The sequence below is a fragment of the Homo sapiens genome, chromosome 19 (genome assembly GCF_000001405.40).
Source record: "Homo sapiens chromosome 19, GRCh38.p14 Primary Assembly".
Lineage (NCBI taxonomy): Eukaryota > Metazoa > Chordata > Mammalia > Primates > Hominidae > Homo > Homo sapiens.
Window position 1 is genome coordinate 52,251,850 of NC_000019.10, and position 511,080 is coordinate 52,762,929.

Sequence of the window (511,080 nt, forward strand, 5' to 3'; positions counted from 1 at the left end):
ATATGATCATTGGCTGTATGTATGTCTGCTTTTACATGTATGTCATCTTTTACAGCTAATTAATGAGTGCAGGAATGTTGCAAGGTGCAAAGTCAACATAAAAATTAGTTGCATTTGTACATACTAACAATACACTGTCTGCAAAGGAAATAAACAATCTCATTACAGTAGCACCAAAAATACTTGAAAATGAATTTAAACACGTGGGTGAAATATCTGCACCCTTAAAACTATAAGACATTGATGGAAGAAATTGGAGAAGACATAAGTAAATGAAAATACATCCCATGTTAATGGATTTGCAGATTCAGTATTTCTAAAAGGTCTATAGTATAATGAGTGATCTACAGATTCAGTTCAATTCCTATAAAAATATCGATCGTATTTATCACACTAATGAATAACCAATCCTAAGATTCATATGGCAACAGAAAAAGAACTTTCTACTGAGAAATCACAAGACCTACAAATTCAGATGGGAGAAATCATTTCTTATAAAGGGTTACAGGCTACAAGGTGGCCATTCTGACAGACTGGGAAGTGTAAATTCCAGTAGAGCTCCCAGTGGAAAAGAAATTTATGCTGAACGAGTTGGCCAAGTATACATATTCAACAGGTAACAGGATGAGCTATGACTATTCATGCACGGGGCCCCAACGCATGCATTTTGAACAAACATGCATGCTACCTGTGTCTCATGCTAACCTTGAGATGGAGGTTGAACATTTAAATGTATTGCAATTAGGCCCTACAAGTCAAAAGGTGAAGGTGCTCTGTGTGCAGCCTCTGTAAAACCCACCAGAAGCAGTCCATGGTTGGTGGTCTCTTATCAGGAGAATGTTACCAAAATCAGTCTCTTGTCCAATCAAAGCTATAGTTATGGCTTGTGGAACACGGGGCTCTGGGTCAGTATCTGGTGATGGATATACTGCAATTGTTTTAATATTGCTTGTTTTGAGGCCAATGCACTTTATTTTTGCTGCTAGAGAAAAAGAACAACCGTATGGCAGTTAGAACATAGTTTATTCTTTAAGTGTAGGGGTGTGTGACTTAACCCTTGCCTGGTGTGGCTTTAGGTCTTGTTCATAATTTGGTATCTCATTGCCCCAAAGAATCCATTCTGTTGGTCTTGTGATCTCGATTTATTTATTTATTTATTTATTTATTTTTGAGATGGAGTCTTGCTCTGTTGCCCAGGCTGGAGTGTAGTGGCTTGATCTCGGCTCACTGCAACCTCTGCCTCCCGGGTTCAAGCGATTCTCCTACTTCAGCCTCCTAAGTAGCTGGGACTACAGGCGTGCGCCACCACACCTAATTTTTGTATTTTTAGTAGAGATGGGGGTTTCACTATGTTGCCCAGGCTGGTCTCAAATTCCTGACCTTGTGATCCACCCGCCTCGGCCTCCCCAAGTGCTGGGATTACAGGTGTGAGCCACTGGGCCTAGCCATGATTTCTATTTTAACATTAATGTTGGTCAGTTGTTGTGTTTACGCCACAAAAGGAGGGTATAACGAAATATCTAACCTCCCATCCTGTCTTGGCCTGAACTCAGTTTTTGTTGTTGTTGTTGTTGTTTTCTGTTTTTCTTGAGACGGAGTCTCACTCTGTCGCCCAGGCTGGAATGTAGGGGTGCGATCTCGGCTCACTGCAACCTCTGCCTCCCGGGTTCAAGTGATTCTCCTACTTCAGCCTCCTGAGTTAGCTGGGATTACAGGCGTGCACCACCACGCCTGGCTAATTTTTTGTATTTTTAGTAGAGATAGGGTTTCACCGTGTTGGTCAGGCTGGTCTCGAACTCCTGACCTCGTGATCCAACCTCCCAAAGTGCTGGGATTACAGGCGTGAGCCACTGTGCCCAGCCTAGAACTCAGTTTTTAAGGTTCCTCTGGGGTCCCCTTGGCCACAGGTGGTTGGAGCGCTTAGGATTTTATTTTTAGCTCTCAGAACCCAAATAGCCAAAGCAATCTTGATCAAGAAGAACAAGGCTGGACAACAATCCCACCACGGCTCAGGAAAGCAGCCAGGGCAGATGGACTCTAAGTGAGTTTCACTTGCACTGAAGGCTTAAGGAAGGACCTAGAGAGCAAGCTACCCTGGGTTTCATACCCTGGGGTCACATGAACAATGGGCTAAAGCATTGAAGGATATCCAGTGTCTAGCAAAGACTGAAACAGAACCCAGGCTGTTCCAGCCAGCCCCTCCCTATCTCAGGAAGCTCCATTTCCAGAACACTCTACAGTTATTCTTGAGAACTATAGCAAGAAAGGGAGGAGAACTGGGTCAGTCCATGATCACTTGAAGAACTATCCATTGGTTACTTCTGTGATTATGTTATGTTACATGGTAAAAGGGATTTTGCGATTGTAATGAAGGTTACTGCCCAGCTATTTATTTATTTATTTATTTATTTATAGAGACGGAGTCTTGCTCTGTTGCCAGGCTGGAGTGTTATGGCGCCATCTTGGCTCACTGCAACCTCTGACTCCCTGGTTCAAGCAATTCTCCTGCCTCAGCCTCCTGAGTAGCTGGGATTACAGGCACATCCCACTACGCCTGGCTAATTTTTGTATTTTTAGTAGATCTGGAGTTTCACCATGTTGGCCAGGATGGTCTCAATCTCCTGACCTCAAGATCTGCCCGCCTCGGCCTCCCAAAGTGCTGGGATTACAGGCGTGAGCCACCATGCCCGGCCTGCCCAGCTGTTTTTAAGACAGGAAGATAGCCCTGGATTATCTGGTAGACCCAGTGTCAGTCCCAATTACATGAGCCCTTAAAGAGGGAGAATAAGACAGAGAGATGCAGCAGAAGAGGAAGTCAGAGATAAGCAACATCAGAGGGGTGGTATACATTATTGCTGGTATTGAATATGGTATGGATATACCTGCACAAAGAAACTCTCAGAAGTAAATAAATTTTTGCCAACAATCTAAAAGATCTTGAAAGTGGATTGTTTGTCTCCCAGTGTCTCGAGATGAGAGCCCAGGCTGGCTGATCCTTGATCCAGCCTTTTTACACCCTGATCAGTGTATCCGGCCAGGCCTTGAGATTTCTGATCCAAAAACAGCAAAACAATAAATGGGTGTCATATTAAGTTGCTATGTTTGTGGTAAGTTACATTCTTCCTATAAAACAAATTTAATGCTAAAATATTTAAATAATAAAAATAAAGATACATTGTTCATTAATACCATGACTGATACTGTTTGGATCTCCAAAAATAGCTATTTTCTTTTCCTTTGAGACAGAGTCTGCCTCTGTCACCCAGGCTGGAATGCAGTGGCACCATCTCGGCTCACTGCAACCTCCGCCTCCCAGGTTCAAGCGATTCTCATGCCTCAGCCTCTTGAAGTTTCTCACTGTCTACACACACACACACACACACACACACACACACACCCATAACATAATCTGTTCTAGGCTCAGTATCTCAAAAACAGAAAGGTAAATATCTTCAAATTATAAAGACATATCATTTCGTGAGGAAGAGAGGACACAGCATCTCCCCTGGGACTCCACATTGGCCTGAGAAAGAAGGATTTTCTTCTCTTTCCTTCTAAGCCTCTTTCTCAGTATCTTGAAAAATCACAGTTGCATTTTGAGAACAAGCCTTTTTAAAAAAATGTTATCAACCTGCATCTTCTGCTGTGGGTTGAATTGTGTCTCCCCAAAATTCGTATATTGAAATCTTAGGACAGGCATGGTGGCTCATGCCTGTAATCCCAGCACTTTGGGAGGCCGAGGTGGGTGGATCACCTGAGGTCAGGAGTTCTAGACTAGCCTGGCCAACATGGTAAAACCCCGTCTCTACTAAAAATACAAAAATTAGCTGGGCATAGTGGTGTGCGCCTGTAATCCCAGCTACTAGGGAGGCTGAGGCAGGAGAATCACTTGAACCCAGGAGGCGGAGGTGGCAGTGAGCCGAGATTGTGCCACTGCAATGCAACCTGGGTGACAGAGCAAGGGAAAGAAGAAAGAGAGAGAGGGAGAAGGAAGGAAGGGAGGGAGGGAGGGAGGGAAAGAAGGAAGGAAGGAAAGAGAAAGAAAGAAGGAAAGAAAGAAAGGAAGAAAGAACGAAAGAAAGAAAGAAAAGAAAGAAAGAAAAGAGAAGGAAAGAAATCTTAACCCCCAGTACCTCAGCATGTGGCCTTATTTGGAAATAGGGTCTTTGCAGATGTATCTCCATCCCCCAATCTCCATAATGCTTCTTTGTCCACCTGAATAACCCCCCCTTGATGTCCACCCCACTGCCTTTTAGGTCTTTATTCGTCCCCTAGTCCTCTCCTTGTCCCATCACTCTCCAACCCATTTGTCTATATCTGTTCCCCTGCCCCCTCATCCATCCAAACCTTCTAGATATTCTTACCCCACCTAAATTCAACACCAATTTGGATTCCTTCCTCTGTCAACTTTATGCCCTGCACAATTACGGGGATCTCAGCCCAACAGTCCCCCACCCTTTTAGGACCGTCACACCCTTCCTCTTGACTTCTAGTTTCTCCCATTCTTGTGCCCATGGCTCAATTTCCACATTCTCCATGTCTTCTCCCTTGAAATCCCAGATCTCAATCATAGGTTGCCATCAGCTCCCTCTGTCCCTCACCCTTCAGCATCCTCAAGTCCACCATCCTCACCACCTTATTAATCACCAGAAATCATTTCGTCTCCCCGTGTCCATTATCTCTCCTGCAAGGCTTGAGCTCCCCCTCCTGGCCTCTGTCTCTCTCTTGGAATATTAACAACCCCCAGGACATCTGCACTCCACCGTAAGACCTTTTTTTTTTTTTTTTTTTTTTTTTTTTGAGACAGAGTCTCGCTCTATTGCCAGGCTGGAGTGCAGTGGTGCAATTTTGGCTCACCACAATCTCCGCCTCCCGGGTTCAAGCCATTCTCATGCCTCAGCCTCCCGAGTAGCTAGGATTGCAGGCATGTGCCACCATGCCCATCTAATTTTTATATTTTTCACAGTGATGGGGTTTTGTGATGCTGCCCAGGCTGGTCTCAAACTCCTGACTTCAGGTGATCTGCCTGCCTCAGCCTCCCAAAGTGCTGGGATTACAGGTGTGAGCCACCGTGCCCGACCAGATTTTACAGTATCCTTTTTGGTTAATGCTGCCTTGACTCAGATTTGAGATACTGGCTAGAGTTGGCCAGTTCCCCTAATTGAGTAGCTGTTTAAGTCTACACCCCCAGGCCACTATGTACCCATTTTAATCCTCTCAGGGCTATGTACCATGTAACCTGCCACGATCCCTGGTGGACTGAACAAAAGGGGCAAACGCAGGAATAAAAGACAAAGAGAGTATATTTGGAAAAGGGGGAAACTTGCCTCTAGTGGAAAAGGCTCTGAGCTTTTTCAGCCCTCCAAATTTATTAGGTAAAAGAGATAACGAGAAAGAGAGGATGATTATTGGGTAATTGTCAGTCGGCAATTTTGGTTCACAGCAGGCTTGAGAGACTGCATCCTTCAAACCATAGGTGCTAGATTTCCCAGTAGATAACTTCAAGGAGCCCGGCACCAGGGAGTGATGGCCCTCAGCAAACCTCCTGGTGGCAGGTGCAGTCATGAGTTTTCTCACGTCCTGTAATCATGATAAACACTTTGCTGTTTGATCATATAGCCTCCAGTGGAATGCTGAGTTGGTCACAATCCCTTTGGCCTTTTCGGCTCCCAAACAGTACCAGATTACTAGGTACAGCCACTTTGCCTTGAAGCCCTTGAAATGGTTCAACTTAGCCAACTCACAGGGTGTCCTGCAACACTAGCTCAGCCTCTCGCTCTGCTTGCCCTCATAAGCCCCGGTACTGCTCCAGCTTGCTGTTACCTGACCCTTGCTGCAATGCCCTCCATGGCTCTTCTGACATTTTTCTGTCCTTTGGAGCTGTAGGTAGCAGAATACTGCCTTTCCTCTTTCCAAATGTCACTGTCTTGTGTCTTTTCATGAAAAGAATCTTTAAATCTTATTCAACATATACACATCTCCATCCTCCATGTTCTTTAAGCATCTGTGGACTTTATCTCTCCTGGGTGTTTTACCCACTCCGCTCCATCACTTACTTCTGCCTATGGTCCCCTCTCCATTATTCCTTTATTCCCATGCCCACTGCATCCCTCAGTTCCTCAGAGTTCACTGTGTGTTATTCCCTAACTTCCTTGCACACTTTGTCCCATAGTGTCCTGAAAACCCGCAGTGCCCTTTAAACACATTGCATCCTTTAGCCGCAAGTGCATAGGGAGCGGATCTCCGTGCCCTTAAAAAGCCGTGCCTGATACGAGTGCCTCTGTTTGCTTGCAGGCTTACCTACTGAACACTAACACTGTGATTTTTGATTAGCGATTTGGATAAACCATATGAATTCCAAATTCTGGAGGAACTGTGCAAGGCTGGACAGTGAGGAGGGGCTGGAGATGAAAGGTCAACCATGCAAAGTATTTGACCACATTCCACTATAACTCTGGGCACCAAGGCTTGAATGAGCTTCCCTGGTTGGTAATATTCCATAAGTACCATCATTTATTGATGCTGGGAAAGTAATGCTTCCATGACTGCAGGGAGAGGACAACAGGAAACTCCAGATATGGTGCTTTTCCTAAATTCTGCCCCATCTGCTTCTTCCCTTGTGGATGTTAACCTGTATTTTTCCCTGTAATATACTGTAACCATGAGCGTAACAGCTTTCAGGGAGTTCCGTGAGTTCTTCCAGTGAATCATCCAACTATAGAGTGACTTGGGGAAATTCTGAACTTCCAGTTGGTGTCTGAAGTGAGTGTGGTCTTGTGTGGACTGTGTTTCCTGTAACTTCTCAGTTGGCCTCAAATATTTCCTAGAAGAATGGAGAGTGCACCTAGGTCAAATTGTGGATTTGTGTGTTGAGAAATCAAAGTTTCACTTTGGACTCTTATATTTTATTTATTTTCTTTGTTTTTTCTGAGACGGAGTCTTACTCCATCGCCCAGGCTGGAGTGCAGTGGCGGATCTGGGCTCACTGCAACCTCCGCCTCCTGGGTTTAAGCGATTCTCCTGCCTCAGCTTCCCGAGTAGCTGGGACTTGACAGGCGCCCGCCACCATGCCTGGCTAATTTTTGTATTTTTAGTAGGGATGGGGTTTCACCATGTTGGCTAGGCTGGTCTTGAACTCCTGACCTCGTGATCCACCCACCTCAGCCTCCCAAAGTGCTGGGATGACAAGCATGAGCCACTGTGCCTGGCCCTATTTTCTTTTTTTCTTAAGACTAATCAAGTGCAGTAGTGACAAGGGGGAAAGAGTAGAATAAGGAGTTCCATCTGTAACTGACTGTGAACAATCCATTGAGATAACTGACTATCTTCGGACCTGGCTCTTACATTTTCACTTCCCAATTGATTACATAACGGATGAGTGCTTCTTTCTAGAAATTGAGGAACAGTGTATATAGAGAGTTCTGGTAACTATCTACTGCTGTTCTACCTATTAAATAATGCAGTAAGCAGCAGATGGTTACCTATTATCTAATTTTACCTATTATAAATATCTAATAGGTAAAAGAATGGCAGAATTTGCCTGTCAAATCATGTGAATTGGTACTTTATTTTTGATGGGCATTTTATTCAGCATCTTTCTTTTTAAAATATTTTCTTAATTTTTAAATTTGTTATATATAAATTATATAATATATAACATAAATTTTATACACACACACACACATACACACACACACACACATATATATATATATATATATATAATTTTCTTTTTAAAGACAGAGTCTCACTCTGTCACCCAGACTGGAGTGCAGTGGCACAATCTCAGCTCACTGCAACTTTCGCCTCCCTGGTCCAAGCAATTCTCATGCCTCAGCCTCCCAAGTAGCTGAGATTACAGGTGTGAACCACCATACCTGGCTAATTTTTGTATTTTTAGGAGTGACGGGTTTCACCATGTTGGCCAGGCTGGTCTCGAACTCCTGACCTCAAGTGATCCACCTACCTCCACCTCTCAAAGTGCTGAAATTACAGGTGTGAGCCACCACACCCAGCCTTATTTTTTATTTGTATTATTATTTTTGAGATGGGCTCCGGCTCTGTCACCCAGGCTAGAGTGCAGTAGCACAATCTCAGCTCACTGCAACCTCTGCCCCCCAGGCTCAAGCGATTCTCATGTCTCAGCCTCCTGACCTCCTGAGCTGGGACTACAGACACATGCCACCATGCCCAGCTAATTTTTTTGTATTTTTGGTAGAGATGGGGTTTTGCAATGTTGCCCAGGCTGGTCTCAAATTCCTGAGCTCAAGCGATCAGCACGCCTTCCAGAGTGCTGGGGATTACAGGCATGAGCCACTGCCTCCGGCCAAGAATATTTTCATGTTTAGACTTTTTCTATCACTGTTGGGGTCAAAACAGGAAAGTATATTTTCCTACAAAACGTCCATATCATCATTTCTAAATTAATTTCTGTTTATACAAATAAGTCCAATGATTTCTAATGCAAATTATTGACATCATGTTTTTCTTTTGCACTTATTTCATTTCTTATTATTAATCCATTTTAGATTCTTTCTCTGATTCCATTTACTTGCTGAATACTTAAATAATGGAGCAGCTTAGGATTCTGGAAATTAACAGTGAACTTGATTTTAGGAAAAATATCTCAGAGAAGTAGGGAATCCAGTGAGATAAAGGTGCTTCTCTGCCAATTCCTCAGGCATCAGACCTCAATATTTTCTGCTGCTTAAAGCCTTCAGGAATCTTGAAAAGTAAAAGCCCCTTTTGTATACTTTAATGATCTCTTTGAAGACAGGAGAAAGTTGTAATTGCCTTTGGTAATTGCAACTGGAAAAAAAAGTTTTTCAAAAATGTTACTGTCTCCCAAAGTCTGCACTGTTATTGCTGCACCAGGTGAAATGATAATTGCAGTTCTAAGGTGAGGTGAGGTCACAGGATCACAAAACTTTATGTCAGGGTCTGGTGGCCTCCCTCCCATATTTGCACAAGTTGTTGTAATCTTCACACTGAACCAACCACTCTGGCAGTGGGAAGAAGTTAGGTGAGTATATTTGTTTTTCAGCCAGAGAGGTAGAATCTGCAAGAAAAGAAGTCTTAGGGCCAGGCATGGTGGCTCACACCTGTCATCCCAGCACTTTGTGAGGCCAAGGCGGGGGGTCACCTAAGGTAAAGAGTTCGAGACCAGCCTGGCCAACATGGTGAAAACCCGTCTCTACTAAAAATACAAAAAATTAGCCAGGCGTGGTGGTGGGCACCTGTAATCCCAGCTACTTGGGAGACTGAGGCAGGAGAATCGCTTGAATCCAGGAGGTGGAGGTTGCAGTGAGCCGAGATTGTGCCATTGCACTCCAGCCTGGGTGACACTAGCAAGACTCTCTCAAAAAAAGAAGAAAAAAAGAAGTCTTAGTAATTGATTATGTCCAGAAAAGGGGTTCCTCTGAGGTAGAAACAGAACCAGTGCTAAAGACAGACAAAGAGGAGGAATAATTCCTTATGTATAAGCTGAGCCAGTGAAGAAAGATGACAGTCCTAAACCCTACACCAATCCCTGATGGATACAAAGGTATCTTAACAAAATCCTCACTTGGGATGATGGTTGGTGAATAATTCCAGTGATAATTAAATAAGATTTATGGTGCTCAAGGATTGTAGTAAATAAATATATGTGTTGTTCATATACCTCCCAGGAATCATACAGTAAATTCATAATATTTTTAATAATATGCTTGTACTGCCTCCATGATTATAATGAAGAGTAGGATGGATCTAGAAAAATTACCTTATCCTGTGCAGAAACCATACATCTGAAATCATTTCTGGAATAAAATAATTTGTTTTTTTAAGAAACCTTGCTCTGTATAAATGATGCGCTTAATGGAGACAGTGATTGTCCTCCACAGAAAACCTCTGTGCTCTTAGGATTATGGTGAGGCTGCTTTCCCTCTTGAAGTTAGGGAAGTAGCATTTAAGGGAAACGTAGCTTTACTATTAAGAATTTCAAACAGCACTTGTCAGGGTCAACGGTATCTTGTGTTATTTTTCTCTGGTCAAAAACGCTCTCTATAACTTTAAAATTTTTTGATTTTATTGTAGTGAGATTACTTACAATGAGAACTATCCTCTTAACAAATATCTTAGTGTACATTATAGCACTGTTACCTATAGGTCCAATGCTGTGCAGGGGATCTCTGGAAGTTATTCATCTTGTTTTCCTGAGACTTCTTGCCTCTGAATTAGCAACTCTTCATTAACCCCTCCCCGCACTCCCTGGCAGCCTCCGTCCTACTCTCTCGTTCTATGAGGCTATTTCAGATTACACATACAAGTGAGATAATGCAGTATTTGTCCTTCACTGACTGCCTTACTTACCTAGCACAGTATCCCTACGGTTCATCTATGTTGTCATCTCCTGCAGAATTTCCTTCTTCCTAAAGGTTGAATAATATTCCATTGTGTATTTATACACCAAGTTTTCCTCACCCATTCATCATTCCACGGACAGTTCGGTGGGGGCTATTGTGAGCAGTGCTGCAATGAGCATGGAAGTTCTAATATCTCTTGGAGGTCCTGACTTCAATTCTTTTGCTAAATACTCAGAAGTGGGAAAGCTGGATCATATGGTAGTTCTTATTTTATTTTGTTGTTTTTTTTTTTAGAGATGGAGTCTTGGTATGTTTCCCAGGCTGGCCTCAAACTCCTAGGCTCAAGCTATCCTCTTGCCTCCGTCCCCTGCATAATTGGGTCTGCAAGCATGCACCACCTCATGTGGCCTCATTTTAATTTTTTGATTAATGTCTATATTGTTTTCCCTACAGGCAGCACCATCTTACATTTCCAGCCACAGTATCCAAGGGTTCCAATTTCTCTGCATCTTTGCCATACCGGCTGTTTTTGCTAATAGTGATTGTAACAGGTGGGAAGTCATACCTCATTGTGGTTTTTACTTGTGTTTTCTACATAATCAGTGACATTGAGCATGTTTTTATATAACTGTTGGGCATTTGAATGTCTCCTTTATAATAATGTCTATTCAGATCTTTAGCCCATTTTTAAATTAGGTCTATTTTTGTTTTGTTTTGTTTTAGGAGTTATTTTTTGCTATTGAGTTGTAGAAGTTCATTTCCCTATGATTTCAACATCAATAATGCTCAAGATTTTATGGTCTCTGGATTCCGTTTTTACATATTTCTTCTATTTTATTGTATTTTACAAATTATATTTCCCTGCTAATAGCTTCGCATGACTTGTACATTAATATATTGATGAGTAAATGATCAAAAATTAGTAATAATTGAGTTTCTATACCGTTTTAATACATGTTAGTATTTCATGTATAAAAGTTTAGAAACAGAGTAATATTGTTCAATGATTCATTTGATAGATACCATTGTACGTTTTCTCCTGTTGGGTGAGTAAATGAGTCTTTCTGCTACCAAACTAATATTGAGCCATTCTTGCATTCAGTAAATCCAACTTGCATGTGAGGAAGTTTCCTTTAGGATTTTAATCAGTGCACCGACAGTTCATTAGTATATCAAAAGTTATTGACATTGGATATTGACCTATACAGTAAATCTTTACACAGAAACAAAAACTTGCTTTGATCAAAATTATAAAAGAAAATACCAGTGATGAGAAATCAGTGGCATGGTAAACAGACAAAACTAACTAGGCCTAGATTTTTTAAAAACACAGCTGCCTGATTTGTTAGCGTAGCAAGTCCTTAGGTTGTTGTCTTTGCAACCACCCTAGTCAAATTCGAGTCTCTTTTCAACCCTGAAGATGCCTGTGAATTTTGACAAATCATTGAACCTCTCTGTATCTAAGTTCTTCTTGTCTCTACAAGGAAAATTATGCCAGTGAATCCATCATACAGTTACAAAAATCAAAGAAGGTACCATACATACCACATGATAGGCACGATTCCTATATTGTAAGTGCTATTTAAATGTTATACATTCAACCCTAGAAAGTCTCTCAGCAAAACAAAACTTTCAACATTTTTCGGTAGAATACTGTTTTTCAGTTATGTCATTAATGCAATCTACACCTCGTGTTTTCTGCAGGATCTTCTGGCTCTCAAGACGAATGTCAATCACTAGGAACTGGCAGAGTGGCCTCCAGGGATAGGAGGAATGGTCTATTTATCACAGAATATTGTTGGAATCCTGAAAAATTTCTGTCTTCCTTACCATTGTGCCTTCTTTTATTTAGCAGGGTGCAGATTGAGGTCCACAGATTTGAATCAGAAACACCTGATTATAGCCACTTCTTGCTCATTCTGTTTAAAGGTGTCCCCAAGACACACCTCTGTATGCAGCACCAAGTCAATGGCAGATTTTAGGTGATATAACTTCCTAAATGATTTCAGATTCCAATTTGTTTCTGTCCTCACAGAGTTGGTAGGGTATGACCGTTGGCACCACCTGTGTCTGCAGTGTTTCAAGCCATCATGATAAGCCCCAGGAACTACAGGTGTGTAGAATTTAAAATGAATTATCCAATGTATATTGGGCTTTCCATTTTTCTCTGCTGGACCCTGATACATTGATAAATACGATTTTTTCCAGCCGGGTGCAGTGTCTCACACCTGTAACCCCAGCACTTTGGGAGGCCGAGGTAGGCAGATCACTTGAGGCCAGGAGCTGGAGACCAGCCTGGCCCACATGGCGAAACCCCATCTCTACTAAAAATATGAAAATTAACCAGGCGTGGTGGTGCAGGCCTGTAATCCCAACTACCTGGGAGGCTGAGACACAGGAATTACTTGAACCCGGGAGGTGTAGGTTGTAGTGCGCCGAGATCGTGGCACTGCACTCCAGCCTGGGTGACAGAGTGAGACTATCTCAAAATAAAAAAAAAAAAAAGGATTTTTCCCATGTTTATAATTGCCAGATATAGCAGCAAAAACATCACAAAGAAAACAAGATAGGATACTTTTCTGCTGTATTCATGACAAAATCAAATCAGAGGGTCAATATCTACAACATTGTTATTATTCCCTAATATTTCCTGTGTTTCTTAATCTGTGCCTGTGGCTCTATAAGTTTTCTCCTGTACAGACACAAGTGGAAGCTCATTCATGACCTTAGCACCAATATTCCCTACCCCCACCAAAATTATTTTAACTCCTTTTGGTCTTATGTATTTTTATCAAATTAAAGAGCCATCACAGGTTATAAATCACAGCTCATTGGAATTTTGCAAACAAACATAGCTCTTTATGTAATACATAGATACAAAAACAGAACACTGTTCTGTTCACAAGAGTTCACAAGAAGCTCCTTCTTTGCACTCTAAGTCACTACCTACAACAGTATAATTCTGTTGTTTCTATTTGCAGGAGTGTAACTCTTGAGATTTTGGTTTACATCTCTTCCAGTATTTAAAGGATTAAATTATTTTGGCCTGTTTGCTACTTTATATAAATGGAATCAACATGAATTCTTTTATATTTAGCTTTTATATCTATTCCATTAGAATTTTTGTGTGTGACCATACCTTAATTATTGCATTCTATTAATGGTACTCATTAGCATTGCTTCCTATGATTCCATTGTATGAATAATCAGATGATCGAGTCATACTATTTTTTTGTTTGTTTTTTACTTTTGTTTGTTTGTTTTTGAGATAGAGTCTTGCTCTTGTCACCCATGCTGAAGGGCAATGGCGTGATCTCGGCTCACTGCAACCTCCGCCTCCCGGGTTCAAGTGATTCTCCTGCCTCAGCCTCCTGAGTAGCTGGGATTACAGGCACCCGCCACAACACCCAGCTAATTTTTTTGTGTGTTTTTGGTAGAGATGGGTTTTCACCATGTTGGCCAGGCTGGTGTCGAACTCCTGACCTCAAGTGATCCGCCCACCTTGGCCTCCCAAAGTGCTGAGATTACAGGCATGAGCCACCGCGCCCGGTTGAGTCATACTATTGTTAAAGGCCATGTGGTAATTTTGAGTTTGTGGCTTTTATGAGCAATGAATAGTCCTACCTATATAAACTATGTAACTTATCTTTTGTTGATATATATATGAATTTGTGATGGATAAATTCATAGAAGTGAAATTATTGAAGCATAAATTGACATCTGGTAGGCTTATGTAGCTGCTACCAAACAGTTTTCCAAAATGTTTGTATCCATTTCAGCACCCACCAGCAGCGCATGAGTTCTTGGTTTATTCACAACCTTGCCACACTTAATATTTCCTGTCATTTTCTTTTTTCTTTTTTCTTTTTTTTTTTGAGACAGAATCCCATTCTGTCGCCCAGGCTGGGGTGCAATGGTATGTTCTCAGCTCACTGCAACCTCTGCCTCCTGGGTTCAAGGGATTCTCCTGCCTCAGCCTCCCTAGTAGCTGGGATTACAGGCGCACGCCACCACGCCTGGCTAATTTTTGTATTTTTTGTAGAGATGGGGTTTCACCATGGTGGTCTTGAACTCCTGACCTCAGGTGATCCACCTGCCTTGGCCTCCCAAAGTATGGGATTACAGGCGTGAGCCACAGTGCCCTGCCTAATTTTTTGAATTAGCTGAAATTTTCTTTTGGCCAATATTAAGGTCACTGGTGAATATTCTATGCATGCCTTATAGGGATAAATACGAAATAAAAATGAGAGCCTGCATTCCTCCTTTGAAAATATGGCAAGGCATTTCTCTTCCTCCTCTTTTTGTCAGAATATTTACCTTAGAAAACTTGTGAGTACTTTCTCCCGAAATGTTTATTTTTAGAAACTAAATAAACCTTTTGTCAGCATAATGACCTAGGGATATCTTTCTCAAGGACTTGGGAGACATCTCTTTCAAATGTCAACATCACTAGAGATAGCACCTGTATCTCTCTGTTTCTGTGGGTTGGTAGGAGCCTATCTACAGTGGGTACCTGGCTCCATTTTGTAAAACTACCACCTGTTGTAAACATATAAGTTAGGGTTTTCCCCCCTGCTTCTGAATAAAGCTAATTGGCTAACATAGATGGTCTCCCCAATTACCATGTAAGGTCAGGATGAACAATGTATAAGCAATAGCGCAATCAAGTTTTTGAGGCTAATCAGTGCTTATCTCAAAAACCAGTCTATAATGGGTTGTATAGAAATTATTCTTTTTCCTATCTCCTAACGGATTGCCTCTATTGCGTATGATATTCCTGTTAAATGTTTATTCATCAATAAAATTGTTGGCCAGGTGCAGTGGCTCACACCTGTAATCCCACTTTGGGAGGCCGAGGTAGGAGGATCACTTGAGGTCAGGAGTTTGGGACCAGCCTGGTCAACATGGTGAAACCCTATCTCTGCTAAAAATACAAAAACTTAGCTGAGTGTGGTGGCACGCGCCTGTAATCCCAGCTACTCAGAAGGCTGAGGCAGGAGAATCACTTGAACCTGGGAGGCGGAGGTTGCAGTGAGCCGAGATTGTGCCACTGCACTCCAGCCTGGGTGACAGAGCGAGATCCTGTCAAAAAAAAACAAAAACCAAAAATGTCCATGCTGATCCCTTGAAAATTTTAGAAGCAACAAACTCCCCATATACATAATGGGTTTATAACTTTAAGCTATAATCAGCTTATCCTCTACTTTTTAGTTTCATGAAAAGCTCTGCAATCAACTCATTTCTTTGCTTCAGATCATAAAAGTCAATGCTAAAAGTTGTTTCGTGGCAACATAGCTATTTAGCAATATTGTGTAATATAGACATCTATCTTGTACAGATCCCAAAATCTATCCCAGATACTGCATCTTCAAAAAATAATGCTGACCTAGGCCACCATGGAGTGTGCCTGGAGTCCTAGCTACTTAAGTGGCTGAGGCAAGAGGATGTCTTGAGCCCAGGAGTACATATGCAGCCTGGAAAACACAGTTAGACCCTGTCTCTAAAAAATAATAATAATAATCGAAGTAAAATATGCTGATATGGGCCGGGTGCGGTGGCTCGCGCCTGTAATCCCAGTGCTTTGGGAGGCCAAGGTGGGCGGATCACGAAGTCGGGAGTTCGAGACCAGCCTGGCCAACATGGTGAAACCCCGTCTCTACTAAAAATACAAAAAATTAGCTGGGCATGGTGGCAGGCGCCTGTAATCTCAGCTACTCGGGAGGCTGAGGCAGGAGAATTGCTTGAACCCGGGAGGCAGAGGTTGCAGTGAGTGGAGGCCATGCCACAGCACACCAGCCTGGGCAACAGAGCGAGACTCCAACTGAAAAAAATAAAAATAAAAAATGCTGATATGTCATCTCGTATCCATCTTTGTGACATATCACTATATCCTCATTTTAACCTGCTAATATTTTAAATATGTTCATTTTCATATCTAAACATGATCATACTTCAAGATGGATGAAGGGATCCAAAAATAGGGATATAAGGCCGGGTGCGGTGGCTCACGCCTGTAATCCCAGCACTCTGCAGGCCAAGGTGGGCAGATGATCACCTGAGGTCAGGAGTTTGAGACCACCCTGGCCAACATGGCAAAACCCCATCTCTACTAAAAATCCAAAAATTAGCCAGGCGTGGTGGCACGCGCCTGTAATCCCAGCTACTCGAGAGCCTGAGGCAGGAGAATTGCTTGAACCCAGGAGGTGGAGGTTGCAGTGAGCTGAGATCGTGCCATTGCACTCCAGCTTGGATGACAGAGTTAGACTCTGTCTTAAGAAAAAAAAAGTTGGGGGGGTGAGATATCAGAGAAAAGCATACTTATTAGTACCTGTTAATTCAAAAATATTGCCATAAAATTATTGCCGGCAGACGTAAGGCTATTTAAAATTTGATAATCTAGTTTTACTTCTATCAGGGTTCTATAAAAGAATAATCGGCCTACCAAATACACTTAGAATTACTGCAGAGTTATTCTTTAGATCAATAAATACAATTGTCTTCTGAAGACTATTTTAAGGGCTTTGTTATCTACAGGGGCCAGTACATTGAAGAAGAGAAAACAAACAAGATTTAAGAGATTATAATTTTTAAAATAAAAAGTATGTTTACTTATTACTTTCAGAATGCACCTAAAGTGAATCTGAAATTACAGTATTTTTAGAAAATATTGACCTAAGCCTCAGCCTCCCAAGTAGCTGGGATTATAGGCGTGTGCCATCACGCCCGGCTAATTTTTGTATTTTTAGTAGAGACGGGGTTTCTCCATTTTGGTCAGGCTGGTGTCGAACTCCTGACCTCCAGTGATACGACCGCCTCGGCCTCCCAAAGTGCTGGGATTACAGGCGTGAGCAACCGTGCCCGGCCTCTATTGCTTTTTTAAAAGCAATAGCTGGTGACCTGACTTCTCACCGGCCTTAGCACTCCACGCCCCAGATGTGGCCCAGGAAACTCTTTGGAACTCTCTACTCCAGAGTGAATGGGGAATAGAAATGGAGAGGATTTCTATGCTATTCTGTGGGGCGTCAGCGTGAAATTACACATTCTGCACAGGTTGAGTTTGCATATTGTATTTTAGTTTGCATTCCTTTCACAGACAATTTAAGGGATTTTCAATTAAATTTCTAAATTTTAATTGAATTCCTTAATTTTAATTGTGGGAACTTTCCTGGATCCAAACAACAGACGTTGACCCTCCTAGTGAGATCCCAGGTCACAAACCGTGGAGCGGCTCCAGCCTGACTGGCAAGTGTGGCTTGCAAAACGCGGAAAACCGAGACACGCCCAGAGATAGGAGGAGGGAAGTGCAGGCCCCGTCCAATAAGTATTCAGGCCCCGCCCGCCACGTCGCTGGCCACGCCCCGGCCCGGCCTCTCCGTTCGCGCGCAGCCGCCTGCAGACCCGGAAGTGGATGGCGTGGAGATATGGCGCAACTGCGGCGCGTGAGTTTTCCTTTGTTTAGATTAAGTGTTCGCTTAGCGGTGCCCTCACGCTTCTGTACCCGGGATGTGGGGGGCGGTACAGACCTTGAAATCCCCGCACCGCTCTCTCCACCCCGAGTAAATTCATGCGTCCCGTCAGAGTGTTAAAATCGCCCTAGGGCTGGTTCTGTCTCCGGTCGTTCTGCCGTAGGGCTGCGTAGGCAGCTGCTTTCGCGCCGTTTTCCTGCTTAAAACCCTTCAGTGACCCCTCCGCCAGCCCCGCGCCACGTAAAGTCCCCGCCTGCGAGGCGGATCCACGCCCTCCGGGTCCCAAGCCTCGTCCTTGTCGGCCCCTGGGGCGCAGCGCCGCAGCCGCCATTCGGGAGGGGCCGCGTCCTCTGCCTGGTCTGGGGATTCTGCAGACCCCACCCCTGATCTGCCTGCCGCCGTAGTCCTCCTTGGGCCGTTCCCTTCTGTCCCCAGGCCTTTTCGCAGTCACGGCTTCTCCGGATCCTGTGTTGGGGGAGGTGGCCGGGACCTATCTCAGGGCACCCAGTGTTCTTCCGTCCCAAATTCCTCCCATTGGAAACTGTGCTCTTGAGGAGGTGGGTATTTTATTCCAGTCCCCTCCCTGTGAATGTGAAGTGAAAGAGAGATGGAGAGCGAGGTAGAGGAAACAGAAAAATTTAGAGAGAAAATAATGAGGAAGATCCATAACAAGACGGCAACGCAGAGGGAGGGTGAGAGATTTGCAAAGTGAAAGAAGCACCCCAGGAAGTAGCAGGGAGAGAAAAGCAACTCGAGAAATGTAGAGAAAAGTTCTATTTCTAGACAGATGAAGGACAGCAAGGTAGGGAGAGGGGCAGCAAAGCGGGAGGCTCCTCAGACAAAGTTGGGGAGAGGAGGAGGGATTTGGAGCCAGGGCAGACCGAGCAGCGTGGTGCTGGCACAGCAAGAGGGGGCAGCCGGTGACAAGGAGGGCAAAGGGAGAACCACCCCAGAGATCTGGGGTTGCCAGACAGTAGGGACAAGGGGGCGTGACAGAGAAGAGGGAATTTAACAGGAGGAGCACAGATGGGAGAAGAAAGAGGCAGAAATATATGGAGATTGGAGACAATCAAAAGATTGGAGAGAAAGAGCAACAAGAGGAAAAAAATTGCAAGATGGAGCAGATGAAGTGGAAAAGAAGGAATAGAGGGAAGAAGGGGAGAAACTGCGGGAGAGGAGAGGGGCTCAAAATCTCGGCTCACTGCAACCTTAGCCTCCTGAGTTCAAGCGATTCTCCTGCCTCAGCCACCCGAGTAGCTGGGACTACAGGCGCCCGCCAGCTCGCCTGGCCAATTTTGTATTTTTAGTAGAGACAGGGTTTCACCGTGTTGGCCTGACGGGTCGTGAACTCCTGAGACCTCAGGTGATCTGCCCACCTCGGCCTCCCATAGTGCTGGGATAACAGGCTTGAGCCACCTTGCCCGGCCTCCTCACATTTTATTAATTTGCTGGAATGGTTCCCAGAACTCAGAGAAAATTTTACTTAGGTTTACTATCAGTTATAAAGGTTATTACAAAGGATACAGGTGGAAGAGCCATCCTAGCAAATCAAAATAGAGGAGTGTGTTTTGGAAACCGTTAATTTTATCCATATCTGAGGTGAGGGGCAGTCTTGTGGGACTGAGTCCTTAACTGGGATCTGATTCTATCTCCAGGTAGATACTATCAAAATTGAGTTAAATTGTGGGTCATCCAGCTGGGAGTGTGCCAGAGAACTGGTCAGTATGCGGAAAAACACGTGCACATTTCCATCTCAACCAGTAAAGGGAAGAGATCTCCAACCGGCCCACCCACCTGTCTCAGGGCCTGTGATCTCTACTCAGTAGTAACTGGGAATGGTCTGTCCCTCCCCCTGGCTGTTGCTGACCCTGCGATTGTGCACCAGGTGCCAGCCCTACTCACAGTCTCAGGACAGTGTGACATCCTTCCTCTGGCATCACCAATATTTACTTCAAGGGATTACTTTGGTTAGTGCACCCACATGGAGGTATTGTCCATGAAAACACACACAGACACACTGGCTGGGTGCGATGGCTCACGCCTGTAATCCCAGCACTTTGGGAGGCCAAGGCGGGTGGATCACTTATGGCCAGGAGTTCCAGACCAGCCTGGCCAGCACGGTGAAACCCCATGTCTACTAAAAATACAAAAATTAGCTGGGTGTGGTGACACGTACCTGTATTCCCAGTTACTCCGGAGGCTGAGGCAGGAGAGTCACTTGAACCCAGGAGGTGGAGGTTGCAGTGAGCCGAGATGGAGGTTGTAGTGAGCTGAGATCATGCCACCGCACTCCAGCCTGGGTGACAAGAGTGAGACTGTCTCAAAAAAAAAAAAAAAAAAAAAGCACAGATGAAGCCTTCATTTTCTTGCCACTCCTCCATGATTAAAATAAAAAATATTCTATTAATTACATCTCTCCCTGTAGTGAGTACCCCTCTTCAACGCTCCATTTGAGAACACAGTACACTAAAATCTTGTTTATATTTCTGTCTTCAGTCTTGCCTCCAGTTCTTGATTTACCCCCTTCCAATTAAGCTTTCACCTCCACCATTCCTTTGATCCTTTTTTCCCAGAGGTACCAGTGATCTCTGTGTTTCGAAGTCCAATTTTGAATTTCCTATCCTCATCTTTTCGTCTTAGCAACATGTTGCACAGCTGATCATTCCCTGTTCTTTTTTCTTAGCTTTGAAGACATCTCTAAGTTTAATTACTTTGTTTCAGATTTTTGTGTTACCAGTTTCCTCTGCTGGTGTCTCCTGAAGCTGTCTTCTCTGAATGTGGGAGTGTCCCATGATTTAGGTCTTTTTCATTTTTGTTTTTGTTTTTAAGACACGGTCTCAGTCTGTCACCCAGACTGGAGTGCAGTGGTGCAATCATAGCTCCCTGCAGCCTTGAACTCCCGGGCTCAGGAGGTCCTCCTGCCTCAGCCTCCCAAGTAGCTGGGACTCTAGGTGCATACCACCACACCTGAGTAATTTTTTTATTTTTTAGTACAGACTGGGTTTCCCTATGTTGAATAGGCTTGGATCTCAAAACTCTTCTCATCTCTTTTCACACACACTACCCTTCCTTATCATCTCATCTCATGGCTTTGAACCCCATCTACCTGTCTCCATGTGCCCTGCAGACCTCTGCCCTGAGGTCTAGAAACCTGTGTTCAGTTGTCCCCTCACTTCTCTGCTGGGACATCTAACAGGCATCTCCACCTTCGTATGTGCCACTTTCTGAACTCCCCCAAATGCATTCCCCTGCAGTCCTGCACATCTCAGATGAGGGTGACCCTGTACTTCCTGGGGCTTAGCTGAACTTGTCATATGTTCAAAATATGTAAGATGTTACATTGTAAATACATTAATATATTTTTTTTTCGAGACGGAGTCTTGCTGTGTCACCAGGCTGGAGTGCAGTGGTGTGATCTTGGCTCACCATAACCTCTGCCTCCCGGGTTCAAGCAATTCTCCTGTCTCAGCCTCCCAAGTAGCTGGGACTACAGGCGTGCACCATCACGCCCAACTAATTGTTTGCATTTTTAGTAGAGATGGGGTTTCATCATGCTGGCCAGGATGGTCTCGATCTCTTGACCTTGTGATCTGCCCGCCTTGGCCTCCCAAAGTGCTGGGATTACAGGCATGAGCCACCATGCCCAGCCTATAAGTACATTAATTTATAACATAAATAATTACATAGTTACTAAAACAGATGAGGAAATTTGTTGTTTCTGAAATTCTTTGGAGGTATGGGAGAGAAATGTTGGTGGCCTCATCCCTGTGTGATCTGCATCCCAGGACCTCTCTGAGCTCATCTCCTCCCTGTGTCCCCCTCGTTCCCTCTGCCGCAGCCACACAGACCTCTTTCCTGGGGCCAGGGTTGCTCCTGCCTCAGGGCTTCCACCTGGGCTGTCCCTCTGCCTGGACATCTCTAGCCTGTCAGCTGCAGGTGCAAACACCTTTTCTTCCCCAGGTCTTTGTTCTGATATTACCTTCTTCATGGAGGGTTCTGTGTTCCTCTCCACCCTACATTTAACACTCCAGCTACACCCTTACCCCTACTGTGGTCCACATTGCCTGCTCTGGATGTTTCTTTCTGCTCTTTTGCTGTCCACTACGTAAATCCTGGTAACAAGACCCAAGGGTAGAGCAGAGCCAGAAGGTGGGGGTGTGCTGGGCTTGCCCCGTCTGAGTGGAGCTCACCCCTGTTTTCACATTGGAGTGCAGATACACATCTTGTGCCCCCAGCCTCTTACCTGAGATTCCCATTCACATACTCAGGTTGGGCCCAGCCTTAATATTTGAAGTTGATTCTACAGTAGTTTCTCCTTATCTGCCAGTGTACTTTTTGAGGTTCCAGTTACTCATGGTCAACCACAGTCCAAGGTATTACGTGGAAAGTTCCAGAAATGAAGAATTCACAAGTTTTCAATTTCTCATCCTTCTGAGCAGGATGATACAATCTCTCACTGTCCCACTCTGTTTTGTCCAGGACTTGAATCATCTCTTTGTCCTGTATGTCCCCCTGTATAGTCATCCCTCGGTATCACGTAGGATTTGCTTCCAAGATCCCCCCAAGACTACCCAAATCAGATGATCTTCAAGACCCTTATATAAAATTGCATAATACAGTCACATGCCACATAAGGACATTTCGGTCAACAGCAGCCCACACCTGTGATGGTGGTTCCATAAGATTACACTGGAGCTGAAAAATTCCCGTTGCCTAGCTACCTCAGAGCAGTCATGACATCATAGTGCAGTGCATTCCTTGTATTTGTGGTGATGCTGGCGGAAACAAACCTAGTGCGTTACCAAACAGCTTTAACCTGGATGTGGAGGAGGATGACATTGAGAATCTCTTAGAGGTGGTTCATGAGGAATGGGTTAATGAGGAGTCATTGGAACTGATACAGGAACATGTAGCTGAAGAAGAGGCAAGAGAATAGGGAACTGGCTGGGCACGGTGGCTCACATCTATAATCCCTGCACTTTGGGAGGCCGAGGCAGGTGGATCACTTGAGGTCAGTAGTGTCAGGAGTGGTGGCACATGCCTGTGGTCCCAGCTACTTGGGAAGCTAAGGTAGGAGAATCACTTGAACCCAGGAGGTGGAGGTTGCAGTGAGCCAAGATCACGCCACTGCACTCCAGCCTGAGCGACAGAGTGAGACTCCATCTCAAAAAAAAAGAATGAGCCAATAGGAAACTGAAGGAGAAAAAGAAAGTACTCTCAAGGCAATTCACAGTTAAAGATATAGCAGAAGCTTTTGCAGACCTTGACAAGCTCCTTAAAAGGTTTGAAAACATAGGCACCAACACCTAAAGATTTTCATTAATAGAAAGGAGCGTCCATGATGCATTATCCGCTCATAAGAACATTTAGGAAGACAAAAGAAACAAAGCAAGCAAACCACCATGGACGTATTTCTGAAAGGAGTGACGCCTCTAGAAGAGGCTCAGGCAGGTCCTTCAGGAGGCGTCTGGGAGAAACCATTGTTACCATAGGAGGACTTTCTGGTGGGAGAAGATGTGGCACTGGAAGACAGTGACACTGATGGTCCTGACCCTGTGCAGGCCTAGGCTGATGTGTGTGTTTGTGTCTTAGTTGTTGACAAAAATGTTTAAAAAGGTTAAAAAAAAATTAAAAACAAGAAAAAGTTTAGAGAATTAAGGTACAAAGATAAAATATTTTTGTATAGCTGTACAACATGTTTGTGTTTTAAGCTGTTATTGCAAAAGAATCAAAAAGTTAAATTTAAAAGTTTATACAGTAAAACAGTTGGAATAAGTAAGCTTAGTTTATTACGGAAGAAAAAAGTATTTTTTGTGAAGTTAGTGCAGCCTAAATGTGCAGTGTTTATAAAGCCTGTAGTAGTGTACAGTCATGTCCTAGACCTTCACATTCATTCATCACTCACTCACTCACCCACAGCAATTTCCAGTCCTCCAAGCTCCATTCATGGTAAGTGCCCTAGACAAGTGTACCATTTTTTAAACTCTTATACCATATGACTACTATATTTTTTCTTTCTTTTTTTTTTTTTTTTTGAGACAGAATCTCACTCTGTCACCCAGGCCGGAGTGCAGTGCAGTGGTGTAATCCTGGCTCACTGCAACCTCCGCCTCCTGGGTTCAAGTGATTCTCCTGCCTCAGCCTCCCGAGTAGCTGGGATTACAGGCACCCACTTTCATGCCTAGCTAATTTTTGTGTTTTTAGTAGAGACGGGGTTTCCCCATGTTAGCCAGGCTGGTCTCGAACTCCTGACCTCAGATGATCCACCTGCCTTGGTCTCCCAAAGTGTTGGGATTAGAGGCATGAGCCGCCGTGCCTGGCCTTACTGTACCTTTTCTATATTTAGATATGTTTTGACTTACGAGTACTTACCGTTGTTACAGTTGACTATAGTATTCAGGACATAGCATGCCCTACAGGTTTTTAGCAGTAGGCTGTATTATATATACCAGATGTGTAGTAGGCTATGCTATCTTGGTTTGTGTAAGTTCCCTCTGTAATGAAATGGTCTGAAAATGCGTTTCTCAGAACATGTCCCTGTTATTAAGCGATGCGTGACTGCATTTGCATGTAACCTATGCACATCCTCTGCACCCTCCCATATACTGTAAACATCTGATTACTGGTAATACCTAATTAAATATAAATGCTATGTAAATGCTTGTTATACTGGGTTGTTTTCTTGTATTATTTTTATTGTATTGCTATTTTATATTGGTATATTGCTTCCTTTTGTCTTTTTTAAATTATTTAAGTCTGTAATTGGTTGAATCCATGGATACAGACCCCATGCACTGTATACTCTGTCTGCCCATCAATCTGTTAATAGTCTTCTTTTTTGTTTTGTTTTGTTTTGTTTTTAATAGTAGTCTTTTTGATCAGATCCAATTTTGTGGTACCTCATTGGTTTTGTTTAAGTGATCCTTATTTTACTTAACATGCCCCCCAAGCACATGAGCATTGATGTTGGCAATTTGGATATGTCAGTGAGAATCTGTCACAGGCATCCTTTAAGTGGAGTAAATAGGGTTCAGTACTGTTCCAAGTTTCATTCACTCAGGGTTTTGCAACGTATCCCCTTGGATAAAGGGATTTTACTGTATTCTGTATCCAGCATTGAGCACCGAAGCCGTGTTCTCATTTCTGAAGGCTGAGTTCAGCCTCTGATTCACAAAGAGGTGAGGGGGTGCTGTGCTCTGCATGGGGTTTGGTCAGAGCCAGGTCTGTGCCCTGAAGGGGAGCTTAGTCCAGCCCAGCTCCCCACTGCTGCAGTGTGTGTGTGGGCTTCTCCAGGAGGGGAGCGGGTTCTGAAGAAAGGGGCCAAAAGCTCACTTGTTCTTCCTGTAGGAGTTTATTGTCCCGGCATCAACTCTGATGCAGTGGGCAGCAGAGGACCGTATTTCCACAGGGTGAGGTCTTCCCTGCGTGTGTGGTTGTGGCACAGGAAGAAAGTATGTTGATTCTAAACCCTAAACAGCATATTTTTGACATTCAGGATTGACTTCTAAAGAGTCATGTTGGCCGGGCGCGGGGGCTCATACCTGTAATCCCGGCACTTTGGGAGGCCGAGACGGGCAGATCACGAGGTCAGGAGATCAAGACCATCCTGGCTAACACGGTGAAACCCCGTCTCTACTACGAATACAAAAAATTACCTGGGCGTGTTGGCGGGCACCTGTAGTCCCAGCTACTCAGGAGGCTGAGGCAGGAGAATGGTGTGAACCCGGGAGGCGGAGCTTGCAGTGAGCTGAGATCGGGCCACGGCACTCCAGCCTGGGTGACAGAGTGAGACTCCGTCTCAAAAAAAAACAAAAAAAGTCATGTTATGTGAAGGAGAAGCCCAGAAGAGGAAAGCAGAGGAGTCAGGCATGCCACTTACTCAGGTAAAGTGATATTCTCAGTAGATTGTTCTGTTTCTTATTTCTTCCTGAAATGCCGGGTGCTGGAGTTGAGAATCTTCTCTGAGTCTGAAGCATCCTGCCTGACAGGTTTGCTCACACTCACCCATGCCTTCCTTCAGTCCCTCTCATCTCGCTTAGATTCCATCTCTTGTGACCCAGTGACATGAACTTGGGAAGAGGCTGCACTGGGCGTGATCCTGGGAAGGGCTCACACCCAGACGTGGGTGGAGACGGGGTGAGGGCCCCGTGGTGTCAGTGCTGTTGGGCAGCAGGGATTGTTCAGGGGCCACATCTGGATGCTCTGTCAGCTCTCTGTGGACCAGGATTAGAGAAGCTGCCCACAGAAATCACCTATTAATGTGCACAAGTACCTGGTAAATTCTGCAATAAAAATTCAGGAAATCTTTTCTGCCTTTTTTTTTTTTTTTTGGAGACAAGAGTCTTGCTCTGTCGTCCAGGCTGGCATACAGTGGTGCAATCTTGGCTCACTGCAACCTCTACCTCCCAGGCTCAAGCAGTCCTCCCACCTCAGCCTCTTGAGTAGCTGGGACCACAAATGTGTACCACCACGCCCGGCAATTTTTTGAATTTTTGGTAGAGATGGGGTTTCACCATCTCCACCCACCTCAGCCTCCCAAAGTGTTGGGATTACAGGCGTGAGCCATCACGCCAGGCCTTTTCTGACTTTTAGTAATAGCCATTCTGACTAATGAGATGGTATCTCATTGTGGTTTTGATTTGCATTTCTCTAATGATCAGTGATACTGAGCTTTTTTTCCATATGCTTGTTGGCTACATGTATGTCTACTTTTGAGAGGTGTCTGTTCATGTCCCTTGCCCACTTTTTTCGTTTGTTTGTTTGAGATGGAATTTCGCTGTTGTCGCCCAGGCTGGAGTGCAATGGTGTGATCTCAGTTCACTGCAACCTCTGCCTCCCGGGTTCAAGCAATTCTCCTGCCTCAGCCTCCCGAGTAGCTGGGACTACAGGCCCCTGCCAGCACACTCAGCTAATTGTTGTATTTTCAGTAGAGACGGAGCTTCACCATGGTGGCCAGGCTGGTCTCGGAACTTCTGATGTCAGGTGATCCAACTGCCTCAGCCTCCCAAAGTGCTGGGATTATAGGCATGAGCCACCGCACCTGGCCCTTTGCCCACTTTTTAATGGGGTTTTCTCTTGTAAATTTGCTTAAGTTCCTTGTAGATGCTGGATATTAGACCTTTGTTAGATGCATAGTTCGCAAAAATTTTCTCCCATTCTGTAGGTTGTCTGCTCACTCCGTTGATAGTTTCTTTTGCTGTGCAGAAGCTCTTAAAGTTAATTGGATATCACTTGTCAATTGTTGTTTTTGTTATGATTGCTTTTGGTGTCTTTGTCATGAAATCTTTGCCCATTCCTGTGTCCAGGATGGTATTGCCTAAGTTGTCTTCCAAGGTTTTTATAGTTTGGGGTTTTACACTGAAGTCTTTAATCCATCTTGAGTTGATTTTTGTATATGGTATAAGGAAGGGGTCCAGCTTCAATCTTCTGCATGTGGCTAGCTGGTTATCCAGCACCGTTTATGAAATAGGGAGTCTTTTCCCCATTGCTTGTTTTTGTCAGCTTTGTCAAAGATCAGTTGGTTGTAGATGCACGGCCTTATTTCTGGGCTGACTATTCTGTTCCATTGGTCTTTGTGCCTGTTTTTGTACCAGTACCATGTTGTTTTGGTTACTGTAGCCTTGTGGTATAGTTTGAAGTTGGATAACTTGATGCCTCCAGCTTTGTTCTTTTTGCTCAGGATTGCCTTGGCTATTTAGGCTCTTTTTTGATTGCATATGAATTTTAAAATAGTTTTTTCTAGTTCTGCAAAGAACGTCATTAGGATTAGCTTTCAATCTGTAAATTCTTTGGGCAGTATGGTCATTTTAATTATATCGATTCTTCTTATCCGTGAGCATGGGATGTTTTTCTGTTTGTGTCTTCTCTGATTTCTTTGAGCAGTGGTTTGTAATTCTCACTAGAGAATAAATTTTAATGGACAAAGCAATGGGTTAGTGCAGTAGTATAAGCCTATAATTTGAGCTTCTTGGGAGGCTGAGATGGTAGGATCTCTTGAGTTTGAGACCACCCTGGGCAACATAGTAAGACCTCACATAAATTTTAAAACATATTATATTTATATATTTGAAAATAGGTATTTGTGACTGGAGTTCAAGTTTCTATGTTTTTTTTTTCATGATTTACCTTTTCTTTTTTTTTTTTTTTTTTTTTTTTGAGACGGAGTCTCACTCTTTTGCCTAGGCTGGAGTGCAGTGGTGTGATCTCGGCTCAGTGCAACCTGCATCTCCTGGGTTCAAACAGTTCTCCTACCTCAGCCTCCCGAGTAGCTTGGATTACAGGTGCCCGCCACCACGCCTAGCTAATTTTTGCATTTTTAGCAGAGACGGGGTTTCACCATGTTGGCCAGGCTGGTCTCGAACTCCTCACCTCAGGTGATCCGCCCGCCTCAGCCTCCCAAAGTGTTGGGATTACAGGCGTGAGCCACCGCTCCCAGCTGGTCTACTTTTTTTAAATAGCTTAATATACAATAATGTTTATAAACTAAACTGAGTACTATTTATACATTTTTATTGTTGCAAAGATGCTGAAATACACATTAGCAAAAATAATAATGACTGCCAGGCAGTATGTGCACCGTTAGCCCCAGTTTCTTGGGAGGCTGAGGAGGGAGGATCATTTGAGATCAGGAGTTCAAGGCTGTACTGTGCTATGATTACTCACTGTACCCCAACCTGGACAACATAGCAAGACCCAGTCTCTAAGAATTTTTTTTAAAAAAGATGACAAATATCATCTAAAAAATAGGTCATTGAGAGACAACTCCTTATTTCATCTGATGTGTAAATTGTATATGTGTATTACTTTATAAACTAAGTGTGTGTAAGTGTATACATGTGATGTGTTTGCATGAGTGCATGGATAAGCAAGCCTATAGTTAAGCTACAACATCATTTTATAAGAATTTTTTAATTTTAATTTTAATTTTATTTTTCATTTTTTTGAAACTGAGTCTTGCTCTGTCGCCCAGGCTGGAGTGCAGTGGCGTGATCTCAGCTCACTGCAGCCTCCGCCTCCTGGGTTCAAGCGGTTCTTCTGCCTCAGCCTCCCGAGTAGCTGGGACTACAGGCATGCACCGCCACACCCAGCTAATTATTATATTTTTAGTAGAGACAGGTTTCACCATGTTGGCCAGGATGGTCTTGGTCTCCTGACCCCATGATCCACCTGCCTCGGCCTCCCAAAGTGCTGGGATTACAGGTGTGAGCCAACACTTTTGGCCGTGCGTGATGGCTCACGCCTGTAATCCCAACACTTTGGGAGGCCTAGGCGGGTGGATCACCTGAGGTCAGGAGTTCGAGACCAGCCTGACCAATGGAGAAAGGCCATTTGTACTAAAAATACAAAATTAGCTGGGTGTGGTGGCACATACCTGTAATCTCAGCTACTCGGGAGGCTGAGGCAGGAGAATCCCTTGAACCTGGGAGGCAGAGGTTGTGGTGAACCGAGATCGCACCATTGCACTTGAGCCTGGGCAACAAGAGCAAAACTCCATCTAAAAAAAAAAAAATTATATTTTGAACAGTTGAAATTACATCTGAAATACTTGCCATGACCTTATAAGTGTTCTACACTATTGGGCCGGGTGCGGTGGCTCATGCCTGTAATCCCAGCATTTTGGGAGGCCGAGGTAGGTGGCTCGCATGAGGTCAGGAGTTCAAGACCAGCCTGAGCAACATGGTGAAACCTTGTCTCTACTGAAAATACAAAAATTAGCCAGGTATGGTGGTGCGTGCCTGTAATGCTAGCTGCTCGGGAGGCTGAGGCAGGAGAATTACTTGAACCTAGGAGGCGGAGGTTGCAGTGAGCCGAGATTGCGCCACTGCACTCCAGCCTGGGTGACAGACTGAGACTCTGTCAATAAAAAAAAATGTGTTCTACACTATCACGTTAATGAGTTAATGGCAGTAAGAATAGTAATGTATTATGAGGAGGATACATGTGTATGCATATAGAATGACCTTTTACGCAGATTCAGATTTTTGTCCATGAACTTAACTTTACTCAGTTAGGTAATTGTCAGTTTACTTTTAATGCTGATCTGTTACTTAACTGCTTGATTCTTTAGGTTTGATTCTAATGCCCAGACACAAAATTAACCCACAATTCTATAGAAGTGTTAGGTATTATGTTCGACACACCAAGTGATATTCATTGTCTACCTGAGCTAGAATACAAGTAGTTGGCGTCTTCAGAGACACTTGTATGCTAGCTCAGGTAGATATTGAATGAAAAATCTACACTAGTTTAAAGAATATCATAACTTTTTATGGAAAAGTATAATAAAACTCAATCACAGACACATAACTAGCTCAAAAATACCTTAATGTGGATATGTCAGAATGTTCACGTCAGCACTTCAGTTGAGTCAGTCCTTACAACCCTCTTCTCATTTCGTGTGAACATAATTACTCTCTCCTTACCCTGTTGGTCAAATACATCTTTTATTTTAGGGACACTTGACATTCAGGGACGTGGCCATAGAATTCTCTCAGGAGGAGTGGAAATGCCTGGACCCTGTGCAGAAGGCTTTATACAGGGATGTGATGTTGGAGAACTACAGGAACCTGGTCTCCCTGGGTAAGGATAATGCCCCTCCAGAAGTTGGGGTCTGCCCTTAGTATCTCTGCATTTTCCCTTGTGTGCCTCTTGGGAGCCCCTGCATTGCTTGACTGAGATTGAAACCCTGTTGACTTGGCTGGGCACGGTGGCTCATGCCTGTAATCCCAGCACTTTGGGAGGCTGAGGTGGGTGGATTGCTTGAGGTCAGGAGTTCGAGACCAACCTGACCAAAATGATAAAACCCCATCTGTACTAAAAATACAAAAATTAGCCAGGTGTCACGGTGCATGCCTGTAATCTCAGCTACACGGGAGGCTGAGGCAAGAAGAATTGCTTGCACCCAGGAGGCAGAGGTTGCAGTGAGCTGAGATCATGCCACTGCACTCCAACCTGGGTAACAGAGCAAGACTCTGTTTCAAAAAAAAAGAAACCCTGTTGACTCAGAAATGAAAAGCTCCCGTATGCTTTCTGGTCTTGAAATTCCCCCTTTCTTCAGACATTCTGTATCCTTCATGATACACCTTTGGGTGGTACCTGGGCTTAAGTGTGCATAAAACCTTATGACAAACTTTTAAAATATCCAGTTCCCTGTTTTCTACCCCTGTGCTTTTGATTCTATAGTTCTTGGAAGAGAGTTCGATGTCCAATTATTACACAGTTCCCTACGCATTCAGAAGCAGACAGTCTGTGGGTGAATTTGTGAAATGTTTTTCTTGAATTCTTGATTAGTTTTTTTATTTATTTATAGTAGAATGACTTATAATCCTTTGAGTATATACCCAGTAATGCGATTGCTGGGTCAAATGGTATTTCTGGTTCTAGATCCTTGAGGAATCGCCGCACTGTCTTCCACATGGTTGAACTAATTTACACTCCCACCAACAGTGTAAAAGTGTTCCTGTTTCTCCACAGTGTCTCCAGCATCTGTTGCTTGCTGACTTTTTCATGATCGCCATTCTAACTGGCTTTAAAGGATTAATTTTTAATATCATCTCTGCTGCCTAAACAGAGGGCTTGGATTTTGGAGACATCACAGCACATCTTGATTCTTTCTTTTATAAACAGGAATCTGTCTTCCTGACCTGAGTATTATCTCCATGATGAAGCAAAGGACAGAGCCCTGGACTGTGGAGAATGAAATGAAAGTAGCAAAAAATCCAGATAGGTGGGAAGGTATCAAAGATATCAACACAGGTAAGAGCTCAGATGGACAGAGTGAAAGCCACACTTTTTTTTTTTTTTTTGAGACAGTCTCTGTTCCCCACACTGGAGTGCATTGGCCATCATAGCTCACTGCAGCTTTGAACTCCTGGGCTTCAACAGTCCTCCTGCTTTGGCCTCCCAAAGTGATGTGATTATAGGCATGTGCCCCTTGCCTACCAGAGCCACACTATTAAATCGTGTTTATAAGTGGGAGAATTGTGTGGAGAAATAAGAGTTTAAAACCTGTGAGTTCTTAAGAGAAATCTTTCTTTACCCCCACCTGTCACCATGTCCTTTATGTATGTATGTATGTATTTATTCATTTATTTATTTTGAGATGGAGTCTTGCTCTGTCTCCAGGCTGGAGTGCAATGGCGTGATCTCAGCTCACTGCAACCTCCGCCTCCCGGGTACAAGTGAGTCCCCTGCCTCAACCTCCCAAGTAGCTGGGATTACAGGCGTGCGCCACCACGCCCAGCTAATTTTTGTATTTTTAGTACAGACGAGGTTTCACCTTGTTAGCCAGGATGGTCTCAATCTCTTGACCTCGTGATCCGCCCGCCTTGGCCTCCGAAAGTGCTGGGATTATGGTGTCAGCCACCGCGCCCAGCCCACGCTGTCGTTTAGATGTGTAATAGTTTTATGTTTTTGCCCTGCAGTGTTACTGCAGCCCAAACAGAGGCAAAAGCAAAGGCTTTTATCATGATGGACAATACCCTGTCATGTGGCTTCTGTCAACTCTTTAGTCCTTGATTCTGAGGGTCACAGAGAGCGCTGCTTCAAAGGAGTCCCTTTTCCCTGTGGTCTCTTCCTGTATGGGATTTTATCTGATGCTCAGTTCTCTGTCCTTATACATCAGAGCTGAGGTCTGCATAGACCTGCCTCCTTGACCTATTCATGATCTGCCCATTTCCTGTACTGGGAAGACCTGATGGGGAGATGGGAAAACACAGGCTGCTGTCTTTTGCATCTGGGTCCTGGAAACTGCATGGAGCTGTTTCAAGCCCTCTTTGCCTGTTCAGTTCTGTTTGAGGTGGGAAAAAGTCAGTGATTTTCCTACTCTCACATGCTACTTGGCACAGAATGCTTCATTTCTGGTCACCAAAATGTGTGGAGATTTCTCCCCACCAGCAACCAGTTTTGGGGTTTCCTGCAATTCATTGGTGACACTATCTACCTGAGTTAGAGTCGCGTCCCACAGGCTAAGGGTTGAGTTCCCAAGCCTGTCCGCCACCAATTGCCAGTAGCGGGTTGTCACCTTTCCATCTGACCAACCAGCCACAAGTCAGGGTTCCCTCGACCCCCTTCTTCTGTTTGGTTACTTTGCTAGGGTGGCTTACAGAACTCAGTGAAACACTTCGTTATGTTTATTGGTTCATGAGGAAGGATGTTTCCAAGGATACAGATGGACAGCCAGATGAGGAGATTCACAAGGCGAGGCACATGGGAAGATTCACTGGGTGTGCCGCCCTTGAGGCCCACCGCACGTGTTCAGCATGTGGAAGCTCTCAGGAACTTTTATGGAGGCTTCATTACTTAGGCATGATTGGTATTAACTCAGTCTCCAGCCCCTGTACCCTTCCTGGAGGATGGTGGTTGGTGCTGACAATTCTGTGCTTCTAACCATGGCCTGGTCTTTCTGGGCTTTCTATACCTGCAGATATAGAAACCATGGATATGAAGGCCAATAGTAAGGGACTTGAGCATCACACATTTTGGTATCTCAGGGTTTTTTAGCACAAAACTCGCAAACCATGTTTTTCCTCTGCTCTCACACCACCACGACAATTATCAACACAGAAGAAGACTTCTCTGACCAAAGGTGTGGGGGGTTTTCCCCATACACCAAGCAGCAGACAGCAGCTGGGTGTCCTCCAACTCACTTCCAACACTGTATCTGGAGATAGGGCCAGGTCCCACAGGTTTAGGGCTCAGTCTCCAAGACTTGCCCCCCTTCCCACCAGTTGCAAGTCTGGGTCTCCAAACTTCTGACCAACTGGCTTCCAGTTGAGGTTTCCACAATCCCATCTTTGGGCCCAATTAGTTTGCTAGAGCAGCTCACAGAAGTCACAGAAACACTCAGGTTTACCGGTTTATTATGAAGGATATTGCAAGGGTACAGATGAAGAGACATGTGGGACAGGTATGGGGGAAGGACTGTGGAGCTTCCAAGCCCTCCCTGGGCGTGCCACTCTCCAGGAAGCCGCCATGTGTTCAGACATCCTGAAGCTCTTGGAACCCAGTCCTCTTGGGTTTTCATGGAAGCTTTGTGACATCAGCATTCCTTCCCCCAGGGTATACAGCAGGAACCTCTCTGGGGAGGTCTTAAGACCCGCAATCAGAAAGGTAGGGGGAAAGTTAGAGTCCTGCCTTAGGGCAGGTGAAAGAAGAGGAGGAGAAGGTTGGAGAGGTTATTTTTCTTAAGGTCTGCAGAGAAGGTCTAACCCAACATTATACCCAAAGACTGTAGCAAGGGCTATGGGAGTTATGAGCCAGGAACTGTGGACAAAAACCAAGGTATATGTGTATCATAACACCACACAGAGGAGCCTGGAACGTGTCCTCCCTGGATACCAAGGGAGGGATTCTGAATCGAAATAATGGATGTGCACCCAGTCAGTAATCAATGAAAGAGAGTTAATAAGCACAAGTGGGTACCACTGCATTTAAATGATATAAGACCAGAGAGTCAAGAAAGACCTGGATCCCGGAAGAGCTCAATTAAAAAAAAAAAAAGAAAGAAAGAAAGAATCCAAGTGGGCTTTTCCCCCCTAATTATAAAGGAAAAGCCTTCATTCTTTCAATATTGAGTATGATGTTACCTTTCGGCTTTTTATATATGGACTCTATTATGTTAAGTAAGTTCCTCGTATTCCTAGTGTGTTGAGTGTTTTTCTTTCTTTTTTTTTTTTTTCTTTTGGGGGAGTGTCTCATGCTGTCCTGATCTTGACCTTGGCTCACTGCAGCCTCCACCTCCCAGGCTCAAACAATCCTCTCACCTCAACCACATGCCTGGCTGATTTTTGTATTTTTTGTAGAGGTGGAGTTTCGCTGTGTTAGCCAGGCTGGTCTGGAATTCCTGAGCTCAAGCGATCCTCCCGCCTTGGCCTTCCAAAGTGCTAGGATTACAGGCATGAGCCACCGTGCCTGGCGAGTGTTTTTATCATAATTGCTAAGGTTTTTCAAATGTTTTTCTGCATCAGCTGAGATTATTGCATGGATTTCTTTTTCTTTATTCTGTTATTGTGGGATATTACATAGACTAATGTTCCAAAGTTGCATCCTTCTTGCATTCCTGAAATAAATCTTACTTGGTCATGAGGTGTGATCCATTTTAATATGCTGCTGAATTTATTTAGCTACCATTTTGTTGAGGATTTTTGCATTAGATTAATCAGGAATATTGCTCTGCAGTTTTGTTTTGTTTTGTTTTAAGATGGAGTCTCACTGTGGCCCAAGGTGGAGTGCAGTGGCTTGATCTCGGCCCACTGCAGCCTCTGCCTACTGGGCTCAAGTGCTTCTCCTCCCTCAGCCTCCCAAGTAGCTGAGACTACAGGCACCTGCCACCATGCCCGGATAACTTTTATATTTTAATAGAGACAGTGTTTCACTATGTTGGCCAAGCTGGTCTCGAACTCCTGACCTCAGGTGATCTGCCTGCCTCAGCCTCCCAAAGTGCTGGGATTACAGGTGTGAGCCACCGTGCCCGACCTGCTCTGCAGTTTTCTTTTTTTTTTTGAGACGGAGTCTCGCCCGGTCGCCCAGGCTGGAATGCAGTGGTGTGACCTCGGCTCACTGCAACCTCCGCCTCCCGGGTTCAAGCGGTTCTCCTGCCCCAGCCTCCCAAGTAGCTGAGATTACAGGCGCGTGCCACTACGCCTAGCTAATTTTTGTATTTTTAGTAGAGACGGGGTTTCACTGTGTTGGTCAGGCTGGTCTTGAACTCTTGACCTCGTGATCTGCCCGCCTTGGCCTCCCAAAGTGCTGGGATTACAGGCGTGAGCCACTACGCCCAGCCTGCTCTGCTGTTTTCTTTAGGGCCTTTGCCTCTGCTTTCAAGGTAACACTGGCCTCATTGAATGTGTGTAGAAGTGGTTCACCTCCTCAACCTTACGGCAGATTTTGAGGATTGGTGTTAAATCTTTTTTCAATATTTGATAGAATTTTACACTGAGGTCATCTGGTCCATTGCTGTTTTAGTTGGTAGGTATTTAATAACTGATTCAGTCTTCTTATTTGTTACTGGTGTGTTTAGATTTTCTACTTCATTGTTAAGTCTTGGTAAGTGGTGTCTATCTACAAATTTATCCATTTTTTTCTTGGTTAACATATTTTTTGTTATATAATTGTTGAGTCTCATTTAATTTCCATTTTTATTTGTGTAGACTTGTTTGTAATGTCCTCTTTTACCTTTCTAATTGTAGTTATTTCGGTCGTATGCTTCATGTTTCTTTTTTCTAGTTTAGGTAAGGCTTTGTCAAAAGTCTTACCCAAAGAGTGAACTCTTACTTTCCTGACTTTCTCTAGTGCTTCTCTGCTGTTTTCTTTGTTTTCTAACCTTTATTTTTTCTTTCTGCTATCTTAGTGTTCATTTTTTTCTTTTTCTTTTTTTTTTTGAGATGGAGTCCTGTTCTGTCGCCCAGGCTGGAGTACAGTGGTGTGATCTCGGCTCACTGCAACTTCCGCCTCCCAGGTTCAAGCAATTCTCCTGCCTCAGCCTCCCAAGTAGCTGGGACTGTGAGCACATGCCACCATGTCCAGCTAATTTTTTGAATTTTAGTAGAGACGGGGCTTCACCTTGTTGCCCAGGCTGGTCGCGAACTCCTGAGCTCAGGCAATCCACCCGCCTTGGCCTCCCAAAGTGCTGGGATTACAGGTGTAAGCCACCGTGCCTGGTCGTGTTCATTTTTTTCTTTATTGAGATATAAAGTTAGGTTGTTTATACGTTATTTCATTGTAGTTTAGTTATTTAGTTTTTAAGAGATAGGGTCTCACTGTGTCACTTAGGCTGGAGTGCAGCAGCATGATCATAGATCCTGGAATCCAGTGATGATCTCACTTTAGCCTCCTGCGTAGTTGGGACTACAAGCACACGACACTGTGCCTCACTAATTAAAACTAATTTATTTTATTTTATTTATTTATTTTGTTTAGAGATAAGGGGTCTCACTTTGTTGCCTAGGCTGGTCTGCAACTCCTGGCTTCAAGAGATCCTCCCACCTCAGCCTCCCAAAGTGCTGCGATTATAGGTGTGAGCCACCACACCCAGCCGTTTTTTTTTTTTCATGTATGCATACATCATTACAATATCCCTTCCAGCACTATTTTTATTGCATTTCATGAGTTTTGCTGTGTTATATTTACATTTTCCTTTATATCAAGATATTTCCTAATTTTCCTTTTATTTTATTTTTATTTATTTACTTTTATTTATTTATTTTGAGATAGAGCCTTGCTCTGTCACCCAGGCTGGAGTGCAGTGGCACGATCTCGGCTCACTGCAACCTCTGCCTCCCGGGTTCAAGTGATTCTTCTTCTGCCTCAGCCTCCTGAGTAGCTGGGATTACAGGCGCACGCCACCACACCTGGCTAATTTTTTTTATTTTTTTATTTTTAGTAGAGATAGGGTTTCACCATGTTGATCAGGCTGGTCTTGAGCTCCTCACCTCATGATCCACCCACCTTGACCTCCCAAAGTGCTGGGATTACAGGCGTGAGCCACCGCATGTGGTTTTTTTTTTTTTTTGAAACGGATTCTCATTCTGTCACTCAGGCTAGAGTTTAATGGCACAGTCTCAGCTCACTGCAACCTCTGCCTGCCGGGTTCAAGCAGTTCTCCGGCCTCAGCCTCCTGAGTAGCTGGGATTACAGGCACACACCACCATACCCGGCTAATTTTTGTATTTTTGGGTGGAGACGGGGTTTCACCATTTTGGCCAGGCTGGTCTCGAACTCCTGACCTCAAGTGATCCGCCCACCTCGCCCTCCCAAAGTGCTGGGATTACAGCCACCACACCTGGCCTATGCAGCTGCTCATAAGTGTCTTATTTTCCCTAAGAGACTCATCCTGCTTTTTCTTAGAAGCTTTCAATTTCTGTTGTATTTCTCTACTCATAATCCCTCTCAAACTCACCTGTAATCCTCCTGAGTCCTGTAGATTCCCCATTGCTCCATTGCATCACCCTACCTTTTGGGTTTTCTCCACTGCCAGTGTGATACTATGCTGATATTTCTTCCAGTGTCTGAATCAGATGAGGCAGATTCCAGTTCCTCCATCAGGGTCTATACATGCCAGAGTCCGGGCGCGGTGGCTCACACCTATAATCCCAGCACTTTGGGAGGCCACGGCGGGCGGATCACGAGGTCAGGAGATCGAGACCATCCTGGCTAACACAGTGAAACCCCGTCTCTACTAAAAATACAAAAAAATTAGCTGGGCGTGGTGGCGGACGCCTGTAGTCCCAGCTACTTGGGAGGCTGAGGCAGGAGAATGGCGGGAACCTGGGAGGCGGAGCTTGCAGTGATCCGAGATCGTGCCACTGCACTCCAGCCTGGGTGGCAAAGCCAGACTCCAACTCAAAAAAAGTGCAAAAAACATGCCAGAACCATGGGTTCAAATTATACTCTTTACTTGCTTTCCTAGGGAGGAGCTGTGCAGTGAGAAGCAAAGCAGGAAACAAGCCTATTACAAATCAACTTGGATTAACCTTTCAGTTACCTCTGCCAGAACTGGAGATATTTCAAGGTGAAGGGAAGATTTATGAATGTAATCAAGTTCAAAAGTTCATCAGCCACAGTTCTTCAGTTTCGCCACTTCAAAGAATTTACTCTGGGGTCAAAACCCACATATTTAATAAACATAGGAATGATTTTGTTGATTTTCCATTGCTGTCACAAGAACAGAAAGCACACATTAGGAGAAAACCTTACGAATGTAATGAGCAGGGCAAAGTCTTCAGAGTGTCTTCAAGCCTTCCTAATCATCAAGTAATCCACACTGCAGATAAACCTAACAGATGTCATGAATGTGGTAAAACCGTCAGGGACAAGTCAGGCCTCGCAGAACATTGGAGAATTCGTACAGGAGAGAAACCTTACAAATGTAAAGAGTGTGGCAAGCTCTTCAATCGAATTGCATACCTTGCACGACACGAGAAAGTGCATACTGGAGAGAGTCCTTACAAATGTAATGAGTGTGGCAAGGTCTTCAGTCGAATTACATACCTTGTACGACATCAGAAAATTCATACTAGAGAGAAACCTCATAAATGTAACAAATGTGGCAAGGTTTATAGTAGCAGTTCATACCTAGCACAACATTGGAGAATTCATACAGGAGAGAAACTTTACAAATGTAATAAATGTGGCAAAGAATTTAGTGGGCATTCAAGCCTCACCACCCATCTGTTAATCCACACTGGAGAGAAACCTTACAAATGTAAAGAATGTGACAAAGCTTTTAGGCACAAGTTCTCCCTGACAGTTCATCAGAGAAATCATAATGGAGAGAAACCTTATAAATGTCATGAATGTGGCAAAGTCTTCACTCAAGTTTCACATCTTGCACGACATCAGAAAATTCACACTGGAGAGAAACCTTACAAATGTAATGAGTGTGGCAAAGTCTTCACTCAGAATTCACACCTTGCAAATCATCAGAGAATCCACACTGGAGAGAAACCTTACAAATGCCATGTGTGTGGTAAGGTCTTTAGGCACAGTTCATGGTTTGTACAGCATCAGAGAAGTGTTCATGAGAGAGTCCTTACAAACTGAGTTTGGCAAACTCTATCATAAGTTCTAGCAGTAATCAACATCCGAGAGTCTATACTAGAAAGAAATCATTTAAATGTACTATATGTGGCACAGGCTGTATCGAGACCTACCAAATCACTAGACATCGAAACATTCATCTTTGGTGAAACCACACAAATGGATTGTGTGTGCCAAGGCCAACAAGTCAAAATATGTTGAACCTAATGATATGATGTGTATAAAGGGTGCAAGGACACGTGGAAATGATCTGTAATATTCGGGTTATTAAAAATGTAATTGGCTGGGCGCAGTGGCTCACACCTGTAATCCTAGCACTTTGGGAGGTTGAGGCAGGTGGATCACAAGGTCAGGAGTTTGAGACCAGCCTGGCCAATATGGTGAAACACCATATCTACTATAAATACAAAAAAATTAGCCAGGCGTGGTGGCACATGCCTGCAATCCCAGCTACTCGGGAGGCTGAGGCAGGAGAATTGCTTGAATCCAGGAGGCAGAGGTTGTTGCAGTGAGCTGAGATCGCGCCACTGCACTCCAACCTGGGTGACAGAGCGAGACTCCGTCTCAAAAAAAAAAAAAAATTATTTGGGTTTGAAAGGCCAGGGGCAGTGGTTCATGCCTATAATCTCAGCACAATAGAAAGCCAAGACAGGAGGGTCACTTGATGCCTGGAGATCAAGATAAGTATGGGCAACGTAGCAAGGCCCATCCCTACAAAATAAAAAAAATAAGCCAGGCCCTTGGCATGTGTCTGTAGTTCCAGCTACTCAAGAGGCCGAGGCAAGAGGATTGCTCAAGCCCAGGAGTTTGAGAGTTTGAGCAGTGAGCTCTGATCTTGCCATTTGTACTCCAGCTTGGGTGACAGAGCGAGACCCTGTCTCAAAAGAAAAAAAAGGCTAGTTTTTATGACTTCAACCTGAACTTTGAAATTTCTTCATGTGCCTTCCCTACAGGCCTTTCACTGTGGTCTGGGAAAGAATCAGTAAGATGACAGGGCTGACTTCATTAGATGAGGAGCGTTTCTATCCAGTTTCCTGGAGGAATAAGGACACTGCCTTTTCAGATTAAAGATTGTCTGATTTAGAGACCATGGAGGTGGACAGAGAATAACAAAACCGTGATGGCAGTCATCATGCTTATTGCAGTTAGCACACACTTTTCCTGACAGGCACAGTGCTGCTGTGCTCTACAAATGACCATGAAATAGAGCACGCCATGACTTTAGGACACAGGGATTTTTATGGGAAGAGAGTTCATCAGGGACTGATTACGTAGGAGAGACGATGCAGGGGAAATGGTGGCCACCGTCTCCATTGAATAGCAATAGCTGCTGTTTAGCAAAGACTGATTAAAAAGTACTCTGATTTTTCAAATGGAAGAGAGAACAGTTAAATCAGAGTAGAGAGTTTAATCAAAACTACCAGTGGAACATGTTCTTGAGTAGGATTCACATTTAACTGCTGGCATAATTTGCAACTGTTGGATTTTCTCATGTTTGGAACAATAAAGTTGAAATTTTCCAAAGTGTGAATGATTTACCTTCTTTCTACCAATATTGTTTTATCTCGTCTCAGGAGGATACTTTATAGCAGACAATAATAAGGCACCATTAGGATTTTTAAATTAATTTATTTTTAAAATTAAAGTTCTAGTGTACATGTCCACAACATGCAGGTTTGTTACATAGGTATACATGTGCCATATTCGTTTGCTGCACCCATCAACTTGTCATTTACGTTAGATATTTCTCCTAATGTTATCCCTCTGCCAGCCCCCCACCCCCCGACAGGCCCCGGTGTGTGATGTTACCCGCCTTGTGTCCAGGTGTTCTCATTGATCAATTCCCACCTATGAGTGAGAACATGGGGTGTTTGGTCTTCTGTCACTGTGATAGTTTGCTGAGAATGATGGTTTCCAGCTTCATCAATGTCCCTGCAAAGGACATGAACTCATCCTTTTTATGGCTGCATAGTATTCCTTTTTTTTTTTTTTTTTTGAGATGAAGTTTTGCTCTGTCACTCAGGCTGAAGTGCAATGGCACGATCTTGGCTCACTGCATCCTCTGCCTCCCGGGTTCAAGTGATTCTCCTGTCTACACCTCCCAAGTAGCTGGATTACAGGCATGCACCACCATACCCGGCTAATTTTTTTGTATTTTTAGTAGAGATGGGGTTTCACCATGTTGGCCAGGCCGGTCTCGAAGTCCTGACCTCGGGTGATCCAGCCACCTCGGGTTCCCGAAGTGCTAAGATTACAGGCATGAGCCACGGCGCCTGGCCAGGATTTTTAAGGTTGAAGCATCCACAACAATTTTGTGTGTGAAATGAAATGACATGCACTTTTGGGTATATACACTTGGGTAAGTATGATTTTGGGTAATAATACTTAGTACTTAAGTTATTCTCTCTACTCTTTGTTTTTGTTTTTTGTTTGTTTTGTTTTGTTTTGAGATGGAGTTTCGCTCTTGTTTCCCAGGCTGGAGTGCAATGGTGTGATCTCGGCTCACCGCAACCTCCGCCTTCCAGGTTCAAGTGATTCTCCTGCCTCAGCCTCCCGAGTAGCTGGGATTACATGCATGTGCCACCATGCCCAGCTAATTTTGTTTTTTTAGTAGAGACAGGGTTTCTCCATATTGGTGAGGCTGGTCTCGAACTCCTGACCTCAGGTGATCTGCCCACCTCGGCCTCCCAAAGTGCTGGGATTATAGGCATGAGCCACCACACTTGGCCTACCTCTCTACTCTGCCCTAAGATGCTTTTGTGGGTAAAGTGAAAATCACATAACAGTGCAGCTTCATCATCATATGCCCTCAATGTTCATCACTGTTGATAAACATGCACTGTATTATGTTTCTGTGTGCCTTTTTCTTGTGTGCCAAGTAAGACCCATGGCAGGCACCTTCATTTTCAGGAAGCGAAAATACAGATACAGTAATATGGAAAATAGGACAAAGTGTGGACTTCAGGATGAAAATATTGTAACAATCTTGCTGTTGACCTCGTAGCGCTCAGTGACATAATTTGAAAAAATATTAATGTTCAGAAATGTTCTCTTGAGGATGAACACACAGATTGGGAATTTCGTTTTGCTTTGGTAGATTAACTAGAAACTTCACATTTTCACCCTTATAACCTTTTTGGTAATTTGAACTTTTGATCATTCTTCTGGAACTGCTTTGACATCCACCTGAAGTTTGGTTTGGGTATTGAGAATGATGATGCCATTCACTAATGTGATCTCAAAATGTTTACTCCATAATGAGGCTTTCTGGGGAGAGCAGGGTAGACTTCCCCGGTTGGTCCAAATATGACTAGGGAATCGGCATAGGTGACTGGCTTGGGGTATGATGATTGTTAAGGGATAGGGCTTGGGCAGGGGTGCCCACTTGTGGTTTGAACTTTCAGCTGGTGCCAAAGGAGTGGGCACTGAGGATTTTTCAGTTGACCAGATGGGCAGAATAGGAAGAGGGAGTGCAGAGGTGTAAAAGGCGTTGGTGTTCAGACATCACAAAATGCAGTCAACTCTAGGACAACTCTAGCTTCCTCTGGAAGCTCCTGCCATCTTGGTTAGGAAAGACTCTGATTTTCTTCATGATAATATCTTACGTTCCTTTTATAGTTACAGATACAGGTCTCATTGCACAATATGATTGTTGAAAACACTTGTGAAATTTTTTTAGTAAAATTGCCTAAGATACTTTTTATAGTAGACAATGAAAATTAGTGTGTGGGTTTATAATAAATATAATGTATTATATAATATGATTAAAATATATTTGTTATAAATATGATATTACTAGAAGAGCATTTTTCCAAAAGCTATGGAAATGTCATTTTCCCGTTACAGCATCAAGCAATATATTCCATGGTTCATTTTCAACTCTAATAAAATTATATTTTGTGTTTATATATGCACGTATAGACACATATATAATATTTTTTTTTTACTTTTTTCTTTTTCTGTACATTGCATCCAGATGCTATGCTTGTTTGTTTTTTTTTTTGAGACAGAGTCTTGCTCTGTCACCCAGGCTGGAGTGCAGCGGTGTGATCTTGGCTCATTGCAGCCTCCGCCTCCCAGGCTCAAGTGATTCTCCTGCCTCGGCCTCCCGAATAGCTGGGATTACAGACATGCACCATCACCACACCTGGCTAATTTTTGTATTTGTAATAGAGATGGGGTTTCACCATGTTGGCCAGGCATGGTCTTGAACTCCTGACTTCAGGTGATCCACCCGCTTCGGCCTCCCAAAGTGTTGGGATTACAGGCATGAGCCACCATGCCCGGCCAGATGCTATGCTTAATACATTTTTTCCGAATGTCACTCTAGTGAAAATTTTAGGGGACACAAAAATGAGACTGTTGTTTGGAGACAATATTTTTTGACAAGAGTATGCACAAGACAATGGCAGGTATAAACGTTTTATTGTAAATATGAAAAAGGAAAAAATGCTTTCACTATATTAGAGGACTTGAAGTAACGTGAAGTGATTCCAACCCTTTATCTTTATTTTATTTATTTATTTTATTATTTATTTTTTTGAGATGGAGTTTCACTCTTGTTGCCTAAGCTGGAGTGCAATGGAGTGATCTCAGCTCACTGCAACCTTCACCTCCCGGGAGCATGCTGCTCTATCTTTTTTTTCAGATGTTTGAGCTATTCCAGGTTTTTTGGGATTTCTGTTGGTTTGTTTTGTTTTTTGCTTTTCTACATAATTGTTTGGATAATCTTGTCAGTATCTACGAAGTGCCTTGATAGTAAATATATTAACCCTGTGTATCAATTTGGGGTAATTTCACATTTTTTTCTATGTTGAGTTTATCAATAAATTGATATTGTATATGTCTCTATCTGGGTGTCTTTGATTTCTTTCATCAGCATTTTGTAGTTTTAAAATCCTGAGAATGTTAAATTAACATATTTTTTGACTTTTTTTTTTTTTTTTTGAGACAGAGTCTTGTTCTGTTGCCTGGTCTGGAGTGCAGTGGCACAATCTCAGCTCACTGCAACCTCCGCCTCCCAGGTTCAAGCGATTCTCCTGCCTCAGCTTCCTGAGTAGCTGGGATTACACGCGTATGCCACCATGCCCAGCTAATTTTTGTATTTTTAGTAGAGATGGGGTTTTACCGTGTTGGCCAGGCTGGTCTCGAACTCCTGACCTCAAATGATCCACCTGCCTTGACCTCCCAAAGTGCTGGGATTACAGGTGTGAGCCACCTCGCCCGGTTAATGCTTTTTTAAAACCAACAATTGGTGACCTAAATTCTCACTGGCCTTAGCCCTCCATGCCCCTGGTGCTGTCACTAGAAAACTCTCTGGAGCTGAGCACAGGGTTACCTCTGTCCCTCCCGAAAGAACAGGGAATAGAAAAGGAGAGGATTTCTATTCTGCTTTGTGGGCCGTCAGCATGAAATTGCACATTCTGCCCAGGCAGGGCTTTGCAGTTCATGTATTAACTTGCGTCGCTTTCACAGACAATCCCAGGGCTTAATTAAATTGCTAAATTTAGTTTTTTATGTATTTATTTGAGAGACTGAGTCTCTGTCGCCCAAGCTGGAGTGCAGTGGCCGTCATAACTCAGTGTAAACTCGAACTCCTGGGCTCAAGCGATCCTCCCGCCTCAGTCTTCGGGGTAGCCGGGACTACAGGTGCCCGACCGCACGGTCGGCTTAAGATTAACTTTAATAGCAGGAATTTTCCTGGATCTAATCATTAGCCGACTTTGCTCAGTCCCGGCAAGAGTACAGTTCCGAGACAGCTGAGTTGCTCCAGTCTCCTTGACAGGTCTCCCCGGCAAAACCCGGAAAACAGAGGCACTGGAAGCGAGGCGGAGGGAAGCGCAAGCCCCACTCCGCCCCGCCCCCGCCCCCGCCCCCGCCCCCGCCCCCGCCCCCGCCCCCGCCCCCGCCCCCGCCCCCGCCCCCGCCCCCGCCCCCGCCCCCGCCCCGCTCGGACCCCTCCGCTGCGCGCGCAGTTTCCCACAAACCCGGAAGCGGATCGCGTGGAGTGAAGGTCACGCCGCGGCGCGTGAGTTTCCCTTTGTGTAAATTAATCTGCGCTTCCCAACTCCCCCGCGCTTCTGTACCCGGGATCTGAGGGGCCACACAGACCTTGAAATCCTCGCACCGCTCCCTCTACCCCGACCAAATTCAGGCGTCTCCGTGAGAGTCAGGCGGTCGCTTCCCTGTGTGTTTAAATCGCTCGGCGGCGGGTCCTGTCCCCCGTCCTTCTGCCACAGGGCCATGTAGTCACCTCCTGTCGCGGAGTTTTCCTGTTTCAAGTCCTTCAGTGATGCTTACATCCGCCCCGCACAGCGTAAAGTCCTCCCCCGCTAGGCGGATTCCGGTCTATGCGGTCCCCCAAGCCTCGCCTTTGTTGGCCCTGGAGCACAGCGCTCCAATCTCAATCCAGGAGAAGCCGCGTCTTCTGCCCAGTGCTGGGATTCTGCAGACGCCACCCATCTCTTGATCCAGACCCTACCTTTACCCTCCTTGATACGGGGCCCCGCTACTCCCCAGGCCTCCTCTTCCCAGACACCGCTTCTCCTAACCCTGCGTGTGGGGAGGTGACTTACTCTGTCTCTTGACATCCAGTGTTCTTGCGGGCCAAATAACACCCCACTGAAAAGGTGTTCTGCTTGTGGACATCGGATCCCAATTCCTTCCATGTGAATGTGTGCAGAAAGAGAGACGGAGAGCGAGGGAGAAGAAAGAGAAAAATTTTGAAGGAGAAAAGAAGATTGAGGGAGAGCCGTAAGCAGATGGCAAAGTAGAGAGTGGATGGAGGATTTGCAGAGACAGCGAATGAAGCCGAGAAAGTAGCAGGGGGAAAAAAGCAACTGGAGAAATGCAGAGAAAAGTTCCATCTCCGGAGAGATGAAGGACAGCAAGATAGTGAGAGGGGCAGCAAAGTGGGAAGTTCCTCAGTTTGAGAGTGGGGGAGAGGGGGAGGGATTTGGAGCCAGGGCAGACAGAGCAGCGTGGTGCTGGGACAGCAAGAGGAGTCAGCTGGTGACAACGAGAGCAGAGGGAGAACCACAGCAGGTGGAGGCCTGGGATCTCAGGGTGCCAGAGAGTGGGGACAAGGGGGTGTAACAGAAAAGAAGGGATTTAACAGAGAGAGCAGAGGGGGAGTAGAGTCAGGGGAAGAGGCAAGACCGGGCACAGTGGCTCACGCCTGTAATCCCAGCACTTTGGGAGGCCAAGGTGGGTGGATCACGTGAGGTCAGGAGTTTGAGACCAGCGTGGGCAACATGGTGAAACCCCATCTCTACTAAAAATGCAAAAATTAGCCGGGCGTCAGCGCGCGCGTGTAATCCCAGCTACTCAGGAGGCTGAGGCAGGAGAATTGCTTGAACCCGGGAGGCGGAGGTTGCAGTGAGCTGAGATTGCGCCATTGCACTCCAGGCTGGGCGACAAGAGCAAAACTCCGTCTCAGGGAAAAAAAAAAAAAAGAGACAAATAGGTGGAGAATGGGATGATCAAAGATTGAGCAGAAAGTTTGGAAGAGGGGTGAAACAAGTTGCCAGAATGGAGCAGAACAGGTGGAAGAGAAGGAATAGAAGGAAGAAGGGGAGAAACATCAGGAGAAGAGAGGGGCTCAAAATGAGCAGAATCTTAGGGGAAAAATAAAGGGGGAAAAAAGCTAGAGAAAGAAGGTGAGAATGAGAGATACGTACAGAATGAGGGAGGGAAACACAGTACCCAGAAAAGAGGGAACCCTGGGTGCAGATGAACGGTGAGTTGATTGGATATTATGATTAAGTTGTGACATTGATTTATCTATTTATAATTTGATAATATGAAATATACTTTAAAAATACAGATGAAAATGGATATGCAAAACTCCTGTCTGTAAGGCTGGTGCATTTTATAATTCTTGGCATCAGACTTTAGCTTCCACTCACATTCCCTATTCAGGCACAGGTCAGTGACTTGAGTCATTCAGGTGTGGGTCACCCACTTTCCTTTTCCTGGGATGGGGTAGGGTGTGGGCGAGTGTAAAAGATAGCAGGAAAACCAAAGTGTTTTTCCTACTCTTGCAGTCAACACAATAGTGAACACTCAACACAGAATGCTTCATATCTGATGAACAAAATGTGTGGGGATTTCTTCCCACCAACAAGCAATTCGTCAGACACCGCCTGGGTGATCCGTAATTTCAGTCAAGTTGACACTGTCTACTTGAAGTTAGCATCAGATCCCACAGGTTGGGGGCTCAGTTCCACAAGGCTGCCGCTACTTCACGTGCTGGTTGTAAGTTCCTGGTTGGGACCTGAACTTCAACCAAACATCTAAAAATTGAAGATTCCCTTGACCCTTTGCTCAGATTTTATTAATTTGTTAGCCTCATTCACAGAACTCAAGGAAGCATTTTGCTTAGTTTTACCCATTTGCTATGAAGAATATTGCAAAAGATACAGATGACTAGCCCGATGGAAGAACCCTCCTAGCAAATTAATCAAAAGAAGGGGCTTTGGGATACCCTGATTTTTTTTTTCTTTTGTTTTGTTTTGAGACAGAGTTTCACTCTTGTTGCCCAGGCTGGAGTGCAATGGCATGATCTCAGCTCACTGCAACATCCATCTCCCAGTTTCAAGCATTTCTCCTGCCTCAGCCTCCCAAGTAGCTGGGATTATAGGTGTGTGCCACCACGCCCAGCTAATTTTTGTATTTTTAGTAGAGACGAGGTTTCACAATGTTGGCCAGGGTGGAATAAATGGAGTTCAGTACTGTTTGAAGTTCCAGGCATCCAATGGGGGTCTTGGGACATCTTCCCCATGGATACGGGGATTCCAGTGTGTTCTGTCTCTGGTGCTGAGCACCAAGGCTCTGTGTCCTCCATTTCTGAGGGATTACATGAGCCTGGGATCCATAGAGAGGAGAGGAGGGGCTGTGCTCTGCATGGGGTTTGGTCAGGGCTGGGTCTGGCCCTGAAGGGGAGCTTAGACCAGGCCAGCTCCCCACTGCTGCAGCGTGCGTGTGGGCATCTCTAGGAGGGGAGCAGGTTCTGAAGACGAGTAAAAAACTCACTTGTTGTTCTTCCTGTAGGAGTTTCTTGTCTCTGCATCAACTCTGGTGCAGTGGGCAGCAGAGGACATCTTTCCGCAGGGTGAGGTCTAACCTGTGTGTGTGATTGTGGCACAGGAAAAGGGTGTGTTGATTCTAAGCCCTAAACAGCATATTTTTGACATTTAGGATTGACTTCTAAAGAGTCATGCTGTGTGATGAAAAAGCCCAGAAGAGAAGGAAGAGGAAAGCAAAGGAGTCAGGGATGGCTCTTCCTCAGGTGAGATGATATTCTCGGTGGATTGTTCTGTCTCCTTTCTTTCAGAAACGCTGGGCCTTCGAGTTGGGAGTCTTCTCTGAGTCTGAAGTGTCCTGCCTGACAGGTTTGCTCACGCTTACCTATGCCTTCCCTCAGTGCCGAGACCAGCTTGGTCGTGGGGACCCTAACCTAGTGGCACTAGAGGAATTAAAGACACAGACACAAGAATAGAGTGTAAAGTGGGATCAGGGGCCAACAGCCTTCAGAGCTGAGAGCTGCGAACAGGGTTTGACCCACATATTTATTGACAGCAAGCCATTGATAAGCATTGTTTCTATAGATTATAGATTAACTAAAAGCATTCCTTATGGGAAACAAAACATTCTTAGCAAGGAGTAGAGAAACAGTCTTTGGCTAATTATCTGCAGCAAAAACGTGTTAAGGCACAGGCCACTCATGCTATTGTTTGTGGTTTGAGCAGTTTTCCACTCCGGGCAGGCCAGGTGTTCCTTGTCCTGCTCCAGTAAGCCAACAGCTTCTAGCAGTGTGTGTCATAGCCATCACAAGCACGTTTCATTGCTGCAAAAATCCTGCTTATGGCCAATTTCTTTAAAGCCTGTTGCCAGCATGTTCCCCTTTCTGTTTTTGCAAAGTGACAAAGGCAAAGGCTGCTTTGTCACGGTGGGCTACTTCTCACAGGATTCGGGATTCGGGATTTGGATCTGCATGCTACACAAAGACAAACAACACAGATTAAAAGCACAATCATCATTGAAATCAGGGAGCCTCCAATTGTCTTGATCCATTTTAACGGGTTAATAGCTGCTAATCTGTCTGCAGCTCCTTCAAGCTCTTTAGTTCCTGGCATTAGCATCAGATGTGCCTGAGAGGCTTGGAATACTTGTTCCTTCAGTTTTGTAATATCTAAAGATAAATTTCCAGTATGACCCTTTAAATGTCTCTTAACTCTTTCCTACTCATGCTCTGTTTCATTATACAGATGAGGAGTAATGCAAAAATCAGAAGTATTCCAATCACATTGTATCTGCATTCTATATTCTAGACTAACTACTTGATCTCCTAGCCGCATTACAGTTTATCGGAGATCATTGATTTGATTAGCTAGTTTTCAGTCTGTGTTAGTTTGGGAATTCCACTGCAAAGTAGAATTTTTCTGCCAATTATTTACGTAGTCTGCTCTTTGTACTGTGGAATGCAAAGTAACTCCAGCTACCGTGGCAGTAGCTGTGACAGCAATCAATCCCATAATGATTAAAATTAAAGTGGCAATGAAACACCGAGAGTACCTCAAACTCTTTTGAAGAATTTCAGTAATGTATGCACAGAAGGAGAGGCTTCCCAAGGACAGGAAAGCTTTACAGGTATCCATACTCCTTCTCAGGCTCTTACCACTAAAATAGAATGATGAGTATTATACAGGGAAGAATTCAAGAAAACAATGTACATTCTTGACAAGTCACATGATGATTAGGGAGATCAAGTTTTAAATCACTTACTCCAAACAGAAAAGGAGGCCTTATTGTCAGTCTCGACATGGCTGCAACTGGGGGGTCCTCGGGTTCCTCCCAAAATCTCTTCCTCAGCATCTGGCTCATGATAAGGTTTCAGGTGTCTTAATGGTATCCAAATCGGCTGCTGGTTTTGGCCTGGAGATACACAAGCATAACTTCTACCCCAAGTTATTATTTTACCTATTTCCCAACTTTTTGTTATGGGATCTCTCCACCAAACCAGTTCTGCTTCTGTCTTTGCCGCTGATTTCTGTAAATGCTGTTCAGCTGCTGATAGCATTTGGCCTTTAGGCAGGCTCAAAAAATTTAAAGTCAATAATGCTAGATTCAGTTGCATAATTGCAGTTCCATAATCACTGTTCCCCCCTTTGTGTTTTTGTAATTGCTGTTTTAGGGAGAGATTCATTCTTTCCACAATGGCTTGTCCTTGTGAATTATATGGGATGCCAGTAATGTGTTTAATACTCTATATAGAGAAAAATGTAGCTAGAGCTTGGCTAGTACGGCCTTGGGTGTTATCTGTTTTAATAAAAGCTGGAATGCCCATCACTGCGAAGCATTGCAGAAAATGCCATTTAACACAGGCAGAAGAGTCCCTCGTTTGACAGGTAGCCTAAACAAAGTGAGAAAAGGTATCTACACATACATGCACATAAGCCAGTTTACCAAAAGAAGGAACATAAATGACATCCATTTGCCAAACAGAATTAGGTTCCAATCCTCGAGGATTAACTCCTCCTGTAAAAGATGAGGAATGCACCAATTGGCAAGTTGCGCATTGCTGGATAATAGATTTAGCTTCTTTCCAGGTAATGCTGTATCTATGTTTTAGACCAGAGGCATTAACATGGGTTAAATTGTGAAAGTGTCTGGCATTAGATATTGCAGTAGCAACTAGGCGATCAGCCATTTGATTCCCTGCAGTTAAAGGTCCTGGAAAGGGTGTATGAGCTCTAATATGAGTAATGAAAAAGGGTGCATTCTATTCCTAACTGTGGTTTGTAACTGGGTAAATAAAGTCATTAGCTGTTCATCTGTTGAAATCATAACTGAGCATTTTTAATTGTGTGGAATGGACTACATATGAAGAATTAGAAATTACATTGACAGGCATCTTAAAAGCAGTCAGTACCTTAATTACAGCTACAAGCTCCGATTTTTGAGCTGAAGTATAGGGCGTGTGGAAGACTTTAGTTTTTGATCCAGAGTAAGAAGCTTTACTGTTACTAGACCCATCTGTAAAAACATTTTCAGCACTTTTAATTGGTTTAAATTTAGTCATTCTAGGGAGCATCTAGTTAGTTTTAAAAATTGAAATAATTTTGTTTTTGGAAAGTGATTATTAAGCACTCCCACGAAATCAGCTAAGTGGTTTTGCTAAGTAAGATGATTTATAAAGGATTGTTGTATTTGTGCCTTTGTAAGAGGGACAATAATTTTTTCAGGGTCATATCCATGCAGTTTAACAATTCAAATTCTCCCATTCCCTATCAGAGTAGCAATTTGATCCAAATAATGAATTAGAATCCATGAATTCATATGTGGAAGAAAAAGCCATTCTACCAAGTCTGCTTTTGGACAGTAACACCAGTAGGTGAATGCTAAGTTGGAAAAATCAATAAATCTAAAGCCTTTTCTGGATCTATTCTATTTATTTGAGGTTTTATGTACTTGTTTTTCAATGAGTTGTAACTCTGCCTCAGCCTCCTTTGTTAATTGCTGAGGGCTAGTGAGACTAGGATCTCCTTTAAGGATAGAAAATAGATTACTCATGTCATAGGTAGGAATGCCTAGAGCAGGTTGTATCCAATTAATGTCCCTTAGTAATTTTTGAAAGTCATTCAGTGTTTTCAATTGATCCTTATGGTTACTTTCTGTGGCACTACTGTAGTGTCATTTACTAAGGTCCCTAAGTAGGAGTAAGGAGTAGTGGTCTGAATTTTTGTCAGGAGCTATAATTAAACTGGCATGAGAAATCGAATTTTTTAAGTGATCATAATATTGGAGTAATATTTCCTGAGTGGGGGCAGCACAAAGAATATCGTCCATATAATGAATAATATAACACTGAAAATTTTTTATGAGTAGGTTCAATTGCTTGTTCTACATAAGTCTGACAAATTGTTGGACAGTTTAACATGCCTTGTGGCAACACTTTCCAATGAAAACGCTTAGCAGGCTGCAGGTTGTTTACCGCAGGAATTATAAATGCAAACCGTTCACAGCCTTGCTCAGCTAAGGGGATAGTAAAGAAACAGTCTTTTAAATCTATGACTATTAAAGGCCAATTTTTTAGAATCAGCAGGAAAAGGCAGTCCTGGCTGCAATGTCCCCATAGGTTGTATAACTGAATTAATGGCTCTAAGATCTGTCAACATGCTCCATTTATGTGATTTTTTTCTTAATAACAAAGACTGGAGAATTCCAGGGGGAAAATGTTGGAGCTGTGTGTCCTTTTTCTAATTGTTCAGTAACTAAGTCCTCTAAAGCCTCCAGTTTCTCTTTACTTAGCGGCCATTGTTTTATCCAAGTTGGTTTATTTGTTAACCATTTTAAAGGTATAGGTTCTGGAGGCTTAACAATGGCTGCCATGAAAAATTATATCCTAAACCCTGGTGGGAATTTTGTCCTTCTGCTTGAAGTGGTTTCTTTAACCCTTTTAAATTTTTTTCTAATCCCATGCCAGGCACATACCCCATCTCTTGCATCGTATGCTGACTTTGAGGGCTATATAATTGTTCTGGAATGAACGCTTGTGCTCCCCATTGCTGTAATAAATCTCTTCCCCATAAATTTATAGGTACAGCAGTTACAATTGGTTGGCTGGGTGTGGTGGCTCAAGCCTGTAATCCCAGCACTTTGGGAGGCCAAGGTGGGTTGATCACGAGGTCAGGAGTTTGAGACCATCCTGGCCAACATGGTGAAACCCCGTCTCTACTAAAAATACAAAAAAATTAGCCGGGCATGGTGGTGGGCACCTGTGGTCCCAGCTACTTGGGAGGCTGAGGCAGGAGAATGGCGTGAACCTGGGAGGCAGAGCTTGCAGTGAGCTGAGATCACGCCACTGCACTCCAGCCTAGGGGATGGAGCCAGACTCTGTCTCAAAAAAACAAAAAACAAAAAACAGAAGTTACAATTGGTTGAATAGTCCCAGATTGTTCATTGGGTCCTTCACAATGCAATATATAACTGCTTTGATATACTTTAGGGGCTATGCCAACTCCAACTGTGTTAAATCGAGTGGGTTGAATTGGCCACACGGACAGCCAGTGCTGTAGAGAAATGATTGAAATGTCCTCTCCTGTATCTACCAATCCTTTAAATTTTTTTCCTTAATAGTTATTTCACAGGTAGGATGTTTATTAGTAATTTGATTCACCCAGTAAGCTGCTTTGCCTTGTTTATTCGAGCTTCCAAATCCTCCTGTTCATTTAGTTCATAGCACAGGAGCTTCCAAATCCTCTTGTTCGTAGCACAGGAGCTGTGCTATGGGCTCTCCTGGCTCTGCTTTCCAGGGAACAGAAGTAGATATAACAATTTAAATTTCCCCATTGTAATCTGAATCAATGACTCCTGCATGTACTTGCACTCCTTTTAAATTTAAACTAGACCTACCTAGAAGTAATCCTACTGTCCCCACTGGCAAGGGGTGCCACAGACTCCTGTTGGCACTTTTTGCGGGGGTTCCTCAGGCAGAAAGCTCACAGGTTTTGTGCAGCATAAATCTACTACCAGCTATGGCAGGGGACAGGTATTGTATGGGGGTGAGGGAGTGGCCTGAGCTGGAAATGCCCCGGTTTGGAATGAGGCCTGGGACGGGCCCCTCATGGCGTTTCCTGAAATCGGGTTCCCATCTTCATCAAACTTAGAGTGACACTGATTAGCCCAGTGTTTTCGTTTTTTACATTTTGGACATATTTCAGGGTCAGCAGATTTCTTTTTTCCCCCAACTGGCAGCCTGACTTGCTGGTTTTTTCTACATTCTTTTTCAATATGATCATGCTTCCCCCAGTTAAAACAAGCTCCAGGAAGTGGAGTATTTCCTTTACCCACTTTCAGTCCTGCCATTGCCTGGGCTAGCAGAGTAGTCTTATGCAGATTACCTCCAATACCATCACAAGCTTTAATATAGTCAACCAAATGTGCTTTTCCCCTAATAGGTCACAGAGTGGCTTGGCACTCAGGATTGGCATTGTCAAAAACTAATAACCACAACACTACGTCCTGAGCAGCTGAATCTGCAATCACCTTTTTAAGAGACTCCTGTAATCTAGCTATAAAATCTGCATACAGTTCTTTCAGTCCCTGCTTGACAGCACTTGAAGGGTATTGTTCCCTGCCTGAAGTGATTTTTTTCCCAAGCTCTAATGCACACTCCTCTAAGCTGCTCTATGGCATCATCCCACATAACCACTTGTGCATCTAAACCACCCCAGCCACCGACTCCCAAAAGTTGGTCTGCAGTTATATTAATTTGAGGTTGGGCCTGGGCGTTGTGAGCAGCCTGGATGGAAGCTTCATCTGCCCACCAAGTTTTAAATTGTAAGAACTGAGCAGGAGTTAGACAAGCTCAAGTAAGTGCATTGTAGTCAGTAGGAATCATTTGACTGGAGACAGCAACATTCTTTAACAGTCCCATTACAAAAGGAGAACCTGGTCCATATTGATTAATAGCTTGTTTAAATTCTTTAAGTATTTTAAAAGGAAAAGGCTCAAATGTAGCCATCATATTCCCCTGTTGATCAGGTGGGTGTATTCTAACAGGGAACTGCCAAGCATCCATATCACACTCTCATCTAGCTTGCTGGATTCCTGCCTGAATAGAACCGAGAGCAGTTGCTTGAGGCGCTGCTCGAACAGTCACTAGGGCAACTACTTTTTGTCCAGTGTCCTCTGGAAAAGAAAGACCTGGAGGGTGAGGCCACTCTTTTTCTTCAAAATGATGAGGGGGTGTAGACGGGTAGGGACAAACCTCTCCCTCCTTTGCTGCTTTAGCTGGCAAGGAAACCTTCTCTGTCACTTCTTCTGTACTTCATTACACTCCCCTTCTTCCTCTGATTCCTCTTCCTTATCATCTGTGTGGAAAGGCTCCAAGGTGGAATGAACCAGAGCCCACACTGACCAGACAGTTATAGGAATATCCTCAGCGCCATCCTTATATGACTTCTTCAGTGTGCTGCCTACCTTTTCCCAGACCTCTACATTCATAGTTTCTCAGTCCGGATACCAGGGGCAATATTTCTCTACCACACTAAAAACCTGCATGAGTCAGCTAGTGCTAACCTTTACTTTTCCTTTTCTGAGGAGCTGCTGAAGGAGACTCAAATAAGCCTCGTGTCTGCTCGACCCTTGTCCCATTGTTACCCTGATGCTTCTGAGCTCCCCTTCTTACTCACCGCAGGGATTGCTTAAGAGTACTTGGGTGTTCTCCAGTGTAGTTCCACGTTCTCCAGCCGTCACTCTGGTGACCCTTCGACAAGGGTTTGAGCCCCATGTTAGGCGCCACTTGCTCAGACCAGCTCGGTCGTGGGGACCCTAACCTAGTGGCGCTAGAGGAATTAAATACACAGACACAAGAATAGACTGTAAAGTGTGATCAGGGGGCCAACAGCCTTCAGAGCTGAGAGCTGTGAACAGAGTTTGACCCACATTTTATTGACAGCAAGCCAGTGATAAGCATTGTTTCTATAGATTATAGATTAACTAAAAGCATTCCTTACAGGAAACAAAACATTCTTAGCAAGGATTAGAGAAACAGGCTCTGGCTGATTATCTGCAGCAAAAACGTGTTGTTAAGGCACAGGCTACTCATCCTATTGTTTGTGGTTTGAGCAGTTTTCTACTTTGGGCAGGCCAGGTGTTCCTTGCCCTTCTCCAGTAAACCAACAACTTTTAGCAGTGTGCGTCATAGCCATCATGAGCACATTTCATTGCTGCAGAAATCCTATTTATGGCCAGCTTCTTTAAAGCCTGTTTATGACAGGCTTAGGGCCTGTTGCCAGCACCGCAGTCCTTCTAACCTCACTTAGATTCCATCTCCCGTTACCCAGTGACATGAACTGGGGATGAGGCTTCACTGGGCATGGTTCTGGGAAGGGCTCACTCCCTAGCATGGATGGAGATGGGGTGCGGGCCCCATGGTGTTAGAGCTGTTGGGCAGTAGGGATTGTTCAGGGGCCACATCTGACTTCACCGTCACCTCTCTGTAGACCAGAAGCTGCACGTGGAAGTCATGTATTATGCACAAGCACCTAGTAAATTCTAGGAAAGGAGTGAAGGAAGGAAAACGTTTTCTGCTTGATTTTTTTCTTCTTTTTTTTTTTTTTTTTGAGACCGAGTCTTGCTCTGTCATCCAGGCCAGAGTACAGTAGCGCAATCTCGGCTCACTACAACTTCTGTCTCCCTGGTTCAAGCAATTCTTGTGCCTCAGTGTCCCGAGTAGCTGGGATGTCAGGTGCCCACCACCACGCCCAGCTAATTTTTGTATTTTTATTAGAGATGGGGTTTCAACATGTTGTCTAGGCTGGTCCTGAACTCCTGAGCTCAGGTGATCCACCCACCTCAGCTTCCCAAAGTGCTGGGATTATAGGCGTGAGCCACTGTGCCCAGCCTTCCTGCCTGATTTTTACTACAGTTGAAGCTAAACGCCTTTCCCAGTTTTTTATGTCTACCTTGGTTCAGGGAGGACGTTCTCTCATCATTCTCAGCATGTGCCTCTCACAGAGACCGATTTTCCTTTGGGGAGTCTCCTGCACCAGCTGTGTTAAGCAAAAAATGTGATAATTTTGCTCAGAGATTGGAGCAGATTTTTTTTTTTGTCAGAGAGGAGGAAATCATATTCTTGTCCACGAATTATTATTATCATTTTTTCAACATCAAATTATGTATAAATTTGTCTTATAGGAAAACTCCAAATGTACAGGTTAGGCCATCAAATACAAAACATTCCCTGTCCTAAATGTCTATGTGACATGTAAATAATTGTTATGGGAGGGAGCCTTCCACCCTCTCTCAGTCTCACTGGGACCCACTCCTGTCACCTCTGTCAGGAGTGAGAGCAAGTCCTGTAGAATTATATGTATACAGCATTGTGGTGTTTTAAGTAAAATTCTCAGTGATTGTTTTATGATACTTTATTCTGTAAGTTGTGAAAATTTACTCCTTTACAACTTCATGTGAACGTTCTCTGAATTAACAATCAGTCACCTCTCTGTTTTTAGTGTCTGGCTTGGTTCAGGGAAGATGCGCTCTGGTCAGCCCAGCTGGAGACTCTGGAGGTCCCTCGCCTTGTCTGGGATGTGTCCTCTCTGGGCTTTGCTTGTTACCTCCTCACTGAAGGGGGTGACCAGGTTCTGCTGAGGAGTGTCCCTTTCTGCACCTGCTCTTCAGCCTGTGTGGGGCAATAGGAAGCTGGGGTCTGCACTGTCACCTGGTGTCTGCCTGCATTACTGCTGGCTCTGGTTTATACTGGTGCCTTTGTTCTCAGTGGCTTCCTGACCTGGGGCCCTGTTACTTCAATGCTTATGTTCAGACAAGACAGAAACTTGTCCCTTAGGCAGTTCCCTGAAAAGTCAGAAGGTTGGATAGACATTCCCATTGTTTTCCTCTCTCAGGAGATATCTGGAGTTTGTGGTATCCTCTGGATGATGGCATGTCATGCCTGGGCAGGGGTTCTGGTGGGCGTGTGTCACATTTTCACACTCAGCTCCCAGTAGGTTGACTTGGTACTGGTGCATCTCTGGGTGCAGCCTCCTGAGTGGCTTCTGGATTTCTCACAAAAGTCAGTTGGCCCACGTATTCTTGTTTAATTTGTGTCCACATGGATTCAAAATGGTCCGGGGCTTCCTATTCCTCTGTCTTGCTGACATTACTCTTTTAGTAGAGTTGCAGATTTCTAACACAGGTCTGGAATGTCTTCTAGTTAGGGGCCATTTCCTAAGGGAGATGTCAGATGTTTCTTTCCTGTATGTGTCATTTTATAAATAATGCTGCTAAAGAAGGAAATTTTTTTCAATATATTTTTTTCTTTTTTTTAAATTTATTTTCTTCTTTTAATTCATTTTTCTTTCTTTCTTTTTGAGACAGAGTCTTGCTCTGTCACCCAGGCTGGGGTGCCGTGGCAGGATCTCAGCTCACTGCAACTTCTGTCTTCTGGGTTCAAGCAATTCTCATGCCTCAGCCTCACAAGTAGCTGAGATTACAGGCACCCACCACCATGCCCAGCTAATTTTTTGTATTTTTAGTAGAGATGGGGTTTCACCATGTTGGCCAGGCTGGTCTCGAACTCCTGACCTCAAGTGATCCGCCTGCGTTGGCCTCCCAAAATGCTGGGATTACAGGCATGATCCCAGCACTGCACCAGGCTAATATATTCTTATTAGTTAATATGTTAAAATGACATTCTTTGTCTTGGTTAAAATAATTTTGTTAATTATATACATTTTTAAATCCAGCTTTTTCCTGCCTCCAACCCCAACTAATTTTTTTTTTTTTAACCTCTCTTTCTGGCCCCTGCCCAGGCATCCTGTGCAGTGGTGATTGGCTGCAGCACAGACCAGCCCCCTTTTCCCTGCCTTAAAGTCAAGGAAATGTCTGCCATGTTTACTGCTGATTATCATGTTTCATGAGACGTTCTTGCTTAATGATATGGTTGTTTTTGTTTTCAAATTTTATTTTTGTCCTTGTTTTTAATTATCTAGTAATTTCTTAAGATGTATACTGCTAGCCGGTCATGGTGGCTCATGCCTGTAATCCCAGCACTTTGGGAGGCCGAGGCGGGTGGATCACGAGGTCAGGAGATCGAGACCATCCTGGCTAACACAGTGAAACCCTGTCTCTACTAAAAATACAAAAAAAAAAATTAGCCGGGCATGGTGGCGGGCACCTGTAGTCCCAGCTACTTGGGAGGCTGAGGCAGGAGAATGGCGTGAACCCGGGAGGCAGAGCTTACAGTGAGCCAAGATCACGCCACTGGACTCCAGCCTGGGTGACAGAGCGAGATTCCGCCTCAAAAAAAAAAAAAAAAAAAAAAGATGTATACTGCTGAGATATTTTCTGTGACTTATTTTGTTGAATTATTATATCATATTAATAAATTTTCTGTCATGTATTAATGTTTTATTAATGGAATATATTGATAAACCCCATTGGGCTTTTGTAAATACCAAATAGATAAATTTTATGGACATAATTATTATATTTATGTAAGTCAGGGTTGATCACATGTGTGTAGAATCCCAGCTTCTTGGGAAGCTGAGGCAGGAGCATCCCTTGAATGCAGGAGTTTGAGACCACCCTAGGCAACATACTGAAACCCCATCTCAATTTTTTAAAATATTATATATAATCATATTTTTTATATCAATAAAGATGGGATCTTTCTATGTTGCCCAGGCTGTTCTCAAACCCCTGTCCTCAAGCAGACCTCCCACCTTGGCCTCCCAAAGTGCTGGGATTACAGGTGGAGCCACCATGCCCAGCCTACATTTATATTTTTGAATCTGGGTATTTAATAGAGATTGGAGTTCAACTTTCTGTGTTTTTTCATGGTCTATCATTTTTTAATGGCTTAATATACAGCAATGTTTATAAACTCAATTGAGTACAATTTATACATTTTTGTTGTAAACATGCTGAAATGTACATAGCAAAAATAACAATGACAGGTGGGTGCAGTGGTACAAACCTTTAGTTCCAGATACTTGGGAGGCTGAGGAGGGAGAAACATTTGAGCCCCAGGAGTTCAAGGCCATAGTACACTGTGAATAAGCCACCTCCATGCAACCTGGACAACATAGTGAGACCCTGTCTCTAAAAATTAAAAAAAAAAGTGATGACAAATGTCATCTAAAAAATAGGTTATTGACAGACAACTCCTATTTCAGTTGATGTGTATAAGTGTATATGTGTGCTAGTGTATATGGGTCTAAGTGTACATATATATAAGTGTGGACCGTGATGCGTGTTCATGACTGCACAGATGAGCAAGCCTATGGTTTTATTAAAGACATGTCATCATTTTTATGTATTTTTTTAACAGTTGAAATTACATCTGAAATATTTTCCATGACCTCGGAAATTGTCGTACACCATCATGTTAATGAGTTGATGGCTGTGAATAGTAACATGGGATACATGTGTGTACTCATATATAATTTTTTTTTTTTTTTTGACAGAGTCTCTGTTTGTCACCAGGCTGGAGTGCAGTGGCGCGATATTGGCTCACTGCAATCTCGGCTCACTGCAATCTCTGCCTCCCAGGTTCAAGTGATTCTCCTGCCTCAGCCTCCTGAGTAGCTGGGATTAAAGGCACGTGCCACCATGCCCAGCTACTTTTTGTATTTTTTAGTAGAGACTGGGCTTCACCACGTTGGTCAGGCTGGTCTTGATCCCCTGACCTTGTGATCCACCCGCCTTGACCTCCCAAAGTGCTGGGATTACAGGCATGAGCCACCATGCCCAGCCATAATGACCTTTTATGAAGGTCCATGATTTTATCCCTAAACTTGTTTTAACTTTTTTCTTAGGTAATTGTCAATTTACTTTTGATGCTGATCTGTTCATTGTTTGATTCTTTTGGTTTGGTTCTAATGCCCGGACGCCTGGGATCTGGTGCTTACTTTGCTGTTTTTAGTCCTTACACCTGGGGCGAGTTTCTTAGGGTATCTGTGACACAGTTGTCTTCTCAGTAAGACAGGGACAGGTCTTTCTTTCATGGGCTTTTGTTGTTATAGGAGTTAGTACATGTAAAGCATTTAGAATAGTGCCTGTCACATGGAAAGTGTTCAAAAGCTTCAGTCATTGCTATTGTTATCATCCCAGTTTTATAATTCTTTTTTTTTTTGAGACAGAGTCTCACTCTGTAGCCCAGGCTGTAGTGCAGTGGTGTGATGTTGGCTCATCGCAGCTTCTGCCTCCTGGGTTTAAGCAATTCTCTTGCCTCAGCCTCCTGAGTAACTGGGATTACAGGCACCCACCAGTACCCCCAGCTGATTTTTGTATTTTTAGTAGAGGTGGGGTTTCACCATGTTGGCCAGGATGGTCTTGAACTCCTGACCTCAAGTGATCTGCCCTCCTCGGCCTCCCAAAATGGTGGGATTACAGGCGTGAGCCACCGCGCCCAGCCTATAATTCTTTCTCTTTTTTTTTTTTTTTTTGTGAGATGAAGTCTCACTCTTTTCCCCCAGGATGGACTACAGTGGTGCAATCTCAGCTCACTGCAACCTCTGCCTTCCTGGTTCAAGTGATTCTTCTGCCTCAGCCTCCTGAGTAGCTGGGATTAACAGGTGCATACCACCACGCCCAGCTAATTTTTGTATTTTAATTAGAGACGGGGTTTCACCATGTTGGCCAGACTGGTCTCTAACTCCTGACCTCAGGTCATCTGCCCACCTCAGCCTCCCAAAGTCCTGGGATTACAGGCGTGAGCCACCATGCCTGGCCTATAATTCTTTTTTTTTTTTGAAGCCACTGTGGACATTGTCATCTCCAAAGACACCACTTGTCTTGTAGTGGTGGTGATATTGGTAGGTATTCAGATCAGGTAGATACTGAATATGACTTGGAGTGTCAAAAATAATAGCTAATGCTTCTATAGAGATAACCATGGGTTAATTTTTTATTTGCATTTCTTATATGTCCACAAAATGAGAAATCTATTTTGATTTTTAAAATATAACTTCTTTTGGAAAAGTATAATAAAACACAATTCACAGGCCAGGGTGGTGGCTCACACCTGTAATCCCAGCACTTAGGGAGGCTGAGATGTGTGGACAAGAGTTCAAGACCAGCCTGGCCAACGTGGTGAAATTCCATCTCTACTGAAAATACAAAAATTAGCCAGGTGTGATGGTGTGCACCTGTAGTCCCAGCTACTTGGGAGGCTGAGGCACAAGAATTGATTGAACCCAGGAGGCGGAGGTTGCAGTGAGCCGAGATTGCACCACTGCACTCCAGCCTGGGCAACAGAGTAAGACTCTGTCTCAAAAAAAAGAAAAAAAACACATTTACAGACACATAACTACATCACAGATACCTTAATGGGGATTCGTCAGAACATTCTCTTCAATCCAGTTAATCTTTACAACTCCCTTCTCATTTTGAGTGAAGATTAATACCCTTTACATATCCTGTTGGTGAAATGTGGTTTTCATTTTAGGGACACTTAACATTCAGGGACGTGGCCATAGAATTCTCTCAGGCGGAGTGGAAATGCCTGGACCCTGCACAGAGGGCTTTATACAAGGATGTGATGTTGGAGAACTACAGGAACCTGGTCTCCCTGGGTGAGGATCATGCCCCTGCAGAAGCCGGGATCTGCCCTTGGTTATTTCAGCATTTTCCCTTGTGTGCCTCCTGGGAGCCCCTGCATTGTTTGACTGACATTAAGCAGGAGAATCACTTGAACCTGGGAGGCAGAGGTTTTGGTGAGCCGAGATCACGTCATTGCCAGCCTGCCAACAGAGTGAAACTCCGTCCCAAAAAAAAAAAAAAAAAAAAAAAAACCAAAAAAACCCTTATTGACTCAGGCTGGGATCCGTGGCTCACACCTGTAATCCCAGCACTTTGGGAGGCCAAGGCAGGAGGATCACTTGAGGTCAGGAGTTTGAGACCAGCCTGGCCAACATGGTGAAACCCCATCTCTACTAAAAATACAAAAATTAGCCGGGCATGGTGGTGGGAGCCTGTAATCCCAGCTACTTGGAAGGCTGAGTCAGGAGAATCTCTTGAACCCGGGAGGTGAAGGTTGCAGTGAGCCGAGAATGCACCATTGCACTCCAGCCTGGGTAACAAGAGTGAAACTCCGTCTCATTAAAAAAACAAACAAACAAACAAAAAACTAAAAACCTTGTTGACTCAGAAATGAAAAGCTCCATAGTGTTTTCTGGAGTTGAAATGTCCTTTTTCTTCAGATGTTCTGTCCCCTTCATTATACATCATTGGGTGGTACCAGGGCGGAAGTATGCATAAAACCTTTTTTGTTTGTTTTTGAGATTGAGTCTTGCTCTGTTGCCCTGGCTGGAGGGCACGTGATCTTGGCTTACTGCAGCCTCTGCCTCCCAGGCTTAAGCAATTCGCCTTAGCCTCCCTAGTAACTGGGATTACAGGCACGTGCCACCACACCTGGCTAATTTTTCTATATTTCATTTTTACAATGTTGGCCAGGCTGGTCTCAAAGTCCTGGGCTCAAGCAATCCACTTGCCTCAGCCTCCCGAAGTGCTGGGATTACAGGCATGAGCCCCCGCACCCAGCTGCATAAAACCTTATGGCAAACTTTTCAGATACCCACTTCCCTGTTTTCTACTCCTGTGCTTTGTTTTATGTTTTGTTTTTTTTTTTTGAGACAGAGTGTTTCACTCTTGGAGGCTGGAGTGCAATGGCGCGATCTTGGCTCACTGCAACCTCCGCCTCCTGGGGTCAAATGATTCTCCTGCCTTAACTGCTCGAGTAGCTGGGATTAGAGGCATGTGCCACCATGCTTGGCTAATTTTTTTTTTGTATTTTTAGTAGAGACCGAGTTTCTCTGTGTTGGTCAGGCTGATCTCGAACTCCCGACCTCAGGTGATCCACCCGTCTCGGCCTCCCAAAGTGCTGGGATTACAGGTGTGAGCCACCACGCCCAGCCTCTACTCCTGTGCTTTATACTCAGTAGTTCTTGGAAAGGGGCTTGATGTCTGCATGTTATAATATTCCCTAAGCATTCAGAAGGAGGCAGTCTATGGATGAATTTGTGAAATATTATTCTTGATTCATTTGTGATATCCTGTCTCCTTCCTACACATAGGGCTTGGATTTTGGAGATGCTACAGCACATTTTGATTTTTTTTTTTACAAACAGGAATCTCTCTTCCTGACCTGAATATTAACTCCATGTTGGAGCAAAGGAGGGAGCCCTGGTCTGGTGAGAGTGAAGTGAAAATAGCAAAAAATTCAGATGGGAGGGAGTGCATCAAAGGTGTGAACACAGGTAAGAGCTCAGATGGGCATGGTGGAAGCCATGCTGTTGTTTGGGCTTTTTTTTTGTTTTGTTTTGTCTAGTTTTGGTTTTTTATGTTTGTATTTTTGTTTGTTTTGTTTTTGAGATGGAGTTTCACTGTCATGAAACAGAGCCTGAGAGACAGAGCGAGACTCAGTTTCAAATAAATAAATAATTTTTTTGTTTATTTGACTGGAGATCTTTCTTTCTCTCTCTCTCTTTCTCTTTCTTTCTTTCTTTCTTTCTTTCTTCCTTTCTTCCTTTCCTTTATTTGAGATGGAATTTTGCTCTATTGCCCGGGCTGAAGTGCAGTGGCGCTATCTCAGTTCATTGCAACCTCTGCCTCCCGGGTTCAAGGGATTCTGCTACCTCAGCCTTCCAGGTATCTATGATTATGGTCACCTGCACCATGCCTGGCTAATTTTTGTTTGTATTTTCAGTTAAGACAGGGTTTCACTATGTTGGCCAGGCTGGTCTCGAACTCCTGACCTTAAGTGATCTATCTGCCTCTGCCTCCCAAAGTGCTAGAATTACAGGCATGAGCTACCGCGCCCAGCTTCTTTTTGTTTTTCAGATACAGGGGTCTTGCTATGTTGATTTTGAACCCCTAGGCTTAAGCAATCCTCCTGCCTCAGCCTCCATAAGTACTCTGATTACCGGCATGAGCCATGATGCCTAGTCTTATTTTTTTATTTCGAATTTAGATTTAATTGATTTACCAGGAATATTTAACTAATTCCCCCGACAATTTCACTGTCTCCCCTCCCGCTTTCTTGTCTGTTTGTGTGAATTTCAGTATTTTGGATACTCAAATGGAATCACACAGTATTTGTCTTTTTATGACTGGCTTATCTCACTTAGCGTAGTGTCTTTCAGGTTCATCTATTTTGTAGCACATCAAGAAATTTGTATATTCTTTTAGGACTGAATAATATTCTTCTATTTGTCTGTACCACAGTTTGTTTAACTATTCATCCATTGGTGGACACCTGCATTGCGCCCACCTTTTTATTATTTTTGAATAATGCTGCTATGAACATGGGTTTTTGTTGTTGTTGTTTTTTGAGACAGTGTCTCACTGTCTCGCCCAGGCTGAAGTGCAGTGGCGTGATCTTGGCTCACTGCAACCTCCACCCTCTGGGTTCAAGCGATTCTCCTGCCTCAGCCTCCCAAACAGCTAGGACTACAGGTGCACACCACCATACCCAGCTAGTTTTTGTATTTTTAGTAGAGACAGGGTTTCACCATATTGGCCAGGCTCGTCTTGAACTCCTGACCTCATGATCTACCTGCCTCAGCCTCCCAAAGTGCTGGGATTATAGGCGTGAGCTATCGTGCCTGGCCTTGACCATGGGTTTTTAAGTATCTCTTCAAGATGCTGTGTTTACTTTCATTTTATTTTTCATTTGTTTGTTTGAGATGGAGTTTCGCTTTTGTTGCCCAGGCTGGAGTGCAATGGTGCAATCTCGGCTAACTGCAACCTCCACCTCCTGGGTTCAAGCAGTTCTCCTGCCTCAGCCTCCTGAGCAGCTGGGATTACAGGTGTGTGCCACCACGCCCAGCTAATTTTTGTATTATTAGTAGAGACAGGGTTTCACCATGTTGACTAGGCTGGTCTCGAACTCCTCACCTCAGGTGATCTGCCTGCCTAGGCCTCCCAAAGTAGTAACATTAAGGGTGTGAGCCAGTGCGCCTGGCCTTTTTCTTTTTTATCTTTATACCCAGATGTGGAATTGTTGCCTATACTGATCATTTGATTTTGGATTCTTTGAGAAAATGTCATACTTGTTTCCATAGTGACTGCACCATTTCAATTTTCCACCAACAGTGGCACAAAATTCTCCTATTTCTCCATATTTTCGACAACACTTGTGATTTTCTGGTGTTTCATTTTTTTCCCTTTTCTTGACAAAACGTATTCTATATGGGTGTGAGGTGATATTCTTTATTGGTGTGAGGAAAAATATTCAGTTTTCTATTTGCATTTCTCTCTAATGATTTGTGATATTTTGCATTTTCTTATATGGTCGTATATCACCTTTGGAAAAATGTGTATTTCTTTCCACATTTCTTAATTCGTTATTTGTTTTGCTTTGTAGGACTTATTTATATATTTTTATTTTATTATTTTAAATAATTATTTATTTATTTTTTGAGACGGAGTCTTGCTCTGTCACCCAGGCTGGATGCAGTGGCGTGATCTCGGCTCACTGGTACCTGCGCCTCCCAGGTTCAAGCAATTCTCCCACCTCAGCCTCCCAAGTAGTTGGGATTACAGGTGCACACCACCATGCCTGGCTAAATTTTTGTATCTTTAATAGAGATGGGGTTTCACTATGTTGGCCAGGCTGGTCTTGAACTCCTGACCTCAGGTGATCTACCTGCTGCAGCCTCTCAAAGTGCTGGGATTACAGGCATGAGCCACCACATCCGGCCTATATATATTTTAGATATTAAGTTTTTATCACAGATATGATATGCAAATATTTTCTCACATATGGTAGGTTTTCTTTACATTGTGGTAATTGTTTTCTTCTATCCACAATAGTTCTCAATTTTGTCATAGTGCATCGTGTGTATATTTACCTTCTTTCCTGTACTATCAATTTTATATCTGGGGAAATGTTGAATCCAATCTCATGAAGCTTTTTACCTATGGTTTTTTCTAGGAGTTTTATCGTTTTAGGTCATGAATAGACTTTAAGTTAATTTTTGCATGGGGTGTAAAGTAAGGGTTCAGCCTCATTCCTTTGCTTGTGGGCATCCTTTTTCTTCAGCACTATTTGATGAAGTGACTGTCCTTTCCTTGTTACATGGTCTTGACATTTTGATTGAACATTATTCTACCAAGTATTTGAGGGTTTGTTTCTGGCTTCTCTATTCTTGCTTTTTTTTTCATTTTTGCATGGGGGGATGGATTCTCGCTCTGTCATCCAAGCTGGAGTGCAGCAGTGAGATCTTGGCTCACTGCAACCTCTGCCTCCTGGGTTCAAGTGATTCTCCTGCCTCAGCCTCCCGAGTAGCTGGGATTACAGGCATGTGCCACCATGCCTGGCTAATTTTTGTATTTTTAGTAGAGATGGGGTTTCACCACGTTAGTCAGTCTGGTCTCAAACTCCTGACCTCAAGCAATCTGCCCGCCTCGGCCTCCCAGAACCCTGAGATTACAGGTGTGAGCCACCACACCTGGGTCATTTTTTACTTTAATGGAGAATTTTATCCTCTCATTTGGGTTACCAGTACTGTCTGGAATCCTTTTATTTCATTTTGAAGGGCTCCCTGTAGCATTTCTTGTTGGACAGGTCTAGAGTAGTAATGAACTTTCTTAGCTCTTCTTTATCGAGGAAAATCTAAATTTCTCCTTTATTTTTGCAGGTGACTTTTGCTAAATATAGTATTCTTGGTTGATTTTAAGCACTTTCAATATGTCATCTCACTGCCTTCTGGCAGGCAAAGTTTCCGCTGGAGAAAGTACATAGTCTTATACCTTTTCCTCTAAATGGCAAATATCTTTTTTGTTGCTCCTGTCAAAATTCTTCCTCTGTCTTTGATGTTTGATAATTTGCTTATAATGTATCTCTGTGTGAATGTCCTTGGGTTCATTTTAATTTGAATGGTCAAGCTTCTTGAATTGTATATTCAGGTCTTTCTTCAGAATTGGGATTTGGACAATTATTTGGACATTATTTCTTCAGTTGCAATTTCTGATCCTCTGTCTTCTCCTTGTGAACCTCTAATAATTTGTATGTTGTTGTGCTTGAGAGCATCCGAAAAATGTATTAGCGTTTATTTGCTTTTCTTCTCTGTTTTTTGTTTTTGGTCTTTGTAGCTGATACTGTGTTTTTTTTTTTTTTTTTTTTTTTTAAATTAGAGTCTTGCTCTGTAGCCCAGGCTGGAGTGTAATGGCTCCATCTTGGCTCACTGCAATCTCTGCCTCCCAGGTTCAAGCGATTCTCCTGCCACAGCCTCCTGAGTAGCTGGGATTACAGGTGCATGCCCCCATGTCCATCTAATTTTTGTATTTTTAGTAGAGACAGGCTTTCACCATGTTGGTCAGGCTGGTCTCAAACTCCTGACCTAGTGATCCTCCTGCCTTGGCCTCCCAAAGTGCTGGGATTACAAGCGTGAGCCACTGTGCCTGGTGGAGCTGATACTTTTGAATAACTGACCTTTAAGTTTGCTCATTCTTTTTGGTGCTCTATCCATCTGCTGTTGAGCACCTAATGAATTTTTACTTTATTTATTGTGTTTCAGCTCCAGAATGTTTTTTGTTTCCTCCTTTGTTTAATATCCTCCTTCTCATGTATTGTTTTTCTGATTTCATTTAGTTGTCTATCTCTCCTTGATATCTTTTAGCTCATTAAGAATCTTAAGGCAGTTGCTTTAAATATTTGTCAAGGGCCAGGTGCAGTGCCTCATGCCTGTAATCCCAACACTTTGGGAGGCCAAGGCAGGAGGATCACTTGAGCCAAGGAGTTCGAGACCAGTCTAGGCAATATCACGAGCCCTTGTCTCTAAAAGAACACAGAAAAAACTTGCTGAGGCTGGATGTGGTGGCTCACGCCTGTAATCCCAGCACTTTCGGAGGCTGAGGTGGCCGGATCATGGTCAGGAGTTCCAGACCAGCCTGGCCAACATGGTAAAACCCCATCTCCACTAAAAATACAAAAATTAGCTGAGCATGTTGGCCGGCACCTGTAGTCCCAGTTACTCGGGAGGCTGAGGCAGGATAATTGCTTGAACCTGGAGGTGGAGGTTGCAGTGAGCTGAGATTGCATCATTGTACTCCAGCCTGGGCAACAAGAGCAAAACTCCATCTTAAAAACAAACAAAAGAAATAACAAAAAACCCCAAAACTTGCTGAATGTGGTGGTGCATGCCTGTAGACCCAGCTACTCAGGAGGCTGAAGCAGGAGAGATCGCTTGAGCTGGGGAAGTAGATGCTGCAGTGAGCTACACTATACCACTGCACTCCAGCCTGGACGATAGAGTGAGACCCTGTCTTAAATAAATAAATAAATAAATATTTGTCTAGTAATTTAGAGAGCTGCCTGTCTTTTTCTAGGTTTGGCTTTATTTATTTTTTAGCCATATTTCTCTTTCCTTTCATAGGCCTTGTAATTTTTGGATTAGGTTTGGTAAAATAACTGCTTCTCTCAGTTGTTTTGTATAAGACTTGGTCAGAGGGAGATCTTTTCTAATTAGCCTGTTGTAAAGGGTGTGGGAACACTCACTCCTTTTCTGGGGATGTGCCTTTCCTAGCTTTGTGCATGTACTGTTATTATGTATACTGCTTCTCTTGAGTGTCTTATTTTCCCTAGAGACTTGTCCCTTCTTTTTCTCAGAAGGTTTCAATTCCTGTTCTATCTCTCTACTCATAATCCCTCTCAAACTCACCTGTAATCCTCCTGACTCCTACAGATTTCCCAGAACTCCAGTGCATCACCTTACCCTTTTCTATTTTCAGCACAACCAGCGTGATGTACAAAGTGTGCTGATATTTCTTCCAATGTCTGAGTCAGATGAGGCAGATTCTAGTATTTTCATCAGACTCTAAACATGCCAGAATTATGGGGTCTGAATTTTACTTTTTTCTTGCTTTCCTAGGGAGCAGCTATGCATTGGGAAGCAATGCAGAAGACAAACCAATTAAAAAACAACTTGGAGTATCCTTTCACTTACATCTGTCTGAACTGGAGCTATTTCCAGATGAAAGGGTAATAAATGGATGTAATCAAGTTGAAAACTTTATCAACCACAGTTCCTCTGTTTCCTGTCTTCAAGAAATGTCTTCCAGTGTCAAAACCCCCATTTTTAATAGGAATGATTTTGATGATTCTTCATTTCTCCCACAAGAACAGAAAGTACACCTTAGAGAAAAACCTTATGAATGTAATGAGCATAGCAAAGTCTTTAGAGTATCTTCCAGCCTTACTAAACATCAAGTAATCCATACTGTAGAGAAACCTTACAAATGTAATTCATGCGGCAAGGTCTTTAGTCGCAATTCACACCTTGCAGAACATTGTAGAATTCATACTGGAGAGAAACCTTACAAATGTAATGTCTGTGGCAAGGTTTTTAGTTACAATTCAAACTTTGCACGACATCAAAGAATTCATACCAGAGAGAAGCCGTATGAATGTAATGAATGTGGTAAAGTCTTCAGTAATAATTCTTACCTTGCACGACATCAAAGAATTCATGCTGAAGAGAAACCTTACAAATGTAATGAATGTGGTAAAGGCTTCAGTCATAAGTCATCTCTAGCAAATCATTGGAGAATTTATACTGGAGAGAAGCCTTACAAATGTGATGAATGTGGCAAGGCCTTCTATAGGATTGCGCTCCTTGTACGACATCAGAAAATTCATACTGGAGAGAAACCTTACAAATGTAATGAATGTGGAAAGGTCTTTATTCAAAATTCGCACCTAGCACAACATTGGAGAATTCATACAGGAGAGAAACCTTACAAATGTAATGAATGTGGAAAAGTATTTAATCAACTTTCAAATCTTGCACGACATCGAAGAATTCATACTGGAGAGAAGCCTTACAAATGTAATGAATGTGGTAAAGCATTTAGTGAGTATTCAGGCCTTTCAGCCCATCTTGTAATCCACACTGGAGAGAAGCCTTACAAATGTAGTGAATGTGGCAAGGCATTCAGACACAAGTTATCACTAACCAATCATCAGAGAATCCATACTGGAGAAAGACCTTACAAATGTAATGAATGTGGCAAGGTCTTCAATCGAATTGCACACCTTGCACGACATCGGAAAATTCATACTGGAGAGAAACCTTACAAATGTAATGAGTGTGGCAAGGCCTTTAGTCGCATTTCATACCTAGCACAACATTGGACAATTCATATGGGATAGAAACTACAAATGCAACAAATGCGTCAAAGAATTTAGTGTGCACTCAAGCCTTACTACCCATCTTTTATTCCATACTGCAAAGAAATTTTGCAAATGTAAAGAATATGACAAGGTCTTCAAACACAAGTTTTTCTAATAACTCATTAGAGAATTTATACTGGAGAGACTTCACAATTATAATAAATGTGTGGAAAAGTCTTCAAAAAAATTTCACACCTTGCAAAAGGAGATCTAAAAAACACAATCAGAAATGACAAAGGGGACATTACCACCAACCCCACAGAAATACGAAAAACCCTCAAAGATTACTATAAACACCTGTATGCACACAAACTAGAAAACCTAGAAAAAATTAATAAATTCCTTGAAAGATATAACCCCCCAAGATTGAACCAAGAAGAAATTGCATCCCTGAACAGACCAATAATGAGTTCCAAAATTTAATCACTAATTAAAAATCTATCAAACAAAACTCTGGACCAGACAGATTTATAGTTGAAGCCTACGAGATGTATAAAGAAAAGCTGTTACCAATCTTACTGAAACTGTTCAAAAACATGGATGCAGAGGGACTCCTCCCTATCTGATTCTATGAGGCCAGCATCATTCTAATACCAAAACCTGACAGGCACAATGAAAAAAGAAAACTTCAGGCTGGTACTCCTGACGAATATAGGTGCCAAAATCCTCAGCAAAATACTAGTAAACCAAATCCATCTGCACATCAAAAAGCTAATCCAACATTATCAAGCAGGCTTTAGTGTTGGGCTGCAAGGTTGGTTCAGTATACACAAATCAATAAATGTGATTTATCACATACACAGAACTAAAAACAAAAACCACATGACCATGATCATCTCTTTAGATGCAGAAAGGTTTTTAATAAAATTCAACATCCCTTCATTTTAAAAACCCTCAACAAATTACACATTGAGGGAACATACTTCAATAAGAACCATCTATGCTGGACTCACAGCCAAATTAATACTGAACAAGCAAAAGCTGGAAGCATTCCCCTTGAGAACTGGAAAATGACAGGGATGACCACTCTCACCACTCCGATTCAACATAGTACTGGAAGTCCTAAGCTTAGTGATCAGGCAAGATAAAGATATGAAAGGCATATATAAATAGGAAGAGGGGAAGTCAGTTTCTCTTGCAGAAGATATAATTCTGTATTTAGAAAACCTGTTGTCTCTGCCCAAAGGCTCCTAGATCTGATAAACAACTTCAAAAAAGTTTCAGGATACAAAATCTGTGTACAAAAATTAGTTGCATTTCTATACACCAGTAATGTCCAAGCTATGAACCAAATCAAGAATGGAATCCCATTCACAGTAGCCACAAAAAGTATAAAATACCTAGGAATACAGCCAACCAGGTAAGTGAAAGATTTCTACAATGAGAATTACAAAGCAGTGCACAAAGAAATCAGAAACAATAAAAATTGAAAAATATCTCATGCTCATGGATAGGAAGAATCAGTATTGTTAAAATACTGCCCAAAGCAATTTACAGAGCCAATGCTATTTCTATCAAACTACCAATGGCATTTTTCACAGAATCAGAAGAAAACATTCTGAAATTTATTTGGAACCAGAAAAGCCCAACCTAAATAGCAAAAGCAATCCTAAGCAAAAAGAGCAATGTTTGAGGTATCACACTACCCAACTTTAAACCATACTACAAGGCTACAGCAACTAAAACAGCATGGTACTGGTATAAAAAAAGACACATAGATCAATGGAATAGGTAAGAGAACCCAGAAATAAAGGCATATACCTACAACCATGTGATCCTCAACAAAACTGACAAGCAATGAAGTAAGAACTTCATTCAATAAGTGGTGCTGGCATAACTGGCTAGCCATATGCAGGATATTGAAACTGGACCCCTATCCTTCACGATATACAAAAATCAACTCAAGATGGATTAAAGACTTAAATATAAAACCTAAAAGTATTAAATTCCTAGAAGAAAACCCAGGAAATGCCATTCTGGACATAAGTGCTGGAAAAGACTTAATGATGAACACCCCAAAGCAATTGCAACAAAAACAAAAATTGACAAGTGGGACCTAATTAAACTAAATAACTTCTGCACAGCAAAAGAAGCTATTTGCAGACTACAGAATGGGAGAAAATGTTTACAAACTGCATCTGACAAAGATCTAATCCAGAATCTATAAAGAACTCAAACAAATCAACAATGAGAAAAACAACCCCATTAAAAACTGGGCAAAGGCCATGAATAGACCTTTCTCAAAAGAATACATACATGTGGCAATAAGCATATGAAAAAAATGGTTAATATCGCTAATCATTAAGGAAATGCAATCAAAGCCACAATGAGATACCATCTCAGACCTGTCTGAATGGGTATTATCAGAATGGGTATTATTAAAAAATCAAAACATAGATGCTAGTGAGGCTGCAGAGAAAAGCAAATACTTATACACTGCTGGTGGGAATGTAAATTAATTCAGCCATTGTGGAAAGCACTGCAGCGATTTCTCAAAGACATAAAAGAACATAGCATTCAACCCAGCATCCCATTACTGGGTGTATACCTAAAGGAATATAATCATTCCACCATAAAGACAAACACTTGTATGTTCATTGCAGCACTATTCTCAATAGCAAAGATGTGGAATCAACGTAAATGCCCATCAGCAGTAGACCAGATAAAGAAAATTTGGTACATATACACCATGGAATACTATGCAGCCATAAAAAAGAACAAGACTGTGTCCTTTACAGCAACATAGATGGAGCTGAGGCTCTTATCCTAAGTGAATTAATGCAGGAACAGAAAATGAAATATCCCATGTTCTCACTTATAAGTGGGAGCTAAACATTGATTACACATGGACTCAAAGAAGGGAACAGTAGACACGGGCTTATGGGTGGAGGTTGGGAAGAGGATGAAGATTGAATAACTGCCTGTTGGGTACTATGCTGATTACCTGGGGACAAAATTAACTGTACACCAAACTCCTGCAACATGCAGTTGACCCATGTACACATACTCCTTGAACCTAAAATAAAACATGAAAAAAAGCAAATTTCACACCTTGTAAAACATCAAGGAATTTATATTGCAAAGAAACCTTACAAATGTATGTAGCAAAGCATTTAGTGTGCCTTCAAGTCTTAATATTCATCAGGTAATCTGTAATGCAGAGAAACCTTACAGTTGTAATGGATATGGGGCTGGGCATAGTGGCTCACTCCTGTAATCCCAGCACATTGGGAGACCAAGGTAGGTGGATCACCTGAGGTCAGGAGCTCAAGACCAGCCTGGCCACCATGGTGAAAACCTGTCTCTACTAAAAATACAAAAATCAGTTGGGCATGGTGGCATGCACCTGTAATCCCAGCTACTCAGGAGGCTGAGGCAGGAGAATCACTTGAACCTGGGAGGCAGAGGCTGCAGTGAGTAGAGATGAAGCCACTGCACTCCAATCTGGGCGACAGAGTGAGACTCTGTCTCAAAAAACAAACAAAAAAGATGTGGCAAGGTCTTTACTCAGAATTCAAACCTTGCAAATCATCACAGAATCCATGCTGGAGAGCAACCTTACAAATGCAACATGCGTGGTAAGGTCTTTAATCAGAATTCACACCTTCCACAGCATCAGATAATTCATTCACGAGAGTCCTTATAGAGTATGGAAAACTCTTCATTATGAGTTCTTATATTAATCAGCGCCAGAGTGTCGTACTAGAGAGAAATCATATAAATGTATGTGACACAGGCTTTATCCAGCCCCACCAAGTCACTGGACGTCAACACATACATCTTTGAGGAAACCATAGGCTGGGCGCAGTGGCTCACACTTGTAATCCCAGCACTTTGGGAGGCCAAGGTGGGCGGATCACTTGAGGTCAGGAGTTCAAGACCAACCTGGCCAACATGGTGAAACCCCATCTCTACTAAAAACACAAAAATTAGCTGGGCATGGTGGAATGCACCTGCAATCCTAGCTACTGGGGAGGCTGAGGCAGGATAATCACTTGAACCCAGGAGGTGGAAGTTGCAGTGAGCTGAGATTGGGCCATTGCACTCCAGCCTGGGAAACAGAGTGGGACTCTGTCTCGGGAAAAAACAAAACAAAACCATAAAGATGGATTGTGGATTGTGGATGCAAAGGGTATTAATCAAGGACCATAACTATTGAACATGAGAGCACTGAGCATTTACAGAAGAAATAACTCAGTCTCTAGTACTTCCGTATTAATATATGACATAGCATGTTGCAGAAAAATTACAAGCCAAAAGATACCAAGCCTCATGATGCAAGGGTATGTGGAAATTGCGATTTTTATTCAGGTTATTAAAATATTTAATTCCTTGGGAGTTTTGGAAAGGCTACTTTACTCTTTATGACTTTCAGCCTAAACTTAAAACTCTCATTATGTGCTTTTCCTACAGGCCTTTCACTGTGGTCTCTGGGAAAGAATCAACAGCATGACAGGGCTGATTTTATTAGCTGGGGAGCATTTCTATCCAGTTTCCTGGAAGAAGGACATTGCCTTTTCAGGTTAAATATTGTTTGATTTAGACAGCATGGAGGTGAGCAGAGAATAACAAAACTATGTATCAGTCATCCTACTTACTGTGTTCAGCAAACCTTTTTCCTGACAGGCACAGTGCTATAAACCTGTACAGCAGGTTACACTACTGAATACTGTAGGCAATTGTAGTAAAATGGAAAGTATTTCTGTGTCTAAACATAGAAAAGTTACCATAAGAATACCATATGAGGCCGAGCGTGGTGGCTAATGCCTATAATCCCAGCACTTTTGGAGGCTGAGGTGGGCAGATCACCTGAGGTTGGGAGTTCAAGACCAGCCTGACCAACGTGGAGAAACCCTGTCTCTGCTAAAAGTACAAAATTAGCCAGGCATGGTGGTGCCTGCCTGTAATCCCAGCTACTCGGGAGGCTGAGGCAGGAGAATTGCTTGAACCTGGGAGGTGGAGGCTGTGGTGAGCCAAGATCACCCCACATTAAATACCATATAAAAGAAACAAAGTGCACCTATATAGGGCACTTACCATGAGTGGAGCTTCCAGAACTGGAAGTTACTCTGGGTGAGACAGTGAGGAGTAGTGAGTGAATGTAGAGGCCTAGGACACACTCCACACTACTGTAGGCTTTAGAAACACTGTACACAGCTGGGCACGGTGGCTCACGCCTGTAATCCCAACTCTTTGGGAGGCCGAGATGGCTGGATCACAAGGTCAGGAGTTTGAGACCAGCCTGACCAACATGGTGAAACCTTGTGAACACTAAGATTACAAAAAAATTAGCCGGGTGTGGCGGCGCATGCCTGTTATCTCAGATATTCAGGAGGCTGAGGTGAGAGAATCACTTGAATCCAGAAGGCGGAGGTTGCAGTGAGCCAAGATCATGACATTGCACTCCAGCCTGGGTGACCGAGCAAGACTCCATCTCAAAAAAAAGAAAAGAAAAAAAAAAACAAAACACTGTACACTTAGGCTATACTAAATTTATTTTTTAAAAATAAAGTAATTGTGCTGTGATGTTACCATGGCTGCAGTGTCACTAGGCATTAGGGATTTTTCAGCTCCATTGTAATCTTATGGTACCACCATTGTATATGTGGTCAGTAGTTGACCAAAACATCATTATGTGATGCATGACTACTTATTTTCACTGATGTCCTTTGCCATTTTAAAGTGATGGAGGTCTTTGTACCATAATATGTTAGGCTAAGTAATGGGTTTCTGAAACATGTTAAGAGACAAAATACTGTAAGACTGAAGTTAAATTATTACTGATTACATATCATATAATGGATTAATAATGAAGGAATATTTAATTTAGGAATAATGTAATTATTGAAATTGACTGGGCTGGGGGCAGTGGCTCACACCTGTAATCCCAGTACTTTGGGAGGCCGAGGCAGGCAGATTATGAGGTCAGGAGTTCAAGACCAGCCTGACCAACATGGTGAAACCCCATCTCTACTAAAAATACAAAAAAATTAGCTAGGTGTGTTGGTGGGTGCCTGTAATCCCAGCTACTCAGGAGGCTGAGGCAAGAGAATCACTTGAACCCAGGAGACAGAGGTTGCAGTGAGTCAAGATCACGCCACTGCACTCCAGCCTCAGTGACAGAGTGAGACTCCATCTCAAAAAAAAAAAAAAAAATGAGGAAAAGACAAACACTAAAAGTGGCATCTAGATTTTTTTTTTTAAGATGGGGTCTTTCTCTGTGGTCCAGGCTGGAGTACAGTGGCGTGAACACAATCCATTGTTGCTTCAGCCTCCCAGACTCCCAAGTAGCAGGGACCACAGCCGTGCACCACCATACCTGGCTAATATTTATTTATTTAGTAGAGACAGAGTGTTGCTATGTTGCCAGGCTGGTTTAGAACTCCTGGGCTCAAGGGAGCCTCCGACCTTGGTCTCCCAAAATGCTGGGATTGCAGGCATGAGCCACCATCCACCAGATTTTTTTTTTCTTTTCTTTTTAACAGAGAACTATCACAAGATACATCTGAACCTGCAAACTGCCAATTCCCAGATTTTTTTCATCTGAAACTCATCATAATGCTAACTTTTCTACAAACAGATATTGCCTAAGGCCAAGAGGGATAATAGTTTCACTATAATCAGCAGACCTCAGATATTTTCTGTGGATAGTACTGTATCCATGAAGCATATGATATGCCCACCTTTCAGAAAAAAAATAAGTTATTTATATTGCAGCCATTGCCTCTCAGACATTCAGTTTTTTGATATAATTGTCACATAGTTATATTTATTCATCATGACATGAAAAGAGGCTCTATACTGACACCTCTATTATCCTGAAAATCATGTTTGTAATTTTTGTAGGCTGGATAAACTTCACAACTACAATTGCAGTGTGATTTAAATATCAGATAATAGTATAGAATAAAACATCAACCATCACCACAAGTGTGGATTACATTAAATTACTGTCAGAGGTATTAGGGATTTGTATAGACGGGAGGACCAAGTGCTCCAGATTATTTCAGCAACTCATTGGGATGTAGCTCTGGACTAGTTTAAAATTTTTTTTTTTTTTTTTTTGAGATGGAGTCTCACTCTGTCACCCAGGCTGGAGTGCAGTGGCGTGATCTCAACTCACTGCAACCTCCACCTCCTGGGTTCAAGTGATTCTCCTGCCTCAGCCTCCCAAGTAGCTGGGACTACAGGCACACGCCACCACACCCAGCTAATTTTTGTATTTTTAATAGAGATGGGGTTTCACAATGTTTGCCAGGATGGTCTCGATCTTGACCTTGTGATCCACCTGCCTCGGCCTCCCAAAGTGCTAGGATTACAGGTGTGAGCCGTCACACCCAGCTGGACCCGTTTTTATGAAGAATTTTCTGACATAAGCACTTCTCCAGATTCCTGAAGGCCTCCTTACCTTCACAGATGCGCCTCTCAGAACAAAATAGAAAATACTCACCAGACTCTTTTCTGCTCCCAGGATGGTGGGCTCAGTGTGAAGGTTATAACAGCCAGTATATCTGTGAGAGGGAGACAGCCAGGCCCTGAGATAAAGGTTTGTGATTCTGCGACCTCACCTCCCCGAAGAACCACAGTTATTAGTTTACCTTTAGCAAAATTGCAGTGCATGCTAGGAAAGTCAAAAATATTTTTTCTAATAATTTGTTTCCATTCTCAATTACCAGAAACAATTACAGTGTCTAGTGAGCATCTCCAAAGAGACTAATGCAGTATTTAGAAGAGGCTTTTTTATTTCCATGGACCCTGGAAGCAGACAGGGGCTCAGGTGGAGAGTGCAGGACACGCTGAGGTCTGAGCCATGAGGGACTCTCAGCAAATTGTACACCTCACGCGACCTTCTGCTTCCTTGAGTTCTGCTCAAAATCTAACTTTTTCCTGACTCTGAGAACCATATGCTTCCAGACCCCTTCTAGATTATGGGAAGGCAAATGGGATACCATGAAGAGACCAAGAAGGATCTATTAATGCACTAAGAGTGAAATGAAGAATGTGATGTCAATAATTGATAGTCTGAAACATTAAATGGCACTTTCTGATATACATGAATGATTAAATAAATAATTGGGAGATAAGAGACCCAACTCCTATGCAGAAAAATTCCAAATAACTCTTGTAGACACTCCACCTCCAAGGAGGTGGAATACACATAACTCCCAACTCCACAAATGCAGGCTGCACAGTGCTGCTTCCTTTTAAACAATACAATATGGCAGGGAGAGAATGTGAGGATTTTTATAGCTGAGAAACCTGACAGACACAGCCTCAGACAGGTGATCAAGGTTGACATCCAAAGGGGATTAAGTAATGTTAATAGTATACACCTTTGATAGGATGTGATAAAAATGGCACTTCTCATTGGTTTTTCTCCCCAGTATACTTAACCTTTGTCTAATCATGGAAAACATCAGACAAATCCCAATAGAGTGGCAGTCCCCAATAACACATTGACAGCCCTGCTACCTAACCAGTACTCCTCAAAGCTGACCAGGTTATAAAAAACAAGAGTCTGAGAATCTGTTAGAGCCAAGGGGAGCCTAAAGACACATAATGGTTAAATCTAATGTGGTGGCCTGGACAGGATCCTGGCAGAGAAAAGGTCAGGGAGCCGAAGGCCTGTGGGACGTGACCAACTCAGCATTCCTCTGGAGGCTATATGATCAAACAGCAAACTGTTTATCAAGAATGCAGGATATGGGCAAACTCACACTTCCCTGCCACCAAAAGGTTTGCTGAGGGACATGTCTCCCTTGCACCGGGCTCCTTGAAGTTATCTAATGAGAAATCTAGCACCTATTATTCAAAGGATGCAGTCTTGCAAGCCTGCTGTGAACCAAACGGCTGACTGACAATTACCTGACAATCACCCTGCCTTTCTCGCTCTCTCTTTTGCCTAATAAATATGGAGGGCTGTGTAAAGCTCAGAGCCCTTGTCCACTAGAGGCAAATATACTCTCTTGTCTTTTATTTCCACATTTGCCCCCTTTGTTCAATCCCCCTAGGTCCATGTGGGTTACAAGTGGCGCCTGAACAGGGACAGAATTGGGTGCTTTATAAGTGGCATCACGAAGTGGCACCCTGAACAGCGACAGTGGCATCCAAACTCGGGACTATGAGGACATAAACGAAGAAGGTCTGCTGGAGCAGAGGAACTGAAATTGACAAGGTGAACAAGGACCCCGGGACGAGTCTGCCGGCAGCGGATATAAGGTCAGTGCCCTAAAGAGGTACTGGGAGCAGTGCTTTAAAGAAGTACTGGGAATGGGAAGTTTTCTGAATCAGGGTAACAAGGGGAATAATTTGTCTATTGAAGAAACATTATTTGCAGTTGTAAAGTTCTGTTGAGACAGTCTGGAGCTCAGGTTAATTTGCAGACACTAACTAACCTCCTGCAGAAGCCCCAAAAAGCTATTATGCGTAACCCATGGTTTCCATAGGCAAGCACTCTTGATGTGGAAAACTGGGATAGAGCAGGAGATGGATTGAAACAGGCTCATCAAAAAGGTTTTAAAGTTGATTCTTCAGTTTTTTCCACTTGGAGTTCAGTTTGTACTGTATTTCTGCCATTATCATCTTCTTATTCTGTGGGACAGCAAGCTGAATCTAAAAATCTGAAAGAATATGTTGCTCTACCCACAGCTCCAACTGAAAATAAAAAACAGGAGAAGGAGGATAAAAATTGGGCTATACAGCCTCCTCCAATTGCAGAAACATTTGTACCACCACCTTCGGTGGCAGAAATAAGAGACCCTAATACAAAGAATTTTATGCTCTGCTGTCATAGCTGGAGAGCCCTTAGGACCTTGCACTTTTCCTATTTCCGTAAGACCTGATCCATATAATCCACAGCAGTTTATTCATGAACACACCCCACTAGAATTTAAGTTGTTGAAGGAATTAAAAACTAGTGTGGTCAATAACGGAGTACAAAGCCCATGGTTCCTGGAGGAAGGAATGCTAGACGTAGAACTCTGAGAACAAGTGAGGAGAAATCTTAACATCAGGCGCAAAGGCATCAGGTCCAATAAAATCTTTAATGTTACGGGCTTTAATTAGATCAGCCTTTGCTCAGTTACACACAGAAGAGCCTAAAAAGAGGAAGGAGGAGAAAACATCACTTGCCTTATCACCTCCTCTTCCCTCAGCCCCAGTATCATCAGGCCAAAATAACAAAGAGGAAATGGAAGTCTTACCTAAGCCTCCTCTTCCAATAGATAGGACAAAGGACAGAGGATACACTACAGCTATCAGTCCCTGTGTTAAGCAGGCAACATTAGAAGGAGAGCTCTTAACCTGCTCAGTAATGCAAAATCGGCAAGGCAATCAGGTGTATGTTTATAAAAAGATAAGAAAAAACGCATTAGAAGCCGAAACTGCGCAGCCAAGCAGGCAGTAGGTGGAAGAAAAGGCTCAGCAGCAGAAAAGCTCCCGGTAACCAAGCCGACAAGGCCTGCCCAGGCTGGCAACATCCCCCTGGCAAAGGAGGGAGGGACCGGCGCAGACACAGGCAAAGCCTAAGAAAGTACAACATGGCTGCCTCCCAGGACCTGCACCGCTGCCCTCTGGCTCTGTGGGCAGCCCGTAGCAAAATTTCATGTGTTACGTCCCAGGCTATGATTCTCTGCTAAGATTTAAGTAAAATGTAAGAATTTGAAAAACCTGCTTTCTAATAATGGTCACTGTTGTTACCTCTCTTCTATCCCTGACGTAGCTTTCCAAATTCAATTTAAGTAAAATAGTAACCTCTGAAGGGAGAGAGATTACAGAGGGCCCATGAATTAGTTAAAGAGTAATTAAAAGCTAGGCATGTAAAACCACACATTACTCTTTAAAGGAGAACTTTAAACCTAATTAAATGGTATTTGTTAAATTAAAAGGTAAAAATGCTGTGCCCTTCTCAGAAAGTGAAGAAAAGTTGTATGTAAGTGTAGTGAAAAACTTATGCATGAATGACTGTCTTAACCTACTGATTACAGATAGTCTTTGATTTGTGCTTGCTAAAAGAGTCCTAAATTGAGTTCTCCAGCTATGGAGTCACTGTTTTCAAGACTGTTTGCCAGATTAAACTCCATAAACTTGGTCACATCCCACAGGCCTTCAGCTCCCTGCAGAAAAGAACATGAGTTAAAACCAAAGAAATCAGAATAAATTATGAATAAGTTGATGGTAGTATATCAACAATGGTTTATAAACTGTAAAACCCATACAAAACTAGTATAAGATGTTAATAATAGGGAAAACGGGTCAGGGTATATGGAACTTGTCTACCTTTTTTGAATTTTTTAAATATAAATCTATAAATCTTCTAAAATAAAGTGTATTAGTTTTTTAAATAACTAATTTAGGCCGGGCTTGGTGGCTCACGCCTGTAATCCCAGCACTTTGGGAGGCCAAGGCAGGTGGATCACGAGGTCAGAAGTTCAAGACCAGCCTGACCAACTTAGTGAAATCCCGTCTCTACTAAAAATACAAAACTTAGCCAGGCATGGTGGCACGTGCCTGTAGTCCCAGCTACTCGGGAGGCTGAGGCAGGAGAATTGGTTGAACCCGGGAGTTGGAGGTTGCAGTGAGCTGAGATTGCGCCACTGCACTCCAGCATGGGTATTGGAGTGAGACTTTGTCTCAAAAATAAAATAAAATAAAGTAATTTATAAAATTAAATGAATATTGACTGGAAACACAGATGAAACAAATTTTCTAGGAAAATGTACTCTACCAATTTTGACAGTAGTAGAGACAGAAAATCTAAACAGAATGTAAGATGAAACATATAAGATGATTTAACAGAGAAATTGCACCAATCTTTCAGGCAGGAGAATCACCTGAGGTCAGGAGTTTGAGACCAGCCTGTCCAACATGGTGAAACCGTGTCTGTACTAAAAATACAAAAATTAGCCAAGCACTGTGGTGCAAGCCTGTAGCCCCAGCTACTTGGGAGGCTGAGGCTGGAGAGTCGCTTGAACCGGGGAGGCAGAGGCTACAGTGAGCTGAAACCGTGTCACTGCACTCCAGCCTGGGTGACAGAGCAAGACTCTGTCTCAAAAACAAACACACACACACACACACACACAATGTAATTTACATCTATTTTTTAAAGTTATTGGTTTTTTTAAAAGCAACAGTTGGGCCGGGTGCAGTGGCTCACCCCTGTAATCCCAGCACTTTGGGGGCCGGGGCGTGGGGGGGGGGTGTGGATCACGAGGTCAGGAGATCGAGACCATCCTGGCTAACACGGTGAAACCCCATCTCTACTAAAAATACAAAAAATTAGGCGGGCGTGGTGGTGGGTGCCTGTGGTCCCAGCTACTCAGGAGGCTGAGGCAGGAGAATGGCGTGAACCCAGGAGGCGGAGCTTGCAGTGAGCCTGGGTGACAGAGCGAGACTCCGTCTCAAGAAAAAAAAGCAGTTGGTGGTGGCCTAACATCCCTCCGGGGACAGGACCCATCGCCGAACGATGGGTATGGTGGCATGTGCCTGTAGCGTTTTTAACACACAGGGAAGCGACCGCCAGACTCTCACGGAGATGCCCCGTTCGTTCTGCCTTGGGCCAGGTAAATACGGATTCCCAGGTTGGCCTTAACCCTCCAACGCGCTTGGCGTTGTCCCTCGGAAACTCTCTAGAGATGAGCACTCTAGAGATGACTCAGTGGACTGGGAAAGGCAGACCCACCTCAATTTGGGTGGGCACAATCTAATCAGCTGCCAGCACAGTCAGAATAAAAGCAGGCAGAAGAACGTGAAAACACTAGACGGGCTTAACCTCCCAGCCTACATCTTTCTCCCGTGCTGGAGATCAGAGATGATGATGGAAAGGGAGAAGATTTCTATTATGTTCTGTGGGCCGTCAGCATGAAATTGCACATGCTACCCAGGCAGGGCTTTGCATTTCACATTTTAACTTGCATCGCCTTCACACAGAATTCCAGGCCTTTTAAATTAAATTGTTAAAATTAGTTTTTATTTACTTATTTATTTTAGGACAGAGTCTACACTGAGTATAGCACTGGGTCTACACTACGCCCAGGCTGGAGTGCAGTGGCCATGATAGCTCAGTGTAGACTCGAACTCCTGGGCTGAAGCGATCCTCCAGCCTCAGCCTCTCTAGTCGCTGGGACTACAGGTGCCTGCCACCACGGCCGGCTTAAAATTGATTTTAATAGCAGGAAATTTCCTGGATCTAATCCTCAACTGACGTTGCTTTGCTCCGGCAGGATCCCAGTTTGCAGAGGGCTGAGCTGCTCCAGCCTCACTGCCAGCAAAACCCGGAAAACAGAGGCACTGGAGGCGTGGCCTAGGGAAGCCCCGCCCCGTCCCGTCCCGGTCCGCTCTCTATGCTGCGCGCGCGCAGTTTTTTGCAGACCCGGAAGCGGATCGCGTGGGTAGAAGGTCACACCGCAGCGCGTCAGTTTCCCTTTGTTTAGATTCAATCTGGGCTTCCCAGCTCCCCCGCGCTTCTGTACCCGGGATCTGAGAGTCAACACAGACCTTGAAATCCCCGCACCGCTCCCTCCACCCCGTGTAAATTCAGGCGTCTCCGTGAGAGTCCGGCGCTCGCTTCCCTGTGTGTTAAAATCGCTCGGCGACGGGTCCTGTCCCCGCTCGTTCTGCCTTGGGCCAGGTAAACACGGATTTTCGAGACTCCTTTCCGCTTAAAACTCTTTACTGACCCAACGTCCTGCCCCGCGCTTTTAAAAGTCCTTACCGCAAGGTGGATTCCCGCCCGGGGAGCCTCCCAACCTCGCCCCCGGCCCCTGAAGCGCAGCGCCGCAGCCCCAGTCCCGGCGGGGGAGGCCGCGTCCTGTACTGGGTCCTGGGACCCTTGAGACCCCACACTTCTAATAATTCAGCCCCACCCTTTTCCTCCTTGATCCGGGCCTTCCTACTCCCCAGGCCTCCCCTTCGCAGCCATCGCTACTCCCGACCCCCGGGTGTGGGGACGTGACTTCTTCTGTCTTAGGACATTCAGGATTCTTCGTCCCAAATTCCATCCCACTAAAAATGTGCTCTTGGCGGAGGTGGGCACCTTATTGTACTCCCCTGCCTATGGATGTGTGGGGAAAGATGGTGAAAGAGTGGCAGGAAATAGAAAAATTTTGAAAAAGAAGCATGAGGGAGATCCATAAGCAGACGGCAGAGAGTAGCTGAGAGATTTACAGAGACAGTGAATGAAGCCGAGAATGTAGCAGGGGGAGAAAAGTAACTGGAGAAATGTAGAGAAAAGCTGGGTCTCCAGAGAGATGAAGATGAAGCAAGATTGGGAGAGGGGCAGAAAGGGGGAGGCTCCTCAGACAGAGTAGGGGAGAGGAGGAGGGATTTGGAGCCAGGGCAGACAGAGCAGCATGGTGCTGGGACAGCAAGAGGGGGCAGCTGATGACAAGGAGAGCAGAGGGAGAACCACAGCATGGGGAGGCCTGGGATCCGGGGGGGCCAGAGAGTGGGGACAAGAGAGTGTAGCAGGGAAGAGGAAATTTAACAGGGAGAACAGAGAGGAAGCAGAGATAGGGAGGGCAAGAAACAGGCAGAATGGAAATTGGGGACAATCAAAAATTGGACACAAAGAGGAACAAGGGGTAAAACAAATTGCCAGAATGGAGCAGAACAAATGGAAGAGAAGGAATAGAGGGAAGAGGGGGAGAAACAGCAGGAGAGGAGAGGGGCAGAAAAATAAGCCAATTCTTATGGGAAAAATGAAGTGAAAAAAAGCAGGAGAAAGAAGGTAAGAATGAGAGAGCTGTACAGAATGAGGGAGGGAAACATACTAATGACAAAAGAGGGGGAACCTGAGTGCAGATGAGCGATGAGTTGATGGACTATTATGATCAAATTGTGATATACTGATTTCTCTAATTGTAATCTAATAAGCACAAAATTTATTTCAAAAGTACAGATGAAGATGAGACTTGCAAAGTTCCTGCCTATAAGGGAAGTGCATTTTATAATTCTTGACATCACAAGTTAGCTTCCATTCACAATCCCTGTTCAGCCAGAGGGCAGTGACTTGCCTCATTCGGGTGTGGGTGAGTGGGTAAGACAGGAGGAAAAACCAAAGCGTTTTTCCTACGCTTACAATCAACACAATAGTGAACACCCAACACAGAATGCCACATCTCTGGTCACCAAAATGTGTTGGGGATTACTTCCCACCCACAAGCAGTTCATCAGACACCACCTGGGTGTTGTGTAATTTAACTCAATTTCACACTAACACTATCTATGTGGAGTTAGCCTCAGATTCTACAGGTTGAGAGCTCAGTTCCACAGGCATGCTCCCACTTCAGGTGCCACTTGCAAGTCCTGGGTTGGGACTTGAACCTTGTGACCAACCAACTATGAACCGGGGGTTCCCATGACCCTTTCCTCACATTTTGTGAATTTGCTAGAGTGGTTCACAGAACTCAGGGAAACTTTTTGCTTAGTTTCACCCATTTGTTACAAACCATATTACAAAGGATACAGATGAACAGCCAGATGGAAGAGCCTTCCTAGCAAACTAATCAAAATGAGGGGCTTTTGGACCAGGCGCAGTGGCTCTTGCTTCTAATCCCAGCACTTTGGGAAGCCAAGGTGGGCAGATCCACTTAAGGTCAGGAGTTCAAGACCAGCGTGGCCAACAAGGTGAAACCCCATCTCTACTGAAAATACAAAAATTAGCTGCGCATGGTGGCGTGTGCCTGTAATCCCAGCTGCTTGGCTGAGACACAAGAATCTCTTGATCCCAAGAGGTGGAGGTTGCAGTGGGCCAAGATCGCACCACTGCAGCCTGGGCAACAGTGAGACTCTGTCTCAAAAAAAAAGGAGGGGCTCTTAGTAAACATGTTTTTTTTTCTTTGAGACGGAGTTTCGGTCTTGTTGCCCTGGCTGGTGTGCACTGGCGCGATATTGGCTCACCACTGAAGGGGTGGCCTGCCCCTCCACACCTGTGGGTGTTTCTCGTCAGGTGGAATGAAACACTCAGAAAAAGAAAGAGACACAGAGCAAAGTACAGAGAAAGAAAAGTGGGCCCAGGGGACCGGCGCTCAGCATACGGAGGACCCGCGCCGGCCCGGTCTCTGAGTTCCCTCAGTATTTATTGATCACTATCTCTACCATCTCGGAGAGGGGGATGTGGCAGGACAAAGGTAATAGTGGGGAGAGGGTCAGCAGGAAAACATACGAACCAAGATCTCTGTCATAAATAAGGAAACGTGCTGTGCCTTGATGTGCATGTATACAAACATCTTGGTGCAGTAAAGAGCAGTATTGCTGCCAGCATGTCTCACCTCCAGCCCTAAGGCGGTTTTCTCCTATCTCAGTAAATAGAACATACAATCAGGTTTTACACCTAGACATTCTATTGCCCAAGGACAAGCAGGAGACAGATGCCTTCCTCTTATCTTAACTGCAAAGAGGCCTTCCTCTTTCACTAATCCTCAGCACAGACCCTTTATGGGTTCCAGGCTGGGGGATGGTCAGGTCTTTCCCTTCCCATGAGGCCATATCTCAGGCTATCACATGGGGAGAAACCTTGGACAATACCTGGTTTTCCTAGGCAGAGTTCCCTGCGGCCTTCCACAGTGTATTGTGTCCCTGGGTACTCGAGACTGGAGAATGGCGATGACTTTTACCAAGCATACTGCCTGCAAGCGCTTTTTAACAAAGCACATCCTGCACAGCCCTAAATCCATTAAACCTTGAGTCAACACAGCACGTGTTTCTGCGGGCACAGGGTTGGGGCTAGGGTTACAGATTCACAGCATCTCAAGGCAGAAGAATTTCTCTTAGTACAGAACAAAATGGAGTCTCTTATGTCTACTTCTTTCTACATAGACACAGTAACAGTCTGATTTCTCTTTCTTATCCCCACACACCACAACCATTGCCTCCTGGGTTCAAGTGATTCTCTTGCCTCAGCCTCTCCAGTAGCTGGGATTACAGGTGCCCGTCACCATGCCTGGCTACTCTTGTATTTTTAATAGAGATGGGGTTTCTCCATGTTGGTCAGGCTGGTCTTGAACTCCCGACCTCAGGTGATCCACCCGCCTTGGCCTCCCAAAGTGCTGGGATTACAGGCGTGAGCCACCGATCCTGGCTGGAAACCATGCTTTTTATCTGCATCTAAACTGAGGGGCAGCCTTGTGGGACTGCACCTTTAACCCGTGGAATCTGTGCCTATCTCCAAGTAGACAGTAGCAAAGTTGAGTTAACCTGTGGGACACACAGCTGCGAGCGTGCCACAGAACTGGTCAGCACGGGCCAGACGCGTTGGCTTAAGCCTGTAATCCTAACACTTTGGGAGGCTGACTCAGGCAGATCACTTGAGGTCAGGAGTTCGAGACTAGCCTGGCCAACGTGGTGAAAAATAAAAAATTAGCTGGGCGTAGTGGCTTGTGCCTGTAATCCCAGCTACTCAGGAGGCTGAGGCAGGGAATTGCTTGAACCCTGGAGGCAGAGGTTGTGGTGAGCTAAGACCGCGCCACTGCACTCCAGCCTGGGCGACAGTGAAACTCCGTCTCAAACATGGGGGAAAACACACATTTTGGTGATGGGCGGCATAGTATTCTGTGCTGAATTTGAGTGTAGTAAAAACAGTTATCTTTTTTCCTTACCTCAAACAGTAAAGGGAAGAGACTTGGCCCACCAGTCTCAGGGCCTGTGATGTCTACTCAATAGTGATGGAATGATCTGTCCCTGCTCCTGGCTGCTGCTGATCCTGAGACTGTACACCATGTGCCAGCCCCACTTACAGTCTCAGAGTGGAATGACATCCCTCCTCTATGGTGTCGTTAATTTTTTTGTCTAGGAAATTATTATTATTATTATTATTATTATTTGAGACGGAGTCTCACTGTGTCACCCAGGCTGGAATGTAATGGCGCAATCTCCACTCACTACAACCCCTGCCTCCCGGGTTCAAGCGATTCTCCTGCCTCAGCCTCTCAAGTAGCTGGGACTACAGGCACACGCCACCACGCCTGGCTAATTTGTGTATTTTTAGTAGAGACGGGGTTTCACCATGTTGGCCAGGCTGGTCTCGGACTCCTGACCTCAGGTGATCTGCCCGCCTTGGCCTCCCAAAATGCTGGGATTACAGGCGGGAGCCACTGCTCCTGGCCTAGGGAATTATTTTGGTCAGCATACTGAAATGGAGGTGTTGTCCACTGAAACACACACACTCACATACTCACTCACTAAAGCCTTTTCGTTCCATTTTTCAATCTTTAAAACAAAAAATACTGTATTTACTACATTTCTCCCTGCAGTAAGTACCCCTCTTGCATGCTCTATTTAAGATCACAGTACACTAAAATCTTGTTTATATTCTCTCTTCAATTCTTGCCCCTAGTTCTTGGTTGACTCCATCCAATCAAGTTATCGCATCCACCCATTCCATTGCTCCTGCGACCTGTTTCTAAATTTATTTTTATTTTTAAAAAGTTTTATTTTTTATTTTTATTTTTTTTGAGACAGAGTCTCGCTTTGTCATCAGGCTGGAGTGCAGTGGCACGATCTCGGCTCACTGCAACCTCTGCCTCCCGGATTCAAGCGATTCTTCTGCCTCAGCCTCCTGAGTAGCTGGGATTACAAGCACACGCCACCATGCGTGGCTAATTTTTGTATTTTTAGTAGAGACGGGGTTTCACCATGTTGGCCAAGATTGTCTCGATCTCTTGACCTTGTAATCTGCCCGCCTCGGCCTCCCAAAGTGCTGGGTTTATAGGCATGAGCCACCGTGCGTGGCCCCTAAATTTATTTTTAATTAATTATTTATTTTTTTAAGGGACGGGGCCTCACTCTATTGCACAGGCTGGAGTGCAGTGAGGCAATCATAGCTCACTGTAACCTCGAACTCCTAGGCTCAAATGATCCTCCTGCCTCAGTCTCCCAAGTAGGTAGGACTACAGGCATGCACCACTATGCCTGGCTAATATTTTTATTTATTTACTTATTTATTTATTTTTGAGACAGGGTCTTGCTCCCAGTCTCCCAGGCTGGAGTGCAGTGGCATAATCACAGCTCACTGCAACCTCGACGTCCTGGGCTCAAACAATTCTCCCACCTCAGCCTCCTGAATAGCTGGGACTACAGGCCCATGCCAGTATGCCACTAATATTTTGGTTTTTTATAGAGTTGGGGTCTTGCTATGTTGCCTAGGCTGGTCTCAATTTCCTGGCCTCAAGCGATTCTCCCATCTCAGCCACCCGAGTAGCCAGGACTACAGGTTTGTGCCACTGTGCCATGCTAATATTTTGATTTTTGTAGAGTTGGGGTCTTGCTGTGTTGTCCAGACTGGTCTTAAACTCCTGAGCTGAAGTGATTTTCCCACGTCAGCCTCCCAAAATGTATCCAGATGGAGGCATCATTCATTAAAACACATTCCTACATAAAATAAAGGTTTTATTTTCCTTCTACTCTTCTATCTTTAAAACAAAAAATATTATATTAACTACATTTCTTCCTCTAGGAAGTACCCCTCTTCTGTGCTCCCAAATCTCTGGAATTACAAGGATGAGCCCCTGCACCAGGCTTAATAGTTTTTAAATTTTTGTCCTCATCTTTCTTTCCCTGTCAGCAGCAATTTGCACAGCCGATCACTCCCTCTTCTTTTTTCTTGGCTTTGAAGAGATTCTTCATAATTTAAAAAATCTGTTTAACTTTTTTTTTTTTTTTTTGAGACGGAGTCTTACTCTGTCACCCGGGCTGGAGTGTAGTGGCGCAATCTCGGCTCATTGGAACCTCTGCCTCCCGGGTTCAAGTGATTCTCCCACCTCAGCCTCCTGAGTAGTCCCGAGCTGGGACTACAGGTCCGTACCACCACACCTGGCTAATTTTTGTATTTTTAGTAGAGATGGGGTTTCACTGTGTTGGTCAGGCTGGTCTTGAACTCCTGACCTCGTGATCCATCCACCTTGGCCTCCCAAAGTGCTGAGATTACAGGCGTGAGCCACCGCGCCTGGCCCTGTTTAACATTTTTGTCATCACCTTCATGTCTCCTGAACTGTCTTCTGTGAATATGGGAGTGTCCCACAATTTAGTCCTTAAACCTGTTCTCTCTGCCCACACCCTCTACCTTTCCTTATGATCTCGTCTTACAGCTTCAAACACCACCTGCCTGTCTCCATTTTCCCTCTCCACCCACCCCTCTCTCCTGAATTCCAGAATCCTGTGTCCACTCGTGTTCTGGACATCTCTGCTGGGGCATCCACAGGCATCTCCACCTTCATATGTCCAAAAGAGACCCTGAACTCCCCAAACACGTATCCCCAGCAGTCCTGCACATATCAGATGAGGGACACCCTGTACTTTCTGGGAATTAAGTAAACCTGTCAAATGTATTTAAAATGTAGGAGATATTTTCTTATTTGTGTTTTCATTTATAATACAAACAATAAATCACATGTTTACTTACATGCCTGTAATCCCAGCTACTTGGGCTAAGGCAGGAGAATCGCTTGAACCCAGGGGGCAGAGGTTGCAGTTAGCCAAAGATCACGCCCTGCACTCCAGCCTGTGCAACAGAATGAGACCCTGTCTCACAAACCCACACACAAAATTATCCGGCTTTGGTGGCAGGCGCCTGTAATCCCAGCTACTCCAGGAGGCTGAGGCAGGAGAATTGCTTGGACCTGAGGCAGAGGTTGCAGCGAGCCGATATCATGCTATTGCACTTCAGCTTGGGTGACAGAGTGAGACTGTCTCAAAAAAAAAAATGTATTTGCTCAGTTAGGATGGAAATAGGCCTGTATGGAAAGTACAGTTAATGTTTGAGTTGTACCTTGATACAAGCAGTTTCTTGGGAGAAATGGCATCCAGCCCAGTGGAGACCCGCAAGAACAGGTCATGTCCATACATTCCCGCTAGAGGGCAGTGCTGGTGTTGGTCGAGGCTTCGGAGGTCACCTTGAAGGCTAACGGTGTGATCATTGGAGAACAGCTGGCATACAGCCACGTCTCAGTGTAGGCTGCAGGTCTTCAGAGAGGCCCCTGACAGCAGAGTGTGTCGCAGCCTCTGGTCTCACAGTGCCTGTCAACCTCTTGAATTTCTGTGTATTTTGAATTCCAGTAGTCGAGGTCAGAATCTCATATATGGGGTCTGAGAAGGTGCCATATAACATTCTCCAGGGGAGCTGGGAATCCAACCACATTCTCTGGGGTGGGAGGGAAGTTTACTCCATTTCCTATTTATGGGGGCTGCTAAGGGGTGATGCATCACTCGTGAAGGAAGGAGGAACACACTCCAAGTTCTTATCACAGCACACAAGTCATTCATGTAGCAAACTATGTAAGTGGAATCATTTGAAACCTACATAACAGGGGGCCCAGGTTTCTCCTGCCTCAGAGACTTCATCTGGGCTGTTCCTCTGCCTGGAACTCTCTGGCCCCTCAGCTGCAGGTGACAAACACCCTTCCTTCCCCAGGCCTTTGTTCTGGTAGTACCTTCTTAGGATTCTGTGACCCCCCCATAGCCCCCGATTTAACACTCCAGCCTGACCCCACCCCAACTCTCCTCCATTTTGAAGCTGTGTGTGTTTCTTTCTTTCCCTTTTCCTGCCACTGTCTGGATCCTGGTGACAGCAAGGACCCAAGGGGAGAGACGAGCCAGAAGGTGGGGACTGTGCTGGCTCAACCCCTCTGAGTGGAGCTCAGCCCTAGTCTCACATTTGAGAGCTGAGGCATTTTGCAGAAACATCTCTTGTGCCTCCTTACAGAGATTCTGATTTCAATACTCAGGTGGAGGCCAGGCCTAATATTTAAAGCTGATGCTACAGTAGTTGCTCCCTATCTGCTGGTTTGATTTCTGTGGTTCCAGATCCTCGAGTTTAACCGTGGTCTGAAAATATTACACAGAAAGTTCCAAAAATGAAGAATGTACAACTTTTAAATTTCTTGCCATTCCGAGTAGTGTGCTGAAATCTAGCACTGTCCCACTCTCTTTTGTTTTTGAGGAGTCTCCATTGCCCAGGCTGGAACGCAGTGGTGCAATATCGGCTCACTGCAACCTCTGCCTCCCAGGTTCAAGTGATTCTCATGCCTCAGCCTCCCAAGTAGCTGGGATTACAGGCATATACCACCACACCCCACTAATTTTTTGTATTTTTAGTAGAGACAGTTTCACCATGTAGCCCAGGCTGGTCTTGAACTCCTGAGCTCAGGCAATCCACCTACCTTGGCCTCCCAAAGTGCTAGGATTACAGGTGTGAGCCACTGTACCCGGCCAGTCCCATGCTATTTTGCCCAGGACTCGAATCATCTCCTTTTCTGGTATATCTAGGCAGTACAGTCATCCCTCAGTATTGGAGGGATTACTTCCACGACCCCTGAGGATACCAAAATCAGGTGATCTTCAAGTCCCTTATGTAAAGTTGCATAGTACAGCCATACACTGCATAATGACATTTTGGTCAACAATCAGATCTATGATGGTGGTTCCGTAAGATTACACTGTTACACTGGAGATGAGAAGTTCCTGTTGCCTAGCTACATCAGAGTAGTCATGACGTCATAGTGCAGTGCATTCCTTGTGTCTGTGGTGATGCTGGGGGAAACGAACCTAGATCGTTGCCAGGCAGCTTTAACCTGGGTGTGGGTGAGGATGACACTGTGATGCTCCTAGAGGTGGTTCATGAGGAATGGACGAATAAGTGGTTGGAACTGATATGAGAACACATAGCTGAAGAAGAGGTGAGAAGATAGGAAAGTGAAGGAAAAGAAAAAAAAAATCCAGGAACTTTCACAGTGAAGGGTTTAGCAGAAACTTGTACAGACCTCAACAAGCTTCTTAAAAAGTTTGAAAACATGAACTCCAACACCAATAGGTGTTTATTTATTTATTTTATTTTTATTTTTATTTTTTTTTGGAGATGGAGTCTCGCTCTGTCGCCCAGGCTGGAGTGCAGTGGGGTGATCTCGACTCACTGCAAGCTCCGTCTCCCGGGTTCACACCATTCTCCCACCTCAGCCTCCCGAGTAGCTGGGACTACAGGCGCTCACCACCACGCCCAGCTAATTTTTTGTATTTTTAGTAGAGACGGGGTTTCACCATGTTAGCCAGGATGGTCTCGATCTCCTGACCTCGTGATCCACCCGCCTTGACCTCCCAAAGTGCTGGGATTACAGGCGTGAGCCACTGCGGCCAGCTTATTTTATTTTTTGAGACAGAGTCTCACTCTGTCACCCAGGCTGGAATGTAGTAGTGTGATCTTGGCTCACTGCAACCTCCGCTTTCTGGGTTCAAGCGATTCTCCTGCCTCAGCCTCCTGAGTAGCTGGGATTACAGGTGCCTGCCACTACACCCGGCTAAAGTTTGTATTTTGTTTTTTTTGTTTTTGGTTTTTTTTGAGATAGAGTCTCTCTCTGTTGCCCAGGCTCAGCTCACTGCAACGTCTGCCTTCCGGGTTCCAGCGATTCTCCTGCTTCAGCCTCCTGAGTAGCTGGGATTACAGGCATGCGCCACCATGCCCAGCTAATTTTTGTATTTTTAGTAGAGACGGGGTTTCACCATGTTGGTCAGTCTGGTGTCGAACTCCTGACCTCGTGATCTGCCCGCCTCGGCCTCCCAATGTGTTAGGATTACAGGCGTGAGCATGGGGCCCAGACTAACGTTTGTATTTTTACTAGAGGCAGGGTTTTACCATTTTGGCCAGGTTAGTCTCGAACTCTTGGCCTGGTGTGATCAGCCTGCCTCAGCCTCCCAAAGTTCTGGGGTTACAGGCGTGAGCCACCACACCCAACCCCAAAAGGTGTTTATTAATAGAAAGGAAAGTTTATGGTGCATTACCTGCTCACAAGAACATTTAGGAAGAAAAAATAAGCAAGTAAACCACCATAGATATTTTTCTTCCTCTCTCGTTTTCCTAATCAGCTGATTTATTTTTTTATTTTTTGAGACCGAGTCTCGCTCTGTCACCAGGCTGGAGTACAGTGGTGCGGTCTCGGCTCACTGGAACCTCCACCTCCAGGGTTCAAGCAATTCTCCTGCCTCGGCCTCCTGAGTAGCTGGGACTACAAGCCTGTGCCACCACTCCGAGCTAATTTTTGTATTTTTAGTGGAGATGGGGTTTCACCATGTTGGCCAGGATGGTCTTGATCTCTTGACCTCAAGATCTGCCTGCCGCGGCCTCCCAAAGTGCTGGGATTACTGGTGTGAGCTACTGCACCAGGCCCTCAGCTAACTTTCAGATTCACACCACAGACATATTTCTGAAAGGAGTGCCTTCTCTCCTAGAAGAGCCTCGGGCAAGTTCTTCAAGAGGTATCCAGAAGAAGTCATTGTTATCCCAGATGACAGCTCCATACATGTTATTGCTCCTGAGGACCTTCCAGTGGGACAAGATGTGGCACTGGAAGACAGTGACATTGATGGTCCCCACCCTGTGTAGGCCTAGGCTAATGTATGTGTTTGTGTCCTGGTTGTTGACAAAAAAGTTTTAATGGGGAAAAAGATTTTAAATGGGAAAAAGCTTATAGAATAAAGACATGAAGACAAAATATTTTTGTACAGCTATATAACGTGTGTTTTAAGCTAAATGTTATTGTAGAAGTCAAAAAGTTTAATTTAGAAGTTTATAAAGTCAAAAAGTTATAGTAAGCTAAGGTTAATTTGTTATTGAGAAAAAAATATTTTTTATGTTAGTGTAGCCTAAATACACAGTAAGTATGTATTTATTTTTGAGACAGCCTCTCACACTGTCGCCCAGGCCGGAATGCAGTGGTGCGATTATGGCTCACTGCAGCCTCAACCTCTTAAGTTCAGGTGATCGTCCCACCACAGCCTCCTGGGTAGCTGGGACTACAGATGTGTTCCACCATGCCTTGACTTATTTCTTGTATTTTTTTTTGTAGACACAGGAGTGTTGCCATGTTGTCCAAACTGGTCTCGAAATTCTGGAGTCAAGCAGTCTGCCTGCCTCGTTCTCCAAACGTGCTGGGATTACAGGCATGAGCCACTACGCCTGGCCAAGTATTCGGTATTTATAAAATCTACAGTAGTACACAGTTATGTCGTAGGCCATCACATTCGGTCACCACACACTCACTGACTCATCCAGAGCAATTTCTAGTCCTGCAAGCGCCATTCATGGTGAGTGCCCTAGACAGCTGTACCATTTTTTAAACATGTATATCATATTATTATTGTACCTTTTCTATGTCGAGACATGTTTTTATTTACAAGTACATACCATTGTGTCACAGTTGCCTGTAGTATTCAGTACATAACATGATGTACAGGTTTTTAGCAATAGGCTATACCATATACCCTAGGTGTGTAGTAGACTATACCATCTTGGTTTATGTAAGTGCAGTCTGTAATGAAATGGTCTGAAAACACATTTCTCAGAACCGGTCCCATTACTAAGCAGTGCATGACTGTATTTGCATATAAATTACACATGTCCTCCCGTAGACTTTAAATCATCTCTTGATTACTTATAATGGATTATTTTTAATGGATTAATGAAATTTATAAATGCTATGTAGTTGTTATACTCTGTTGTTTTCTTGTATTATTTTCATTGTTTGTTACTTTTTGGTTTCTTTCCTTTTTTTTGTAATTATTTCAGTCTGTCGTTGGTTGAATCCCTGGATTTGGATCCTAGAAATACTGAGACTGAGGGCCGAGTGTAGACTCTATCTGCTCATTAGTCAGTGAATAGTCTTCTTTTTGATCTGCTCCACTTTTGGGGTACCTCAGTCCTTTTGTTTAACCCTTATTTTACTTAACAGTATTCCCCAAGCACGTGAATATTGATGCTGGCAATTTGGATGTGCCAGTAAGAAGCTGTCACATGCATAATTTAAGTGGAGTAAATAGAGGTCAGTACTGTTTGAGGTTCCAGGCATCCACTGGGCATCTTGGAACATATCCTCATGGATACGGGGATTCCAGTGTGTTCTGTCTCTGGCGCTGAGCACCAACGCTCTGTGTCCTCCATTTCTGAGGGCTTACATGAGCCTGGGATCCATAGAGAGGGGAGGAGGGGCTGTGCTCTTCATGGAGTTTGGTCACAGCTGTGTCTCTTCCCTGAATGGGGCAGCTCAGTCCAGCCTAGCTCCCTACTGCTGTAGCGTGTGTGCGGGCTTCTCCAGGAGGGGAGCGAGTCCTGAATAAAAGAGTAAAAATTTCACTCATTCTTCCTGTAGGAATTTCTTGTCCCTGCATCAACTCTGGTGCAGTGGGCAACAGAGGACATCTTTCCGCAGGATTAGGTCTAACCTGTGTGTGTGGTTGTGGCATAGGGAGGGGAATGTGTTGATTCCGAGCAGTAATCAGTGTATTTTTGACATTTAGGATTGACTTATAAACAGTCATGCTATGTGATGAAGAAGCCCAGAAGAGGAAAGCAAAGGAGTCAGGGATGGCTCTTCCTCAGGTAAAGTGATATTCTCGGTGGTTGGTTCTCTCTGTTTCTTTCTGAAATGCCTGAAGCATCCTGCCTGACACGTTTGCTCACACTCACCCATGCCTTCCCTCAGTCCCTTTCATCTCGCTTAGATTCTATCTCTCGTGACCCAGTGACATGAATGTGGGAAGAGACTGCACTGGGCGTGGTCCTGGGAAGGGCTCACACCCAGACATGGATGGAGACGGGGTGAGGGTCCCGTGGTGTCAGTGGTGTTGGGCAGCAGGGATTGTTCAGGGGCCACATCTGGATGCACTGTCAGCTCTCTGTGGACCAGGATTAGAGAGGCTGCCAATGGAAGTCACGTATTTTTTTTTTTTTTTTTGAGACAGAGTCTTGCTGTGTCACCCAGGCTGGAGTGCAGTGGCACGATCTCGACTCGCTGCAACCTCCGCCTCCCGGGTTCAAGCAATTCTGCCTCAGCCTCCTGAGTAGCTGAGATTACAGGTGCCTGCCACCACGCCCAGCTAATTTTTTGTATTTTTAGTAGAGACGGGGCTTCACCATGTTGGTCAGGCTGGTCTCGAACCCCTGACCTCGTGATCCACCTGCCTCGGCCTCCCAAAGTGCTGGGATTATAGGCGTGAGCCACCGCGCCTGGCCTGAAGTCACATATTAATGCACACAAGTACCTGGTACATTCTGGAAAAGGAGTTCAGGAAGGAGAAATCTTTTCTGTCTGATTTTTACTACATTTGAAGCTAAACACCTTTCCTACTTTCTAATGTCTGGCTTGGTTCAGAGAGGACATTCTCTCTTCTTTCTCAGCATGCCCCTCCCATGGAGACTGGTGTTCCTGCAGGGAGTCTTGTACAGCATCTGTGTTAGGTGAAAAAAGCTGTAATTTTGCACAGAGATTGGAGCATAAATTTTTTGTCATTAAAGAGGTGGAAATTATATTCATTCTTGTTCCAGCAATTAGTTATTTTTTTATGTTAAACATCAAATTATGTATATATTTGTTTTATAGGAAGACACCACACATGCAGCTTAGGCCATCAAATACGAAGCCTCCCCTGCCCTGCCCTGTGCAGTTTCCCACCCTCCCTGCGTCTCACTGGTGACCCACTGCTGTCAGCTCTGTGTCAAGAGTGAGAGCATGTCCTGTAGAAATATATTTATACAGCATTGGCCGGGCGTGGTGGCTCACGCCTGTAATCCCAGCACTTTGGGAGGCCGAGGCGGACAGATCACCTGAGGTCAGGAGTTTGAGACCATCCTGGCCAACATAGTGAAACCCTGTCTCTACTGAAAATACAAAAATCAGCAAGGCTTGGTGGTGGGCACCTGTAATCCCAGCTACCACAGAGGCTGAGACAGGAGAATTGCTTGAACCTGGGAGGCGGAGGTTGCAGTGAGCCAAGGTCACGCCACTGCACTCCAGCCTGGGCGACAGAGCAAGACTGTGTCTCAAAAACAAAACAAAACAAAAAAAACCTATACAGCATTATAAGGCTGGACGCTGTGGCTCATGCCTGTAATACCAGCGCTTTGGGAGGCCAAGGTGGGTGGATCACCTGAGGTTGGGAGTTTGAGACCAGTCTGACCAACATGGAGAAACTCCATCTCTACTAAAAACAGAAAATGAGTCGGGCATGGTGGCACATGCCTGTAATCCCAGCTCCTTGGGAGACTGAGGCAGGAGAATCGCTTGAACCCGGGAGGTGGAGGCTGCAGTGAGCCAAGATCGCACCATTGCACTTCAGCCTTGGAAACAAGAGCAAAACTCCAAAAGAAATATATTTATACAGCATTATGGTATTTTAAATAAAATCCTCAGTGATTGTTTCGTTGTAATATTTTATACCAAAAGTTGTGAAAATTTGCATGTTTTCATGTTAGGAAGATGGATTCCTTGCTCCTTTACATCCTCATGTGAACGTTCTCTGAATTAGAAATTAGTCACCTTGGCAAGGTGCAGTGGCTCACGCCTGTAATCCCAGCACTTTGGGAGGCTGAGGCAGGCAGATCACCTGGGCTCAGGAGTTCGAGACCAGCCTGACCAACATGGTGAAACTCTGTCTCTACTAAAAATACAAAATTAGCCTGGTGTGGTGGTGCACACCTGTAATCCCAGCTACTTGGGAGGCTTAGGCGGGAGAATCACTTGAACCCGGGAGATGGAGTTTGCAGTGAGCCAAGATTGCGCCATTGCACTCCAGCCTGGGCGACACAGCGAGACTGTCTCAAAGAAAAAAAAAAAAGAAAGAAATCAGTCACCTCTCTTTTTTTTTGTGCCTGGCGTGGTTCAGGGACCATGTGTGCCATTCAGCCCAGGAGGAGTCTCTGGAGGTCCTGAGCTTTGTCTAGGATGCATCCTCTCTGGACTTTGCTTGTCACCTCCTCACTGAAGAGGGTGGCCAGGTTCTGCTCAGGAGCTTCCCTTTCTGCACCTGCTCTGCAGCCTGTGTGAGGCCATAGGAAGCTGGGGTCCGCACCGCCACCTAGTATCTGCCCGTGTAACTGCGGGCTCTGATTTATGCTGATGCCTTTGTTCTCAGTGGCTTCCTGATCTGGGGCCCTGTTACTTCAGTGCTTCTGTTCAACCAAGACAGAACGTTGTCCCTCAGGAGAAATCTGGAGTTTGTGGTTTCCTCTGGATGATGGCGCGTCGTGCCTGAGCAGGGGCTCAGGCTAACGTGTTCATGCATTTTCCCACTGGGCTCCCAGCAGGTTGACTTGGTGCTTCTTTGGGGTGCAGGAACTTGCTAAGGACCTTCTGGATTTCTCACAAAGCCAATTGGTCTGTGTACTGTTTAATTTTTGTCTCCAGGGGGACAGAAAGGTCTGTGGCTTCGCATTCCTGTGTCTTGCTGACATTACTCTTTTAGTAGAGTTGCGAATTTCTTACACAGGTCTGGAGTGTCTTTTAGTTAGGGGCCATGTGTATATTTGCTGAGGGAGAGGTAGGATGTTTCTTGTGTGTGTGTGTCATTTATAATTAGTGCTGCTGAAGAAGGAAACTTGTTTTCTTTTTTTATTTTTTTTGAGATGGAGTGTTTCACTCTTGTTGCCCAGGCTGGAGTGCAATGGCGTGATCTCGGCTCACTGCAACCTCTGTCTCGCAGGTTCAAGCAATTCTGCTGCCTCAGCCTCCTGAGTAGCTGGGATTACAGGCATGTGCCACCACGCCTGGCTAATTTTGTATTTTTAGTAGAGACGGGATTTCTCTGTGTTGATCAGGCTGGTCTCGAACTCCCCACCTCAGGTGATCCGCCCATCTTGGCCTCCCAAAGTGCTGTGATTACATGTGTGAGTCACCGCACCGGGCCAAAACTTGCTTTCAATATATTCGTATTAGTTAATACGCCTAAATGGCATTCTTTGTTATGGTTACAATCCTGTCATTCGTTAGTTCTAACAGATCCTGCTTTTTCCTGCCTCCTACCCCCACTTTTTTTTTCCTGTTTTTTTTCCTCTGCTTCTGGTCCCTGCTCAGGCATCCTGTGCAGTGGTAATTGGCTGCAGCACAGACCAGTGCCCTGTTTCTGGCCTTAAATTAGAGGAAATGCATCCCACGTTTACTGTTGATTATGATGTTTTATGAGATGTTCTTGTTTAATATCATGTTTTTTTTGTTTGTTTGTTTTCCAATTTCATTCTTGGCCTGAGTATTAATTATCTAGTAATTTCTTAAGGTATGTCCTGCTGAGATATTTTCTTTGACCTTTATTTGTTTGTTTATTTTTTGAGACGGAGTCTTGCTCTTGTCGCCCAGGCTGGAGTGCAGTGGTGCGATCTCGGCTCACTGCAACCTCTGCCTCCCAGGTTCAAGCAATTCTCCTGCCTCAGCCTCCCAAGTAGCTGGGATTACAGGCGCCCGCCACCATGCCTGGCTAATTTTTTGTATTTTTAGTAGAGACAGGGTTTCACCATGTTGGCCAGGCTCGTCTCAAACTCCTGACCTCAGGTGATCCATCCACCTCGGCCTCCCGAAGTGCTGGAGTTACAGACGTGAGCCACTGCGCCCAGCCTATTTGTTAAATTAGTGTATAATATTCTTAAATTTTGTATCATGTATCACTGTTTTATTAATGAAATAAATCAATAAACTCCATTGGGCTTTTGCTAATACCTACATATGTAAATTTTAATGGACAAAAGTGTATTTATAGGCCAGGGTTAGTGGTGCATGCCTATAATCCCATCTTCTTGGGAGGCTGGGGCAGGATTAAACTCTTCCCATGAACCCAGGAGTTTGAGATCTTTCTGGGCAACCTAGTAAAACCCCATCTGAATTTTTAAAAATACTACATATTTTTGAATGTGAACATTTACTAGAGATTGGAATTGAAGTTTCTATGTTTTTTAATGATCTGCCATTTTTAATAGCTTAATATTCAAAAATGTTTATCAACTAAATTGAGTACAATTTCTACATTTTTAGTGTTGTAAACAATGTGGTCCTCATTTTAGGGACGCTTGACATTCATGGACGTGGCCATCGAATTCTCTCAGGAGGAGTGGAAATCCCTGGACCCTGGACAGAGGGCTTTATACAGGGACGTGATGTTGGAGAACTACAGGAACCTGGTCTTTCTGGGTGAGGATGACTTCCCTCCAGAAGCCGGGATCTGCTCTAATCTGTCTTTGCATTTTCTCTTGCGTGCCTCTTGGGAGCCCCTAAATTGCTTAACTGAGGTAGAAACCTTGTTGACTCAGAAATGAAAAGCTCTATTATGCTCTCTGGATTTGAAATGCGTCCTTTCTTCAGATGTACCGCCCCCTTCATAATACATCATTGGGTGGCACCGGATAACCAGTTCTCTGTTTTCTCCCCTGTGCTTACAAGTCAGTAGTTCTTGGAAGAGATCTCAGTGTCTACATATTGCATATTCCCTAAGCATTCAGAAGGAGCCAGTCTGTGGGTGAACTTGTGAGATATTATTCTTGATCCATTTGCGATATCCCCTCTCTTACCTAAACACAGGGTTTGGGTTTTGGAAATGCCCCAGCACATCTTGTTTCTTTCTTTTTATTAACAGGAATCTGTCTTCCTGACCTAAGTATTATTTCCATGTTGAAGCAAAGGAGAGAGCCCTTGATTCTGCAAAGTCAAGTTAAAATAGTAAAAAATACAGATGGAAGGGAATGTGTCAGAAGCGTGAACACAGGTAAGAGCTCTGATGGGCAGTGTGGAGGCCATAGTTTTTATTTTTTTATTTTTGAGCCAGGGTGTTCCGCTATCACCCAGGCTGTAGTGCAGTGGCAATCATAGCTCACTGCAGCCTCAAACTCCTGGACTCAAGCAATCCTCCTGCCTTGGCCTCCCAAAGTTGTAGATTATAGCCACTGCACCTTGCAAAGCCATACTATTTTTTTTTTTTTTTTTTTTTTTTGTCTCACTCCGTTGCCCAGGCTGGAGTGCAGTGGTGTGATCTCGGCTCACTGCAACTTCTGCCTCCCAGGTTCAAGTGATTCTCGTGCCTCAGCCTCCCCAGTAGCTGAGATTACAGGCATGTGTCACCACACCCAGCTAATTTTTGTGTTTTTAGTAGAGACGGAATTTCACCATGTTGGACAGGTGGGTCTCAAACTCCTGACCTCAAGTGATCTGCCTGCCTCAGCCTCCCAAAGTCCTGGGATTACAGACGTGAGCCACCACACCCAGCCCATACTAACTATTCAAGAGTGTGTGGGAAACTCTCCAAAGGTGGGAGAGTTCTGTGAGAAAAGAAAAGTTTAAATCCTAGGCATTCTGAATGGAAATATTTCTTTGCTCTCTCTTGTCACTCAGTTCTATAAATGTGTGATAGTTTCATCTTTTCACCCTCGAGTGGTGTTGCCACCCAGAGACAAAAGCAAAGTCTTTATCCTGATGGACAGCACCCTGTCATGTGGCTTCTGTGAACTTTTGTTCCATGATTCTGAAGAACACAGGGAGCATTGTTGCCAGGGGTCTCTTTCCCCTGTGGTCTTTCTTCCTGTACTTGATTCCATCTGATGCTTAGTTTCTGTCCCTGTAGGTCAAAGCTGAGGTCTTCATAGACCTGCCCCCTTGACCTATTCATGGTCCACCCCATTTCCTGTAATGGGAAGATGTAATCAGGAAATGAGAGAACATGAGCTACTCTTTTTTGCATCTGGGCCCTGGAAACTACAGGTGCCTCCAGCCCCCTCTGCCTGTTCAGGTCTATTTGGATGGGAAGAAGCCAGTGATTTTCCTATTCTCACATGCCACTCAGCACAGAGCATTTCACTTCTGGTCACCAAAATGTGTGGGGATTTCTCCCCATCGGCAATTTTTCACTGGATCTTTACTGGGTTTTCTATAATTCATTTCTAACACTGTCTACCTGGAGTTAGAATCAGATCCCACAGGCTAAGGGTTGGGTTCCCAAGCCTGTCGCCCACCTCAGCCACCACTTGTTAGTAGTAGATTGTCACCTTTCTGTCTGACCAACACAGCTGTAAGCTGGGTTCCCTCGACTCCCTTCTTGGGTTGATTACTTTGCTCGGGTGGCTCACAGAACTCAGTGAGACACTTCATTAGGTTCACTGGTTCATGATGCAGGATGTTTCTAAGGATACAGATGGACAGCCAGATGAGGAGATTCACAGGGCGAGGCACGTGGGAAGATTGACTGGGTGTGCCGCCCTCCAGGCGCCTGTGTGTCTTCAGCATTTGGAACCTCTTGTGACCCCATAGTTCACGAGCGGCTTCATCACGTAGGCGTGATTGATATTAACTCAATCTCCAGCCCCTCTCCTAGAAGCTAGTGGGTGGGGCTGACAGTTTCATGCTTCTAAGTATGGCCTGGTCTTTCTGGTAATCAGCCCCATCCAAGGAACCCACAAAGGTTGCCTCATTAGAGCAGATCACACTCGTACCACCCAGGACATCTCAAGGTCTTCAGAGCTCTGTGTCAGGAACCGGGGAAGAGACCAATGTATGTATGTATTCTTATTCCACAAGGCCCCTCAGCCATTCTTCAGTTGTGCTTCATCCACACTTTACTGGTGTGTGTCACAGGGGAGTAGGTGGCTCTTCTGAGATGCTTACTCAGCTGAGTGGGGCAGATAGTCAACAGAAAGACCCTGTATTCGATCCCTAGGTCCCCATGGGGAACATGGCACAAAATAGCAACCAGATGCTTCTGGTTTTAACACTACCATCATTTGTTCAAACCACTGTTACTTTCATCTTGTACCTTTCCATGTATTATAAATTAACTTGGTTTTTGTATATTTAGTCAGCAGTTCCATATTTCATATAATACTCTTTGTGTTTATTATTTTGTATCTGTAGGGCTGTAGTATCAGGGAATGGCCATTGATTTATATATTTTTGAGTGTGGTTTTTTTAAATGCACAGGGTATGCCTCAGCAGGAGAGTCTCTAAAACTGACACTCCAGAAATTTTTGAATAGGAGTTTAAATATTTGTTTTCCTTTGTTGTACGTGACTTAGTAGCTACTATTGAACAACACTTTTGCCAATTAAATGTATTACAGTGTATAATATGGAAATTTTTTATATCTTAAGAATATGCTGTTTTAAAATTGTTGCCATCTTAATCTCAGAAATACCATTACACTGACTTGCCGTAATTTGTTATTTAAGACTGAGGGGCAAAACTCAAACCGTATCTTCCTCTGTCTGGTCTTGCACCACGCAACAATAAACACAGACAACTTATGTCACCAAATGTGAGTTTTACTTCCACCAATAAGCAATCAGTTCTGCAGTGGCTACTTGCTGGGGGCCCTTGAATTCTATTCTGATGCTGTGTACCTGGAGAGCGTGTCACATGCCACAGGTTGAGGGCTCAGTCTCCAATACTGCCCCCTTTCAGACACGGGTCATAAGTCCAGGCCTCTGGAACTTTCGACCAACTGGCTTCAAAAGTTGGGGTTCCCATGGCTCCCTCTTTGGGTTTGATTAATTTGCTAGAGTGGTTCACAGATCTCATGGTAATACATACTTAACATTTACAGGGTTTATTCCACAGCGTATTTTAAAGGCTCCAGGCCCGGCATGGTACCTCATATCTGTAACCCAAGAATTTTTGGAGGCTGAGGTGGGCGCATTACTTGATCCCAGGAGTTTGAGACCAGCAACATAATGAGACGTTATCTCTACAAAAAATTAAAAAATTGGCCGGGCGCAGTGGCTCACGCCTGTAATCCCAGCACTTTGGGAGGCCCAGGCGGGCGGATCACGAGGTCAGGAGATCGAGATCATCCTGGCTAACATGGTGAAACCCCGTCTTTACTAAAAATACAAAAAATTAGCCGGGTGTGGTTGCAGACGCCTGTAGTCCCAGCTACTTGGGAGGCTGAGCCCGGAGAATGGCCTGAACCCGGGAGGCGGAGCTTGCAGTGAGCGGAGATGGTGCCACTGCACTCCAGCCTGGGAGATAGAGCGAGCCTCCATCTCAAAAAAAAAAAAAAAAAAAAAAAAAAATTTAAAAAATTAGCCAGGCATGGTAGTACACACCTTGTAGTCCCAGCTACTCAAGAGGACTGCTCGAGCCCAGGAGTTTAAGGCTGCAGTGAGCTATGATCGCGCCACTGCACTGCAGCCTGGCTGACACAGAGCAAGACCTTATTCCAAATAGATAGAGAAGGATAAATTAACAGATGGAAAGAACATAGGGTCAGGTCTGGAAGGGTCCCCAGCACAGGAGCTTCTGTGTCCTGGAGTTGGCTTGTGCCACCCTCCTGGCATGTGTGTGAGTTCCTGCTCACCTTCCTGTCAGCCTCGGGGTGTTCAGCTGTCCAGAAGCTCTCTGAACCCAGTCCTTTTGGGTTTTTATAGAAGCTTTATTATATAATGAAGTTACATGATATAACTTCATTATTTGTCTTTTTGTCTTTGTATGACTGGCTTATTTCACTTACCAGAGTGTCTTTCAGGTTCATCCATTTTGTAGCATATAAAGAAATTTCCATATTTTTTTAGGAACAAAGAATGCTTCTTTTGCTTTCTTTTTTTGAGACGGAGTCCCACTCTGTCGCCGGGCTGGAGTGCGGTGGCGCGATCTTGGCTCACTGCAACCTCTGCCTCCCGGGTTCAAGCGATTCTCCTGCCTCAGCCTCCTGAGTAGCTACAACTACAGGCATGCGCCACCATGCCCAGCTAATTTTTGTGTTTTTAGTAGAGATGAGGTTTTACCATGTTCACCAGGATGGTCTCGATCTCCTGACCTCGTGATCCACCCACCTCAGCCTCCAAAAGTGCTGGGATTATAGGCGTAAGCCACTGCGCCTGGCCTCCTTTTTCTATTTGTTAATCAGGTTACTGGTTTTCTGATTTGTAGGAGTTTTATGTATTTTAGATATATAAAATCTTATCAGAGGTATGATTTGAAAATATTTTCTCACATATGGTAGGTTTCCTTTTCACTCTGGTAATTGTTTTCTTCCATCCACAGTAGTTGTAGGTCTTGTGGTAGTACATTTTATGTATTTTTACCTTCTTTCTTGTGTTATCAGTGTTCTATCCAGGGAAGCATTATTGAATCCAACGTTATGAAGCTTTCCACCTGATTTTTTCTAGGAGTTTTATGGTTTTAGGTCTTAGTTTTAGGTCATGAATTGGCTTTCAGATAATTTTTGCATACGGTGTAATAAGAGTTCAACTTCATTCCTTTCTTGTGGATATCCAGTTTCCTCAGCACTATTTGATAAAGAGACTGTCCTCTCTCGTTACATGGTCTTGGCAGCCTTATTGAACATCATTTGACCAAATATTTGAGGGTTTGTTTCTGGCCTGTCTGTTCTAGTCCATTGGCTTATATGTCTGCCTTCATGGCAGTACAGTTCTATTTTGATGAAGGTAGCTTAGTAATAAGTTTTGTAATCATGCAGTGTAACACCTCCAGCTTTCTTTCTTTCAAGTTTGTTTTGCTATTGAGGCACATGTGTGATTTCATATTAATTTTAGGATGAGTTTATTTATGAAGAAAACTTCCTTGGGATTTTGCTAAAGAGTTCACTGAATCTGTAGATCTCTTTGGCTATTGACATCTTAACCTTAAGACTTACAATCCATAAACATGGGCTGTTTTTGCATTTGTGTGTGTCTTCTCTACTTTGTTTCAGCAATTTTTTGTAGATTTCTGTGTACAAATTTTTCCCGTCCTTGTTAAGCTTATTCCCTCCATATTTGGAGGTTTTGCATCTACAGATTCCACAAAATTGCAGATCAGAAATCCACAGGTCATTGAATCTGCACATATGGATCCCATGGATACGTAGGGCAGACTGTATTTTCAATCCATGGTTAGTTGAATCTGCAGATATAGAAACCACAGGTATGGAAGGCCTGCAGTAAGGAACTCAGGCATCCACAGATTTTGATATCTGAGAGTGTTTTAAGAAAAACTCTCAAACCATGTTTTTCCTCTGCTCTCACGCCACCACAACAATCTGTCAAGACAGAATAAGACTTCCGTGACCGACGGTATAGGAGTTTTTTCCCACACATCAAGCAACGGACAAGAGCTGGGTTTCCTACAGTTCAGTTCTGACACTATACCTGGAGATAGTGTCAGATCCCACGGGTTGAGGGCTCAGTGTCAAAGGCTTCCCCCATTTCCCACCAGTTACGAGTCTGGGCCTCTAGAACTTCTGACCAACTAGCTTCCATTTGTGGTTTCTGTGGCCCCTCTTTGGGCTCGATAAAGTTTCTGGATTGTCTCACAGAACTCACAGAAACACTTACTTACATTTGCCAGTTTATTATAAAGGCTATTGAAAAGGATACAGATGAAGAGACCTGTAGGGCAAGGTATGGGGGAAGGGGTGTGGAGCTTCTCTGCCCTCCCTGCGACCAGCATCCAGGAAGCTCCATGTGTTCAGCCATCTGGAAGCTCTCTAAATGCAGTCCTCTTAGATTTTTATAGAAACCTTATTATGTCAGCATTCTTTCCCCCAGACATAAAGCAGGACCCTCTCTCGGGAGGTCTTAAGACCTATAATCAGAAAGATGGGAGATTAGAGTTCTGCCTTGAGGCAGGTGAATGGAGGGCAGGAAAAGGTTGGAGAGGTTCTGTTTCCTGAGTTCTGCCCTGGGGCCTACCGTACCCAACACTATAACAGAAGACTGTAGCAAAGGCTATGGGAGTTATGAGCCAGGAACTGCAGATGAAAACAAATATATATGTAATACCATAACACCACACAGGGGTTCCTGGAACCAGTCTTCCCTGGACACCAAGGGACAGCTATATTCTCAATAGAAATAATGCAACATGGGCTTTCTTTTTATTTTTTCCTAATTATGAAGGAAAAGCCTTCATTATTTCAACACTGAGTATGATGTTACCTTTTGGCTTTTTATATAAGGCTTCTGTATGTAAAGTAGATTCCTCGTATTCCTAATGTGTAGAGTGTTTCTATCATCAGTAGTTGTTGATGTTTTTCAAATGTTTTTTCTGCATCTGATGAGCCTATCAAGTGGGTTTTTGTTTTTATTCTGTTTTTGTGGAGTATTGCAGGGATCAATGTTCCTAAGTTGCAACATCGTTGCATTCCAGGAGTGACTTTCACATGATCATAGTGTGTGGTCCATTTTAATATACTGCTGAACTTGCTTGCTAGCATTTTGTTGTGGATATTTGCATTAGATTGATGAGGAATATTGCTCTGTAGTTTTCTTAGAGCCTTTGTGTGCCTTTTCTGTCAAGGTGACACTAGCCTTATTGAATGAGAGAGGGAGTGTTTTGTCCATCACATGGAACATTTTTAAGAGTGTTGGTGTTAAATCCTTTTTCAGTATTTGATAGCGTTTTACAGTGAAGTCATCTGGTTCATTACTTGTTTTTGTTAGTAGTTATTTGATAACTAATTCAATCTCCTTATTTGTTACTCGTCTTAGTGTTTCTACTTCTTCATGAGTAAGTCTTGGTGAGCAGTGTGTATCTAGAAATTCATCCATTGTTGGGACACAGTTGTACAATCTCATTTTCTTTTTTTTTTTTTTCCGAGACAGAGTCTCGCTCTTGTTGCCCAGGCTGGAGTGCACTGGCGCGATCTCGGCTCACTGCAACCTCCGCCTCCCAGGTTCCAGTGATTCTCCTGCCTCAGCCTCCTGAGTAGCTGGGATTACAGGCGTGCACCACCAGGCCTGGCTAATTTTTTGTATTTTTAGTAGAGATGGGGTTTCACCATGGCCAAGCTGGTCTTGAACTCCTGACCTCAGGAGATCCACCCGCCTCGGCCTCCCAAATTGCTGGGATTACAGGCGTGAGCCACTGCGCCCGGCCACAATCTCATTTTCTACAATTCAGTTTTATTTGTAATGTCCTCTATTCCATTTCTAAGTTTACTTATTTGAGGCTTACGCTTCATTTTTGTTTTGTTGTTTATCTAGCTAAGGGTTTGTCAATCTTTTTAAAATTTATTTTAATTTAAAAATTTTTTTTTTCAAAAGAGACAGAGGTCTCATTATGTTGCTCAGGCTGATCTCGAACTCCTGAGCTCAAGTGATCCTCCCGCCTTGCCCTCCCAAAGTGCTAGGATTACAGGCGTGAAACACTATGCCCAACTGTCAATTTTCTTACCATTCGAAGTATGAGCTTGCAGTTTCATGACTTTAGTGCTTCTCTCTTCTGTTTTCTAATCTTAATTTTTTCTTTCTGCTACCTTTCTATTTAGTTTGGTTTTTTTTATACTTCATTGAAGTATAAAGTTAGATTGTTTACATGTAACTTTATTTATTTATTTTAGTGATGAGGTCTCACTCTGTCTCCCACATTGGAGTGCAGTAGTGCAATCATAGCTCAATTCAACCACAAACTCCGAGGCTAAGGTGATTCTCTTATCTCAGCCTCCTGAGTAGCTAGGACTACAGGTGCATGGCACTGTGCCTTGCTAACTAAAAAATAAATAAGCCAGCACTATGGCTCACGCCTGTGGGAATCACACTATGGGATTACGCCTGTAATCCCAGCACTTCGGGAGGCCGAGGCGGGTGGATCACCTGAGGTCAGGAGTTCAAGACCAGTCTGACCAACATGGTAAAACCCCGTCTCTACTAAAAATACGAAAGTTAGCTGGGCATGGTGGCACACGCCTGTAGTCCCAGCCACTGGGGCGGCTGAGGCAGGAGAATCAGTTGAACCTGGGAGGCGGAGGTTGCAGTGAGCCGAGATCGCACCACTGCACTCCAGCCTGGTGACAGAGCGAGACTCCATCTCAAAAATAAATAAATACATAAATTTTGTAGAGATGGTGTCTTGTATTGTTGCCTGTGCTGGTCTGCAACTCCTGGCTTGAAGTACTCCTCATGCCTCAAACTCCCAAGTGCCGGGATTATAGATGTGAGGCATCATGCCTGGCCATTTGTTTATTTTTAATGTAAGCACACATTTTTGTTGCATTTTATAAGTTCTGGTGTGTTCTGTTTTCCTTTCCTTTTCTATCAAGATATTTTAAAAATCAGTTTGTGGTTTCTTTTTTGACCTATTGGTTTTTTAGATGTGTTGTTTCATTTGGACATATCTGTGGGTTTTACATTTCTTTCTGTTAATTTTGTTTTATTACATTATAATGGGAATCAATACTTTGTAGACTTCTAAATGTTTAAAAGATTGTTTTGTGTCATAACATGAAGTCCATCCTGGAAACTGTTCCATGGGCACTTCCGAAAAATTTGTATTCTGCTGTTTTTAGGTGATGTGTTGTGTATACGTCTGTCATATCTAATGAGGCTATAGTGATGTTTGAGTCCTGTTTTCTTCTTCTTCTCTTTGATTTTTATTTATTTATTTTTATTTTTTAGTTTTAAGGAGCAGGGAGTTTAATAGGCAAGAAAGAAGGGGGAAGAAAGAAAGAAGAAGCTCCCCTGTACAGAGACAGAGTGAGGGGGGCTCCAAAGCCGAGAGACAGAACCCCCTTCTCTTTGGTTCTATCCCCTTTTTTTTTTTTTTTTGAGACATAGTCTCACCCTGTTGCCTACCCAGGCTGGAGGGCAATGGTGTGATCTCAGCTCACTGCAACCTCCACCTCCCAGGTTCAAGCGATTCTTATGCCTCAGCCACCTGAGTAGCTAGGATTACTAGAATGCACCACTGCATCCAGCTAATTTTTGTAGTTTTAGTAGAGATGGGGGTTTCGCCATGTTGGCCAGGCTGGTATCAAACTCCTGGCCTCAAGTGATCCTCCTGCCTCAGCCTCCCAAAGTGCTGGGATTACAGGTGTGAGCCACCCTGCCTGGTCACCTTGTTCTATCCATTTTTGAAAATGAAGTATTGAAGTCTACTACTATATCGTGGAGCTATCTGTTTCTCCTTTGAATTTTGTGAATGTTTCCATCCTATACTTAGGGGCTGTGATATTTGGTGCCTATATATTTATAGTTGTTATATCTTCTTGGTGAATTGAACCCTTCATCATTGTATAATAACTTTTCTTTCTTATACTGGTTATTGAGTAAACGTCTGTTCTCTTTGATTTTAATATAGACACCTCTGTGCTCTGCTGGTTACTATTTGCATGGAATATCCTTTTCCATCCTTTCAGTTTCAGCCAATTTATGTCTTTAGAGTTAAAGGGAGTCTGTCGTGGATAGGATTTAGTTGGATCCTGTTTTGTTCTGATTCCAATGGGAAATCATTTGTATTTCACATACTCATAGAGAAGGCCTTAATAGTGCCATCTTGTCACATATTAGCTGTAGATTTTGTAACATCTTGTAGATTTTTTTGTCCTTCATTTTTCCCTTACTGCCTGCTTTTGTATTTTGTTGGTTTTTTAATTGTGACATGCTTTGATCCCCTTCTCATCTCCTCTGGTGTATGTTTGTAGATTTTCCTCTTGTGGTTAAGATTGAAGTTACATAAAACATTGTAACAATAAAACATTATTTTAAAATGTCAACAGCTTAACCTTGATTAGGTACCGAAAGCATTACATTATAGCTGTGCTATTTGTTATTGTGCTAGAAGTTCCTTCTATATATGTAATATTCCCATTAACACATTTTAGTGCTTTTTAAATAATTTTGCCTTTGAAATGCTAGGAAAGAAAAGCCAAATTACAAATGAAAAGTACAATAATGCATGATTTTTTTGTTTTCTTTTTTAATTTTTTTCTCATACAGTGTCACTCTCAGGATACTATGTTTCCATATTTGATCATTTATTGACCTTTAATGGAGAACTTTATATTTTCATTTGGGTTAGAAGTACTGTCTGGGGTCCTTTTATTTCCTTTTGAAGGATTCCCTTTAACATTTCTTGTCAGACAGTTCCAAGGTACTAATTACCTTCCTCAGCTCTTCTTTATTCAGGAACGTGTAAATTTCTCCTTTATTTTTGCAAGCAAGTTTTGCTGAATATAGTATTCTTGGTTTTTTGTTTGTTTGTTTGAGAAGGAGTCTCGCTCTGTCGCCCAGGCTAGAGTGCTGTGGCGCGATCTTGGCTCACTGCAACCTCCATGCCCCGCCTTCCCCCATGTGAGGTTCAAGTGATTCTCCTGCCTCAGCCTTCCAAGTAGCTGGGATTACAGGCATGTGCCAGCACAGCCAGCTAATTTTTGTGTTTTTAGCAGAGATGAGGTTTCACCATGTTGGCCAGGCTGGTCTTGAACTTCTGACCTCAGGTCATCAATCCACCTCAGCCTCCCAAAGTGGTAGGATTACAGGTATGAGCCACTGCACCCAGCCGTATTTTTTTTTCTTTAAGCACTTTCAACATATCATCATCTTACTGCCTTCTAGCCTGCAAGTTTGCTTTAAGATGTTTAATGATAGGCTGGGCACGGTGGCTCACGCCTGTAATCTCAACACTTTGGGAGACCAAGGCAGGCAGATTGCCTGAGGTTGGGAGTTTGAGACCAGTCTGGCCAACGTGGTGAAACCCCGTCTCTACTAAAAATACAAAAAAATTAGACGAACGTGGTGGCGTGCGCCTGTAGTTCCAGCTACTTGGGAGGCTGATGCAGGGGAATTGCTTGCGGAGGTTGCAGTGAGCTGAGGTGGTGCCACTGCACTCCAGCCTGGGGCAACAGAGAGAGACTCCGTCTCAAAAAAAAAAAAAAAAGAATTGTGACAGGTGTGACAGGGAGACCTTTCCCAATTAGCCTGTTGTAAAGGGTGTGGGAACACCTCACTCCTGGGATTGTGTCTCTCCTAGCTTTATGCGTATATTATACTATTACTAATGTCTATACAACTGCTCTTAAATGTCTTATTTTCTCTAAGAGGCTCATCCCTGCTTTTTCTGAGAAGCTTTCAGTTTCTGTTCTATTTTTCTGCCCTTAATCTTTCTCAAAGTCACTCATAATCCTCCCGAGTCCTGCAGATTCCCCACTGCTCCAATGCATCACGTCACCCCCTTGTGTTTTCAGCTCTCACAATGTGACATGCAAAGTATGCCGATACTTCTTCCAGTGTCTGAGTTGGGTGAGGCTGATTCTGGTCCCTCCACCAGACGGTAAACATGCCAGAATCATGGGTTCATGTTCTACTCTTTCTTCTTTTCTAGGGAGGAGCTGTGTATTGGGAAGCAATGCAGAAAACAAGCCTATTAAAAATCAACTTGGATTAACCCTTGAGGCACATCTGTCTGAATTGCAGCTGTTTCAAGCCGGAAGGAAAATTTACAGAAGTAATCAAGTTGAAAAGTTTACAAACCATCGTTCCTCAGTTTCACCACTTCAAAAAATTTCTTCTAGTTTCACAACACACATTTTTAATAAATATAGAAATGATCTTATTGATTTCCCATTACTCCCACAAGAAGAGAAAGCATACATTAGAGGAAAATCTTATGAATATGAATGTAGTGAAGATGGTGAAGTTTTTAGAGTCCGTGCAAGCCTTACTAACCATCAAGTAATCCATACTGCAGAGAAACCTTACAAATGTACTGAATGTGGCAAGGTCTTCAGTCGCAATTCACACCTTGTAGAACATTGGAGAATTCATACTGGACAGAAGCCTTACAAATGTAGTGAATGTGACAAGGTGTTTAATCGCAATTCAAACCTTGCACGACATCAAAGAATTCATACTGGAGAGAAGCCTCACAAATGTAACGAATGTGGCAAAGCTTTTAGAGAGTGTTCGGGACTTACTACCCATCTTGTAATCCATACTGGAGAGAAACCTTACAAATGTAATGAGTGTGGCAAGAACTTCAGGCACAAATTTTCTCTAACCAATCATCAGAGAAGTCACACGGCGGAAAAACCTTACAAATGTAATGAATGTGGCAAGGTCTTTAGTCTGCTTTCATACCTTGCACGGCATCAAATAATTCATAGTACAGAGAAGCCCTACAAATGTAACGAATGTGGAAGAGCATTTCACAAGCGTCCGGGCCTTATGGCCCATCTTCTAATCCATACTGGAGAGAAACCTTACAAATGTAATGAATGTGACAAAGTCTTTGGGCGCAAATTATACCTAACCAACCATCAGAGAATTCATACTGGAGAGAGACCTTACAAGTGTAATGCATGTGGCAAGGTCTTCAATCAAAATCCACACCTTTCACGACATCGGAAAATTCATGCTGGAGAGAATTCACTGCGTACCTTACAGATGGAATGAATGTGGCAAAATCTTTAGTTAGAATTCACACCTAGCACAACATTGGAGGACTCAGGAGAAAAACCTTACAAATATCATAAATGTGGCAAAGAATTTAGTTTGCATTGAAGCCTCATCACTCATCTCTTGATCCACACTGAAAGGAAACCCTACAAATGTAAAGTTAATAACATATATAAATAATCTATAAAGAGAGAACAGTTATATCAGAATAGAGCATTTAATGAAAACTACCAGTATAGCATATTCTTGAGTAGGATTCACATTTAACTGCTGGCACCGTAATTTGTAACTCTTTGATTTAGAATGTACATACTTCTCATGTTTTAAGTAATAAAGTTTAAAGTTTTTTTTTAGTTTTTTCTTTTTTTTTTGAGACGAAGTCTCGCTGTATTACCCAGGCTGGAGTGCAGTGGCATGATCTTGGCTCACTGCAACCTCCGTCTCCCGGATTCAAGCAATTCTCCTGCCTCAGCCTCCTGAGTAGCTGGGATTACAGGCATGTGCCACTACTGCCCGGCTAATTTTTGTATTTTTAGTCGAGACGGGGTTTCCCTCCGTTGGCCAGGCCGGTTTCAAACTCCTGACCTCAAGTGATCCACTGGCCTTGGCCTCCCAAAGTGCTGGGATTATAGGTGTGAGCCACAGCGCCCGGCCTAGTTTAAATTTTTCTTAGTGTGAATGAATTACATCCTTTCTACCAGCGTTGTTTAATCTTACCTCAGGAGGATACTTTATAGTAGAGAATAATAACCCATTATGATTTTAAGGTTGAAGCAGCCAGAAAAGTGTGTGTGTGTGTATGTGTGTGAGACATAAAACAACATACGCTTCTGGGTGCAATATACTTAAGTAAGTATGATGTTGAGTAATTACACTTAGTACTTGAGTTAGTTTCTCTGTACTCTGGTGTAGGATGTTTATGTGGGTAAAGTCAAAATCACTTTAATAGTACAATTTCAGCCTTGTACACCCTCAAATGTGTGTGAGTGTTAAAGAGTATGCCCTGTATTGTGTTTCTACATGCCTCTTTCTTGTGTGCCAAATAAGAACTATGGTGTGCACCTTCATTTTCATGCAGCAAAAATATATAGTAATATGACAAATATTAGGAAATAAAGTATGGGTTGAGGGCAAAAATACTGTAACATGGCCGGGCCTGGTGGCTCACGCCTGTAATCTCAGCACTTTGGGAGGCTGCATTGGGTGGATCACGAGGTCAGGAGATTGAGGCCATCCTGGTCAACATGGTGAAACCTTGTCTCTACTAAAAATACAAAAAAAAAAAATTAGCTGGGCCTGGTGGTGTGCACCTGTAATCCCAGCTACTTGGGAGGCTGAGGCAGGAGAATCGCTTGAACCCAAGAGGCAGAGGTTGCAGTGAGCTGAGATCACCCCACTGCACTCCAGCCTGGTGACAGAGCAAGGCTCCGTCTCAAAAAAAAAAAAATAATAATAATACTGTAACACAATTTCTTTTTGTACTTCTAGTGTTCAGTGACATCATTTGAAAATATTAATGTTCACCCATCTTCTTTTTAAGTCACACACAGAAAGGGAATTTTGTTTTGGTACATTAACTAGAAACTTCATATAGTCACCCTCACAACTCTTTTGGTAATTTGAATTTTTGACCACTCTTCTGGAACTTGTTTGAAGTCCCCCTAAGGTTTGGCTTGGATCTTGAGAATGATGATCCCATACACTGATATGGTTTGAGAGTGTTTATTATATAATGAGGCTCTGTGGGGGAAAGCAGGGTATACTTTTCCAGCTGGTCCAAAAGTGGCTTCAGAGAACTGGGATAGGTGACTGGCTTGGGGTGTCATGATTGCTAAAGGGTAGGGCTGGGGCGGGGATACCCACTACCCATACTGGAAACTTAGTTACAATTCACACCTAGCATGTATATTTTTATATTTTTTGTATGTATATATATTTTTACATTTTTTTCCTACATTGCCTCCAAATTCTATGTTTAATACATTTCTTCCCTGTTTTGCTCTGGTGAAAACTTTAGGGGACAAATAAATGAGTGCTGTTTGGAGACAAAATTTTGTGACATGGGACTGGGCATTGTGGCGTGTGCCTGTAGTCCCAGCTACTTGGGAGGCTGAGATGGGAGGATCACTTGATGCCAGGAGGTCGAGGCTGCAGTCAGTGAGCTGTCTGCACTTCAGCCTGAAAGACAGAGGGAGACCATCTCAAAAAAAAAAAAAAAAAAAAAAAAAAAGTTGTGACCTGAGTATGTCCATAAGACAATGGCAGGTATACACTAGGATTAATATAAATATGAAAAAAAAAAAAAAACTTGGCCGGGTGCGGTGGCTCACGCCTGTAATCCCAACATTTTGGGAGGCCAAGGCAGGCGGATCACGAGGTCAGGAGTTCAAGACCAGCCTGGCCAACATGGAGAAACCCTGTCTCTATTAAAAGTACAAAAAAGTAGCCCGGTGTGGTGGTGGGCGCCTGTAATCCCAGCTACTCGGGAGACTGAGGCAGGAGAATCGCTTGAACCCAGGCGGCGGAGGTTGCAGTGAGCCGAGATCGCGCCACTTCACTCCAGCCTGGGCAAAAGAACGAAACTCTGTCTCCAAAAAAAAAAAAAAAAAAAAAAGGAAATTGCACATTCCGCCCTGGCAGGGTTTTGCATTTCATATTTTAATTTGCATCCCCTTCATAAACAATTCAAGGACTTTAAAATTCCGGAAACTAGTGTTTATTATTCATTTATATTTATTTATTTTAATTATTTATTTCCAATTTGTTATTTATGATTATGTATTTATTAGGCGCAAGGTTTCTCTCTCATGCCCAGGCGGGAGTGCAGCGCACGACCTCGGCTCACTGCAGCCTCCACCTCATGGGCTCAAGCGATCCTCCCACCTCAGCATCCGGGTAGCTAGGACCACATGCGAGCGCCCCTACAGCCGATTTAAAATTAATTTTAATAGCAGGAATTTTCCTGGATCTAATCATCAACAAACTTTCCCTCTGCCGGGACACAATCTATTTCCAGATAGCTGAGTTCTTCCAGTCTCCACGGCAGGTCTAGCCTCCAAAACGAGACGAGCTGGGAGCGAGGCGGAGGGAAGCGCAGGCTCCGCCCAATCCCACCCGGGCCTGGCCTCGCCTCGCCTCTCAGCTGCGCGCGCAGTTTCCTGGAGACCCGGAAGCAGATTACGTGGAGTGACGGTCATGCTGCGGCGTGTGAGTTTCCCTTTGTTTAGATTAAATCTGGGATGCTGAGTCCCCTCGCGCTTCTGTACCCGGCATCTCAGGGGTCACACAGACCTTGAAATCCCCGCATCGCTCCCTCCACCCCGACTAAACTCAGACGTTCTAATGAGAGTCTGGCGGTCGCTTCCCTGAGTGTTAAAATCGCTCGGAGGCTGGTCCTGTCCCCGGTCTTTCACCACAGGGCCATGTAGACAGCTCCTGTCGCGGAGTTTGCCTGCTTCAAATCCTTCAGTGACCCCTAGACACGGCCCGCGCTGCGTAAAGTTCTCACCCGCGAGATGGATCCACGTCTTTCCGGTCCCCCAAGCCTCGCCCTCTTTTCACAGGCCTGCCCCCTTTTCTGTGCCTTAAATGAGAGGAAATCGATCTGATGTTTACTGCTGATTGTGATGTTTCAGCCTCCATTGGGCTTTTGCTAACACCTAAATAAATATTTAGTGGACAAAATTAGGTTAGTGCAAAAGTAATGGCAAACCGCGATCACTTTTGCACCAACCTAATATTTATGGGCCGGGGCTGGAATTCCATCTTCTCCGGAGGCCCAGGCTGGAGAATTCCTTGAGCACAGGAGTTTGAGACCACTCTGGACAACATAGTGAGACCCCCATCTCAATTTTTGAAACATATGTTTCAGTACGGGTATTTAATAGAGATTGGAATTCTCGTTTCTATGTTTTTACATGGTCTGACTTTTTGAAATAGTTTGAAATAATGTTTATAAACTGAATTGAGCACAGTTTATACATTTTTATTGTTGCAAACATGCTGAAATGCACATTTGCAAAAACAACGACAGCCAGGCACAGTGGTGCACGCTTGTCATTCGAGTTACTCGGAGAGGGTGTCATTTGAGGCCAGGAATTCAAGGCTGTAGTGTGCCATGAATAAGCCACTGCACTGCAACCTGGACACATTAAAAAACGAACAAAGACAAATATCTAAAAAAGAGGTTATTGACAGACAACTCTTTCAGTTGTCACATATATGTTTACTAGAGTATATGTGTGTGAATGTATATATGTATATGAATAAGTGTGTACATGTGATGTGTGTGGATGAGTGCACAGATGAGCAAGTCTATTGTTTTTATCAAAGGCGCATCATCAGTTTATATACGTCTTATATCTTTTAACAGTTGAAATTACATCTTATATATTTTCATGACCTTAAAATTGTTCTACACTGTTATGATAGTGAGTCTATGGCTGTAAGGATAGTAACCTGTTATGGGGATACATGTGCGACAGTTTCTTGATTTTAATCCCGGAACTTATTTTAACTATACTCAGTTAGGTCATTGTCTGTCAATTTACTTTTGATGCTGATCTGTTATTGTTTGATGTTTTTTTTTTTCTTTTTCTGAGATGGAGTCTCTCTTTGTCACCCAGGCTGGAGTCTCGCTTTGTCACCCAGGCTGGAGTGCAGTGGCACCATCTCAGGTCACTGCAAACTCTGCCTCCCGGGTTCAAGTGATTGTCCTGCCTCGGCCTCCCAAGTAGCTGGGATTACAGGTGCCCACCAGTACGCCTGGCTAATTTTTTTATTTTCGGTAGAGATGGGGTTTCACCATGTTTGCTAGGCTGGTCTTCAACTCCTGACCTCAAATGATCCACCTGCCTTGGCCTCCCAAAGTGCTGGGATTGCAGGCATGAGCCACCACGCCTGGCCTAATTCTTAAAGTTTGATTCTAATGCCCAGACTCCTGGGATCTGGCGCTTACTCTGCCATTTTTAGCCTTCACACCTGGGGCAAGTTTCTTAGAATGTCTGAGAAAGAGTTGTCTCTTCAATAGGATGGGAACAGATTGTTCTTTTATGGGCTTTTGTTGTTATAGCCGTTAGTACATGTACAACATTTAGAAAGTGCCTGTCACATGGGAGGTGTTCAAAAGCTTCATCCTGGCTGGGTGAGGTAGCTTACGCCTGTAATCCCAGCACTTTGGGAGGCCGAGGCGGGAGGATTGCTGAGGTCAGGAGTTCAAGACCAGCCTGACCAACATAGTGAAAACCTGTCTCTACTAAAAATAGAAAAATTAGCTGGGCACAGTGGTGGGTGCCTGTAGTCCCAGCTACTCGGGAGGCTGAGGCAGAAGAATCACTTGAACCTGGGAGGCGGATGTTGCAGTGAGCCAAGATTGTGCCACTGCACTCCAGCCTGGGCAATAAAGTGAGACTCCATCTAAAAAAAAATTATATATATTGTATCTGACGCTTCTATAGAAATAACTGTGGGTTAATTTTTTGTATTTCTTATGTTGTCCACAAAATTAGAAATCTCTACTAATTTTTTTTTTTTTTGGAGACAGAGTCTCGCTCAGTTGCCCAGGCTGGAGTGCAGTGGCACCATCTCGGCTCACTGCAAGCTCCGCCTCCCAGGTTCACGCCATTCTCCTGCCTCAGCCTCACGAGTAACTGGGACTACAGGCGCCCGCCACTACGCCTGGCTAATTTTTTTGTATTTTTAGTAGAGACAGGGCTTCACCATGTTAGCCAGGATGGTCTCGATCTCGTGACCTCATGATCCACCCGCCTTGGCCTCCCAAAGTGCTGGGATTACAGGTGTGAGCCACCGCGCCCGGCCTAGAAATCTATACTAATTTAAAGAATATCAGGTTGGGCATGCAGTGGCTCATGCCTGTAATCCCAGCACTTTGGGAGGCCGAGGTGGGCGGATCACGAAGTCAGGAGATCGAGACCATCCTGTGTAACATGGTGAAACCGCATCTCTACTAACAATACAAAAAAAAAAAAAAATTAGCTGGGCGTGGTGGCGGGCGCCTGTAGTCCCAGCTACTCGGGAGGCTGAGGCAGGAGAATGGCGTGAACCTGGGAGGCGGAGGTTGCAGTGAGCCAGGATCGCGCCACTGCACTCCAGCTTGGGCGACAGAGCGAGACTCCGTCTCAAAAAAAAAAAAAAAAAAAAAAAAAGAATGTCATAACTTCTAATGGAGAAGTATATTAAAACACAATTAGAAACATATAACTAGCTAAAAAAATACCTTAACGTGGATTTGTCAGAACATCCACTTCAATCAAGTCAGTCCTTACAACTGTCTCCTCATTTTGTGTGATATCCTGTTGGTGAAATGTGTTTTTCATTTTAGGGACACTTGGCATTCAGGGACGTGGCCATAGAATTCCCTCAGGAGGAGTGGAAATGTCTGGACCCTGCTCAGAGGACTTTATACAGGGAAGTGATGGTGGAGAACTACAGGAACCTGGTCTTTCTGGGTGAGGATAATGTCCCTTCAGAAGTCAAGATCTGCCCTGGTGTATTTTTGCATTTTGTCGTGTGCCTCTTAGCATCTTAGGAGTCACTGTATTGCTTGACTGAGATTGAAACCCTGTTGACTCAGAAATGAAAACCTCCATAATGCTTTATAATGCTGTATTTTTCAGAAACAATAAGCTCCATAATACTTTCTGGACTTAAAATAATTGCTTTCTTCAGAATTCTGGCCCCTTTGAGATTCATCATTGAGTGGTACCAGGGCTTAAGTATGCGTCAAACCTTATGACAGACTTAAGATATACAGTTCTGTGTTATCCACCCCTGTGCTTATTATTTATTAGTTCTTGTAAGAGAGCTTGATGTCTGCATGTTACAATGTTCCCTCAGCATTCAGAAGGAGGCAGTGGATGAATTCATGTGAAATACTGTAATTTTTTTTTTTTTTTTTTTTTTTGAGACAGAGTCTCCCTGTGTTGCCAGGCTGGAGTGCAGTGGCAGGATCTCAGCTCAATGCAACCTCCGCCTCCCGTTTTCAAGCAATTCTGCCTCAGCCTCCCGAGTAGCTGGGACTACAGGCACGTGCCACCACGCCTGGCTAATTTTTGTATTTTTAGTGGAGATGGGGTTTCACCATATTGGTCAGGCTAGTCTTGAACTCCTGACCTCGTGATCCGCCCACCTCGGCCTCCCAAAGTGCTGAGATTATAGGCGTGAGCCACCGTGCCTGGCGAAATACTATTCTTGATTCATTTATAATATCCTCTCTCCTACCTAGACATGGGGCTTGCATTTTGGAGATGCCACAGTACACATTTATTCTTTCTTTTTATTATTATTATTTTTTTGAGACAGAGTCTCGCTCTGTCGCCCAGGCTGGAGTGCAGTGGCGCGATCTTGGCTCACTGCAAGCTTCGCCTCCCAGGTTCACGCTGAGTATCTGGGACTACAGGCACCCGCCACCACGCCCCGCTAATTTTTTTTTTTTTTGTATTTTTTAGTAGAGATGGGGTTTCACCGTGTTAGCCAGGATAGTCTTGATATTCTTTCTTTTTTTAAATAGGAATCTGTCTTCCTGACCTGAGTGTTATCTCCATGTTGGAGCAAAGGAGAGATCCCCGGAATCTGCAGAGTGAAGTGAAAATAGCAAACAATCCAGGTGGCAGGGAGTGCATCAAAGGTGTGAACGCAGGTAAGAGCTTGGATGGCCAGAGTGGAGGCCCCATAATTTTTTTTTTTTTTAAACAGGGTCTTGCTCTGTCACCCAGGCTGTCGTAGAGTGGCAATCATCAGTGGCAATCGTGGCTTAACTCATAGCCTCAAACTCCTGGTCTCAAGTGATCCTCCTTCCTCTGCTTCCGAAAGTGGTGGGATTACAAGCATGAGCCACTGTACCCTGCAAAACCACACTTTGAGTTTCTGTTTGGGAGCTCTCTGCAAGTGAGAGAATTCTTTGGGAAAATAAAAGTTTAAATCCTGTGAGTTCTGATTGAAGTTTGTTTTGTCTTGTTTTGTTGAGACAAGTTCTTGCTCTGTTGCCCAGGCTGGAGTGTAGTGGTGGTGTGATCGTAGCCCGTGTACCCTCAGTCTTTGGGCTCATATGATCATCTCACCTCTGCCTGCCAAGTCACTGGGACTGTAGGCATGTGCCATTGCATCTTGCTAATTTTTAAAAAATCTTTTGTGGAGATGAGGTCTCACTAGGTTGCACAGGCTTGTCTTGAACTCCTGGCCTCAACTATTCTTCCCACCTGGCCTGCCAACGTGCTTGGATTGCAGGCATGACCCACCATGCCTGGCCTAGAAGGGAAATTTTTCTTTGCCCCCTCTTACTGCTGCTGTGTTCTTTGTTTTTGGCGTTTTGTTTGTTTGCTTGTTTGTTTTTGAGATGGAGTCTCACTGTGTTACCCAAACTAGTATTGGTTTTTTTTTTTTAATTTTTAATTTATTTTTATTAATTTATTTTTTTGAGACAGAGTCTTGCTCTGTCGCCCAGGCTGGAGGGCAGTGGCACGATCCTGGCTTACTGCAACCTCTGCCTCTCAATTTCAAGCCATTCTCATGCTTCAGGCTCCCAAGTAGCTGGGATTACAGGCGTGCACCACCAAGCCTGGCTAATTTTTTTTTTGTATTTTTAGTGGAAACGGGGTTTCACCATGTTGACCAAGCTGGTCTCGAACTCCTGGCCTCAAGTGATCCACCCACCTTGGCCTCCCAAAGTGCTGGGATTACAAACATGAGCCACTGCTCCCGGGCATAATGTTATTATTATAATTATTTCAATAGGGTTTTGGGGAACAAGTGGCATTTGGTTACGTAGATAAGTTCTTTAGTGGTGGTTTCTGAGATTTTGGTGCACCCATCACCCGAGCATTGTACGCTACATTCAATATATAGTCTTTTATCCCTCACCCCCCTCCCACCTTTTCCCCCAAGACCCCAAAGTCCATTGTATCGCCTTTGCATCCTCCCAGTTTAACTCCCACTTATGAGTGAGAACATACAATGTTTGGTTTTCCCTCAGGCTTTGGGCTCATATGATCATCTTGCTCTGCCTGCCAAGTCACTGGGACTGTAGGCATGTGCCATTGCATCTTGCTAATTTTTAAAAAATGTTCTGTGGAGATGAGGTCTCACTAGGTTGCCCAGGCTTGTCTTGAACTCCTGGCCTCAACTATTCTTCCCACCTGGCCTGCCTAAGTGAGTTAGTTCATTTAGAATAATGGCCTTCAATTCTATCCAGGTTGCTGCAAATGCCATTATTTCGTTCCATTTTATGGCTGAATAGCATTCCATATTAGTATGCCACATTTTCTTTATCCATTTGTTGATTGATGGGCATTTGAGCTGGTTCTCTATTTTTGCATTTGTGAATTGTGCTGCTATAAACGTGTGTGGAAGTGTCTCTTTTGTATAATGACTTCTTTTCCTCTGGGTAGATACCCAGGAGTGGTTTTGCTGGATCAAATGGTAGATCTACTTTTAGTCCTTTAAGGAATCTCCCCGCTGTTCTCCATAGTGGTTGTACTAGTTTCCATTCCCACCAGCAGTGTAAAGTGGTCCCTTTCACCACATCCACACCAACATGTAGTATGTTTTGATTTTTTGATTATGGCCATTCTTGCAGGAGTAAGAGGGTATTATATTATAGTTTTAATTTGCATTTCTCTGATAATTAGTGATGTGGAGTCTTTCTTCATATGTTTGTTGGCCATTTCTGTATTTTCTTTTGACAATTGTCTATTCATGTCCTTAGCACCGCCCCCCCCCCCCCTTTTTTTTTTTTTTTTTTGAGACAGCGTCTTGCTCTGTCGCCCAGGCTGGAGTGCAATGGCATGATCTCGGCCCCCTGCAACCTCCACCTCCCGAGTTCAAGCAATTCTCCTGCCTCAGCCTCCTGAGTAGCTGGGATTACAGGTACCCACTGCCAAGCCCAGCTAATTTTTGTATTTTTAGTAGAGACGGGGTTTCATTATGTTGGCCAGGATGGTCTCAAACTATTCACCTCAGGTGATCCACCCGCCTTGGGCTCCCAAAATGCTGGGATTATAGGGGTGAGAGACTGTGCCCGGCCCTTAGCCCACTTTTTGATAGGATTGTTTGTTTTTTTCTTGCTGATTTGTTTGAGTTCCTTGTAGATTCTGGATATTAGTCCTTTGTCAGATACATAGTTTGCAAAGATTTTCTCCCATGCTGTGGGTTGTCTGTTTACTCTGCCGATTATTTCTTTTGCTGTGTCATAGGCAAAGTCTTTATCATGATGGACAACACCCTGTCATATGGCTTATGAGAATTCTTTGATTCCATCATTCTGAAGGACATAGGGAGGGCTGTGTCAAAGGGGTCTCTTTTTCCCATGGTCTCTGTTTCTGTAGTGATTTTATCTGATGCTAAGTTTATACATCAAACCTGGGGTCTGCATAGACCTGCCTCCTTGACCTGTGTATGGTCCACACAATTTCCTATATGAGGAAGACCTCATCAGAAGATAGGAAAACATTGGCTGCTCTTTTTTTTTTGCATGTGGGGCTCAAAGATTGCATGAAGGCGTCTCAACCCCTCTTTGCCTCTTGAGGTCTTGTGGAGATAGGGAAAATCCAGTGTTTTTTCTACTCTCAAATGCCACTCAGCAGAGAGCGCTTCACTTCTGGTCAACCGAATGGGTGGGGATTTCTACGCACCAACAACCAGTTTTTCAGTGGCCATCTAATAGTTTTCTATGATGCCTTTCTGATATTATGTATCTGGAATTAGAGTCAGATCCCACAGGCAAAGGGCTGAGTTCCCAAACACGTCCCCTACCTCAGCAACCAATCACAAGTAGCAGGTTGTCACCTTTCCTTCTTACCAACCAGCTACAGGTTGGGGTTCCCTCAAGCCCCTTCTTGGGGTTGATTACTTTGCTAGGGTGGCCCACAGAACTCAGTAAAACACTTTCTTAGGTTCACTGCCTCACGCTGAAGGATGTTTTGAAGGATACAGATGAAGAGCCGGATGAGGAGATTCACAGGGGGAGGCACGTGGGAAGATTCACTGGGTGTGCCACCCTCCAGGCACCTGTGTGTCTTCAGCATTTGGAAGATCTCGTGACCCCATAGTTCAGGGATTATTTTTTATTTTTTATTTTTTTTAGACAGAGTCTTGCTCTGTCACAGGCTGTAGTGAAGTGGCACAATCTCAGCTCACTGCAATCTCCGCCTCCTGGTTCAAGTGATTCTTCTAGTTCAGGGATTTTTTATGGAGGCTTCATCACATAGGTGTGATTGATATTATCTCAGTCTCCAGCCCCTCTTCCCTTCCTGGAGGATAGTGGATAGGGCTGACACTTTCATGCTTGTAATCATGGCCTGGTCTTTCTGATGATCAGCCCAGTCCAGGGAACCTACAGAGGTTGCCTCATTAGAACAAATCACATTCCTATCACCCAGAACATTCCAAGGAGTTAGGAGCTCTGTGTCAGGAGCCAACGAAGAGACCAATGTATGCATTTCTTATTTTACAAGGTTCCTCAGCCATTCTTCAGTTGTGCTTTGTCCATACTTTAGTGGTGTGTGTAACGGGAGTAGGTGGCTCTTCTGAGATTTTTACTCAGCAGAATGGGAAAGACAGTTGACAGAAGGATCCTTTAGGCCGGGGCGGTGTCTCACGCCTGTAATCCCAGCACTTTGGGAGGCTAGGGCAGGCGGATCAGAAAGTCAGGGGATCGAAACCATCCTGGCCAACATGGTGAAACCCCGTCTCTACTAAGAATATAAAAAAAAATTAGCTGGGTGTGGTGGTGCATGCCTGTAGTCCCAGCTACTCGGGAGGCTGAGGCAGGAGAATCGCTTCAACCCGGGAGGTGGAGGTTGCAGTGAGCCAAGATCGTGCCACTGCACTCTGGCCTGGTGACAGAGCGGGACTCTGTCTCAAAAAAAAAAAAAAAAAAAAAGAAAGATCCTTTATTGGATGCCCGAGTCCTCGTGACAGAATAGCTCACTAGAATGATACATCTGGTTATAAGACTAAAGCCACTGCTGATTTTATTTTGGGCCTTTCCATGTATTAGAAATGAACTTGGGGCCAGGCACAGTGGCTCACACTTGTAATCCTAGCACTTTGGGAGGCTGAGGTTAGTGGATTGATTGAGCCCAGGAGTTTGAGACCAGCCTGGACAACATGGCAAGAACTTGTCTCTACAAAACATATAAAAATTTGGCTGTGGTGGTGCACACCTGTAGTCCTAGCTACTCAGGAGGCTGAGGTGGGAGAATCACCTGAGCCCAGGAGGTCAAGGCAGCAGCCAGCCATGATGGCGTCACTGAACTCCAGCCTTAGTACAGAGTGATACCCTGTCTCAGAAAAAAAAATAAGAAGAAAATAAAAAATAAATGAACTTATTTGTATTTAGTCAACAGTTCCATATGGTACTCTTTGTCTTCTTTGTTTTATATGTGTGGGGATGTTGTATCAGGGAATGGCCATTGATTTATATATTTTTGAGGACCTTTATTTTATTTTATTTTTTGCCTAGGAGTTTATGTAACACTTATATACACTCCAGGAGTTTTGGAATGGGTAGTATAAATATTTCTTTTCCTTTCCTTTACCTGATTAAGATATTAAATAATATTTTTGTCAGTTACGTTTATTAGAATGTATAAATTGGGAATTTATTTTCATTTTTCTTTTTTTTTTTTTGATAGAGTCTCGCTCTGTCACCCAGGCTGGAGTGCAATGCCGCGATCTCGGCTCACTGCAACCTTCGCTTCCTGGATTCAAGCAATTCTTCTGCATCGGCCTCCCCAAGTGCTAGGATTACAGGCGTGAGCCTCCGCGCCTGGCCTCATTTTTAATTTTTTTAGAGACAGGGTTTCACTCTGCTGCCCAGGCTAGATGGCAGTGGTGCAGTTTTAGGTCGCTGCATCCTTGACTTTGAGGGCAGAACTGCTCTTCCCAGCTCAGGTGATCCACCCGCCTCAGCCTCCCAAAGTTCTGGGATTACAGGCATGAGTCACTGTACCCGGCTCTGATATTTTTAATAATGCTTCAATGAACATGGGTTTCTAAATATCTCTTTAAGCTGCTATCTTAGTTCTTTTGTATATATACCCAGATGAGGAATTGTTGCCTATACTGGTAATTTGATTTTGGATTATTTGAGAAAATGTCATACTTATTTTTTTTTTTATTATTATTTTCGAGACAGGGTTTCACTCTGTCACCCAGGATAGAGTGTGGTATACAATCTCAGTTCACTGCAACCTCCGTCTCCCAGGTTCAAGTGATTCTTGTACCTCAGCCTCCCAAGTAGCTGGGATTACAGGCGTGTGCCTCCATACCCATCTAATTTTTGTACTTCTTTAATAGAGACAGGTTTTTACCATGTTGGCCAGGCTGGTCTCCAACTCCTGGTCTCAGGTGATCTACCCGCTTCAGCCTCCCAAAGTGCTGGGATTACAGGCGTGAGCCACCGTACCTGGCCCATACTTCTTTGCACCATTATACATTTCCAGCAACAGAACATAAGTCTCCCATTTCTGCACATTTTTGCCACTTGTGATGTACTGTTTTTTTTGTCTTTTGGGTTTTTTTTTTAACAATAAATATTCCATATTGGATGTGAGATGATAGCTCATTGTGTTTTTTATTTGCATTTTTCCAATGATTAGTGGTATTTTGCATGTTTAATATGGTTGCTAGTTATTTGTATATCACCTCTGGAAAAATGTGTATTCCATTCTTTTCCTTATTTCTTAATTTTTCATTTACTTTTATTCAATAATAATATTAAATGAAATCTTTTTATTTGTATGAGTTACATATATTTTAGATATTAACATCTTATCGGAGGTTTGATTTGCAAATATTTTGTTACATTAAGTTTCCTTTTGACTCTGGCAATTGTTTTCTTTCATTCACAATCATTGTCTTGTAGTGCGTTTTATGTATTTTTGCCTTCTTTCTTGTTCCGTTGTTTTAGATATATTCTTGCTCTTTTGCCTAGGCTGGAGTGCAGTGGTACAGTTATAGCTCATTGTATCCTGCATCTCCTAGGTTCAAGTGATCCTCCTGCCTCAGCCTCCCAAGTAGCTGGGACTACAGGCATGTACCACCATGCCTGGCTAATTTTTAAAAATTTTTTGTGGAGACAGGGTCTTGCTGTGTTGCCCAGGCTGGACTTGAACCCCTAGGATCAGTGATCTTCCCACCTCAGCCTTGCAAAGTGTTGGAATTACAAGCATGAGCCACTGCTCCCAACCAGAATCGTCTTTTTCTTTATTCTTCTTCTGGTTCTATCCATTTTCAAAACTGGAATATTGAAATCAACTATAATATTGTGGAGCTATTTCTCTTTGGAGTTTTATCAAGTTCCATTCTATACTTAGTTTTTTTAAATTTACTTACTACTTTTAATAGAGATGGGGTCCCAGTGTGTTGCCCAGGCTTATCTCAAACTCTTAGGCTCTAGTAATCCTCCTGCCTCAGCCTCCCAAAGGGCTGTGATTACAGGCATGAGCCACTGCATCCAGCCTCATTCTGTACTTAGGAGCTCTGACACTTGGTGTTTATATATTTATAATTGTTGTATCTTCTTGGTGAATTGAGTCTTTCATCATTTTATAATAATCTTTGTCTCTTATGGTTTTTGAATAAAAGTCTATTCTCTCATATTAACACTGCTACCTGTACTTTCTGCTGGTTCCTGTTTGCATGGAAAATATTTTTCCATCCTTTCCATTTCAGCCTGTGTGTGTCCTTAGAATTAAAGGGAGTTTCTTGCAGATGGGATTTAGTAAATCTTGTTTTCTTCTGATTGCAAAGTTAAATCAGGCCAACATTACATGAAAAGGAGAATATCAAACATAGTAACTATTAAAAACAAAAGAATACATATTAGATTATTATCTGTAGATTTTTTAAATCTTGTAGATTTTTTTCCCCTACATGTCTTTCTTACTGCCTTTTGTAGTATTTTGCTTGTTTCATCATAGTAACATACTTGAATCCCATCTCTTGTGTGTGTCGGATAGATTTTCTCTTTGTGGTTAGCATTGCAGCTACTTCAAATACTGTGAAATTGAAACATTCTATTTTTAAATATTAACAGTGTAACTTTAGGTACAGAAAGGTCTACTTCACAACTCTGCTCTCACTTTCTGCTATTAATGGCAGAAATTATTTTGATATATGTTATGGTCCCATTAACATATATCAAAAAAGCTTCTGAGAAAAAGCAGGGATTCTTAAGGAAAATCTATACATATATAGTGCTTTTTAAATGATTTTGTCTTTTAATTACTAGGAAAGAATTATGGGAGGCTGAGGCAGGTGGATCACCTGAGGTCAGGAGTTTGAGACCAGCCTGGCTGACATGGCGAAACCCCGTCTCTACTAAAAATACAAAAATTAGCCAGGTGGGGTAACGCATGCCTATAATCCCAGCTACTACTTGGGAGGCTGAGGTGGGAGAATTGTTTGAGCTTGGGAGGGGGAGGTTGCAGTGGGCCAAGATCACGCCACTGCACTCTAGCCTGGGTGACAGAGCAAGACTCTGTCTCAAAAAACAAACAAAAACCATTAAAAGTCAAGTTACAAAAGAAAAGAGTAATAATAAATATCTCTATATTTGATTATTTACTGACCTTTAATGGTGAACTTTCTATTTTCATTGAGGTTAAAGATACTATTTAGAGACCTTTTATTTTATATTGAAGGAGTCCCTTTAGCATTTCTTGTTGGGTAAGTCTAGAATACTAATGCACTCCCTCAGCTCTTCATTTTCTAAGAACATCTAAATTTCTTATTTTTGCAGGTGAATGTTACTAAATATAGTATTCTTGGTTGATATTTTTGCTTTTTTTAAAAAAGTATTTTCAACATTTCCTCTCACTGCCTTCTAGCCTGCAAAGTTTCTGTTGAAAAATACACATAATCTTATACAGTTTCCCTTTATGTGACAAGTCTTTTTTGTTGCTGCTATCAAGACTGTTTCTTTGTCTTTGACTTTTGATAATTTCTGTATAGTATGTCTCTGAATGTCCTTGGGTTCGTTTTAGTTAGCATTTTAGTTTAGTTAGTTGACCAAGCTTCTTGAATTTGTATATTTATTTCTTTCCTTAGATTGGGGATGTTTGAACATTATTTCTACAATGGTGATTTCGAATCTTCTGTCTTCCTGTGAATCTCCAATAGTTTGTATATTGTTCCACCTGATAGTATCTCAAAAATGTACTAGGGTTGGTTTTCTTCATCATTTTTTCTTTTTGCTCTTTGGAGCTGATTCTTTTGAATAACATATCTTTCAATTTGCTCATTGTTTTCTGTTCCTTTTGCAGTCTGCTGTTGAATCCCTTAGTGAAATATTACTTCAGTTATCATATTTAAGCTCCAGAATTTCTGTTCTTTTGGTTTTAGTAGTTTCTCCTGTGATTGGTATTCTTTTTCTTTTCATGTAATGTTTGCCTGATTTTATTTAGTTATCTGTCTCTGTTATCTTTTTTAGCTCATTAAGCATCTTAAGGCAGTTGCTTTAAATACCTGTCAAGTAATTCAGAGGGCTGCCTATTTTTAGGCTTGTTTTGTGGAGATTGATTGATTGATCATAATTTTAGCCATATTTCCCTGTCCTTTTGTAGGCCTCGTAATTTTTGGTTTAGGTTTGGTAAAGCAACCACTTCTCCCAGTTATTTTGTGTAAGCGTTGTGCAGGATACCTTTACTAATTAGCCTGCTATAAAGGGTATAGGAACAGCCACTCCTTTTCTGGGGATGTGTTTTTTTCCTGGCGTGTGGAAGTACTATTACTAATGACTATACAGCTGCTCTAAAAGTTCTGATTTTCCTTAAGAGGCTCATCCCTGCTTTTTCTCAAAAGCTTTCAATTTCTGTTGTATTTTTCTGCTCATAATCTCTCTCAAACTCACCCATAATCCACCTGACTCCTGCAGGTTCCCCACTGCTCCAGTGCATCCTTCCGTCCCTTTTGTTTTCTGCACTGCCAGCATGATACACACAGTATGCTGATATTCCTTCCCATGTCTGAGTCAGGTGAGGCAGAATCTAGTCTCTCTGTCAGACACTGAACATGCCATTGTCATGGGTTGAAGTTCCACTTTTTTCTTTCTTTTTTAGAGAGCAGCTCTAAATTGGGAAGCAATGCCGGAAACAAGTCTCTTAAAAATCAACTTGGATTAACCTTTCAGTTACATCTGAGTGAACTGCAGCTATTTCAAGCTGAAAGGAATATTTCTGGATGTAAACATGTCGAAAAACCTATCAACAATTCCTTAGTTTCACCACTTCAAAAAATTTATTCTAGTGTCAAATCCCACATTTTAAATAAATACAGAAATGATTTTGATGATTCTCCATTTCTCCCACAAGAACAAAAAGCACAAATAAGGGAAAAACCGTGTGAATGTAATGAGCATGGCAAAGCCTTTAGAGTGTCTTCAAGACTTGCTAACAATCAAGTAATCCACACTGCAGATAACCCTTACAAATGTAATGAATGTGACAAGGTCTTCAGTAACAGTTCAAACCTTGTACAACATCAAAGAATTCATACTGGAGAGAAGCCTTACAAGTGTCATGAATGTGGCAAGCTCTTCAATCGAATTTCACTCCTTGCACGACATCAGAGAATACATACTGGAGAGAAACCTTACAAATGTCATGAGTGTGGCAAAGTCTTCACTCAAAATTCTCACCTTGCAAATCATCACAGAATCCACACTGGAGAGAAACCTTACAAATGTAATGAGTGTGGCAAGGTCTTCAACAGAAATGCACACCTTGCACGACATCAGAAAATTCATAGTGGAGAGAAACCTTACAAATGTAAGGAATGTGGCAAAGCATTTTCAGGGGGTTCAGGCCTTACTGCTCATCTTGTAATTCACACTGGAGAGAAACTTTACAAATGTAATAAATGTGGCAAGGTCTTCAATCGAAATGCACACCTTACCAGACATCAAAGAATCCATACTGGAGAGAAACCTTATGAATGTAAAGAATGTGGCAAGGTCTTCAGGCACAAGTTTTGTCTAACCAATCATCATAGAATGCACACGGGAGAGCAACCTTACAAATGTAATGAATGTGGCAAAGCATTTAGAGACTGTTCAGGCCTTACTGCCCATCTACTAATTCACACTGGAGAGAAACCTTACAAATGTAAAGAATGTGCCAAGGTCTTCAGGCATAGATTATCCCTAAGCAATCATCAGAGATTTCATACTGGAGAGAAACCTTACAGATGTGATGAATGTGGCAAGGACTTCACTCGAAATTCAAACCTTGCAAATCATCACAGAATCCATACTGGAGAGAAACCTTACAAATGCAGTGAATGTCACAAAGTCTTTAGTCACAATTCACACCTTGCACGACATAGGCAAATTCATACTGGAGAGAAGTCTTACAAATGCAATGAATGTGGCAAGGTCTTCAGCCACAAGTTATACCTAAAAAAACATGAGAGAATTCATACTGGGGAGAAACCGTACAGATGTCATGAATGTGGTAAGGACTTCACTCGAAATTCAAACCTGGCAAATCATCACAGAATCCATACTGGAGAGAAACCGTACAGATGAAATGTGTGTGGTAAGATCTTTAGTAATAATTCACACCTTGCACAGCATGAGATAATTCATTCATGAGAGAGTTCTTACAAACTGAGTATGGCAAACTCTTCATGCTAAGTTCTAGCATTAATCAACATCAGAGATTCCATACTAAAGAGAAATCATAGCAATGTATGTGAATCAGGTCTCTTGAGGCCTGCCAAATGACTAGATATCAAAACATACATCTTGGATGAAACCATACAGATGGATTATGTATGCTGAGGCTATTATTCAAGGACCATTACTATGGAACATGATAAGATTTACACAAGCGATAATTCAGTCTCTAGTTCTCCAATATTTATGATACTGCATGCTGCAGAAAAGTCACAGCTCCAAATACGTTGAATCTCATGACGCGATGCATGTCGAAGGTCCAAGGGCATGTGGAAATGGTCAGTTATATTCAGGCAATTAAAAAACCTAATTATATGGGGTTTTTTGAAAAGGCTACTTTACATTTTATGACTTTCATCCTCAACTCTGAAATCACTTCATGTGACTTCTTTACAGACCTTTCACTGTGGTCTCTTGAATCAGTAGGATGCTGGGCGCGGTGGCTCCCGCCTGTAATCTCAGTACTTTTGGGAGGCTGAGGCGGGCGGATCACGAGGTTAGGAGATCAAGACCATCCTGGCTAACATGGTGAAACCCCATCTCTACTAAAAATACAAAAAATTAGCCAGGCATGGTGGCAGACGCCTGTAGTCCCAGCTACTCGGGAGGCTGAGGCAGGACAATGGTGTGAACCTGGGAGGTGGAGCTTGCAGTGAGCTATCACGCCACTGCACTCCAGCCTGGGGGACAGAGTGAGACTCTGTCTCAAAAAAAAAAAAAAAAAGAAAGAAAAAGAAGCAGTATGATGACAGGGATGACTTCATTAGCTGAGAATCATTTCTATCAGTTTGCCGAGGAAGAAGGACACTGCGTTTTCTTATTATTGTCTGATTTAGAGAGCATGGAGGTGGGGAGGAATCATATAAAATGATGATGGCAGTCATCATACTGTTGCTGAGCACTTTTTTCCTGACAGAATGGCACAGTGCTTCTGTGCTCTACCAACTAGCCATGAAATAGAGCATATCTGTAGAAATCATGCAAGGGAGATGGTGGGCACTAGGACTGCATAGCAATCACTGTTTAGGCAAGAATGATTAAAAAGTAGTCATTTTTGGCTGGGCGCGGTGGCTCACACCTGTAATCCCAGCACTTTGGGAGGCAAGGTGGGTGGATCACTTGAGGTCAGGAGTTTGAGACCAGCCTGGTCAATATCTCCAAACCCCATCTCTACTAAAAATACAAAAATTAGCTGAGCGTGGTGGTAGATGCTTGTAATCCCAGCTACTCGGGAGGCTGAGGCAGGAGAATCGCTTGAACCCGGGAGGCAGAGGTTGCAGTGAGCCAAGATCGCACCATTGCACTCCAGCCTGGGTGACAAGAGCAAAACTCTGTCTCAAAAAAAAAAAAAAAAAAAATAGTGGTCATTTTTGAAATGGAAGAGAGAACAGTTGATTAGAGAATTTAAACTACCAGTATGCCATGTTCTTGAGTAGCATTTACATTTAACTGTTGGCATAATTTCCAACTGTTTGATTTAGAATGTACATAGTTCTCATGTTTTAATTAATAAAATTTTCCTAAGTATGAATGAATCACATCATTTCTACCAATTGTTTTAGTCCCCCTTAGGAGAATATACTGCACAGTAATGCAACATTAATAGTAAATACTCTGCAATTTGGTTTTCTTTGTCTTCACACTGAGTTATGTAGCAGTGATATGTGTCTAATCACTCTAACTTTAGTGTAAAATAGGCATTTTTAAAAAATGCACCATTAAGGTTGACGCATCCAGAACAATTTTGTGTGTGTGAAATCAACATATGCACACACTTGTGGTGCATATCCTTGGGTAAGTATAATTTACACTAATCATACTTAATACTTGAGTTATTCTTTCTGTGCCACTTCAGCCTCCTACACCCTCAAAAGTCCATGAAACATTCACTGTTCATTATATTTCTACGTGCCTATTGTGTGCCAAGGAAGACTCATGGCATGCACCTTAATTTTTATGAAGCAAAAATACAAATATATGACAAATACTTTTTTTTTTTTTTGAGACAGTGTCTTGCTCTGTCACCCAGGCTGGAGTGCAGTGGCACAATCTCGGCTCACTGCAACCTCTGCCTCCCGGGTTCAAGCAATTCTCCTGCTTCAGCTTCCCTAATAGCTGGGACTACAGGCGCACGCTGCCACGCCCAGCTAATTTTTTGTATTTTATTAGAGACGGGGTTTCACCATGTTGCCCAGGCTGTTCTCGAACTCCTGAACTCAGGCAATCTGCCTGCCTCGGCCTCCCAAAGTGCTAGGATTACAGGCGTGAGCCACTGTGCCTGGCGACAAATACTATTAAATGAAAGAAAGTATGTTAATAAGAGTGAAAATACTGTACCACAATGTCTTTTTTTTCCTAGTAGTGCATGTCTTTTTTTTTTTTCCTAGTAGTGCTCAGTGACGTAAGTGGAAAATATTAATGTTCATAAATTTTCTTTTTTTTTTTTTTTTTGAGACAGAGTCTGGAGTGCAGTGGCACGATCTCGGCTCACTGCAACCTCCACCTCCCAGGTTGAAGCAATTCTTCTGCTTCAGCCTCCCAAATAACTGTGACTACAGGCGCGCACCACCACGCCCGGCTAATTTTTGTATTTTTAGTAGAGACAAGGTTTCACCATATTGGCTAGGCTGGTCTCAAACTCCTGACCTTGTGATCCACCCGCCTCGGACTCCCAAAGTGCGGGGATTACAGGTGTGAGCCACTGCGCCTGGCCCATAAATTTTAAGAATGGTCACATAGAATGGGAGTTTTTTTTGCTTTTGTAGATTAACTAGAAACTTCATATACTTCCCCTTACAACATTTTTGGCAATTTGAACTTTTTTTTTTTTTTTTTTTTTTTTAGGCAGAGTCTCTGTCACCAGGCTGGAGTGCAGTGGCGCGATCTTGGCTCATGGCAACCTCTGCCTCCCGGGTTCAAACGGCTGCCTCAGCCTCATGAGTACCTGGGACTACAAGCGTGCACCACCACGCCCAGCTAATTTTTGTATTTTTAATAGAGACAGGGTTTCACCATGTTGGCCGGGATGGTCTTGATCTCTTGACCTCGTGATCCACCCGCCTCAGCCTCCCAAAGTACTGAGATTACAGGTGTGAGCCACCATGCTTGACCGATAATTTGAACTTTTGACTGCTGTACTGGAATTTGTTTGAAGTCCACCTAAAGTTTGTATTATATATTGAGAATGATGATGCCATACACTGATATGGTCTGCAAATGTTTACTACATAAACATTTACATGAGGCTTTCTGGGGAAAGCAGGATGGACTTCCCCAGCTGGTCCAAATTGGAGAACAGGGATAGGTGAGCAGCCTGGGATGTTGTATTAGTCTGTTCTCATGCTGCTAATACAGACATACACAAGACTAGGTAATTTATAAAGAAAAAGAAGTTTAATGGACTCACAGTTTCACACGGCTAGAGAGACCTCACAATCATGGCAGAAGGTGAAGGAGGAGCAAACACATGTCTTACGTGGTGGCGGGCAAGAGAGAGCCCGTGCAGGGAAACTGCCCTTTATAAAACCATAAGATCTCATGAGATTTATTCACTATCATGAGAACAGCATGGGAAAATCCCACCCCCATGATTCAGTTACCTCCCCCCGGGTCCCTCCCACATGTGGGGATCATGGGAGCTGCAATTCAAGATGAGATTTGGTGGGGACACAGCCAAACCATATCATTTTGCCCCTGGTCCCTCCCAAATCTCATGTCCTCACATTTCAAAACCAATCATGCCTCCCCAACAGTCCCCCAAAGTCTTATTTCAGCATTAACTCAAAAGTCCACAGTCCAAAGTTTCATCTGAGACAAGCAAGTCTCTTCTGTTTATGAGCCTGTAAAATAAAAAGCAAGTTAGTTATTTCCTAGGTACAATGGAGGCACAGGTATTGGATAAATAACGCCCGTTGCAAATGGGAGAAATTGGCCAAAACAGGTCACAGGCCCCATGCCAGTCTGAAATCCAGCAGGGCAGTCAAAGCTCCAAAATGATCTCTTTTGACTCCGTGTCTCACATCCAGGTCACACTTATGCAAGAGGTTGGTTCCAGTGGTCTTGCAGGGAACCCATGTCTGCCCCTGTGACTTTGCAGGGTACAGCTCCTCTCCTGGCTGCTTTCACAGGCTGGTGTTGTGTCTGCTACTTTTCCAGGCACATGGTGCAAGCTGTCGGTGAATCTACCATTCTGGGGTCTATAGGAGGGTGGCCCTTTTCTCACGGCTGCACTAGGCGAGTAGTGAGTAGTCTGTGTGGGGGCTCCAACCCCACATTTTACTTCTGCACTGCTCTAGCAGAGGTTCTCCATGAGGGCTCCGCCCCTGCAGCTCACCTCTGCTCCAGTTCCAATAAAGTTCCTCATCTCCATCTGAGACCACCTTCAGCCTGGACTTTTTGGTCAGAACCATTCAACAACCATTTTCTAGGAAGCTCCAAACTTTCCCACGTCTTCCTGTCTTCTTTTGAGCCCTCCAAACTGTTCCAGCCTTTGCCTGTTACCCAGTTCAAAATTTGCTTCCACATTTTGAGGTATCCTTATAGCAGCACCCCACTCTATACCATTACCAATTTACTGTATTAGTCTGTTCTCACGCTGCTAATAAAGAAATACCCGAGACTGGGTAATTTATGAAGACAAAGAGGTTTAATGGACACAGTTCCATGGGGTCGTGTCCCCCGTGCTTCTGCCACAGGGCCATATAGACAGCTCTTATCGCGGAGTTTTCCTGCCTCAAATCCTTCAGTGTCCCCTGCACTGGCCCGCACCTTTTTTAAAGTCCTCACCGCAAGGTTGATTCCCGCCCTGGGAGCTTCCCATCTGCTCCGCTCCCTCGTCAGCTCCTGGAGCGCAGCGACGCAGCCCCAGTCCCAGGGAGGCCGTGAACTCTTCCTGGTCCTGGGATCCTGCAGACCCTGCCCCTCTCCTGACTTTCTCCTGCCTTTTTCCTCCTTGATCGGGGGCCCTTCTGCTCCCCAGGCCTCCCCTTCTCCTGATATCGAGTGTGGGGACGTGACTTCTATCTCAGGACGTTAAGGTTTCTCTTGTCCCAAATTCCATCCCACAGGAAATGGGCTCTTGAGGTGGGGATCTGACTGCAGTCCCCTCCCTATGAATGTGTGGAGGAGAGGAAATAGAAAAATGGTGAAATGGGAAAGAAGAATGAAGGAGACCCATAAACAGACGGCAGCTGGGTGCGATGGCTCACGCCTGTAATTCCAGCACTTTGGGAGGCTGAGGCGGGCAGATCACCTGAGGTCAGGAGTTTTGAGACCAGCCTGACCAACATGGAGAAACCCTGTCTCTAAAAAATACAAAATTAGCCAGGCATGGTGGCGAATGCCTGTAATCCCAGCTACTCTGGAGACTGAGGCAGGAGAATCGCTTTTACCCGGGAGGCGGAGGTTGCGGTGAGCCAAGATCGCACCATTGCACTCCAGCCTGGGCGACGAGCAAAACTCCATCTCAAAAAACAAAAAACAAAACAAAACAGATGGCAAAGTAGATGGTGGATGAGGGATTTGCAGAGACAGTGCATGAAGATGCTGAGAAAGGAGCAGGGGGAGAAAAGCAACTAGAGAAATTTAGAGAAAAACTGGGTTTCTAGAGAGATAAAGTTCAGCAAGATAGGGAGAGGGGCAGAAAAGGGGAGGCTCCTCAGATGGAGAGTTGGGGAGAGAAGGAGGGATTTGGAGCCAGGGCAGACAGAGCAGCATGGTGCTGGGAGAGCAAGAGGGGCAGCCAGTGATAAGGAGAGCACAGGGAGAACCACAGCCTGGGGAGAACTGGGATCTGGGGATGCCAGAGAGGGGACAGGTGGATATAGCAGGGAAGAGGGGATTTAACAGGGGAAGCTAGGGGGCAGCAGAGACGGGGGGAAGAAAGAGGCAGAACTATATGAAAATTGGAGACAAATATTGGGCAGAAAGAAGAATAAGAGGTGAAAGAAGTGAGAAAGGAGCAGAACAAGTGGAAGAGAAGGAATAGAGGGAAGAGCAGGAGAAGGAAGAAGGGCTTGAAATGAGGAGAATCCTAGGGGAAAAATAAAGAGAAAAAAAAAGCTAGGAAAAGAAGGTGAGAATGAGAGGTAGGTAGAGAAACACACAGTAATGAGGAAAGAGGGGGACACTCAATCCAGATGAATGATGAATTGATTGGATATTATGATTAATTTCTCTATAATAAACATCACATTTGTTTAAAATATACAGATGAAGATGAGAATTGGAAAACTGTCTATAAGGCATGTGCATTTCCTAATTCTTGGTATCAGAGGTTAGCTTCCATTTGCTGTCCTTATTCTGCCAGACGGCAGGCAGTGACTTGACTCATTCAGGTATGGGTCACTATCTTCACTTCTGGGATGGGGTAGGGTGTGTGAGTGTATAAGATAGGAGGAAAAACCAAAGTGTTTTTTCTACTCACAATCAACACAATAGTGAATGCTCAACACAGAATGCCTCATCTCCGGTCATCAAAATGTGTGGGGATTACTTCCCACCAACAAGCTATTTTTCATCAGATAAAAACTGGGTGTTCTCTAATTGAACTCAATTTGACACCATTTATAGGGAGTTAGCATTAGATCTCACAGGAGGCTGAGGGCTCAGTTGCACAAAACTGCCCCCAGAATTTGCTATTGCTAGAGTGATTTACACAACTTGGAGAAACAATTTACTGAGGTGTACCATTTGTTATAAAGGATGTTACACAGGACACAGATCAACAGCCAGATGGAAGAGCATTCCTAATAAATTAATGGAAACAGAAGTATGTTTTGGAAACCATGGACTGACTTTCTTTCTCTTTCTCTCTTTCCTTCCTCCCTTTCTCTCTCTCTTTCTTTTCTTTCACTTTGACGGAGCCTCGCTCTGTCACCCAGGCTAGAGTGCAGTGGTGCTATCTCAGCTCATTGCAACCGCCACCTCCCGGGTTCAAGTGATTCTCCTGCCTCAGACTCCCAGGGAGCTGGGATTACAGGCGTCCACCACCAAACCTGGCTAATTTTTATATTTTTAGTAGAGACAGCATATTGCCACGTTGGCCAGGCTGGTCTCGAACTCCTGACCTCAAGTGATCTGCCTGCCTCGGCATCCCAAAGTGCTGGGATTACAGGCCTGGGCCACTGCACCCAGCCCAGGGCTTGAGTTTTAAAGGTGCCACAGTACACCTTGGTTCTCTTTTTTTATAAACAGGAATCTGTCTTCCTGACCTGAGTATTATCTCTATGTGGGAGCAAAGGAGAGAGCCCTGGACTCTGGAGAGTGAAGGGAAAATAGCAAAAAAATCCAGATGGGAGGGAATGGATCAAAGGTGTGAACACAGGTAAGAGCTCAGATGGGCAGAGTGGAAGCTGTATATATATATATATTTTTTGAGAGACAGGGTCTTGCTCTGTTAGCCAGGTTGGAGTGCAGTGGCAATCATAGCTCACTGCAGCCTGGAACTCCTGGGCTCAAGTCATCCTCCTTCCTCTGCCTCCCAAACTGGTGGGATTACAGGTGTGAGCCACTGCACCCTGCAAAGCCACACTAATAAATAGTGTTTGGGAAACTCTGCAACTGGGAGAATTCTGTGGAAAACCAATAGTATAAATCCTGTTAGTTTTTTTTTTTTTTTTCTTTTCTGAGACAGAGTCTCACTCTGTTGCCCAGGCTGGAGTACAGTGGCGCAATCTCGGCTCACTGCAACCTCTGCCTCCCAGGTTTAAGCTAGTCTCCTGCCTCAGCCTCCTGAGTAGCTGGGATTACTGGTGCCTGCCACCATCCTTGGCTAATTTCTGTATTTTTAGTAGAGAGAGGGTTTCACCAAGTTGGCCAGGCTGGTCTCGAACTGCTGTCCTCATTTGATCTGCCCGCCTCAGCCTCCCAAAGGGCTGGGATTACAGGTGTGAGCCACCATGCCTGGCCTAAATCCTGTTAGTTTTGAATGGAAATTTTCTTTCTTTCTTTTTTTTTTTTCTGGGACAGATTCTTGCTTCGAGACAATGACAAATACAAACTAGGTTTACTGTAAATATGAGAAAGGGAAAAAATACTTTTATTGTATTAGAAGACTTGAAATCACATGAAGTGATACCAATCTTTTGTTGTTGTTGGTCAGATGTTTTAGCTATTTTAGGTGTTTGGGTTTTTTGTCTTTCTACATAACTGCTAACCTTGTTAGTATCTGCAGAATGCCTTAATTAGGAAAGGTATTAACCCTATGTGTCAGATTTGTATAATTCATATTGCTTTACATGGAGTCTTCCAATAAATGTATATGGTATATGTCTCTATTTGCTGTCTTTGATTTCTTTTATCAGCATTTGGTAGTTGTAACATAACAGTTCTATGAATGTTTTGTTTCACATGTATTTCTTTGCCCCCCCCCTTTTTTTTTTTTTTTTTTTGAGACGGAGTCTTGCTCTGTCGCCCAGGCTGGAGTGCAGTGGCGCGATCTCAGCTCACTGCAAGCTCCGCCTCCTGAGTTCACGCCATTCTCCTGCCTCGGCCTCCCCAGTAGCTGGGACTACAGGCACCCGCCACCACACCTGGCTAATTTTTTTGTATTTTCTTAGTAGAGATGGGGTTTCACCGTGTTAGCCAGGATAGTCTCGATCTCCTGACCTCGTAGTCCACCTGCCTTGGCCTCCCAAAGTGCTGGGATTACAGGTGTAAGCCACTGCACCCGGCCTCTTTGACCTTTTTCTTAATGGAGCAATCATACATAGTATTTTATTTTTAATATCAGGTTTCATGTGCAAATTGCTAGTGTATAGAAATATACAAGATTATTATTATTATTATTTTGAGACAGGGCCTTACTCTGTCATCCTGGCTGGAGTGCAGTGGAGCAATCTCAGCTACTGCAACCTGTGTCCTGCAGGCTTAAGTCATCCTCCCACCTCAGCTTCCCCAGTAGCTGGCACTGCAGGCATGTGCCACCATGGCCTGTTAAATTTTTGTGTTTTGTAGAGATGGGGTTTCACCATGTTACCCAGCCTGGTCTCAAACTCCTGAGCTTGAGTGATCTGCCTGCCTTGGCCTCCCAAAGTGCTGGGATTACAGGCACGAGCCACCATGCCTGGCTGATGAAATATACGATATTTTTGTAGGTTGACCTTATACTTTGCTACCTTTACATTTTTCTTGTTCTAGAGATTTTTGTAGATTTTTTTGGAATTTTCTACATAAAATCATTTCATCAGTTTCCTATTGCTATACACAGTGATTGGCTTAAAACAAGAAAAATTTATTCTTTTATAATTCTGTAAGTCACATATCTAATATGGGTCCATAGTTCTGTGATTCTTCATTAATCTCCAGGGGAGAATTTGTTTCCTTACCCTTTGTAGGTTCCAGAGGCCACTTACATCCTTTGACTCATGGTCCACTTCCTCCATCTTTAAAGGTGAGAAAAAAAATCTCTTTATCCCTCTATTTTCAACACATCACCACTGTCTCTGTCCCTTCGCATCCACCTGCACCCTTCTGATATTGAACCTTGTGATTCTATCACTTTGACCATATAATTCAGGATGTCTATCTAAAGATCCTTATCTAGACCACATTTGCAAACTCCCTTTTGATATATCCAGTAACACAGGTCATAGGGATGTAGCTACCTTCCTTTGGGAAAGGTATTAGCCTGCACAACCAACATATTTTCTGTTGGTACACTATTTTTTTTGTCCTGTCCTCAGGCCACCCTCCTTCCTCAGCCTCCCAAAGCACTGTGATTACAGGCCTCAGACACCACACCCAGCCTGTCACTTTTATTTCTTTTTCCTTTATTTCACTGGCTGGAACCTTTCATATTGTGTGGAATAGTAGTGATAAGAGGGGACATTCTTGCCCTCATCCCAACCTCTAGGGGAAACTATGCTTTCACCAGTTTGTATGATGATTCTGATTCTGTAAGGATTGGTAGGTGATCTTGAGTTGAGGAAGTTTCCCATGATACTGCTTTCCATACTGACCGCAGTATTTCAGATTCCCACAAAATGTACGAAAATAGTTTCTCCACATCCTTGCTTGTGAAGCAGGTTCACTGCACACTGGTTGCCAATGTGTCTGAGTTGAGTGAGAGATAATCTCACGGACACACAGTAAGTTACATGAAGTGAATTTGTTACATACAGATCGGCAGATACCTGGGATTCATGCATTCTGCTCCCCAAGGCTCAGGAAAACCACCCAGTGCAGATGCAGTCTCTCTGTATGTGTTCAACTTGCATCACAGCTGTGGGAGGCTGGAAGGCGGCCCATCCTGGGTTTCATGCTCCAGGGATGCATGGCACGTTGGCCTAAAGCAACAAAGGGGATCCTGTTCTGGGGATCTGGAACACATCCTGTCCTTTTCTCACCGGTCCCTTCCTCTCAGGATGTTGCTTTTCCAGCACATTCTATATTCATTCTTGGGAACTACAAGTGAGAAGTCAGATGCAACTGGGCCAATTCAACCCCACTTGAATGCTGTCCTGCAGTCTCTCCGCCAATCCAGATATCCCTTTTATTTTTATATTTTTTGAGACGGAGTCTCGCTCTGTCTCCCAGGCTGGAGTGCAGTGGCGCAATCTTGGCTTACTGCACCTCCACCTCCCAGATTCAAGCAATTCTTGTGTCTCAGCCTCTCGAGTAGCTGGGACTACAGGCGTGTGCCACCATGCCTGGCTAATTTTTTTTTTTTTTTTTTTTGTATTTTTAGTAGAGACTTCGTTTCACCATGTTAACCAGGCTGGTCTCTAATTCCCGACCTCAGGTGATCTGCCCTCCTCGGCCTCCCAAAGTATTGGGATTACAGGCGTGAGCCACCACGCCTGGCCCAGATATCCCCTTTAATAAAGCTAGTCCATTTACATGTGCACTGACCTCCCTGGATCTGGAGGTAGAGGCTGGTCTCAGGAGATTGAAGTAATACCTCGACTGGCAGAATCTCAGGGCAACATCATTGAGGTACAGCCAGTTGCATTTCACTAGGCTCAAGAGGATTGCTGCCTCAAGCAGGATAACCAGGCCTGCCTGGAGCAGTGCCGTAGTCCAGGATCCCAGTGACCTAGGTGAGAAGTTGGTACTCAGATCAAAGAAAAGTTCTTCAGGTGACCCCACTGTCTGCAGCCAATGGGCCTGCTTGTGGGCCTTATGTATTTGTGTTTCAAAAATAACCTGAGGGCTTGATGTGGGGGTCCTTATCTCCCATGCAAGGTGATTCATGCCTATAATCCGAGCACTTTGGTAGGAGCAGATGGGAAGACTGCTTGAGGCTAGAAGCTGGAGACCAGCCTGGGCAACAAAACCAGACTACATCTCTATTAAAAACAAAGCAACAAACAGTAGAAAATTAGCACAGTGGAGAGGCACAGGCCTTTACTCACAGCTACTCGGCAGGCTGAGACAGGGGGTCACCTGCCCAGGACCCCAGGAAGTCAAGGTTGCAGTGAGCTATGATTGCGCCACTGCATTTCAGCCTCGGTGGCAGAGACCCTGTCTTAAAATTTTAAAAAGTATTAAAAAACTAAGTTGGACCGGGCGTGGTGGCTACTCTGGAGGCTGGGGCAAGAGAATCACTTGAACCCAGGAGGCGGAGGTTACAGTGAGCTGAGTGCCTGCCACTGTACTCCCGCCTGGGGGACAGAGGGAGACGCTGTCTCAAAACAACAACAACAACAAAAAACTACGTCGTTTATGGCTATTTTTATAAGTTACTGGCTTTTTTTTTTTAAAGAATCGGTGACTTATCTTCACACTGGCCTTAGTCCTCCATGCCCAACACGATGTCCCTAGGAAAGTCTCTGGAATTGAGCACAGGGTTGACCTTCACCGTCTAGAGTGAATGGGGAAGATAAATGAAAAGTATTTATCTTCTATGGGCACTGGCATGAAATAGAACATTCTACCCTGGCAGGGTTTTGCATTTCACATTTTAGCTTGCATCATCCCCTTCACAGACAATTCCAAAGTGTGTTAATTCAATTCCTAAAGCTTCCCTTCCCTTCCTCCCTTCCCTTCCCTCCTTACTTTTCTTTCTTGTCCATTTATTTTCGGTTTTTTTCTCTTTCTTTCTTGGTTTTCTTTCTCTTTTTCAACTTCTCTTTCTTTTCTCTTTCTCTTTACTCTCTCTCTTCTCTCTCTTTCTGCTTCCAGGGTAGGTGGGACTTGAAATTCATTTTAATAGAAGGAATTTTCGTGGATATAATCTACAACCGATTTTGCTCTGCGCAGGTAAGATCCGTTTTCAGACCAAAACCCTGAAAACAAGCGCAGCCAGTCAAGCGAACGGAAGCGCAGGCCCGGCCCAGGCTTTGTCCCGGCCCGCCCTGGTCCCAGCCAGTCCGGCCTCTAGGATGCGCGCGCAATTTCGTGCAAACCCGGAAGCGGACCGCGGGGGGCGAACGCCTAGAGCGCAGTTTCCGGTAGACCCGGAAGCCGATTGCAGGGAGAAACTGTTTTCGCAGCAGTGCGTGAGTTTCCCTTTGTCTATGTTAAGTCTAGGCTAGCCAGTTCTTCTCTGCTTCTATACCCGGGAGCTGAGGGGCATGCAGACCTTGAAATCCCGGCACCGCTCCCTCCACCCCGAGTAAATTCAGACATCCTTTGAGAGTCTGGGAGTCGCTTTCTGCGTGTTAAAATCGCTTGGAGGCTGGTCGTGTGCCCGGTCTTTTTGTCATTTACCCACGTAGACACCTCCTATCGTGGGGTTTACCTGCTTCAAATCCTTTAGTAACCCCTACACACGCCCCGCACCACGTAAAATCCTCACTCTCCGTTCCCCTAGCCTCGCCCTTCTTTGCCCCTAGAGCTCAGCGCCCCAACAGGGCACGAGAGGCCTCGTCCTCTGCCCAGACCTGGTTTCTGCAGACTCCACCCCTCTCCTGACCCACTCCTGCCTTTTTGCTCCTTAATCTGGACCCTCTGTTCCCCAGGCCTCCCTTTTCCAGCCACCGGTTCTCCTGACCCCGAGTGTGGGGGGTGACTTCAGTCTCCTGACATCCAGTGTTCTCTCGAGCCAGTTTCCAGCCCACAGAAAATGAGCTCTTCCGGAAGTGGGCATCTTATTCCAATCCCCTCCCTGTGAATGTGTGGAGAAAAAGAGATGGGAACGAGGCAGAGGAAATAGAGAAATTTTGAAAGAGAAATGAAGAATGAGAGACCCATTAACAGAAGGCAAAGTAGAAGGTGAGTGAGGGGTTTGCAGAGGCACAGTGAAAGAAGGTGCCGAGAAAATAGCAGGGGAGAAAAGTAACTGTAAAAATATAGACAAACCTGGGTCTGTAGAAAGACGAAATTCAACAAGATAGGGAAGGCTTCTCAGACAGAGGGGGGAGAGGAGGAGGGATTTGGAGCCAGGTCAGACAGAGCAGCGTGGTGCTGGGACAGCCAGAGGGGGCAGCTGGTCACAAGGAGAACAGGGAGAACCACAGCAGGGGGAGGCCTGGGATCTAAGGGTGCCAGAGAGTGGGGACAGGGGTGTGTAATATCGAAGATGGAATTTAACAGGGAGACCCCAAGGGGAGCTGAGATGTGGGAGGAAAGAGGCAGAAATATATGGAGATTAGGGACAATGAAAGATTGGGCAGAAAGAGGAATAAGAGGTGAAACAAGTTGTAAAAATGGATCAGAACAGGTGGGAGAGAAGGAATAGAGGGAAGAATGGGACAAAGAGAAGAGGAGGGACTCAAAATGAACAGAATCCTAGGGGAAAATAGAGAAAAAAAGAGCTAGGAAAAAAGATGAGAATGAGAGATATGTACAGAATGAGGCAGGGAAACAGTAGTGAGGAAAGAGGGGGACCCTGGTTACAGATGAGTGGTGAGTTGATTGGAAATTATGATTGAATTGTGACATATTAATTTTTCTATAATATAAAATTTGTTTAGAACACATGAGGCTAGGAGCTGTGGCTCACACGTGTAATCCCAGTACTTTGGGAAGCTGAGGTGAGCGGATCACTTGAGGTCAGGAGTTGAGACCAGCCTGGCCAACATGTGAAACCCATCTCTAGTAAAAATACAAAAATTAGCTGGGCCTGATGGCCTGCGCCTGTAATCCCAGCTACTCTGGAGGCTGAGGCAGGAGAATCGCTTAATCCTGGGAGGCAGAGGTTGCAGTGAGCCGAGATCGTGTCACTGCACTCCAGGTTAGGTGACAGAGCAAGACTCCATCTCAAAAAACAAAAAACAAAAAACCACACATGAAGATGAGAATTGGAACACTATTTATAAGGCACTCTTCTCTTTTCTTGGGATGGACTAGGGTGTGAGTGTATAAGTTAGGAAAAACCAGTGTGTTTTTGTGTTCACAGTGAACACAATAAAGAGCGCTCAACACAGAATGCCTCATCTCTGGTCACCAAAGTAATATGGGAATTACTTGTCACCAACAAGCAGTTCTTCGTCAGACAGCACCTGGGTGTTCTGTAATTTTACTCAGTTTAACTGGTCAGTGTAGGAACAACCACAGACACATTTTGATCACTAAAGGTGAGGGATTCTCCTTTGGGTGTGAGAGTAGTAAAAACAGTGTGGTTTTTTCCTGTCTCAAACAGTAAGGGGAAGAATTTTCCAACAGGCCCACTCACCTGTCTCTAGGACTGTGTTCTTAGTAGTGACTGGGAATTGTCTGTCCCTGCTCCTGGCTGCTGCTGATGCTGAGACTGTGTGCCACAGGCCAGCCCCATTCACTCTCTCCTGATGCCACGGCATCCCTCCTCCACAGTGTCATCAGATTTTACTTCAAGGGAATTATTTTGGTCAGCATACCCAGATGGAGTTGTTGCCCATTAAAACACACACACACACACACACACACACACACACACACACGCCTTTATTTTTTCCACTATTTCATCCTCAGAAGAAAAAACAAAGTATTAGCTACATTTTTACTTGCAATAAGTATGCCTTTTCTGTGCTCCATGTAAGAGCACAATATACCAAAATCTTGTTTAGGCGCTCTCTCACTCTTTCCTCCATTTCTTGCTTGACCCCATCCAATCAGGTTTTGACACCAACCATTCCACTGCTCCTTTTTTTATCTGAGTCACCAGTGACTTCTCTGTTTCTAAATCTAGTTATTTATTTATTCATTTAATTTTTAGAGACAAGGTCTTGCTCTGTCACCCAAGCTGGCATGCAGTGGCACAGTCATAGTTCACCATAACCTCAAACCCCTAGACTCCAGCAATCCTCCCGTCTTAGCCTCCAGAGTAGATAGGACTATGGGCCTGTCCCTCTGCGTGGCTGATTGAAAAAAAAATTTTTTTTTTTGAGACAAAGTCTCACTACATTGCCCAGGCTGGTCTTGAACTCCTGACTTCTAGCCATCCTCCTACAAAGAAGTCCCAGCATGCTGGGATTAGAGGCATGAGCCCTTTACCCTGCTTAAATCTGACTTTGAATTTTCTGTCCTCCTGTCTTTTTCTGTCAGCAGCATGTTTCACAGCTGATCACTCTTTTTTTTCGCAGCTTTGAAGACATTGCTTGTATTTTTAAAAATCTGTTTAAAATTTTTCTCATTACTTTCGTATCTTATCAGTTTCCTCTGCTGCTGTCTCCTGAAGTGTCTTCTCTGAATATGGAAATGTCACCCAATTTAGTCCTTAAACCTGTTCTGTCTGCCCACACCCTCAGCTTTTCCTTTTGATCTCATCTATGGTTTTAAACACCACCAACATGTCTCCATTTTCCCTCTTCACCCACCCCTCTCCCCTGAATTCCAAAATCCTGTGTCCAGTCATGTTCTCGACATCTCTGCTGGGACATCCACAGGCATCTCCACCTCCACGTGTCCAAAATAGGCTTCCTGAACTCCCCCAGACATGTTCTCCCTACAGTCCTGCATAGCTCAGATGACAGACACCTTCTACTTTCTGGGGATTAACTAAACCTGTCAGAATGTGCTTAAAATATATGAGATACTATTTGTGTTTTAATTTCTAAGGTACAGAATAAGTGACATATTTACTTAAAATGAGTGAGGAAATAGATTGTTTCAAAATTTCTTTTGATGTGTAGGAGAAAATATTTGAAGAGCTCAGCCCTGCCTGATCTGCTTCCCCAGGACCTCTCTGACCTCATCTCCTGCCTCTGTTCTTCCCGCTCCCTCTACTGCAACTACACAGCCCCCTTTCCTTTTCTGAGAGCGTTTTGTATTTTTAAAATAAGTGCTTGATCAAAGTATGATTTTAGGAATCACAGTTTATTACCACATGAAGAATTGCTTTTTTTTTTTTTTTTTTTTAGGTTCACAAATTTTAAGAAAGGGAGAATAAAGTGAAAAAAATCTCAGAAGGAATCCACTCAACAGACGAGGTACCTTAACCACATAATGGTTGATTTCCAAAATTATTAACATCTGCTTGCTCAGTTAGGATAAATCAGACCTATGTAGAAAGTCAAAGTTTGAGGATTACCTCAGGGTGAGGTCTTCCCTTTGTGTGTGGCTATGGCACAGGAAGGAGGTATGTTGATTCTAAGCCCTAAGCAGCATATTTTTGACATTCAGGATTCACTTCCAAAGAGACATATTATGCAAGGAAGCAACTTGGAAGAGGAAAGAAAAGAAGTCAGGAATGGCCCTTACTCAGGTAAGGTAATGTTCTCAGTGGATTGTTCTGTCTCTGTTTCTTCCTGAAATGCCAGGCATTGGAGTTGCTAATCTTTGACTCTGAAGCATCCTGCCTGACACGTTTGCTTGCACTTACCCATGGCTTCTTCCAGTCCCTTCATTTCCGCTTGAGATTTCAGTTCACTGTGACCCATTGACATGAACTTGGGAAGAGGCTGCACTGGGCATGGTCCGGGGGAGGGCTCTCAGCAGACATGGATGGAGACGGGGTGTGGGTCCCGTGGTGGCAGTGCTGCTGGGCAGCAGGGATTGTTCAGGGATCACATCTGGATGCACTGTCAGTGTTCTGTGGACTAGAATTAGAGAAGCTGCACGTCAAAGTTCCTTTCTTTCTTCTTTCTTTTTTTTTTTTGAGACAGAGTCTCACACGTTGCCCAGGCTGGAGTGCAGTGGCATGATCCCTGCTCATTGCAACCTCCGCCTCCCTGATTCAAAGGATTTTTCCACCTCAGCTTCTCATGTAGCTGAGATTACAGGTATGCACCACCACTCTAATCTAATTTTTGTGTTTCTAGTAGAGATGGGGTTTCGCCATGTTGGCCAGGTTGATCTTGAATGTCAGCCTCAAGTGATCTGGCCACCTCGGCCTCCCAAAGTGCTGGGATTACAGGCGTGAGCCACCACCCCCAGCCATATCCAATGATTTCTTAAGGTATAGGGTGCTGAGGTATTTTCTTTGCCCTTAATATGTTAAATTAGTACATTAATTTCCTGTAACATATCACCTTTTTATTAATGGAATAAATTAGTAAACTTAATTAAATTTTGTTAATACCTAAATAACAATATTTTAATGGACGAAGCTTCATTTATAGGCCAGAAGCAGTGATGTGTGCCTATAATTCTAGCTTCTTGAGGGGTTGAGGTGGGAGGATCCATTCAGCCCAGGAGTTTGAGACTATCCTGGACACCTAGTGAGATCCTGTCTAAAATTTTAAAAATATTATGTTTTTGAATATGGATATTTAGTAGAGATTGGAGTTCAGGTTTCTGTGGTTTTACATGGTCTCCCATTTTTAAGTACTTACCATATGTTTATAAAATAAGTTGGTACAATTTATACATTTTTATTGTGGCAAATATGCTGAAATACACATTGGGAAAAATAGTACTTACAGGTAGGCACAATGGTGCATGCCTTTAGTTTCCCACTTGGGAGGCTAATGAGGAAGGATCCTTTGATGCCAGGAGTTCAAGGTTATGGTGTGCTGTGAATAGCCACTGCCATCCAGTTTGGACAATGTATTGAGACCCTGTGTCTAAAAATTGCGAACCAAACTAATGATGAAAAATATGTAAAAAATAGGTCACTGGGACAGGGTGCAGTGGCTCACCCCTGTAATCCCAGCACTTTGGGCCAAGGCGGGCAGATGAGAGGGTCAGGAGTTTGAAACCAGCATGACCAACATAGTGAAACCCATCTCTACTAAAAGTAGAAAAATTAGCCAGGCATGGTGGCGCACATCTGTAGACCCAGCTACTTGGGCGGCTGAGGTAGGAGAATCGCTTCAGCCTCAGAGGTGGAGATTGTGGTGAGCCAAGATTGTGCTACTGCACTCCAGCCTGGGCAACAGAGCGAGACTCCATCTCAAAAAAAAAAAAAAAAAAAAAAGTCAGTGAGAGACAACTTCTCTTATTTCAACTGATGTCTATAAGTGTGTATGTGTACTAGTGTATATGAGTGTGTAAGTGTGTACATGTGATGTGTGTGGATGAGTGCACAACAGTGGTTTTTATGAATGGCATGTCATCTATATAAATTTTATGTTTTTTAGTCAGTTGAAATTACATCTTAAATATTTACCAGGTTAAAATTTTTCTATACTATCATGCTAATGAGCTGATAGCTATAAGAATAATAATGTATTATGGGGACATATAATATATTATATATATGCAGATATAATGACCTTTTAGGCAGTTTTGTGTTTTTAATCCTTGAACTTGTTTTAAGTTTACTGAATTAGGTAATTGTCAATTTTCTTTTGATCCTGATCTGTTACTTAACTGTTTGATTCTTTAGGTTTGATTCTAATGTCCAGACACCTGGGATCCCATGCTTACACTGCCATTGTTAGTCCTGACACCTGGGGCGAGTTTCCTAGAATACATGTGAAAGAGTTGTCTCTTCAGTAAGATAGGAACAGATTATTCTTTCTTCTTTTGTTTGTTTTTTTAGGTGAAGTCTCGCTCTCTCACCCATTCTGGAGTGCAGTGGCGAGATCTTGGCTCGCTGCAACCTCCGCCTCCCGGGTTCCTGCGATTCTCCTGCCTCAGCCTCCCAAGTAGCTGGGATTACAAGCGCCTGCCACCACACCCAGCTAATTTCTGTATTTTTACTAGTGATGGGGTTTCACCATGTTGGCCAGGATGCTCTCAGTCTCTTGACCTTGTGATCGCCTGCCTTGTGATCCTCCAGTTAGTTCATGTAAAGCATTTAAAATAGTGCCTATCACATGGGAAGTGTTCCATTCAGCCATTGCTATTGTTATCATCACAGTTTTCAGATTTTGATCATTTTTTATTTTATTTGTTTTTTTGAGTCGGAGTGTCACTCTTGTCTGTTGCCCAGGCTGGAGTGCAGTGGCATGATCTCAGCTCACTGTAGACTCCACCTCCCGGGTTCAAGAGATTCTCCTGTCTCAGCCTTCTTAGTAGCTGGGATTACAGGCACTCACCACCACACCTGGCTAATTTTTTTCTATTTTTAGTAGAGACAGGGTTTTACCATGTTGGCCAGGCTGGTCTCGAACTCCTTACCTCAGGTGATCCACCTGCCTTGGCCTCCCAAATTGCTAGGATTACAAGCATGAGCCACCACACCTGGCCAAGATTTTGACCATTCTTAAAAACTACAATAGGTTGGGGCCGGGCACAGTGGCTTACGCCTGTAATCCCAGCACTTTAGGAGGCCAAGGCAGGTGGATCAGGAGGTCAAGAGATCGAGACCATCCTGGCCAACATGGTGAAACCCCGTCTCTACTAAAAATACAAAAAATTAGCTGGTCGTGGTGGCAGGCACCTGTAATCCCAGCTAGTTGGGAAGCTGAGGCTGGAGAATCACTTGAACCTGGGAGGTGGAGGTTGCAGTGAGCCAATATCACACCATTGCACTCCAGCCTGGGCAAAAAGAGCGAAACACCATCTCAAAAAAAAAAAAAAAACCCAAAACTACAGTAGGTTGGGTGTGGCGGCTCACACCTGTAATCCCAGGACTTTGGGAGGCCAAGGTGGGAGGATAGCTTGAGTTTAGGAGCTCAAGACCAGCCTGAGCAACATGGTGAGACACCATATTTATAAAAAATACAAAAATTAGCCAGGCATGGTGTCATGAGCCTGTAGCCCCAGCTACTCCAGAGGCTGAGGTTGGAGGATGACTTGAGTTTAGGAGGCAGAGGTTGCAGTGAGTCAAGATTGTGGCACTGCACTCCAGTCTGGGTGACAGAGTGATACCCTGTCTCAAAAAAAAGAAAAAAACACTGTAGACATTGTCATCTCTGAAGACACCACTTGAATTGAATCTCAGGTAGATACTGGATATCACTTGGTGTGTAAAAATACCTAACACTTCTATAGAGAGAGATAACCCTGGATTAATTTTTTTTGTATTGTCCAAAAATGAGACATCTACACTGATTTAAGGAATGTCTTAACTTCTTATGGAGAAATATAATAAAACCACAATTACAGACACGTAACTGGCTCAAGAATACCTTAATATGGATTTTTCACAGTGCTCACATAAGTGGAGTCAGTCCTTAACGACTGTCTTCCCATTCTTTGTGACGATGAGTACTGTGTGCATACCTTGTTGCTGAAATGTGGATTTTCTTTCAGGGACCCTTGAAATTCATGGATGTGGCCATAGAGTTCTCTCAGGAAGAGTGGAAATGCCTGGACCCTGCGCAGAGGACTTTATACAGGGACGTGATGTTGGAGAATTATAGGAACCTGGTCTCCCTGGGTGAGGATAATGTCCCCTCAGAAGCCGGGATCTGCCCTGGTGGATCTCTGAATTGTGTCTTATATGCCTCTTGGGAGCTCCTGCATTGCTTGCCTGAGATTGAAACCATGTTGACTCAGAATTGAAAAACTGTATTACACTTTCTGGACTTGAAATGTCCCCTTTCTTCAGTTATTCTCCTCCCTCCACAATTCATGATTGGTGGCACCAGGGCCGAAGTATGCAGGAAACCTTATGACAAACTTTAAAAATATCCAGTTCCCTGTTTTCTACCCCTGTGCTTTTGATTCTATAGTTCTTGGAAGGGGGCTCTATGTCTGCATGTTACAATGTTCCCTAAGCATTCAGAAAGAGGCAGTCAGTAGATGAATTTGTGAAATACTATTTATGATTTAATTATAATATCCTCTCTCCTCCCTAAATACAGGGCTTGGACTTGGGAGATGCCACAGCACACATTTATTCTTTCTTTTATAAATAGGAATCTGTCTTCCTGACCTGAGTGTTACCTCCATGTTAGAGCAAAAGAGAGATCCCTGGACTCTGCAGAGTGAAGAGAAAATAGCAAACGATCCAGACGGCAGGGAGTGCATCAAAGGTGTGAACACAGGTGAGAGCTCGGGTGGGCAGAGTGGAGGCCCCATAATTTTTGTTTTTTGAGACAGGGTCTAACGCTGTCATCCAGGCTAGAGTGCGGTGGCAATCATAGCTCACTGCAGCCTTGAATTCCTGGACTTAAGGGATCTCCCTGGCTCGCTCTTCCAAAGTGTTGGGATTACAGCCATGAGCCACTGTACCCTGCAAAGCCACACTATTACATAGCGTTTGGGAAACTCTCTGCAAATGGGAGAATTCTGTGGGAAAACCAAAGTTGAAATCTTGTGAGTTCTGAACAGACATTTTTCTTTATTTTCCTATTTATTTTTTGGAGATAGGATCTCTCTTGGGTCACCCAGTCCAGAATGCAATGGCATGATTATGGCTTGCTGCATCCTCGACTTCCTGGGCTCAAGTGGTCCTCCCACCTCAGCCTCCTGAATAGCCGGGACTACAGGTGTACGCCACGATGCCTGGCTAATTTTTGGTATTTTATGTGGAGATGGGGTTTCACCATGTTACACAGGCTAGTGTTGAACTCCTGGGCACCCAGTCCAGAATGCAGTGGCATGATTACGGCTTGCTGCATCCTCGACTTCCTGGGCTCAAGTGATTCTCCCACCTCAGCCTCCTGAATAGCTGGGACTGCAGGTGTACGCCACCATGCCTGGCTAATTTTTTGTATTTTTTGTGGAGTTGGGGTTTCACCATGTTATACAGGCTAGTGTTGAACTCCTGGGCTCAAGTAGTCTGCCTGCCTCAGCTTCCCAAAGTGTTGGGATTATAGGCATAAGCCACAGCAACCAGTAAGGTGTGTTGTTTAATTGGCAAATATTTGTGGATCTTTAAGTTTTTATTCTTTTGGCTGGGCACGGTGGCTCATCCCTGTAATCCCAGCACTTTGTGGGGCTGAGGCAGGCAGATCACTTGAGGCCAGGAGTCCGAGACCAGCCTGGCCAACATGGTGAAACCCTGCCTCTACTAAAAATACAAAAATCAACTGGGTGTAGTGGCAGGTGCCTATAATCCCAGCTACTCAGGAGGCTGAGGCAGGAGAATCGCTTGAACCTAGGAGGTGGAGGTTGCAGTGAGCCGAGATTGCACCACTGCGCCCTAGCTTGGGTGACAGAGTGAGACCCTGTCTCAAAAAAAATAAAAATGCATTTTTTTCTTTTGTTAATTTCAACGTTACATGCCTCTGCCTCTGGAGTAGCTGGGATTACAGACATGCACCACCACGCCTGGCTAATTTTTGTATTTTTAGTAGAGATGGGATTTTTCCATGTTGGGCAGGCTGGTCTCGAACTCCTGGCCTCATGTGATTAGCCCTTCCTTAGCCTGCCAAAGTGCTTGGGATTACAGGTGTGAGCCACTTCACCTGGCCCAAAACATTCTATTTTAAATGTTAACAGCTTATCTTTGATTAGGTACACAAAGCTCTGCTTAACAACTCTGCTCTTTCTGTTATTACTGGCAGAAATTAATCCTATATATTTTATGTTCCCATTAACATATGTTTATAATGTTTATAATGCTTTTTAAATGAGAGTGTCTTTTTTTTTTTTTCTGAGATGGAGTCTCCTTCTATCTCCCAGGCTGATCTCGGCTCACTACAGCCTCTGCCTCTCTGGTCCAAGTGATTCTCCTGCCTCAGCCTCCTGAGTAGCTGGGATTACAGGCGCCCATCCCCACCCCTGGCTAATTTTTGTATTTTTAGTAGAAACAGGTTTTTGCCATATTTGCCAGGCTGCTCTCCAACTCCTGACCTCAAGTGATCCACCTGCCTCGGCCTCCCAAAGTGCTGGGATTACAGGTGTGCCACTGTACCTGGCCTGATTGTGTCTTTTAAATTGTAGGAAAGAATTAAAAGTCAAGTTACAAATGAAAAGTGCAATAATACTTGTTTCTGTATTTGATCATTTGTTGACCTTTTATGATGAGCTTTTTATTTTTATTTTTGGGGGATGGAGTTTTGCTCTGTTGCCCAGGCTGGAGTGCAATGGCAGGATCTTGGCTTACTGCAACCTCTGCCTCCTGGGTTCAAGCGATTCTCCTGCCTCAGCCTCCCGAGTAGCTGGGGTTACAGACACCACGCCCAACTAGTTTTTGTATTTTTAGGAGAAACGGGGTTTCACCATGTTGGCTAGGCTGGTCCCGAACTCCTGACCTCAGGTGATCCACCCACCTCAGCCTCCCAAGTTGTTGGGATTACAGGCATGAGCCACTGCGCCCTGCCTATGATGACCTTTATATTTTCATATGGATTAAAGATACCGTCCAGAGTGCTTTCATTTCATCTTGAATGCTCGTTTTAGCATTTCTTCTTGGACAGGTCTAGAATACTAATTAACTTCCTCAGCTCTTCTTTAGGAAAGTCTAAAATTCGCCTTTATTTTTGCAGGTGAGTTTTGCTAAGTGTAGTATTCTTCATTGCTGTTTTGCCTATTTTTCTTTAAGCACTTTCAATATATCACCTCACTGCTTTCTAGCCTGAAGATGTCTGCTGGAAAATATATATAATCTTACAGAGTTTAGTATTGTCTGACAAGTCTCTTTTTTGTTGCTGCTGTCAAGATTTTGTCTTTGTCTTTTTTTGACTCTTGATAATTTCTTTATAGTATGTCTCTGTGTGAATGTATTTGGGTTAATTTTAATTAGAATGATCAAATCTCTTTTTTTTTTTTTTGAGACGGAGTTTCACTCTTGTTGCCCAGGCTGGAGTGCAGTGCCATGCATGATATTGGCTCACTGCAGCCTCCACCTCCCGGGTTTAAGCGATTCTCCTGCATCAGCCTCCCAGGTAGCTGAGATTACAGGCACCCTCCATGATACTCCTTTTCATGCATCATTTTCCTGATTTCATTTAATTGTCTATCTCATTTATGTTTCAGCTGGTTAAGCATCTTAAGACAGTTGCTTTCAAAATTTGTAAAGTAATCAGAGGGCTGCCTTTTTCTAGGTTGGGTTTGTGGAGATTTGGGTTTTTTTGTTTGTTTGTTTATTTCAATGTCCTTATGTAGGCCTTGTAATTTTTATTTTAGGTTTGCTAAAACAACTTCTCCCAGGTTTTTTTGCTTGTTTGTTTTTGTTTTTGTTTTTTTTGAGATGGAGTCTTTCTCTGTTACCCAGGGGCTGGAGTGCAGTGGCATGATCTTGTCTCACTTCAACCTCCACATCCAAGATTCAAGCAATTCTCTTGTCTTAGCCTCCTGAGTAGCTGGGACTAGGCGCACACCATCACGCCTGGCTAATTTTTGTATTTTTAGTAGAGACAGGGTTTCACCATGTTGGTCAGGCTGGTCTCGAACTCCTGACCTCAGGTGATCCGCTCACCTTGGCCTCCCAAAATGCTGGGATTATAGGCATGAGCCACCATGCCCAGCCAGGTCTCTAACTATTGACCTCAAGTTATCCATCCCCCCTTGGTTTCCCAAAGTGCTGGGATTACAGGCATGAGCCACTGCACTGGCTGTTCCAGTTCTTTTACATAAGAACTGTACAAGGTGAGACCTTTACAAATCAACCTGTTGTAAAGGGTGTGGGTGCCACCTGCATGGACCTTGGGGGACTAAACAAAGGGAACAAATGTGGGAATAAAAGACAAAGACAATAGAGTATATTTGGAAGAAAGGGTCAGGGGGCTCCTTGCTTCTAATGGACAAGGGCCCTGAGCTTTAGAGCCCTTCACATTTTATTGGGTAAAAGAGGGAGAAGGGTGGGGGTGATTGTCGGTCAGCGGCTTGATTTACAGCAGGCTTGCAAGACTGCATTCTTTGAACAATAGGCTCTAGATGTCCCAGTAGATAATCTCAGTGAGCACAGTGCCAGGGAATGATTGCCTCCAGCAAACCTTCTGGCGGTAGGCGCAGTCATGAGTTTGCCCACATCCTGCATTCATGATAAACAGTTTGCTGTTTGGTCATATAGCCTCCAGTGGAACGCTGAGTTGGTCATGTCTCTCAGGCCATCGGCTCCCTACATCTCCCCTTTGTGTTTATGTATTACTGTTACAGATTTGTCTAAGCATTGGCCTACCTAAAAGTTCTGTTGGAGATAGGGGGTAGAGAGAATAAACAAAAACAAAGGTTTTTGTGGCTGTAGCCGGGAGGCATGTCTCTGCTGAAGCATTTGCTCTATAAGCTATAATTCCTCTTCAGCCTGTTAAGGGGCACAGGGAATTTAAGGAAGAATCTCCTTGCAGGGTTTGGTAAAGATGTGTAAGTTGATAGGTGGCAATACCTAGCATAGGGCGTAGCCAATTAATATCTCCTAGTATTTGTTGAAAATCATTTAAAGTCTATAATGTGTCTTTACCAAGAACTGCTTTCTATGGCCGTACACTCCTCTCCGTAACAATATTTCCTACGTAATGGTATGGGGAAGTTATTTGCACTTTCTCTGGAGCAATTTTGGGATTCCGTTTAACAAGATCTTGCTTTACATCTCTGAGTAATTGATGTAAATTTGATCTGTAGGAGTGGCCAGAAGAATATCATCCATAAAATGAATGATATACGCAGTGGGAAACATATTTTGAGACTCCTTTAATGCTCTTCCTACAAAATGGTGACATAATGTAGGACTGTTAAGCATGCCTTCAAGTAAAACTTGCCATTGATAGCAAGAAACAGGTTCTCTATGATTAATAGAAGGCATAGAGAAGGCAAATTGAGGCTTATGCTTCTCGTGTAATGGTATAATAAAGAAACAATCCTTAAAATCTATTACTACAAGAGGCCAGTCTCTTGGAATGGCCGCCGGGGAAGGTAAACCTTGCTGTAATGCACCCATTGGTTTAATTTGTGCATTAATAGCTCTCAAATCATGCAGCAGTCACCGTCTTCCAGGCTTTTTTGGAATAACAAATACCAGTGAATTTCAGGGGCTAACTCACTTCTCTATATGTCCTGCATTCAATTGTTCTTTTACCAACAGATGAAGTTGATCTAGCTTCCCCTGTGTTAGGGGCCCACACAAGTTTCTCACTAAGCCATTCTAATGGTAAGGCAGTGGGCAGAGGAGAAATATGAATGACCCCCATCAGAAATCCTGACGTCCTAGCCCTTTTCTGTTTTTCCAGTTACTGAGAACGGGTTAGGGTTTCCTTGTAGGAATTTCCCTAAACCTTTTCTACTTTCATATCCCATGTCCTTCAACATTTCAAATCCTGGGTTACCAAAGTTTTCATTTGTAAGTCTCATATTTCATGCTGTAAGTCTCCACCCCATAAATTGATGGCTGTATTTACAACATAAGACTGGAAAGTACCTGACTGACCATCCAGACCAAGACAAGGTAAAATCTCAGCACTCTGTTGAACACTTTTAGCTGCTCCTACTCCCACTAGGGGTGTGGAGGTTAGTCTGAGAGTCGATGCTGGGGGCCAGTCTTTACTGGATATGACTGACACATCAGCTCCTGTGTCCATTCGCCCATAAAATTTCTTTCCTTTAATTAGTACTACACAGGTAGGTCTATTAGAGGCTATGGATTGGGATAGATAAGTTTCCTATGTAGTTGTGCTCCCAAACCCTTTATTTCCTCATTTCTCCTTTTATGAAGATGGGTGTAATTTGCAGGGAATAAGCAATAGCTAAGCAGTATATTCTCCTGGTTCAAAAACCCAAAGATCTTGTGACATTAAAACTACTTGAATTTCTCCTTCATAATCGGAGTCAGTCACTCCTGGGACTACAGTGATGCCTTGCAAGTTAAGGCGGCCTTTGCCTAAAATTAGTTCCATGTATCCTCTTGGTAAAGGTCCTCAAATGCCAGTGGGAATTTTGATAGGTTTGTCTCCACCAACTACTGTTATTTCTCTTGACTGGGAGATCTAATCCTGCACTTCCTGGTGTTCCTGGGGTGAGGGAATCAATGTTTCTCTTGGGACCCATCCCTGAAATGGGCTTGTGGTCTGGACTGAGAATGCCCTGATTGTTTGAGGGGCCCGGGTCCAGGCCACCTTCTCATTTCCCAGCAGGAGGGGTGCCATTCTGATGAAGTCTTGAGTGGCACTGATGAGCCCAGTGATTTCCTTTGTTACAGCGAGGACAGAGTGCTGGCGTTTTTCTGCTGGGTGTTGGGGGGGGGCACTGCATTGTGAAGTCCTTTCTGTCCTGAGATCTGGTGGCATTCCTTTTTAAAATGTCTGGTTTTACCGCAAGTACAACATTTTCCCAATTTAGCGTTTGACCCTTGGCTCCTTTTAGATTTGTCAACTACTAAATTAGCCATGCTTCAGCTATCATTGAAGAGCAATGAAGCTCAGTTCCTTCATCCTAACAAGCTCTGAGAAAATTTCCCAAGTCTTTTGTACACCTTACAGGTGCCAGTGCACATTTACAATCCACGTTTGCATTCTCAAAAGCTAAAGTTAAGGTTAGCATTTCTGTGGCAGTGGCATGAGGAATCTGACGCTTCACTGCCTCTTGTAATCTCGCAAGAAATTGTGCATAGGGCTCCTACAACCCTTGCATGATATGCAAAAAGGATTGTACTAGGACTCCCTCATCTGGAATTGTGGCCCAGGCGCATTTAGCAGCCTGTGAACGCTGCTGATAAGCAGCAGCTGGGGGTGCCATTTGATGTTCCAGGTCTGAATAAGGGTCATTACTCAATAGCATATCCTCTGTAATGTCTCCTTGACAAGCAGCACGATTCTGTCTAGCCTGGTTTGCACACAGTTCTTGCCAATTTAAATTCCGTGTCAGATACGCAGTAGCAGACAAGTTTGCGCCAAAAGTTTTACATCAAAGAGTAGAAGGCACGTAGCACCGAATACAGATTCTAGCAATCCTAAAGTGAATGGGCTCTGTACTCCATCGTTAACTACACTCGTTTGTAATTCCTTCAACAACTAAACTCTAGGGTATTTTCATGAATAAACTGATGTAGATTGTTTCGATCAGGCCTTATGGAAATAGGAAAAGCACAAGGTCCTAAGGGCTCTCCAGCTATGGCAGCAGAGTGTAACATTCTTTGTACTGGGGTCTCTATTTCTGCTACTGAAGGAGGTGGTACAGATGTTGCTGCAACTGGAGGGGGTGGTAAAAACCAATTTTTATCCTCCCTCTCCTGTTTTTTGTTTTCAATTGGATCTGTGGGTGGGACAACAGATTCTTTCAGATTTTTAGACTCAGCCTGCTGCCCAGCAGAATAATGAGATAATGGCAGAACAGTACGAACCAGACTCCACGTGAAGATAGAAGAATCAACTTTAAGACCTTTTTGATGAGCCTCTTTTAATCCTTTTCCTGCTGTGTCCCAATTTTCCACATCAAGAGTGCCTGCCTGTGGAAACCATGGGCCATGCATCATAATCTCCTGCAGAAGCTTAATGTCTGTGAATTAACCTGAGTTCCAGGCTGTCTCAATAGAACTTGAAACAACTGCACGTAGTGTTTTTTTCAACAGACAAGTTCTGCCCCACGTTACCCTGATTCAGAAAACTTCCCGTTCGCAGTACTTTAGAGCACCGACCTCATATCGCTCCCAGTACCTCTTCAGGGCACTGACCTTATATCCGCTGCCAGCCGACTCATCCAGGTTTCCCCATTCACCTTGTGAATTTCAGTTCCTCTACTCCAGCAGAACCTTCTTTGTTCACGTCCTCAAAGTCCTATGTTCGGAGGCCACTTGTCCGACATCCTCGGAGTCCCTCTTCTGGGTCACCAGTTGCCACCTGCACAGACCTTGGGGGACTGAACGAAGGGGGCGAACATTGGAATAAAAGACAAAGGTGTATATTTGGAAGAAGGGGTCAGGGGGCTCCTTCTAGTGAACAAGGGCCCTGAGCTTTAGAGCCCTTTGTATTTTATTGGGTAAAGGAGATGGTGGCAGGGGGAGGGGGTGGTTATTGGTCAGCGGCTTGATTTACAACAGGTTTGCAAGACTGCATTCTTTGAACAATAGACTGTAGATGTCCCAGTAGATAATTTCAATGAGCATGGCACCAGGGAGTGATTACCTTCAGCAAACCTTCTGGTGTCAGGCGCAGTCGTGAGTTTGCCCACATCCTGCATTCATGATAGTTTGTTGTTTGATCATAAAGCCTCCAGTGGAATGTTGAGCTGGTCACATCTCTTGGGCCTTCAGCTTCCTACATGTGGGAACACTCAGTCCTTTTCTGGGGATGTGTTTCTTCTGGCTTGTGGAAGTACCATTATTAATGTCTATACAGCTCTTCTTGGATTTCTGATTTTCCCTAAGAGGCTCATCCCTGCTTCTTCCCAGAAGTTTTCAGTCTCTGTTGTATTTCTCTGCTCATAGTCTGTTTCAGATTTACCCATAATTCTCTCGACTCCTGCAGATTCCCCACTGCTCCAATGCATCACCTCAGTTCCTTGTGTTTTCTGCACTGCCAGCATGATACACACAATACCCTGATACTCCTACCAATGTCTGAGTCAGGTGAGGCAGAATCTAGACCCTCTGTCAGACACTAAAGATGCCATTATCATGGGTTGAAGTTCCACTTTTTTCTTTCTGTTTTAGAGAGGAGCTCTAAATTGGGAAGTAATGCAGGAAACAAGCCTTGTAAAAATCAACTTGGATTCACTTTTCAGTTACATCTGAGTGATCTACAGCTATTTCAAGCTGAAAGGAAAATTTCTGGGTGTAAGCATTTTGAAAAACCCGTCAGTGACAATTCCTCAGTTTCACCGCTTGAAAAAATTTCTTCCAGTGTCAAATCCCACCTTTTAAATAAATATAGAAATAATTTTGATCATGCTCCATTACTTCCACAAGAACAGAAAGCACACATTAGGGAAAAAGCTTATAAATGTAATGAGCACGGCCAAGTCTTTAGAGCATCTGCAAGCCTTACTAACCAAGTAATCCATAACGCAGATAATCCTTACAAATGCAGTGAATGTGGCAAGGTCTTTAGTTGCAGTTCAAAGCTTGTGATACATCGAAGAATGCATACTGGAGAGAAGCCTTACAAATGTCATGAATGTGGCAAGCTCTTCAGTAGCAATTCAAACCTTTCACAACATCAAAGAATTCATACTGGAGAGAAGCCTTACAAATGTCATGAATGTGACAAGGTCTTTCGAAGCAGTTCAAAGCTTGCACAACATCAAAGAATTCATACTGGAGAGAAGCCTTACAAATGTCATGAATGTGACAAGGTCTTCAATCAAATTGCACACCTTGTACGACATCAAAAAATTCATACTGGAGAGAAACCTTACAGTTGTAATAAATGTGGCAAGGTCTTTAGTCGCCATTCATATCTAGCAGAACATCAAACGGTTCATACTGGTGAGAAACCTTACAAATGTGAAGAATGTGGCAAAGCATTTTCAGTGCGTTCCAGCCTCATAACCCATCAGTTAATTCACACTGGAAGGAAACCTTACAAATGTAAAGAATGTGACAAGGTCTTTGGGCGCAAGTGTTTCCTGACCTCTCATCAGAGAATTCATACTAGAGAGAGACCTTATGGATGCAGTCAGTGTGGCAAGATCTTTAGTCAGAAATCAGACCTTATACGACATCGAAAAACTCATACTGATGAGAAGCCTTACAAATGTAATAAATGTGGCACAGCGTTTAGAGAGTTTTCAGACCTTACTGCCCATTTTCTAATCCATAGTGGAGAGAAACCTTATGAATGTAAAGAATGTGGCAAAGTCTTCAGGTACAAGTCTTCTCTAACCAGTCATCATAGAATTCATACTGGAGAGAAGCCTTACAAATGTAACAGATGTGGCAAGGTCTTCAGTCGCAGTTCAAACCTGGTATGCCATCAGAAAATTCATACAGGAGAAAAGCCTTACAAATGTAATCAATGTGGCAAGGTCTTTAATCAAGCATCATACCTTACAAGACATCAAATAATTCATACTGGAGAGAGGCCTTACAGATGTAGTAAATGTGGCAAAGCATTTCGAGGGTGTTCAGGCCTTACTGCCCATCTTGCAATCCATACTGAAAAGAAATCTCATGAGTGTAAAGAATGTGGCAAGATCTTCACTCAGAAGTCTTCCCTCACCAATCACCATAGAATTCACATTGGAGAGAAACCTTACAAATGCACCCTGTGCAGTAAGGTCTTCAGTCACAATTCTGACCTTGCACAGCATCAGAGAGTTCATTCATGAGAGTCCCTACAAACTGTATGGCAAAACCATCATCATGAGTTCTAGCATTAATCAACATCAGTGAGTCCATACTAAGTGGAAATCATATAAATGAAATGTATGTGACACAGGCTTTATCAAGGCCTGCCAAATCACTGGACATCACCACATCACTGTGGAGGATGAAAGCACACAGATGAATTGTGTGTACTTGGGCTATTATTCAAGGACCATTGCTATAGAACACGATAGGATTTACACAAGAAGTAACTCTGTCTCTGGTTCTCTGATACTAATCTATGATATTGCATGATGCAGAATAATGCTAAGTCAAAATATGTTGAATCTCATGACCTGATGTATATCAAAGGTGCAACGGCTTGTAAATGACCAGTTTTATTCAGGCTATAAAGCATTCAATTATTTGGGGCTTATAGAAAAGGCTACTTTACTCTTTGTGACTTCGAAATCTTTTCATGTGCCTTCCATACAGGCCATTCACTGTGGTCCCTGGGAAAGAATCAGTAGGATGACAGGGCTGACTTCATTAGCTGAGGATTATTTCTATCCAATTTCCTGATGAAGGACATTGCCTTTTGAGATTAAATATTGTCTGATTTAGAGAGCATGGAGGTGGGCAGAGTAACATAAAACTGATGACCGTCATCATACTGTTGCAGTTAGCACACTTTCTCCTGACATAAGTGCACAGAGCTTCAGTGTCCACCAACTGACCATGAAATAGAGTATGCTGTAATCTTAAGGCATAGGTTATTAGTGGGAAGAGAGTAATAGGTTGCTAGTGTCTGATTATATGGTAGAAATAATGCAAGGAAAAAGGTAGCCACCTTCTCCATTGAACAGCAGTACCTGCTGTTTAGCAAAGACTGATGAGAAGTAGACTTTTTTTTTTTTGGAGATAGAGTCTCACTCTGTTGCCCAGGCTGGAGTGTAGTGGTGTGTTCTTGGCTCACTGCACCCTCCGCCTCCTGGGCTCAAGCAGTCCTTCTGCCTTAGCCTCCTAAGTAGCTGAGACTACAGACGTGCGCCACCACACCCAGTTCATTTTTGTATTTTTAGTAGAGACAGTGTTTACCATGTTGGCCAGGCAGGTCTCCAACTCCTGACCTCAAGTGATATGTTCACCTCAGCCTCCCAAAGTGCTGGGATTACAGGCATGAACCATGGTGCCCAGCCTCATTTTTGAAATGGAATAGAGAACAGTTATATCACAGTTGAGAGTTTAATCAAAATGACCGGATCAGCATATTCTTTTTTTAGATGAGACAGAGTTTCGCCCTTGTCACCCAGGCTGTAGTGCGGTGGCGCGATCTCGGCTCACTGCAACCTCCGCCTCCCGGGTTCAAGCAATTCTCCTGCCTCAGCCTCCCAAGTAGCTGGGATTACAGGCGTGTACCACCATACCCAGCTAATTTTTGTATTTTTAGTAGAGATGGGGTTTCACCACGTTGGCCACACTGGTCTCAAACTCCTGACCTCAGGCGATCCATCTGCCTCAGCCTGAAAGTGCTAGGATTACAGGCGTGAGCCACCACACCTGGCCAGCTCAGCATATTCTTAAGTAGGATTCACATTTAATTCTTGGTATTATAAGTTGCAACCATTTGATTTAGAATGTATGCAGCTCTCATGTTTGTAGTAATAAAGTTTCATTTTTCCTAAGTATGAATGAATCGTGTTTTCTACCGTCATAATTTCATCCCACCTCAGGAGGATGGATACTCTGTAGCACACAGTAATGCACCATTGGGATTTTAAGATTGGAGCATCCAGAGCAAGTTTTCTGGTTGTGAAATGAAACATGTCCTTTGGTTACATATCCTTAGGTAAGTGTGAATATGAGTAATCATACTTAGTACTTGAATTATTGTATCTGTGCTCTGCCCTAGAATGCTTCTGTGGGTACAGTGAAAGTCCCAAAGCAGTGCAACTCCAGCATCCTATACCCTCAAATGTGTTTATAGCCCTTGGCAAATGTTTAGTGTATCATTATATTTCTATGTGCCTTTTTCTTGTGTGCTAAATTAGACCCATGGCACACATTCTCTCTTTTTTTTTTTTTTTTTTTTTTTTTGAGAGTCTTGCTCTGTCACCCAGGCTGGAGTGCAATGGCGCGATCTTGACTCACTGCAACCTCCACCTCCTGGGTTCGAGCAATTCTTCTGCCTCAGCCTCCCGAGTAGCTGAGATTACAGGCATCTGCCACCAGTCCTGGCTAATTTTTTTGTATTTTTAGTAGAGACAGGGTTTCACCATGTTGGCCAGGCTGGTCTCAAACACCCAACCTCAGGCGATCCACCCACCTTGGCCTCCCAAAGTGCTGGGATTATAGGCTTGAGCCACTGTGCCTGGCCCACACTTTCATTTTTATGAAGCAAAAATACAAATATGACAAATATTATGAGATAAAAGTGTGAGGATAAGGTTAAAAATAGTGTAACACAATCTCTTTTTTTGTCCTTGTGCTCAGTGACATAATTTGAAATTACTAATGTTCATAAATTTCCTCGTAAGGGTGGACACACAGAATGGAATTGTGTTTTGCTTTGGTATTTTAACAAGGAACTTCACATATTTACCCCCACAACCTTTGTGGTAATTTGAACTTTTGCCTACTCCACTAGAACCTTACAAAAAAAGTTTTTTTTTTTTTAAATTTGAGACAGGGTCTTTGTTGCACAGGCTGGAGTGCAGTGGCACAGTTAGGGCTCACTGCAGCCTCAACCTCCCCGGCTCAAGTGATCCTCCCACTTTAGCCTCATGAATAGCTGTGACTACAGGCGCACACCACCACACCCAGCTAATTTTGGGGTGTTTTTTGGTCACAGTGTTGCCCAGCTGGTCTCCAACTCTTGGGCTCAAATGACCCACCCACCTCAGCTTCCCAAAGTGCTAGGATTACAGGCATGAGCCATGTACCTGGCCTCCACTAGAACTTGTTTGACGTCCACCTAAGATTTGGCTTGGGTATTGAGACTGATGATGCTATGTACTGAAGGGGTCTGAGAATGTTTATTACATAATAAGACTTTCTGAGGAAAGCAGGTTAGACTTCCCCAGTTGGTCCAAAAATGTCATGAGAAAACTGGGATAGATGACTACTTTGGGTGTTATGATTGTTGAAGCGTCGGGCTGGGGTGTGGGTACTTACTTGTGGTTTGAACTAATACCTGGTGCCAAATGAGGGAGCACTCAGGCTTTATTATCAGTTGACCAGATGGGCATCATAATGTAGTCTCAGCAATGCACCAAGATGTAACAGTCTCTCATTTGAGATAACACTTTGGGTTCTTTGTCCTACCTCCAAGAAAAGGAGTGTGGACATAAAAGTGAGTTTGGAGCGAAAGTTTAATAAGCAAGAGGAGAAAGCTGTCTGCCAGCAGAGAGGGGCTCCTGAACAGGAGTACTCACTATGAGGTCCGTATTGGGGTTTTTATGGACTGGAAAGGGGAAGGAATGTGCTTAGTCTGCGGGCTGTCTTGGAGAATGCATGCCTCAGCTTGGCCCGGGACCTATTAGAAGCTGAAGTGAAAGCTTGGCCCAGGACCAATTAGGGGCTGAAGTGATGATTCATAGAAGCCAGACTTACAGTCCAATAAAGGAACCTGAACTTATTGGAGCACCTGAACTTATTGGAGCCCACTGTGCCCATGTCCACAAAGGGAGAAGAAACTTTTGCCTGGGAGCCCACTGACTCTACAAAGGCAAAAGGCATTTCTGTGCCAGGCCTGCTCCCTTATCTGAGTGAGATGGAGGTCTGTGCAAGTTTTTATCCAAATGGGCCTTTTCCATCTGTGCAGCCGTAGGCATAACACCTTGTGCTAGTTCCCTTATCGGTCCCTGCACCTTGAATTTTTTCCCAGGCTGCTTTTTCTGTTAGGTGGGGATGAGGCACTGACCCATGGGCCAGGGACTCTCCAGAGACCCTTTTCTTGCTATCTACCTAAGGCAAGTTAACTACCTCCTTTCATAGGAAGAAGGAATGCAGAGGTGTAAAAGCTGTTAGTATTCAGACATCACAAAATGTAGTCTAACTCTTTAGTACAAGACTAAATACTTCTTCTTGAAACTCCTGACTTCTTGGTTAGGAAAAACCCCAGTTTTCTTCATGGTGATAGCTGGTTACATTCCTCTCGGATGGACGTGTAGGTTTCACTGCACCTATGATTGTTGAAAATGCTTGTGAATTACTGTTTAGTAAAGTGTCTAGTAAAGGTGAAGGGGTGGGTTGCCCCTCCACACCTGTGGGTGTTTCTTGTTAGGTGGAACGAGAGACTTGGAAAAGAAAAAGACACAGAGACAAAGTATAGAGAAAGAAATAAGGGGGCCCCAGGGGACCAGTGTTCACCATATGGAGGATCCCGCCAGCCTCTGAGTTCCCTTAGTATTTATTGATCATTTTTGGGTGTTTCTCAGAGAGGGGGATGTGGCAGGGTCATAGGATAATAGTGGAGAGAAGGTCAGCAGGTAAACACGTGAACAAAGGTCTCTGCATCATAGACAAGGTAAAGAATCAAGTGCTGTGCTTTAGATATGCATACACATAAACATCTCAATGCCTTACAGAGCAGTATTGCTGCCCGCATGTGCCACCTCCAGCCCTAAGGCGGTTTTCCCCTATCTCAGTAGATGGAATATACAATCGGGATTTATACCGAGACATTCCATTGCCCAGGGACGGGCGGGAGACAGATGCCTTCCTCTTGTCTCAACTGCAAAGAGGCATTCCTTCCTCTTTTACTAATCCTCCTCAGCACAGACCCTTTACGGGTGTCGGGCTGGGGGACGGTCAGGTCTTTCCCTTCCCACGAGGCCATATTTCAGACTATCACATGGGGAGAAACCTTGGACAATACCTGGCTTTCCTAGGCAGAGGTCCCTGCGGCCTTCCGCAGTGTTTGTGTCCCTGGGTACTTGAGATTAGGGAGTGGTGATGACTCTTAAGGAGCATGCTGCCTTCAAGCATCTGTTTAACAAAGCACATCTTGCACAGCCCTTAATCCATTTAACCCTGAGTGGACACAGCACATGTTTCAGAGAGCACGGGATTGGGGGTAAGGTCATAGATTAACAGCATCTCAAGGCAGAAGAATTTTTCTTAGTACAGAACAAAATGGAGTCTCCTGTGTCTACTTCTTTCTACACAGAAACAATCCGATCTCTCTTTCTTTTCCCCACAAAAGTTGCCTGAGATACGTTTTATCCTAGTTCAATGAAAATTATTGTACAAAAGTGTTTATTATAAAATCAACATGATTTGTTTATTGTTTATTGATTATATAATTATATTTATTATACAATAAATATGATTTTGCTAGAAGAGCATTTTGCCAAAAGTTGTGGAAATGTCATTGTCAGATTATGGTATGAAGCAATTTTTTCAGGCTGAGTGGGGGTGGCTCACCTGTAATCTCAGCACTTCGGGAGGCCAAGGTGGGAGAAATCACTTGAGCCCAGAAGTTCAAGACCAGCCTGGGCAACATAGCAAGAGCTTATGTCTACAAAAAAATTTTAAAAATAGCCGGGTGTGGTCATGTACACTTGTGGTCCCAACTACTTAGGGGCACTGCAGCAGGAGGATCGTTTGATGCCAGAAGGCTGAGGCTGCTGTCGTCCTTGATTGTACCACTGCACTCCGGCCTGGATGACAGAGGGAGACACTGTGTCAAAAAAAATTTACTTTGTGCTTCTTTATATGAGTTACATTAAAAATCTTTTATAAATTGCAGTCCAGGTTCCATGTCTAATACGTTTCTTCCATGTGTTACTTGAGTGAAAATTTACGGGCTACATAAATATGGCTGTTGTTTGGAAAGAAAATGTTGTGACATTAGTATGCGCACAAGACAATGGGAAGTACGAACTAGGATTCCTGTAAATACGAGAAAGGAAAAGAATGCTTTTACTATGTTAGAAGACTTAAAATCACATGAAGTGATTCCAGTCTTTCTGTTGTTATTCCGATGTTTTAGCTATTTTAGATTTTGGGGTTTGGCTTTTTTTTGTTTCATTGCCTTTCTACATAATTGGATAACCTTGTTAGTATCTGCAGAATGCCCTGATTAGGAAATGTGTTAACCCTATGTGTCAATTTGGTATAATTTCATATTGTTTTCATATTGTTTTATGTGGAGTCTTCCAATAAATGTATATTGTATATGTGTCTGTATTTGGTGTCTTTGATTTCTTTCATCAACATTTTGTAGTTTTAACATAATGGTTCTATGAATGTTTTGTTTGGCACGTATTTCTTTGACTTTTTTTTAAGACACAGTCTCACTCTGTTGCCCAGGCTGGAGTACAGTGGTGTGATCTCGGCTCACTGCAACCTCTGTCTCCTGAGTTCAAGCAATTCTCCTCCCTCAGCCTCCCAATTAGCTGGGATTACGGGCACGTGCCATCACTCCAGGCTAATTTTTGTATTTTTAGTAGACATGGGGTTTCACCATGTTGGCCAGGCTGGTCTCGAACTCCTGTCCTCAGGTGACCTGCCCGCCTTGGCCTCCCAAAGTGCTGGGATTACTGGCATGAGCCACCATGCCCAGCTGACCGATATTGTTAATGGAGCAATCATACATGGTATTTTATTTTTAATACCAGCTTTCATGTGTAAAGAAATATGCTAGATTATTATTATTATTATTATTATTTTGAAATAACGTCTTACTCTGTCACCCAGGTATAGTGCAGTGGAGCGATGTCAGCTAAGTGGAACCTCTGTCCTGCAGCTTTAAGTGACCCTCCCACCCCAGCTGCCTGAGTAGCTGAGACTGCAGGTGCGTGCCACCACGGCCAGCTAATTTTCGTGTTTTGTAGAGACAGGGTTTTGCCATGTTACCCATGCTGGTCTCAAACTCCTGAGCTCAAGCAATCCACCTGCCTTGGCCTTTCAAAGTGCTGGGATTACAGGGATGAGCTGCCATGCCTGGCCAGTGAAATATACAAGATTGCTGTATGTTGGCCAGCGCGGCGGCTCATGCCTGTAATCCCAGCACTTTGGGAGGCCAAGGCGGGTGGATCACAAGGCCAGGAGTTCGCGACCATCCTGGCTAACACGGTGAAACCCCGTCTCTACCATAAATACAAAAAGAAATTAGCCGGGCGTGGTGGCGGGCGCCTGTAGTCCCAGCTACTCTGGAGGCTGAGGCAGGAGAATGGCATGAGCCTGAGAGGCAGAGCTTGCAGTGAGCCGAGATCGTGCCACTGCACTCCAGCCTGGGCGACAGAGTGAGACTCCGTCTCAAAAAAAAAAAAAAAAGATTGCTGTATGTTGATCTTATACCTTGCCACCTTTACATTTCCCTTGTTTAGAGATTTTTGTAGATTTTTTGGAATTTTCTACATAAAATTATTTCACCAGATTCTTATTGCTACCACACAGTGATTGGCTTAAAACAAGAAAAATTTATTTTTTTACAATTCTGTAGGTCACATATCTAATATGGGTCCACAGTTCTATGATTCTTCATGAATCTCCAGGCAAGAATTTTTTTTCCTTACCCTTTGTAGGTTCCAGAGGCCACTTACATCCTTTGACTCATGGTCCACTTCCTCCATCTTTTTTCTGAGATGGAGTTTCGCTCTTGTGTCCCTGGATGGAGTGCAGTGGCACGATCTTGGCTCACCGCAACTTCCACCTCCCTGATTCAAGCGATTCTCTTGCCTCAGCCTCACAAGTAGCTGGGACTACAGGCGCGTGCCACCACACCGGGCTAATATTTTTATTATTTTTAGTAGAGACGGGGTTTCACCGTGTTAACCAGGATGGTCTTGATCTCTTGACGTCGTGATCTGCTCGCCTCGGCCTCCCAAAGTACTGGGATTGCAGTCATGAGCCACCACACCCGGCCCACTTCCTCCATCTTTACAGGCGAGATAAAATCTCTTTATCCCTCTATTTTCAACACATCACAACTGTCCGTCCCTCAGGGTCTACCTGCATCCTTCTGATATTGAACCTTGTGATTCTATCACTTTGACCATATAATTCAGGATAATGTCTATCTAAAGATCCTTAACTAGACCACATTTGCAAACTCCTCTTTGCCACAGCCAGTCACACAGGTTACAGGGTTGAGGATATGAGAACATATTCAGTAACACAGGTTACGGGGATGACCTGTGCAACCATCATATTTTCTGAGAGTACACTATTTTTTTTCTCCTGTCCTCAAGCCACTCTCCTTCCTCATTGCTACCACACGGTGATTGGCTTAAAAGAACAAAAATCTATTCTTTTACAATTCTGTAGGTCATGTATCTAATATGGGTCCACAGTTCTGTGATTCTTCATGAATCTCCGAAAGTGCTGCTATTACAGCCCTCAGATACCACATCCAGCCTGTCACTTTTATTTCCTTTTCTTCCTTTATTTCACTGGCTGGAACTTTTCACACTGTGTGGAATAGTAGTGATAAAAGTGGACTTCCTTGCCTCATCCCCTACCCCTGGGGGAATCTTTATGTCTTTCACCAGAATGTATGATGATCCTTTTTAAATTGGTGGGTGATCTTGAGTTGAGGAAGTGTCCAATGACACTGTTTTCCATACCATCTGCAGTCTTGTTTTTCTGAAAAATTACTTTTTTTATTGGCAACTGTCAAAAGAGATATTCTCAAGACTTGGAACAAGGGCAGAAACCCCTAGACAGATGGTTTTTTCTTTTCTTTTCTTTTTTTCTTTTTTGTTTTTTTGAGAGAGAGTCTCGCTCTTGTTGCTCAGGCTGGAGTGCAATGGTGCAGTCTTGGCTCACCGCAACCTCTGCCTCCCCGGTTCAAGCGATTCTCCTGCGTCAGCCTCCCAAGTAGCTGGGATTACAGGCATGTGCCACCACACCCAGCTAATTTTTTATTTTTAGTAGGCGGGGTTTCTCCATGTTGGTCAGGCTGCTCCCAAACTCCTGACCTCAGGTGATCCACCCACCTCAGCCTCCCAAAGTGCTGGATTACAGGCATGAGCCACTGCACCCGGCGTTTTTTTTTTTTTTTTTTTTTTTTGTTGTTGTTGTTTTTAATTCATCAGGCTGGAGCAGTGTTTAAACCAATCTGGAGTTACCATTCCAGCTATGGCCACAACCTGATCTCTACATCTTGGCCTTCTTCACATTGGCTGGAAGCTGGCTCACTTCACCCAAGGGCGTAGTTTGACGGCATTCATGCTTTCCACAAGTTTGAGCATCCCTCGCTCCTGGCACTGGCAGTGCCACTCAGCCATGGACTGGGGCATCCACTTGGTCTGGCACTTGTATAAATAGAAGCCGTAACCGACAACCTCGGTGAGGTCTGAAGACTCCAGAGCCTTCAGCACGAGCATGACCTTGCTCACCTGCTCGATGTAAGGGATTTGAGATCAGTCTGGGCCAAACATGGCTTCCAGCAGCTGCATCTGGACCTGGAGCACCTCTGGATCTTTCAGGAAGTTTCACCCATGGTGGGATATTTCTACATCTGGGATTGTTCCCAACTTGTAACCCTCACAACCAAAACTATGCTCCCGCATGAGCCGGGCCTAAGCGTTCATCAGTATTTTTGATTCCCACCAAATGTATGAAGATTACAATTTCTTCACAGCCTTACTTGTGAAGCAGGTTCACTGCACACTGGTTACCAACGTGTTGGAGTTGAGTGAGAGATAGTCCCATGAACACACAGTAAGTTACATGAAGTGAATTTGTTACAGATTGGCAGCAACGACAGCAGATGCCTGGGGTTCATGCATGCTGTTCCCGAAGGCTCAGGAAAACCACCCAGTTCAGATGCAGTCTGCGTGTGTGTTCCTCCCGCATCACAGCTGAGGGAGCCTGAAAGGCGGCCTGGCCCAGGTTTCATGCTCCAGGGATGCATGGCACGTTGGCCTAAAACAATGAAGGGCATCCTGTTCTGAGGGGACTGGAACAGATCCTGTCCTTCTCTGGTAAGGATGGACAGGATCCTGTCCTTCTCTGGTAAGGATGGACAGGATCCTGTCCTTCATCTCAGTATGTTGCTTTTCTAGCACATTTTATATTCATTCTTGGGAACTACAAGTGAGAAGTCAGACGCAACTGGGCCAGTTCAACCCCACTTGAGTGCTGTCTTGCAGTCTCCCCACCAACCCAGTATCCCCTTTAATAAAGCTAGTCAATTTATGTGTGCACTGACCTTCCTGGATCTGGAGGTAGAGGCTTGTCTCAGGAGATTGAAGTAATATCTTGACTGGCAGAATCTCAGCGCGACATCACTGAGGTACAGCCAGTTGCATTTCACTAGGCTCAAGAGGATTGCTGCCTCAAGCAGGATAACCAGGCCTGCCTGGAACAGTGCCATAGTCCGGGATCCCAGTGACCTGGGTGAGAAGTTGCTATTCAGGTCAAAGAAAATTTCTTCAGGTGACCCCACTGTCTCTAGCCAATAGTCCTGCTTGTGGATCTTACGTATTTGTGTTTCAAAACTACCTGAGGTCCTGATGTGGGGTCCTTACCTCCTGTGCACAGTGACTCATGCCTGTAATTTGAGTACTTTGGGAGTGTAGACAGAAGGAAAACTTGAGGCCAGAACTTGGACACCCGGCTGGGCAACAAAGTGAGACTCCATCTCTACAAAGTAATAATAATATATAAAACTAAAAAATTAGCACAGTCCAATGTCACAGGCCTGTACTTCCAGCTACTCGGGAGACTGAGGTAGGAGGTGCCCATGACCCCAGGAAGTCAAGGTTGTAGTGAGCTATGATTGTGCCACTGCACTCCAGCCTGGATGTCACAGGTTGATTCCCTGTCTTTAAAAAAAAAAAAAAAGTCTTAAACTAAATAATTTATACCTATTTTTAAAGTTATTGGCTTTTTTAAAAAGAGTTGGTGACCTGACTTCACACTGACCTTAGTCCTCTATGCCCAAGGTGGTGTCCCTAGGAAAGTTTCTGGAATTGAGCACAGGGTTGACCTCACCCTCTGGAGTGAATGGGGAATGTAAATGAAAAGTATTTCTAGCCGGGCGCGGTGGCTCACGCCTGTAATCCCAGCACTTAGGGAGGCTGAGGCGGGCGGATCATGAGGTCGGGAGATCGAGACTACGGTGAAACCCAGTCTCTACTAAAAATACAAAAAAAATTAGCCAGGCATGGTGGCGGGTGCCTGTAGTACCAGCTACTCGGGAGGCTGAGGCAGGAGAATGGTGTGAACCCGGGAGGCGAAGCTTGCGGTGAGCCGAGATTGTGCCACTGCACTCCAGCCTGGACGACAGAGCAAGACTCCATCTCAAAAAAAAAAAAAAAAGTATTTCTATTCTATGGGGCATTGGCATGATACTGCGCATTCCACTCTGGCAGGGTTTAGCATTTCACACTTTAGCTTCCATCCCCTTCACAGATAGTTCCAAAGTGTCTTAATTCCTAAAATTTGTCTTTCTGGCTGGGCATAGTGGCTCACGCCTGTAATCCCAACACTCTGGGAGGCCGAGGCGGGCAGATCACCTGAGGTCAGAAGTTCAAGACCAGCCTGGCCATGGTGAAACCCCGTCTCTACTAAAAATACAACAAATTAGTCGGGTGTGGTGGTGCGCACCTGTAATCCCAGCTACTCGGGAGGCTGAGGCAGGAGAATCACTTGAACCTGGGAGGCATAGGTTGCAGTGAGCCGAGATCTCATCATTGAGCTTCAGCCTGGGCAACGAGCGAAACTCTCAAACAAACAAACAAACAAAAAAAATGTCTTTCTTTCGTTCTTTCTTGTCTCTCCCTTTTTCTCACACACAGGCACAGACACCTACATTCTTTTCTTTGTTGCACTATTTCTCTCTAGTCTTATTTTCTTTCTTTCTTTTCTTTTTTTTTTTTTTTTTTGAGACGGAGTCTCACTCCATCGCCAGGCTGGAGTGTAGTGGTACGATTTCGGCTCACTGCAACCCTGCCTCCCGGGTTCAAGTGATTCTCCTGCCTCAGCCTCCCGAGTAGCTGGGACTACAGGCGCCCACCACCACACCCAGCTAATTTTTGTGTTTTTAGTAGAGACGGGGGTTTCATCATGTTGGCCAGGATGGTCTCGATCTCCTGACCTCGTGATCCGCCCGGCTTGGCCTCCCAAAGTGCTGGGATTACAGGAGTGAGCCACCGCACCCGGCCTTGTCTTTCTTTTTGCTTTCTTTTCACGCTCTCTTCTCTCTCTGCTTCCAGAGTAGTTGGGACTTAAAATTTATTGTAATAACAGGAATTCTCGTGGATCTAATCTAATCACCAACCGATTTTGCTCTGCCCCAGCAAGATCTGTTTACAGATCTGTTTACAGAAGTGCTGAGCAGATCTCGCCTCCAAAACCCTAAAACAGGATCGCTGAGTCAGACTGACAGAAGCATAGACCCCGCCTTGAGCCCGCCCTGTCCCGGCCCTGCCCTCGGCCCCGGGCCCGGCCTGTACGATGCGCGCGCAATTTCCTGCAGACCCGGAAGTCGAGATCATGGAGTGAACGTTTCGCGCGCTTTTTCCTGTAGACCCGGCACCCGACTGCGCGGAAAGACTGTCTAAGCCGCCACTCGTGAGTTTGCCTTTGTCTAGATTAAATTTAGGCTGCCCAGTTCCTGTGTGCTTCTACACCCGCGATCTGAGGGCTCATGCAGACCTTGAAGTCCCGGCACCGCTCTATCCACTCCAAGTAAATTCAGACATTCTCTAGAGAGTCTGGAGGTCGCTTACCTGCGTGTTAAAACCGCTTGGAGGCTTCTAGGCCGGGCGCGGTGCCTCACGCCTGTAATCCTGGCACTTTGCTATTTTTTTTTCATTTTTTGTAATTATTCAGTCTAGTTGATTGAATCCATTGATGTGTACCCCAGAGATACCAAGGGCTGACTTTAGACTGTATCTGCTCGTTAGTCACTTAATAGTCTTTTTTTTTTTTTTTTTCCTGAGACTGAGTTTTGCTCTTGTTGCCCAGGCTGGAGTGCAATGGCGTGATCTCGGCTCACTGCAAACTCCGCCTCCCGGATTCAAGCGATTCTCCCGCCTGGGCCTCCCGAGTAGCTGGGATTACAGGCATACGCCACCATGCCTCTCTAATTTTGTATTTTTAGTAGAGATGGGGTTTCACCATGTTGGCCAGGCTGGTCTCGAACTCCTGACCTCAGGTGATCTGCCCGCCTCATCCTTTCAAAGTGCTGGGATTACAGGCATGAGCCACCGTACTTGGCCAATAGTCTTTTGGATGAGATCCACTTTTATGGTATCTCAGTGCTTTTTTTTCATGTAACCCTTTTTTTTTTCCCTTAACAATGCCCTCCAGGCACATGAGTATTGATTGATGCTGACAATTTTTTTTTTGGGTTTTTTTGAGACAGAGTCTCACTCTGACGCCAAGGCTGGAGTGCAGTGGCACTGTGTTGGCTGACTGCAACCTCTGTCTCCTGGGTTCAAGCAATTCTCCTGCCTCAGTCTCCCGAGTAGCTGGGATTACAGGTGTCCACCACCACGGCCGGCTAGTTTTTATATTTTTAGTACAGACAGGGTTTGACCATGTTGGCCAGGCTGGTCTTGAACTCCTGACCTCAGGTGATCCACCTGCCTCGGCCTCCCAAAGTGCTGGGATTACAGGCGTGAGCCACTGCGCCCGGCCTTGATGCTGACAATTTGGATATGCCAGTGAGAAGCTGTAACATGGAGTCTTTAAGGGGAATTAATAGGGTTTAGTACTGATGGAGGTTTCAGGCATCCATTGGGGCTCTTGGAACATAGTGCACATCGATAAAAGGATTCTACTATAGTCTATATCTAGAATTGAGCACTGTGATCCACAGAGGGCTGAGGGGCCTGTGCTCTGCATGAGCTTTGGTCAGGGTGAGGTCTGTGCTTTTTTTTTGTTTTTTTTTGAGATAGAGTCGCACTCTGTCACCCAGGCTGGAGTGCAGTGTTAAAATCTTGGCTCACTGCAACCTCTGTCTCCTGGGTTCAAGCAATTCTCCTGCCTCAGCCTCCTAAGAGCTGGGATTATAGGTGCCTGCCATTACCCAGCTAAATTTTGTATTTTTAGGAGAGACGGGGTTTCACCATCTTGGCCAGGCTGATCTTGAACTCCTGACCTCGTGATCGACCTGCCTTGGCCTCTCAAAGTGCTGGGATTACAGGCGTGAACCACCACACATGGCCTTTTTTTTTTCTTTTTCTTTTTTAAGATGGAGTTTCACCCTGTCACCCAGGCTGGAGTGCAATGGTGCGATCTCGGCTCACTGCAACCTCTGCCTCCCAAGTTCAAGGGATTCTCCTGCCTCAGCTTCCTGAGTAGCTGGGATTACAGGCCCGTGTCACCACGCCCAGCTAATTTTTTGTATCCTTAGTAGAGACGAGGGTTTCATTATGTTGGCCAGGCTGGTCTCAAACTCCTGACCTCATGATCTGCCCACCTCGGCCTCCCAAAGTGCTAGGATTATAGGTGGGAGCCACCGCACCCGGCCAAGTCTGTGCTTTTAAGGGGAGCTTAGTCAAGCCCAGCTCTGCACTGCTGCAGTGTGTGTGTCGCTCACCATGAGACAGGAGAGAGTTTTGAGGAAGGGAGTAAAAAACTCACTTGTTGATTTTCCTGTGGGAGATCAACAGTAGGCAGCAGAGGACCATCCTTCCAGAAGGTGAAGTCTTCCCTTTTTGTGTGGCTGTGGCACAGGAAGTGGGTGTGTTGATTCTAAGCCCTAAACAGCATTATTTTTGATACTAGGATTCACTTTCAAAGAGACATATTATGCAAGGAAGCAACTCGGAAGAGGAAAGAAAGGAAGTCAGGAATGGCCCTTACTCAGGTAAGGTAATGTTCTCAGTGGATTGTTCTGTCTCTGTTTCTTCCTGAAATGCCAGGCATTGGAGTTGCTAATCTCTGACTCTGAAGCATCCTGCCTGACTCATTTCATTGCACTTACCCATGGCTTCTTCCAGTCCCTTTCACTTCCACTTAAGATTCCAGTTCCCTATGACCCAATGACATGAACTTGGGAAGAGGTTCCACTGGGCATGGTCCTGGGAAGTGCTCACACCCAGACACGGATGGAGATGGGGTGTGGGCCTTGTGGTGTCAGTGCTGTTGGGCAGCAGGGATTGTTCAGGGGCCACATCTGGATGCACTGTGAGTGTTCTGTGGACTAAGACTAGAGAAGCTGCATGTGGAATTCCTTTTTTTTTTTTTTTGAGACAGAGTCTCGCACTGTTGCCCAGGCTGGAGTGTGGTTTTGTGATCTCGGCCATATAAATGTATATGTGTACTAGTGTATATGAGTGTTAGTATATATATGTGTAAGTGTGTACATGTGATGTGTTTGCATGAGTGCACAGATGAGCAAACCTATAGTTTTTATAAATAGCATGTCATCATTATATATATATATATTTTTATCAGTTGAAATTACATCTATTTATCAGGATGTTCAAATTTTTCTACATTATCATGTATGATGATATGAGGCATCATACCTGATAGTGGCTATAAGAGGCAATGAGGCAATGGCTATAAGAACATTATAGTAATGTATTATGGGGATATCGATTATATATATGCATATATAATGAACTATTAGGCAATTCCATGTTTTTAATCCTTGAAGTTGTTTTAAATTTACTGAATTAGGTAACTGTCAATTTACTTTTGATGCTGATCTGTTACTTAACTGTCTGATTCTTTAGGTTTGATTCTCATGCTCAGACACCTGTGATCTGCTGCTTACTCTGCTGTTTCAGTTCTCACACCTGGGGCAAGCTAGCGTGTATGTGAAAGAGTTGTCTTTTTAGTAAGATAGGAGCAGATTATTCTTTCATTGGCTTTTGTTGCTGTACCAGTTAGTTCATGTAAATCATTGAGAATAGTGCCTATCACATGGGAAGTGTTCTATTCAGCCATTGCTGTTGTTATCATCGCAGTTTTCAGATTTTCACCATTTTTTATTTATTTTATTTATTTATTTATTTTTTTTGAGACAGGGTCTCGCCCTGTCACCCAGGCTGGAGTGCAATGATGCAATCTCGGCTCACTGCAACCTCTGCCTCCTGGCTTCAAGCCATTCTCCTGCCTCAGCCTCCTGAGTAGCTGGGATTACAGGTGCACACCTCCATGCCCAGCTCATTTTTTGTATTTAGTAGAGATGGGGTTTCACCATGTTAGCCAGTCTGGTCTCGAACTCCTTACCTCATGATCCACCTGCCTCGGCCTCCCAAAGTGCTGGGATTACAGGTGTGAGCCACTGCGCCCGGCCCAGATTTTGACCATTTTTAAAAACCACTATAGGTCGGATGTGGTAGCTCATGCCTGTAATCCCAGCATTTTTGGAGGCTGAGGTGGGAGGATCACTTGAGCTTAGGCCTTTGAGACAAGCTTGGACAATGTGGTGAGACTCTATCTCTACAAAACATACAAAAATTAGCTGGGCATAGTGGTGTGAGCCTGTAGTCCCAGCTACTCGGGAGGCTTAAGAGGATCACTTGAGCCTGGGAGGCAGAGGTTGCAGTGGGTGGATATCACACCCCTGCACTCCAGTCTGGGAAACAGTAAGATCCTATCTCAAAAAAAAAAAAAAAAAAAAAAAAGAAAGAAAGCACTGTAGACATTGTCATCTCTGAAGACACTACTTGTATCTCAGGTAGATACTAAATGTCACTTGATGTGTCAAAAATAAAACCTAACATTTCTTTCTCTTTTTGGGGGGGGGAGGGGACGGAGTCTCACTCTGTCACCCAGGCTGGAGTGCAGTGGCGCAATCTCAGCTCACTGCAATGTCCCACTCCTGGGTTCACACCATTCTCCTGCCTCAGCCTCCTGAGTAGCTGGGACTACAGACCCCCACCACCGCGCCTGGCTAATTTTTTGTATTTTTAGTAGAGATGGGGTTTCACCGTGTTGGCCAAGATGGTCTTGATCTCCTGACCTCGTGATCCGACCGCCTTGGCCTCCCAAAATGCTGGGATTACAGGCATGAGCCGCCGTGCCCGGCAGTAATACCTAACATTTCTATACAGATAACCCTGGTTTAATTTTTTGTTTGTATTGCTTGTATTATCCACAAAATGAGACATCTACTCTGATTTAAAGAATGTCATCACTCCTTATGGAAAAGTATAATAAAACACAATCACAGACACATAACTAGCTCAAGAATCCTTTAATGTGGATTTGGCGCAGTGCTCGCTTCAGTGGAGTGAGTCCTTACAACTGTCTTCTCATTCTGTTTGAAGATAAGTACTCTCTCCATACCCTGTTTTTGAAATGTGGATTTCCTTTTAGGGGCAATTGTCATTCAGCGATGTGGCCATAGAATTCTCTCAGGAGGAGTGGAAATGCCTGGACCCTGGGCAGAAAGCTTTATACAGGGACGTGATGTTAGAGAACTACAGGAACCTGGTCTCCCTAGGTGAGGATAATGTCCGTCCAGAAGCCTGCATCTGCTCTGGTATATCTTTTTGCATTTTCTCTTGTGTGTCTCTCGGGAGCCCCTGCATTGCTTGACTGAGATTGAAACCTGTTGACTAAGAAATGAAAAGCAGGCCAGGCGCAGTGGCTCACGCCTGTAATCCCAGCACTTTGGGAGGCCGAGGCAAATGGTTCACGAGGTCAGGAGATCGAGACCACGGTGAAACCCCATCTCTACTAAAGATACAAAAAAGGGTGCCTGTAGTCCCAGCTACTCGGGAGGCTGAGACAGGAGAATGGCGTGAACCCGGGAGGCGGAGCTTGCAGTGAGCCAAGATCGCACCACTGCACTCCAGCCTGGGTGACAGATCAAGACTCCGTCTCAAAAAAAAAAAAAAAAAAAAAAGAAATGAAAAGCATTATGCTTTCTGAACTTGAAATGTCCCCTTACACCAGCCTGACCAACCTGGTGAAACCCCATCCATACTAAAAATACAAAGATTAGTTAGGCATGGTGGTACATGCCTGTAGTCCCAGCTACTCGGGAGACTGAGGCAGGAGAATCACTTGAACCTGGGAGGCAGGGGCTGCAGTGAGCTGAGATCATGCCACTGCACTCAAGCCTGGGCAACAGAGTGAGACTCTGTCTCAAAAAAAAAAAAAAAGAAAGAAATGTCCCCTTTCTTCAGATATTCTGCTTCCTTCATGATTCATCATTGATGGCACCAGGGCTGAAGTGTGCATGAAACCTTATGACAGACTTAAAAAATATCCAGTTCCCTGTTTTCTACCCATGTGCTTTTGATTCAGTAGTTCTTGAAAGGGGGCTTGACGTCTACATGTTACAATGTTCCCTTAGCATTCAGAAGGATGCAATCAGTGGTTGAATTTGTGAAATATTATTCTTGATTAATTTGTAATATGCTGTCTCCTACCTAAATATAGGGCTTGGACTTTGGAGATGCCACAGCACACATTTATTCTTTCTTTTTGTAAGTAGGAATCTGTCTTCCTGACCTGAGTGTTACCTCCATGTTGGAGCAAAAGAGAGATCCCTGGACTCTGCAGAGTGAAGTGAAAATAATAAACAATCCAGATGGCAGGGAGTGCATCAAAGGTGTGAACACAGGTGAGAGCTCAGGTGGGCAGAGTGGAGGCCCCATAATTTTTGTATTTTGAGAAGGGTCTCACTCTGTCATCCAGGCTGGAGTACAGTGGCAATCATAGCTCACAGCAGCCTTAAACTCCTGGACTTAAGGGATCCTTCTGGCTTGGTCTTCCAAAGTGTTGGGATTACAGGCTTGAGCCACTATACTCTGCAGAGCCACACTATTACATAGTGTTTGGGAAACTCTGCAAGTGGGTGAATTCTGTGGGAAAACCAAAGCTGAAATCCTTTGAGTTGTGAACAGACATTTTTCATTTTCTTTTTTCTGTTTTGAGATAGCGTCTCTCTCCTGTCACCCAGGCTGGAGTGCAGTGGCATGATTATGGCTGGCTGCAGCCTCACCTTCTGGGGCTCACGTGATTCTCCCACCTCAGCCTTCTGAATAGCTGGGACTCTGTGTGTACACCACCATGCCTATCTAGTTTTTTGTATTTTTAGTAGAGATGGAGTATTGCCATATTACCCAGGCTGTACTTGAACTCCTGACCTCAAGTGATCCACCCACCTCAGCCTCCCAAAGTGCTGGGATTACAGGCATGAGCCACTGTGCCCAGCCTCACATAATGATTTTTGAGTTCTAATTAACTTTCTCAGTTCTTCTTTATCTAGGAAAGCCTGAATTATTTTTGTAGATGAGTTTTACTAAATATAGTATTCTTCATTGATGTTTTTCTTATTTTTCTTCTTCTTCTTTTTTTTTTTTTTTTTGAGACCGTCTCACTCTGTCACCCAGGCTGGAGTACAGTGGCATGATCTTGGCTCACTGCAAGCTCTGCCTCCTGGGTTCACGCCATTCTTCTGCTTCAACCTCCCAAGTAGCTGGGACTACAGGCTCCCGCCACCATGCCTGGCTAATTTTTTTTGTATTTTTAGTAGAGACGGGGTTTCACCGTGTTAGCCAGGATGTTCTCAATCTCCTGACCTCATGATCCACACACCTCAGCCTCCCAAAGTTCTGGGATTACAAGCATGAGTCACCGTGCCCGGCCCTTATTTTTCTTTAAGCACTTTCAGTATCACTTCACTGCCTTCTACCCTGAAGATACCTGCTGGAAAAATACACATAGACTTATACAGTTTCCTATTATATGTCAAGTCTCTTTTTTTGTTGATGCTATCAAACTTTGTCTCTGTCTCTCTTTGACTTTTGATAATTTCCTTATATTATGTCCCTGTGTGAATGTCTTTGGGCTAATTTTAGTAATGGTCAAGCTTCTTGAATTTGTATATTCAGTTCTTTCCTCAGATGTGTGATGTTTTAACATTATTTCTTCAGTTGTGGCTTTTCATCCTTTGTCATCTTCATATGAACCTCCAATAGTTTGTATATTGTTCCACCTTATAGTCTCTCAAAAATGTATTAGGGTTTGTAAGGTTTTCTTCATCATGTTTTCTTTGTGGTCTTTGGAACTGATACTTTTGAATAACTTATCTTTCAGTTTGCTCATTGTTTTCCTTTCCTTTTGCTGTCTGCTGTTAAACCCCCTAATGGATTTTTACATCAGTTACTGTATTTCAGCTCCAGAATTTCTGTTCTCTTGTTTTTAATGATTTCCCCTGTGTTTGTTATCCTCATTCTTTTCACATACTGTTTTTCTGATTTTATTTAGTTTTCTATTTCTGTTATCTTTTAGTTTGGTGTCTGGAGTTTTATTTATTTATTTATTTGTTATTCTTCTAGCCATATTTTCTCATCTTTTCATAGGCCTTGTATGGTAGTTTTTGGTTTAGGTTTGGTAAAACAACCACTTTTTTCAGTTATTTTTTATAATGCGCAGTGGGAGACCTTAGTTGCTGTAAGGGTGTGGGAACACTCCATTCTTTTCTGGGATGTATCTTTCCTGACTTTGTGAAAGTACTATTACAAATATCTACATTGCTGCTCTTAAATATCTTATTTTCCTTAAGAGGCTTATCCCTGCTTTTTCACAGAAGCTGTTAGTTACTCTTGTATTTGTCAGCTTATAATCTCTCTCAAGCTTTCCCTTAATTCCCCTGACTCCTGCAGATTCCAGATTCTTCAGTAAATCACCTCACTCCCTTGTGTTTTCTGCATTACCAACATGTTATACAAAGTATGCTGATACTGGCCAGGCACAGTGGCTCATGCCTGTATTCCCAGCGCTTTGGGCGGCTGAGGCAGGTGGATCACAAGGTCAGGAGTTTGAGACCAGCCTGGCCAACATAGTGAAACCCCGTCTCTACTAAAAATAAAAAAAGTTAGCCAGGCATGGTGGCAGGCACCTGTAATCCTAGCTACTTGGGAGGGAGAATTGCTTAAACCCAGGAGGCAGAGGTAGTAGTGAACTGCAATCACACCATTGCACTCCAGCCTGGGTGACAATGTGAGACTCCATCTCAATAAAAACAAAGTATGCTGATAATTTCAATGTCTGAGTGAAGTGATGCAGAATCTTGTTTTCTGTCAGACTTTAAACATGCCAGAATCGGGATTAAGTTCTAAAATTTTCTTGCTTTTCTAGAGAAGAGTTCTAAATTGGGAAGCAGTGCAGGAAACAAGTCACTTAAAAATCAACATGGATTAACTCTTCAGTTACATCTGACTGAATGGCAGCCATTTCAAGCTGTAAGGAATATTTATGGATGTAAGCATGTTGAGAAATCTATCAGTGACAATTCTTCAGTTTCACCAGTTCAAATAAGTTTTTTCAGTGTCAAAACCCATATTTTTAATAACTACAGAAATGATTTTCTTTTTTCTACATTACTCCCACAAGAACAGAAAGTACACATTAGGGAAAAGCCTTATGGATGTAATGAGCATGGGAAAGTCTTCAGAGTGTCTTCAAGCCTTACTAACCGTCAAGTAATCCACATTGCAGATAAAACTTACAAATGTAGTGACTGTGGCGAGATCTTTAGTAGCAATTCAAACTTTGCACAACATCAACGAATCCATACTGGAGAGAAGCCTTACAAATATAATGAATGTGGCAAAGTCTTCAATCAGAATTCACACCTTGCACAACATCAGAAAATTCATACTGGACAGAAACCTTACAATAACAAAGAATGTGGGAAAGTCTTTAGTCACCATGCCTACCTTGCACAGCATAGGAAAATTCATACTGGAGAGAAGCCTTACAAATGTAGTGAATGTGGCAAAGCATTTAGTGTGTGTTCCAGTCTTACTGCTCATCTTGTAATCCATACTGGAGAGAAACCTTATGATTGTAAGGAATGTGGCAAGGTCTTCAGGCATAAGTCTTCCCTAACCACTCATCAGACAGTTCATACTGGAGAGAGACCATACAAATGTAATGAATGTGGCAAGGGGTTTAGTCGAATTGCATTCCTTGCAAGGCATCGGAAAGTTCATACTGGAGAGAAACCTTACAAATGTAATGAGTGTGGCAAGGTCTTTATTGGCAATTCACGCCTTGCACGACATAGGAAAATTCATACTGGGGGGAGGCGTTACAAATGTAATGAATGTGGCAAAGCATTTAGAACGTGTTCAGATCTCACTGCCCATCTTCTAATCCATACTGGAGAGAAACCTTACGAATGTATAGACTGTGGCAAGGTCTTCAGGCACAAGTCTTCCCTAACCTATCACTGTAGAATTCATACTGGAGAGAAGCCTTACAAATGTAACGAATGTGGCAAGGTCTTCAGTCAGAATTCAAACCTTCAACGACATAGGAAAATTCATACTGGAGAGAAGCTTTACAAATGTAATGAATGTGGCAAGGTCTTCCGTCAGAATTCACACCTTGCACAACATAGGGATATTCATACTGGAGAGAAGCCTTACAGTTGTAATGAATGTGGCAAGGTCTTCCGTCGGAATTCACACCTTGTGCGACATAGGAATGTTCATACTGGAGAAAAGCCTTACAGTTGTAATGAATGTGGCAAGGTCTTCAGTCGGAATTCACACCTTGCGCGACATAGGAATATTCATACTGGAGAGAAGCCTCACAGTTGTAATGAATGTGGCAAGGTCTTCAGTCGGAATTCACACCTTGCGCGACATAGGAAAATTCATACTGGAGAGAAGCTTTACAAATGTAATGAATGTAGCAAGGTCTTCAGTCGGAATTCACGCCTTGCACAACATAGGAATATTCATACTGGAGTGAAGCCTTACAGTTGTAATGAATGTGGCAAGGTCTTTAGTAAAAATTCCATCCTAGTACAACATTGCAGTATTCATACCAGAGAGAAGCCTTAAAAATTTAGTGAAGCTGGCAGGGCGCAGTGGCTCACGTCTGTAATCCCAGCACTTTGGGAGTCCGAGGCAGGTGGATCATGAGGTCAGGAGATTGAGACCATCCTGGCTAACACGGTGAAACCCCATCTCTACTAAAAATACAAAAAAAAAAAAAAAAAAAAAATTAGCTGGGTGTGGTGGCAGGCACCTGTAGTCCCAGCTACTCAGGAGGCTGAGGCAGGAGGATGGCATGAACCTGGGAGGCAGAGCCTCCAGTGAGCCGAGTGAGCCACTGCACTCCAGCCTAGGTGACAGAGTGAAACTCCATCTCAAAAAAAGAAAAAAAAAAAATGAGTGAAGCTGCCAAGCATGGTGGCTCACGCCTTTAATCCCAGTACTTTGGGAGGCCAAGGTGGCCAGATCACCTGAGGTTAGAAGTTCGAGACCAGCCTGACCAACATGGAGAAACCCCATCTCTACTAAAAATACAAAATTAGCTGACTGAGGTGGCAGGCACTTGTGATCCCAGCTACTCAGGAGGCTGAGGCAGGAGAATTGCTTGAACCTGGGAGGCAGAGGTTGTGATGAGCCGAGATTGCAACATTGCACTCCAGCTTGGGCAAGAGGAGCAAAACTCTTTCTTTAAAAACAAAACAAAAAAAGTTATGAAGCCTCACAAAAGTAATAAATATGGCAAAGAATTTCATATGAAATCATGCCTCTCTACCCATCTATTAATCCATACTGGAAGGAAACCATAGAAATATAAAGAATACAAGAAGGTCTTCAGGCACATGTTTTCCCTAACCTCTCATCAAGAGAATTCACACTGGTGATTGACTTTAAACATATAACAAGTGTGGCAACGTATTCACTTAAAATACACACCTTGTAAACTATCACAGAATCCATACTGGAGAGAAACCTTACAAATGAATGACAGCATCTTCAAATAAAATGCACATCTGGCACAACATTGGAAAATTCATACTGTAGATACCTTTTAAATGTAGCAAATATGGCAAAGTCAAAGTCACAATTCACATCTTGCACATCAAATAATTCATACTGGAGGCTGGGTGCGGTGGCTCACGCCTGTAATCCCAGCACTTTGGGAGGCTGAGGCAGACGGATCAGTTGAGGTCAGGAGTTTGAGACCAGCCTGACCAATGTGTTGAAACCCCATCACTACTAAAAATAAAAAAAATAGCTGGGTGTGGTGGTGGGTGTCTGTAATCCCAGCTACTCAGGAGGCTGAGGCAGGAGAATCACTTAAACCCAGGAGATGGAGGTTGCAGTGAGCCAAGAATGCGCTACTACACTCCAGCCTGTGTGACAGTGAGATTCTGTCTCAAAAAAAAAAAAAAGAATTCATACTGGAAGGAAGCGTTACAAATGTAATGAATGCGGCAGAGCATTGAGAAGGTGTTCAGGTCTTAACTGTTCATTTTGTAATCCATAGTGGAGATAAGTCTTTTTTTTTTTTTTCCCCCGAAACAAGAGTCTCGCTCTGATGCCCAGGCTGGAGTGCAGTGGTGTAATCTCAGCTCACTGCAACCGCCACCTCCTAGGTTCAAGCAATTCTCCTGCCTCTACCTCCCGAGTAGCTAGGACTACAAGCACATGATGCCATCATGCCTGGCTAATTTTTTGTATTTTTAGTAGAGACGGGGTTTCACCATGTTAGCCAGGCTGGTCTCGATCTCCTGACCTTGTGATCCATCTGCCTTGGCCTCCCAAAGTGCTGGGATTACAGGCATGAGCTGCTGCACCCAGCTTGAGAAATCATATGAATATATGGAATGTACTCCAGGCATGGTGGCTCACACCTATAATCCCAGCCCTTTGGGAGGCCAAGGTGAGAGGATTGCTTGAACCCAGGAGTTTGAGACCAACCTGGGTAACATAAGGACAACTCCATCTCTACAAATAATAAAAAATTAGCCAGGTGTGTTGGTATATGCATGTATTCCCAGCTACTTGGGAGGCTGAGGCAGAAGGATCATTTGAGCCTAGGAGCTTGAGGCTGCAGTGAGTCATGTTTGCAGTACTGCACTCCAGCCTGGGTGACAGAGTGAGACCCTATCTACAAATATAAACAAACAATGTGAAACGTCTTCAGTCACAAGTATTCCCTAACAAATCACTATAGAATTCATACTGCAGAGAAGCCTTACAAATGCAGCGAATGTGACAAAGCATTTAGATAATGTTCAGGCTTTACTGCCCATCTTGTAATCCATACTGCAGACAAACCTTACAACTGTAATGAATGTGGCAAGGTCTCAAATTGAAATTCACATCTTGCGAATCACCACATAGAGAGAAACCTTACAAATACAAATCACCACATAGAGAGAAACCTTACAAATACAAATCACCACATAATGGAGAGAAACCTTACAAATGCAACATATGTGGTAAAATGTTTTAGTCACAATTCACACCTTGGACAGCATCAGATAATTTATTCATGAAAGAGTCCTTACAAGCTGTGTACGGAAAGCTCGTCATGAGTTTTAGCATTAATGAACATCAGAGGTTCCATACTAAGGAGAAATCATATAAATGTAATGTATGTGGCACAGGCTTTCCTGAGGCCTGCCAAATCACTAGAAATCAAAATATACTTTTGGATAAAACGACACAGATGGATTGTATATGCTGAGGATATCCAAGGACCATTACTATAGAACATGAAAAGGATTTAATTATTGTTTTCTTTTTTCCTAAAAGTGTTGGGAACAGGCCACCAAAACTGGCCATAAACAAAATCTCTGTAGGACTGTGACATGTTCTTGATGGGCATGACACCCATGCTGAAGGTCGTTGGTTTACCAGAATGATGGCAAAGAACACCTGGCCCACCCAGGGCAGAAAAACCGCTTAAGGCGTTCCAGAACCACAAATAATAGCATGTGCATTCTGTGCCTTAAGGACATGTTCATGCTGCAGATAACTAACCAGAGCCCATCCCTTTGTTTCCCATAAGGAATGCTTTTATGTAATCTATAATCAATAGAAACAATGCTTATCACTGGCTTGCTCTCAATAAATATGTGGGTCAAACTCTGTTCATGGCTCTCAGCTCTGAAGGCTGTCAGTCCCCTGATTTTCCACTCCACACTATATTTCTGTGTGTGTGTCTTTAATTCCTCTAGCACCGCTGGGTTAGGGTCCCCATGACTGAGCTGGTCTCAGCAGAAAGCTACTTTCCTCTTTATAACTTTCAACCTGAACTTTGAGATCTTGACATATACCTCCTCCTACAGGCCTTTCACTGTGGTCTCTGGGAAAGAATCAAGTGAAAGAATCAATAGGATGACAGGGCTGATTTCATTAGCTGAGGATCACTTCTATTCAGCTTCCTGGAAGAAGAACACTGTCTTTTTATATTAAATATTGTCTGATTTAGACAGCATGGACATGGGTAGAGAATAACATAAAATGATGACTGCTTGAAGCAGTCACGCTTATTCTTTTCTTGAGTACTGCCCACTCTTTTCTTGACAAGGATGCAGTACTTCTGTGCTCTAATAAATAACTGTAAAATAGAGCATGCCATTAAAGGCATGGCATTTTTATGGGAAGAGAATAATTGTTGTTAGGTATTGATTACGTGGTAGCAATCATGGAGGGGAAGGGGTGGTCACCTCCTCAATTGAATAGCAATAGTTCCTGTTTAGCAAAGATGGAAAACAGTAGTCTTATTTTTGAAATGGAAGAGAAAACATGCATTTTCTCTTAAGTCTGAGCACACAGAATGGGAATGTTGTTAATTTTCGATAACCTGATGACAGTGTGCCTAGGTGATTATCTTTTTGCGATGAATTTCTCATGTATTCTTTGAGCTTCTTATGTTTGGATGTCTAGGTCTCTAGCAAGCCTGGGAAAGTTTTCCTCAGTTATTACCCTAAATATGTTTTCTAAACTTTTAGATTTCTCATCTTCCTCAGGAATGCCAATTATTCTTAGGTTTCATCGTTTAACATAATCCGAGACTTCTTGGAGACTTTGTTCATATTTTCTTATTTTTTCTTTGTCTTTGTTGGATTGAGTTAATTCAGAAACCTCATCTTACGTTGGGAGGCTGAGGTGGGCATATCACCAGGTCAGGAGTTCAAGACCAGCCTGGCCAATATGGCGAAACCCCATCTATACTAAAAATACAAAAATTAGTTGGGCATGGTGGTGAGTGCCTATAGCCCCAGCTACTCAGGAGGCTGAGGCAGAAGAATTGCTTGAACCTGGGAGGCAGAGGTTGCAGTGAGCCGAGATTGCGCCATTGCACTCCAGCCTGGGTGATGTAGTGAGACTCCATCTCAAAAACAAACAAAAAAAATCACCTTGTCTTTGAGCTCTGAAATTCTTTCTTCTGCTTGTTTAATTCTATTGCTGAGACTTTCCAGAGCATATTGCATTTCTGTAAGTGCATCCATTGTTTCCTGAGGTTTTTGTTTTTTATTTATGCTATTTATTTAACTGAAATTTCTCCCCTCATTTATTGTATCATTTTATTTCTCTAGTGCCTCCTTGATTAGCTTAATAACTGACCTTCTGAATTATTTTTCAGGTAAATCAGGGATTTCTTCTTGGTTTGTATCCATTGCTAGTGAGCTACTGTGATTTTTTGGGGGATGTTAGAAAACCTTGTTTTGTTATATTACCAGAGTTAGCTTTCTGGTTCCTTCTCATTTGGGTAGGCTGTCAGAGGGCAGGTCTAGGGCTTAAGGATGTTGTTCAGATTCTTGTCCCATGGGGTATTCCCTTGATGTAGTACTCTCCCCCTTTTCCTAGGGATGTGGCTTCCTGAGAGCTGAGCTGTAGTGATTGTTATCTCCCATCTGGATGATCTAGCCACCCAGCAGGTCTGCCAGGCTCCAGGCTGGTACTGGGGGTTGTCTGCACAGAGTCCTGTGATACGAACTGTCTATGAGTCTCTCAGCTGTGGACACCAGGACCTGCTCCAGTGTAGGTGGCAGGGGGACGAAATGGAATCTGTGAGGGTCCTGAGTTTTGGTTGTTTAAAGTACTATTTTTGTGCTGGTTGGCCTCCTGCTAGGAGGTGGTGCTTTCAAGAGAGCATCAGCTGTGGTAGTATGGGGAGGATTAGGTGGGGGCAGGGCACTAGAACTCCCAAGAGTATATGCCCTTTGTCTTCAGTTACCAGGGTGGGTAAGGAAGGACCATCAGTTGGGGGCAGGGCTAGGTGTGTCTGAGCTCAGACTCTCCTTGGCAGGTCTTGGTACTGCTGCTGTGGGGGATGGGGTTGTGGTTCCCAGGTCAATGGAGTTATGTTTCTAAGAGGATTATGGCTGCCTCTGCAGTGTCATGCAGATTGTCAGGGAAGTGAGGGAAAGCCGGTAGTCATAGGCCTCACCCAGCTCCTGTACAACCCAAAAGGCCAGTCTCACTCCCACCGTGCCCCCATGTCCCAACAGCAGGAAGTCTGTTTCCAGGCAGTGGGCAAGCAGGGCTGAGAACTTGCCCCAGGCTACCAGCCTCCCAACTACAAAAGCAAGTAAGGCTTTCGTGCCTCCCAGCCTGTGGAGTCTGCACACTGGATTCACGCTCTTCCATGAGTTTTGGCCAGGAGACTTCTCATTCAGTTGGAATTGTTACAAAGTTCAACTGGAGGTTTCCTTCTCCCTGTGGCCTTTTCCCAGTGCCTCTTGCAGCCTTCCCCCAGGACCCCTGTGAGGCAAGGCAGAAAATGGCTTGCTAGGGGACCCAGAGAGCTTTTCCCGCTACCCTTGTTTTTCACTCAGCTAATTTTTTTTTTTTTTTTTGAGACAGAGTCTTGCTCTGTCACCCAGGCTGGAGTGCAGTGGTGCAGTCTCCGATCACTGCAACCTCCAACTCCAGTGCTCAAGCGATTCTCCTGCCTCATCCTCCTGACTAGCTGGGATTACAAGCACATGCCACCATGCCTGGCTAATTTTTGTATTTTTTGTAGAGACGGGGTTTCACCATGTTGGCCAGGCTGGTCTCGAACTCCTGACCTCAAGTGATCCACCTGCCTCAGCCTCCCAAGATGCTGGGATTATAGGTGTGAGCCATAGCACCCAGCCTCAGTTCTCTAAATTGACTGAGTTCCAGGTAAGGTCAGAATCTTCTCCCATGATCTAGACCTTCAGGTTTGCCAGTGACGGTTTGTGTTCTTGGCAGACAATCTTCCTTTCCCACTTACACAGTTTGGGCACTCACAGTATTTGGGGTGTCTCCTGGGTCCTGCGGGAGCAAGAGCAACCAACTTCCTTCAGAGGTCCTGTGGGTTTTCTTGGCTTCCTAATTTACTCTTGCAGTCATTCTGGAGCAAAAATTCATGATGCAGGACTCCACACACTACTGTCCATCTGAGTGGAAGCTGCAAGTTAGTCCTGCCCTGCCATCTGCCATGATCCTCTGAAAACAAGAATTTTTCTTATATTTTTCCTTCCACACATTGTAATCCTTATTATATGTATAATTTCCATTTCTTACCTGTGTTACTCCTCTGAAAAACACAGGGAATATATAAATGAAAGTTTTCTTTTGAGACAAAATTTTGTGACATGAAAATGCACATAACACAATAACTGATATGAACTAGGTTCTGTATAATTATGAAAAAGAAGTGTTCCTTTAAATCTTTAATTCAATGGAGGTACCAAGTTGATATAAGATGGTCAACTAAAATCTCTTAATGTGGGTGCTTGCTCTCTTCAGGTGCTTGAAATCAAGTGTGTCTCCAGCATTTGTTGAAGTAAATGAAAATATAATGATAAATAACAGAAAAAGTCATCCCCCACCACATGCCAATTACAGTTTGTGACAAGGAGATTATCTCCATGCTCAATCTCAAGGCCATTCTGCCTCTTCTCACTGGATGATATTCCTATTCCCACCAGAGGATATTACAGGGAAACATGACATTAGTGCCACTATTACCATGGAAACTGACACCCAACATTCTCCCTTCAGATTTGTCCCCACCTAAAAAAGAGATTTTTGTATGTCAACGGTGCATCCTGAGACCCTGAAATTTCACTCACTCTAGAGATTTTTTATACTTTTTGGGCTTTTCTACATACATCATTTTATTGGTTCCCTATTGCTGCTATAACAAATTACCATAAAGTGAGTGCTTTAAAAAAAATCCCACAAATTTGGCTGAGTGTGGTGGCTCGTGCCTGTAACCCCAGCACTTTGGGAGGCTGAAGCAGGAGAATCATTTGAGCTCAGGCCTTCAAGACCAGCCTGGGCAACATAGCAAGACCTCATCTCTACTAAAAATTATAAAATTAGCTGACTGTAGTAGTACATGCCTGATGTCTCAGCTATTCAGGTGGCTGAGGTGGGAGGATCGCTTGAGCAAGGGAGATGGAGGCTGCAGTGAGCTATGATTGCACCATTGTACTCCAGACTGGGTGACAGAGCAAGATCCTGTCTCACACACAGACGTACAATTTATTGTCTTATAGTTCTGGATGTCAGAAGCCTAATATAGATCTGCAATGCTGTGATTGTTCTTCAATCTTGAGGAAAGAATTTGTTTTCTAACCCTTCCTTGGTTGCAGAGACTGCATCTCTCCTTGCCACATGGTCCACTTCCTCCACCTTCAATGTCAGTTGCAGATCATCTTATATCTTTATCTCTGTCCTGATGTTTTCACCATATCACCAACTACTAAGTGACTCTAACTCCACCTGCATCTTTCTTATACTGACCCTTGTGATGATATCACCTTTATAAGAAAAACCAGGACAAAATGTCATCTCAAGATCCTTAACTAGATGACATTTGTGAACCCTCTTTTGACACATAAAGTAACCCAGATCATGTTGATCAGGACATGGACATCATTTGGGAGAACATTATTCATCCTATTATAACTAATATATTCTGTTAATGGCTATACTATTTTATCCTCCTTTCTGGTCTCTTACATTTGTTTTTATTTCTTTATTTCACTGGGTACAATTTCTAATGGTATGGCAAAAAGAGTGGACATACTTGTTTCATTCTCAACCTCTGTGTTGAAGCATTCAGTTTTGTTTTTTGTTTTTCTTTTTGTTTTAACACTAACAGTGACATTTTCCCTAAGGTATGTAGGTGTTCTTCAGGAAGATGAAAAAGTTTTGCTCTATTATCAGTTTTGAAAGTCAGACCATAGACAAGTGTTGAATTTTGTTGTGTTTTTTTCTGCCTCTATTGATAGAGTCCTATGATTTTTTAAATCTTTTTATCATGTTAATATCGTGGATTACATTGATCAAATTTTATTTTTTTCTTCTCATAACGCAGTGTAGTAGACAGAACACTGATTGAATTTTAAATGATTAAACAGCCTTCCATCCTCAAATAAACCCCATTAAATCATGGAGTACAAATCTTTTTATATATTGTTGATTTCTATTGCTAATATTTTCTTAAGAATTTTGCGATTTTTTTCATGTGAAATTTAGTTTTTAGACTTTTTTTTTTTTCTAATTCCTTTGCCTAGTTTTGGCAAACCATAATAATGGTTTCATAAATTAAGTTGGGAAGTAGTCCCTCCTCTTCTGCCTTCTGGGACAAATTGTATATAATTGCTGTTAATACTTCTTTACAGGTTTAATAGAATTGTTTAGGGTTAGGCTGAGATGGGAGGATTTCTTAAGGCTAGGAGTTTGAGACTAGTCTGAGCAACATAGCGTGACCTCATCTCTAAAAAGAAAAATTTTTTGGCCAGGCGCAGTGGCTCACACCTGTAATCCCAGCACTTTGGAAGGCCGAGGTGGGCTGATCACTTGAGGTCAGGATTTGAAACCAGCCTGGTCAACATGGTGAAACCCCATCTCTACTAAAAATACAAAACAATTAGCCTGTAATCCCAGCTACTTGGGAGGCTGAGGCAGGAGAAGTGCTTGAACCTAGGAGTTGGAGGTTGCAGTGAGCCAAGATCACACCACTGCACTCCAGCCTGGGCAATAGAGCAAGACTCCGTCTCAAAAAAAAAAAATTATTTTTTAAAATTAGCCCGGCATGGTGTTCCATCTACTTGTGAATGTGAGGCTGAGTTGAGTAGACTTATTAAGCCCAGCAGTTTGAGGATACAGTGAGCTATGATTGTGCCACTGAGCTCCAACCTGGATGACAGAGTGAGACCTCATCTCTACAAAAATAAAAACAATTGTCTAGTGTTACCATCTGTGCCTGAAAATTGCATTATTTGGGCATTATTTGGGAGAATGTTTTATATAATCAGGTAAGAACACAACGTGAGCTCTAGTCTCTTAACTTTTTAAGTGTACAATTCAGTAGTGTTATTCAACCTTAAAATCATTCTTTTAACATTTTCAATGGTATTTATTTATATGGTACATGTGATATTTTGATACACACATAAAATAGATAATGATCAAATCAGGATAATTTAAATATCCATCACCTCAAACATTTATTTCTTTCTCTTGACGACCTTTCAACTCTTCTAGCTACTTTGAAATATACAATAAATTATTGTTCACTATAGTCACCCTACTATGTTACTGGAGATGACAACTTATTCCTTCTGGTTTTTTTTGGTACCCATTAACCTACTTCTTTTCATGCCTGTGCTAACCTCCCCACTCTCTGGTAATGAGCATTCTACTCTCTACCTCCATGAGATTAACTTTTTTAGCTCCCACATACGAGTGAGAGTATGAGATAATTGTCTTTTCTGTACGTGGTTTATTTTATTTAACATAATGACCTCCACTTTGACCCATGTTGCTGCCGCAAATGACAAGATTTTATTCTTTTTAAAGGATGAACAGTATACCATTGTCTATATATACATTTTCTTTATCCATTTGTTCGTGATGAAAATGTAAGTTGATCCCATATCTTGGCTATTGAGAACAGTGCTACAGTAAACATGGGTGTGCAGATATCACTTTGATATCCGGATTTCCATCCTCATTCTCTCTCTCTCTCTCTCTCTCTTTCTCTCTTTCCAACAGTGGAATTGCTGGATCATATGGTAGTTCTGTTTGTAGTTTATTGAAGAACATCCATACTATTTTCCATAATGGCTATACTAATTTGCATTCTCACCAACCAGTGTACTAGCATTTTCTTCCTTTGCATATTCACCAGCATTTGTTATTTTTTTTTGTATTTTTGATGATAGCCATTCTAACTGAGATGACATTATATCTCACTGTGGTTTTGATTTGCATTTACCTGATGATTAGTGATGTTGAGCATTTTTTCATAGGCCTGTTGGTCGTTTGTATGTCTCCTTTTGAGAAATGTCTTTTCAGATAGTTGGTCCATTTTTTAATTGGCTTTAAAAATTTGTTTGTGGCCAGGTGTGGTGGCTCACACCTGTAATCCCAGCACTTTGGGAGGCTGAAGCAGGTGGATCACGAGGTCAGGAGTTGAAGCCTAGCCTGGCCAAGGTGGTGAAACGCTGTCTCTACTAAAAATACAAAAGTTAGCCAGGCGTGGTGGTGTGTGCTTGTAATCCCAGCTACTTGGGAGGCTGAGGCATGAGAATTGCTTGAACCCGGGAAGGCAGACGTTGCAGTGAGCCAAGATCGCACCACTGCACTCCGGCCTGGGCTACAGAGTGAGACTCCGTCTAAAAAAAAAAATTGCTATCGTGATGTTTGAGTTTCTTATATATTCAACTTATTAATTCCTTGTCAAAAGGATAGACTGTAAATATTTTCTCTAATTCTGTCACTTGTCTCTTCACTATGTTGACTGTTTCCTGTGCTGTGCAGAATCTTTTTAGTTTAATATAATCCAATTTGTCTATTTTTGCCCTTGTTGCCTGTGTTTTTGAGGTCTTACCTAAAAAATCTTTGCCCAGATCAATGCCCTGAAGAGTTTTCCTATTGTTTTCTTATAGTTTTATAGTTTCAGATCTTCCATTTATGTCAAACCATTCTGATTTTATTTTTGTGTATGGTGAGAAATAGGGGTCTAGTTTTATTTTTCTGCATATGGGGATCCAGTTTTCCAGCACCATTTATTGAAGACTGTCTTTTTTCCCAATGTATATTCTTTGTCAAAAATCAGCTGGCTGCAAAGATGTGGGTTTCTTTGTTCTCTATTCTGTTCTGTTGCTCTATGTGTCTATTTTTATCCCAGTAGCAAGCTGTTTTGGATACCATTACTTTCTAGTATATTTTGAAGTCAGGTAGTGTAATACCCCTCAGTTTGGTTCTTTTTGCTCAGAATTGCTTTGGCTTTTTTGGATCTTCCGTAGTTCCCTATGAATTTTAGGAGTTTTTTTTTTTTTTGTTTTTGTTTTTGTTTTTTTTTTTTAGACAAGGTCTCTATTGCCCAGGTTGGAGTGCAGTAGTGCGATTTCAGCTCACTGCAACCTCTGCCTCCCAGGCTCAAGCGATTCACCTGCCTCAGTCTCCTGAGTAGCTAGGACCACAGGTGCATGCCACCGCACCTGGCTAATTTTTGTATTTTTTGTAGGGATGGGTTTTGCCATGTTGCCCAGGTTGGTCTCAAATTCCTGAGCTCAGGTGATCCGCCCATCTTGGCCTCCCAAAGTGCTGGAATTACAGGCACAAGCCACCTCACCCAGCCGTAGGATTCATTTTTTTCTATTTCTGTGAATAATGTCTTTTGATATTTTGAAAGAGAATGTGTTGAATATGTACATTGCGTTTGGTAGTATGATCATATACACAATATTAATTTTTTCCCACCCATAAAGATGGGTAGCCTTTACTTTTTTGTGTAACCTTTCCACTTCTTTCATCACTGTTTATAATTTTCTACCCATAGATTTTTCACTTCTGGCCTGGGACGCGCGCGTCTTCAGGGTGGAAGCCTGGCGCGCGTCCGGAGGTGCTGAGGAGCCAACCGGCCCAAACTTTGTGGGAAATGACTCCCCTCTGCCCTCGCCCCTCGCTCTGCTACCATTTCCTTCCGTTTCTGCTTCGCTTGGCGATGCAAAACGCGCGAGGCTCACGGCAGAGGGCCGAGGCCACGGGACTCTCAGGGCCGGGCCCGCCCCTCGGCCGCGCAGTGCGGCGCCGCACGCCCCGGACGCTGTCCAGCGTTGGCCGCCTGAGCAGAGGCTGCCGCGGAGCTAAGACACCCGCCGTTTCACCCAGCCAGCGGGCCCAGCCCGCGGAGGAGGGCGGCATGCAGCTCCGCGTTGCCTGGCTCTCCGGGCACGCGGGCTACGATCTGTACAGTGCCTGTGATTACACACCACCACCTATGGAGAAGGCTCTTGTGAAAACGGACATTCAGACAGCGCTTCCTTCTGGATGTTATGGAGAGTAGCTCCAAGGTCTGGCTTGGCTGCAAAACACTTTGTTGATGTAGGAGCTGGTATCACAGATGAAGATTATAGAGGAAATGTTGGTGTTGTACTCTTTAATTTTTGCAAAGAAAAGTTTGAAGTCAAAAAAAGGTGATCGAATTGCACAGCTCATTTGTGAACGGATTTTTTAATCCAGAAATAGAAGAAGTTCAAGCTTTGGATGACACCAAAAGGGGATCAGGAGGTTTTGGCTCTACCGGAAAGAATTAAAATTTATGCCAAGAACAGAAAACGAGAAGTCATACCTTTTTCTTAAAAACAAAGAGTTTTTGCTTAAAGTGTTTTGGTGTTTTACACTTCTGTAAACTTACTAGCTTTACCTTCTAAAAGTACTGCATTTTTTTTTTATGATCAAAGAAGAGATCATTTAAAAAAAGCATTTCTTTGTGTTTGGATCACAAAGAAACTTTGTTTTTCTGCAGTTGATGGTTATTTGTAAATCTACTTTGTGGTGACCTGATGTAAACAGTGTCTTCTTAAATGTACATCAATTACAGATTAAAAAAAAAATCCTGTATTATTTAACTCAAGAAATGATACCCCTTCAGCAACTTAAAAAAAAAAGTTTGTTTTTGTTTTGTGCGTGTGTGTGTTTTCTTTTTTTTGTTTTGTTTTTTTGGAGACGGAATTTCACTCTTGTTGCCCAGGCTGGATGGCAATGGCCCGATCTCTGCTCACCGCACCTTCCAACTCCTGGGTTCAAGCAATTCTCCTGCCTCAGCCTCCCGAGTAACTGGGATTACAGGCATGCGCCACCACGCCCGGCTAATTTTGTATTTTTAGAAGACACAGGATTTCTCCATGTTGGTCAGGCTGGTCTCCAACTCCCAACCTCAGGTGATCCGCCCGCCTCGGCCTCGCAAAGTGCTGGGATTACAGGCGTGAGCCAACGTGCCTGGCCCTGTGTGTTTTATAAGAGAGACTGGGACTCACTCTGTTGCCCAGGCTAGTCTTGAACATTTAGCCTCAAGTGATCCTCCCATCTCAGCCTCCCAAAGTGCTAGGATTAGAAACATGAGCCAACACACCCAGCCAAAAATCGTCTTTTCTATTTACATTCAGAGTGCGTGTAAATTTGAAATTCACTCTACGTATCGAAATTATTGACATTATGATGTCAATAAAGTTTATCGCAGAGACGTTTGAGGTTAATTCATCTGAAGTTTGGAATAGAGTAACAGGTATAAGGGAGAGCTATTTATATCTATTGTTTAAAAGTTTAAGAGTCATTTATATCTATCATCTAAAAGTTTTAGCTTTCCTTTTTAAAAGCAACATTTGGTGACCTAACTTATCCCTGGCGTTAACCCTCCATGCCCAAGGCGTTGTCCCTGGGAAATTGTCAGGAGCTGAGCACAGGGTTGATCCTCACCCTCCAGAGTGTAGGGGGAATAGAAAAGGAGAGGATTTCTACTCTGTTCTGTGGGACGACAGCATCAAATTGCATGTTCCGCCCAGGCAGGGCTTTGCATTTCATATTCTAGTTCGCTTCCTCTCCCAGACAATTCCAGGGCTTTTAAATTAAAATACTAAAATTAACTTTAATTGCAGGAACTATCTTAGGTCCAATCACTGTCCCCTACTTTGACCCTCTCATAGAGATCCCAGGTCCCAGACTGCTTGGCTGCTGGTCACCGATAGGGTCTTTCCTCAAAAACCTGGAGAACAGACGCGCCCAGAGACAGGCCGAAGGCAGCGCAGACCCCGCCCCTCACCGCCCCACCCTCTCTTCTCTCGGGTCTCGCCCATCCCTGGCCTCAGCTGCGCGCGGTTTCCTGGAAACCCGGAAGTGAATCATGGGGCGTGAACTCGCAAGCGCAGTTTCCTGAAGACCCGGAAGCCGATCGCGTGGGGAGCCGGTCTTGGAGCAGCGGGTGAGTTTCCCTTTGTCTAGATTAGATCCGCTTCCAGCGCTTCTGTACCTGGTGTTGGCGGAGGGGTTCTTACGGATCTTAAAATCCTCCCGCCGTTCCCTCCATCCTAGGTATATTAATACGTCGCCAAGAAATTCGGAGGTTAAAATCGCTTGGAGGCTGCTGGTCCTTTCCCTGAGCTCTCTGCCTTCGGGCCACGTAGACGCTTTTCGTCCCGTTTACCTGCTTAAAACCCTTTACTGACCACTCCTTCGGTCCCGCGTCATGTAAAAGCCCTCACCCATGAGGTGTATTCACGCCCAGTGGGTCCTCCAAGCCTCGCCCTTCTGGCCTCTTGGAGCTCGGTCCCGCAGTCTCGATGCATCAGCGCCGTGTCCTCTGCCCGGCCCTGGGATTTTGGAAACCCCACCCCTCTCCTAATCCACCCCCAACCTTGTCCTCCTTGGGCTGGGCCCTTGTGTTCCCCAGGTTTCCCCTTCACAACCCACATTCCTTACCCCGCATTGAGGGAGGTGACGGGGCCTGGCTTTTGACACTCAGTGTTTTTCCGTTCCAAATTGCACCCGCTGGAAAATGTGCTCTTCCAGAGGAAAAACGATTGATTTATTCTTTCCTCCTCTGAAACTCAACACGGTAGTAAACACTGAACCCAGAATACTTCACTTGTGGTCACCGAATGTGTGGGGATTTCTCCCCACTAACAAGCAGTTCTCTATCAGACATCAACTCGGTGTCCCATAATTTACCTCACTTCTGACAGCTGTACCTGGTGTAAGCATCGGATCCCACAGATTAAAGGCTCAGTCCACAAGACTTCTCCACTTCAGATGTCGGTTACAAGTCCCAGATTGGAACCTGAACTTCTAAGCTACTGGATATAAATTGAGGATTCCCATGACCCAGTCTTCAGTATTTATTAATTTGCCAGAGTAGCTCACAGAACTCAGAAACGTTTTAGTTGGGTTTACTCATTTGTTTTAAAGGATATTACAAAGGTTGCAGATAGACAGATGGAATAGCAGTTCTAGAAAATTAGTTGAATGCAGGAGAGGATTTGGGAACCGTGGTGTTTATCTGGTCAGTCAGAAGTAGAGGTGAAAACTACTACTTGTGTACAGCTTCTAAGGTGAAGGGTAGTCTTGTGGGACTGAGCTTTTCACCCATGGGATCTGACACTATCTCCTTGTAGATAGTGTAAGAATTGAGTTAAATTTTAGGATTCCCAGGTGGAAGTCTGCAAGGAACTGGTCAGTGTAGGGAAACCACACATTTTCTTGACCAGAAGTAAAGTATCCTGTGTTGAGCACGAGAGCAATGAAAACAGTTTGGTTTTTTCCTGTCTCAGTGAAGGGAAGATATTTGTAACAGGCTCACTTACCTGTCTCAAGCCCCGTGCTTTCTACTCAGTATTGACTGGGAAGGATCTGTCCCTGCTCTTTGTTTTAATTTTCTTGATGTCATCTTCATCTCTTACCGTTTTTCTCTGCTGATGTGTCCTGACTCACTGTTTTCTGAATGTGGGAATGACCCACAGCTTAGTCCTCCAACCACTTTTCCTCTCTGTCCACGTCTACTGCCTTTCTATCTTTTTTTTTTTTTTTTTTTTTTTGAGATGGAGTTTTGCTCTTGTTGTCCAGGCTGGATTGCAATGGTGTGATCTTGGCTCACCGCAACCTCTGCCTGCCAGGTTCAAACGATTCTCCTGCCTCAACCTCCCGAGTAGCTGGGATTATAGGCATGTGCTACCACACCCAGCTACTTTTGTGTTTTTAGTAGAGATGGATTCTCCATGTTGGTCAGGCTGGTCTTGAACTCGTGACCTCGTGATCCACCCACCTCGGCCTCCCAAAGTGCTGGGATTACAGGCGTGAGCCACCACGCCCAGCCACTGCCTTTCTTTATCATTTCATCTCATGGTTTTAAACCCTACCTTTATGTCTCCATCCCTCATAGACCTCTCTCCTAATTTCTAGAATTCTGTGTCCAGTTGTCTCCTCAACTTTCTTCTGGGACATCCAACAGGCATCTCCATATTTACGTGTCCACTAGTGACTTCCTGAGTTCTCCGATGTATGCTCCCTTGCAGTCCTACCCATCTCAGATAAGGGTGACCCCATACTTCTGGGAGCTTAGGTGAACATATTGGCATATATTTAAAATCTAGGACATAGTTCCTTGTTTGAAAATGTTTTAGGGAATAATATAAAGAAAAAATTACATGATTGCTTAAAATGGGTGAGGAACTAGCATTTCCAAAATTCTTTTGAGTTGAGGGAGAAAAATGTTTAAAGGCCTCCACCCTATCTGATCTGCACCCCCAGGACCTCTCTGACCTCATCCGCTACCTGTGTCGGCCTTGCTCCCTCTGCTGTAGCTACACAGATCTCATTCCTTTTCCTGGAGCTGAGGTTGCTCCTGTCTCAGGACCTTCACCTGGGCTGTCCCTCTGCCTAGGACTCTTTAGCCCCTCAGTTGCAGGTGACAAACATCCTTCCTTTTCTAGGCCTGGGTTCTGATATCACCTTCTCAGTGAAGGTTTATGTGACCCTTCCCCTGTCACAACCTCACCTGCTCTGGCCCATATTGCCTCCCCTAGATGTTTCTTTCTGCTCTTTTGCTGTCCACTGTCTGGATCCTGGTGACAACAAGGACCCAAGGGGAGACCAGAGCCAGAAGATAGGGGTTGTTCTGGGCTTGCTCCCTCTGAGTTTAGCTCAACCCTGGATTCGCATTAGAATGCTGAGACATTTTGCAAATATATCTCTTGTGCCTCCTTTCCAGAGATTCCCATGCATGTAGGTTCAAGCGCAGTGTCCCACATGATTCTAATCTGTATTCATCATTGAACATCAGGGTGCTGTGTCTTCCATTTCTGAAAGCTGATATCGGCCTGTGATCCACAGAGAGGGGAGAGGCTGTGCTCTGCATGGGGTTTGGTCAGGGCCAGATCTGTGCCCTGAAGGGGAGCTCAGTCCAGCCCAGCACCCCACAGCTGCAGCATGTATGTGGGCTTCTCCAGGTGGGGAGTAAGCTTTGAAGAACTCAAAAACTGACTTGTTCTTCCTGTAGGACTTTCTTGTCTGCATCATCCCTGGTGCTGTGGGCAGCAGAGGGCCATCTTTCCACAGGGCGAGGTCTTTCCTGTGTATGTGGTTGTGGCACAGGGAGGGGGTGTGTTGATTTTGAGCAGTAAACAGCATATTTTGAACACTCAGGATTAACTTGTTTTTTAAAAAGTTTTCTTTTTCTTTTTCTTTCAGGATTAGCTTCTAAAGTCTCTTTCATCTCTCCTAAGGAAGAAGCCTAGAAGAGGAGGAAGAGGAAAGAAAAGGAGTCAGGAATGCCTCTTAGGTACAGTGATATTCTCAGTGGACTGTTGTGTGTCTCCTTCCTTTCTGAAATGCCATGTGTGGTGTTATGATATATATTGGTTTCCATCGACGGTTCCTGGCTTATAACCTCCATAGCCCTTGTTACAATCTTTTGTTGTAATGTTGGATGTGTTAAGCCTCAGGGGTAGGCCTCTGACCTTCTTTTGCCTTCCTTTCACTCTGATGCTCCCCAGCCTTTCTAATTGTGGGTCTTAAGACCCTCCTCCGAGAGCTTCCCACCCTGTACCCTGGGGGGAAGAATGTTGATGTCATGAAACTTCCATAAAAACCCAAAAGGGCAAAGTTCGATGAGCTTCTGGATGGCTGAACACGTGGAGGTTCTTGGAGGTAGTAAGCCCAGGGGCGTCATGGAAGCCCTGCACTCCTTCCTCCATACCTTGCTGTAGGTGCCTCTTCGTCTGTATCCTTTGCAGTATCCTTTATAATAAACTGGTAAAGGTAAGTAAGTGCTTCCCTGAGTTCTGTGAGCCAATCTAGCAAATTAATTGAAGAGGGGGTCGTGTGAACCCCAGTTTGAAGCTGGGTGGTCATAAGTTCTGAAGGCCTGGACTTGCGACTGGTGTGTATGGAGGCAATCTTGGAGACTGAGCCATCAACTCGTGGGATCTGACGTCTCCAGTCTTAATGTACACAGTAGATAGTGTTGGAATTAAACTGGAAGATACCCAGCTAGTGTCTGCTGCTTGGTGTGTGGGGAAAGTACCCACATACATTTAGTCACAGAGGTCTTCTATGTTGATGATTGTTGTGGTGTGAGAGTAGAGGAAAAGCACAATTTGAGGAGAGCTTTTCCCTGTACACATCAGGCATTGGAGATGTCAGTCTTCTCTGAGTCTGAAGCATGCTGCCTGTGATGTTTGCTCACACTCACCCATGTCTTCCCTCAGGCCCTCTGATGTCACTTAAATTCCATCTCACAGTGACTGGTGCTGTGGAATTTGTGAAGAGGCTCCATTGGGAAGGGCTTATACCCAGACATGGATGGAGACGGGGTGTGGGCCCCATGGTGTCACTGCTCTTGGGCAGCAGGAATTGAAGGATTGTTTAAGGGCCAGGTCTGGAGGCACTGCCAGCTCTGTAGACTGGATTATGGAAGCTGCTCGTGGAAGTCTTAATGTGCACAACTGCCTGATAAAATTTGGAAGAAGAGATTAGGAAGAGGAAATCTTTTCTGCCTGATTTTATACTCCATTTGTAGTAAATGTTTAACAGCAAGAGATTCTTTAAACCATTCTAAGTACATCCATCCTATGGAGATTGTGGTATTCCTGCAGAGACTCTTGTGAAACAGATGTTTCAGGTGAAAATGGTAAGACTTGGGTAATACTTCTTCTAGGATGGGGCATTTCCTATTTTCTTAGATCTCTCAAGGTTCCCCTGTTATCCCCAGCTGCAGGGGTACCTCTCCTATCAAGAACATGTGAAATTTTGCCCTCATTAAAAAAAAAACAACAACTTGCTACTATGTTTATATATATATATATTTTGAAAATCTGGGAAAAATGACAACCCTCTGTATTTTCATTTTTCAATTTATTGTCTACATAGGTTTTATTATTTTGGGGACATGTATATACAAAATGAATTTTCATGCTTTGCTCAATTTTCTTTCCATGTATTTTAGTATGTGTTTTAATTTCTGTGGTTTTTATTTCTTTCATATGCCCTGATGTCTTTTATTTCAGGTTATACATTTTTTAATTGTAAGACAAATCTTTCATTTATACCTTCTGATTTTTGTTGTGCCTTTGTTTGTTTCATCTTGATTTGGAAGGCCTTGCATGATTATGAAGTACTAAGTTTCATTTAGGAATAAAGTTTTGTTGTTTAAAATTTTGTTTACATTTGTGTTTAATTTGAATTTTTGCGTATATCATAAGTATTTGATTTGTTGTAAAATTACAGATGTTTGTCATAAGAGGTTCTTACATATTTGGAAAACCCCTCCATTTTGTTTTTCTTTTCAAAATTGTGATGGTTCTCCTTTCACAGGGCACAGTCATTAAAAACTCATATATTTCTTTTGTGTTTGAATGGCTGTGGATTCCTAGTCAGAGAGGTCTTTGTGTCACCACATCTGCTAATAAGAATTGGGTTTTCCGGTCCATGATGCTCTTTGTTATGTCTTTTAGTAAAGTTTATTTGCCTGTTTATAGTTCAGTAATGTTAAGTATGTTCACGTTACTGTGCAACATATCTAGAAGTTTTTCATCTCGCAAAACTGAAACTGTATACCCAGAATACACTATATCCCTTCTGACCTCACTATAGCCTCTGTCAACCCATCTTTCTATGTTGTTTATATGCATTTGACTACTTTAGTATCCCACGTGAGTGGAATCACATAGTATTTGTCCTTTTGTGACTGTCTTATTTTCCCTAGTGTAATGTCCTCAAGGTTCATCCGTGTTGTAGCATATGACAGGATTTTCTCCTTTTATAAAGCTGAATAATATTCCATTGCATGTGTATAACACATTTTCTTTATCCATTCATCTGTAGATAGGCATGTTGGTTTTTCTGTCTTCTTGGCTATTGTATATAATGCTGTGATGAGCAGGGATTTGCAAATATCTCTTTGAGGGCCTGCTTTCAAGTCTTTAATGTGTATGTACACACACACACACACACACACACACACACACACACACATATATATACTACCATATGATCCAGCAGTCTCACTTCTGGGTATGAGTGTGTATATGTAGATATGTGTGTGTGTGTGTGTGTGTGTGTGTGTGTGTGTGTGTATATATATATATATATATTTTTTTTTTTTTTTTTTTTTTTTGAGATGGAGTCTTACTCTGTCACCAGGCTGGAGTGCAGTGGTGCGATCTTGGCTCACTGCAACCTCTGCCTCCTAGGTTCAAGTGATTCTCCTGCCTCAGCCTTCCAAGTACTACAGGTGCGTGCCACCATGCCCAGCTAATTTTGTATTTTTATTAGAGACGGGGTTTCACCATGTTGGCCAGGATGGTCTCAATCTGTTGACCTCGTGATCCACCCACCTCAGCTTCCCAAAGTGCTGGGATTACAGGCATAGCCACCGTGCCTGGCCAGATGTATATTTTCAAATATGTACGTGTGTGTGTATATACACACACAAATATATATACGTGTGTGTATGTATATAGATGTATAAAATATCTACACACACCCATGCCCAGAAGTGGGATTGCTGGATTATATGGTAGTACTGTTTTTAATATTTTGAGGAACCCCCTTACTGACCTCAGTAATGGGTATACCATTTTACATTCTCACCAACTGTCCACAAATGTTCCAGTTTCTCAGCATCCTCTCCAACACTTTTTTTTTTTTTATTGATGATGGCCATCCTAATGGGTGTGAGGTGATACCTCATTGTAATGTTGATTGGCATTTGTGTTATGTTTGGTGGTGATGAGCATCTTATCATGTGCTTGTTGGCCATATTGTCATCTTCTTTAGAATAACATCTGTTCAGTTCCTTTGCCCATTCATTAATTGGGTTATTTATTTTTGGTGTTGAGTTGTAGAAGTTACTTGATAATCTATTAATGCCTATCAGATATGTGATTTGCAACTCTTCTCCCATTCCGTAGGTTTGCCTTTTCCTTCTTTTGATCGATTCCTTTGAAGTGCAAAAACTTTAAGTTGGATGTAGATCCTTTAGTGTTTTGCTTTTCTTGCGTGTGCTTTTGGTATTATATCCAGTAAATCCTTTCCAAAATCAGTGTCGTAAGGTTTTCTTCTATCCTAGTTTGTTACGTGTATTAATCTGGAAATGGTGTTGAATTGTTCCTAATGCTTTTTTTGCATCAATTGAGATGATGGCATTGTTTTTGTTCTGAATTATATTAATAGTAGTGATATAGTTTTTGTTGGGGACCAGCCTCAACACCACCCATTTTTTCTTTTTTAAAACCACCGTTGCTATCATGGCTTGTTCATGGTGTCTGGTCTCTCTCCAGAGGCATCTTCCCCATCTGCAGACTAAAAGCAAACAGCATAAACCGATACACATTAAAGTAAAATTTGCAATAGTTGATCCTCCAACGGTCCATTTAAGAGGATTCACATTTGAAAGTCCATCAGCAGCTCCAGCTAGGATGTCAATTCCAGGCAGGAGAGTGAAATGCGCCTGAGATGCTTCAAAAATGTGTTCCTTTCATTTGGCTATATCCAATGTTAAATTTCCATCCCTTCCTTCCAGATGATGTCTAACTTTTTCCCAATGATGTTCAGTAGCATTATGTGAATGGGGATTTACGCAGAAATCAGAAGTATTTCCAATCACATTACATTTGCAATAGATGCTCTAAGCTCATTATACAATCTCCCATCCATATTAACAGTCTGTCTAAGATCATTGATTTGCCAATTTTCTTTGGTCTGTTTGAGTCTGAGAATTCCACAATTTTGAGGAATTATTTTGCCAATTATTTACATATTCTGCAGTTTGAACAGAGGAATGTAAAGCAATTCCAGCAGCACTCCCCTTAACATTTCTGTGATGATATGAATGTAAGGAGAGGCTTCCCATGGTCTATTGAGGGAAACTGGTATCCAAACTCCTTCTCTGGCCCTTACCAGCAACACAGATGTTTTCACACAAAACGTGGAATCAATACGGGTGAAAAGGCAACAGTTTTGACATTTAATAATTTTAGAATTAGGTCATATATGAATATTTCTGACCATCAACATGAAAGGAGGCTTGACACAACTCTGAATGGATACTGTTCTGTTGGAAGAAAACTGATACACAAATTGAAGTGTCTCACCTTCTCCATCAAGATAGTATTTTCCTTCCAAACTCGAATATGAGATTGGGCCATCATTAACTTCCATAGTTCAGGGTGTTCAGGGCCTATTATTGGATTAATTATTTTTGGATGTGGTCCGGCTGTACCAAAATTGGTCCAAATTATGGGAAAATGAGCACACTTTTCAGTGTAAGTAGTGTCATCTCTTTGATAGTATAGATCCTGTTTTAGTTTTGTCTTTCATCTATCATTCTGATTGGTACAATTAACTGCAAAAGTCCTCTTAGGGGACCAATCAATGATGATTCCATAGGAATTATTTTGCAGTAGCACACCATGATCAGCAATGCAATCTTTCCAAATCAATATTTCTAAATCCTTTGACCATTGTTGAGATTGTTGACACCTCTCTTTTCTGGTCTTAAATTGTTCCAGTTGGACCGAACTCTGTGAATGAGCCAGGCTCCATCCAGAAAGTAAATGATAGGATACTGGTCTTTGATTATGACCTGAAGTCTTAACTAGCCAATGTTGTTGATAGCCTTTTAGGCAACCGATAGCTGGCCCTATGTAAAGAGGGGGGACTGATAACCCATGGACACATTTATTAACATTCCTTCCTCCTCTGGGTGAGAGGGCCCATGAGTATCTGTAGGCTCAGGCATCCAAACACTATTATTAACATAAACCTCAACTGGGGGTTCCAACAAAGTGACAGACCTAATTAAAGGCAGGAATGGGACATATGCCCAATAGGTATAATTTTGGTCTGCTGTAGTCACAGGGAGACTTACCGTCATAGCAATTACCGCAATCATAGCCACGATGAGGTTACTCGAGTTTAGTGGTTTTTGTTGTGCCTTCAGGTTTTCTTCTGCAAGCTGGGTCAGCCTCTTGATGTGTCCCAAGTCAGTGGGCTCACTTGACGGGTTTTGTTTGTCTTCATGTGGTCAGCTGAAATGTTCATTTGAGCCATCAAGGTGTGCTTGGGGGTTGAGATCTTGGTTCCAAAATCCTTTTCTTTGGAATTTTGCTCATGGTAGAGTTTAAGATGTTTTGTAGGTACCCAAACTGGAAGCTGGTTTTCTCCTGGGGAAATACAAGCAAACCCTCTTCCCCATGTTATAACTCTCCCTCTTTCCCAGGTCTTTGTTTTAAAGTCCTTCCACCACACAGGTTTTCCTTCATGAACATTTATCTTCTGTCTTGTTAAATGCTGCTCAGCTGCTGTAGTAACCTGATCCTGGGAGATGTTCAAAAAATTTAAGGTAACAAGAGCCAATTGTAATTGCATATGAGGGGTGGAATATTCCCTATCTCCCCCTATCTCCTGTTTATGTAATTGCATTTTTAAGGTTCGATTGGCTCGCTCAACAATCACTTGCCCTTGAGAATTATAGGGGATACTTGTACTGTGTTTAATGCTCCACTACAGTAGCCTGTCCATTGTCTGTTTTTAATTTTTTTGGAATTCCCATGACAGCAAAACAGGAAACCAAACGTCTTTTTATATGTGCTGCAGTCTCACCAGTTTGGCAAGTAGCCCATATAAAATGAGAATATGTATCTCTGGTTACATGGACATAAGAAAGTTTGCCAAATGTAGGAACGTGGGTGATGTCCATTTGCCAGATCTTGTCAGGTGCCAACCTTTGAGGCTTAACACCAGTTCTTTGATGTGGTAATTGCCTGGCACTGAGGTAAGTCAAAATTTGGGGCATCAGTCAGTGAGGGGGAAACCAACAAGTCAGCTTGCTGATTAGCCTTAGTCAAGGGTCCTGGAAGATTGGTATGTGCTAGGACATGAGTTATATAGAAAAGAAATTCCCAGGCATGCACAACTGCTTGTACAGAGTTGAACAATTGATAAAGCTGTTCATCAATAATATATTTAATTAAGGCAGTTTTAATATGCAGAGTAGCTTACACAACATAAGCTGAATCTGAAACAATATTAACTGGCTGATTAAAATCTTCTAATACTGTAATCACCACCTGTAATTTAGCTGTTTGGGCTGAGGAAAAGTTAGTATGGATAACTTTATCACAAGGTCCCACATATGCCATTTTCCCAGTACTGTAGCCATCAGTAAAAGTAGTCACAGCTTCTTCCAAAGGGGCATCCTGAGTAATTTTTGGAAGAATCCATGTAGTTAATTTTAAGAACTGGAAAGTTTTATTTTTAGGATAATGATTATCAATACATCCAACAAATTCCGCTAAATTAACTTGCCATGTAACTGAGTTAATAAATGCCTGTTTAATTTGATTTTTATTCATTGGAACTATAATTTTATTGGGCTCAGTGCCACAAAGTTTAACAATTCATATACCAGCCTGTCCGGTTAAAATTGCCATCTGATCTAAATATACTGTAAGTGTTTTTATGGTATTATGTGGCAAAAAGGACCATTCAACTAAATCATCATTTTGAATAATAATCACCATTAGGGAGTGCAAAGTAGGGAAGACAATGAATTGTAGAGGCAAGTCTGAGTCAATCCTAATGACTTGGGCTTGCTGAATTTTTTCTTCAATTACTCTTAACTTTTTCATGGCCTCGGGTGTTAGTCCTCTTTTACTGTGTAAGCCGGAATCTCCCCTCAATACTGAGAAGAGATTAGACATAGCATAAGTAGCAATTCCTAAGGTGGGCCAAGTACAATAAATATCTCCTAACAATTTTTGAAAATCATTTCAAAATGATTTTTATTTCAAAAAGGTTTTTAAAGAATTTTTTCTAATTTGAACCTTTTGCGGCTTAATGGCTCTATCCTGTACTTGCATCCCCAAATACTGAAAAGGAGTCATTGTTTGAATTTTGTCAGGTGCTATAAGCAATCCAGCGTTTGTAATTGCCTTTTGTAAAGATGAATAACATTGAATAAGTTGTTCTCTATTTTTTGCTGCACAGAGTATGTCATCCATGTAATGGATGATGTAACAATCTGGAAATTGATCTCTAACAGGCTGGATACCTCTGCCCACAAAAGTTTGACAAACTGTGTGACTGTTTAACATATCCTGGGATAAAACCTTCCAAGGATATCTGGCTGCAGATTCTTTGTTATTAACAGCAAGGATGGTAAAGGAAATTTTTTCAAAATCTGCCTCTGCTAAAGGAATTGTAAAAAAGCAGTCTTTTTAAATCTATAATAACAAGCAGCCCGTCTTTAGGGATCATGGTGGGGGATGGGAGCCCAGGTTGTAAAGCTCTCATCGGTTGAATTACAGCTTTGACCCCTCACAAGTCAGTCAGCATGCGCCATCTGCCGGACTTTGTCTTAATTACAAATATTGGGGAATTCCAAGGAAAGTGGGTGAAACATGGCCTTTTTCTAGTAGTTCTTTAACTATTTCATGAAATTCCCCCAACTGTTCCTTGCAGAGCGGCCACTGTTTGACCCAGACAGTAGTAAACTGCAGGGCGAGCCTGAATTGCCCCCTCCCCATAATGAACTGCGGGGCAGGTAATAATTGGCACGGAGAGCCGAGTCTCGGTGAGCCGAGTATCGGGCTCCCTCCCCCACCACTCACTGGGTTGAGGAGGTGGTGGCCATTCTGGGCATTCCTCTGGAGAAGCCGTGGGCTGAACAACTTTCTGAGTAGGTTTAGGGAAACTGGAGGGGATTGGCATAAATCACCTCTGGACTCTCCTTTTGGCTAGTACTTGGTAGAGGCGGTTCAGAGTTCTGATTATCAAACTCCTCTCTCTCCTCCTCTGACTCAGCCTCATCGTCTGTCTGAAAAGGCTCCAGTGCTGCACGCACCAATGACCAAACTGACCAAACAGGAAAAGGAATTTCCTTTCCTTCTCCCTTTGTTCTTTTAAGGTCCTTTCCAACTCTTTCCCAGTCTTTCAATTCCAAAGTTCCCTCTTTAGGCAACCAAGGACAAAACTGTTCCACAGCATGAAACAAATCCGTAAGATTTTCCTTATCAACTTTTACCCCACTATGCTTCAAGCGTTGCTGTAGCAAGCTCAAATACGTGGCGTACTTATATTCAGTTTGTCCCATTTGTGTCCCTGGCTTTCTCTGAGTGCCTCGCTTACCTGCAGAGCTTAAAAACTTTTTCATCCTCAGGAGTCCTCCATCCGTCGGCCCTCCGTTTCACACGCTTGAGCGTTCCTTTACCAGATTCTCTCGGGCCCCATGGTTGGGTGCCAAGCTGTTGGGGACCAGCCTCAACACCACCCTTAGGGTACTCAAAGTCCAATGGTGACAAAGGAATGAGAAGAGACAAGTTAAGAGTGCATAAAGGTGGGGGCCACGGGGCCAGATTCAAGGTAGGAGCCTGCAAAAGGCCCTGATCTCTGGTCTCCACACTATTGTGTACAATCACTTAGATCTGAGAAGCAGATGTTGAGGGGTGAAACGATGAAAGGGAGGTGATGTGTCATACACCTAATCTATAGCAGTGGCGGTTTAGGTAAATTTTCTTTGTGCTGAAGCAGCATAAACTTTACTACTGATTTATTCTTTAACTTATCAGAGAGCAGCTGTGGGGAGTGGGCTTAACTAGGAGCCAGCAAGTCTGGCCACATTCCATTGCTTCAAAGGAGTGTCTTTCTCCTTGAACACAATGTTTACAGATAAGAGAGCAGGTCTTGCTCAGAGCATGCGAACATTATGGCAATTAGGAGGCTTTCCTCCTCAGAGGCCTCTTGTGGCTTTCTGCAACTTATTGTCCCATATTTTTATGGCCAGTTTATACAGGCACCCCGTAAGCCCTTTCCCCAACAGTTTTCTCTATGTTTTTTAATGTTTATACCATTTTTTACTAGCTTAAAATAGAAAAATGTTGATGAACTAAATGTTGATGAACAGTTGATACATTTCATTGTTCCATACATGCTGAAATGGACACAAACAAAAATGGCGATTTTTAAGAAGTTGTTGAAAAACTCACTTGTGGACAACTGTTATATAAGTTAATTTAATCGTGTGTATATGTATGTCTACATGAGTGCATGGATGAGCAAGCCCATGGCTCTTATGAAACACTCATCATAATTTAATCAATAAGTTTTATATTTAACACTTGAAATTATCTCTACAGTAGTTTCCATGGCCTTAAATTTTTCCTACACTGTCACACTGAGTTAAACAATAGTAAGCATAGTGCTGTAGTATGTGTTTGCATGTGTGTATACATAATGTGTGCATATATAATCAATATATAATACCCTTTCATGAAGTTCCATGTTGTTATCCTTGAACTCATTTCACGTTTTCCCAGGCAACCCTCTCTTGATTAATTTTTTTTTTTTTTTGAGACAGAGTCTCGCTCTGTTGCCCAGGCTGGAGTGCAGTAGAACAGTTTTGGCTCACTGCAACCTCTGCCTCCTGGGTTCAAGTGATTCTTCTGCCTCAGCCTCCCAAATAGCTGGGATTATAGGTGCATGACACCACACCTGGTTAATTTTTGTATTTTTAGTTGAGACGGGGTTTTGCCATGTTGGCCAGGTTGGTCTCGAACTCTTGACCTCAAGTGATCTGCTGGCCTCAGCCTCCCAAAATGCTGACTGTGATTACAGGCATGAACCACCACACCTCAATTTACTTTTGTAGATCATATCTGTTAGTAACTTGTTGAGCCCGGGAGGTGGAGGTTGTGGTGAGCTGAGATCGCACCACTGCACTCCAGCCTGGGCAACAAGAGCAAAGCACTATCTCAAAAAAAATAAAATAAAATAAAATAAATAAAAAATTTAGCTGAGCGTGGTGGCACAAACCTGTAGTCCCACCTGCTTGGGAGGCGGAGGTGGGAAGATCACTTGAGGGCAGTCAGTTGAGATGGCAGTGAGCATGATCAAACCACTGCATTCCAGCCTGTGGGAAACAGAGTGAGACCCCAGCTCTTAAAAAAGAAAAAAAAAGAAAGAAAGAAAACAAACTACAAAATGCTGACGAAAGAAATCAAAGGCACTCAAATGGAGACATATACAATGTCAATTTATTGGAAGACTCAGCATAGAAACAATGTGAAATTAACCAAATTGATATACAACATTAATACATTTCCTATCAAGGTGTTTTGTGGATACTAACAAGATTATCCAAAAAATTATGTAGAAAGGCAAAAAAAGATAGAATGCCTAAAACATCTGGGAAAAAAAATAAAAAGGTTGGAATCATTTCATGTGATTTCAAGTCTTCTAATATAGTATAAGTATTTCCTTCTTTTTTTCATATTTACAATAAACCTAGTTTATACCTGCCGTGATCTTATGTGCATACTCATGCATATTTTTTTTCTCCAAATAACAGCTTCATTTATGTGCCCCCTAAACTTTTCACTATAGTAACAAAGGGAAGAAATGCATGAAACATAGAATGTAGACTGCAACATATGGAAAAGGAAACTTTTTAAAATTGTGTACAAAAACAAAAAATAATTTTATTACAATTAAAGAACCAGAGAACATTTTGCTTAATACCATAATCAAAAATGACATTTCTGTAGCTTTTGGAAAAATGCTCTTCTAGTAGAGTCCTATTTATTATATATAACAATTAGATAATGATAAATTATATTATGTAAATAAACACTTCACAATAATTTTCACTGAACTGATATGAAAAATATCTTAGGCAATTTTACTAAACAGTATTTCACAAGCATTTTCAACAGTCATATTGTGCAATGGGACCTATGTGTCCAGCCACAAGAGGAATGTAATAAGCTATTACCATGAAGAAAATTGAAGTCTCTCCTAACCAAGTCTGGAGTTTCAAGAGTAAACATTCAGTGTTATCCTAAAGAGTTAGACTTCATTTTGTGATGTCTGAGTAATGTGATGGTTAATATTAGGTGTCAACTTGAGTGAGTTGAAGGATATCTAGATGGCTGATAAAGTATTGTTTCTGGGTGTGTCTGTGAGGGTGTTGCCGAGGAGATTGACATTTGAGTCAGTGGACTAGGAGAGGAAGACCCACCCTCAGTGTGAGTGGGCACCATCCGATTGGCTGCCAGTGTGGCTAGAACAAAGCAGGTGGAAGAAGGTGGGATAACCTTGCTTGCTGAGTCTTCTGGTTCTCTTTCTTCTTCCCATGCTGGATGCTTGTTTATGCTTCTCCTGCCCTTGGACATCAGATTATAGGTTCTTCAGCCTTTGGACTCTGGGACTTGAACCAGCAGCTTCCTGGGATATCTCGAGCCTTTGGTCACAGACTGAAGGTTGCATCATTGGCTTCCTTGGTTTTGAGGTTTTCAGACTTGGACTGAGCCACTACCAGCTTCTCTCTTCTCCAGCTTGCATACAGCCTATCATGGGACCTTTGCCTTGTAATTGTGTGAACCAATTCTCCCTAATAAACTCCCTTTTATATATACATGTATCCCATTTGTTCTGTACCTATAGAGAACCCTGACTAATACAGACTTTGGTACCTGGAGTGGTTTTTTTTTGTTTTTTTTTTTTTGACAGGGTCTCACTCTTTTGCCCAGGCTGGAGTGCAGTGGTGCAATCTTGGCTCACTGCAACCTCCACCTCTGAGGTTCAAGCCATCCTCCTGCCTCAGCTCCCCAGGCAGCTGGGACTACAGGTGTGCACCACCATACCTGGCTAATTTTTGCATTTTTTGTATGATGTGGTTTTGCCATGCTTCCCAGGCTGATCTCGAACTCCCGAGCTCAAGTAATCCACCTGCCTTGGCCTCCCAAAGTACTGGGAATACAGGTGTGAGCCACTGTGTCCAGCCTAGAGGAACAAAATTTTAAGGATGAATTTCCTTAGTTGGTTTAGGGGCTTCTGGAGTTGGCTCTCTAATCTTATTACAACTAAAAATGCTAAGGTCTCTACTTCTAATAGTACAGAGAACACTGATAGTCCTTGGTATGCATTGTTCAGAGACTTGTGCAAAATAAATGTATTTGATACTCATGATTCAGTGCTCCTGAGAGGCAAGGAGTTTAGTGACTTTATACATGATACTTTTCAACATTTCTGGAGAACCAAAGAACATAATGAAGTTGCTTTCCTAAGTTCCCTGGTAAAAAATGATGAAAGAAATGGATAAGCTCAGAGATGATACCTCCCAGATCTAGAATATATCATACTTAGCCTCAAAGCTTCTAAGGGTACCCTGGGTGCGACTGTTTTGTAGACAAAAGGCTGAAATTGCCAAAAATCAGACACAAGCTCTTATGTGAGTGGATGACCTACAATAATTGGTGCACACTCAGCCTCACCAGGTATCTATAAAGTAAGGGCATTGATTGGGAAAGATTGGGAGCATGTAACTTGACATGGGGATGTGTGGGAGGATCCTGATGAAGCTGGGAACACTGAGCTCTTAAACCCTGATGAGCCCTTTTTGCGAGAGAAAATGGCCTCCCTACCCCTCATGGTGGCAACATCTTCTTCCCCACCAAGGCTGCTTTCAGCCTTTGTACCTTTTTTCTGAGGACATTCACCATGCATTGCCTGAGGAAACAACAATGGCCTCCTCTGAGGCAGATGCGAGGCAAGGCAATGCTGATTCTTCTCAGGATCCTCCCCCACCACCCTTCTTTGCCTCTAGACCTGTAACTAGACTCAAGTCCCAGTGGCTGCTAGAGGTGATGTGACCCGTGAGGAGGTGCGCTGCACTCCAAAAGAACTGCTGAGGCATAATTATGACATTATTGTCTATATTTGGAGATTATGATTTAAGGAGATGTGTATGGGTGCCAAGTTGATGAGGGGTAGACTTGTGGTTAATCTTGGTTGTCAGTTTGATTGGATTGAGGGATGCCTAGATGGTTCATAAAGTATTGTTTCTGGATATGTCAGTGAGTGTATTGCTAAAGGAGATTGACATTGGAGTCAGTAAACTGGGAGAGGAAGGCCCACCCTCAGTGTGGGTGGGCACCATCCAGTTGACTGCCAGACGGCTAGAACAAAACAGGCAAAAGGTAGAATAAATTGACTTGCTGGGTCTTCTGGCTCTTTCTTCTTTCTATGCTGGACGCTTGCTTACACTCCTCCTGCCCTTGGAAATCAGACTCCAGGTTCTTTGGCCTTCGGACTCTGAGGCTTGCACTAGTGGCTTCCCAAGGGCTTCCAGGCTTTTAGCCATAGACTGAAAGCCTAATATGGATTGGATCTATGTCCCTATCCAAAACTCATGTTGAACTGTAATCCCCAGTGCTGAAAGTGGGGCCTGGTGGGAGGTGATTTGATCATGGAGGGCATTTCATGTGGTTTGACACCATCTTCCTCTTTGTGCTACCATTGCAATAGTGAGTTCTTGTGAGATCTGGTTGTTTAAACATGTGTGGCACCTACCCCCACCCACTTCCTCCTGTTCTGGCCATGTGAAGTGCCTGCTCTTACTTCACCTTCCTTCATGATTTTAAGTTTCCTAAGGCCTCCCTAGAAGTCAGAGAGATGCTGGCATTATGCTTCCGGCACACCCTGCAGAACTGTGAGCCAATTAAACCTCTTTTCTTTATAAATTACCCAGTGTTAGATATTTCTTTATAGCAATGTGAGAATGGACTAATACAAGGCTGTAATACTGTTGGCTTCCCTGGTTCAGAGACTTTTGGATTTTAACTGAGCGACTACCAGCTTTTCTCTTCCCTGGTTTGCAGAGAGCCTATTGTGGAACTTAACTTTACAATTGTATGAGCCGGTTCTCCCTAATAAACTCCCTTTTATATATACACAGATCCTATTAGTTCTGTTTCTCTGTAGAACCCTAATACAATTACTAACACATTTTACACCTCTGCACTCCCTCTTTGTATTCTGCCCATCTTGTCAAGCTGATAATAAAGCCTGAGTGCCCCCTCCTTTTGCACCAGCTGGAAGTTCAAACCACAAGTGGGTACTCCAACCCCAGCCCTATCCTTTAACAATCATGGTACCCCAAGCCAGTCATCTATTCCAGTTCTCTGAAGCTGCATTTGAACCAGCTAGAGAAGTCTACCCTGCTTTCTCCATAAAGCCTCATTATGTAATAAACATTTTCAGGCCATTTGAGTGTATGGCATCATCATTATCAATATCCAAACCAAACCTCAGGTAGACTTTAGACAAGTTCCAGTACAGTGGGCAAAAGTTAAAATTACCAAAAAAAAGGTATGAAGGTGAATATATGAAATTTCTAGTCAGTCTGCCAAAAGAAAACAATACTCATTTTGTGTGTTCATTCTTGAGAAAATGTATGAAGATTAGTATTTTCAGATTAATGTCACTAATACGAAAAAGACATTATTACAGTATTTTTACCCTTAACCTCATACCTTTTTACATCTTATTTTTCATATTACTATATTGGTATACTTCATATAAATGAAAGTGCATGCCATGGGTCTTATTTGGCATACACACAAAAAGGCACATAGAAATATAATAATATGGTGGCCAGGCACAGTGACTCATGCCTGTATTCCCAGCACTTTGGGAGGCTAAGGCGGGTAGATCACCTGAGGCCATGAGTTCGAGACCAGCCTGCCCAACATGGTGAGAACCCTAATGGTGCATTATTATTGTCTGCTATAAAGTATCTTCCTGTGGTGGGATAAAACAGTGTTGGTAGACATAACATGATTCATTCATACTTAAGAAAATTTAAACTTTATTACATAAAACATGAGAACTATGCACATTCTAAATCAAAGTTGCACATTATATTACCAACAGTTAAATGTGAATTCTATTCAAGAACATGCTATATTGGCAGTTTTCATTAAACTCTCTACTCTGATATAACTGTTCTCTCTTCCATTTCAAAAATAAGACTATAGTTCATCAATTTTTGCTAAACAACAGCTATTGCTATTCAGTTGAGGAGGTGGCCATCATTTCCCCTGGATGATTTCTATGGCATAATCAGTCCCTAAGAACCCATTACTCTTTTCCATAAAAATCCTATTTTCCTAAGGCCATGGCATGCTCTATTTTGAGGTTATTTGGTAGAGCATAGAAGCACTAAGCCATTCTGTAAGGAAAAGGATACATTGAACACAATAAGTATAATGACTGGCATCATAGTTTTACATTATTCTCTGCTCACCTCCATGCCATGAAAAGATTTCAAAGTTCAGGCTAAAGTCATAAAGAGTAAAGAAGCCTTTTCAAAAAACCTCCCAAATAATTTTTTAAAAAATTATAAGCTGAATATAACTGATCATTTCCACATGCCGTTGAACCTTTGGTACACATCATGTCATGAGGATAAACATATTTTGTTGTATAATATTTCTTCAGCATGCAATGTCATACATTAATATAAGAGAACCAGAGACTGAGTTATTTCTTGCATAAGTCTTCTGATGTACTCTAGTAATATTCCTTGAGTTATAGCCTCAGCATACAAAATCTATCTGTGAGGTATTTTCAAAGATATATCTTTTGATGTCTAGTGATGTGGCAGGCCTCGACAAAGCCTGTGTCTTGTACACTACATTTACATGGTTTCTCTTTACTATGGACTCTGATGTTGATTAACGCTCATGATGAAAAGTTTGCCATACTCGGTTTGTAATGACTGTCTCATGAATTAATTATCTGATGCGGTGTAAGTTGTGATTTGTGACTAAAGACCTTACCACATACATGGCATTTGTAATGTTTCTCTTCAGTATGGATTCTGTGATGATATGCAAGATGTGAAATCTGAGTGAAGACCTTACCACACTCATTATATTTGTAAGGTTTCTCTCCAGAATGGACTCTGTAATAACTTGTAAGGTGGAACTTTTGTCTAAAAACCTAGTCTCACTCACTACATTTTTAAGGTTTCTGTGCATTATGGATTATTTTATGAAAGGCAAGGCTTGAATGCACACTAAATGCTTAGCTATATTAATTACATTTGTAAGATTTCTCTCCAGTATGAACTATCTGATGTTTTGCAAGGTGTGAAATTTGATTAAAGGCTCTGCCACATTCGTTACATTTATGTCTCTCTCCAGTATGAATTCTCTGATGAATTGTTAAGGAGAACTTGTTCCTGAAGTCCTTATCACATTCCTTACATGTATAAGGTTTCCTTCCAATGTGGATTAACAGATGGGCAGTGAGGCTTGAATGCCCACCAAATTCTTTGGCACATTTATTGCATTTGTAAAGTTTCTCTCCTGTATGAATTCTCCAACATTGTGCTAGGTATGAATAGCTACTATAGACCTTGCCACATTCATTACATCTATAAGGTTTCTCTTCCATATGAATTATCCAGTGTTCTGTAAAGTGTGAATTGTGACTAAAGATCTTACCACATTCATTACTTTTGTAAGGTTTCTCTCCAGTATGAGTTCTCCAATGTCGTGCAAGGTGTGCAATTTGATTGAAGACCTTGCCACATTCATTACATTTGTAAGGCCTCTCTCCAGTATGAATTCTCTGATGATTGCTTAGGGATAAACTATGCCTGAAGACCTTGCCACGTTCATGACATTTGTAAGGTTTCTTTCCACTATGAATTAGAAGATGGGCAATAAGGCCTGAATAGTCACTAAATGCTTTGCCACATTCAATATATTTGTAACACTTCTCTCCAGTATGAATTCTTCGATGTCATACAAGGTATGAAAGTTGACTAAAAACTTTGCCACATTCATTACATTTGTAAGGCTTTTCTCTGGTATGAATTATCCAATGTTCTATAAAGTGTGAACTGTGAGTAAAGACCTTGTAACATTCATTACATTTGTAAGGTTTCTCTCCAGTAAGAAATAACTCAGTCTCGGGCTAAAAACTTTGCCACATTCATTACATTTGTAAGGCTTCTCTCCAGTATGAATTATCCAATGTTCTGCAAGGTGTGAACTCTGAGTAAAGACCTTGTAACATTCATTACATTTGTAAGGTTTCTCTCCAGTATGAATTCTCTGATGTCATGCAAGGTATGAATTATTCCTGAAGACTTTACCACACTCATTACATTTGTAAGGTTTCTCTCCAGTATGAATTCTCTGATGATTGATAAGGGATAACTCATACCTGAAGACTTTGCCAAATTTTTTTACATTTGTAAGGTTCTCTCCAGTATGAATTACAAGATGGGCAGTGAGGTCTAACCACTCGTTAAATATTTTGCCACATTCATTATGTTTCTGAGACTTTCTCCAGTATGAATTCTTCGATGTTGTGCAAGGTTTGAATTGCAACTAAAGAACTTGCCGCATTCATTACATTTGTAAGGTTTCTGTCCTGTATTCACTCACTAATACTCTGTAAGGTGTGAATTGCGACTAAAGACTTTGCCACATTCCATACATTTGTAAGGTTTCTCTCCAGTATGAATTCTCAGATGTTCTGCAAGATGTGAATTGCGATTAAAGACCTTGCACATTCATTACGTTTGTAAGATTTCTCTCCTATATGAATTCTGTGATGTTGTACAATGTATGAATTTTTCCTAAAGACTTTACCACACTCATTACATTTGTAAAGTTTATCTGGATCCAGGATTATGTCATGGTTACCAAGGCTTGAAGACACTCTAAAGACTTTGCCATGCTCATTACATTCATAAGATTTTTCCCTAATGTGTGTTTTCTGTTCTTGTGGGAGCAATGGAGAATCAAAAAAATCACCACTTACATTTATTAACGTGAGTTTTCACACCAGAAGAAATTTTTTCTTTCTTTTCTTTCTTTCTTTTTTTTTTTTTTTTGAGACAGAGTCTTTCTCTGTCGCCCAGGCTGGAGTGCAGTGGAGTGCAGTGATCTCTGCTCACTGCAACCTCCACCTCCTGGGTTCAAGCAGTTCTCCTGCCTCAGCCTCCTGAGTAGCTGAGATTACAGGCGCCAGCCACCACGCCCAGCTAATTTTTTTGTATTTTTAGTAGAGACGGGGTTTCACCATGTTGGTCAGGCTGGTCTCGAACCTCTGATCTCATGATCCACCCGCCTCGGCATCTCAAAGTGCTGGGATTATAGGCGTGAGCCACCGCGCCTGGCTGAGTGCAGCCAATTAATATCCCCTAATAGCTGTTGAAAATAATTTGAAGTCTGTAACCTGTCTTTACAGAGAACTACTTTCTGAGGCTGTACACTTCTTTCAGTAACAATAGTGCCTGCGTAATGGTATGGGGAAATTGTACCTTTTCTGGAGCTATTTTGAGATTCCATTTAGTTAAAGCCTGCTTTGTTCCTCGGAATAACTCATGTGAGATTTGATCTGTAGGAGCGACCAAAAGAATGTCATCCATATAATGAATGATGTAAGCAGTAGGAAACATATTCCAAGGCTCCTTTCATGCCCTTCCTACAAAATGCTGACATAGTGTAGGACTGTTAAGTATGCCTTGAGGTAAAACTTTCCATTGATAGCGAGAAACAGGTTCTCTTTGATTAATAGAAGGCACAGAGAAAGCAAATTGAGGCTTATCCTTCTTATGTAAGGGTATAGTAAAAAAAAAAAACAATCCTTAAGATCTATTACTACAAGAGGCCAGTATCTTGGAATGGCTGCTGGGGCTGGCAGACCTTGCTGTAATGCACCCATTGGTTTAATTTGTGCATTAACAGCTCTCAAATCATGCCACAGTCACCATCTTCCGGGCTTTTTTGAGATAACAAACACTGGTGAATTCCAGCTGACATCACTATATGTCCTGCATCCAATTGCTCTTTTACTAGCTGCTGAAGTTGAGTTTGTTTCTCCTGTGTTAGGGGCCATTGATCGACCCATACAGGTGTTTTGCTGAGCCATTCTAATGGTAAGGCAGTTGGCAGAGGAGAAATATCAATGACCCCCATCAGAAATCCTGATGTCCTAGCCCTTTTCTATCTGTTTTTCCAGTTTCTCATATCGGGTTAGGAGTTCCTTGTAGGAATTTCCCTAAACTTTTCCCACTCTGATATCCCATATTCTTCAACATTTTAAATCCTGGGTTATCAAATTTTCACTTGTAAGTCTGCTATCCCATGCCGTAAGTCTCAGCCCCATAAATTGATAGCTATATTTGCAACATAGAGCTGAAAAGTATATGACTGTCCACCCAGACCAAGACAAAGTAAAATCTCAGCACTCTGTCAAACACTTTGAACTGCTCCTACTCCCACTAGGGATGTGGAGGTTAGTCTGAGAGGCCATGGTAGGGGCCGGTCCTTACTGGTTATTACTGACACATCAGCTCCTGTGTCCATTAGCCCATAAAATTTCTTTTCTTTAATTTGTATTACACAGGTAGGTCTATTAGAGTTTATGGGTTGGGATAGATTTCCCATGTAGTTGTGCTCCCAAACCCTTTGTTCCCTCATTTCTCTTTTCATGGAGAAGGGTGTAATTTGCAGAGAATAAGCAACAATTGAGCAATATATTCTCCTGGTTCAAAAACCTGAAGATCTTGTGACATTAAAACTACTTGAATTTCTCCTTCATAATTGGAGTCAACTACTCCAGGGACTACAGTGATGCCTCACAAGTTAAGATGGCTCTTGCCCAAAATTAGTCCCATGTATCCTGCTGGTAAAGGTCTCTAAATGCCAGGGGGAGCTTTGGTAGGTTTGTCTCCTCCAACTAATATAATTCTTTCTCTGGCAGGGAGATCTTATCCTGGACTTCCTGGTGTTCCTGGGGTGAGGGAATCAATGTTTCTTCTGGGACCCACCCCTGAAGTGTGGTTGTGGTCTGAAATATGAATGCCCTTATTGTTTGAGGGGCCTGGGTCCAGGCCCCCTTCTCATTTCCTGATGGGGGTACGATTCTGATGAAATTTTGAGTGGCACTGATTAGCCCAGTGATTTTCTTTGTTACAGTGAGGACAGAGTCCTGGCATTTTTTCCTGGTAGTAGTGGGGAACCGCATTGTAAGGTCCTTTCTCTCTTGAGATCTCACTGCATTCCTTTTTAAAATGTCCAGTTATTTCCACAGTTATAACATTTTCCCATTTTAGGGTTTTTTTTTTTTTTCCATTTTAGGGTTTGACCATTGGCTCTTTTTAGACTTATCAACTGCCAAATTAGCCATTTCTTGTGCTAACATTGTGGAGCAATGCAGCTCAATTCCCACATCTTGACAAGCTCTGAGAAAATTTCCCAAGTTTTTGTACATTTCACAGGTGCCAGTGCATGTTTACAATCTGCATTTGCATTCTGAAAAGCTAGGGTTAAGGTTAACATTTCTGCAGCAGTGGTGTGAGGAATCTGACACTTGACTGCCTCTTGAGATCCTGCAAGAAATTGTGCATAAGGTTCCTGAGACCCTTGCACAATATTTAAAAAGGATTGTACTGGGACTCCCTCTTCTGTAATTGTGGCCCAGGCATGTTTAGTGGCCAGTGCACACTGCTGATAAGCAGCGTCTGGGAGTGCCATTTGATGTTCCAGGTCTGAATAAGGGCCATGACCTAACAGCATATCCTCTGTAGTGTCTCTGTGTCCAGCAGCACGGTTCTGTCTAGCTTGGTCTGCACACATTTCTTGCCAATTTAAATTCCATGTCAGGTATACACTAGCAGACAAACAAGTGCAAGCCAAATGCTTTACATCAAAGGGTAGAAGGTGCATAGCACCAAATACAGATTCTAGCAATCCTAAAGTGAATGGGCTCTGTATTCCATTATTAAGTACACTAGCTCTTAATTCCTTCAACAACTTAAACTCTAGTGGGGTGTGTTGATGAATAAGCTGCTGTGGGCTATTTGTATCGGGCCTTATGGAGATAGGAAAAGCACAGGGTCCTAAGAGCTCTCCAGCTATGGCAGCAGAGCATAAAATTCTCTCTATTGGGGTTTCTATTTCTGCTACCGAAGGAGGCGGTACAGATGTTTCTGCAATTGGAGGGGGCGGTACAGGCCAATTTTTATACTCCCTCTCCTGTTTTTTATTTTCAACTGGTGCTGTGGGTGGGACAACAGATTCTTTCAGATTTTTAGACTCAGAACATGACTCCTTCTGTCCAGCAGAATAAGAAGGAGATAATGGCAGAAGGACAGTATGAACAAAACTCCAAGTGGAGAAAACAGATGATCAACTTTAAGGCCTGCTTGATGAGCCCATTTTATTTTATTTTATTTTTTATTTATTTTTTGAGACGGAGTCTTGCTCTGTCTCCCAGGCTGGAGTGCAGTGGCATGATCTCAGCTCACTGCAACCTCTGCCTCCCGGGTTCAAGCAATTCTCCTGCTTCAGCCTCCCATGTAGCTGGGACTACAGGTGCCGGCCACCAGTCAAGGCTAATTTTTGTATTTTTAGTAGAGACAGGGCTTCACCATATTTTTCAGGCTGGTCTCGAACTCCCGACCTCAGGTGATCTGCCCGCCTCAGCCTCCCAAAGTGCTGGGATTACAGGCATGAGCCACCGCGCCCGGCTATTGATGAGCCCATTTTAATCCTTCTCCTGCTCTGTCCCAATTTTTCAAATCAAGAGTGCCTGTCTGTGGAAACCATGGGTTATGCATGGTAATCTCATGCAGAAGCTTAGTTAATGTCTGACAACTAACCTGAGCCACAGATTGTTTAAGTAAAACTTCAAGCAACTTCACATAAAGTTTTTCTTCAATAAACAAATTGTGCCCCATGTTAACCTGATTCAGAAATTTCTCTTTCCCAAGGCCGGGCGCAGTGGCTCACGCCTGTAATCCCAGCACTTTGGGAGGCCGAGGCGGGCAGATCATGAGGTCAGGAGATCAAGACCATCCTGGCTAATGCGGTGAAACCCCATCTCTACTAAAAATAGCAAAAATTAGACGGGTGTGGTGGCGGGCGCCCGAAGTCCCACCTACTTGGGAGGCTGAGGCAGGAGAATGGTGAGAACCTGAGAGTCAGAGCTTGCAGTGAGCGGAGATTGTGCCATTGCACTCCAGCCTGGGAGACTGGGAGACAGAGCGAGACTCCATCTCAAAAAAAAAAAAAAAAAAAAGGAAAAAAGAAACTTCTCGTTCCCAGTACTTTTTTGAAGCACTGACCATAGAGATTCCATTATGGTTTTGACATTTTGGGAAACCAGTTTTACCATTGTGTCAGTAAAACAGTAAGATAGTTTGAGAGCATATGATCTAAATAAAGATATTTGAAGGGTTAGTTGGAATTCTAAAAGTAGGTAATGGCCAAATAGCATTCTCATTCCTTACCAGACAAAAACTTCTTTGTCAAAGGAATTAGAAAATGTGAAAATATTTTTTCCAGATAAAGCTCATATGCCACTTCCAATTGACTAATGAAATATAATAGACAGACTGAAAAAGTGGATTATGATTTTTTTATCTGTATTCATTTATTTATTTATTGACGCAGTCTCGCTCTGTCTCCCAGGCTGGATTGCAGTGGCACAATCTTGGCTCACTGCAAGCTCCGCCTCCCGGGTTCATGCCATTCTCCTGCCTCAGCCTCCCGAGTAGCTGGGACTACAGGTGCCTGCCACCATGCCCGGCAAATTTTTTGTATTTTTAGTAGAGACGGGGTTTCACCGTGTTAGCCAGGATGGTCTTGATCTGACCTCGTGATCCACCTGCTTCGGCCTACCAAAGTGCTGGGATTACAGGCGTGAGCCACCGTGCCCAGTCGATTATGAATCTTAAAATGCTTCCTGTAAATATTATGTAGCTAAAGATTGATTTCCAGCATCTGACATAATGGTAGGTTTCTTGTTAACCAGTTTCTCTTCTTTCTGGGTAATTGCAAGTGAATATGTGCACATACTGACCGAAATAAAATCAGGGCCTGAACTTAGTTGTTTACTGAAAATTCCTGGGCAAATAGTCCATAAAAGCTGTTTATCTCTGAATGCACTATGGCTGGTTAAATACAGAGAACATCCTTCTTCCAGCTGTAAAGGATGAAGCATATTAAACATTACCCAGGCAGATGAAGCTAAATAACCATACAGCAGCTCTGTCTGACAATGTTGTGCTGGATATTGCAGTTTACTTTTCAAGGTGCAGATGTAAGGATTTAAAAAAAAAAAAAAATTTTTGGCCGGGCACAGTGGCTCATGCCTATAATCCCAGCACTTTAAGAGGCCGAGGCAGGTGGATCACAAGGTCAGGAGTTCAAGACGAGCGTGGCCAAGATGGTGAAACCCCGTCTCTACCAAAAATAACAAAAATTAGCCGGGCATGGTGGCACTTGCCTATAATCCCAGCTACTCGGGTGGCTGAGGCAGAGAGTTGCTTGAACCTGGGAGGCAGAGGTTGCAATGAGCCGTGATCACGCCACCGCACCCCAGTCTGGGTGACAGAGTGAGACTCCATCTCAAAAGATAATAATAATAATAATAATAATAATAATAATAATAATAATAATAATTTGGCACCAAATAAATATGAGTAGCATCCTTTGGCCTATGAAATAGAGTCAGGATTTGCAGGGAATTGAGTTTGAGAAATGAATGAATAAAGGCACCGTGGTGCCTGACCCCCTCATTCATGTGTGTGACTCTGAGCACTCACAGGCATGTCCAGCAACTCAGCCCAGGGCAGGTGGGTTAGCCTGGGGTTATACCTTGAACCTTATATTACTCTCAGTACCTCTTTAGGGCACTGACCTTATATCGGCTGCGGCAGACTCCTCCTGGTGTCCCCATTCATCTGATCAATTTCACTTCTTCTGCTCCAGCAGACCTTCTTCCTTCATGTCCTCCTATCCCTGTGTATGGGTGCCATGTTGCCGTGGACCCTGTTGGACTGAACAAAGGAGAAGGAACGCGGGAATTAAAGACAAAAGAATATGTTTGGAAGAAGTGGTCAGGGGACTCCTTGCTTCTGGTGAACAAGGGCCCTGAGCATCTAGCACCTTTCACATTGGATAAGATTAGTTGTGACATGTTGACTTCTGTGTATATAATATAATAATTAAAACTTGTTTCAAATTATACATATGAGATTGAGAATTTTAAACTTCCTATTTATAAGACATGTACAATCTATAAATCTTGGCATCAGAGGTTAGCTTCCACTTGTAATCCCTATTCAGCCCAAGGACAGTGACTTATGCAGTTGTGTGTCACTCTCTTCCCTTTTCCCAGAGTCGGGTAGGAAATGGGGAAGTGAAGTGGGAGAAAAAAATCACTTTCTGTTATTACATAATACTTTAAATTAAATTAATTCTTTAAGACAGGCCTGCTCTATCTCCCAGGCTGGAGTGCAGTGGTGTAACTTCCTCTAACTGCAGCCTTGACCTGCTAGGCTCAAGCAATCCTCCTACTTCAGCCTCCCGAGTAGCTGGGACCACAGGTGTGAACCACCAAGACCAGCTAGGTTTTGTATTCTTTTTGTAGAAATGGGGTTTCACTATGTTTCCCAGGCTGGTCTCAAAATCCTGGGCTCAAAGGATCCTCCTGCCTTGGCCTCCAAAATTACTGGTATTACAGGGATGAGCCACCACATCTGGCCTACATAGAACTTTTTTTTGAGAGAGAGTTTTGCTCTTGTTGTCCAGGCTGGAGTGCAATGGTATGATCTCAGCTCGCCACAACCTCTGTTTCCCAGCTTCAAGCAATTCCACTGCCTCAGCCTCCGGAGTAGCTGGGATTACAGGCATGCACCACAACGCCCGGCTAATTTTGTGTCTTTAGTAGAGACGGGGTTTCTTCATGTTGGTCTAGACTGGTCTCTAATTCCCGACCTCAGGTGATCTCCCCACCTGGGCCTCCCAAAGTGCTGGGATTACAGGCGTAAGCCACCACGCCCAGCCCATAGTAGATTTTAAAATGGACATCAGGACGCGGTGGCTCACGCCAGTAATCCTAGCACTTTGGGAGGCCGAGGTACGTGGATCACGAGGTCAGGGGTTCGAGACCAGCGTGGCCAACACAGTGAAACCCCATCTCTACTAAAAAAATACAAAACTTAGCCGGGCGTGGTGGCAGACGCCTGTAATCCCACCTACTCGGGAGGCTGAGGCAGGACAGTTGCTTGAACCTGGGAGGCACAGGTTGCAGTGAGCCAAGGTTGCGCCACTGCACACCAGCCTGGGCAACAGAGCTAGACTGCATTGAAAAAAAAATTTTAAAAAAGGAACATCAAAGCCGGGCGTAGTGGCTCATGCCTGTAATCCCAGCACTTAGGGAGCAAATCACTGAAGGTCAGGAGTTCAAGACCAGCCTGGCCTATATGGTAAAACCCTGTCTCTACCAAAAGTACAAAAATTAGCGGGGTGTGGTGGTACATGCCTCTAATTTCAGCTACTTCGGAGGCTGAGGCAGGAGAATTACTTGGACCTGGCTGGGAGGCAGAGGTTGCAGTGAGCCATGATGGCACTACCACACTGCAGCCTGGGTGACAGAGTGAGACTCTGTCTCCCAAAAAAAAAAAAAAAAAAATAGCCAAGGATGGTGGCATGCATCTGTAGTCCCATCTACTTGGGAGGCTGAGGCAGGAGAATCATGCCACTACATTCCAGCCTGAGTGATAGAGTGTGACTTGGTCTCAAAAAACAGAAAAAGAAATAGCAATCAGCTCTTTAATGTCTCCCTTTATATGAGCAGTAGTCCTGGCCGTGCGCGGTGGCTCACACTTGTAATCCCAGCACTTTGGAAGGCTGATGCAGGCAAATCACCTGAAGTTGGTGGTTCGAGACCAGCCTGACCAACATGGAGAAACCCTGTCTCTACTAAAACTACAAAATTAGCTGGGTGTGGTGGCGCATGCCTGTAATCCCAGCAACTCAGGAGGCTGAGGCAGGAGAATTGCTTGAACCCGGGAAGCAAAGGTTGTGGTGAGCCAAGATCACGCCATTGCACTCCAGCCTCGGCAACAAGAGGGAAACTCCGTCTCAAAAAATACGTAAATAAATAATAAAAATAAAAGCACGAGTCCTATTCACGTGTAGTCAACACGCATGACCAAATTCTCTCACAGGCACCATCTGCAGGAACATCCTATTGGACAATAAGAACTCTGAACATCCCTTTTGGCCAATATAAACATTCAGACCAGGGAGCCTGCATCAGGTTTTTGATGTTTTTATTGTGCAGTTTGTTTTATACAATGTTTTCTGTGATCTCAGTTTATAAATTTTCCCAGTACACATTCTATGTTTTATATTTTACGCACAGTTAACTAGGTAACTAAGGGCAATGCATATATATAAAATTGCTCTATTGCCTGGTGTTATGTAACTGTACTTGTGACATCATAATTGCACCCTCCGACACTGTTAGTCAGTTCTTATTGCTTTTAATGCTGTGTATTCACTTGAACTCATATGAAGGGGGTGGCCTGCCCCTCCACACTTGTGGGCGTTTCTCATCAGGTGGAACGAGAGACTTGAGAAAATAAAGAGACACAGAGACAAAGTATAGAGAAAGAAAAGCGGGCCCAGGGAACCGACGCTCAGCATACGGAGGACCCACGCTGGCTCCAGTCTCTGAGTCCCCTTAGTATTTATTAATCATTATTGGGCGTTTCTCAGAGAGGGGAATGTGGCAGGACAATAGGGTAATAGTAGAGAGGTCAGCAGGAAAACTTGTGAACAAATGTCTCTGCATCATAAACAAGGTAAAGGAAAAAGTGCTGTGCTTTTGATGTGCATATACATAAACACCTCAATGCCTTAAAGAGCAGTATTGCTGCCAGCATGTCTCACCTCCAGCCCTAAGGCGGTTTTCCCCTATCTCAGTAGATGGTATATACAATTGGGCTTTACACCCAGACATTCCTTTGCCAGGGACGAGTGGGAGACAGATGCCTTCCTCTTATCTCAACTGCAAAGAGGCCTTCCTTCCTCTTTCACTAATCCTCCTCAGCACAGACCCTTTACGGGTGTCGGGCTAGGGGATGGTCAGGTCTTTCCCTTCCCACGAGGCCATATTTCAGAATATCACATGGGGGAGAAACTTTGGACAATACCTGGCTTTCCTAGGCAGAGGTCCCTGCAGACTTCCACAGTGTATTGTGTCTCTGGGTGTCAGGCCTCTGAGCCCAAGCTAAGCCATCGTATACCCTGTGACCTGCACATACACATCCAGATGGCCGGTTCCTGCCTTAACTGATGACATTCCACCACAAAAGAAGTGAAAATGGCCTGTTCCTGCCTTAACTGATGACATTGTCTTGTGAAATTCCTTCTCCTGGCTCATCCTGGCTCAAAAGCTCCCCCACTGAGTACCTTGTGACCCCCACTCTGCCCGCCAGAGAACAACCCCCCTTTGACTGTAATTTTCCTTTACCTACCCAAATCCTATAAAACGGCCCCACCCCTATCTCCCTTCACTGACTCTCTTTTTGGACTCAGCCCGCCTGCACCCAGGTGAAATAAACAGCCATGTTGCTCCAACAAAGCCTGTTTGGTGGTCTCTTCACAAAATTTCATGCGCATCCATGTGAAGAGACCACCAAACAGACTTTGTGTGAGCAACATGGCTGTTTATTTCACCTGGGTGCAGGCGGGCTGAGTCCAAAAAGAGAGTCGGACTTTGAATGGAAGGCGAGTCTGGTTTCCTAAGCAGTTCCTAGCTTGACTTTTCCCTTTTGTGTAGTGATCTGGTGGCCCCAAATTTATTTTCCTTTCACACAGCCCAACCCTCACACCACCTCTGGTCTATCTTGCTTGTTCTGTGTGATTACTTTTGTGCTTTTGTCATCCACTCTGGATCCTAGTAAGAACAAGGCCCCAAGGGGAGGGCGGAGCCAGAACGTGGGGCTGTGCTGGGCTCGCCCCCTCTGAGTGGAGCTCAACCCTGGCTTCACATTAGAGTGCAGAGCATTTTGCAAATAGAGCTTTTGTGCCGCTTTAGCAGGGATTCTTATTCTGATGGGATGGAACCCACCCTCAGTAATACCTGCAGTGGCGCAGGTGCTTGTCATCTGTGCGCAGCATTGAGCATCGAAGCTCTGTGTCCTCCATTTCTGAGGGCTGAGCTCAGCCTGTGATCCACAGAGAGTTGAGGGGCTGTCCTGTAGGGAAAGGAAAGAGAGATCAGACTGTTACTGTGTCTACGTAGAAAGAAGTAGACATAAGAGACTTCCTTTTGTTCTGTACTAAGAAAAATTCTTCTGCCTTGAGATGCTGTTAATCTGTAACCATACCCCCAACCCTGTGCTCCCAGAAATGTGCTGTGTTGACTCAAGGTTTAATGGATTTAGGGCTATGCAGGTTGTGCTTTGTTAAGCAAATGCTTGAAGGCAGTATGCTTGTTAAAAGTCATCACCACTCCCTATTCTCAAGTACCCGGGGACACAAAACACTGTGGAAGGCTGCAAGGACCTCTGCCTAGGAAAGCCAGGTATTGTCCAAGGTTTCTCCCCATGTGACAGTCTGAAATATGGCCTCGTGGGAAGGGAAAGACCCGACCATCCCCCAGCCCGACACCCATAAATGGTCTGTGCTGTGGAGGATTAGTGAAAGAGGAAGGCCTCTTTGCAGTTGAGATAAGAGGAAGGCATCTGTCTCCTGCTCATCCCTGGGCAATGGAATGTCTCCATGTAAAACCCGATTGTATGTTCTATTCACTGAGATAGGAGAAAACGGCCTTAGGGCTGGAGGTGAGACATGCGGGCAGCAATACTGCTCTTTAAGGCATTGAGGTGTTTATGTATATGCACATCAAAGGCACAGCACTTTTTTCTTTACCTTGTTTATGATGCAGAGACATTTGTTCACAAGTTTTCCTGCTGACCCTTCCCCACTATTACCCTATTGTTCTGCCACATCCCCCTCTCTGAGATGGTAGAGATAGTGATCAATAAATACTGAGGGAACTCAGAGACCAGTGCCGTCGTGGGTCCTCCGTATGCTGAGCGCCGGTCCCCTGGGCCCACTGTTCTTTCTCTATACTTTGTCTCTTTCTTTTGTCAAGAGATGGCAAAAGTGAAAAACAAAACACAGAAAAAAGTAAGAAAGCAGGAGGACAAAAGGAACTGGAGAAATGTAGAGAAAAGCTAGATATACAGAGACATGAAGGACGGCAAGGTAGGGAGAGTGGCAGCGAAGAGGGAGGCTCATCAGAGTGAGGGAGAGAGGGAAGGATTTGGAGCCAGGGCAGACAGAGCAGAGTGGTGCTTGTGTCAAGGAGAACAGAGGGAGAAACACAGCAGGGAGGACACCTGGGGATCTGGGGTGCCACAGGGTCGGGACACGGGAGTGTATCAGGGAAGAGAGAATTTAACAGGGAGAACAGAGGAGGCACAGAGATGGGAGAAGAGGCAGAAATAGACAGAGATTGAGGATGATTGAAATATTGGGGAGAAGGAGCAATAAGAGGTTAAATAAGTTGTGAGGATGGAGCAGAAGAGGTGGAAGAGAAGGAATAGAGAGGGAAGAAAGGGATAAACGGCAGAAGAGGAGAGGGGCACAAAATGAAGAGCAGAATCCCAGGAAGAAAGAAAAGAAAACAAGAGCTAGAGAGAGAAGGGGAGAATGAGAGAGATATACAGAATTAGGGAGGGAAGTGCAGTAATGAAGACAGAGGGGCTGGGTGCAGTGGCTCAAGTCTGTAATCTCCACACTTCAGGAGAATGAGGCAAGTGGATTGCTTGAGTCCAGGATTTCGAGACCAGCCTGGGCAACATAGTGAGAACACCATCTCTGCCAAAAAAAAAATAATAATAATAAGTAAATAAACCTGTACTCCCAGCTGCTCTGGTGGCCAAGCTGGGAGGATGACTTGAGCCCAGGAGGTCCAGGCTGCACTGAGCTGAGATCATGCCACTATACTGCAGCCTGGTCAACAGGGCGAGAGACTTTGGGTTTAGATGAGTGGGTGAGTTCATTGGATATGATTAGTTGTGACATGTTGACTTCCATGTATATAATCTAATAACTAAAAACTTGTTTATACACATCAGATTGAGAATTTTAAAATTGGTGTCTATAAGACGTACATTCTATAAATCTTGGCATCAGAGGTTATGTTCCACTTGGATTCCCTATTCAGCCAGAGGGAAGTGACTTATTCAGTTGTGAATCACTGTCTTCCCTTTTCCTAGGATGAGGAGGGCAAGGGGTAGTGAAGTGGGAAAAAAGTCACCGTCTGTTATTACATAATACTTTTAATTAAATAATATTTTGAGACAGGGTACGGCTCTATCACCCAGGCTGGAGTGCAGTGCGTGATCTCCTCTAACTGCAGCCTTGACCTCTTGGGCTCAAGCGATCCTCCTACCTCAGCCTTCTGAGTAGCTGGGACCACAGCCATGAGCCACCAAGCCCGGCTAGTTTTCGTATTTTTTTCTTTTTGTAGAAACTTGGTTTCACTATGTTTCCCAGGCTGGTCTCAAAATCCTGGGCTGAAAGGATCCTCCTGCCTTGGCCTCCCAAATTACTGGGATTACAGATTACAGGGATGGCCCGTGGCATCTGGCCTACATAGCCCCCCCCCCTTTTTTTTTTTGAGAGGGAGTTTTACTCTTGTTGCCCAGGCTGGAGTGCGATGGCATGATGTCAGCTCACCACAAACTCCGCTTGTCGGCTTCAAGCAATTCTACTGCCTCAGCCTCAGTAGCTGGGATTACAGGCTTGCACCACCCCACCCAGCTAATTTTGTGTTTTTAGTAGAGACGAGGTTTCATCATGTTGGTCCAGGCTGGTCTCTAACTCCCATCCTCAAGTGATCCGCTGCCTGGGCCTCCCAAAGTGCTGGGATTACAGGCATGAGCCACCATGCCCAGCCCATAGTAGTTTTTAAAAGGGACATTAGGCTGCGGTGGCTCACACCTGTAATCCCAGCACTTTGGGAGACAGAGGTGGGTGGATCACGAGGTCAGGAGTTCGAGACAAGCCTGGCCAACACAGTGAAACTCAATCTCTACTAAAAAAATACCAAAATTTCCATCCTGGCTAACACGGTGAAACCCAGTCTCTACTAAAAAATACAAAAAATTAGCCGGGCGTGGTGGCGGGCTCCTGTAGTCCCAGCTACTCAGGAGGCTGAGGCAGGAGAATGGCGTGAACCCGGTAGGCGGAGCTTGCAGTGAGCCGAGATTGCGCCACTGCACTCCAGCCTGGGCGACAGAGCAAGACTCCATCTCAAAACAAACAAACAAAAATACCAAAATTAGCCAGGCGTGGTGGCAGACTCCTGTAATCCCAGCTACTCGGGAGGCTGAGGCAGGAAAATTGCTTGAACCCAGGAGGCAGAGGTTGCAGTGAGCCGAGATTGCGTCACTGCACACCAGCCTGGGTAACAGATTTAGACGCCGTCTGAAAAAAAAAAAAATGAAGAAAAAGTAAGGAATATCAAAGCTGGGCATGGTGGCTCATGCCTGTAATCCCAGCACTTTGGGAGCAAATCACTGAAGGTCATGAGTTGGAGACTACCTGCCTGGCCTACATGGTGAAACCCCGTCTCTACCAAAAATACAAAAATTAGCTGGCCATGTTTACACACGCCTCTAATTTCAGCTACTCCAGAGGCTGAGGCAGGAGAATTACTTGGACCCGGCTGGAAGGCAGAGGTTGCAGTGAGCCACGATCGCACCACTGCCCTCCAGCCTGGGTGACAGAGTGAGACTCCGTCTGCCCCCCCTAAAAAAAGAAAAAGTAGCCGAGGGTGGTGGCATGCGTCTGTAGTCCCATCTACTCCGGAGGCTGAGGCAGGAGAATCTCTTTAGGCAGGAGAATCATGCCACAATAGTGCAGCCTGAGTGACAGAGCATGACTTGGTCTCAAAAAACAAAAAAAGAAATAGCAATCAACTCTTTGTCTCCCTTTATAAAAGCAGTAGTCCTGGCCATGTGCTGTGGCTCACACTTGTAACGCCAGCACTTTGGAAGGCTGATGCGGGCGAATCACCTGACGTCGGGGGTTGGAGATCAGCCTGACCAATATAGAGAAACCTCGTCTCTATAAAACTACAAAATTAGCTGGGTGTGGTGGCGCATGCCTGTAATCCCAGCTACTCTGGAGGCTGAGGCAGGCTAATTGCTTGAACCTGGGAGGCAAAGGTTGCGGTGAGCCAAGGTCACGCCATTGCACTCCAGCCTGGGCAACAAGAGGGATACTCCGTCTCAAAAATTAAATAAATAAATAAATAATAAAAATAAAAGCACTGCTCCTATTCACGTATAGTCAACACCCATGGAGAAATTCTTCTTTTTTTTTTTTCTCACTGTGTTGCCCAGCCTGAAGTGTAGTGGTGCGATCTTGGCTCACTGCAAGCTCTGCCTCCCGGGTTCACGCCATTCTCCTGCCTCAGCCTCCCGAGTAGCTGGGACTACAGGCGCCCGCCACCAATCCCGGCTAATTTTTTTGTACTTTTAGTAGAGATGGGGTTTCACCTTGGTAGCCAGGATGATCTCTATCTCCTGACCTCGTGATCTGCCCGCCTCGGCCTCCCAAAGTGCTGGGATTACAGGCGTGAGCCACCACGCCCAGCCACCCATGACCAAATTCTCTCACAGACACCATCTGCAGAAACATCCTATTGGACAATAAGAACTCTGAACATCCCTTTTGGCCAATATAAACATTCAGACCAGGGAGCCTGCATCAGGTTTTTGATGTTTTTATTGTGCAATTTGTTTTATACAATGTTTTCTGTGATCTCAGTTTATAAATTTTCCCAGTACACATTCTATGTCTTATATTTTACGCACAGTTCACTAGATAACTAAGGGCAATACATATATATAAAATTGCTCTATTGCCTGGTGTTATGTAACTGTACCTGTGACATCACAATTGCACCCTCTGACACTGTTAGTCAGTTCTTATTCCTTTTAATACTGTGTATTTACTTGAACGCATACATCAGAAGGTACTGATCTTAACATGTATTTCAGTTCTTACAGTGTGTGCTGATTTTAAGTAGAAGTTGTGGCTTTTTTCTTGAGAGAGAATTGTTTAGAATTCTGCAGGCTGTATAAATGTACTTATTTGCTTGCTGGTTTTATCATGGGTTAGAATAGTTTACTGATTAATATTTAAGATTTCACATATGGCTTTTCAGTATATGATATGTAATGGAACTGACACACTGCACTAGTTAAATTCAGTAAGTCCCTGTTCTGCATGGATATAGGTAATTTTAAGACAGGTATTCAGAAAAAAATTGTATTAACATTTTTTTTTTTTTTTGAGACGGAGTCTTGCTCTGTCACCCAGGCTGGAGTGCAGTGGCACAATCTGGGCTCACTGCAATCTCCGCCTCCCAGGTTCAAGGGATTCTTGTGCCTCAGCCTCCCGAGTAGCTGGGACTACAGGTGACCGCCACCACGCCTGGCTGATTTTTGGAATCTTTTCTTATCTTCTCTGTGCTATGATTATTTGACAATACAGAATTTCCATTGATTTTGGTTACTCTTACATAAGCTTCTTGTGGATTATTTACCAATATAGTATATTGTATGGTCTTTTAGCATTTATTTGTATACAGTAGATATTCTGTAACTATGAAGAATATATACTTTTCTTCTCATTGATGTGACAGTGATATGTTTTTTTGCAAACTGATAGAATTTAGGGTCACAGTGGAAAAACACTCCTGACTTTAGGCTTACACATGTTTGTGCCCTGTCAGAGTTTTGTCATGACATTGGATACAGGCTTCCATAGAAATGATTTGAAGGACATGTAATCGCCCTTTATTTATATTAAAGAATCTTACTCCTTTTGTATTCCTAAACTTTGAAGATCATGTTTGGAAAGTTTAAAATAAGTATTTTTTTGTGTGTCATATTTACACATTTCAGTATGATTTACCATCTGGACTTAATTGGAAACGTATTGGTGTTTATATTTTGTAGATATCTCTTCCAAATGCATGATGAAAAAGGTGGGAAGATTACTTGAGCCAGGGAGTTGAAGGCTGCAGTGAGCCCTGTTTTTGCCACCACACTCCAGCTTGGGTGAGTGAGCTACACCCTATCGCAAATAAGTCAATAAATGAGAGGTTTAATTCCTCCTTTGAAAATAAAGAAAGAGATTTTCTTTCCTTTCATCCCTTTTCTTAGGACATTTATTTAGAAAATATGCAAAAATACGAAAGTTAGCTGGGCATGGTCGTGTGCGCTTGTAATACCAGATACTCCAAAGGCTGAGGCAGAAGAATAGCTTCCACCCAGTAGGCAGAGGCTGCAGTGAGCCACGATCTCGCAACTGCACCCCAGCATGGGCCACAGAGAAATACTGTCTTAAAAATAAAATAAAAGAAAAAAGTAAAAAAAGAAAAAGTAATAGATCTCTTTAACAAACGTACTGGGACAACTAACTGGATATCCACATGGAAAAGAATAATGTTGGATCCCTATGTTACACCATGAAAAATTTTATTTAAAAACGGTAAAACAAACAAAAAACAAGGCCGTGTGGGGTGGCTCACATCTGTAAGCCAAGCAGTTTGGGAGGCTGAGGAGGGCGGATCACGAAGTCAGGAGATCGAGACCATCCTGGCTAACACGGTGAAACCCCATCTCTGCTAAAAATACAAAAAATTAGCTGGGCTTCGTGGTGGTCGCCTCAAATCCGTTACTCCAAAGGCTGAGGCAGGAGAATGGCGTGAACCCGGAAGTTGGAGCTTGCAGTTAGCCAAAACCGTGCCACTGCACTCCAGCCTGGGCGACAGAGAGAGATTCTGTCTCAAAAAAAAAAAAAAAAAAAAAAAAAAAAAAAAAGGGAGGGAGAGACGAGGAAGGGAGCCCTGTGAGAGGGGGTGTTACTTTGTCACCAGGCTGGTCTGGACCCCCAGGTTCAGCGATTCTCTGGCCGCTGCTTCCTGAGTAGCTGGGACCTCAGGCTTCCGCCTCGTGCCCGCATCCCTGCTGTGTTTAAGCAGCAGGTGGTGACCTCACTTCTCCCTTTCCTGAGCACTCAGTCCCGCATCCCAGGCGGAGGCCCTAGGGAAGTCTCTGAAGCTGAGCACAGGGTGGACTCTCCCTCCTGAATGAATGGCGAATAGAAAGAGAGAGGATTTCTGTTCTGTTCTGTGGGCCATCAGCATGAAATCATATGTTCCTCCCAGGCAGGGCTTTGCATTTCACATTTTAGTTTGCATGCCCGTTCCAGACAATTCCAGGGTTTTGAATCATGCCTCAACCTTCCTGGCCGCTCTCCCCTCCAAACACCCAAAAAACAGAGGAGCTGCCTGCCAGGCCAAGTGATGCACAGGTCCCGCCCCGGCCCCGCCCTCTGCCGGTTCTAAAGGGCAAGGTCTCTCCGCCTCGCGCTCCGACCCTACCCCGCCCAGGACCCGCCAAACTGTTCGCGGGCCCCGCCCAGGCCTGGCTTCTGTCCTGCGCGCGCAAACCAGGTGGCGTATCGCTTGGAGTGAAGGTCCTACCGCGGCATGTGAGTTTCGCTCTGTGTTGTGTTAAGTCTGCGCTTCCCAGGTCCCCGGCGCTTCTGTCCCTAGGACTTTGGGTCCCCACGGACCTGGAAATTCTCGCTTGTCTTCATTCACATAGAGCAAATTGAGATGTCCCCGTAAGAGTCCGGGAGTTGCTTCCTTTTGGGTTTGAAGTCGTCCGGAGGCTGGTCCAGTCCCTGGTCTTTCTGCTGTAGGGCAGTGTATACACTTCTATAGCGTAATTTTCCTGCTCAAAACCTTTTTCTGACTCTCCCGCCCCGTGCTTCTTAAAGTCCTCACCCGCGAGGTGGATTCCCGCCCTGGGCGCCTCCCAGGCTCGGCCCCTGGAGCACAGCGCCCCGGGCCCAGTCCTGGGGAGGCTGCGTCTTCTGCCTGGTCCTGGAATCCTGCAGGTGTCACCCTTGTCTTAAGGCGCCGTCGCCCCCTACGTCCCTCCTCGTGCCGGGCCCTGCTGCTCCCGTAGTCTTCCCTCTGCAGTCACCGCTTCCCCTGAACCAGCATTGGGCAGGTCCCAGGGGCTTGTCCTTTGACCCGGGATATTCTTGCCTGCCCAGTTCCACCCCCCGGAAAATGCGCTTCTCCGCGATGCAGGAGTCTTACTCCAAACCCGCAGAGTTTTGCTGGTGGCAAGGAGAACCGAGGGAGAAACACAGCAGGGAGGACACCGGGGGATCTGGGGTGCTAGAGAGTGGGGACAGGGGGGTATAACAGGGAAGAGAGAATTTAACAGGGAGAGCAGAGGAGACGCAGAGATAAGAGGCGGTAATATATAGAGATTGAGGACGATCGAAAGATTGGGGGGAAGGGCAACAAGAGGTTAAATAAGGACCGGGCGCGGTGGCTTATGCCTGTAATCCCAGCAGTTTTGGAGGCTGAAGCGGGCAGATCACCTGAGGTCCCGAGTTCGAGACCAGCCTGTCCAACATGGAGAAACCCCGTCCCTACTAAAAATGCAAAATTAGCCGGGCGCGGTTGCACATGCCTGTAACGCCAGCTATTAGGGAGGCTGAAGCTGGAGAATCGCTTGAACCTGGGAGGCGGAGGTTGTGGTGAGCCGAGATCTCACCATTTCACTCCAGCCTGGGCAACAAGAGCAAAACTCCGTCCAAAAAAAAAAAGTGGTTAAATAAGTTGTGAGGATGGAGCAGAAGAGGTGGAAGAGAAGTAATAGAGGGAAGAATGGAATAAATAGCAGGAGAGGAGAGGGGTACAAAATGAGCAGAATCCCAGGGAAAAAGACAAGAAAACAAGAGCTAGAGAGAAGGGGAGAATGAGAGATGTGTAAAGAATTAGGGAGGGAAGCACAGTAATGAAGAAAGAGTGGCTGGGCGCAGTGGCTCAAGCCTGTAATCCCAGCACTTTAGGAGACTGAGGCAGAGGGATTGCTTGAGTCCAGGAGTTCAAGACTAGCCTAGGCAAAATAGTGAGACCCGCCATCGCTGTCAAAAAAAAAAGAAAAAAAAATTTAACGGGGCATGATAGTGTAGACCTGTAATTTCAGCTACTCTGTAGGCAGAGGCTGGAGGATCACTTGAGCCCAGGAGCTCCAGGCTGCTGTGAGCAGAGATCATGCCACTGTACTCCAGCCTGGTCAAAAGAGCAAGACCCTGTCTTAAAAGAAAAAAAGGGTTGGGGACTTTGGATACAGATGAGTGTGTGAGTTCATTGGATATGATTAGTTGTGACATGTTGACTTCTGTCTATATAATCTAATAACTTGTCTAAATTATACAGATGAGTTTGAGAATTTTAAAAGTCCTATCTGTGAGTCATGTACATTCTATAAATCTTGGTATCAGAGGTTAGCTTCCACTTGGAATCCCTATTCAGCCCGCGGGCAGTGACATTCAGTTGTGAGTCACTCTCTTCCCTTTTCCCAGGGTGGGGTAGGAAGTGGGGCAGTGATGTGGAAAAAAAAATCACTTTCTGTTATTATGTAATACTTTTAATTAATTAATTAATATTTTGAGACAGGGTCTGGCCCTATTGCCCAGGCAGGAGTACAATGGTGTTATCTACTCTAACTGAAGCCTCGACCTCCTAGGCTCAAGCAATCCTCCTCCCTCAGTCTCCTGAGTAGCTGAGACCACTGGTGTGAGACACCAAGCCCAGCTAGTTGTTTTTTTTTTCTTTGTTTGTTTTTTTGTAGAAACAGGGTTTCAGTATGTTTCCCGGGGTGGTCTCAAAATCCTGGGCTCAAAGGTTCCTCCTGTCTTGGCCTTGCAAAGTACTGGGATTACAGGGATGAGCCACCGCGCCCAGCCTACATACTAATTATTATTAGTAGTAGTAGTTTTTTGAGGTGGAGTTTCACTCCTGTTGCCCAGGCTGGAGTGCAAGGGCACGATCTTGGCTAATGACTCTCTGTGCCTTTAGAGTTGAAGCGATTCTCCTGCGATACTACCCCCTGAGTAGCTGGGATTACAGGCATGCGCCACCATGCCCCGCTAATTTTGGATTAGGAGGCCGAGGCAGGAGAATCACTTGAACCCAGGAGGCAGAGGTTGTGGTGAGCTGAGATCGCACCATTGTACTTCAGCGTGGGCAATAAGAGCGAATCTCTGTCTCAAAAAAACCAAAAAAGAATGGAGCAAAACAGGAGAGGGGTATAAAATGAGCAGAAGCCCAGGGGGAAATGCAGAAAAGAAACAGATGGAGAGAGAAAGTGAAAAAGGGCTATGTATAAAATGATGGAGGGAAGCAGTAATGAAGATGAAGGGGGACCCTGAGTGCAGATGAGCGGTGAGTTGATTGGATGTGATGATGAAGTGATGACACGTTGTTTTCTCTGTTTATAATGTAACAAATTTAAAATTAGTTTAAATTATACAGATGAGAATGAGAGTTGCCAAACTCCTGTGTCTAAGTGTGGTGCATTTTATAATGATGGCGTCAGAGGCAGCTTCCCTCTGCAACCCCTCTTCAGCCAGAGGACAGTGACTTGACTCATTCGTTGTGGATCACCCTCTTCCCTTTTCATGGCTGGGGTCGGGAGTGGGGGAAGAGAAGTAGGGTAAGAAGTGACTGACTCTGTTACTATATGGAACGTGATGAAAGGAGTATTAAAGTGCTTTTTTTCTCTTTTTGTAATTGGTTTCCTTTTTTCTAGTTCCTCCTCATTTAATTAGTTTAGTTGTCTTTTTGTTTTTCTTTTTGAGATGGAGTCTCTCTCTGTCACGCAGGCTGGAGTGGAGTGGAGCGATCTGGACTCACTGTAACCTCTGCCTCCCGGGTTCAAGGAATTCTCTGCCTCAGCCTCCCGAGCAGCTGGGATTATAGGCGCCCACAACCACACCTGTCTGATTTTTGTATTTTTAGTAGAGACAGGATTCACCATCTTGGCAAGATGGTTCTTGAACTCATGACCTCGTGATCCACCCTCGTCGGCCTCCCAAAGTGCTGCGATTACAGGCATGAGCCACCACGCTCGGCCTCATTTGTTGTTATTTATTTATTTATTTATTTGAGACAGAGTCTCGCTCTGTCACCCAGGCTGGAGTGCAGTGGCGCAATCTCGGCTCACTGCAAGCTCCGCCTCCCGGGTTCACGCCATTCTCCTGCCTCAGCCTCCCGAGTAGCTGGGACTACATGCGCCCGCCACCGCGCCCAGCTAATTTTTTGTATTTTTAGTAGAGACGGGGTGTCACCATGTTAGCCAGGATGGTCTCGATCTCCTGACCTCGTGATCCGCCCGCCTCAGCCTCCCAAAGTGCTGGGATTACAGGCGTGAGCCACCGCGCTCAGCCTCATTAGTTGTTATTTATTTATTTATTTGAGACAGAGTCTCGCTCTGTCACCCAGGCTGGAGTGCAATGGCGCAATCTCGGTCACTGCAACCTTCGCCTCTGGGGTTCATGTGATTCTCCTGCCTCAGCCTCCTAAGTAGTTATGATTACAGGCACGCAGCACCATGGCCGGCTAATTTTGTATTTTCAGTAGAAATGGGGTTTCTCCATCTTGGTCAGGCTGGTCTTGAACACCTGACCTCAGGTGATCCTCCTGCTTCAGCTTCCCAAGGTGCTGGGATTACAGGCATGAGCCGCCGCGCCCAGCCTTTAATTTTTATTTTTTTGAGACACTCTTGCTGTTGTCCAGGCTGGAGTGCAGTGGCAGGATCACATCTCAGTGCCGTAGCAACCTCCTGGGCTCAAGTGATTTTCCCACCTCAGCCTCCGGAGTAGCTGGGGCCACAGGCACGCCCCACGAGGCCTGGCTATTGTTTAGATATATATATTTATTTGTTGAGACTCTCTGTCACCCAGGCTGGAGTGCAGTGGCACGATTTCGTCTCACTGCAACCTCCGCCTCCCAGGGTCAAGCGATTCTCCTGCCTCAGCCTCCTGAGTAGCTGGGATTACAGACGCCCACCACCCTCCCAGCTAATGTTTGTACTTTTAGTAGAGACAGATTTCAGCATGTTGGCCAGGCTGGTCTCAAACTCCTGACTTCATGATCCGCCCACCTTGGCCTCCCAAAGTGCTTGTGCACCACTATGCCCTGCTAATTTTAGTATTTTTGGTAGAGACATAGTTTCTCCATGTTGGCCAGGCAGGTCTCGAACTGCTAACCTTGTGGTGGTCTTCCTGCCCTGGCCTCCCAAAGTGCTGGGATTATAGGTGTGAGTCACCATGCCCGGCCTTATTGTTTTCAAAGTATGATATATTTTCAACTATTTCTCCTTTGAGCCAAGATTTCATTACATCTATATTTTTTGAACATTTTAAAATTGTTTCTCTGTGAAATTGTGTTCAGTTTACATTGAGGTCTGTTTGCTTTCTAGTCTTTATCATATATCGAAAACATTTTCTACTATGTGATATATGATGTTAGGTTGTTTCAGTGTGTACTTGATAATGATATCAAGGACCTTTTTTCTTTATCCTAACATGAAAATTTAGTTAAAGTAGCCTATTCCATTTTCTTTTCTTATGTCATCTGAAAAAATGGTTATCTGTGAGCTTCTAAGTAAGTGTCCCCCTCAAGTCCCTCTGGTCCATAATATTCTCTACAGATGTTGAAGGATGGGCTGGATTGACTTGGAACCTTGGTTTAGCAGAGCCCATGTGTTCATGAGAAAAGCATTTGCTCAGATCTCATTTCTACAGCTGCCTCTTTTTCAGTGTTTTAAACACCTATTGCTGTGTGTGCACATGGTGTGTTTTGCACATTTTTCTGGGAGTGAGTAATGATATGTTTGGGATTGATGCCATCAGAACCTTACAACTCGAAAGAAGTTTCCTTTGCTCAGGTATATAAGATGGTCCTGGAATTTTTGTTTGTTTGTTTTTCTTTGAGATGGAGTCTCGCTCTGTCGCCCAGGCTGGAGTGCAGTGACATGATCTCAGCTCTCTGCAACCTCCACCTCTCGGGTTCAAGCAATTCTTTTGCCTCAGCCTCCCGAGTAGCAGAGACTACAGGTGCCCACCACCACGCCTGGCTAATGTGTGTTTTTTTTTTTTTTTTTTTTGAGATGGAGTCTCACTCTGTCGCCCAGGAGGGAGTGCAGTGGCGCAATCTCCTCTCACTGCAAGCTCTGCCTCCTTGGTTCATGCCATTCTCCTGCCTCAGCCTCCGGAGTAGCTGGGACTACAGGCACCCACCACCACACCCAGAGAATTTTTTGCATTTTTAGTAGAGACGGGCATTCACCGTGTTAGCCAGAATGGTAATTTGTGTATTTTTAGTAGAGACGTGATGTCACCATATTGGCCAGGATGGTCTTGAACTCCTGACCTTGTGATTTGCCCACTTTGGCCTGCCAAAATGATGGGATTACAGGAATGAGCCACCTCGCCTGGCCGCTTTTTTTTTTTTTTTTTGTAAGACAGAGTGTCACCCTATCACCCAGGCTGGAATGCAGTGGAACAATCTTGGATCACTGCAACCTCTGCCTCCCGGGCTCAAGTGATCTTGCGTCAGCCTCCCAAGTAGCTGGAACCACAGATGCACGCCACGATGCCTGGCTAATTTTTTGTATTTTTGTTAGAGATGGGGTTTACTATGTTGCCCGTGTTGGTCTCAGACTTCTTGGCTCAAGTGATTGGCCTGCCTCAACTACCCAAAGTGTTGGGATTTCAAGGGTGGGTCACCATTCCTGGCTGGTCTTGGAATTTTCTAGAGGAGGAAGACCAAGGCAGCCTATTGGCCCTTTCAGGCCATCACATTGGAATCAGCCACACCTCCTTCCTCCTCACCTCAGAGCTTCTCAGGATAACTTGGTGAAATGTCTCCCGCTGTGAGCCTTAGTGAGCCCACCTGTAACATAGAGGTGAGGAATAAGATCAGAAAAGCTCAGTCAGTGACACTGACCCCTGAAACGACTGACAAAATACAGTGTGTGACTTTTCTTCTGGGAGAGGATAATGGTCATTTTTAACTCAAATTTCAAATGAATTCCAGTTCTCCAAGATGAGCAAAAACAGGGGATTAGACTCAAATCACCTTGAAGGTTATCATCTCACAGCTTTCACCCACCTACACGACTCCATGTCCCCTGCAGGCCTCAACCCTGAGCTCTACAATCCTGTGTCCAGTAGTCTCCTCAGCTCTCTCCTGGGACATCAAACAGGCATCCCCACCTTCAGCTGTCCATAAGTGACTTCCTAAATCCCCAAACACATTCCCTTGCAGTCTGCACATCTCAGATGAGAGTGAATGTGTACTTCCGAAAACTTAGCTGAACTTGACAGCACATATTTTAAATATGGGAAATACATTACATTATTTGTAAGTGTTGTAATTTATAATACATAGAGAAACGTACATGTATATGTGAAAAGAGTGAGAAGATACATCACTTCCAAATCGTTTTTTTTTTTTTGAGATGAATTTTCACTCTTATGGCTGAGGCTGGAGTGCAATGCCATGATATCAGCTCACTGCAACCTCTGTCTCCTGGGATCAAGGGATTCTCCTGCCTCAGACTCCCGAGTAGCTGGGATCACAATCGACTTTCAAAATGCTTTTGGGTTGTGGGAGAAAAATGTTTGAAGACCATGTCCCTATGGGTCTGTGCCCCCAGGACCTCTCTGACCTCATCTCCTACCTGTGCCCTCCTCTCTTCCACTGTTCCAGCCCCACGGGCCGCTTTCCTTTTCCTGGGGCTGAGGTTGCTCCTGTCTCAGGGCCTTCACTTGAGCTGTCCCTCTCTCTAGGATGCTCTTCCCCTCAGCTGCAAGTGACAAGCAGCCTTTCTTTCCTAGGTCCTTGTTCTGATATCATCTTCTCCGGGTCTCCTTTGTGATCTCCCACAGCCCTCATTCGACACTGCGGCTGTGAAATCAGAAAATCTTACAGAGATCTCAGTTAATTTAGAAAGTTTATTTTGCCCAAGGTGGTCGGCGCAGAGCTTAATTTTATACATTTTATGGAGACATGAGACATCAATCAATATATGTAAGAAGTACGTTGGTTTGGTCTGGGAAGGTGGGAGAACTTTAAACAAAGGCAGGAAGACTTGAAGCAGGGAAGGGGCTTTTAGGTCACAGAGAACTGAGGCACAAATGGTTGCAATCTTTTGAGTTTCCTTTTTTTTTTTTTTTTGAGATGAAGTCCCATTTTGTCACCCAGGCTGGAGTGCAGTGGCACGATCTTGGCTCACTGCAACCTCTCCCTCCTGGGTTCAAGTGATTCTCCTCCCTCAGCTTCCCAAGTAGATGCCCAGATCATTTTTGTATTTTTAGTAGAGATGTCTTTTCACCATGTTGGCTGGGACGGTGTCGACCTCTTGACCCCAAGTGATCTGCCTTCCTCGGCCTCCCACAGTGCTGGGATTACAGTCCTGAGCCACTATGCTGGGTCTTTCTTTTGAGTTTGATTAGCCTTTCAAAGGAGGTACTCAGATAGGCATGTATGTCAGGGAGCAGAGGGGTGACTTTGAATAGAAGGGGAGTCTGGTTCCCTAAGCAGTTCCCAGCTTGACTTTTCCCTTTTGCTTAGTGATTTTGGGCCCCAAGATTTATTTTCCTCTGGTCCACATTGACTGTTTTGTGTGACTTTTTTTTTTTTTTTTTTTGAGATAGAGTCTTGCTCTGTCACCCAGGCTGGAGTGCAGTGGTGGGATCTCGGCTCACTGCAACCTCTGTCTCCTGGCTTCAAGCAATTCTCCTGCCTCAGCCTCCTGAATAGCTGGGATTATGGGCACCCGCTACCATGCCCAGCTAATTTTTGTACTTTTAGTAGAGAAAGCATTTCGCCATGTTGGCCAGTCTGGTCTTGAAGTCCTGACCCTGTGATCCAGCCGCCTCGGCCTCCCAAAGTGCTGGGATTATAGGCGAGAGCCCCTGCGTCTGGCCTCTTTGTGATTATTTTTGTGCCTTTGTCATCCACTGTCTGGATCCTGGTGAGAACTTGGCCCCAAGCGGAGGGCAGAGCCAGAACGTGGGGCTGTGCTGGGCTCGCCCCCTCTGAGTGGAGCTCAACCCTGGCTTCACATTAGAGTGCGGAGCATTTTGCAAATAGAGCTTTTGTGCCGCTTTAGCAGGGATTCTTATTCTGACGGGATGGAACCCACCCTCAGTAATACCTGCAGTGGCGCAGGTGCTTGTCATCTGTGTGCAGCATTGAGCATGGAAGCTCTGAGTCCTGCATTTCTGAGGGCTGAGCTCAGCCTGTGATCCACAGAGAGGTGAGGGGCTGTCCTCTGGATGCGGTTTGATCAGGGATGGGTCTGTGCCCTGAAGGAGAGATCAGTCCAGCCCAGCTCCCCACTGCTGCCTCGTGTGTGGTGGCTGCTCCAGGAGGGGGGCGAGATCTGAAGACCAGGGTCAAACATACACTTATAGGTCTTCCTGTGGGACTTTCTTATGTCTGCATGATCTCTGGTGCAGTGGGCAGTGGGGGGGGCTTCTTTGTACAGGGTGATGTCTCCCCGTTCCTGTGTTTTTATCACAGGAAGGGAGTGAGTCATATCTAACCTGAAGTCTTATTTTTCTTCCACATACAGGATTGATTTCTAAAGACTCATGTTACATGAGGAAGCAGCTCAGAAGAGGAAAGGAAAGGAGCCAGGCATGGCTCTTCCTCAGGTGAAGTGATATTCCTCTGTGGATTAATCTGTCTCTTTCCTTTCTGAAGTGTAGTAGTATTATATTGTATTGTAGTAATGTATTGTAACAGCCAGTCTTTTCTGAGTCTGAAGCATTTTGCCTGACACGTTTGCTTGCACTCACCCATGCCTGCCCTCAGTTCCTCTCATTTGCTCAAAAGAATTCCATCTCCTGTGACCCAGTGACATGAACTTGGGAAGAGGCTCCACTGGGCATGGTCCTGGGAAGGGCTCACACCCAGACATGGATTAACATGGGGTGTGGGCCCGTTGATGTCATTGCTGCTGGGCAGCCTGGATTGTTCAGGGGCCATATCTGGATGTCAGCTCTTTGTGGACCAGATTAGAGAAACTGCATATGAAATACGTATGTTAATGTGCCCAGGTATGTGGCAAATTCTGGGAAAGGAGACGAATAAGGAGAGGTATTTTGTATCTCATTTGGTAATGCATTTGAAGCCACACTAGTAGATCAAGATGTCTCTGTCTCCAAACTTTTTGTTTTGTTTTAAGAGACAGGATGTTGGTCCAGGTGGGATGGCTCACACTTGTAATCACAGCACTTTGGGAGGCCAAGGCAGGAAGATCACTTGAGGTCAGGAGTTCAAGACCAGCCTGGCCAACATGGTGAAACCCCATCTCTACTAAAAATACAAAAATTAGCTGTGTGTGGCGGTGCATGCCTGTAATCTCAGCTACTTAGGAGACGGAGGCAGGAGAATCGCTTGAGCCCAGGAGGTGGAGGTTACCATACACTGAAATTTTGCCACTGCACTCCAGCCTGGGAAACGGAGCAAGACTCTGTCTCAAAAGAAAAAGAGAGGGAGAGAGAAGGTGTCGCTCTGTGGCTTAGTTCTGGAGTACAATGGCACAATTCAGAGTTTACAGCAGCCTCAAACTCCTGGGCTCAACTAATCCCTCCTTTAGACTCCCAAAGAGCCTGAGTGATAGGCATGGGTCACCATATGTATGTATGTATTTTAAGATGGAGTCTCGCTCAGTCACCAAAGCTGGAGTGCAATGTCAGGATCTCAGCTCACTGCATCCTCTCCCTCTGGGTTTCAAGCAATTCTTCTGCCTCAGCCTCCTGAGTTGCTGGGACTACAGGATGCACCACCACACCCAGCTAGTTTTTGTACTTTTAGTTGGGACAGGGTTTCATTATGTTCTTTAGGCTGGTCTCAAACTCCTGACCTTGTGATCTGCCTGTCTTGGACTCCCCAGGTGCTGGGATTAAAGGTGTGCACCACCATGTCTGGCCTTATTTTTTATATTGTATTTTTATTTTGTTGTCCAGGCTGGAGTGCAGTAATGCAATCATAGCTTGCTACAGCCTTGATATCCTGGCCTCCAGTGATCCTCCCCTCTTGGCCTCCCAAATTGCTGGCATTCCAAATGGGAGACAGCCAGCCCGGCTGGACTCTGCACTTTTTTTGAGATGGAGTCTCTCTCTGTTGCCCAGGTTGTATTGCAGTGGCGGGATCTCAGCTCACTGCAACCTCTGCCTTCCGGCTTCAAGCAATTCTTTTGCCTCAACCTCTGGAGTATCTGGGATTACAGGCATTCGCTGTCACGCCTGGCTAAGTTTTTTGTATTTTTATAGAGATATGGTTTCAGCATGTTCCCAGGCTGGTCTTGAATTCCTGACCTCGTGATCCACTCACCTCGGTCTCCCAAGTGCTGGGATTACAGGCATGAGCCACTGAGACTGACCAATCATGATAGTTTTTAGATTCGGACTTTTCTTTGAAAGCCATTTGACTTTGTCCTCTCTGAAACACCACTTGTATCTTAGCTCATCTAGAGACTAAATATCAGCTCGTATGTTGAACATAATATCTGACATGTCTGTAGAGAAAACCCTGTGTTTGCTTTTTTTTTTTTTTTTGAGATGGAGTCTTGCTCTGTTGCCAGGCTAAAGTGCAGTGGTGCAATCTCAGCTCACTGCAACCTCCGCCTCCCGGATTCAAGCGATCCTCCTGCCTCAGCCTCTTGAGTAGCTGGGAGTACAGGTCCACACCACGACACCCAGCTAATTTTTGTATTTTTATTAGAGACATGGTTTTGCCATGTTGGCCAGGATGGTCTCGATTTCTTGACCACATTATCTGCCCACATTGGTCTCCCAAAATGTTGGGATTACAGGTGAGAGCCACCGCCTGGCATTGCTTTTTTTTTTTAACATGGAGTGTCAGTCTGTTGCCCAGGATGGAGGGCAGTGGTGCGATCTTGGCTCACTGCGGCCTCCATCTCCTGACTTCAAGTGATTCTCCTGCCTCAGCCTCCTGTGTAGCTGGGATTACAGGAGCCTGCCACAATGCCCGTCTAATTTTTATATTTTTAGTGGAGACAGGTTTCCACCACATTGGCCAGGGTGGTCTCGAACTCTTGAACTCAAATAATCTGCCCACCTTGGCCTCCCGAAGCATTGGTATTACAAGCGTGAACCACCATGCCCAGCCCTGTGTTTCCTTTTTATTTATATAGTTTTTATATTGTCCATAAAATCGAGACTTCCATAGCGACTTATGGGATCTTAAAATCTTTCAAGGAAAAGTACAATAAAATGCAACTATTGAGAAAAAAAATTCAAAAATACCTTAACGTGGTTTTGTCACAACACAGTCTTTGATCAAAGAAATACTTATTTTCTCTTTTCTCATTTCCTGTGAAGGTGATAACTCAATCCTCCATAATGTTTTGTTGAAATGTGTGTTTCATTTTAGGGACGCTTGACTTTCAGGGATGTGGCTATAGAATTCTCATTGGCAGAGTGGAAATTCCTGAACCCTGCGCAGAGGGCTTTGTACAGGGAAGTGATGTTGGAGAACTACAGGAACCTGGAGGCTGTGGGTGAGGAAAATGTCCCTGCAGACATGAGGAGTCTGCTCTTGTCTGTCTTGGCTCTTCCTGGTTTTGTATTCTCTTTTGTGATTTTGCCCCATACGTGGTTTTTTTGTTTGATTGTTTGTTTGGTTTGAGATGGATCTTTGCTCTTGTTTCCCAGGCTGGAGAGCAATGGTATATCGGCTCATCATAACCTCCACCTTCCGGGTTCAAGTGATTCTCCTGCCTCAGCCTCCCGAGGGGCTGGGATTATAGGCATGCGCCACCACGCCCAGCTAACTTTGTATTTTTAGTAGAGATGGGGTTTCTCCATGTTGGTCAGGCTCGTCTCTAACTCCCGACCTCAGGTGATCCGCCCACCTTGGCCTCCCAAAGTGCTGGGATTACAGGCGTGAGCCACCATGCCCAGCTCATTCTGGTTTTTGAGGAGCATCACAGAAGCGTCTCTCACTGGCACTGTGACAATGTTCATCCCATAAACTAATGATCATCTTCTCTAAGCAGCAGTCAGTGGTGTTGAAATTTCTCCTAGCGGGGACATCATTTGGGCTCACAGCCTCATATGTATGAGGCTGTTGACTGAACTCTTGTTCATTTCACATTTTTCACACCAATATATGTCATTGTTCATTTTTTGTTTGTTTGTTTGTTTTTTGTTTTTGTTTTTGAGACAGTCTCGCTCTTTCACCCAGGCCGACTGCAGTGGCACGATCTCGGCTCACTGTAAGCTCCGCCTCCCGGGTTCAAGCCATTCTTCTGCCTCAGCCTCCTGAGTAGCTGGGATTACAGGTGCCCGCCACCATGCCCAGCTAGTTTTTTTTTGTATTTTTAGTAGAGACGGGGTTTCACCGTGTTAGCCAAGATGCTCTCGATCTCCTGACCTTGTGATCCACTCTCCTCGACCTCCCAAAGTGCTGGGATTACAGGCGTGAGCCACTGCGCCTGGCCCATTGTTCATTTTTGACAAGAAAACCTATGTTCAGTTTGTTGTAGGGTCAACCCTGTAAGAGATATGGTTTTCATCAATCTTATTTAGGGAGCTTGTGAGGTTGAATGAGGTTTCCATGGTTTAGTTCTACTGTCATTTCCTTCAGACACAGTGGCTTTCAACTTGTTAGTTTCTATGTTGTTTTTTTTTTTGAGTCAGAGTCTCACTCTGTTTCCCTGGCTTGAGTGCAGTGGCTTGATCTTGGCTCACTGCACCCTCCACCTATTGGATTCAAGTGATTCTCCTGCCTCAGCCTCTTGAGTGGCTGGGATTACAGGCATGTGTCACCACAACCTAGTAATTTTTGGTAGTTCTATTACAGATGGCAGTTTCACCATGTTGGCTAGGCTTCTTTTGATAGCCTGGCCTGACGTGATTCACTTGCCTCGGATTCCAAACTGCTGGGATTACAGTCATGAGCCACCACCCCTGGCCCCATCCGAGTTTGTTTTTAAGGCTGAATAATACTCCATTTTATGTGTATACCACATTTTCCTCATGTATTTATCTGTCGATGGATATCTGGGTTGGTTTTTTCTCTTTACTATTATGAACAATACTACCAGGCTGGGTGCGGTGGCCCATGCCTGTAATCCCAGCACTTTGGAAGGCTGAGGTGGGTGAATCACCTGAGGTCAGGAGTTCGAGACCAGCCTGGCCAACATGGTGAAACCACATCTCTATTAAAAGTACAGTTTCTTTTTTTTTTTTTTTTTTTTTTTAAGATGGAGTATTGCTCTGTCACCCAGGCTGGAGTGCAGTGGTGCAATTTCAGCTTAGTGCAACCTCCACCTCCCAGGTCAGGCAATCTCCTACCTCAGCCTTCTGAGTAGCTGAAATTACAGATGTTCACCACCATGCCCGGCTAATACTTGTTTGTATTTTTTTAGTGGAGACAGTGTTTCACCATACTGTCCTGGCTGGTCTTGAACTGCTGATCTCTTGATCCACCTGCCCATTATGCCTGGCGCAAGCCTGGCTAATTTTTGTATTTTTAGTAGAGGTGGAGTTTCTACTTGTGATTCATCCACCTGCTTTTTAAAACAAGTGAATATTATTAGATGGCTTCATATATTATAAGTTTTACAGGACAGACTCTAAACTTCCTTTGTTTAATAAGATTTGTCGGCCTTTGGTGATGTTGATGATGAGATGCCCCTTTTCCTATCTCACTCATTTCATCGTTCTGTTAGAAATAGCTTAGACTGGCCAGCCGCAGTGGCTTATGCCTCTATTTCCAGCACTTTGAAAGGCTGAGGTGGGTAGATGGCTTGAGGTCAGGAGTTTGAGACCAGTCGGGCAAACATAATGAAACCTTGAATCTACTAAATTAAAAAAAACTGGATGGTCGTGATGGCTCACGCCTATAATCCCAATATTTTGGGAGGCCGAGATGGGTGGATCACTTGAGGTCAGAAGTTCGAGACCAGCCTGGCCAACATGGTGAAACCCCATATCTAGTAAAAACACAAAAATTAGCTGGGCATGTTGGTATGCACCTGTAATCCCAGCTTCTTGAGAGGCTGAGATGGGAGAATCACTTGAACCTGGGAGGTGGATGGTGCAGTGAGCCATGATCACGCCACTGCACTCCAGCCTGTATGACAGAGTTAGATTCCGTTTGCCACAAAACAAAACAAAAAAATTAGCCAGGCATGGTGGCATGTGTCTGTAGTCCCAGCTACTCACGAGGCTGAGGCACGAGACTCTCTTTAGGTAGGAGAATCGTGCCACTGCACTCCAGCCTGGGTGATGAAGCATGACTCAGTCTCAAAAACAGACAAAAAAAGAAATAGCTGGAACTGGAAAGCTTAAGACATAGAAATTTATTTCTCATTAATCTGGAAAGTGGGAAATCCAAGAGCAAGATGTCAGCTAGATTGGCTCCTGGTGAGAGCCTTCTTCGTGGTTTAGCCCAGCCGTCTTCCTGCTGTGTCCTGACATGGGGGAAAGAGGAGCAGGCAATGAGCTCTTTACTGTCTCTTTTTATAAATCACTAGTCCTGGCTGGACGAGCTGGCTCATGAGTGTAATCCCAGCACTTTGGGAGGCTGAGACAGCCAAATCACATGAGGTCGGGAGTTTGAGACCAGCCTGACCAACATGGAGAAACCACATCTCTACTAAAACTACAAAATTAGCCGGGAGTGGTGGCACATGCCTGTAATCCCAGCTACTCGGGTGGCTGAGACAGGAGACTCACTTGAATCTGGGAGGCGGAGGTTATGGTGAGCCGAGATCATACCATTGCTCTCCAGCCTGGGCAACAACAGTGAAACTCTGAATCAAAAATAAATAAAGAGGCGGGGCACGGTGGCTCATGCCTGTAATCCCAGCACTTTGGGAGGCCGCGCAGTGCAGATCACGAAGTCAAAAGATCGAGACCATCCTGGCCAACATGGTGAAACCCCATTGCTACTAATAATATAAAAATTTTCTGTGCGTGGTGGTGCATGCCTATAGTCCCAGCTACTTGGGAGGCTGAGGCAGGAGAATCACTTGAACCCGGGAGGCAAAGTTGCAGTGAGCCGAGACTGTACCACTGCACTCCAGCCTGGGTGACAGAGCAAGACTCCATCACAAAAGAAATAGAGAGAGAGAGAAAGAGAAAGTGAAAGAGAGAAAAAGAAAGAAAGATATTAAAAGCCTTAGTCCTATTCACAATTAGTCAACACCCATGACCAAATTCTCTAAAAGGCCCCATCTGCAGGAACATCCTATTGGTCCTATTGGTCCACTATCAGATGATAGTGGACCGAGCGCGGTGGCTCTCGCCTGTAATCCTAGCACTTTGGGAGGCCGAGGTGGGTGGATCACCTGAGGCTAGGAGTTCAAGACCAACTTAACCAACAGGAGAAACCCCATCTCTACTAAAAATACAAAATTATCGAGTGTGGTGGTGAATGCCTGTAATCCCAGCTACTGAGGAGGCTGAGGCAGGAGAATTGCTTCAACCCAGGAGGCATAGGTTGTGGTGAGCTGATATTGCATCATTGCACTGCAGCCTGGGCAACAAGAGTGGAACTCTGTCTCAAAAAAAAAAAAAAAGAAATCTGATAATCGCTTTTAGCCAGTACGAACATAACTGTAGTTGTGACCTCATAATTGCACTTTTCTACACTATTAGTCAATTTTTTTTTTTTTTTTTTTTTTTTTTGAGATGGAGTCCTGCCCTGTCACCCAGGCTGGAGTGCAATGGCACGATCTCGGCTCACTGCAACCTCCGGCTCCTGGGTTCAAAAGATTCTTTTGCCTCAGCCTCCAAAGTAGCTGAGATAACAGGCACCCGCCACCACACCCGGCTGATGTTTTGGTGTTCTTAGTAGAGATGCAGTTTCCCCATGTTGGCCAGCCTGTTCTCGAACTCCTGACCTCGTGCTCCACTTGCCTCAGCCTCCCAAGGTGCTGGGATTACAGGTTGTGAGTCGTCGTGCCCAGCCGTTAGTCAGTTCTTATTCCTTATAATGCTGTGTATTTTCTTGACCTCATACATCAGAAGGTAGTGATCTTAACATGTATTTCAGTTCTTATATTGTGTGCTGGTGGTTAAGTAGATGTTGTGGCTTTTTTCTTAAGAGGGAATTGTTTAGAATTCTGCAGGCTGTATAAATGTACTTATTTGCTTGCTGGTTTTATCATGGGTTACAATATTTTATTAATTAATTTTTATAATTTTGCATATGGCTTTTCAGTATGTGGTATGCAATATAACTGACACACTCCACTCGTTAATGTCAAAAGTGCCACCAGGTGCAGTGGCTCACACCGGCAATCCCAGAAATTTGGGAGGCCAAAGGGGGTGGAGACCAGCCTGGCCAACATGGTGAAACCCGGTCTCTACCAAAAACACACAAACTAGCCAGTCATAGTGGTGTGTGCCTGTAATCCCAGGTACTTAAGAGGCTGAGGCAGGAGAATCACTTCAACCCAGCAGGCAGAGGTTGCAGTGAGCTGAGATGGCACCATGGCACTTCAAGCTGGAATGCAAGACTGTCTCAAAAAAATAAAACTACAAAAAATGGTTTCAAAAGTCACTATGTGCCTGTTCTGTGTGGATATATGTAATTTTATGACATTTATTGAGAAAAGTATTGTATTAACTTTTTTTTTCTTTTTTTTCCTTTTTTTTTTCTGTTTGAGGCATAGTCTCACTTTGTTGCCCAGTGTGGAGTGCAGTGGTGACATCTTGGCTCACTGCAACCTCTGCCTCCCCGGTTCAAGTGATTCTTGTGCCTCAGCCTCCTGAGTAACTGTGACTACAGGCACGGGCCAGCACACCTGGCTAATTTTTGTAATCTTTTCTTATCTTCTCAGTGCTATAATTGTTTGATAATACAGAATTTCCATTGCTTTTGGTTATCCTTACATGAGCTTGTTGTGGATTATTTACCAATATAGTATATTGTGTGGTGTTTTTTTTTTGCATTTATTTGTACACAGTAAATATGGTTTAAATATGAAGAGTATATATTTTTCTCTTCCTTGATGTGACAGTGATATGTTTTTTGCAAACTGTGATACACTGTAGGGTCACAGTGGAAAAATACTCCTTACTTTAGGCTTACACATGTTTGTGCCCTGTCAGTGTTTTGTCATGATATAGGAAATAAGCTTTTATAGACTTGATTTGAAGGACATGTAATTGTCTGTTATTTATTAAAGAATCTTACTACTTTTGTGTTCGTAAACTTTGAAGATCATGTTTGGGAAGTTTAAAATAAGTATTTTTTATTGTGTCATATTTACACACTTCAGTATGATTTACCATCTGCACTTAATTGCAAACGTATTGGTGTTTATATTTTGTAGATATCTCTTCCAAACGCATGATGAAGGAGGTCTTGTCAACAGGGCAAGGCAATACAGAAGTGATCCACACAGGGATGTTGCAAAGACATGAAAGTTATCACACTGGAGATTTTTGCTTCCAGGAAATTGAAAAAGATATTCATGACTTTGAGTTTCAGTCACAAAAAGATGAAAGAAATGGCCATGAAGCATCCATGCCAAAAATCAAAGAGTTGATGGGTAGCACAGACCGACATGATCAAAGGCATGCTGGAAACAAGCCTATTAAAGATCAGCTTGGATTAAGCTTTCATTTGCATCTTCCTGAACTCCACATATTTCAGCCCGAAGAGAAAATTGCTAATCAAGTGGAGAAGTCTGTCAACGATGCTTCCTCAATTTCAACATCCCAAAGAATTTCTTGTAGGCCTGAAACACATACTCCTAATAACTATGGGAATAATTTTTTCCATTCATCATTACTCACACAAAAACAGGAAGTACACATGAGAGAAAAATCTTTCCAATGTAATGAGACTGGCGAAGCCTTTAATTGTAGCTCATTTGTAAGGAAACATCAGATAATCCATTTAGGAGAAAAACAATATAAATTTGATATATGTGGCAAAGTCTTTAATGAGAAGCGATACCTTGCACGCCATCGTAGATGTCACACTAGTGAGAAACCTTACAAGTGTAATGAATGTGGAAAGTCCTTCAGTTACAAGTCATCCCTGACATGCCATCGTAGATGTCACACTGGTGAGAAACCTTACAAGTGTAATGAATGTGGAAAGTCCTTCAGTTACAAGTCATCCCTTACATGCCATCATAGGTGTCACACTGGTGAGAAACCTTACAAGTGTAATGAATGTGGAAAGTCCTTCAGTTACAAGTCATCCCTTAGATGCCATCGTAGACTTCATACTGGAATAAAACCTTACAAGTGTAATGAGTGTGGCAAGATGTTTGGTCAAAATTCAACCCTTGTAATTCATAAGGCAATTCATACTGGAGAGAAACCTTACAAGTGTAATGAATGTGGCAAGGCTTTTAATCAACAATCACACCTTTCACGTCATCATAGACTTCATACTGGAGAGAAACCTTACAAGTGTAATGACTGTGGTAAGGCTTTTATTCATCAGTCAAGCCTTGCACGTCATCATAGACTTCATACTGGAGAGAAATCTTACAAATGTGAAGAATGTGACAGAGTTTTCAGTCAGAAATCAAACCTTGAGAGACACAAGATAATTCATACTGGAGAGAAACCTTACAAGTGTAATGAGTGTCACAAGACCTTCAGTCACAGGTCATCTCTTCCATGCCATCGTAGACTTCATAGTGGTGAGAAACCTTACAAGTGTAATGAATGTGGGAAGACTTTTAATGTACAGTCACACCTTTCACGTCATCATAGACTTCATACTGGAGAGAAACCTTACAAATGTAAGGTTTGTGACAAGGCTTTCATGTGCCATTCTTATCTGGCAAACCATACTAGAATTCATAGCGGAGAGAAACCTTACAAGTGTAATGAGTGTGGTAAGGCTCACAATCACTTGATTGATTCATCAATCAAGCCTTGCATGTCATCATAGACTTCATACTGGAGAGAAACCTTACAAATGTGAAGCATGTGACAAAGTTTTCAGTCACAGATCACGCCTTAAAAGACATAGGAGAATTCATACTGGAGAGAAACCTTACAAGTGTAATGAGTGTGGCAAAGCCTTTAGTGACCAGTCAACACTTACCATCAGGCCATTCATGGTGTAGGGAAACTTGACTAATGTAATGATTGTCACAAAGTCTTCAGTAACGCTACAACGATTGCAAATCATTGGAGAATCCATAATGAAGAGAGATCTTCCGAGTGTAATAAATGTGGCAAATTTTTCAGACATCGTTCATACCTTGCAGTTCATCAGTGAACTCATACTGGAGAGAAACCTTACAAATGTCATGACTGTGGCAAGGTCTTCAGTCAAGCTTCATCCTATGCAAAACATAGGAGAATTCATGCAGGAGAGAAATGTCACAAGTGTGATGAGTGTTGCAAAGCCTTTACTTCATGTTCACACCTCATTAGACATCAGAGAATCCCTACTGGAGAGAAATCTTACAAATGTCATCAGTGTGGCAAGGTCTTCAGTCCGAGGTCACTCCTTGCAGAACATCAGAAAATTCATTTTTGAGATAACTGTTCCCAATGCAGTGAGTATAGCAAACCATCAAGCATTAATTGACATTGGAGTCAATTCAGCATTGACTTGAGTTTGTGTTGACTTAACATTGAGTTCAAGCCTTAATTGACATGCAGGTGTTTATGATAAGAGGATTGGGCCAGGTGCAGTGGATCACGCCTGTAATCCCAGCACATTGGGAGGCCAAGGCACATAGGTCACTTGAGGTCAAGAGTTTGAAACAAGCATGGCCAAGAGATGTGAGCCAGTTTTCCCAGCCTGTTTATTATTATTTTTTGAGATGGAGTGTTGCTCTTGCTGCCCAGGCTAGAGTGCAATGGTGCGATCTTGACTCACAGCAACCTCCGCCTCCTGGGTTCAAGCGATTCCTCTGCCTCAGCCTCCCTAGTTGCTGGGATTACAGGTATATGCCACGACGCCTGGCTAATTTTTTGTATTTTTAGTAGGGAAAGGGTTTCTCCATGTTGGTCAGGCTGGTCTCAAACTCCCGATCTCAGGTGATCCGCCCACCTCAGCCTCCCAAAGTGATGAGATTACAGGCATATGCCACCGCGCCTGGCATTGTTTCTTCTTTTCCTTTTTTTTTTTTTTTTTTTTTTTTGAGATAGTACTTTTTAAAGAGATAGTACTTTTTTGAGATAGTACTTTTTTAAAGGGATATACCATAGTAGTTTTAAAAGGGATATCAGGCTGGGTGTGGCAGCTCACGCCGGTAATCCCAGCACTTTGGGAGGCCAAGGCAGGCAGATAACAAAGTCAGGAGATTGAGACCGTCCTGGCTAACACGGTGAAACCTCGTCTCTACTAAAAATACAAAAACTTAGCCGGGCATGGTGGTGGGCACCTGTAGTCTCAGCTACTCAGGGGGCTGAGGCTGGACAATGGTGTGAACCCAGGAGGCGGTGCTTGCAGGGAGCCGAGATCGTGCCACTGCACTCCAGGCTGGGCGACAGAGTGAGAGTCTGTCTCAAAAAAAAAAAAAAAAAGATATCAAACCCGGGGTGTCTCATCCCACAGCACTTTGGAAGACTGAAGTGAGTGGATCATCTAAGATCAGAGTTCAAGAGCACCCTGGCTAACATGGTGAAACCCCATCTCTACTAAAAATACAAAAGTTAGCCAGGGGTGGGGGTGTGCACCTTTAGTTCCAGCTACTTGGGACACTGAGGCATGAGAATCACTTAAACCTGGGAGGTAGAGGTTACAGCGAATCAAAACCGTGCCACTGTACTGCAGCGAGGTTGGCAGAGTGAGTCTCCATCTCAAACAAACAAATGAAAAAAACAGACATCAAAAATGCTTTTGTTCTCGTTGTGTCATAGACTTCCCTTTTTTTTCCTTCTGGTTCCTCTTCAGTTCTCTATTTATTTTTTCTTTTTTGCAGATTGAGTTTGAGATATATCTTAGTTTTAATAGTTTTATTTCTTAACACATAATGACTTCTGAAAGATGCCTTTGCAGCATCCTGTAATCAGCTCACATCATTCGTTTCTGTACTTGTATATTTTCCAGTTGTTTTCCGGTTGACCCCAAAATTCGTGAGATTTTTTTCCTACAACAATTTCAAAAGAGTTGCTGTTTGAAATTAGTTGCATCCAGTTCAGATCGAGGTCTGCATGCTTTCTAGTCTTTGTTATTTATTGGAAGGCTGTGGTACCTACTACTTAAGTTTGATTGTTGCAGTGTGTACTTGGTAAAGATGTCAGTGACCTTTTAAATAAACATCAAAATGTAGTTTAAGCAGTTAGTCTGTTTTTCAGTTTTCTTTCCTTATGTCATTTTTTAAAATCTTGAGCTGGGAGCTATTTATTGTGTGTTTCCCTCAAGGCCCTGTGGTCCATTCTGGAAAAATGTTGAAACATGGGCTGGAGTGGCATAGAGCGCTGCTCCAAAAGCACCCATGTATTCTTTTCTTTTTTGGAAATGGAGTCTCGCTCTGTCAGCTTGGATGGAGTGCAGTGGTGCGATCTCAGCTCACTGCAACCTCTACCTCCTTGGATCAAGTGATGCTCCTGCCTCAGTCTCCTGAGGAGCTGGAATTACAGGCACCCACCAGCACACCCAGCTAGTTTTTGTATTTTTAGTAGAGACAGGGTTTCACCATGTTTGTCAGGCTGGTCTCAAACTCCTGACCTCGCGATCCACCCGACTCAGCCTCCCACTGTGATGGGATTACAGGCATGAGCTACCACGTCGAGACTCTTTTTTTTTTTTTTTTTTAGATGGAGTTTTGCTTTTGTTGCTGAGGCTGGAGTGCAATGGTGCGATCTGGTGTCACTCCAATGTCTTCCTCCTGGGTTCAAGTGATTTCTCCTGCCTCATCCTACTGAGTAGTTGGGATTACAGGTGCCCTCCACCACTCCCGGCTCATTTTTTGCATTTTTAGTAGAGACAGGGTTTCATCATGTTGGCAGGCTGGTCTTGAACTCCTGACTTCAGGTGATCTGCCCACCTCGACCTCCCAAAATGCTAGGATTACAAGCGTGAGCCATTGTGCCTGACCACTCATGTATTCTTGATTGAAATAATTTGCTTATTTCTTAGTTCTACAGCTGACCCTCTTTCACTGTTTCCAAGGTCAATAGCTGTGTGTTCACACTTCTGCATTTTATAAATGTTCCTGTGAGTTTTTTGTAAGGAAGAATTAACTGTCAGGAATCAATGTCATCAGAACCTTGCAAAAGAAGTTTCTTTAGCCCAGGTTTGTGAAAGAGGTTTCTCTAATTTTCAAGGATGGGGGTGATAAGAGCAACCTTTGCCATTAGCCCTTCCAGGACCCCATGTAAGACTTTAGACACCTTCTCACTCATCTCAGACCTTCTCAGGGTAACTTGGTGAAAATGTCTTCCGATCTGAGCCCCAGTGAGCCTCCCTGCAACTTGGCGACGAGGGGCTTGACCAGAAAAGGTCAACCCGAGTGTCCCTGACCGTTGAAATGATTGGCAAAATGGAGTGCGTGTCTGGGTGTGGCTTTTTTTTTTTTGAGGAGTGCCCAGTTGTGATTAGAATTTTCAATGGGATGCAGTGCCCTAAAAATGAAAAACAAAAGCAGAAGAATGGAAGAAATAGAGGTAGACTCAGACACAGAGACCATCTTCAAGGCCTTTCTCTGTATGAGGACATCACAGCAAAATCTAAAGCAGGTCACGTCAATCCCTGGCAGGGAACCCTCCACCGGCTTCCCGTGTTCCCCAGGACAAAAGCCCAACCCCTCACTGTGGCTCCACAGCCCCGTGTGCAGGGCCCCTGCCAGTGTCCAGCCTCCTCCTGGCAGCTTGCCCTCATCTCATGACTCCCTCTGCCCCAGTCACATTTGCTTTTCTCTTTTCCCAAACATCAAAACCCTTCCTGTCTCAGGTCATTGTCCCTGCTCTTACCCTATGTACCCTGTCCCTTTCTCCTCCTTCAGGTCTAGGCTCAGAGCTCTCTCCCATGCCCTCCCACCCCTGGTCTCAAGCTCCTGAGCTCAAGTGATCTACCCACCTCGGCCTCCTAGAGTGCTGGGATGACAGGCATGAGCCACTGCAACCAGCCTCTGCATGGGGTTTCCTCAACTTTAGGTCTGTGCCCTGAAGGGGAGCTCATTCCAGCCCAGTTCCCAACTGCTGCAGCATGTGTGTGTGGGCTTCTCCAGAAGGGGAGCCAGAGTTTCCCTGTAGGAGTTTATCCTCCATGGTGAGGAGGGCCGCAGGGGGGACTGTATTTGCTCAGGGTGAGGTCTCCTTTGTGTCAGGCCTCTGAGCCCAAGCTAAGCCATCGTATCCCCTGTCACCTGCACGTATACATCCAGATGGCCTGAAGCAACTGAAGATCCACGAAAGAAGTGAAAATACCCTTAAGTGATGACATTCCACCATTGTGATTTATTTCTGCACCATCTTGACTGATCAATGTGCTTTGTAATCTCCCCCACCCTTCAGAAGGCTCTTTGTAATCCTCCCCACCCTTGAGAATGGACTTGGTGAGATCCACCCCCTGCCTGCAAAGCATTGCCCCTAACTCCACCGCCTGTCCCAAAAGCTACAAGAACTAATGATAATCCCACCATACTTTGCTGACTCTCTTTTCACACTCAGCCCGCCTGCACCCAGGTGAAATAAACAGCCTCGTTGCTCACACAAAGCCTGTTTAGTGGTCTCTTCACACGGACGAGTGTGACACTGTATGTGTGGTTGTGTTCCAGGGAGGGGGTGTGTGGATTCTGAGCAATAAACAGCATTTTTAACATTCATGATTGACTTCTAAAGACTGTTGGTACGTGAGGAAGAAACCTGGAAGAGGAAGAGGAAAGCAAAGGAGTCAGGAATGGCTCTTCCTCAGGTGAGATGATATTCTCGGTGGATTGTTCTGTCTCCTTCCTCTCAGAAACCCTGGGCCTTGGAGTTGGGAATCTTCTCTGGGTCTCAAGTGTCCTGCCTGACAGGTTTGCTCACACCCATGTCTTCCTTCAGTCCCTCTCATCTCACTTAGATTCCATCTCTTGTAACCCAGTGACATGAATTTGGGAAGAGGCTGCACTGGGCATGGTCCTGGGAAGGGCTCACACCCAGACATGGATGGAGACAGGGTGAGGGTCCTGTGGTGTCAGTGCTGTTGGGCAGCGGGGATTGTTCAGGGGCCACATCTGGATGCTCTGTCAGCTTTCTGTGGACCAGGATTAGAGCAGCTGCCAATGGGAGTCGCGTATGAATGTGCACAAAGTACGTGTAAATTCTAGAAAACGAAACCAAAAACAGAAAATCTTTTTTCCCCCTGATTTTATACTACATTTTTAGGTAATGGATTGAGTTCGTGTTTCTGACTCCAAAAATCGTACTAATTAGAATGGAAAGTTCATACAGACATGAATGATAGAAGGTGTTTTATTCCATCATTAGTTTAAGAATAGGAAATCAACCTGAATAATAGCAGGAGATTCATTCAACCACTCTTAACACATTAAGTTCATGGAGACTGGGGTTACTGTGGAGAGGCTTGTGAAACAGGTGTTTTTGGTAAAAATGGTTACAATTTATTTTTTGAGATGGAGTCAGCCTCTGCCACCCAAGCTGGAGTGCAGTGACATGATCTCAGTTTACTGCAACCTCCGTCTCCTGGGTTCAAGTGATTCTCCTGCCTCAGCCTCCCAAGTAGCTGGGGTTATAGGCATGTTCCACCACGGCCATCTAATTTTTTGTATTTTTAGTAGAGATGGGGTTTCATCATGTTGGCCAGGGTGGCCTCAAACTCCTCACCTCAGGTTATCCGCCCACCTCAGGCTCCCAGAGTGTTGGGATTACAGACACTAGCCACTGTGCTGGGTCCTTTTGAGTTTCTGATTAGCGTTGCCAAAGGAGGCACTCAGATATGCATGTATGTCAGGGAGCAGAGCGGTGACTTTGAATAGAAGGTGAGTCTGGTTTCCTAAGCAGTTCCTAGCTTGATTTTACCTTTTGCTTAGTGATTTGGGGCTCCATATTCATTTTCCTTTCACACAGCCCAACCCTCACACCACCTGTGGTCTATCTTGCCTGTTCTGTGTGATTACTGTTGTGCCTTTGTCATCCACTGTCTGGATCCTAGTGAGAACAAGGCCCCAAGGGGAGGGCAGAGCCAAAACATGGGGCTGTGCTGGGCTCGCCCCGTCTGAGTGGAGCTCAACCCTGGCTTCACATTAGAGTGCAGAGCATTTTGCAAATAGAGCTTTTGTGCTGCTTTAGCAGGGATTCTTATTCTGACGGGATGGAACCCACCCTCAGTAATACCTGCAGTGGCCCAGGTGCTTGTCATCTGTGTGCAGCATTGAGCATCGAAGCTCTGTATCCTCCATTTCTGAGTGCTGAGCTCAGCCTGTGATCCAGAGAGGTGAGGGGTTGTCCTCTGGATGCGGTTTGATTAGGGATGGGTCTGTGCCCTGAAGGGGAGATCAGTCCAGCCCAGCTCCCCACTGCTGCCTAGTGTGTGGGGGCTTTTCTAGGAGGGGAGTGAGATCTGAAGACCAGGGTCAGATATACACTTGTAGGTCTTCCTGTGGTAGTTTCTTATCTCTGCATGATCTCTGGTGCAGTGGGCAGCAGAGGACCGTCTTTCTACAGGGTGAGGTCTCCCCTGTCTGTTTTTGCCCCAGGAAGGGAGTGAGTCATTTCTAACATGAAAGCTCGTCTTTTTTTTTTTTTTTTTGTGGGGAAAAGAAAGATCAGAATGTTACTGTGTCTTTGTAGAAAAGGGAGACATAAGAAACTCCATTTTGATCTGTTCTAGGAAAAATTCTTCTGCTTTGAGATGCTATTAATCTGTAACTTTAGCCCCAACCCTGTGCTCACAGAAACATGTGCTGTATTGAATCAAGGTTTAATGGATTTAGGGCTGTGCAGGGTGTGCCTTGTTAACAATATGTTTGCAGGCAGTATGCTTGGTAAAAGTCATGCCATTCTCCATTCTCAGTTAACCAGGGACACAATGCACTGCGGAAAGCCGCAGGGACCTCTGCCCTAGAAAGCCTGGGTATTGTCCAAGTTTCCCCCCACTGAGACAGCCTGAGATATGTCCTTGTGGGAATGGAAAGACCTTACATCCCCGCGCCTGACACCTGTAAAGGGCCTGTGCTGAGGAGGAGTAGTGAAAGAGGGAGGCCTCTTTGCAGTTGAGATAAAAGGAAGGCTTCTGTCTCCTGCTCATCCCTGGGAATGGAATGCCTCGGTGTAAAGCCGACCATTGGTTCTATTCTGCGATAGGAGAAACCTGCCCTGTGGCTGGAGGTGAGATATTCTGGCAGCAATACTGCTCTGTGACTCTTTGCTACACTGAAATGTTTGTGTAAAGTGAAACATAAATCTGGCCTACATGCACATCCAGTGAAGGGCGCCAGCCCCTCCACACCTGTGAGTATTTCTCATCAGGTGGGATGAGAGACTGAGAAAAGAAATAAGACACAGAGACAAAGTATAGAGAAAGAACAGTGGGCCCAGGGGACCGGCGCTCAGCATACGGAGGACCCACATCGGCGCCAGCCTCTGAGTTACCTCAGTATTTATTGATCATTATTTTTACTATCTTAGCGAGGGGAGTGTAGCAGGGCAACAGGTAGGGAGAAGGTCAGCAGGGAAACAAGTGAGCAAAAGAATCTGTATCATGAATAAGTTCAAGGAAAGGTACTGTGCCTGGATGTGCACATAGGCTAGATTTACGTTTCTCTTCACCCAAACATCTCAATGTAGCAGAGTAACAGAGCAGTATTGCCTCCAGCATATCTTACCTCCACCTACCGGGTGGTTTTCTCCTGTCTCAGAATGGAACCAATGGGAATGGTCAGCTTTACAGGGAGACATTCCATTCCCAGGGATGAGCAGGAGACAGAAGCCTTCCTCTTATCTCGACTGCAAAGAGGCCTCCCTCTTTTACTACTCCTCCTCAGCACAGACCGTTTACTGGTGTCCGGGTGGGGGATGGTAAGGTCTTTCCTTTCCCATGAGGCCATATCTCAGGTTGTCTCAGTGGGTCCCCCTTGGACACTGTCCAAGGTATTGTCCACCTTGCACAATACCCAGGCTTTCTTGAGCAGAGCTCCCTGCTGCTTTCTGCAGTGCATTGTGTCCCTGGTTAATTGAGATTGGAGAATGGCGATGACTTTTACCAAGCATACTGCCTGCAAACATATGTTAACAAGGCACATCCTGGCCGAGCATGGTGACTCAAACCTGTAATCCCAGCTCTTTGGGAGGCTGAGGCAGGCAGATCACAATGTCAGGAGTTTGAGACCAGTCTGACCAACATGGTGAAACCCCGTTTCTACTAAAATTACAAAAATTAGCTGGGCGTGGTGGCGGGCGCCTGTAATTCCAGCGACTCGTGAGTCTGAGGCAGGAGAATCGCTTGAACCTGGGTGGCAGAGGTTGCAGTGAGCCGAGATCATGCCACTGCACTAAGCCTCCATAACAAAATGATACTCCCCCTCGGAAAAAAAACAAAACAAAAAACAAAACAAGGCACATCCTGCACAGCCCTAAATCCATTAAATGTTGATTCATTACAGCACATGTTTCTGTAGCACAGGGTTGGGGCTATAGTTTACAGGTTAACAGCATCTGAAAGCAGAAACAATTTTCCTTAGTACAGATCAAAATGGAGTTTCTTACGTCTTCCTTTTCTACATAGACACAGTAACAATCTGATCTCTCTTTCTTTTCCCCACAATCCAGGCATGGTACATTTCCTTAAATTTATTAATGATACAGATTCCTTTGCTTATATGTTTCCCTGCTGACATTCTCCTCACCATCACCCTGTTGCCCTGCCGCACTCCCCTTGCGAAAATAGTAAAAACAGTGATCAATAAATACCGAGGGAACTCAGAGATCAGCGCCAGTGCAGGTCCTCGCATGCTAAGTGTGCTGGTCCCCTGGGCCCACTGTTTTTTCTCTATAGTTCGTCTCTCTGTCTTATTTCTTTTCTCAGTCTCTCATCTCCACCTGATGACAAATATCCGCAGGTGTGGAGGGGCAGGCCCCCTTCATTTTTCACATACAGGATTGATTTCTAAAGACTCGTGTTACATGAGGAAGCAGCTCAGAATGTTGTAAGAGAGCGAGTTAGAGAAACACCATACTTAGAGACGAATTCAGGCGTCCTTTTTTAGCTGGTGACCAAGAGATGGCTTCACGCTCAAAATTCTCTCAGCCCTGAAGAAGGGGCTAGATTTTCTTTTATACCTTGGTCTAAGAAGGGGAGGGGATAGCCTAGCCGAAGCAATTTTACAGAAACAGAATAGGCAAAAAGTAAAAAATTAATGGTTACAGAGATAGTTACAGAAAAACAAACAGTTCCAGGCACAGGGGCTTGAACTATCACTAAGAGATAAATGCAGCGGCTTTTAGGTACCTTCCACCGAGCACATTCCCAGGGGCTGCTTGTACAGCCTGCCTGAATATCTTATCAGCAGGTGCATTCCTGGATGTGCTTGGAGTCAGCTTGCACTATTTATTCCCTTAAGGCGGATAAAGGGCACTGCAAGTGAAGAAGCTAAAATGGAGTCTGTCCGGCTCTCTCTCTAGGAGAGTCACTTAGGTTAAAACGAGGTAGGGTAGCCGGGCGCTGTGGCTCATGCCTATAATCCCAGCACTTTGGGAGGCCGAGGCGGGCGGATCACGAGGTCAGGAGATCGAGTCCATCCTGGCTAGCATGGTGAAACCCCGTCTGTACTAAATATATATAAAAAATTAGCTGGGCGTGGTGGTGGGCGCTTGTTGTCCCAGCTACTCGGGAGGCTGAGGCAGGAGAATGGCGTGAACCCAGGAGACGGAGCTTGCAGTGAGCGGAGATCGGGCCACTGCACTCCAGCCTGGGCGACAGAGAGAGACTCCGTCTCAAAAACAAACAAAGAAACAAACAAACAAACAAGGTAGGGTATCACAAGAAGAGGAAAGAAAAGGAGCCAGGGCTGGCTCTTCCTCAGGTGAAGTGATACTTCTCGGTGGATTAATCTGTCTCTTTCCTTTTTGAAATGCCAGGTATTGTAGTAGCCAGTCTTTCCTGAGTCTGAAGCGTCCTGCCTGACAGGCTCACTCGCACTCACCCATGCCTTTTCTCAGTTCCTCTCATCTGCTCTGAGATTCCATCTCCTGTGACCCAGTGACAAGAGCTTCTTAAGAAGCTCCACTGGGCATGGTCCTGGGAGGGGCTCACACCCAGACATGGATGGACACGGGGTGTGGGCCCCTTGGTGTCAGTGCTGCTGGACAGCCTGGATGGTTCAGGGGCCACATCTGGATGTCAGCTCTTTGTGGACCAGATCAGAGAAACAACATATGAAATACATGTTAATGTGCACAGATATCTGGTAAATTCTGAAAAAGGAGACCAATAAAGGGAGATAGTTTGTATCTGACTTGGTAATGCATTTGAAATCACTTTGGGGGCGGGGCCTGGTTAGACGGTGGGGGCCGGGCCTGGGGTGGGGCAAGAGGGAGGAGGCTGCTTGGAGGTCGCTCTGGACAGCGGGACGGGGCGGGGCCAGAGGTTTATCCTCGTTTGGGGGCGGGACCTGAGATGGGGTGTTGTTCTTAAGGGCGGGGCCTGGCTGCGATGGGTCGGGGGCTCTCTCCTCAGCTGGGCCCATGATGTGACCTGCTGTCATCCTCTTGACCTCCAGGACTGGATCCCCGGGGTTCTGATTGGTGGATTGTTTCTGGTGTGCCGTGATATTACCCCTAATATCACAGGGATGCTTCCTGCCCTTTTTAAGTTAGCATTTCAAACAATCGAAGGTAAAACAACATATTGTAGTGGGCCAACTGTACTGAACGCTGAATCGTTTTTTCTCTGAAGTTGAAAACGGTTTTAATGTAAAGCGCCTTTTTTGAGCAGGTAGAGTCGCGCATCCTGCAGGCGGGGCGAGCTCCCCTCAGGCTGGGGCAGGACGGGGGACAGGGGCAGGTACCTCGGTAAAGGGGTGGAGTGGGGCGCTGCTTACAAAGGGGACTGACAATTAGAATGGCTTAGTAAACTAAGCAAGGTCCTGGGTTGTTTGAGTGGATAATGGAAATAGAAAGGTGACATGGAAAACTGCCTATTATACACCTATTATAAAGGTGGAGGAAATTTTCATATTTCATGGAAATAAAGCCAGAACTCGGAGCGGTGGATCACATCTGTCATCCCAGCACTTTCAGAGGCCGAGGTGGGAGGATTGCTTGAACCCAGGAGTGTGTGATCAGCCAGGGCATAATAGTGAGACCTCGTCTCTACTAAAAATAAAAAAAAAATCAGCCAGATGTGGTGGTGCACACCTGTGTTCTCAGCTGCTCGGGGCGCTGAGATGAAAACATCACTTGAGGCCGGGCGCAGTGGCTCACGCCTGTAATCCCAGCACTTTGGGAGGCTGAGACGGGCAGATCACCTGAGGTCGGGAGTTCGAGACCAGCCTTACCAACAAGGAGAAACTCCGTCTCTACTAAAAACACAAAAAAATTAGCTGAGCATGGTGGCCCATGCTTGCAATCCCACCTACTCGGGAGGCTGAGGCAGGAGAATCGCTCGAACCCGGGAGGCGGAGGTTTTGGTGAGCCGAGATCCCGCCACTGCACTCAAGCCTGGGCGACAGAGCGAGACTCCGTCTCAAAAAAAAAAAAAAAAAAAAAAAAAAAAAAAAAAAAAAGAAAACATCACTTGAGCCAGGGAGTTGGACGCTGCACTGAGCCCTGATCTTGCCAGCACACTCCAACTTGGATGACAGAGCTAGACCCCGTCTCAAACAAGCAAGCAAATAAGTGAGAGGCGTAATTCCTCCTTCAAAAATAAAGGAAGAGATTTTCTTTCATGTAGTCTCTTTTCTTAGGATATTTATTTAGAAAATGTGTAAATGAATTTTCTCTGTCTTCTGAAGCGGTATGTTATTTGAGACAGAGTTTCGCGCTTGTAGCCCACGCTGGAGTGGAATGGCGTGATCTCCGTTCACTGCAGCCTCCATCTCCCGGGTTCAAGCCATTCTCCTGCCTCTGCCTCCCGAGTAGCTGGGATTGCACGCATGTGCCGCCACGCCCGGTTAATTTCGTATTTTTAGTAGAGAAGGGTTTTTCCGTGTTGGTCAGACTGGTCTCAAACTCCTGACCTCAGGCGATCCGCCCGCCTCTGCCTCCCAAAGTGCTGGGATTACAGGTGTGAGCCGCTGCACTCGACCAGAAGTGGAATTTTTTTAGAAAAGAACTAAACTGTTTTTTAGCTTAATGACCCAGGGATGTATTTCCGAAGGACTTGGGAGCTCTCTTTGAAAGGCAACCAACAACAGAGATAGCACTTGTGTCTCAGTAGGAAATTAAATTATTCAAACATCAAGTGATTCCAATTTAAAGCAATGGATATTTAAATAATTCTGAGCCTTGAGAGGAATGTGGTCATGCAACCAGAGTCCAGTGGAATGCAGGCGCAACTTCTAAGAGTTTTCCTGTAAATAATTTGGAAAACTGGCCATGCACAGTGGCTCACGCCTGTCATCTCAGCACTTTGGGAGACTGAGGCTGGCAGATCACGAGGTCAGGAGACAGAGATCATACTGGCCAACATGGTGAAACCCCGTCCCTAATAAAAATACAAAAATTAGCTGGGCATGTTGGTGCATGCCTCTAGTACCGTCTATTCTGGAGGCTGAGCCATGAGCATAGGGAGTCGGAGGTTGCAGTGAGCCGAGATTGCGCCACTGTACTCCATCCTGGCGACAGAGCGATTCTCCATCTCAAAATAAATACATAAATAGCAATAAAAATAAAAAAAATAATTAGGAAGACTAAGCAGCCCCAGCGATATGACCTCCTCAGAGCATTGTGCCTTCTTACGCAGTGATAAAGTAACCTTCCTTGAAGTGTATCAATCCATCACCAATCAACTTGCTGCAACCTATGCACTGGTCTTGAATGGAAAACGTGGTGATTCTGCTAAAGCATCTCTGTCTTTCCCTGTGTGTGAAACCTTAACGTCTCTACTTTGGAACGCTGATCCCATTTATTTGGAGTTGATGTTTCCAGGTGGCTTTCTTCAAGCTTTGTGTTCACATTAACTCTGTACTTAATCATATATTTTAAATTTTATTATTTACTGCTGACATCAATTTCTGTCGTATGGTAGGCGCCTGACCAGAGAGGGCACCTGTCGCCATGTTGTAAAACTCAAACTTGCCAAAAAGACATGGGTTAGGGTTTCTTCCCCTCCCTCGGGATGAAGCTAGTTAGCTGACACAGATGGTCACCTCCATTACCAAGTAGAGCCAGGATGAACTATGTGCGACCAAGGGTGTTGTCAAGTCCTCTTCCCTGAGGACTGATTAGTGTTTATCTTGAAAATATGTCCTTAATGGGTTGTATAGAACAGTGAAGTTTCTTTCTCTCTTTTCAACCTCTTAGCTGTTTGCCTCTATTTCCCATCACATTCTGGTCAAGGCTTATTGATTTATTTATTTAGAGACGGAATCTCTTCTGTCGCCCAGGCTAGAGTGCAATGGTGCGATCTCGGCTCATTGCAAGCTCCGCCTTCTGGGTTCACGCCATTCTTCTGCCTCAGCCTCTCCGAGTAGCTGGGACTACAGGCGCTGGGCACCACGCCCGGCTGATTTTTTTTTTTTGTTTTTTTTGAGACCGAGTCTTGCTCTGTCACCCAGGCTGGAGTGCAGTGGTGCTATCTTGGCTCACTGCCAGCTCCGCCTCCTGGGTTCACGCCATTCTCCTGCCTCAGCCTCCCCAGCAGCTGGGACACAGGTGCACGCCACCACACCTGGCTAATTTTTTTGTATTTTTAGTAGAGACGGGGTTTCACCATGTTAGCCAGGATGACCTCGATCTCCTGACCTCGTGATCCGCCTGCTTCAGCCTCCCAAAGTGCTGGGATTACAAGCGTGAGCCCCCATGCCCGGTCCTAAGGTTTATTTATTAACAAAATGGTTTTTATTTCTTTCTCTGTTATCGTCGTGGAGATGATTTCTCATTTGGGATAATATTTTTTAGTTTTCAATTATATTTTGTCAACATTTAAAAAGCAAAGTAAAGAATATTTCTTGGGCCAGGCATGTTGGCTGACGCATGTAATCCCAGCATTTTGGGAGGCTGACACAGGCAAATAACTTAAAGTGAGGAGTTCGATACCGGCCAGGTCACCGTAGTGATACCCCGTCTCTATGAAAAATACAAAAATTAACCGGGCATCGTGGCACGCGCCTGTAATGCCAGCTGCTCCCGAGGCTGAGGCAGGAGAATCGCTTGAACCCAGGAGGCAGAGGCTGCATTGAGTTGAGATCTCGCCACTGCACTCCAGCCTGGGCAACAGAAATACTGTGTCTCAATAATAGTAATAATAATAATAATAATAATAAAGTAATAGATCTCTTCCACAAATGTGCTGGGACAACTAACTGGATATCCACATGGAAAAGAGTAATGTTGGATCCCTATGTCACACCATCAAAAATTTTATTTAAAAAAGTTTTTTTTTTTTTTTTAAAAAGGGAAAAGGCCCGGGCGCGGTGGCTCACGCCTGTAATCCCAGCACTTTGGGAGGCCGACGTGGGCGGATCACCTGAGGTCGGGAGTTCAGCCTGGCTAACATGGTGAAACCCTGTCTCTACTAAATATACAAAATTAACTGGGCATGGTGGCGCATGCCTGTAGTCCCAGCTACTCGGGAGGCTGAGGCCGGAGTATCGCTTGAAACCAGGAGGCGGAAGTTCTAGTGAGCTGGGATCACTCCACGGCACTCCAGCCTGGGCGACGGAGTGAGACTCTGTCTCCAAAAAAAAAAAAAGGGAAAGAGAGAGAGAGAGACTAGGAAGGGAGACCTGCCGCAGTGGGTGTTACTTTGTCGCCCAGGCTGGCTTGGGACCCCAGGCTCAGCAATTCTCTCCGTTGCTTCCTGAGTAGCTGGGACCTGAGGCTCCCGCCCCCGCGCCTCTGCTGTGTTTAAGCAGCAGGTGGTGACCTCACTCCTTCCTGGCCTAAGCACTCCGTCCCGCACCCCTGGCGGTGGCTTTAAGGAAGTCTCTGAAGCTGAGCTCAGGGTGGACTCTCCCTCCCTAGTGAATGGAGATAGAAAGGGAGAGGACATCTATTCTGTTCCGTGGGCCGTCACCATGACATCGTACATGCCGCCCAGGCAGGGCTTTGCATTTCACATTCTAGTTTGCATCCCGGTTCCAGACAATTCCAGGGCTTTGGAATCATGCCTCAGACTTTCTGGCGCTCTCGCCTCCACAACCTAAAAACAGAGACGCTAGGAGAGAGGCTGAAAGACGCGCAAGTCCCGCCCCGGCCCCGCCCCGGCCCCGCCCTCTGCCGGTTCTAAAGGGCAAGGTCTCAGCGCCTCGCGCCCCGCCGCTACCTCGCCCAGGCCCCGCCCACCTCCTCCCACCTCCCGCCCAGGCCTGGCTTCCGTCCTGCGCGCGGAGATTAACGCAAACCCGGAAGCGGATCGGGTGGAGTGAAGGTCACGTCGCCATGGTGAGTTTTGCTCTGTGTTGCATTAAGTCTCCGCTTCCCAGGTCCCCGCCGCTTCTGTCCCTGGGACGTGGGGTCCCCACAGACCTGGAAATTCTCGCCCGTCTTCCTTCGCCCAGAGCAAATTGAGACAGCCCAGTGAGAGGCCGGGTGTCGCTTCCTTTCGGGTTTAAAGTCGTCTGGAGGCTGGTCCCGTCCCGGGTCTGTCTGCTATAGGGCAATGTATACACTTTCTATTGCGTAGTTTTTCTGCTCAAAACCTTCTTCTGACTCTTCCCTCCTCGCGCTATTTAAAGTCTTCACCCACGAGGTGGATTCTTGCCCGGGGCGCACCTCCCAGCCACCCCTCGTCGGCCCCTGGAGCGTCGCGCCGCAGCCCCAGTCCCAGGGAGGCCGCGTCCTCTGCCTGGTCCTGGGATCTTGCAGACCCCATCCTTCTCCCAAGGCGCCGTCCCCCCTCCTCCCACCTCCCTACTCGTGCCAGAGCCTGCGGCTCCCCAGGTCTCTCCTCCGCAGTCACCGCTTCCATTGAACCCACACTGGGAAGGACGCAGGGCCCTGTCCTGTGACATGGGGTCTTCTTGCCTGCCGAGCTCCAGCCCTTGGAAAACGCGCTCCTCCGGGATGCAGGCGTCTTACTCCAAACCCTCCTGCGATTGTGTGGGCCGAAGGGATCAGGAGACAGACAGCAGTAGAAAACCTGAGACAGAGAAAGAATAAGAAAGGCCCATAACAGATGGCAAAATAGAGGATTGGTGAGGGATATGCCAAGATATGGTGAAAGTGGAAAAAGAAAGCAACAAAATACCTAGAAAAGCAGGTGGAGAAAAGCAACTGGAGAAATGTAGAGAAAAGCTAGATGTACACAGAGATGAAGGACGGCAAGGTAGGGAGAGTGGCAGCAAAGAGGGAGGCTCATCAGAGTGAGGGAGAGAGGGAGGGATTTGGAGCCAGGGCAGACAGAGCAGAGTGGTGCTGGTGTCAAGGAGAACCGAGGGAGAAACACAGCAGGGAGGACACCTGGGGATCTGGGGTGACACAGAGTGGGGACAGGGGAGTATATCAGGGAAGAGAGAATTTAACAGGGAGAGCAGAGGAGGCGCAGAGATGGGTGAAGAGGCAGAAATAGATGGAGATTGAGGACGATTGAAAGATTGGGGAGAAGGAGCAATAAGAGGTTAAATAAGTTGCGAGGATGGAGCAGAAGAGATGGAAGAGAAGGAATAGAGGGAAGAAGGGGGATAAACAGCAGAAGAGAAGAGGGGTACAAAATGAAGAGCAGAATCCCAGGGAGAAAGAAAAGAAAACAAGAGCTAGAGAGAGAAGGGGGAGAATGAGAGATATGTACAGAATTAGGGAGGGAAGCGCAGTAATGAAGAAAGGGGGGCTAGGCACAGTGGCTCACGCCTGTAGTCTCCACACTTTAGGAGACTGAAGCAAGAGAATTGCTTGAGTCTAGGAGTTCGAGACCAGCCTGGGCAACATAGTGAGACCCCTATCTCTGCCAAAAAAAAAAAAAAGGAAATAACGGGGCATAATCGTGTGCACCTGTACTCCCAGCTGCTCTGGAGGTGGAGGTAGGAGGATGACTTGAGCTCAGGAGGTCCAGGCTGCAGTGAACTGAGATCATGCCACTACACTGCAGCCTGGTCAACAGAGCGAGATCTTGTCTCAAAAGAAAAAATGGGGCGAGAGACTGGGTTTAGATCAGTGGATGAGTTCATTGGATATGATTAGTTGTGACATGTTGACTTCCCTGTATATAATCTAATAACTAAAAACTTGTTTAAATTATACAGATTGAGAATTTTAAAATTGGTGTCTATAAAACATGTACATTCTATAAATCTTGGCATCAGAGGTTATGTTCCACTTGGAATCCCTATTCAACCAGAGGGAAGTGACTTATTCAGTTGTGAATCACTGTCTTCCCTTTTCCTAGGATTGGGAGGATGTGGGGTAGAGAAGTGGGAAAAAAGTCGCTGTCTGTTATTACATAATACTTTTAATTTAATTAATTAAATGATATTTTGAGTCAGGGTCTGGCTGTATCACACAGGCTGGAGTGCAGTGGCGTGATCCTCTAACTGTAGCCTCTACCTCTTGGACTCAAGTGATCCTCCTACCTCAGCCTTCTGAGTAGCTGGGACCAGAGGCATGAGCCACCAAGCCCAGCTAGTTTACATATATATATATATATATATTTTTTTTTTTTGTAGAAACGTGGTTTCACTATGTTTCCCAGGCTGTTCTCAAAACCCTGGGGTCAAAGGGTCCTCCTGCCTTGGCCTCCCAAATTACTGGGATTACAGGTGGGATTACAGGGATGGCCCACCGCGTCTGGCCTACATAGCCCCCCCCTTTTTTTTGAGAGGGAGTTTTGTTCTTTTTGCCCAGGCTAGCGTGCGATGGCATGATCTCAGCTCACCACAACCTCCGCTCCCTGGCTTCAAACAATTCTACTGCCTCACTCTCCAGAGTAGTTGGGAGTACAGGCATGCACCACCATGCCTGGCTAATTTTGTGTTTTTAGTAGAGACGAGGTTTCTTCATGTTGGTCCAGGCTGGTCTTTAACTCCCTACCTCAAGTGACCCGCTGCCTCGGCCTCCCAAAGTGCTGGGATTCCTGGCGTGAGCCACCACTCTCAACCCATAGTAGTTTTTAAAAGGGACATCAAGGCATGGTGGCTCACGCCTGTAATCCCAGCACGTTGGGAGACAGAGGTGGGTGGATCATGAGGTCAGGAGTTCAAGACCAGCCTGGCTGACACAGTGAAACTCAATCTCTACTAAAAAATACAAAAATTAGCCAGGCATGGTGGCAGATGCCTGTAATCCCAGCTACTCAGGAGGCTGAGGCAGGAGAATTACTTGAACCCGGGAAGCAGAGGTTGCAGTGAGCCGAGATTGCATCACTGCATGCCAGGCTGGGCAACGGAGCTAGACTCCATCTGACAAAAAAAAAGAGAGAAAGAAAAAGTAAGGAACATCAAAGTTGGGCCTGGTGGCTCATTCCTGTAATCCCAGCACTTTGGGAGCAAATCACTGAAGGCCAGGAGCTCGAGACCAACCTGGCCTACATGGTGAAACCCCGTCTCTACCAAAAATACAAAAATTAGCTGGCCATGTAGACATACGCCTCTAATTTCACCTACTCCGGAGGCTGAGGCAGGAGAATTACTTGGACCCGGCTGGGAGGCAGAGGTTGCAGTGAGCCATGATCACACTACTGCACTCCAGCCTGGGTGACAGAGTGAGACTCCGTCTCCCCGCCCCCCAAAAAAAGAAAAATTAGCCAAGGGTGGTGGCATGCGTCTGTAGTCCCATCTACTCAGGAGGCTGAAGCAGGAGAATCTCTTTAGGCAGGAGAATCATGCCACTACACTGCAAGCTGAGTGACAGAGTGTGACTTGGTCTCAAAAAAACAAAAAAAGAAATAGCAATCAGCTCTTTAATGTCTCCCTTTATATAAGCAGTAGTCCTGGCCATGTTCGGTGGCTCACACTTGTAATTCCAGCACTTTGGAAGGCTGATGTGGGCGAATCACCTGAGGTCAGGGGTTCGAGACCAGCCTGACCAATATAGAGAAACCCGGTCTCTATAAAACTACAAAATTAGTGTGTAGGTGTGGTGGCGCGTGGCTGTAATCTCAGCTACTCGGGAGGCTGAGGCAGGAGAATTGCTTGAACCTGGGAGGCAAAGGTTGTGGTGAGCCAAGATCGCGCCATTGCACTCCAGCCTGGGCAGCAAGAGGGAAACTCCATCTCAATAAATAAATAAATTAATTAATTAATTAATAATAAAAATAAAAGCAGACGTATTCACGTGTAGTCAACACGCATGACCAAATTCTCTCACAGGCACCATCTGCAGGAACATCCTATTGGACAATAAGAACTCTGAACATCGCTTTTGGCCAATATAAACATTCAGACCAGGAAGTCTGCATCATATTTTTGATGTTTTTATTGTGCAATTTGTTTTATACAATGTTTTCTGTGATCTCAGTTTATAAATTTTCCCAGTACACATTCTATGTTTTATATTTTACACACAGTAACTAGATAACTAAGGGCAATGAATATATATAAAATTGCTGTATTGCCTGGTGTTATGTAACTGTACTTGTGACATTGTAATTGCACCCTCTGACACTGTTAGTCAGTTCTTATTCCTTTTAATGCTGTGTATTTACTTGAACTCATACATCAGAAGGTAGTGATCTTAACATGTATTTCAGTCTTATAGTGTGTGCTGGTGGTAAGTAGAAGTTGTGGCTTTTTTCTTGAGAGAGAATTGTTTAGAATTCTGCAGGCTGTATAAATGTACTTATTATTTGCTTGCTGGTTTTATCATGGGTTAGAATAGTTTACTGATTAATATTTAAGATTTCACATATGGCTTTTCAGTATATGATATGTAATGGAACTGACACACTGCACTTGTTAATTTCAATAAGTGCCTGTTCTGCGTGGATTTAGGTAATTTTATGACAGGTATTCAGAAAAAGGTTGTATTAACATTTTTTTTTTTTTGAGATGGAATCTCGCTCTGTCACTCAGGCTGGAGTGCAGTGGCACAATCTTGGCTCATTGCAATCTCTGCCTCCCAGGTTCAAGTGATTCTTGTGCCTCTGCCTCCTGAGTAGCTGGGACTACAGGTGACCGCCACCACGCCTGGCTGATTTTTGGAATCTTTTCTTATCTTCTCTGTGCTACGATTATTTGATAATACAGAATTTCAATTGATTTTGGTTACCCTTACATAAGCTTCTGGTGGATTATTTACCAATATAATATATTGTGTGGTCTTTTAGGATTTATTTGTGTACAGTAGATATTGTGTAAATATGAAGGATCTATACTTTTCATTGATGTGACAGTGATATGTTTTTTGCAAACTGTGATACATTTTAGGGTCACAGTGGAAAAATACTCCTTACTTTAGGCTTACACATGTTTGTGCCCTGTCAGCGTTTTGTCATATTGGAAATAGGCTTCCATAGAAATGATTTGAAGTACACGTAAAGTATTTATTAAGTATTTATTAAAGAATCTTACTCCTTTTGTGTTCCTAAACTTTGAAGATCATGTTTGGGAAGTTCAAAATAAGTATTGTTTTTTGTGTCATATTTACACATTTCAGTATGTTTTACCTTCTGGACTTAATTGGAAACGTATTGGTGTTTATATTTTGTAGATATCTCTTCCAAATGCTTGATGAAAAAGGTGGAAGGGTCACTTGACCCAGGGAGTTGAAGGCTGCAGTGAGCCCTGTTTTTGCCACCACACTCCAGCCTGGGTGAGTGAGCTACACCCTATCTCAAACAAACAAGCCAATAAATGAGAGGTATAATTCCTCCTTTGAAATTAAAGAAGGAGATTTTCTTTCCTTTCATCTCTTTTCTTAGGACATTTATTAGAAAATTTGCAAGTGCATTTTCTGTTTTCTGAGGTAGTATGTTTTCTTTCTTTTCTTTTGTTTAATTTTCTTTTATTTCCTTTTCTGTTGTTTTCTTTTCTTTCCTTTCCAACGGAGACACAGTTTCGCTCTTGTTGCCCAGGCTGGAGTTAAATGGTGCGATCTCGGCTCACTGCAATTTCCATCTCCCAGGTACATGAGATTCTACTGCTTCAACTTCCAGAGTAGCTGGGACTACAGGCACCCGCTATAATGCCTGGCTAATTTTTATAGTTTTGTAGAGACGGGGTTTCACCATGTTGGCCAGGCTGGTCTTGAACTTCTGATATCAGATGATTCTCCAGCCTTGGCCTTCCAAAGTACTGGGATTACAGGTGTGAGCCACTGCGCCCGGCCCAGGGATGTATTTCTGAAGAACTTGGGAGCTCCTTGAAAGGCAAACAACAGCCACGCGCAGTGGCTCACGCCTGTAATCCCAGCACTTTGGGAGGCCAAGGCGGGTCAATCCCGAGGTCAGGAGTTCGACACCGCCTGACAAACATGTTGAAACCCTGTCTCTACTAAAAATACGAAGAAATTAGCCGGGCATGGTGGCACATGCCTGTAGTCCCAGCTACTCAGGAAAATTGTTTGAACCTGAGAGGCAGAGGTTGCAGTGAGCCAAGATTGTGCCACTGCACTGTAGCCTGGGTGACAAAGTGAGACTCCGTCTCCAAAAAAAAAAAAAAAAAAAAAAAAGGCAAGCAACAAGATAGATTGTACCTGTGTCTCAGTAGGAAATTAAGTAATTCAAACATCAAATGATTCCAATTTAAAGCTATGGACATTTAAATAATTCTGAGCCTTGAGAGGAATGTGGTCATGCAACCAGAGTCTAGTGGAATGCAGGTGCAACTTCTAGGAGTTTTCCTGGCTGACTGTCATGGCTCAAGCCTGTAATCACAACACTTTGGGAGGCCGAGGCTTCCGGATCACTTGAGGTCAGGATTTCAAAACCAGCTTGGCTAGCGTGGTGAAACCCTGTCTCTACTAAAAATAGAGAGAAATTACAGGCGCCTGCCACCATGCCCAGCTAATTTTTGTATTAGGCTTAGTGTTAGGGTTTCTCCCCCTCCCTCGGGATGAAGCTTGTTAGCTGACAGAGATGGTCACCTCCATTACCAAGTAGAGCCAGGATGAACTATGTGTGACCAAGGGCTTTTCAAGTCCTCTTCCCTGAGGACTGATTACTGTTTATCTTGAAAACATGTCCTTAATGGGTTGTATAGAACACTGAAGTTTCTTTCTCTCTTTTCAACCTCTTAGCTGTTTGCCTCTATTTCCCATCACATTCTGGTCTAAAGCTTATTTATTAATGAAGTAGTTTTTCTTTCTTTCTCTATTATCGTCGTGGAGATGATTTCTCATTTGGGGGAAGACTCTTTGTTTTTCAATTATATTTTCTCACATTTAAAAAGTGAAGTAAAGAATATTTCCTGGGCCAGGCATGGTGACTCACGAGTGTAATCCCAGCACTTTGGGAGGCCGAGGCTGGCGGATCACTTGAAGTCAGGGTTCTAGACCAGCCTGGCCAACATGGTGAAACCCCGTCTCTACCAAAAATATGAAAGTTAGCTGGGCATGGTCGTGTGCGCTTGTAATACCAGCTACTCGAAAGGCTGAGGCAGAAGAATAGCTTCAACCCAGGAGGCAGAGGCTGCAGTGAGCCACGATCTCGCAACTGCACCCCAGCATGGGCCACAGAGAAATACTCTGTCTCAAAAATAAAAGGAAAGAAAAAAGTAAAAAAAGAGAAAGTAATAGATCTCTTTCACAAATGTGCTGGGACAACTAACTGGATATTTACATGGAAAAGAATAATATTGGATCTCTATGTCACACCATGAAAAATTTTATTTAAAAACGGGTTAAAAAAAAAAAGGCTGGGCGGGGTGGATCACATCTGTAATCCTAGCAGTTTGGGAGGCTGAGGTGGGCGGATCACAAGGTCAGGAGATCAAGACCATCCTGGCTAACATGGTGAAACCCCATCTCTACTAAAAATACAAAAAATTAGCCGAGCGTCGTGGTGGGCGCCTGTAGTCCCAGTTACTCCAAAGGCTGAGGCAGGAGAATTGCGTGAACCCGGGAGGCGGAGCTTGCAGTGAGCCAAAATCGTGCCACTGCACTCCAGCCTGGGTGACAGAGCGAGACTCCGTCTCAAAAAAAAAAAAAAAAAAAAAAAAAGAGAGAAAAGGAAAAGAGCGAGGGAGAGACGAGGGAGGGAGCCCTGCGGGAGGGGGTGTTACTTTGTCACCCAGGCTGGCCTGGACCCCCAGGTTCAGCGATTCTCCCGCCGCTGCTTCCTGAGTAGCTGGGACCTCAGGCTTCCGCCCCGTGCCCGCATCCCTGCTGTGTTTAGGCAGCAGGTGGTGACCTCACTCCTCCCTGGCCTGAGCACTCCGTCCCGCATCCCAGGCGGAGGCCCTAGGGAAGTCTCTGAAGCTGAGCACAGGGTGGACCCTCCCTCCTGAATGAATGGAGAATAGAAAGGGGGAGGATTTCTGTTATGTTCTGTGGGCCATCAGCATGAAATCGTATATTCCGCCCCGGCAGGGCTTTGCATTTCACATTTTAGTTTGCATGCCCGTTCCAGACAATTCCAGGGCTTTTGAATCATGCTTCAGCCTTCCTGGCCGCTCTCACCTCCAAACACCGAAAAAAACAGGCGCTGGGTGCGAGGCGGAGGGATGCACAGGTCCCGCCCCGGCCCCGCCCTCTGTCGGTTCTAAAGGGCAAGGTCTCTCTGCCTCGCGCCCCGCCTCTACCCCGCCCAGGCCCCGCCAAACTGTTCGCCGGCCCCGCCCAGGCCTGGCTTCAGTCCTGGGCGCGCAAACCCCGAGGCGGATCGCGTGGAGTGAAGGTCGTACCGCGGCGCGTGAGTTTTGCTCTGCCTTGTATTAAGTTTGCGCTTCCCAGGTCCCTGGCGCGTCTGTCCCTGGAAAGTGGGGTCCCCACGGACCTGGAAATTCTCGCCTGTCTTCCTTCATCCAGAGCAAATTGAGATGTCCCCGTAAGAGTCCGGAAGTTGCTTGCTTTTGGGTTTGAACTCGTCCGGAGGCTGGTCCCAACCCCGGTCTTTCTGCTATAGGGCAGTGTATACACTTCCTGTCGCTTAGTTTTCCTGGTCAAAACCCTGTGCTGACTCCACCCACCCCGTTCTTTTTAAAGTCCCCGACCCGCGAGGTGGATTCCCGCCCTGGGCGCCTCCCAGCCTCTCCGTCTTCGGCCCCTGGAGCGAAGCGCTGTGTCCCCAGTCCTGGGGAGGCTGCGTCTTCTGCCTGGTCCTGGAATTCTGCAGGTGCCACCCTTGTCTTAAGGCGCCGTCGCCCCCTACATCCCCCCTCGTGGTGGGCCCTGCTGCTCCCCAATTCTTCCCTTCGCAGTCACCGCTTCCCCTGAACCAGCGTAGGGCAGGTCCCAGCGGCTTGTCCTATGACACCGGGTATTCTTGCCTGCCCAGCTCCACCCTCCGGAAAATGCGCTTCTCCGCGATGCGGGTGTCTTACCCCAAACCCGCAGAGTGGTGCTGGTGGCAATGAGAACAGAGGGAGAAACACAGCAGGGAGGACACCGGGGGATCTGGGGTGCTAGAGAGTGGGGACAGGGGGGCGTAACAGGGAAGAGAGAATTTAACAGGGAGAGCAGAGGAGACGCAGAGATAAGAGGCGGTAATATGTAGAGATTGAGGACGATCAAAAGATTGGGGAGAAGGAGCAACAAGAGGTTAAATAAGGACCGGGCGCTTTGGCTCATGCCTGTAATCCCAGCAGTTTGGGAAGCTTAGGCGGGCGGATCACCTGAGATCCGGAGTTCGAGACCAGCCTGACCAACATGGAGAAACCCCATCCCTGCTAAAAATACAAAACTAGCTGGGCGCGGTTGCATATGCCTGTAATGTCAGCTATTAGGGAGGCTGAGGCCAGAGAATCGCTTGAACTTGGGAGGCGGAGGTTGCGGTGAGCCGAGATCGCACCATTGCACTCCAGCCTGGGCAACAAGAGTGAAACTCTTTCTCAAAAAAAAAGCGGTTAAATAAGTTGTGAGGATGGAGCAGAAGAGGTGGAAGAGGAGTAATAGAGGGAAGAAGGGGATAAATAGCAGGAGAGTAGAGGGGTACAAAATGAGGAGCACAATCCCAGGGAAAAAGAAAAGAAAACAAGAGCTAGAGAGAGAAGGGGAGAATGAGAGATATGTACAGAATTAGAGAGGGAAGCACAGTAATGAAGAAAGAGGGGCCAGGTGCAGTGGCTCATGCCTGTAATCCCAGCACTTTAGGAGACTGAGGCAGAGGGATTGCTTGAGTCCAGGAGTTCAAGACCAGCCTAGGCAAAATAGACACCCCATCTCTTTCAAAAAGAAAGAAAAAATTAACGGGGCATGATAGTGTGCAGCTGTAATTTCAGCTACTCTGTAGGCGGAGGCTGGAGGATCACTTGAGCCCAGGAGCTCCAGGCTGCTGTGAGCAGAGATCATGCCACTGTACTCCAGCCTGGTCAAAAGAGCAAGACCCTGTCTCAAAAAAAAAAAAAAAAGGGTGGGGGACTTTGGGTACAGATGAGTGTGTGAGTTCATTGGATATGATTAGTTGTGACATGTTGACTTCTGTCTATAAAATCTAATAACTTGTTTAAATTATACAGATGAGTTTGAGAATTTTAAATGTCCTATCTGTGAGCCATGTATGTTCTATAAATATTGGTATCAGAGGTTAGCTTCCACTTGGAATCCCTATTCAGACCGAGGGCAGTGACATTCAATTGTGGGTCACTCTTCCCTTTTCCCATGGTGGGGTAGGAAGTGGTGGGAAAAAAAAATCGCTGTTATTACATAATACTTTTAATTAATTAATTAATATTTTGAGATAGGGTCTGGCTCTGTCGCTCAGCTGGAGTACAATGGCGTTATCTACTCTAACTGCAGCCTCGACCTCTTAGGCTCAAGCGATCCTCCCTCAGTCTCCTGAGTAGCTGAGACCACTGGTGTGAGACACCAAGCCCAGCTAGTAGTTTTTTTTTTCTTTGTTTGTTTTTTTGTAGAAACAGGGTTTCAGTATGTTTCCCGGGGTGGTCTCAAAATCCTGGGCTCAAAGGTTCCCCCGTCTTGGCCTTGCAAAGTACTGGGATTACAGGGATGAGCCACCGCGCCCGGCCTACATACTAATTATTATTATTATTATTATTAGTTTTTTGAGGTGGAGTTTCACTCCTGTTGCCCAGGCTGGAGTGCAATGGCACAATCTTGGCTAATGACTCTCTGTGCCTTTAGAGTTGAAGCGATTCTCCTGCGATACTACCCCCTGAGTATCTGGGATTACAGGCATGCGCCACCATGCCCTGCTAATTTTGGATTAGGAGGCCGAGGCAGGAGAATCACTTGAACCCAGGAGGCAGAGGTTGTGGTGAGCTGAGATCGCACCATTGTACTTCAGCGTGGGCAATAAGAGCGAAACTCTGTCTCAAAAAAACCAAAAAAGAATGGAGCAAAACAGGAGAGGGGCATAAAATGAGCAGAAGCCCAGGGGGAAATGCAGAAAAGAAACAGATGGAGAGAGAAAGTGAGAAAGGGCTATGCATAGAATGATGGAGGGAAGCAGTAATGAAGACGAAGAGGGACCCTGGGTGCAGATGAGTGGTGAGTTGATTGGATGTGATGATGAAGTGATGACATGTTGTTTTCTCTGTTTATAAGGTAACAAATTTAAAATTAGTTTAAATTATACAGATGAGAATGAGAGTTGCCAAACTCCTGTGTCTAAGTGTGGTTCATTTTATAATGATGGCGTCAGAGGCAGCTTCCCTCTGCAACCCCTCTTCAGCCAGAGGACAGTGACTTGACTCATTCGTTGTGGATCACCCTCTTCCCTTTTCATGGCTGGGGTCGGGAGTGGGGGAGAGAAGTAGGGTAAGAAGTGACTGACTCTGTTACTATATGGAACGTGATGAAAGGAGTATTAAAAGTGCTTTTGTTCTCTTTTTGTAATTGGTTTCCTTTTTTCTAGTTCCTCTTCATTTCATTTTTTTTTTTTTTTTTTTTAATTTTTGAGATGGAGTCTCTCTGTGTCACGCAGGCTGGAGTGGAGTGGAGCAGTCTTGACTCACTGCAACCTCTGCCTCCTGGGTTCAAGGAATTCTCTGCCTCAGCCTCCCAAGCAGCTGGGATTATAGGCACCTGCAGCCACACCTGTCTGATTTTTGTATTTTTAGTAGAGACAGTTTTCACCATCTAGGCGGGACTTGTCTTGCACTCATGACCTTGTGATCCACCGCCTTGGCCTCCCAAAGTGCTATGATTACAGGCGTGAGCCACCACACTTGGCCTCAGTAATTGTTTTTTATTTTTTAATTTTAGTTTTAATTTACTTATTTTTGTTGTGGTGGTTTTTTTTTTTTTTTTTTTTTTTTTGACGGAGTTTTGGTCTTGTTGCCCAGGGTGAAGTGCAATGGTGCGATCTTGCTCACTGCAACCTTTGCCTCTGGGGTTCAAGTGATTCTCCTGCCTCAGCCTCCTGAGTAGTTATGATTACAGGCACACACCACCATGGCCGGCTAATTTTGTATTTTCAGTGGAGATGGGGTTTCTCCATCTTGGTCAGGCTGGTCTTGAACTCCTGACCTCAGGTGATCCTCCCACCTCAGCCTCCCAAGGTGCTGGGATTACAGGTATGAGCCGCTGCGCCCGGCCTTTGTTATTGTTTTGAGACACTTTTACTGTTTCCCAGGCTGGAGTGCAGTGGCAGGATCACAGCACTGTGCAGCGGCAACCTCCTGGGCTCAAGTGATTTTCCCACCTCAGCCTCCGGAGTAGCTGGGGCCACAGACACACCCCACCAGGTCCGGCTAATGTTTAGATATATGTATTTATTTATTGAGACTCTCTGTCACCCACTCTGGAGTCTAGTGGCACGACCTCGTCTCACTGCAAACTCCGCCTCCTGGGGTCAAGCGATTTTCCTGCCTCAGCCTCCTGAGTAGCTGGAGTTACAGGTGTGCACCACTATGCCCTGCTAATGTTTGTATTTTTAGTAGAGACATAGTTTCTCCATATTGGCCAGGCTGGTCTCGAACCCCTAACATTGTGGTCTTCCTGCCCCGGCCTCCCAAAGTGCTGGGATTATAGGCGTGAGTCACTATGCCTGTCCTCATTGTTTTCAAAGTATGATATATTTTCAAATATTTCTCCTTTGGCCCAAGATTTCATTAGATCTGTATTTTTTAACCATTTTAAAATTGTTTCTCTATGAAATTTTTTTGAGTTTACATTGAGGTCTGTGTGCTTTCTAGTCTTTATCATATATCGAAAACATTTTCTACTATGTGATATATGTTGTTAGGTTGTTTCAGTGTGTACTTGATAATGATATCAAGGACCTTTTTTCTTTACCCTAACATGAAAATTCAGTTGAAGTAGCCTATTCCATTTTTTTTTCTTATGTCATCTGAAAAAATGGTAATCTGTGAGCTTCTAAGTAAGTGTCCCCTCAATTCCCTCTGGTCCATAATATTCTCTACAGATGTTGAAGGATGGGCTGGATTGACTTGGAACCTTGGTTTAGCAGAGCCCATGTGTTCTTGAGAAAAGCATTTGCTCAGATCTCATTTCTACAGCTGCCTCTTTTTCAGTGTTTTAAACATCTATTGCTATGTGTGCACAGTTGTGTGTATTTTGAACATTTTTCTGGGAGTGAGTAATGATATGTTTGGGATTGATGCCATCAGAACCTTACAACTTGAAAGAAGTTTCGTTTGCTCAGGTATATAAGATGGTCCTGGAATTTTTGTTTGTTTGTTTGTTTTTCTTTGAGATGGAGTCTCGCTCTGTCACCCAGGCTGGAGTGCAGTGGCATGATCTCAGCTCACTGCAACCTCTACCTCCTGGGTTCAAGCAATTCTTTTGCCTCAGCCTCCTGAGTAGCAGGGACTACAGGCCCCCGCCACCACGCCTGGCTAATTTGTGTATTTTTAGTAGAGACGGGATGTCACCATATTGGCCAGGATGATCTTGAACTCCTGACTTTGTGATCTGCCCGCCTCAGCCTCCCAAACTGCTAGGATTACAGATGTGATCCACCCCGCCTGGCCTTTTTTTTTTTTTTAAACCGTTTTTAAATAAAATTTTTCATGGTGTGACATAGAGATCCAATATTATTCTTTTCCATGTAGATATCTAGTTAGGTATTACAAGGGTGAGTCACCGCTCCTGACTGGTCTGGAAATTTTCTAGAGGAGGAAGACCAAGGCAGCCTATTGGCCCTTTCAGGCAATCACATGGGAATCAGCCACATGTCCTTCCTCCTCACCTCAGAGCATCTCAGAATAACTTGGTGAAATGTCTCCCACTGTGAGCCTCAGTGAGCCCACCTGTAACATAGAGGTGAGGAATAAGACCGGAAAAGCTCAGTCAGAGTGACACTGACCCCTGAAATGACTGACAAAATACAGTGTGTGACTTTTCTTCTGGGAGAGGTAGTGCTCAGTTTTAACTCGAATTTTAAAGGGATTCCAGTTCTCCAAATATTAAAAAAAAAAAAGCACAAGATGATTAAAATCAGGGGATTAGACTCAAATCACCTTGAACCTTATCATCTCACAGCTTTAACCCACTTACACGACTCCATGTCCCCTGCAGGCGTCGCCCCTGAGCTCTACAATCCTGTGTCCAGTTGTCTCAGCTGTCTCCTGGGTCATCAAACAGGCATCCCCACCTTCAGGTGTCCACGAGTGGCTTTCTAAACCCCCAAACACATTTCCTTGCAGTCTGCACATCTCAGATGAGAGTGACTGTGTACTTCTGGAAACTTAGCCAAACTTGACAGCATGTATTTTATATTTGTGAAATAAATCACTTTATTTGTAAGTGTTGTAATTTATAATATAAAGAGAAACTTAGATGTATACGTGAAAAGAGTGAGAAGATACATCACTTCCAATTTTTTTTTTTTTGAGACGAATTTTCACTCTTGTGGCCCAGGCTGGAGTGCAATGCCACGATCTCAGTTCACTGCAACTTCTGACTCCTGGGATCAAGGGATTCTCCTGCGTCAGACACCCGAGTAGCTGGGATCACAGTCGACTTTCAAAATGCTTTTGGGTTGTGGGAGAAAAATGTTTGAAAACCATGTCCCTATGGGTCTGTGCCCCCAGGACCTCTCTGACCTCATCTCCTACCTGTGCCCTCCTCTCTTCCACTGCTCCAGCCCCACGGGTCGCTTTCCTTTTCCTGGGGCTGAGGTTGCTCCTGTCTCAGGGCCCTCACTTGAGCTGTCCCTCTCTCTAGGATGCTCTTCCCCTCAGCTGCAAGTGACAAGCAGCCTTTCTTTCCTAGGTCCTTGTTCTGATATCATCTTCTCCGGGTTTCCTTTGTGATCTCCCACAGCCCCCATTTGACACTGCAGCTGTGAAACCAGAAAATCTTACAGAGATCTCAGTTATTTAGAGAGTTTAGTTTGCCCAAGGTGGTCGGGGCAGAGCTTAATTTTATACATTTTATGGAGACATGAGACATCAATCAATATATGTAAGAAGTACATTGGTTTGGTCTGGGAAGGCGGGACAACTTTAAACAAAGGCAGGAAGACTTGAAGCAGGGAGGCGGCTTTTAGGTCACAGAGAAATGAGGCACAAGTAGTTACAATCTTTTGAGTTTCCTTTTTTTTTTTGAGATGAAGTCTCATTTTGTCGCCCAGGCTGGAGTGCAGTGGCACGATCTCGACTCACTGCAACCTCTGCCTCCTGGGTTCAAGTGATTCTCCTGCCTCAGCTTCCCAAGTAGGTGCCCAGATCTTTTTTTTGGGGGGGGGGTGGAGGCTTTGATCAGGGATGAGTCTGTGCCATAAAGGGGGCATCAGTGCAGCCCAGGTCCCCCCTGCTGCCTCGTGTGTGGCGGCTTCTCCATGAAGGGAGTGAGATCTGAAGACCGGGGTCAAACATACACTTGTAGGTCTTCCTGTGGGACTTTCTTACCTCTGCATGATCTCTGGTGCAGTGGGCAGTGGGGGACTTCTTTCTACAGGGTGACATCTCCCGGTTCATGTGGTTTTGTCACAGGAAGGGAGTGAGTCATTTCTAACATGAAGTCTTATTTTTTTTCACATACAGGATTGATTTCTAAAGACTCATGTTACGTGAGGAAGCAGCTCAGAAGAGGAAAGGAAAGGAGTCAGGCATGGCTCTTCCTCAGGTGAAGTGATATTCCTCTGTGGATTAATCTGTCTCTTTCCTTTCTGAAATGTAGTAGTATTATATTGTATTGTAGTAATGTATTGTAGCAGCCAGTCTTTTCTGAGTCTGAAGCATTTTGCCTGACACGTTCACTTGCACTCACCCATGCCTGCCCTCAGTTCCTCTCAGGTGCTCTGAGATTCCATCTCCTGTGACCCAGTGACATGAACTTGGGAAGAGGCTCCACTGGGCATGGTCTTGGGAAGGGCTCACACCCAGACGTGGATAAACATGGGGTGTGGGCCCGTTGATGTCAGAGCTGCTGGGCAGCCTGGATTGTTCAGGGGCCACATCTGGATGTCAGCTCAGAGAAACTACATATGAAATACGTATGTTAATGTGCGCAGATGTGTGGTAAATTCTGGGAAAGGAGACGAATAAGAGGAGATATTTTGTATCTGATTTGGTAATGCATTTGAAGCCACACTAGTAGATCAAGATGTCTCTGTGTCCAAATTTTTTTTTTTTTTTTAAGAGACAAGATGTTGGTCCCAGTGCAGTGGCTTACACCTGTAATCCCAGCATTTTGGGAGGCCAAGGCAGGAAGATCACTTGAGGTCAGGACTTAGAGACCAGCCTGGCTAACATGGTGAAACCCCATCTCTACTAAAAATACAAAAATTAGCTGCATGTGGTGGTGCATGCCTGTAATCTCAGCTACTCAGGAGGCTGAGGTAGGAGAATCACTTGAGTCCAGGAGGTGGAGGTTACTGTATGCCGAAATTGTGCCACTGCACTCCAGCCTGGGAGATGGAGCGAGACTCTGTCTCAAAAGAAAAAAGAGAGAGAGAGAAGGTGTCGCTCTGTGGCTTAGTTCTGGAGTACAATGGCACAATTCAGAGTTTACAGCAGCCTCAAACTCCTGAGCTCAACTAATCGCTACTGTAGCCTCCCAAAGAGCCTGAATGATAGGCATGGGTCACCATATGTATGTGTGTATATTATGTATGTATTTATTTATTTTAAGATGGAGTCTCAGTCAGCAAAGCTGGAGCGCAGTGGTACGATCTCGGCTCTCTGCAACCTCCCCCTCCCAGTTTCAAGCAATTCTTCTGCCTCAGCCTACCAAGTTGCTGGGACTACAGGCATGCACCACCACACCCAGCTAATTTTTGTATTTTTAGTTGAGACGGGGTTTCATCATGTTCGTTATGCTGATCTGGAACTCCTGACCTCATGATCTGCCTATCTCGGACTCCCTAAGTGCTGAGGTTAAAGGTGCACACCACCATGTCAGGCCTTATTTTTTATATTGTATTTTTATTTTGTTGTCTAGGCTGGAGTGCAGTGGTGCAATCAAAGCTTGCTTTAGCCTTGATATCCTGGCCTCAAGTGATCCTCCCCTCTTGGTCTCCCAAATTGCTGGCATTCCAAATGGGAGACAGCCAGCTTGGCTGGACTCTGCACATTTTTGAGATGGAGTGTCGCTCTGTTGCCCATGTTGGATTGTAGTGGCGGCATCTCAGCTCACTACAACCTCTGCCTTCTGGCTTCAAGCAATTCTTTTGCCTCAGCCTCCTGAGTATCTGGGATTACAGGCATTCGCTGTCACGCCTGGCTAATTATTTTGTATTTTTAGTAGAGATGGGGTTTCACCGTATTGGTCAGGCTGGTCGAACTACTGACCTTGTGATTTGTTCACCTCGGCCTCCCAAAGTTCTGGGATTTACAGGCCTGAGCCACTGCACTTGGCTAAAGTCTGCACTTTTAATGACTGTCAATGCAATGGAAAGTGGAGATAGGCATCAGTGGTACAGGATGCTTTATTACATCATTGATTTTATTTTATTTTTAAATTTGTTTTGAGTTGAGTCTCTGTTGTCCAGGCAGGAGTGCAGTGGGGTGATTTTGTTTCACTGTAGCCTCTGACTCCCAGATTACAGTGATTCTGTTGCCTCAGCCTCTCCAGTAGCTTGGATTAGAGGTGGGCCACCACGTGGGTAACGCCATGATGTGATGTGTGTGCATGAATACATGGGTGGATAAGCCCATGGTTTATGTAGAAAACACAACATTTGCAATAAGTTTTATTTTTTATAATAATTGTAATGATTTTAAGTATTTTTCATTGTTGTCAACTATCACAATAATGAGTTAATGGTAAGATGGGGCCGGGCCCGGTTGCTCACACCTGTAATCCCACCACTATGGAAGGCTGAGGTGGGTAGCTCATGACATCAGGAGTTCAAGACCATCCTGGCTAAGATGGTGAAACCCTGTCGCTGCTAAATATACAAAAATTAGATGGATGTGGTGGCAGGTGCCTCAAATCCTAGCTACTGGGGAGGCTGAAGCAAGAGAATTGCTTGAACCTGGGTGGCACAGGTTGCAGTGAGCTGAGAGATTGTGCCACTGTATTCCAGCCTGTGCAATAGAGTGAGACTCCATCTGGAAAAAAAAAAAAATAAGAAGTATTGGGAAGGATTATATGTATGCCTGTGTGTGTCCATTCAGCGACCTTGTAGGATGCTCCGTGTTCTTACCCTGGGACCTTTGTCACATTCTCTGCACTAGATAAACCCGTGTCAGTTTAGTTTAAAGCTGTATCTGTTACTTCAGCGTTTATATTCAAATGTGAATCCCAGACATCTGGATTCAGTGCTTGTGTTGACATTTTTAGCTATTTGATTTGTGGTAATTTTCCTAGTATGTGTGATGCACTTGTGTCCAAGTACAGATCTTTCTTCATGGGACAGTATGTTATTTTATGGCTTAAGACATGGGAAGCACTTAGAACAGTGTATAGCACATGGGAAGCATTCAAAAATGTTAGTCATGGCTATTGCTGTCATCATAACAGTTTTTTTTTTTTTTTTGGAGACAGAGTATTGCTTTGTCACCCAGGCTGAAGTGCAGTGGCATGATATTGGGTCATTGCAACCTCTGCCTCCTGATTTCAAGCAATTCTCCAGCCTCAGCCTCCCAAGTATCAGGGATTACAGGCACCCACCACCACACCCAGCTAATTTTTGTGTTTTTACTAGAGAAGGGGTTTCAGCGTGTTCCCAGGCGGGTCTCAAACTCCTGACCTCATGATCCACCTGCCTTGGCCTCCCAAAGTGCTGGGATTACAGGCATGAGCCACTGTGCCTGACCGATCATGATAGTTTTTAGATTTGGACTTTTCTTTCAAAGCCAATGGACTCTGTCCTCTCTGAAACACCGCTTGTATCTTAGTTCATCTAGAGACTAAATATCGCCTTGTATGTTGAACATAATAGCTGACATGTCTGTAGAGAAAACCCTGTGTTTGCTTTTTTTTTTTTTTTTTTTTGAGATGGAATCTTGCTCTGTTGCCAAGCTAAAGTGAAGTGGTGCGATCTCGGCTCACTGCAACCTCCGCCTCCTGGATTCAAGCAATTCTCCTGCCTCAGCCTCTTGAGTAGCTGGGAGTACAGGCCTGCGCCACAACACCTAGCTAATTTTTGTATTTTCAGTAGAGATGTGGTTTCGCCATGTTGGCCAGGAAGGTCTTGATATCTTGACCACATTGTCTACCTGCCTTGGTCTCCCAAAATGCTAGGATTACAGGCGAGAGCCATTGCCTGGAATTGCTTTTTTTTTTTTTTTTTTTTTTTAGATGGAGTGTCAGTCTGTTGCCCAGGATGGAGGGCAGTGGTGCGATCTTGGCTCACTGCAGCCTCCATCTCCTGGGTTCAAGTGATTCTCCTGCCTCAGCCTCCTGTGTAGCTGGGATTACAGGTGCCTGCCACCATGTCCGTCTAATTTTTATATTTTTAGTAGAGACAGGTTTTCACCACGTTGACCAGGCTGGTCTCAAACTCTTGACCTCAAATAATCTGCCCAACTTGGCCTCCTGAAGTGTTGGGATTACAGGCATGAACCACCTCACCCGGCCCTGTGTTTCCTTTTTATTTATATAGTTTTTATATTGTCCATAAAATCGAGACTTCCATAGTGACTTATGGGATCTTAAAATCTTTCAAGGAAAAGTACAATAAAATGCAACTATACGGAAAAAATAGTCAAAAATACCTTAACATCCTTTTGTCAGAACACAGTCTTTGATCAAATAAATACTTATTTTCCCTTTTCTCATTTCCTGTGAAGGTGATAACTCAATCCTCCATAATGTTTTGTTGAAATGTATGTTTCATTTTAGGGACGCTTGACTTTCAGGGATGTGGCTATAGAATTCTCATTGGCAGAGTGGAAATTCCTGAACCCTGCACAGAGGGCTTTGTACAGGGAAGTGATGTTGGAGAACTACAGGAACCTGGAGGCTGTGGGTGAGGAAAATGTCCCTGCAGACATGAGGAGTCTGCTCCTGTCTATCTTGGCTCTTCCTGGTTTTGTATTCTCTTTTGTGATTTTGCCCCATCCATGCTGGTTTTTTTTTTTTTTTTTTTTGACATGGAGTTTTGCTCTTGTTTCCCAGGCTGGAGAGCAATGGTATATCGGTTCACCATAACCTCCGCCTTCCAGGTTCAAGTGATTCTCCTGCCTGAGCCTCCTGAGTAGCTGGGATTACAGGCATGCGCCACCATGCCCAGCTAATTTTGTATTTTTAGTGGACACAGGGTTTCTCCATGTTGGTCAGGCTCGTCTCTAACTCCAGACCTCAGGTTATCCGCCCACCTCACCCTCCCAAAATGCTGGGATTACAGGCGTGAGCCACCATGCCCAGCTCATTCTGGTTTTTGAGGAGCATCACAGAAGCGTCTCTCACTGGCACTGTGACAACGTTCATCCCATAAACTAATGATCATCTTCTCTAAGCAGCAGTCAGTGGTGTTGCAATTCCTCCCAGCGAGGACATCATTCGGGCTCACAGCCTCATATGTATGAGGCTCTTGACTGAACTCTTGTTCATGTCACATTTTTCACACCAATATGTGTCACTGTTCATTTTTAACAAGAAAACCTATGTTCAGTTTGTTGTAGGATCAACCCTGTAAGAGATATGGTTTTCATCAATCTTATTGAGGGAGCTTGTGAGGTTGAATGAGGTTTCCATAGTTTAGTTCTACTGTCATTTCCTTAAGACACAGTGCCTTTCAACTTGTTCATTTCTATGTTGTTGTTGTTTTTTTCTCATAGTCTTGCTCTGTTGCCCAGGCTTGAGTGCAGTGGCATGATCTTGGCTCACCACAACCTCCACCTTTTGGGTTCAAGTGATTCTCCTGCCTCAGCCTCTTGAGTGGCTGGGATTACAGGCATGTGTCACCACACCCGGGTAATTTTTGGTGGTTCTATTACAGATGGCAGTTTCACCATGTTGGCCAGGCTGGTTTTGATAGCCTGGCCTGATGTGATTCAGCTGCCTTGGATTCCCAAAGTGCTGGGATTACAGGCATGAGCCACAGCCCCTGGCCCATCCGAGTTGTTTTTAAGGCTGAATAATATTCCATTGTATGTGTATACCACATTTTCCTCACATATTTATCTGTCGATGCACATCTTTACTATTATAAATAATACTACCAGGCTGGGTGCGGTGGCTCACGCCTGTAATCCCAGCAATTTGGAAGGCTGAGGTGGGTGAATCACCTGAGGTCAGGAGTTCGAGTCCAGCTTGGCCAACTTGGTGAAACCACATTTCTATTAGAGGTACAGTTTTTTTTTTGTTTCTGTTTTTTTTAAGATGGAATATTGCTCTGTCACCCAGGCTCAAGTGCAGTGCAGTGGTGTAATCTCAGCTCACTGTAACCTCCACATCCCAGGTCAAGCAATCTCATACCTCACGCTTCTGAGCTGTTGGGATTACACACATGCACCACCATGCCCGGCTAATGTTTTGTATTTTTTTTAGTAGAGACAGTGTTTCACCATGCTGGCCTGGCCGGTCTTGAACTCCTGACCTCCTGATGCACCCGCTCATCCTCCCAATGTGCTGGTATTACAGACATGAGCCACTGCACTCAGCCTAGCTCTGTTTTCACAAACACATCTCTACCTACTGTGCCAGGGGATCCTTGTTCACCCCCATGGTCTACTGTACTCTTCATAGAGTTTACTTGTTTGTTTGTGTGTATGCCTTTCTGGTATCTACACAGGGGATATTGTTGAGTATATTCTTGAAACTGGAAATCAGAGTCACTTAATTTAAGGATGTAAAACTGCTTTCACCTCAGGCCACCATACTGCTGCTTTTTTGGATCTCTTTCATTCTTGTCCCTTGCCCATATTGTAATTTGAATATTTAACCTTGGGTCAATATTTTAACATTTGCTCAATTAGTTCCACTTTCGTCCAAGCTCAAGATTTGGTCTATCCTAGTGGAATTATATTCCCACAGAGGTGCATGCACAAAGTTTACTCCTACATGCCCATTACTTCCTGCTCTCCACCCTTGCCCTTCCTTTCCTGGCCTTGACTCACATGATACATTGATCTGGATGCAAATACTGTTTCTTTCCAGCCTATTGATTTTGTAATGCTGAACACCCCAATTTCCCCGTGAGCCCCTCCCCTCCAACACCACTCTCACTGAGTAAGTCAAGACCTTGTTCATCCACTGGACAAAATTATAGGAGGCCGCTTAAATCAGTGTGTGCAGGGCATCATGACTCAGCACATGATCCATGAGGGATGGCTTCAGAACCACTGTCAGCAGCGCAGCTCAGCGCTTGTGTCCCAGCTCAGCCTTTGTATCCCCCTTGATGTACTTCTATCTGTTCTCCTTGTATTTTCTGGTCTGGTCATTTTCTGTACTGCCTGTGCTGACTATTGTGCCTAAGAACATGTCGTGGGATCCTTCATGCCCAGGATTAAGTCTTGTCCCTCACTTACCTTATGTGCAAACTGGGGTCATGTCCATGAACACTGTGGGCCTCCTGTCATTATTTGAGAAATAATGATAATTTGCCTCCAGGGTTGGTTTTTTTTTTTTGTTTTTGAGATGGAGTTTTGCTCCCGTTGCCCAGGCTGAAGTTCAATTGCACAATCTCAGTTCACCACAACCTCCACCTCCTGGATTTAAGCGATTCTCCTTCCTCAGCCTTCTGAGTAGCTGGGATTAGAGGCATGCACCACCACACCTGCCTAATTTTGTATTTTTAGTACAGATGGGGTTTCCCCATGTTGGCTAGGCTGGTCTCAAACTCCTGACCTCAAGTGATCTACCTACCTCAGCCTCCCAAAGTGCTGGGATTACAGGCATGAACCACTGTGTCCGGGCTATTTTTTTTTTTTTAATGGAGTTTCCCTCTTGTTGCCCAGGCTGGAGTGCAATGGTGCAATCTTGGCTCACTGCAACCTCGACTTCCTGGGTTCAAGTGATTGTCCTGCCTCAGGCTCCCAAGTAGCTGGGATTATGCCTGGCACAAGCCTGGCTAATTTTTGTATTTTTAGGAGAGATGGGGTTTCTCCATATTGGTCAGGCTGGTCTTGAACTCCCAACCTCAGGTGATTCATCCACCTGCTTTTTAAAACAAGTGAATACTATTAGATGGCTTCATATAAGTTTTATAGTACATTCTCAACTTCCTTTGTTTAATAAGATTTTTCAGCCTTCAGTGATGTTGATGATGAGATGCCCCTTTTCCTGCCTCACTCATCTCACTGTTCTGTCAGAAATAGCTTAGACTGGCCAGCTTCAGTGGCTTTCACCTCTAATTCTAGCACTTTGAAAGGCTGAGGTGGGTAGATGGCTTGAGGTCAGGAGTTTGAGACCAGTCAGGCAAACATAATGAAACCTTGAATCTACTAAATTAAAAAAAATTGGGCATGATGACTCATGCCTATAATCCCAAACTTTTGGGAGGGCGAGACGGGTGGATCACCTGAGGTCAGAAGTTCAAGACCAGCCTGGCCAACGTGGTGAAACCCCGTCTCTAGTAAAAATACAAAAATTAGCTGGGCGTTTTGGTATGCACCTGTTATCCCAGCTTCTTGTGAGGCTGAGACAGGAGAGTCACTTGAACCTGGGAGGTGGATGGTGCAGTGAACCATGATCATGCCACTGCACTTCAGCCAAGGTGACAGAGTTAGATTCCATTTGCCACCAAAAAAAAAAAAAAAAGTTAGCCAGGCATGGTGGCATGTGTCTGTACTCCCTGCCTAGCTGTTAGTCCATTCTTAGTTCTTAAAATGTTGTATATTTTCTTGACCTCATACATCAGAAGGTAGTGATCTTAACATGTATTTCAGTTCTTATATTGTGTGCTGGTGGTTAAGTAGAAGTTGTGGCTTTTTTCTTCAGAGGAAGTTGTTTAGAATTCTGCGGGCTGTATAAATGTACTTATTTGCTTGCTGGTTTTATCATGGGTTACAATATTTTATTAATTAATTTTATAATTTTACATATGGCTTTTCGGTATGTGGTATGCAATATAACTGACACACTGCACTCGTTAATGTCACAAAGTGCCACCAGGTGCAGTGGCTCACACCTGTGATCCCAGAAATTTGGGAGGTCAAGGGGGGTGGATTACTTAAGGTCAGGAGTTTGAGACCAGCCTGGCCAACATGGTGAAACCACATCTCTACTAAAAACACAAAAATTAGCCAGGTGTAGTGGTGTGTGCCTGTAATCCCAGGTACTCAGGAGGTTGAGGAAGGAGAATCACTTCAACCCAGCAGGCAGAGGTTGCAGTGAGCTGAGATTACACCATGACGCTCCAAGTTGGAGTGCAAGACTCCTTCTCAAAACAATAAAAATGGAAACAAATTTTTTTTTTTTTTTGAGATGGAGTCTCACTCTGTCGCCCAGGCTGGAGTGCAGTGGCATGATCTCAGATCACTGCAAAGTCCACCTCCTGGGTTCATACCATTCTCCTGCCACAGCCTCCCGAGTAGCTGGGACTGCAGGCGCCTGTCACCACGCCTGGCTATTTTTTTGTGTTTTTAGTAGAAACAGAGTTTCACCGTGTTATCCAGGATGGTCTCGATCTCCTGACCTTGTGATCCACCCTTCTCGGCCTCCCAAAGTGCTGGGATTACAGGCATGAGCCACCGCACCCGGCCCAAAAATTTTTTCAAAAGTCACTAAGTGCCTGTTCTGTGTAGATATATATAATTTTATGACATTTATTTAGAAAAATATTGTACTAACTTTTTTCTTTTTTTTTTTTTTCTGTTTGAGGCAGAGTCTACTTTGCCACCCTGGCAGGAGTGCAGTGGTGTGATCTTGGCTCACTGCAACCTCTGCCTCCCGTGTTGAAGTGATTCTTGTGCCTCAGCCTCCTAAGTAGCTGTGACTACAGGCACGGACCATCACACCTGGCTAATTTTTGTAATCTTTTCTTATCTTCTCAGTGCTATAATTGTTTGATAATACAGAATTTCCAGTGCTTTTGGTTATCCTTACATGAGCTTGTTGTGGATTATTTACCAATATAGTATGTTGTGTGGTTTTTTTTTTTTTTTAGCATTTATTTGTACACAGTAAATATGGTTTAAATATGAAGAATATATATTTTTCTCTTCCTTGATGTGACAGTGATATGTTTTTTGCAAATTGTGATGCACTTCAAGGTCACAGTGGAAAAATACTCCTTACTTTAGGCTTATACATATTTGTGCCCTGTCAGTGTTTTGTCATGATATAGGAAATAGACTTTCATAGAATTGATTTGAAGGACATGTAATTGCCCTTTATTTACTAAAGAATCTCACTCTTTTTGTGTTCCTAAACTTTGAATATCATGTTTGGGAATTTCAAAATAAGTATTGTTTTTTGTGTCATATTTACACACTTCAGTATGATTTACCATCTGTACTTAATTGGAAATGTATTGGTGTTTATATTTTGTAGATATCTCTTCCAAACACATGATGAAGGAGGTCTTGTCAACAGGGCAAGGCAATAGAGAAGTGATCCACACAGGGACATTGCAAAGACATCAAAGTTATCACATTGGAGACTTTTGCTTCCAGGAAATTGAGAAAGAAATTCATAACATTGAGTTTCAGTGTCAAGAAGATGAAAGAAATGGCCATGAAGCACCCACGACAAAAATAAAAAAGTTGACTGGTAGCACAGACCAACATGATCACAGGCATGCTGGAAACAAGCCTATTAAAGATCAGCTTGGATCAAGCTTTTATTCACATCTGCCTGAACTCCACATATTTCAGATCAAAGGTGAAATTGCTAATCAACTTGAGAAGTCTACCAGTGATGCTTCCTCAGTTTCAACATCCCAAAGAATTTCCTGTAGGCCCCAAATCCATATTTCTAATAACTATGGGAATAATCCCCTGAATTCTTCATTACTCCCACAAAAACAGGAAGTACACATGAGAGAAAAATCTTTCCCATGTAATGAGAGTGGCAAAGCCTTTAATTGTAGCTCACTCTTAAGGAAACACCAGATACCCCATTTAGGAGACAAACAATATAAATGTGATGTATGTGGCAAGCTCTTTAATCACAAGCAATACCTTGCATGCCATCGTAGATGTCACACTGGAGAGAAACCTTACAAGTGTAAAGAGTGTGGAAAGTCCTTCAGTTACAAGTCATCCCTTACATGCCATCATAGACTTCATACTGGAGTAAAACCTTACAAGTGTAATGAGTGTGGCAAGGTCTTTCGTCAAAATTCAGCCCTTGTAATTCATAAGGCAATTCATACTGGAGAGAAACCTTACAAGTGTAATGAATGTGGCAAGGCTTTTAATCAACAATCACACCTTTCACGCCATCAAAGACTTCATACTGGAGTGAAACCTTACAAATGTAAGATTTGTGAGAAGGCTTTTGCGTGTCATTCCTATCTGGCAAACCATACTAGAATTCATAGTGGAGAGAAAACATACAAGTGTAATGAGTGTGGTAAGGCTTTTAATCATCAATCAAGCCTTGCACGTCATCATATACTTCATACTGGAGAGAAACCTTACAAATGTGAAGAATGTGACAAAGTTTTCAGTCAGAAATCAACCCTTGAGAGACATAAGAGAATTCATACTGGAGAGAAACCATACAAATGTAAGGTTTGTGATACAGCTTTCACGTGTAATTCACAGCTGGCACGACATAGAAGAATTCACACTGGAGAGAAAACTTACAAGTGTAATGAGTGTCGCAAGACCTTCAGCCGCAGGTCATCCCTTCTATGCCATCGTAGACTTCATAGTGGTGAAAAACCTTACAAGTGTAATCAGTGTGGCAATACCTTCCGTCACCGGGCATCCCTTGTATACCATCGTAGACTTCACACTCTAGAGAAATCTTACAAATGTACGGTTTGTAACAAGGTTTTCATGCGTAATTCAGTCCTGGCTGTACATACTAGAATTCACACTGCAAAGAAACCTTACAAGTGTAATGAATGTGGGAAAGCTTTTAATCAACAATCACATCTTTCACGTCATCGTAGACTTCATACTGGAGAGAAACCTTACAAATGTGAAGCATGTGACAAAGTTTTTGGTCAGAAATCAGCTCTTGAGTCACATAAGAGAATTCATACTGGAGAGAAACCATACAGATGTCAGGTTTGTGACACAGCTTTCACGTGGAATTCACAGCTGGCACGACATACAAGAATTCACACTGGAGAAAAAACTTACAAGTGTAATGAGTGTGGGAAGACCTTCAGTTACAAGTCATCACTTGTATGGCATCGTAGACTTCATGGTGGAGAGAAATCTTACAAATGTAAGGTTTGTGACAAGGCTTTCGTGTGTCGTTCCTATGTGGCAAAACATACTAGAATTCACAGTGGAATGAAACCTTACAAGTGTAATGAGTGCAGCAAGACCTTCAGTAACAGGTCATCCCTTGTATGCCATCGTAGAATTCATAGTGGTGAGAAACCTTACAAGTGTAGTGAGTGCAGCAAGACGTTCAGTCAGAAGGCAACCCTTCTATGCCATCGTAGACTTCATAGTGGTGAGAAACCTTACAAGTGTAACGACTGTGGCAATACCTTCCGTCACTGGTCATCCCTTGTATACCATCGTAGACTTCATACTGGAGAGAAATCTTACAAATGTACGGTTTGTGACAAGGCTTTCGTGCGTAATTCATACCTGGCAAGACATATTAGAATTCACACTGCAGAGAAACCTTACAAGTGTAATGAATGTGGAAAGGCTTTTAATGAACAATCACACCTTTCACGTCATCATAGAATTCATACTGGAGAGAAACCTTACAAATGTGAAGCATGTGACAAAGTTTTCAGTCGCAAATCACACCTTAAAAGACATAGGATAATTCATACTGGAGAGAAACCTTACAAGTGTAATGAGTGTGGCAAAGCCTTTAGTGACCGGTCAACACTTATTCACCATCAGGCAATTCATGGTATAGGGAAATTTGATTAATATAATGATTGTCACAAAGTCTTCAGTAACACTACAACAATTGCAAATCATTGGAGAATCCATGATGAAGAGAAATCTTCTGAGTGTAATAAATGTGGCATGTTTTTCAGACATTGTTCATACATTGCAGTTCATTGGCAACCTCATACTGGAGAGAAACCTTACAAATGTCATGATTGAGGCAAGGTCTTCAGTCAAGCTTCATCCTATGCAAAACAGGAGAATTCATACAGGAGAGAAACCTCACAAGTGTGATGATTGTGGCAAAGCCTTTACTTCACATTCACACCTCGTTGGACATCAGAGAATCCATACTGGACAGAAATCTTGCAAATGTCATCAGTGTGGCAAGGTCTTCAGTCCGAGGTCACTCCTTGCAGAACATGAGAAAATTCATTTTTGAGATAACTGTTCCCAATGCAGTGAGTATAGCAAACCATCAAGCATTAATTGACATTGGAGTCAATTCAGCATTGACTTGAGTTTGTGTTGACTTAACATTGAGTTCAAGCCTTAATTGACATTCAAGTGTTTATGTTAAGAGGATGGGGCCAGGTGTGGTGGCTCAGGCCTGTAATCCCAGCACGTTGGAAGACCAAGGCACATAGGTCACTTGAGGTCAGAAGTTTGAAACCACCATGGCCAACAGATGTCGGCCACTTTCGCCATCCTGTTTTTTGTTTCTTATTTTCTTATTTATTTATTTATTTATTTTGAGATGGAGTGTCACTCTTGTTGCCCAGCCTAGAGTGCAATGATGTGATCTCAGCTCACCACAACCTCCGCCTCCCGGGTTCAAGCGATTCCTCTGCCTCAGCCTCCCTAGTTGCTGGGATTACAGGCATGTGCCACCACACCCGGCTAATTTTTTGTATTTGTAGTAGAGACGGGGTTTCTCCATATTAGGCTGGTCTTGAACTCCCAACCTCAGGTGATCTGCCCACCTTGGCATCCCAAAGTCCTGGGATTACAGGCATGAGCCACCGTACCCGGTCTTGTTTCTTATTTTCTATTTTTTATTTTTTTGAGAGGCAGGAGAATGGCGGGTGAACCCAGGAGGTGGAGCTTGCAGTAAGCCCAGATAGCACCATTGCAACTCCAGCCTGGGAGACAGAGTGAGACTCCGTCTATTAAAAAAAAAAATTATAAATAAAAAAATGTATTTTAACCAGTTAGTCTGGTTTTCAGTTTCCTTTCCTTATGTCATTTGTTAAAATCTTCAGCTGGGAGCTATTTATTGCGTGTTTCTCTCAAGGCCCTCTGGACCATTCTGGAAAAATGTTGAAACATGGGCTGGAGTGGCATAGAATGCTCCTCCAAAAGCACCCATGTATTCTTTTGCTTTGTTTGTTTGTTTTTTTTTAAATGGAGTCTCGCTCTGTCGCCTTGGATGGAGTGCAGTGGTGCGATCTCAGCTCTGCAACCTCTGCCTCCCGGCATCAAGTGATTCTCCTGCCTCAGTCTCCTGAGTAGCTGAAATTACAGGCACCTACCAGCACACCTGGCTAATTTTTATATTTTTAGTAGAGACAGGGTTTCACCATGTTTGTCAGGCTGGTCTCAAACTCCTGACCTCGTGATCCGCCAGACCTGGCCTCCCAAGGTGCTGGGATTACAGGCATGAGCCACCGTGCCCCGCCTCTTTTTTTTTTTTTGAGATGGAGTTTTGCTCTTGTTGTTCAGGCTGGAGTGCAATGGTGCGATCTGGTGTCACTGCAACGTCTGCCTCCCGGGTTCAAGGCATTCTCCTGCCTCAGCATACCGAGTAGTTGGGATTACAGGTGCCCTCCACCACTCCCGGCTAATTTTTTGCATTGTTAGTAGAGACAGGGTTTTACCATGTGGGCCAAGCTGGTCTCGAACTCCTGACTTCAGGCGATCTGCCGACCTTGCCCTCCCAAAGTGCTAGGATTACAGGCGTGAGCCATCGTGCCTGAAGACTCATGTATTCTTGATTGAAATAATTTGCTTATGTCTCAGTTCTACAGTTGACCTTCTTTCACTGTTTTCAAGGTCAATAGCTGTGTGTTCACACTTCTGCATTTTATAAATGTTACTGTGATTTTCTTGTAAGGAAGAATTAACTGTCGGGAATCAATGTCATCAGAATCTTGCAAAAGAAGTTTCTTTAGCATAGGTATGCGTAAGATGCTTCTCTGATTTTCAAGGATGTGGGTGATAAGACCAACCCCTCCCATTAGCCCTTCCAGGCCCCCATGTAAGACTTCACACACACCTTCTCACTCATCTCAGACCTTGTCAGTGTAACTTGGTGAAAATGTGAGCCTCCCTGCAACTTGGCGATGAGGGGCTTCACCAGAAAAGCTCAGCCCGAGTGACTCTGACCCCTGAAATGACTGGCAAAATGGAGTGCGCGTCTAGGTGTGGCTTTTTTTTTTTTTTTTTTTTTTTTTTTGAGGGTAGGAGTGCCCAGTTGTAATTAGAATTTTCTTTCTTTCTTTTTTTTTTTTTTTTGAGACAGAGTCTCGCTCTGTTGCCCAGGCTGGAGTGCAGTGGCGCAATCTCGGCTCACTGCAAGCTCCGCCTCCTGGGTTCACGCCATTCTCCTGCCTCAGCCTCCGGAGTAGCTGGGACTACAGGCGCCCGCCACCGCGCCTTGTATTTTTAGTAGAGGCGGGGTTTCACCCTGGTCTCGATCTCCTGACCTCGTGATCCGCCTGCCTCGGCCTCCCAAAGTGCTGGGATTACAGGCGTGAGCCACCGCGCCCGGCATCTGAACTTTGTTTTATTTATTTTTTTTGAGACAGAATCTCACTCTGTCACCCAGGCTGGAGTGCAGTGGTGTGATCTCGGCTCACTGCAACTTCCACCTCCCAGGTTCAAGCGATTCTTGTGCCTCAGCCTCCCGAGTAGCTGGGACTATAGGCGTGTGCCACCACGCCCAGCTAATTTTTATATTTTTAGTAGAGACAGAGTTTCACCATATTGGCCAGGCTGGTCTTGAACTCCTGACCTCGTGATCCGCCCGCCTCGGCCTCCCAAAGTGCTGGGATTACAGGCATGAGCCACCATGCCTGGCAGCATCTGAACTTTTAATGACTTGGAATTGTGGGGAAAAGAGAGAGATCAGACTGTTACTGTGTCTATGTAGAAAGAAGTAGACATAAGAGACTACATTTTGTTCTGTACTAAGAAAAATTCTTCTGCCTTGAGATGCTGTGAATCTGTAACCCTAGCCCCAACCCTGTGCTGGCAGAAACATGTGCTGTGTCAACTCAAGGTTAAATGGATTAAGGGCTGTTCAGGATGTGCTTTGTTAAACAAATGCTAGAAGACAGCGTGCTTGTTAAAAGTCATCACCACTCCTTACTCTCAAGTACCCAGGGACACAGAACACTGCGAAAGGCCGCAGGAACCTCTGCCTAGGAAAGCCAGGTATTGTCCAAAGTTTCTCCCATGTGATAGCCTGAGATATGGCCTCATGGGAAGGGAAAGACCTGACCATCCCCCAGCCCAACACCCGTAAAGGGTCTGTGCTGAGGAGGATTAGTAAAAGAGGAAGGCCTCTTTGCAGTTGAGGTAAGAGGAAGGCATCTGTCTCCTGCTGGTCCCTGGACAATGGAATGTCTCGGTGTAAAGCCCAATTGTATATTCCATCTACTGAGATAGGAGAAAACTGCCTTAGAGCTGGAGGTGAGACATGCTGGAGGCAGTACTGCTCTTTAAGGCATTGAGATGTTTATGTATATGCACATCAAAAGCACAGCACTTTTTCCTTTACCTTGTTTATGACAGAGACATTTGTTCAGGTTTTCCTGCTGACCCTCTCTCCACTATTACCTTATTGTCCTGCCACATCCCCCTCTCCGAGATGGTAGAGATAATGATCAATAAATACTGAGGGAACTCAGAGGCCGGTGCAGGCGCGGGTCCTCTGTATGCTGAGTGCTGGTCCTGTAGGCCTACTTTTCTTTCTCTGTACTTTGTCTCTATGTCTCTTTCTTTTCTCAAATCTCTCCGTTCCACCTGACGAGAAATGCCCACAGGTGTGGAGGGGCAGGCCACCCCTTCAGGAATGGAATGGAAAGTGAAGATACACGTCAGTGGTACAGGGTGCTTTATCACATCATTGATTTTATTATTTTTTTCTTTTTTTGAGTTGAGTCTCCCTCTATCACCCAGGATGGAGTGCAGTGGTGAGATTTTGGCTCACTGTAGCTTCCACCTTCCAGATTACAGTGATTCTGTTGCCTGAGCCTCTCGAGTAGCTGGGATTAGAGATGCACGCCACCACGCTTGTAACGGCATGATGTGATGTGTGTGCATGAATACATGGATGGATAAGCCCATGGTTTATGTAGAAAACACTTGATTTGCAATAAGGTATATTTTTTATAGTTGTTATGATTGTAAGTATTTTTCATTTTTGTTAACTATCACAATGATGAGTTATTAGTAAGGATTGGCCGGGTGAGGTGGCTCACGCCTGTAATCCCAGCACTTTGGGAGGCCCAGGTGGGTGAATCACAAGGTCAGGAGTTTGAGATCAGCCTGGGCAAAATGGTGAAATGCCATCTCAACTAAAAATTAGCCAGGCCTGGTGGCAGGTGACTGTAATGCCAGCTACTCGGGAGGCTGAGGTAAGAGAATTGCTTGAACCTGGGTGGAAGAAGTTGCAGTGAGCCAAGATTGTGCCACTGCACTCCTGCCTGGGTGATAGAGTGACACTCCTTCTCAAAAAAAAAAAAATTAAAAAACGTCATAATTATTAATATTATTATTATTACAGGCATGAGCCACTGTGCTTGGCCTGCCTCTGTTTTCACAGACACATCTCTTCATACTCAGCCAAGGGATCCTTCTTCACATCCATGGTCTCTACATTGCTGTACTCCTCGTAGACTTTACTCATTTTTTTTGTGTGTATGAAATTCTGGAATCTACACAAGGCATATTTTTGAGTATATGCTTGAAACTAGAAATCAGAGGCCATTTTACCTAAGAGATGTAAAACTGCTTTCACCTCAGGCCACCATACTGCTGATTTTTTGGATCTTGTTCATTCTTGTCCCTTGCCCATATTGTAATTTGCATAGTTAACCTTGGGTCAGTATTTTACCATTTGCTAAATTAGTTCCATTTTCCTCCAAGCTCAAAACTTGGTCTATCCCAGTGGAATTATATTCCCACAGATGTGCATGCACAAAGTTCACTCCTACGTGCCCATTCCTGCCCTCCACCCTTGCCCTCCTTTTCCTGGCCTTGCTTCACATGGTACATTGATTTGGATGCAAAATACTGTTGCTTTCCAGCCTATTGATTTTGTAATAGTGAACACCCCAATTTCCCCATGAGCCCCTCCCCTCCAACACTACTCTCACTGAGTAAGTCAAGACCTTATTCATCCACTGGACAAAATTATAGGAGGCCGCTTAAATCAGTGTGTGCAGGGCATCATGACTCAGCACATGATCCATGAGGGATGGCTTCAGAACCACTGTCAGCAGCGCAGCTCAGCGCTTGTGTCCCAGCTCAGCCCTTGTATCCCCCTTGATGTACTTCTATCTGTTCTCTCTCTCTCTCTCTCTCTCTCTCTCTCTCTCTCTCTCTCTCTCTCTCTCTCTATATATATATATATATATATATATATACACTTTTTTTATTATACTTTAAGTTCTAGGGTACATGTGCACAACGTGCAGGTTTGTTACACATGTATACATGTTCCATGTTGGTGTGCTGCACCCATTAATTCATCATACTTCTTTCTGTTCTTGTATTTTCTGTGACTGGTCATTTTCTGTACTTTCTTGGCAGACTACTGTGCTTAAAAACATGGGATCCTTCAGGCCCATGATCAAGTTTGTCCCTCACTTAGCGTATGTGCAAATTGGGGTCATGTACATGAACACACTGGCCTGCTGTACTTATTTGAGAAATAATGTTAATTTGCCTCCAGATTTTTTTTTTTTTTTGAGACGGAGTTTCGTTCTTGTTTCCCAGGCTGGAGTGCAATGGCGCAATCTCGGCTCACCGCAACCTCTGCCTCCCAGGTTCAAGCGATTCTCCTGCCTGAGGCTCCCAAGTAGCTGGGATTACAGGCGTGTACCACCACACCCAGCTAATTTTGTATTTGTATTAGAGATGGTGTTTTTCCATGTTAGTCAGACTGCTCTCAAGCTCCCGACCTCAGGAGATCCACCCGCCTCGGTCTCCCAAAGTGCTGGAATTACAGGCATGAGCCACGGTGCCTGGCTGCCTCCAGGGTTTTAAAACAAATTAATGCTATTAGATGGCTTCACATATTGCAGGTTTTATGCTACAGGCTCTAAACTTCCTTTGTGTAATAAGATATGTCAGCCTTCCCTGATGTTGATGATGGCATGCTCCTTTTCCTGTCTCCCTCATTTCACTGTCCTGTTAGAAATAGCTTAGACTGGCTGGCCACAGTGGCTAACACCTCTAATGCCAGCACTTTGGGAGGCCAAGGTGGGTAGATCACTTGAGGTCCAGAGTTTGAGACCAGTCAGGTAATCTCAGCACTTTGGGAGGCTGAGACTGGTGGATCACCTGAGGTCAGGAGTTTGAGAGCAGCCTGGCCAACATGGTGAAACCCTTTCCCTACTAAAAGTACAAAAATTACCTGGGTGTGGTGTAACATGCCTGAAATCTCAGCTGCATGGGAGGCTGAGGCAGTAGGATCATTTGATCCCTGGAGGTGGAGGTTGCAGTGAGCCAAGATCATGCCATTGCACTCTAGCCTGGGCAACAAGAGAAAAACTCCATCTCAAAAATAAAGAAAGAAAGAAAGAAAAAATATAAATAAAAGCACCAGTCTTATTCATATGTAGTCAACACCCATGACCAAATTCTCTCAAAGGCCCCATCTGCAGGAACATCCAATTGGAGAATAAGAACTCTGAACATGGCTTTTGGCCAATATGAACACTCAGACCAGGGAGCCTGCATCATATTTTTTATGTTTTTATTGTGCAATTTGTTTTATAAAATGTTTTCTCTGATCCCAGTTTATAAATTTTCCCAGTATACAGTCTGTGTTTTATATTTCATGCATAGTGAACTACATAACTAAGGGCAATGCATGTACATAGAATTGCTGTATTGCCTGGCTGTTATATAACTGTAGTTGTGATATCATAATTGAACCCTCTGACACTGTTAGTCAATTCTTTTTTTTTTTGGAGACAGAGTCTTGCCCTGTTACCCAGGCTGGAGTGCAATGGCATGATCTCGGCTCACTGCAACCTACGCCTCCTTGGTTCAAATGATTCTTCTGCCTCACCCTCCAGAGTAGCTGGGATTACAGGTGCCTACCACCGTGCCCAGCTAATTTTTTTGTATTTTTAGTAGAGATGGGGTTTCACCATGTTGGCCAGGCTGGTCTCCAACTCCTGACCCCGTGATCTGCCCTCCTCTGCCCCCCAAAGTGCTGGGATTACAGGCCTGAACCACCGCATCCTGTCGTTAGTCAATTCTTACTCCTTATAATGCTGTGTATTTACTTGAACTCATACATCAGAAGGTAGTGATCTTAAATGTATTTCAGTTCTTATAGTGTGTGCTGGTGGTAAGTAGAAGTTGTGGCTTTTTTCTTAAGAGGGAATTGTTTAGAGGTCTGCTGGCTGTATAAATGTACTTATTATTTCGTTGCTAGTCTTATCATGGGTTACAATATTTTATTAATTAATTTTTATGATTTTACATAAGGCTTTTCAGTAAGTGGTATGCCTGGGAAACATGGTGAGACCCCCGTTTCTGCAAAAAATACAAAAATTAGCTGGGAATGATGGCACATGCCTGCAGTATCAACTACTGTGGAGTCTGCAGTGGGAGGATGGCTTGAGCCTGGGAGGTCAAGACTATAGTGAGCTGTAATCATGCTACTGCACTCCAGCATGGTTGACAGAGCAAGATGCTGTCTAAAAAAGAATACTTATTGTAAAGTTTGGGTACAGGAATAATGAAGTCATTGATAGTTTATGAACAGGCTATGGAGTTGATGCCCAAAAGAAATAAACAGTTTGTAAATGAATAACTTATTTTGAGTTGTGACAAGACAATGTTGAAAGTGATGCATGAAGCGGCAGGCAGACCATCCACATCAGTTTTACAGAAAAAAAGTTAATCTTGTTCGTGCTGCAGTGAAGAGAACAGCAAACAGGAGAAACAATAGTCAGGAATTCAATAATAGCCTGGTTAACATGATGAAACCCCGTCTCTACTAAAAATACAAAGATTAGCTGGGCACAGTGGTGGGCACCTGTAATCCCAGCTACTCAAGAGGCTGAGGCAGAAGAATTGCTTGAACCCGGGAGGCGGAAGTTTCGATGAGCCGGGATCCTGCCGTTGCACTCCAGCCTGGGCAACAAGAGCAAACCTCTGTCTAAAACAAACAAACAAAAAGGTCTAGCCCCCTCTCCTCCTTTGTCTGCCATCATGGTGTGTGCTTGACTCCACTTCTTGTCATGTCTTCTCACAAGACTTTCAGGATTAAGCGGTTTCTGGCCAACAACCAAAAGTAAAATCGTCCGATTTCCCAGTGGATTCGAATGAAAACTGGCAATAAAATCAGGTCCAACTTTAAAAGGAGACATTGGAGAAGAACCAAGCTGGGTCTATAAGGAATTGCACGTGAGATGGCACACATATTTATGCTGTGTGAGCATCATAATCACGTTACTTAAGCTGAAAATGTCACTACCATCTGGAGACTTGGACATGTTTTATTGGGAATATATTTTTTTCTCTCTGAATCTGTTATGAACGCATTGGTTGGGTGGGTTCAGTAATAAACATGTGAGACCTTTCATTTCAAAAAAAAAATTTTAATGACATAATAGATTACCTAAATTTCTGTTTTGCTTTGTTTTGTTTTTTGAGATGGAGACTCCACTCGGTTCAGTGGATCGCACCTGTTGTCCTGGCACTTTGGGAGGCTGAGGTGGGAGGATTGCCTGAGACCAGGAGTTTCCTGGGAATCTTCTCATCTTCCCTAACCCAGTTCATGAAAGACCCTTGGACTTTACTGTTAGGGAAAAAATCTATATAAAACAATATCAGCAGCTGGGAGTGATGGCTCATGCCTGTAATCCCAACACTCTGAGAGGCCAAGGCAGGTGAATCACCTGAGGTTAGGAGTTCAACAACAGCCTGACCAACATGGAGAAACTGTCTGTATTAAAAATACAAAATTAGGCAGGGTGCGATGGCTCACACCTGTAATCCCAGCACTTTGGGAGGCCGAGGCGGGCGGATCACGAGGTCGGGAGATTGAGACCATCCTGGCTAACACGGTGAAACCCCGTCTCTACTAACAATACAAAAAATGAGCCAGGCGCTGTGGCAGGGGCCTATAGTCCCAGCTACTCGGGAGGCTGAGCAGGGAGAATGGCGTGAACCCTGGAGGCAGATCTTGCAGTGAGCCGAGATAGCACCACTGCACTCTGGCCTGGGCGAAAGAGTGAGACTCCGTCTCAAAAAATAAATAAATAAATAAATAAAAATACAAATACAAAATTAGGCGGGCATGGTGGCACATGCCTGTGTAATCCCAGCGACTCAGGAGGCTGAGGCAGGAGAACTGCTTGAACTTGGGAGGCGGAGGTTGCTGTGAGCCAAGATCACGCCAATGCACACCAGCCTGGGCAACAAGAGCAAAACTCCATCTGAAAAAATAAAAAACAATATCAGTGTGTCAAAGCATTATGTCTGTCACAATACTTGTGAAAGGAAAATCAAAATTACTAACCAAAGAGAAAAGTCAAGCTGGGAACTGTGTTAGACAAACCTGCCTCCCATTTTATTCCTAAACAATATAGCTACAAGGACTAAACCAAAAATCTACATACTCCACTCACAAACTGTGGGCCTCAAGATCTCCACCCCAAAATAGTTCTGTTGAATTTCACCCTGGCAATGTAAACTGAGAGCTTATCTTCACAGGTGTAGGAAAGAACCCATCCCTCTGCACACCTGAGTCAAATGTCTGTCTGACTACTTCCCCTGACCTATTTTTTATGTAAAAATTCAGGGTCACTGAGCCAGCCTAAGGCATAAGTGACTATTCCTCCACCCTCTCTCACATATAAATTGTGTATTCAATGAAAGGTTGATCAAAGACTCAAACAATGTGATCATTTGTTATCTCCCTGTGACCTGGAAGCCCGCAATTCCAGTTATTTCACCTTCCCAGATCGAACCAAGGTGTATCTTATATGTATTGATTGATGTCTCATGTCACCCTAAATTTGTAAATTGCAGCCTGAACATCTTGGGCACACGTCATCAGGACCTCCTGAGGCTGTGTCATGGGTGCATTTTAACCTTGGCAAAATAGATTTCTAAATTCATTGAGACCTAGTAGATACTTTTGGATCACAAGCTCATGAACACAGAAAAGATCAAGATAGAATAAGGAAAAAATGAGTATAATGGAAAGCACAAATCAGTTCCAAAATCTCAACTCCTTCATATTTATTCACCATAGGGAAATGCTTTACAACTTTGTGGGATTAGAGTCCATTTGTGAAAGATTTTATATATATATATATAGTTTGTTTTGTTTTGTTTTTTGAGACGGAGTTTCAATCTTGTTGCCCAGGCTGGAGTGCAATGGTGCGATCTCGGATCACTGAAACCTCTGCCTCCCAGGTACTACGGATTCTCCTGTCTCAGCACCCCAAGTAGCTCAGATTACAGGCATGCATCACCATGCCCGGCTAATTCTTTTGTATTTAGTAGAGACTGGGTTTCATTATGTTAGTCAGGCTGGTCTTGAATTCCTGACCTCAGGTGATCCACCTGCCTCAGCCTCCCAAAGTGCTGAGATTACAGGTATGCGCCACTATGCTGGGCCAAAAGATATATTTCTAGTATTAGATTGAAATAAAAACCCATTCTATATAACTTTAGCTAATTTAAAACGCAAATAATAGATAATTACATAGATACACAAAACTTTATAATATTTCACTTAGTATTGCTATTACTATGTTCTTGGGGCAGAAGCTCAGTCTGTCAGATACATTACAAAAGGATGGTGTCTCCATAATTGTGCTTAGGACTCTGGTGCATAAGTGGATAAACTGTTAAACAGGATCCTAGGGGAGCTAGGGTGACAAAGTTCAAGTCCATTAAAACTAGCAACATACATTCCTTACTGCTCACGCATGACTCATGGTCTTAAGATGTTTACAGTTAAGAAAAGCAGCTTAATCATACCTGCAAGGACAAACTCCTACATAAACACAATGTCCAGATGACCCAATATCCCATGACAATGTATGCTTCTAAGCTAATTACAGTCATGCTTTCACGTACTTGCACACTAAAATACCAAGGATAGGTGTTTTTTTTTTTTTGATGGAGCTTCACTTTTGTCATCCAGGCTGGAGTGCAATAGGACAATCTCGGCTCATTGCAACTTCCACCTTCCGGGTTCAAGCGATTCTCCTGCCTCAGCCTCCTGAGTAGCTAGGATTACAGGCATGCACCACCACCCCCGGCTAATCGTTGAATTTTCAGTAGAGACGGGGTTTCATCACGTTCGCAAGGCTGGTCTCGAACCCCTGATCTCAGGTGATGCCCCCACGTCGGCCTTCCAAAGTGCCAGAATTACAGGCGGGAGCCAATGCAACCGGCCAAGGATAGCTTTAAATCAACAAAGTAATAAGTTTTGTTACACTGTCAGCCCACTGGCAGGTAGACATACCTTAGTTTTTACCTAAGCACCTATGTAAGAGAAACTTTAAGAGAAGGCAGTTCCCTTTGTTTTTGAGGTCGCCCTACTGTGTAACTGGTAGTTTTCTTTTTTTTTTCTTTTTTTTTTTAAGACGGAGTCTCGCTCAGGCTTGAGACACCTTGTCCAGCTGTATTTTTTATTATTATTATTATTATTATTATTATTATTATTATTATTATTATTTTGTTTTTGAGACTGAGTTTCACTCTAGTTCCCTGGGCTGGAGTACAATGTCATGATCATGGCTCACCACAGCTTCCATTTTCTGGGCTCAAGCGATTCTCCTGCCTCAGCCTCCGGAGTAGCTGGGACTACAGGCTCATGCCACCACTCCAGGCTAATTTTTATATTTGTAGTAGAGACGGGGTTTCTCTATATTGGTCAGGCTGGTCTCGAACTCCCGACCTCAGGCCATCCGCCGTCCTCAGCCTACCAAAGGGCTGGGATTACAGGCTTGAGCCACCGCGCCCGGCCTGAAGTAGAATATTTTAGAAAGTAATTAAACCTTTTTTCAGCATAATAACCCAGAGATGTACTTCTGAAGGACTTAGAATCTCTTCTTGAAAGGCAAGCAACAAGGGAGATAGTACCTGTAAGTCAGTAGGAAATTAAATATTTCAAACATCAGCTATTTCAAATTTAAAGCTACAGACTTTTAAATAATTCGGAACCTTGAGAGGAACGTGGTCATGCAACCTGAGTCCGGTGGCATGCAGGCGCAACTTCTACAAGTTTTCCTGGCCAGGCATGCAGGCTCAGGCCTGTAATCCCAGCACTCTGGGAGGCTGAGGCGGGCGGATCGCCTGACGTCAGGAATTAGAAACCAGCCTGGCCAACATGGGGAAACCCCGTCTCTACTGAAAATACAAAGCCATTAGCCGGGCATGGTGGCGCACGCCTGTATTTTCAGCTATTTGGGAGGCTGAGGCAGGAGAACTGCTTGAACCCAGGACGTGGAGGTCGTAGTGAGCCGAGATCACATCACTGCATTCCAGCCTGGGCGACAGAGCAGGACGCCTTCCCAAAACAAAACAAAACAAAACAAAATGTGCTATACAATTTAGTTTCCTAATATCAATTTTAAAAAGTTTTCGTGTAAATAATTAGGAAAACTAAGCAGCCCCAGAGATAAGACCTCCTGGCATCATTGTCCCTTCTTATGGAGTGATAATGTAACCTTCCTTGAAGTGTATCACTCCATCACCAGTCAAGCTGCCGCAGCCTATGCACTGGACTTGAATGGAAAATGTGGTGGTTCTGGGAAAGCTTCTCTGTATTTCCTTGTGTGTGTGAAATGTTAATGTCTCTACTTGGGAACGCTGACCCCATTCATTTGGAGTTGAGGTTTCCAGGTGGCTATTCTCATGCTTTGTGTCCAAATAAACTCTATAATTAATAATGTATTCTAAATTTCATTATTTACTGCTGACATCAGTTTCTGTTGGATTGTAGGAGCCTCACCAGAGAGGGCACCTGTCCGCCATGCTGTAAAACTCACACTTGCCAAAAATACATGGGTTAGGGTTTCTCCCCCTCCCTCAGGATGATGCTAGTTAGCTGACACAGATGGTCACCTCCATTACCAAGTAGAGCCAGGATGAATTATGTGTGACCAAGGGTGTTGTCAAGTCCTCTTCCCTGAGGACTGATCAGTGTTTATCTTGAAAACATGTATTTGGGTTGTATAGAACAGTGAAGTTTCTTTCTCTCTTTTCAACCTCTCAACTGTCCTCTATTTCCCATCACATGCTGGTCTAAGGCCTATTTATTAATAAAATAGTTTTTATTTCTTTCTCTGTTATCGTCGTGAAGATGATTTCTCATTTAGGGGAAGATTTTTTTAGTTTTCAATTGTATTTTCTCAACATTTAAGAGCGAAGTGAAGAGTATTTCTTGGGCCAGGCACAGTGGTTCACGCCTGTAATCCCAGCATTTCAGGAGGCCGAGGCAGGCGGATCACTTGAAGTCAGGAGTTCGAGACCAGCCTGGCCAACATGGTGAAACCCCGTCTCTACCCAAAATACAAAAATTAGCCGGGCATGGTGGCCTGTGCCTGTAATGCCAGCTATTCCGGAGGCTGAGGCAGGAGAATCGCTTCAACCCAGGAGGCAGAGGCTGCAGTGAGCCGAGATGTCACCACTGCACTCCAGCCTGAGCGACAGAGAAATACTCCGTCTTAAAAAAAAAAAGAAAAGAAAAAAAAGAAAGTAATAGATCTCTTCCACAAATGTGCTGGGACAATTAACTGGATATCCACATGGAAAAGAATAATGTTGTATCCCTATCTCACACAATCAAAATTTTATTTTAAAAATTAAAAGAGACGATGAGGGGAGCCCTGCGGGAGGGTGTGTTACTTTGTCGCCCAGGCTGGCCTGGACCCCCAGGCTCAGTGATCCTCCCGCCTCTGGCCCTCAGGCTCCCGCCCACCTGGCCGCATTCCTGCTATGTTTAAGCAGTAGGTGGTGACTTCACTCCTCCCTGGCCTGAACACTCCGTCGCGCATCCCAGGCGGAGGCCCTAGGGAAGTCTCTGAAGCTGAGCACAGGGTGGACTCTCCCTCCTGAGTGAATGGAGAATAGAAAGGGAGAGGATTTCTGTTCTGTTCTGTGGGCCGTCAGCATGAAATTGTACGTTCCGCCCAGGCAGGGCTTTGCATTTTACATTCTTGTTTGCATCCCCGTTCCAGACAATTCCAGGGCTTTCGAATCGTGCTTCAGCCTTCCTGACCGCTCTCGCCTCCAAAGCCCGAAAAATAGAGTCGCTGGGAGCGAGGCTGAGAGACGCACAGGTCCCGCCCCGGCCCCGCCCTCTGCCGGTTCTAAAGGGCAAGGTCTCTCCGCCTGGGGCCCCGCCTCTACCTCGATCAGGCCCCGCCCACCTTCTCGTTGGCTCCACCCAGGCCTGGCTTTAGTCCTGTGCGCACACATCCGCGCAGACCAGGAAGCGGATCCCGTGGAGTGAAGGTCGCACCGCGGCGGTGAGTTTTGCTCTGTGTTGTATTAAGTCTGCACTCCCCATATCCCCGGCACTTCCGTACCTGGGACGTGGGGTCACCACAGACCTGTAAATTCTCGCCCATCTTCCTTCAACCAGAGCAAATGCAGACGTTCCCCTGGGAATCCGGAAGTCGCTTCCTTTTGTGTTTAAAGTCGCCCTGAGGCTGTTCCCGTCTCCAGTCTTTCTGCTACAGGGCGCTGTATACACTTCCTATCGCGTAGTTTCTGTGCTCAAAACCGTTTTTTAACTCCTCCCTCCCCGCGCTTTTCAAAGTCCTCACCCGAGATGTGTATTTCCGCCTGGGCGCCTCCCAGTCTCAACCTTTAGGCGCCTGAAGCGCAAACGTCGCGATCCCAGTCTCAGGGAGGCCGAGTTCTCTGCCTGGTGCTGGGATCTTGTGGACCCCACCGAAGGCGTCGTCGCACCCCACCTCCCGCCTCATGCTGGGCCTTGCTGCACCCCAAGTCTCCCCTTAGCAGTCACCACTTTCCTTGAGCCAGCGTTGGGGAGGTGCCAGGGGCCAGTCCTGTGACACGGTGTGTTCTTGCCTGCCTAGCTCCAACCCCTGAAAAATGAGCCTCTCTGGGATGCAGGCGTCTTACTTCAAACCCTCCTGTGATTGTGTGGGCTAAAGAGATCAGGAGACAGAGAGTAGTAGAAAACCTGAGACAGAGAAAAGAAGAATGAGAAAGACCCATAACAGATGGCAAAGTAGAGGATGGGTGAGGGATTTGCCAAGAGACAGCAAAAGTGAAAAAAAAAAGATAAGAAAGCAGGAGGAGAAAAGCAACTGGAGAAATGTAGAGAAAAGCTAGATGTACAGAGAGATGAAGGACAGACAGCAAGGTAGAGAGGGGCAGCAAAGAGGGAGGCTCATCAGAGTGAGAGAGAGAGAGAGAGAGAGGAGGAATTTGGAGCCAGGGCAGACAGAGCAGAGTGGTGCTGGTGGCAAGGAGAACAGAGGGAGAACCACAGCAGGGAGGACGCCTGGGGATCTGGGGTGCTAGAGAGTGGGGACGGGGGGTAAAACAGAGAAGAGAGAATTTAACAGGGAGAGCGGCAGAGATGCAGAGATGGGATAAGAGGCGGAAATATATGGAGATTGAGGACGATCGAAGAATTGGGGAGAAGGAGCAACAAGAGATTAAATAAGACGTGAGGATGGAGCCCAGGTAATTTTTGTATTTTTAGTAGAGACGGGGTTTCACCATGTTGGCCAGGCTGGTCTCGAACTCCTGACCTCAGGTGATCCACCCGCCTCGACCTCCCAAAGTGTTGGAATTACAGGCGTGAGCCACCGCACCTGGCCACCCAAGCATTCTTGATTGAAAAAGTTTGCTTATGTCTTAGTTCTACAGCTGACCCTCTTTCCCTGCTTTTTGTTTGTTTGTTTGCTTGTTTGTTTTGAGATGCACTTTCGCTCTTGTTGCCCAGGCTGGAGTGCAATGGTGTGATCTTGGGTCACCGCAACCCTTTTTGGTTTTTTTTTTGAGACGGAGTTTCGCTCTTGTTGCCCGTGCTGGAGTGCAATGGTGCGATCTCGGCTCACTGCAACCTCCACCTCCCGAGTTCAAGCGAGTCTCCTGCCTCAGCCTCCCTAGTAGCTGGGATTACAGGCATGTGCCACCACACCAGGCTAATTTTGTATTTTTAGTAGAGATGGGGTTTCTCCATATTGGTCAGGTTGGTCTTGAACTCCTGACCTCAGGTGATCTGCCCACCTCGGCTTCCCAAAGTGCTGGGATTATAGGCATGAGCCACCGAGCCCGGCCTACTCACCACCACCTTTACCTCCCGGTTTTAAGCGATTGTCCTGCCTCGGCCTTCCTGAGTAGCTGGAATTACAGGCAAGTGCCACAACATCTAGATAATTTTTGTATTTTTAGTAGAGATGGGGTTTCTCCATGTTGGTCAGGATGGTCTCGAACTCCCGACATCAGGTGATCCGCCTGCCTCGGCCTCCCAAAGTGCTGGGATTACAGGTGTGAGCCACCGCACTCAGCCTCCCTGTTTTGAAGGTAACTAGCTGTGTCTTTGTACATCTGCATTTTATAAATGTTACTGTAATTTTCTTGTGAGGAAGAATTAAATGTTGGGAATCAGTGGCATCAGAACTTGCAAAGGAAGTTTCTTTATCCCAGGTATGTGAAAGAGGCTTCTCTAATTTTCAAGGATAGTTTTGATAAGGCCAACCCTTTCCTTTATCCCTTCCAGGCCACCATGTAAGAATTCCGTTACATCTTTTCACTCATCTCAGACCTTCTCAGCGTGACTCGGTGAAAATGTCCCCGTTCTGAGGATGTCACAGCTAAATCTAAAGCAGATCATGTCAGTCCCTGGCAGGGAACCCTCCATGGGCTTCCTGTGTTCCCCAGGACAAAAGCCCAACTCCTCACTGTCACTCCACAGCCCTGTGTCCAGGGCCCCTGCCACTGTCCAGGCTCCTCCTGGGAACTTGCCCTCATCTCATGACTCCCTCTGCCCCAGTCACATTTGCTTTTCTCTTTTCCCAAACATCAAAACCCTTCCCGTCTCAGGTCATTTTCACTGCTCTTACCCTATTTCTCTAAATGCTCACAGCACTGTCCCTTTCTCCTTCAGGTCCTGGCTCAGAAATGTCTCCCATGCCCTCCCACCCCCAACTGAATTTCCCTCTGCCCATCAGTCTCTATCACATTACTCAGGTTTTATTATCTCTGTGTCAGTCACATCAGAAACACACTTTTTTTCTTTTTCCAAAGAGTCTCGCTCTGTCCTCCAGGCTGTGAGTGCAGTCTTGTGATCTTGGCTCACTGCAACCTTTGTCTCCTGAGTTCAAGCAATTCTTGTGCCTTAGTCTCCCAAGTAGCTGAGATTACAGGTGTGTGCCACCATACTCTGCTAATTTTTGTATTTGTATTTTATTTTATTTTTGAGTCTTACTCTGTTGCCCTGGCTGGAGTCCAGTGGTGCGATCTTGGCTCACTGCAACCTCCACCTTCCAGGTTCAAGCGATCCTCCAACCTCAGCCTCCCGAGTAGCTGGGCTTACCAATGCCCACCAAGCCCAGCTACTTTTTGTATTTTTAGTAGATATGGGGTTTCACCATGTTGGCCAGGCTGCTGTTGAACTCCTGAACTTGAGTAATCCTCCCACCTCAGCCTTCCAGAGTGCTAGTATTACAGGCATGAACCACCGCACCCAGCCCCAATTTTTGTGTTTTTAGTACAGACAGGTTTTCACCATGGTGGCCAGGCTGGTCTCAAACTCCTGAGCTCTACTGATCCTCCCCCTCAGCTTCCTAAGTAGCTGGGACCAGAGACACACAGACGTGCACCACCATACCTGGCTAAGTTTTTGTATTTTTGGTAGAGATGGGGTTTCACCATGTTGCCCAGGCTGGTCTCAAACTCCTGAGCTCAAGCGATGTACCCACCTTGGCTTCCCAGAGCGGTGGGATGACAGGCATGAGCCACCGCACCGAGCCTCTGCATGGGATTTGGTCAGGGCTGGGTCTGTGCCCTGAAAGGGAGCTCATTCCAGCCCAGCTCCCCACTGCTGCAGCGTGTGAGGGCTTCTCCAGGAGGGAAGCGAGAGTTTTCTTATAGAAATTTATTATCCCTGGTGCAGTGGGCAGCAGAGGTGACCATATTTTTTCAGAGTGAGGGCACCTTTGTATGTGTCATTGTGTTACAGGCAGGAGGTGTGTTGATTCTGAGCAGTAAACAACATATTTCTAACATTCAGGATTGACTTCTAAAGACTTGGTACGTGAGGAAAAAACACGGAAGAGGAAGAGGAAAGCAAAGGAGTCAGGGATGGCTCTTCTTCAGGTGAGATGATATTCTCGGGGGATTGTTCTGTCTCCTTCCTTTCAGAAATGCTGATCTTGGAGTTGGGAATCTTCTCTGAGTCTCAAGTGTCCTGCCTGACAGGTTTGCTCACACTCAACTCATGCCTTCCCTCAGTCCCTGTCATCTCACTTAGATTCCATCTCTTGTGACTGAGTGACATGAACTTGGGAAGAGGCTGCACTGGGCATGGTCCTGGGAAGGGCTCACACCCAGACATGTATGGAGATGGGGTGAGGGTCCCGCAGTGTCAGTGCTGTTGGGCAGCAGGGATTGTTCAGGGGCCACATCTGGATGCACTGTCAACTCTCTGTGGACCAGGATTAGAGCAGCTGCCAATGGAAGTGACCTATTAATGTGCACAAAGTACGTGGTAAATTCTAGAAAAGGAGACCAATAAGGGAAAATCTTTTCTCCCTAATTTTATACCACATTTTTAGGTAATTGAGTGAGTTACTGTGTTTCTGACTCAAAAAATTGTACTAATTAGAATGGAAAGTTCATAAACAGACATGAATGATACAGGGGTTTTATTCCATCCTTATTTAAAGAATATGAAATCAACCTAAATAATAGCAGGAGATTTATTAAACCATTCTTAGCAAATTAAGCTGATGGAGACAGTGGTGTTACTGTGGAGAGGCTTTTGAAACAGGTGTTTTTTGTAAAAATGGTTACAATTTTTCTCAAATATGGGAGCAGTACTTGCAGCTGCCAAATTATCCTTTTCCACCAAGATGAGATTCCTCTTCAGTTAAACAAAATTTGCATATATATATATATTTGTGTTTGTTTGTTTGTTTTTTCGAGACGGAGTCTCGCTCTGTTGCCCAGGCTGTAGTGCAGTGGCACGATCTCCGCTCACTGGAAGCTCCGCCTCCCAGGTTTACACCATTCTCCTGCCTCAGCCTCCTGAGTAGCTGGGACTACAGGCACCCCCCACCACGCCCGGATAATTTTTGTATTTTTTAGTAGAGACGGGGTTTCACCGTGTTAGCCAGGATGGTCTCGATCTCCTGACCTTGTGATCCACCCGCCTCAGCCCCCCAAAGTGCTGGGATTACAGGCATGAGCCACTGTGCCTGGCCTACTTTTTGTATTTTTAAAACCTTTATATATATACACACAACCCCATACATATACACACACATATATACATACACATACATATATACACACACACATATGTATATATTTTGAAAATCTGAGACAAATGACAACACTTTGTATTAACGTGGTTTTTTGTGAGTGTGTGTAGGTTTTATTTTTTTTTTAACATATACAAAATAGAATTTTGTACTTCGATTAATTTTATTTTCATGTATTTTATTTTATTTTGAGAGAGAGTCTTGCTTTGTTGCCCAGGCTAGAATGCCTTGGTGCAATCGCAGCTCACTGAAACCTCCACCATCAAGGTCAAGCCGTCCTCCCACCTCAGCCTTCCAAGTAGTTGGGACAACAGATGCCTGCCACCATACCCGGCTAATTATTTATTTCTAACGTAAGCAATTCATACTGAGAGGGTATCCTGAGCTCTTCAGAAAGTATAATCAAACACCACTGGGAAGACATCATGTGGTGAAGAATCCCTTACTTGGATTTGTCGGAACATTCTCTGCAATTAAATCCATGCTTTCCCCTCTCCTCTTCTCATTTTCTGTAAAGATAAGATCTCCTCCCATAACCATTTGCTTAAAATGTGTTTTCCTTTCAGGGTCTACTGACATTCAGGGATGTGGCCATAGAATTCTCTCAGGAGGAGTGGAAATGCCTGGACCCTGCTCAGAGGACTCTATACAGAGACGTGATGCTGGAGAATTATAGGAACCTGGTCTCCCTGGGTGAGGATAACTTCCCTCCAGAAGTGGGGATGTGCCCTTGTGGATCTTTGTATTTTCTCTTGTTGCCTCTTGGGAGCCACATCCTTGCTTGGCTAAAATGGAAGCCGTATTGAGTTAGAAATGAAAAGCTTCATGATGTAGCATCTGGACTTTCACTGTCCCCTTTAGATGTTCTGCATTCTTCATGATAGCTCAGTGGGGGTTCCAGAAGTAAAGTAAGCATAAAAGCTTATGGCAGGCCAGGCGTGGTGGCTCACACCTGTCATCACAGCACTTTGGGAGGCTGAGGCGTGTGGATCACTTCAGGTCAGGAGTTCAAGACCAGCCTGGCCAACATGGAGAAATCCCGTCTCTACTAAAAACACAAAAATTAGCCGGGCGTCGTGGTGCATGCCTGTAATCCCAGCTCCTAGAAAGGCTGATGAAAGAGAATCGCTTGATCCCGGCAGGCCAAGGTTCCAGTGACTGAGAACACACCACTGGACTCCAGCCTGGGCAACAGAGCAAGACTCTCTCTCAAAAAACAAAAAAACAAAACCTTATGGCAGACTTTAATCATATCCAGTTTCCTGTTTGCTTTTCCTGTGCTTTCGATTCAGTAGTTCTTGGAAGAGAGCTTGATGTCCACATATTACATGTTACAGTGCTCTCCAAGCATTCAGAAGGAGGCAGTCAGTGGAGCAATTAGTAAAATATTTTCCTAGATCCACCTGTAATGTCTTCTTTCCTACAGAAATATAGGGCTGGGACTCTACAAAAGCTCCAGCACGTCTTAGTACTTTCTTTTTATAAGCAGGAGTCTCATGCTGATATGTTATCTCCATGTTGGAGCAAGAGAAAGGGCCCTGGACTGTGGAGAGTGAAGTGAAAATATCAAAAAACTCCAGATGGGTGGGAATGTATTATAGGTGTAAATGCAGGTAAGAGCTCAGATGGGCAGAGTGGAAGCTCCACCTTCAAATAGTGTGTGGGGAAACTCTGCAAGTGGGAGAATTCTGTTGGAAAAGGAAAGTTTCAATCCTGAGATCTCTGAAATGACATCTTTCTTTGCCCCCACTTATCCCTCTGCTCTTCCTTTCTTTCTTTTTCTTATTTTATGAAAGAGTCTCACTGTGTTGCCCAGGCTACAGTGCAGTGATACGATCTTGGCTAACAGCAGCCTCCACCTCCCAGGCTCAAAGGATTTTTGTGTCCCAGCTTCCTGAGTAGCTGGGACTGTAGGCGCTCACCACCATGCCCAGCTAATTTTTGTGTTTTTAGTAGAGACAGGGTTTCACCATGTTGGCCAGCCTGGTCTCAAACTCCTGATCTCAAGTGATCCACCTGCCTTGGCTTCCCAAAGTGTGGACCTAAGATTACCTAGGTGCCAAGGCAAGAGACTGAAGGCACAAAGTGTTTCAGTATAATAAAGAAAATAGTTACAATAAGAAGAGTCATAATACAAATTAGATACAGAGATGATCATGGACAATTATCAATCATTAGCTTTTAATATTACTCTTTGTTGCATTATTAATATAACCTAGGAATAACTGGCAGGTATAGGGTGAGGTGCTGAAGGGACATGGTGAGAAGTGACCTAGAAGGCAAGAGGTGAGCCCTCTGTCACACCCGCATAAGGGCCGCTTGAGGGGTCCTTGGTCAAGCGGTAACACCAGTGTCTGGGAAGGCACCCGTTACTTAGCAGACCGCGAAAGGGGGTCTCCTTTCCTTGGAGGAGTCAGGGAACACTCTGCTCCACCAGCTTCTCGTGGAAGGCTGGATAGTATCCAGGCCTGCCCGCAGTCATCCGGAGGCCTAAACCCCTCCCTGTGGTGCTGTGCTTCAATGGTCATGCTCCTTGTCTACTTTCATGCTCCTCCCGTACTCCTGGCTCCTCTTTGAAGTTCATAGTAGATAGCGGTAGAAGGAATAGTGAAAGTCTTTGATCTTTCTTAGAAGTGCATAGAAGAGCCGGGCGCAGTGGCTCTTGCCTGTAATCCCAGCACTTTAGGGGTCCAAGGCGGGCAGATCAAGAGGTCAGGAGATCGAGACCATCCTGGCTAACATGGTGAAACCCCGTCTCTACTAAAAATACAACAAATTAGCTGGGTGTGGTGGCGGGCACTTGTAGTCCCAGCTACTCGGGAGGCTGAGGCAGGAGAATGGCATGAACCCGGGAGGCAGAGCTTGCAGTGAGCCGAGATCGCACCACTGCACTCCAGCCTGGGCGACAGAGTGAGACTCCGTCTCAAAAAAAAAAAAAAAAAAAAAAAAAGAAGTGTATAGAAGAAAACGCTAACGTATGCTGCCTTCTCTCTCTGCTTTGGCTACCTAAAAGGCAAGGGCCCCTTGTCCTATGATCACGTGACTTGCTTCACCTTATCAATCACTTAGAAGATTCACCCTCCTTACCCTGCCCCCTTGTCTTGTATGCAATAAATATCAGCGCACCCAGCTGTTTGGGGCCACTACCTGTCTCCGCGTCTTGATGGTAGTGGTCCCCCAGGCCCAGCTGCTTTCTCTTTATCTCTTTGTCTTATGTCTTTATTTATTACAATCTCTCATCTCCGCATAAGAGAACACCCGCTAAGCCCGCAGGGCTGGACCCTACACCAAAGCGCTGCGATTACAGGCGTGAGCCGCCAAGCTCAACTATTGTTATTATTTTAAACAGTTTTGTCTTTTAGTTCTTTGTAAACATGTAAATGGTTTAAACATGATTCCAGTGTGAATATAACAACTACGTTAGCGTCCATTTCTTTTATTTTTGTTGAAACGGAGTCTTGCTCTGTCGCCCAGGCTGGAGTGCAGTGGTGCGATCTCGGCTCACTGCAAGCTCCACCTCCCGGGTTCACGCCATTCTCCTGCCTCAGCCTCCCGAGTACCTGGGACTACAGGCTCCCGCCACCGCGCCTGGCTAATTTTTTTGTATTTTTATTAGAGACAGGGTTTCACCGTGGTCTCAATCTCCTGACCTCGTGATCCACCCGCCTTAGCCTCCCAATGTGCTGGGATTACAGACGTGAGCCACCGCGCCCCGCCGTGCCCATTTCTTTCAGTAAACAGAAATGAAGTGTGTTGTATAGATAAAATAAAAAGGCATGAAAAAAACACTGTACATATATGTTACCAGAAATGCAACATACACAGAAATAATTCCGACAAAAATAAAAAAAGTTCTAGAGGAGAAGTAGTTTTGGGAAGTGGTTATTGTTGCAGGTATGTTAAAGATCTTAAAGTTGGCCAGGCGCGGTGGCTCACGCCTGTAATCCCAGCACTTTGGGAGGCCAAGGCGGGTGGATCACCTGAGGTCAGGAGTTCAAGACCAGTCTCAACATGGAGAAACCCCGTCTCTACTAAAAATACAAAATTAGCCGGGTGTGGTGGCGGGCACTTGTAATCCCAGCTACTCGCGAGGCTGAGGCAGAATTGCTTGAACCTGGGAGGCGGGGGTTGCAGTGATCCGAGATTGTGCCATTGCACTCCAGCCTGGGCAACGAGAGCGAAACTCTGTCTCAAAAAAAAAAAAAAAAAAAAAAAAATCTTAAAGTTATAGCATAATAATGAAACCTAAAATTTTCATAACCTGGCCAGGTGTAGTGGCTCATGCCTATAATCCCAGTAATTTGGGAGGCTGAGGTGGGCAGATCACCAGAGGTCAGGTATTCAAATCCAGCCTAGTTAACATGGTGAAACTTCGTCTCTAGTAAAATTACAAAAATTATCCAGGCACGGTCGTGGGTGGCAGTAATCCCAGCTACTCAGGAGGCTGAGGCACGAGAGTTGCTTGAACCCGGGAGGTAGAGGTTGCAGTGAGCTGAGATCGCACCGTCGCACTCCAGCATGGGAGACAGAGTGAGACTCCATCTCAAAATAAATAAATAAATAAATAAATAAATAAAGTTTCATAACCTGCAAAAACTACTTCTCCTCTAGAATTATTATTATTATTTTTTTAGATGGAGTCTCGCTCTGTAGCCCAGGCTGGAGTGCAGTGGCACGATCTCAGCTCACTGCAAGCTCCACCTCCCGGGGTCACACCATTCTCCTGCCTCAGCCTCCCGAGCAGCTGGGGCTACAGGCGCCTGCCACCACACCCGGCTATTTTTTATTGTATTTTTAGTAGAGATGGGGTTTCTCTGTATTAGCCAGGATGGTCTCAATCTCCTGACCTTGTGATCCATCCACCTCGGCCTCCCAGAGTGCTGGGATTACAGGCGTGAGCCACCGCGCCCAGCCTTTTTAGAAATTTTTATTTTTGTCAGAATTATTTCTGTGTATGTTGCATTTCTGCTAACGTATATATACAGTGTTTTTTCATGCCTTTTTATTTTAAAAAATTTAGTTCTGAACTGGGATTACAGGTACCCACCACCGTGCCCAGCTAATGTTTTTGTATTTTTAGTAGATATGGGGTTGCACCATGTTGGCCAGGCTGGTGTCGAACTTCTGACCTCATGATTCACCTGCCTCAGACCCCCAAAGTGCTGGGATTACAGGCATGTGCCACCGTGCCCGGACATTAGTCAATTCTTATTCCTTATAGTGCTGTGTATAGTTTTGACCTCATACATCAGAAAGTAGTGACCTTAACATGTATTTCAATTCTTATGTTGTGTACTAGTGGTAAGTACAAGTTGTGGCTTTTTTCTTAATAGGGAATTGTTTACAATTCTGCAGGCTGCATACATGTACTTATTATTTTCTGGCTTGTTTTATCAAGCCAGAAAATATTTATCAATATTTTATTAACTGATTTTTATGACTTTACCTGTGAGTTTTCAGTATGTGATATGCAATATAACTGACACACTCCACTCGTTACTGTCACAAAGTGCTGCTGGGCACAGTGGCTCATGCCTGTAATCCCAGGACTTCGGGAGGCTGAGACATGTGGATCACCTGAGGTCAGGTGTTTGAGACAAACCTGGCCAATATGGTGAAACCCCATCTCTACTAAAAATATAAAAATTAGCCGGGCATGATGGTGCATGCCTGTAATCCCAGCTACTCAGGAGGCTGAGCAAAGAGACTTGCTTGAACCCAGGAGGCAGAGGCTGCAGTGAGCCAAGATCATGCCATTGCACTCTGTCCAGTGACAGAGTGAGACTCCATCTCAAAAAAATAAAAATACAAAATTTTTAAAAAAAAGTCACAAAGTGCCTGTTCCACATGGATATAGATAATTTTGTAACAGTTATTTAGAAAAATACGGTGTTAACATTTTTCTTTTTGAGAGGTAGTCTCACTCTGCCACTCAGGGTGGAGTGCAGTGGCACAATCTCAGCTCACCACAATCTTGGCCTCGCGGGTTCAAGCAATTCTCCTTCCTTAGCCTCCCAAGTAGCTTGGATTACAGGTGCCCACCACCACACCTGGCTACTTTTTGTATGTTTAGTAGAGAAGAGGTTTTGCCATGTTGGCCAGGCTGGTCTCGAACTCCTGACCTCAGGTGATTTGCCTGTCTCGGCCTCCTAAAATACTGGGATTACAGGCGTGAACCACCATGCCCTGCCTTGTTTCTTTAGAGATGGAGTCTCACTTTGTCACCCAGGCTGGAGTGCAGTGGTTCGATGTTGGCGCACTGCAACCTTTGCCTCTTGGCTTAAAGCAATTCTTGTGCATCAGCCGCTTGAGTAGCTGGGACTTTATAAAGGCGTGGGCCACCACACCTGCCTAATTTTTGTAATATTTTCTTATCTTCTCAGTGCTATGATTCTTTGACAATACAGAAATTCCATTGATTTTGATTATCCTTACAGGAGCTTGTTGTGGATTATTTACCAAAATAGTACCTTGTCTGGTTTTTTAGCATTTATTTATTTACACTAAGTACCCTATAAATATGAAGAATATATATTTTTCTCTTCTTTGATGTGACAGTGATACGTCTTTTGCAAAGTGTGATACACTTTAGGGTCACAGTAGAAAAACACTCCTGACTTTAGGCTTACACATGTTTGTGCCCTGTCAGTGTTTCGTCATGATATTGGAAATAGGCTTCCATAAAAATGATTTGAAGCACATGCAATCACCCTTTATTTATTAAAGGATCTTACTCCTTTTGTGTTCCTAAACTTTGAAGATCATGTTTGGGAAGTTTAAAATAAGTATTGTTTTTTATGTAATATTTACACATTTCAGTATTGTATAACTTCCGTACTTAATTTGAAACCTATTTGTGTTTATATTTTGTAGATACCTCTTCCAAATGCATGATGAAGATGTTCTCATCAACAGGACAAGGCAATACAGAAGTGGTCCACACAGGGACATTGCAAATACATGCAAGTCATCACATTGGAGATACTTGCTTCCAGGAAATTGAGAAAGATATTCATGACTTTGTGTTTCAGTGGCAAGAAAATGAAACAAATGGCCATGAAGCACTCATGACAAAAACCAAAAAGTTGATGAGTAGTACAGAGCGACATGATCAAAGGCATGCTGGAAACAAACCTATTAAAAATGAGCTTGGATCAAGCTTTCATTCGCATCTGCCTGAAGTGCACATATTTCACCCCGAAGGGAAAATTGGTAATCAAGTTGAGAAGGCTATCAACGATGCTTTCTCAGTTTCAGCATCCCAACGAATTTCCTGTAGGCCAAAAACTCGTATTTCTAATAAGTATAGGAATAATTTCCTCCAGTCTTCATTACTCACACAAAAACGGGAAGTACACACAAGAGAAAAATCTTTCCAACGTAATGAGAGTGGCAAAGCCTTTAATGGTAGCTCACTCTTAAAAAAACATCAGATAATCCATTTAGGAGACAAACAGTATAAATGTGATGTATGCGGCAAGGACTTTCATCAGAAGCGATACCTTGCATGCCATAGATGTCACACTGGTGAGAATCCTTACACGTGTAATGAGTGTGGCAAGACATTCAGTCACAATTCAGCCCTGTTAGTTCACAAGGCAATTCATACTGGAGAGAAACCTTACAAGTGTAATGAATGTGGCAAGGTTTTTAATCAACAATCAAACCTTGCACGTCATCATAGAGTTCATACTGGAGAGAAACCTTACAAATGTGAAGAATGTGACAAAGTTTTCAGTCGCAAATCACACCTTGAAAGACATAGGAGAATTCACACTGGAGAGAAACCATACAAATGTAAGGTTTGTGACAAGGCTTTCAGACGTGATTCACACCTGGCACAACATACTGTAATTCACACTGGAGAGAAACCTTACAAGTGTAATGAGTGTGGCAAGACCTTTGTTCAAAATTCATCTCTTGTAATGCATAAGGTCATTCATACTGGAGAGAAACGTTACAAGTGTAATGAATGTGGCAAGGTTTTTAATCACAAATCAAACCTTGCATGTCATCGTAGACTTCATACTGGAGAGAAACCTTACAAGTGTAATGAATGTGGCAAGGTTTTTAATCGAAAATCAAACCTTGAACGTCATCATAGACTTCATACTGGAAAGAAATCTTAGAAGTGTAAATTTGCAAGGTTTTTAGGCAACAGTCAAACCTTGCATGTCATCATAGACTTTATACTGGAGAGAAACCTTACAAATGTGAAGAATGTGACAAAAGTTTTCAATTTCAAATCACTCCTTGAAATACATAGGAGAGTTCATACTGGAGAGAAACCATACAAATGTAAGGTTTGTGACAAGGATTTCGGGTGTGATTCACACCTGGCCCAACATACTGGAATTCACACTGGAAAGGAACTGTACAAGTGTAATGAGTGTGGCAGAGCCTTTGGTGGTCAGTCAACACTTACTCACCATCAAGCAATCCATGGTATAGGGAAACTTGACTAATGTAATGATTGTCACAAAGTCTTCAGTAATATTACAGCCATTGCAAAACATTGGAGAATCCATAATGAAGGAGGTCTTACAAGTGTAATAAATGTGGCAAGTTTTTCAGACATCATTCATAACTTGCAGTTCATTGGCGATCTTATACAGGAGAGAAATCTTACAAATGTGATGATTGTGGCAAGGTCTTCAGTCAAGCTTCATCTTTTGCAAAACGGGAGAATTCATACAGGAGAGAAACCTCACAAGTGTGATGATTGTGAGCAAAGCCTTTACTTCACGTTCACACCACATTAGATATCAGAGGATCCATACTGGACAGAAATCTTACAAACGTCCTATGTGTGGCAAGGTCTTCAGTCCGAGGTTACTCCTTGCAGAATATCATAACGTTCATTTTTGAGGTAATAGTTACAAATGCGGTGAGCACAGCAAACCATCAAGGATTGACAGTAGAGTCAATTCAGAATTGACTTGAGTTTGAGTTGACTTAAAACATTCAGTTGAAGCATTAATTGACATTAAAGTGTTTATGTTAAGAGGATTGGGCCAGGCGTGTGGCTCACGCCTGTAAATCCAGCACTTTAGGAGCCCAAGGTGGATAGATCACTTGAGGTCATGAGTTTGAGATCAGCCTGGCCAACAGACGTGAGTCACTTTTCCCAGCCTGCTTTTTGTTTCTTTAACAAAAACCAATAGGGGTTTTTATAGGTATTGTGTTGAATCTGAATCACATTGGCTTATATAATAACAATATTGATTTTTCCAAACCATCAATGTGGGTTGTATATATATGTTTTTAATCATTTTGGTTAATGTTTGTAGATTTCAAGGTGTGAAATTCTCAGTTTTTTTATGTTTATTCCTAAGTATTTCTTACTTTAAGATCTCTAGCAAATGGAAGTGTTTTTTAATTTTCGTTTAAATTTTTTATTGTTTATGGAAATTCAATTAATTTTTGGTGCTGCTATTGCATTGTGCAAATCCACTGAATGTGTTGATTAGTTCCAGTAGTATTTTGGTTGACTCAGGCCCCGCCCACCTCTTCGCCTCCCGTCTGGCCTGACCCAGGCCCCGCCCACCTCCTCGGGGGTCTCCCCGCGGGTCTGGCTTCTGTACTGTGCTGATTGGCACAGACCCGGAAGCTGATGGCATGGACTGAAGGTTGCCCCGTTGAGTTTGCGCTTCCCAGTTCTCTGGTACTGCTATACCGGGGACGTGGGTGTCTCCACAGACCTGGAAATTCCGGCCCCTCTTTCTCAACTCAGAGCAAATTGAGACGTCCGGGTGGGAGTCCGTGAGTCTTTTCCTTTTGAGTTTAAAGTCGCCCTGAGGCTGGTCCCGTCCCGGTCTTTTCTGCAGTAGGGCCGTGCAGACACCTCCTGTAGCGAAACTTTCCTTCTCAAAACCCTTCCCGACCCGTCCTCCCGCCTCGCGCTGTTTCAGGTCCTCACCAGCGAGTTGGACTCTCGCCCTGGGCTCCTCATCGGCGCCTGGAGGGCAGCGCTGCAGCCCCACTCCCGGGAAGGCCGCGTCCTCTGCCTGGTCCTGGGATCCTGCAGACCCCACCCCTGTCCGAAGGCGCCATCGCCCACCACCTCCCTCCTCGTGCCGGCCCTGCTTCTCCCCAGTTCCAACCCCAGGAAAACGTGCTTCTCCTGGAGGCAACCCTCTTTTTCCACCCTCGCCCTGTTGTTCCCGGAAGGCAGGCCTGGAATGTGAAGTTTCCAGGTAGATGGATATTAAACATAGAATTGAAGAAAAAAAAAAAAACCCCACAAAGTAACAAAAGAATGAAGCGGCGAAAGCAGAAATTTACTCAACCAAGAAAGCACCCCACAGGGTGGGGGTGGGCCCAAGCGAGCGTCTCCAGGGCCCCATTTACAAAGTTTTTGGAGGTTATTTTTTTTTGAGGTCCCTATGGGCTACCCCTTATCTGGATGAAGAATTTGGCCCTTGGCCAAGGAAATAACTGAGGTAAATTGGCCTGAGGCCAGAGCAGATGGGTGCCCTATGCAGATGAAGGGGTGGCCGGTGCTTGGCCTTGGCCACTCCTGGGCTCTTTCTCTTTCCACCTGCGACCTGGTGGAAGGGGGAGGGTGTTAGGGAGAGTAGCCTTTGATCCTTTGTTACTTTGGGTGGGAAGATGGGGTTTTTCCTTTTAGTCTAGTTTTGGAAAGTTCGCGTTAATTGGTTTTAGATTCCCTGCCTCCCTAGACCCAGGACCCATGTGGTTTTTTTTGTTTTTGTTTTTGTTTTTTTGATGGAGATGGGGTCTTACTCTGCTGCGCAGGCCGAAGAGCGGTGACCGGATCACAGCTCACTGCAGCTTCAACCTCCTGGGCTCAAGGGATCCTCCCACCTCAGCCTGCAGAGTAGCTGGGACCACAGCCGCGCGCCACCACACCGCGCCAATTTTTGTGTTCTTGGTAGAGACCGGGTTTTGCCTTGTTGTCTAGGTTGGGCTCCAACTGCAGGGCTAAAGCGATCCAAGAGCATCAGCCTCCCAAAGTGCTGGGATTACAGGCTTGAGCCACCATGCCCGCCTTATTTCTTAATTTAAAAAAAAAAATGTATATGTAGACTGAACGCGGTGGCTCATGCCTGTCATCCCAGCACTTTGTGAGGCCGATTCTCCTCTATCCAGGAGACGGGTTTCACCATTTTGCCAGGTTTGTCTCAAACTCCTCGGCTTAACTGATCCGCTTGCTTTGGCCTTCCAAAGTGCTAGGATTACAGGAGTGAGCCACCACACGTAGCCAGTCCTGGCATTTTGTAGAAGGATGGCCAACGCAGCCTGTTGACCCTTCCTGGCCATCACATGAAAATCAGCGACTCTTCCTTCTTACAAAACTCGGAGCTTCTCAGGATAACTTGGTGAAACGTCCCCCGCTGTGAACCTCAGTGAGCCCACCTGTAATATACAGGTGAGGGAGAAGACCAGAAAAGCTCAGTCAGAGTGACACTGACCCCTGAAATGATGGGCACAATGGAGTGTGTGGCTTTTCCTGTAGGACAGGGAGGTATTTAGTTGTAGTTTGAACTTTAAAGGATTCCAGTCCTCCGAAAAACAGGATTAGACTCAAATCACCTTGAACCTTATCATCTCATGGCTTTGACCCACCTACATGGCTCCGTGTCCCCTGCAGGCCTCGCCCCGGAGCTCTACAATCCTGTGTGCAGTTGTCTCCGCAGCTCTCTGCTGGGACATCAAACAGGCATCTCCACCTTCATGTGTCTATAAGTGACTTCCTAAACCCCCAAACACATTCCCTTACAGTCCTACACATCTCAGATGAGGGTGACAGTGTACTTCTGGGTGCTTAGCTGAGGTTGACACCATGTATTTTAAATATGGAAAATAAATTACATTATTTGTAAGTGTTGTAATTTATAATGTAAAGAGAAAATTACATGTATACATGAAAGGAGTGAGAAAGTACATCATTTCCAAATTTATTTTGAGGTGTGGGAGAAAAATGTTTCAAGGCCTCATCCTTAGGGATCTGTGCTCCCGGGACCCCTCTGACTTCATCTCCTGCCTGTGTCCTCCTCACTCCCTCTGCTCCAGCCATACAGGCCTCTTTCCTTTTTCTGGGACTGAGGTTGCTCCTATCTCAGGGACTTCTCCTGGGCTGTCCCTCTGCCTAGGACTCTCTGGCCCCTCAACTGCAAGTGACAAGCAGCCTTTCTTCCCTAAGTCTTTGTTCTGATATTACTTTCTCTATGGAAACCTTTGTGATCTCCCACAGCCCCCCACTTGACATTGCAGCGCCACCTTCACCCCCACCTCTGGTCCATGTTGCCTGTTCTGTGTGATTCTTTTAGCTCCTTCACCGTTCACTGGATCCTGGTGAGAACAAGTCCGTAAGCGGAGAGCAGAATCAGAAGGTGGGGCTGTGCTGGGCTGGCGCCATCTGAGTGGAGCTCAACCCTGACTTCACATTACAGTTTTCAGGCATTTTGCAAATATATCTTTTGTTCTGTTTTATCAAAGATTGCTATTATCATAGGATGGGACACACCCTCAATAATACAATGGCACTGGTGATTCTCATCTGTGTCCAGCATTGAACATCAAGGCAGTTTCCTCCATATTGAGAACTGAGATCAGCCTGTGATCCACAGGGAGGTGAGGGGGCTGTGCTCTGCATGGGGTTTGGTTAGGGCCAGATCTGTGTCCTGAAGATCTGTGTCTTGCTGCATCGTGTGCGTGGACTTTTCCATCAGGGGAGCAAAATCCAAAAACAAGTCAAAATTACCCTTGTAGGTCTTCCTGTGGGATGTCCTTATGTCTGCATAATCTCTGGTGCAGTGGGCAGCAGAGGACCATCTTTGTCCCTGGTGAGGTCTCCCCTGTGTGTGTGTTTTGTCACAGGAAAGGAGGGAGTGATTTCTAAACACTAAATCTCAGCTGGGTGCAGTGGCTCACATCTGGAATCCCAGCTCTTTGGGAGGGTTGGGTGGGCAGATCTCAAGGTCAGGAGATCGAGACCATCCTGGCCAACATGGTAAAACCCCATCTCTAGTAAAAATAGAAAAATTAGCTGGGCCTGGCAGCGCATGCCTGTAATCCCAGCTACTTAAGAGGCTGAGGCAGGAGAATCACTAGAACCAGGGAGGCAGAGGTTGCAGTGAGCTGAGGTCATGCCACTGAACCACATTCTTGTGACAGAGCTAGACACCATCTCAAAAAAAAAAAAAAGAAAAATTAAATCTCATATTTTTTTACACACAGGATTGATTTCCAAAGACTCATGCTATGTAAGGAAGCCACCAAGAAGGGCAAAGAAAAGGAGCCAGGGACGGCTCTTCCTCAGGTAAAGTGATATTCCTCGGTGGATTCTTCTGTCTCCTTGTTTTCTTAAATACCAGGTATTGTGGTAGCCAGTCTTCTGTGATTCTGAAGCGTCCTAACTCACAAGTTTGCTCGCACTCACCCATGCCTTTTCTCAGTCCCTCTCATCTTAAATTCCATCTGCCTCTATTGCCCAGGCTGGAGTTCACTGGAGCAATCTGGGCTCACTGCAACCTCCACCTCCCAGGGTCAAGCGATTCTCATGCCTCAGCCTCTCAAGTATCTGGGATTACAGGTGTCCACCACCAGGCTTGGCTAATTTTGTATTTTTTGTAGAGACAGGTTTTCACCCTGTTGGCCAGGCTGGTCTCAAACCCCTGACTTCATGTAATCTCCTTGACGGTTTTTCACTGTTACCAAGAATAACACACTGGCTGCCTGTGAGCATGGTGACTTCACTGCAGATATCTGGAGAATTCCTGCAAAACTGATTACTTCTTTTTGGATTTGCTATTTCCTCTTTTACATCTGGGAAGATTCCATCCAGACCCCCAGCTGCAGAGGTGCCCTCTCTGACTGAGAACATGAGAAATTTCTCACTCTTTTAAGCAAATCTTACTCCTGTGGTCTTACCACCATGTTCTTTTTTGCATTCGGTGAAAATGAAAGCCCTTTTTATTTATATTTTCTATTCCTTGAGAGTCTGAGTAGATGTCATTAATCATGGACTTGTATATTTAAAATAGATTTTAATACTTTGCTGAGCATACTTTTCATGTGTTTTGAGAGCTATTTTGTATTCTTTAGTTCTTTATTTTTGCCCTGGTGTTTTGTTCACATTATGCATTTTTTTAGGATAAAACAGAAACGTTCTTTCACATGCCTGCTTTTTTTTTTTTTCTTTTAAGACGGAGTTTTGCTCTTGTCACCCAGGCTGGAGTGTAATGGCACGATCTTGGCTGACTGCAGCCTCCACCTCCCGGGTTCAAGCAGTTTTTCTGCCTCAGCCTCCCGAGTAGCTGGGATGACAGGCAGGTGCCACCACTCCCAGCTAAGTTTTGTATTTTTAAGAGAGATGGTGTTTCACCATGATGGCCATAATTTCTTTTGGCTTCTGAAATTAGAAATTTTTGGCCATTAATATCTTCCAACAGGCTTTTCTATTCCTTTCTTCCTCTCACTGTCTTCTGGGACTTCTGGTACTTTAAAAAAATTTTTTTGAGATGAAGTCTTGCTCTGTTGCCAGGCTGGAGTGCAGTGGTGCAAACTCAGCTCACCTCCAGCCTTTGTCACCTGGGTTTAAGTGATTCTCTTACCTCAGCTTCACAAGTAGCTGAGATTACAAGTGCGCACCACTACACCTGCCTAATTGTTATATTTTTCATACAGACAGGGTTTCTCTATGTTGGTCAGGCTGGTCTCGATCTCCCGACCTCAGGTGATCCACCCACCTTGGCCTCCCAAAGTGCAGGGATTTCAGGCATGAGCCACCGTGCCTGGCCTGTTTTTTTTATTGTTTTTTTTTTTTTGAGACAGTCTTGCTCTGTTGCCCAGGCTGGAGTACAGTGGGGCGATCTCAGCTCACTGCAACCTCTGCCTCCCATGCTCAAGTGCTTCTCCTGCCTCAGCCTCTAGAGTAGCTGGGACTACAGGAGCTCACCACCACAACCAGCTAATCTTTGTATTTTCAGTAGAGACAGGGTTTTGCCATAATGACCAGGCTGTTCTGCAAACTCCTGACCTCAGGTGATCCACCCACCTCGGCTTTCAAGTCCTGGTGTGAGCCACCTTGCCAGTCCCCTCTTCACTAATTTTTAATTTACATAATGAATTCTGATTTTGAACCCATGTATTGAGTTTTTCTACTTAGTTACTGTATGTTTAGCCCTAGGGTTTCTGTGTAGTTCTTCATAATTTCCATACGTTGGTTGACCTTCTCATTTTCTTCATGCATTGCTTTTATGATTTCTTGAAGCTGTCTCTTAACTCAATGAGTTTCCAACATTGTTTGGGTTGGAGGTGATGGGGTCTCACTGTGTCCCTCAGGCTGGAGGACAGTGGTACAATCTTGGGTCACTTTATCCTCTGCTCTCCAGGCTCAAGCGATCCTCCCACCTCAGCCTGGCATGTATCTGTGGATGTGTCCTCTCTAGGTTTTTGCTTATAATCTCCTAACTGAAGTTAATTTAAGTGTGTGTGGGTGTGATTTGTAGTGTGTACAGGAGAGCATTAATGGAGAAGCCTATGATTTTTTGTTTGTTTGTTTTTTGAGACAGTCTCATTCTGTCATCAGGCTAAAGTGCAGTGGCGCCATCTAGGCTCACTTCAACCTCCACCTCCTGATTTCAAAAGATTCTCCTGCCTCGCCCTGCTGAGTAGCTGGGACTACAGGCACGCACCACCATGCCCAGCTAATTTTTGTATTTTTAATAGAGACGGGGTTTTACCATGTTGGCCAGGATGCTCTTGATTTCTTGACCTCCTGATCCACCCATCTCGGCCTCCATAAGTGCTGGGATTATAGGTGTGAGCCACCACGCCTGGCCAAGCCCATGTTTTATGTAGAAAATACATTATTTTCAGTATATATATACATATATTTTATTTTGAGAGTCTCACTCTGTTGCCCAGGCTGGAGTGCAGTGGTGCGATCTCGGCTTACAGCAACTTCTGCCTCCAGAGTTCTATCGATTTTTCTGCCTCAGCTTCCCAAATAGCTGGGATTACAGGCGCTTTCCCCCACCGTGCCTAGCAAATTTTTATATTTTTAGTAGATACAGGTTTTCACCATGTTGGCCAGGTTGTTCTTGAACTCCTGACCTTAAGTAATCCACCCACCTTGGTTTCCCAAAGTGATGGGATTACAGGTGTGAGCCCCAATGCCCGGCCATATATATATATAGTTTGTTTGTTTTTTGACAGAGTCTAACTCTGCAGCCCAAGCTGAGTTGCAGTGGCACAATCTCAGCTCACTGCAACCTTCGCCTCTGGGGCTCAAGCAATTCTCCTGCCTCAGCCTCCCAAGTACCTGGGATTAGAGGTGGGCACCACCACACCTGTGTTCAAGCAATTCTCCTGCCTCAGCCTTCAAGTAGCTGGGATTACAGGCAGGTGCCACCACGCCCAGCTAAGTTTTGTACTTTTAGTAGAGATGGGGTTTCACCATGTTACCCTGGATGGTCTCAAACTCCTCAAGTCAGGTGATCCACCTGCCTTGGCCTCCCAAAGTACTGGGATTCCAGGCCTGAGGCACTGCACCTGGCCATATATTTTTTATATTGTCCATAAAACTGAGACTTCCACAGTGACTTAGGGGATTTTAAAATCTATCAAGGAAAAGTGCAATAAAATGCAACTATACAGAAAAAACTGTTCAAAAATACCTTAATGCGGCTTTGTCAGAACACCGTCTTGGATCAAATCGATACTTATTTTCTCTTTTCTCATTTCATGTGAAGGTGATGACTCACTCCTCCCTAATGTTTTGTTGAAATCTGTCTTTCATTTTAGGGACACTAGACTTTCAGGGATGTGGCTATAGATTTCTCTTTGGAGGAGTGGAAATGCCTGAACCCTGCACAGAGGGCTTTATACAGGGAAGTGATGTTGGAGAACTACAGGAACCTGGAGTTTGTGGGTGAGGAAAATATCCCTCCAGACATGAGGAATCTGCCCTTGTCTATCTTGGCTCTTCCTGGTTTTGTATTCTCTTTTGTGATGTTGCCCCATACATGCTTTTCATGTACATGTCATTGTTTTCTACAGTGATGACCCTCATATTTGTCATGGACAGCTTCTTAGAGACTCCCTTATGGAGTGGTTTTACATAAAACCAGAAAATTCATGAAGAACACTTTGACTAATAAGATTGAACATCATCCTGCTCTAGGCAGAGATGCCCCTGGAGGCCCTGAGCGGAATTGTCACCATGGCCCAGGATATGAGATAGAAAGCATCACACTGACTGACAAGTGTTTCCAGCTGCGCTTGTGGTTTTGTGTTTTTTGTTTCATTTTGTTTTTATGAGACAGAGTGTTGAACAGGTTGGAGTGCAGTGTCGTGATCTCAGCTCATTGCAACCTCCACCTTCTGGGCTCAAGCAATTCACATACCTGAGCCTCCCAACCTAACTGAAATTACAGATGCATGTCACCATACCTGGCTAATTTTGTATTTTTTTTATTTTTATTTTATTTTTATTTTTTTTATTGATCATTCTTGGGTGTTTCTCACAGAGGGGGATTTGGCAGGGTCACAGGACAATAGTGGAGGGAAGGTCAGCAGATAAACAAGTGAACAAAGGTCTCTGGTTTTCCTAGGCAGAGGACCCTGCGGCCTTCCGCAGTGTTTGTGTCCCTGGGTACCTGAGATTAGGGAGTGGTGATGACTCTTAAGGAGCATGCTGCCTTCAAGCATCTGTTTAACAAAGCACATCTTGCACCACCCTTAATCCATTCAACCCTGAGTGGATACAGCACATGTTTCAGAGAGCACAGGGTTGGGGGTAAGGTCACCGATAAACAGGATCCCAAGGCAGAAGAATTTTTCTTAGTACAGAACAAAATGAAAAGTCTCCCATGTCTACCTCTTTCTACACAGACACCACAACCATCCGATTTCTCAATCTTTTCCCCACCTTTCCCCCCTTTCTATTCTACAAAACCGCCATTGTCATCATGGCCCGTTCTCAATGAGCTGTTGGGTACACCTCCCAGACAGGGTGGTGGCTGGGCAGAGGGGCTCCTCACTTCCCAGTAGGCGCGGCCGGGCAGAGGCGCCCCTCACCTCCCGGATGGGGCGGCTGGCCTGGCGGGGGGCTGACCCCCCCACCTCCCTCCCGGAGGGAGCGGCTGGCCGGGCAGAGGGGCTCCTCACTTCCCAGTAGGGGCGGCTGGGTAGAGGCGCCCCTCACCTGCCAGATGGGGTGGCTGGCCGGGCGGGGGGCTGACCCCCCCACCTCCCTCCGGGACGAGGTGGCTGCCGGGAGGAGACGCTCCTCACTTCCCAGACGGGGTGGCTGCTGGGCGGAGGGGCTTCTCACTTCTCAGACGGGGCGGCTGCCGGGCGGAGGGGCTTCTCACTTATCAGACGGGGTGGCTGCCAGGCAGAGGGTCTCCTCACTTCTCAGACGGGGCGGCCGGGCAGAGACGCTCCTCACATCCCAGACGGGGTGGCAGGGCAGAGGTGCTCCCCACATCTCAGACGATGGGCGGCCGGGCAGAGACGCTCCTCACTTTCCAGACTGGACAGCCAGGCAGAGGGGCTCCTCACATCCCAGACGATGGGCGGCCAGGCAGAGACGCTCCTCACTTCCCAGATGGGGTGGTGGCCGGGCAGAGGCTGCAATCTCGGCACTTTGGGAGGCCAAGGCAGGCGGCTGGGAGGTGGAGGTTGTAGCGAGCCGAGATCACGCCACTGCACTCCAGCCTGGGCACCATTGAGCACTGAGTGAACGAGACTCCGTCTGCAATCCCGGCACCTTGGGAGGCCGAGGCTGGCGGATCACTCCCGGTTAGGAGCTGGAGACCAGCCCGGCCAACACAGCGAATCCCCGTCTCCACCAAAAAAATACGAAAACCAGTCAGGCGTGGCGGCGCGCGCCTGCAATCACAGGCACTCAGCAGGCTGAGGCAGGAGAATCAGGCAGGGAGGTTGCAGTGAGCCAAGATGGCAGCAGTACCGTCCAGCTTCGGCTCGGCATCAGAGGGAGACCCTGGAAAGAGAGGGAGAGGGAGACCATGGGGAGAGGGAGAGGGAGAGGGGACTAATTTTGTATTTTTATTAGAGATGGGATATGACCATGTTGGCCAGGCTGGTCTTGAACTCCTGGTCTCAAGCAATCCGCCTGCCTCAGCCTCCATCCAGGTGTTGGGATTATAGGCATGAGCCACCGCACCTGGCCTTTTGTTCTGTTTTTTTTGTTTTTTGTTTTTTGTTTTGAGACAGAGTTTCACTCTTGTTGCCCAGGCTGGAGTGCAATGGTGCGATCTCGGCTCACTGCAACCCCCACCTCCCAGGTTCAAGCGATTCTCCTGCTTCAACCTGCCTAGCAGCTGGGATTACAGGCATGTGCCACCAAGCCCGGCTATTTCTGTATTTTTAATAGAGACAGGGTTTCTCCATGTTGGTCAGGCTGGTCTCGAACTCCCGACCTCAGGTGATCTGCCCACCTTGGCCTCCCAAAGTGCTGGGATTACAGGCATGAGCCACCGCACCTGGCCCGTTCTGGTTTTTGAGGAGCATCACAGAAGCATCTTTCACTGGCACTGTGACAGTGTTCATCACATAAACTAATGATCATCTTCTCTAAGCAGCAGTCACTGCTGTAGAAATTCCTCCTACGGAGGACATCATTCAGGCTCACTGCCTCATATATAGGAGGCTCTTGACTGAACTCTTTTTTTCTGGACATGGAATTTTGCTCTTGTTGCCCAGGCTGGAGTGCAATGGCATGATCTCCACTCACTGCAACCTCCGCCTCCTGGGTTCAAGTGATTCTCCTGCCTTGGTTTCCCAAGTAGCTGGAATTACAGCCGCCCACCACCATGCCTGGCAAATTTTTGTATTTTTAGTAGAGATAAGGTGTTCTTAAACTTTGAAGATCACTTTTGGGACGTTTAAAATAACTGTTGCTTTTTGTGTAATATTTACACATTTCAATATTAACTATTATTTACCATCTGTACTTTTTTTTTTGAGATGGATTATTGCTCTGTCACCCAGGCTGGAGTGCAGTGGCATGATCTCGCCTCACTGCAAGCTCTGCCTCCAGGGTTCACGCCATTCTCCTGCCTCAGCCTCCCAAGTAGCTAGGACTATAGGCACCTATCACTACACCTGGCTAATTTTTTTGTATTTTTAGTACAGATAGGGTTTCACCATGTTAGCGAGGATGGTCTCGAGCTCCTGACCTTGTGATCCACCTGCCTCGTCCTCCCAAAGTGCTGGGACTACAGGTGTGAGCCACTGCACCTGGCCTACCATCTGTACTTAATTGGAAACCTATTGGTCTTTATATTTTTTAGATAGCTCTTTAAAATCCATGATGGAGTTCTCATCAACTGGGCACGGTAATACAGGAGAAGTGATTCACACAGGGACGTTGCAAATACATGAAAGTCATCACACTGGAGATTTTTGCTTCCCAGAAATCAAGAAAGATATTCATCACTTTGAGTTTCAGTGGCAAGAAATTTAAAGAAATGGCCATGAAGCACCCATGACAGAAACCAAAGAGTTGACAGGTAGTACAGACTGACGTGATCAAAGACATGCTGGAAACAAGCCTATTAAAGATCAGCTTGGATCAAGCTTTCATTCGCATCTGCCTGAACTCCACATGTTTCAGACCCAAGGGAAAATTGGTAATCAAGTGGAGAAGTCTATCAATGATGCTTCCTCAGCTTCAACATCCCAAATAATTTGTAGGCTCAAAACCCATATTTCTATTAAGTATGGGAAGAATTTCCTCTATTCTTCATTATTCACACAAATACAAGAAGTACACATGAGGGAAAAACCTTTCCAATGTAATGAGTGTGGCAAAGCCTTTAATCATAGCTCATGTTTAAGGAGACATCACGTAACCCATTCAGGAGAGAAACAGTATAAATGTGATGTATGTGGCAAAGTCTTTCATCAGAAGCAATACCTTGCATGGCACCATAGTGTTCATACTGGAGAAAAACCTTACAAGTGTAATGAGTGTTCCAAGACCTTCAATCAGAAGTCATCCCTTCAGTGTCATCATAGACTTCATACTGTACAGAAACATTACAAATGTGAAGAATGCAACAAAGTTTAGAGTTGAGGATCACAACTTGAAACACACAGGAGAATTCATACTGGAGAAAAACCATACAAACGTAAGGTTTGTGACAAGGCTTTCTGGGATAATTCATGCCTTTCATGCCGTAAGAGTTCATACTGGAGAGAAATGTTACACATGTAACGAATGTGGCAAGGCTTTTAGTAGAAAAGCAAACCTTGCACATCATGGACTTCATACTGGAGGGAAATCTTACAAATGTAAGGGTTGTGACAAGGTTTTCCACCATGATTTATGCCTTGCACAACATCAGAGAGTTCATACTGGAGAGAACCTTACACATTTCACGAGTATGGAAAGACCTTTGCTCAAAATTCAGCCCTTGTAATGCATAAGGCAATTCATACTGGAAAGAAACCTTACACATGTAATGAATGTGGCAAGGTTTTTAGTAGAAAAGCACACCTTGCATGTCATCATAGACTTCATACTGTCTAAGGTTTCTAATCAACAATCAAACCTTGCACAACATCAGAGAGTTTATACTGGAGAGAAACCTTACAAGTGTAATGAGTGGGGCAAAGCCTTAAGTGGGAAGTCGTCACTTTTTTATCATCAAGCAATCCATGGTGTAGGGAAACTTTGCAAATGTAATGATTGTCACAAAGTCTTCAGTAATGCTACAACCATTGCAAATCACTGGAGAATCCATAATGAAGACAGATCTTACAAGTGTAATAAATGTGGTAAAATTTTCAGACATCGATCATATCTTGCAGTTTATCAGCGAACTCATACTGGAGAGAAACCTTACAAATATCATGACTGTGGCAAGGTCTTCAGTCAAGCTTCATCCTATGCAAAACATAGGAGAATTCATACAGGAGAGAAACCTCACAAGTGTGATGATTGTGGCAAAGTCTTGACTTCACGTTCACACCTCATTAGACATCAGAGAATCCATACTGGACAGAAATCTTACAAATGTCTTAAGTGTGGCAAGGTCTTCAGTCTGTGGGCACTCCATGCAGAACATCAGAAAATTCATTTTTGAGATAACTGTTCCAAATACAGTGACTATAGAAGATCATAAAGCTTTAATTGACATTAGAGCCAAATAGGCATTGACTTGAGATTGAGTTGACTTAACCTTGAGTTTAAGAATTAATTTACATTAAAGTGTTTATGTTAAGAAGATTGGGCCAGGTGGGGTGGCTCATGCCTGTAATCCCAGCACTTTGGGAGCCCAAGGCTGATAGATCACAGCCACACCTGGCTATGAGAGTGTGTAGGTGGCCGTTGGGGTGGGACCTGATTAGAAGGGGCAGGGCCTTGAACAGAATCTGGGCGGGGCAAGAATGAGGAGGCTGCCTGGAGGCCGGGCCAGAGGGTGATCGTCATCTTGAGGGCAAGGTCTGGAAGTGGTGTTTTGAAGGGCAGGGTCTCGAGGGGGCGGGTCCTGGCTTTCTCCTCAGCTGGACCCCAGGTGTCGTCTGCTGTCATCCTCTTGCCCTGCAGGACTAGATTCTCCGGGTACTAATTGGTGGATAGTTTCTGATGTGCCGTGATATTACCCCTAATATCACAGGGATGCCTCCTGTCCATTTTAGAGACTTGCTCTGTCGCCCAGGCTGGAGGGCAGTGGCGCGATCTCGGCTCATTGCAAGCTCCGCCTCCCGGGTTCATGCCATTCTCCTGCCTCAGCCTCCCGAGTAGCTGGGACTACAGGCGCCCGCCACCATGCCTGGCTAATTTTTTGTATTTTCAGTAGAGACGGGGTTTCACTGTGTTAGCCAGGATGGTCTCGATCTCCTGACCTCGTGATCCGCCCGCCTCGGCCTCCCAAAGTGCTGGGATTACAGGCGCGAGCCACCGCGCCCGGCCCCTAAGTTAATATTTCAAACAATCGAAGGTAAAACAACATATTGTGTTGGGCCACCTGTACTGAACGCTGAATCGTTTTTCCTCTTAAGTTGAAAATGGTTTTAATGCAAAGCGCCTTTTTTGAGCAGGTAGAGTCACGCATCCGGCAGGCGGGGCGAGCTCCCCTCTGTCTGGGGCAGGGTGGGGGAGAGGGGCAGGGACCTCGGTAAAGGGGTGGAGTGGCGCGCTGGTTGCCGCGGGCACTGGCAATTAGAAGGGATTATTAAACTAAGCAAGGTCCTGGGTTGTTTGAGTGGATAATGGAAACTGAAAGGTGACGTGCAAAACTGCCTATTACTCCCAGGAGTGGAGGATAATTTCATATTTCATGGAAATAAACTCAGGGCCCGGAGCGGTGGCTCACACCTGTAATCCCAGCACTTTGAGAGGCCAAGGAGGGAGGATCGCTTAAGCCCAGGAATTCGAAATCAGCCTAGGCAACATAGTAAGACCTCATCTCTACTAAAAATAAAAAAAAACAGCCAGGTGTGTTAGTCCACACCTGTGGTCCCAGCTGCTTGGGGTGCTGAGGTGGGAGGATCACTTGAGCCAGAAAGTTGGAGGCTGCAGTGAGCTCTGATCTTGCCACCACACTCCAGCCTGGGTGAAAAAGCTAGACCCTGTCTCAAACAAGCAAATAAATGAGAGGTATAAGTCCTCCTTTAAAAGTAAAGGAAGAGATTTTTCTTTCCTTTTGTCTCTTAGAACATTCAATTAGAAAATTTGTAAATTCATTTTCTCTGTCTTCTGAGGTTTTTTTTTTTAGACAGAGTTTTTCTCTTGTTACCCAGGCTTGAGTGCAAGCCACGATCTCGCCTCACCACAACCTCCGTCTCCCGAGTTCAAGCGATTCTCCTGCCTCAGCTTCCCGAGTAGCTGGGATTACAGGTATGAACCACTATGCCCGGCTAACTTTGTTTTTTTTTTTTAGAAATTAAACCTTTTTTCAGCTTAATGACCCAGGGGTGTATTTTTGAAGGACTTGGGAGCTCTCTTTGAAAGGCAAACAACAAGGGAAACAGTACCTTTATCTCAGTAGGAAATTAAATAATTCAAACATCAAATAACTTCAATTTAAGGCTATGGACTTTGAGATAATTCTGAGCCTTGAGAGGAATGTGGTCAGGCAACCTGAGTCCAGTGGAATGCAGGTGCAACTTCTAAGAGTTTTCCTGTAAGTAATTAAGAAGACTAAGTAGCCCCAGAGATAAGACCTCCTCGGATCATTGTCCCTTCTTATGTAGTGATAAAGTAACCTTCCTTGAAGTGTATCTATCCGTAATCAATCAAGTTGCTGCAGCCTATGCACTGGCCCAGAATAAAAAACGTGGTGATTCTGCTAAAGCTTCTCTGTCTTTCCCTGTGTGTGAAATCTTAACGTCTCTACTTGGGAACGCTGATCCCATTCATTTAGAGTTGATGTTTCCACGTGGCTATTTCCAAGCTTTGCCTTCAAATAAATTCTGTACTTAATCATATATTCTAAATTTTATTATTTACTGCTGACATCAGTTTCTGTCGGATTGTAGGAGCCTCACCAGAGAGGGCCCCTGTCGCCATGTTGTAAAACTCACACTTGCCAAAAGTTGTGGGTTAGGGTTTCTCCCCCTCCCTCAGGATGACGCTAGTTAGCTGACACAGATGGTCACCTCCATTACCAAGTAGAGTCAGGATGAACTATGTGTGACTGTTCAACTATGTGTCCTCTTCCCTGAGGACTGATTAGTGTTTATCTTGAAAACATGTCCTTAATGGGTTGTATAGAACACTGAAGCATCTGATTTCAAACTCTTAGCTCTTTTCCTCTATTTCCCATCACATTCTGGTCTAAGGCTTATTTATTAATAAAATGATTTTTATTTCTTTATTATCGTGGAGATGATTTTTCATTTGGGGGAAGATCATTTTGTTTTCAAATATATTGTCTCAACATTTAAATAGTGAAGTAAAGAGTATTTCTTGTGCCAGGCATGGTGGCTCACGCCTGTAATCACAGCACTCTGGGAGGCCAAGGCAGGCAGATCACTTCAAGTCAGGAGTTTGAGACCAGCCTGGCCAACATGGTGAAACCCCATCTCTACCAATTATACAAAAATTAGCCGGACATGGTGGCGCGCTTGTAATGCCAGCTATTCCGGAGGGTGAGGCAGGAGAATCACTTCAACACAGGGTGTACAGGCTGCACTGAGCCGAGACCTTGCCACTGCACTCCAGCCTGGACGACAGAGAAATACTCTGTCTTAAAAAAAAAAAAAGGAAATTAAGAAAGTAATAGATCTCCTCCACAAATGTGCTGGGACAACTAACTTGATATTCACATGGAAAAGAATAATGTTGGATCCCTACATCACACAATCAAAATTTTATTTTAAAAAGTTAGAGAACGAGGAAGGGAGCCCTGCGGGAGGGGGTGTTACTTTGTCGCCCAGGCTGGTCTGGAACCCCAGGCTCAGCAACCCTCCCGCTGCTGCTTCCTGAGTAGCTGGGACCTCAGGCTCCCTCCCCAGTGCCCGCATCTCTGCTGTGTTTAAGCAGCAGGTGGTGACTTCGCTCCTCCCTGGCCTGAGCACTCCGTCCCGCATCCCAGGCGGTGGCCCTAGGGAAGTCTCTGAAGCTGAGCACAGGGTGGACTCTGCCCCCACCGCCGACCCGCCCTCCCCGACCCCGAGTGAATGGAGAATAGAAAGGGAGAGGATTTCTGTTCTGTCCTGTGGGCCCTCAGTATGAAATCGTAGTTCTGCCCAGGCAGGACTTTGCATTTCACATTCTAGTTTGCATCCCCGTTCCAGACAATTCCAGGGCTTTTGACTCATGCCTCAGCCTTCCCGGCCAGTCTCCCTTCCAAAACCCGAAAAACGGAGGCGCTGGGCTCAAGACTGACTCTGTCCCGCCCCGGCCCCGCCCTCTGCCGGTTCTAAAGGGCAAAGTCTCTCCGCCTCGCGCCCCGCTTCCGCCTGCCCAGGCCCCGCCCACCTCCTCCTGGACCCCGCCCAGGCCTGGCTTCTGTCCTGCGCGAGCAGATCAGCGCGAACCTGGAAGCGGAGAGCGTGGAGTGAAGGTCCCACGGCAGCGCGTGAGTTTCTCTCTGTTTTATATTAAGTCTGTGCGTCCCAGGTCCCCGGCGCGTCTGTACCTGGGACGTGGGGTCCCCACAGACCTGGAAATTCTCGCCCGTCTTCACCCAGAGCAAATTGAGACTTCCCTTTGAGAGTCCGGGGTTCACTTCCTTTTGGGTTTAAAATCGCCTTGAAGCTGGTGCGGTCTCTGGTCTTGCTGCTATAGGGCAATGTATACACTTTGTATTGGGTAGTTTTCCTGCTCAAAACCTTTTTCTAACTCCTCCCGCCCCGCGCTTTTTAAAGTCCTTACAGGTGAGGTGGATTCCCGCCCTGGGCGCCTCCCACCCTCGCCTTCGACGGCCCCTCGAGTGCAGCGCCGTGCCCCCAGTCCCGCGGAGGCTGCGTCCTCTGCCTGGTCCTGAGATCCTTCAGACCCCACCATTGTCTTAAGGCGCCGTCGTCCCCCACCTCCCTTCTCGTGCCGGGCCCTGCTGCTCCCCAGGTCTCCTCTCCGCCGTCACCGCTTCCCCTGAGCCCGCGTTGGGAAGGTGTCCGGGGCCTGTCCTGTGACACGGGGTGTCCTTGCCTGCCCAGCTCCAGCCCCTGGAAAATGAGCTCCCCCGGGATGCAGACGTCTTACTCCAAACCCTCCTGTAATTGTATGGGCCAAAGGAATCAGGTGAGAGAGAGCAGTAGAAAACCTGAGATAAGAAAAGAGCAGGAGGAGAAAAGCAACTGGAGAAATGTAGAGAAAAGCTAGATGTACAGAGAGATGAAGGACAGCAAGGAAGAGAGGGGGCAGCAAAGAGGAAGGCTCATCAGAGTGAGGGAGAGGAGGAGGGGTTTGGAGCCAGGGCAGACAGAGCAGAGTGGTGCTGGTGGCAAGGACAGAGGGAGAAGCACAGCAGGGAGGACTACTGTGGGTCTAGAGTGCCATAAAGTGTGGACAGGGATGTATAACAGGGAAGAGAGAATGTAACAGGGAGAGCAGAGGAGGCGCAGAGATGGGAGAAGAGGCGGAATCTATGGAGGTTGAGGACAATCCAAAGATTGTGGGAGAAGGAGCAATAAGAGGTTAAATAAGTAGCGAGGATGGAGCAGAAAAGGTGGAAGAGAAGTAATAGAGGGAAGAAGGGGATAAACAGCAGAAGAGGAGAGGGGCAAAAATGAGGCACGGAAGCCCAGGGAAAAAGACAAGAAAACAAGAGCTAGAGAGAGAAGGGGAGAATGAGAGATATGTACAGATTTAGCGAGGGAAGCACAGTAATGAAGACAGAGGGGCTGGGCGCAGTAGCTCACGTCTCTAATCCCAGCACTATAGGAGACTGAGACAAGGGGATTGCTTGAGTACAGGAGTTCGAGCAACATAATGAGACCTCCCCATCTCTGACCAAAAAAAAAAAAAAAAAAAAAAATTAACCGGGCGTGATGGTGCACAGCTGTAATCCTAGCTACTCTGGAGGCTGACGTAGGAGGATAACTTGAGCCCAGGAGGCCCAGGCTGCAGTGAGCCGAGATCATGCCACTGCACTCCAGCCTGGTCAACAGAGTGAGACACTGTCTCAAAAGAAAAAAAGGAGCGGGGGACTTTGGGTAAAGATGAGTAGGTTAGTTCACTGGATATCATTAGTCGTTGACTTCTTTGTATATAATCTGATAACTTAAAACTTGTTTAAATTATACAGATGAGGTTGAGAATTTTTAAACTCCTGTCTATGAGACATGTACCTGTAAATCTTAGCATCAGAGGTTAGCTTCCACCTGAAATCCCTATTCAGCCAAACAGCAGTGACTTATTCAGTTGTGAGTCACTCTCTTGCCTTTTCCCAGAGTTGGGTAGGAAGTGGAGCAGTGAAGTGGGAAAAAAAAAATTGGTGTTATTACATAATACTTTTAATTTAATTAATTAATATTTGGGATGGGCTCTGGCTCTGTAGCCCAGGCTCACGACTGTAATCCCAGCACTTTGGGTGAGGCTAGTGGATCACTTCAGGTCAGGAGTTTGAGACCAGCCTGGCCAACATGATGAAACTCCGTCTCTACTAAAAATACAAAAATTAGCCGAGCATGGTGGTACTCACCTGAAATCCCAGATACTAGAAAGGCTGAGGAAAAAGAATCGCTTGAGCCCAGGAGCAGAAGGTTGCAGTGAGCCAAGAGCCTGCCACTGCACTCCAGCCCAGGTGACAGTGCGAGACTCTGTTTCAAAAAGCAAAACAAAACCATCTGGGTGACTTTAAAGATAATCCAGTTCTGGCCAGGCACGATGGCTCACGCCTGTCATCCCAGCACTTTGGGAGGCTGAGGCAGGCGGATCACCAGAGGTCGGGAGTTCCAGAACAGCCTTACCAACATGGAGAAACCTTGTTTCTACTAAAAACACAAAATTAGCCAGGGGTGGTGGGGCATGACTGTAGTCCCAACTACTCGAGAGGCTGAGGTGAGAGAAGTCACTTGAACCCGGGAGGCGGAGGTTGTGGTGAGTTGAGATCGCGCCATTGCACTCCACCTTGGGCAACAAGAGTGAAATTCCGTCTAAAAAAAACAAAAAGATATCCATTTCCCTGTTTGCTACTCCTGTGTTTTTGATTCAGTAGTTCTTGGACGAGAGCTCGTTGTCCACATATTACATATGACTATTCTCCCTAAGCATTCAGAAGGAGGCAGTCAGTGGAGGAAATTGTGAAATATTTTGCTAGATCCATCTGTAATGTTTTCTTTCTTACTAAAACATAGGGCTGCGGCTCTAGAAAAGCTCCAGCACGTCATCTTCCTTTTTTTTTTTTTTTTTTTTTTTTTTTTTTTTTAATAAGCAGGAGTCTTTCTGACCTGTTATCTCCATGTTGGAGTGAGGGAAGGAGCCCTGGACTGTGGAGAATGAAGTGAAAATAACAAAAAAAATACAGATGGGTAGGAATGTATTATGGGTGTAAACACAAATAGGAGCTCAGATGGGCAGAGTGGAAGCTCCACCCTCAAATCTCTCTGCAAGTGGGAGAATTCGGCGGGAAAAGAAAAGTTTAAATCCTGAGATCTCTGAGTGGACATCTTTCTTTGCCCCCTCTTATGTCTCTGTTATTTATTTTATTTTATTTTATTTATTTATTTATTTATTTTGAGACAGCGTCTCACTCTGTTGCATAGACTGGAGTGCAGTGGCACAATAGCTCACTACGACCTCCACCACCTGGGTTCAAGTGATTCTCCTGCCTCAGCCTCCCAAGTAGCTGGAACTACAGGCATGCATCACCACCATACTAGGCTAATTTCTGCATTTTTGGTAGAGACGGGGTTGTGCCATGTTGGCCAGGCTGGTCTCGAACTCCTGACCTCAGGTGTTTTTCCTGCCTCGGCCTCCCAAAGTGCTGAAATTACAAGTGTGAGTCACCACGCCAGGCCCCTCTGCTCTTTAGATGTGTAGTAGTTTGATTTTTTTGTCCTCTAGTGATGCTGCAGCTCAGAGACAAAGGCAGAATCTTTATCCTGATGGGCAACACCGTGTCATCTGGCTTCTGTGACCTCATTGGTTTCTTGACTCTGGAACAGGGAGGGCTGTGTCAAAGGGGTCTCCTTCCCCTGTGGTCTCTCATTCTGTACTTGACTCCTTCTGACGCTCCATTCTCTGTCCCTATAGATAAGATCTGAGGCCTCCATACACCTACCCCTTGACCTACCAGGTTCCATCCCATTTCCTGTACTTGGAACACCTAATCAAGAGATCGGAAAACCTGGGCTGCTCCTCCTTTGCAACCGGGGCCCGGGATACTGCACAGAGCCCTCTCTGCTTGTTCAAATAGTTGGCTTGCCTATTTGAAGTAGGAAAAAAAGGCCATGCGCGGTGGCTCATGCCTGTAATCCCATCATTTTGAGAGGCTGAGGAGGGCGGATCACTTCAGGTCGGGAGTTTGAGACCAGCCTGGCCAACATGGTGAAACTCCGTCTCTACTAAAAATACCAAAAGTAGCCGGGTGTGGTGGTGGGTGCCTGTAATCCCAGCTACTCGGGAGACTGAGGCAGAAGAATCTCTCGAACCCGGGAGGTGGACTCTGCAGTGAGCTGAGATTCCGACACTGCACTTTAGCCTGGGCAACAAAGAAAGACTCCACCCCCCGCCAAAAAAAAGAAATACAAAAAAAAAAAAAGTGTTTTTCCTACTCTCTCATGCCACTGAGCACAGAATGCCTCAGTTCTGATCACCAAAATTTGTGGATTTCTCCCCAACCACATCTTGGAGTGCAATGGTGTGATCTTGGCTCACCACAAACTCTGTTTCCTGGGTTGAGATGATTCTCCTGCCTCAGCCTCCTGAGTATCTGGCAAAAGAGCAAGACCTCATCTCAAAATAAAATAAAATATGTGAGAACAAAATTACTCAAAGTACAAAAGGCTAATCAGAGACTCAAAGAAAACAACCATTTGTCTCTTATTTACCTATGTCCTGGAATCCACCCCCCACCCCGCTTTGGGTTGTTCCACCTTTCCCGACTTAACCAACGTACATCTGACACTTACTGATACGTCATGACTCCCTAAAATGTAAGCTCTACCTAGACCATATTGGGCACATGACATTAGGACCTCTTGAGCCTGTGTCGTGGGCATGCAGTTAACCTTGGCAAGATAAACTTTCTAAACTGATTGAGATTTGTCTCAGATACTTCGTTCACAAACTATTTTTAAAGTCCCAGGTAATTTATTTTAGCAGCTAAAAGAAAAATCTTGGCTGGCACGTTGGCTCATGCCTGTAATCCCAGCACCTTGGGAGGCCAAGGCGGTTGGATCACAAGGTCAGGAGTTCAAGATCATCCTGGCCAACATGGTGAAACCTTGTCTCTACTACAAATACAAAAATTAGTGGGCATCTTGGCATGTGCCTGTAATCCCCGCTACCTCAGAGGCTGAGGCTGGAGAATCGCTTGATCCAGGGAGTCATGGGTTGCAGTGAGCCGAGATTGTGCCACTTCACTCTAGCCTGGTGACAGAGAAGACTGTCCAAAAAAAAAAAAAAAAAAAAAAAAAAAAAAAAAAAAAGCTGGTTTCAGGGGTTTCTGGTTACAACAGGAAGTTTCAGCAGCCATACTTCAGAGAATCACGTTCTTGAAGCAATGTTTGTATCCTGAGTTCATTTTTCATCTGTCCTCTTGACTTTGGTTTAGTTGTGAGGCAGCCTCATTTTCTGGGGTAATACCTGATGTTCGTTGTCTCATGGCCACGGAAATCGAGGACACGGACACCCAAGAGTGGCGTTAAGAGTGGAAGTTCAATAGGCGAAAGAAAGTCAATAGCTCTCTGCTACAGAGAGAGGTCCTGGAAAAATGGTTTGCAGATTCGTGGCAAAACGTAGGGGTTTTATAGATGAGCTGGTGGGGAGGTAGTGTCTTATCTACATAGGACCAGATGTAACATTTGCATACGGCATGAATTTCTGGCAGCCCCCTCCCCAATCTTTTATTATGCAGGTTCTTTGCCTGAGCTGTGCCATGTTACCCATTTCTTTCTTACTGTACACGTGCTAACAAAAAAGGAAAGACGGAGCTTCCATGGTGGACATGCCTAGCCCCAAGGTAGCCCCTTTTCTATTGGCACAGCTGCTGACTTCCCCCATGCAAGCTTCCAGCTTGCTTACGTATGTTTGCAGATCGATTTTTCGGGCTGCTCTTTGTTAGAACAAAACGATATTTTGGGCAGCTTTTTGTTAGAAGGGAAGCTCTGCAGAGGAGTTTTTGCCCTTACTGTCTGCCTAAATAGTTTATTTTTACCTCCTGTATAAGTTGGATGTGGCAAGAGTGACCCAATTGATAAGATGAACTTTTATCACGGCAGAATTTTAAATTCACTTTACGTGCATTCTGCAAGTAACTAGAAAAGATACTTTTTATTTGCAAATTATAAGGTGTTTTGTTTGTTTGTTTGTTGTTATTTGAGACAATCTCACTGTGTCACCCAGGCTGGAGTGCAGTGGTGCGATCTCGACTCACTGCAACTCCCGCCTCCCAGGTTCAAGCAATTTTCCTGCTTCAACCTCCTGAGTAGCTGGGATTACAGGTGTGGGCCACCATGCCCGGCTAATTTTTGTATTTTTAGTAGAAACGGCATTTCGCTATGTTGGCCAGGCTGGTCTTGAACTCCTGTCCTCAAGTGATCTGCCTGCCTCGGCCTCCCAACGTGCTGGGATTACAGGCATGAGCCACCACACCTGGCCAATTATAAGGTATTTTATTTTTTATTATTTTTATTATTATTTTTTGAGACGGAGTCTCAGTCTGTCACCCAGGCTGCAGTGCAGTAGCACGATCTTGCCTCACTGCATCCTCCTTCTCCTGGGTTCCAGCAATTCTCCTGCCTCTGCCTCCCGAGTAGCTGGGATTACAGCCATAAGCCATTACTCCCAGCTAAGTTTTTTTTGTCTTTTTAGTAGAGATGGGATTTCACCATATTGGCCAGTCTAGTCTTTAACTCCTGACCTGGTGATCTGCGTGCCTTGGCCTCCCAAAATGCTAGGATTATAGGCTTGAGCCACCGCACCCGGCCCTGTAAGTTATTTTATACCTTTTCTTTGTTTTTCTTTCTGTCAGGTGTGGTAAGAAAACCTGTAACATAGATAGCCTTCAGAATATATTTGGATTTACTGTGGAGTCCTAATTAGGGAAAAGGAGTCTGGCTAGTGGGAACAGGGGGAAAGCAAAGAGATAAGGCAAATAAGCTATTTAAAAAACTAAACATTGAGCTACCATATCATCCAGCAAGCCCAGTGCTGGGTATATATACCCAGCACTAGGCTAAATACAAGAAATAAAAGAAATCAGTATATTGTGTGTATACTTATAGACAATGAAGTAATGTTCAGCCGTCAAAAAGTATGGCATCCTGTCATTTCCAACAACATGGATGCAACTGGAGAGAGATATATATATATATAAATATATATAATATATAAAAAATATATAATATATATAAATATATATTATATATAAAAAATATATATAATATATATTATATAAAATATATATGTAATATATATTATATATAAAATATATAATACATAAAATATATATGTAATATATATTATATATAAAATATATAATACATAAAATATATATTATATATGTAATATATATAATCTATATATAATATAGATTATATATATATATTTTTTTTTTGCTGAGACAGATTCTCGCTGTGTCACCCAGGCTAGAGTGCAGCAGTGCGATCTCTGCTCACTGCAACCTCCGCCTCCTGGGTTCAAGCGATTCTCCTGCCTCAGCCTCCCAAGTAGCTGAGACTACAATGGTGCACAACCACGCCCAGCTAAATTTTGTGTTATTTTTATTCGTATTCCCCATATTTACTTTTATTTCACAGTACTTTTTATATCCTTACTCTGTATGTATTTTTGCTCTATGTAAAGTAAAATGCATGCCATGTGTTCATTTGGGGCGTAAGAGAAAGGCATTTAGAAGAATACAAGTCCCACTTATCAATAGGGATGCAGGTTTGTCAGAGTGTGAAACTGCACTGCTATGGGATTTTCATCATGTTCATATAAGTATCCTAAGGCCGACTGCAGAGAGGATAACTGAAGTGGAAGGTGTGATTGTATGTTCTCAAATTGTATGATGTTTAATTCCATCATAAAAAAAATTGTAGGCTGGGCGTGGTGGCTCATGCCTGTAATCCCAGCACTTTGGGAGGCTGAGGCAGGCGGATCACGAGCTCAGGAGATCGAGACCAACCTGGCTAACACAGTGAAACCCCGTCTCTATAAAAATACAAAAAAATTAGCCGGGCATGGTGTGGCGGGCACCTGTAGTCCCAGCTACTTGGGAGGCTGAGGCAGGAGAATGGTGTGAACCCGGGAGGCGGAGCTTGCAGTGAGCCAGAGCTTGCAGTGAGCTGAGATCCTGCCACTGCACTCCAGCCTGGGCAACAAAGCGAGACTCCTTCTAAGAAAAAAAAAAATTGTAGCTCCTTCAGCCTTAGCAACCTGATGGCACATTGTTTGTGTTTAGACATGAAGGATCCTATAGAGGTGAGATAAAGCTATGCAGGTAGATGGAACATAATTAACTCAGTTATAAAAAAATTAAATGTTGTTAACACATGACATCTGTGATACATTCTAAATAAAACAATAGAAACTGTAGCCTAGCCATCACAGTAAAACCCCATCTCTACCAAAAAATACAAAAATTAGCTGGGCATAGTGGTGGTACACCTGTAGTCCCATATACTAGGGAGGCTGAAGCAGGAGAACTGGTTGAACCCAGGAAGCGGAGGTTGCAGTGAGCCATGATCGCTCCATTGCACTCCAGCCTGGGTGACAGAGTGAGACACTGTCTCAAAAAACAAACAATAGAGAATGTAATGCTGACAGTTTAAAAGGATTCCTAATCAAGGACATGCTATTGTGGGTTTTTTTTTTTAAAATAAACTCTCCTTTTTGGACCAGGCACAGTGGCTCACACCTGTAATCCCAGCACTTTTGGGAGGCCAAGCAGAAGGATCACTTGAGCTCAGGAGTTCAAAACCAGCCTGGGACACATAGTGAAACCCCGTCTCTACAAATAGAAAAAAAAAAGCTAAAAATCCCTCTTCTCTGTGGTAACTGCTCTTTTCAAGTTCAAGATTAAGAGAAATTTTTCCTCAATCTTGCTAAATGACAGCTACTGCCATTCAATGGAGATGTGGCTAACATGTCCCCTGCATTACCTCTACTGTATATGTAATCACTTCCTATTAACGTATTAATCTCCTCCAATAAAAACTGCAGCCTCTTAAGGTCTTGGACTGCTCTATTTCATGATTGGTTAGTAGAGCATTTCTTTCCTATAATCCACACTGGCCCTCTCTGTGAAGAATGCCCTGTATGCAATAATCTGACTGATATCACAGCTTTACATTATTCTCAGCCCCCTACAAATCTTAATTCAGCCATTTTTTTTCCTTTTTTTTTTTTTTTGAGACAGAGTCTCACTCTTGTCCAGGCTGGAGTGAAGTGGCACAATCTAGGCTCACTGCAACCTCTGCCTCACGGGTTCAAGTGATTCTCCTGCCTCAGCCTCTCTTGTAGCTGGGATTACAAGCATGCATCACCATGCCCGGCGCATTTTTGTATTGTTATAGTAGAGATGCGGTTTCACTTTGTTGCCCAAGCTGGTCTCGAACTCCTGATCTAAGGTAATATACCTGCCTCAGCCTCCCAAAGTGTTGGAATTACAGGCGTGAGCCACCATGCCTGGCCCATTCTGGTTTTTGAGGAGCATCACAGAAGCACATACATAGGCAACAATCTCCGTCTGGTTCTGTTTCCTTTTCTTTGTGTTTTTCTTTCTTTTTTTTTTTTTTTTTTTGAGATGGAGTCTCGCCTGTCACCCAGGCTGGAGTGCAGTGGCATGATCTCAGCTCACTGCAAGCTCTGCCTCCCAGATTCAAGCAATTCTCCTGCCTCAGTCTCCCGAGTAGCTGGGATTACAGGTGCCAGCCACAATATCTGGCCAATTTTTATATTTTTAGTAAAGATGGGGTTTCACCATGCTGGCCAGGCTGGTCTCGAACTCCTGACCTCAAGTGATCCACCCATCTCCGCCTCCCAAAGTGCTGGGATTAGCCAATATTCAGCCAGTAATTAATTTCAAAAGATAGTGTCCCTGTTTCACAGGAACATGGAGAGAAATGATTTCACCTAATGAAGTAGGCCATTGTTTCCTATTCCTGCCTATAGATCATGAAATGACTAAGAAAGACATCATAAAAACATTTCAAATGTCAGCTTGAAAGTCAACATTGGTAAAGAAGTCTTTCTCCTTCAATAATATAATACATTATTTCATGACCTGAAAGTAACTGGCCATTTCCAAATGTCCTTGAGTCTTTGATATATATGTCATGACTTTTAACATATTTTGAATTGTAATTATTCTGCAGAATGTAATATAAAAGATTTATGGTAGAGAATTAGACTTCCTATTGGCTGGGCACGGTGGCTCACGCCAGTAATCCCAGCACTCTGGGAGGCTGAGGCGGGCGGATCACGAGGTCAGGAGATCAAGACCATCCTGGCTAACACGGTGAAACCCCGTCTCTACTAAAAATACATAAAATTAGCCGGACATGGTGGCGGGCACCTGTAATCGCAGCTACTCGGGAGGCTGAGGCAGGAGAATGGCATGAACCCGGGAGGTAGAGCTTGCAGTGAGCCGAGATCTCGCCACTGCACCCCAGTCTGGGCAACAGAGTGAGACTCCATCTCAAAAACAATAACCAAAAAAAGAGAATTAGACTTCCTGTGAGCTCTCAGATGGATTATAGTTTGTGAATAATTTACCATATCATTACATTTGTAATGGATTGTTCCACTATAATTTTTATTTTTATTTTTTGAGATGGAGTCTCACTCTGTTGCCCAGGCTGAAGTGCAGTGGCAGGACCTTGGCTCACTGCAACCTCCGCCTCCCAGGTTCAAGTGATTCTCCTGCCTCAGCCTCCCAAGTAGCTGGGATTACAGGCACGCACTACCACACCTGGGTAATTTTTGTATTTTTAGTAGAGAGGGGGTTTCATCATGTTGGCCAGGCCAGTCTCAAACTCCTGACCTCATGGTCTGCCTGCCTCAGCCTCCCAATGTGCTGGGATTACAGGCGTGAGCCACCATGCCCGGGCTCCACTATGATTTTTTTTTTTTTTTTTGAGACAGAATCTCGCTCTGTCGACCAGGCTGGAGTGCAGTGGTGTGATCTCGGCTCACTGCAACCTCTGCCTGCCGGGTTCAAGTGACTCTCCTGCCTCGGTCTCCCAAGCAGTGTGGACTACAGGCGTGTGCCACCACCCCCAGCTAATTTTTGAATTTTTAGTAGAGACGGGATTTCACCATGTTGGTTGGCTAGGATGGTCTCAATCTCTTGACTTCATGATCCACCTGCCTCGGTCTCCCAAAGTTCTGGGATTACAGGCATGAGTCACTGGGTCCGGCCCTCCACTATGAATTTTTAATGAACCCTGAGGATGCATCTTAGATTAGTAACCTTTCCAGATTCACTACATTTGCCTGGTTTTTATTGAGTGGATCTCTCACGACAAAATCATGAATATTACACTGAAAGGCTTATTACATTATCTTTGTGTAGTTACTCTCCAGTATAAACCCTGTGATGTTCCGGTTTTGATGCCTGGGTAAAAGCTTAAGCATGCACGTTACATTTGTATGGTTTCATCAAAAAAGTTTTTGATGCCTAGTGAGACTTTGGCCTGCGGAAAATCTCTATCACATATAATTATTATAAATGCTCTTTAGTATGGATTCTCTGATGTTGATGAATGTTTGAAGTCATAATGGTTTCCCACTCTCAGTGTTTTTGTTTCTCTCAAGCATGAATTTTTGCAATATTGTACAATGTGAGAATTGTGCCAGAAGACCTTGCCACATTCATTACATTTGTTAGGTTTCTCACCAGCAAGAATTCTTTGAAGAATCCTGGTCTCAGATTTTACCTTAAGACCTTGCCACATTCAGTACATTAGTAAAGTTTCTGTCCTCTATGGTCTAGCTAACGGTTATTAAGCCTTGAACAAAAACTAAAGGCTCTGCTACATTCATTATACTTGCAAAGTTTTTCTCCAGTATAAATTATTGTATGTCTTACAAGGCTTTAATGCTAACTGAACACTCTGCCACATTAATTACATGTGTTAGATTTCTTTCCGGCATGAAATCTCTGATGACGTACAAGATATGAATTGTCGCGGAAGAGTTTGCCACATTCATTACATTTGAAATGTTTCTCTCCAGTGTGGATCGCATGATGATTAGTGAGGCTTGAACGCATACTAAAAGCTTTGCCACATTCATTACATTTGAAAGGTTTCTCTCCAGTGTGAATTTTCCGATGATGTGCTAGGGATGAGTTTAGACCGAAGACCTTCCCACATTCATTACATTTATAAGCTTTTTCTCCAGTATGAATTCTCCAATGATATGCAAGGTATGAATTTTGACTGAAGACTTTGCCACATTCATCACATTTGTAAGGTTTCTCTCCAGTATGGATTCTGTGATGTTGTACAAGATGTGAATTTTGACTGAATGCTTTGTCACATTCATCACACTTATAAGGTTTCTCACCGGCATGAATTATCAGATGTTGGGCAAGGTATGAATTGCGACTGAAGACCTTGCCACATTCATTACATTTGTAAGGTTTCTCTCCAGTGTGGATTCTCCAGTGATTTACTAGGGATGACTTGTGACTGAAGACCTTGCCACACTCATTACATTTGTAAGGTTTCTCTCCAGTATGAATTCTCCAGTGATTTACTAGGGATGACTTGTGACTGAAGACCTTGCCACACTCATTACATTTGTAAGGTTTCTCTCCAGTGTGGATTCTCTGATGTTGTGCAAGGTGTGAAATATGATGGAAGACCTTTCCACATACATTACATCTGTAAGGTTTCTCTCCAGTATGAATGATCAGATGTTGTACAAGGTAGGAATTGCGACTGAACACCTTGCCACATTTGTTACATTCGTAAGGTTTTTCTCCAGTATGAATTGTCCGATGTTGTGCAAGGTGTGAAATTTGATGGAAGACCTTTCCACATTCATTACATTTATAAGGTTTCTCTCCGGTATGAATTCTTTGATGTTGTGCAAGGTGTGAAATTTGATTAAAGACCTTGCCACATTCATTACATTTATATGGTTTCTCTCCAGTATGAATCCTGCGATGCTGTGCAAGGTGTGACATATTATGGAAGACCTTGCCACATTCATTACATTTATATGGCTTCTCTCCAGTATGAATTCTTTGATGACTTGCAAGGTTTGATTTTTTATTGAAGATCTTGCCACATATATCACATTTAAATTGCGTCTCTTTAGTATGGATTATTTGATGTATAGTAAAATGTAAGCCTTGATGAAAGGCCTTGCCACGCTCACTACATTTGTAGTGTTCTGTCCCAATATTTGCTTTCTCTTTTTGTGTGAATAATGAATCCACAAAATTACATTCATATGTATGAGAAATGTGGGTTTTGACAGTAGAAGAAATACGTTGGGGTGGGGAAACTAAGGAACTACTGTTGACAGATTTTTCCATGTGATCATATTTATATATTTTCCCTTCAGCTTGAAATAGCTGCAGTTCTGGTAGATGTGACTGCGGGTTTAATCCAAGCTGATTTTTAACAGGCTGCTTTTGTGCATCATCCTTTCTCCCATGCATGTCTCTTCTACCAATGAGACTTTCCTTATAGGTCACACGCACTCGCTTATAATGTCTTCAATCATGTTTCCACAGACACTGAGAGTCATGTACATTTTTCTGGGTTTCTCTGAAGCAAAAATCTTGTATGTCGTGGCTTTCATGTCTTTCCAACATTACTGTCTGGAATATTTCTCCTGTATTACTCTCCTTTTTTGGTGGTAATTCCTTGATCTCACATTTAGAAAAAATACCTACAAGATATAAGGATCCCACAGTTTCCAATTAATTACAGATAGTCAATAAATATCTCCTATTGAAATGTGTAATAGTACACTAAGAGTAATACTTATGTTAAAGAAAGTTATAAAACTCCCATTCATGATTTTTAACTTTTTGGAAAACAAAAGGAACAGATATTTTCTAATAGAGAAAGGGTGACTGCACATAATTCAAACTAATTGCAGAAAAGCCTAGTATAAAGAAACCTATGGCCAAACCACTTACATTGCAAAAATTTAGGTTAGCTCCCCAAAATTGAGATTTTTTCCAACATGAAGCCTGAGCATACTGCAATAGAAGGAAAACATATGGCTGTCTAATAGTTGAAAGAATTTTGTACTTAAGAAATTTATTGACTAAGGTCAGAGAAAACATTCTTTGGAGCAAACTGAAAAATAAAAAGGTATACAACACAACGAAGGCACCCATGGCCTAAATGTTTGCACTGACCAAAAGATCCTATTCCCCAATATTATGTTATTGCAAGTGGGGACATTGGGCAACAATTAGGCCATGAGGAGGAAGGGAGGAAGCTCTCATGAACAGGATTAGTGCCTGTATAAGAAAAACCACTAGAGTACTTGCTTCCTCTCACTCTGACATATGATAGACACAGCAAGAAGCAGGTTGGGGCCAGGTGCGGTGGCTCATGCCTTTAATCTCAGCAACTGGGGAGGCCACGGTGAGTGAATCATCTGAGGTCAGGAGTTCCAGACCAGCCTGACCAACATGATTAAACCCTGTCTCTACTAAAAATACAAAAATTAGCAAAACTCCATCTCAAAAAAAAAGCAGACTGGGGTAAAATAGAAAGAAGGCACCACCCAGGAAGTGTTTTTATGCATTTTGATCTTGGACTTCACTGCTTACAGGTTTATGAGAAATTATTTCCTGAAGTTTAGGATGTAAGCATCTCAGTCTACAGTATTTCTTATGGCAGGCTGATGTGGTTAAGACATGAAAAGTTAGATGGATGAAAAGGTCCATCTAATGAACATGACAGAGACTGATAAATCTTTTTTTTCTTTTTGAGACGAAGTCTCACTCTTGTGCCCCAGGCTGGAGTGCAATGGCACGACCTCGGCTCGCTGCAACCTCCGCCACACGAGTTCAAGCGATTCTCCTGCCTCAGCCTCCTGAGTAGCTGGGATTACAGGCGACTGCCACCATGCCCAGCTAACTTTTGTATTTTAATAGAGACGGGGCTTCACCAAGTTGGCCAGGCTGGTCTCGAACTCCTGACCTTAGGTGATCCACCCACCTTGGGCTCCCAAAGTGCTGGGATTTCAGGTGTGAGCCACTGCGCCCAGCCAAATCTTTTCTTAAATAAAGTAACTTTTCCATCTTTACAAAAACTTCAATATTCCTAGCCGTCTACCAACACCAACTTGCCAAAAGAAACTTGGAGTAAATTATTGCTTTTCAAATAGAGTAGGTCCACCAATTTACACTGCAAGTAAGTGAGGTCAATGGGATTTGATCTTGGGCTGCAGATCCAGACATTTCTTAAAAGTGGATGCAGTATTGACCCAGCAATCCCATTACTGGGTATATACCCAAAGGATTATAAATCATTTTACTATAAAGGCACATGCACATGTATGTTTCTTGCAGCAATATTTACAATAGCAAAGACTTAGAACCAACCCAAATGCCCATCAAGGATATACTGGATAAAGAAAATGTGGCACATATACTGCATGGAATACTATGCAGCCATAAAAAAGAACGAGGTTGGCAGGACACAGTGGCTCACACCTGTAATCCCAGCACTTTGGGAGGCTGAGGTGGGCGGATCACCTGAGGTCGGGAGTTGGAGACCAGCCTGATCAACATGGTGAAACCCCGTCTCTACTAAAAATACAAAATTAGCCGGGCATGGTGGCGCATACCTGTAATTCCAGCAACTTCTGAGGCTGAGGCGGGAGAATCGCTTGAACCCGGGAGGCGGAGGTGGTGGTGAGCCGAGATTGTGCCACTGCACTCCAGCCTGGGCAACAAGAGCAAAAACTCCATCTCGGAAAAAGAAAAAAAAGAATGAGATCATGTCCTTTGTAGGGACATGGATGGAGCTGGAAGCCATCGTTCTCAGCAAACTAACACAGGAACAGAAAACCAAACACCGCATGTTCTCACTCATAAGTGGGAGTTGAACGATTAGAACACATGGTCACAGGGAGGGAAGCAACATAGAGCAGGGCCTATCAGGGGGTAGGGGGCAAGGGGAGGGAGAACATTGGGAAAGATACCTAATGCATGCAGGGCTTAAAACCTAGATGATGGGTTGATGGGTGCAGCAAACCACCACGGCACACATATACCCACACGACAAACCTGCACAACACGACACGACATGGCAAATAGATGCATAGAAAGGAATCATTTCAAGGGAGCTACAAGAACGGGGTTGTGTTGCTGACCATGTCACTTGGTAATCCTTCCTAGACAGCGGTATGTCCACCATCGTACAGAGCAGACATCGGTTTAGGCTGTGTTCTGAGAAAGCCGTCCTACAGATAAGCAAGTGTCTTTCCTTACATGGTGAGAGTAGCATGGGGACTGAGTACTGTGGATATTGAGGTGGTCAGAAATACAAAGATTAATATGTTAAGAAGTGACAGTAGGCCGGGAGCAGTGGCTCATGCCTGTAATCCCAACACTTTGGGAGGCCCAGGCAGGTGGATCACCTGAAGTCAGGAGTTCAAACACAGCCTGGCCAACATGGTGAAACCCTGTCTCTACTAAAAATACAAAAATTAGCTGGGCATGGTGGCATGTGACTGCAGTCCCAGCTACTTGGGAGGCTGAGGCAGGAGAATTGCTTGAACCCCAGAGGTGGAGGTTACAGTGAACCGAGATCGTGTCACTGCACTCCAGCCTGGGCAACAGAGTGAGATTGTCTCAAAAAAAAAAAAAAAAAAAAAAAAAAAATTCCCACCCATCTTATTTTCACTTCATGCTACACAGTCCAGGGCTCTTTGCCTTGCTCCAACAGGTTAGAAAGAGACTCCTGCTTATAAAAAGTAGGAAACATGACATGTTGGAAGTTTTCTAGATCCCCAGCCCTATGTTTCTGTAGGAAAGAAGACATTACAGATGGACTTAGGAAAATATCTCACAAATTCCTCCACTGACTGCCTCCTTCTGAATCTTTAAAGAGCACTGTAATATGTGGACACTGAGCTCTCTTCCCAGAACTACTGAATCAAAAGCACAGGAGTAGCAAATAGGGAACTGGATATCTTTAAAGTCTGCCATGAGGTTTTGTTTTGTTTTTGTTTTTTGAGACAGAATCTTGCTCTGTTACCCGGGCTGGAGTGCAGTCATGCATTCTCGGCTCACTGCAACCATTGCCTCCCAGGTTCAGGTGATAATCTTACCTTAGCCTTTCTAGTACCTGGGATTACAGACATGTGCCATCACGCCTGGATAATTTTTGTGTTTTTTTTTTTTTGAGATGGAGCCTGGCTGTCTCCCAGGCTAGAGTGCAGTGGCACGATCTCAGCTCACTGCAAGCTCCGTCCCCTGGGTTCATGCCATTCTCCTGCCTCAGCCTCCCAAGTAGCTGGGACTACAGGTGCCCACCACCACACCCGGCTAATTTTTTTTTGTATTTTTAGTAGAGACAGGGTTTCACTGTGTTCACCAGGATGGTCTCGATCTCCTGACCTTGTGATCCGCCCTCATCAGCCTCCCAGAGTGCTGGGATTACAGGCGTGAGCCACCGCGCCTGGCCAATTTTTGTATTTTTAGTAGAGATGACGTTTCGCCATGTTGGTGAGGCTAGTATCGAACTCCTGACCTGAAGTGATCCACAAGCTTTGGCCTCCCAAAGTGCTGGGATTACAGGCATGAGTCACCACGCCTTGCCAGCCATAAGGTTTTAAGCCTTCTTTACTTCTGGAACCCCCACTGAGCTATCATGAAGAACGCAGAACATCTAAAAAAGGGGACAGTGAAAGTCCAGATGCTACATCATGAAGCTTTTCATTTCAAAATCAATACGGCTTCCATTTTAGTCAAGCAAGGATGCAACTCCCAAGAGAAACAAGAGAAAATGCAAAGATACACAAGGGAACATCCCCACTTCTGGAGGGAAGTTATCCTCACCCAGGGAGACCAGGTTCCTATAATTCTCCAACATCACATCTCTGTATAGAGTCCTCTGAGCAGGGTCCAGGCATTTCCACTCCTCCTGAGAGAATTCTATGGCCACATCCCTGAATGTCAATAGACCCTGAAATGAAAACACATTTTAACCAAATGGTTATGGGAGGAGTTCTTATCTTTACAGAAAATGAGGAGAGCGGTGACAACAAGGATTTAATTGTAGTGAATGTTCTGACAAATCTGAGTAAGGGATTTTTCACCACATGATGTCTTCCCAGTGGTGTTTGATTATACTTTTTGAAGAGGTCATAATACCCTCTTGTTATAAATTTATTATGTTTGTGAAGAATACAAGAAACACTCAAATAAATAGATGCCTGGTTCCCATTATAGAAATGTTAGAAACTTTTGGCCAGGTGCTGTGGCTCACGCCTGTAATCCCAACACTTTGGGAGGCTGAGGCAGGTGGATCACAAGGTCAGGAATTCGAGACTAGCCTGGACAATATGGTGAAACTCTGTCTGTACTAAAAATACAAAAATTAGCTGGATGTGGTGGTAGATGCCTGTAGTCTCAGCTACTCAGGAGGCTGAGGCAGGAGAATTGCTTGAAGCCGGGAGGTAGAGGTTGCAGTGAGCCAAGATCATGCCACTGCACTCCAACCTGGGCAACAGAGTGAGACTCCATCTCCAAAAAAAAAAAAAAATGTTAGAAACTTTTATTGACACACCAAGTGACACTCAGTATCTAGATGAGATAGAGCATGAGTGATGCCTTCAAAGATGACAACGTCCACAGTGAAATAGCCGGGCTCAATGGCACATGCCTGTAATCCCAGCTACATGGGAGGCTGAGGCCGGAGACTTGCTTGATCCTGGGAGGCAGAGGTTGCAGTAATCCAAGATCACACCACTGCACTCCAGCCTGTTCAACAGAAACTCCATCTCAAAGAAAGAAAAAAAAATTTAGCTGGGCATGGTGGCAGGCATCTGTGGTTCCAACTACTTGGGAGGCCGAGGTGGGAGGATGTCTTTACCATGAGGGTACAGGTTGCAGTGAGCTATGATTGCACCACTGAGCTTCAGCCTGGGCAACAAAGCGAGGCCCCATCTCAAAATACAAGAAAACAAAATTACTCAAAGTACAAAAATACATTTTTTATATATATGTCCACAAAATAATAAAATTTACGCAGACTCACAAAAAACTAGAGTTGAATGCAAAGGGTTGTCATTTTCCCCAGATTTTCAAAATACAAAAGATTTTCAAAATATATACGTATGTGTGTATGTGTATATGTATATATGTGTGTGTATATCTGTGTGTGTATATCTCTGTGTGTGTGTGTGTGTGTGTGTATATATAGTTTCCTTTAACTGAAGAGGAATCTCATCTTGGTGGAAAAGGAACTTTGGCAGTTGAGGGCAGGGGAGAATCTGTTCAGTTCTAAGAAAACAGGAGATTACCCATCCTAGAAGCAATCACTCCTTCAACAGCCTTCCCTGGAGGAATCCTCAGATATCTGTAGTAATGCAGGTGAGCACAGAGGCAGTGACTATGGCACTCCTTATACAGAGAAAAGTCACAAAGGACCCATATGTTATTCAGCCAATTTCCAATGCAGGCATCAAAGAGGAAGGTAGCCATATTTACTAATATGAGAACATGTTAATTTTCACAACCAGCAGGATGAAATATCAGAGTAAAATATTTACTAAACACAAAGAAGAAAACAACAGACACTAGGCGTCAGGCCTCTGAGCCCAAGTCTGCACGTATACATCCAGATGGTCTGAGGCAAGCGAAAAGCACAAAAGAAGTGAAACAGCCAGCTTCTGTCTTAACTGATTGACCAACCTTATGACTTTCCATTATGACTTGTTTCTGCCCTGCCCCAACTGACCAATGGATCAACCTCATGACATTCTTCTTCTGGACAATGAGTCCTATGACCTCCCCACCATGCACTTTGTGACCCCCTCCTCTGCTGACAATAGATAACCACCTTTAATTGTAACTTTCCACTGCTTATCCCAGTCCTATAAAACTGCCACTCCCCTATCTCCCTTTGCTGACTCCTTTTTTGGACTCAGCCTGCCTGCACCCAGGTAAAATAAACAGCCTTGTTGCTCACACAAAACCTGTTTGGTGGTCTCTTCACAGGGACATACGTGACATTTGGTGAGATGTGGGACAGGAGGACTCCTTCAGGAGACTGATCCCCTGTCCTGATCTCCATGAGGAGCTCCAGCTACGACCTCAGGTCCTCAGACCAACCAGCCCAAGGAACGTCTCACCAATTTCAAATTGGGTAAGTGGTCTTTTTACTGTCTTCTCCAACTTTGTCACTATCCCTCATCATCTTTCTCCTTTCAATTTCAGCACCACCTTTCAATCTCTCCCTTCCCTTAATTTCAGTTCCTTTCCTTTTCTGGTAGAGACAGAGGAGACATGTTTTATCCATGAACCCAAAACTCCAGCGCTGGTCACGGACTTGGGAAGACAGTCTTCCCTTGGTGTTTAATCACTGCAGGGATGCCTGTCTGATTATTCACCCACATTTCAGACTTGTTCAATCACCACAGGGACACCTGCCTTGATCCTCCACCTTGGTGGCAAGTACCATTTCCTCTTTGTGGCAAGTACCACCCCACTCTCTCTGTGTCTCTACCCCTCTTTTCTCTAAACTTACGTTTTTACTATGGGCAACCATCCACCCTCCATTCCTCCTACTTCCCCCTTAGCCTGTGTTCTTAAAAACTTGAAACCTCTTCAACTCTCACCTGATCTAAAACCTAAGCATCTTATTTTCTCCTGCAACACTGTTTGGCCCCAATACAAACTTGATAATGGCTCTAAATGGCCAGATAATGGCACTTTTGATTTCTCCATCCTACAAGACCTAAATAATTTTTGTCATAAGATGGGTAAATGGTCTGAGGTGCCTTATGTCCAGGCATTTTTTCACTTCACTTCCTCCCTAGCTTCTGGTCCCAATGTGACTAGTCCCAAATGCTTCTTTCCCTCCTGCCTGTCCCTTCAGTCCCAACACCAACTGCTGCTGAGTCTTCTGAATCCTCCTTTTCTGAAGACCCCTCTTACCTCTCTCCCCCTCCCCAGGCCACTCCTCAGAAGGCTGAATCAAGTCCCAATTCTTCCTCAGCCTCCACTCCCCCACCCTGTAACCCTGCTGTCACCTCCCCTCCCCACACCCAGTTCGGCTTACAATTTCGTTCTGCAGCAAATACTCCCCAACCTGCCCAACAATTTCCTCTTTGAGAAGTGCCTGGAGCTGAGGGCATCGGCAGAGTGCATGTACCATTTTCTCTATCAGACCTTTCCCAAATTAATCAACACTTAGGCCCCTTCTCGTGAGACACCACTAAATATATACAGGAATTCCAGTATTTAATCCAATACTACAACTTAACCTGGAGTGACTTAAATGTCATCCTACCTTCTACCCTTTCCCCAGATGAGTGGGATAGAGTTTATACCCTAGCCCAGTCCCACACTGACACCTGCAGGCCTCATGAGCCAAACCTTCAACAAGGCATCTGGGTAGTTCCCCAAGAAGATCCCTAATGGGAATACCAGACAGGCTCCCCAGGTATAGCTAGGCAAGATTATGATTTCCTGCCTAGTTGAAGTGCTTAAAAAGGCAGCTTACAAAGCTGTTAATTATGACAAACTTAAACGACCCAAGGTAAAGATGAAAACCCAGCCCAGTTCATGGTTCATCTGGCAGCAATTCTGAGACACTTTACAGCCCTAGACCCTGAAGGGTCAGAAGGCTGTCTCATTCTCAATATGCATTTTATCAACCAGTCAGCTCCTGACATTAGAAAAAAGCTTCAAAAATTGGAATCCAGTCCTCAAACCCCACAACAGGAATTAATCAACCTCACCTTCAAAGTGTGCAATAATAGAGAGGAGGCAGCCAAATGGCAATGCATTTCTGAGTTACAATTACTTGCCTCTGCTGTGAGACAAAACTCAGCTGCAGCTCCAGCACACAAGAACTTCAAAACGCCTAAGCTGCAGTGGTCAGGCATTCCTACAGGACCTCCTCTCTCAGGATCTTGCTTCAAGTGCCAGAAATCTGGCCACTGGGCCAAGGAATGCCTGCAGCCAGGGATTCCTCCCAAGCCACGTCCCATCTGTGCAGGGACCCATGGAAATCAGACTGTCCAGCTCACCCAGAAGCCACTCCTAGAGCCCCTAAAGCTCTGGCCCATGGCTCTTTGACTCCTTCCCAGATCTGCTCGGCTTAGCAGCTGAAGACTGTCACTGCCCAATTGCCTCGGAAGCCCTCTGGACCATCAGGGATGCTGAGCTTTGGGTAACTCTTACAGTGGGGCGTAAGTCCATCCCCTGTTTAATTGATACAGGGGCTAACCACTCCACATTACCTTCTTTTCAAGGGCCTGTTTCCCTTGCCTCCATAACTGTTGTGGGTATTGATGGCCAGGCTCCTGGACCCCTTAAAACTTCCCAATTTGGTGCCAACTTGAACAATATTCTTTTATGCACTCCTTTTTAGTTATCCCCACCTGCCCAGTTCCCTTATTAGGCTGAGACATTTTAACCAAATTACCTGCTTCCCTGACTATTCCTGGACTACAGCCACATCTCATTGCCGCCCTTCTTCCCAACCCAAAGCCTCCTTCACGTCTTCCTCTTGTATCCCCCCACCTTAACCCACAGGTATGGGACACCTCTGCTCCCTCCCTGGCAACTGATCACACACCCATACCTAATCACCCTTACCCTGCTCAACACCAGTATCCCATCCCACAACAGGCTTTAAGGGGATTAAAGCCTGTTATCACTCGCCTGCTACAGCATGAGCTTCTAAAGTCTAAAAACTCCTTATGATTCCCCCATTTTAAGTGTCCAAAAGCTGGACGAGTCTTACAGGTTGGTTCAGGATCTGTGCCTTTTAAACCAAATTGTTTTGCCTATCCACCCTGTGGTGCCCAACCTGTACACTCTTTTGTTCTCAATACTGCCCTCCACAACTCACTATTCCATTCTTGATCTTAAACATGCTTTTTTCACTATTCCCCTGCACCCCTCATCCCAGCCCCTCTTTGCTTTTACCTGGACTGACACTGACACTCATCAGTCCCAGCAGCTTACCTGGGCTGTACTGCCGCAAGGCTTCCGGGATAGCCCTCATTACTTCAGCCAAGCTCTTTCTCATGATTTACTTTCTTTTCACTCCTCTGCTTCCTACCTTATTCAATACATTGATGACCTTCTACTCTGTAGTCCCTACTTTGAGTCTTTGCAAAAGGATATCCTCCTACTCCTTCAACATTTATTCTCCAAAGGATATCAGGTATCCCCCACCAAAGCTCAAATTTCTTCCCCATCCATTACCTACCTTGGCATAATTCTTCATGAAAACATGCATGCTATCCCTGCCAACTGTGTCCAGCTGATCTCTCAAACCCCAACCCCTTCTATAAAACAACAACTCCTTTCCTTCCTGGGCATGGTTGGATACTTTCACCTTTGGACACCTGGCTTTGCTGTCCTAACAAAACCATTGTATCAACTCACAAAGGGAAACCTAGCTGACCGCACAGATCCTAAATCCTTTCCCCACTCGTCTTTCCGTTCCTTGAAGACAGCTCTGGAGACTGCTCCCACACTAGCTCTCCCTGACTCATCCCAACCCTTTTCACTACACACAGCCGAAGTGCAGGGTTGTGCAGTCGGAATTCTTACACAAGGACCAGGACTGCACCCTGTAGCCTTTTTGTCCAAACAACTTGACCTTCCTATTATACGCTGGCCATGATGTCTCCGTGCAGCTACCACCACCCTAATACTTTTAGAGGCCCTCAAAGTCACAAACTATGCTCAACTCACTCTCCACATTTCTCATAACTTCCCAAATCTATTTTCTTCCTCACACCTGATGCATATACTTTTTGCTCCCTGGCTCCTTCAGCTATACTCACTCTTTGTTGAGTCTCCCACAATTACCATTGTTCCTGGCCCAGACATCAATCCAGCCTGCCACATTATTCCAGATACCACACCTGACCCCCATGACTGTATCTCTCTGATCCCCCTGACATTCACTCCATTTCCCCCTCCTTTCGTGTTCCTCATCCTGATCACATTTGGTTTATTGATGGCAGTTCCACCAGGCCTAATCGCCACTCACCAGCAAAGGCAGGCTATGCTATAGTATCTTCCACATCTATCATTGAGGCTACCACTCTGCCCCACTCCCACAGCCTCTCAGCAAGCAGAACTCATTGCCTAAACTCAGGCCCTCACTCTTGCAAAGGGACTACACATCAATATTTATACTGACTCAAAATATACCTTCCATATCTTGCACCACCATGCTGTTATATGGGCTGAAAGAGGTTTCCCCCCTATGCAAGTGTCCTCCATCATTAATGCCTCCTTAATAAAAACTCTTCTCAAGGCCGCATTCTCCTTATGTCAAGTCTACTCCCCCCATATTTGGACTCCCCACAACACAAGCTACTATTTCTGTGGTCACTCCATTATGTATCTCTCAGCAAAGACCCACTGGAATTCCCCTGGGGAACTTTTCACCTTCTCAATGCTCCTTCACTCTTCATCTCCAAAGCCCAACTACATATATCACAGAAACAATTGGGGCCTTCCAGCTCCGTATTACAGACAAGACATCTATCAATACTGGCAAACTTAAAAACATTATTGCTTAGGAAAACATTTACCCTGTATTTCACTCCATCCTTGGCTACCTTCCCCTTGCTCTTCAGACTCTCCTCCCAGGCCCTCTTCTTATTTACTTATATCCAGCCCCATAAATAACAGTGAAAGTTTGCTTGTAGACACTCAATGCTTTCTCATACACCATGAATATTGAACCTCCCCCTCTACACAGTTACCCCATCAGTCCCCATTACAACCTCTGATGGCTGCCGCCCTAGCTGGATCCCTGAGTCTGGGTAAAAGACACCTCTTTTAGCACTTCTTCTCATCTTTTCACTTTGCATTTCCAATTTTGCCTTGCAAAAGGCCTCTTCTTCTGTGGCTCCTCCGCTTACATGTGTCTGCCTGCTAATCGGACAGGGACATGTACACTCATTTTTCTCATTCCCAAAATTCAATTTGCAAATGGGACTGAACAACTTCCTATCCCACTCATGATACCAAACAGACAAAAAAGAGTTATTCCTCTAATCCCTCTACTTATAGGGTTAGGACTTTCTGCTTCCACTATTGCCCTTGGAGCTGGAATAGCAGGCATTTCAACTTCTGTCACGACCTTCCATAGCCTTTCAAATGACATTTCTACTAGCATTACAGATATATCACAAACTTTATCAGTCCTTCAGGCCAAGTCAACTCTTAGCCCCAGTTGTCCTCCAAAATTGCTGAGGCCTGGACTTACTCACTGCTGAAAAAGGAGGACTCTGTATATTTTTAAATGAAGAGTATTGTTTTTACGTAAATCAGTCTGGCCTGGTATATGACAACATAAACTCAAGGATAGAGCCCAGAAATTTGCCAACCAGGCAAATCATTACACAGGACCCATCTGGACACTTTCTAACTGAGTGTCTTGGCTACTCCCTATTCTTAGTCCCCTGGTACCTGTTTTTCTCCTTCTCTTATTCAGGCCCTGTGTCTTCCATTTAGTTTCTCAATTCATACAAAACCACATTCAGACCATCACCAATCATTCTATATGACAAATGCTACTTTTAACAACCCCACAGTACCATCCCCCGCACCAAGATCTCCCCACAGCCTAAATCCCTATTCCTTGTAACTCATTATAAAATTTTCCTTAAGGTGTCCACGCAGCTCCTAATCTCACTCGAAGCAACCCTGAGAAACATCATCCATTATCTCTCCATACCACCCCCAAAAATTTTTGCCACCCCAACACTTCACTATTTTGTTTTATTTTTCTTATTAATATAAGAAGACAGGAATGTCAGGCCTCTGAGCCCAAGACTGCAGGTATACATCCAGATGGCCTGAGGCAACCGAAAAGTACAAAAGAAGTGAAACAGCCAGCCCCTGTCTTAACTGATTGACCAACCTTATGACTTTCCATTATGACTTGTTCCTGCCCTGCCCCAACTGATCGATCGACCTTGAGAAATTCTTCTGGACAATGAGTCTTATGATCTCCCCACAATGCACCTTGTGACGCTCTCCTCTGCTGACAATAGATAACCACCTTTAACTGTAACTATCCACTGCTTACCCCAGGCCTATAAAACTGCCCCACCCCATCTCCTTTTGCTGACTTCTTTTTCAGACCCAGTCTGCCTGCACCCAGGTGAAATAAACAGCCTTGTTGCTCACACAAAGCCTATTTGGTGGTCTCTTCACACAGACGAGCATGACACTGCAGTCTAGTTGAGGGTGGAGGGTGGGAGGAAGGAGAGGCATAAAAAAGAAAAACTATTGGGGGCCAGGTGTTGTGGTTCATGCCTGTAATTCCAGCACTTTGGGAGGCCGAGGTGGGTGGATCACCTGAGGTCAGGAATTCAAGACCAGCCTGGCCAATGTGGTGAAACCCTCTCTCTACTAAAAATACAAAAATTAGCCAGGCATGATGGCAGGCACCTGTAATCCCAGCTACTGAGGCAGGAGAATCCCTTGAACCTGGGAGGCAGAAATTGCAATGAGCTGAGATCATACCAGTACTCTGGCCTGAGCAAAAGAGCAAAACTCAGTCTCAACTAAATAAATAAATAAATATTGGGTACTGGGCTTAATGTCAAGGTGATGAACTACTCTGTACAACAAACCCCGATGACACGAGTTTACCTGTGTAACAAACCTTCACATGTAGCCCCAAACCTAAAGTAAAAAAATGAATATTGTCAGGCCTCTGAGCCCAAGCTAAGCCATCATATCCCGTGACCTGCACGTACACATCCAGATGGCCAGTTCCTTCCTTAACTGATGACATTCCACCACAAAAGAAGTGAAAATGGCCTGTTCCTGCCTTAACTGATGACACTGTCTTTTGAAATTCCTTCTCCTGGCTCATCCTGGCTCAAAAGCTCCCCCACTGAGTACGTTGTGACACCCACTCCTGCCCACCAGAGAACAACCCCCCTTTTTCCTTTACCTACCCAAATCCTATAAAATGGCCCAACCCCTATCTATCTCCCTTTACTCTCTTTTTGGACTCAGCCCACCTGCACCCAGGTGAAATAAAGTTTTATTGCTCACACAAAGCCTGTTTGGTGGTCTCTTCACACGGACACGCATGAAATTTGGTGCCATGACTCAGATTGGGGGACCTCCCTTGGGAGATCAATCGCTGTCCTCCTGCTCTTTGCTCCATGAGGAAGATCCACCTACGACCTCAGGTCCTCAGACTGACCAGCCCAAGAAACATCTCACCAATTTCAAATCCGGTAAGTGGCCTCTTTTTACTCTCTTCTCCAACCTCCCTCACTATCCCTCAACCTCTGTCTCCTTTCAATCTTGGCACCACACTTCAATCTCTCCTTTCTCTTAATTTCAATTCCTTTCATTTTCTGGTAGAGACAAAGGAGACACGTTTTATCCGTGGACCCAAAACTCGGGCGCCGGTCACGGAGTAGGGAAGGCAGCCTTCCCTTGGTGTTTAATCATTGCAGGGACGCCTCTCTGATTATTCACCCAGGTTTCAGAGGTGTCAGACCACACAGGGACGCCTGCCTTGGTCCTTCACCCTTAGCAGCAAGTTCCGCTTTTCTAGGGAAGGTGTAAGTACCCCAACACCTTCTCTCTGTGTCTCTACCCCTTCTTCGCCTTTCTGGGGGGCAAGAAACCCCAACCCCTTCTCCTTCACCCTTAGCAGCAAGTCCCACTTTTCTAGGGGAGGAGCAAGTACCCCAACCCCTTATATCTCTGCACCCCAATCCCTTATTTCCATGCCCCAACCTCATATATCTCTGTGCCCCAACCTCTTATATCTCTGTGCCCCAATCCCTTATTTCCATGCCCTGACCTCATATCTCTGTGCCCCAACCGCTTTCCCACTTTTCTGGAGGTAAGAACCCCCAAACCCCTTCCCTCCGTGTCTCTACTCTCTTTTCTCTGGGCTTGCCTCCTTCACTATAGGCAATATTCCACCCTCCATTCCTCCTTCTCCCTTTCCTGTGTTCTTAAGAACTTAAAACCTCTTCAACTCTCACCTGACCTAAAATCTAAGCATCTTATTTTCTTCTGCAATGCCGCTGGACCCCAATACAAACTCGACAGTAGTTCCAAATAGCCAGAAAACAGCACTTTCAATTTTTCCACCCTGCAAGATCTAAATAATTCTTGTCATAAAATAAGCAAACGGTCTGAGGTGCCTGACATCCAGGCATTCTTTTACACATCGGTCCCTGTGCCCAGTCTCTGTGCCCAGTGCAACTCATCCCAAATCTTCCTTCTTTCCCTCCTGCCTGTTCCCTCAGTCCCAACCCCAAGCATCGCTGAGTCTTTCTAATCTTCCTTTTCTACAGGCCCATCTGAACTCTTCCCCTCCTCCCCAGGCTGCTCCTTGCCAGGCCGAGCTAGGTCCCAATTCTTCCTCAGCCTCCGCTCCTCCACCCTGTAATCTTTTTATCACCTCACCTGCTCACACCCGGTCCGGCTTACAGTTTTGTTCCGTGACTAGCCCTCCCCCACCTGCCCAGCAATTTACTCTTAAAAAGGTGGCTGGAGCTAAAGGCATAGTCAAGGTTAATGCTCCTTTTTCTTTATTCCAAATCAGATAACGTTTAGGCTCTTTTTCATCAAATATAAAAATCCAGCCCAGTTCATGACTCGTTTGGCAGCAACCCTGAGACACTTTACAGCCCTAGACCCTAAAAGGTCAAAAGGCCGTCTTATTCTCAAAATACATTTTATTACCCAATCTGCTCCCGACATTAAATAAAACTCCAAAAATTAAATTCCGGCCCTCAAACCCCACAACAGGATTTAATTAACCTCACCTTCAAGGTGTACAATAATAGAAAAAAGTTGCAATTCCTTGCCTCCACTGTGAGACAAACCCCAGCCACATCTCCAGCACACAAGAACTTCCAAACGCCTGAACCACAGTGGCCAGGCATTCCTCCAGAACCTCCTCCCCCAGGAGCTTGCTACAAGTGCCAGAAATCTGGCCACTGGGCCAAGGAATGCCCGCAGCCCAGGATTCCTCCTAAGCCGTGTCCCATCTGTGTGGGACCCCACTGAAAATCGGACCGTTCAACTCACTTGGCAACCACTCCCAGAGCCCCTGGAACGCTGGCCCATGGCTCTCTGACTGACTCCTTCCCAGATCTTCTTGGCTTAGTGGCTGAAGACTGACACTGCCCGATCGCCTCGGAAGCCTACAGGACCATCACAGATGCTCTAAGTAACTCTCACAGTGGAAAGTCAGTCTGTCCCCTTCTTAATCAATACGGAGGCTACCCACTCCACATTACCTTCTTTTCAAGGGCCTGTTTCTCTTGCCTCCATAACTGTTGTGGGTATTGACAGCCAGGCTTCTAAGCCTCTTAAAACTCCCCCACTCTGGTGCCAACTTGGACAACACTCTTTTATGCACTCTTTTTTAGTTATCCCCACCTGCCCAGTTCCCTTGTTAGGCTGAGATATTTTAACCAAATTATCTGCTTCCCTGACTATTCCTGGACTACAGCCGCATCTCACTGCTGCCCTTCTCCCCAACCCAAAGCTTCCTTCGCATCCTCCTCTCGTATCCCCCCACCTTAACCCACAAGTATGGGACATCTCCACTCCTTCCCTGGCAACTGCTCACATGCCCGTTACCATCCCATTAAAACCTAATCACCCTTACCCCACTCAACGCCAGTATCCCATCCCACAGCACGCTTTAAAAATATTAAAGCCTGTTATCACTCGCCTGTTACAGCATGGCCTTTTAAAGCCTATAAACTCTCCTTACAACTCCCCCATTTTACCTGTCCTAAAACCAGATAAGACTTAATAGGTTAGTTCAGGATCTGCACCTTATCAACCAAATTGTTTTGCCTATCCACCCCATGGTGCCAAACCCATATACTCTCCTATCCTCAGTACCTGCCTCTACTACCCATTATTCTGTTCTGGATCTCACACATGCTTTCTTTACTATTCCTTTGCACCCTTCATCCCAGCCTCTCTTCGCTTTCACTTGGACTGACCCTGACACCCATTAGGCTCAGCAAATTACCTGGGGCTGTACTGCCGCAAGGCTTCACAGACAGCCCCCATTACTTCAGTCAAGCCCAAATTTCTTCCTCATCTGTTACCTATCTCAGCATAATTCTCATAAAAACACATGTGCTCTCCCTGCTGATCGTGTCCAATTAATCTCCCAAACCTCAATCCCTTACAAAACAACAACTCCTTTCCTTCCTAGGCATAGTTAGTGTGGTCAGAATTCTTACACAAGAGCCAGAACGGCACCCTGTAGCCTTTCTGTCCAAACAACTTGACCTTACTGTTTTAGGCTGGCCATGATGTCTGCGTGCAGCAGCTGCTGCCGCCCTAATACTTTTAGAGGCCCTCAAAATCACAAACTATGCTCAACTTACTCTCTACATTTCTCATAACTTCCAAAATCTATTTTCTTCCTCATACCTGATGCATATACTTTCTGCTCCCTGGCTCCTTCAGCTGCACTCACTCTTTGTTAAGTCCCACAATTACCATTGTTCCTGGCCCGGACTTCAATCCGGCCTCCCACATTATTCTGGATACCACACCTGACCCTCATGACTGTATCTCTCTGATCCATCTGACATTCACACCATTTCCCCATATTTCCTTCTTTCCTGTTCTTCACCTGATCACGCTTGATTTATTGATGGCGGTTCCACCAGGCCTAATCGCCACACACCAGCAAAGGCAGGCTATGCTATAGTACAAGCCACTAGCCCGCCTCTTAGAACCTCTCATTTCCTTTCCATCGTGGAAATCTATCCTCAAGGAAATAACTTCTCAGTGTTCCATCTGCTATTCTACTACTCCTCAGGGATTATTCAGGCCCCCCTCCCTTCCCTACACATCAAGCTCGAGGATTTGCCCCCACCCAGGACTGGCAAATTAGCTTTACTCAACGTGCCCTGAGTCAGGAACTAAAATATCTCTTAGTCTAGGTAGATACTTTCACTGGATAGGTAGAGGCCTTTCCTACAGGGTCTGAGAAGGCCACTGCAGTCATTTCTTCCCTTCTGTCAGACATAATTCCTCAGTTTGGCCTTCCCACCTCTATACAGTCTGACAGCAGACCAGACTTTATTAGTCAAATCAGCCAAGCAGTTTTTCAGGCTTAGTATTCAGTGAACCCTTATGGTCCTCCATCTTCAAGAAAAGTAGAACGGACTAAAAGTCTTTTAAAAACACACCTCACCAAGCTCAGCCACCAACTTAAAAAGGACTGGACAATACTTTTACCACTTTCGCTTCTCAGAATTCAGGCCTGTCCTCAGAATGCTACAAGGTACAGCCCATTTGAGCTCCTTTTTATTAGGCCCCAGTCTCATTCCAGACACCAGACCAACTTGGACTGTGCCCCAAAAAACTTGTCATCCCTACTATCTTCTGTCTAGTCATGCTCCTATTCACCCTTGTCAACTACTCATAAATGCCCTGCTCTTCTTTACACTGCCAGTTTACACTGTTTCTCCAAGCCAGCACAGCTGATATCTCCTAGTGCTGTCCACAAACCGCCACTCTTAACTCTTAAAGTAAATAAATAATCTTTACTGGCAAGGCTATGCTGAACCTCCTTAGGCACTCTCTAGTATTAGATGTCGTAGTTCCTCCCAATTCTTAGTCCTTTAATACCTGTTTTTCTCCTTCTCTTATTCCGTTTAGTTTTTCTATTCATACAAAACTGTATCCAGGCCATCACCAATAATTCTAAATGATAAATGTTTCTTCCAACAGCCCCACAATATCACCCCTTACCACAAAATCTTCCTTCAGCTTAGTCTCTCCCACTCTAGGTTCCCACGCCACCCCTAATCCCGCTCGAAGCAGCCCAGAGAAACATCGTCCATTCTCTCTCCATACCACCCCCAAAAATTTTCACCGTCCCAACACTTTACCACTATTTCGTTTTATTTTTCTTATTAATATAAGAAGACAGGAATATCAGGCCTCTGAGCCCAAGCTAAGCCATCATATCCCCTGTGACCTGCACATACACATCCAGATGGCCTGTTCCTGCCTTAACTGATGACATCGTCTTGTGAAATTCCTTCTCCTGGCTCATCCTGGCTCAAAAGCTCCCCTACTGGGCACCTTGTGGCCCCCACCCCTGCCCACCAGAGAACAACCCCCCTTTTTCCTTTACCTACCCAAATCCTATAAAACGGCCCCACCCCATCTCCCTTCGCTGACTCTCTTTTCAGACTCAGCCCACCTGCACCCAGGTGAAATAAACAGCTTTATTGCTCACACAAAGCCTGTTTGGTAGTCTCTTCACACGGACGTGCATGAAAAATATAATTTCTTTTAATTTACTGCCGTTTTTTCCTAAAGTCTCATAATGATGCAAAAATACACGTGTACGAGACTTGCTCTGATAACCTGGCACAGAACTGACAGTAGCGGCTCCCCAGTGAGGCTGGAAGGAGGGTGGAGGATGTGACAGGGAAAGGAGACGCTTTATGGCCAAGGGCCTAAGATGCAGCTTTGCTTAGAGTTTTACCACAAAACAAATATATTCATTGGTCAGGTGTGGTGGCTCATGCCTGTAATTCCAGCACTTCGGGAGGCCCAAGGCAGGCGGATCACCTGAGGTCGGGAGTTTGAGACCAGCCTGGCCAACATGGAGAAACCTCATTTCTTCTAAAAATACAAAATTAGCCGGGCATGGTGACGCATGCCTGGAGTACCAGCTACTCAGGAGGCTGAGGAAGGCGAATCACTTGAACCCAAAAGGTGGAGGTTGCGGTGAGCAAAGATCACGCCATTGCACTCCAGACTGGGCAACAAGAGTGAAACTCTCTCAAAATAAATAAATAAATAACAAATATATACATCATGTGATGTTCAAATATAAAAATATATATTCATTATTAATTGGTGGGGCTGGGCACCGTGGCTCGCGCCTGTAATCACAGCACTATAGGAGGCTGAGGCAGAAGGATCACCTGAGGTCAGGACTTCGAGACCAGCCTGGCCAACGTGATGAAACCCTGTGTCTACTAAAAATACAAAAAGATTAGCCGGGTGTGGTGGCATGTACCTGTAATCTCAGCTACTCAGGAGGCTGAGGTAGGAGAATCACTTGAACTCAGAAGGCAGAGGTTGCAGTAAGCCAAGATCAGGCCGTTGCACTCCAGCCTGGGTGACAGAGCAAGACTCCATCTCAAAGCAACAACAATAATAATAATAATAATAATAGGTGGAATGAGAATATGGCTCCATCCTCTAGGATACAAAAGTGCTTCTCCCATAGTTGAGAAAAATAGTAACTATTTTTACCAAAAACACCTGTTTCAGAAGCCTCTTAACACCACAATCTCCACGAGCTTAATGTGCTAAGAATGGTTTAAAGAATCTCCTGCTATTATTCAGGTTGATTTCCTATTCTTAAAATAATGATGGAATAAAACACCTTGTATCATGCATGTCTGTGTATGAACTTTCCATTCTAATTAGTAAGATTTTTGGAGTCAGAAACAAAGTAACTCACTAAATTACCTAAAAATATAGTATAAAATCAGGGAGAAAAGATTTCCCCTTATTTGTCTCCTTTTCTAGAATTTACCACATACTTCGTGGACATTAATACGTGACTTCCATTGGCAGCTGCTCTAATCCTGGTCCACAGAGAGTTGACAGAGCATCCAGATGTGGCCCCTGAACAATCCCTGCTGCCCAACAGCACTGACACCACGGGACCCTCACCCCGTCTCCATCCATGTCTGGGTGTGGGCCCTTACCAGGACCATGCCCAGTGCAGCCTCTTCCCAAGTTCATGTGATTGGGTCACAAGAGATGGAATCTAAGTGAGATGAGAGGGACTGAGGGAAGGCATGGGTGAGTGTGAGCAAACCTGTCAGGCAGGACACTTCTTGAGACCCAGAGAAGATTCCCAACTCCAAGGCCCAGGGTTTCTGAAAGGAAAGAGACAGAACAATCCACCGAGAATATCATCTCACCTGAGGAAGAACCATTCCTGACGCCTTTGCTTTCCTCTTCCCCTTCCGGGTTTCTTCCTCATGTACCAAGAGTCCTTAGAAGTCAATCCTGAATGTTAAAAATATGTTGTTTATTGCTCAGAATCAATACACCCCATTCCTGTAACATAACAACACATACAAAGGAGACCTCACCCTGAGGAAATATGGTCCCCTCTGCTGCCCACTGCACCAGAGACGATAAACTCCTACAGGAAAACTCCCGCACCCTTCTGGAGAAGCCCACACCACACCCTTCTGGAGGAGTCCACACACGCTGCAGCAGTGGGGAGCTGGGCTGGAATGAGCTCCTCTTCAGGGCGCAGACCCAGCCCTGACCAAACCCCATGCAGAAACTGGGTGCAGTGGCTCATGCCTGTCATCCCAGCACTCTGGGAGGCTGAGGCAGGTGGATCGCTTAATCTCAGGGGTTTGAGATCAGCCTGGGCAACATGGTGAAACCCCATCTTTGCCAAAAATACAAAAACATAGCCAGGCATGAAGGTACACGTCTGTGTGTCTATGTTCCCAGCTACTTAGGAAGCTGAGGAGACAGAATCGCTTAAGCTCAGGAATTAGAGACCAGCCTGCCAACATGTTGAAACCCTCTACTAGAAATACAAAAATTGGGCTGGCCACAGTGGCTCATGCCTGTAATACTAGCACTCTGAAAGGCCAAGGTGGGCAGATTGTTTGACGTCAGGAGTTCGAGAGTAGCCTGGGCTACATGGTGAAACTCCATCTCTACTAAAAATACAAAAAGTAGCTGGGCTTGGTGGGCGTCTGTAATCCCAGCTAGTTGGGAGGCTGAAGCAAGAGAATCGCATGAATCTGGGAAGCTGAGATTGTGGTGAGCCGAAATCACGCCACTGCACTCCAGCCTGGGAAACAACAGGGAAATTCCAACTCAAAAAAAAAAAAAAACTATGTAGACCACGTGCGGTGGCTCTTTCCTGTAATCTCAGTACTCTGGGCGGCCAAGGCAGGAGGATACTTTGAGCCCAGGATTTTGAGACTAGCCTGGGAAACACAGTGAAACCTCGTTTCTACAAAAAAAAAAAAAAGAAAGAAAAAGAAAACTAGCCGGGCTTCTTGGTGGCTCATCACTGTGGTCCCAGCTACTTAGGAAGCTGACGTAGGAGGATTACTTGAGCCCAGGAGGACCAGGCTGCAGTTAAAGATCATGCCACTGCATTCCAGCCTAGGCAATTGGCCAGACCCTGTCTCTTAATGTTAGTTAATTAATTAAGTTAAAAATTATGTGTTAACAGAAAGGGATTTTTTTCTCACTTCACTGCCCCACTCCCTACCCCACTCTGGGAAAAGGGAACAGAGTGACTCACAAGTGAATAAGTCACTCCACTGTAGCTGAATAGGGATTCCAAGTGGAAGCTAACCTCTGAGGCCAACATTCATAGAATGTACATGTCTTATAGATAGGATTCTTAAAATTCTCAATCTCATCTGTATAATTTAAGCAGTTTTAAGTTACTAGATTATATACAAAGAAGTCAAATGTCACAACTAATCGTATCCAATGAACTCACCCACTCATCTAAACCCAAAGTCCTCCGCCCCTTTTTTTCTTTTGAGACAGGGTCTTGCTCTGTTGACCAGGCTGGAGTGCAGTGACATGATCTCGGCTCACTGCAGCCTGGACCTCCTGGGTTCAAGTGATCCTTCTGCCTCGGCCTTCAGAGTAGCTGGGATTACAGGTGCACACTATCATGCCCGGTTGTTTTTTTTTTTTTTTGGTAGAGATGGGGGTCTCACTATGTTGCCCAAGCTAGACTCGAACTCCTGTACTCAAGCAATCTTCTTGCCTCAGTCTCCTAAAGTGCTGGGATTACAGGCGTAAGCCACTGCGCCCAGCCCATCTTTCTTCATTACTGTGCTTCCCTCCCTAATTGTGTACATATCTCTCATTCTCCCCTTCTCTCTCTAGCTCTTGTTTTCTTTTCTTTTTACCTGGCATTCTGCTCCTCATTTTGTACCCCTCTCCTCTCCTGCTGTTTATCCCCTTCTTCCCTCTATTCCTTCTCTTCCACCTCTTCTGCTCCATCCTCGCAACTTACCTAACTTCTTGCTGTTCCTTCTCCCCAATCGTTCTATCGTCCTCAATCTTGATATATTTCCGCCTCTTCTCCCATCTCTGTGCATCCTCTGCTCTCCCTGTTAAATTCCGTCTTCCCTGTTATACCCCCTGTCCCCAATATGTGGAACCACAGATCCCCAGGTGTCCTCCCTGCTGTGGTTCTCCCTCTGTTCTCCTTGCCACCAGCACCACTCTGCTCTGTCTGCCCTGGCTCCAAATCCCTCCTCCTCTCCCTCACTCTGATGAGATTCCCTCTTTGCTGCCCCTCTCCCTACCTTGCTGTCCTTCATCTCTCTGTACATCTAGGTTTCTCTACGTTTCTCCAGTTACTTTTCTCCTCCTGCTTTCTTTTTTTTTCTTTTCACTTTTGCTGTCTCTTGACAAATCCATCACCCACCCTCTACTTTGCCCTCTGTTATGGGTCTTTCTCATTCTTTTCTCTGTCTCAGCTTTTCTACTGCTCTGTCTCCCAATGCCTTTGGCCGACACAATCACAGGAGGGTTTGGATAAGACGCCTGCATCCCGGAGGAGCTCGTTTTCCGGGGGCTGGAGCTGGGCAGGCAAGAACACCCCGTGTCACAGGACAGGCCCCGGGTACCTCCCCAACGCGGGTTCAGGGGAAGAGGTGACTGTGGAGGAGAGACCTGTGGAGCAGCAGGGCCCGCCACGAGGAGGGAGGTGGGGGGGAGACGGCGCCTTAAGACAAGGTTGGGGTCTGCAGGATTCCAGGACCAGGCAAAGTACGCGGCCTCCCTGGGACTGGGGCCCTGGCGCTGCGCTCCAGTGGCCTACGAAGGCGAGGGTGGGAGGCGCCCAGGGCGGGAATCCAGCTCTCGGGTGAGGACTTTAAAAAGCGAGGGGCGGGAGGAGTCAGAAAACAGTTTTGAGCAGGAAAACTACGCGACAGGAAGTGTATACATCGCCCTACAGCAGAAAGACCGGGGACAGCCCAGCCTCAGGGCGACTTTAAACCCAAAAGGAAGCGATATCCGGACTCTCATGGGGACGTCTCAATTTGTCCTGGGTGAAGGAAGAAGGGAGAGAATTTCCAGGTCTGTGGGGACCCCACGTCTCAGGTACAGCAGCGCCGGGGACCTGGTAAGCGCAGACTTAATAGAAGAGCGAAACTCACCGCCACGGTGTAACTTTCACTCCACATAATCCGCTTCCGGGTTTGCGCGCATGTGCGCGCGCAGTACAGAAGCCAGGTCTGGGCGGGGCCCGCGAGGTGGGCGGGGCCTGGATGAGGTAGGGGCGGGGTGGGAAGCCGAGAGACTTTCCCCTTTAGAACCAGCAGTGGGCGGGGCCAGGGCGGGACCTGTGAGTCTCTCAGCATCGTTCCCAGCGCAGAGGCATTTTTCGGGTTTTGGAGGCGAGACCGGCCAGGAAGGCTGAGGCATGATTCAAAAGCCCTGGAATTATCTGGAACGGGGATGCAAACTAGAATGTGAAATGCAAAGCCCTGCCTGGGCGGAAGGTACAATTTCATGCTGATAGCCCACAGAACCGAATAGAAATCCTCTCCCTTTCTATTCTCCATTCACTTGGGAGAGAGTCCACGCTGTGCTCAGCTTTAGAGACTCAGGCCACTGCCTGAGATGCAGGATGGAGTGCTCAGGCCAAGGATGGGTGAGGTCACCACCTGCGGCTTAAACACAGCTGGGATATGGGCGCGGGAGTGGGAGCCTGAGGTCCCAGCTATTCAGGAAGCAGCGGCGGGAGGATCGCCGAGCCTGGGAGTTCAGGCCAGCCTGGGCGACAAAGTAACACCCCCTCCCGCAGGGCTCCCTTCCTCGTCTCTCTCTCTCTTTTCTTTTTTATAATAAAATTTTTGATGATGTTACATAGGGATCCAACATTATTCTTTTCCACGTGGATATCCAGTTAGTTGTCCCAGCGTATTTGTGTAAGAGATCTATCAGTTTCTTTTTTTGTTTCTTGAGATGGAGTTTTGCTCTAGTTGACCAGGCTGGAGTGCAATGGCGCGATCTCTGTCTCCCAGGTTCAATCGATTCTCATGCCTCTATCTCCCAAGTAGCTGGGATCACAGGGATGTGCCACCATGCCCTGCTAATTTTGTATTTTTAGTAGAGATGGGATTTCTCCATGTTGGTCAGGTTGGTCTCAAATTTCCGACCTCAAGTAATCCGCCCGCCTCGGCCTCCCAAAGTGCTGGGATTACAGGTGTGAGCCACCGCGCCCGGCTTATTTTCTTTTATATATTTAGTTTTTTCTATTTTTTTTTTTTTTTTTTTTTGAGGCAGAGTTTTCTTTTTTGGCCAGGCTGGAATGCGGTGGCGAGATCTGGGCTCACTGCAGCCTCTGCCTCCTGGGTTGAACCGATTTTCCTGTCTCAGCCTCCGGAGTAGTTGACATTACAGACGCGCACAACCATGCCCGGCTAATTTTTGTATTTTCGATACAAACGAGGTTTCACTATATTGGCTAGGCTGGTCTCGAACTTCTGACTTCAAGTGATCTGACTGCCTCAGCCTCTGAAAGTGCTGGGATTATAGTCATAAGCCACACTTCCTGGCCCAAAAAATATTCATTTCTTTACTCTTTAAATTTTGAGAAAATATAATGGAAAACAAAAAAAATCTTCCCCCCAATGAGAAATCATCTTCACGATGATAATAGTGAAAGAAATAAAAACCACATTATTAATAAGTAAGCCTTAAACCAGAATGTGATGGGAAATTGAGGCAAACAGCTAAGAGGTTGAAAAGAGACAAGGAAACTTCACTGTTCTATACAACCCATTGAGTACATGTTTTCAAGATAAACACTAATCAGTCCTCAGGGAAGAGGACTTGACAACACTCTTGGTCACACATAGTTCATCCTGGCTCTATTTGGTAATGGAGGTGACCATCTGTGTCAGCTAATTAGCTTCATCCAGAGGGAGGGGGAAAACCCTAACCCATGTCTTTTTGACGAGTGTGAGTTTTACAACATAGCGACGCGTGCCCTCTCTGGTCAGGCGCCTACAATCCGACAGAAACTGACGTCAGCAGTAAATAATAAAATTTAGAATGTAAGATTAAGTACTGAGTTTATGTGAACACAAAGCTTGAAGAAAGCCACCTGGAAACACCAACTCCAAATAAATGAGATCGGCGTTCCAAAGTAGAGACGTTAAGGTTTCACACACAGGGAAAGACAGAGAATCTTTAGCAGAATCATGACAGCTTTCATTCAAGCCCAGTGCATAGGTTGCAGCAACTTGATTGGTTATGGATTGATACAATTCGAGGAAGGTCACTTTATCACTCCATAAGAAGTAACAATGATCCCATGAGGTCTTATCTCTGGGGCTGCTTAGTCTTCCTAATTATTAACAGGAAAACTCTTTTTTGTTTTTCTTTGAGAGGCAGTATTGCTCTGTCGCCCAGTGGTGCAATCTCAGCTCACTGCAACCTCCACCTCCTGGGTTCAAGCAGTTCTACTGACTCTAATTGTCAGTCCTCTCTGCAACCAGCGCCCCAGTCCACCCCTTTACTGAGGTCCCTGCCCTCCCCACTGCGCTGCCCCAGACTGAGGGGGGAGTTCGCCCCGACTGCAGGACTCTGCCTGCTCAAACAAGGCGCTTTGCATTAAAACCATTTTCAACTTAAGAGGAAAAACGATTCAGTGTTCAGTACAGGTGTCCTACTACAACATGTTGTTTTATCTTCGATTGTCTGAAACACTAACTTGAAATGGGCAGGAAACATCCCTGTGATATTAGGGGTAATATCACGGCACATCAGAACCAATCCACCAATCAGAACTCGGAGGATTTAGTCCAGGCGGGCAAGAGGATGACAGCAGGCGACATCTGGGGCCCAGCTGAGGAGAGAGCCCGAACCCGACCCTTGCCGGCCCCCACCCTTCAGAACAACACCCCCTCCAGACCCCGCCCCCAAGATGACGATAACCCTCTGGTTCTGCCCTTTCCCATTGTATGGCCTGGCCCCCAGGCGGCCTCCTCCCTCTTGCCCCGCCCCAGTCTTGTTCCAGGCACCGCCCCCACGCTCTAGCTCTCCTAGGTTCCTGCTTAAGTTTATACACTCATGGTCCACAGAGTCCTAAGCAGAAATATGGAAGACACCAAGCTCTGGTAATGTATCTATCTGACAGACTGAGCGTCTGCCTCAAGAACATAGCAATAGCAATACTAAGTGAAATATTAGGAAGTTTCACGTATGTATATAATTGATCATTTATTATTTGCAGCTTTAAATTGGCTAAAATTACATAGCATGGGTTTTTATTTTAATCAAATATTAGAAATATATCATTCATAAATGGAATCTAAGCACACAAAGTTGAAGAGCATTTCCCTATGTTGAATAAATATGAAGGAGTTCAGATTTTGGAACTGATTTAGTGCTTTCCATTACACTTAGTTCTTTTCTTTTCTTTTACTGTTTTTTGAGATGGAGTTTCTCTCTTGTTGCCCAGGCTGGAGTGCAATGGCGGCATCTCGATCATTTTGGAACTGATTTTGTGCTAGTTTTTTTCCTATTCTTTTTTTTCTGTGTTCATGAGCTTGTGAACCAAAAGTATCTAACAGGTCTCAATCAATTTAGAAATCTCCTTTGCCAAGGTTAAAAATGCACCTGTGACACAGCCTCAGGCGGTCCCGACCACAGGTGCCCAAGGTTTTCAGGCTGCAGTTTGGTTTTACATATTTTACAGAGACATGAGACATCAATCAATACATATAAGATGTACATTAATTCGGTCTGGAAAGGTGGAAAAACTGGAATTGGGGGGCTTCCGGGTCACAGGTAGATAATAAATTATCACATTCTTTGAGTGACTCATCAGCCTTTCACTGAATACACAATTTATATATGAGAGGGAGTAGAGGAATAGTCACTTATGCCTTAATCTGGCTCATTGACTCTGAATTTTTACATAAATAGGGCAGGGGAAGCAGTCAGATAGGCATTTGACTCAGGTGTACAGAGGGACGGGTTCTGTCCCACACCTGTGCAGATAAGCTATCAGTTTACATTGCCAGGGTAAAATTCAACAGAACTATTTTAGGGTGAAGAGCTTGAGGCTTCCAGTTTGTGAGGGGAGTATTGTAGCTTTTTTTTTTTTTTTTTTTTTTTTTTTTTGAGACAGTTTTGCTCTTGCCCAAGCTGGAGTGCAGTGGCCCAATCTCGGCTCACTGCAACCTTCGCCTCTTGGGTTCAAGCGATTCTCCTGCCTCAGCCTCTTGAGTAGCTGGGATTATAGGCAGGCACCACCACGCCTGGCTAATTTTGTATTTTTAGTAAAGACCGGGTATCTCCATGTCGGTCAGGCTGGTCTCGAACTCCCGACCTCAGGTGATCAACTGCACCCAGCCTCTAACTTTTTAAAAATCCTTGTAGCTATCTTGTTTAGGAATAAAACGGGAGGCAAGTTTGTCTGACACAGTTCCCAGCTTGACTTTTCTCTTTGGCTTAGTAATTTTTATTTTTCTTTCACCAGCTTGTGACAGACATAAGGCTTTGACACACTGATATTTCTTTATATACATTTTCCATAACAGTAAAGTCCAAGGGTCTATCATGAACTGGGTTAGTGGTGCATGTCTGTGTGTCTGTGGTCCCAGCTACTTAGGAAGATGAGGTGGGAGGATTACTTGAGCTCAGGGGTTCAAGACCAACCTGGTCAACATGGTGAAACCCTGTCTCTACTAAAAATACAAAAATTGGGCCGGGCACCATGGCTCATGCCTATAATACTAGCACTCTGGAAGGCTGAGATGGGCAGATTACTTGAGGTCAGGAGTGCAAGACCAGCCTGGCCAACATGGTGAAACCCTGTCTCTACTAAAAATACAAAAAGTAGCCAGGCTTGGTGGGTATCTGTAATCCCAGCTACTGGGGAGACTGAGGTAGGAGAATCGCTTTAACCTAGGAGTGGAGGTTCCAGTGAACTTGGGTGGTGGAGGTTGTAGTGAGCCGAAATCATGCCACTGCACTCCAGCTGGGCGACAGAGTGAGACTCAAAAATACAATAAACTAAAAATAAAAATACAAAAATTAGCCAGCTTTGTAGCACAAACCTGTAATCCTAGCTACTTGGGAGGCTGGGGCACAAAAATCGCTTGAACCCAGGAGACAGAGGTTGCAGTGAGTCAAGAAACAGAGACTGCACTCACAGGCTGGACCACAGAGTCAGACTCTGTCTCAAATAGAAAAAAAAAAAAAAGGCATTAACGATGTGAGTGATGCAGAGATAAAAATCCTGAGCAACTGTCGGGCATGGTGGCTCACTCCTGTAATCCTAGCACGTTGGGAGGCTGAGGTGGGTGGATCAAGAGGTCAGGAGATTGAGGCCATCCTGGTCAACACAGTGAAACCCCATCTTTACTAAAAATACAAAAAATTAGCTGGGTGTTGTGGCATGCACCTGTAGTCCCAGCTACTCGGGAGGCTGAGGCAGGAGAATTGCTTGAACCTGGGAGGTGGAGGTTGTGGTGAACTGAGATTGTGCCATTGCACTCCAGCCTGGGTGACAAGAGCAAAACTCTGTCTTAAAAAAGAAAAAAAAAAAATTCCTGAGTAACGTGAGAGACTGACAGGCAGAGGAATCTTCAGATGGGGGTGGGAGGGCATGGGAGACATCTCTGAGCCTAGACCTGAAGGAGGAGAAAGGGACAGTGCTGTCATCATTTAGGTACATAGTGTAAGAGCAGGGACAATAACCTGAGACAGGAAGGGTTTTGATGTTTGGGAAAAGAGAAAAGCAACTGTGACTGGGGCAGAGGTAGTCATGAGATGAGGGCAAGTTCCCAGGAGGAAGCTGGACACTGGCAGGGGCCCTGGACACAGGGCTGTGGAGCCACAGTGAGGAGTGGGGCTTTTGTCCTGGGGAACACGGGAAGCTGGTGGAGGGTTCCCTGCCAGGGACTGACATGACCTGCTTTAGATTTCGCTGTGATGTCCTCACACAGAGAAAGGCCCCGAAGATGGTCTCTGTGTCTGAGTCTACAACTCTGTTTCTTCCATTCTTCTTTTTTTTTTTTTCATTTTTAGGGTACTGCATCCCATTTAAAATTCTAATTACAACTGGACAGTCCCCTCTCACAGAAAAAAAGCCACATCCAGACACCCACTCTATTTTGCCAATCATTTCAGGGGCCAGGGTCACTCAGGTTGAGCTTTTCCGGTCTAGCCCCTCATCTGCAAGTTGCAGGGAGGCTCACTGAGGCTCAGAGTGAAGACATTTTCACCGAGTTACCCTGAGAAGGTCTGAGATGAGTGAAAAGATGTGTCTGAATTCTTACATGTGGGCCTGGAAGGGCTAATGGGAAGGGTTGGTCTTTATCACACCCATTATTGAAAATTAAAGAAGTGTCTTCCACATACCTGGGCTAAAAAAACCTCTTTTGCAAGGTTCTGATGCCATTGACTCCCAACATTTAATTCTTCATTACAAGAAAATCACAGTAACATTTATAAAATGCAGAAGTGTGAACACACAGTTATTGACCTTGAAAACAGTGAAAGAAGGTCAGCTGTAGAACTAAGACATGAGCAAATGTTTTCAATCAAGAATACATGGGTGGCCGGGTGCGATGGATCATGCCTGATATTGCAGCTTTTTGGGAGGTCGAGGCAGGTGGAGGTCTCAGGAGTTTGAGACCAGCCTGGCCAACATGGTGAAACTCCATTTCTACTAAAAATACAAAAAATTACCTGGGCATGGTGACAGGCACCTGTAGTCCCAGCAACTTGGGAGGCAGAGGCAGGAGAATAGCTTGAACCCGGGAGGAGGAGGTTGTGGTGAGCTGAGATCTCACCATTGCACTCCAGTCTGGGCAACAAGAGCAAAACTCCATCTTAAAAAAAAAAAAAAAAAAAAAGGGGGTGCTTTTGGCACAGCGTTCCGTGCCAATCCAACCCATCTTTCAACATTTGTCCAGAATGGACCAGAGGGCCTGAGGGAAACATGCACTTAATAGCTTACAGCTCAAGATTTTAACAAATGACATAAGGAAAGAAAACTGAAAAATAGACTAACTGGTTAAACTACACTTTGATGTTACGGTAAAAGGTCACTGACATCTTTACCGGGTACACACTGAAACAATCAAACCTCTGCATTAGGTACCAAAGGTTTCCAATAAATAATAAAGACTAGAAAGCATGCACATCTCGATTTGAACCAGACACAAACAGAAACTATTTTGAAATTGTTTTAAAAAATATAACAAATTCTGGGGTCAACAGGAAAATAACTGAAAAACATACATGTACAGAAAAAAATGATGTGAGCTGATTATAGGATGCAACAAAGGCATCTTTCAGAAGTGATTATGTATTAAAAAAGAAATTTTGAAAACTAAGATTTATCTTGGCCAGGCACAGATGCTCACGCCTGTAATCCCAGCACTCTGGGAGGCAAAGATGTGCAGATCACCTGAGGTCAGGAGTTTAAGGTCAGCCTGGCCAACATGGTGAAACTCCATCTCTACTGAAAATACAAAAATTAGCTGGGCGTGCTGACATATACCTGTAGTGCCACCTACTCAGGAGGTTGAGGCAAAAGAATCACTTGAACCCGGGAGACAGAGGTTGCAGTGAGCCAAGATCATGCCACTGCACTCCAGTGTGGGTGACTGAGTGAGATTCTGCCCCCCCCCAAAAAAAGGATAAAGAAAGAAAAATAGAAAAATGAAGAGGAAACAGAAAAAAAAATAAAGTAAATCTATTACACAAGAGAACAAAAGCAGTTTTCATGTTCCTGTTTTTGATTTTGTTTATTTTTTGTTTGTTTGCTTGTTTTTGTGAGATGGAGACTTGCTCTGCCACCCAGGCTGCAGGGCAGTGGCATGATTTCGGCTCACTGCAACCTCTACTTCCCAGGTTCAAGTGATTCTCGTGCCTCAGCATCTTGAGTAGCTGTGACTACAGGTGCATGCCACCACGCCCAGCTAATTTTTGTATTTTTAGTAGAGACCAGGTTGCACCATGTTGGCCAGGCTGGTCTTAAACTCCTGACCTTAGGTGACCTGCTCATCTCAGGTTCCCAAAGTGCTGGGATTACAGGCATGAGCCACCATGGTTTGATATTCCTTTAAAAAATTATATGTAGGCCAGGTGTGATGGCTAATCCCTGTAATGCTGGTACTTTGAGGGTCCAAGGCAGGAAGATCCTTTGCATCAAGGAATTTGAGACCAGCCTGGGAAACAGTGAAATCCCATTTCTCCAAACAACAACAACAACAAAACTAGCTGGGATTGGTGGCTCATGCCTGTGGTCCTAGCTACTCGGGAGGCCAAGGTACGAGGATCACTTGACCCCCGGAGGTCAAGGCTACAGTTAGAGGAGATCACTCCATGGCACTCCATCCTGGGTGATAGAGCCAGATGCTATCTGAAAATATTAATTAATTAGTTAATTAAATTAAAAGTATTATTGAGGCAGAAATTAAAGAAGAAAGCAAATTTTCCTCTGCTGAGCTCACTCACTCCAAGGATAGTAACATGAAAGGCCATAGAAAGGTTTGTGGTGACCCAGTCTAAGAAACTGGATACATCCCCCCCAACTACACATGGTTAAGAAAACAAATTCCTTTACTGTCTCTCCTTTCCCAGAATCATTAATTTTGACTATTTTTGCAAATGTCTGCATGTCTGTATTTAGCAAACTCTGTAAGTTCCTGTTTTTCTTTTGATGCATCTGCAAGGTCACAGCTAAGCAAGGCCACAAGTTATACCAAGGCAGCAGTTATGGTATAGATTACATAACCTGTCACTGTATGATTTACTGTCTTTGTCCTGCTTCTGTAAGCTTGCCTATATAAGCCCAGCTCTGTCTTTGTTCTGGGCTTAGCTTTCTGGATGTGAGTCCACTGAGCTGGTGTGCACCTTAATAAAACTCCTATGTTTCACCCATTGATCTCTCCAGTCCTCTCATTTCCCACATTATGTAATAACAGAAAGTGGTTTTTTTCCCACCTCACCGCCCCACTTCCTACACCACCCTGCAAAAAGGGAAGAGAGTGAGACTCTCAAGTGAATAAATCACTATCCTGTGGCTGAATAGGGATTCCAAGTGAAAACTAACCTCTGATGCCAAGATTTATAGAATGTACATGTCTTATAGATAGGCATTTTAAAATTCTCAGTTTCATCTGTATAATTTAAATAATTTATTTATTATATACACAGAAGTGAAGATGTCACAAGTAATCATATCCAATGAACTCACTCACTCATCTGCCTTGGCCTCTAGAGTAGCTGTGAGTACAGGTGTGCACCATCATGCCCTGTTAATTTTTGTTTTTTGGAAGAGATGGGGGGTCTCACTATGTTACCCACACTGGTCTCAAACTCCTGGACTCAGGCAATCCCCTTGCCTCAGTCTCCTAAAGTGCTGGGATTACAGGCATTAGTCACTGTGCCTGGCCCCTCTGTCTTCATTACTGTGCTTCCCTCCCTAATTCTGTAAATATCTCTCATTCTCCCCTTCTCTCTCTAGCTCTTTTTTTTCTATTTCCCTGGGATTCTGCACCTCATTCTGTACCCCTCTCTTCTGCTGCTGTTTATTCCCTTCTTACCTCTATTCCTTCTCTTCCACCTCTTCTGCTTCATCCTTGGAACTTATATAACCTCTTGTTCCTCCTTCTCCCCAGTCTTTCAATCATCCTCAATCTCCATATATTTCCACCTCTTCTCCCATCTCTGCACCTCCTCTTTTCTCCCTGTTAAATTATCTCTTCCCTGTTATACCCCTCTGTACCCACTCTCTGGCACCCTAGATTCCCAGCTGTGTTCCCTGCTGTTGTTCTTCCTCTGTTCTCCTTGCCACCAGCACCACTCTGCTCTGTCTGTCCTGGCTGCAAATCCCTCCTCCTCTCCCTCACTCTGATGAGCCTCCCTTTTTGCTGCCCCTCTTCCTGCCTTGCTGTTCTTCATCTCTCTGTACATCTAGCTTTTCTCTACATTTCTCCAGTTGCTTTTCTCCTCCTGCTTTCTTATCTTTTTTTTTTTTCACTTTTGTCACCTCTTGGCAAATCCCTCACCCCTCCTCTACTTTACCATCTGTTATGAGTCTCTCTCATTCTTCTTTTCTCTGTCTCAGGTTTTCTACTGCTCTATGTCTGTCTCCTGATCCCTTTGGCCCACAGAATTGTGGTAAAGGTTAAAAAGAAAAAGAAACAAGTTTTCTTCTGCTTAGCAGCTCACTTCAAGGAAAGTTATAAGATAACGCTGTCCAAAAAGCTAAGGCTAAAGTAATGGGCTCTAGACACTTTTTAAATTCCAGAACAAAGTGAAGGAAAAAAAAAAGAGAGAGAGAGAGAAAGACAAATTCTTCTACTGTTACTCATTTCCCTAGTCTCTTAAGCATGACTATGTTTTACAAATGTCTGTATTTAGCCAGTTCTTTTTTTTGACACAGCTACAAGGCCACCAGCTATGTAGAATCCAACTTCTCTAAGACTCATACAATATAAGCCCTATACTGTAATCTTGTTCAGTCCCGCTGCTGTTAAAGTTGCAGGTGTTGTGCCTTAGATCCACCACAGTCAGCTGAAACTGGCAGCTCAAGACAAGTAGACAAGCCAGCAGGACCCAGATCATCCAACTCATCCTGAGATGAGATCAACCTGCTGCTAAAGAAGACTGCCTGCTCTAGTCACTACGGAGTCTGACCAGTCTATGCACAGCTGAAGCTTGAGGGAACAAGCCCTGTTCTAGTCACACACCAGAAGCTGACTAGTCTATGCATGGCTGAAGCTTGAAACTCCAGGCCCTACCTCCACCTCCACCCTCTAACCAGGCCCAGCTTCCAAAGCAGCCTCCACCCTCTTGCCCAGCTCCAGCGACAGTTTTCATGCCCTGCCCCCTCAACGACCTTTCCCTTCTCCCGCCGGGTCCCCACCCACTGTCCAGAACCCACCCAGACAGGGTTGAAGGCCCACACACGGTTGTTCTTCAGCACTCGAGGCTGACACAGGTGAGTGGTTTTTTTGTCTTCCTGCTTCAAACCTGGCTTTCGCAGCACCCCAGCACCAATTCCAGCCACACCAGGAATCTGCATGCTTTGGGATATTGAAATCCCCCACGTGAGTTTGTGCAGTTGTCAGGAAGTCCCAACTTCTCCAAGGGAAGCAGGCAGGCTGGTGGCTTTGCAGCTTTTGTATCGTTTTATAAAATGATACAAAAGATCTTGTATGAGCCGGTATGACACATCTGACAACTTTACAGGTAATATTGGAGTATTATATATAAGGCAGTTGATTTGCAGGACTGCTATGAGAGTTTGGGAACGTAAATACCTATCCAGCCAAAACGTTCCCATTGTAGACCAGAAATTCCCGACCCAAGATCCTCAATGGGATAACGACACAGTCCACTAAAAATTCATGAAAGATATAAGGGAAATGATAATTAAAGGAATTCAGGAGTCAGTGCCCTGTGCTCAGAATCTTCCCCGAGCATTTTAGATAAAACAGAAAAAAGATGAAAGCCCTAAAAACTTTCTAAAAAGACTATGAGAACAAATGAGAAAATATGCACATTTGGATCCAGAAGACCCTAGCAGGCAAGAAATGTTAAAGCTACATTTTGTTACCAATAGCTAGCCATTGGTAGCCATTTAGCAAGCCATTGCAAAAAAAGTTACAGAAACTAGAAAACTGGAAAAAACAGTCTATACGGGAATTCTTAGAATAAGCTCAAAAAGTATATGTAAGGAGGGATGAAGAAAAACCAAAGCAAAAAGAAAAATTTTCTGACAGAATGCACCAGAGGCCAAGCTTAAGCCTCCATTTGCCAGGCCTCACAAAAGATATGAGACAGGGGGGCCACAGAACTCAAAGACAGGTAAAAAGGGAAAGCAAACCCAGTACCCTAAGACTCCAAAAACTGAAAAGGGAGAGGGACAAGACAAATGTTACAAGTGTGGAAAATTAGGTCATTTCAAAAGAGAATGTCCTGAGTGGAGAAAGGAGAAAAAAAAATCCCACTTAAGGAATTTAAAGAATAAGGAAGTCAAGGGCTCTGTCTTTTCTATCTCCAGTCCCACTGAGAGCCCGTGGTAAATTTAAAGGTGGGACCAAAACATGAGCTTGTTACTTTTCTTTCTTTTTTTTTTTTGAGACAGAGTTTTGTTCTTGTTGCCCAGGATGGAGTGCAATGGCGTGATCTTGGCTCACTGCAACCTCTACCTCCCAGGTTCACGTGATTCTCCTGCCTCAGCCTTCCCAAGTAGCTAGTATTATAGGCATGTGCCACAAAGTCTGGCTAATTTTGTATTTTTAGTAAAGATGGGGTTTCTCCATGTGGGTCAGGCTGGTCTCGAACTCTCGACCTCAGGTGATCCGCCCACCTTGGCCTCCCAAAGTGCTGGGACTACAGGTGTGAGCCATGGCACCCAGCCGAACTTATTACTTTTCTAATAGACTCAGGAGCTTCCCACTCCTCTGTTTGTTTTGTGCCCTCTAATATAAATTGTTTATTAGAAGAACTTCAAGTTTTAGGAGTCAAAGGGGAAGGATTTAAAGCCAAAGTCTCAGAAAAAACAGAAGTCAGATTTGAAACCCGATCAACCAATGTTAAATTTTTGCTACTTCCTAAGGCTGGGACAAACTTGTTAGGAAGTGGCCTAATGGCAAAGTTAGGTATAGGCTTGCGTGTAAGCCCAGAAGGATTCTTCACTTCATTAAACCTGTTTACTACAGCAGAAGAAAGCTACATCAATGCTAATGAGTGGTCAAGGGAGGGAAATTGAAGGAAGCTACAAGTTCCTCCAATTCACATAAAGTTAAAAACTCCCAGGGAAACAGTGAAAAGAAACCAATATCCAATTCCCTTAGAAGGTAGATTAGGTTTAAAACCTCTAATTGAGAGCCTTATCTGAGATGGGCTACTTGAACTGTGCATGTCTCCCTATACTACTCCAATATTACTTGTAAAGTAGTCAGATTGGTGATACTGACTTGTAGAAGATCTTCAAGCCATTAATCAAACTGTTCAAACCACTCATCCTGTTGTTCCCAATCCATATACTATTCTCAGCAAAATTCCATATGACCATCAGTGGTTTACAGAAATAGACCTGAAAGATGCCTTCTGGGCATGTCCTTTAGCTGAAGATAGTCAGGATATATTCACTTTTGAATGGGAAGATTCTCACTCTGGGTGAAAACAACAATACTGCTGGACAGTCTTACCCCAAGGATTTACAGATTCTCCTAACTTGTTTGGCCAAATTCTTGAGGAGGTGTTAGAAAAGATGAGCATCCCAAAGTGTATATCTATGCTCCAGTATGTGGATGATATACTAGTGTCAGGGAAAGCTGTAGAACAAGTATCTGGCTTTTCCATCAGCCTTCTCAACCATCTCTGTGGAGAGGGACTATGTGGTGTGGTGGCACACATCTGAAATCCCAGCTACTTGGGAGGCTTAGAAAAGAGAATTGCTTGAATGCAGGAGGTGGAGGTTGCAGTGAACCAAGATTGTGCCATTGCACGCCAGCTTGGGCGACAAGAGAAAGACTCTGTCTCAAAAAAAAAAAAAAAAAAAAGAAAGAAAGAAAAGAAAAGAAAGAAAGAAGGAAAGAAAAAACAGGCTGGGCAAACTGGTTCAGGTCTGTTGGCCCAGCTGGTCTCAAACTGCTGACCTCAAGTGATCTGCCTGCCTTGGCCTCCCAAAGTGCTGGGATTATAGGTGTGAGCAACTGCACCCTGCCCATTCTTCTTGACGTAAACACTTTTTATGTCAATTAATGCTTGAACTCAATGTTAAGTCAACTCAAACTCTAGTCAATGCAGAATTGACTCTAATGTCAATTAAAGTTTGTCATTTTCTATAGTCATTGTATTTGGGACAATTATCTCAAAAATGAATTTTCTACTGTTCTGCAAGGAGTGACCTCAGACTAAAGACATTGCCACACCTATTCCATTTGTAAGATTTCTGTCCAGTATAGATTCCCTGATGTCTAATGCGGTGTGAATGTAAAGTAAAGACATTGCCACACTGGGCGTGGTGGCTCATGCCTGTAATACCAGCACTTTGGGAGGCCGAGGCAGGCGGATCACAAGATCAAGAGTTGAGAGCAACCAGGCCAACATGGTGAAACCCTGTCTCTACTAAAAACATAAAAATTAGCCAGGCTTGGTGGAGCATGCTTGTAGTCCCAGCTACTCAGGAGGCTAGGAAGGAGAATCGTATGAACCTGGGAGGTGGAGGTTGCCGTGAGCCGAGATCACGCCACTGCACCCCAGCCTGGACAAAAGAGTAAGACTTCATCTGAAAAAAGAAAAAAAAATGACTGCCACAATTATCACAGTTGTGAGGTTCTCTCCCATATGAATTCTCCTGTGTTTTGCATAAGATGAAGCTTGACTGAAGACCTTGCTGCAATCATGACATTTGTAACGTTTCTTTCCAGTATGAGTTCACTGATGAACTGCAAGCTATGAACAATGTCTGAAATATCTGCCACATTTACTACACTTGTAAGATCTCTCTTCATTATGGATTCTCTAATGATTTGCAATGCTTGTAGCATTACTGAGGACTTTGTGAGAATCATTACATTTGTAAAGTTTCCCTATACCATGGATTGCTTGATGATGAATAAGTGATGACTGCCCACTAAAGGCTTTGCCACACTCATTGCACTTATAAGGATTTTCTCCAGTATGAAGTCTATGATGGCATACAAAGGATGACATATGACTGAAGGTCTTGCCACACTCATTGCACTTGTAAGGTTTCTCTCCACTATGAAGTCTATAATGGTATACAAAGGATGACATATGACTGAAGGTCTTGCCACACTCATTACACCTGTAAGGTTTCTCTCCAGTATGAACTCTCTGATGTTGTGCAAGGTTTGACTGTTGATTAAAAACCTTGCCACATTCATTACACTTGTAAGGTTTCTCTCCAGTATGAATTGCCTTATGAATTAGAAGGGATGAATTTCGAGCAAAGGTCTTGCCACACTCATGACAGTTGTAAGGTTTTTCTCCGGTATGAAGTCTACGATGGCCCACAAGGGATGACTTCTGACTGAAGGTCTTGCCACACTCATTACACTTGTAAGGTTTCTCTCCAGTATGAAGCCTATAATGACATGCAAGGTGTGCTTTTTGATTAAAAACCTTACCACATTCATTACATGTGTAAGGTTTCTCTCCAGTATGAACTCTCTGATGTTGTGCAAGGTATGAATCACGCTGGAAAACCTTGCCACATTCATTACATGTGTAAGGTTTCTCTTCAGTATGAACTCTGTTATGGCGTGAAAGGCATGAATTATGCCTAAAAGCTTTGTCACAAACCTTACATTTGTATGGTTTCTCTCCAGTATGAATTCGCCTATGTGTTTCAAGTTGTGATCTGCAACTGTAAACTTTGTCACATCCTTCACATTTGTAAGGTTTCTCTCCAGTATGACGTCTACGATGCCCTACAAGGGATGACGTCTGACTGAAGGTCTTACCACACTCATTACACTTGTAAGGTTTTTCTCCAGTATGAAGTCTATGATGGCGTGTAAGAGATGACTTGTGACCGAAGGTCTTGGAACACTCATTACACTTGTAAGGTTTTTCTCCAGTATGAACTCTATGGTGCCATGCAAGGTATTGCTTTTGATGAAACACTTTGCCACATACATCACATTTATATTGTTTCTCTCCTGAATGGGTTACATGATGTCTTCTTAAATGTGAGCTATAATTAAAGGCTTTGCCACACTCATTACATTGGAAAGGTTTTTCTCTCATGTGTTCTTCCTGGATTTGTGTCAATAATGAAGAATGGAGAAAGTTCTTCCCATACCTATTAGAAATATGGGTTTTGAGCCTACAAGAAATTCTTTGGGATGTTGAAACCAAGGAAGCATTGTTGATAGACTTCTCCACTTGATTATCAATTTTCCCTTCAGTCTGAAATTCGTGCAGTTCAGGCAGATGTGAATAAAAGCTTGATCCAAGCTGATCTTTAATAGGCTTGTTTCCAGCATGCCTTTGATCACGTCGGTCTGTACTACCAGTCAACTTTTTGATTTTTGTCATGGGTGCTTCATGGCCATTTCTTTTAATTTCTTGCCACTGAAACTCAAAGTCATGAATATCTTTCTTGATTTCTGGGAAGCAAAAATCTCCAATGTGATGACTTTTATGTCTTTGCAATGTCCCTGTGTGGATCACTTCTCCTGTATTACCGTGCCCTGTTGATGAGAACTCCGTCATGGATTTTAAAGAGCTATCTAAAAAATATAAAGACCAATAGGTTTCCAATTAAGTACAGATGGTAAATAATATTTAATACTGAAATGTGTTAATATTACACAAAAAGCAATACTTATTTTAAAATTCCCAAATATGATCTTCAAAGTTTAAGAACACCCTGTCTCTATTAAAAATACAAAAATTAGCCAGGCATGGTGGTGGATGCCTGTAATCCCAGCTACTCAGGACGCTGAGGCAGGAGAATTTCTTGAACCTAGGAGGCAGAGATTGCAGTGAACAGAGATCACATCATTGCACTCCAGCCTGGGCAACAAGAGCAAAATTCCATGTCAAACAGAGTTCAGTCAAGAGCCTCATATATATGATGCAGTAAGCCTGAATGATGTCCTCCCTAAGAGGAATTTCTACAGCAGTGACTGCTGTTTAGAGAACATGATCATTAGTTTATGTGATGATCACTGTCACAGTACCAGTGAGAGATGCTTCTGTGATGCTCCTTAAAAACCAGAACAAAAGGCCAAGGGTGGTGGCTCAGGTTTGTAATCCCAACACTTGGCTAGAGGCTGAGGTGGGCAGATTGCTTGAGACAAGGAGTTTGAGACCAGCCTGGCCAACATGGTGATTCCCCATCTCTAATAAAAATACAAAAATTAGCAAGGCATGGTGACTTGCATCTGTAATTCCAGTTAGGTTGGGAGGCTGAGGTATGAGAATTGCTTGAATGCAGGAGGCGGAGGTTGCAATGAGCTGAGATCACAACAGTGCACTCCAGCCTGAGCAAGAGAGGGAGACTCTGTCTCAAAAAACAAAACAAAACAAAAGCAGAATCACAGCTGGAAACACTTGTCAGTCACTGTCATGCTTTCTAGCTCATCTCCTGGGCCACCCTGACAATTCTGCTCAGGGCTACCAGGGGCATCTCTGCTTAGAGCAGGATGACGTTCAATTCTATTAGTCAAAGTGTTCATGAATGTTCTGTTTTTATGTAAAACCACTCCATAGGATAGTCTCTAAGAAGCTGTCTATGACAGACAGGAGGATCATCACTGCAGAAAACAATGACATGTACATCAAAAGCATGTATGCGGCAAAATCACAAAAGAGAATACAAAACCAGGAAGAGCCAAGATAGACAAGGGCAGATTCCTCACATCAGGAGGGACATTTTCCTCACCCACAGACTCCAGGTTCCTGTAGTTCTCCAACATCACGGCCCTGTATAAAGCCCTCTGTGCAGGGTTCAGGCATTTCCACTCCTCCAAAGAGAATTCTATAGCCACATCCCTGAAAGTCAAGCATCCCTAAAATTAAACACACATTTCAACAAAACATTAGGGAGGAGTCATTACCTTCACACAAAATGAGAAAAGAGAAAATAAGTATTGATTTGATCCAAGACGGTGTTCTGACAAACCCACATTAAGGTATTTTTGAACATTTCTTTTTGTGCAGTTGCATTTTATTGTACTTTCCCATGATAGATTTTGAAATCTCCTAGTCACTGTGGAAGTCTCAGTTTTATGGAAAATACAAAAAATATATGTCTGGGCACGGTGGCTCACACCTGAAATCCCAGCAGTTTGGGAGGCTGAGGTGGGTGTATCAACTGAGCTCAGGAGTTCGAGACCACCCAGGGCAACATGGTGAAACCAAGTCTCTACTGAAAACACAAAAACATTAACTGGGTGTGGTTGTGCATGCCTCTAGTCCCAGCTATTTGGGAGGCTGAGGTAGGAGTATAGCTTGAGCTCCAGAGGCAAAGGTTGCGGTGAGCTGAGATTGTGCCACTGCAATTCAGCTTGGGCTGCAGAGTGAGACTCCGTCTCTCTCTCTCTCTCTCTATATATATATATAGCCAGGCATGGGGGCTCACACCTATAATCCTGTCACTTTGGGATACCAAGGTAGGTGGATCACTTAAGGTCAGGAGTTTGAGACCAACCTGGGCTACATTGTGAAACCCCATATCTACTAAAAATAGAAAAATTAGCTGGGCATGGTGGGGGAATGTGCCTGTAATCCCAGCTATTTGGGAAGCCGAGGCAGGGGAATTGCTTCAACTCTGGAGGCAGAGGTTGTGGTAAGCTGAGATGACAGCACTGCACTCCAGCCAGGGCAACAGAGCAAGTCTTTCTCAAAATAAAAATATATGTATGTATATATTGCAAATAATGTGTTTTCTACTAAAACCATGGGCTTGGCTTGGCATGGTGGCTCACACCTATAATCCGAACACTTATGGAGGCTGAGGCATGTGGATCACAAAGTCAAGAGATTAAGACAAGCTGGGCCAACATGCTGAAACACTGACACTATTAAAAACACAAAAATTAGCTTGGTATGGTGGTGTGCGCCTGTAGCCCCAGCTACTCAGGAGGCTGAGGCAGAAGAATCACTTGAACTCGGGAGGCTGAGGTTGCAGTGAGCTGAGATAGTGCCATTTCATTCCAGCCTATCGACAGAGCGAGACTCCGTCTCAAAAAAAAAAAAAAAAAAAAAATCATGGGCTTCTCCATTAATGCTCTCCTGGACACATTGCAAATCACACCTACACACACTTCAATTAACTTCAGTCGGGACATTATAAGCAAAGACCTAGAGAGGACACATCCACAGCTACTCACGAGGCTGAGGTGGGAGGATTGCTTGAGCCTGGAGAGCAGAGTTTGAAGTGATCCAAGATTGCACCACTGCACTCCAGCCTGGGGGACACAGCGAGACCCTATCACCCCCACCCTCCCAAAAGTTGGAAGCTCATTGAATTAAGAGACAACTTCAAGAAATCATAAATGCAATGCATGAAGAAAATGAGAAGGTCAGCCAACATACAGAAATTACGAAGAACTACACAGAAACTCTCGGGCTAAAAATACAGTAACTAAATGGAAAAACTCAATACATGGGTTCAAAATCAGAATACATTATGTAAATTAAAAATTAGTGAAAAGGGGACAGGTGAGGTAGCTCATATCAGGAATTTGGGAGGCTGAGGTGGGTAGATCACTTGAGGTCAGCAGTTCGGAGACCAGCCTCATCAATATGGTGAAACTTTGTCTCTACTAAAAATACAAAGATTAGCTGGGTGTAGTGGTGGGCTCCCCACTGCACTCCAGCCTGGGTGACAGAGTGAGACTGTCTCAAAAAATAATAAAATAATTTTTTAAAAAAGGCCAGGCATGGGCCAGGCACAGTAGCTCATGCCTGTAATCCCAGCACTTTGGGATGCCAAGGCAGGCGGATCACCTGAGGTCAGGAATTCGCGACCAGCCTGACCAACATAGAGAAACCCCGTCTCTACTAAAAATACAAAATTAGCCAGATGTGGTGGTGCATGCTTGTAATCTCAGTTACTTAGGAGGCTGAGGCAGGAGAATCGCTTGAACCTGGGAGGTGGAGGTTGCAGTGAGCCGAGATTGCATCATTGCACTCCAGCCTGGGCAACAAGAGAAAAACTCTGTCTAAAAAAAAAAACAGGCATGGTGGCTCATGACTGTAATCCTAGCACTTTGGGAGGCCAAGGCGGGGGGATCACCTGAGGTTGGTAGCTCAAGACCAGCCTGATCAACATAGAGAAACTCTGTCTCTACTAAAAATACAAAATTAGCCGGGTATGGTGATGCATGCCTGTAATCCCGGCTATTCAAAAGGCTAAGGCAGGAGAATTGCTTTAACCATGAAAGCGGAGGTTGCAATGAGCCAAGTTCATGCCATTGCACTCCACCCTCGGCAACCAGAGTGAAACTTCATCTCAAAAAAAAAAAAAAAAAGTAGTGAATAGGAAAAGAAACAACAACAAAGAATAAAGAAAAATGAAGGGAGTCTAAACAGACTAACAGGACACCATCAAGGACACCATCCTACACATTATGAAAGTCCCAGGCCAGGTTCTGGCTCATGCCTGTAATTTCAGCACTCACGCCTGTAATTCCAGCACTTTGGGAAGCCAGGGTGTGGGGATCACCTGAGGTCAGAAGTTCATGACCGGCCTGGCCAACATGGTGAAATTTCATCTCTACCAAAAATACAACAATTAGCCAGGTGTGGTGGTGCGCACCTGTAACCTCAGTTACTTGGGAAGCTGAGGTGAGAGAATCGCTTGAATCCAGAGGCAGAGGCTGGAGTAAGCCGAGATTGCACCACTGCACTCCAGCCTGGGTGACAGTGTTGGGATTTACTCAAGATAGGGGCAGAAATATTAAAGAGAAATATTAGGGAAAGTTATAGGGAATAGTCACAAACCTTTTGGAAGGCCGAAAGGTTATATAGCTTGTAATAATTGAACAGGCTGAAGGCACCCGGTTCTTACCTTAGAGCATTAGGTCATAGGGTAAATACTAGGGACAATAGAGGCTTCCCCAGTTAAGCCTGTTTACCCTACCTCCATTAACTAACCTTTGAGCCAGATGGCCCTCTAGCGGGAGGCTGACCAGGGAAATTGCCCCTTAATGGTATTTACTTCAGATCACAGTACCTGAGCTTTAATCATTCATGAAACTACTCTCTTAACCATGCTAATTATCCTCAAGTGTGTTTACTCAAACTTCTGTTGTTAATTCTATTCTAAATAAATGCCTGGAGTGCGAGCTGCTCAGGGCCGGCTCTTGGTGTGCAGGCGATTGGGCACCCAGCAGGACTGGCAAAGCAGAATATCTATGTGTCGGTGTACGTTTCATTCATCCGTCTGGGCCAGGGTCCGTGGGCAGACCCCCGCAGCTAATGCCCTCTTGTGAGGAGCAATACCTCAGTTGATGTCCTGTGTGAGGAAAGTCAGGGATCTGCAGAAACAGACCCCCCACAGTTCAAGCCTCTCTTGAGGCAACCTGTGAAGGAAGCGTGAGGACCGCCCTCTTGAGGAAAGCTGCGATGGAAGCATGAGGAACGCGACCCCCGAAAACAAAGGCAAAGAAGGATTTCGTGGTCAAGCCAGTGAGTAATCAGTAAGTCATTGGTGCCCACTCGAGGTTACCACCTTCTGGGGGAAGTTGAGTCAAGCTAAGGTTTCATCACGGGACAATAGTTGTCAGCTCAACAGAAACGGTATATAAAAATGTTCAGACAGTTGCTTAAGGCTACTGGTCGGAAACACAGCAGAACTAGCAAAACGGAATTATCTGTGTGTCAGTGTATGTTTTATTCATATGTGGTTTAGGTCAGGGTTGACATGCAGATCCCACAGCTAATGCTCTCTTGTGAGGAGCAATACCTCAACAGAGCAAGACTCCAACTCAAAAAAAAAAAAAAGAGTACCAGAAGTCACAGAAGTGAGTGAGAAGAAGAAAGGAACAGAAAAGCTTGTTGGAAGGCATAATGGCAAAAATTTCTAATTTCAGGATGCAAAAGAAACAAATTCAACACCTTAAGAATATCCAACATGGATAAATCTAAGTAAGAGACCTATAACAAACAACATCATAATAAAACTGTCAAAATTCAGAGATAGAGAAAGAATCCTAACAACAGCCAAAAGAAGAGCTAACTCTCACCCAAGAGGGAGCTCCTGTAATATTATCAAGATATTTCTCGGCTGGGTGGGCGGTAACTCACGCCTGTAATCCCACGACCTTGGGAGGCTGAGGCGGGCAGATCATGAGGTCAGGAGTTCGAGACCAGTCTGGCCAACATAGTGAAACCCATCTCTACTAAAAATACAAAAAATTAGCGGGGTGTGGTGGTGTGCGACTGTAATCCCAGCTACTCAGGAGGCTGAGGCAGGAGAATTGCGGTGGTAAGACCATGGTGGTAAGAATCATGGTGGTAAGACCACAGTAGTAAGCTTTGCTTAAGTGAGTGGGAAATTTTGCATAGTCTTAGTCAGAGAGGGCACCTCTGCAGCTGGGGGTAGGGATGGAATCTTCCCACATCTAAAAGAGGAAATGGCAAATCCAAGAAGAAGCAATCAGTTTTCAATGCCCCAACTTGCAGGAAACTTCCAGATATCTGCAGTGAAGTCACCATGCTCACAGGCAGCCAGTGTGTTATTCTTAGCAACAGTGAAAAACTGTCAAGGAGATTAAGTGAAGTCAGGGATTTGAGACCAGCCTGGCCAACATGGTGAAATCCTGTCTCTATTAAAAATACAAAATTAGCCCAGAGTGGTGGTGGACACCTATAATCACAGCTGCTTGGGATGCTGAGGCATGAGAATCTCTTGACCCTGGGAGGTGGAGGTTACAGTGATCCCAGATTGCTCCAGTGAACTCCAGCCTGGGCAATAAAGGGAGATAGAATTTAAGATGACGGGGACTGAGAAAAGCCTTGGGTGAGTGCGAGCAAACTTGTGACGCAGGACGCTTCAGACTCACGGAAGTCTGCCTACTACAATACCTGGTATATCAGAAAAGAGAGAGAAGAATCCACTGAGGAATATCACTTTACCTGAGGAAGAGCCATCCTTGTCTCCTTTTCTTTGGTCTTCTTGGTGGCTTTCTCATGTAACATGAGTCTTTGGAAATTAATTCTGTGTGAGAAAAAAATATGATATTTAATTAATTTTTTTTGAGATGGAGTCCAGCTCTGTCACCATGATGGGGTTCAGTGACATGATCTCGTCTCACTGCAACCTCTGCCTCCCCAGTTCAAGGAATTCTCTTGCCTCAGTGTACCAAGTAGCTGGGATTCAAGCCATACTCCACGATGCACAGCTAATTTTTGTATTTTTAGTAGACATGGGGTTTCATCATGTTGGCCAGGAGAGTCTCAATCTCCTGACCTTGAGATCTGCCCACCTCAGCCTCCCAAAGAGCTATGATTACAGGGGTAAACCACCAGACCCAGCTGAGATTTAATGTTTAGAAACCACACATTCCTTTCCTGTGACAAAACATACACAGGGGAGACCTTACCCGGTATAAAGACTGTCCTCTACTGCCCACTGCACCAGAGATCATGCAGAGATAAGAAAGCCCCACAGGAAGACCTACAAGGGTAATTTTGACCCATTTTCAGATCTTGCTCCCTCCTGAAAATGTCCACACACACGCTGAAGCAGGGCACAGACCTTCAGGACACAGATCTGGCCCTAACCAAACCCCATGCAGAGCACAGCCCCCTCACCTCCCTGTGGATCACAGACTGACCTCAGTTCTCAATATGGGGGAAACTGCCTTGATGTTCAATGCTGGACACAGATGAGAATCACCAGCGCCATCGTATTATTGAGGGTGTGTCCCATCCTATGATAATAGCAATCTTTGATAGAATAGCATAAAAGATGTATTTGCAAAATGCCTGAGAAACCTAATGTGAAGTCAGGGTTGAGCTCCACTCAGAGGGTACCAGCTGAGCACAGCCCCACCTTCTGGCTCTGCTCTCCCCTTGGGGACTTGTTCCCACCAGGATCCAGTGAACAGCGAAGGAGCTAAAAGAATCACACAGAACAGGTAACATGGACCAGAGGTGGGGGTGAAGGTGGGGCTGCAATGTCAAATGGGGCCTGTGGGAGATCACAAAGGTTACTGTAGATAAAGTGATGTCACAACAAAGACTTAGGGAAGAAAGGCTGCTTGTCACTTGCAGCTGATGGGACAGAGAGTCCTAGGCCGAGGGACAGCCCAGGTGAAGGCCCTGAGACAGGAGCAACCTCAGCCCCAGAAAAAGGAAAGAAACCTGCGTGGCTGGAGCAGAGGGAGTGAGGAGGACACAGGCAGGAGATGAGATCAGGGAGGTCCTGGGAGCACAGATCCATAGGGATGAGGTCTTGAAATATTTTTCTCCCACACTTCAAAAGAATTTTGGAAATGATGTATTTTCTCACGCCTTTCATGTATACACACAACTTTTCTTTACGTTATAAATTACAACATTTACAAATAATGGAATTCATTTCTCATTTTAAAAATACATGCTGTCAAGTTTGGCTAAGTCCCCAGAAGTACCCTGTCACCCTCATCTGAGACATGTAGGACTGCAAGGGAATGTGTTCAGGGGTTTAGGAAGTCACCTATGGAAATGTGCATTTGGAGACGCCTGTTTAATATCCCAGCAGAGAGCTGAGGAGCCAACTGAACACAGGATTGCAGAGCTCAGGGGAGAGGCCTGTAGGGAACATGGAGTCGTGTAGGTGGGTTAAAGTTGTGAAATGACACGATATGGAAGGGCAGTGGGTGTGGACAGAGACAAGGAGAGGTTCAAGATGATCTGAGTCTAATTACCTGTTTTTTCCATTCTGGTACTTGTGTTTTTTATATTTTTGGAGAACAGTAACTTATTTAAAATTCATATTACACCTGAGCATTACCATCTCGTATAGAAAAAGCCACAAACTATTTGGCCAATCATTTCAGGGGTCAGTGTCACTCTGACTGAGCTTTTCTTGTCTTATTCCTCACCTGTATATTACAGATGGGGGTCACTGAGGTTCAGAGTAGGAGACATTTCACCAAGTTATCCAGAGAAGCTCTGAGTTGAGTCAGAAGGAGGTGCGGCTCATTCCTATGTGATGGACTGGAAGGGCCAACAGAATGTGTTGGTTTTTTCTCTAGAAAATTGCAGGATGGGCCAGGTGTGGTGACTCATGCCTGTAATCCCAGCACTTTGGGAGGCTGACAGGGGTAGATCACATGAGCCCAGGAGTTTGAGACCAACCTGGGCAACACGGTGAAATCCCGTCTCTATGAAAAGTACAAAAAATAGCCAGGCATGGTGATGTGCATCTGTGGTCCCAGCTATTTGGGAGGCTGACCAGGGAGGATCACTTGGACCTGGGAAGCAGAGGTTGCAGTGAGCCAAGATCGTATCACTGCACTCAAGCATGGCTGACAGAGTGACACTCCATCTCAAAAAAGGAAAAAAAAAATTCCAGGACCATCTGTTATATACCTGAGCAAAAGAAATGTCTCTTTCAATGTCTAAGGTCCTGATGGCATGAATCCTAAACATGCAATTATTTTCCCAGAAAAATGACAGTAATACGTTCAAAATACACACAATTGTGAACCCCTAGCTATAGGTATTTAAAACACTGAAAGAGAGGCAGTGGTAGAAATGAGATCTGAGCAAATGTTTTCTTCATGAACACATGGACTCTGCTGGAACAAGGTTCTAAGTCAATCCAGCCCATCCTTCAACATCTGCAAAGAATATTATGGACCAGAGGAACTTGAGGAAAATGTTTACTTAGAGGCTCACAGCTCACCATTTAATCAGATGACATGAGGAAAGAAAATGGAGTAATAGGCTACTTGAACTAAATTTTGATGTTAGTGTAAAGAAAAAATTTCCTTGATATCTTTATTGAGTACACATTGAAACAACCTAAAATCATTTATCAGGTACCAGAAAATGTTTCCAATACATAATAAAGACTAGAATGCAGGCAGTGCTCAATCTAAACTGAACACAATAAATTTCAGAGAAAAACAATTTTAAAATGGTTAAAAAATATACATCTAATGAAATGTGAGGTCAAAGAAGAAAATTCAAAACACATATAATAGTTTGAAAATGATAATGTGATGTCGTAAGATTCTACCAAAGCTTATTTGAGAAGCAGTTATTTATTTTACTTTATTTTATTTTATTGAGACGGAGTCTCGCTCTGTTGCCCGGCTGGAATGCAGTTATGCGATCTCGGCTCACTGCAACCTCCACCTCCCGGATTCAAGCTATTCTCCTGCCTGTCTCCCCAGTAGCTGGAATTACAGGCAAGCATCACCATGCTCAGCTAATTTCAGTATTTCAGTTGAGATGAGGATTCACCATGTTGGCCAGGCTGGTCTCGAACTCCTGAAATTAGGTGATCCACCAGCCTTGGCCTCCAAACTGCTGGGATTACAGGTGTGAGCCACTGCACCAGGCCTATTTTTTTTTTTTTTTTTTAATTAAGAACAAGCTGGGTGTGGTGGCTCATGCCTGTAATCCCAAGACTTTGGGAGGCCGATGCGGCTGGATCCCTTAAGCCCTAGAGTTCGAGACCAGCCTGGGCAACATGGAGAAAGCCCGTCTCTATGAGGAACACAAAAATTTGCCCTATGCGGTGGCATGTAGCTGTGGTCCCAGCTACTCTGGAGGCTGAAGTGGGAGGATCCGTTGAACCCAGGAGGTTTATGCTGCGGTGAGCTCTGATCCTGTAACAGCTCTCCAACCTGGGTGTCAAAGTGAGACCCCATCTCCAATTAAAAAAAGAAGAAGAAGGAACCACTGGGTCCTGGGTCTAGGGGCAGGGAATCTAAGGCCAATTAACACGAACTTTTAAGTCCACGCCATCTGCTTCTGGGTCTGTGCCAATTAGGGCAGGACAAAAGCCAGGACTGGGGGGTGGAACCCCAGGAGGTGAGCCGGGCCTGAGCAAGGCCAGGAAGGGATGCAGATTAAGTGGGTGGGGCCTGAGTGAGGCCAGGGTGGGGCATGAAGGACAAGGGGCCTGGTGTGGGGGGGTGAGGGGGGAAGAGGCCTGGGCTGTGAGGGGTTCGCAGGGGAATGAAGGGGTCAGGGCCTGAGCTTCCCTCTATCTCACTCTCCGTGTTTCTGTTTTCCAGGTTTTGAAGGCGAAACCCACCAGTGAGGCTGGAACAGCTCAGGAGTCAGGGAAATAGTACCTCCCTGAGAAGTGAACATGGGGTGGTAATTAGATCCAGGAAAGTTCCTTACTATTGAAATTAATTTTAGCAATTTAATTCCAAAACCTCAAAGTTGTCTAGGGCAGGAATGCAAACTAGAATGCGAAATGCAAAGTCCTGCCTGAGCCAAATGTACAATTTTATGCTGACGGCCCACAGAACCAATTAGAAATCCTCTCCCTTTCTATTCTTCATTCACTGGGGTGGGAGAGTCCACCCTGTGCTCAGCTCCAGAGACTTTCCTAGAGCCACTGCCTGGGGTGGGGAGCAGAGGGCTCAGGCCAGGGAGGAGTGAGGTCACCACCTGCTGCTTAAACACAGCAGGGATGTGGGTGGGGTGGTGGGAGCCAGGAGTCCCAGCTACTCAGGAAGCAGGGGTAGGAGGATAGCTGAGCTGGGAAGTCCAGGCCAGCCTGGGCGACAAAGTAAGACCCTCTACCCCAGAGTTCCCTCCTCCGTCTCAATAAGAAAAAAAGTGATTAAAAAAAAAAGCACTGACCTTGTAACAGTGCATATAAATTGCCCAGTTGTTCCTTACATTTGTTATTTTATGCTGCACTTGTTAGATATGAGTTCTAAATTTCTCTTCAAAGAATCAATGTGTCAGTATGTGCAATTATTTGCCTTCTACTTTTAAACTTAACTTCCTCATAAAGCAACCTTTTTTAATCACCTGCTCCACCCTGAGTAATTCTCCAACCTGACTCATTCCATAATCATTTTTCCCACCAAACCACTCACCCCATCACTCTTTTTAAATTAGCCAATCGGAATTAGCTTAGCCTGTGCGGTCTAATCCTAGCCGATAGGGGAATGACACAGCAGCAGGGGCCTCATGCGTCTGGAGTAAGAACCCCTTCCTGTCCCTTGCCCAAGTGTGCACTCACCATTGCTCCATCTATGAGGACGCACCCTTCTATAGAAGTAAATTGCCTTGGCCATGTGCGGTGGCTCACACCTGTAATCCCCCCACTTTGGGAGGCTGAGGTGGGCAAATCACGAGGTCAGGAGATTGAGACCATCCTGGCTAACAGTGAAACCCCGTCTCTACTAAAAATACAAAAAAAAAAAATTAGCCGGGCATGGTGATGGGTGCCTGTAGTCCCAGCTACTTGGAAGGGTGAGGTGGGAGAATGGTGTGAACCCGGGAGGCGGAGCTTGCAGTGAGCCAAGATCGCACCACTGCACTCCAGCCTGGGCAACAGAGCAAGACTCCATCTCAAAAAAAAAAAAAAAGAAAGAGACAGAGAGTCAAAGAGAGAGAGAGAAAGAGACAGAGAGACAAAAAGGGAGTCAAAGAGAGAGGGAGAAAGAGACAGAGAGTCAGAAAAGAGAGAGAGAGAGTAGTAGTAGAGAGAAAACAGTATACCCTATTCCTTTAAAAGCCAGGGTAAATTTAAAACCTATAATTGATAATTGAAGGTCTTCTCCATGACCCTATAACACTCCAATACCACCCTGTTGTCAGTGTAAACAATGGCATATCCTGAAAGCACTGAGGCCACTGACAACCCATAGCTTACCTATCAAAAATCCTTAACCCAGTAAACCGCGGATGGCCCAAATGCATTCAATCTGTAGTGGCAACTGCTCAGCTAACAGAAGAAACAGAAAAATAACTTTTAGAGGAAACCTCATTGTGAGCACACCTCATCAAGGAAGAACTATCCTAAGTCAAAAAAAAAAAAAAAAAAAAAAGGCAAAATGGTAGCTTACTGACTCAAGAATCTTCAAGTATGAGGCTATTCTGGTAGAAAAAGATGATTTAACATTAACCACTGAAAATTCCATTAACCCAGCAGGTTTTCTAACAGGGGGTCTAAATCTTAATTATTTACCATGCAAAGGTCTGACCAGGCCTAGGAGGAACTCCCTTCCAGACAGGACTATACAGGGTTTCTCCCAGGTGACTGAGGGAAAAAGACATAATGGGTATTCAATAAGTGATAAAGAAACTCTTGCAGAAGCAGAGTTAGGAAAATTGCCTAATAATTGGACTGCTGAAATGTGCAAGCTGTTTGCACTCAGCCAAACTTTAAAGTAGTTACAGAATCAGGAAGGAGGCCACCTATACCACTTCTAAGTTAATATGGACTGAACAAGGTCTTATTAATAGCAAAGAATTGAAATCCCAAACTTACAACGTTTTCAACGAAAGTCAAGTTTGCTAAAAGTTAACATTGTAACATGTATTATCCTAACTTCTAATCTTGTGACCTTAGGCAGTCTAGTTCACAGACATGAAGGAAGTTCACTTTGGGAAAGAATGGTTATCATCTTTGAAAAAAAAAAAAAAAAAAAGGAGGAAGGAGAATTTATGTAAAAAGAATGTTATATGGTAAATTCTTGTCCTAAAATAAATCAAATGGTGGTTTAAAGAAAGGGATGTTTGCAACAATTCAGAAAGTTGAGGCATGTTGAAGAATTGTCTGTCAAAGTTGTGAAAAAAGAAAAGTTATAAGAGGGAATTTATGCAAGAAATGTCATATAATTTGAAAGTAATTAGTCCTCCTGATTGTAAAACTGTTGAAGAAACAGTTTATGTGCAAGTTGTGTAAGGAAAGTAAAATATACTTTTGGTAAAAGGATTATAGGGAGGCAGAAGAATGTGGATTTTTACCTACATTGAAAGATTAAAAAAATTTGTTTTAAAGGTTTAAGCAAGTTTCAAAATGTTAATTGTAAAGGAAATTCTGTGTGTAAACATACTGGCAAAAGTTAAAGGGGTAATATCCAGTTTTTCTGTGAACTGGATATTAAAATAAAAGCACAACCAGTTTTTCTTAAAGCACTAACATGCTCTTCAACAAAAATTATAAAAGGTTAAAGAGTCTATAAAAATCTTACCTTATGGTCAGACATTAACATTGGATAAATATGTCTACAAGGTTTTATTAAAATTAAGTTTAACATTAATAAAACACTAATATAAAGGTGAAATGTAGCTTATCTGGTATAAAAATCATACATGAAGTGTTAAATATAAAATGGTATTTGGCTTTCTTTGGTCTAAAAACTAATAAAAATAGGTGCTAAAGAAAATTTCTCAGCAAGAAGGCACCAAGGATTATAAAGTCCACTGCTGATGTCCCCACGTTTAAAACAAATGATAAATTTCTTAGAAATTATATACTTGGTTTATCCTCCACCTTCTCTTCCTTTAAAACAAGAGTCTCTCAGCACAGGCGCCAGCTTCGGAGTTTCCAGTACATCAGCATCGGCCTGGGGATGACGTTCTCATCAAAGGATGGAAAGAATGGAAACTCGAGCCAGCCTAGGAAGGACCCTATCTTGTGCTGCTAACCACTGAGACTGCTGTTCATACAGCAGAAAGGGAGGGACACATCACACCTGAGTCAAGCAGGTGCCATTATCATCAGAATCATGGGCCACTGTTCCTGGATCAAGCCCTACCAAATTAAAGCTAAGGAAAGCTTAGTCTATCTATCTTTTCCTTTCCTTTCCTTTCCCAGTGCTTATATCCATTACTATTCCTACCACTAGCAACTCTAACCCAACTTTAGAGCATTTCTATGGTTTAGGAGCAGAGGTCACTGGAAAGGATCCTATAGGCTTCTTTAGGGTGTGCTTTTTTCTCCCTCCTCCACCTCCTACAGCTGCCCCTTTCCCAAATCTATGAAATCAAACTATGACATGCCTCGTGCCAAATGACAAAAGCAAGTTCTCAGTAGTAGAAATAGGAGACCTAAGGCAAACCATAGCTATTGAAACAGGGTATAAAGATGTAAATGCCTGGCTAAAATGGATCAAATATTCCCTCTGCATGTTGAACAAAGGCAATTGTTATGCTTGTGCACATGGCAGGCCAGAGGCCCAGATTGTCCCCTTTCCACGAGGGCTGTCCTCCAGTAGACCAGGTGTGGGCTGGATGCTAGCTCTTTTCCAGGATTCTACATCCTGGGGTAACAAGTTATGCCAAGCTCTCTCTGTCTGCTATATCCCAAAGTTCGACACCCTGTGGGTCAGCCCTCCAGGGCCATCCAGCTTCCAACTCCCAACACTAAGTTCACTTTATGTCCCTCATGACAGGGAGGAAACTTAACATTCCTTGGAGACCTGAAGGGATGCAGAGAGCTTAAAATTTTTCAAAAGTTTACCAATCAGCCACTCTTTATTCATCCCTGAGCAGATGCATAGTGGTATTATGGTGGACCTTTACTGGACACTTTACTGAGTAACTGAAGTGGCACTTATGCTTTAGTCCAATTGGCTATCCCTTTCACCCTGGCATTTCATCAACCAGAGAAAGGAAAAATAAGACACCATAAAGCAAAAGAAGTCCCTTATGGGTCTTTTGACTCTCACGTCTATTTAGACACAATTAGAGTCCCATGGGGAAGACTAGATCAATTTAAAGCCCAAAATCAAATAGCTGCAGGATTTGAGTCAATGTTTTGGTGGGTGACAATTAATAAAATGTAAACTGGATAAACTAATCTATGACAACCAACAGCTATCTATTAATTACACTAGAGATGCTGTTAAAGGAATAGCTGAGCAATTAGGGGCTACCAGCCAGATGTCTTGGGAAAATGGGATAGCCTTTGACATGATATTAGCATAAAAAGGAAGAGTTTGCATCATAATTAAAACTCAGTGTTGTACCTTCATCCCAAACAACACTGCGCCCATTGAAAGTAAAACAAAGACATTGCAAGGTCTGACTGCTCTGTCCAATAAGTTAGTGAACAACTCAGGGGTAAATGACCCCTTTTCAGGATGGCTAGAAAAGTGGTTCGGTAGATGGAAAAGAATAGTAGCCTCAATTCTTACTTCCCTCACAGCCGTAATGGGTGTACTTATTCTTGTCAGGTGCTCTGTCACACCATGCATCCGTGGGTTGGTGCAGAGGCTCATAAAAATGGCAGTTACTAAAATCTCCCTTAACTATCCTCCACCTTATCCAAAGAAGCTTCTTCTTATTTTGGAAAATCAAACCGAATGACTAAGCCAAGACATGTTAAAGAAGTTTGAAGAGAAAGAGCTGTAAGGAAAATGCAAGAGAAGGGAATGTTAGATATGAGTTCTAAATTTCTTTTCAAAGAATCAATAAGTCAGTATGTTCAATTCTTTGCCTTCTACTTTTAAACTTAACTTCCTCATAAAGCAACCTTTTTCGATCACCTGCTCCACCCTGACTCATTCCAATCACCTGCTCCACCTTGACTCATTCTGATCACCTGCTCCACCCTGCCTCATTCCAATCACCTGCTCCACCTTGACTCATTCTGATCACCTGCCCCACCCTGACTCACTCCGATTACCTGCTCCACCCTGACTCATTCTCCACCCTCATTCCATAACATTTTTCCTGCCAAACCACTCACCTTGTCACTCTCTTTAAATTAGCCAATTGGAATTAGATTAGCCTGTGTGGTCTAACCCTCGCCAATAGGGGAATGACACAGCAGCAAGGGCCATGTGCATCAGAAATAACCCCTTCCCCTCCCTTGTTCAGGTACGCACTCACCATTGCTCCCTCTGTGAGGGCACAACCTTCTATATAAGTAAATTGCCTTTCTGAGAAGAAAAAAAGAAAATTTTATATTTGGTGCTATTTCTTTTGCAGCACCGAAACTTTATTTACAACACACTTAAAATGAGTTATATTTGTCATGGAAAAGAGTCAAACTCTGTAAAATATTTTAAAATATTTATTCTGCACTAAATATGAATAATCATGGCCCATGACACAACTCTCAGGAGGTCCTGAGAACATATGTCCAAGGTGATGGGGAACAGCTTCTTCTTAGACATTTTAGGGAGGCATTAGACATCAATCAAATACATTTAAAAGATGCATTAATTTTGTTCAGAAAGGTGGGACAACTCAAAGTGGGAGCTTCCAGGCTACAGGTAAATTTAAACATTTTCTGATTAGAATTGGTTGAGTTTGTCTAAATACCTGGGATCAATAGAGAGGAAATGTTCAGGTTAAGATAAAAGATGTTGGAGACCAAGGTTCTTTTGAAGTCCTCTGCTGGCTGCCTTCAGAGAAAATAGATGATGAATGTTTTTTATTCAGACCTTTAAAAGGTGTTAGATTTTTAGTTATTCTCTTCAGGATTGGTAGGGCCTAGAAGAAAAAGATCTAGCTATGTTAACAGAGATTCTTTGCAGACGCACATGAACCCCTCACAAACGATACCTTTGAAGGACCATTTCAAAATATGGCACAGAAACATGTTTTGAGGTCAAATATTTTGACTTTCTTCTTTGCCATATGTTTTGTGGTTTGTAAGGCATGACCCCCTAGACTCTTTACATAGGAATTTGGACAAGATAAAAAAATCAGAGCTTACACCTCATTCTCAAATACTTTTTTTTACAGTTCTTCCCTGCAATATAACTACTTTTACGATAAATGTTGTTGACAACATAATATGCTAACATCAATAATTTATAAATGTATTGTAATATTAAATTCACTCTATGTGCCTTCTGAAAAAATTAGAAAATGTACCTTTTATCTTCAAGTTGTACTTTTTTTTTTTCCTTCAGACAGGACCTAGTTCTGTCACCCCGGCTGGAATGCAGTGGCAGGAACACTGCTCCTTGCACCCTCAACCTCTGGTGCTCAAGCAATCCTCCCGCCACACCTCCCAACTAGCTGGAGCTGCAGGCCCTCACCACCAAGCCTGGCTAATTTGTTAGTACTTTGTAGAGGGGTGGTCCCACTATGATGCTCAGGCTAGCCTTCAACTCCTGGACTCAAGCGATCAACCCACCTTTGCTTCCCAAAGTGTTGGGGTTACAGGCAAGCCACCACACCCATCCAATTGCAATCTATTTTAGGTGTTTTCTTTGTTATTCTCTCCTGAGTGTTCTATCAGGTGGGAATAACAAAGGCTATAAAATATGCAGTCTTTAAATGTTAGGATTTATTTTCATATAGAGAAAGATCATGAAATATTACTAAGAATACATTGCAGTCAAGTTATTCCGTTTTACTTGGGCCCTGAAAAAATATAACTAAGTTATAAAATTGGCTGGGCACATTGACTCACACCTGTAATCCCAGCACTTTGGGAGGTCGAGGCAGGTGGATGACCCAGAGGTCAGGAGATTGAGACTAGCCTGGCTAACATGGTGAAACCCCATCTGTACTAAAAATACAACAATTAGCTGGGTAAGGTGGCACAAAACTGTAATCTCAGCTACTCAGGAGATTGAGGCAGGAGAATCTCTTGAATCCAGGAGGCAGAGGTTGCAGTGAGCAAAGATCTCACCACAGCTCTCCAGCCTGAGCAAAAGAGTGAGATTCTGTCTCAAAAAAATAAAAATAAAAATAAAATGAAATTATAAATCACCTCATTTCTGCATGTAATACTTTTATGACTATATCTGTAAGTTAACATGTACTATGAACTATGTTTTTCTCCCACATCCCTAGCTATGGAAGAATTCATCTATCAAACACTAGTAATTAGCTAAAATATGATTACATTTAGAAGGGAAATTAGCATATCTAGAATATTAGCAAGTTTAAAAAAGCATAATGTCGTCAGGCATGGTGGCTTGTGCCTGTAATCCGAGCATGATGGGAGGCTGAGGCAGGAGGATGGCTAGTGCCCAACAGTTGGAGTCCAGCCTAGGCAACATAGCACCTCATCTTTATGTTTTAAAAATTAATTAAGTTACTTATTTATTTTTGAGATTGAGTTTGGTTCTTGTTGCCTAGGCTGGGGTGCAATGGCACGGTCTCGGCTCACTGCAACATCTGCCTCCTGGGTTCAAATGATTCTCTTGCCTCAGCCTCCCAGGTAGCTGGGATTATTGGTGCTCGCCATCATGCTGGGTTAATTTTTGTATTTTTAGTAGAGACGGGGTTTCACCGTGTTGGCCAGGCTGGTCTCCAAATCCTGACCTTCCAAAGTGCTGGGATTACAGACATGAGCCACCGTGCATGGCAAAAAAGTTTATTTTAATCAGAAATAATTAATAAATAGAACATGATAATGGGTACAAAAAATAGAATAAGACCTATTATTTCATAACACAACAGAATGACTGTAGTCAATGATTAAATTGTACATATAAAAATGGGGATGGCCAGGTGTGGTGGCTCAAACCTATAAGCCCTGTCTCTACCAAAAATACAAAAAAAACTGGATGTGAGCCTGTAATCCCAGCTACTCAGGAGACTGAGGCATGAGAATCACTTAAACCCAGGGAGCAGAGGTTGCAGTGAGTGGAGATTGCACCACTGCATTCCAGACTGTGCGAAAGAGCTGGACTCCATCTCAAAAAACTAAACAAATGGCTGGGCACAGTGGCTCATGCTTGAATCCCAGCACTTTGGGAGCCAAGATGGGTGGATCCCCTGAGGTCAAGAGTTCGAGACCAGCCTGACCAACATGGTATAACCCTGTCTCTAAAAAAATACAAAATTAGCCGAGGGTGATGGCGCATGCCTGTAATCTCAGATATTCAGGAGGCTGTGGCAGGAGAATCATTTGAGCCAAGAAGGCAGAGGTTGCAGTGAGCTGAGATCGCACCACTACACTCCAGGGTACACAAGAAGAGTGTAACTCCATCACACACACACACACACACAAAATGCTATAAACAGAACATCAGAAAAAAAATATAGAAAGTCACATGTATTTAAAAACCTTAAGCTTTTGAAAGCTGTTTTCCCAAGTAATCAAAAATGAGCCAATAACGATGCAAATATTATCTTTTTGTTTTTTGTTTTTTCTGGAGACAGAGATCATGCAACTGCACTCTAGCCTGGGTGACAGAGTGAGACTCCAACTCAAAAAAATAAATAAATAAAAAATTATTAGGCCAGGAGCAGTGGCTCTTTGGGAGGCTGAGGTGGGCCAATCACCTCAGGTCAAAAGTTCGAGACCAGCCTGGTCAACATGGTGCAACCCTATCTCTACTAAAAATACAAAAAATTAACCGGGCCTGGTGGTGTGTGCCTGTAATCCCAGCTACTAGGGAGGCTGAGGCAGGAGAATTGGTTGAAGCTGAGAGGTGGAGGCCGCAGTGAGTCGAGATCATGCCACTGCCCTGCAGCCTGGGTAACAGAGTGAGACTCCATCTCAAAAAAAAAAAAAAAAAAAAAAATTACCAATGTCAACTGAACTTGGAAAGCACCACACATTTGCACACTCACACAGACACAACCCTCTGATATGGCTCTAGACCAAATCCACAGGTTAAAAAGCCCTCAAATGAACTCTTGGGCCTTAAGCCTTTCAAAAGATCACCTGTTTCCTGTGAGGTTGGGGCTGTGGCCCTGATGTGTGAAGACTTAGGACCATCCTGTCATCATAGAAACCCTAAACAAAATAAAGAAGGAAATTTACCTCAACAATATAAAAGACCATCCATGAAATGACCACAGCTGAAATAACCAATCAGGAAAAATTGAATGCTTTTCCTGTAGGATCTCACATGATGCTAGAACGTTCTCACCCTTTCTATTCAATCAATACTGACTGTCCTAGCCAGAGCAATGAAATAGCAAAAGAAATCAAACTCATCCAAATCAGAAAGAAATAAATAAAATTTTATTTGTTTGTAGATGACACGATCCTCTGTGTAGAAAGTCACAAAGACTCAACCAAAATACAAGTGGAACTAATAAACATTCAGTGGATTTGCAGAGTACAATATTAGCACCAAAATTAGTTGAATTTCCATGCAATAACAGTAAAAAATTTTAAAAGGAAATTAAGAAAACACTTCCATTTTCTAGAGAATTTAAACTAAGATATACTTAGGAATAAACGTAAAAATGCGAGAAGTTTCTACCTTGAAATCTATGAACATTGATCAAAATGATTAAAAACATAGAGATACAACCAATATTGATAGATTGGAAAACTTAATCTCGTTAAATGATTATACAACCCAAGATGATTTAGATTTAACACAACGCCCATACAAATCCCTATCAGTTTTTGTCAAAGAAACAAAAAACCGGCTGGGAAAAGTGGCTAACCTCTGTTGGCCAGGCTGGTCTAAAACTTCTGACATCAAGTGATCTACCCACCTTGGGCTCCCAAAGTGCTGGGATTACAGGCATGAGCCACCACGGCCAGCTACTCTAAGCTATTTCTGACAAGACAGTGAAATGAGTGACACAGGAAAAGGGGCATCTAATCACCAATGTCACTGAAGGCTGACAAATCTTATTAAACAAAGGAAGTTCAGAATCTGTACTATAAAGCTTGCGTTACTTGAAGCCATCTAATAGCATTAACTTGTTTTAAAAACCTGGGGGCAAATTAACATTACTTCTCAAATAAGGACACCAGGCCCACAGTGTTCATGTACTTCACCCCAATTTGCATGTACGGTAAGTGAGGGACAAGACTTGATCCTAGGCCTGAAGGATCCCACGACATGTACTTAAGCACAATAGTATGCCCAGGCAGTACAGGAAATGACCAGTCACAGAAAATACAAGAACAGAAAGAAATATATCAAGGGGGATACAAGGGCTGAGCTGGGACACAAGCGCTGAGCTGCGCTGCTGACAGTGGTTCTGAAGCCATCCCTCATGGATCATGTGCTGAGTCATCATACCCTGCACACACTGATTTAAGCGGCCTCCTATAATTTTGTCCAGTGGATGAACAAGGTCTTGACTTACTCAGTGAGAGTGGTGTTGGAGGGGATGGGCTCACGGGGAAATTGGGGTGTTCAGCATTACAAAATCGATAGGCTGAAAAGAAACAGTATTTGCATCCAGATCAATGTACCATGTGATGCAAGGCCAGGAAAGGAAGGGCAAGGGTGGAGGGCAGAAGTAATGGGCATGTAGGAGTGAATTTTGTGCATGCATGTCTGTGGGAATATAATTCCACTAGGATAGACCAAATCTTGAGCTTGGACGAAAGTGGAACTAATTTAGCAAATGGTAAAATATTGACCAGAGGTTAACTATACAAATTACAATATGGGCAAAGGACAAGAATGAACGACATTCAGGCCAGGTGCAGTGGCTCATGCTTGTAATCCCACCACTTTGGGAGGCCGATGCAGGCAGATCATGAGGTCAGGAGTTCAGGACAGCCTGACCAACATGGTGAAACCCTGTCTCTACTAACAATACAGCTCTCGCTCTCCCTCTCCCTCTCCCGCTCACTGCAACCTCCCTGCCTGATTCTCCTGCCTCAGCCTGCTGAGTGCCTGCAATTGCAGGCGCGCGCCGCCACGCCTGACTGGTTTTCGTATTTTTTTGGTGGAGACGGGGTTTCGCTGTGTTGGTTGGGCTGGTCTCCAGCTCCTAACCGTGAGTGATCTGCCAGCCTCGGCCTCCCGAGGTGCCGGGATTGCAGACGGAGTCTCGTTCACTCAGTGCTCAATGGTGCCCAGGCTGGAGTGCAGTGGCCTGATCTCGGCTCACTACAACCTCCACCTCCCAGCCGCCTGCCTTGGCCTCCCAAAGTGCCGAGATTGCAGCCTCTGCCCGGCCGCCACCCCGTCTGGGAAGTGAGGAGCGTCTCTGCCTGGCCGCCCATGTCTGGGATGTGAGGAGCCTGCCCCGGCCCGGCTAGCCTCCCCGTCCGGGAGGGAGGTGGGGGGCAGCCCCCGCCCGGCCAGCCGCCCCGTCTGGGAGGGAGGTGGGGGGCGCCTCTGCCCGGCCGCCCCTACTGGGAAGTGAGGAGCCCCTCTGCCTGGCCACCACCCCGTCTGGGAGGTGTGCCCAACAGCTCATTGAGAACGGGCCAGGATGACAATGGCGGCTTTGTGGAATAGAAAGCGGGGAAAGGTGGGGAAAAGATTGAGAAATCGGATGGTTGCCGTGTCTGTGTAGAAAGAAGTAGACATGGGAGACTTTTCATTTTGTTCTGCACTAAGAAAAATTCCTCTGCCTTGGGATCCTGTTGATCTGTGACCTTACCCCCAACCCGGTGCTCTCTGAAACATGTGCTGTGTCCACTCAGGGTTAAATGGATTAAGGGTGGTGCAAGATGTGCTTTGTTAAACAGATGCTTGAAGGCAGCATGCTCCTTAAGAGTCATCACCACTCCCTAATCTCAAGTAATCAGGGACACAAACACTGCGGAAGGCCGCAGGGTCCTCTGCCTAGGAAAACCAGAGACCTTTGTTCACTTGTTTATCTGCTGACCTTCCCTCCACTGTTGTCCTATGACCCTGCCAAATCCCCCTCTGTGAGAAACACCCAAGAATGATCAATTAAAAAAAAAAAGAAAAAAAGAAAAAAAAATAAAGGAAGAAGATACAATCAAAAAAACAAAAACAAAAACAAAACAATCAAAATCAGCCTGCAGTTCACACCACAAAGCATGAGTGAGACTGGGCTGGAAGTTGGTGAGGGGCATTTTGCTTTTGAATATTAAAGACAGACAAATTGAGAAGTAAAAAAAAAAAAAAAAAAAAAAAACAAAAATTAGCCGGGTGTGGTGGTGCATGCCTGTAATCCCAGCTACTCAGGAGGCTGAGGCAGGAGAATTGCTTGAACCCTGGCAGTGGAGGTTGCAGTGAGCTGAGATGTGGCCACTTCACACCAGCATGGGTGACAGAGTGAGACTCTGTCTCAAAAAGAAAAAAAGAAAAAGAGATCCAAAAAATCAGCAGTATGGCGGTCTGAGGTAAAAGCAGTTTTACGTCTCTTAAATTAAATGGCCTCTGATTTCCAGTGTCAAATGAATACTCAACAAAATCCCCCTTGTAGATTGCAGAATTGTGTATACACATGAAAAAATGAGTAAACTCTATGAAGAGTACAGCAATGGGGGAGACCACAGGCGTGAAGAATGATCCCTAGCTGAGTAGGTAGAGATCGGTTTGTGAAAAAAGAGCCAGGCCAGAGGGGATGGCTCATGCCTGTAGTCCCAACACTTTGGGAAGTGGAGGTGGGTGGATCATGAGGTCAGGAGTTCAAGACCAGCCTGACTAGCATGCTGAAACCCCATCTCTACTAAAAAAATACAAAACATTAGCTGGGCATGGTGGCACGTGCCCATCATCCCAGCTGCTCGGGAGGCTGAGGCAGGAGAATTGCTTGAACCTGGGAGTCGGAGGTTGCAGTGAGCCAAGATTGCACCACTGCACTACAACCTGGGTGACAGAGTGAGACTGTCTCAAAAAACAAAACAAAACAAAAAACAAAACAAAACAGACCCAGATGGAGATTGTTGCCTACATGTGTGATTGGTCAAATTAGTGAAGAAAAACAATAATGCGCTAACTAAAATGGTTGCATATGAAAATTAGAGGATAAGGCCAGGCTCGGTGGCTCAAGCCTGTAATCCTAGCACTTTGGGAGGTCGAGGCAGGTAGATCACAAGATCAGTAGTTCAAGACCAGACTGGCCAAGATGGTGAAACCCCGTCTTACTAAAAATATAAAAATTAGCCAGGCATGGTGGCAGGCGCCTATAATCCCAGTTACTTGGGAGGCTGAGGCAGGAGAATCACTTGAACCTGGGGGACAGAGGTTGCAGTGAGCTGAGATTGCACCATTGCACTCCAGCCTGGGTGACAGAGCGAGACTTCATCTCAAAAAAAAAAAAAAAGAAAAAAGAAAAAAAAACTGGAGGGTAAATCTTGTTTCTTATGTAAAAACAAGGGTGTCTCTTTTCCTGGTTCCTATATTATTTGAAGTCATATCCCTGGACTTTTAAACACAATCTCTGGAATAAATGAGACATGAAAAGTGAAGGTGACAGACTAGCAAATGCCAGGCCCTCATATCCTCATGGAGACACCAACTCAACAAAAATGTTTCATCAAAAATATCTTTGTAGGCCAGGCATGGCTCATGCCTGTAATCCCAGTACTTTGGGAGACCAAGGTGGGTGTATCACCTGAGGTAAAGAGTTCAAGACCAGCCTGGCCAACATAGTGAAAACCTGTCTCTACTAAAAATACAAAAATTAAGCCAAGTGTGGTGGTACATGCCTGTAATCCCAGCTACTCAGGAGGCTGAGGCAGGAGAATCACTTGAACCCAGGAGGCCAAGGTTGCAGTGAGCTGAGATCACACAACTGCCTCCACCCTGGGTGACAGAGCAAGACTCCATCTCAAAAAAAAAAAAAAGAAATGAACACTAAAATATAGGGATTTCATTCAACCTCACAAGCTCCCTTAATAAGATTGATGAAAACCATATCTGTTACAGGGTTGATTCTACAACAAATTGAACAAAGGTTTTCTTGTTAAAAATGAACAGTGACACATATTGGTGTGAAAAATGTGAAATGAACAACAGTTCAGTCAAGAGCCTCATAGGAGGCTGTGAGCCCAAATGACATCCTCAGTAGGAGGAATTTTAACACCACTGACTGCTGCTTAGAGAAGACGATCATTAGTTTATGGGATGAACATTGCCACAGTGCCACTGAGAGAAGCTTCTATGATGCTCCTCAAAAACCAGAATGGCTCAGGCATGGTGGCTCATGCCTGTAATCCCAGCACTTTGGGAAGCCAAGGTGGGTGGGTCACCTGTGGTCAGGAGTTCAAGACAAGCTTGGGCACCAAGATGAAACTCCGACTCTACTAAAAATACAAAAACTGGCCAGGTATGGTGGAGCATGCTTATAAGCCCTGCTACAAGGGAGGCTCAGGCAGGAGAATTGCTTGAACCCAGAAGGTGGAGGTTGCAATGAGCACAGATTGCACCACTGCACTCCAGCATGGGTGACAGAGGGAGACTGTATCTCAAAAAATAAATAAATAAAAGAAAGCATGACAGCTGGAAACACTTATCAGTCAGTGTGATGCTTTCTATCTCATAACCTGGTCCACGCTGACAATTCTGCTCAGGGTTTCCAGGGCGCCTCTGCCTAGAGCAGGATGATGTTCAATCATAACAGTCAAAGTGTTCTTCATGAATTTTCTGTTTTTATGCAAACTCACTCCATAGGGGAGTGCCTAACAAGCTATCCATGACTGATAGGAGGGTCATCACTGCAGAAAACAATGACACGTACATCAAAAGCATGTATGGGGGCTGGGCACAGTGGCTCACACCTGTAAGCCCAGCACTTTGAGAGGCTGAGGCGGGTGGATCACCTGAGGTTGGGGTTCGAGACCAGACTGACCAACATGGAGAAGTCCTGTCGCTACTAAAAATACAAAATTAGCCAGGCGTAGTGGCACATGCTGGTAATCCCAGCTACTTGAGAGGCTGAAGGAGGAGAATTGCTTGAACCTTGGAGACAGAGGTTGTGGTAAGAAGAGATCACACCACTGCACTCCACCCTGGACAACAAGAGGGAAACTGTCTCAAAAACAAACAAACAAGAAAGCAGGCATGGGGCAAAATCACAAAACAGAACACATAACCAGGCAGAGCCAAGATAGACAAGAGCAGATTTCTCATGTTTGCAGGGACATTTTCATCACCCACAGACTCTAGGTACCTGTAGCTCTCCCACATCACTTCCCTGTATAAAGCCCTCTGCGCAGGGTTCAGGCATTTCCACTCCTCCAAAGAGAATTCTATAGCCACATCCCTGAAAGTAAAATGTCCCTAAAATGAAACACACATTTCCACAAAACATCATGGAGGAGTCAGTTATCACCTTCCCACAAAATGAGAAAAGAGAAAATAAGTACTAATTTGATCAAAGACTGTGTTCTGACAAACCCACGTTAAGGTATTTTGGCACATTTTTTCTCCACAGTTGTGTTTTATTGTACTTTTCCACAAAATATTTTTTTTTTTTTTTTTTTTTTTTGAGACGGAGTCTCGCTCTGTCGCCCAGGCTGGAGTGCAGTGGCGCGATCTCGGCTCACTGCAAGCTCCGCCTCCCGGGTTCACGCCATTCTCCTGCCTCAGCCTCCCGAGTAACTGGGACTACAGGCGCCCGCCACTACGCCCGGCTAATTTTTTGTATTTTTAGTAGAGACGGGGTTTCACCGTGTTAGCCAGGATGGTCTCGATCTCCTGACCTCGTGATCCGCCCGCCTCGGCCTCCCAAAGTGCTGGGATTACAGGCGTGAGCCACCGCGCCCGGCCTCCACAAAATATTTTAAGATCCCTTAAGTCACTGTGGATGTCTCGGTTTTATGGACAATGTAAAAAATATACAAATAAAAAGGAAACACAGGGCTTGGTGTGGTGGCTCATGCCTGTAATCAAAACACTTTGGGAGGCCAAGCCGGGCAGATCATTTGAGGTCAAGAGTTGGAAACCAGCCTGGCCAACATGGTAAAACCTCTTCTCTACTAAAAATATAAAAAGTAGCCAGGCATGGTGGCAGGCACCTGTAATCCCAGCTACACAGGAAGCTGAGGTAGGAGAATCTCGAGCCCAGGAGACGGAGGCTGCAGTGAGTTGAGATCACACCACTGCACTCCAGCCTGGGTGACAGAGTGAGACTTTCTCAAAAAAAAAAAAAAAAAAAAAGCAAACGAACATAGAGTTTTCTCTACAGATAGTATGTTCAACATAACAGGTGATATTCATTACCTAGATGAGCTGAAATACAAGTGGTGTCTAGAGAGGACAAAGTCCAATGAATTTGATAGAAAAGAAAAGAGAGTAAAGTCCAAAACTGAAAACTGTTGTGATGACAGCAATAGCCATGAATAACATTTTTGAATGCTTCCCATGTGCTATACACTGTTCTAAGTGCTTCCCATGTCTTAAGCCATAAAATAACATACTGTCCCATGAAGAAAGATCTGTACTTGGAGACAAGTGCATCACACATACTAGGAAAATTACCACAAATCAAATAGCTAAAAATGTCAACACAAGCACTGAATCCAGATGTCTGGGATTCAGATTTGAATATAACCACCTAAGTAAAAGATACAGCTTCAAAACTAAACTGACACAGGTTTATCTAATGGAGAGAACATGAAATAGGTTCAAGGGTAAGAACATGGAGCATCCTACAAGGTCATTGAATGGACACACAGGGCATGAATATAATACTGTACAATCCTTCTTACTATTTTTCCTTTTAAGACAGAGTCTCACTCTGTCAACCAGCCTGAAGTGCAGTGGCACAATCTCAGCTCACTGCAACCTCGTTTGCCCAGGTCTAAGCAATTCTCCTGCCTCAGCCTCCCAAGTAGCTGGGATTACAGGCACCTGCCACCACACCCAGCTAATTTTTGTATTTTTAGTAGAGACGAGGTTTCACCATCTTGGCCAGGCTGGTATTGAATTCCCGACCTCATGATTCACCCTCTTCAGCCTCCCAAAGTGCTGGGATTACGGGCATGAGCCACCGTGCCTGGCCTGTTTTTACTATTAACTCATTATTGTGATAGTTGACAACAATGAAAAATACTTAAAATTATTAAAATTATAAAAAAAAAACTTATTGCAAATGATGTGTTTTCTACGTAACCATGGACTTATCCATCCATGTATTCTCCCAAGATGGGAGGATCCCTAGAGGTCAGTAGATCAAGGCTATAGTGAGCTATGATTGCACCACTGCACTTCACCCTGGACAGAATAAAAATACAATATAAAAAATAATTCTGGAAGTGGTGGCTCATGCCTGAAATCCCAACACTTTGGGAGGCTGAGGTGGGCAGATCACAAGGTCAGGAGTTCAAGACCAGCCTGGCCAACATGGTGAAACTCCATCTCTACTAAAAACACAAAAATTACCCAGGCATGGCAGTGCATACCTGTAGTCCCAGCTACTCAGGAGGCTGAGGCAGAATTGCTTGAACCCAGGAGTCAGAGGTTGCACTGAGCTGAGATTGCACCACTGCTCTCCAGCCTAGGCAACAAAGCGAGACTCCATCTCAAAAAACAAGAAAAAGAAAAAGAAAAAGAAAAAGAAAAAGAAAAAGAAAAGATGTAGCTATGTGTGGTGACACATGCCTATCCTTCTAGCTCTTTGGGAGGCTAAAATGGGGATCACTTGAGCCCAGGAGTTCAAGGCTGCTGTAAACTAGAATTTTGCCATTGTACTCCAGACCTGGGCCACAGAGCGACACCTTCTCTCTCTGTCTCTCTTTTTTTTTCTAGATGGAGTCTCTCTCTGTTGCCCAGGCTGGAGTACAGTGGCACCATCTCGGATTACTGCAACCTCCACCTTCCGGGTTCAAGTGATTCTCCTGTCTCAGCCTTTTGAGTAGCTGAGATTATAGGCATGTGCCACCACACCCAGCTAATTTTTGTATTTTTAGTAGAGATGAGGTTTCACCATGTTGGCCAGCTGCTCTCAAACTCCTGACTTCAAGTGATCCACCCGCCTTGGCCTCCCAAAGTGCTGGCATTACAGGGGTGAGCCACCACAGCCAGCCCCACATTTACATTATGGCATCTTGACTTGATCCTCAGCTCCTCAGCTGCCCTGTGACTCTGTGTGTGTGTGTGTGTGTGTGTGTGTGTGTGTGTGTGTGTGTGTGTGTGTGTATGCTCACGTGTTGTGACAGGCAAGGAAAAGCCAGTAGAGCATCATCGCCACTGGCCTGGCAGGAGGAGGTGGCCCTCGGGCTGCAGTTCACTGTGCTGTTTGCACTCTGATTCTTGGAAGAATCTTTCCTGAAGTCACGGAGCCTCCAGCTCCTCCGGAACAGAACTAGTTGTGTAGGAGTGTGTCCTTCATGCCCCTCAGGTCCCTGACCTTCTCCCCACCCTTCCTGAAGGGAATCCAAAGGGAAGGGCAAAGTCCCTGCCCATAATGGCCAAACTGGGTCCTGGTGATGTGCAGAGCATGGAAGACCTGGGAGCTGGAGTGAGGCAGTTCACACAGATGACAAAAATGGAGATGCCTCAGGACTGGCTGAAGATGCAGGGTCTGGTCTGTAGGGCTTTTCTGACCTTAGAGAGGCCTTCTCCTCTTATTTTGACTAAAACAAATTGCCACAGGAAGTTTAGATCAATTAGAGTTGAAATTTCCAGAAGAAATGTGGGAACATCCTCACATTTGCCCCAGCCCCTCAGTCTTCCGAGGACACCTCAGCATCTAAACTGCAACCCCAGAGTAGGTGCTGCTGTTGTCCTGTGGCCAAGATGGTAATTGTGCATCCTTCAAGTAAGGGAGACACAACACACAAAGTAATCCATGCAGAAGGGTGTTTCTGGGCGGGCACAGTGACTCCCGTCTGCAATTCCAGTACACCGGGAGACCAAGGCAGGTGGATCACCTGAGGTCACGAGTTTGAGATTAGCCATGCCAACATGGTGAAACCCTGTCTCTACTAAAAATACAAAAATTGAGCTGGGTGCAGGGCTCATGCCTGTAATCCTAGCACTCTGGGAGGCCGAGGCTGGTGGATCACTTGAGGTCAGGAGTTTGAGACCAGCCTGGCCAACATCGTGAAACTGCATCTCTACTAAAAACATAAAAAGTAGCCTGGCTTGGTGGGCATCTGTAATCCCAGCTACTCGGGAGGCTGAGGCAGGAGAATTGCTTGAACTCTGGTGGTGGAGGTTGTAGTGAGCCGAGATCACACCACTACACTCCAGCCTGGGTGACAGAGTGAGACTCAAAAATAAAATATAATAAAATAAAAATAAAAATACAAAAATTAACCAGGTGTGGTGGCACACCCCTATAATCCCAGCTACTTGGGAGGCTGAGGCACAAGAATCACTTGAAGCTAGGAGACAGAGATTGCAGTGAGCCAAGATCACAAGAGTGCACTCATAGTTTGGACAATAGAGTGAGACTCTGTCTAAAAAAAGAAAAAAAAAGGAAAGAAAGAAAAAGTGCTTCTGATATGATTGATGCAGAGATAATAAAACCTGAGTAACGTGATAGAGACTGGTGGGCAGAGGGAACTTCAGATGTGGGTGGGAGGGCATGGGAGACAGCTCTGAGCCTAGAACTGAAGGAGGAGAAAGGGACAATGCAGTGATCATTTAGGGACATAGGGTAAGAGCAGGGACAATGACCTGAGACAGAAAAGGTTTTGGTGTTTGGGAAAAAAAAAATGTGACTGGGGCAGAGGGAGTCATGAGATGAGGGCAAGCTCCCAGGAGGCTGGACACTGGCAGGGGCCCTGGACACAGGGCTGTGGAGCCACAGTGAGGAGTTGGGCTTTTGTCCTGGGGAACACGGGAAGCCGGTGGAGGGTTCCCTGCCAGGCACTGACATGACCTGCTTTAGATTTGGCTGTGATGTCCTCATACAGAGAAAGGCCCCGAAGATGGTCTCTGTGTCTGAGTCTACCGCTCTGTTTCTTCCATTCTTCTGCTTTTCTTCATTTTTGGGGTACTGCATCCCATTTAAAATTCTAGTTACAACTGGGCACTCCCCTCTCCCAGAAGAAAAGCCACACCCAGACACCCACTCTATTTTGCCAATCATTTCAGGGGCCAGGGTCACTCAGGGTGAGCTTTTCTGGTCTAGCCCCTCATCTCCAAGTTGCAGGGACGCTCACTGGGCTCAGAGCGGGGACATTTTCACCGAGTTACCCTGAGAAGATCTGAGATGAGTGAGAAGGTGTGTCTGAATTCTTACATGGGGGCCTGGAAGGGCTAACGGGAAGGGTTGGTCTTTATCACCCCTATCCTTGAAAATTACAGAAGCATCTTTCAAATACCTGGGCTAAAGAAACTTCCTTTACAAAGTTCTGATGCCACTGATTCCTGACATTTAATTCTTCCTTAAAAAAAAATCACAGTCACATTCATAAAATGCAGAAGTGTGAACACACAGTAATTGACCTTGAAAACAGGGAAAGAAAGTCAGCTGTAGAACTAAGACGTAAGCGAACTGTTTCAATCAAGAATATATGGGTGGTCAGGCACGGTAGCTCTTGCCTGTAATCCCAGCACATTGGGAGGTCGAGGTGGGCAGATCACCTGAGGTCAGGAGCTCGAGACCAGCCTGGCAAACATGGTGAAACCTTGTCTCTACTAAAAATACAAAAAATGAGCCAGGCATGGTGGCAGGCAACTGTAATCCCAGCTACTCAGGAGGCTGAAGCAGGAGAATCACTTAAATCCTGGAGGCAAATGTTTCTGCAAGCTGAGATGGCACCATTGCACTTCCAGCCTGGGGAACAAGAGTGTAACTGTCACAAAAAAAAAAAAAAAAAAAAAAAAAAAAATACAGGAGTGCTTCTGGAACAGCATTCCATGCCAATCCAACCCATCTTTCAACATTTGTCCAAACGCACCAGAGGGCCTTGAGGGAAACATGAACTTAATAGCTCCCAGCTCAAGATTTTAACAAATGACATAAGGAAAGAAAACTGAAAAATAGACTAACTGGTTAAACTGCATTTTGATGTTAAGGTAAAAGGTCACTGACATCTTTACCAGGTACACACTGAAACAATCAAACTTCTGTATGAGGTACCAAAGTTTTCCAATAAATAATAAAAACTAGAAAGCATGCAGACCTCGATCTGAACTGGATGCAACTAATTTCAAACCGAAACTATTTTTAAATTGTTTTAAAAAAAAATCTAACAAACTCTGAGGTCAACGGGAACTTAACTGGAACATATACATGTACAGAAAGGAATGATGTGAGCTGGTTATAGGATGCCACAAAGCCATCTTTCAGAAGTGATTAAGTATTAAAAAAGATACTCTTAAAACTAAGATTTTTCTCAAACTCCAACTGCAAAAAAATTACATATATATATATATATATATATAAATAAATGAGAAACCAGAAAGAAAAAAAAAAAGAAATCTATTACACAACAAGAACAAAAGCACTTTTGATACCCCTTTTATTTTTTATTTTTTGTTTGTTTGTTTTTCTGAGATGGAGACTCGCTATGCCACCCAGGCTGCAGTGCAGCAACATGATTTCAGCTCACTGCAACCTCTACCTCCCAGGTTCAAGTGATTGTGTACCTCATCTTCCTGGGCAGCTGGAACTACAGGTGCACGCCACCATGCCTGGCTAAGTTTTGTATTTTTCATAGAGACGGCGTTTCACCATGTTGGCCAGGCTGCTCTTGAACTCCTGACCTTACGTGATTCTCTCACCTCGGTCTCCCAAAGTGCTGGGATTACAGGCATGAGATACCACACCTGGCTTTGATGTCCATTTTAGAAAGTACTATGGGCTGGGTGCAGTGGCTCACATCTGTAATCCCAGCACTTTGGGAGATCGAGGTGAGCAGATCACCTGAGGTCAGGAGTTTGAGACCAGCCTCTCTAACATGGAGAAACCCTGTCTCTACTAAAAATACAAAATTGGCCCAGAGTGGTGGCGCATGCCTGTAATCCCAACTACTCAGGAGGCTAAGGCAGGAGAATTGCTTGAACCCAGAAAGCAGAGGTTGCACTAAGCTGAGATTGCAACATTGCCCTCCAGCCTGAGCAACAAGAGTAAAACTCCATCTCAAAAAAAAAAAAAAAAGTACTATGTAGGCCAGGCGCAGTGCCTCAACCCTGTAATCCCAGTACTTTGGGAGGTCAAAGCAGGAGGATCCTTTGAGCCCAGGATTTTGAGACCAGCTTGGGAATTTAAAACCCCGTTTTACAATTATATATATAGATATATAATTTATATAGCTATATAAATTATAATATAAATTATAATTTATATATATATAATTTATATAGCTATATAAATTATAATATAAATTATAATTTATATAGCTATATAAATTATAATATAAATTATAATTTATATATCTATATAAATTATAATTTATATAGATATATAAATTATATATAAATTTTATATATAAATTATATATATAAATTATATGTGTAAATTTTATATATATATAAATTTTATATATATATATATATAATGTATATATATATAATGTGTATATATATATATAATGTATATATATATATATATATATATAATGTATATATATATATAACTAGCCGGGCTTGGTGGCTCATGTCTGAGGTCCCAACTACTCAGGAGGCTGAGGTAGGAGGATCACTTGACCCCAGGGGGCCAAGGCTGCAGTTAGAGGAGATCACGCCACTGCACTCCAGCCCGAGTGATACAGCCAGACCCTGTCTCAAAATATTAATTAATTAAATTAAAAGTATTGTGTAATAACAGAAAGTGATTTTTGTTGCACTTCACTGCCCCACGTCCTACCCCACCCTGGGAAAAGGGAAGAGAGTAACTTCCAACTCAATAAGTCACTGCTCTCTGGCTGAATAGGGATTCCAACTGGAAGCTAACCTCTGATGCCAAGATTTACAGAATGTACATGTCTCATAGACAGGAATTTTAAAATTCTCAATCTCATCTTTATAATTTAATCAAGTTTTAAATTATTAGATTATATACACAGAAGTCAACATGTCACAACTAATCATAGCCAATAAACTCACCTACTCATCTGATCCCAAAGTCCCCCTGCCCCTTCTTTTCTTTGGTAACAGGGTCTCACTCTGTTGACCAGGCTGCAGTGCAGTGGCATGATCTTGGCTCACTGCAGCCTGGACCTCCCGAGCTCAAGTGATCCTCCTCCCTTGGCCTCCAGAGTAGCTGGGATTACAGGTGCGCACCATCATACCCGATTAATTTTTTTTTTTTTTTGGCAGAGATAAGGATCTCACTATGTTGTGCAGGCTGGTCTAGAACTCCTGGACTCAAGCAATCCCCCTGCCTCAGTCTTCTAAAGTTCTGGGATTACAGGCATGAACCACTGTACCCAGCCTCTCTTTCTTCATTACTTTGCTTCCTTCCCTGATTCTGTACGTATCTCTCATTCTCCCCTTCTCTCTCTAGCTCTTGTTTTATTTTCCCCCGGGGTTCTGCTCCTCATTTTGTACCTCTCTCCTCTCCTGCTGTTTATCCCCTTCTTCACTCTATTCCTTCTCTTCCACCTCTTCTGCTCCATCCTTGTAACTTATCTAACATCTTGCTGCTCTTCTCCCCAATCTTTTGATCATCCTCTATCTCTATATGGACAGAAATTTAAAAATAATAAGTACTGCATTTATTCACTCCAAGAAAAGTAAAAGCTAAGGCCCACAATGTGGCAAGGCAAGGTTTAAAAATAAAAAGAAAAGAACAAGTTTTCCTCTGCCTGTCAAGCTCACATCAAGAACGGTTACAGGATAACGCTGTCCGAATAGCCAAGTCTAAATGAATGGGCTCCAGACACCCCCACCTTCCAGAGCAAGGTTGAAGGAAAAAAAAAAAAAAAAAAAAAAGAGAGAGATTATTTTACTGTTACTCTTTTTCCAGGCTTCTTAAGCATTATTATGTTTTACAAATGTCTGTATTTAGTCAGTTCTTGTTTTTCCTTTGATGCAGCTACAAGGCCACCGGCAACCCAAGGTCACAAGATATGTTATGCTATAGATTACACAACCTGTCACTGTATAATTAACTGCTTTTGTTTTGCTTTTGTAAGGCCACTTATAAAAACCCTGCTCTGTCTTTGTTCAGTGCTCAGCTTTTTGGATATGAATCCACTGAGCCAGTGCGTACCTAAAATAAACAATTCTGTTTCTCTCATATTGGTCTCTCCATTCTTCAGTTTCCCCTAACACAAATATTTCCGCCTCTTCTCCCATCTCAGCGCCTCCTCTGCTCTCCCTGTTACATTCTCTCTTCCCTGTTATACCCTCATCCCCACTCTCTAGCACTCCAGATCCCCAGGTGTCCTCCCTGCTGTGCTTCTCCCTCTGTTCTCCTTGCCACCAGCACCACTCTGCTCTGTCTGCCCTGGCTCCAAATCCCTCCTCCTCTCCCTCACCCTGATGAGCCTCCCTCTTTGCTGCCCCTCTCCCTACCTTGCTGTCCTTCATGTCTCTGTACATCCAGCTTTTCTCTACATTTCTGCACTTGCTTTTCTCCTCCTGCTTTCTTATCGTTTTCTTTTCACTTTTGCTGTCTCTTGGCAAATCCCTCACCCATCCTCTACTTTGCCATCTCTTATGGCTCTTTCTCATTCTTCTTTTCTCTGTCTCAGGTTTTCCACTGCTCTCTGTCCGTCTCCTGATCCCTTTGGCCCACACAATCACAGGAGGGTTTGGAGTAAGACGCCTGCATCCCGGAGGAGCTTATTTTCCAGGGGCTGGAACTGGGCAGGCAAGAACACCCCGTGTCACAGGACAGGCCCCGGGCACCTCCCCAACGCGGGCTCAGGAGAAGCGGTGACTGCGGAGGAGAGACCTGGGGAGCAGCAGGGCCCGGCACGAGGAGGGAGGTGGGGGGCGACGGCGCCTGAGGACAAGGGTGGGGTCTGCAGGATCCCAGGACTAGGCAGAGGACACGGCCTCCCCGGGACAGGGGCCGCGGCGCTGCGCTTCAGAGGCCGACAAGGGCAAGGCTGGGAGGTGCCCACGGCGGGAATCCACTTCGCGGGTGAGGACGTTAAAAAGCGCGGGGCGGGAGGAGTCTGAAAATGATTTTGAGAAAAAAAAAAAAAAAACAACAACAACTACGCGATAGGAAGTGTATACATTGCCCTAGAGCAGAAAGACAGGGGATGGGACCAACCTCAGGGCGACTTTAGACCCAAAAGGAAGCGACTTCCAGACTCTCACGGGGATGTCTCTATTTGCTCTGGGTGAAGACGGGAGAGAAGTTCCAGATCTGTGGGGACCCTAGGTCCGAGGGACAGAAACGCTGAGGACCTGGGAAATGCAGACTTAATACAAAACAGCGAAACTCACCGCCGCGGTGTGACCGTCACTCCACGCGATCCGCTTCCAGATTTGCGAGAATCTGCGCGCGCAGGACAGAAGCCAGGCCTCGGCGGGCCCCGCGAGGTGGTGGGCGGGGCCTGGGCCGGGTGGCGGCGGGGCGCGAAGCAGAGAGACTTTGCGGTTTAGAACCGGCAGAGGGCGGGGCCGGGGCGGGACCTGTGTGTCTCACATCCTGGCTCCCAGCGCCTCTGTTTTTCGGGTTTGGGAGGCGACAGCGGCCAGGAAGTATGAGGCATGATTCAAAAGCCCTGGAATTTTCTGGAACGGGGATGCAAACTAGAATGTGAAATGCAAAGCCCTGCCAGGGCGGAACATAGGATTTCATGCTGACGGCCCACAGAACAGAACAGAACTCCTCTCCCTTTCTATTCTCCATTCACAAGGGAGGGAGGGTCCGCCCTGTGCTCAGCTTCAGAGACTTCCCTAAAGCCACTGCCTGGGGTGCGGGACGGAGTGCTCAGGCCAGGGAGGAGTGAGGTCACCACCTGCTGCTTAAACACAGCAGGGGTGCAGGCGCGAAGGCGGGAGCCTGAGGTCCCAGCTACTCAGGAAGTAGGAGCAGGAAGATCGCTGAGCCCTGGGGTCCAGGCCAGCCTGGGCGACAAAGTAACACCCCCTCCCGCAAGGCCACCTTCCTTGTCTCCCTCTCTCTCCGTCTCTCTCTCTCTCTCTCTCTCTCGCTTTTTAAACCTTTTTAAATAAAATTTTTGATGGTGTGACATAGGGATCCAACATTATTCTGTTCCGTGTGGATATCCAGTTAGTTGTTCCAGCACATTTGTGGAAGAAATCTATTACTTTTTTTTCACGTTTTTCTTTTCTTTTTCTTTGAGGGAGTCTCCCTCTGTCGCCCAGGCTGGCGTGAAGGGGCGTGATCTCTGCTCACTGCGACCTCTGCCTCCTGGGTTGAAGCGATTCTCCTGCCTCAGCCTCCGGAGTATTACAGTATTACTGGTATTAGAGGCACGAGCGACCATGCCCGGCTAATTTTTGTATTTTTGATAGAGGCGGGCTTTCACCATGTTGGCCAGGCTGGTCTCAAACTCCGAACTTCAAGTAATCTACCTGCCTCGGCCTCCTAAAGTGCTGGGACTACAGGCGTGGGCTACCTTGCATAGCCTAAGGAATGCTCTTTACTGTTTAAACGTTGAGAAAATATAATTGAAAACAAAGAAAATCTTCCCCCAAATGGGTAATTATCTCCACGACAACAGAGAAATAAATAAAAACCATTTTAATAAAGAACCTTAGACTCAAATGTGATGGGAAATAGAGGCAAACAGCTATGAGGTTGAAAAGAGAGAAAGAAATGTCACTGTTCTATACAACCCATTAAGCACATGTTTTCAAGATAAACACTAATCAGTCCTCAGGGAAGGGGATTTGACAACCCCTTGGGTCACACATACTTCATCCTGGCTTTACTTGGTAATGGAGGTGACCATCTGTGTCAGCTAATTAGCTTCATCCCGAGGGAGGGGGAAAAACCCTAACCCATGTCTTTTTGACAAGTGTGAGTTTCACAACATGGGGACAGGTGCCCTCTCTGGTGAGACTCCTACAATACGACAGACACTGATGTCAGAGGTAAATAATAAAATTTAGAATATATGATTAAGTGCAGAGTTTGTTTGAACACAAAGCTTGGAAATAGCCACCTGGAAACATCAACTTCAAATGAATAGGATCAGCGTTCTCAGGTGGAGACGTTAAGATTTTACACACATAGGAAAAGACAGAGAAGCTTTACCAGAATCACATTTTCCATTCAAGACCAGTGCCTAGGGTGCAGCAACTTGACTGGTGATGGATTGATACACTTCAAGGAAGGTTACTTTATCACTCCATAAGAAGGGACAATGATGCCAAAAGGTCTTAACTCTGGGGCTGCTTAGTCTTCCTAATTATTTACAGAATAACCTTTTTTTTTTTAGTTGTTTGTTTGTTGTTGCTGTCATTTTTTCAGACAGCGTCTAGCTCTGTCACCCAGGCTGGAGTGTACTGGCACTATCTCGGCTCACTGCAACCTCCACCTCCCGGGTTCAAGCAGTTCTCCTGCCCCAGTCAGCCAGGTAGCTGCGATTACAGGCCAGTGCGACCACGCCTGGCTAATTGTTTTCTGTTTTTAGTAGATACTGGGTTTCACCATGTTGGGCTTCTCCATTAATCTCTCCTGCACACTTCAGACCACATCCACACACACTTAAATCAACTTCAGTTCAGAGATGAGAAGCAAAAACCTAGAGAGGACACATCCACAGTTACTCACCAGGCTGAGGTGGGAGGATTGCTTGACCCTGGAGAGCAGAGGTTGAAGTGACTCAAGATCGCACCACTGCCCTCCAGCCTGGGGGACATAGTGAGACCCCGTTACCCACATCCACCAAAAAGTTGGAAATGCATTGAAATAAGAGACAGCTTCAAGAAACTATAAAAGCAATGCATGCAGAAAATTCAAAGGTCAACCAACATACAGAAACTATGAAGAACTACACAGAAACTCTTGGGCTAAAAATAGAGTAACTAAATGAAAAAACGCAATACATGGGTTCAAAATCAGAATTCATTAGGTAAATTAAAAATTAGTGAAGAGGGGATGGGTGAGGTGGCTCACACCAGGACTTTGGGAGGACAAGGTGGGTGGATCACTTGAGCTCAGGAGTTTGGAGACCAACCTGGCCAATGTGGTGAAACCTTGTCTCTACTAAAAATACAAAGATTAACAGGGTGTGGTGGTGAGCTCCTGTAGTCCCAGCTACTCTAGGGGCTGATACAGGAGAAGCACTTGAACATGGGAGGCAGAGGTTGCAGTGAGCCGAGATCACCCCACTGCCCTCCAGCCTGGGCGACAAAGCAGGACTGTCTCAAAAAATAATAATAATAATAATAATAAAATAGGCCAGGCCTGGTGGCTTATGCTTGTAATCCCACTATAAAAAAAAAATACAGAAAATTAGCCAGGCGTGGTGGTGGGCACCTGCAGTCTCAGCTACTCGGGAGGCTGAGGCAGAAGAATGGCATGAACCTGGGAGGTGGAGCTTGCGGTGAGCTGAGATCATGCCACTGCACTCCAGCCTGGGCGACAGAGCAAGACTCCATCTCAAAAAAAAAAAAAAAAAGAAATTTATCCTTACTACTTACTGTCTACACATAGATAATCAAAGGCAAGTAGTTAAAGACATAGTTAAAAATATGACAAAACTGGCCGGGCATGGTGGCTCAAGCCTGTAATCCCAGCACTTTGGGAGACCGAGGTGGGTGGATCACAAGGTCAGGAGATCGAGACCATCCTGGCTAACACGGTGAATCCCCGTCTCTACTAAAAATACAACAAATTAGCAGGGTGTGGTGGCGGGCGCCTGTAGTCCCAGCTACTCCGGAGGCTGAGGCAGAAGAATGGCGTGAACCCGGGAGGCGGAGCTTGCAGTGAGCCGAGATCAACCCACTGTACTCCAGCCTGGGCGACAGAGCAAGACTTCGTCTCAAAAAAAAAAAAAAAAAAAAAAGACAAAACTGACACATGTGCCCATACAAGTGTAGCATGGATTCAACCCTGATGCCATGTTTAGAAAGTAGTTCCCAGCACTAGGAGGATTTAAAACTCTTATAATAGGAGTTATTATAGTAATAGAAACCTGCTTACTGCTGCCTTGTTTGCTACCTGTACTTCTTCAAACGATAAAAAGCTTCATCGCTATTTTAGTTCACCAAAATGCTTCAGCACAAGTGTACTATATGAATCACTATCAATCTGTTGCACAAAAAGACATAAGCAGCAAAAATAAGAGTGAGAATTCCCACTAATAAAAAGTGAGACTCTCAAAGGGGGGAAATGAGGGAAGAGAGAGAGACCCTCTCATATTGTTTTATATTGTTTTATACTCAGTACCTGTTTTAAGAAAAAAACAAGGAAGTGAAACCAAAGGCAGGCATCCCGATGCCAGGCATCAGACCTAAAACCAGACCTGAAACCAGGCCTCGGCCTGCCTGGCCTAAACCTAGTAATTAAAATTCCACCCCTGACCTAGCAACTGATGTTATCTATAGATCCCAGACATTGTATGGAAGGACATTGTGAAACCTCCTGTTCTGTTCTGTTTCACTCTGACCACCAGCGCATGCACCCCCTGTCACATACCCCCTGCTTGCTCAAATCAATCACTACCCTTTAATGTGAAATCTTTAGTGTTGTGAGCCCTTAAAAGGGACAGAAATTGTTCACTCAGAGAGCTCGGATTTTAAGACAGTAGCTTGCCAATGCTCCCAGCTGAATAAAGCCCTTCCTTCTACAACTCGGTGTCTGAGAAGTTTTGTCTGTGGCTCATCCTGCTACAACCTGAGGGCAGGAGTTCAAGACTAGCTGGGCCAAAATGGTGAAACCCCATCTCTACTAAAAATACAAAAAAAATTAGTTGGGGGTGGTGGCACTGGACTATAATCCCCAACTTTTTGGGAGGCTAAAACAGGAGAATTGCCTGGGAGGCAGAGTTTGCAGTGATCTGAGATCATGCCACTGAACTCCAGCCTGGATAACAGAGACTTTGTCTCAAAAAAAAAAAAAAAAGGCCAGAAGAGGTGGCTCACGCCTGTAATCCCAGCACTTTAAAACGCTGAGGCGGACGGATCACGAGGTTATGAAATCCAGACTGTCATGACTAACAAGGTGAAATACCATCTCTACTGAAAATACCAAAAAATTATCCGGGCGTGGTGGCACTCACGTGTAGTCCCACATACTTGGGAGCCTGAGGTAGGAGAATCACTTGAACCCAGGAGGCAGAGTTTGCAGTGAGCCGAGATCACGCCACAGCACTCCAGCCTGGCTACCGGGTGAGACTCCATCTCAAAAAAAAAAAAAAAAAAAAATTAACCGGCCATGGTGGAACTCACCTGTGGTCCCAGCTACTTGGGAGGCTGAGGTTGGGAAATGGCTTGAGCCTGAAGGAGGTTGCAGTGAGCTAAGATCACGCCATTGCTCTCCAGCCTAAGCGACACAGCAAGACCTTCTCTCAAAATAAAATCAAATATATGAAAACAGAATAACTCAAAGTACAAAAATCCATTTTGTTGATATAGGTCCACAAAATAATAAAACAGAGACTCGCAAGAAACTACATGCTAATAAAAAAAAGTTGTCATTTTCCCCAGATCTTTTCTTTCTTCCTTTTTTTTTTTTTTTTTTTTTTTTTAGACAGGGTCTCGTTCTGTCGCCCAGGCTGCAGTGCAGTAATGCAATCTTGGTTCACTGCAACCTCTGCCTTCTGGGTTCAAGTGGTTCTCCTGCCTCAGCCACAGAGTAGCTGGGATTACCGGTGCCCACCACCATGCCCGGCTAACTTCTGTATTTTTAGTAAAGATGGGGTTTCACCATGTTGGCCAGGCTTGTCTTGAACTCCTGAGCTCAGGTGACCCACCAACCTCAGCTTCCCAAAGTGCTAGGATTACAGACATGAGTCACCACATCCAGCAAATTTTCAAAATATATACATATATGTGTGCCAATGTGTACGTATATGTATGTGTGTGTGTGTGTGTATATATATATATAAAGATTTTTAAAATATAAAAAGTAGCAAGTTTTGTTTAACTGAAGAGGAATCTCATCTTGCTGGAAACGGATACTTTGATAGTTGGGGACAGGGAGGAATCTTGTCAGATCTAAGAAAACAGGAAATGTCCCCTCCTAGAGGAAGCAATCACCCTTTCAACTGCCTGACATGGAGGAATCTTTAGATATCTGTAGGAATGCAGGCATGCTCAGATGCAGCCACTATGGCACTCTTTATACAGAGAAAAATTGCAAAGGACCCACATACTGTCATTCAGCCAATTTCCAATGCAGATGTCAAAGAGCAAGCTAGCCATGTTTACTAACATAACAACATGTAAATTTTCACAACTAGCAGGATGAAATATCAAAGTAAAATATTTACTAAAACACAAAGAAAACAATAGACGCTGGGGTCTAGGTGAGGGTGGAGATGGGGAGGAGAGAGGAGCAGAAAAAATAGCTAATGGGGCTGGGCACAGTGGCTCACGCCTGTAATCCCAGCACTTTGCTAGGGCAAGGGGGTTGGATCACCTGAGGTCAGGAGTTCAAGATCAGCCTGGCCAACATGGTGAAACCCTGTCTCTACTAAAAGTACAAACATTAGCCAGGCATGGAGGCATGTGCTTGTAATCCCAGCTACTCAGGAGGCTGAGGCAGGAGAGTTGCTTGAACCCAGGAGGCAGAGGTTGCAGTGAGCCGAGATCATGCCATCATACTCCAGACTCAAAAAACGAGCAAAACTCAGTGTCAAAAAAAAAAGAAAAGAAAAAAAGCTACTGGGTACTGGGCTTGATACCGGTGTACAACAAACTCCAATGACATGAGTTTGCCTATGTAACAAACCATCACATGTAGCCCCAATCCTAAAGTAAAAACATAACTATAAAACATTTTATTTTTTTAATTTACTACGGAATTATTTTTAAAGTCTCATAATGATGCAGAAATACAGGTGTACAAGACTTGCTCTGACACTTGGCACAGAACTGACAGTAGCGGCTCCCCAGTGAGTTTGGAAAGAGGGTGGAGGACGTGACAGGGAAAGGAGATGCTTTGTGGCAAAGGGTCTGCAGCTTTGCTAAGAGTTTTACTAGAAAACAAATATATCCATCCTGTGATGTTTAAATATCAAAATATATATTTAATAAACATTGGTAGAGCTGAGCACGGTGGCTCGTGCCTGTAATCCCAGCACTCTGGGAGGCTGAGGTGGGTGGATAACCTGAGGTCAGAACTTTGAGGCCACCCTGGCCAACATGGTGAAACCCCATCTCTACTAAAAATACAAAAAAATTAGCCGGGCGTGGTGGCACACGCCTATAACCCCAGCTACTTGGGAGGCTGAGGCAGGAGAATCACTTGAACCCAGAAGACAGAGGTTGCAGTAAACTGAGATCATGTCACTGCACTCCAGCTTGGGTGGCAGAGGCTGACTCCATCTCAAAAAATAAATTGTAACCATTTTTACCAAAAACACCTGTTTCACAAGCCTCTCCACAGTAACCCCACAGTCTCCATGAGCTTAATGTGTTAAGAATGGTTTAATGAATCTCCTGCTATTATTTAGGTTGATTTCCTATTCTTAAACTAATGATGGAATAAAACACCTTCTATCATTCATGTCTGTGTATGAACTTTCCACTCTAATTAGTTCGATTTTTGGAGCCAGAAACACAATAACTCACTCAATTACCTAAAAATGTAGTATGAAAGTGAAGCGGTGGGTTGCCCCTCCACACCTGTGGGTGTTTCTCGTTAGGTGGAATGAGAGACTTGGAAAAGAAAAAGACACAGAGACAAAGTGTAGAGAAAGAAATAAGGGGGCCCAGGGGACCAGGGTTCAGCATATGGAGGATCCCGCCAGCCTCTGAGTTCCCTTCATATTTATTGATCATTTTGGGGTGTTTCTCAGAGAGGGGGATGTGGCAGGGTCATAGGATAATAGTGGAGAGAAGGTCAGCAGATAAACACGTGAACAAAGGTCTCTGCATCATAGACAAGGTAAAAAATCAAGTGCTGTGCTTTAGATATGCATACACATAAACATCTCAATGCCTTACAGAGCAGTATTGCTGCCCGCATGTCCCACCTCCAGCCCTAAGGTGGTTTTCCCCTATCTCAGTAGATGGAACATACAATCGGGTTTTATACCGAGACATTCCATTGCCCAGGGACGGGCAGGAGACGGATGCCTTCCTCTTGTCTCAATTGCAAGAGGCGTGCCTTCCTCTTATACTAATCCTCCTCAGCACAGACCCTTTACGGGTGTCGGGCTGGGAGACGGTCAGGTCTTTCCCTTCCCATGAGGCCATATTTCAGACTATCACATGGGGAGAAACCTTGGACAATACCTGGCTTTCCTAGGCAGAGGTCCCTGCGGCCTTCCGCAGTGTTTGTGTCTCTGGGTACTTAAGATTAGGGAGTGGTGATGACTCTTAAGGAGCATGCTGCCTTCAAGCGTCTGTTTAACAAAGCACATCTTGCACCGCCCTTAATCCATTTAACCCTGAGTGGACACAGCACATGTTTCAGAGAGCATGGGGTTGGGGGTAAGGTCATAGATTAACAGCATCTCAAGGCAGAAGAATTTGTCTTAGTACAGAACAAAATGGAGTCTCCTATGTCTACTTCTTTCTACACAGACACAGTAACAATCTGATCTCTCTTTCTTTTCCCCACATGAAAGCAGGCAGAAAAGATTTTCACTTATTGGTTTCCTTTTCTAGAATTTACCACGTACTTTGTGCACATTAATACGTGACTTCCATTGGCAGCTGCTCTAATCCTGCTCCACAGAGAGCTGACAGTGCATCCATATGTGGCCCCTGAACAATCCCTTCTGCCCAACAGCACTGACACCACGGGACCCTCACCCCGTCTCCATCCATGTCTGGGTGTGAGCCCTTCCCAGGCCCATGCCCAGTGCAGCCTCTTTCCAACTTCATGTCACTAGGTCACCAGAGATGGAATCTAAGCGAGATGAGAGGGACTGAGGGAAGGCATGGGTGAGTGTGAGTAAACGTATCAGGCAGGAAGCTTCAGACTCAGAGAAGATTCCCAACTCCAAGGCCCAGGGTTTCTGAAAGGAAGGAGACAGAACAATCCACCGAGAATATCATCTCACCTGAGGAAGAGCCATCCCTGACTCCTTTGCTTTCCTCTTCCTCTTCCGGGTTTCTTCCTCATGTACCAAGAGTCTTTAGGAGTCAATCCTGAATGTTAAAAATATGTTGTTTGTTGCTCAGAATCAACACACCCCCTCCCTGGAACACAACCACACATGCGAAGTGTCACGCACGTCTGTGGGAAGAGGCCACCAAACACGCTTTGTGTGAGCAACGAGGCTGTTTATTTCACCTGGGTGCAGCCGGGCTGAGTCTGGAAAGAGAGTCAGCAAAGTGTGGTGGGATTATCATTAGTTCTCATAGGTTTTGGGACAGGCGGTGGAGTTAGGGGCAATGCTTTGCAGGCAGGGGGTGGATCTCACCAAGTCCATTCTCAAGGGTGGGGAGGATTACAAAGAGCCTTCTGAAGGGTGGGGGAGATTACAAAGCACATTGATCAGTCAGGGTAGGGCAGAAACAAATCACAATATTGGAATGTCATCAGTTAAGGATATTTTTACAGTTGCTTCAGGCTATCTGGATGTATACGTGCAGGTCACAGGGGATATGATGGCTTAGCTTGGGCTCAGAGGCCTAACTAAAGACCTCACCCTGAGGAAATAGTGCCCCCTGCTGCCCTCCTCACCATGGATGATAAACTCCTACAGGGAAACTCCCGCTCCCCTTCTGGAGGAGTCCACACACAAGCTGCAGCAGTGGGGAGCTGGGCTGGAATGAGCTCCCCTTCAGGGCACAGACCCAGCCCTGACGAAACCCCACGCAGAGGCTGGGTGCGGTGGCTCATGCCTGTCATCCCAGCACTCTAGGAGGCTGTGGCAGGTAGATCGCTTGAACTCAGGAGTTTGAGAACAGCCTGAGCAACATGGTGAAACCCCATCTCTACCAAAAATACAAAACTTCGCCAGGTATGGTGGTGCACGTCTGTGTGTCTGTGGTCCCAGCTACTTAGGAGGCATAGGTGGGAGGATCACTTGACCTGAGGAGTTTGAGAGCAGCCTGGCCAACATGGTGAAACCCTGTATCTACTAAAAATACAAAAATGGGCCGGGCGTGTGGGTCATCCGGTAATCCTAGCACTCTGGAAGGCCGAGGTGTGCTGATTACTTGAGGTCAGGAGATCGAGACCAGCCTGGCCAACATGGTGAAACGCTGTCTCTACTAAATACACAAAAAGTAGCCGGGCTTGGTAAGTGTCTGTAATCTCTGCTATTCAGGAGACTGAGGTAGGAGAATTGCTTGAACCCGGGAGGTGGAGGTCGCAGTGAGCCGAGATGGCGCCACTACACTCCAGTCTTGGTGACAGACAGACTCAAAAATAATATAAAATGGAAGTTAAAATACAAAAATTAGCCGGGTGTGGTGGCAGACACACCAGCTACTTGGGAGGCTGAGGCACCAGAATTGCTTGAACCCAGCAGACAGAGGTTGCAGTGAGCCAAGATCAAGAGGCTGCACTCATAGGCTGAAAGATAGAGTGACTCTGTCTCAAAAAAAAAAAAAAAAAAAAAATGCATTTCTGATGTGATTGATGCAGACAATGAATCCTGAGTAACGTGATACAGACTGATGGACAAGGGAACTACAGCCGGGGGTGGGAGGGCATGGGCGACAGCTCTGAGCCTAGACCTGAAGGAGGAGAAAGTGACAGGGTACGTAGGGTAAAACCAGGGACAACGACCTGAGACAGGAAGGGTTTTGATGTTTGGGAAAAGAGAAAAGCAAATATGACTGGGGCGGAGAGAGTCATGAGATGAGGGCAAGCTCCCAGGAGGAGGCTGGACAGTGGAAGGGGCCCTGGACACAGGGCTGTGGAGCCACAGTGAGGGGTTGGGCTTTTGTCCTGGGGAACACGGGAAGCTGGTGGAGGGTTCCCTGTCAGGGACTGACATGACCTGCTTTAGATTTTGTTGTGATGTCCTCATACAGAGAAAGGCCCCGAAGATGGTCTCTGTGTCTGAGTCTACCTCTGTTTCTTCCATTCTTCTGCTTTTGTTTTTCATTTTTAGGGCACTGCATCCCATTGAAAATTCTAATCACAACTGGGCACTCCTCTCCTCAAAAAAATTTAAAAAAAAAGCCACACCCACACACGCACTCCATTTTGTCAATCATTTCAGGGGTCAAAGTCACTAGGGTTGAGCTTTTCTGGTGTAGCCCCTCATCGCCAAGTTCCAAGGAGGCTCACTGGGGCTCAGATTGGAAGACATTTTCACCAAGTTGCCCTGAGAAGGTCTGAGATGAGTGAGGTGTGCCTGAATTCTTACATGGGGGCCTGCAGGGACTAATGGGAAGGGTTGATCTTATCACCCCCATCCTGGAAAATTAGAGAAGGCTCTTTCACAAACCTGGGCTAAAGAAATTTCTTTTGCCGGGCACGGTGGCTCAAGCCTGTAATCCCAGCACTTTGGGAGGCTGAGGCGGGTGGATCACCTGAGGTCAGGAGTTTGAGGCCAGCCTGACCAACACGGAGAAACCCCGTCTCTATAAAAATACAAAATTAGCTAGGAGTGGTAGTGCATGCCTCTAATCCCAGGTACTTGGGAGGCTAAGGAAGGAGAATCACTTGAACCCGGGAGACGGAGGTTGCAGTGAGCCGAGATCGTGCCACTGCACTCAAGCCTGGGGGACAAGAGCGAAACTCCGTCTCCAAAAAAAAAAAAGAAAAGAAAAAAAAGAAACAAACTTCTTTTGCAAGGTTCTGAGGCCATTGACTCCTGACAGTTTGTTCTTCCTTACAAGAAAATCACAGTAACATTTATAAAATGCAGAGTTGTGAACACATAGCTATTGACCTTGGAAACAGGGAAAGAAGGTCAGGTGTACAACTAAGACATAAGCAAATTGTTTCAATCAAGAATACATGAGTGGTCAGGCACGGTGGCTCACGCCTGTAATCCCAGCACTTTGGGAGGTCGAGGTGGGCAGATCACCAGAAGTCAGTAGTTTGAGACCAGCCTGGCCAACACAGTGAGAGCCTGTCTCTACTGACAATGCAAAAACCTAGCCAGGAGTGGTGGAGGGCACCTGTAATCCCAACTACTTGGTAGGCTGAGGCAGGAGAATCACTTGAACCCAGGAGGCAGACGTTGTAGTGACACCAGATCGCACCATTGCAGTCCAGCCTGGGCAACAAGAGCAAAACTCCATCTCAAAAAAAAACCCCCAAAAAAACAAAAAGAAAAACAAAAAAAAAACCGAGGCTGGGAGCAGTGGCTCACACCTGTAATCTCATCACATTGGGAGGCCAAGTCGGGTGGATCACAAGGTCAGGATTTGAGACCAGCCTGACAAACGTGATGAAACCCCGTCTCTACTAAAAATACAAAAATTAGCCAGGCATGCTGGTGGGTGCCTGTAATTCCAGCTACTCAGGAGACTGAGGCAGGAGCATCACTTGATCCCAGGAGGCAGAGGTTGCAGTGAGCTGAGATTGCACCACTGCCCTCCATCCAAGGCGACAGAGCAAGATTCCATTTCAAAAAAGAAAAGAAAAGAATACACGGGTGCTTTTGGAGGAGCGTTCTATGCCAATCCAGCCCATGTTTCAACATTTTTCCAGAATGGACCAGAGGGCCTTGAGGGAAACACGCAATAAATAGCTCCCAGATCAAGATTTTAACAAAGGACATAAGGAAAGAAAACTGAAAAACAGACTAACTGGTTAAAGTACATTTTGATGTTTAGTTAAAAGGCCACTGACATATTTACCAAGTACACACTGAAACAATCAAACTTAAGTTTAGGTACCAAAGGTTTTCAATAAATAACAAAGACTAGAAAGCATGCAGACATTGATATGAACTGGATGCAACTAATTTAAAACAGCAACTATTTTGAAATTGTTTTTTAAAAAAATCTAACGAATTCTGGGGTCAACCGGAAAATAACTGGAAAATATACAAGTACAGAAACGAATGATGTGAGCTGATTATAGGATGCTGCAAAGGCATCTTTCAGAAGTCATTATGTATTAAGAAATACAACTTTTATAACTTAGATTTATCTCAAACTCAAACTGCAAAATAAATAAATAAATAAATAAAAAATAAAGAGAGAAATGAAGAGGAACCAGAAAGAAAAAGAAGGAAGTCCATTATACGAGAAGAAAAGCATTTTTGAGGTCTTTTTTTGTTATTTTTTGTTTGTTTGAGATGGAGACTCACTCTGCCACCCAGGCTGCAGTATAGTGGCACAATTTTGGTTCACTGCAACTTCTACCTCCTAGGTTTAAGCAATTCTCATGCCCCAGCCTCCCAAGTAGCTGGAACTAAAGGTGCACACCAACACCCCCGGCTAACTTTTGTATTTTTAGTAGAGATGGGGTTTCACCATGTTAGGGTGCTTTTGAAATTGTGACCTTAGGTGACCAGTTCACATGGGTCGACCAAAGTACTCTGATTGCAGGGATGAGCCACCACGTACCGAGGCTTTGATATCCTTTTTTTTTTTTTTTTTTTTGAGATAGACTCTCACTCTGTCGCCCAGGCTGGAGCCCAGTGGTGCGATCTCGACTCCCTGCAAGCTCCGCCTCACAGGTTCATGCCATTCTCCTGCCTCAGCATCTGGAGTAGCTGGGACTACAGGCGCCAGCCACCATGCCCAGCTAATTTTTTGTATTTTTAGTAGAGACAGGGATTCACCCTGTTAGCCAGGAAAGTCTCGATCTCCTGACCCCGTGATCTGCCTGCCTCGGCCTCCCAAAGTGCTGGGATTATAGGCATGAGCCTCCGTGCCTGGCCTCATATCCCTTTTAAAAATTACTATGATATATCCCTTTCAAAAAGTACTAACTGAAAAAAGTACTATCTCTTTAAAAAGTACTGGCTCAAAAAAATAATAGAAAATAAGAAACAAAAAACAGGCTGAGAAAAGTGGCTCACATCTGTTGGCCATGCTGGTTTCAAACTCCTGACCTCAAGTGACCTATGTGCCTTGGCCTCCCGACGTGCTGGGATTACAGGTCGGAGCCACCACACCTGGCCCCATCCTCTTAACATAAACACTTGAATGTCAATAAAGGCTTGAACTCAATGTTAAGTCAACACAAACTCAAGTCAATGCTGAATTGACTCCAATGTCAATTAATGCTTGATGGTTTGCTATACTCATTTCATTGGGAACGGTTATCTCAAAAATGAATTTTCTGATGTTCTGCATGGAGTGATCTTGGACTGAAGACCTTGCCACACTGATGACATTTGTAAGATTTCTGTCCAGTATAGATTCTCTGATGTCTAATGACGTGTGAACGTGAAGCAAAGGCTTTGCCACAATCATCACACTTGTGAGGTTTCTCTCCTGTATAAATTCTCCTATGTTTTGCATAGGATGAAGCTTGACTGAAGACCTTGGCACAGTCATGACATTTGTAAGGTTTCTCTCCAGTATGAGTTCACCGATGACCTGCAATATGTGAACGATCTCTGAAAAATTTGCCACATTTATTACACTTGTAAGATCTCTCTTCATTATGGATTCTCCAATGATTTGTAATCGTTGTAGCATTACTGAAGACTTTGTGACAATCATTACATTAGTCAAGTTTCCCTACACCATGAATTGCCTGATGGTGAATAAGTGTTGACTGCTTGCCAAAGGCTTTGCCACACTCATTACACTTGTAAGGTTTCTCTCCAGTGTGAAGTCCAGTATGTTGTTCCAGGTGTGAATCACTCCCAAGTCTTGTCAGAAACCTTACATTTGTAAGCTTTCTCTCCAGTATAAATTCTCCTATGTCTTTAAGGTGTGATTTCCAAATGGAAACTTTGTCACATGCTTCACATTTCTAAGGTTTCTCTCCAGTATGAATTCTATGATGACGTGAAAGGTGTGATTGTTGATTAAAAGCCTTCCCACATTCATTACACTTGTAAGGTTTCTCTGCAGTGTGAATTCTGGTATGTCTTGACAGGAGTGAATTACGCACGAAAGCCTTGTCACAAATTGTACATTTGTAAGATTTCTCTCCAGTATGAAGTCTACGATGGTATATAAGGGATGAGCAGTGACGGAAGGTATTGCCACACTCATTACACTTGTAAGGTTTCTCACCACTATGAAGTCTACGATGGCAATGAAGGGATGACCTGCGACTGAAGGTCTTGCTGCACTCATTACACTTGTAAGGTTTCTCACCACTATGAACTCTATGATGGCATACAAGGTATGACCTGTGACTGAAGGTCTTGCTGCACTCATTACACTTGTAAGGTTTCTCTCCACTATGAATTCTAGTATGTTTTGCCAGATAGGAATGACACGCAAAAGCCTTGTCACAAACCTTACATTTGTATGGTTTCTCTCCAGTATGACCTATCTTATGTGTCTCAAGGCTTGATTTACGACTGAAAACCTTTTCACATTCATCACATTTGTAAGGTTGCTCCCCAGTATGAATTGACTTATGAATTAAAAGATCTGAATTTTGACCAAAGGTCTTCCCACATTCATTACACTTGTAAGGTTTTTCTCCACAGTCAATTCTAGTATGTTTTGCCAGTTGTGAACTCCACACAAAAGCCTTGTCACAAACCTTACATTTGTAAGATTTCTCTCCACCATGAAGTCTATGATGGCATACAAGGGATGACTTGTGACTGAAGGTCTTGCCACACTCATTACATTTATAAGTTTTCTTTGCAGTATGAATTCTTCTATGTCGAGCCAGCTGTGAATGCCACGTGAAAGCTGTGTCACAAACCTTACATCTGTATGGTTTCTCTCCAGTATGAATTCTCTTATGTGTCTCAATGGTTGATTTCCGACTGAAAACTTTGTCACATTCTTCACATTTGTAAGGTTTCTCTCCAGTATGAATTCTATGATGTGAAAGTTGTGATTGTTGATTAAAAGCCTTGTCACATTCATTACACTTGTAAGGATTTTCTCCAGTATCAATTGCCTTATCAATTAGAAGGGCTGAATTTTGACCAAAGATCTTGCCACACTCATTACAATTGTAACGTTTTACTCCAGTATGAAGTCTACGATGGCAGGTAAGGGATGACTCCTGACTGAAGGTCTTGCCACACTCTTTACACTTGTAAGGTTTCTCAACAGTGTGACATCTATCATGGCATGCAAGGTATTGCTCGTGATTAAAGAGCTTGCCACATACATCACATTTATATTGTTTGTCTCCTAAATGGGGTATCTGGTGTTTCCTTAAGAGTGAGCTACAATTAAAGGCTTTGCCACTCTTATTACATTGGAAAGATTTTTCTCTCATGTGTACTTCCTGTTTTTGTGGGAGTAATGAAGAATTCAGGGGATTATTCCCATAGTTATTAGAAATCTGGGTTTGGGGCCTACAGGAAATTCTTTGGAATGTTGAAACTGAGGGAGCATCATTAGTAGACTTCTCAAGTTGATTACCAATTTCACCTTTGATCTGAAATATGTGGAGTTCAGGCAGATGTGAATAAAAGCTTGATCCAAGCTGATCTTTAATAGGCTTGTTTCCAGCATGCCTGTGATCATGTTGGTCTGTGCTACCAGTCAACTTTTTTATTTTTGTCATGGGTGCTTCAAGGCCATTTCTTTCATCTTCTTGACACTGAAACTCAATGTCATGAATTTCTTTCTCAATTTCCTGGAAGCAAAAATCTCCAATGTGATGACTTTCATGTCTTTGCAATGTCCCTGTGTGGATCACTTCTGTATTGCCTTGCCCTGTTGACAAGACCTCCTTCATCATGCATTTGGAAGAGATATCTACAAAATATAAACACCAATACATTTCCAATTAAGTACAGATGGTAAATCACACTGAAGTGCATAAATATGACACAAAAAACGATACTTATTTTGAACTTCCCAAACATCATCTTCAAAGTTTAGGAAAACGAAAGGAGCAATATTCTTTAGTAAATAAAGGGTGATTACATGTCCTTCAAGACAATTCTATGAAAGCCTATTTCCTATGTCATGACAAAACACTGACAGGGCACAAACATGTGTAAGCCTAAAGTAAGGAGTATTTTTCCACTGTGACCCTGAACTGTATCACAATTTGCAAAAAGCATATCACCATCACATCGGTGAAGAGAAAAATATATACTCTTCATATTTAAAGCATATTTACTCTATACAAATAAATGCTAAAAAAAAAAAAAAAACTCCCCACACAACATACTATATTGGTAAATAATCCACAACAAGCTCATGTAAGGATAACCAAAAGCAATGGAAATTCCGTATTGTCAAACAATTATAGCACTGAGAAGATAAGAAAAGATTACAAAAATTAGCCAGGTATGGTGGCCCATGCCTGTAGTCACAGCTATTCAGGAGGCTGAAGCACAAGAATCACTTAAACCTGGGAGGTAGAGGTTGCAGTGAGCCAGGATCACACCACTGCACTCCAGCCTGGGTGACAAAGTGAGACTCTACCTAAAAAAAAAAAAAAAAAGTTAATAGAATATTTTTCTGAATAAATGTCATAAAATTACCTATAAGAACAGGCACTTTGTGACTTTTCAAAAATTTTTTGTATTTTTATTTTTTTGAGATGGAGTCTTGCACTCCAGCTTGGAGTGCCATGGTGCCATCTCAGCTCACTGCAGCCTCTGCCTCCTGGGTTGAAGTGATTCTCCTGCCTCAGCTTCCAGAGTAGCTTGGACTACAGGCATGCACCACTATGCCTGGCTAATTTTTGTGTTTTTAGTAAAGATGGGGACCATATTGGCCAGGCTGGTCTCAAACTCCTGACCTCAAGTAATCCACCCACCTCGGCCTCCCAAAGTTCTGGGATTACAGGTGTGAGCCACTGCACCTGGTGGCACTTTGTGACATTAACGAATAGTGCATGTCAGTTATATTGCATACCACATACCGAAAAGCCATATGCAAAATTATAAAAATTAATTAATAAAATATTGTAACCCAAGATAAAACCAGCAAGCAAATAAGTACATTTATACAGCCTGCAGAATTCTAAACAACTCCCTCTTAAGAAAAAAGCCACAACTTCTACTCAACCACCAGCACACAATATAAGAACTGAAATACATGTTAAGATCACTACCTTCTGATGTATGAGGCCAAGAAAATACACAGCATTAGGCCAGGCGCCTTGGCTCAAGCCTGTAATCCCACCACTTTGGGAGGCCGAGTCAGACGGATCACGAGGTCAGGAGATTGAGACCATCCTGGCTAACACAGTGAAACCCCGTCTCTACTAAAAAAATACAAAAACATTAGCTGGGCATGATGGCTGGTGCCTGTAGTCCAAGCTACTCTGGAAGCTGAGGCAGGAGAATGGCATGAACCTGGAAGATGGAGACTGCAGTGAGCCCAGATCGCGCCACTGCACTCTAGCCTGGGTGACAGAGCGAGACTCTGTCTCAAAAATGAAATAAAATAAAGAAAATACACAGCATCTTAAGAAATAAGAATTGGCTAATGGCTGGGCACGGTGGCTCACACGTGTAATCCCAGTACTTTGGCAGGCCAAGGCATGTGGATCATGAGGTCAGGAGTTCAAGAACAGCCTGACCAACATGGGGAAACCCCATCCTACGAAGAATACAAAAAAATCAGCTGGGCCTGGTGGAGGGCGCCTATAATCTCAGCTACTTTGGAGGCTGAGGCAAAAGAATCATTTGAACTCAGGAGGTGGAGGGTGCAGTGAGCTGAGATCGCACCATTGCACTCCAGCCTGGGTGACAGGGCAAGACTCCGTCTCAAAAAAAAATAAACAAAGGAAGAAAGAATTGACTAATAGTATAGAAAAGTGTAATTATGATGTCACAACTACACTTATGTAACAGCCAGGCAATACAGCAATTTTATATATATGCATTCCCCATAGTTATCTAGTTCACTATGCATAAAATATAAAACATAGAATGTGTACTAGGAAAATTTATTAACTGAGATCAGAGAAAACATTGTATAAAACAAATTGCACAATAAGAACAAAAAATATGATGTATGTTCCCTGGCCCGAATGTTCGCATTGGCTAAAAGCCACTATCAGATTTCTTATTCCCCAATAGGATGTTCCTGCAGTTGGGGTCTTTTAGAGAGTTTTGTAATGGGTGTTGACTAATTATGAATAGCACTAGGGCTTTTAATTGTATTTTTTCTTTCTTTTTTTCTTTCTCTCTTTACTATTTATTTTTATTTATTTATTTTTTGAGAGGGAGTATCACTGTGTAGCCCAGCCTGGAGTGCGGTGGTGCAATCTTGGCTCACTGCAACCTCTGCCTCCCGGGTTCAAGCGATTCTCCTGCCTCAGCCTTCAGAGTAGCTAGGACTACAGGCATGCACCACCATGCCCAGATAATTTTTATATTTTTAGTAGAGAAGGGGTTTCACCATGTTGGCCAGGATGGTCTCAATCTTTTGACCTCATGATCCGCCCTCCTCGCCTCCCAAAGTGCTGGGATTACAGGCGTGAGCCACCATGCCCGGACTCTTTATTTATTTTTGAGACAGAATTTCGCTCTTGTTGCCCAGGCTGGAGTGCAATAGCGTGATCTAGGATCACCACAACCACCGCCTCGCAGGTTCAAGCGATTCTCCTGCCTCAGCCACCCGAGTAGCTGGGATTACAGGCATGTGCCACCACTCCCGGCTAATTTTGTAGTTTTAGTAGAGATGTGGTTTCTCCATGTTGGTCAGGCTGGTCTCAAACTCCCGGCCTCATGTGATTTGGCTGTCTCAGCCTCCCAAAGTGCTGGGATTGCAGGCGTGAGCCACCATGCCCGGCAAAGACTAGTGCTTTTATAAAAAGAGACAGTAAAGAGCTCATTGCCTGCTCCTCTTTACACCACATCAGGACACGGCAGGAAGACGGCTGGGCTAAACCATGAAGAAGGCTCTCACCAGGAGCCAATCTAGCTGACATCTTGTTCTTGGATTTCCCACTTTCCAGATTCATGAGCAACAAATTTCTATGTCTTAAGCTTTCCAGTTTCAGCTATTTCTTTTTTTGTCTGTTTTTGAGACTGAGTAATGCTTCATCACCCAGGCTGGAGTGCAGTGGCACGATTCTCCTACCTAAAGAGATTCTCATGCCTCAGCCTCTTGAGTAGCAGGGAGTACAGACACATGCCACCATGCCTGGCTAATTTTTTTTTTTTTTTTTTTTGGGAAACAGAATCTAACTCTGTCACCCGGGATGGAGTAAGTGGTGCAATCATGGCTCACTGCAACATCCAACTCCAAGGTTCAAGTGATTCTCATGTCTCAGCCTCACGAGAAGCTGGGATTACAGGTTCATACCAACACACCCAGCTAACTTTTGTATTTTTACTAGAGATGGGGTTTCACCATGTTGGCCAGGCTGGTCTAGAACTTCTGACCTCAAGTGATCCACCCGTCTCGGCCTCCCAAAATATTGGGATAATAGGTGTGAGACATCATGCCCGTCCAATGTTTTTTAATTTAGTAGGTTCAAGTTTTCATTATGTTTGCCCGACTGGTCTCAAACTCCTGACCTCAAGCCATCTACCCACCTCAGCCTTTCAAAGTGCTGGAATTAGAGGCCAAAGCCACTGCGGCTGGCCAGTCTAAGCTATTTCTAACAGGACAGTGAAAAGAGTGAGACAGGAAAGGGGGCATCTCATCATCAACATTACTGAGGGCTGACAAATATTATTAAACAAAGGAAGTTGAGTGTGTACTATAAAACTTATATGAAGCCATCTAATAGTACTCATTTGTTTTAAAAAGCAGGTGGATGAATCACTAGTAGAAACTCCATCTCTGCTAAAAATACAGAAATTAGCCAGGCTCGCACCAGGCATAATCCCAGCTACTTGGGGGATTATGTCCTGAGGCAGGACAATCACTTGAACCCAAGAAGTGGAGGTTGCAGTGAGCCGAGACTGCACCACTGCAGTCCAGCCTGGGCAACAAGAGGGAAACTCCATTTAAAAAAAAAAAAAAAAAGGCCAGGCACAGTGGCTCATGCCTGTAATCCCAGTACTTTCGGAGGCTGAGGCAGGTAGATCACTTGAGGTCAGGAGTTCGAGACCAGCCTGGCCAACATGGTGAAACCCCCATCTCTACTAAAAATACAAAACTTGCCAGGCGTGGTGGCACTTGCCTGTAATCCCAGCTTCTCGGGAGGCTGAGGCAGGAGAACCATTTGAATCCGGGAGGTGGAGGTTGCGGTGAACTCAGATTGTGCCATTGCACTTCAGCCTGGGAAACAGGAGCAAAACTCTTTCTCAAACAAAACAAAACTAAACAAAAAACAAAAAAAAAAACCAACCCTGGAGGCAAATTAACATTATTTCTCAAATAATGACAGCAGGCCCACAGTGTTCATGTACATGACCCCAGTTTGCACGTACGGTAAGTGAGGGACAAGACTTGATCCTGGGCATGAAGGATCCCACGACATGTTCTTAGGCACAATAGTCAGCGCAGGCAGGACAGGAAATGACCAGACACAGAAAATATGAGGAGAACAGAAAGAAGTACATCAAGGGGGATACAAGGACTGAGCTGGGACACAAGCGCTGAGCTGCGCTGCTGACAGTGGTTCTGAAGCCATCCCTCATGGATCATGTGCTGAGTCATGATGTCCTGCACACACTGATTTAAGCGGCCTCCTATAATTTTGTCCAGTGGATGAACAAGGTCTTCACTTACTCAGGGAGAGTAGTGTTGGAGGGGAGGGGCTCACGGGGAAATTGGGGTGTTCACTTTTACAAAGTCAATAGGCTGGTATTTGCATCCAGATCAATGTATCATGTGAGTCAAGGCCAGGAAAGGAAGGGCAAGGGTGGACGGCAGGAAGTAATGGGCATGTAGGAGTGAACTTTGTGCATGCACCTCTGTGGGAATATAATTCCACCAAGATAGACCAAATCTTGAGCTTAGAGGAAAGTGGAACTAATTTAGCAAATGGTAACATATTGACCCAAGGTTAAATATGCAAATTACAATATGGGCAAGGGACAAGAATGAAAGAGATCCAACAATGCAGCAGTACGGTGGCCTGAGGTGAAAGCAGTTTTACATCTCTTAAATTGAATGCCTCTGACTTCTAGTTTCAGGCATGTACTCAACAAAATCCTCTGTGTAGATTCCAGAAATGCATACAAACACACACACAAAAAAACAACTAAACTCCATGAAGAGTACAGTAGAGCAATGTAGGAGACCATGGGGGTGAACAAGGATCCCCTGGCTGAGTAGGTAGAGATGTGTTTGTGAAAACAGAGCCAGGCTGAGTGCAGTGGCTTACTTCTGTAATCCCAGCTCATTAGGAAGACGGGTGGGTGGATCATGTTGTCAGGAGTTCAAGACTAGCCTGGCCAGCATGCATGGTGAAACACTGTCTCTACTAAAAAAAAAAAAAAAAAAAAAAAAAAAAAAACATTGGCCGGGCATGGTGATGCACATCTATGACCCCAGCTACTTAGGAGGCTGAGGTAGCAGATTGCTTGAACCCAGGAGGCAGAGGTTGCAGTAAGCTGAGATTGCACCACTGCACTCCAGCATGGGTGACAGAGCAATACTCCGTCTGAAAAAAAAAAAAAGAAAGAAACTGTACCTTTAATAGACATATGGTTTTGCCACATTGTCTAGGCTGGTCTCGAATTCCTGACCTCAGGTGATTCACCCACGCACTTCCAAAGTGCTGGGATTACTGGCATGTGCGACTTCACCCAGCTGACATTATTTATTATAGTAAAGAGAAGAAACCAACCCAGATGTCCATTGACAGATAAATATACGAACAAAATGTGGTACACACATACAGTGGAATATTATTCAGCCTTAAAAACAAACTCGGAAGGGGCCAGGGGCTGTGGCTCATGCCTGTAATCCCAGCACTTTGGGAATCCAAGGCAACTGAATCACGTCAGGCCAGGCTATCAAAATCAGCCTGGCCAACATGGCAAAACTGCCATCTGTAATAGAACTACCAAAAATTAGTCGGGTGTGGTGACACATGCCTGTAATCCCAGCCACTCAAGAGGCTGAGGCAGGAGAGTCGCTTGAACCCAAAAGGAGGAGGTTGCAGTGAGCCAAGATCATGCCACTGCACTCAAGCCTGGGCAACAGAGTGAGACTCTGACTCAAAACAAACAAACAAAAAAACAACAACATAGAAATGAACAAGTTGAAAGCCACTGTGTCTTAAGGAAATGACAGTAGAACTAAACAATGGAAACCTCATTCAACCTCAAAAGCTTCCTCAATAAGATTGATGAAAACCATATCTCTTACAGGGTTGATCCTACAACAAACTGAACATAGGTTTTCTTGTTAAAAATGAACAGTGACACATATTGGTGTGAAAAATGTGACATGAACAAGAGTTCAGTCAAGAGCCTCATACATATGAGGCTGTGAGCCCGAATGATGTCCTCGCTGGGAGGAATTGCAACACCACTGACTGCTGCTTAGAGAAGATGATCATTAGTTTATGGGATGAACATTGTCACAGTGCCAGTGAGAGACGCTTCTGTGATGCTCCTCAAAAACCAGAATGAGCTGGGCATGGTGGCTCACGCCTGTAATCCCAGCACTTTGGGAGGCCGAGGTGGGTGGATCACCTGAGGTCGGGAGTTAGAGACGAGCCTGACCAACATGGAGAAACCCCATCTCTACTAAAAATACAAAATTAGCTGGGTGTGGTCTCGCATGCCTATAATAACAGCTACTCAGGAGGCTGAGGCAGGAGAATCACTTGATCCTGAGGGGCGGAGGTTATGGTGAGCCAAGATCATACCATTGCACTCCAGCCTCGGCAATAGGAGCGAAACACCATCTCAAAAACAAAAAACAAAAAACAAAACCCATGTATGGGGCAAAATCACAAAAGAGGATACAAAGCCAGGATGAGCCAAGATAGACAAGAGCAGACTCCTCATGTCTGCAGGGACATTTTCCTCACCCACAGCCTCCAGGTTCCTGTAGTTCTCCAACATCACTTCCCTGTACAAAGCCCTCTGTGAAGGGTTCAGGCATTTCCACTCTGCCAATGAGAATTCTATAGCCACATCCCGGAAAGTCAAGCGTCCCTAAAATGAAACACACATTTCAACAAAACATTATGGAGTAATGAGTTATCACCTTCACAGAAAATGAGAAATGAGAAAATAAGTATTTATTTGATCAAAGATTATGTTCTGACAAAAGGATGTTAAGGTATTTTTGAATATTTTTTCCCTATAGTTGCGTTTTATTGTAGTTTTCCTTGAAAGATTTTAAGATCCCATAAGTCACTACGGAAATCTCGATTTTATGGACAATATAAAAACTATAAAAATAAAAAGGAAAAACAGGGCCAGGCATGGCAGTTCACGCTTGTAATCCCAACACTTCAGGAGGCCAAGGCGGGCAGATTATTTGCGGTCAAGAGTTCGAGACCAGCCTGGCCAATGTGGTGAAAAACTGTCTCTCCTAAAAATATAAAAATTAGCCGGGCATGGTAGAAGGCACCTGTAATCCCAGCTACACAGGAGGCTGAGGCAGGAGAATCACTTGAACCCGGGAGATGGAGGCTGCAGTGAGCCAAGTTCGCACCACTGCCCTCCATCCTGGGCAACAGACTGACACTCCATCTCAAAAAACAAAACAAAACAAAACAAAAAAACAATGCCGGGCAGTGACTGTCACCTGTAATCCCAGCACTTTGGGAGACCAAGACGGGCAGATAATGTGGTCAAGAGATTGAGACCATCCTGGTCAACATGGCAAAACCATGTCTCTACTAAAAATACAAATATTAGCTGGGTGTTGTGGTGCAGGCCTGTACTCCCAGATACTCAAGAGGCTGAGGCAGGAGGATCGCTTGAATCCGGGAGGCGGAGGTTGCAGTGAGCCAAGATCGCACCACTGCACTTTAGCCTGGCAACAGAGCAAGACTCCATCTCACACACACAAAAACAAAACAAAACAAAACAAAAAAACAAATACAGGGTTTTCTCTATAGACATGCCAGATATTATGTTCAACATACCGGGTGATATTAAGTCTCTAGATGAGCTAAGATACATGTGGTGCTTCAGAGAGGACAAAGTCCAATGGCTTTCAAAGAAAAGTCCAAATCTAAAAACTGGCACAGTGGCTCATGCCTGTAATCCCAGCACTTTGGGAGGCTGAGGTGGGCGGATCACAAGGTCAGGAGTTCGAGACCAGCCTGGGAACATGCTGAAACCCCTTCTCTACTAAAAGTACAAAAATTAGCTGGGCGTGGTGGTAGGTGCCTGTAATCCCCAATACTGGGGAGGCTGAGGCTGGAGAATTGCTTGAAACCAGGAGGCAGAGGTTGCAGTGAGCTGATACCATGCCGGATACAAAATCTCTCTCCTTATTATTCTCCTTTTCCAGAATTAACCACACATCTGTGCACATTAACATATGTATTTCATATGTAGTTTCTCTGAGCTGACATCCAGATGTGGCCCGTGAACAACCCAGGCTGCCCAGCAGCACTGACATCAACGGGCTCACACCCCATGTTTATCCATGTCAGGGTGTGAGCCCTTCCCAGGACCATGCCCAGTGGAGCCTCTTCCCAAGTTCATGTCACTGGGTCACAGGAGATGGAATCTCAGAGCAGCTGAGAGGAACTGAGGGCAGGCATGGGTGAGTGCGAGTGAACGTGTCAGACAAGATGCTTCAGACTCAGAAAAGACTGGCTGCTACAATACCTGGCATTTCAGAAACGAAAGACACAGATTAATCCACAGAGGAATATCACTTCACCTGAGGAAGAGCCATGCCTGGCTCCTTTCCTTTCCTCTTCTGAGCTGCTTCCTCACGTAACATGAGTCTTTAGGAATCAATCCTGTATGTGAAAAAAAATGAGACTTCATGTTAGAAATGACTCACTCCCTTCCTGTGACAAAAACACACGAACGGGGGAGACGTCACCCTGTAGAAAGAAGTCCCCCACTGCCCACTGCACCAGAGATCATGCAGAGATAAGGAAGTCCCACAGGAAGACCTATGAGTGTATATTTGACCCCAGTCTTCAGATCTCACCTCTCTCCTGGAGAAGCCACCACACACGAGGCAGCAGTGGGGAGCTGGGCTGGACTGATCTCCCCTTCAGGGCACAGACTCATCCTTCATCAATTGCCATCCAGAGGACAGCCCCTCACCTCTCTGTGGATCACAGGCTGAGGTCAGCCCTCAGAAATGCAGGACTCAGAGCTTCCATGCTCAATGCTGCACACAGATGACAAGCACCTGGGCCACTGCAGGTATTACTGAGGGTGGGTTCCATCCCGTCAGAATAAGAATCCCTGCTAAAGTGGCACAAAAGCTCTATTTGCAAAATGCCTCGACTCTAACGTGAAGCCAGGGTTGAGCTCCACTCAGAGGGGGCGAGCCCAGCACAGCCCCATGTTCTGGCTCTGCCCTCCCCTTGGGGCCTTGTTCTCACCAGGATCCAGACAGTGGATGACAAAGGCACAAAAATAATCACACAGAACAGGCAATGTGGAGAAGGGGTAGGGTGAGGGTTGGGCTGTGTGTAAGGAAAATAAATCTTGGGGCCCCAAATCACTAAGCAAAAGGGAAAAGTCAAGCTGGGAACTGCAAGGGAACCAGACTCCCCTTCTATTCAAAGTCATCCCTCTGCTCCCTGACACAGATGCATATCTGAGTGCCTCCTTCAAAAGACTAATTAGAAACTCAAAAGAAGGACCCAGCACAGTGGCTCAGGACTGTAATCCCAGCACTGTGGGAGGCCAAGGCAGTCAGACCACTTGGGGTGAAGAGGTAGGGACTAGCCCAGCCAACATGGTGAAACCACATCTCTACTAAAAATACAAAACTGATCCGGGCATCTACTTGGGAAGCTGAGGCAGGAGAATCACTTGAACCCAGGAGGCAGAGGTTGCAGTGAGCCGAGATTGTGCCACTGCACTCCAGCCTGGGGGACAAAACGAGACTTCATCTCAAAAAAAAAAAAGGAAACTCAAAAGACTGCAACCATTTGTGCCTCAGTTCTCTGTGAACTAAAAGCCCCTTCCCTGCTTCAAGTCTTCCTGCCTTTATTTAAAGTTGTCCCACTTTCCCAGACCAAACCAACGTACTTCTTACATATGTTGATGTCTCATGTCTCCATAAAATGTATAAAATTAAGCTCTGCCCCGACTATCTTGGGCAAAATAAACTTTCTAAATTAACTCAGATCTGTGTAAGATTTTCTGGTTTTACAGTGGCAATGTCAAATGGGAGATCACAAAGGAAACCCGGAGAAGATGATACCAGAACAAGGACCTAGAAAAGAAAGGCTGCTTGTCACTTGCAGCTGAGGGGAAGAGAGTCCTAGGCAGAGGGACAGCTCAAGTGAAGGCCCTGAGACAGGAGCAACCTCAGCCCCAGGAATAGGAAAGCAGCCTGTGTGGCTGGAACAGTGGAAGAGAGGAGGGCACAAGTAGGAGATGAGGAGAAAAATGTTCAAAATATACACAACTGTGCACACACAGCAATAGGTGTTTAAAACACTGAAAAAGAGGCAGCTGTAGAAATGGGATCTGAGCAAATGCTTTTCTCATGAACACATGGGCTCTGCTAAACCAAGGTTCCAAGTCAATCCAGCCCATCCTTCAACATCTGTAGAGAATATTATGGACCAGAGGGAATTGAGGGAGACACTTACTTAGAAGCTCACAGATCACCATTTTTTCAGATGATATGAGGAAAGAAAATGGAATAGGCTACTTGAACTAAATTTTCATGTTAGGGTAAGGAAAAAAGGTCCTTGATATCTTTATCAAGTACACACTGAAACAACCTAAAATTATATATCACGTAGTAGAAAACGTTTTCGATATATGATAAAGACTAGAAAGCACACAGACCTCAATGTAAACTGAACACAATCTCATAGAGAAACAATTTTAAAATGGTTAAAAAATATAGATCTAATGAAATCTTGGGTCAAAGGAGAAATATTTGAAAATATACCATACTTTGAAAACAATGAGGCCAGGCATGGTGACACGCCTATAATCCCAGCACTTTGGGAGGCCAGGGCATGATCACAAGGTTAGGAGTTCGAGACCAGCCTGGCCAACATGGAGAAACCATGTCTCTACTAAAAATACAAAAATTAGCAGGAAATGGTTGTGCACACCTGTCGCCCCAGCTACTCTGGAGGCTGAGGCAGGAGAATCCCTTAACCCCAGGAGATGAAGGTTGCAGTGAGACGAGATCATGCCACTGCACACCAGCCTGGGTGACAGAGTCTCAATAAATAAAAATATATATCTAAACATTAGCCAGGCCTGGTGGGGCGTGCCTGTGGTCCCAGGGAATCCAGAGGCTGAGGTGGGAAAATCACTTGAGCCCAGGAGGTTGCCGCTGCACTGAGCTGTGATCCTGCCACTGCACTCCAGCCTGGACAGCAGTAAGAGTGTCTCAAAAAAACAGAAATTAAAGGCCCGGCAGCTGCTCATGCCTGTAATCCCAGCACCTTGGGAGGCTGAGGTGGGAGGATCACCTGAGGTCAGGAATTCAAGACCAGCCTGACCAAGATGGAGAAACCCCATCTCTACTAAAAATACAAAATTAGCCGGCCATGGTGGTGCGTGCCTCTAATCATAACTACTCAGGAGGCTGAGGCAGGAGAATCACTTGAACTCCAGAGGCGAACTTTGCAGTGAACCAAGATCATGCCATTGCACTACAGCCTGGGCAACAAGAGCAAAACTCAGTCAAAAAACAAACAAACAAACAAAAAACAAAAAACCCGACAACAACAAAAATAAGTAAATTAAAAGTAAACTTAAAAAATGAAAAGCAACTAATGAGGCAAAGCATGGTGGCTCACACCTGTAATCCCAGCACTTTGGGAGGCCAAGGCGGGTGGATCACGGGGTCATGAGTTCAAGAGCAGTCTGGCCAAGATGGTGAACCTCTGTCTCTGCTAAAAATAAAAAGTCAGACAGGTGTGGTGGCAGCTGCCTATAATCCCAGCTGCTTGGGAGGCTGAGGCAGAGCATTGCTTGAACCCGGGAGGTGGAGGTTGCAGTGAGTCAAGATCACTCCACTGCACTCCAGCTTGCCTGACAGAGAAAGACTCCATCTCAAAAAGAAAAAATAAATGAATAAAAACACACAAAAAAACCAACCACATGAATGAAATGAAGAGGAACTAGAAAAAAGGAAACCAATTACAAAAAGAGAACAAAAGCACTTTTAATACTCCTTTCATCACGTTCCATATAGTAACAGAGACTCAGTCACTTCTTACCCTACTTCTCTCCCCCACTCCCCACCCCAGCCATGAAAAGGGAAGAGGGTGATCCACAACTAACGAGTCAAGTCACTGTCCTCTGGCTGAAGAGGGGTTGCAGAGGGAAGCTGCCTCTGATGCCATCATTATAAAATGCACCACACTTAGACACAGGAGTTTGGCAACTCTCATTCTCATCTGTATAATTTAAACTAATTTTAAATTTGTTACCTTATAAACAGAGAAAGCAACATGTCATCACTTCATCATCACATCCAATCAACTCACCGCTCATCTGCACCCAGGGTCCCCCTTCATCTTCATTACTGTTCCATCATTCTATACATAGCTCTTTCTCACCTTCTCTCTCCATCTGTTTCTTTTCTGCATTTCCCCCTGGACTTCTGCTCATTTTATGCCCCTCTCCTGTTTTGCTTCATTCTTTTTTGTTTTGTTTTGTTTTTTAGTATTTATTGATCATTCTTGGGTGTTTCTCAGAGAGGGGGATGTGGCAGGGTCATACGACAATAGTGGAGAGAAGGTCAGCAGATAAACACGTGAATGAAGGTCTCTGGTTTTCCTAGGCAGAGGTCCCTGCGGCCTTCCGCAGTGTTTGTCTCCCTGGGTACTTGAGATTAGGGAGTGGTGATGACTTTTAAGGAGCATGCTGCCTTTAAGCATCTGTTTAACAAAGCACATCTTGCACCGCCCTTAATCCATTTATTTAACCCTGAGTTGACACAGCACGTTTCAGAGAGCACGGGGTTGGGGGTAGGGTTACACATTAACAGCATCTCAAGGCAGAAGAATTTTTCTTAGTACAGAACAAAATAGAGTCTCCTATGTCTACTTCTTTCTACACAGACACAGTAACAATCTGATCTCTCTTGCTTTTCTCCACATTTCCCCCTTTTCTTTTCGACAAAACCGCCATCGTCATCATGGCCAGTTCTCAATAAGCTGTTGGGTACACCTGCAGAAAGGCTGTCACTTCACACTTGGAAGATTGCACAGCGGCCAGGCAGAGGCGCCCCCCACCTCCCCGACGGGGCGGCCGGGCAGAGGCGCTCCCCACTTCCCAGATGGGGCGGCCGGGCAGAGGCACTCCTCACTTCCCAGAAGGGGCGGTTGCTGGACAGAGGCGCTCCTCACCTCCCAGATGGGGCGGCCGGGCAGAGGCGCTCCTCACCTCCCAGATGGGGCGGCCGGGCAGAGGCGCTCCTCACCTCCCAGATGGGGCAGCCGGGCAGAGGCGCTCCTCACTTCCCAGACGGGGCAGCTGCTGGGCAGAGGCGCTCCTCACCTCCCAGACGGGGCAGCCGGGCAGAGGTGCTCCTCACATCTCAGACGGGGCGGCTGCTGGGCAGAGGCGCTCCCCACCTCCCAGATGGCGTGGCCGGGCAGAGGCACTCCTCACATCCCAGACGGGGTGGCCAGGCAGAGGTGCTCCCCACTTCCCCGATGGGGTGGCGGCTGGGCAGAGGTGCTCCTCACTTCCCAGATGGGGCGGCCGGGCAGAGATGCTCCTCACTTCTCAGATGGGGTGGCTGGGCAGAGGCGTTCCTCACCTCCCAGACAGGGTCGCAGTCAGGCAGAGGCGCTCCTCACATCCCAGACGGGGCGGCCGGGCAGAGGCACTCCTCACTTCCCAGACGGGGAGGCCAGGCAGCGGTGCTCCTCACTTCCCAGACGGGGCGGCCAGGCAGAGGCGCTCCTCACTTCCCAGACAGGGCAGCCGAGCAGAGGGGCTCCTCACTTCCTAGACGGGGCGGCCAGGAAGAGACGCTCCTCACTTCCCAAACGGGGTGGTGGCTGGGCAGAGGCGCTCCTCACTTCCTAGATGGGATGGCGGCCGTGCAGAGGTGCTCCTCATTTCCCAGACTGGGCAGCCGGGCAGAGAGGCTCCTCACATCTCAGACAATGGGTGGCCAGGCAGAGACGCTCCTCACTTCCTAGATGGGGTGGTGGCCGGGCAGAGGCTATAATCTCAGCACTTTGGGAGGCCAAGGCAGGCGGCTGGGAGGTGGAGGTTGTAGCAAGCCAAGATCACGCCACTGCACTCTAGCCTGGGCAACATTGAGCACTGAGTGAGCAAGACTCCGTCTGCAATCCCGGCACCTCGGGAGGCCAAGGCGGGCAAATCACTGGAGGTCAGGGGTTGGAGACCAGCCCGGCCAACATGGCGAAACCCCGTCTCCACCAAAAATACAAAAACCAGTCAGGCTTGGTGGCTTGTGACTGCAATCCCAGGCACTCAGCAGGCTGAGGCAGGAGAATCAGGCAGGGAGGTTGCAGCGAGCCCAGATCACGGCAGTACTGTCCAGCCTCGGCAACAGAGGGAGACCGTGGAAAGTGAGAGGGGAAAGGGAGAGAGGGAGGGAGAGGGAGAGGCAGAGGCAGAGGGAGAGGGAGAGGGAAAGGGAGAGGGAGAGAGAGAGGGAGAGGGAGAGCTTTTTTTTGTTTTTTGAGATGGAGTTTCGCTCTTGTTGCCCACACTGAAGTGCAATGATGCGATCTCAGCTCACCACAACCTCTGCCTCCTGGGTTCAAGTGACTCTCCTGCCTCAGCCTCCTAATCCAAAATTATCAGGGCACGGTGGCCCATGCCTGTAATCCCAGCTACTCAGGGGGTAGTATCGCAGGAGAATCGCTTCAACCCTAAAGGCAGAGATACTCATTAGCCAAGATTGTGCCATTGCACTCCAGCCTGGGCAACAAGAGCAAAACTCCACTGCAAAATAATAATAATAATAATTAGTATGTAGGCCAGGTGCGGTGGCTCATCCCTATAATCCCAGTACATTGCAAGGCCAAGACAGGAGGAACCTTTGAGCCCAGGATTTTCAGTCCAGCCTGGGAAACATACTGAAACCGTTTCTACAAAAAAAATAAAATAAAATAAAAAATAAATAAATAACTAGCCGGGCTTGGTGTCTCACACCTGTGGTCTCAGCTACTCAGGAGACTGAGGGAGGAGGATCACTTGAGCCTAAGAGGTCGAGGCTGCAGTTAGAGTAGATAACGCCATTGTACTCCAGCCTGGGCAATAGGGCCAGACCCTGTCTCAAAATATTAATTAATTAATTAATTAATTAAAAGTATTATGTAATAACAGAAAGTTGTTTTTTTCTTTTTCCCCACATCACTGCCCCACTTTCTACCCCACCCTGGGAAAAGGGAAGAAACTGACTCACAACTGAGTAAGTCACTGCCCTCGGGCTGAATAGGGATTCCAAGTGGAAGCTAACCTCTGACACCAAGATTTATAGAATGTACATGACTCACATAGGAATTTTAAAATTCTCAAACTCATCTGTATAATTTAAACAAGTTATTAGATTATATACACAGAAGTCAACATGTCACAACTAATCATATCCAATGAACTCACACACTCATCTGTATCCAAAGTCCCCCACCCTTTTTTTCTTTTAAAACAGGGTCTTGCTCTTTTCACCAGGCTGGAGTACAGTGGCATGATCTCTGCTCACAGCAGCCTGGACCTCCTGGGCTCAAGTGATCCTCCAGCCTCTGCCTACAGAGTAGCTGAAATTACAGGTGCACATTATCATGCCTGGTTTTTGTTTTCGTTTTTTTTTTTTTTTTTTTGATAGAGATGGGGGCAATGACTATTTTGCCCAGGCTGGTCTTGAACTCCTGGATTCAAGCAATCTCTCTGTCCCAGTCTCCTAAAGTGCTGGGATTACAGGCATGAGCCACTGCGCCTGGCCCCTCTTTCTTCATTACTGTGCTTCCCTCCCTAATTCTGTGCATATCTCTCATTCTCCCCTTCTCTTTCTAGCTCTTGTTTTCTTTTCTTTTTCCCTGGGATTGTGCTCCTTATTTTGTACCTCTCTCCTCTCCTGCAATTTATCCCCTTCTTCCCTCTATTGCTTCTCTTCCACCTCTTCTGCTCCATCCTCACAACTTATTTAACCTTTTTTTTTTTTTTTTTTTTGAGACGGAGTTTCCATCTTGTTGCCCAGGCTGGAGTGCAATGGTGCGATCTTGGCTCACTGCAACCTCCGCCTCCCAGGTTCAAGCAATTCTCCTTCCTCAGACTTCCTAGTAGCTGGCATTACAGGCATGTGCAACCGTGCCTGCCTTATTTTGTATTTTTAGTAGAGACGGGGTTTCTCCATGTTGGTCAGGCTGCTCTCAAACTCTGGACCTCAGGTGATCCGCCCACCTCAGCCTCCCAAAGTGCTGGGATTATAGGCATGAGCCACAGCGTCTGGTCCTTATTGAAGGGGGCCAGCCCCTCCACACCTGTGAGTATTTCTCATCAGGTGAGATGAGAGACTGAGAAAAGAAATAAGACAGAGACAACGTATAGAGAAAGAACAGTGGGCTCAGAGGACCAGCACTCAGCATACGGAGGATCCGCACCAGCCGAGGTCTCTGAGTTCCCTCAATATTTATTGATCACTATCTCTACCATCTCAGAGAGGGGGATGTGGAAGGACTGTAGGGTAATGGTGGGGAGAAGGTCAGCAGGAAATCATGTAAGCAAAGCTCTCTGTGTCATAAATAAGTTTAAGGAAAGATGCTGTACCTCGATGTGCATGTAGGGTAGATTTATGTTTGACTTTACACAAACATCTCAGTGCAGTAAACAGCAGTATTGCCACCAGCATGTCTCACCTACAGCCATAAGGCAGTTTTCTCCTATCTCTGTAAACAGAACATACGATTGGGTTTTACACCAAGATATTCCATTCCCAGGGAGGAGCAGGAGACAGAGGCCTTCCTCTTATCTCAACTGCAAAGAGGGCTATCTCTTTCACTAACCGTCCTCAGCACAGACCCTTTACGGGTGTCTGGCTGGGGGATGGTCAGGTCTTTCCCTTCCCACGAGGCCATATCTCAGGCTGTCTCAGTGGAGAGAAACCTTGGACAATACCCAGGCTTTCTTGGGCAGAGGTCCCTGCGGCCTTCCACAGTGTATTCTGTCCCAGGGTACTCGAGACTGGAGAATGGCGATGACTTTTACCAAGCATACTGCCTGCAAACACATTTTAACAAAGCACAGCCTGCACAGCCCTAAATCCATTAAACCTTGGGTCAACACAGCACATGTTTCTGTGAGCACAGGGTTGCGGCTAGGGTTACAGATTAACAGCATCTCAAAGCAGACTAATTTCTCTTAGTACAGACCAAAATGGGGTTTCTTATGTCTACTTCTTTCTACATAGACACAGTAACAGTCTGATCTCTCTTTTTTTTCCCCAAACCTTATTTAACCTCTTGTTGCTCCTTCTCCCCAATCTTTCAATCGTCCTCAATCTCTATATATTACCGCCTCTTCTCTTATCTCTCCATCTCCTCTGCTCTCCCTGTTAAATTCTCTCTTCCCTGTTACAGCCCCCAGTCCCCACTCTCTAGCACCCCAGATCCCCAGGTGTCCTCCCTGCTGTGGTTCTCCCTCTGGTCTCCGTGCCACCAGCACCACTCTGCTCTGTCTGCCCTGGCTCCAAATCCCTCCTCCTCTCCCTCACTCTGGTGAGCCTCCCTCTTTGCTGCCCCTCTCCCTATCTTGTCCTTCATCTCTGTACATCTAGCTCTTCTCTACATTTCTCCAGTTGCTTTTCTCCTCCTGCTTTCTTATTTTTTCTTTCACTTTTGCTGTCTCTTGGCAAATTTCTCACCCATCCTCTACTTTGCCATCTGTTACGGGCCTTTCTCATTCTTCTTTTCTCTGTCTCTGGTTTTCTACTGCTCTCTCAGTCCCTCTCTCTATCTCCTCATCTCTTTGACCCAAACAATCACACGCGGGTTTGGAGTAAGAGGCCTACATCCTGGAGAAGCGCATTTTCCAGGAGGTGGAGCTGGGCAGGCAAGAACACCCGGTGTCATAGGACAAGGCCCTGGGACCTCCCCAACGCTGGCTCAGGGGAAGCGGTGACTGCGGAGGGAAGACTTGGGGAGCAGCAGGGCCCGGCACGAGGAGGGACATAGTGGGAGACGGCGCCTTAAGACATGGGTGGCACCTGCAGGCTCCCAGGACCAGGCAGAGGACCCAGCCTCCCCAGGACTGGGGCCCCGGCGCTGCGCTCCAGGGGAGGCCGACGGGGGCTGGGAGGCGCCCAGGGCGGGAATCCAGCGCACGGGTGAGGACTTTAAAAAGCAAGGGGCAGGATGAGTCAACAAGGTTTTGAGCAGGAAAACTATGCGATAGGAAGTGTATACATTGCCCTATAGCAGAAAGACCGGGGACGGGACCAGCCTCCAAGCGACTTCAAACCCAAAAGGAAGCAACTTCCAGACTCTTATGGGCGTCTCAATTTGCTCTGGGTGAAGGAAGACAGGCAAGAATTTCCAGGTCTGTGAGGACCCCACGTCCCAGGGACAGAAGTGCCAGGGACCTGGGAAGTGCAGACTTAATACAAGGCAGAGCAAAACTCACGCGCCTCGGTAGGACCTTTACTCCACGTGATCCACTTCCGGGTTTGCTGCGCAGGACAGAAGCCAGTCCCGGGTGGGGCCCCCGAACATGGTGGCGGGGCCTGGGTGGGACAGAGGCGGGGCGCGAGGCGGAGAGACCTTGCCCTTTAGAACAGGCAAAGGGCGGGGCCGGGACCGGACCTGTGCATCTCTCCGCCTCGCACCCAGCGCCTCTGTTTTTCGGGTGTTTGGAGGTGAGAGCGGCCAGGAAGGCTGAGGCATGATACAAAAGCCCTGGAATTATCTGGAACGGGAATGCAAACTAGAATGTGAAATGCAAAGCCCTGCCTGGGCGGAACATACGATTTCATGCTGATGGCCCACAGAACAGAACAGAACTCCTCTCCCTTTCTATTCTCCATTCACTCAGGAGGGAGAGTCCACCCTGTGCTCAGCTTCAGAGACTTCCCTAGAGCCTTTGCTTGGGATGCGGGACTGGGTGCTCAGGCCAGGGAGGAGTGAGGTCACCACCTGCTGCCTAAACGCAGCAGGGATGCGGGCGTGAGGCCGGAAGCCTGAGGTCCCAGCTACTCAGGAAGCAGCGGCGGGAGAATCGCTGAACCTGGGGGTCCAGGCCAGCCTGGGCGACAAAGTAACACCCCCTCCCGCAGTGCTCTCTTCATTGTCTCTCTCGCGCGCTCTTTTTCTTTTCTTTCCTTTTTATTTATTTTTATTTTTTGAGACGGAGTCTTGCTCTGTCACCCAGGCTGGAGTGCAGTGGCATGATTTTGGCTCACTGCAAGCTCCACCTCCCGGGTTCACGCCATTCTCCTGCCTGAGAGTTGAGTAACTGGGACTACAGGTGCCCGCCACGATGCCCGGCTACTTTTTTGTATTTTTAGTAGAGAAGGGGTTTCACTGTGTTAGCCAGGATGGTCTCGATCTCCTGACCCCGTGATCCACCTGCCTCAGCCTCGCAAAGTGCTGGGATTACAGGTGTGAGCCACCATGCTCGGCCTTGTGTTTTTTTTTTTTTTTTTCTTTTTAAACAAAATTTTTCATGGTGTGACACAGGGATCCAACATTATTCTTTTCAATGTGGATATCCAGTTAGTTGTCCCGCACGTTTGTGAAAGAGATCAATTACTTTCTCTTTTTTTACTTTTTTCTTTCCTTTTACTTTTGAGACAGAGTATTTCTCTGTGGCCCGTGCTGGGGTGCAGTTGTGAGATCATGGCCCACTGCAGCCTCTGCCTCCTGGGTTGAAGCTATTCGTCTGCCTCAGCCTTTGGAGTAGCTGGTATTACAAGCGCACATGACCATGCCCAGCTAACTTTTGTATTTTTGGTAGAGATGGGGTTTCACCATGTTGGCCAGGCTGGTCTAGAACTCCTGACTTCAAGTGATCCGCCTGCCTTGGCCTCCCAAAGTGCTGGGATTACACTCGTGAGTCACTGTGCCTGGCCCAGGAAATATTCTTTACTTCACTTTTTAAATGTGAGAAAATATAATTGAGAAACAAAGAGTCTTGCCCCAAATGAGAAATCATCTCCACGATGATAATAGAGAAAGAAAGAATAACTATTTTATTAATAAATAAGCTTTAGACCAGAATGTGATGGGAAATAAAGGCAAACAGCTAAGAGGTTGAAAAGAGAGAAAGAAACGTCACTGTTACTATACAACCCATTTAGTACATGTTTTCAAGATAAACACTAATCAGTCCTCAGGGAAGAGGACTTGAAAAGCCCTTGGTCACACATAGTTCATCCTGGCTCTACTTGGTAATGGAGGTGACCATCTCTGTCAGCTAACTAGCTTCATCCCGAGGCAGGGGGAGAAACCCTAACACTAACCCTAACACAAAAATTAGCTGGACGTGGTGGCAGGCGCCTGTAATTTTTCTGTATTTTTAGTAGAGACAGAGTTTCACCAAGCTGGCCAGGCTGGTTTCGAACTCCTGACCTCAAGTGATCTGCCCACCTTGGCATATCAATGTATTGGGATTACAGGCTTGAGCCACCAGGGTCAGCCAGGAAAAACTCTTAGAAGTTGCACCTGCATTCCGCTAGACTCTGCTTGCATGACCACATTCCTCTCAAGGCTCAGAATTATTTACAGGTCCATAGCTTTAAATTTGAATCATTTGATGTTTGAATTATTTAATTTCCTACTGAGACACAGGTACTATCTATCTTGTTGTGTGCCTTTTTTTTTTTTTTTTTTTTGAGACGGAGTCTCGCTTTGTTGCCCAGGCTGCAGTGCAGTGGTGCAATCTCAGCTCACTGCAACCTCTGCCTCCCAGGTTCAAGCAATTCTGCCTCAGCCTCCTGAGTAGCTGGGACTACAAGCATGTGCCACCACACCCGGCTAATTTTTTTGAATTTTTAGTAGAGACAGGTTTTCACCATGTTGGTCAGGTGGTCTTGAACTCCTGACCTCGGGATTGGCCAGGCTTGGCCTCCCAAAGTGGTGGGATTACAGGCGTGAGCCACTGCACCTGGCCGTTGTTTGCCTGTCAAAGTGAGCTCCCAAGTTCTTCAGAAATACATCCCTGGGCCGGGCGTGGTGGGTCACGCCTGTAATCCCAGGACTCTGGAAGGCCGAGGCTGGAGGATCATCTGAAATCAGAAGTTCAAGACCAGCCTGGCCAACATGGTGAAACCCCATCTCTACAAAACTATAAAAATCAGCCAGGCATTACAGCGGGTGCCTGTAGTCCCAGCTACTTGGGAGGCTGAGGCAGGAGAATCACATGTACCCGAGAGACAGAAATTGCAGTGAGCCGAGATCGCACCATTTAACTCCAGCCTGGGCAACAAGAGTGAAACTCCATGTCCGAGAAAGAAAAGAAAAGAGAAAGAAAGAATACTACCCTCAGAAAACAGAAAATGCATTTGCAAATTTTCTAAATAAATCTCCTAAGAAAAGAAATGAAAGGAAAGAAAATCTCTTTCTTTATTTTCAAAGGAGGAATTAAACCTCTCATTTACTTCCTTGTCTGTTTGAGATAGGGTGTAGCTCACTCACCCAAGCTGGAGTGTGGTGGCAAAAACAGGGCTCACTGCAGCCTTCAACTCCCTGGCTCAAGTGATCCTCCCACCTTTTTCATCAAGCATTTGGAAGAGATATCTACAAAATATAAACACCAATACGTTTCCAATTAAGTCCAGACGGTAAATCATACTGAAATGTGTAAATATGACACAATAAACAATACTTACTTTAAACTTCCCAAACATAATCTTCAAAGTTTAGGAACATAAAAGGAGTAAGATTCTTTAATAAATAAAGGGAGATTACATGTCCTTCAAATCATTTCTATGGAAGCCTATTTCCAATACCATGACAAAACACTGACAGGGCACCAACATGTGTAAGCCTAAAGTAAGGACTGTTTTTCCACTGTGACCCTAAAGTGCATCACAGTTTGCAAAAAACATATCACTGTCACATTAATGAAAAGTATATATTCTTCATATTTACAGAATATCTTCTGTATACAAATAAATGCTAAAGGACCACAAAATATACTATACTGGTAAATAATCCACAACAAGCTCATGTAAGGGTAACCAAAATCAATGGAAATGCTGTATTGTCAAATAATCATAGCACAAAGAAGATAAGAAAAGATTACAAAATTAGCCAGGCATGGTGGCTTGCGCCTGCAGTCCCAGCTACTCAGGAGACTGAGGCACAAGGATCGCTTGAACCTGGGAGGGAAAGGTTGCAGGGAGCCAAGATTGCGCCACTGCATTCCAGCCTGGGTGACAGAGCGAGACTCCATCTCAAAAAAAAAAAAAAAAAAAAAAAAAAGAAAAGAAAGAAAAAGAAAACAATGTTAATACAATATTTTTCTGAATACCTGTCATAAAATTACCTATAACCACACAGAACAGGCACTTATTGAAATTAACAAGTGCAGTGTATCAGTTATATTACATATCACATACTGAAAAGCCATATGTGAAATCTTAAATATTAGTCAGTAAACTATTGTAACCCATGATAAAACCAGCAAGCAAATAAGTACATTTATATAGGCTGCAGAATTCTAAACAATTCCCTCTTAAGAAAAAAGCCACAACTTTTGCTTATCACCAGCACACAATATAAGAATTGAAATACGTGTTAAGATCACTATCTTCTGATGTATGAGTTCAAGTAAATACACAGCATTATAAGGAATAAGAACTGACTAACCATGTCGGAGGGTGCAATTATGATGTCACAGGTACAGCTGCATATCACCAGGCAATACAGCAATTTTGTATATATGCATTGTCCTTCGTTATCTAGTCAACTGTGCAAAAAATATAGAAAGTGTACTGGGAAAATTTATCAACTGAGATCACAGAAAACATTGTATAAAACAAATTGCACAATAAAACCATAAAAAACATGATGTAGGCCGGGCGCGGTGGCTCAAGCCTGTAATCCCAGCACTTTGGGATTCCGAGGCGGGCGGATGACGAGGTCAGGAGATCGAGACCATCCTGGCTAACATGGTGAAACCCCATCTCTACTAAAAATACAAAAATTAGCCGGGCATAGTGGCGGGTGCCTGTAGTCTCAGCTACTCGGGAGGCTGAGGCAGGAGAATGGCATGAACCCGGGAGGTGGAGGTTGCAGTGAGCCGAGATTGCATCACTGCACTCCAGCCTGGGCGACAGAGCCAGACTCCGTCTCAAAAAAAAAAAAAAAAAAAAAAAAAAAAAAAAACATGATGTAGGCTCCTTGGTCTGAAAGATTATATTGGCCAAAAGCGATGTTCAGAGTTGTGTCCAATAGGATGTTCCTGCAGATGGGGCCTGTGAGAGAATTTGGTCATGGGTGTTGACTACACATGAATAGGTCTAGTGCTTTTATTTTTATTATTTATTTATTTGTTTACTTTTTGAGACGGAGTTTCCCTCTTGTTGCCCAGGCTGGAGTGCAATGTCACGATCTTGGCTCACCGCAAACTTTGCCTCCTGGGTTCAAGCAATTCTCCTGCCTCAGCCTCCTGAGTAGCTGGGATTACAGGCATGCACCATCACACCCAGCTAATTTTGTATTTTTAGTAGAGACGGGGTTTCTCTATTTTGGTCAGGCTGGTCTCGAACCACCTACCTCAGGTGATTCACCCGCATCAGCCTTCCAAAGTGCTGGGATTACAAGTGTGAGCCCCCGCACACAGCCAAGACTACTGCTTTTATAAAGAGAGACATTAAAGAGCTGATTGTTATTTCTTTTTGTTTGTTTGTTTTTTGAGACCAAGTCACGCTCTATCACTCAGGCTGGAGTGTAGTGGCATGATTCTCCTGCCTCAGCCTCCCAAGTAGATGGGACTACAGATGCATGCCACCACCCCTGGCTATTTTTTTTTGGGGGTGGGGGAGACAGAGTCTCACTCTGTCACCCAGGCTGGAGTGCCGTGGTGCGATCGTGGCTCACTGCAACCTCTGCCTCCCAGCTGGGTCCAAATAATTCTCCTGCCTCAGCCTCCAGAGTAGCTGAAATTAGAGGCGTGTGCCACCACGCTCAGCTAATTTTTGTATTTTTGGTAGATACAGGGTTTCATCATGTAGGCCAGGCTGGTCTCAAACTCCTGACCTTAAGTGATTTGCTCCCAAAGTGCTAGGATTACAGGCATGAGCCACCACGCCTGGCTTTGATGTTCCTTTCTTTTTCTTTATTTTTTTTTCAGACGGACTCTAGCTCTGTTGCCCAGGCTGGCATGCAGTGGCGCAATCTCGGCTCACTGCAACGTCTGCCTCCCGGGTTCAAACAAACCTCTGCCTCCTGAGTAGGTGGGATTACAGGAGTCTGCCATCACTACCGGCTAATTTTTGTATTTTTTTTTTTGTAGAGATGGGGTTTCACTCTGTTGGCCAGGCTGGTATCGAACTCCTGACCTCGTGATCCACCCACCTTGGCTTCCCAAAGTGCTGGGATTACAGGCTTGAGCCACCGTGCCCTGATGTCCCTTTTGAAAACTACTATGGGCTAGGCGTGGTGGCTTACGCCCGTAATCCCAGCACTTTGGGAGGCCGAGGCAGGTGGATCACCTCAGGTCGGGAGTTAGAGACCAGCCTGGATCAACATGAAGAAACCCTGTCTCTACTAAAAACACAAAATTAGCCGAGCGTGGTGGTGCATGCCTGTAATCCCAGCTATTCAGGAGGCTGAGGCAGTAGAATCGCTTGATGCTAGGAAGCCAAGGTTGTGGTGAGCTGAGATCATGCCATCGCACTCCAGCCTTGGCAACAAGAGCAAAATTCCCTCTCAAAAAAAGAAAAAAAAATGGCCGGGCGGGTGGCTCACGCCTGTAATCCCAGCACTTTGGGAGGCTGAGGCGGGCGGATCACGAGGTCAGGAGATTGAGACCATCCTGGCTAACACGGTGAAATCCTGTCTCTACTAATAATACAAAAAATTAGCTGGTAGTGGTGACAGGAGCCTGTACTCCCAGCTACTCCGGAGGCTGAGGCAGGAGAATGGCGTGAACCCGGGAGGCGGAGCTTGCAGTGAGCTGAGATCGTGCCACTGCACTCCAGCCTGGGTGACAGAGCAAAACTCCATCTCAAAAAAGAAAAAAGAAAACAGAATAACTCACAGTATTGAGTTATTCTGAATAACTCACAGTATTGAGTTATTCTGAATAACTCACAGTATTGAGTTATTCTGAATAACTCACAGTATTGAGTTATTCTGAATAACTCACAGTATTGAGTTATTCTGAATAACTCACAGTATTGAGTTATTCAGAATAACTCACAGTATTGAGTTATTCAGAATAACTCACAGTATTGAGTTATTCAGAATAACTCACAGTATTGAGTTATTCAGAATAACTCACAGTATTGAGTTATTCAGAATAACTCACAGTATTGAGTTATTCTGAATAACTCACAGTATTGAGTTATTGAGTTATTCAGAATAACTCAATGTATTGAGGGCTAAGTAGGCCAGACACGGTGGCTCCTCCCTGTAATCCCACCCGTAATCCCAGTAATTTGGGAGGCCAAGGCAGGAGGATCCTTTGAGCCCAGGATTTTGAGACCAGCCTAGGAAACATAGTGAAACTCCGTTTCTACAAAAAAAAAAAAAAATACAAAAACTAGCCGGGCTTGGTGGCTCATGCCTCTGGTCTCAGCTACTCAGAAGGCTGAGGAAGGAGGATGGCTTGAACTTAAGAGGTCGAGGCTGCAGTTAGAGGAGATCACGCCACTGCACACCAGCCTGGGTGATAGAGTCAGACCCTGTCTCAAAATATTAATTAATTAATTAATTAAATGTATTTTGTAACAACAGACAGTGACTATTTTCCCACTTCACTGACCCACGTCCTACCCCATCCTAGGAAAAGGGGAGACAGTGATTCACAACTGAATAAGTGACTGCCCTCTGGCAAATAGGGATTCCAAGTGGAACATAACCTCTGATGCCAAGATTTATAGAATGTACATGTCTTATAGATACGAATTTTAAAATTCTCAATCTCATCTGTGTAATTTAAACAAGTTTTTAGTTATTAGATTATATATACAGAACTCAACATGTCACAACCAATCATATCCAATGAACTCACCCACTCATCTGAACCCAGTCTCTCGCCCCTTTTTTTTTGTTTGGAGACAAGGTCTCGCTCTGACGACCAGGCTGCAGTGTAGTCACATGATCTCAGCTCACTGCAGCCTGGACCTCCTGGGCTCAAGTCATCCTCCCAGCTTGGCCACCAGAGCAGCTGGGAGTACAGGTGCACACCATTATGCCCGGTTATTTACTTACTTTTTTGGCGGGGGGGAGGTCTCACTATGTTGCCCAAGCTGGTCTCGAACTCCTGGACTCAAGCAATCCCCTTGCCTCAGTCTCCTAAAGTGTGGAGACTACAGACTACAGGCGTGAGCCACTGTGTCCAGACCCTCTTTCTTCATTACTGTGCTTCCCTCCCTAATTCTGTACATATCTCTCATTCTCCCCTTCTCTCTCTAGCTCTTGTTTTCTTTTCTTTTTCCCTGGGATTCTGCTCTTCATTTTGTACCCCTCTCCTCTCCTGCTATTCATCCCCTTCTTCCCTTTATTCCTTCTCTTCCACCTCTTCTCCTCCATCCTCACAACTTATTTAACCTCTTATTGCTCCTTCTCCCCAATCTTTCAATCGTCCTCAATCTCCATCTATTTCTGCCTCTTCTCCCATCTCTGCGCCTCCTCTGCTCTCCCTGTTAAATTCCATCTTCCCCGATATACTCCCTTGTCCCCACTCTGTGTCTCCCCAGATCCCAGCTGTCCTCTCTGCTGTGGTTCTCCCTCTGTTCTCCTTGACACAAGCACCACTCTGCTCTGTCTGCCCTGGCTCCAAATCCTTCCCTCTCTCCCTCACTCTGATGAGTCTCCCTCTTTGCTGCCACTCCCCCTACCTTGTGATCCTTCATCTCTCTGTACATCTATCTAGCCTTTCTCTACATTTCTCCGGTTGCTTTTCTCCTCCTGCTTTCTTAGGTTTTTTTTTTTTTTTTTCACTTCTGCCATCTCTTGGCATATCCCTCACCAATCCTCTATTTTGCCATCTGTTATGGGCCTTTCTTATTCTTCTTTTCTCTGCCTCAGGTTTTCTACTGCTCTCTGTCTCCTGATTCCTTTGGCCCACACAATCGCAACACGGTTTGGAGTAAGACGCCTGCATCCCGGAGGAGCGCATTTTCCACGCCCTGGAGCTCCGCAGGCAAGAATACCCCGTGCCGCAGGACAGGCCCCTGGGACCTCCCCAGTGCAGGTTCAATGAAAGCGGTGACTGCGGAGGGGAGACCTGGGGAGCAGCAGGCCCCGGCATGAGGAGGAAGGTGCGGGGCGGGGGGGGGGGGCGCGACGGCGCCTTAGGACCAGGATGGGGTCTGCAGGATCCCAGGACCTGGCAGAGGACTCGGCCTCCCCGGGACTGGGGCTGCGGCGCGGCGCTCCCGGGGCTGAGGAGGGGGAGGCTGGGAGGCGCCCTGGGCAAGAATCCACATCGCGGGTGAAGACTTTAAAAAGCGCGGGGCGCGAGGAGTCAGAACAAGGTTTTCAGCAGGAAAACTACGCAACAGAAAGTGTATACATTGACCTATAGCAGAAAGACCGGGGACGAGACCAGCCTCAGGACGACTTTAAACCCAAAAGGAAGCGACCCTCGGGCTCTCACGGGGATGTCTCAATTTGCTCTGGGCAAAGGAAGACGCCGGAGAATTTCCAGGTCTGTGGGGACCCCACGTCCCAGGGACAGAAGCCCTGGGAACCTAGTTAGCGCAGACTTAATACAACACAGAGCAAAACTCACCGCGGCGATATGACCTACACTCCACCCGATCCGCTTCCGGGTTTGCGTTAATCTGCGCGCGCAGGACAAAAGCCAGGCCTGGGCGGGAAGTGGGAGGTAGGCGGGGCCTGGGCGAGGTAGGGGCGGGGCGCGAGGCGGAGAGACCTTGCCTTTTAGAACCGGCAGAGGGCAGGGCCGGGGCGGGATCTGCGCGTCTCTCAGCCTCGCTCCCAGCGTCTCTGTTTTCAGGTTTTGGAGGCGAGAGCGCCAGAAAGTCTGAGGCATGATACAAAAGCCCTGTTGAGAGAAGAGAGAGACCCTCTGACATTGTTTTATATTGTTTTATAGTCAGTAAAAACAACAGGAAGTAAAACCAAAGACAGGCAGCCCCGCGCCAGGCCCGAAACCAGGCCTGGATCCGCCTGGCCTAAACCCAGTAGTTAAAAATCAACTTATGATTTAGAAGCTGATGTTAGGCATAGATTCCAGACATTGTATAGAAGAACACGGTGAAACTCCTGCCCTGTTCTCTCTCTCCCTGATCACCGGTGCATGCAGCCCCTGTCACGTATCCCTTGCTTGCTCAATCAGTCACTATCCTTTCATCTGAAATCTTTAGTGTTGTGAGCCCTTAAAAGGGACAGAAATTGTGCACTCGGGGAGCTTGGATTTTAAGGCAGTAGCTTGCCAATGCTCCCAGCTGAATAAAGCCCTTCCTTCTACAACTCGGTGTCTGAGAGGTTTTGTCTGCGACTCGTCCTGCTACACTGTAATTGTCTGGAACAGGGATACAAACTAGAATGTGAAATGCAAAGCCCTGCCTGGGCGGTATGTACCATGTCATGCTGAGGTCCCACAGAACAGATAGATATCCTCTCCCTTTCTATTGTCCATTCACTCCGGAAGGAGACTCCGCCCTGTGCTCAGCTTCAGAGACTTCCCTGAAGCCACCGCCTGGAATGCCGGACGGAGTGCTCAGGCCGAGAAGGAGTGAGGTCACCACCTGCTGCTTAAAGACAGCAGAGGCGCGGGGGCGGGAGCCTGAGGTCCCAGCTACTCAGGAAGCAGCGGCGGGAGGATCCCTGAGCCTCGGGTTCCAAGCCAGCCTGAGCGACAAAATAACGCCCACTGCCGCGGTCTCCCTTTCTTGTCTCTCTCTCTCTCTTTTTTTTTAAAAAAAACTTTCGCAAATAAAATTTTTGATTGTGTGACATAGGGATCCAACATTATTCTTTTCCATGTGGATATCCAGATAGTTGTCCTAGCACATTTATGGAAGAGATCTATTACTTTCTTGTATTATTATTATTATTATTATTATTATTATTATTATTTTTGAGACAGAGTATTTCTCTGTTGCCCAGGCTGGAGTGCAGTGGCGAGATCTCGACTAAATGCATCCTCTGCCTCCTGGGTTCAAGCGATTCTCCTGCCCCAGCCTTGGGAACAGCTGGCATTACAGGCGTGCGCCACCATGCCAGGCTAATTTTTGTATTTTTAGTAGAGACGGGGTTGACCATGTTGACCAGGCCGGTATCGGACTCCTCACTCCAAGTTATTTGCCTGCCTCAGCCTCCTAAAGTGCTGGGGTTACGGCGTGAGCCAACATGCCTGGCTAATTTTTTGTATTTTTAGTAGAGATGGGATTTCATCGAGTTAGCCAGGACGGTCTCTATCTCCTGACCTTGTGATCCGCCCGCGTCGGCCTCCCAAAGTGCTGGGATTACAGGCGTGAGCCACCGCGCCCGGCCAGAAATATTCTTTTTTTTTTTTTTTTTTTTTTTAAACGGAGTCTCACTCTGTCGCCCAGGCTGGAGTGCAGTGGCGCAATCTCGACTCACTGCAAGCTCCGCCTCCCGGGTTCACGCCATTCTCCTGCCTCAGCCTCCGGAGTAGCTGGGACCACAGGCTCCCGCTACCACGCCTGGCTAATTTTTTTGGGTTTTTTTTTTTTTGTATTTTTTTTTAGTAGAGACGGTGTTTCACCATGTTGGCCAGGATGGTCTCGATCTCTAGACCTCGTGATCCACCCGCCTCCGCCTCCCAAACTGCTGAGATTACAGGCGTGAGCCACCGTGCCATGCCGCAGAAATATTCTTTGCTTCGCTTTTTAAATGTTGACAAAATATAACTGAAAACTAAAAAGTCTCCTCCCAAATGAGAAATCATCTCCACGACGATAACAGAGAAAGAAATAAAAACCATTTTATTAATAAATAAACCTTAGACCAGAATGTGATGGGAAATAGAGGCAAACAGCTAAAAGATTGAAAAGAGAGAAAGAAACTTCACTGTTCTATACAACCCATTAAGGACATATTTTCAAGATAAATACTAATCAGTCCTCAAGGAAGAGGACTTGACAACACCCTTGGTCACACATAGTTCATCCTGGCTCTACTTGGTAATGGAGGTGACCATCTGTGTCAGCTAACTAGCGTCATCCTGAGGGAGGGGGAGAAACTCTAACCCATGTCTTTTTGGCAAGTGTGAGTTTTACAACATGGCGACAGGTGCCCTCTCTGGTGAGGCTCCTACCATACGACAGACACTGATGTCAGCAGTAAATAATAAAATTTAAAGTATATGATTAAGTACAGAGTTAATGTGAACACAGAGCTTGAAGAAAGCCACCTGGAAACATCAACTCCAAATGAATGGGATCAGCGTTCCCAAGTAGAGACGTTAAGGTTTCACACACAGGGAAAGACAGAGAAGCTTTAGCAGAATCACCACACTTTCCATTCAAGACCAGTGCACAGGCTGCAGCAACTTGACTGGTGATGATTTGATACACTTCAAGGAAAGTTACTTTATCATTACATAAGAAGGGACAATGCTCTGAGGAGGTCTTATCACTGGGGCTCTGTAGTCTTCCTAATTTTTTTATTGTTATTGTTATTTATTTATTTATTTTGAGATGGAGTCTCGCTCTGTCACCAGGCTGGAGTGCAGTGGTGCAATCTCGGCTCACTGCAACCTCCGACTCCCTGGTTCAAGTAATTCTCGTGGCTCAGCCTCCCGAATAGATGGTACTACAGGCAAGCACCAACATGCCCAGCTGATTTTTGTATTTTTTTTAGGGATGAGATTTCACCATGTTGGCCAGTATAATCTCTATCTCTTGACCTCGTGATCTGCCAGAATCAGTCTCCCAAAGTGCTGGGATGACAGGCGTGACCCACTGTTCACGGCCAGTTTTCCAAATTATTTACAGAAAAACTCCTAGAAGTTGCGCCTGCATTCCTCTGAACTCAGGTTGCATGACCACATTCCTCTCAAGGCTCAGAATTATTTAAAGGTCCATGGCTTTAAATTGGAATCACTTGATATTTGAATTACTTAATTTCCTACTGAGACACAAGTGCTATCTCTGTTGTTTGCCTTTCAGACAGAGCTCCCAAGTCCTTCGGAAATACATTCCTGGGTCATTAAGCTAAAAAGCGGTTTAGTTAGTTTCTAAAAAAATTCCATTTCTGTCCGAGCGCGGTGGCTCACGCCTGTAATCCCAGCACTTTGGGAGGCAGAGGCGGGCGGATCGCCTGAGGTCGTAGTTTGAGGCCAGCCTGACCAACATGGAAAAAACCCTTCTCTATTAAAAATACGAAATTAACTGGGCATGGTGGCACATGCCTGCAATCCCAGCTACTCGGGAAGCTGAGGCAGGAGAATCTCTTGAACCTGGGAGACAGAGGATGCCGCGAGCGGAGATCACGCCATTCCACTCCAGCGTGGGCTACAAGAGCGAAACTCCATCTCAAAAAAAAAAAAATACTGTTTCAGAAGACAGAGAAAATTCATTTACACATTTTCTAAATAAATGTCCTAAGAAAAGAGTCTACAGGAAAGAAAATCTCTTACTTTATTTTCGAAGGAGGAATTATGCCTCTCACTTATTTGCTTGTTTGTTTGAGACAGGGTCCAGCTCTGTCATCCAGGTTAGAGTGTGCTAGTGAGATCAGGGATCAGTGCAGCGTCCAACTCCCTGGCTCAAGTGATGTTTCAATCTCAGTGCCCAAAGCAGCCGAGAACACAGGTGTGCACCACCACACCTGGCTGAGTTTTTTTATTTTTAGTAGAGACGAGGTCTCACTATGTTGCTCAGGCTGATCACACACTCCTGGGCTCAAGCAATCCTCCGGCATTGGCCTCTCAAAGTGCTGGGATGACAGGTGTGACCCACCGCTCGGAGTTCTGGCTTTATTTCCATGAAATAAGAAATTTTCTTCCACCTTCTGTGTATAATAGGCAGTTCTATATGTCACCTTTCTACTTTCATTATCCGCTCAAACAACCCAGGACCTTGCTTGGTTTACTAAGCCATTCAAATTATCAGTCCCCGTTGTAAGCAGCGCCCCACTCCACCCCTTTACCGAGGTACCTGCCCCTGTACCCCAACCTGTCCCAGCCTGAGGGGAGCTTGCCCCGCCTGCAGGACGCGCGACTCCACCTGCTCAAAAAAGGCACTTTGCCTTAAAACCATTTTCAACTTGGGAGAAAAAACGATTCAGCATTCAGTACAAAATGGCCCACTACCAAATGTTATTTTACCTTCGATTGTTTGAAATGTTAACTGAAAACGGGCAGGAAGCCTCCCTGTGATATTAGGGGTAATATGACGGCACATCAGAAACAATCCACCAATCAGAACCCGGGGGATCGAGTGCTGGAGATCAAGAGGATGACAGCAGGCCACATCATGGACCCAGCTGAGGAGAGAGCCCCGACGCATCGCTGCCAGGCCCCGCCCTTAAGAACAACACCCCATTTCAGGCCCCGCCTCCAAGACCAGGGTAAACCTCCGGCCCCCCAGCACCGACCCGCTGTCCAGCCTGGCCTCCAGCCTCCTCCCTCTTGACTCACCCCAGGCCCCGCCCCCACCTTCTAACCAGGCCCCGCCCCCAAATTGTGGAGTCAAATGCATTAGTAAATCAGATACAAAATATCTCCCCTTATTGGTCTCTTTTTCAGAATTTACCGGTTATCTGTGCACATTAACATATATATTTCACATGTTATTTCTCTGATCTGGTCCACAAAGAGCTGACATCCAGATGTGGCCCCTGAACCATCCAGGCTGCCCAGCAGCACTGACACCATGGTGCCCACACCCCGTGTCCATCCATGTCTGGGTGTGAGCCCCTCCCAGGACCATGCCCAGTGGAGCTTCTTAAGAAGTTCTTGTCACTGGGTCACAGGAGATGGAATCTCAGAGCAGCTGAGAGGAACTGAGGGCAGGCATGGGTGAGTGTGAGTGAATGTGTCAGGCAAAATGCTTCAGACTCGGAAAAGACTGGCTGCTACAATACCTGGCATTTCAGAAAAGAAAGACACAGATTAATCCACAGAGGAATATCACTTCACCTGAGGAAGAGCCAGCCCTGGCTCCTTTCCTTTCCTCTTCTGAGCTGCTTCCTCATGTAACATTAGTCTTTAGAAATCAATCCCGAATGTGAAAAATGAAAGGGGCCTGCCACTCCACACCTGTGGATATTTCTCGTCAGGTGGAGACGAGAGACTGAGAAAACAAATAAGACACAAAGACAAAGTATAGAGAAAGAACAGTGGGCCCAAAGGACAGGCACACTCAGCATGCGAAGACCCGCACCAGCGCTGGTCTCTGAGTTCCCTCAGTATTTATTGATGACTATTTTTACTATCTTGGCAAGGGGAGTGCAGCAGGGCAACAGGGTGATGGTGGGGAGAAGGTCAGCAGGGAAACGTGAGCAAAGGAATCTGTATCGTGAATAAGCTTAAGGAAATGTACTGTGCCTGGATTGTAGGGAAAAGAAAGAGAGATCAGATTGATACTGTGTCTATGTAGAAAAGGGAACTCGATTTTGATCTGTACTAAGAAAAATTGTTTCTGCTTTGAGATGCTGTTAACCTGTAACTTTAGCCCCAACCCTGTGCTCACAGAAACATGTGCTGTATTGAATCAAGGTTTAATGGATTTAGGGCTGTGCAGGATGTGCCTTGATTTGTTTTGTTTTTCGGAGGTGGAGTCTCATTTTGTCGTGCTGGCTGCAGTGCAGTGGCATGATCTCGGCTCACTGCCACCTCTGCCACCTGGGTCAAGCGATTCTCCTGCCTCAGCCTCCCGAGTAGCCGGGATTACAGGCACCGGCCACTACGCCCGGCTAATTTTTGTATTTTTAGTAGAGACGGGTTTTCAACATGTTGGTCAGGCTGGTCTCGAACTCCTGACCCGCCTCGGCTTCCCAAAGTGCTGGGATTACAGGCGTGAGCCACCATGCCCGGCCAGGATGTGCCTTGTTAACCATGTTTGCAGGCAGTATGCTTGGTAAAAGTCATCGCCATTCGCCATTCTCAATTAACCAGGGAGAAAATGCACTGTGGAAAGCCGCAGGGACCTCTGCCCAAGAAACCCTGGGTTTTGTCCAAGGTTTACCCCCACTGAGACAGCCTGAGATATGGCCTCATGGGATAGGAAAGGCCTTACCATCTGCCAGCCCACCCATAAAGGGTCTGTGCTGAGGAGGAGTAGTGAAAGAGGGAGGCCTCTTTGCAGTTGAGATAAGAGGAAGGCTTCTGTCTCCTGCTCATCCCTGGGAATGGAATGTCTCAGTATAGAGCTGACCATTCCCATTCGTTCTATTCTGAGATAGGAGAAAACCGCCCTGTGGGCGGGGGCGAGATATGCGGGCAGCAATACCGCTCTGTTACTCTTTCCCACACGGAGATGTTTGGGTGAAGAGAAACATAAATCTAGCCTATGTGAACATTGGGGCACAGTTCCTTTCCTTGAACTTATTCATGATACAGATTCCTTTGTTCACATGTTTCCCTGCTGACCTTCTCCCCACCTGTTGCCCTGCTACACTCCCCTCACTAAGATAGTAAAAATAATGATCAATAAACACTGAGGAAACTCAGAGACTGTGCGGGTCCTCCGTATGCTGAGCGCTGGTCCCCTGGGCCCACTGTACTTTCCCTATACTTTGTCTCTGTGTCTTATTTCTTTTCTCTGTCTCTCGTCCCACCTGATGAGAAATACTCACAGGTGTGGAGGGGCTGGCGCCCTTCACTGGATGTGCACGTAGGCCAGATTTATGTTTCACTTTACACAAACATCTCAGCGTAGCAAAGAGTCACAGAGCAGTATTGCTGCCAGCATATCTCACCTCCAGCCACAGGGCAGTTTTCTCCTATCTCAGAATACAAAGAATGGTCAGCTTTACACCTAGACATTCCATTCCCAGGACGAGCAGGAGACAGATGCCTTCCTCTTATCTCAATTGAAAAGAGGCCTCCCTCTTTCACTAATCCTCCTCAGCACAGACCCTTCACTGGTGTTGGGCTGGGGGATATAAGGTCTTTCCTTTCCCACAAGACCATATCTCAGGCTGTCTCAGTGGGTGGAAACCTTGGACAATACCCAGGCTTACTTGGGCAGAGGTCCCTGTGGCTTTCCGCAGTGCATTGTGTCCCTGGTTAATAGAGAATGGAGAATGGCATGACTTTTACAAAGCATACTGCATGCAAAAATACTGTTAACAAGGCACAGCCCACACAGCCCTAAATCCATTAAACCTTGATTCAATACAGCACATGTTTCCGTGAGCACAGGGTTGGGGCTAAATTTACAGATTTATAGTATCTCAAAGCAGAACAGTTTTGCTTCATACAGATCAAAATGGAGTTTCTTATGTCTTCCTTTTCTATATAGACACAGTAACAATCTGATCTCTCTTTCTTCTCCCCACAAAAAAAAATATGAGACTTCATGTTAGAAATGACTCATTCCCTTCCTGGGGCAAAAACCCACAGACAGGAGAGATTTCACCCGTAGAAAGATGGTCGTCTGCTTCCCACTGCACCAGAGATCATGCAGAGATAAGAAAGTCCCACAGGAAGACCTACAAGTGTATATTTGACCCAGGTCTTCAGATCTCACTCCCCTCCTAGAAAACACCCACATACGAGGTAACGGGGGGGCGGGGGGGAGCTGGGCTGGATTGATCTCCCCTCGGCACAGACTCGTCCCTCATCCCTCATCAATCCCCATCTGGAGGACAGCCCCTCACTCTCTGTGGATCACAGGCTGAGCTCAGCACTCAGAAATGGAGGACACAGAGCTTCCATGCTCAATGCTGCACACAGATGACAAGCACCTGCGCCACTGCAGGTATTACTGAGGGTGGGTTCCAACCCATCAGAATAAGAATCCCTGCTAAAGCAACACAAAAGCTCTATTTGCAAAATGCTCTGCACTCTAATGTGAAGCCAGGGTTGAGCTCCACTCAGATGGGGCGAGCCCAGCACAGCCCCAAGTTCTTGCTCCGCCCTCCCCTTGGGGCCTTGTGCTCACTAGGATCCAGAGAGTGGATGACAAAGGCACAAAAGTAATCACACAGAACAGGCAAGATAGACCAGAGGTGGTGTGAGGGTTGGGCTGTGTGAAAGGAAAATAAATTTGGGGACCCCAAATCACTAAGCAAAAGGGAAAAGTCAAGCTAGGTACTGCTTAGAAAACCAGACTCACCTTCTATTCAAAGTCACCACTCTGCTCCCTGACATACATGCTTATCTGAGTGCCTCCTTTGGCAACGCTAATCAGAAACTCAAAAGAAGGACCCAGCACAGTGCCTCAGGACTGTAATCCCAGCACTTTGGGAGGCCAAGGCAGGCAGATCACTTGGGGTGAAGGGTTCAAGACTAGCCCGGCCAACATGGTGAAACATCTCTACTAAAAATACAAAAGTTATCTGAGCATGGTGGCATGCACCTGTAGTCCCAGCTACTTGGGAAGCTGAGGCAGGAGAATCACCTGAATGCAGGAGGCAGAGGTTGGAGTGAGTCAAGATCCTGCCATTGCACTCCAGCCTGGGCCACAGAGCAAGACTTCATCTCAAAAGAAAAAAAGAACCTCAAAAGATCGCAACCATTTGTGCCTCACTTATCTGTGACCTGGAAGCCCCCTCCCTGCTTCAAGTTCAAGTCTCCCTGGCTTTGTTTAAAGTTGTCCTGCCTTTCCAGACCAAACCAACGTACTTGTTACTATATTGACTGGTGTCTCCCTAAAGTGTATAAAATTAAGCTGTGCCCCGTCCACCTGGGGCACATGTCATCAGGAATTCCTGAGGCTGTGCCACGGGTGTGTCCTCAACCTTGGTGAAATAAACTTTCTAAATTAACTGAGATCTGTCTGAGAAGTCCTGGGCTCACAGCTGCAATGTCAAATGCGGATCTGTGTGAGATCACAAAGGTTTCCACACAGAAGGTGATACCAGAACAAACACCTAGGGAAGAAATGATGCTTGTCACTTGCAGCTGAGGGGACAGAGAGTCCTAGGCAGAGGGACAGCTCAAGCAAAGGCCCTGAGACAGGAGCAATCTCAGCCCCAGGAAGAGGAAAGTGGCCCGTGTGGGTGGAGCAGTGGAAGAAAGGAGGGCACAGATAGATGAGGTCAGAGAGGTCCTGGGGGCACAGATCCATAGGGACAAGGTCTTCAAACATTTTTCTCCCACAACCCAAAAGAATATTGAAAACCAACTCTGATCCCAGCTATTCGAGAGGCTGAGGCAGGAGAATCGCTTGAACCCGGGAGGTGGAGGTTGCAGTGAGCCGAGATCGCACCACTGCACTCCAGCCTGGGCCACAGGGCGAGAGTCAGTCTCAAAAACAAACAAACAAACAAACAAACAAACTGAGCACTAACCTCTCGAGAAGAAAAGCCACACACTGTATTTTGCCAGTCATTTCAGGGGTCACTGTCACTGTGACTGAGCTTTTCCAGTCTTATTCCTCACCTCTATGTTAAGGGGGGCTCACTGAGGCTCACAACGGGAGACATTTCACCAAGTTATCCTGAGAAGCTCTGAGGTGAGTAGAAAATAGGTGTGGCTGACTCCCACGAGATGGCCTGGAAGGGCCAATAGGCTGCCTTGGTCTTCCTCCTCTGGAAAATTGCAAGATCAGACGGGAGTCGTGGCCCAGCTGGGTAATCCCAGCACTTTGGGAAGTTGAGGCAGGCAGGTCATTTGAGCCCAGAAGTTTGAGACCAACATGGGCAACAAGGGAGTCTGGTTTAATAACTATATTTCCTACAACTAGCATATAAGGGGGCTTTACACAACTTTGCAAAGGAACTGTTAGACTGGAATTTAGGTCGATAGTATAAAATGGCTTACGATCTCTTGTTTCTATAGCTTGATTTCCAGACCAAATTTTAATGCGGTATGAGGCCACAGTAAGACTCTATAATTTTGGATGTTCAGGACCAGAAACAGAACTTATTATCTTTGTTCTTGGAGTAGAGATTTTTTTTTCTCCCCATTCCCAAGGGTAGAAAGACGGCAATTTTTTGTGCTTATGTTTGGCTAAACTTTTTGTTAAGTCACTGTTAACAGCTGGACTCACTTCTGCACTGGGACATGACTGAGTTTGTCCTGTGCAATTGTGGTAGAATTGACCTCGAGGTGCCCAATCTATAATAGTTCCGAATTTATCATTTTGTAATATCACCGCACTATTGGCCACACATTCTTCCCAAACTAAAACTTTTGTGTCTTTTGATCCTTTGGGATTTTTTGGGGGTAAGGCTTTCCTTTAGGCCTAAATTTTAATGATCTTTGATAAGAAAAGTCTTGTAAATAATTTACCTGTGGCCTGAGTGACATTCCACTTACCGCGTGATTAGTGAATCTACTGGTGGTACCGACAGTAGGTACTTCTACCAACCAATTTTTGACTGCAGGCATTAAACATCCTGGTGCTCTCCCGAGGCAAATAGGAGGATAATGATACCCAGTGGAAATATTTATCATCATTCCTTCTTCCTCAGGTTTGGCAGGGCAACGATCATCTGTGGGGCCAGGTACCCATACACTATTATTAACGTATACTTCAATAGGATTATCCATCCATGAGACTGCCCGAATTAAGGGCGGGAAAGGCACATAGGCCCAGTAGGTATAATTAGCTGCAGCTGCTCCTGCAGGCGTGGGGAGACTTACCACCGTTGATACAATCATCAAAGCTGCAAGCAGCGTGTTCTCTGGAGTTTGTGTCACCTTTGTGTTCTCTAGGCTTTTTTAAGCTAACTGTGTCAGCTTTTAAATTGTGCCCAAGTTGGCAGCTCCGCCTTCGTGGTGGATGGCAACTTCATCTGTTTTTTTGACATCACCATTTTGTTTATCTTGTGAGTCAATGGTGCTCGATTGCGGTGTTTCCGTCTCTGTGGAGGCGCTTTTTTTTTTGTTTGTTTGCATCTCTAATGGGTTCATTGTAGAACTTTAAATGTCTAGTGGGTATCTAAACAGGAAGCTGATTTTCTCCTGGTGAAACACAAGCAAAACCTCTCCCCCACGTTACCACCTTCCCTATTTCTCATGTCTTATTGTTGTTGTCTTTTTATCAAATCAGTTTTCCTTCACGTAGGCTGTTCTTTTTACCAGTAAGATGTTGTTTTGCAGAGGTAGTAGTCTGATTTCTATAAGTGTTTAAAACATTTAAAGTATAGAGTGCTAGATTAAGTTGCATCTGAGGAGTGGTACACTCCTTACTGTCTCCCCCTTCTCTTTAACTGAGTTTTGAGTGTTCTATTAGTTTTTTTAACTATGGCCTGTCCTTGGGAATTATAGGGAATTCCTGTTTTGTGTGTAATTTTCTACTGATTTCAGAATTTTTGGAAAGCTTTACTATAGTATCCAGGTGCATTGTCAGTTTTGATTTTTTTCTGGAACTCCCATGACAGCAAAACAAGATAATAAATGTTTTTTCACATGGGAAGTACTTTCTCCTGTCTGGCAAGTTGCCCACATGAAATGTGAATAAGTACCAACTGTTACACGGACACATCATAATCTTTTAAATGAAGGTACATGTGTGACATCTATTTGCCATAATGCATTAGGACATAGACTTCTGGGATTAACTCCTGCCTCTTGAGTGGGCAGGTGTAGGACTTGACACTGGGTGCAATGTTGTACAATATCTTTTGCCTGTTTTCATGTGACATCAAATTTGTTTTTTAATCCTGCTGCATTTACATGAGTCAAAGCATGAAGTTCTTGTGCTTTTATGAATGCAGATGGTACCAGTAAGTCAGCTTGTTCATTTGCTTTAGCTAAAGGCCCTGGTAAATTAGTGTGTGCTAAAATATGAGTAATATGAAATGGGAAATTTTTTTTTCAGTTTGTTGTAATAAACTGAACAGCTCGTTTAACTGATCATCTATGCTATATTTAATTAGAGCTGTCTCAACATCCCTTGTAGCCTGCGCTACATATGCAGAATCTGATACAATATTAATAGGTTGATCAAAGTCTTATAACACTGTAATGACTGCAACCAACTCTGCTCTTTGAGCCGATTGATATTGAGTTTTGATGACTCGCTGTTTTGGCCCTGTGTAAGCTGCTTTTCTATTGCTGGAAGCATCAGTAAACACTGTCAGAGCATTTTCCAAAGGTTTATGTCTGGTAATTTTAGGTAAAATCCAAGTAGTCAATTTTAAAAACTGGAAGATTTTTGTTTTTGGGTAATGATTATCAATAATTCCCACAAAATTAGTAAGACCAATCTGCCATGCATCAGAATTGATAAAGGCTTGTCTAACCTGTTCCTTGTTTAAAGGAACAACTATTTTGTCTGCGTCATTTTCACACAATTTTATTATTTGTAATCTTGCCTGACCAATTAATGTAGCTATTTGATCCAAGAACAATGTAAAAGTCTTAATTGTACTGTGAGGAAGGAATGACCACTCCACAAGATCAGTATTTTGAACAATGATGTCTGTTGGAGAATGTGCAGTAGCAAAAATCAAAAGTTGGAGTGGGGTTAAGGGACCTTTGTGCTGACTGATTTTTTTCTTTTACTAACTTAATTTTTTTTGTTGCCTCTGGGGTTAATATTCTTTTACTATTTAAGTCTGGGTCCCCTCTTAAGATAGAGAACAAATTTGACATGGCATAAGTAGGAATGCCTAGAGTTGGCTGAATGTAATTAATATCTCCTAGCAAGTTTTGAAAGTCATTTAATGTTTTTAATGTGTCTTTTCTTATTTCTACTTTTTGTGGCTTAATTTTTCTATTTTCTATCTGCATCTCTAAATAATGAAAAGGAGTAGAGGTTTGAATCTTATCAGATGCTATTGCCAGTCTTGCGTTGGCAACCTCTGCTTGCAGAAATGTGTAACAGTCAGTTAATTTGTCTCTTGTTTCTGCAGCACACAAAATATCATCAACATAATGAATGATATAACAGTCTGAAAACTTATCTCTAACTGGTTGAAGAGCTTGACCTACGAAAGTCTGACAAATAGTTGGACTATTAAGCATTCCCTGAGGTAACACTTTCCACTGAGACCTGGTGGCTGGTTCCTTATAATTTATGGCTGGTATAGTAAAGGCAAATTTTTCAAAATCTTTCTCCACCAGAAAAATGGTAAAAAAGCAATCCTTTAGATCAATTATAATTAAAGGCCAGTCTTTTGGGATCATGACCAGAGAGGACAACCCGAGTTGAAGAGGCCCCATGGGTTGAATGATGGCATTTACGGCTCTTAAGTCAGTTAACATACACCATCTGCTGGATTTTTTCTGAATTACAAACACAGGAGAATTCTAAGGAGAGAAAGTGGGTGAAACGTGTCCTTTTTAAGTAGTTTTTTAACTATTTTATGTAGCGCCCCCAAATTTTCCTTAGGGAGCAGCCACTGTTTGACTCAGACAGGATGCTGCAAGGCAAGTCTGAATTGCTCCTTCACCATAATGAACTGTAAGTTGGGCAATAATGGGCACAGCGAGCCAAGTTGCAGTGAGCCTAGTTTCAGGCTCCCTCCCCCAGCACTCACTTGGCTGAGGAGGAGGTGGCCATCGTGGTTTTAGCCCCTATGACCCCGATGATTCTGGACCTTTTTCTTTTAACTTTAATGTTTCAGAATATATTACCTCTTGTAATTGATTGTAGTCAACATTTTGCTTTGACCGACCCATTACAGACTCTGCTACATATTTACAATGTGAACTTTCCGTTCCTTTCTGGGATTCTGTCCCTGTCTCTTCTTCACAATCTATTACATAGCTTTTAGGGCCATCAGAAACTGAAACGCTGTCTTCTCCTGTTTGAAACGGTTTTAAAGCTGCTTTAATAATGGCCCAATCATTCCATACCATAAGTGGGATGATTTTACCCTCCCTACTTCTCTGTTTTAATTCTTTGCCAATTTTTTCCCAATCTTTTAGATCTAAAGTTCCCTGTTCTGGAAACCATGGGCAGAATTGTTCTATTGTTTCAAATAGCTTGATTAGATTTTCTGTAGAGACTCTAACTCCCCCTTTTCTTAAAAGAATTTTAATAAAGCTGAGATAAGAGGCATATTTACTTTTAGCTTGTCCCATTGTTACCCTGGCTTTTTTCGAGCTCAGGAGCTTACCGCAAGGCTGACCGTAGAAGTACTTGGGAATCTCTCGTTGACTTGTCCTCAATAACCACGCTCAAGCGTAGGTTTACCCTAGAGAAAAGCCCCACATTAGACACCAGGTGAAGGTGGCCAGCCCCTCTACACCTGTGAGTCTTTTTTGTCAGGTGGGACGAGAGACTGAGAAAAGAAATAAGACACAGAGACAAAGTATAGAGAAAGAACAAAGTATAGAGAAAGGACCGGCGCTCAGCATATGGAGGTCCTGCACAGGCACTGGTCTCTGAGATTCCTCACTATTTATTGATCATTATCTCTACCGTCTCAGAGAGGGGGATGTGGCAGGACAATAGGGTAATAGTGGGGAGAGGGTCAGCAGGAAAACATGTGAACAAAGATCTCTGTGTTATGAATAAGTTTAAGGAAAGGTGCTGTGTTTTGATGTGTACGTACACAAACATTTCAGTGCATTAAATGGTAGTATTGCTGCCAGCATGTTTTACCTCTAGCCCTAAGGTGGTTTTCTCTTATCTCAGTAAACAGAACATACGATCAGGTTTTACACCAAGACATTTTATTTTTAGGGAGGAGCAGGAGACAGATGCCTTCCTCTTATCTTAACTGCAGAGGCCTTCCTCTTTTATTAATCCTCTTCAGCACAGACCCTTTATGGGAGTCAGGCTGGGGGACAGTCAGGTCTTTCACTTCCCATGAGACAATATCTCAGGCTATCACATGGGGAGAAACCTTGGACAATACCTGGTTTTCTGAGGCAGAGGTCCCTGCGGCCTTCCGCAGTGTATTGTGTCCTTGGGTATTTGAGATTAGAGAATGGGGATGACTTTTACCAAGCATACTGCCTTTAAGCACTTTTTAAACAAAGCACATCCTGCACAGCCCTAAATCCATTAAACCTTGAGTTGACACAGCACATGTCTCTGCAAGCACAGGGTTGGAGCTAGGGTTACAGATTCACAGCATCTCAAGACAGAAGAATTTCTATTAGTACAGAACAAAATGGAGTCTCTTATGTCTACTTCTTTCTACATAGACACAGTAACAGTCTGATTTCTCTTTCTTTTCCCCTCACTTATCTTTTCTACCATCTGACCATTTTGTTCAGATCTGCTGAACATAGTGTGAACGTGACACATAGACTGAGAAGTGCAATTCAAGCTAAATATCCCTTAGGGGACCAGTCAATAATGATTCCATGGGAATCATTGTGCAGCACCTCTGCCTGTTCTGCAATGCAATCTTGCTAAACAAATACGTTCATTTTTTCTAACTGAGTCCAATCCTGTTTACAAATAGGTTTTTGGGGGTTGTATGCCTCAATTACAGGAGCAGATTTATTATGGTAAATACTGAGATCAGAAAGCATGTGTAACTGTGTCATACAGTGATTTACATCCAGGCATTATTACCAGCTAAGATTGATAAATATGCCTAATAAGTACAATTGTTCTCTGTGTCAGCCTTTGTTGAAGGAATACTCACAGAAATGGTGATCACTGCCATCATAGCTACCATTAAATTATTCACTGTGAGTGGTTGTCCTGCTTTCCTCAGGTTGTCTTCCTGGATCTGTGACAGCTTCTTGATCTGTCTCCAGGTCGGTGGCTGTATTCGATGGGTGTTGCTCGTGACAGTTGGGGTCCTCCTCGGCACCAGCCTTGACATGGCTGCAACCGGGGGGGTCCTCAGGATCCTCCCGGAATCTCTTCCTTGGCATCTGGCCCATGACAAGATTTCAGGTGTCTTGATGGTATCCAAACTGACTGATGATTTTGGCCTGGAGAAACACAAGCATAACCTCTACCCCAAGTTATTATTTTACCTATTTCCCAAATTTTTGTTATTGGATCTCTCTGCCAAATCATTCTTCTGCTTCTGTCTTTGCAGCTGGTTTCTGTAGATGCTGTTCAGCTGCTGATAACATCTGGCCTTTGGGCAGGCTCAAAAAATTTAAAGTTAATAATGCCAGATTCAGTTGCTCCTGTGGTGTTCCATATTCTCTGTCTCCCCCTTTCTGCTTTTGCAACTGCTGTTTTAGGGAGAGATTCATTCTTTCCACTATGGCTTGTCCTTGAGAATTGTACGGGATACCAGTAATGTGTTTAATATTCCTCATAGAGAAAAATGTAGCTAGAACTTGGCTAGTATAGCCTGGGGCATTATCTGTTTTTATAGAAGCGGGAATGCCCATCACCACAAAACACTGCAAAAGATGACATTTAACACAGGCAGAAGACTCTCCTGTTTGGCATGTAAGCCCAGACAAAGTGAGAAAAGGTGCCCACACATACATGTACATAAGCTAGTCTCCCAAACGAGGGAACATGTGTGACATCCATTTGCCAAACCGAGTTAGGTTCCAATCCTTGAAGATTAACTCCTCCTGTAAAAGATGAGGAATGTATCATTTGGCAAGTTGGGCATCAGTGGATAATATTTTTAGCTTCTTTCCAGGTAATGCTGTATCTGCATTTGAGACCAGAGGCATTAACGTGGGTTAAATGGTCAAAATGTCTAGCATTAGATATTGCATTAGCAACTAAGTGATCAGCCATTTGATTCCCTTCAGTCAAAGGTCCTAGAAGAGGTGTATGAGCCCAAATGTGAGTGATGCAAAAATGGTGCATTCTACTTCTAACTGCTGTTTGCAATTGGGTAAATAAAGTCATCAGTTGTTCATCTGTATGAAATTGTAATTGAGCATTTTCAATTAACTGTGTGGAATGAACCACGTATGAAGAATCAGAAATCACATTAATAGGTATATCAAAAGCAGTCAATAACTCAATTACAGCTACTCAGCTTTTTGAGCTGAAGTATAGGGCGTCTGAAAACTTTACTTTTTGAGCCAAACTAAGAAGCTTTACCATTACTAGACACATCTGTGAAACAATGAAAACGCTTAGCAGGCTGCAGGTTGTTTACTGCAGGAATTGTAAATGCAAACCATTCACAGTCTTGTTCAGCTAAGGGGATAGTAAAGAAACAGTCTTTTAAATCTATGACTACTAAAGGCCAATTTTTGGAATTTTAGTAAGAGAAAGCAATCCTTGCTGTAATGCTCCCATAGGTTATATAGTTGAATTGATAGCTCTTAAGTCAGTTAACATCCTCCATTTACCTGATTTTTTCTTAATTATGAAAACTGGAGAATTCCAAGGGGAAACTGTTGGAGCAATATGCCCATTTTCTATCTGTTCAGTAACTAATTTCTCTAAAGCCTCCAGTTTCTCTTTACTTAGTGGCCATTGTTCTATCCAAATTGGCTTATCTGTGAACCATTTTAAAGGTATAGGTTCTGGAGGCTTAACAATGGCCACCATCAAAAATTATTTCCTAATCTTTGGCGGGAACTTTTTAAACCTTGCAAATTTTTTTGTAGTCCCATACCAGGGACATACCCCATTTCATGCATCATATGTTGACTTTGAGGGCTATATAATTGTTCTGGAATTAGAACTTGGGCTCTGCATTGTTGTAATAAATCTCTTCCCCATAAATTTATAGATACAGAAGTTATAATTGGTTGAATAGTCTCGGGTTGTCCATCGGGCCCTTCACAAGGCAAAACAGAACTACTCTGATATACTTCAGGGGCTTCACCAACTCCAACTATGTTAAATTGAGTGGGTTGAATTGGCCACGTGGACGGCCAGTGCTGTAGAGAAATGATTGAAATGTCCGCTCTTGTATCTACCAAACCTTTAAATTTCTTTCCCTGAATAGTTATTTCACAGGTAGGACATTTATCAGTAATTTGGTTGACCCAATAAGCTGCTTTGCCTTGTTTATTTGTGCTTCCAAATCCTCCTGTTCGTTTAATTTCACTTTTTCCCATTTCCACATATGGCACAATCAGGAGCTGTGCTATGGGCTCTCCTGGCTCTGCTTTCCAGGAAACATAAGTAGGTATAACAATTTGAATTTCCCTATTGTAATCTGAATCAATGACTCCTGTATGTATTTGTACCCCTTTTAAACCTAAACTAGACTTTCCTAAAAGTAATCCGATTGTACCCGCTGGCAAGGGTCCACAGACTCCTGTTGGGACCTTTTGCGGGGGTTCCCCAGGTAGAAGTCTCACAGCTTTTATGCAGCATAAATCTACTGTGGCACTACCGGCTATGGCGGGGGACAGACATTGTACAGGGGTGAGGGAATGGTCTGAGCTGGAAATGCCCCCGTTTAGAATGGGGCCCGGGACAGGCCCCTCATGGCATTTCCCGAAATCGTATTCCCATCTTTATGAAACTTAGAGGGACACTGATTAGCCCAATGTTTTCCTTTTTTACATTTTGGACATATTTCAGGATCTGCAGTTTTCTTTTTTCCCCTATCTGGTGGCCTGATTCGCTGATTTTTTCTACATTTGTTTTTAGTATGACCATGCTTCCCACAGTTAAAACAAGCGCCAGGAAATGGAGTATTTCCTTTGTCCACTCTCAGTCCTGCCATTGCCTGTGCCAACAAGGCAGCTTTATGCAGATTACCTCCGATACCATCACAAGCCTTGATATAATTAACTAAATGTGCTTTCCTTCTAATAGGTCACAGAGCAGCGTGGCAATTGGGATTACAGAGCGAGACTCCATCTCAAAAAAAGAAAAAAAAAAAGCATTGTCAAAACTTAATAACTGCAACACTATATCCTGAGCAGCTGAATCTGCAATCATCTTTTTAAGAGACTTCTGTAACCAAGCTATAAAATCAACGTATGGTTCTCTTGGTCCCTGTTTCATAGCACTAAAGGAAGGGTATTGTTCTCCACATGAAGTGATTTTTTCCCAAGCTCTAATGCACACTCCTCTAAGCTGTTCTATGGCATCATCCTGCATGACCAGTTGGGCACCTAAGCCAGCCCAGCCACCAACCCCCAAAAGTTGGTCTGCAGTTACATTAATTTGAGGTTGGGCCTGGGCATTGCGAGCAGCCTGAATGGAAGCTTCATCTGCCCACCAAGTTTTAAATTGTAAGAACTGAGCAGGAGTTAGATAAGCTCAAGTAAGACAGTCCCAGTCAGTAGGTATCATCTGACTGGAAATAGCAACATTCTTTAACAGTCCCATTACAAAAGGAGAACCTGGTCCATACTGATTTATAACTTGTTTAAATTCTTTGAGTAACTTAAAAAGAAAAGGCTCAAATATAGTTGTAATATTTCCCTGTTGATCTGGGGGGTGTATTCTAACAGGGAACTGCCAAGTCTCTAAATCACCCTCTCTTCTAGCTTGCTGAATTCCTGCCTGAATAGAACTAAGAGCGATTGCTTGAGGCACTGATCAAACAGTCACTGGGGCAACTCCTTTTCACCCAGTGTTCTCCAGAAAAGAAAGATCTGGAAGGTCATTTTCTTCAAAATAATAATGAGGGGGTGCAGAAAGGTAGGGATGAACCTCTTCCTCTTTTGCCGCTTTAGCTTTAGCTGGCAAATAAACCTGCTCTGTAACCTCTTCTGTCACTTCCTCCTCATCATAACTGTGAATAAGTTCCAAGGTGGAACGAACCAGACCCCACACCTGTCCCATTGTTACCCTGAGGCTTCTGAGCTCCTCTTGTTACTCACCACAGGGATTGCTTTAAGAGTACTTGGGTGTCCTCCAGCTAGTTTTCCATTCCAACTGTCGCTCCGGTGACCCTTCAACCTGGATTCGAGCCCCCATGAAGGTACGCCACTTGCCGAGACCAGCTCAGTCAGGGAGACCCTAACCCAGTGGTGCTACAGGAATGAAAGACACACACACAGAAAGATAGAGGTGTGAAGTAGGAAATCAGGGGTCTCACAGCCTTCAGAGCTGAGAGCCCCAAACAGAGATTTACCCACGCATTTATTAACAGCAAACCAGTCATTAGCATTCTTTCTATAGATATTAAATTAACTAAAAGTATTCCTTATGGGAAACGAAGGGATGGGCCAAATTAAACGAATAGGTTGGGCTTCTTAACTGCAGCAGGAGCATGTCCTTAAGGCACAGATCTCTCATGCTATTGTTTGTGGCTTAAGAATGGCTTTAAGTGGTTTTCCACCCTGGGCTGGCCAGGTGTTCCTTGCCCTCATTCCCGTAAACCCACAACCTTCCAGCATGGGCGTTAGGGCCATTATGAACCTGTTACACTGCTACAGAGATTTTGTTTTTGGGGGGCTTGCTCCCAACAAGTTTGGCCTTCCCACCTCTATACAGTCCGATAACGGACCAGCCTTTATTAGGCAAATCACCCAAGCAGTTTCTCAGGCTCTTGGTATTCAGAGGAACCTTCATACTCTTTACCGTCCTCAATCTTCAGAAAAGGCAGAATGGACTAATGGTCTTTTAAAAACACACCTTACCAAGCTCAGCCACCAACTTAAAAAGGACTGGACAATACTTTTACCACTTTCGCTTCTCAGAATTAGGGCCTGTCCTTGAAATGCTACGGGGTACAGCCCATTTGAGCTCCTGTGTGAATGCTCCTTTTTATTAGGCCCCAGTATCATTCCAGACACCAGAGCAACTTGGACTGTGCCCCAAAAAACTTGTCATCCCTATCTTCTATCTAGTCATACTCCTATTCACCCTTGTCAACTACTCATAAATGCCCTGCTCTTCTTTACACTGCCAGTTTACACTGTTTCTCCAAGCCATCACAGCTGGTATCTCCTGGTGCTATCCCCAAACCACCACTCTTAACTCTTAAAGTAAATAAATAATCTTTGCTGGCAAGGCTATGCTGAACCTCCTTAGGCACTCTCTAATTGGATGTCCTGGGTCCTCCCAATTCTTAGTCTTTTAATACCTGTTTTTCTCCTTCTCTTATTCTGTTTAGTTTTTCAATTCATACAAAACCATATCCAGGCCATCACCAATAATTCTATATGACAAATGTTTCTTCTACCAACCCCACAATATCACCCCTTACCACAAAATCTTCCTTCAGCTTAATCTCTCCCACTCTAGGTTCCCACGCCGCCCCTAATCCTGCTCAAAGCAGCCCTGAGAAACATCGCCCATTCTCTTTCCATACCACCCCCAAAAATTTTCGCCGCCCCAAGACTTCAACACTATTTTGTTTTATTTTTTATTTATTATAAGAAGACAGGAATGTCAGGCCTCTGAGCCCAAGTTAAGCCATCATATAGCCTGTGACCTGCAGGTACACATCCAGATGGCCTGAGGTAACTGAAGAATCACAAAAGGAGTGAAAATGGCCTGTTCCTGCCTTAACTGATGACATTACTTTGTGAAATTCCTTCTCCTGGCTCAGCCTGGCTCAAAAGCTCCCCCACTGAGCACTTTGTGACCCCCGGCCCTGCCCTCAAGAGAACAACCCCCTTTGACTGTAATTTTCCTTTATGTACCCAAATCCTATAAAACAGCCCCACCCCTATCACTCTCGCTGATTCTCTTTTTGGACTCAGCCTGCCTGCACCCAGGTGAAATAAACAGACTTGTTGATCACACAAAGCCTGTTTGGTGGTCTCTTCTCACAGACGGGAGTGAAATTTACTGCAGAATATTTCCCAAAGTCTCATAATGATGCAGAAATACATGTGTACAAGACTTGTTCTGACACCTGGCACAGAACTGACAGTAGTGGCTCCCCAGGGAGGCTGGAAGGAGGGTGGAGGACGTGACAGGGAAGTGACAGGGAAAGGAGATGCTTTATGGACAAGGGCCTAAGCTGCAGCTTTGCTTGGAGCGTTACCACAAAACAAATACATACATCATGTGATGTTTAAATATCACAATATATATTTAATAATAATTGGTGGGGCTGAGCACGGTGGCTCGTGCCTGTAATCTCAGCACTCTATGAGGCTGAAGCAGGCAGATCACCTGAGGACAGGAGTTCAAGACCAGCCTGGAATCCCAGCACTTAGAAAGGCAAAGGCGGGCGGATCACGAGGTTAGGAAATCCAGACAGTCCTGGCTAACAAGGTGAAATTCTGTCTCTACTGAAAATACCAAAAAATTATCCGGGCGTTGTGGCACTCAACTGTAGTCTCACCTACTCGGGAGCCTGAGGTAGGAGAATCGCTTGAACCTGGGAGGCAGAGGTTGCAGTGAGTCGAGATCACGCCACTGCACTCCAGCTTGGCTACAGAGCAAGACTCCATCTCAAAAAAAAAAAAATTAACCAGCCATGGTGGTACGCACCTGTGGTCCCAGCTACTTGGGAGGCTGAGGCTTGGGGATGGCTTGAGCCTGAAGGAGGTTGCAGTGAGCTAAGATCATGCCACTGCGCTCCAGCCTAAGCAACACAGCGAGACCTTCTCTCAAAATAAAATCAAATATATGAAAACAGAATAACTCAAAGTACGAAAATCCATTTTGTTTATATAGGTCCGCAAAATAATAAAACCTACACAGACTCACAAGAAACTAGATGTTAACAAAAAAAGTTGTCATTTTCCCCAGATTTTCTTTTCTTTCTTTTTTTTTTTTAGACAGGGTCTCGTTCTGTCGCCCAGGCTGCAGTGCGGTAATGCAATCTTGGCTCACTGCAACCTCTGCCTTCTGGGTTCAAGTGGTTCTCCTGCCTCAGCCAGAGTAGCTGGGATTACCGGTGCCCACCACCATGCCCGGCTAACTTCTGTATTTTTAGTAAAGATGGGGTTTCACCATGTTGGCCAGGCTTGTTGTGAACTCCTGACCTCAGGTGATCCACCCACCTCGGCCTCCCAAAGTGATAGGATTACAGGCATGAGCCACCATGCCCAGCAGATTTTCAAAATATATACATATGTGTGTGTAAATATGCATGTATATGTATGTGCATGTGTATGTGTGTGTGTGTATATATGTATATATATATATATATATATATATAAAGATTTTAAAAATATAAAAAGTAACAAGATTTGTTTAACTGAAGAGGAATCTCATCTTGCTAGAAAATGACACTTTGGCAGTTGGGGGTAGGGGGGAATCTTGTCAGATCTAAGAAAACAGGAAATGCCCCATGCTAGAAGAAGCAATCACCCTTTCAACTGACTGACCTGGAGGAAGCTTCAGATATCTGTAGTAATGCAGGCATGTGGAGAGGCAGCCACTATGGCACTCCTTATACAAGGAAAAATCTCAAAGGATCCACATGTTGTCATTCAGCCAATTTCCAAAGCAGATGTCAAAGAGCAAGCTAGCCATGTTTACTAACTTGACAACATGTAAATTTTCGCAACTAGCAGGATCAAATATCAAAGTAAAATATTTACTAAAACACAAAGAAGAAAACAACAGACGCTGGGGTCTACTTGAGGGTAGAGAGTGGGAGGAAGGAGAAGACTAGAAAAAATAGCTATTGGGGGCTGGGCACAGTGGCTTACACCTGTAATCCCAGCACTTTGAGAGGCTGAGAGGCTTCGATCATCTGACATCAGGAGTTCAACATCAGCCTGGCCAACATGGTGAAACCCTGCCTCTACTAAAAATACAAAAATTAGCCAGGTGTGGTGGTGGCATGTGTTTGTAATCCCAGCTACTCGGGAGGCTGAGGCAGGAGACTTGCTTGAACCCAGGAGGCTGAGGTTGCAGTGAGCCGAGATCATGCCATCACACTCGAGCCTGAATAAACAAGTGCAAAACTTAGTGTCAAAAAAAGAAAAAAGAAAAAAAAAACTATTGGGTACTGGGCTTGATACTGGAGCAATAGAATAATCTGTACAACAAACCTCAATGACATGAGTTTGCCTATGTAACAAACCATCACATGTAGCCCCAATCCTAAAGTAAAAACATAAATATAAAACGTTTTATTTTTTTAATTTACTACAGAATTATTTTTAAAGTCTCATAATGATGCAGAAATACACGTGTATGAGACTTGCTTTGACACCTAACACAGAATTGCCAGTAGCGGCTCCCCAGTGAGGTTGGAAGGAGGGTGGAGGACGTGACAGGGAAAGGAGATACTTTATGGCAAAGGGTCTAAGCTGCAGCTTTGCTCGGGGTTTTACTAGAAAACAAATATATCCATCACGTGATGTTTAAATATCAAAATATCTATTTAATAATAATTGGTGGGGCTGAGCACAGTGGCTTGTGCCTGTAATCCCAGCACTCTGGGAGGCTGAGGTGGGCAGATAACCTGAGGTGAGGAGTTTGAGGCCACCCTGGCCAACATGATGAAACCCCACCTCTACTAAAAATACAAAAAAATTAACCGGGCCTGGAGGCACATACCTGTAACCCCAGCTACTTGGGAGGCTGAGGCAGGAGAATCACTTGAACCTGGGAGGCGCAGGTTGCAGTAAACTGAGATCATGGCACTGCACTCCAGCCTGGGTGACAGAGGCTGACTCCATCTCAAAAAATAAATTGTAACCATTTTTACCGAAAACACCTGTTTCACAAGCCTCTCCACAGTAACCCCACAGTCTCCATGAGCTTAATGTGCTAAGAATGGTTTAATGAATCTCCTGCTATTATTTAGGTTGATTTCCTATTCTTAAACTAATGATGGAATAAAACACCTTCTATCATTCATGTCTGTGTATGAACTTTCCATTCTAATTAGTACAATTTTTGGAGTCAGAAACACAGTAATTCACTAAATTACCTAAAAATGTAGTATAAAATCAGGGAGAAAAGATTTTTTCTTATTGGTCTCCTTTTCTAGAATTTAGACCTACTTTGTGCACATTAATACGTGACTTCCATTGGCAGCTGCTCTAATCCTGGTCCACAGAGAGATGACAGAGCATCCAGATGTGGCCCCTGAACAATCCCTGCTGCCCAACAGCACTGACACCATGGGACCCTCACTCCGTCTCCATCCATGTCTGGGTGTGAGCCCTTCCCAGGACCATGCCCAGTGCAGCCTCTCCTATGTTCATGTCACTGGATCATGAAAGATAAAATCTAAGCCAGATAAGAGGGAATGAGGGAAGGCATGGGTGAGTGTGAGCAAACCTGTCAGGAAGGATGCTTCAGACTCAGAGAAGACTCCCAACTCCAAGGCCCAGCGTTACTCAAAGGAAGGAGACAGAACAATCCACCGAGAATATCATCTCACCTGAGGAAGAGCCATCCCTGACTCCTTTGCTTTCCTCTTCCTCTTCTGGGTTTCTTCCTCACGTACCAAAAGTCTTTAGAAGTCAATCCTGAATGTTAAAAATATGTTATTTATTGCTCAGAATCAACACATGCCCTCCCTGTAACACAATCACACAAAGTGTAATGCACGTCCGTGTGAAGAGACCGCCAAACACAATTTGTTTAAATAATGAGGCTGTTTATTTCACCTGGGTGCAGCCGGGCTGAGTCTGGAAAGAGAGTCAGCAAAGTGTGGTGGGATTATCATTAGTTCTCATAGGTTTTGGGACAGGCGGTGGAGTTAGGAGCAATGTTTTGCGGGCAGGGGGTGGATCTCACCAAGTACATTCTCAAGGGTGGGGAGAATTACAAAGAACCTTCTGAAGGGTGGGGGAGATTACAAAGAACCTTTTTAAGAGTGAGGGAGATTACAAAGTACTTTGATCAGTCAGGGTGGGGCAGAAACAAATCACAATGGTGGAATGTCATCAGTTAAGGCCATTTTCACTTCTTTTGTGGATCTTCAGTTGCTTCAGGCCATCTGGATATATACGTGCAGGTCACAGGGGATATGATGGCTTAGCTTGGGCTCAGAGGCCTAACTAAAGACCTCACCCTGAGGAAATAGTCCCCCCTTCTGCCCTCCTAACCATGGATGATAAACTCCTACAGGGAAACTCCCGCTCCCCTTCTGGAGGAGTCCACACACAAGCTGCAGCAGTGGGGAGCTGGGCTGGAATGAGCTCCCCTTCAGGGCACAGACCCAGCCCTGACCGAACCCCACGCAGAGGCTGGGTGCGGTGGCTCATGCCTGTCATCCCAGCACTCTCGGAGGCCAAGGCGGGTAGATCACTTGAGCTCAGGAGTTTGAGACCAGCCTGGGCAACATGGTGAAACCCCATCTCTACCAAAAATACAAAACTTAGCCAGGTATGGTGGTGCATGTCTGTGTGTCTGTGGTCCCAGCTACTTAGAAGGCTGAGGTGGGAGGATCACTTGACCTGAGGAGTTTGAGAGCAGCCTGGCCAACATGGTGAAACCCTGTATCTACTAAAAATACAAAAATGGGCCGGGCGTGTGGGTCATCCGGTAATCCTAGCACTCTGGAAGGCCGAGGTGTGCTGATTACTTGAGGTCAGGAGATCGAGACCAGCCTGGCCAACATGGTGAAACCCTGTCTCTACTAAATACACAAAAAGTAGCCGGGCTTGGTAAGTGTCTGTAATCCTCACTACTTGGGAGACAGAGGTAGGAGAATCGCTTGAACCCGGGAGGTGGAGGTTGCAGTGAGCCGAGATTGTGCCACTACAGTCCAGTCTTGGTGACAGACAAAGACTCAAAAATAAAAGAAAATAAAAGTAAAAATACAAAAATTAGCCAGGTGTGGTGGCAGACACCTGTAATCTCAGCTACTTCGGAGGCTGAGGCACAAGAATTGCTTGAACCTAGGAGACAGAGGTTGCAGTGATCCAAGATCACGAGACTGCGCTCACAGCCTGGACGATAGAGTGACTCAGTCTCAGGAAAAAAAAAAAAAAAAAAAAGCGCATTTCTGATGTGATTGATGCAGAGATAATAAAACCTGAGTAACATGATGCAGACTGATGGGCAGAGGGAACTTCAGACGGGGGTGGGAGGGCATGGGAGACAGCTCTGAGCCTAGATCTGGAGGAGAAATGGACAGGGTACATAGGGTAAGAGCAGGGACAATGACAGGGTTTTGATGTTTGGGAAAAGAGAAAAGCAAATGTGACTGGGGCAAAGGGATTCATGAGATGAGGGCAAGCTCCCAGGAGGAGGCTGGACACTGGCAGGGGCCCTGGACACAGGGCTGTGGAGCCACAGTGAGGGGTTGGGCTTTTGTCCTGGGGAACACGGGAAGCCGGTGGAGGGTTCCCTGCCAGGGATTGACGTGACCTGCTTTAGATTTCGCTGTGATATCCTCATACAGAGAAAGGCCCCGAAGATGGTCTCTGTGTCTGAGTCTACCTCTGTTTCTTCCATTCTTCTGCTTTTGTTTTTTATTTTGAGGGCACTGCATCCCATTGAAAATTCTAATCACAACTGGGCACTCCTCTCCTCAAAAAAATAAAAAAAAAAAAGCCACACCCAGACACGCACTCCATTTTGCCAATCATTTCAGGGGCCAGGGTCACTCGGGTTGAGCTTTTCTGGTCTAGTCCCTCGTCGCCAAGTTGCAGGGAGGCTCACTGGGGCTCAGATCGGAAGACATTTTCACCAAGTTACCCTACGAATGTCTGAGAGGAGTGAGAAGGTGTGCCTGAATTCTTACATGGGGGCCTGGAGGGGCTAATAGGAAGGGTTGGTCTTATCATCCTCATCCTGGAAAATTAGAGAAGCCTCTTTCACAAACCTGGGCTAAAGAAACTTCTTTTGCAAGGTTCTGATGCCATTGATTCCTGACAGTTAATTCTTCCTTACAGGAAAATCACAGGAATATTTATAAAATGCAGAAGTGTGAACACACAGCTATTGACCTTGAAAACAGGGAAAGAAGGTCAACTGTAGCACT

At 44.6% G+C, this 511,080-nt stretch overlaps 12 protein-coding genes, 5 long non-coding RNA genes, 1 other non-coding gene and 7 pseudogenes across 94 annotated transcripts, besides 62 other annotated features; 17 read left to right on the forward strand and 8 right to left on the reverse strand.

The window, feature by feature from the left end:
* VN1R100P (vomeronasal 1 receptor 100 pseudogene) lies at positions 12,117 to 12,549 on the forward strand (annotated as a pseudogene).
* On the reverse strand, positions 17,395 to 25,778 carry LOC124904763 (uncharacterized). Its single transcript, XR_007067331.1, has 4 exons — positions 25,689 to 25,778; positions 25,465 to 25,606; positions 19,986 to 20,124; positions 17,395 to 18,392 (listed from the first exon to the last, which is right to left on the reverse strand). It is a non-coding gene; the product is annotated as an uncharacterized LOC124904763 (long non-coding RNA).
* Positions 17,479 to 18,024: an enhancer, noted in NCBI's record as "NANOG-H3K27ac-H3K4me1 hESC enhancer chr19:52772581-52773126 (GRCh37/hg19 assembly coordinates)". NCBI's record gives its function as "activates a minimal SCP1, AML or CMV promoter by ChIP-STARR-seq in naive H9 embryonic stem cells {active_cell/tissue: H9 hESC(naive)}" and the evidence as "EXISTENCE:reporter gene assay evidence [ECO:0000049][PMID:30033119]".
* Positions 17,479 to 18,241: a biological region, named in NCBI's record as "Sharpr-MPRA regulatory region 2064".
* Positions 17,535 to 17,764: a silencer, noted in NCBI's record as "silent region_10994". NCBI's record gives its function as "represses an Ori minimal core promoter by ATAC-STARR-seq in GM12878 lymphoblastoid cells {active_cell/tissue: GM12878}" and the evidence as "EXISTENCE:reporter gene assay evidence [ECO:0000049][PMID:35858748]".
* ZNF766 (zinc finger protein 766) lies at positions 17,738 to 44,197 on the forward strand. Its single transcript, NM_001010851.3, has 4 exons — positions 17,738 to 17,782; positions 30,262 to 30,388; positions 31,436 to 31,564; positions 38,217 to 44,197. The coding sequence occupies exons 1-4, from the start codon at positions 17,765 to 17,767 to the stop codon at positions 39,347 to 39,349; spliced, it is 1,407 nt and encodes a 468-aa protein (NP_001010851.1). The 5' UTR covers positions 17,738 to 17,764; the 3' UTR covers positions 39,350 to 44,197.
* Positions 17,947 to 18,241: an enhancer, noted in NCBI's record as "tiled region #2064; K562 Activating non-DNase unmatched - State 1:Tss". NCBI's record gives its function as "activates a minimal TATA promoter and a strong SV40 promoter by Sharpr-MPRA in K562 cells {active_cell/tissue: K562}" and the evidence as "EXISTENCE:reporter gene assay evidence [ECO:0000049][PMID:27701403]".
* Positions 18,675 to 18,744: an enhancer, noted in NCBI's record as "active region_15043". NCBI's record gives its function as "activates an Ori minimal core promoter by ATAC-STARR-seq in GM12878 lymphoblastoid cells {active_cell/tissue: GM12878}" and the evidence as "EXISTENCE:reporter gene assay evidence [ECO:0000049][PMID:35858748]".
* On the forward strand, positions 29,948 to 30,044 carry MIR643 (microRNA 643). Its single transcript, NR_030373.1, has one exon. It is a non-coding gene; the product is annotated as a microRNA 643 (primary transcript).
* Positions 45,320 to 74,073, forward strand: ZNF480 (zinc finger protein 480). Of its 3 annotated transcripts, NM_144684.4 has the most exons (5): positions 45,320 to 45,374; positions 48,545 to 48,635; positions 62,304 to 62,430; positions 63,985 to 64,113; positions 69,730 to 74,073. In NM_144684.4, the coding sequence occupies exons 2-5, from the start codon at positions 48,564 to 48,566 to the stop codon at positions 71,007 to 71,009; spliced, it is 1,608 nt and encodes a 535-aa protein (NP_653285.2). In that variant the 5' UTR covers positions 45,320 to 45,374; positions 48,545 to 48,563; the 3' UTR covers positions 71,010 to 74,073. The 3 variants fall into 3 exon arrangements, with proteins under 3 accessions (NP_653285.2, NP_001284553.1, NP_001284554.1); NM_001297624.2 differs by lacking the exon at positions 63,985 to 64,113; NM_001297625.2 differs by lacking the exon at positions 62,304 to 62,430.
* Positions 45,382 to 45,431: an enhancer, noted in NCBI's record as "active region_15044". NCBI's record gives its function as "activates an Ori minimal core promoter by ATAC-STARR-seq in GM12878 lymphoblastoid cells {active_cell/tissue: GM12878}" and the evidence as "EXISTENCE:reporter gene assay evidence [ECO:0000049][PMID:35858748]".
* Positions 45,502 to 45,551: an enhancer, noted in NCBI's record as "active region_15045". NCBI's record gives its function as "activates an Ori minimal core promoter by ATAC-STARR-seq in GM12878 lymphoblastoid cells {active_cell/tissue: GM12878}" and the evidence as "EXISTENCE:reporter gene assay evidence [ECO:0000049][PMID:35858748]".
* Positions 74,074 to 78,371: 4,298 nt separating the features above from the next.
* Positions 78,372 to 115,929, forward strand: ZNF610 (zinc finger protein 610). 8 transcript variants are annotated; one of them, XM_047438286.1, is made up of 6 exons: positions 78,372 to 80,249; positions 95,858 to 96,095; positions 97,305 to 97,386; positions 101,833 to 101,959; positions 102,402 to 102,530; positions 113,849 to 115,929. In XM_047438286.1, the coding sequence occupies exons 3-6, from the start codon at positions 97,324 to 97,326 to the stop codon at positions 114,916 to 114,918; spliced, it is 1,389 nt and encodes a 462-aa protein (XP_047294242.1). In that variant the 5' UTR covers positions 78,372 to 80,249; positions 95,858 to 96,095; positions 97,305 to 97,323; the 3' UTR covers positions 114,919 to 115,929. The 8 variants fall into 8 exon arrangements, with proteins under 8 accessions (XP_047294242.1, XP_047294243.1, NP_001154897.1 ...); XM_047438287.1 differs by lacking the exon at positions 78,372 to 80,249 and adding an exon at positions 83,566 to 83,590; NM_001161425.2 differs by lacking the exon at positions 78,372 to 80,249 and adding an exon at positions 84,394 to 84,657.
* Positions 86,178 to 86,678: an enhancer, noted in NCBI's record as "H3K4me1 hESC enhancer chr19:52841280-52841780 (GRCh37/hg19 assembly coordinates)". NCBI's record gives its function as "activates a minimal SCP1, AML or CMV promoter by ChIP-STARR-seq in primed H9 embryonic stem cells {active_cell/tissue: H9 hESC(primed)}" and the evidence as "EXISTENCE:reporter gene assay evidence [ECO:0000049][PMID:30033119]".
* On the forward strand, positions 115,009 to 145,817 carry ZNF880 (zinc finger protein 880). Of its 8 annotated transcripts, none has more exons than XR_001753688.3 (6): positions 118,074 to 118,128; positions 121,262 to 121,388; positions 122,450 to 122,578; positions 132,000 to 133,893; positions 140,810 to 140,939; positions 142,951 to 144,025. XR_001753688.3 is itself a non-coding variant. In XM_047438838.1 (6 exons), the coding sequence occupies exons 1-6, from the start codon at positions 118,117 to 118,119 to the stop codon at positions 145,741 to 145,743; spliced, it is 459 nt and encodes a 152-aa protein (XP_047294794.1). In that variant the 5' UTR covers positions 118,074 to 118,116; the 3' UTR covers positions 145,744 to 145,817. The 8 variants fall into 8 exon arrangements, 4 of the variants coding, with proteins under 4 accessions (XP_047294794.1, XP_047294793.1, XP_016882301.1 ...); XM_047438838.1 differs by lacking the exon at positions 132,000 to 133,893 and adding an exon at positions 145,739 to 145,817 and having other exon boundaries at positions 142,951 to 143,006; XR_007066826.1 differs by lacking the exons at positions 118,074 to 118,128; positions 142,951 to 144,025 and adding an exon at positions 115,009 to 115,075 and having other exon boundaries at positions 140,810 to 140,893.
* Positions 117,756 to 118,055: an enhancer, noted in NCBI's record as "active region_15046". NCBI's record gives its function as "activates an Ori minimal core promoter by ATAC-STARR-seq in GM12878 lymphoblastoid cells {active_cell/tissue: GM12878}" and the evidence as "EXISTENCE:reporter gene assay evidence [ECO:0000049][PMID:35858748]".
* Positions 118,066 to 118,175: an enhancer, noted in NCBI's record as "active region_15047". NCBI's record gives its function as "activates an Ori minimal core promoter by ATAC-STARR-seq in GM12878 lymphoblastoid cells {active_cell/tissue: GM12878}" and the evidence as "EXISTENCE:reporter gene assay evidence [ECO:0000049][PMID:35858748]".
* Positions 118,376 to 118,515: an enhancer, noted in NCBI's record as "active region_15048". NCBI's record gives its function as "activates an Ori minimal core promoter by ATAC-STARR-seq in GM12878 lymphoblastoid cells {active_cell/tissue: GM12878}" and the evidence as "EXISTENCE:reporter gene assay evidence [ECO:0000049][PMID:35858748]".
* ZNF528-AS1 (ZNF528 antisense RNA 1) lies at positions 136,990 to 145,908 on the reverse strand. The gene is made up of 7 exons (NR_125345.1): positions 145,613 to 145,908; positions 145,346 to 145,418; positions 144,761 to 144,903; positions 144,516 to 144,650; positions 143,749 to 143,901; positions 142,942 to 142,998; positions 136,990 to 137,454 (listed from the first exon to the last, which is right to left on the reverse strand). It is a non-coding gene; the product is annotated as a ZNF528 antisense RNA 1 (long non-coding RNA).
* Positions 145,312 to 146,511: an enhancer, noted in NCBI's record as "CDK7 strongly-dependent group 2 enhancer chr19:52900414-52901613 (GRCh37/hg19 assembly coordinates)". NCBI's record gives its function as "activates an origin of replication core promoter dependent on BRD2, BRD4, P300/CBP, MED14 and CDK7 cofactors, with strong dependence on CDK7, by STARR-seq in HCT116 cells {active_cell/tissue: HCT116}" and the evidence as "EXISTENCE:reporter gene assay evidence [ECO:0000049][PMID:35650434]".
* ZNF528 (zinc finger protein 528) lies at positions 146,000 to 166,552 on the forward strand. Of its 6 annotated transcripts, XM_006723418.3 has the most exons (8): positions 146,621 to 146,770; positions 149,836 to 149,904; positions 150,098 to 150,179; positions 154,058 to 154,184; positions 154,666 to 154,794; positions 162,369 to 162,519; positions 163,090 to 163,190; positions 163,275 to 166,552. In XM_006723418.3, exons 3-8 carry the CDS (start codon positions 150,165 to 150,167, stop codon positions 164,888 to 164,890), a joined length of 2,139 nt encoding a protein of 712 aa, XP_006723481.1. In that variant the 5' UTR covers positions 146,621 to 146,770; positions 149,836 to 149,904; positions 150,098 to 150,164; the 3' UTR covers positions 164,891 to 166,552. The 6 variants fall into 6 exon arrangements, with proteins under 6 accessions (NP_115799.2, XP_006723481.1, XP_047295467.1 ...); NM_032423.3 differs by lacking the exons at positions 162,369 to 162,519; positions 163,090 to 163,190 and adding an exon at positions 146,000 to 146,055 and having other exon boundaries at positions 146,518 to 146,770; XM_047439511.1 differs by lacking the exons at positions 146,621 to 146,770; positions 149,836 to 149,904; positions 150,098 to 150,179 and adding an exon at positions 150,651 to 150,696.
* Positions 168,667 to 169,432: an enhancer, noted in NCBI's record as "NANOG-H3K27ac hESC enhancer chr19:52923769-52924534 (GRCh37/hg19 assembly coordinates)". NCBI's record gives its function as "activates a minimal SCP1, AML or CMV promoter by ChIP-STARR-seq in naive H9 embryonic stem cells {active_cell/tissue: H9 hESC(naive)}" and the evidence as "EXISTENCE:reporter gene assay evidence [ECO:0000049][PMID:30033119]".
* Positions 169,433 to 170,198: an enhancer, noted in NCBI's record as "NANOG-H3K27ac hESC enhancer chr19:52924535-52925300 (GRCh37/hg19 assembly coordinates)". NCBI's record gives its function as "activates a minimal SCP1, AML or CMV promoter by ChIP-STARR-seq in naive H9 embryonic stem cells {active_cell/tissue: H9 hESC(naive)}" and the evidence as "EXISTENCE:reporter gene assay evidence [ECO:0000049][PMID:30033119]".
* On the reverse strand, positions 173,896 to 174,401 carry DPPA5P1 (developmental pluripotency associated 5 pseudogene 1; annotated as a pseudogene).
* Positions 177,299 to 200,414, forward strand: ZNF534 (zinc finger protein 534). Of its 5 annotated transcripts, none has more exons than NM_001291368.4 (5): positions 177,299 to 177,395; positions 179,559 to 179,640; positions 182,106 to 182,232; positions 183,232 to 183,360; positions 199,338 to 200,414. In NM_001291368.4, exons 2-5 carry the CDS (start codon positions 179,626 to 179,628, stop codon positions 199,646 to 199,648), a joined length of 582 nt encoding a protein of 193 aa, NP_001278297.1. In that variant the 5' UTR covers positions 177,299 to 177,395; positions 179,559 to 179,625; the 3' UTR covers positions 199,649 to 200,414. The 5 variants fall into 5 exon arrangements, with proteins under 5 accessions (NP_001278297.1, NP_001137411.1, NP_001137410.1 ...); NM_001143939.3 differs by lacking the exon at positions 199,338 to 200,414 and adding an exon at positions 185,883 to 190,650 and having other exon boundaries at positions 182,106 to 182,271; NM_001143938.3 differs by lacking the exon at positions 199,338 to 200,414 and adding an exon at positions 185,883 to 190,650.
* Positions 199,357 to 200,439, forward strand: LOC441862 (DUT pseudogene; annotated as a pseudogene).
* Positions 201,146 to 202,345: an enhancer, noted in NCBI's record as "CDK7 strongly-dependent group 2 enhancer chr19:52956248-52957447 (GRCh37/hg19 assembly coordinates)". NCBI's record gives its function as "activates an origin of replication core promoter dependent on BRD2, BRD4, P300/CBP, MED14 and CDK7 cofactors, with strong dependence on CDK7, by STARR-seq in HCT116 cells {active_cell/tissue: HCT116}" and the evidence as "EXISTENCE:reporter gene assay evidence [ECO:0000049][PMID:35650434]".
* ZNF578 (zinc finger protein 578) lies at positions 201,704 to 265,033 on the forward strand. 8 transcript variants are annotated; one of them, NM_001366182.2, is made up of 6 exons: positions 201,704 to 201,758; positions 204,828 to 204,887; positions 205,019 to 205,109; positions 249,978 to 250,059; positions 252,806 to 252,932; positions 258,723 to 265,033. In NM_001366182.2, exons 4-6 carry the CDS (start codon positions 249,997 to 249,999, stop codon positions 260,303 to 260,305), a joined length of 1,773 nt encoding a protein of 590 aa, NP_001353111.1. In that variant the 5' UTR covers positions 201,704 to 201,758; positions 204,828 to 204,887; positions 205,019 to 205,109; positions 249,978 to 249,996; the 3' UTR covers positions 260,306 to 265,033. The 8 variants fall into 8 exon arrangements, with proteins under 8 accessions (NP_001353111.1, NP_001093164.1, XP_047294145.1 ...); NM_001099694.2 differs by lacking the exon at positions 204,828 to 204,887 and adding an exon at positions 239,475 to 239,576; XM_047438189.1 differs by lacking the exon at positions 204,828 to 204,887.
* On the reverse strand, positions 222,032 to 222,618 carry LOC100419836 (zinc finger protein 347 pseudogene; annotated as a pseudogene).
* Positions 231,482 to 232,268: an enhancer, noted in NCBI's record as "NANOG-H3K27ac hESC enhancer chr19:52986584-52987370 (GRCh37/hg19 assembly coordinates)". NCBI's record gives its function as "activates a minimal SCP1, AML or CMV promoter by ChIP-STARR-seq in primed H9 embryonic stem cells {active_cell/tissue: H9 hESC(primed)}" and the evidence as "EXISTENCE:reporter gene assay evidence [ECO:0000049][PMID:30033119]".
* Positions 232,269 to 233,054: an enhancer, noted in NCBI's record as "OCT4-NANOG-H3K27ac hESC enhancer chr19:52987371-52988156 (GRCh37/hg19 assembly coordinates)". NCBI's record gives its function as "activates a minimal SCP1, AML or CMV promoter by ChIP-STARR-seq in primed H9 embryonic stem cells {active_cell/tissue: H9 hESC(primed)}" and the evidence as "EXISTENCE:reporter gene assay evidence [ECO:0000049][PMID:30033119]".
* Positions 235,619 to 236,588: an enhancer, noted in NCBI's record as "H3K27ac-H3K4me1 hESC enhancer chr19:52990721-52991690 (GRCh37/hg19 assembly coordinates)". NCBI's record gives its function as "activates a minimal SCP1, AML or CMV promoter by ChIP-STARR-seq in naive H9 embryonic stem cells {active_cell/tissue: H9 hESC(naive)}" and the evidence as "EXISTENCE:reporter gene assay evidence [ECO:0000049][PMID:30033119]".
* Positions 241,267 to 241,905: an enhancer, noted in NCBI's record as "H3K27ac hESC enhancer chr19:52996369-52997007 (GRCh37/hg19 assembly coordinates)". NCBI's record gives its function as "activates a minimal SCP1, AML or CMV promoter by ChIP-STARR-seq in primed H9 embryonic stem cells {active_cell/tissue: H9 hESC(primed)}" and the evidence as "EXISTENCE:reporter gene assay evidence [ECO:0000049][PMID:30033119]".
* Positions 241,906 to 242,543: an enhancer, noted in NCBI's record as "H3K27ac hESC enhancer chr19:52997008-52997645 (GRCh37/hg19 assembly coordinates)". NCBI's record gives its function as "activates a minimal SCP1, AML or CMV promoter by ChIP-STARR-seq in primed H9 embryonic stem cells {active_cell/tissue: H9 hESC(primed)}" and the evidence as "EXISTENCE:reporter gene assay evidence [ECO:0000049][PMID:30033119]".
* Positions 248,563 to 249,402: an enhancer, noted in NCBI's record as "OCT4-NANOG-H3K27ac-H3K4me1 hESC enhancer chr19:53003665-53004504 (GRCh37/hg19 assembly coordinates)". NCBI's record gives its function as "activates a minimal SCP1, AML or CMV promoter by ChIP-STARR-seq in naive H9 embryonic stem cells {active_cell/tissue: H9 hESC(naive)}" and the evidence as "EXISTENCE:reporter gene assay evidence [ECO:0000049][PMID:30033119]".
* Positions 274,438 to 275,264: an enhancer, noted in NCBI's record as "H3K27ac-H3K4me1 hESC enhancer chr19:53029540-53030366 (GRCh37/hg19 assembly coordinates)". NCBI's record gives its function as "activates a minimal SCP1, AML or CMV promoter by ChIP-STARR-seq in naive H9 embryonic stem cells {active_cell/tissue: H9 hESC(naive)}" and the evidence as "EXISTENCE:reporter gene assay evidence [ECO:0000049][PMID:30033119]".
* Positions 275,265 to 276,092: an enhancer, noted in NCBI's record as "H3K27ac-H3K4me1 hESC enhancer chr19:53030367-53031194 (GRCh37/hg19 assembly coordinates)". NCBI's record gives its function as "activates a minimal SCP1, AML or CMV promoter by ChIP-STARR-seq in naive H9 embryonic stem cells {active_cell/tissue: H9 hESC(naive)}" and the evidence as "EXISTENCE:reporter gene assay evidence [ECO:0000049][PMID:30033119]".
* ZNF808 (zinc finger protein 808) lies at positions 275,819 to 316,904 on the forward strand. 9 transcript variants are annotated; one of them, XR_002958314.2, is made up of 6 exons: positions 275,819 to 275,862; positions 281,059 to 281,160; positions 291,417 to 291,498; positions 295,663 to 295,789; positions 301,258 to 304,201; positions 311,469 to 316,904. XR_002958314.2 is itself a non-coding variant. In NM_001321424.2 (5 exons), the coding sequence occupies exons 3-5, from the start codon at positions 291,436 to 291,438 to the stop codon at positions 303,777 to 303,779; spliced, it is 2,712 nt and encodes a 903-aa protein (NP_001308353.1). In that variant the 5' UTR covers positions 275,819 to 276,060; positions 281,059 to 281,160; positions 291,417 to 291,435; the 3' UTR covers positions 303,780 to 304,487. The 9 variants fall into 9 exon arrangements, 8 of the variants coding, with proteins under 8 accessions (NP_001308353.1, NP_001034975.2, XP_005258966.1 ...); NM_001321424.2 differs by lacking the exon at positions 311,469 to 316,904 and having other exon boundaries at positions 275,819 to 276,060; positions 301,258 to 304,487; NM_001039886.4 differs by lacking the exon at positions 311,469 to 316,904 and having other exon boundaries at positions 301,258 to 304,487.
* Positions 284,182 to 284,411: an enhancer, noted in NCBI's record as "active region_15049". NCBI's record gives its function as "activates an Ori minimal core promoter by ATAC-STARR-seq in GM12878 lymphoblastoid cells {active_cell/tissue: GM12878}" and the evidence as "EXISTENCE:reporter gene assay evidence [ECO:0000049][PMID:35858748]".
* Positions 284,182 to 284,805: a biological region, named in NCBI's record as "H3K27ac-H3K4me1 hESC enhancer GRCh37_chr19:53039321-53039907".
* Positions 284,219 to 284,805: an enhancer, noted in NCBI's record as "H3K27ac-H3K4me1 hESC enhancer chr19:53039321-53039907 (GRCh37/hg19 assembly coordinates)". NCBI's record gives its function as "activates a minimal SCP1, AML or CMV promoter by ChIP-STARR-seq in naive H9 embryonic stem cells {active_cell/tissue: H9 hESC(naive)}" and the evidence as "EXISTENCE:reporter gene assay evidence [ECO:0000049][PMID:30033119]".
* Positions 284,542 to 284,671: an enhancer, noted in NCBI's record as "active region_15050". NCBI's record gives its function as "activates an Ori minimal core promoter by ATAC-STARR-seq in GM12878 lymphoblastoid cells {active_cell/tissue: GM12878}" and the evidence as "EXISTENCE:reporter gene assay evidence [ECO:0000049][PMID:35858748]".
* Positions 306,535 to 307,146: an enhancer, noted in NCBI's record as "OCT4-NANOG-H3K27ac-H3K4me1 hESC enhancer chr19:53061637-53062248 (GRCh37/hg19 assembly coordinates)". NCBI's record gives its function as "activates a minimal SCP1, AML or CMV promoter by ChIP-STARR-seq in naive and primed H9 embryonic stem cells {active_cell/tissue: H9 hESC(naive and primed)}" and the evidence as "EXISTENCE:reporter gene assay evidence [ECO:0000049][PMID:30033119]".
* Positions 307,147 to 307,760: an enhancer, noted in NCBI's record as "OCT4-NANOG-H3K27ac-H3K4me1 hESC enhancer chr19:53062249-53062862 (GRCh37/hg19 assembly coordinates)". NCBI's record gives its function as "activates a minimal SCP1, AML or CMV promoter by ChIP-STARR-seq in primed H9 embryonic stem cells {active_cell/tissue: H9 hESC(primed)}" and the evidence as "EXISTENCE:reporter gene assay evidence [ECO:0000049][PMID:30033119]".
* Positions 312,174 to 312,576, forward strand: RPL39P34 (ribosomal protein L39 pseudogene 34; annotated as a pseudogene).
* Positions 317,038 to 317,647: an enhancer, noted in NCBI's record as "H3K27ac-H3K4me1 hESC enhancer chr19:53072140-53072749 (GRCh37/hg19 assembly coordinates)". NCBI's record gives its function as "activates a minimal SCP1, AML or CMV promoter by ChIP-STARR-seq in naive H9 embryonic stem cells {active_cell/tissue: H9 hESC(naive)}" and the evidence as "EXISTENCE:reporter gene assay evidence [ECO:0000049][PMID:30033119]".
* ZNF701 (zinc finger protein 701) lies at positions 318,438 to 348,300 on the forward strand. Of its 14 annotated transcripts, none has more exons than XM_047439071.1 (7): positions 320,391 to 320,519; positions 322,228 to 322,313; positions 324,046 to 324,172; positions 330,353 to 336,076; positions 336,683 to 336,764; positions 340,253 to 340,379; positions 343,768 to 348,300. In XM_047439071.1, the coding sequence occupies exons 1-4, from the start codon at positions 320,393 to 320,395 to the stop codon at positions 331,606 to 331,608; spliced, it is 1,596 nt and encodes a 531-aa protein (XP_047295027.1). In that variant the 5' UTR covers positions 320,391 to 320,392; the 3' UTR covers positions 331,609 to 336,076; positions 336,683 to 336,764; positions 340,253 to 340,379; positions 343,768 to 348,300. The 14 variants fall into 14 exon arrangements, with proteins under 14 accessions (NP_001420610.1, NP_001420611.1, NP_001420613.1 ...); XM_047439072.1 differs by having other exon boundaries at positions 330,353 to 335,835; XM_047439074.1 differs by having other exon boundaries at positions 330,353 to 333,675.
* Positions 318,457 to 318,706: an enhancer, noted in NCBI's record as "active region_15051". NCBI's record gives its function as "activates an Ori minimal core promoter by ATAC-STARR-seq in GM12878 lymphoblastoid cells {active_cell/tissue: GM12878}" and the evidence as "EXISTENCE:reporter gene assay evidence [ECO:0000049][PMID:35858748]".
* Positions 318,867 to 319,475: an enhancer, noted in NCBI's record as "H3K27ac hESC enhancer chr19:53073969-53074577 (GRCh37/hg19 assembly coordinates)". NCBI's record gives its function as "activates a minimal SCP1, AML or CMV promoter by ChIP-STARR-seq in naive H9 embryonic stem cells {active_cell/tissue: H9 hESC(naive)}" and the evidence as "EXISTENCE:reporter gene assay evidence [ECO:0000049][PMID:30033119]".
* Positions 336,436 to 336,655: a silencer, noted in NCBI's record as "fragment chr19:53091538-53091757 (GRCh37/hg19 assembly coordinates)". NCBI's record gives its function as "represses an EF-1alpha promoter that drives an FKBP-Casp9 reporter gene in an ReSE screen in K562 erythroleukemia cells {active_cell/tissue: K562}" and the evidence as "EXISTENCE:reporter gene assay evidence [ECO:0000049][PMID:32094911]".
* ZNF137P (zinc finger protein 137, pseudogene) lies at positions 344,835 to 348,303 on the forward strand (annotated as a pseudogene). The gene is made up of 3 exons (NR_023311.1): positions 344,835 to 345,721; positions 346,366 to 346,956; positions 347,298 to 348,303. The product of NR_023311.1 is annotated as a zinc finger protein 137, pseudogene (transcript).
* Positions 349,312 to 349,371: a silencer, noted in NCBI's record as "silent region_10995". NCBI's record gives its function as "represses an Ori minimal core promoter by ATAC-STARR-seq in GM12878 lymphoblastoid cells {active_cell/tissue: GM12878}" and the evidence as "EXISTENCE:reporter gene assay evidence [ECO:0000049][PMID:35858748]".
* On the forward strand, positions 349,452 to 383,730 carry LOC137778871 (uncharacterized). Of its 4 annotated transcripts, none has more exons than NR_197423.1 (4): positions 349,452 to 349,506; positions 369,250 to 369,397; positions 376,309 to 376,490; positions 381,187 to 381,510. It is a non-coding gene; the product is annotated as an uncharacterized LOC137778871 (long non-coding RNA). The 4 variants fall into 4 exon arrangements; NR_197424.1 differs by having other exon boundaries at positions 381,190 to 381,510; NR_197425.1 differs by lacking the exons at positions 376,309 to 376,490; positions 381,187 to 381,510 and adding an exon at positions 382,816 to 383,730.
* Positions 349,492 to 349,551: an enhancer, noted in NCBI's record as "active region_15052". NCBI's record gives its function as "activates an Ori minimal core promoter by ATAC-STARR-seq in GM12878 lymphoblastoid cells {active_cell/tissue: GM12878}" and the evidence as "EXISTENCE:reporter gene assay evidence [ECO:0000049][PMID:35858748]".
* Positions 349,492 to 350,010: a biological region, named in NCBI's record as "H3K27ac-H3K4me1 hESC enhancer GRCh37_chr19:53104606-53105112".
* Positions 349,504 to 350,010: an enhancer, noted in NCBI's record as "H3K27ac-H3K4me1 hESC enhancer chr19:53104606-53105112 (GRCh37/hg19 assembly coordinates)". NCBI's record gives its function as "activates a minimal SCP1, AML or CMV promoter by ChIP-STARR-seq in naive H9 embryonic stem cells {active_cell/tissue: H9 hESC(naive)}" and the evidence as "EXISTENCE:reporter gene assay evidence [ECO:0000049][PMID:30033119]".
* Positions 349,622 to 349,671: an enhancer, noted in NCBI's record as "active region_15053". NCBI's record gives its function as "activates an Ori minimal core promoter by ATAC-STARR-seq in GM12878 lymphoblastoid cells {active_cell/tissue: GM12878}" and the evidence as "EXISTENCE:reporter gene assay evidence [ECO:0000049][PMID:35858748]".
* Positions 350,332 to 350,411: an enhancer, noted in NCBI's record as "active region_15054". NCBI's record gives its function as "activates an Ori minimal core promoter by ATAC-STARR-seq in GM12878 lymphoblastoid cells {active_cell/tissue: GM12878}" and the evidence as "EXISTENCE:reporter gene assay evidence [ECO:0000049][PMID:35858748]".
* Positions 360,528 to 438,647, reverse strand: ZNF83 (zinc finger protein 83). 17 transcript variants are annotated; one of them, NM_001348015.2, is made up of 7 exons: positions 438,594 to 438,647; positions 408,913 to 408,994; positions 403,712 to 403,838; positions 383,217 to 383,304; positions 367,087 to 367,213; positions 364,869 to 364,992; positions 360,528 to 362,948 (listed from the first exon to the last, which is right to left on the reverse strand). In NM_001348015.2, the coding sequence occupies exon 7, from the start codon at positions 362,713 to 362,715 to the stop codon at positions 361,165 to 361,167; it is 1,551 nt and encodes a 516-aa protein (NP_001334944.1). In that variant the 5' UTR covers positions 362,716 to 362,948; positions 364,869 to 364,992; positions 367,087 to 367,213; positions 383,217 to 383,304; positions 403,712 to 403,838; positions 408,913 to 408,994; positions 438,594 to 438,647; the 3' UTR covers positions 360,528 to 361,164. The 17 variants fall into 17 exon arrangements, with proteins under 17 accessions (NP_001334944.1, NP_001334946.1, NP_001334948.1 ...); NM_001348017.2 differs by lacking the exon at positions 364,869 to 364,992 and adding an exon at positions 393,016 to 393,158; NM_001348019.2 differs by lacking the exon at positions 364,869 to 364,992 and adding an exon at positions 422,333 to 422,404.
* On the reverse strand, positions 366,526 to 386,506 carry LOC124904757 (zinc finger protein 677-like; annotated as a pseudogene).
* Positions 385,434 to 385,952: an enhancer, noted in NCBI's record as "H3K27ac-H3K4me1 hESC enhancer chr19:53140536-53141054 (GRCh37/hg19 assembly coordinates)". NCBI's record gives its function as "activates a minimal SCP1, AML or CMV promoter by ChIP-STARR-seq in naive and primed H9 embryonic stem cells {active_cell/tissue: H9 hESC(naive and primed)}" and the evidence as "EXISTENCE:reporter gene assay evidence [ECO:0000049][PMID:30033119]".
* Positions 385,953 to 386,470: an enhancer, noted in NCBI's record as "H3K27ac-H3K4me1 hESC enhancer chr19:53141055-53141572 (GRCh37/hg19 assembly coordinates)". NCBI's record gives its function as "activates a minimal SCP1, AML or CMV promoter by ChIP-STARR-seq in naive H9 embryonic stem cells {active_cell/tissue: H9 hESC(naive)}" and the evidence as "EXISTENCE:reporter gene assay evidence [ECO:0000049][PMID:30033119]".
* Positions 386,224 to 386,343: an enhancer, noted in NCBI's record as "active region_15055". NCBI's record gives its function as "activates an Ori minimal core promoter by ATAC-STARR-seq in GM12878 lymphoblastoid cells {active_cell/tissue: GM12878}" and the evidence as "EXISTENCE:reporter gene assay evidence [ECO:0000049][PMID:35858748]".
* Positions 386,554 to 386,753: a silencer, noted in NCBI's record as "silent region_10996". NCBI's record gives its function as "represses an Ori minimal core promoter by ATAC-STARR-seq in GM12878 lymphoblastoid cells {active_cell/tissue: GM12878}" and the evidence as "EXISTENCE:reporter gene assay evidence [ECO:0000049][PMID:35858748]".
* Positions 396,727 to 397,021: a silencer, noted in NCBI's record as "tiled region #1800; HepG2 Repressive non-DNase unmatched - State 23:Low, and K562 Repressive non-DNase unmatched - State 17:Gen3'". NCBI's record gives its function as "represses a minimal TATA promoter and a strong SV40 promoter by Sharpr-MPRA in HepG2 and K562 cells {active_cell/tissue: HepG2 | K562}" and the evidence as "EXISTENCE:reporter gene assay evidence [ECO:0000049][PMID:27701403]".
* LOC122539214 (Zinc finger protein LOC122539214) lies at positions 398,598 to 438,647 on the reverse strand. The gene is made up of 4 exons (NM_001396016.1): positions 438,594 to 438,647; positions 408,913 to 408,994; positions 403,712 to 403,838; positions 398,598 to 402,554 (listed from the first exon to the last, which is right to left on the reverse strand). Exons 2-4 carry the CDS (start codon positions 408,973 to 408,975, stop codon positions 400,819 to 400,821), a joined length of 1,926 nt encoding a protein of 641 aa, NP_001382945.1. The 5' UTR covers positions 408,976 to 408,994; positions 438,594 to 438,647; the 3' UTR covers positions 398,598 to 400,818.
* Positions 412,302 to 412,802: an enhancer, noted in NCBI's record as "H3K4me1 hESC enhancer chr19:53167404-53167904 (GRCh37/hg19 assembly coordinates)". NCBI's record gives its function as "activates a minimal SCP1, AML or CMV promoter by ChIP-STARR-seq in primed H9 embryonic stem cells {active_cell/tissue: H9 hESC(primed)}" and the evidence as "EXISTENCE:reporter gene assay evidence [ECO:0000049][PMID:30033119]".
* Positions 416,743 to 417,244: an enhancer, noted in NCBI's record as "H3K27ac hESC enhancer chr19:53171845-53172346 (GRCh37/hg19 assembly coordinates)". NCBI's record gives its function as "activates a minimal SCP1, AML or CMV promoter by ChIP-STARR-seq in primed H9 embryonic stem cells {active_cell/tissue: H9 hESC(primed)}" and the evidence as "EXISTENCE:reporter gene assay evidence [ECO:0000049][PMID:30033119]".
* Positions 417,751 to 418,950: an enhancer, noted in NCBI's record as "P300/CBP strongly-dependent group 1 enhancer chr19:53172853-53174052 (GRCh37/hg19 assembly coordinates)". NCBI's record gives its function as "activates an origin of replication core promoter dependent on BRD2, BRD4, P300/CBP, MED14 and CDK7 cofactors, with strong dependence on P300/CBP, by STARR-seq in HCT116 cells {active_cell/tissue: HCT116}" and the evidence as "EXISTENCE:reporter gene assay evidence [ECO:0000049][PMID:35650434]".
* Positions 422,161 to 422,660: an enhancer, noted in NCBI's record as "H3K4me1 hESC enhancer chr19:53177263-53177762 (GRCh37/hg19 assembly coordinates)". NCBI's record gives its function as "activates a minimal SCP1, AML or CMV promoter by ChIP-STARR-seq in naive H9 embryonic stem cells {active_cell/tissue: H9 hESC(naive)}" and the evidence as "EXISTENCE:reporter gene assay evidence [ECO:0000049][PMID:30033119]".
* Positions 424,234 to 424,798: an enhancer, noted in NCBI's record as "H3K27ac hESC enhancer chr19:53179336-53179900 (GRCh37/hg19 assembly coordinates)". NCBI's record gives its function as "activates a minimal SCP1, AML or CMV promoter by ChIP-STARR-seq in naive H9 embryonic stem cells {active_cell/tissue: H9 hESC(naive)}" and the evidence as "EXISTENCE:reporter gene assay evidence [ECO:0000049][PMID:30033119]".
* Positions 424,799 to 425,363: an enhancer, noted in NCBI's record as "NANOG-H3K27ac hESC enhancer chr19:53179901-53180465 (GRCh37/hg19 assembly coordinates)". NCBI's record gives its function as "activates a minimal SCP1, AML or CMV promoter by ChIP-STARR-seq in primed H9 embryonic stem cells {active_cell/tissue: H9 hESC(primed)}" and the evidence as "EXISTENCE:reporter gene assay evidence [ECO:0000049][PMID:30033119]".
* Positions 437,781 to 438,316: an enhancer, noted in NCBI's record as "H3K27ac hESC enhancer chr19:53192883-53193418 (GRCh37/hg19 assembly coordinates)". NCBI's record gives its function as "activates a minimal SCP1, AML or CMV promoter by ChIP-STARR-seq in primed H9 embryonic stem cells {active_cell/tissue: H9 hESC(primed)}" and the evidence as "EXISTENCE:reporter gene assay evidence [ECO:0000049][PMID:30033119]".
* Positions 438,610 to 438,819: a silencer, noted in NCBI's record as "silent region_10997". NCBI's record gives its function as "represses an Ori minimal core promoter by ATAC-STARR-seq in GM12878 lymphoblastoid cells {active_cell/tissue: GM12878}" and the evidence as "EXISTENCE:reporter gene assay evidence [ECO:0000049][PMID:35858748]".
* Positions 441,511 to 442,046: an enhancer, noted in NCBI's record as "H3K27ac-H3K4me1 hESC enhancer chr19:53196613-53197148 (GRCh37/hg19 assembly coordinates)". NCBI's record gives its function as "activates a minimal SCP1, AML or CMV promoter by ChIP-STARR-seq in naive H9 embryonic stem cells {active_cell/tissue: H9 hESC(naive)}" and the evidence as "EXISTENCE:reporter gene assay evidence [ECO:0000049][PMID:30033119]".
* Positions 444,281 to 445,092: an enhancer, noted in NCBI's record as "H3K27ac hESC enhancer chr19:53199383-53200194 (GRCh37/hg19 assembly coordinates)". NCBI's record gives its function as "activates a minimal SCP1, AML or CMV promoter by ChIP-STARR-seq in naive H9 embryonic stem cells {active_cell/tissue: H9 hESC(naive)}" and the evidence as "EXISTENCE:reporter gene assay evidence [ECO:0000049][PMID:30033119]".
* Positions 445,904 to 446,714: an enhancer, noted in NCBI's record as "NANOG-H3K27ac-H3K4me1 hESC enhancer chr19:53201006-53201816 (GRCh37/hg19 assembly coordinates)". NCBI's record gives its function as "activates a minimal SCP1, AML or CMV promoter by ChIP-STARR-seq in naive H9 embryonic stem cells {active_cell/tissue: H9 hESC(naive)}" and the evidence as "EXISTENCE:reporter gene assay evidence [ECO:0000049][PMID:30033119]".
* Positions 446,715 to 447,525: an enhancer, noted in NCBI's record as "NANOG-H3K27ac-H3K4me1 hESC enhancer chr19:53201817-53202627 (GRCh37/hg19 assembly coordinates)". NCBI's record gives its function as "activates a minimal SCP1, AML or CMV promoter by ChIP-STARR-seq in naive H9 embryonic stem cells {active_cell/tissue: H9 hESC(naive)}" and the evidence as "EXISTENCE:reporter gene assay evidence [ECO:0000049][PMID:30033119]".
* On the reverse strand, positions 450,964 to 483,195 carry ZNF611 (zinc finger protein 611). Of its 4 annotated transcripts, NM_030972.3 has the most exons (7): positions 477,982 to 478,033; positions 477,075 to 477,095; positions 476,881 to 476,982; positions 464,262 to 464,384; positions 463,983 to 464,064; positions 462,166 to 462,292; positions 450,964 to 455,015 (listed from the first exon to the last, which is right to left on the reverse strand). In NM_030972.3, exons 5-7 carry the CDS (start codon positions 464,043 to 464,045, stop codon positions 453,088 to 453,090), a joined length of 2,118 nt encoding a protein of 705 aa, NP_112234.3. In that variant the 5' UTR covers positions 464,046 to 464,064; positions 464,262 to 464,384; positions 476,881 to 476,982; positions 477,075 to 477,095; positions 477,982 to 478,033; the 3' UTR covers positions 450,964 to 453,087. The 4 variants fall into 4 exon arrangements, with proteins under 4 accessions (NP_112234.3, NP_001154971.1, NP_001154972.1 ...); NM_001161499.2 differs by lacking the exons at positions 464,262 to 464,384; positions 477,075 to 477,095; positions 477,982 to 478,033 and adding exons at positions 478,057 to 478,156; positions 483,152 to 483,195; NM_001161500.2 differs by lacking the exons at positions 464,262 to 464,384; positions 477,075 to 477,095; positions 477,982 to 478,033 and adding an exon at positions 483,152 to 483,195.
* Positions 464,579 to 465,151: an enhancer, noted in NCBI's record as "OCT4-NANOG-H3K27ac hESC enhancer chr19:53219681-53220253 (GRCh37/hg19 assembly coordinates)". NCBI's record gives its function as "activates a minimal SCP1, AML or CMV promoter by ChIP-STARR-seq in naive and primed H9 embryonic stem cells {active_cell/tissue: H9 hESC(naive and primed)}" and the evidence as "EXISTENCE:reporter gene assay evidence [ECO:0000049][PMID:30033119]".
* Positions 482,182 to 483,855, forward strand: LOC124904760 (uncharacterized). Its single transcript, XR_007067328.1, has 2 exons — positions 482,182 to 482,611; positions 482,945 to 483,855. It is a non-coding gene; the product is annotated as an uncharacterized LOC124904760 (long non-coding RNA).
* Positions 483,183 to 484,168: an enhancer, noted in NCBI's record as "NANOG-H3K27ac hESC enhancer chr19:53238285-53239270 (GRCh37/hg19 assembly coordinates)". NCBI's record gives its function as "activates a minimal SCP1, AML or CMV promoter by ChIP-STARR-seq in naive H9 embryonic stem cells {active_cell/tissue: H9 hESC(naive)}" and the evidence as "EXISTENCE:reporter gene assay evidence [ECO:0000049][PMID:30033119]".
* Positions 483,231 to 483,300: a silencer, noted in NCBI's record as "silent region_10998". NCBI's record gives its function as "represses an Ori minimal core promoter by ATAC-STARR-seq in GM12878 lymphoblastoid cells {active_cell/tissue: GM12878}" and the evidence as "EXISTENCE:reporter gene assay evidence [ECO:0000049][PMID:35858748]".
* Positions 483,481 to 483,610: an enhancer, noted in NCBI's record as "active region_15056". NCBI's record gives its function as "activates an Ori minimal core promoter by ATAC-STARR-seq in GM12878 lymphoblastoid cells {active_cell/tissue: GM12878}" and the evidence as "EXISTENCE:reporter gene assay evidence [ECO:0000049][PMID:35858748]".
* On the forward strand, positions 492,891 to 502,249 carry LOC105372452 (uncharacterized). The gene is made up of 2 exons (XR_936060.3): positions 492,891 to 492,977; positions 502,086 to 502,249. It is a non-coding gene; the product is annotated as an uncharacterized LOC105372452 (long non-coding RNA).
* Positions 504,262 to 504,977: an enhancer, noted in NCBI's record as "NANOG-H3K27ac hESC enhancer chr19:53259364-53260079 (GRCh37/hg19 assembly coordinates)". NCBI's record gives its function as "activates a minimal SCP1, AML or CMV promoter by ChIP-STARR-seq in naive H9 embryonic stem cells {active_cell/tissue: H9 hESC(naive)}" and the evidence as "EXISTENCE:reporter gene assay evidence [ECO:0000049][PMID:30033119]".
* Positions 507,989 to 508,539: an enhancer, noted in NCBI's record as "H3K27ac hESC enhancer chr19:53263091-53263641 (GRCh37/hg19 assembly coordinates)". NCBI's record gives its function as "activates a minimal SCP1, AML or CMV promoter by ChIP-STARR-seq in primed H9 embryonic stem cells {active_cell/tissue: H9 hESC(primed)}" and the evidence as "EXISTENCE:reporter gene assay evidence [ECO:0000049][PMID:30033119]".

Coding starts and splice junctions, on each gene's coding strand:
- ZNF766 (NM_001010851.3), top strand. Junction 30,389..31,435: donor CAGGAACCTGGTCTCCCTGG/GTAAGGATAATG, acceptor TTTTATAAACAG/GAATCTGTCTTCCTGACCTG. Junction 31,565..38,216: donor TATCAAAGATATCAACACAG/GTAAGAGCTCAG, acceptor TTGCTTTCCTAG/GGAGGAGCTGTGCAGTGAGA.
- ZNF480 (NM_144684.4), top strand. CDS start 48,564: ATGCTGTGTGATGAAAAAGCCCAGAAGAGAAGGAAGAGGAAAGCAAAG. Junction 48,636..62,303: donor CAGGGATGGCTCTTCCTCAG/GTGAGATGATAT, acceptor TTTTCATTTTAG/GGACACTTAACATTCAGGGA. Junction 64,114..69,729: donor CATCAAAGGTGTGAACACAG/GTAAGAGCTCAG, acceptor TTGCTTTCCTAG/GGAGCAGCTATGCATTGGGA.
- ZNF610 (XM_047438286.1), top strand. CDS start 97,324: ATGCTATGTGATGAAGAAGCCCAGAAGAGGAAAGCAAAGGAGTCAGGG. Junction 101,960..102,401: donor CAGGAACCTGGTCTTTCTGG/GTGAGGATGACT, acceptor TTTTATTAACAG/GAATCTGTCTTCCTGACCTA. Junction 102,531..113,848: donor TGTCAGAAGCGTGAACACAG/GTAAGAGCTCTG, acceptor CTTCTTTTCTAG/GGAGGAGCTGTGTATTGGGA.
- ZNF880 (XM_017026812.3), top strand. Junction 121,389..122,449: donor CAGGAACCTGGTCTTTCTGG/GTGAGGATAATG, acceptor TTTTTTAAATAG/GAATCTGTCTTCCTGACCTG. Junction 122,579..131,999: donor CATCAAAGGTGTGAACGCAG/GTAAGAGCTTGG, acceptor TTTCTTTTTTAG/AGAGCAGCTCTAAATTGGGA.
- ZNF528 (XM_006723418.3), top strand. Junction 154,185..154,665: donor TAGGAACCTGGTCTCCCTGG/GTGAGGATAATG, acceptor TTTTATAAATAG/GAATCTGTCTTCCTGACCTG. Junction 154,795..162,368: donor CATCAAAGGTGTGAACACAG/GTGAGAGCTCGG, acceptor CCTCTACTCCAG/CAGAACCTTCTTTGTTCACG.
- ZNF534 (NM_001143939.3), top strand. Junction 182,272..183,231: donor AGAAGCCTGCATCTGCTCTG/GTATATCTTTTT, acceptor TTTTGTAAGTAG/GAATCTGTCTTCCTGACCTG. Junction 183,361..185,882: donor CATCAAAGGTGTGAACACAG/GTGAGAGCTCAG, acceptor TTGCTTTTCTAG/AGAAGAGTTCTAAATTGGGA.
- ZNF578 (NM_001366182.2), top strand. CDS start 249,997: ATGTTACATGAGGAAGCAGCTCAGAAGAGGAAAGGAAAGGAGCCAGGC. Junction 250,060..252,805: donor CAGGCATGGCTCTTCCTCAG/GTGAAGTGATAT, acceptor GTTTCATTTTAG/GGACGCTTGACTTTCAGGGA. Junction 252,933..258,722: donor CAGGAACCTGGAGGCTGTGG/GTGAGGAAAATG, acceptor TATATTTTGTAG/ATATCTCTTCCAAACGCATG.
- ZNF808 (NM_001321424.2), top strand. CDS start 291,436: ATGTTACGTGAGGAAGCAGCTCAGAAGAGGAAAGGAAAGGAGTCAGGC. Junction 291,499..295,662: donor CAGGCATGGCTCTTCCTCAG/GTGAAGTGATAT, acceptor GTTTCATTTTAG/GGACGCTTGACTTTCAGGGA. Junction 295,790..301,257: donor CAGGAACCTGGAGGCTGTGG/GTGAGGAAAATG, acceptor TATATTTTGTAG/ATATCTCTTCCAAACACATG.
- ZNF701 (NM_001433681.1), top strand. CDS start 320,393: ATGGGGTTTCTCCATGTTGGTCAGGATGGTCTCGAACTCCCGACATCA. Junction 322,314..324,045: donor CAGGGATGGCTCTTCTTCAG/GTGAGATGATAT, acceptor TTTTCCTTTCAG/GGTCTACTGACATTCAGGGA. Junction 324,173..330,352: donor TAGGAACCTGGTCTCCCTGG/GTGAGGATAACT, acceptor TATATTTTGTAG/ATACCTCTTCCAAATGCATG.
- ZNF83 (NM_001277948.2), bottom strand. CDS start 362,715: ATGCATGGGAGAAAGGATGATGCACAAAAGCAGCCTGTTAAAAATCAG.
- LOC122539214 (NM_001396016.1), bottom strand. CDS start 408,975: ATGTTACATGAGAAAGCCACCAAGAAGACCAAAGAAAAGGAGACAAGG. Junction 403,839..408,912: donor CAAGGATGGCTCTTCCTCAG/GTAAAGTGATAT, acceptor GTTTAATTTTAG/GGATGCTTGACTTTCAGGGA. Junction 402,555..403,711: donor CAGGAACCTGGAGTCTGTGG/GTGAGGAAAATG, acceptor TATATTTTTTAG/ATAGCTCTTTAAAATCCATG.
- ZNF611 (NM_001161500.2), bottom strand. CDS start 464,045: ATGTTACGTGAGGAAGCAGCTCAGAAGAGGAAAGGAAAGGAGCCAGGC. Junction 462,293..463,982: donor CAGGCATGGCTCTTCCTCAG/GTGAAGTGATAT, acceptor GTTTCATTTTAG/GGACGCTTGACTTTCCGGGA. Junction 455,016..462,165: donor CAGGAACCTGGAGGCTGTGG/GTGAGGAAAATG, acceptor TATATTTTGTAG/ATATCTCTTCCAAATGCATG.